Below are 576716 nucleotides of genomic sequence, written 5' to 3'. Positions count from 1 at the left end.
TTGCTGCCTACTTCCTGTTAAGAAATGACGTGATGTGATAGGATGACTTTATTCCAATTTGAGGCAGAGGAGGAGCTCAACACATCGACTCCAAATGTTTCTAATCTGTCTTGACATGTAGTTATTGACATTCTTCGAGAACTTCTGTCAATTTTTTTTTTACCAGTTTATATTATACTATTACAATATTTACGGTTATTTCTTGATGAAATAGTCTAGTCACCAAATATTGCAATTGCTTCATTTTACATTAGTGGCGGTGTTACATGATGCGGAACTGTAACAGTACTTTTCATTTCAATTTGATCTAAAGTCCATTTGGACAGAAAATTGAATTACTACACTGCTCTTCTTGCCAAGTAAGTGAAATCCATTACCGGCCTCAATAATTCAAAGCAATACAGTGTAATTAACACTGCGATCAATACTGTTTGTGTGATCGCCAAATTCTCGATCATCACAAATCAATATATCATATCCACACAATTAGAAATTAAAAATTGCCTAATAATGAGACAGCGTCTACCATAACAACACCGACAAACATACAAACGAGTGCCTTTTCAAGTAAGCCACACATCACAATGAGACAAAGAGGTCATGTTTTGCGATACCCGCTGCGTACTTACGAATGAAATGCTAATATGGAGAAAAACTTGAGGGGGTTACTCTGTCTCACGTCGTCGCGTGAATGTCTCAATGCACCCATGCACAAGACATGAATGATGTTCTAGTCACTCAAATGGTACACTGTGTGTGTGTGTGTGTGTGTGTTTGCGAGAGAGAGGACAGAGACAGAGGGTTACAGGCCGGCGTGAAGCCATCCTTTGTACGTGTGATGCATGCTCTTTGTGGAGGGAAAATTGAACATCAGCATGAGAAAAGATGGCGACCGCTGTGCCACCGATCATTGACACTTTGCTAAAACAGCCCATAGATAGAAAATGACAGCCAGCCTTTCACGCACATACAAACACAAGCTCACACGGAAACACGCACGCCCACAAGCTGTGTGCTAGCATTCATGGCTTTCGGTGCACTAAGTGACATCGCTTCGTTATAGAAAAAAAACAAAAACAAAAAAGTGCTTCCCAAACATTTGTTTCATCTCAGTTTTTTCAGAGACGCTGACGTAAGTGGACTCAAAATGTTCATTTTCGGTCTCTTTCATCGCTCCTGTATTTTTTTAAAATACTTATTGTGCATGTGCGTGTGTGTGTGTGTGTGTTTTGCTTGTGTATGTATGTTGATGTGTGGTTCCCCTGTGAGAGTGTGTCTGTGTGTACCAGCATCTGTAGGCTGTCTAATTAGAGACTGCGTCTGGGCCAACCTCTTGTTTTTAAGATCCCGTTTCAAAGCCAGAGACGGAAAAGGCTGATTTTTGGGCCGGGTACGTGTTGGTTTATCCTCAAAGCTCCCTTGACTGAAGTACAAGGCGACCGAATACATTACACAAGTGATGTGTAAGCTTGACTTTGTGCAGTCACAAGGTGGGATTTTGACAAAGGCCATCCGTCGGTAGGTCTGAATGGTGCCACTTACTAAGAAATTGGGACATTTTGTGCAAAGTTGTTTTTTTTTTTTGGGTGGTGGGGACCGATATAAAACCAGGGCCAACCATTGCCTCCATGTGGAAAGACGGACAGGTCATTGCTACTGACATCTGGTTGAAGCATTTTAAAAAGATTGACCTGATCTTATACTTGAAATAGTACAACTCAGAACCCATATTGTTGCCAAGATAGCACACACAGCATTTTCCCCTCACATCTTTTGCTCTCGCAACACCCAAAACACCAATGCTGCAGAAAATTTTCACCATCCAACTGCTAACAAGTAGCACAATGGCTGTCTGGAAACAATGATTTTAAATTATTTCGTGCATCTGAATGTATCATTTTACCATTGGCAGGATGTTGGACCTGCAGATGCCATTTCAACATGAAGCAGACTTGTGCATGCTTTCCCTCTTTCTTTCAAGAAGCGAAGTGAGACAACAGAACATGGTGTTTCTGCTGCTGTCTTCTGCTGTCTTTACTGTGTTGAAGAAGGAGATGCTGCCCTCTACTGGCACGTTTCAAGTACTGTGGTTACTCGAGGGTCTGATGGAATAAGGAATGAAAGAATTTTAACCCTCTCAGGCTCAAAATAAGTTCTTGCTACAGGTAAAGTAAAGGTACTTGGTTGTTACAAATCTGCATCACCTGCCCTGAGAGGGTTTTAACAATGGTGATTATATCCATCCATCCATTTTCCGAACCGCTTGATCCTCACTAGGGTCGCGGGGGGTGCTGGAGCCTATCCCAGCTGTCTTGGGGCAGTAGGCGGGGGACACCCTGAATCGGTTGCCAGCACACAGAGACGATCAACCATCCCCGCTCACATTCACACCTAGGGACAATTTAGAGCGTTCAATCAGCCTGCCATGCATGTTTTTGGAATGTGGGAGGAAACCGGAGTACTCGGAGAAAACCCACGCAGGCCCGGGGAGAACATGCAAACTCCACACAGGGAGGCCGGAGCTGGAATTGAACCTGGTACCTCTGCACTGTGAGGTCGACGTGCTAACCACTGGACTACCGGGTGATTATATACCGATTGCAAAACAATTCAGACATCTAAATTGTCATTTTATCATTTTTTGTCAGGTGTTCCTGGCAAAGATTAAGCGTCGAAACAAACTTTGACAGAGAATATCCTCAAACTCAGTCACTTTCTTGAAAACATCCATTTATCCATCCATTTTCTGAACCGCTTTATTGGGCATGCTGGAGCCTATCCCAGCTGCCTTGTTACTATCAAGAGGTATTGGGTTAAAATCTTGCCTCGGGGCTGGAGTTTTCACACCAACACCAGTTTGTGTGGTGTTTCCCCCAACTACTCTGTCTTCCTCCTACATTCTCACCCCACCGATCATGATTAAAGAGAGTGAGAGAGAGAGAGACAGAGAGACACGACGACGACAATATTGTTAAATGGGATTAAGTACACACCTACCACCATTTGAAATGCCTCTTATTAACAGGAAATACATGTTCTTATTAATGCTCTTCTAGTGGGCTTTTCCTGTCTTTTTTTTTTTTTTTTTTTTTTTGCTTTCGAACAACTTTCTTTTGTTGACAACGAAGGTTGTGTTTGCGTCAAGCATACCTTGTGGGATCATGGCCAAAAAGTTCATTGCGCATTTCCCCAAGGTACTTGGAAGATTTTGTGCATGTGACTTCACTGAGTTACTTGAGATCTCTTCCTCTATTTTCCAATTATCAGTCAGTCAAACTGTATGACAGATGCAGTGTCGTTCGGCCTATTTCTGGTTTATTTATATTATATATATATATATATATATATATATATATATATATATATACTGTATATACAGTATATACAGTATATATATATATTTTTTTATGTATAGGGGCGGCCCAGTGGTTAGCATGTCGACCTCACAGTGCGGAGGTCGTTCGTTTGATCCCAGCTCCGGCCTTCCTGTGTGGAGTTTGCATGTTCTCCCGGGCCTGCGTGGGTTTTCTCCCGGTACTCCGGTTTCCTCCCACATTCCAAAAACATGCATTGCAGGCTGATTGAACACTCTAAATTGTCCCTAGGTGTGAGTGTGAGCATGGATGGTTGTTCGTCTCTGTGTGCCCTGCGATTGGCTGGCAGGGTGTCCCCCACCGACTGCCTGAAGACAGCTGGGATAGGCTCCATCACCTCCCGCGACCATTGTGAGGATAAAGCGGATTGGAAAATGAATGGATGGATATATATATATATATATATATATATATCCATATAGCTTTTTAACAGTTTTTCTTTTATTTCATTTCCCTGTACTTTTATTCATGGTAACGTGGTGAATGCACCTAGCGCCCTCTATTGGCCAGTGGTGTGAATGGTTGTTTGCCTATTTTTGTCCTGTGATTGACTGGATACCGTGTCTCAAATCCCACCTTTTGCGAAATGTCGTTTGGATACCTCCAGATCAATGAAGACAAGCACTACTGCCTAACGTTGTTGTAATCATGTTTTGCCTGTTATGCCTGCCTTAATGTAACTTTGACCAATCAGTTGCAACCTTAAACACACATCGCCATTCAGTAGGCATCACTAACACTGAATAACTGATTTAGACAAGAATACATTAATTTTTCTACAATAAAAAAATGTGTGTCTTTGTTAGATAATGAAGATTTTAAGTACCGGTACATGATAATTTCTTTAGGTACACGTAATATGACAATATCATCCATCCATCCATCCATACCTTTTCTAATCCATTTATCTTCACAAGGGTGGCGGCATGTTGCAGCCTATCCCAGCAGTCTTCGGGCAGTAGGCGGGCCACACCCTGAACTGTTTGCCAGCCAATCACAGGTCATAGACGAACAACCCTTCACGCTTTCACTCACACCAAGGGACAATTTAGAGTGTTCCATTCACCTGCCATGTATGTTTTTGGAATGTGAGAGGAAACCAGAGTGCCCGGAGAAAACACATGCAGGCACAGCGAGAACATGCAAACTCCACACAGTAAGGCCTGAATCGAACGCTGCACCTTTGCATTGTGAAGCCAGCATGCTAACCAGTCGACCACTGTGCTGCCCAAGTGGGACACGGTATATGAAAATGGATAGATGGATGCATGCATGGCTGGTGGTTCCTTCCATCTCATCCAGCCACAGAGCCATTGTTCTGTGAAAGGTGGGGTGGTGAGAGGGGGTTTAGACAGATGAGAACCGGCACACGTCACGCTAGTTCACTTTCCTTCTCCTTCAGTCTGACAGGACCTGAATTACAATAAATGATAGCCCTCCTTGGTCACAAAGTGTTTTGACCTACCACGGTCACATTCTGTAGTCTCTCACCCACCGCGACCCTCTTCAATGGGTCCCACATGGGCGGCCAAACTCCCCAAGGACCGTGCTAGCAGTGTAGGCCACTCTTTAGGGAAAGGTTTGCAGAAGTAGCATAATGACGTGAAGCAGCAGAAATACAGATTGTTGTGCAAATCCACAAGTCATCAACAGAATGCAAAAATCATTGTCTTTGAATGCTACTATTATAGTGGATGGCAGCGGAAAGGGCTCATGTTTACTTTTCAGTATGTGTAGACAAATTCTGTATGAAGCTTGGGGGAAATTGGAAGTCATAATACACAAGCTGAGGGAGTGGCAACTGCCATCAGTGTGCTTTTATGAGCCCCTTGATATTTTTCAGATGACACCTTCATTCATTTTTCACCTTCTGACCTGTTTTATTGCTGCAAATCTACATTTAATCACAGTGCCAATAAAATATTTTTTTTTCGAAAAGGAAAGACGAGATTGGACGGAAGACGAGGGTCTATGACCTTCCCACAACCTGCAGTGCAGGGTCAGATGTGTCACCTTCTCATTTGTCATAATATTTGTGTACTGTATAATTGTGTGTGCACTTGAGTCTTCTAAGATGTGCCGTGGATGAGAATTTAGTGGACATGCTTTGGCTTTGTGCCAATTTAAAGTTTTTTTGATTCCACCTTTTTGTAATTGTTTATTCTCAAAACATTCAGAGCATTTTTTAAAAATGTGTTTACTCACCAACATATTTGTGAATAAAGACCATTGAACGCACCTAAAAAAGTAAACAACTCTGGGTATGTGGTGACAGAATCAGTTATATGATGGACTTGCTCCGGTCAATCTGTTGCCAGGGTGACAATGAACAGTCACTGTGATCACATAACCTCCTCTTGACTGTTCACCATGTTTCAGTTTGCTCAGTGAAGGCACTCCAACAAAAATAGTCAGCAACATTGCAGCTGGCTGGACTCCATCCATCTTCTTGATCAGTTTTCGAACTACCATTCAAGTTGTCAAAATGAACTTGATCAACATTTGTGTCTCTCACACCAATTGCAACTCCAGGAATAGGAATTTATCAGATTACTTTATGCCAATACACACAATAGTGGTACAGGTTGAATGATTGACGGGTCCACAAAACACCTGAGATTTTGAACGTGGTTTAAAATAGACCTGAAACAGTCTCAAACTTGTTTTGGCCTGAGGCACCTCATGACAGACTGTGTTGTTGTAAAACCTTTAGCATCCAGTAAACTGCAAATGATGAAAGTGATTCCAGAACGGGAGGATGGCACGTCCTATTATACTTGTCTTGATTGTAAAAGTGAATGCAAACTATTTGAAATCTAGTGCACCGGCCTTAAAACAGCTTTTTTTGGTCTCTTGTCCATCCTTGTTGATGAACAATTTACCTGGCAAATATACCAAATAAACTAGGGAGACCATATTTTGATTTCCATTGAACAGGACAACCGGCCCGGCCTCGAGATACTGAAATGACACTCAAAGATCTCATACATTATTCATTATACTCTTATCATTTTAAAGTAAGGCCGCGTTAGATTGGGAAACCGTGCAACCTGCGGTATGGGTGTTGGATTTTATCAATAATAGTGCGATATGTAACATGTGTCTAAAGAAACTGCATCTTTACCTCACGAAGAAAGACATTTTTTTCATGCAGAAAAAAAAATGAATGCATTCTTATCTAAATAATTTCTTTCGTGTTAGTGATGCCGATTGGATGGCAATGTGCATTTCAGGTCGCATCTGATTGGTCTAAACTACATTCAGGCATGCCATTCCATATGAATTTAGTGGACATCTTTTACATTCTGCACTGCATGTGGCATTATTACAATGACAATATTTGGGCCTGCTATGTGTAGGTAGAAAATAAAATATCCAGCTTAAATAATAAAACTGCAGTTTCACAATTTAACAAAGAGCAAAACATTATTTCAGTCTTTCATTTTCTTCCTCATAAATGATTTCTTCTCCATTCTGTGTTCAAGGGTCTAACAATTAAGGAACTCGGTCAACTTTGCACTCTTTGAACTCTCTCCTGATATAGATTTTTGGGTGTTTATCTACTGTATGTCGATAATTGCTCTGACCATGGTAGCTCGAATGCAAGTCATATTTTCGGCTCTGTTTTTAGCCGTAAAGGATGTGTCACTCAAATCAACACAACCGTGTTACTCATATGATAAGATCGTTTTGAAATACCAACATTTTTCACTTTCATTTTTTTAAATGATGTAGCTAAGTTTGTTTCTGACAACTTTACAAAGCTGCTCACAAAGCTAGCATGCACTGTTGAGCAAAAATAATATTTGCAGCACTGTTGCTGCAATTAGACGAACATTAAAATTGAATTATAAAGTGGTATTCTGTCATTTTAAAACATACCTTTCTTTATTTAAATGCAAATGATGTATACAATAAAGAAATAAAGAAATAAAATAAAAAATCAGCTGCCTCGGTACGTATCTCTAACAGGATTCCACCAAACAGCAAAATATGTCACGTGACAAATGACATATCTCATAAAATGAAAGCTTGATGATTTCACTGATCAAATTAAAATATAGGATGGTTTGTTACCTGTTCATCTTGAGATCGGCCTGAAGGAATAAAATGAAAACCAGTCTTTCAGTGGACAAAGGTAAACAATGTAAACTGCACACATCGTGTATCATTACATTTGAGGTACATTGTGAGTGTTTTGTGCTAGCAGTGTTTGAAAACGATCTGTAAATTTGATCAGGATCAAAAACCAACATTCATCATCTCTTTTTTAATCCAACATAATTTTTGAATTTGTGGACGCAGTGTGTGTCCTTTTTACGTATGCCGTTAGATGGCAGTATTGTGTCATTAAAGGCTCTCAAATTTGAATACCATTTTCTCAACTCCACTATTCATAGAGCACTGTAAAAAAAAAAAAAACGAACCGCCTTGTTGTAACAAATTGCAGACAAAAGATCTAACACGCACAATAAATAATACATCCATATAAATAATACATAATGATAAGAATAACAACAAATAATAAACGGAGGACTAAATAAATACAATAATCTTTTCTAATTTTAATAAACAAGAAGAGGCCCCTCACATTGGCATTGGGCATCCAAACGCATTTGTCAAAGCACGACACAATGTAAAAATATCCCATGTGAATTTTAAACAAACGGGCAGCACAGGAGCCATTCTACTTGGGTTACTTTCGCCTCCTATGCCCTAAAGTGCATTGTAATTGCTGACCCACGCAGTAGTGCTGCTCTCTCGATGGTCTGAACAGGTGTTTTACCGTCCTACTTTGTTTCTTTATTGGTGACAAGGGAGACACCAGTTCGGTAAACCAATTTAATAGATGCGTGAGGGTTGAGCATGTCCCAATTTAGATTATCCAAGAACTCGGAGGAGGTGTGAGGGGCAAAATAAATCGCCAAAGGGAGGTCAGTAACTGCACTCAACAGTGAGAAAAGACTTCCTAGATGAATTTGAGAAACAAGTCATACTGTGTTGCAACACTTTAAAAGTAAATGTTGTGAGAGTATTGGAAAGATTCTTTACATTAAATGGAAATATGCCGACATTTAGAAGGCTCATCCCTTCTGAAAAAAAACCACTGTAGATTTTTTTAAGGCCATGATTCGGAATTTACAATAATTATCAAGATTATCAGTGTGTCCAGTGTTTAAAAAAACAGTTAAGTGTACTGTAGACAAAATTCCAAGTTGGGCAATTCAACAAAGGATTTATTTCAAGTTTTGGTGATGTGAATATTGGCTTTCCCGCATTTTCAACAAAGAAATAAGAGTGTACAGAACATATCGTCCTTTGTATTGTTCCCCAATTTAAAGATATAAGTGAAAACAACTCAGCAAATATTTTTGGAGCAAACAACTTGCTTGCTTTTTTATGCAAACATTGTTGACATAGATGTCAATAATTCAAATAACATATAATGAAATATAAAATGTTAATGGTGTTCCAACTCAAATGACTGTTTTAGCACCCCCCAAAACACAAGTTGTGTTTTTTTTACATTGTACAAATGCTATGAGTGCTATTATTCCTATTTTGGGAAGGACAATATGGATGCATTAAATGAAATTAAAATTATTTACAGTGCACCTTATTTGTACAGAAATGTCATTGATTGATCATATAGTATTAAAGTGATCGCTACTTCCATCATGTTAGTGGCACAAAATGGCTTTTACACGATTAAACCAAAACCTTATTGGTAACAGTTTGACGGAAATCAATTTATGGTCCTTTGTCAGCTCAAGTGTGATTTGTCACAATGTTGAAGAGCTGCCACACTGATTGGTCGGGCATAACATACAACACTAGCGCCTGCAGCTGGACCAAAAAATGACCTTAAATGGAAATTGATCATTCGTTTTGTCTGGACTAGTCTCAAAATCCATTTTTTTTCCCTTTTTTTTCAAGACCTCTACCACAGCAAACCTCCGATACCACACCTGGGAGTCAACCGGGGCTGAAAACGACCCAAAATAAATAAATAGAGAATGCCTCAGTGTTTCGATTTCCAGCTGTTTTCTTCAGTCCATACCTGTTGCTCAATTGTGTGAGTGTGGAAATGTGTGTGTGTGTGTGTTTCCATGTTGGCAGAGTGAAATCACTATTACGGACAGTGCTGCTATGTGCCAGTGTTAGCCAGAATGGCCATGAAACCTTATGAACCTCCACATGCATGCAGGAGACACGGAGTTCAAACACACTACTGAGCCATGTTTGTGTTGAAGAAATTTACCTGTGATTGAACTTTTAATAGGTTAATTGACTTTGTTTTCGCCCATCATTTGCAGTGTAATTACATTATCTTTTCTACAAAGGTTTTCAACATGGAAGTGTGTTCACTTATTATTACTATTATTATTCATTGACTATTTTGACCTCTGTACAACTGGTAAGCACATGGGGGTTATGAGAGTGCATGCAAAGTTACAGATGCAAATGCCTTCTGTCCATTTTCTGTGTATCTTAACCTGTCCAGGGTCACAGATTTGGCGTTGATTTAGGATGAAAGACAGGCAACGCCCTTGATCGGTAGCCAGTCAATCTCTTACGAATGGTGCATTGAATGTTAATCAAGCAGACAAATCTGTGAGCACCTATATCACTAATAACCCCAAGAAGCAAATATCCACAATGGAAACTAATTGAATCCAAGAACATTTTTGTCTTTGCTAATAATGAGACACAAGCTATGCAGGGTGCACATCAAGTTGAACGAAAACAGTCACGGGTGGCAACAGTGCTGATCCATCAAGGATAGCTGCACCTTTTACCCTGAAAATTCTGCCAACTCAGGAGGGCAATTAACACCTCTGTAGCCTGGGTCAGAAACAAGCTAAGATATCTCCCCTGTGGAAGCTGTGGTTGACCACAGAGCTCTTTGCTGATGCTCTGCTTTACATGTTGGCATCGAGTGTACGCGCGCGCGCGCGTGTGTGTGTGTGTGTGTGTGTGCGGGTGTGTGTGCGTGTGTGTGTATCTCCGGTGGTTTTGCGTCTGCTGGAGTGTGTGCCAGGAGCTGACAGGCGATGAGAGATGTGCAGGTAAGGTGCACTGCAGGATAATTATGCGTAACCTCTGGAGAGTTCACACTTGGGTATTGAGGGTAGTTTTTGTTTATGTTAGACATTCATTTTCTTTTCTTTTCCCCCCTCACCATCATTCACATGAATGAAATATCAAACGCACCTCTGTGGCTCGTGCAAGGTTGAAAAGAGCATTCATCTGCACATTAGGCAAGAGGGAAATGTGGTCACGTCTTTGCACTCCAGACACAGGTTTCGTAAATTAATATGCGCCTGATAGACTGGGAGAAGACCTCTCATGAATATTCATCAGGCTTAATGTGGATGTCTGCAAATGAAAGCACCGTCTATTAGAATAAACCAGTGGTAATGTGCTTAATTGGCCAGAGTCCCATGACTGTGTAAGGTTCTCATTTTATAAACGCTCAGCATGTCGAAGTCCAATCCGCCAGCCGAACCACTTGAATATCAAAGCGTCTGACCTTTGATCAAGGAAATATCCCCGCTCTATTAATTATCAAATGATGCCGAACATGTCCGATTCATATTCACCTACAGAATAAAATCCCATCAATCTGACATCGTTTCCTTTACCTGTAAAGATTATAAGTGAGTACACAGTTTTAACAGCCAGACAATTTTGGAAGCCAGTCCATCTCAGGTGTTGTAGCCCAATGCCCATAAATAAATGTGGCAAGCATTTGAAGGGGTGGTGGCGGTGACGGACGTCTGCCATCCATCACAGATCCTTTGCAGACTTGTGCTGGAAGCCCAAGAAACCTGAGCCTCTATTAGACAAACACATGCCACTTCCAAAATAACAATGCGCTCCTGTGACAGTGTGAGGAAAGCGACCGGGGCTGTGTCCACATATGAAAGGCATGCTGACAATGATATGTGCAGTACGGCGTCGGATATGTGAGCAGGAGCCGAATAGGATAATAGCCTTGAAGAGCTGGTGGAAGATTGCTGTGGAACCTGCCGAACTGACCTTTCACCTTGGCTTCCTCAAATCATCTCTGTCGGTGGCTTGTGTCACGATTGGGTCTTGGTTTTCGTTTATCTAGAATTTTGTGGTTTCCTGTCTCCCGTTTGTGTCCACTCTGGTAGTCATGTCACCCTCTCCATCTGATATTACCTCTCCTTCCTTCGTTTTAACCAGTCGGCATACTTCATCCATTCATGTCTTGTCCTAGTTGCCTCTTTAGTCTGTGTATTTAGTTCAGTCTTTGCTTTCGGGCCGTCCCTTGTAGCATTGTGAGCGTGTTATGCCGTTTATGGAGTAGTAAGGCCCTGTGTTTTCCAATACCTTCCCCTGAACTCCTGCCCTGCCTTGCCTGCTTGCCTGCGCTTGGTTCTACCTGCAACCTCGACATTCAGGTTACTTTTAAAAAGATCACTTGACAATGCGTGGAGGCGAGACAAAAACATCTTTAAAAACTCATTCACTCCCAAAGACGTTTTTAAACGTCTTTTCAGACTTGGTTCAGAATTGGCTGGTACTGAATGAGTTAAATGAGACGTTTACCTTAGCAACCGCAACTGTTGTCTGGTGTGTTCAAAGCAATTTGGTTCTTGTTCTGATAAAAGGCACTGGGGCTTTTTTCATAAGAATTTCCTGAAATGAGGTCTTAGAAAGCCTTCCGAAAACATCTCACTGGGATTGCTGGACAGACAAACAGACAGATATGTACTTGTCGATAACAATGTGTCTGCCACTTTTGGTCAATATTGGTCATTATGGTGGCATGGCGGACAGATGTAATGTGGACATCAGCTGGAGGGGGAAATGTTCTGTCATCATAGAGCAGGTATCTTTCAGCAGTTTCAATCCTTTCAGGTTCCAGGCGGAGGAAGCAGCCTTGACCAGGGCCTCCTGCTACATGCAGCTGTCCTGCAGGGGTACGCGGTAAATCTACACAAGCAGTGCGCACACAGCATGGCGAGACTGTATCCACGCACACATCTGCACCTGCAGTTGAGTGTACATTTCCGTGGTGTAAGTTAGAGGCTGATTGATAGACATGAACCATTTGTGTGTGTGTGTGTGTGTGTGTGTGTGTGTGTGTGTTTCTCAGTAAAAGCAGTGAAGTGCGCACACTTACGAGATTAATTTGCAATGACAAAAAAAGTAGACTCATTCCCCTTGACTTAAATTACAATACACCTACCTGAATATTGAACTGAATATTGCAGCCGAGATTTAAAGTTAAATAGTATGTGCTAATGCACACAAACACCACACAGGAGGATTGGAGACTACGCTCCCCCTCAAGACCTGACCTCTGATCTTCTTGTAGCTGCTCAGATTTACAGGTGCCACCGACCTTTTAATCACACCAAGTCCCTGCCTTGCATGGGACTTTAATCATCGTCTCCCGCTCTTCCATCCATTGCACTTCCTTGTCCCACTCTTTGTTATTTTCAGCCATCTTAAACACTGCTTCAATATGTGATTTCTTTTTTAAATTTTCTTTACCCATTAAGAGGACGAGGAAAGAACGGTGGATTGGGGTTTTGTAAGACTGCAGATGAAAAAGTAAAACAAGAGTTCCCTGCAGAGAATGAAAAACAAGTTGCAGCAAGTGTGTCCAAACTTTTGAGTCATCTCTGTGCTAGTTTCATGGATTTGCTGGTTTTCTTTGATTTGCTTTATCCAGAATGAATTTGATTTGCTTCATCCAGAACGAATTTGTTACCATACAGTTGAAAATGGGCTAAAACATAAAATATGATAAGTTTTCAATCTCAATCGCCTCATGCTGTAGCCTGTAAGTGTTGATTTCCTTGTTTTTTGCCACAGCCTGCAACCACAGATGATGCAGCCACACTGACCACAATGACCCGGTATGGACGAGGGTGCACTCTGCACAATGCGCACAGCCATCCTGAGAATCTGTACGATGGCATCTCTGCAGACTGAACACAGTTGGTAGCAATTGTAGGTTCCCATGAGAATACCCTAGAGTTAAAACTTGGAGATTTCTTTTTTTTTAAAGTTAAAAAGACTATGGGTTCTATATTTGTAGACATCCTTTGAGAGAGAATGACAGTTTGTCACTGTGCGAAGCTGTGTGCGTCTGCGAAAATACGAAAACCAGCCTGCCTCCACACACGATTCGACATCTCGCTGTGCTACTCATGCAGTGGGCATGAGAACTGAAAGAGTCCTAACAGTCAACATGAGATGATAAAAACTGAAGTACAAATAGGGAAAACGATACAAATGAAATAAATGGATACATGAATAAATAAGAGAAAAGATAAAAAAGAAGAAAAAAACAAGCATATATAAAAGAATAAATAGGTGGATGAAAAATCTAAATAATTACAAAATAAATCAGTTAAAAGCAAAACCACGACATCAGCACCTGACCACTACATCAATACCAACATTATTTTACTGAAGAATCATTCTTATCTAATTATACTTTTCCTAAGAGCATCACTTATTAAACAGTCCATCTGTTTTTTTTGATTTAGCTTACCATCTGTCTTGATAGCTCTTCAGTCACAGGACTGTTGTGGTCCAGCCCACCAGAACGATTAGTGAAAATAGCCTCTTAGCTACCTAAAAGCTAATTACACCTCCATCCTTGTAATAATGAACTCATGAACCGAGCTCAATTGGAACAGGCTGAGGGATGGGAATCAATAAAAACGCACCGAGAAGACAAGTGGCATAGTGAGCCAGCTTCAATTTCTGATCAGGGAAGCTTCCACAAACTTGGATTTATTTGGACGTCAATGGGCGCTGCACGAATCCATCACACGAGCTCACTCGGCTTATGCAGCATTCCTTATTTGCCGAGATAGATAGTGATAGAATTAGTACACAAATTCAGCTCCTAAAGATGGATATTTAGAGATGTTTCCAGCAGGATGTCTCGTCTTAATGAGGAAATAATCATCTTCGATACGGGTCCCATTTTGAAAGTGTTTGCAATACAGCTTTTACTTCCGATGAATTGAGCCCCAGCATTCAGAGGTCCTGCAAAGATATATGTTGCTCAATCACAGAAGCACACAACTACACACGCAGGCGCACTCACTGGAACTAAATGGAACCCAACCCGAAATGGAATCAAAGTCCATTGACCCCTGTACTCCATTAAGGAGAATTAATTTGCCTGCATATCAAAACACTATTAAAAGCCTGAGGTCAGAGTCAAACGGGGCCAAGATGCGATTGATTTTGGAGTTCACATGCCTGCGCAGAGAAATGCTGTCTTACCTCACTGGTCTAAGTCAGGGAGAGATGGACATGAGAAAATGTTGCTGACAAGAAGCTAATCTCAGTGTGTGCGACATAAAACTGTAATCACGTTCCGAAATGTTTCCACAACCCATGCCTGGTTATTGAGGTTTTTGTTTGTTTGTTTTTTAATCCAAAGTCTTACAACTTCCCTTTGTTTTGATGATGCCTTCAAAACCTTTATTTGACTCTCATGAAGGGATGTTGTAGTGACTTTTCTTCTCTCTAAGCAAACTGTATATTCAGGGAAAGTCAGTCCTTTTGTTTTGTTATTTGTTTGCATTTACTCCATTGACTGAATTATATGTACAGTACATCTAAACTACTTTAGGACGCATTACTGTTAAAAACCTTGGGAACTAAGGAGGGAAGATAATACAAATCAAGGGTCCCCTTGTCACACCAATAATTGCTTCGGACACATGATCAGACAAAACTCACTATGACATACAGACATGACAACTGAAATGAACAATGAACAATGAACCAACAAGAACTGAACGGAACCAGAGAACTAAATACAAGCAAACTGACGAGACAACAAGGAACACCTGGACACGAGTAATAGAAGAGAGCTGATTGGTTTACACAAGCGACCGAGCTGACGAGAACAGGTGGAAACAAAGCTTAATGAGCAAGACACACAAAAGACACACAACAAAACATCCATCCATCCATCCGTTGACCAATCCGCTGAACCTCACGAGGACGTGCTGGAGCCTATCCCAGCTCTCTTTGGGTAATAGGCGAGGTACATCCTTAACTGGTTGCCAGCTCATCGCAGGGCACACATATAAAAACAACCATTTACACTCACAATCACACCTAGGGATAAATTAGAGTGTTCCATTAACCTATGGTGCATGTTTTGGGAATGTGGGACGAAACCAGAGTACCCGGAGAAAACCCACACAAGCACAGGGAGAATAATATGCAAACATTACACAAGAAGGGCAGGGACTGGAACTGAACCCTGCACCTCTGCACTGTGAGGTGGATGTGCTAACCAGTCAAACACCGTGCCGCCAGAAACAAACCATAACCTGAAAAAGTATACGTAACCTAAGTAACAAAAGCATGCCTAAACGATAGAGTAAAGGTGACATAGTTTTGTGCCATTTTTTTGGACAAATGTTTTTGAAATGTCCGTCTTTCATGCAAATGAGCCACTGCTCATGGAACAATTGATTTTAATACTGATTTAGGTGAGTTCCTCGAAATCAGTCTTTACAGTATGCAGGCGAGTATGCATATTAGTACCCGCATATCACCTCCATTCTCAATTCATGATCCGATGCACATGATGACAACTTATTCAGGGTATTGTTGTCATAAATGCTGTTTGCATGTCACTCATTTTAAGTATTACACAAGTTAAGAATGTGTGCTACTTTTGTGTTGCTCTTCGCCGTAAGGTCACTCTGTGCCAATTCTTGGAATTCTATTGACGCAACTTCGCCATCTTGATGGCACACATACAAACATTCCATCGTTCCCATTTCTGAGTTTGATGTTTGTGTACCATTTTAAACAGAGATAAGATTATTTTATAAACACATACAACACTGTGTTTAACGACGCGGGGCCTCAGACCATTGAAAGTTTCCTCTGATGTGGACTTTATTGTGCTGCTTGTCCTTTTTCCTGTTAAACACTACCTGGCGCCTTTTTCCTAACATGGGGATAGTGGCACGGGATCCTCAGGATGGGACGTAACCGATTTCAGCACTTCCTTGCGTCATCTGCCCCTTCTGTCTGTCGTGCTACGCTTGCTTGTTTTATTGTGAGACCTGGGTTAGGGTAAAAACAAACAGCAGCCTGGCTCAGAGGCTTTGATCTCCCGTTTCCTGGTTCATTTTTTACGTCTGTTTCTCACAGAGCTTTTTTTTTCTGGCACTTGATTACCATGCGCTTCCTCACAAATTTTCAGTCTCAACCAAAGACAATGTGTTGCAAACAGAACGGTTTCGTCGAACAGGAAGCTATAAAGGTCTTTTAGGTTATTGTCCCCAAGTCAAGAAATAAGCGGGCTTGCATTATAGTTTGTGAGTCAAAATTTGTATTTTGCGCTTCATGTAAACACATTGAAGATCAGTTCTGTGAACAGCCATCAATGTGGCAAGTATCGTGTCGCGTAACCAACATGGATGTTTCTCTCTGACGAAGACGCCCACTGACATTCATTTGATCTTGATTCAGTTCCTACGCGGCGTCTTAACAGTAACATTAATGTTAATGTACTTTACTAACATAACAGAATCCCAGCAGCGGGCTTGGTATCTGTTAATTAATCTCCCCTTAACCCATGTTGTCTAGTAGCTCAAATCAGATCGATCAAAAAAGTCCATCTTTAGTAGAACTGCTGTTTTATTCGTCATGATGCAAGACAGCGTTAGTTCCTTAATACCAAGGGTCAAAGCGGGGCCTGGTTTGTGCCCCAGCTTGAGTTTGATGTACGATGCAGGACTGTTTTGGGGGATGTCGCACACAAACCACATTGGAAACTTTCCGGTTACTTCACTGTGTGCTCATGCCCTTCTTTTCAGGGAAACACTTGCTGCCCTAATCCTTTCTGGATTGCTGACAACACCTCAGCTCACTTCATTCAATACCCTGCATACTGAATGTATACATTTTAAACTATCAAAACTCTAGCTTGACAAATTTAGATTACTACATTTAAAAGAGGGAATGTAACAATTTGCAAAGTGATTATTTTTTTCTTTTGCTTGTCATGGGAAAGGGATAAACAGTATTATACTGGAAGGTTTTTCCGGTGTTTGACTTGTTTCATTCATCCAAAAGTGAGAAAAAACATTAACAATGCCAACAACATCTCAGACTAAGATGAATTCCTATTTTAACCTACTTTAACAACTACAAATCTAGCAAGATGTATTTCAAATGTATACATCTGAGAGTGTCAACCAAACAGGGGATCATTACATCTGCAAAGGGATTCTTTTTTTTTTTGACTTAGTATTGAAATCACCCAAGAATGAAGAACCATTTGACAATCAAAGCCTGAGCAGTAATTTCCTCGCTGCTACAAATTCTCATTGAATGAATCAAATCCCTGGTTACTCTGCTACTCGTTATGGACCTGAGTAAGCTGCAGACAGAAAGTGTGTTTTTTCTTTGAAAAGTTTTTTCATAGTTGCACAGTCACCTGTCAGTTACACATTGCTTCACATCTGCCGGTCAGGTTCTGGTATCAGAAGCCGTGTAGAGAACATATGGAGGGATCTGAATCACATCACTTCCCTAGCACGTACTTAACACATGTGAAATAATTGAACCAGGGTTGCGGGTATTTAGATGAACGTACAAAGAGTAAAGACTTCTTTCCAACTTTAAACGTCTGAGGGGGCGAACGTGTCAAAGAGCTGGACAGATCGAGAGGGTCGGCTGGCCAAGTGGGCTTGGCATTTGCGTGTTTGAATGTAACAGTTGGGACCCTGATGACAGAGTTGTCTTTGGGAATTTAAGAGCAAGGGCTCAGAAGTGGGTGTTTCCCCCCACTCCGAACTTTGCCAGGAAGGAAGGCTTTGGCTTTCAAAGCGTCCACGGCTTTATTTATATTACATATTTTCATCGCCAGCACTCTTTTCAAAGGCAGGAGCGGGATGTTTTTTTCGATTTCCAAAACTTTTTGGCCTCCTGTCTTTTTCCCCGCCACCCTCCACTACAATGCATTTGTTTCCGGAGTGTGTTTGACAGAAGTCTACATGGGAGGACTGCATTTACTGTTGAAACAAAAAGTCAAAGTCATCAACAGTACGACATGAAGAGAGTCAGGAGTGGTTGCATAATGGTTTGTTCCTCACCTGTTCTCCAGTGGGGGAGAGAGAGAACAAAGCTAATTGACCAATTGTTTAAACGTCTTGGGAAAACCGTGTGATGAAAGCTGTCATCAACGCACTATGGAGACATCGGAAAACTTTTCATTGAAGTACCCTTTGTTCTAATGTTCTTATTAAAACCAAATGTAATGTGAAACGTGAACCAAAGGCTCAAACAATAACAAACAGTCAATGGCTGCATTGTTCTTGTGCTAAAATTGTTGTAAGCATGTCATACTGTATGTTCTCTAAGTGACATTTATAGTTTACAGGGGGTTGGGGGGGAGGTGAATATTAGACCAAGTAAAAAAGTTATCAAATATTTTCCTGAATGGACTTTGGATTCACTCATGGCAATAATAAAGAGTTTTATCCATGCGTCTGGCCATCCGTTTTCTCCAGCATCTTCGTCATTACAGTTGAGGAAGGGGTGGAGACAATGCAGGAGGTGGAACCCATCACCAGTCAGTCACAGCAGCTGCATACATCATGATTAATTTCAAAGAAAGCATTCAAGATACTGGCTCAACAGATGGTTAACTTCACATTCAAGTTCGTTTCAGGTGCACCTTGGATAGTTCTGGAAAGGGTTGTTTTAAAGAACTTGCAATGTGCCAAACAAACATCTTGTCACTTTCAAAATGGACTAATCAGCACACACCAAGACTAGATGAATGAAATGTGAAAACAGCATTCGTATTAAGACAAGCCTTCAGTGTAGTTTTACAGTTTGAGTTGAAGTGCTGTGAAAAAAGTATTTGACTCCTGATTTCAAGTTATTAATGCACTTGTCTATCACACAAAATATTTCAGACCGTCAAAGTAAACACCGTTAGCTCATTTAACATGCAGTAGTGAAAAAATTGCAATTGCTCCACCTGTTGACGGACAGACATTGCCGCCGATGCACTTTCAGTCATTTTATAGTCAAGTCAACCAAAACACAGAATGGCTAACGGTTCCACAGGTATCAGCCAGCTCTACCCTGCCTGTCTATTAGTGAGTGTCACATCACTGGACAGGCCAGGCTCCACCTTTTAAAGTCACACGCATTCTGCCACAGTCACAGATACAGTTCTGTAAAAAGTGAGAATGGCGACCACAAGTGGATTAAAAAAAAATACCTACACCTCACATGCATATAGTGTTGGTATTATGCATAAAGCTTTTCACGTCAGAAAGCATGAGAACTGAGAGTCCCCAAATCATTTGAACCTACATTACTCCCTGTTTGACAGTTTGCCCAGGCTGAGGCACCCAGGGCATCGTTAACCATCATTAAAGACAGCTACTGATAAATTAGTCATCCATCAAAGGCTCCCATATCATCTTGTGTCCTCTGATCGTTATTGGAGGCAAACAATTGTGTCGCCTGGTACTCCGTCAACCTCCCACCACGTCCCATTGCTGCTTCCTCTTGGGGATGAGCCACCCCCATATCCAATCAGCATCTGTGTCTCAGAGGAATAAAATTAAGAAAAAAACTCAAAGGCAAGGCCTCGCTCAGTTTGTACAAAATGCATCCAGCTCCTACCTAGATGCAGGGAACTTCCTGATAAGTGGTCAGGTGGTTTGAATAAGAAATAAAAGAACATGGGAACATTGGGGGAGTTCTTGTCAATTTTGATGACAAACACAAACCCGCAATCAGAATGTGGTAGACAAGTATTTAAAAAGATACTTTTACATATTGGAAAGTATACCTCGGATTTTAACTCAGTTTGCAAACTGCAAAACTAGTAGCCAACTACGATCCTGTGAACTGCTGAGGCAGGTCAAGCAAGACATAAAGAACAAACGCAGGGGTCATCAGTCAGAAGGAGTCATCTTGCATCATGACAACGCAAGGCCTCACACAGCAGCCCAAATGGTGCAGACCATCAATGAGTTGGGCTTGGAACAGCTCCCTCATCCCCCTTCCAGCCCAGACATTGCCCCTTTGGACTTTCACCTGTTTGGTCCCTTAAAAGAGAGGCATGAAGTTTGACAGTGACGAGGAAGTCAAAAGTGTTGTGAGCGACTGTCTGAGACATCAGGCCAAATATTTTTTGGCACAGATGGGAAAAGTGTGTGACAGTGCTGGGAGACTATGTTGAAGAAAAAAAATTAAGCTTCTATCTGTATTCGAAGTCCTTTTACCGAAAAGTTCACCTGCTTATTTATTGAATGACCCTTGTAAATTTAGATTTCCTTGCAGAAATAAAATAGAATGCAATTTCAGAAGGGTGTGGTAAAAATCTTTATGACCAATTCTAAACAAAAAATATATATATTTCTATGTACCGGTATATACATTTTTATACTTTATGATGTGGCCCCTGAACTTACACACTTGCAAAATGGAGACATCTTGTCGAGAAGTACCTCTTAGCTCCTGTTCCCATTGGTGGGATACTTAATTAATTAAGAGGGGCTTGCCAGTTGTCCCGCGACTCTGGGGTAATCATACAGTGCAAATAACAGCATGTGGAGCTGCGGGTCGGTAGCGAGAACTCCCTGATGCTGTTGTCACTGTTGATTAATTTGCCTGTATAGATCCTGACACCATTGTGCATGTGTAACTTGTCACAGAGCTCCCATGTTTCATTTCATCCCTGCGTGGGAGGTGTGTGTGTGTGTGTGTGTGTGTGTTTGTGCTTTAGTTGAGCGGATCTCAGTGTTCCTACTATTAATGTGTTGACATGACTTATAAAATATCGTGTATAACTCGGCTGTAGTCTATGTGTTTGTGGCATGTACAGTATGTACTTGCATCATGATGTCTTCTGAATCCCAATTGATGTGTTACGTGTACGCGTGTGCATGTGCTTGATGCAGGCAGTAGCCGCAGCAGGCATGTAAACAAGTAGGCGATGCCCGATAAGAAAAGTGACATTCCTGATGACAAATGCATGACAACGTCTTGGGACAGGGTGGCAGGGGGTGGTGAGGAAGTGTATTGATTAGCCTTATTACCCAAAGCATTCGTCTTGGGAATGAGCTGAGGGAGATAGGAGGGGTGGGAAAAATTAGCCGGAATACTCGTCTGTTGACGGACTGATTACTCCAGGGGCCCAGACGAGAACAAATGGACCCCACATGTCTAGACACACACACACACACACACACACACACACTCTCTGTCTCTCTCTCTCTCTTCGTCATTTATGCCTACGTATTTTTTCCCCTCCAAATCTTGAACAATATAACTTTCAGGAAAAGACTGTGGACAGTTTAAAAAATTTGACATTGTATACATGTAAGGTACAACTTAAGTCAATTCTTCATAATCTAACATGGTCCAAAAGAAGTGATGTTTTAAATAGCTGGCAATTGTTTTTTCCCCATATTTTACCTACTTACTAAAACCCATAAATTTGCAAATAGGATTTTGCCAGGAACATCTTTTCCGTCCTGTCTTGATATTATTGGCCATGTAATGGTTCTTTGTCTATATGTGATTGCCTGCCGATCAATCTGTGATTGTACCCTGTCTGCTGCCCAAAGGGTTGGGGAACGTGGATCAATCCATTACAGCATAAGCAATAGGTGGATCCAATTATGCACGCTGTGGTGAAGGCGTGACAGAAAATATTCAATGATACAATGATACATGAAGCTAGTTTAAACTTCACTTGTTGAGAGTAAAGAGAAACATTTGAGAACTGGGAAATAGAAAGTCACAAGAGAAAAGGTGAAGGTCCTGGAAAAGCTTCACCAAAACGTGACAGAAGCAGAACAGAACAGAGTCAACGAGAAGTCAGAGAGGGCAAATCAGAAATAAAGATAAAAGGCTCACACATCTCCTCATCACTAACTGGAGAGCCAAATGTACTGCAAGTGCAATTTTTGTCACTGTTTCAATTGAATTTGCTTTTTAATTTTTTTTTTATGAGTCTACATCAGAATCAGAATTAGAATAATCTTTATTGGCTAAGTATGTCGATCACACAAGGAATTTGTCTCCGGTAGTACAGGCTACACTAATATCATCATTCATTCATTCATTCATTCATCTTCCGAACCGCTTGATCCTCACTAGGGTCGCGGGGGGTGCTGGAGCCTATCCCAGCTGTCTTCGGGCAGTAGGCGGGGGACACCCTGAATCGGTTGCCAGCCAATCGCAGGGGACACAGAGACGAACAACCATCCGCGCTCACACTCACACCGAGGGACAGTTTAAAGTGTTCAATCAGCCTGCCACGCATGTTTTTTGGAATGTGGGAGGAAACCGGAGCACCCGGAGAAAACCCACGCAGGCCCGGGGAGAACATGCAAACTCCACACAGGGAGGTCGGAGCTGGAATCGAACCTGGTACCTCTGCACTGTGAAGCCGACGTGCTAACCACTGGACTACCGGGCCGCCTAGAACATGCATTCCTTCTTTAAAAAAAAAGAAAGAAAAGTACCTCTTCTGTAGAAAAGGCATGTTTTACTTTACTTTTATTATTTGCAAAATATGTGAATATGTATCAGCACATGAAATATGTGAGTATTAATTTTTATTGTCTCAGGCTTGGTTTATCCTGTTTCAAACTTTTCTTGTTCAAGGCCTTGACAGCTGAAGGAACCTCCTGTTATGCATTAAGCTCCTGATGTGTGTGTGACTACGTTCATTTCAGTCCATTAATCTACATGCCTCTCCACACTACCTTCAATTTTGGTGTTAATCACATTTCGCTGTAATGATCTATCTTTCCAGAGCTTATTGATGAAACCATTTCAATTACTTAGCTCAATATTTCCAACATTAGTTGGCCTTAGAAGTGTTGCACGCAGCCATTTATCTGCATGGGTTTTTAAGAGGTATAAAATTGGCTGCAAAGTGCATTCATATTTTATTCTATTCAGACATTGCTTAGCTGATGGGCTGCCGGTAATTCACCACCCTAAGTAGGCATAATAGCCTGATGAGCACAGACGTTCCTGATAGCAGAGCGGTCTCCATGGAAGGGGTTGCTGAGCTATAAACAATTCAATAACCAGGTTTACTGCCAAGCAGCTATGAAATATTGTGCTTGTTTTCTCACACAGAGACAAAAATGATGATAAAATGCTTTTTCCTTCCGAGCATTTTTTTTCACCGATTCTGCATTATAACTTGTTTGTGGCTGATGGGGGCAAAATTACTTTTGTGAAGTGCTGACTTGTGTGATACCGGGCATGTTTGGGTCACCATTGGGGTGAGTGTCTCGGTACTGTTAAGATGAGGTCATTTTATTCTGCTGCCTCACATTCTTTTGTCTCTCAGTGGCGAGAACAGCAGCACGTAAAGGTATCCAGCTGCGTTATAACCTATAAACTACACAGTTTTTTTTACAATGCTGATATTGACCAAAAACATTTTTTTAATGTTGAATGAAATAAAAGATTCACCGCCATGATCAATCGTCAGATACATTGAAGAATACATGTATTGTCCATTTAACAGAGGGTCATAATCATCTTTTCAACGATGTCTTCCAGTGGCATTATTCTTGGTTAAGAAAAGTGCCTGCTTCATTAAGGCTCCATCCTAGGAGGGCGGCGGTTGTTGCTGTGTTAGAGGGATCAATCAATAGCCATCTTCCCCTCACCTTACTGTAAACATGCTAAAGTATTTATGAATTAATTGACTTCCCTGATCCAACTATTAGAAGCATATTACCACAATGCAAACAGCGGTGGGCTGGTCAATTCATGTTTGTAACAAGACTTTGCGCCAAAAAATTTTTGGAGATGAAATGCATAGACTTTGAAAATCGGTGTTTCCCTTAAATGGGAAATCACATCAGTGGTGGCCAATTTGAGGTGCAGATGGATGCTCATACTACCTCAAGTCACTTTACACTTTGTACAATGCAATATTAGCCATAACCAAATCCTTGTGTTAATTGCATTCACAAAAACAGAATGAAAATACTTTAGTTGACGCACATTTTTCATCGGACAAAAACTAGACTGGGCGAGACCAAAAACTCCATAAATAAATGACAACTAGGACTAAATCAGGATGCATTTTCATGAATAAATGAACCTGAGATGAACGTGTAGTTCATTAAAGAAATACAGGGTTAAAATCTATGGACGTTTTAGTTCACAAGCAAATATGAGACCAAAACTATGTGATTTCTTGGCGAGTGATGGCAAAATAACGCAAGGCGGCAAGTTGCCAGTCACGTCAAAATAACCACTGCACAATAAAGCATAGCACGGGGCCGGCGAGAAAGAGAAGACATGGCACGACACTGAATTAAAAATCAAACAAACAAACAACACAAGTTCAGAAGAATAATGTGATTCATTGACATCTCTGAGTTTGTTTGTTTCTTTTTATGAGTTTACGTTTCACCATTTCAACATACAGTGATTTCTGCTGCAAACTGCACTGTAATCCTCGCCAAGATTTTTAAAAGTAAAATGTGACACAGCCTCCCCAATTTGTTCTCCAAAAATATTGTTCCTCTCACGACAATTGGGGTTTCTTCTGCAGTGTCGTATATATATAAAATTGTTTGTCACTATTAATTTGACTATGTCAATGTAACAGCTGAAACACAGATATTATAAATCTTATAAAGATTATATATCACAGCCCTATAATCATGCATTTTTCAAATAGTGTTTCTTTTCTCATCTTGGAGCGATTGTGCACTTCCTTGTGTCCTGCAATGAGAGGCAACCTCCCTCCCCCCTCCCAAATAAAACACACACAAAAAAAAAAACTCCCAGTATCCATCCATCCATCCATTTTCCGAACTGCTTGATCCTCACTAGGGTCGCGGGGGGTGCTGGAGCCTATCCCAGCCATCTCCGGGCAGTAGGCGGGGGACACCCTGAATCAGTTGCCAGCCAATCGCAGGGCACACAGAGACGAACAACCATCCACGCCCACACTCACACCTAGGGACAATTTTAGAGCGTCCAATCAGCCTGACATGCATGTTTTTGGAATGTGGGAGGAAACCGGAGCACCCGGAGAAAACCCACGCAGGCCCGGGGAGAACATGCAAACTCCACACAGGGAGGCCAGAGCTGGAATCGAACCCGGTACCTCTGCACTGTGAAGCCGACGTGCTAACCACTGGACTACCGGGCCGCCCAAACTCCCAGTAATGTCTGCAAATTGCAAATTACACTTTTCAAATGTCAGGGTATTCAGTTGCAATTAACTGCTAAACAGGTGGCAGAAGTCAGTGACGCAAAACAAAGAAAGCACAAAGTAGTGCAAGGGACTTTTTAGCCATTCTTTGCAAATGCAAAATTCTGATTCTTCAAATTAGGCTTTCTACTACAGTATTGCTTTATATTTGTTCCTTTCTTTTGAAACTTTGTGTCTGAAATTCTGTGATTATGTCATCACATTCATATTTGGTCATCACCATTTGCCTTGGAAGACAGACAACTCACCCTTGGGTGGGATACAAGTAGGCGAGGGGCAAGCCTCACTTTTTAAAATGAGAAACATGTTGGACATGCCTTTTCCAAATATAATGGTCAGGCAACTGTGGGAGGAGACCAGTGTAACTAATCACCTTGACATAACATTGTGGTTTGACCAGAGGTTATGATGTAAGGTTGGATATGACCAGACAGTGATTGGTGAGGGTTTACCAACAAGCAAAAGTTCTCAATGACTTTTTGGACTTGCAAGATGAACGTGTAACATTTCTGCCCATTTGCTGTGTATGAAAACATGTCATTAGGTGAAATATACAGATTTGTTTTGCAAGCTCTGTGTGTGTGTGTGTGTGTGTGTGTGTGTGTGTGCTCACGCGCACACGCAGGCGCGAGCCCAGGGAGTAGGTGGGTGGAGTCTTTTTTTTTCTTGCCTTGGCACTTACCACATAGAGTTCACCGCCTTCCAGCTGTGATATTAACTCTTTTCTTTTAGGTGAGACCACACGTGAAGACCTTTAACTCCTGACAAGAGAAAACCAAGAGTATTTTTAGAAGGAAAAAAAAAAACCCCTCAGACTGAGACTTTTTTTTTTTTTTTTTTTACAAAGATTGATGATCTCCCATGTCAAGAGTAAAATGTACACAAACACCAACTAAGAATATCAACCACCTACATCCTGGAAAATACTGGAGTAGAATGAAATACCTTAATTATCTCTTCATTTTCCTACGCCATCTGTGGTGCAAGTGGCGCAAGTTCTGAATGGCCTGTGAATAGAGGTCGCAGGTCCAATTCCTCTGACAAGCACCAGGATATGGGTGAGTGAATGAGCAGCACCTCCCTCCACCTACGCCTACCCTGCACTCACATCTCTCAGGTCTCCCCCAATTGCACATCCTGAGGTTCTATCAATCAATATCTCAGCCAAAACACAGCTCTAAAGCCACAGTGAATTTGAACTGTCATCATTCATGATGCCACACAAAACATGATCATATCGCAATCCTAAAATCTCAAATTGGCTAATAGCGAAGGATTCATTTTGTGTTGTTTTGTATTTCCTGTCTTATATTTTATTTTCCTGCAAATTTCCGGTGTCACGAAACAAACTGTCACGGGGTGCAACTTATGTGACACTTTATGAATGTTACGTAGTTTGACATAAATAGGCCTTCAAACCCTGCCTCTCTTTATAATGAATAATAAAAATAGTTATTATTATATGCATATATAGTATATTATGTAATAGTTATTATTATTATTAATATAATAATCCATCCATCCATTTTTCCACTTATGCTCACGAGGGTCGTGGGCTTGCAAACTCCACACAGGAAGGCCGAGAGCGAGAATCGAACCCTGCACCTCTGCACTGTCAGGCGCACGTGCTAACCAGTCGACCACCATGCCACTCTATTATTATTATTATTATTATTATTATTATTATTATTATTATTGGTAGTAGTAGTAGTAGTAGTAGTGGTAGTAGTAGTTGGAGAAGTAGTAGTATAAAATCCCTTTACGATGAATATGATGTGCACGGATATATGTTCTTGTCACACAATCTACTGAATGCATTGATAACCCGTGTGGACGTAGAGTGAGCGTTTACGTGTTTGTGCAACTTGACAACATTATCTGCATCCTCTGTGGGCTCGGACTCATTTCCGTCAGGACATTTCCAAAATAACTGACCCAAACCCCCTTTCCCTCCTCACACCCCGCATACTCACACACTTGTTGCTTCCTTTTAAACACGGCAGCACATCGATCAAGTCTACGTCTGAACTTTTAATCTCTTACTTAGATAGCCAGAAGGAACCTGACCGGAAGAACATGCAAATACTGAAAGCATTAATTTGTCTTGTCCACTTTTATGTATGCAGAGTCACACAGACACAAATGGTACAGTGGGAGAGGATTGGAAAAACACAACAGTATTATTGTCCCTTTGGGGCAAACGTTACGACCTGTTAGAATGATTGACATGCATGCACAGACACAAACTCCAGACATAAATCTGCTTTCAGTAAACTGTAGATACAAAATATGGATCTGCAAAAAAGGAAAAAAAAGAAAGCTAAAAATGTGCTGCACAAACCGGTTGGTGTTGCTCAGTTTCTCAAAGACATTTTGGCAATACCTGGGAACAAAACTCCTAAGTAACTAGTTCCAGTTTTTAAGGACTGCTTGTCATCAACATTTGTTCGGAATAATCTGGTCCCTAGGTGGTCTTGAACCAAGCACCTTCCTGCCCGACCCAAATGAGCAACTTCCATCCCCTATTGTCTAAATGAACGTATTTTTGAAACAGATTAATCCAAATGTGTATATATTTCCTGGCAGCAGCATATTTTTAGAGAAACACTTGAAGTGCAAACCTACATTAAAGTCCCTGTGGAGGCTAATAGTTTGAACCATATCAAGACATCGTTTCCTCTTGCCAGTGTTCCTAATAATTTCCTATTGTCTGTCTGGTTGCATTGTTAGAGCAGCGCAACAATGTTCTCCACTTACCTGCTTAAAAAACACCCTCTCACGCCAGCTTTCTTTAACTGATGAAACTTTGCTTGTTTTGTCCCTTAGGGGGACCAAGAGCCTACATTCATGATATTAAAAGATAATAAACAAAAGAATAATATTTCTATGGCGGTGAGATGGAATGCTGGCTGTCAATGTTTGTAATCGTTGCGATAACACAAGAGTAAGCGTGAATTAACGGCAGTCCCCCCCCCCCCCCCCCGCAACAATCTCGTGTTTGGTGAAAATGTTGAGTGGAAAGGCAAACACGGTTGGAGACAGCAAATAAAGAGCGGCGTCACAAACAGCTAAATTTATCACCGTGTTGTCCACTGCAACGATATACAGGTATTTTGTTGCTGTTTTGTTTTGTTTTGTTAAGTGCTTTGTTACAGCTGCAGCTGTTGTGAAAGCGCTATATAAATCAGGAAGTATTATATTGTATTGTATTGTTGCCAATCATAGATGATGAAAATTAATGATAACAATATGTTTGAAACAGAGAGGCTTGTTATGATTTGAGGGGAACTGGTGTACTCAAATAACGCAAGACAAGCTTAAAGGTTTAAGTTTGTGGAATGAAAAAAATGTGTGTTTCAATTACGCCTTTTGAAAACTCAAATTTCTGAGCAAATATATGAAAAAAAACGCATCAAAGAAAGTATGTAAATATTGCAACTTTTTGCTTTCTTGACTGGGTCAAATTTGTTGTGTCACAAGCTTGCTTTTGTTAAAATATATTTTTTGTTTTCTTTTCATGCCTTATATTCACGGACGACGACTGGGATAGCTTTCAGTTTACCTGCCGATGTCACGCATGGACCCCCATCGAGTTTATTTCTGTTCTCGCAATGTCACGCACGGCATACTTGATCGTACTGTGCAAATGAGCAATGCTTCGAGGATTGGCTGGGAAAAGACAACTCCCATCCCACAACAGCACACAAGGTTGATGGAGATCATGCCTGTCAGAACAAAGATACCTTGATGATGAGATAATGCATTTAGTTGTGAAAGAAGGCGGTAGGTGATAGGTGAGTGTGTAGGCTACTTTTACATACACACATACACACACACGCACACACACACATAATACCCAAGCAGCTTCCAAGCAGCAACGAGTTGTGTGGAGAGGATCCTTTCCTCCGTGCTGGAAAATAAATTACACTTAAATAGGCCTTGTGTATTGAGGAGCCTGGCTGGCGAAAGCTGACTATGTCATTGCAGCATGTGACTAAAGGGAGTAATCATGAGAGCGAATGCACGCTCAATTTCTGACGTGCGCGCAGCAGGTGTTGCGGACATGTTGCGCAGCACAACCCATCAGTCACATGATGTGATCTGTCCGTTGTTGGCCGCACATTGGACTGAACATTCGAATGGACCTTCTTGTGTCCTTTTTTAATTGGTTTCCAAATGTTAAGATAGCTTTTTTTTTGTCTATACTCAAATTCAAACGGTAAATACTGTAAATCGAGCATAATTACTTTGGACAGATCACTCAAAATTCAGAGGATTCAGGAATTGAAGGAATTTCATTACTGTGAGAGTGTCCTAGTTGATAAATATACTTATTTACTGCAGATGTGTGTTTTGGCCCAAAATGACCGAATGTTCAATATGTCTCCAACGTGGTTACGGATGAACGACATCTAAACATATGCAGATGTTTCTCTGGCTTGAATGTAAACAGGGAAATGTTTTTAACATGTTAATACTCGACTTGTCTGTTCTATTTATCCCATACAGCACACACAATAAACACATGATGACATGCTAAGCCTGCCATGAAGGGGCTCCATCTCATAATTAGGAAAACAGGTCCTATTTGGGGTCCACTGAAGTCCTCTTCATAACTTCTACAGCGCCAAAGAGCCAGGCTGGGCTCTCTTTACTTGACCCACAAGGCTCTGCAGATATTTCCTGGGGAAAACACATCACCTCAGGCTGGACCGATCCGCTCACTGCTGAGGCAGCAGCAGCCTGAGCCCGCAATCCACCACAGGCCTCAAGTCCCACTTGCTCCATTTTATTTCTTTCTTCCTCTTCATGTTCCCATGTCACATTGAGCTTAAGCCATATTCTCTTTCTTTTTTTCTTTTCCTTTGCAAACATTCTTCTCTAATAGGAGGGAGATGCCATTACACAAGGCAACATTAGGCAGGAATGAAAATCAATAAAACACGCTTGCTTGCTTTTAACACGTCTGAGCGAGACCGTAATGAACTGTATAAGTCATCCAAGGGTTCAGCCCAGGAAAACTATTCTCACTGCATGCTCTGGTCTGTTTGAACAGGTGTCTTTGTAACATTGTAACATGCCATAAACTTAAAGTGATGGCTTAACAAAATTGGTAACGAGTCTTAAACTCCCCAAAATTGTATGTAATACGTTCAGATTGCCTAAATGTAATAGGATATTGACTGAAACGTTGAGTGCCCATGTCTTTTTAAACTGTAATGTACTCCAGTTTCCTCAAACATTCAATCATGCTCACTATGTCAACTGTAGACTACATTTATTATTCATTCATTCATTTTCCAATCCGCTTTATCCTCACAGGGGGGGATGGTGGGGGTGCTGGAGCCTATCCCAGCTGTCTTCGGGCAGTAGGTGGGGGACACCCTGAACCGGTTGCCAACCAATCGCAGGGCACACAGAGACGAACAACCATCCATGCTCACACTCACACCAAGGGACAATTTAGAGTGTTCAATCAGCCTGCCATGCATGTTTTTGGAATGTGGGAGGAAACCGGAGTACCCGGAGAAATCCCACGCAGGCCCGGGGAGAACATGCAAACTCCACACAGGGAGGCCGGAGCTGGGATTGAACCTGGTACCTCTGCACTGTGAGGTCGACGCGCTAACCACTGGACCACCGGGCTGCCCACATTTATTTTTATTATTATTATTATTATCTTTTATTTTCCTCTAACTGACTGGAATCGAGTGCCTAAAGTCAACAGCCTCTGAAAATAAGCAGTGGATAAGTGGATGGACAGATAACATCTGAATACAAGTTATTTCCAAGCCACAATGTACTAGTAAGGTCAAACAACCATCTGATATCAACAGAGGCATTAGCTCAAGGAAGTGACGTGTCGGTATGATCATGTCAAATAAACATCCTCTGATCATTTCGTAATTTTTGTTCCAATCTTGTCGTTGGAGTTTGTACATTGCACTTTGAAATGCCATGATTCCCTTGTTACAGTATGAGACTTGACTTAGTTGATCATGATGCAACAGATTGACGACGTGATTGAAGAACCACATTGTTTCAGGGTGATGCTCCACCATCTCCACCTATCGGAACCGAATCACAAATATGCCATTTAGGTGTTATTTTAACACAAACAAATTGAATCTGTGGCATGAGAAATGAAATAGCATTTTGTAAATGTGCCCTATTAATCATTTTGTAATTTTGAAATGGCAAGCTATTTCATTTTGAATCCAAACTATTCAGGTGCTGATTGACCCAGGTCCGCTTCTCAGGCGACACCGTTGTTGAGGCCAGAGCAAGTCAAGGCAAAGAGGCCCATTACACCACGGGGTCTATCTCACTCGGCGTCAGGAGCATCCCACTTAGCATGAAGGATGACTCTATCTGTCCCCTGTCTCATTTTGCCTGTCCAAATGCCCCAATGGCCCAAGAGCACCTGCTCATTGAATGCAGTGATTTGTCAAAATTTGATCCCAGAGATGATAATTGATTTAATTGGAGCTGATAAATGGCAGACCTTCAGAGAGTATGGATCATAAGTTGGTGACAGTCCGGGGCATAATGAGGAAAGTTTATGGGTCAAAAGCCAACATGATCTTGGTGTGGGATAGTGAGGCTGTTTGTGTGGCCTATGCTAGGTGTTTTCTTAAATTGCTTCTGAAGGGCAAGTGATGCATTTAAAAGTGCAGTTCACGTCCAGCTAGCCTTGAAGTTACAGAGTATGTGCGTGTGTGTGTGTGTGTGTGTGTGTGTGTGTGTGTGTGTGTGTGTGAATATATATATATATATATATATATATATATATATATCAGTGGTATCAAACGTACGGCCCGCAGGCCGGATCCGACCCGCAAAGGAGTTTAATCCGGCCCGCGAGAAGCTGTGATGTCAAACATACAGTCCGCGGGCCGGAATCGGCCCGCAAGGAGGTTCAATCAGTCCCGCAGCATAATTTAAAAGTGAAGAAAATGCATAAAAGACACAGACTTAATATTTTTAATAAGGTGCAATTCATTGAGTATCCCCTAGGGGACACTGTTTTGATCAGAGAAGAAGACAACAGCAGCCTCAGTCCATCACTGAGACAGACCCATGACAGCAGACGCTATCAATAGCACTCTCACATTTACACATTTAATAGCAATCTCCTTAGTTTGTAAGGTGTAGGCAGGGATTACATTTAGATTTTATATGCACGTGTAAATGGTGTAAAACTTCCTTTCTTTATAAATCTCGTTTAATCTTAAAGTGCATTACTATATTTTTCAATACCAATTACTTGTTAAAGTTTGTACAATCAGTGGGATCAGTTGCAATTCATATATGTGAATGATAAAAGTAAATTGCACATTTGTCGAAGGAAATGTAAGGTCCTTCATGAAATGTTTTGTCAAACATATGTTCATTTATTTTCAACATTTTCGTAATGTTCTTGTGCTTCTTTATACCAAAACAAAGGAAAGTTTTGGTTATTTATAGCAAAGTATGGTATCATTTTAATGGTACGGCCCACTTGACATCTACCGAGGCCGTATGTGGCCCACCATGTGAAATGAGTTTGACACCCCTGATATAGATAGATAGATACAGAATACAGATACAGAATCCATTTTCTAATCTATAGCATTTTTCTTCTATTTTGTGTCAGAAAATTGTCATTTGAATGTAAATGTTTCCATCCTTTTTTTTTAACTTAAAGTGCCCTATTAAGAAATGAAGACAATTACAATCAGTGAATCCAGGATGCACTTCCAGAGTTCAGCATTGAATATTGAGAACCTAAAGCAAAATGAAATGAACATACTTCGAACTTCACTTCGCCTCAGCACTTTTAAATAAATGCCCAAAATGTGTAGTTTTCTTGCAAAATAGATTAAGATGAAATGAAAAGAAGCGAAAGGATTGAGTGGAAGTATGTCGGATGGAAGTAAGACCGATTAAGTGAATGAGAGGGCCGGTTGGGAGGACTAGAAAGGAAAGAGAAGAAGAACAAAAAACACTTTGAGAAGAAGGAAAAAGGGAGTGAAGGGGGTGAAGACAGGAAAAGATTGTTGGGCCAAAAGCGCATGGTGGGGGGCGAGGGATGGGGGGCAAACCCGCGAACTCAAGAACAAGAGCAAATGACTCCAGGAAGTTAGTGGTGAAGCGGAAGAAAGAAACGGTGAGTTTGTAGGGTGTGGGCTGCCAGGATCCGATTCCCACATTCTTCCTATCACCACACCTAAGTCCTTAATTGTGTGACCACAGACAAAGTAGTGCAGAGACCACAGCACTCCTGTTGGCCGGCGTTTGGCTGCCGAAAAACTCGCTGTTTAAATTGGTTGGTGATCCTGTCTGCATGCGAGTGGGCTTTTTGGAGCGAGCAAGAGGGAAGAAAGGAATGAAAAATAAAACCAGGAAAAGACAGGAGAAACAAATGGGAGAAAATCCTTTTCGGAATCTGAGCTTGGCGAGGGCAACTGAGAAAATAAATATGTACAAAGTTTCCTCAAATCAAATTACCACCACACCATCAGCATGTCAAATGTTTGAGAAGGAGAGTGGCGCCTAACATTTCAATTATATCTTGTTAACATATACTTGAATGTAGTTTATCTTCCCCAGTTGGTCAGATACTGAAGCCAAAGGATGAATGAAGTTTGCACATAAACACAATGTGGGTATCTACTTACAGCTGGTGAAATGGTAATAAGCAGTGCAAGAATTGCCCTTTGCAGTCATGCTTTGGACATCTTTTTTCACATATTTGAGAACGAGTATCAGACTGAGAAACTATGTGCCTCAGATTTGGTATGTCGGGGAATAATATGAAAAGCCAAACAGTTGTGAATATACTTAAATTTTGTCATCAAAATGAAAGCACTGTTCAGTCAAAAATGAAGGAAACTTTTGAGAAAATCATCATAACAAATCCATCCATCTATTTTCTGATTCACTTTATCCTCACAAGGGTCGCGGGGCGTGCTGGAGCCTAACCCAGCCATCTTTGGGCAGTTGGCAGGGGACACGCTGAACCGGTTGCCAGCCAATTGCAGGGCAGACATAGACGAATAACCATTCTCAATCACACTCACACCTTAGACTGTTCCATTTACCTGCCATGCATGTTTTTGGGCTATGGGAGGAAACGGGAGTACCTGGAGAAAACCCAGGCATGTGCGGGGAGAACATGCAAACTCCACACGCGAAGGCCGGGGCCAAAATCGAACCCTAAACTTTGAGGCGGACATGAGAACCAGTTGACTCCCATGCCGCCTTATCACAACAAATGTAAAATTGAATACCCCAAGCCTAATTTATAAACAGCCAAGGAAGCATTCCACAGGAGACGACCGAAGGGAAACATTACCCATGACTCAGTGTAATTAATCAAATTTAAATTTCAGTAAAACGCGGAAAGAATAGTGGAACCTTGAAGAGTAGCAGTGCTCAGTGAACCTGATCATTTCCTCCTTTTCCACACACACAGCAGACATTTTCAACAATGCAGATATCCCACAAGAAACATAACAATGAAGGGGTTCAAGTATAATCACGTCGGACCTCACCTTTAAAACAATCAAACACTTGAAATGAGCGGTTGCTGCTAAAGCACGACTTCATAACACACCCATGTATTAAAAAAGACGGTATGAGTGTTGAGAAAGTGCAGGACAGCGGAAAGACTGGGTGTTGTGAAAGTGTGTGTCGAGGGGTGGAGGGGGGATGGGGGCGGGTGTTCCTACATAAGGCGTTGAAAACTCAGTGAGAACATTATTTTTCTGGAGGTCAACAGGCCTCAGTGCTCCAACACTACCCCCCCCCCACTCCTGACTCCACTCGACATGCCGTCGCTGATCAATAAACCTCTATTTTCACCCCCACACAAGGTTTCCCATTCAATACAGCTGCCACTGGCTTTAAAAACAAAGAAGCATGATCCATTTATTATTGGCTCTTACTATGATCTATCTCCTCACACCACCACCGCCACAACCTCTTCATGTTGCTGCCTATTGGGGAATGTGGGGTTGGGAGGAGTGCGGGGGGTCTTTTTGTCTAATGCTCGTGCTTTGTATTGACAGGCCTTCACTGAATCAGTCATCACACCGTCTGTGTGAATGCAGCATGGAACAAAATTAGACTCAGATGCTTCTCTGCTGGTTCTTGAAAACAAGACACACGCAATGTTTGTAAAACCGTCATTGTGGTGTTTTAATAGCAAAGTACAGTGAGGACTAACTACAGAAAGTTTCTTTCGTGGGTGGCCAAGAAGAGTTCAATCTATGTAACGTTCCCGAGAACTAAAACTTTGACACACTGTTTTTTTTTCTTGGTTTTGATAGGAAAAATGAGTGCCAAGACACATGTTCAAAAATGCTAGAACCTCAGCATGATTCAGGCAAAGTACTTCTCAGTTTGTAGGAAATCATCTGTGAGGTGTCTGCGTGTTGGAGGGCAATGCTGAGTGACAGCATGGCTTTTGTATTTGCACAAGGTTTGCATTTATGCACATTGGTCTCCGTCGCTCCATATTACAACATACGGCATTCCCACAATTTAGCATGGCTATGGTCTTTGCCAAACCAAAGCTGGCTCACCATTTTCTCAGGAGGACAAAGCTGTCAGCCCTCTAGCCGCCATGAGCCCGACTCGACCTGGCCACTATGGAGGTCCTCATTAAAAGTGGTGCACATCCAGCCAACTTATAATAGCTGCACACAACCTCAGAACAGGCTCACTGCTCGATTTAAAAAAAAAAAACATGGTTAATGAAGAACCGTACCTGTCATGATGCACTGGCACGTCAAGAACTCAGACCATTTATTGTGAATTAAAAATATTTTTTTCAAGGCTCCTTTGTTTTTTCATTTCGATAAAATTAATCAATTATTTCCATGGTGTAAAGTAGATGTCTCGCTTTGATATTCGCACATGCGCCATGTTGTTTTCCTCCTCGCAATGCATTATGCTCAATATGGTGAACATCGATACTTACTATTTTTCCAAGTGCATTACAGGTAATTTTGAATGCCCTACATTTATCCACCCTGGACATTCAGACACACCTCCAAAATGGCATAACCCCTTAATAGTGCAGTAGTCAGGGAACTGTGTGCCCTTTCGTACACAGCATGTGATGTCATTTTCAGATGACAACAAGTGGCAAAATAGCTGCCCTCTGAGATGGATAAAAGTGACTTGATTTTGCCACTTAATTCATCCTCCATAAACGTAATATTGGTTGATGGGAAGATTAATGTGAAGACAGCTGAGAGGAGAATCGTTGAGAAGAAGTGGGTAGGTCTGTGCAAATACAACATATTATATAAGTTACATTAAAAAAAAAAGATCTTGAGGCATATTCAGAGTTACTGTATTAGGTTAAGTATGGAACAGGTATTTAGACGATATTCATTTCCGATTCCACTGATCCTGTTCACGGTCACAAGGAGCAGACTAGGACAAAAAAGCAAGGTACACCCTGGATCACCTGTCATTCACAGGTTGGTGCATATCAGCAGGAAGAGATCTCAGCCATATGTAAAGCAAGCTCATAATGTCATTTGGAATCCCACCTGAAGTGAACCTGTTTGTCTTGGTAATATAATTAATGGTAGAAGTTACCACAAAGACAACGACACCCTCACGACTTAGGTGGCACCTCAAAACTTGCTTACAACAGGAAGTTTTTTACATGTCAGCGGAAAAACGATGAAGGCAACCATTTTGTCATCATGATAAATTGGACTGGCTGACAGATCACTTCTCACTATAACTCGCCTATTTTTTCTCTATTTTGTTGTTCTCGACGATCTTTCCTTCACTCATCCCTGCACAATTAGTCTCCCTCTAACTGCGAATCTTGGCGACAGATTTCAAATGTGTGACAGATTTATGGGCTTCACCAGCAACTAAAATGCCTCAAAACCTCCATACCTCGCCGAGTCCCTCTGCCAGCCAGACGAGGTTGAAGAGTTGTTTATATCCTCTTGGGTATCAATAGAGGGCAGCTCTTATATACAACCCAAAGCCCGTAAGACGCTTCAGTATGGTTCAACCTGAAAAGTAAGCAGTGAAATGTGCTGCTAAGTACATGCGAACACGCGAGACTGTCCGCATATTCTTACATTGACCTCTCTTCTCCATTAGACTGCAAAGAGAGAATTCTCCCATTCCTTAAAACATGACTGGATTTCGTGCAGGATGTTTATTTACTTACTGTATCAACCGCACGTGAAAGATTTGGCACTGTGGGCCCGAACGAGGAACAGCTGGGAGTCATTTTCACCCCGGCCGATTATACCTCCTGCCTCGTGTCAGAGAGCTTGAGGTTTGTCGTTCACAGGTGTAACAATGTCGCCGCTACTCCCCTCGCCCAACGCGCCACAAAACCAACTCACACGTGGACCATCTCAGCCAAAGAATTGAGGCATACGGGTGGGGTGGTCCAAAGGCACAGAATGTATTTTGCCGATGCACCGTATCATATGTACAGTACATGTGATGTCCTCGAAGCAATCTCTTTCCAACCTCTTTAACATACACAGCAGGTGCGCACATCTACTTGCGCAGCTCTGAAAACATACTGACGGACTTTTGGGGCTGTTTTTGTAGCTGTTGGATAGGCTCACTTGGCTGAATGTGGATCCCGCGTCATTGCATCACCAAACAAGTGTGTTAGTCCATTGTGAGCATTGCACGGATAGGCTCACTTGGCTGAATGTGGATCCCGCGTCATCGCATCACCAAACAAGTGTGTTAGTCCATTGTGAGCATTGCACAGAGGTGTTGCTGAAATTGCATTAGTTAGTGGTTGGGTTCAGCCTCAAATAAGATTAGGTGTGGTTTGGAGTCAGGGCATGTGAAATTGAGCATTAAAAAGCAGAGATAACAAATAACGGTGCAATGTGGTAAAAAGAACATCGTGTCGTGGAGAACAATGTGAAGGCCAGTCAGAAATGCATGGAATCATTGATTACTAATGGGTATGGGTGGCACTACCACCGTCTTGGATGATTGCTGGAGAGAGGCCAGTTAATTTACGCTGCTGAAATCTCTTCTGCTCATCCAAGACAAGATTTGACCAATTCAACAAAATACAAAGAGAGACATGATCGTTTGAGTCAAACATTCAAACACTTGCAGACCATAAGCCTGTCAACAAGAGGGGTTAAACAATCAAAGACATTTTGGAGTCAACACTAATGGGAGGAAAGTCGACTCCAATTTCAGTACTAATCAATGATGTCATTGATATTTTTCAGTGCAGTGGTCAGCAACCTTTGGTGCACCATGGACATGTTTCATTTTCAAGACATTCAACATCGAAACAACGGTTTTAGATAACCACAGTGTATCAAGACATCTGTACGTATCTGCACAGAACCCAATCGAGCAGAAGTTGATGCTGTTTAAATGACTGTTTCCTCAAACTTGTAACTTGTGAGAGACAATTGGATTGATTGCGAATATATGGCGGGCAGACAACTATTTCATTTGATATATTTAGAAGGTGGTCGACTGGTTAGCACGTCCACCTCACAGTGCAGAGGTGCAGGGTTAGATTCTGCCTCCAGCTTTCCTGAGTGGACTTTGCGTGTTCTCCCCGTGCCTGTGTGGGTTTTCTGTGGTTACTACGATTTCCTGCCACATTCAAAAAACATACACGGTAGGTTTATTGAACACTCTAATTTATCACTAGGTGTGATTGTGAGCGTGAATGGTTGTTCCTCTAAGTTTGCCCTGCGATCGGCTGGTAACCAGTTCAGGGTGTACTCCGCCGACTGCCCGAAGACAGCTGGGACAGGCTCCAGCGTGCCCCGTGACCCTTGTGAGGATAAAGTGGATCGGAAAATGGATGCATATATCTATAAATAAATAAATAAATAAATAAATTTAAAAAAAAAATATATATATATATATATATATGCATGTTCTACACATGAAACAAAGAAAGAGTGAGCACTTGAAATGAAGGTGAAACCAGCCTCTCTAACTGTTTTTTTGTCCCATTCAATGATTGACTGGTTGGCTGAATTACTGAATTTTTATGGCAGCCCAAATGCCGCCCCGCCGACTGACTGACTGGCTGGATATCTAAATTATTCAATGCAGGAAGGACTCGTTCCAGATCAAATAAACACACATCTCAACTCTTCTTATGTAAAAACTTCAAGTTGTCAAGTCATCGGTGCACCTCTTTTCTCCATCTCTCATGCCAGATGACTATAGAATTTTTTCCCAGCGAGGGTTCTCATGGGAAAGTGCAATTCTTTTCAGGTGGTCTGAGTGTCTTTGTCAGATTTTAGGAGAATTAACAGAGACTGTTTGTGAAAACCTTAATGTCAAAGTTGTAATACTGCAATGATTTAAAAAAAAAAGTATTCAGAGTAATGTATTACAAAGTTAGCACAATTGCATCTTTTGGATCAATTTTTTTCCAAATGCACCTGCAAATAACTCAATTGGTCCCATAACTCGTTTCATTTTGACTTGGCTTTGGGCTTCTGTGTAAGTTCCACTTTCAGTTATGGACTGACAGTCCAGTCATTGGCTCGCTTTTGCATTTTTTGTCATTGCAGCAGCACCACTAATTGAGTTTGTTGTCAATGAGTGTGCGTACATCCATGCACCTAAAACTGAAATCTTTTGTTTTGTTTTGTTTAGTTTTTTTAATGGTTTACTGCATTAAAAATTGTCAGTGGGTGTTGATGGATCATTTGATAAATGTATTTAACGCCACCGATCATGATATAATTTATTGTGTTGTGAAGTAAATGTGAGTGGCCCGGTAGTCCAGTGGTTAGCACGTCCGCTTCACAGTGCAGAGGTACCGGGTTCGATTCCAGCTCCGGCCTCCCTGTGTGGGTTTTCTCCGGGCCTGCGTGGGTTTTCTCCGGGTGCTCCGGTTTCCTCCCACATTCCAAAAACATGCATGGCAGGTTGATTGGACGCTCTAAATTGTCCCTCGGTGTGAGTGTGGGCGTGGATGGTTATTCGTCTCTGTGTGCCCTGCGATTGGCTGGCAACTGATTCAGGGTGTCCCCCGCCTACTGCCCGAAGACGGCTGGGATAGGCTCCAGCACCCCCCGCGACCCTAGTGAGGATCAAGTGGTTCGGAAAATGGATGGATGGATGGATGAAGTAAATGTGTTAGTTTATATTAATGGTTGTTTTTAGTTTTTACTGCTTATGTTTAATAGAATTAAGATTATTTGAGCAAAATACATCTGGAGGTCGGCCAAGGAAAAGCATATGTGACTATTTTAGAAAGTGACTTTATTTTCTTTAAAGTGATAGAAAATGATCACAGCACAAGTGGTGAAATAAAATCCCCGACTTTACATTTTGGCACCTGTGGGTAGGTCCCAAATAGAAACACTGAAAACAAAGAAGGAGACAATAAAAAGGGATATGTCATTAACCTGTAGGTACATTGTTTAATCATTGCAAATATAGTTGGTTCCATTTTCCATCTTGCACCGCCACTGGACGGAATGGACAACGTTCAGTCACAGCCCCACTTCTTTCCCCTTCTGCTATGTCTAATGTTTTGATGTTATTATTCGTACGAAATTTCTTGTTTGATGCTCACCTTTTTTGATACAATTCGATGGCTTCCCAAATGGAGGAATTCTTTACTCAATACTTTCGGCACTCCACAAATTAACCTTAAATGTGTCACCTGAATTTAAGGTACTTCTTCCCCTGCTTCAGTTTCTCCTAAGTAAAAATTATCTCATTGAGTTAGAGGAGCCACATTGTGCCTATTCTATCAATGACCACATTTTATTGAACAGTTAATGTTTGCGATCTCTGTGCCCTCCATTAGTTCCTACCACCACCTCTCTATCCCCCCCCCCCCCCCCACACACACACACAACGGTCAAAATGAACAAGTGACCAGCACATGACTCACTAAAGCCTCTCACTTTGAGATCAGTAAGCATATATAAAACAACATTTAAATGAAAAAAAAAACACAACAACCACCTTTAGGCATTTAGAGAGGGATGGGTAAACATACTGTACATACAAAGGAGTTAAGATTTATCATTGGAAAAACAATGACCACCCTCTACCACAGTCTAAACCCATAAAGCAGCCCTTTGTGTCTCTTCACCTGCCTGATTTTATGGATCTCTGTGCAGCAATTAGGCTTTATTAGCCATTCTACGCATGACGCAGCACAATAGTTGATCTAAATAAATGGCAACACATTGATTAGAGGCCGTTGCCAATGGGCATCGGTCAAAATCGGGGGCGGGGGGTAACTTTTTCTAAAAAGGTGAGTTATAAATTGAATTTGAATTGAATTGAATACAACTTTATTGTCAAATGTGCATACAGCACAGATGAAATGTCTTCCCTCTCAACATAAAACAAGAGGAGCCGCTGCTAAAAGTACAGCAAATGTGTATTGTACCAAACATGAATGCCAATATTGATGTTCTCCATCATTTTGCTTACTTTGGATTATCTTTCATGCATATACAGGAGTAGAGTATACATTTAAATGTAATTTGTTTTCATAGTTATGTCATAATGGCAGTTTTTGTATTATAATGAAATTATATATTTCTTGAATGACTGCATCGTCCATTTTAAGGTGGGGTATGTTCTTATTAGATTTTTTCCCCCCTTTTTGCATTTGTCATGCTATCGAAACAAAACATGCCTTTTGGGTTGAGCAACAAGAAAACAGTTCTCCTAATTTCTTGTTTGATATGTTTGCAGTGTACGAAGCAGGGAGGAAATTTCTCAAAAATACATTCTCATTTTGATTAGCCCTTTAAAATGGTCATATGAAGGATACAGGAATATATGGGCATGTCATTCCTACTTTTGGCCCATCGTGTACATTGCTGGTAGATTCAATGCATTGTTCTTGAAAAACAGTCGTCAGCTATGGTGTGTGGCACCAATGCTCATAAACTTCTTTCCCTTCAATGCCTATACAGTCATGAACCAAAAGAAATGAGTGAAGACGATCTGAAAAACACAAAAAAACACTCTCCTAACACATGTTATGTAAATATGAACAAATTGATAAAGTTTACATTTGTTTAGTCAATATTGATCTCTTTCTCATTAGCGTAATAATAAATGATGTAGCAGAGGTGTAAATAAAAGCTCCAGAAGAGAGGATGGGACAGATCATTGAGCAGAGTTGAATGGGAGAGTCTATGTGTGTGTGTGTGTGTGTGTGTGTGTGTGTGTGTGTGTGAGTTCATGAATGTGAGCGTGTGCGCGTGCGTGTGTGTGTTAGCGCAAAGGGTCAGCCAGAGGGGATCCAATGTGTCTGTCACAAATGACCGCTCAGCCAACACAGACACAATTGGACCAGCCACCAGTAATTGTGTCACAGGCAGAGAAAGCAAATCAGTCCAATCCTTCTCGGACACTTTTTCACCTACCAGACTGTTACAGCCAACCGCACATTGACCTCAGTTGTTGTTGTGAGTGTGTGTAGGTGCGTCTGGTGGAAGACAAGAGCAGTCGACAACAAACACAATCACCCGGGATCCACTTAGACCAACAGCAATGTGGATAGGGGAGAGGTTTTATAGTCAGGTGTGCGTGCACGCGTGCTTGTGTGTGTGTGTGTGTGTCTGTGTGTGTGTTTCTTGTATAAGTGCACCCTTGTCATGAATGACCGCACACTCACCTGGTGTCTGAAACTGATTGTGGCCTTGCTGTATCCAAATCACCTAGCTTGTATAATGAATGTGAATGATGGGGTTAAAGGATAAATCCATCTAAAGATCATATGCTATATATATCATAACACTGCAGTGCTTCTTCCATTATCATTCTATTCGAAATTTAGTGATGTAGTGTACACACAGATCTCGACTTGACATTATCCTGCTCGTCGCTTTTGTAAGTCCTTCCGTCTTTCCTTTTGTGTTTATTTTTTTTAAAGCAAGCATGCATTCCAGATTGCCGGAAAAAAAAAGCCCGCGGTTGTTCCAGTCCAAAATACCGTATTGGCCCGAATATAAGACGGCCCTGATTATAAGACGACCCCCTCTTTTTCAAGACTCAAGTTTGAAAAAATACTTTTTGAACACCAAATTAATTTTTATACAGAAAATAATTACAGTACATCTGAAACAAATAATTTTAACAATATATTTGAGAGAAAAAGCATGTTATTTTGCCTCATTCAAATCTAAAGTGTAATCACATTCATAAATGAATGGCTTCTGGTTTTTTAAATGTAAATGACATTATAACTTCTCCTCAGCTACCGGTTAACCTGGCCGATCTTCGACCCACTTTTCTCCAGATTGTCGCTACGTCTCTCCATTTTCTGTTATCGCTTCTATTATTTTCTTCTCTTTTCCTTCTTACCGCTATTTTTATTTTTATTCTTCGTGGCAGGGGTTCACTTTGGCCTGGGGACTCAAGTTCAGCATTCGCTTCATTGCCATCTAGCATCGTGAATGGGTATAATGTCTAGACCCCGAAAATAAGACGACCCCCACTTTTTCAGTCTTATTTCAATGCAAAAAACACCGTCTTATATTCGGGCCAATATGGTATACAAAAACAGTGACGATGACTTTGCTTTTAATTTCGTATCAGAGTTATTATACATTACAGTCAATTACAGTACACTGATATGGAAAATCTCATAATTTAGTAAGCTTTTTTTTACTTTTTAGCATTTGGCAAATGTAAAGTGAATATATGCAGAACAGATAAACACTAATCAAGTAAAACCATTCATCAATCCTGCTATTTTATTTGTACAATAAATGGGTTGTCCGCATTTTTGTCCGCATTTTTTTTTTCCCTCTCCTTACCCAGCGTTTTCCTTTCTGAATTCTGACTGTAATTTCCCTATTGCGGGACAAATAAAGGGATATCTTATCTTATCTTATTAGTATCACAGGTGAACTGGATACAATTCCCCCTCAAATGCTTAGATGACACCAAATATCTCTAAGAACGACTTCTTACATCAACATCAACTTCCCAGTTTTATGGAATCACTCACATAGTTTACCAGAGTTCAGGATGCTTTTTCCTTGTGGAACACCACCTGCTGGCAGGTGCCAAAAAGGTAAGACAATGTCAAAGGGCAAAAGCAGTGCTTAAATGTGTTTGTCATGATGTAAGAATCGAAAGTAGCACTAAATAGTGTAACTTTGACAGAAATCACTTTCAGTACTGAGAGGGCTTGGACATGCAGAAGTAACAATTACACCCTCTGGTCTTAAAGTGTCTGGAAAGAAGGAGACACATTAATTATCATTTGCAGCATGCCAGAACGTGTGTGGGTGCATATGTATGTCTGAGAGTGTGGACGGAGAAGTGGTTGGGTTGCGTAAATCACAGCCACCGCAGCACATATTCCAGGACATTCTCAGAGAAAAATGTTTACGCAAAGGAGAATTATATGTGTGTGTATGTGTGTGTGTGTGTGTGTGTGAGAGACTACTTTCTCATACTGCTCCACTTTCTCATTCTCCATATTTAAGGTCTCCTCATTGAAATTCTCTCATATCTGACATCTTAAGTTGCCCTGTCGCTTCATTTTCAAACTTTGTGAAATGAACTCTATTTATGAGCAAATCATTCATGATAATGTAATGATTTCAATATCTTGTGATGTGAAATAATATCAGCTGTACGTAAACTGCCACCGTTTCCATCGTGCAACAAAATACTGCTACTTCAGTTAGCTGTATCTCGTTGACCATGATCAGTTGAGAGGGGCGTCTTTTCAGCACGATCAGTACAAAGAATTTTTTTTTTTCATCATTTTGAAGCCTTGTTTTTAATTCCCCATTTTTTAATTATATTTTGGCACAGTTGTGAACAACGCGCTTCTTGTTTCTCCTTAACAGGGTCTTTAAAATTGTGTAGCTCATATGAAAAGACTTTGACTGAGTACAAAAAAGGCAACTGTTGCAAAGGTGGTAGTGTGCTTCCTGACCATTGTCGAGGTGCCCTTGAGCAAGGCACCAAAACCCCAACCCCTTTTCAAGAGGTACTCCTAAAATCATAACCAGAACTCAGCAAATCACTCAAAAATGTGTGCTGTCCCACTTTGTTTCTTAAACATACACAACATAAAAACAAGTGAGGCAGAGAATTATGGAATGACATTGACGCCAGTCTACCAGCTCGCCCTTTAGCCCACAAATTGTGCTCAGTCTTTGCATATAACATATTTAAAGTATATATTTAGAAAAAAAAACACTGAAATGTCAATCCTTTTCAACCTGCACTAAAAAAAAAGTGTTCTGTTGAATGTACTCAATTTTATTTTGTCAAGTGGTTACATAAAATAAATCATCTGAACCCAGACACATTTTTAAATAGTGCATCGTCTACTGAAAATAATGTATTTGTATCCAGATGATTTTTATGTGCAACCAAACTAAAAATATGTAAATTCAACAAAAATCTGTTTTCATCCATCCATCCACCCATTTTCTAATCTGTTTATCCTCCCAAGGGTCGCGGGCATGCTGGAGTCAGCCAATCGCATTGCACCCATTGCGCTTTTCAGTGTATATTCAATTGAATATACTACAACGATCGCAATTTTCGTTCTGAACCTAATTGTGTTTTTTGCAAGTATTGACTCATTTTTAATTGGAAACCAACAACATGTTTCATAAAAACTTGGATTGGCTGGGACAGTGGCATGTGTTACACTGCCTTTCCTTTTAACAGCAATACACATTTGGGAAATGAGGACATTGGAATTCTTTCCTATTCTTACGCCATGTACAACTTCAGTTGCTCAGCAGTCTGGGTCTCCATAATGCAGCACACATTTTTGATGGCACACAGGCCTGGACTGCTGGCAGGCCAGTCTACTACTGTCACTCTTTTACTCTGAAGCCACGCTGGTGTAGCAGGTGCAGAATGTGGCTTGGCATTGTTTTGCTGAAATGAGCAGAGAAGTTTCTTCCAAAGATGTTGCTTCAATAGCAGCAAATGGTCCAATGCCCAAATGCACCTTTCTACATTAACGGTGCCTTCAAAGATGTACATGTTATCCATGCTATGTTCACTAACACACTCCATACCATCACAGTGGTGTTTGAACTTTGCCCTGAATTATCTGGAATGATCCGTTTCCTCTTTGGCCCAGAGGACACATCGTCCATTATTTCCAAAAACAATTTGAAACGTGTACTTGTCAGCCCACAGCATACTATTTCACTTTGTGTCAATCCATCACAGATTTGCTCAGGCCAAAGGAAGCCAACTTTCACTTTGCATGGTAGAATTTTGACTTACATTTGTAGATGTAGCGACGGACCATGTTCACTGGCAATGGTTTTCTGAAATCAGTTATTCCGGTTTTTAATGATAGTGCAGCTCGAGGGATCCATGGTCATGGCCATTCAATGTTGGTCTCCGGCGTTGGACCTTACATGCCAAGCTTTCTCTCAATTTGCAAAATCTTTTGATGATATTGTCTTCTTCTTCTCGAGTCACTACGTATCATCAGATGATTCTAGTCCATTGTTGGATGCATTGTCTGGCATTTGGGGTGAGATCAGCAAGGTCCTCTTGGACAGCTGATGATATTATGAACCACTGAAAATTCAATCCCTAAATTCCTTGCTGTTGTTCATTGAGAAACGTTGTTCTTGTGTTAGACTGTTGGCTATATTTGCTTTTGTAAAAAAGTGCATGTTCACACAGTGCTGAACCTTGCTGCCTCCTTCAAATGTCAGACGACACAAATACAGCCCAATTTTGAGATGACAGATGTGTCGCAGACAAACGTAATGTCTCGTCGGCAATTTTTAGTTGTCTGGACACGTAGCCCATATAGTGTGACATATTCAATGATTGCGTCCGGGACGCTTCATGACCACGCTGACGAAAGACGTCATCAGAGCCCATTTATAGATCTATCTGTGGCGGATGCTACAAATTAATTTTGGCCGCCACTAATAGAATTTAATTCTGCTCCTTGTTTGCATCGGCTAATCAATACCACTGCTTTCCTTTCTGAACTCAAATGGATAAAGTACCGAAAATATTTACATTTGAGAATCAGTTTTAGAGCATAAAATCTAGTATGAGAGGCATCGTCATTTCAGAGGCGTAATGAGTATCTCATCACTGCTAACTGCTTGCTCTTTTTGTTGTCATTATGTGTATTTTCTCTCTGAAATACCACTCCTCGTTGAACAAAGCGTATGTATGGTTGTCAGAGCATTCTGAGTTCAGGATTACACTGCAAAAAGACTATTACATGAAGCGAACCAAAGCTGCAGCGCCAGACCACAGTGATTTCTTTTTCCCTCTATGCCAATTTTAGCGAGCAAAACTCTGTTTAACTCCATCGTCCATAATTCTACAATTTTAAAGTTGTGCAAATTGTCTTTGTGAAACAAATAAAGCTAGACGAACAAGTTAATTCTCACATCCACCATTAATATAAGACTATATGTCTCACTTCATCTCATACTGCTTTATGTGCCGGTTGGTGATCAGCCCCAAAAACCCTTTGTGTCAAAAGACTGATGATGACATATCTTTATATATTTATTCGTATATGCGGTGATGCCATTGGTGAAGGATAAGTAGTGCTCCTGTTTTTAGTTGATGATAATACAAAAGCAGAGCTTCGGTTCCATTCTAGAAGACACTCTAAGAGATGGAATGCATCCTCACTTACTCGCTCAAATCCAACTGTTTACGTCTCCACTTGCTTATCAGACCATAAATTATATGATGGTCTAACAGAGGAAGAAGGCTTGGCTGAGATATCTACAGAACAGGCTGGAGATTGACCACTTTTCAAACATAGCTGCCATGTTCAGAACGTTTTAAAAAAGACCTTTGTGTAATAGGAGATTCTCTTGTAATGCAGGGGTTTGCATAATTGTGATGTTTTCTTTCCAGCCTTGATTTGCTCGAGTATTCTGCATAAATTGATTCATGTTTAATGCACTTATATTGAGTAGATGTCCAGTCCTGCATCGTGTGACTACTGATGTTGGACAAGTCAATGGACTTCTAGCCCCAAAAACTTCCTCCCTTCCTCTGTGTTGTGGTCTTTTCTTCTGTTGATCTTTCATCTTTGCGTCATCTTCTGCTCTTCCTTCCTTCTGTGAAAACCATTAACGCCGTAACTCCCCACTGAGGCTTTGCTTGCCAGATTCACACCACACTTTTATTAAATTTACCATCTGGTTTGCTGTCCTCCATTCTGATTTGACTGACATTTCATCAGATGTGAGGAAGTGACAGGCCTTGACCTGCTCGGGGTCACGGTGCTGCACCATATTTTTGTCAACTTTTAATCCCCCTGGGCCACTAATATTGATACTGTGTGTAGCACTTTACTTTCTTATATTTAATGATGACTATACCAGTATCAAAATCGAACTGTGGTGCATTTAACAAAACAACACAGAAACAAGTTTAGTCAGAAGAGTGGCGCCCATCTATAATCTATTCTATTCATTATTATAGTGAATCTCCTTCAAACCGCCACAGATTACTATAGGATACGTCAGACAACAAATGTATTAATTTTGAAGGGTTTTGTGGTAGGTTCTCTTTAGAAATTATGAATATGATTTCAAGTTGTGAATTTTCCATATCTAGCTCGATATGTGTCAGGTCAAATGTCATATCAGAATGAGTTGTTACTTCCAGCCAAATTATTTTAATTGCTACACTTTGGTCGTAAAAATGTACCAAAATCTGTTTTACTTTTTTTTTTTTTTTTTTTTTGTCGACACAAATGTTTACATACCTGTAGGTCTAAAATGTAAATGCATGTGATCAGGACATTTGTAGATGGTATATAATGAGATGTTATAAAAATAATGTTACGGGGGTTTTTTTAATCACTGTCACATTGTTGACCAGTTAACGTGTTCCACAGACATTTAAAATAAGTTATGTATTTTAAAAAATGAACAATTGTTATGTTTTATAAAAGTGTGCAAATGGTTTGAATAGTTATTTATCAGTTATATGTTTATTGTTTTGTGTCCTTTTGTAGAGCCAGACCTCATTAAAATGTCGGTGCATGTTCTCTGTAACCTTCTGACTAGCCTCACTTTCATGTTTTTGCCAGTCATTTGGGAGAGCGATAACCAAACCCTCCGACGATAGCAGTGTCCTTCCACTTTAGGTTGTCAGCAGCAAAGTTGCAGCATTGAAACCTTTCTGCACATCCGTGCACACACACACACACAGGCACGCCACTCAAAGGGGACAGTCTTTGTTTGATCCACTGTGAGGTTTATCTCTTAAACCCAAATGTCAACACTTACTGTTGACACACTCCGTTTCCTCTAACAATCCAGTGCGGTCCACAGTCAAAGGCCTGCGAAAGGACCAAGTAAAAGTAGTTGACCTGGGGCAGAATGGAAAGTCAGAAGGAATATGAACAAATGATACTGATCCCACAACACACACCTACAAATGTAAACAAGCGCACCGTTTTGCATGCAAACAGAAAGTGGGTGCCAACATGTCAATGTTAGTGTGTGCACCTAATTTAAGAACTTGGATGGGTCCAAAGTTTGAGTGTATTTTTTGGCAGTGTATTTTCCCTTCGTTTTGACACTTTTCCATTTCAAAATACAACACAAAAGCCTTTTGCATTGTTCTACAACCTTTAATAAACATCAACATGAAGCCGGTCCATGTGTTTCGACATGCCTTCATATATGTTTCAACGCATGTGTCCCCCAATGTCTTTCACCTTAGCACCCGGAGAGGAGCTCCATCACTCCTGCGGGTTAATCATTCCAGCAGTGCTATCATGTCAGAAAAGGTCTTATCTAATAGCCCTACATGAAAATCCGCCCCCTTCTTTTAACCCCCTTTTCTACTTGTAAACTTGCATAAAATCGTTCAATGGGTGTGGGGGTATAGAATGTGGGATGTGTGAGATTTGGAAAATTTATTTAGAAATAAAACGTACCTTTCATGAAAAAAAGAATCAGGAAATGTTCTGAATTGTAATTTGGACACACATATCCAGAAAATAATGATAACATATGAATGTTTCTCCTATCAAAATAGCACTGAAAATATTCTACAGAGAACAGCATGCTCATCTCGATCAAACTTTAAGAATATGGAGTGGGAACTCCTGCAGGCACATCATATAAAAACAGAAGAGTTAGCCTGGCTATAATGGAAAACAATTCTATCCATGGTCGTACGTAACTGATGGAAGTTAGAATTTCATTTAATCCAGAATTAATCCACAGGGCAGTACGTTAATTTATATGTAGACTATTTCTTTAAACACAGGCTTTGACATTGACGATCAGAAAGGAAGAAAGAAAGAAACAAACAAACAAACAACCGTGACATTTCTCATCATTTACAAACAACCGTAAAATGAGTAGGATGCACAAAAAAAGACGAACAAAAAAATCCCCGAGTGTGTGAGAGTTGTACAGTACTTCATTTTCGTAGGTGGACATCTGCGCGTTCATGTGCTCGTACACTTTTAAGTCACGATACTCGCACACTAAGGCCGAGCTTTAAAATCCACACGATCATCGGGTTCGACCAGCTGAGATTTTGGAGAGACGAACCGGGTGCCTTCGATGCGATGTGTGCCGGTTCACTGGCCTGATTGGACGGGGGACGTATGACGTCAGACGGCCGCATGAGTCCAGGATTGGCAGGAGGGGAGTAAACAACGCGGCGAGGAGGAGGAAGGAGGAAGAGACATTTCCACATCTCAGGCAGTCCTGCTTGACGCGCCGAGTCTGATTTTACGCGCAGGGGAGCGCGCAGGTTTTGTTGTAAAGCCTTAAAGTTATTTATAATAACTTTATGAGTTACACATTAGGAGCCGACACAAGTAAACTTATTTCGTATTTTAATCCACGTTTTGAGTGCCTGAGTGACACATTTCTTTGCTCAGTGCGTAATTGTGACTCCGTTTTTTTTTTTTTTTTTTTTTTTTTGGTAACAAAATGACATTGTGACATTTACAATTGCGGTCCATTTGCCAAGGACGACAGTCAACATTAAAGCGCGCCTGGCCCGAGATATACAGGGGAAGAACGTCAGACATAGATCGAGAGAGACGCGGGCCACTTTTGACTAAAAAGTGCGCCCAAGTGTCTCGCATCAAGAGTGTCCCTCTCGTCCGAGTTTCCGCTGAGCTGAGGCCGGCGGCGCTGACATGCTGCCCAAAGTCGAGACTGACTCGCTGGGACTCTCTCGATCGTATGGGGAACAGGGACACATGCCAAGAAACGTGCAAGGTAAGAGCTGACACTCCTCTCACTTAAGACAACAAACGCGCAAATCACGTTTTATGAAGCAGAACTAACTGACCATCATTTCTATTTGGTCATACGATAGATTCGAATATGGCATCGTTTCTGGTGGCTGTCAAGATGATGAAAGATGTTTGGGTTTGCAGAGCATTCCGTTGGTTGATCCCCGCGAGTCGGAATTAAACTAAAAATATAAGTGCATATGTGACATGGGCTCAATTTGTGGTTTGCGATCCTGTCACCGCTCAATTGTAGTCACGCTTATAACGGAGGTGTCCTGACGCCGGGTGCGTAAAAACTGTCCAAAATGCCTAAACGGTCTTATGATGCTCCCAGAGTGACCCTTTTGAGACTTGATCCCGATGGTTAAATGCATGTGCAAAAGAAAGACTCCTGTTTTCCTTCTCAATACAAAGTAACACGACATCCACAGCTGCACCGTCTTTATCCCAAGCTGTCAAGTGTTGAATTTTGTTTGCGAAGAGTGCACGAATTCATTTCCATCTTCGTTTTGTATCGGAAAAATATGTTACAATTAGAGTGTTTAAAAATATGTCATTTTAAAACGTTACCAAAGTTTTATATATTTTTTTGTTCAATGAACAATATTGCAGTGATTCGTTTTGTTTAAAATTACATTGCATATTTATCCGCTTTTTAAAAATATGTTATATGCGACTTATACAGTTTTAACACGTGACTAATTCATATTTTGTGAGCTAAAATCCTGGATCACTTTTACAAATTGTTCCAGGTCTGCGGATTTAATTGTGCCGTGGTGGGAAAATAAAAAGAAACCGAGTTGGCAACATTTCTGCAACTTCGTCACCTGTCAAGATAAAATTCAAGCTGCACCTCTAATTCCACTTTTGTCATTTCGTGGCGATCTAAGCGGGCAATCAATTAACCCGCGCGTTTATGAGATGCTGATAACAGAGCCAAGACTCTTTGACAAGTAAAAGAGTGGCTTGTTAGTGGGACACTTATCAGATTTTACACACGCAGTAAAACAAGGTAGCCCGGGACACGTTTTTCCCCCCTTTGTTTTCTTGGAAGCATTTTGGTTTTGCTAATGTCAGATATTTTTTTTTAATAAACGCATTGCCTCAATAAAAAGCCAACAACTGCAAAAGAGAATTTATGCAATTGAAATATAGTCTGGATTTTTAAAAATCACACGTGCGCCTTTTTTAATTGTCTTCGTTTTATCACGTGTGAAAATTGTTACAAAGCAGCTTGACAGTTTACTGGATTGCGCACGCTTTTATTTTCCATGAAATCAACGACATGCATGTCTCTCTAAACTCCACGATTGCAGCCTTTTCCCGAATAATGTAAAGTGCTTTTAATGTAGCAAAATAAGTGAATAGATTTGGATTTACTGCACAGATGAGAAGCGGTCCCGCGTTTCAATGATCTTTAGATGTATTTATTTTATTTTTTTGAAAGCCCAAGATGTTTTTCTATGTATTCTTTCTGAATGTAAAATACGCGAGCGGCACGTGGTGCAACTTGTTGATCCACCTGAATGTGAATGCCCCGATAATTATTTATATTCCAATTTAAAAAGTCGATAAGATTGGCAAAATTGTTCGCGCGGAGGCCTCAATGGGGTATCTACAAAGACAGAAATGAACAAAAGAAAAAAAAACTTATTTTTTTCCCCCACTGTTTAATCCCGGCTGTTTTAATGATCGGGCTGTAATTTTTGCAACTGTTGTAAATGTCAGTCTGGCTCTTTTTTTTTTTTTTTTGAGTGATGCAACAATTTCTATAAAGTGTAAGAAATAAAAGAAGAACCAGGTAACCTAATAACATATCGTAAACTGCACGTTTTGATGGGCAGCAACTTACAGGTTTACTCTATTTTGTTGAATAGGATTTAAGTATAAAATCGCGGGAGCATTTGCGATTATGCAGAACTCACGCGAGAAAGCAAAAATGTGAAATAGGAAAAAAAAATAAAGCGGCCTTTAGCATTGTGTTCGTTACAGAGGGAATAATCATGTTGGTTGTTTCTGTGCTGGCCTGCAGTGATGAGCGCTTGTGTGCACGAGTGCCTTTGTGTGTGTGCGTGCGTGCGTGCGTGCGCGCGCTCGCATGTGAGTGTCTTCATTTGTCTGTGGGCGGCAACATGTTCTCATTCGCTCCTTAGCGCTAATATCTCTCGGCCCCCCAGCGAGCTCGACTTGGATGTATTGCATATTTATGAGACTCTTTCATAGTCGTCTTTTTGGGGGGAGGAGTGTGGGGGTGTGTGATTTGCAAGCCAGTGTGTAGGAATTAAGCGAAATAATTTACAGCTTCTGTGCGTCGTTTTTTTCCCCCTTCAAAATAAACGTCCCTAACGCAAAACTTTCGTCGCGTCACCTACTTTGGGCCACGTTGCTCTACGAGCTGAATATGGACGACATTGTGACTGCCCTTTCTGTGTATGTATGTCACCATTGCAGTTCCACAATTAAAAATGATGGACTACTCATATGACGAAGACCTGGACGAGATGTGTCCCGTGTGTGGAGACAAGGTTTCAGGCTACCACTACGGACTCCTCACCTGTGAGAGCTGCAAGGTTATTGGACATTTTCTGCCCCTTTGTGTGTGTGTGTGTGTGTGTGTGTGTGTGTGTGTGTGTATATGTATGTGTTGGGGGTGGGGGTGGGGGGGGTGAGTTGGAGGGGTATCACCCGTGACGTACGTTTAAACTGGATTTGGGGCTTTGGAAGACATTCCAGCGTTCTCCAGGGTGTTAAACATACTTTGCTCATGTTTGGGATTTTTGTTTTTTCAAAGAGAAGCAAGTGAAATTTTACAAGAGTGAAATAATTACCACACACAATTATTTTAGAAAATTTTGCAAACACCAACAGGCAAGGAGGAAGCTGTCAGAGAAGGCAACAAAGATACACTCAAGGCCACAACATTAGGCACACTTGCACCGCTTTATGAGATACAAAACAAGGGCGGTATCCGAAATTCTGCCTTTACAAAAATGATGCTTTGATTGACATTTTTAGAGAGGCATTTACTGTTAAAAGTGTGTTTATTTCGAGATTGTAATTGTTAGTGGTGCAGAACTGCACTGCATCAAACCAAGAGCCGTTTCTAACATTTTGACCGTCTAAGCATAGTTAAATGGGGCCACTACAAAAACAGAAAAAAGGTATGACTGCAGTGTTACGAGACTGCAAAGACAGCACAATAATGTGTAGGTAATCTCACTCTGTCAAACAAAAGAGAGCATTATAACCTTCATAAAGGCAGAATTTTAACAAAGCTCTTGTTTGAAGGTGATGCCTACGACAGTATGTCGTGGTTATTCAGCACGCGAATCTCTATTTGTATACCTGATGCGTGTGGGGAAACTCTTCATCGCAAGATCATTAAGAGCCCAACGACAGTGTCTGAATAGAAAAGGCTTTCCCATACAATCGCGCCTGCAAAGTAAACAGTTTTGACTTGGAGCTCCATCAGCAGGTTTTTGTCCCATTTCCTGCTCTCTCCTCATACAGGCATTATCAAGGCAAATGTCTCTATGTTAATACAACTTGGAGTATATACAGTAGATACACTGTATTCAAAACAGTATTGATGCAGTGGCATCCCATTTTTTGCCGATGTGGTCATTATTTAAAGCAGATGTTATAGATTGGATTCTGTATTGCAACCTTGAGATGCTCGAAGCACTTGCTTAGAAGAAGACGTCAGTGGCATCTGTGCAGCTTCTCAGCGTCAAACACACCCTCACGCCTTTTTAACTCCGAATTGTGTGAGCGTGTGCCTGCAGGCTACATATGAAGAGGTGTTTTAATGAAGCACTGTCTATCCTTGTTGAAACATTAATAATATTGATATTTACCTCCAACCAGTCATTGATTGACTCAATAAAGCGACCACCCTGATTGTTAATGGCAGCCTTGTAATTGTCAGGCTGATGTATTAGTTTGCTGTCGGTTTTTGCCCACCCAAAAACATGTGCACACATCAGAGGCTTCTCCTTTGCCACTCGTACGACATTCAAGTGCACCGAGTAAAGGGTAAACAGACTCAGGATAAAGTATGAGTGAGAGGTGCCTGAAACTTCGATCTCTGCAAGCGGTCGGTAAAAAGGTCAGGGCTCAAGGTGCAGAATCACCATGAGCAAAGCAAATGGAGTTCAAGTATACACGTGGGCATTTTGAAAGTAACTTCAACTGAATGTGAAAACTTATATTCACTACTTGAACGGATGGACATGTGAAGGTAACTCTGTGACAAACAAACCATTTTTCCGTATGGTTATTTGAGATAATTTCGTCACTTTAATTGGGAATCCTTGCTTCATGCGAGGAGACCACAATGACCCTTTGTGCAGTAAGATCTTTACATAGATAGACAGAGAGAGAGAGAGAGAGAAGAGACAGACAGTAGGTTTCACTATGTCAAATCCACACCACTTTTCAACAGCAAAAATAAACTTTAAACATGTTTATCATGCAGCTACTGTGAAATTGAGTCACTTTCCAAATGTTTGGTTTCATGCATATTTTTGATGGTTTCTTTTTTTTTTTTTTTTAAGCACTCACCCAAACTTATGTTTTATTTAACGATCTAGATTGTCAATTCAATTGGTGTTTGGTGAAATATTGACAACAGCAGTCTCTATTCATTTAGTTTACTTTGGAGGGAAAGGGCAGGTTTTTACTGCATGCACTTATGGATTTAGAATACATTACCTGCTCCCATCCTTCCTCCATTTGATTTTCATTACATCTGCCAATAATTAATTCCATGTTGCAGTCAGGAACTCTATTATCCTGGAACTGGGAATTATGTAAATGTATTGGATTGTGTGTGTGTGTGTGTGTGTGCTCTCATGTGTTTGAATTTTATAAAGTGGAATGTTGAAAGTTGATTTCCCTCAAAAGCTGAAGGGAGGCTATCATAATTAGGACTTTATTAGAAAACTTCATACACAAGATGTGATATGTGGATCTTTGTACACAATTCGTGCTGAGTGAGTTGAGACTACAATTCATATGACAAAAAAATCCTCATTAGTGTCTTTAGAAACAAGCTGTGTATACTTTTTTTTCATTAATTGTGCAACAACTTTGTGTGTGTGTGCGTGTGTGTGTGTGTGTTTGTGTGTGTGTGTGTGTGTGTTTGTGTGTGCGTGCGTACATTCAGGCAGTGTGCGTGTGAATGGGTGCATTACCATCACGTGGATGGGGTCAAGCGGGTTGACATGTTAATTGGTTCCCTCCGCAGGGCTTCTTCAAGCGCACAGTCCAGAACAACAAGCGCTACACATGTATTGAGAACCAGAGTTGCCAGATTGACAAGACCCAGAGGAAGCGCTGCCCATACTGCCGCTTCCAAAAGTGCCTCACTGTCGGCATGAAGCTGGAAGGTAAAGCGATACATTCACAGTTAGAACATTTCAGATGCCAAAATGACTCGAAAATGTTTTTCCTGGTCTTTTGCTCATGTAATTCGGCATCTTTCCTGCTTCGTCTGAGTTTGTGTGTTTGCATGTGTTGTGTGTGTGTGTGTGTGTATATATATATATTTTTTTTTTTTGGTGGTGGGTGTTTGCAAAAGAAGCATGTTTGACACATAAGTTGTGATTTAGGAGTCCAAAAAGTGGCTTGTCTCAACAATTAATATGCATACAGTATATGCAGCTGCGCAGAATGTCATGGCCGTCAAGCATGAAAGCATTAACACGCTTGACAAATCAGGCTGATTCAGACATATTTCAACAGCCAGGCCAACCAGCCATCTATTTACTGTACAAATACATTTATGTACTTCACTTTGCTCATTATGGGGGTTTTATGAGAACACCACTCCATAAAAAATAAACTCCGAGTTGTGCACATCTGCAGAAGTGAAAATGCAAAAGCAGGCAACGTTCTTTGCGAAAGCATCATATGCTTTTCAAGATATGAGCCTGTTTGTAATTACTGATGCTGAAAAGTGGAAGGAAAAAATTATTACATGGAGCGGCTCAAGTAGGAGCCTGACTGCCTCTGGACGTCCACGCAGGTGTTTTATAAACTTTTAGCGCTCTTGTGAAATGACAATTCCGTCATTTTCCATGAAATCACAGTTGAACGCTTTATAGCAGAACCCATTCATGCTTTGGCTTGAAATGTATTCTTCCATGATCATTTTGAATATGAATGGGTTTTATTCCAAATAGAGGCATCCACAAAAGTGCATTACACATGTTGAATATCTCTTTTGACAGTAAAATAGTTATTCTTTTTTTTTTTTTTTACATTGCACAGTTGACAACTGGAACACCCCTCCTTCCCTTCTCATCCAGTGTGTTGAAAAGAAGCAATGCTTATGAGTATTTTAGATGGGGGTCAGAGGGAGTTTGGGGGTGTCTGGTAGCTTCTGGACACTTAATACCTGCCAGACAGGAAAAAAAAAAAAATAATCCAAAACTTGGCATGTGCGTGAGAATGGTAATGATGATACTTTTGGCCGGCCGGTTTGAGGCCTCTTTGTTTAATTTGAACGCAGCTCAGAAGCCCAGTCAAACATTGCTAATGTTGAATCGTGGACAGGATGGCAGGGCAAATGTTCCTCCTTTTCAAAGACAATATTTCAAATCAATTATTGTTTAGTTTGTCTCTGTAATCACTAATTCTGGAGCATACGTTGGTCGAGAGGTCACTTTACAATGATCGCAAAACAAGACTGCAATTATTTAACAGAGAATCAATATTGCTATTCTTTATGGTAATGTATAACTCCTCTTGGTATTTATACAGTACCAGTAAAAGGTTTGGGCACACTTTCTGGTGCTATTGAATGAGATCCATCCATCCATTTTCCGATCCGCTTATCCTCACACGGGTTTCGGGGGTTGCTGGAGCCTATCCCAGCCGTCTTCTGGCAGCAGGCGGGGGGCACCCTGAGCCAGTTGCCAGCCAATCGCAGTATTTAATGAGAAACTATATTCAATGTTTTGGCTGTAAGTGTATGTTAAATCTTGTCAAATCTAGAGTTTGGCAGTACCTACAAGAATCATAAGAAGGGTGTGGTAAAAAAAAAAAAAAAGCCAAACAACAAACTGCCTAAGTAAATCTTTCCGGAGGCTTCTCCCTTCTTCCCTCCATGTGAGATGTTAAAATAAATAAATAAATAAATAAATAAATCACTCTTAATCATGAATGGCCGCTGGGCAATATGCCCCAGCCTGCCATTTTCCAGCTGACGTGGGCGCACACTTGGCCGTGTTTGGTTTCTTGGCAGTAACTTTCAGCTCGGGGGCACGACAGGCCCTCCAGCATTCTCTCTAGGCCCAGGAGCTCCAGTGGGCGATTCCTGCCACAACCACTAAAGAACTCCTCCACAGAAAGGCTGACACCTCTTGCCACACGCGCTCACATATCTCCTTATCAAAAACAACTATTCATGAAAAGGCCAAAGGTGTTCAGACTGCCACAGGCGAGATCGCGAAGAGGCCAATGGAAAAACATAGTAATGGTGAAAGAGAAAAGCCCGTTTGGATTCATGCTTATTTCATGGCATGACACAGCAGCTTGTAGCAATATGTGAAACGAGTGGAAACGACTGCATGAGGGCTTATTTGGATTATCTATGGTTTGTTGATTTGCCAGCAGTTAATACAGTCTGCTGTTTCCAGTTCGGAAATCTGCGTATCATTCAAGATAGTCAAAATGTTCATCCTCTTGTTTGTGTGGAATTTTAGGAGATGTGTGAAACTTCAAGAGAGACAACAACAAGTACCGGTAATAGTAGAAATTATTCGTGGTCATACTTTAAAAAAGATATCAATGTTTCAGACTTGCTAGAAGATCCCTTAAAGGGGAATTAAACCCCCAAATTGTCTTTATGCCGTAATGGACTATGCCCGAGTCTAAATATGGCCTTCTGATCAACATGGCATTTGTGGAACATGAGTTACGCAGCAAAAACTCAGGGGGTAGCTATTTTGCCACTTGCCGTCAACTAAAAATGACATCACAATTGCTCAGGCACTCATGTTTCGGCTTCGTAAAACAGGTGAGCTGTGATTAGTTGTTACCTGAGTCCTGAGAAATGTGTTAATGGCAAGTGGCAAAATGGCCGTGTCCTGAAATGGTTTAAAACAGGTGGATTTTGCTGCTTCACTGATATTCCACAACGACAGTGGAACTTCAAGAAACAAAAGACATGGGGCCTGATTTTGTGAAGGATTGCAAAAAAGGGGCGCAAGGGGTGGAGGCTGATCTACCAGCGTGGGGAATCCAGGATTATGTTTCATTCTGTTTGGATACATTCTAATCTGAATACATGGCTCCATGTAAACACGGCTATTTTTCAGCAATGCAAATTTGGAGCTTCAAAATGAGCGAAGGACTAATTGGAGCCAGTCACAAGAAGGAGTTATGCAATATAACCTATGACAAAACTGTGGATTCACTCTGCAATTCTTTGCATCTAGCTCTGTCCCCAGCAAAAATTGGTGGTTGCTTCTCCCAAGTTTTAATGCAATCTTACTCAATCTTACAATTTGCTTTTGTGAAGTTGCTGTCCCTCTCTGAAATATTGGAGTGATAGATTTCTTTTTGTCTAATTCAGGAAGTGTTTGTTTATATTCCACGAACACTTCCAGTTCCATCACTTCAAACCTGATTTTGCTCTTGTAATGCTAGTTCTTATGTAACGCAAAGTTCTTATGATCAAAAATCATCAGTGACTTACCTCAAGCCCCTTCCCCACTGAGCGGCGAACAATAGTGAGTTTCTTCAAAGGCATTGAATGTTGCATTCGCATCAGGATTCGTCAGGGTCTGTTCAAGGTCGCAAATGGCTGCCAGACGTTCACCTGTACTTTTCTTGTTGCAATAATTTGATTTGTCATGGGTGCCCACAGCCCATGCTACTGAGTATCGCCCGACTGGCAGGTTATTCTAGATGGTGCCTTGATTATATGCTTCAGTGACTTGCCAAATGTCTCCTTCATTGAGGGAATCACCCAAAAGATGCAGTGTGGCGTTGGGCCAGGGGTGTCAAATTCATTTCACATTGTGGGCCACATACGGCCTCGGTAGATGTCAAGTGGGCCGGGCCATTAAAATTAAACCATACTCTGCTATAAATAACCAAAATAATCTGTTTTTCCTTTGTTTTGGTCTAAAGAAGCACAAGAACATTAGATAGGTGTCGAAATTTAATGAACATATCTTTTACAAAACATTTCATGAAGCACCTCAGATTTCCTTTGACAAATGTGCAATTTACGTTTATTATTCACATATATGCATTGCAGCTGATCCCACTGATTGTACAAACGCACAAACCTTAAACAAGTAATTGGTATTGAAAAATACAGTTCTGCATTTTAAGATTAAATGAGATTTATAAAGAAAGGAATTTTTAAAACATTTACACATGTGCATACAAAATCTAAATTTAATAACTGCCTACACCTTACAAACTACAGAGAGTGCTATTAAATGTGTAAAGAATAAAGTATTCACATGGCCTTGATAGCGTCTGCTGTGTTGGGTCTGTCTCAGTGACAGACTGAGACTGCTGTTGTCTTCTTCTCTGATCTAAAACAATATTGTCTTCTACTCTGATCAAAACAGTGTGTGCCCTAGCGGATACACCATGAATTGCACCTTATTAAACATATTCATTCTGTCTTTTATGCATTTTTTCACTTTTAAATGATCCAGTGGGCCTGATCGAACCTCCTTGGGGCCAGTTCCGGCCACGCAGGCTGTATGTTTGACACCACTGTTCTAGATGGTACCTTGATTATATGCTTCAGTGACTTGCCAAATTTCTCCTTCATTGAGGGAATCGCCCAAAAGATGCAGTGTGGCTTTTGGCCATTTAGCCAGGTTCATAATTGAAGCATAATTAACCGTGAAAACCTGTTTCTTTTTTTTGTAGTCTGAAGAGGGTGTTACATTTACAGTAGCCCCGCCGCCTCCCCCAAAAAACACTTAAACATACCCGCACTAGCCACATTATTAGCTGCACCGATAACAGAGCTGTGTCACTATATCCAGAGAAAAAAAACATAAAAACAATCCGTTGTTTTGCTTGACGCTCTCCAACAGGTACAGTAACCATCTTGGCCAAGGCTATGTTTTTGTTGCCTTTTTATTTTAATAATAATAATATAATAATAATCTTCATTTGCAATAGTATGCCAAAATTATTCAATCTGATTTCCTCTAAACTCTGTGAGTGGCCATTGACCAATAAAGAACGCATGCAACTGTAACTGCAACGATCGACAATTTTAAAGTAAAGCTTCATTGACGAATAGTTTACATTATCGTTATATATATATGTATATATATTTATTTATTTTTATATTATGGTCCAAAGTAGAATCTTTGATATCGGTCCTGTATTTCATCTCATGACATTGGTGGTCAGTGAATGTATTTGCATGCAAACAACATGTGAAGCCACTTTTAAGAATTAGAAGCAACAAACATCAACAGAATGCTTGTACATTCCGATTTAACCTGCTGCCATTCCCTTTTTTTCCCTTTGTTATCTCTTCCCATTCTGCCGCCACGTTGATTCGTCTTCCTTCAGCCTCCTGCTACGTGTACTGTGAAGCTAGGCAGCTGTTCCATTACTTATGCATAGGTATCATAGGTATTCATGTGTGCGCACAGGATAGGGCGCATCCGGAGCAGAGGTCGAGGCCCCGACATGACAAACAGGGTGTCAGCAAGGCTCTGCAGGAACCATTAATATGCTGGCGACCGACAGGGATCCTCACCTGCATGCACTTAATATTCCTGTATATTAAACAACCATAAATCAGTGAACATAAGCACTGAGAACTGTGTGTGTGTGTGTGTGTGTGTGTGTGTGTGTGTGTGTGTGTGTGTGTGTGTGTGTCTCTGAGAGAGAGTCTGTGAAAAATGCATTGTGTTTAGGAAGATGTGCACATCGCTATGTGTGCACCAAGAAAAGACTGTATTTAAAGAAATGTAGATTTTGAAAAAATCAAACAAAAACTACAAGATACCATAAAGGGCACAGAAAAAAAACAATTAAAAATGGTCTCATCCAGGGTAAAAAGCAATGCTCTAAAGCAGTGGTTCTTCACCTGGGTTCGACCGAACCCGAGGGGTTCGGTGAATCGGTCTCAGGGGTTCGACTCTGCCATGGAGGTTAAGACACACCCGACTCAACATGTCAATTAGTTATGACACGCTTGGCCATCACTGGCTGGTTCATTTTGTGCACAATTAAAAAAACGTATACTTGTGTCTTAAATTTTTTTTCCTGTTATTAATAAATGCGTTTTTTAATGTCTTGAATTTGTCCCCCAAAAAATCATATTTTTTTTATTTTTCACTAATGAAGGGTTCGGTGAATGTGCATATGAACTGGTTAGGTTCGGTACCTCTAGCAAGGTTAAGAACCACTGCTCTATAGTGAACAAAGAGGACTCTGTGTTTGTCGACTGTGTTTTTGTGAATGTAAAAATGGAATGTAATCTAAGCATGTGTTTTTGTGTGTGCATTTGTACGTGTGGGGATATTGGTGGGCATGTAATTCTTATTTTCCTGATGTACCCTTGCAAAAAGGCTGTATGAGCCTCATTTGTCTAGGACAGATATTGCTTTCTCGGCTCATTACTTGCAACTTTGCGGAGATTTCGTAAATACTGTTAAAAGGCCCCACACGAATGATTAAATGGATATAATTATCACAACCCCAGATTTTTTTTATGTCAAGTCAATACTGTGTAAGTATAAATGGTTATGATAATTGCAGTGCAAGTTAAGTTCCAGCGAGGCTTTTGTGTGCATGGGCAATGCGCTACGTTATGCATTACATACTCCTTGAGTTGTCAAGACTTCATGCGTCCATCTATGTCTGTGATCAAGGCAAGTGTATTGCATTGAGTTTAGCAGAGGGTGTGCGTGTGTGTGTGTGTGTGTGTGTATGTGTGTGTGTTAGATCCTATCGTTCAAATTAGTGACAGACACTTTTCTAACAGAGGTCATTAAAATCACTCCCAAGGCATCTTAGGAGTGCATGTAAAGGGAGTGTAGAGTGGGGTTGCAGGGCAGGGGGCTCATCTTTTCCAGTGCTCCACACCCACTCCTCAGTAGTCCTCATGTGATCTTTTACTAATCTATTAAGACATTATGAGCTGTAGTGGTCTAGGGCCAAGTCACCATGGTATCTCAGGAATCAAAATGTAAAAGTGGGGCCAAGAGATTAAAATACTACAGATGGCCGATTACTGTAGTATTGCAGTGAGGTTTTCTCTTTAGTCCCCGATATCTATTAGCTCATTGCACGGGGTCGGAGTAAAGGGTGATTAAATATGAATAATTAACTCTCATGCCCCCCGAATGGGAGGTAGCAGAGCAGCTCTGCGATGGCGGCAGTCAGCCAGATCACACATGGCCCCCGTAGCAGTCCAATGTGTAACTATCTCATTCATTAGACACACCAACAGCACACACGCAGTGATATCCTCGCCATGGGATCCTGCATGAAGATGATAGGGCATGGGGTGGGGGAACCCCCATGCAAATTGTCGGGCTCGAGTTTTGTCTTTCCAGGACAGTTTTCATTAAAAAGCCTTCTGTACATGTCTGGCTGTATTTCCCATTCGTATTTCCATGCAGGAAGGTTTGTGTCTTTAGTGAATGAGTAACTTCACTATCTGTTAGACCCGTGGGCTTTAAGAGTCAACAATGTCAAGTGTAATCACCGCTGGAAAACCTTTGTCCTACATAGGCATTACAATTATTGCGGTCACCTCTATAAAGCTATTTATCTGTGGACTAATTCTTTTTCAAATCATTTCCATGTGGAATCAAAGCAGACATGTTTTCACAACAAATCAAAAACACGGAGAACCTGCCAGAACACGAAACAACAAAAATGTGAAAATGTTGCCATTAATTCATTCAAATGGGGTTAGGGGTCAAGGTGAGAATCATACAATCTATTTCCAAAATACACAGATTTTACACTCATTTTACCACGTTCATTTTTGGACAAAATCCTAAGAGCAGGATGTTCACAGAATGGCTAAAATGTAGTTGTAAAAATCGGTTTTTCTGACCCCTTTATTTCTTCCCGTCATTGTGCTTTCTGCAGCTGTGCGAGCAGATCGCATGCGAGGAGGACGCAACAAGTTTGGCCCCATGTACAAACGTGACCGGGCCCTCAAGCAACAGAAGAAGGCGCTGATCCGAGCTAACGGCTTGAAAATCGAGGCCATGAGCCAGGTGATGCAGGCTGTCCCCACCGACCTCACCATCTCATCGGCCATTCAGAACATTCACTCAGCTGCCTCCAAGGGCCTGCCACTGAGCCATCACGCTGGCCACCACACCAGTCACCACCATCACCATCACCATCATGCCACCGCCTTACCCCCAACAGACTATGACCGCAGTCCTTTCGTCACCTCACCCGTCAGCATGGCAATGCCACCGCACGCCGGCAGCTTGCAGGGCTACCAAACAGCCTACGGACACTTCCAAGGCACACGCACCATTAAGTCCGAGTACCCAGATCCATACACCAGCTCCCCCGAGTCCATCATGGGCTACGCCTACGTTGATGCCTACCAGTCAGGCTCGCCGCCCAGTTTCCCCCACTTGATCGTAGAGCTGCTCAAGTGTGAACCGGATGAGCCTCAGATTCAAGCAAAGATCCTGGCCTACCTGCAGCAAGAGCAGGCCAGCCGGGGCAAGCACGAAAAGCTCAACACCTTCGGTCTCATGTGCAAGATGGCTGACCAAACGCTCTTCTCCATCGTGGAGTGGGCTCGCAGCAGCATCTTCTTCCGTGAACTCAAGGTGGGTGTGCGCACTGTCTTGTGAGTGTCAAAATTGATTTCGAACCTTATATTCAAAATAGTTAAGTCCAAATATGTGGTTGTCTGCATGCTTTACACGAATGTACATGTACATGTACAAAAGGCAATGGAAAAATGTCCACGGACGTTCATTCAATCACTCGATGCAAGACATGTCTTTAATCTGCCTCTCATACGCGGTGGTTCAACACCAATCTTCACAGGGCTGTGGACGCACCCTGTCCTAATAACCGATCAGCAATTCAGCAGCCACTCATATTTTCCTCGAACATGACACATTTTGGCTATGGGCTGCAATAACTCCTGGTCCTTTTTCACAGGGTCGTAGTCTGGGTGATTTATCTGCCCATGAGTGATTCCTCTGATCTGACTGTGCACACTCCATGTGATGTATCGCTGGTTAGCATATTGACTGAAGAGTCAGAGGAGTTACAATAACAGCACATGTGATCTGAAAGCAGATCAAGACTGACTTGATACCCGGTAGCAGCACTGATGTGTCCCAGGGTTGGTGCCCACAAAGGTACGACCGTTTTTGTCCCGTTGGACACTTGATTTTTCCACCTTGGCAACGAAGCAGGATTTATTTATTTATTTATTTACTTATTAGTATTTTTATTAGTCCTGTATAAATTGTATTTTAAGGGACATCATTTGACTCTACCACAGCAAGTAACCCGGTTGACAAGCCACTTATAGGGTTTGAGTCATCTTTGGTACCGTGTCATGTAGCACACATGATATGAGCCATTTTTCTGCATTAAATTATGCTACACGGAGCAGTATGCTGTGTTATTACAGTAACTCCTGCAATAAGGAGCGGGCAATTAAAGGACATTCTTATATGTCTCCATCAATGCGCTAACTGAGCTTGATTCTGTATTCAAGCCCCTAATATGCTCCCAATTCACACCGATTGTACTTCTATGGCATACGAACGAAGTTGTTTGGAATACTGCTCGGAAAACATGCTACCTGCTTTGCACATTACTACGACGTAGTACAGTTGAAAGCCACTTAAAATTAACGCTGAAACATGTAACGCTTTCTGCAAGCCACTGAATCGGTTTGAAAGTGCTTCATGTCCTAATAATAATCAAACATCAGACTTATTGTTGCAGCAACCATTGCAAATAAACCTCAGCTCTCTATGTTGAATCAAACAAAGTCCAATTTGAAAACATCCGAGAAGATCTCGAAAAATTTGTTTGGAGTTACAGATGCGACCAAATGTCCTTATCCACACCTACCTGGTTGAGACAATGTCAGTGAGGATACGAACCAAATGAATATATTTTCCACACACAACAATGAGCCCATAAGAATATTTCAAGTGCAGGTGCCACTGTGGTTTTATTTTCCTTCTCAATGAAGGTCAGTATTTTTAGCGGCATGGGCTTTGGGTTTCATCAGTCGGAGCTTCGCCTCATTTTACGTACTCCTGTTGTTGCAACCTTTTGTCTGGCGTAGCACGTTGCCAAAGACTCAAATGCATATTATTAGGCTGGGGGCAGTAATAAAATTACCTCCACATATTGAATGTAATTTTATTTTCAGATGGCAAATAATACATGCAATAAATTCTTTTTTGTTTTTTTTTATTTAATATTTAAAAGGGAGCCAATTACAAAGTCCTTGAAAGCACATGTTGACATTCAGCAAGCTGTGTGTCGCGGCTATTGACATTTTTTTGGATTTGCATTTGCATTCAGCTGGGATCCTCACTACTGCAGTCACACACTCATGCACACACGAATATGCGCGCACACGCACAAGGACATACTCACAGTCTAGTTGCAGGGTGTGGTTACTGCTAATCATTGTGCACTCTTTGTCCATTAATTTGAAATAATCATTTTGCACCACTATTTCCCATACACTTATCCTAATTCAATTAGCACAACCACTTGTGTCTGCCGCTCCCTGATTAGCTGCGGAATGTAATGTCTTTATGTTCCCCTAATGACAAGCATAATGTTGGAGCATGATGGCAAATGAGCCAGGTGCCTGTTACAAAAGTAGAGAATGATGTGAGCTCAATAGAGGACAATCCTCTTCCCGAGCAGCCCCCCACCCCGCCCACCCACCCACCCCACTTCGCTGCCTCTACAGCCTCGCTTGAACTATCTTCTCTTTGGGATAGGTGGGACACGATAATTTAGCTGATGGGGAAAAACCTACTCGAATAACTATTTTGTAATTTTCAAAAGGCCCATCTAAATAATTGCAAATGCTGTGTCTGCTTCCCACACAGTACACAAGGTCCTGCTTTTACTGATTAATACGTAATTGAGCATATTTCAGTGTCAGTGGTGGTGAAGCTCAATGAACACAATGACTGGAGGACGGTTATTGCTTTCTCATGGCCTCTTGTGGTTGCTAATTTTGAAAGTGCTGTCTCTGTTAAGTTTTACGGATTTTGTATTTGGAATTTATTTATTGAATTATTAACAGAATTGTGTTTGAATTCATGTTTTATTTGTCTGTGATTGTGTTTACATGAGAGTGCCTATGTGTATTTCGTGGTCACTTTCTGCCACTGGCAGTCGAAGCTTAAGGACAATATTTGAAAATCACAAAGACTCACATGACCTTAGCTCTCCGCATTCGCTAGATGAAAAAGGGTGTGGCCCTATTCCATTGAAATATATGGACAAATGTTTGCACTTGTCGTTTATAGAAGGTAGTTTTGATGGTGCTATCATAAGAAAAAAGTGGGTTCAAAATTTGACACGCATTAGAATCCATCTGTGCTCGTTGATGTCTCAGATACTGGATGTGACTTGTGAGGGTCGGGTAGGAACCAGAAGCAGAGTAGGATTCAATGTTTGTCACAGGAGTTGCTGGCATGAGGTTGTAGGTAACTATATATACACTTTCATCTCCTTCGCTCTCTTTTTTTCCCCTCTCGCTCCGCACTCACACAGACTGCACTCGCACATTGAGCTCTCACTATTATTAGCACAGTAAGAACAAAAGAATTTCTTTGGTAATCGAGCCAAGCTCAGGGGGTGTGTACAAGATGTCTGCCAAACAAGTGTTTAAAGATTTTGTTTCCGTAAGTTTACCTCCGTCACGGGACTCGGACGCATTTAGCCATTAGCGGGACATTCTGAAGATCCCTGTGATGTCCTCTTCGAGCGTGGCATGCTGACCCTTCTCTTTCCGATAAGAAGACATTAAGATTGTCTCTTCCCAAATATCAATTGAACATACCAGCCACGAACAGTGTTTCTCAACCTTTATTGAACCAAGGTTCTCATTTTACAGTAGAAAAGTTTTGTAGCACACCTCCAACCAAAAATATCACGAAAAGTATTCATACTGATCTAATGATGATCTTGTTTCAATTTACAAACACACAAAAAAACCTGCTCTGTGAAAATATGGGCATTTTTAGTTGAACACAAATCTATTATTCTGTTCTATGAAAGGTGGATGCGCAGGTTTAATGTACCGCATGAAAGTGTTCTCCCTGGCATTAAATGACACTGCGATAGATTGATAGATAAACACAAATAGAATTTTAATTAACAAATCATTTTTCAGGTAAATTACATTAAATTGGATAGCATCCCACTACATCCCTGATGATCTCTCACGGCAATCAAAACCGGCATGAGAAATGCAGCAGTGGTGTACATAAGCAAAAAAGAAACAAAAACGCTCAGTGCATATATATACACACATTCATACACACACACATACACGTGTTTATAGTACCTACTTGACGTAAAGTTGTGGAAAATGAAGTAAAAGGAAGAAGCAAAAACAGGAAGCTAGTCCGCCATGGAACCCTGGTTGGAAATGACTGCACAATGGCACATAATGAACGGGTTGTCTCGAGCAAAATGCATTGGTGCAGTCATTGGCACTTGTGTGTATGCCTTTGTGCAAACTCCAATTAATACTTCTCACGGCAAACTTCAAACAATCTAAATTGAACAATAATTTATTGTTTGTCAATCAAATAGGAACATAATTGTGTATATTTTTTTTGTCATTAGATGTGCAAGTCTACTAAATGTTGAAACCAGGGTACATATTTTTGTACCCTGGTATAATATTTGACTTGAGATATAAAATTCTATAATTTGAAGCTTTTAGATTTTTTTTTGAAGTAAACAAGACAACATTTTAAATGGCTACACTAAGTGTTAATTCATTGTAAGTGTGACTTGTGGTCTGCGTCGTGCTGGGCTTCCGCTTCACTGTGCTCCATTGTGCGAGCATTACGGGATGGTTGTCCCAACACGGACAAACAAAAAAGAAAACATGAAAGAGAGAATTGAAAAGGAGATGTGGGATATTGATGATTCATGTGTTTATTTCGTACCTTCCTAACTCAGTTCGCTTTTCAACACATCTTCCCCGCTGCCCTTTTCCTCTCCACACCTTTTAATAAAGCAGATGGGTCTCTCATTTTTGAACCATAAAGCACTTCTGTGTGCCGAGTCAACACACACTAGCCAGCAAGTAATTACTGCAACACACAAAAGAAGAAGAAGAAGAAGAAAGTTCTTCGAGAAATTATCCAATCATCATTTTCACATCTGCTTATTCATTTTGCACATTACCCTGAAGAATTTCGCCTTGTCATGCCTTCAGCCGCAATAGTCTTGGCATCTTAATTATCTTGTCCCTTTGTTACAGCGAAACAGTGTCACATGAATGATGACATATTTAATTAAGTAGCATGCCACTAAATCTGTTGTGCAAAATGCGGTGAAACTTTCCACATGGTGTATTTAGTCCATCAACCTGATAGTAGAAATGGAAGAGATATGATTACCTGCGACATTTCCAAATGTGACTTCACTGTTTGTCTTAATGATTTCGGGACGGTTTTTGATCCATCCTGGGACTTCTTTTTCGATTTCTTGTTCTTTTTTTGTCTGCATGCAGCAGGAATTGCAAAAGCAGAGTGGAGGCCCATTAAGTTGAGGAGCAACTGTATTAGAAATCTGGTTCCCTGGGAAAGCTCCCAGCTGAGATGGGGCGGCCATATTGGATAAACAGATGGCCGGGGAGAAGAGAGAACAGGCAACGAGAACAGAGGTGAAACAAAAAGGGGAGATGAGAGAGAGGACGCAGGTAGACAAGGCATGCAGAGAGAACACAGAGACAGTGAAGAAAAGTAGAGAGGAAATGGAGAATACACACACACACACACACACACACACACACGCAGCTCTGGTGAGGTTTTCTTTTGCTATAACTGTATGGAAATTAATAAGCGATGATAGCCTGATATGTGAACTTTGGGGATATCTATAGCACCACACACATACATGACCAGATTCTTATGCTGCTTTGTCCGTCTTGTCACAGAGGTCACTAATATACCAACCGCCACCCGCTCAACACCCCTGCCCTGACAAACTGCGAGCATGTTGGGGTTGGCCCTTCATGTGCATTTGGCAGAGATTTGTAACCGTGACCCTGCTCCACTGAATTTAAATCATTATTCTGCAGGTTACAAAGCCTGCTATAAGCCCCCCCCCCCCCCCCCCGCCGCTAACACACTCACTTTACACAAGCCACTGATGTTTAAAAAAAAAAAAACTAGAGAGGCACCATGAGATGGGGGCAAGGAGTTACAAGATGCGAACATGACACAAAAGTTGAGGAGATTTTAACAGTAATGTGAGTGGATGAGACAGAAAGCAAGACAAAGTGAACAATTTCGGTGGAGAGAACACTTGAAGATAGAGAGATATGGCGATAAAAGTGAGGCAAATGGCAAAAAGGGATGAGAGGGGGGACAGTGAAGGAGACGCGGAGGTGGAGAAATGATGAGAAGGCACTGTCAGAGAAGGCTTGGATGAGAGGAAGAGGGAAATGAGGAAGGGAGGAAGGTCTAGGGAGCAGGGGAGGGGGTTAAATGGGAAGATGAAGAAGAGGCTGCGAGCGGCGGCGACCAAGGGCAGGAGGAGGAGGAGAGGGACTGTGGTGAAGGACAGCAGGGGGGTGAAAAGACGATCAGTAGGTGGAGTTCGATAGGGGGTGTCAAAAAAAAGGGGGGGGGGGGGACAGGTGGAAGGTTAATGGGCCTGGAGCTACTACACCAGACGCTCATGTGCTTGATATACGGCGGCGGGGACGGCGCAGGGCGTAGGCTTTCAAAGATATATTATTTCATTTGAAGAGCAGCACCATTCGGGCCACCCCCCCACCCCCCTCCTGCAGCAGCCTCCCCAACAAGCTAGCATTTGTTCAGTGATAGATGACAGGCCCCCTTTGCTACTCCAACAGACACACGGGCACTTATGTGCAGTATCCCAGTACACACAAACACACGCACGCCAATCTGATGAAAGTTGTCTAAATCTCTGCTGAATTTCAAAATTTTTGTCCTCCTCACACCCATCTTCCTCCCCCTCAGCTAGCCGTCTTTACCACTGATTGCTTGGAGATTCTAGAGCTCCGGGTGTGATGCTATTTTAGTGGTAACAATATCTGTTTGATCAGTCAGACTGGGAAGGAACAGGAGTTTGAGCTACTTACTGTATAGAGGAGGAAGAGCGGCGGTGAGAGGGAGGCTTTCGGAGGGGGGGGGGGGGGGGTCAGTTCATTCATAAATAGTAGACCAGCAAGCAGGAGATCAAGCTCACTTTTTCATAAATCGTGTGGAACACACTTTCATGTGTCAGCACAGGTACAAATAAAAGTAAGTGGATTGAAGGATTTGTTTTGAGGAAGCCACATTCGAACCTACAGTGACTGAGGACAAAAGGCGGTATCTGAATGCATCCATGCTGTCCCCAGAAGAGGAAGCACATAATATGACAAGATGGCAATTGCAGCCATGTGTTGTACCTGAGGTCCTCTGGGCTTTCAGTGCCCACAGTGTCTTAGATGTTCCAAGTGTGGACAGCCCAAAAGTGAACTTCCTCCTCAGTTCCCTTGATGGTTGTAGACTTAGCTTTAAGACACTGCCTCCCCAAATACTGCAATGGTCCCGTAGGTCCAACCACAAGGGACTGCTGGGGGCCGGAAGGAAGTACAGGGAACTTGTTAAAAGGAAAGATTTAGTTTGGTCCCTCTCAGAGGACACAACAGGAGGTTTGCATGAGCAAAGTCTGTTCATCTACTTGTTGCTTTGATGAAGGATGAAAGTCAGTCATTAAAAGTATGCAGAGGTCCGCTAAATGACTAAACCTACCGCAAAAGCATTTCCTTTCACGCTCTCATCATCTTTTCCATTTATCTACTCAATTTCTTGATTGTTTGGACATGTAACTAACAGCCCCACACTTTTTAAGAGCAGGTGCAGAGTAATCATATCTGCTGAGTCTTCTCAAACTTTACCGGACAAATTATGCTCAGTTTTAATAGAAACTGTCAGAGATCTATTCATTCATTCATGTTTAAAACGAAGGCTATTATTGGGGTTATCGTTTGCAATGGGGGAGAAATGCAGAGTGTGGGATTAAGGGGCAATAGTCTCAATATGTGGGTTACCTTATTGAGATAAATGACATTTTACATACCAGACAATTAAAAACACAATAGCGACAAAGGAAACTAAAATCTCTCTAACCATTGAAACCAAAACAGAGAACTAGTCACACAGTATGCATTTGATCCCAGTTGTATTGGATCTCACTAGACATATACAGGTTAGCTAATAAGGTTTATTTTGTGTGTGTGTGTGTGTGTGTGTGTGTTTTCAAATTGTTGCACCACCTCAATTTGGAGAGATGCATTTTTCAACTTCCATCTCCCCCCCACTTTTCTCCAATTTAGCCGCATGCCCTCAGCGCTGCTAATGAAGTGACAAAAGAAAAGCTAAAAATGGGAGACATTTTAGCTGCAGTACTTTTTCATTTTCAGGCAAGTTAGCGCAGCTTGATTCACATTTGTGAGCACTCTGGGCGCTCGACAGGAGAAAGCAGGTCGCGTTTAAGTCTGGTTTGGGAACGATCAGGGTAAAAGCCTTTTTTATTGGCAGGTCATCCTGCTTGTTAATATGGTGACGGAGGTGACGAGACTGCACGCTTGCAGTCCTGCACAGACGCTGTCACAAGTTGGCAGTCAAATCAGCGTGTTAAGCAAGGGAGCAGTTGAAAAGAGGGGGAGGAAAGCGCCAATAAAAGGGCATGAAAGTGGATGTGAGGGTGCCGCTCTAACAAATTAAGTACACACTTCACCCGTTCTACCAAAGTATAAAAAACAACTTTGTACTTCCCCTGAGCTGATAGCTGGGAGCTGTGGTAAATATACATTCATCTGAATTGATTGCCTCCTATCTGAAATGCTGTAAGCTAAATTGTTTTTTTTGGACATCATTGAGCCTATTTTTCTTCCATTTTATTCGGGATTTACTTGATTTGCTTCAAAATGATTGTGGAAAATGAATGGTTTTTTTTTTCGAGTGTTGGTATGCATTATATATCCATATATAGTTTTTTTTCTTTAGAAGAATATGTACACCTGCATTGACTTCGCCAGGCAGGATTTGGCTTACCTTTCATATGAGTCTGGAATAAAGTATCATCGCTCTTTGCCTGATTGTGGCCCTGGACAGGCAAAAAGGTTGCGTGCAGACAGGCTGGGTATGGTATGCCATGAGGGTGGCCGGCGTGGTTAAGACAACTACAAAGACAAGCGTGAAGAGGCGGCACTTTACCTCTAAATAGCCTACGGCTATTTGGTTTCTCGGAGGTCAGAGGGGCCGAGGTGTGGCTGCTGTAGCTTTATGATGACCCTCAACCTGAAAACTAAACACACCACACATAACTATGCAAACCTGTCTGTTAATCCATCTTCCTCTTTTACGCATTTTTGCAAATGTCTTATGACGTGAATGTGTTTCACACTTTGAGATATTGTGGAACCCGTCCACAACCCGGAATCAAATAGGCACTATCCATCATCCCCCATGAGGTCGGAAAAAGCTGCTAATTATTCAATTACGGGTACCGGTACATACATTTTCACAGGAAAGTGGAGTTAATTACAGTCGTAACATTATTAGCGTAAGAGATCAGATCCACTGGTTGCATCATAACCTTGCACAGTACTGACAGCACTTTGTCACTGAAATACAAAAAAAAAAAAAAAAACGCTAACAAAACAAAAATCGCTTTTGGTGTCTTATGTTCCAACGTTGTATGGCCGCAATTATGTGGCTGTAATCCGGCCTGCCAAGAGGTTGTGACTGTCTCTGCTTCTTTCGTCACAGAGCTGTCAACAGTTGTCCTCCAGTGTCTATTTCTGATGCTTATTTGTTGCTGGTCTATTCTTGAAAGGGAGTGGGGACACTTTGGGGCATGTGTGTGTCTTGTGGGCGTGTGTGTGTGTGTGGTTTTGGGGGGGCTGGCCAGGAGACAATTTGTGTTTTAGTATACAAGCATCAACGAGTGAGACAGATGATTGAATTTACACACGAGTTCCAAAGGGGTAACATATTATGTTCCTGTTATGACTACACGCGAGAAATTTCAAAAAGGGGCCTCACGCCAAACAACAAGCCATGGAGAAAAATGGTCCGCTATTAGCTGGTGGCACAGCAAAGTAGGACAAAGACACCTGTTTCGTAGCCCCACTTTAAGCATTCCTTTCTCTGCTGCTTTTAATTTCCTTCTTTCGTTCTCGACTTCTTTAACACCACATCAGGCCATTTTATGAGTCTCACATCGTTCACTCATCCTGTCAATCTTTCTGTGCTTTTCACCCAAAAGGCCAGAGTGGCAACCTTGGCACCGGCTTTGGATAAATGATTCCATACAAAAAAAAAAAAGCATAGTACTAATAATGGTCTTTACTGCTCTGCGTTCTTTTCAGATTATCTAAGAGGGGCATTAAGGAAAACACTTTTCAAGCAAGGTGAAGCAATGATGAGCAATAAATCTAAATCTATGCTGAAAGGGGAATTTCTGAGAAAGGTGTTGAAAACACTCTTAAAGCTACAGAAATGAACCAGGGAGTCAGGAACAAAAACAAGAGAGCAGGGAAAACGGCTTGAAGGTAGTGAGCGAACTGTTGTCTCAATGTCCCTCAGGCCTTTAAACTCCACATGCTGCTCTACACTTACTGTAGCTTAGACTGCACTGGCGAGTGGAAAGACGCCTGTGCTCTCATACAGATGCATTTATGTCAGCATCTGTCAGAAGACACAAGGTGATGCACTTGAGGGAGATGGAGGCCTCCATCTGCTCTTCTGTCTTGTGGTTTGGGGACTTTGTCTTGACACAGCAGGAAGTATACAAATGCTTAGTTAGCTCATTCGCGTGTTTAATTTGCCTATCAAGGGCTGTGATCCCTGGAGTTGAGCCACATTCGGGTCGAATATCTGCTCCAAAATCTCACCACACCTCCAAATCATCCGAAAAAAAGGAACCTCCACCAGAAAGTATCCTCATTTCAAGTCTCTGTACTTTCAAACATTTTTCCTTAGGTGTGTTCAGGCCTTTTTGTGGTCTTGGATATGCATGTCATTGATTGTGTATGAGTTGGATTGTTAAAATGCCTCGTCTCTACTCTTCTGAATAATACAAAAGAGGGGAGGGCTAAACCTTTAGCCTCCTGTCTCCATTGTCTCCTCTTATTCCGGAGTCTTTAATGCACAAACGGCCAGGCAAGCATTATGGGGTAATTTCCCACTGTCTCTCAATGAAAGTCAATCACACACGCATGCATGCACGCACGCACACATACACGCGCACACACACACACACACACACACACATGCACACGTCCACACGTTTACATCCATGCACACAAATCCTCTGTCTCTCACTTCTGTCAAGAGCAATGGAGGGATAATAAAATGGATGCAACCCCCCCTCCCCCCCCCACACACACAAATACACACTTTTAACTGACACACACACACACACACACACGTATACACAAACTATAACATGCCCCCGTGTCATATTCAGACCCCACCTTCCTTTCACACTCAGCTCAAACAACAATACACAATAAATCACTGCATTAATTCAAATAATGATTGCAGAGTGTGAAAATCCAGTGTGGCCCAGGCTTAATGCTTATCGGCCAGTATAGATTAAGCTGTGGGTGGGTGTGCGCTTGGAGGTTCTGCTGCTGATGGATCAACAGGATTCCTACGATCAGTAGAGTCTACTCCAACTCCTTTTACCTTTCGAAGCCTTTTCTTAATGTCTGATGTTGCATGCGGTTGGGAACGGGGGGGGGGGGGTCGATTGCAATGGCAGGGAGAGAGCAGGTAGCAGCGCACGTATGAGCAGAATGAACACACACACACACACACACACATATATATATATGCATGCATGTGTCTATGTATATATATTGAGTGAAGAGGTTACTTTTACTCGAAGTAGATCCCTGGGCTGCACATGTATTAGTGGTCTAATGTTCCCGTGAATAATTGATTTGGTTCTCTCTGTTTTTTTGATAATTAGTTGATAGACTCTTAGCTCTAAGCCGTACGCTTTCTAGTGCGTGGGTTTGTTTCTGGTGGGGGTAGGCTCACTCCTGAAGGTATCCTGAAAACTATTGTGTGCAAAGAAAAGAAAAGATACTTTCCTTAAGCCGTGAATTTATGTATGAACTTTCTGAAGAAATGAGAGGACTATACATAGATTTGTTTCTCATTGACTTTTTAATCTCAAGTGCTCACTCAGTTTTCTTTCGTGATATATTCAGGTATGGTTCACTTGTGTAACAACAGTATTTCAAGTCAAACTTGAGTCCATATTTGTCATTGCCAACATAGAATGATAAAGGATATGCTCTCATTTTGATATACACCGTGCTAAAATTATTATGCATGTAGGATGAAGACAAATAAATATTGAGTTTTAGCTTTACCATGGAAGTTGCATAGGTGGTCTCCCGTCATCTTCGAACAATTATATCAAGTGAAAACAGGACAACTAGATTCTCAGACGACTACAGCAAGTCAAAATTTTCATATACTGTAAACCAGCTTAGTTAATTTTCCGACATGAGAAGCTTTAATTCAGATATGTTCTCATCCCGTATTGACTTGATTTTCCTTTCATGTAGTTATGCATTAAGTCAAAATGAATAGGGAAGTTTTGGTGCTGTCGGTTACCTGTTGACATAACCAGTGGCTTTGATGAAACACTAGTTTTCTCGTCACTGTAAACCTTTACACCTTCACAAATCTATTGTTTGGGCGGTCATATTTGCAGTCACCTTACGACAGGTCCTCAGCATCAACTAGTTCTCAGTTTGCATTTTTGCAATGCACAAATTGCAACTACAGTTAGTATCCTTTAATATTTTCATTTGTAAGCACATTCATTTCCTGCTGCTGCACGGGGCAAACTGAGTGAGGGATAGAAAAGTAGGAGGAGGGGAAAATGCCCATTCGTAGGTTGTCCATTCACATGAGTGAGGATGGTGGGATATGTGTGGACAGATGAGGTGAAGTGAACGTGCTCAATCGACAGGGACCCTCTCGTTCTCAGGATCAAAGGTCACTCTGCAGAGTCAATTAGCGCAGTCACCGTGGGAAATGGTCAATTTCAAAGTCTCAGTATTATCAATCGGACATTGCTGAACGAACAACGTGGCAGGCTCAGACAAATGTGCTTTGCAGTGTTGGCACATAACTAGATGCTTTACTGTACCAAAAAAAAAATGTGAAAAGACAATTATAAAATGATGCTTTTTTTTTTTACAGTTTTCATGACATATTTTGTCTTCCTTGATTGCTCAGTGTATTTTCATCCATATTTTCATTTTTCTCAACTGCAAACCAGGCTTTTGTCAGAATCAGAATCAGAATCAGAATCGCCTTTATTGTCATTGTATAGAATACAACGAAATTTGGGTGCCACTCCTTAGTGCATTTCGAAAAAAACATAAAATTGAATGTGCTGGCCTTTACTCCGGCCCCTGCCCTGACAGGTGCCACCTGTGCATTTTCCCAGCTTTCTTATCACTCCAACAGCGGTGGGATCGAACACCAAATGGACTGTATGCCTTCTTCAACAAGAGTTTGTTTTAGGACAAGGAGGAGGGGGCAAAAGTAATCATTTCTCTCCATTTCAGCAGAAATCCGAGTGGATTTTATCACAACCGTTGTTGTTCTTCCCAGGGACATATAGAAATCCTGCATTTGTGTCTTTGAAAAACTGAAAAACGCCAGTTACTTAAGTGGGTGCTTCAAATGTACCCTTTAATAGCTGCATAAATTCACCTAGCTAATGCCTAAACAAAAATAGTGATAATTGCGGTAACTAACAAAATTCCCTGAAATGGATTGGCAGTTAAGGAATCTGCCGAAATTCCCAATGGCCACCACACTTCTGGCCATGACGGTATAACTTTGAATAATAGTCACAAACTATTTTTGAAAAATCCATGAGGAAATGGGTCTTGTATTATCTTTCTTGGTTTGAACCAGTGTCTCGAACGTGTTAATTAAATGGCCAAACTGGAAGTGAGCGCACAGGCACGACATCATTAAGCGTTTGCAACACTCAGAAAACAAAGGGTGGCGTTTCTAGGTGAATTAATGCGCGTTCCCAGGCGAATACGGGGACTGTTTGGCTCAAGGCGAACAGATGCTAAGATAGGACAGCACCAAAGGATGAGCAGCTCGACACACAGCAGCATTGAAGTCAGCTTCAAACCTCACCTGTAGTCCACATTGATTCCCGTCCAGAAGAGGGAGAGAAGCACCGCTTATTGTTCATGCGAATTTCAGGCAGATTAGCTCTTAGGTCTCCAAATGCTACCCCTCCCTATGTGAAAAAAAATCCTGATTCTCGCCATTCATTAACATCCACAGAAGGAGATTCCATTAATCTCTTCATTAGTCCACATCAAAAATGGAAGCACTTATTAAAATCAGGTCCAGCTGTGTCCACTCGTTAAAAGTGGCCGCGCCGTACGGCGCTCAACAATGCACGTGGCGCGGTCCCAAGACCAGAGCACAAGAAAGGGGCTAAGTTTCTATCACCCTGGCCTGTTTTGACTTAGCACCCTGTGATAATTGCTCTACTCTTGGCAGGGGGCTATGAATAAACATGACGTGTTGCAAGGAGTATTTGAATGTGCCAATTTTAATTTGGTTTAATCTGCACAGCAACGTCTGCTCCGAATCACCTTTTTTTTTCTTTTTTGGCCATTTCCCCTCACTTATTTTCCCATTCTTCCATTCCCAGTCAGGTTCATTCGCTCTCTCACCTCCTCCCCTTTCTTTTTCCACATCTTGAAAATCCCATTAATCCTAGCCAGTGGTTTGAACAAAACTTATGGGTCTAGCGATTGATTGGAGTATTGATCCCACTCAGCTGAACGATCATCAAGGTGGTAAATTGGTTTCTTGGAGGATTATTTATTTTTTTATTTTTTTTATTGCTTGTCCATGCATGTAGGAGTCAGTGCTTGAATTTTCAAACATCCTACTTGAGACATAAATGTTGAATAAGCCAAGCCTGAGAAAGTAATGCATTCAATTTGGGTGTTGAGGTCAGTTTGAAGCTATCTTTCTGGAGCTTAATTTTGCAATGAGAACCCCAAAGCTCAACATTCTTGTTTGGTATTATTCAGGGACAGATGTATATTTGGGATTTTTTTTGTTTTGTTTTGTTTTATTTTTAGGGCTTGAAATAAGTGGCTTTGCATCGCAATTTGCAGGTTAAAATCTGCATCTCGCACCTCGTTAAAACACATTAAATAGCAAAACTGAGAATGAAACACTGAAACAACCGTCAAAAGAAAGTAGAAGAACCACTGACGGGCCCAAAATTCTTCGCATGGCTCACATCACTTATCGTGGGTAGTTGTAGACGAAGGGTACGTCTGTGCTACTTCCGCAGATGCATGCCGCCAACAACAGCTTTTTCAGTTGAGAAGTCCAAGTCAATTGAGCAGCAACAACAATCACTTCCTAGGGGTTAAGTTCAGAATAAAAAAAACAAAAACAAAACAGAGGTATCCATGTACAGAAATAGTAATAGTCCATACGCATAGTATGAACAACTGTTGCGGCGACCGGCTTAACTTTGCTGACATTCACTGAAACAGCAGCTACACTCGAGTGGTGGCAGCGATTCGATGATCATCTCTGTCTTGTTGCGCCGCGTCTTCAACAGTCCATTAGAATACATGAAAACAATCTGTGGTGGAAAAAAGATTGGGCCCTGAACTGCTGCCCTGAAGTGTGTTAAATCAGCTAGCAGTCTCACACGGTCTCATATTCCAAGTCGTAGGTGGGTAATTAATTTTTCAAAATGTTATGTGGAAAAACTGAGAGCCGGGAGCCACACCAACATGATAAGTCAATTGTCTTCGTCGTAATCATGACAGCAACACAGTGGTTGCAAACATTCCATTTTATGACCGCCAAAGTCAGATACACCTGTCTAAAATTTCCATCGTTTTGAGATAAGACTTCAGCAACTAAACAAGTACTTGAAGCTTTATTGCAGGACTCAAACAAACTGCGATTTGAACTTTGCGTTATTATGTTCCGATTAAATCAAAGAGAGATGAGTTGTAAACAGTAACTGGCAAACGGTCAATCATGAGATAAAGTTCAGGTATGTGACTCGCCTGCATAGAAATACAAAACAAAGTGCGTGATGCAGTGTCAGTGAGTTCATATTATGTGTGGAGGCAGGCAGTAGAAATTGGAATATAGGGCGACATGAATGTTGCTCATTTGACAGAGCAAAAGGAAGAGCTTGTCAGGGAAACAGTTTGTGTGGCTGGTCCTCAAAAGGTCAGCCAAATGAACTCCAACCCCTCTGCCACTCTTATGGCTGTCTGTCAGCAGTCTCCCTCTTACAGACGGGTGTCCCCTGCCCCTCGTCTCGGCTGCTATCACCCGCTGCCATACACTCCCTTTGATGGCCCATGCTTCTTGTCAGAGAGACGCTTCCAGGCAGGCAGGCAGGACGCCCTTTGATGGGGACCCTAACACTTGCTAAAAGCACTGACAAGCAATGGCAGTGGTGCTGGTGTTGAGCGGGGTGGCGTTTGAAGATATTGGGCGATATATGTACCCGTCCTTTCACACACACACACACACACACACACACACACTATTACACTAGCTTCCAGGGGTCTTTGGATTTGAGGGGCAAAGAAAGTAGGATCAGTGAGTGGCTCAAAGAAACCCCGACTTTGAAGGTTTTCAATGCTCTCTGATAGTTTTAATGAAGTCATTTGAATTTCGCTTTCGTCTTCACCGAGTGATGCCTCCAATATGGGACCATATAACAGATGTATAAAGAAAGGAGAGAAGACCAGTTGTCATCAGAAACCTAATTGACGAGGGAAAAAAAAACTATGGCCCTACATAAACTTTTGTTATCTTCTATAAATGTATAAAATCGTACAAAAAGAGTTGTTGCATTGAATTTTAATTCAAGCTGTAGCATATTATGTAGCATTATCTATCTGATTGAGAAGAAGAAGCCCAATATACTGTAGCTCCGACTGATCACTTGTCAGTCACAGGACTGACACAATCACACCTGCATTCACATCCATTCAAAAAATGTGATCAAGGAGTTGGGTAACACCCTGAATTGGTTGGCAGCACATATAGATGAAGAACCATTTCCACTCACAATCACACCTAAGGAAAATTCAGAGTGCTCCATTAGCCCACCTTGCATGTATATGGAATGTGTGAGGAAACCAGAGCACCCAAAGAAAACCTACAAAGGCACATGGATAACATGCAAACTCTACACGAGAAGGCTGAACCTCTATCCTCTGAGTTGGATGTGCTAACCTGTCGTCAACCATAATCAACATTAGACTCCAGAGTTGGCAGTCTTACAGTGATGTTTTATTTCTCCAAGACGATAAAAATGTGCTGCCTTACAAATGCAACCAAAGTCAGTTCAACATTTTGATCCCTGCGCAAGTTTCTCGTCACACAGGTACAAGAACACATTCCTTTTCATGGTACCCCTTTAACATTGATCCACATTCCTCACCATTCTCACTGTCATTGATACTAATGAAGATCAAGTTCTCACATACTGTTGTCAAAGTCAAAGACAAACTACTGACAAAGAATAACTTTACCCAAGGGGACATTATTTCTAATGATATAACATATGGGAATGTTTGTTGATGCAAAAAAAAAAAAAAGACAGACATTTTCCTCATTCCTTTTTTTCCCCAATGCGGACTTTTTTGTTTGAGTCTCTCAATTGTGGTGTAATGATTAACATGGCCAGGCATGGGAAGAGGCTGGCTGTTACAAAGGAAGATGTTGTTTTGGGGCACTGTTTGACCTGACCTGCTTCCAAAGCTCACCTTGCAGGCCCATGGGAGCCAGCGCCTGCAATTCAGCAGGCGTAAATGTTTTAATCATTGGAGCCAGTGGGATTACTCAGAAACTGTTGACAAAGGGGCAAACACAGAAACCTGCACCAAAACCTGGTAAAGGGGCACGCAGTAACACAACAGAAAGGAATGTGGAAAGATTCATATGAGAACACTTTGGACTGGAGCATGTGCAGGGGACTTTCGGGAAAGATTGAAATAAACAATATAAAAGTATGAAAGTAATCAATATCAGTCGGCCTGTGCAACGTGAGAGCAAGTCTCTCACTATAAGAGCTGATTGGGATACAGTAAGCTCAAACGTTCTTTTTCCTCTAAAATTATGGGACTACTCCCAAAAGACTCAATAATATTTGTACTGGAAACTGATGGGCTTTTGTTAATATTCCTAACCAGGTTGACGATCAGATGAAGCTTCTGCAGAACTGTTGGAGTGAACTCCTCATCCTCGACCATGTCTTTAGGCAAGTGGTGCACGCCAAGGAGGGCTCCATTTTATTGGTCACTGGCCAGCAGGTGAGTTTTTGCAAAGTAGAGTCTGAAAAAGATCAATTTCTTCAATGTACAACTATGGGTTATGAAAGATTATATAAGGACTATTGTTTAAGCAAGAGGAGAACATGAATGTGAATGTGGCAGAAGCAATGACTTGAGAAGTGATGATGAGGTGAAGATGTTGACACAGTTTAAAGAGATTGCATCCATTAGGATAAGGAGGACGAGAGATTGGTAGTCATTGGAGTTGCAGGATGGCCATTTCATTTGCATACCTTGGTCAATGTGAACCTGCTCTTGGAGGAGGTATGCGTTTTCGTGTGTGTGTGAAAGATTTGAATGAATTCATTGTCTCCTATTATTCTCTCCCTGGCAAGAAATGACAGCAGTGCCATATCACCAGAGTGATTTGGTATTTTCACAGATGCATGTAGCTTGGTACTGTTAGAAACAGGTGTTTTGTGCCGTTGTGGGCGAGAACAGAGCTGACTTGCTTCACAGCCACTTAAAATCGGTGCACAGTCCTTCCAGACAGGAAGGTTGAATGAAGCATGCAAAGTACATTTGTAAAGGAACTGCAGACATCCATGAGCCAAAATCACGTAAAGTTGGCCAGGGCAATCACAGATCACCGCTGTGAAGTGGGCACTTCAAGACCACATTCCAACTTCAATTACGGACCGTCCCCAACCCCTCCAATAGCGATGCTGTGGCAAGGGATGTGAGTTTAAAAATGTAATAATGTTCATAATCGTAATGATACGTTCAATGAATTGATCTGAACAATGATTCAAAAGGATATGACGTCCATCACACACGTCCGCGGAGCTCAGAATCTGTCTGCCTACACCTCGATCAAATTTACCACCTGCACCAAAACTTGGACCTGGTTCTTGCAGCTACAAAAATTAGTCTACTTTCAGCCACCAATTGATCAGCTCTGCCAGCGGCATTGAAAAGAAAATGCCCTTGGTGCACCGGAACGCCCAGCATGGCGCAGGGCCACGTGCCAAATTCCTATACATGCTAACCGAAGCGTGCATGGCACGAAACTCAAGTTACGCCAACTTTCACGCTTCAACGCACTTAAGCTCAAACCAAAGTGAACATGAATGCAATGTTACTCTTAGTGTCATCAACCAAAGGGGCAACTGTGTTTTTAAAGAAGGCGAGTTCTTTTTCCTGTCATAGGCTCAAACATGAAATGATAAAATGACAAATGGGCTGAGCTGTTGAATGCCAAAGCAAGGCCTCACAGAATCGTACCATTTTCCAATGTGATGACAAGGATATTTTGACAGTCCAATACTGCTGGTGTCCATGAAATTCAAATGACAAATATTTAAATTAAAAAAAAAAAAATGTCAAAAAAGGTTTTATAAAGGCGGTCCGGTAGTCCAGTGGTTAGCACGTCGGCTTCACAGTGCAGAGGTACCGGGTTCAATTCCAGCTCCGGCCTCCCTGTGTGGAGTTTGCATGTTCTCCCCGGGCCTGCGTGGGTTTTCTCCGGGTGCTCCGGTTTCCTCCCACGTTCCAAAAACATGCATGGCAGGCTGATTGAACACTCTAAATTGTCCCTAGGTGTGAGTGTGCGCGTGCATGGTTGTTCGTCTCTGTGTGCCCTGCGATTGGCTGGCAACCGGTTCAGGGTGTCCCCCGCCTACTGCCCGAAGACGGCTGGGATAGGTTCCGGCACCCCCGCGACCCTTGTGAGGATTAAGCGGTTCGGAAAATGGATGGATGGAAGTTTTATAAAAGAAAGGGAAAAAAATTCTATGACCAGCTGCATCAATTTGCTTTGAACGCTCTCGTAACGCAAACACCCTTCAAATCAGTCACATTGTGTTTCAGGATGGATTCAAATCTTAACGGTTTAATTTTATTCATCCAGCATGTCTCTACAAGAGGAATACTAAAGTAGGTTTGATTGTCTGATTGATATGCAGGTCACTTGGGTTAGTGCTAAGTCTGCTATAGTGGCGTGATGATCGTGTTTTCCCCTCTCTTTGTACTTCAGGCCGGGAGGCAATAACCGAAGGCATCACCATCAACAGTCCAATCCTTCAATGAAGTTATTTCATGCACAGTTGATTTTATGTAAATTGATTGACACTTTGGAAAGGGGGCCGCGTCTGCCTCTCACTTGAGCCATAACTCTCTCTTCTATGAATGGGGAAGAAGAAAAGGAAGCACAAAAGCGGTTAGGAAAAGAAAGGGGCAGAAAAAATAAATGTGCTTTAGGGAATGGAGCACATATACTCTTACAATAAAACTACATCATTGGTCCAAGAGGGATATGATGGCTTTGGCATCTACACTCTGAATATGCCTGTACCATTTTGGCTCTGTTACCTTGGACTCTAATAATTAGGATTTCAGTAGTGCAGACTGGACTTTTAATGACACTAATAGCAACTAATTCTTGCTGCTTCCCAGCTCTACAAACAGAAGAGGAAACATAGACTTTCACTCAACATTTTACGAGTACAATCAATTTCAGTCCTCCTACTTTTTCAATAAATATGTTTGAATAATTGTACTTTGTAAATGGAAGCACACACAGACCGTCCTGTCGGGAAGACAGACATCAACCTTTCCCTGGAAATGCTTGCACAGTCAATTATTATAATGAAGTGTCAATAAATATAAACATTTTATGTGCTGCTGTTTGTAGTGAGTGACAGCAAAGGATTTGCCTCCCAGAGAAAAGTGTTGTGGCTCTCGATACCTATCTATCTATCTATCTATCTACCTACCTACCTACCTACCTACCTATCTACCTACCTACCTACCTACCTACCTACCTACCTACCTACCTACCTACCTATCTATCTATCTATCTATCTATCTATCTATCTATCTATCTATCTATCTATCTATCTATCTATCTGACATTTTTAATCAATGTAAGCAAAATAGTTTTATCGACAGTTCTAACATGAAAGAATAAAGGCAGCCAGCAAGAGGAGCTTTTACAGCACTACTTCTTGTTTTACTCTTATCAGTTCTTGCCGAAAACCCACACATCAATTCAAATCACGTTGTCTTTCTTTTTGCAGGTAGACTATGCAGTGATCGCATCGCAGGCCGGGGCCACCCTCAATAATCTCTTGAGCCACGCCCAGGACCTGGTGGCGAAATTGCGTTCTTTGCAAATGGACCAACGGGAGTTTGTCTGCCTGAAATTCTTGGTCCTCTTCAGTCTTGGTGAGTCCAAACAGAGAGTATTTGGGAGTGTGATGATATACGAGAGGAAAAACCTTCACAAGCTTGCATGACAATGATTGAATAATGCGTAATGGGGGTACCTTAACTTTGTTTGGTTGCTATAAATGTATTTCTACAACTGAGATTGTTGGTGCCATGCTTTTTTCTTTTTTTTTTTTGCTCCCCGTTTCCGCTGTTGGAAACAATTTCTGGTAGTGACTGAAACCTGACTGCAAATTCACCATGAAACGTACTGGATAAAATTTTGGAATCAGAGGTCAAGTAATTGATGCCCGAGATGTGGCTAGTGAGGGGTGACAGTTTATTGTAACGGCAAAGGAATGGGAAGGGAACAGACAATGTAGTCAGAGATATAGAGGTGAAGGGATGAATTTTAATAGATTAACTTCAGAGTCACTTTAGTAGTGTGTGTGTGTGTGTGTGTGTGTGTGTGTGTGTGTGTGTGTGTGTGTGTGTGTGTGTGTGTGTGTGTGTGTGTTTGTATCTGTGTGTGTGTGTGTGTGTGTGTGTATGCATGTAGTATATATATATAGTATATGTGTGCATGTATATGTGTTTATAGTCCTGTGTTAGAAATACAGATCAGTCTCTTGTCAATGCCTGTCAGTTTAGACCATGGATAACCACTTTGAGAACACACAAGCACACACATGCACACTCACGCGCACACACACACACACACACACACACACACACACACACACACACAATACAAATTGTATATGTTTCGTTCTTTTGCCTAAAAACAAAGAATCGGTACTAATGAACTGCTGCTTGGATTACATCTCACTGGATTAATGTGGAGCTATGGACTTGGAAGAATTCAGAGGTGCCTTAGAGAACGCGTGTGCGTGTGTGCATGTGAGTGTGTTTGCGTGTGTGAGTCGGTTTTGTTCGGCATGTGTCTTCACGTGGCATAGAGTTTTCTGGGGCTCAGGGTCTAAATAATTTGGCAGGAACATCATCCATAATGAAAGACTGACCTCAGGGATGTGTATAGCCCCCGGCAGTGCCTGTTTTCCAGCATTGCCCGAGTCTCCCACAGAAGAATCCCGACGCAGGTGGCGTTGCATTTGCTGGGGATCTCTGCGGTGGAAATTGTGGTGCTTGGACTCAGCAATGCAAAGCCTGGAGATTTAGCATTAATTCACACTGCAGACAGCTGAGCAGAGGTGTGTGATTGATAGGCTGATCTGAATATATGTAAGGGAATGAGAAAGCAAATGCTCACAGAACTGGTTTACACACTGCCAGCAGCACCGATTAATACGGATGTAGCTAAATGAGGCATGAAAGTAGATTTGCCTTGACCTCCGAGCGTCAAAATGAGTTCTAAAGAGGGATGAGATTTCTTTAATGGACAATGAAATTCAGCAAGAATCAATATGAATTAAACAAACGCCCAGGTTTCATTTCACCCCCACCCCTTTTTTTTAAACATGAATTATAAAATCATTATATATGGCCAACATGCGGACTATATCCCTGATACAACTTCTTAACTGTTTACCCACATCGAGTTGTCACCCACCCTGTCTGTGGCTTGTGTGTTTTTTTTTGTAGGTTGGCATGAGTCAGGTTTTGTGCCACCTTTTTAGCACCTTTCCACTAGAACTCTGCAAGATTTCTTCTTAGTTGGAAGAATTAATCAACAGCTACTGAACTACCTCATTTTTCAGAGCATGAGCGCGAGAAGAATATGCTACATTTTGGTTTCAAAGTTGAGTCCAAGTAAGAATGCAGATTTTAAAATATATATAATTTATCGTTTTTGTTTTTGTTTTTGTTTTTAAATCACAATGTAAAACAGTTCACAGTTTTGAGTGGGATGCTCTTCTCAAAATATCCAGAAGATCAAGGATTATGGACACATTCTTACAGCGTGCAGTTCATCTTAACCCTGGAGAATCCACAGGGTCAGATTTGGCCCCAAAAATTCTGCTACTCAAATGCTAACCTTAAATCCCAAATGGTCAAATTTGGCCCTAATCCTAAATTAGGATTAAAGCATTAAATATTTGAAAAAAAAAACATATTTCGGTGTTCAGTGAACATATAGCAGTCATTTAATCAAAAATTCATCATTTTCCAAAGAAGAAAAGGGTTCTTGGGTTCTCCAGGGTTAAATTGGTGAAATCAGTTTGACTGGCAAATTGGTTTCATGAAGTGTACTTTGCCCTCCTCCCACCCTTTCGTTAGAATGACAATCGATGCGCCGGAGCACGCCGGTTTCACGGGGGCCGGCTGCTTGCTCTGGAATGGCCGGCGCACCAGATCATGACCTTGGTGGCGATGTTGGCGTAGTTTTTCAGTTAATTAATTAACCCCACAAGTTCTGCAACTTGCTCACAGACACATTTTCAGAAATAGGCAGATAACTAAAGATTTACTTGGTTTAATTTCACACTTGTTGTGGGCAGGCACTCCGGAGACACAACTGTTATATGTGGGTGTGTCGATGAACATGTAAAATTTGCTGTTGACCAATTTTGGATTATTGCGCCCTGCCTGATAACACCAATTTTGTAAGTTTGGTGTAGTTGTAGTTTTCTGTGGTGCGTTTAGCTGTGCTTTTGGTCCCACAGATGATTATATAAGACAAACTGTCCCCATTCTGGATATAATAATAGAAATGCTTTACAATTTTTCTGTGCCTGTACCTTGACTTTTTCCACTATTTCTCATATTGGCTGGGCGGTCAGTCAGTCACAGCCCTGACAAGAGAACTCTTAGTTAAGTCTCTTGTCGATAAAGACAGAAAGATATAGATGTCACTCCAGCTGGGAGAATCCGTGTCCAGACCTGAGTTTGGCTGTCTTTTTTTTTTTTTTTTCCCAGTCTTGGTATTATTTTCTCACTGTCTCACTTTATCCATCTCCTCCTGTGGCATCCTCTCTACCTGCTGTCATTCTTTCCTTGTGTCAAGTGAAGGCTTTTGCCCTCTATCAAGAGGGAGATGATCACTCTACTAGCATTGATCTCGGTGTGTGAAGCTGTGAGCAATGGCCGTGTGTGTGCTTGTATGTGCGGCAGTAAAGTCATGACCATTAAAGCTCAAGAGAGACAGAGCACAGCCCAGGTCAGAGTTCGGTAAAGAATTACTACTAGTAGTCTGTGACAGAATACTGTTAATGGGTCTTTGATTTCCTTTTAAAAGGCTAAAGTGCTTAATAGAAATACTGCCAAGCTGCTGCTTTATATGATCATCAAGTGACAGTTAAGCACAGAAGTGACATGTGGTCTTTAAATAAAAAAGGAGGTCTATTTCGTTCTGTTCCAGTAGTTTACAATTAAAACTATATAAGATGCGGATCGCTTTGTGAGTTCTGCAATGCTCTCCTGTTCAACAATTGCATTATAATGAGTGGGGAGGGAGGACTGAGGGAAGCAAAAAGGCAAAAAACAAAAAACCATCACTTATAGATTTTCACAAGTGTGGTGTTTGATGTAAATTCCCTCAGCCAGAGACAGACAGCCCTCATATTGGCAAAGCACTTGCAGGCTCAGAGGTCAGAGTCTGCTCTGCCAACAAACGACTGGGCTCTGCGGGTCGGACCACGTCAGGTCTAATTGGGTGAGACGTGCACTGCCAGTCCTCGTCAGCTGGGAGGAGAACCAGAGGAGCTGTCAATGCTGTGCTGAGTGCTAAAAGCTCCCAGCAGAGAAGTGAGATTTGTGGACACAACTTAGAATAATGCTCCCAAATTGGAGTGTTTAGGCGCAACACCCCCTCCGCCCAAAGTTGACAGAGGTAAAATTATTTGGAAGTCTACTGATAATGGTGCACTCTTGGACTCCTAAGTCATTATTTTTGCATTTCATACCCAGCCTTGAATACCAAGTCTTACCCTTTTGGAAGTTGAAAGAAGCTACAGATGCCTGAACAAAAACAACCTGTTCAATTTTCAATGTGTGCATTATTATGATTCTACTTTGCATTGATATAAAACTACTCCATAATTTCTAGAGCTCAACAATATGATAGTAAACAACTTTGTAAATTAATACATCTCTGACATTGTCAGTGAAAACTAAATTTGAAAAAAAACATTTTTTGACACCTCTAATAGTTCATCATAATAGGCTGCAATGATTGCAAATGCTTAAGCTTAAACTGAGGTTAGGTGTATGGTTCAAGACAGTAGCTGCACAATGTACCAATCAATGTATTACACAAAAATATTTTACTCCATAATTAACAATTCAATTGGTTATCGATTCAGTCATCACTTACTTACTCGTCCTCCAATTTAATGCAAGATAAATTTATTTCTTTTTTTAATTCCTACTTCAGTCACGGCTCCCTCATTTTTTTCAACAGGGACATCTTGACTTTATCAGTCAATGAAGCACTGCAGACGAGAAGACAAACATGGTAAATGTGACTGACCTTGATAAAACAGTGCAATTTCACCATTTCACGTCATGTCTGTCGAAATTGTGAGCAAGAGGCAAAACAGTCCCACTCAGGTGAATCCCAATTCAGCAACATCTGAGCTGCTCGGAATCAATCTGCTGATCCCTGATAAGGTTGTTCATAAACCACATCCCACCCTCCATTCCGCATACGCCCGGCAAATATTCATTTCCTGAAATGAACCGAATCATTTGAATTTGTCAGGACATTGATCAACATAAGAAGACGGCAATGGTTCAATATTTGCCCCCGCTGGGACCAATGTAAGATGGAGCCTGGAAGAGGCACACCGCTATACAACTTCATTAAAAGTAACACAATAAACATGTTATTTTATGGGTTGGTTTTTTTTTTTTGGCTTACTCTCATATACTCAACAGTATGGAATTACTTTTGACCTAATCAATGTATGCTGCTCACAATAATGGTACTATTTAGAATGTAGATCACCGCCACACCTTAAACAATCCTAAATTAGATGAGGAACCACTCCAAAATGTGATTCTTTGACCATGCTGACCCTTTATTTGGGATTCTTTTCAACAGTTTTTGCCAGTGGTGTGAGTAAGTCACATATAAGCAAGTCACAAGCAAGTATCAAGCCATAAACTTCAAGTTTTTAGGCAACATATAATATTTGGAGTGATAATACTTTATCTTTAAACAGACTTTTCACTCGTCATACCACAGAGATGTAGATTTTGTGCAATGAAACACTTTATCCCCCCCCCCCCCGCACCCCCCATCTTGCTGCTGTAGACTGCAAATTTCCCTAGTGTGGGACTAATAATGGTTATCTTATCTTATCTTAGTTATAGCTCTGAAAAAATTAAATGATTATTAAATAATGAAAAACAATATTTTGTTCATTGGGTACAATCGTGACCACCCACTGTCCAATGCAAACATTAAAAAAACAAGAGGCTATTTGAATGCCACTGGACAGCAGCAAATTATTGTATTTTCCGCAGTATTAGGCACACCTAAAAGCATTCAATTTTCTCAAAAGCCGACAGTGCGCTATATACATGGATTTTGATTTCTTTGATTTAGTATTATAAATGTTCTGTAAAACACTTTGTTACAGCTGCACTGGTTGTGAAGGCTCTATATAAATAAAGCTATATTATATTGTATTGTATTCCCTTTCGTATAGCTCCATCTAGTGGATGCACAACACAACCCCAGCAACTATTGTAGCTTTTATTCTATGCACCTTATAATGCGGTGTGCCCTACATATGAGTTTTAAAATTGGCCATTCATTAAAAGTGTGCCTTATACTCCGGAGCGTCTTATAGTGAGGAAAATACGGTACTTTCATTAATGCAGGAATTTAATCATAACATTTAACTATATACAGTACATTCATTTTGCCCTTTAATCAGCTTACTGTATGAAAAATATGAATTGAACCGAAAGAAAAAGAGTGCCAACTTCTGGATCTGTCGCCCATGCAGAGTTGAACAATAGGATTAATTGTGTCTGAAAGATGGCATAAATCGTTGTGTTTGGTATGTACTGCATACGTGTTCATGTGAGTCCAACCTCCCACGTGTGACCGGCAGATAGAAAAGTCAGTTGGTGCATTGGTGCAATGACAACACGATTGGAAAATATAGTGGTGGTGTTTGCAGTGGGGGTACACTATAGATTTATGTATAAGGCTAATAAAGAGCAATTTATGCACAATCCATTTCCTTCTTCATCATTCTGCTTTGACTGTCGGGTAAAGTGCTGGGCAAACGCATGCTGATTGAAAACTATTGGACTGTCATCTACTTTTCAAACAAATCTCTTTACCAGCCATCAGCATCCTCCAGTCTTCGTTCTGAGGCAGCAAACCAACAAATAAAAAAGTCCTTCGCCGCTCGCTCAAACTTTCTCGCCGACAGATCCAAACTCAACTAATCATGTTTGAGTGTCCAGACTTTTCTTCCCTCTTATTCCGTCTCATCAGGAGTAGGCGGAAATATGCCTCTAAAACAATCAATGTAATACTTGCACCTATTTCTGTCAGTTTTAGCCTAAGAAACATAACGCACCTTCCACTTTGTAGGGAATTCAGTGTAATCAGGCTGCGGAAAAGGCTTTCAGAATTTATGAAGCAATAAAAGCTCCGGCTTGCTATCATTACCGATTGCAGGCTGTTGTCATAAAGACCTGTTGCGGTGACTTGTGTGTAGTTGTGAGGAGATAGTCGCACTGCATCTTTTTTTTCTTCTGTCCTATGCCTCACCTTACAAAATCCTTTGATTCTCAGCATTCATTCACACATTGCATTTCCAATCTGAAGCTAAAGCTTCCATTGTATTCGGTTCTCAACATTCATCAAATGTGGACAGTTAAAACATTTTACCGATGTTAATATGGCTACTCAAGATGCACAGAGAAAATAAACAGAAAGATAGTCGGACAAATGAAAATGCATTCGCTGATAACATCCCAAAAAAGACAAATATGCTGTCTCTCCAAAGACATCCCATTTTACTGTAACATTCTTATTTCACCTTAAAAAAATGAGACAGGAGAAAAAAAACCATGAAGTAATTGTATGTTTCTATTTTTACATGGGATATCAAATGTATGGATATAAGATATGAAAAAAACATTTTGCTAATTTTTTCATAAATGCATATAAATTTCCTGTATTGAAAACCAGAGGACTCACATATATTGCCAGCATCCTACCAATGCACGACACTGTCTATTCTCATCTTCCAAACAGTCCAACTGTCTCAAACTATGTTCATTCTTATAACTTCCATAAGTACCAGCAGTGTTACTGATTCACCAGGATGACATTGGTATGTGCATATAATGCGGACAGTTGCATCAGTTGTAAAGCACGTTTTGCAACAGTCATAATCACTTTGCCACTACTCTGTCACAACCATAACACGTGCAGCACCACCTTGCTCGTCATATCTCAATATTGTGAAAGCAGTGTTGTGGCACTCGGATGTAGACCACCTTTTAACCTCTACAGCCATGTAGGGACTATGCTCCATGGTACACAATCACTCCACAGCTAGACATGGGTTTGTAAAAGTTTTTGAAAAGAAAAGAACACTCCTCTCCTCCTCCTCCACCCCCTCTTCCTCTTTCTCTGCCGATGTCCTGCTCTCTCGTGTGGGGTGATTTAAGGTGGCCCAGCGAAATTGTTGCCCACCATCTCTGGCTTCCATTCTCCCTCTGCCTTATTACAGGCTGTCAGTTTATTATAAAACATTAGGAAAGCAGAGGGACACTTGCAGCTACTGTCCTATCGATCGGCATGGATAGATTCTGTGATTTAGAGTCCGCCTCGGCTCATGCTCTCCGTGTTCTCGGTCTCCCATTTGCTTTGGCTATTGATGTTTCAACATTAACAGTTACAAGCTGCTACAGAAGATCAATTCTCAATTTTTATTACCGGCTGGATAACGCTGAGGGCCCCCCTGCCAGCCCATATTTAGGAGCTACGGATACTCGGCCCGGCACGTCAGGTGTTTTCTAAGTGGTATGGGCAATATCAATCATTTGTTGACCCACTACAGGGGCCATCAGGGGCCAAATGGGGGGCCTTAAGAGTGCAGCATAAGTAATCAAAGTTGTTGTTTTTTTTAATCCTGCATATTAATATACTTATATTGAACCATTTTGAACACCAAACACACCTCAACCTGCCAAAGATGACGATTGATCCCCTCAACCATCTTGACTGACCAACCATTCACCTGCTACCTGCGCGCACATATGCACGCATGTGCGTGTGTGTGTGTGTGTGTGTGCCTGCGTGTGCATGCGCGCACTCAAATGTTGTGAATGTAAAGAGGCTGAGGCCTTTCAAACATTTATGAGGAGCAGTAGTACAGGAGTTCTTCTGGGACAAACAGCCCCCGGTTCTGTGCTCACAGTCCCGATCAATGGAAGTCAAGTTCATTTCACCCCTCTCCCCACTCCTTTTCCAGTCGCGCAGTGGCCCACTGGTGGGCCTGCATCACACTTACACTCCTTGTTTTCGTGACTGTGTACATGTGTGAATGTGTGTTTCCCAATTGCCAAAGCTTCAGGTTATCATTATGTACAGGCCTGTCCGCTGCAATACTAATACTCATACATTCTCAGTGGTCACGTCTTGGGTCCCACTGCTCTCCTGGCTCGGAAAGCGCTCCACTCCAATTAACGGCCAAGGGATGCATGCTTGAGCCAGGGAAGGCAGACCTGGGCTACCCCGGGCCCTGCGGTGAACAGGCTCATTTTCGTGAACGAAAGCACACATTGTACAAACACGAGTGTTGCAGAATACCATATCACCACCCAGTGATTTGTGGAAGTGTTGTGTCTGTCTTTTTACTGTTAAATAATCATTTATTCACCACAGAACTATAATGATTCAAATGCTTCACCGCCATTTAAATGGTTTCATAAATGCCCTCGCGACATAATAGCTATCGGTTTGCTGGACTCATTGTCGTAAACGAAGGCAGACATGGCCACCATCACAGAATTGGGTACAGTATTAAGTCACCTGCTAACAAATATGATCTGATTCTTACCAATGAAAAACACATAGATGTCTCTATATTTACTACAAGAGTGTGTCCTATGTGTGGTATGACATCAGGGGAAAAAAAAAAACAACGGCCACAGTCGTGCATTGTATCGATCAGCTGTCAATCTGACGTGTACACCGTGCAACAAGAGTGGTACAACCATAACTACGCCGCTGTGCTGTTCCTAGTTCTTTCTTTTTCTTTTCTTTTTATTAATAAATGGTTGAGCAAAACAGCTTATTTCCACCTCTGCTAAATTTCGGTGCGGAGTGGCTTACCAGCAAGTGCAGCGCTGGAGCCCAAGACATGACCGTTGAGAATGTAGTAGCAGGCCTCAATTCCTTATGCCACAGATTTCCATACAGGAAAATTCAACTTAGCTTATTAAACACACTAAAACCAACACATAAATCAAGCAATTCAATATTGTTTATATAATGTTGCTTTGAAAAACTGCTACCTCAAGGCTTTCTATCAAAGTTGACAAGGCAAAAATAGTGTCAGATTTTTTTTTTTTTGGGTGGGTTTTGGTGTAGCCCAAAAGCTGGCTCATAATGAATCCCATCTGCAAATTCAGAACCAAACAAAGAGTAGTCTGTAGTAAGCTGACCATACTTGATGATCATTAATGTGATATGTTCACAAATCAAACATTTATACAAAGCACAAGTGCAGGAGAACATTATTGTTTCGTCTTCACAGATTTTCTATGACTATTTTGGCTGTAAATGTATTTGTAGAAAATATTTATTACATAGTAGGAGTGGTGGTTGCCATTACTCATTTAGCCCTACATTTTTGACAGTCAACACTTCTAACACTTTTTAAAGAGCATCGAGGGCCATGTCAAATGTTATTTTCAGTACATGTCCGCTAAAAACAGTGGGAGGGTTTCAAATGGCCCCCTGGGCTGTAGTATGGACACCACTGCCCTATGACCATGTTCAGGGTCCATGGACAAGAAACGGACCCCCTACTTGCTCCTTTCTGTGTCAAGCTCACATGAATTTGCACTGGGTACTCCGGTTTTCTCCTACATTCCAAAATTATGCCTGATAGGCCAATTAAATGTTGTCCAGAGGTGTAAAGGTGAACGTGAATAATTGTTCGTATAGTATCTGTGTCCTGTGACTGACTGGCCTCAAGTCCAATGTCTAACTCAGTCTCTAGACTCCAGCTTGTGGAGAATATGTCACTCCGTTACCAAATAAAACACATTGCCTTTTTTTTTCATGGATAAAATCTTGGTTCACGAGAACAGGATTACAGGAAACTCATATAAGATGAAATCATTGACAAATGCCTTCCTTGTGTAAACACAAAACGGAACGGGATGCACACCAAAGGGCAGTCATGGGGCCCTCTGTTTAAGTGCACCGCGGGTGAAACGTTCAAAACTAAAAATGCAATCAGATGTACCCCCAGCTTTTACACGGCCAGCCTGTCAATCATTTCTTAAGGTGTAAACGGGAATAGTATCTCATCAGCCCTTTTGTATGTGTAGACTCGACAGGAATGACTGTTGCTGCTGTCATTTCCTTAGAAAAGACACTCCATTGTGTCTTTATGACAGGTTTAGCTTATTATCACTCATTCGTGTTACTCTTTGGTTGGTAATAAGCAACTTATACTTTCAAACAAGTAATAATGTGTGTAACATTTTAAGGGCATTCAGTATGATTTTTTTGACAATTGATAGTTATGCCGTCCTCATAATCAGCTGTAACAATGTATTCTCATTGTATTTGATGATGCTCTAAAAGGTACTGTACTTTTAGTATTTTTGTCGATAAATTGCAAATAATGGTTCGACTACCTCACGGTGTGGCATTCAGGGTGTGTTTAGGACACTGAAGTTACTACTTCCCTCATTCCAATACCTAAATTAGCTAAGATTTGTAATCGTATTTGAATATACAGTATTTCAATGATTTTTATTTAATTTGATTGTGGATGTTGAACTTAAAGGAAAGCATCAATAATTTTATATGTGTGGTTTTAATTTTACATGTTGGTAATAATTAATTATAAAAATGCACAAGAGCTGACATACCTGGAGGGACATAGCGAATCCGTATGCTATAACGGTAATTTGTTGTCACCATTTCCAATAAAATGGTTGCTAACTACGATGTATAATACAGTATGAACAGTTGTAGGGGTAAAAACATGAACATGTAATTCATGTTACGGTAATTACAAATACGTGTATACAGTACGAAGAAAAAATGATTTTATTAGACATGAAACAAACTGGAGCGTTACTACTTCATCTCTGAAAACATTCAGTCAGCAAATGGAAAGTGCCTTCTCCAGTTCAGGATGTGCCGCGCCCTGAAGCTGATTCCGATCGTTTTTCAATCTGAGCCTCGAAATATGCCTTGATTTTGTTTTCATCACGGATGATTGTGGAAATCGTCGACTTTGCCAATTCGTAGTCTCCCTTTCGAAAGTAAGGCCGCCGCGGCAATTAGTTTCTCACAGTTTGTTTTAACGAAGGCCTTTTCACTATTTTGTTTAGAAAATCTAGTCGTTATAATTAAGTTTACATGATAAAGGTGTCTGTTGTAAGCAAAATAGGCAAATGGAAAATGAATTACGGGAAATGATAAATTTGAAATGTGAACGTTAAAGGGGTGTAAACGTCATCAGGGGTACGTGGAAAAGAGTTCCGACTGTACTGGCCACAAATAATATGGCTTCGTTCTTTCGGGATTAACACTAAAGATAGGGCATAACTATTTGTGTATATCATTGAGCAATCTCCTCCAAAGTTGGCACATGTCACAGTTATCTTGTGACGTGTTCAATGAACTTAGTGGTCAACTATATTATTTTAAAATTTGTTTCTAAAGTTATCCAACGTACATGTAAAATAATGAAGTACATTATTTAAGATGAATAATGGCGTACATAGGTGAAGTATTCCTTTCATAAAGACAAGTTGTCTTTATTCAAGTTGGGTTGTAAATATATAACCTTGTGCAGTCACCGACTGACCCCAAATCATAAATGGAGCTGTGTGGTGGCGTCACAGTCTTGCCTGCATTGTCAGCCATTGTGTTCCTGTATGATTGAGAAAAGTACACAAACATGTGTTTAAACTATGGCGGTGGTAAAATGGTGATCAGTTGGCTGCTATCATACCAATACTCTCTTGTGTGTGTTTTTGTGTGTGTGCGTGTGTGTGTGTGTGTTTGTGTGTGTGCGTGTGTGCGTGTGTGTGTGTGTGTGTGTGTGTGTGTGTGTGTGCGTGTGTTACTTCTGTGGACAATGTGGTTACAAGATACCTCTGAGCAGGCAGAGAACAGCGGGGCTTTAAAGTTTTGGGAATGCACGCCGTGGTTTGTGTGTGTGTGAGTGTTTGTATGTAACCAGAGACAGTTATTAAATGTTTTAAAGCGCAGATGATCCAACAGGTGCCTTGGCTCACTGGCTCTGGTTCTCCCATCCTTGCTCTCTTGCCGTTGACCCCTATAATCCATCACAGCTCCTTATTGGTTTTTTCTTGTCCTGAGATATATTTTTAGCAACAAAGCTACATGACTCTACTGTTTGCACACACGCCCAAGCACATACATCCGCCACAGCTCTCTGATTGACTTTTTGGAAAATGAAAGATTAATACAGCAGTGCAACAAGGAGCTGAAAATAACTGGTTGATAATTCATATGAAATCATCGATGTATGCATCTATCGAAAATAATGGATGTATTATGAAGTCATAAGTTAATGCATCCTTCTGTCATCCGTTATTTCATGCCCTGACTTGCTGGAATGGTGTGCAGTGCCTTAGTGCCACCTGCCACTAAAACCCACATTATGCATTACACCGCATGCCTCTAAATTCAAACTCAACGTTCCGCAATGACAACTGACAAACATGGTACAACTCAATAAAGTCCTAACTGGAAATGTTTTTCTTTCTCGGTTTCCTAAATGATTGAAGCACACCGTCAGTGACCACTTCATTTGGTATGCCAGTAAAACTGCCACAATGATAATATGTCCTACTGGTCTCCCCTTCACTCCCCATTAAAAAAAAACAAAAAAACAATTACGGTATATGTTTTTGTTTGTAAGAATTGAGCCAGTTCAAATACTATTACAGTAACTGTGTTTTGGATGACATTGAATGTCCATCCATCCATTTTCTTGACTACTTGTGCTAGTCATAGATACATTGATGGATGAATGGATGAAAAAATGTCCTGACTTTATCATAATTAAGGAGATACTAATGTTGAGATGTTGAGTACTGTTACAAAAACACAATTTGAATGCTCTCCACACAGACAATTTCGGAGGAGGATGGATGGATGACTATGAATTACAATGACAGTATAAAGAAGCAATACCTGGTACCTTTGCATAGTATATGCAAATATTTGAGGATCATGAGGTACATAATTGAACATATACTCAAGTGCTTTGAATGTCATTGTAGTGAAGTTGTAGGTAAAGATGGGGTCAACAAATTGCATCGGGTTTTGTGTCCATTAGTAGACTGACATTTTGAATCAAATAATCTTTCTACTCTTATATTCTTCCACTGCGGGAAAATAATACAGTATTCAATTTTGCTTTTGCAACCAAAGACCCAAATATCAAGTACACACACTTTTCTGCTCTAAGCAGCGGCTTGCCAACATGTCACATGAATACTAGGACCACCACCATAGAGCAATTTGCACTTAAGTTGACTCCACTTGTCACGTGGGGGACCAAAATCACACAGAGAACAAAGAAGTTGAAAGGACAGTGGAAAATATGGTCACACTCTCTTTAGTCAGCACTACCCACTGCTTTCCATCATCAAGAGAGAATGATGGGTAAAGAGAAGGAGTGGTGGTGAAACAAGAAAGTGAGAGAGTAAAGAGAGAGAGAGAAAGAGGAAGCGTGTGTGCTATGGATTAACTGTCCTTCATGCCGAAAATATACATCCCCAGGCACTTGGCGTTGAATTATTAATTCAAATTTGTCAGAAAAAGAATAAGAGGCGTCTATTGACGGGGAGACGGGCCCTTTAATGAGACCATTAAAGGGGAGGCTTCCCACAACAGGCACCTTACCGACTGCTGCAGGAGTTTTGGGAGGGAGGGCGGGGAGTGGATTGTGGGTGAGGTACTTGACCCCCCAATGATTTTCTGTCACTTCATCATAAACAAGAAAGGTTGACTTGCCCCTCCACCCGGCAAGCCCTCTCACAGCTACTAAACAAATCGTGTGTATAATTAGCCGAGGGGCGCAAAAGTGCACTGAATGTAAACAAGGTTAGAGAGAGCACGACAGTATCATTTGCCACTATATTGGTGGAGGGGAAGATAATTTGACTGCACTTGAAGTGCAGTTCAAACTGCAAATACAGCCATAGAGATATTGCTGACAGAGTGAGTCAGTTATTATCTTTACAAAGGCAGTTTTTTTTTCCTCCCAGCATTTGGATATGACTTTATTGTGAATGTTTACATCATGAAGTATTCAGTGAGCATACTGGAAGTGTGCTCATTGTTGGACAAATCCACCATTGCCAGTCCTGGACTATCAGCCATTGCACATACCTGTGCTTTGGACAGTTGAGACAGAATTGAGGTAAGAGAGCGTTGACCTTTGGGTGCATCTCGGATCAGCAACGTATTTCACTATGGTATTTATTCCAGGAAGGTAAAGTAGATGAGAAGCAAGAAGATCAGAAGGACCTTGAAAAACCAGTGGGTTCATTTCTGATTCGGGATGGTGAGTGTCCCGCTGGCAAATTGATTTTCATTATGCTGAGACAATGTGATATTTTCTTTTAACTCGGCATTAAAAAGGAGGCAGCCTCTATGTCATCCTGCGACTCGCTAGCCTTGTCATCTAAATTCCTTTTCCGTTATTTGTCTGATAATCTTATATGAGGCCAAATCCAATCCAGATGCATTTGACAGGAAGTACTCTTTCTGTTGAATAGTGTTTTACTTCCAATGTCTCTTCCACTTGCAAAAACCTGAGAGCTGAAAGTCAAAACCCAGAACCTTCGAACTGTGAGGCAGACGTGCTAACCAACAGAAACTCAGCAATGAAATAAATGTTGAAATAATGTATCCTTTTCCGACTGGAAACTCCCAGTTGGACCTGTCTCTTGAAGAAAGGCAAAGACAGAAGCATCTGATCCAGGATGTAAATTTACTTCAGGAGAAATCCCAAGCACCTTGCAGCCAGCATAGACAATGAGGAAGCTCTTCTGTCTCGCTTCCTCCAGCACAGAGCGCCTTCTCGCTTGTTTATTTTATCACACCTCAGGCACTTTTGCCTCCGTTCCATCTCTTGACCCCTCTCAATTGCCTTACCGAGCCCACCAACCTGTCCTTGGGCGACAGAACAGAACAGACCGCTACCTTTTAATAACAACGGCAATGTTGTCAACCAAGCTGTAGATTTGACCTAATATATCCCCAAATGGGCTCCACTCGGTTGTCTTTCAAAGCTACCTGACATCACACCTCTTGACTGGTTTAACGGGAAGTTTTGATGGCTGGATAGACAAATTGAGCCTTCGTATTTGATTCTGACATGCTGACAAATGCGTGTCCCCTTCGATGGTGTGTTGTGTGAGAGAAAGGAAGTGTGAGGGGTTTGTAATTATTTATTGCTCACACAGAGGATCGTCGGCCCCTGGACGTTGGGCGGGATACTAGCTCCAGGGCATGTGGCTACAGTAAGTTACCGTAACGAGAGAATGACAGTGGAGGATAGTCTGTGTTCAGAGCCTAATGAGGCTTTTTCTTGAATGTATAAGAAGTCTGAGTGTGATATTTGTCAGGTTCTTACAGCCTATTAAATATAGATGAGTGCATTCAAGGGCATTTGAGGCTGTTTGCCTGTTTTCCCAAATTAGTCATTATAGGCCAGACTCCACTCAAAATACAACACAATAATCAACTATTAAAAGCCCAAAAGGTCAGTCTGAGAAGTAGTTCCTGTTTATCCAAAAGCAAACTGCTTTTTAGTCCAGACCACATTCTGATACAGAGTGAAACCTTTTAACTTTCTCAAGCTCCAATGTTTCTCTTCCGTGTTTCAGAGTCCTCATTCAGGGAAAGTAAAAGGTCACCAAAAACCTGATTCTCCATCTATTTTCCATATCACTTGTCCTGTTCAGGGCGATGAGTGAGCTGAGGCCCAGCTGACTCAGGCCGAAAGGCAAACTACTTCCTGGACTGGTAGGCAGTCAGTCGCAGGGCAGATCTACCGGTACACACTCATACTGTCCCTGAGTGGTAACGGCAAAAACGGAAGTCCCCATCAGTTCATGAGGTGAACACAAAATAATACGCGAAGGGGTTTCAAATATTTTGGTTAATCTTTTTAGTGGAATCTGGCCTATAATGCATTTTCTATCACTTCCAGGGTCATGTGGAACCCGGAGCATGTCACAACTGATGGTGTGGGCAATGCTGTGGCTGCTCAGTATACAAACTGATTGGTTGGCAGCAGTAGTTTAGTGAGGAACTGGGAGTGATCAGTACCTGGAGTAATTAGCAGGTACATTTTTGGGACTGTGCATAATGGGCTCCGGCACGCCCCGCGGCCCTCATGAGGATAAGCGGATTCGATAATGGATGGATGGATGAACACTTAAATCTACAACACATCTGTATTTAGATGTTGGTCATGATGGTGACGGTTGGAGCGCTCAGTACATTTTAGGGGGGGTGGGTAGCAACCGGGCTGTACACATTAGTTGAATCATGATTTTTGTGATTATTATTAGTCATAGTATATTTTTGACCATTCCTGATGTTTGATTGTCTGATTTATAATTTGCAAATTCTTAATTGACTGCTCACTATTTACTTGATGTGTCAGTTTCTTCATTAAAGGTCAAGATTCTCTTGTTTAGAGCTCGATGAGATGACTCAATCTCTTGTCATGTGCTGAGTGTGTCCGTGTATCCCTTTAGTCTCCAGCAATCTGAATCTGACAGAACCCTAATTAATTGTTAAGCATCGCACACAGCACCAGTCGTACGCCCGTTTTTTTTTTGTTTTTTTTTGTGCGGCTGAAAAGGAATTCCCCAAAAGGGAGTTGGAGGAAAACAAGTGAGCGGCGCTCTCCAGGGTGCGACGCGTTTGCTGGTAAGCATAAATAGAAAAGATCTTTAATGGCCTAATGGCGCGGCACAGTCTCCTGCTGAGGAAAGCTGCATGTTCATGTGAATTGTAAGTAGAGTATTGATGGGAAGTGAGGGGAATGTAGTCCAAATGTGTGTGTGTGTGTGTGTGTGTGTGTGTGTGTGTGTGTGTGTGTGTGTGTGTGTGTGCGTGTGCGTGCGTGCGTGTGTGTGTGTGTGTGTGTGTGTGTGTGTGTGTGTGTGTGTGTGTGTGTGTGTGTGCGTGCGTGTGTGTGTGTGTGTCCAAGTAGGTGTGTATGGGTTTGCTTATCTCCCAAGTTTATGGTAGCATGTGTTTCAAGCAGGTGGTTAAAGAAATTGCGATATTCTGCCACAAACCCAGTGACTGGATCAGGGCACTGTACCGTTAACTCAATGGGCCACTGAAGCGATGACATCAGCCACGTGGCTGTTTGTCCTTTGCCCCATAGGTTTATTTGTTTCGATTGCCCCTGCTGCCTTATTTGTTAGCGCCACATGTACCAACACACGGACGTCACCAACTGTTACCACTGAGTCCTGACTTGGTCCCTTTAACCCACTCAGAATGAAAGGTCATCTGGTTCTCGTTTGTTGACGCCCTCAGTTCTGATTGGAGCCAAACTGCTTGGTGGATTAATAATGAATAAAGTAGCAGAGGACATTGTTGACATGATAACAACTAAAGTGAGATGCAATAAAGAGGCCCGGACTCTGATTCAAGTCCTCTTGAAAGGGCCGCGGTTGTAGTAAAAGCTGCTCCGACTTTGATAGGCTCATATAAAGGCCTGTTGGAAGGCCAGAGCCTGATGGCGGAAGTGACTTGTTTGTCTACTGGTTTACTGACAGCGCTTGACTCAATATCTGTTTATGGCCCACCAGCTTTTATGTGTTGTTTTGAAACCCAGAGGGAAGCACATGTTGTGACATTTGAAGGGAGCGAATCGGCAGCATGTGACATGGACGTTTATTGATTTGGGACACTGAAAGTGAAAGAACACGGAGTTATTTTGCCATGTTGCCCTGACAGCTAGCTGTTTGTACGAGGAAGTCGTGATGGTAAATTGCGGTGCGATGAAGGAAGAACGGGAAAATATTGTCTTTGAGAAATTGAATCAGGACAGCCATACCATATTTGTGTTCAAGGTGGAGTCAGGCACTTGAATTAGTACATGTGTAGTGTGTGGAAAAGCAGGACTTTGGAAACTCTAAAGTTGAAGACTACTACTCCTAAGTTTGTCCAAAGAAAACCATGAGACGGCAGTACTGGAAAATGGCACTTGCTCCAGAAGAAGCAAAAAAAAAAAAAAAAAGATAAAGATGAATAGGCTACTGTATAAGTACATCAGAAAGTGTGTTTGTGTGGGCGGGGGTATGTTAAAAATCACTGTTTCATTGGAGACAGCATATTGAAAGTAACATATTATGCAGATTCAGACTTCTATGACAATCTTTGTACGTTTTACTTATACTGTAGCACCAGTTAATTTGTTCCACTTGTATGACAGTTAAGCAAAAGTTGAACCTTTCCAACATCAAGTGTGTTTCATTCAACTCACAAGGAGAGTAACATGAATCCAGTGAGGTGACGTAAGCAAAATATGCTGGTGTTTGTTGCATGTTTGAAATAATTTAGGATACAATGGCGGGAATGTCCTTCACTTCAACTAATGTGGTAAAATTAATTAACTTCAATTATGCACCCGTAGGGCAGCCCGGTAGTCCAGTGGTTAGCACGTCGACTTCACAGTGCAGAGGTACCGGGTTGAGTTCCAGCTCTGGCCTCCCTGTGTGGAGTTTGCATGTTCTCCCCGGGCCTGTGTGGGTTTTCTCCGGGTACTCCGGTTTCCTCCCACATTCCAAAAACATGCATTGCAGGCTGATTGAACACTCTAAATTGTCCCTGGGTGTGAGTGAGAGGGGAATGGTTGTTCGCCGATGTGTACCCTGCGATTGGCTGGCATCCAGTTCAGGGTGTACTATTGGCCAAAGACAGCTGGGATAGGCTCCAGCACTCCCTGTGGCCCTTGTGAGGATAAAGCGGATCAGAACATGGATGGATGGATATACGCCCGTCATTCTCCAATGTTCCACCTGCATACAGTCCATTTATAATATATGTGTCCTGCTCGCCTCAAGATAAAAAAATACAGAAAAGGTGACACATTGTTGAAATTAATTAATTTCCTTTGGGAATTTTCTTTTAAATCTGAAGAAATCTAAGGGAGAACAGCATTCCGGTAATGGACTGCGTTCGACTGAAGAGGTTTCAGTGTGTGAGTTAGTGTGTGTTACCTCAGGCAGGCTTTAGGAGAGAGCGTGGGGGGGGGGGGGCAGTCTAACAGTGTAAAAACACACTTTGGCAGCATGATAACATCTAGTCTTCAAGTCTAATTAAAAGGCACAGCGGGTGCGGAGAAGAGAAGTGTATGTGTGTGTGTGTGTGTGCGTGCGTGTTTTTGTGTGTGTGAGCTCTTTCAGTAAGTCACTGGCTTCAGTGTGATCGCCCGTCAAATGGAACAATGCACCTCAGGGTTTCTATTTGAGTAGTCGGACGCAGCACTGCGATGAACTGTGGTTGTTTTATGTGTAACAAAAAAATATAGTTGATAATTAGTCCCACTGTGACTGAACGATGAGATGGAGGAAGAGGAAGGGAAGGTGGGAGCGAGAGGATTGGCTGAGGTGAGGGGGAGGTGGAAAAGAAAAAGGAGAGCACTTAGCACACTTAATGCTTCGACCTGACACTGTCTAGAGATGAGTGATGGACTGCTTCGTTTTTTGATATGAGCTTTCTTTTTTGTCTCTTTCGCTCTCATGGTATAAATTGCATTTATTATGGCCACATCCAAAACTGGGAGTTTGCTCTTTTCTTTAATCTTATTTTTGACTCATCACATTTGCAAATTGTAGACAAAAAGCAAGCCTCTTGTATGGAAACCTTCATTCATTATTTTTTCAAAAGGGCCGCTGATAGTAATTCGCAATTAAAATGGAGTCTTTTTGCCTCACTTTCACCCTAATCAGCTTGACAGAGAGAAATACTTAACTCTCTGTGGTAACCCCCAACGATCCACACATGCCTGCACACATACAAGCGCGCGCACACACACACACAAATATTAATTCGTCTCATCTTAGTTTTTATGTTGCCGCGGATGTTAAACTAAACAACAAAGACAATGGCAGCCATGCAATGGCCATCAATGACCAGAACACACACTTGCGTGCATGCAGACACATGCACATCATTGGAAGAATATGAAGCTAAATTCACGAGAATTGCTTGGAGCTCATAAAAATCCTTTGAATTTCAACTTTTTGGGTGCCAATTTTAGAAGGCCACGTGATATCATCCGGGGTAAGGTACTTGACCATTCCATTTTGTGCGTGCAGGTATCATGTTACACTTGAAATATGTTCACATTTCATGATTTGTTAAGGTATTACAATGGGACATAAAATTGTATCAATATTTGTGAAATAATGTGATCTCTTGTCAGAGGACTGAAGGTTTGAAGGAACTTAGATTTATAGTACCCACTTAGATTTTCATCCACATAAATAGTCTTCCGGTAGCGCTTCAGTCTTTCTTTTTTAATTTTTTTATTTTTTTGTTCACGTCTGGCTTTTGCGCTTTCAAGGTTATCCTGTTGAGACAAAACCACCATGCATAACCGACAAATTTATGCGCAGCCACCAGATAGTGAGGGGCGGGGTTTGCAGTCTGGTGTCAGCGCTGGATAGCGTCCGTCCGGGAATCTCCCGAAATTCCCGATGTGCACCAGGTCCCTGCTTAAGTCGATGGGAGAATCCACGTGGCCAACAAAGTGGTCAGATTTGCACCTTTTCTGACTTACGCACATGTGAAAATATGCCCCATAGTGAACAGTGAGTACACCCATGCATTAGTTCTTCATAAAGTAGTGAACTTGTTATATAACCAGGCTTGGGCATCGATAACCGAGAATCGAATGGAACCGCAACTAAAATTCTGGCTCTCCCGCAATCGTTCAGATTTTAATCTCGATTCTGAGTCAGCCGGGGGGAAGATGCACGAATGAAAAAGGTAACCCCCGATGGCCCCTCCCACTGCTGAAACTGCCCCAGCACCTTTATTTATTTATTTTCGCCAAGGATGAGAAAAGTGTCCTTTACATGGAGAGATTGAGCTTGAATTTTCCTTACCTCCCTCTACATTTTCTGCAATGGTATGCCTCCAGCAATGTTGGAACTGTTTTGGAGTTGCCTTTTTGTTCCAGTGTGATTGCCCCACTGCAATGTCTGTAGTGACAGGGTTGGATGAGAACACCTCTGGGGTGAAATGGAACAGAGATTGGGAGCGAGGCCCTTTTTAGGGTCCCACATATGTAACCTCTGACCTCGCACATGTTCTTTTAGACACACGGACAACAGCTTCCACAGACACACTCCAAATATATATCGTCTCGAAAATCCTTTGAGATCTGGCAGGTAAAAAAGATGGCAAAAAGATGATGAGCCTTTCGTCTGAAAGTTTAAAAGTAAATCAGGAACTTTTCTTTCATGCACCCTTAAATTGATTTTTTTCAATTCCTCCTTGACCTGCATATACTGTGCCTGTAGTCTAAGGCCCTATTAGTGCTTGGGAGCAATGCTGGTGCTGGTCCAGAAGTGTGGCAGCGGGTCACACAGCTGAGCGACAGCAGGAAAAAGCATGTCGTGTTTGTTTGGAGTCCCTCTTTGTCACCCCCTCCTACAGCCCAGCCCACACACACACACACACACACACCCTTTCCTGTCCTCTTCTTGGCCTTATTTAGCCCCTCGCCGTGTCACACAGAGGTCACAGTGAGCATGCACACACTACTCACCAGCCATACGGCACGCACCACAAAAGCAGACGCACACATGCATACAGATTGCAAATAGCATGGTAGAGTGCATCATAGATGGAAGTGCCTTGAAGGAGCTGATTCTCATACTCTTCTAGACCTCATTAGCTGCTGATTTATCCCCCCCCCCCAACCCCCCTTTCTCCCTGCTAATGCTCTGAGTAGCGTGTGTGTGTGTTAGAGAGTAATACAATGCAAGCAAGGAAGACAAATGGTGTGTATTTCCAAGGATTAGTGTCTGATTATACATGCGTCTGAGAAGTGAGAAAGATAAGGTGAGTGCGATGGGATGTGGGCATGTGCGTGTATACATTTGTGTGTCCATACCATGTAATTGTACATGTGGGTGCGTCTGGAGGTGTCAAAGAGAAACAAGCATGCTGTTGTTACGCATTAACCTACATAAGCACATCCAACCTGAGGTCAAACAAATTAATAAATGATCTATCACGCACATGCATACACACACACACACACACGTGCGAGATAGTGGCTGTGCCATCTCATTAAAAATTATTCAGCCCTGCACTTCATGATCATGACTAGGACACACCGTGCGGTGGTCCACCATTATCCATTTAGCACTTTTTCCACTCGTCTTGCAATAATCTGCGGGAGCCCCCTGTGAGCTTATTATTGTTATTGCCGAGGAAAAGCGCTTGTGGCAGCACTCACAGGTAGGATTTGGGGAGGAAAAAAAAATTACATTTGCACAAGGAATCAACAATCTACACCGAAAACACTTGCACTTTTGTTGCACTCGCCAAATGTTCACTTCTTCGAAAAGTCATTTATATTTTCTGACATTGTTTTGATTTGACAAAAAAAAAAGGTGGCTGTAAGTCTGCCCTACATAATTTATTGACTCACGGGGATTGAATCTCAGGAGGACAACCCCCCTTTTTTTTCCTGCCTTCACCTGATTCCTTCGACACGGCTGTCCCAAGAGATAGCTGTCAGCAAAATAAACAGAGGAGAAGCGTTACTTTGAAAATCCTCAAAGCACAATTCTACTGTGATAAAGTCAATTAATTACCGTGACAAGGTTTAGCGGACGAAATGTGGACTGTCGAAGGGTGTTTTTTTTATGGCGTATGTTTCACATGCAGTGAAAACGCAATGGTCGGGTTAAATTAAAGGGCTTGGAAAATTCTATGTGGATCTGACTTTTTTGTCTCTTCTCATGTCGGTAGATGTGAAGAACCTGGAGAACTTCCACCTGGTAGAGAGCGTCCAGGAGCAGGTGAATGCGGCGCTGTTGGACTACGTCATGTGTAACTACCCGCAGCAAACGGACAAGTTTGGTCAGCTGCTTCTGCGGCTGCCAGAGATTCGAGCCATCAGCCTGCAAGCCGAAGAATATCTTTACTACAAGCACCTGAATGGCGACGTGCCCTGCAACAATCTGCTCATTGAAATGCTCCACGCCAAGAGAGCTTAGGAGGGGAACTGCACTACCGGCAACGCAGCTGCTGCATGGACACTTTGCGAGGAGCCAGGCCGCAGCCCCAAATCTTCTACTTTTATTTAAATCCACCTCAGCCCTGAGTCGATTGCGTAAAGAATGGCAAACAGAGTAAAACCTCGAGAACATTGAACAAAAAAAAAAGAAAAATACACAAACTGAGCGTGCGCGCATATGAACGAGGGGAAAGAAGTGCAGACACACATGACACAAAGAGGAACACTTGAACTAAACAAGGACTCACTGTTTATAACCACAGTGACTCTAACAAAGGACGTTTGCTTTTGGGAACGTGGACTTGTGTTTAAACTTTTCTTTTAGCTCTGGTTGGTACTGTACAGACGGCATTCATGTGGTCAACCAAAGCGGACTCTTACCTGCGATCACTGAACTCATCGATACGGCAGTGGCAGCTTGACCTGACCAAAAATGTGAGAAATGACTGTTGAAAAAGAAAAGACCCGCAATGGAACGCCCCTCAGTGATCAAAACAGTCCTAGTTCAGTAACAGAAATAATTTGGTGGGTCACCTTATTTGACCCCCCCTGAGTCCTTTTATTAAACCATGTACTTCATTCAGAAGATCGAATGTTAAAAACATATAGTTAATAATATCAGCTAAAATGATTGTGTATTTCCATTTTTCTTGCAAAAAAATAAAAACACCCTTAATTTTAAAATTTTACTACAAAAAAAAAAAATGGAACGAGACAACCTGTGGTTTTGGATGTGGTTCTAGCCAGCCTTTGCCCAGGAAGACCAAAGCTTGCTGCAGAAGAAGGAAATGACACGAAACCTTTATAATCAGTATTATTTCATAAAAGAAAATTGCAAAAAAAAAAAAAAAGAAAAAAAGGAAAAAATATATTGTGATGTCACAGTTATGTGAGTCTTGCCTTATTTCATTACCATGCTAGCTAACTGTGCAGATGTGAATGAAAATATGTACAAATATATATATAAAAAGTATTAATGTTGTAAAATTAAAAAAAAAAACTAGAATTGCGGGTGTTTACATTCATGTGGTAATATGGGAGACAACTGTGATGACGCATTAATTGCAAAGCAATGATTTCCTAAAAAAAAATGACATCAACATGGGGAAAAAATTGGTTGCTTTCTTTATTGTTGTTGTGTGTACAGTGTTTTTATTTGACTTTTAATCAGTACTTAAATTATGTCGTGAGACACTAAAATCATTGGGGAACCACACATAAAATATTAATTTCTACGTCTACTGGCATTGAAACATCTCTGTGTCTCTTAAGTATTGCTGTATAGGTTTTAGTTTCTTGGTCCACTTTTTTTTTGTACAACTTTTATTCATTATTTACAGTGCTTTACCTTTTTGATGTACAGAATGTCACTGGTTACACGTAATAATGAAGATAATTTATTGCGTCTATTGGTTTCCATCTTTGTGTTACATGACGTTAAGGCTTCGGCGCCACAATAAATTTGTCTACTGTAGAATGGTCTTGTTTTGTTTTTATAAACTGGGCCTGGAGGAAGGGATTTCAATACACGTGCGCACGCACGCTTCATGAAAGTTCCCGAGTGTCTTGATAGAACGTCTGTGACATGCCTCGGTCAAATGCACCTCACTTCATCATAAATCATTCCAAATGAGACACTGCTCACGCCACCCCACCCTCTCCTGCAGCGTGGGTCGTCAACAAGAAAGTCTGTTTTCATCACGTGAAAAACGCACAAAAAAAATATGAATTGATATAAATGTATGTATAATTGAATATGGAGACAGCAGAAGTTGTGTCGCGAGGTTCATTTGATAATCCAGATCAGTGGTCCTCAACTAGAAATGCTGTCGGTCCACTTTTTTTTTTTTAATAAGACCAAGGTCCGGTCCCATGCACGGCGGTCATGGGGAGCAGGGCTATATGCCCATTTAGTATGGTCAAGCCAAGCTTATACAAATCAACACTCCTCACAACCAACCAATAATGGGGTGCATGAAAATAACAATTATTCACTTTGCCAGTACACAGCAAATAATGAGAGGTATTGTGTTGAGGCACAGGAACTCTTTTATTTTGTTAAGTTGTGCCTGCTTAATAATAGAAATAGCCATTTTAGGGAAATACGACATTTTTACTTTAACTTTGTTAAACAGTAGTTGTCTTTTTTCCCTTAATTTAACAAAAACAAAACAAAATACTCATTTTACCAAAATAAATACTAAACATGAAAACAAAAATATCCTTTTCATTTGTACAATTCCCCTTTTCACATCGCCTCTGAAATCACTGAAAAATATATCAGAAGAGGAGTTAAGAACCATTTTAAATACTGACACAAGGGAGCACAGGAATGTGCAGTGCTGTTCTTCCAATGAAGGTGAATGCAATGTCTGAGGCATGCAAATATTATTTGAGGACGCCATTGTGATGTTCATTTACCATGTTGCGGTGTTCTGCTGTTAAACAGCTGCAAAGATCCCCGGGTAGACGGGAGCAAAACTGCACACAATCGAAACCTCCCGCGATTCTTCTTGTCTAATTGTCTGTGTGCGGCTCTCCTGGGCTGAAGCTGTGAGCACACTGTGGCGTCGCGCATGCGTCTGTTTCCTGACACAATCATCCATTTTGAATGCGTGTGTATTGGGATAGACGCGTGCTGACGCTTACGTATGGACACACCTTAAGTTCAGAGAAGCCTATCAGCGCATCGTATATGCTGACGCTTATGTATGGGCACACCTTAAGTTCAGAGGAGCCAATCAGCGCATCGTTATCGCCGACATGCCCTGCTCAGCCAGGGTCTCCAGTTCGTCAAAAATTATACACACACAGTCGCGCTGCTGCGGTCCTCTGCAATACATGTTTGTGCACGCAAAGAATACAATGGATAATTTTAACAAGCGATCGCGGTAATGCGCAGATTATAGTCCAAAAATATAAAATGTATAACGTAAAAATCACTTTATAATTTATTATTTTATACAATTTGCCGAGGGTCCGGACAGAGGAGGTCGGCGGTCCGGTCGTGGATCGCGGTCCGCCAGTTGAGGAAGACTGATCTAGATTATGTTGACATGACTCTGACTTTGTGAAATTGTGTATGTGATTGTGTGTGTGTGTTTGTGTGTGTTTCAGCACTATCCACACTAGCACACAAAAAATGTGCGCCAACGTATGACCTTGTTGACATGTTTTTTTATTTTTTTAAATTGTCATTCTACGAGTGGAGCAATATTGGAGAACTTGAAAGACAGAATTTAAGAACACATTTGCTTCTTTGCGGACTGGCCTCCTTCACACATCACATTGCTACCCATTGTGAGATACAGAGTACATTTTTATTTGGACGCTATTTCTTTCATTGTTTTTGACTGAGATGTGCGACACCTTTTTGTACGGAAAAACACAATTTCTGTAATCATTTTATTTCATACATTGTACACCGGGATTCATTTTACATCAAGTTGTGGAGTAAGATGACAATTAAAAGGGATCCGTTAACAGTTCTATAATGTATTTTACATTATCATACACAAAGAGTTCCCAAAAATGCTCCATAATTTCATTTTAAAAATCCAAACTTCCTCACACAATTTGACACAGTGCAGACACAGAGCCCTGATGAAAAAGTGACTATTCAGGTTCAGATTTAGAAAATGTTTAATTCATATTGTGTCACTAGGTAAGGTTAGGCTATGGTAAACTGGAAACAGCGATCGCACGCACACACACAGAAACAAAATCATGCAACAATTTCAATTCAAAGGTCCTCATTTGAGTCGTCAGGCCCTTTCTATGATAAAGTTGAAGGTCTTCGAGATGAGAAGCACGAAGCAGTCAACTCCAGCTCCAGGGGGACGTGGAGACTACAACCAGCTGGTGATGCCTCCACTTGTGCAGGCGACAGCTCCTGTGTGGGAGGAGGTCGGACTATTTATTTGCATTTAAGAACACAACAGGTAGTTTATCAGCACTAACAGTGTACCGTCGACCACATACAATGTCCTTTTTTTTTCTTTTTAATCAACTGTGTGTTCTTCATGACAAGCTTTACGTCACAACTCGGGAATGTTGATCTATTATCCAACATCCAGCTAAGGTGAAAGAAACAGAAGCGACAAAATCACGAAGGTAAGGTCAGGAGTAAAAGGAACCAAGCTAATGAATGACACAAACAGAAACTGCCTACACTACAAGATCAAGCATTGAAATATACGTATTTTGTGCTGGTTCGTCCACCAACATTGCCAAACTCGAAAGTGGTGAACTGGGGTCACTGTGGCAATAACCGAAACAATATTATCTTAAATACAAGTCACTTGCAATTTTTTTTCCCAAAGGTGCTCTCTCAAGTTAATTTGGCAACTGCACAAGCATTTCTGTATTATAGTGTTTAATATAATTTATCCGGGAAGTTTTTTTTTTCGTAAAAGTTATATATTTTGAATGCATCCTTTGTCGGAATATTCTCACAAAATAAAAATAAGAATATCAAATAACAATTGAGTACTGTATAGAAAAAAATGCTCAAGTATCTTTACGAATAGTAGGCGATCCGCTGTATGAAATTATTTTGGAGCAAAATTTCAAACTTGAAATATCGCGTGTATTATTGCTGAGAATAATGGAGCATAATTGATGAGAGACTCAAATCCGCTTTACGAAACCCACATTGCCTAATTAAAAAAAAGTAAAACATCTTCACCAATAATACTTATCCATTTCTCCTTTGCTGATACAAATAGAGACTGACTGACCAGACCTTCCCATGTCGACACACACAGTAAAGACAATAAAGGATATCTGGTGAAACAATCCTAGTGGCACGTAACTGGCCACGATGCACATCCATGCACATTCATGCTCAAGTCGAGCCTACTCCAGCCTTTACCTGAGTTATGTGGTACACTCAGGACTAGCCGCCATTCAAACACAAGAACACAAGCCACACAACATACAGACAAACCACACTTCACAGGTGGACTTTTTTTTTTAGTCATCCACAGATGCAAATGTTTTCAAATTTGAAGCTGGAATACTTGAAGAAAATCTGCAATGAGAACTCCACCCATGAAAAGGCCTGAGCTGAGACTTGAATCCAGAAACTGTAACTCTGAAGTGACATACAAAGCAAAGTGCATGTGCCAATATTTGACAGTTTGGGGCATTTTTCACTTCATGGCCGGGTTTCCCAAAATATATTTTTCATTCAAGAACACAAATGGATTGACTGATCATGGGATAGATATGTTCTCGTGCAGCATAATGCATGCCGGTCAGTAAGAGTTGGGAAAGTAGCCAGCTCCACAAGCCCTCACTTGGAGCTTGGCTTGCAGAGCCTGGCCTCTTACTCCATAAATGTGTTCAACCTGCCTGCCTTCACTCGCCCTGAATTTGTATAAATAATGTACATGAATTTATCTGCACACTCTAACAAGTGCAGCCTGAGGTGAAAATATTCAGAAATGCATGTGGTGTGCGTCCCCGAAGGTGGACATCAGCTCCTGACTGACCGAGTGCAAAGATAACCACGTAGATAGCGAGACAAAAAGGGAGGGGGGGACACACACACGCACGCACGCACACACACACACACACACGCACACACATGCACACACACGCACACACACACACACACACACACACACACACACACACACACACACACACACATAAATAACTTGCCGAAAGCAACATAACACTCAGCTCACACACACACGCACAGATGTAACGCTGTCAATTTCTAAACAGGCTTTCCTTCTCATCACACAAACAGCCCCGAGTTGTGTCGGCCAGTGTTATTGTGAAGCTTGTAAACGCGTCACTCATGCTCTCGCGCACTTTTGCACGGCCATGCGGCAGGTTGACACAAACAGCAAATGAGGGTACAAGTGAAAGACAAATTACCATCGGAAGTGGATTTCTGGGTTGCTGGGGATCAGCCGAATGATGACAATTTATTCAGAAAGTGGATTAATTGACAGTAAAATGTGATGGCTTGAGAGCTGAGAACGTGCACGATACCCCCCAAAAATGATTTTGTAACAAAAATAATCTATTGCCATAATTGAACCCTTTCAGGGACAGCGGTTACGACAGTGAACAGCCTATCATGTAATCAGTTCACAGGTTATCATTGTTGGTGCATGAAAGGGTTAAAAAAAACAAAGTGAAGGCGTTAGGAAATTATTTTTAGGAAATAAATAACACTTATGAATATGTTTTTTTTCCATTGTATTTACTAACTACATTACACTGCCTTGTAAACCAAGGCCTACTTTAATGTTAGTGAAAACAGGCCCAAACTTAGTCTACTACTTACGTCATGTCATGGTCACACTGGAATTTCCGCTGTGGCATTTATTATTGGTAACATTGTTGAGTTAGCGCTCGCGTGGCTGCTAATGTTACCGTTTGGAGTCGTGTGTATTGGCTTGAAGAAAAAAAATGAAAATGAAAATAACACGTGCTAAAACAAGATGATTTTTGAGCATGAGAATTTCTTCTTTGACGCAACTTGGAAGTTCACAAATGCAGTGGGAGGTGGGGGGGGGGGGGGGTTCTACTTTACAAGCCTAAGAGTAAAAGGCATTTATCAAAAGGTTTTTTCTGACATCAAAAATCTCATAACATTTTAACTGAGTAAATGTTACCAAAAAATAAAAATAAAATCCCTCATCTCCCTCCTTGTTAAAACTGATGGAGGCTGACCGAGACTGAAGAGAAAGAGCAGAAGTCTGCAGAGAGCCAATTAGCCAACTTTCAAATCGCTAATAGCGGCAGTTGTACCTTTTGTTTGCCCACCTGATGGACAAACTTTACACATGTAAAGACTCAATGAATAGGCGAGCATTGTTAATGGGAACAGCCGCCATTGTGACACAAAAGCATCACGGCGGCACGCAAAACAAACGCACAAAGGTTGGGAAACGGAATGGTTTGAAGGCCGCTGCCGTTTCATTTCAAAGCATGCATTATACATCATTGTGCATAAAGAGGAAGCCTGCAGCATTATGATGCTCCCCCCCCCCCTCCTGATGATTATCCTTTATAAGTAATTATAAGGAGAGCGATAGAGGGAGGGGGAAAAAAAAACTTTTAAGCACCTGAACCTCGCTGCCAGCATTCCATTAATTGCCTACACAATAGGGGGAGCCTTTAGAGATTTTTCAATTTCAAAAAATAAGGAGCACACATTCAGTGCTCATGTTATACCGGCACTTAAATCCTACAGAGCTCATAAAAAAAGGACTCAAGGTTGCATCCAATTGAAAGCCTCCAACTACAGCCACTTCAGAAATCCATTTAGCAAGCAGGGGGTTAGAACATCTAATTCAATAGGAGTTGCTCTGTTAAAACCGTTGCACCAATGTCTTTTAAAAACAAACGCACATACACACACACACACACACACACACATACTTTGAGGAACGCGCACTTCCCCTGTGTTTGCTTGGCTCCATTGTGGAAAAAATTAACCCAGCACATACAGAGAGCAAGACACAAAGGCATAATCTTGCCAAGGCTCAGTTGAGTGGCGAAGGTGAATGCTTCACTGCATATAGAATCTTGACCTTTGCCTCGACCGTGTCAAAAAAAAGAAATAAAATTTAAAAAATAAATCCCTACATGTGGGATCGACAAAGGTCTGCGGCGTCTGTCAGACAACGACAACCTGAATGTCACTACATGCGTCATCATTGATTTCTTTAATTCTGTGCAAGTGATTTTGGAAATTAGACGAACCTATTTGAAAAGAAACACTTTTTAAAAATTTTATTTTATTATTATTATTTTTTTTTTTTTATGGCTTGACAATTGCCAAAGTAAGAGGACATTGCCTTGTCATGGAAAACAACCTTACTGCCTCTGCCAGGGAGGTCACTTGCCCATTTGTTTTGTTTTGTTTTGGGGGGTTTTCTCGCACACCATTGTTTTTTTTCTACTGATGTCCCATCAACATTTACAGCCAATATATTTTGGTGACAATCTCCACATTGATGGGGCATTCATAAAACAAACACCTCAGTCAAACAGTTTGCGAGGATCAATCTCTCGTGTTCACATCAAGCTAAAGAATATAACCTAAGGATGCTATAACAAAGAATAAGTCCACTACAGAAGTAAAATTTAAACAAGATGCATAACATGTATTTATAGTAATGCAAACGACTAACAGGAAGGAGATCAAAACTAAACTTTACCTTCTTTGAGCTAATAATTCTCTGAAACACGGTTGAGAAATGTCACTGACTGATTTTGAGGTCTGGCAAAAAATTTTTTGATCTTTAGTTTAAAGTTTTTGAGTGTTTATGATAACAAAGGGATCGCAAAGGGATAGTTTGAGTCCGGTTCCAAAAGTCCTTTTATTGAACGTTGCATCAGGATTTATCACATCAGTGTAAGAACTTGGTCAAGACAAAAAAAAAAAGAAAAAGGTTTTGGCGCTATATGGCAAAGATATGAATTGGCGTACGATGAAATAACTTTTGTTGTACAATAATGTCTGAGGTCAGTGCATGTTCTCTCATGCCAAAATAAATGAACCCAGTGGGAGGGGGAAAAAAATGATATTCAGCAGAATGAACTGGAGATGTGTGACGGCCTGAAATCGCCTCGCATAAAACCAGAAGATTTCAAGTCCCAAAGGAGCAACAGCGGCCTTGATCTGTGTGACCTACCGCTGGAGAGCGGAGTAATCAACAGAGAGCGGGACCATAAGCCGTCACATGCGTGGCCCTTGGTACTTCCACGCATAACATTTAAGGTATTTGCCGGCTATGTAGCTGCGCGTCTGAGGGAAAGTGGACTGGGTGTTGTTCTTCATAAAATAGCAGTCGGATGCAAGTTCGACGAACAAAAGCAGCCAATCCATTTTACTGATGGGATCCAGTGAACAGACTGCACCCCTGTGTCCCGACTGATGATGAGACTTGCAGCATCTGAGAATAAATGTGAAAAATGCTGTTGATGACAGTGTGGAGTCAATGTCATTGGAAAATTGGTTCAAGGTTGCAATAAGTAGAGCACTGACAAAAGAATAAAACACGAACCAGAATGACTTTTGACCCGAGATACTTTTTCTTCTTTTTTTTGCATTGACATAGAATGATAATTAATCTATGATAGATACAAAATCAACTTACAATTGTGACTGTCAAGAATTGACAGACACATGTATCTATGGATCTGACCTTTGACCACAGATTGGATAGACTTACTATCATTCTCAAAGATCCAATTATCATCATCTTTAATATCCTTTTATTGGGTTTGCAATATGATTTGCGTTGAGAATAAGCAGGATGCCCCTTTTCCAAGCTATTTCTGTTGGTCGGAAATTTTGAGCATTCCATTTTCTCCTTATACTTATAAAAATATTCATTCATTCATTTTCCGAACCGCTTTATCCTCATTAGGGTCGCGGGGGGTGCTGGAGCCTATCCCATCTGTAGGCGGGGGACACCCTGAACCGGTTGCCAGCCAATCGCAGGGCACACAGATGTGGGAGGAAACCGGGGTACCCGGAGAAAACCCACGCAGGCCCGGGGAGAACAGGCAAACTCCACACAGGGAGGCCGGAGCTGAAATTGAACCCGGTACCTCTGCGCTGTGAAGTCGACGTGCTAACCACTGGACTACCGGGCCACCTATAAGAATATTCAATATGCAAATAAAATAAAGTTTAGTCTGATTGGGCCTCTGTTCTCCTTATTTTGATGTGGAAAACAGCTATGGTCTGATTGGTTACTTCTCGGTATGTGGGCATCTTCTGGCCACCGTGTCTCTTCGCTTTACTGGTTCCATTGAAACTTTGTAGGCCGTTACTGGAATTGGGGAACTCCACGAGGGTTGCCTCGAGCAGAGAAGAGGAGGAGCTCCCTCACGCTGTGAGTGTCCGTGCCACTGCAGGTGCTGAGTGTGATGTACAAAGTATATTGTCAACGCTGATTGGCTGTCAGTGCCGCAAAAAGTTCGCATTTGTACACCCCAGCGAAATGGGCAAAGAGGCAAATTGAAACACTTCATCCGCAGCTCCTCGCGCCCGACCGCATGGACTGTATTGACTATATATGCAAACGCACCACCAGAAACACTCAGCTCACGTTCCGTCTGACTGCAGCATAACATCAATCAGGATAATATGTAAGGGTATAATTGGGTATTTGCTAACTTTAGTCGGACGCGTGGAATCAGCAATCAAAATCAGCCGTACTATCTTTACGTGTGCATCCGACTTCAGTCGACAGTCAGTCAATTTAAAAAAAAAAAAAACGCAGGAAGGGCTATCGGCTTCTTTTTTTTTGCCATCATCAATCAATTAATGATTCTTAATAATGGCTGATAACTGCAACAACTAGAAGACTGACAAACAGACAAATGCAAAATCCTACAACTTAACCACTTGTGTCGACTCCTTATTATTATTAGGGCAAGCATTTTCTTTTTGGAATTCTACATTGACATTCCACAACTTGTTTACACCAAAGCACAGAATCAAATATGTGGTGCGCTGCATTCCAAAGATATGACACAAACAAAAGATTAATCTTCCGTTTTGTGTCAGTCCTCCTGCAGTGTATGTTTGAGCGCATGTAAGTGATCATGAACATTATGTTGTTGCACACAAACAGCATATCTTGTGGTGTGACAAACACAAAAATATGCTTGAATGGAGCTTTGATCCTTCCTCTTTTCCGAAATGGTTACTTTTAGTTCTCCCACTGGCTTTCAGAGCACCAAGTCCAACTTGCTGGCAGGCCTTCACATGCCAACAGCTGCTCCCAAACTTTCACGGTGATTATTTAGTCCGCCACACCTCTCATGGGACAGCACCGCTTTTTGTATGCTTAGTGAGGACTCAACAGAGGAAAGGTCCATTTCCAAAGTCAGCTCAAAATATTGGAACATCACAGACTGTAGCATGGCTATGAAAAACACGAGCTTGGACCACTGGGAATATCTGCTGGTTACATCCCTAAGACATCTGTTTGGGTTAGTCACGAGGTCATACACAAGTGCATGGCACCTTTAAACCACCTGGATTTCCGGGTATGAAAAGCTGTTTTAAGACTGAGTTTGTGTGATTTGAAAAGTAAACCATTTAGAATGAATTTCAACCATAATCACTGTGACAACTGTGGAAAGCTTGATATTTGGCTGCCTGTCTCACTGTAAACAAGAGATATCAAAATGTTGTCAATGGAATTTGCTGATGGTGCACAGGAAAGTTCTGCTTGGATTTTGAGATTAAGAAGTGGATCCAGGGTGGGAAAGACAATCCATTTTATCACTTTTTTTTCTATACATAAATCAAAGCACTGTTATATATATATATATTTGAATGCTATTGTTTTTTTTTTGTTTTGTTTTGGGGGGGTTGTTGTTTTTGATGAAAAGTGCTTTACAATGAACCTGTCTTGTATTTCTAAGATAAGATAAGATGAGATAAGATAACCTTTATTTGTCCCACAATGGGGAAATCTGCAGTCTACAGCAGTAAAATTGGGGTGGGGGGGGGGGGGGGGGTAGGAAAGAAAAAATATTTCTGTTGCATGCACAAAATAAATAAATGTTTCAGAAAAAGAACTGTACACAGTATATTCACCTCATTAAACTATCTAAACAAATTTTGAATAATGCTGATGATGGCAATTACGCCGAAATGTAAAAACTCCTCCCAAAAGATATGAAACTATGTTGTGAAAAACATATTTATCAATGCCTGATATCGTCAGAAAAAGGAGGGAGTAAAATCCATTCGCGCAGCTCATGTTAGCTGGTGCTCGACAAACCTTTGCAGTGGGAGTGAGTACAAGACAAGTGTCGAACAAGCTCCAGATCTGATGCCAGTTGATAGACATGAGGGAGGAGAATCTGAAGCTCTGTGATGCTGGAGCACAGACACCGAGGCACTGGCCATCAGTTTGATCAATACCAGCCAAGTATGGATGAGTTTGGAGTGGCAGACAGCAGCTAGCTGAAACAGTCTTTATAGTCTTGGGTCTCAACACAAACCTGTCCAGGTCATAGCCAATTTGTCTGGCTGTTATGAATCATACGGAGGAAGTCTGGGGGGGAAAAAAGTATATTGGAATGATGGGTGGCTTCTAGTCTGGGGAGGATAGTCATAGTCAAAGAAGCTAAGTAAGACATTGCACGGAAGCAGCTGCTCCCTCCTTGTTGTGATGACTCAGTAGAAAAAGGGCGCGTGTGTAAATACAGGTTTTCAACTTTGATTAGGGTGTGGGTTAATGAAAAACCTGCTTCATTTTGCAAAATTGTGGGTCGGGTAATTTATTTTTTGTTGAACGTGTGAATTATTGGGACTTGGCCAAGGTCCATGCTCTTATGAGTGCCATTCTAGCGAAAATACTGTTACACACCATAATTAATTCAGGTTGTCAGTTGGAAAGCGGTTATAGAAGGAAAACTAATGTACTAAAATGGGACTTTTGTTTAAATGACAGAGAAAAGGTGTACTGTAAGAAGGGATTTGTTTTTAGCAAAGGGGTGGCCACCACATCCTGCATTAGGAGGCTTGGTGTCACCTTTAAAGGATGAAGACAGTGAATGAGGCAGGGACTACTCTGTTGACCTGCTTACAGACATAAACAGGAAGTCGCCTAGAGGAAGGAAGTCCTATCTTTCGTTCTTTTATTTATTTTTTTGGAGTCGTGAAAAAGGAATTGTGCAACAGCTAAATGTGAGATTTATACAAAATGTCTAATTTCATCAGCAGCCCATTTGGCATTACCCAGTATGAAAACACAACATGGAAGGTGTTAATTTTGTGTTGTGAAAGAAGGCAGTTGATGTTTCCTGAAAACGATGACGATCAAAGCACCAGATGCAGACCGACACGCATCTGCAGGAGGACAACGTGTCATTGTTTGGATAGCCAGCGATTTCCTTTTTTCAAACTCACAGATCTACCTTGTATCTGTATCTGGTATATATTTGTGTTTTCGTTCATGGTAGGGTCAGTTCTGGCTATGCGCGCGCGTGCATGCACGGACATGTGAAAGAGCAGCAGAGAGAGAGCGATGTTTTCTCTCGTGGTTGTATGACAACAAGAAAAAAGTGGTGTGGGGTTAGTTAATGCACGCTGGAAAAGGTGTGTGACTTTGCGATGCCGACACTGAACCGGTCGATCTCTGGAGACGGGCTGCTTGAAAAGCAGATCTTGGGTCAGAAAAGATTGGGCACCTCTGTCCTTTAAAAAGCAAAAGAAGATGCACAGTTCTGCACAGAGATCAAGATGCTTCATCAACTGCTCTGTCCTCTAAAAGGCTGGTTTAAGCGTGCTGGGAGGATGAAGAGTTTGAAGGGGAAGTAGGCCAAAAAGGAAGTGATTTAATGACCAAAAAGACACTTGTTTTCTCTCTGTCTCTTTCCTGTTGTGCTCTGATAGGGACTTCCTCTCCCCAGTGGAGGTGGATGTGGGTGTCATCTATCCATCCATATCACCCACTCCCACCCACCTAAAGCGCACGGAAATATCAATCTTCTCCCGTACAGCCCAACGAGGGAATCATCGAACCCTTTTGAATTCCTGAGGCTTTTATCTAAATCTATGATGAACATCTGAAGTTCATACTTGCATAAGCATCCAATAGTGAGTTGGTGGGGTTCCTATAAGGGTTAAATTGTTTGTGTGGTAACATCCAATCCATATGTTTATGTATATTATAGATTTTCATGAAGACTGTATATGCAGAATGCTTGTGCTCAAGCAAATGAGCAACTGCCCATGTCATTGTAACCATGTCAAGAAAAGAAGCTGCAAGCCATGGCAAAAGCAGGATGATCTCTTCCCATCTGCCTCAATATCTCCGTGACCCACTCCCTTCCTATATGTGCAAAAACATCCACCCACACACATGCAGTGACACACACATGACCTACCTACCAACCTCTGTTATTCATTCGACTCATCTCTTGCACTTCTACAGTAAGCCTGTCTTTTTCTCTATCATGCAACACCCCCCCCCCCCCCCACACACACACATCACACATACACGCGCACTCACAGATGGAGGAAACTCTGCCTGTGTCTGCCGAGGATGTGAAATGCGGTGATGGCACATTAACGACAGGTTCCGTGACAACAGTATGCATCAGCTTCACTGAACAAAGTGTGGCCATTTTTTAATTCATTGTGGATTGTATAAGTGAAACAATGGCCCCGAGCCCCGCCGGGGGTTGGGAGAGGGTGAGAAAGGTGAGTTTGTCAGTGGCAGTTTTTGTGTTTTACGCTGTGGCTGATCCCCTGGGTTCCGCTGGATTCGTGGATCTGAATTATCACTATGGAGCAACATCCGCTGTTTTTCAGGTAACTAAAAACAAAAGGGAAAATCACAATGGAAAAATAAAGGCTATTTGGATGAAGTGTGTGTCAGGACGCTAACATAACATCCAGGCACTAGTAAATGAATACATTTTTATCAAACCGCAATATTAAACCCTAGTGGACAGAGCTGTAATGCTGCGGTTCCATGAATAAAGTCTCCAACCGCCATTAAATGCATTTCCATTACGCCTCTTCTTACTTGGGTTTTCTACCAGAAATGCAGGGACTCATTGTGCACCACGAGGATATCAGGAATGGTCGTACGGTGTGGAATAAACACAAATGTTTTTGTTAATATTGACTAAAGCTTGTGGGGGGGGGGGGGGGGGGGGTCTGCTGCTATGCTGGGGTCCACTGCAATAGTTGTAATTGGGTTGATGCGAGGGGTCTCAACATGCTCTCAACCAAGCACAGACATGCGGCAGTTGAGAATGGTTCTGGTTAAGTCAGAAGCATAAAACTGTCTTGGTAAAATGAAGAGTGCTAATCCAAGCCATTGATTATTTTATCATCAAGTTTATGAATCCAACTATATTTCATTTATTGTAAAATTCTTTGTCATTCATTGGGTTGCACAGGAAGACCGAGCCTTGGCATTCCTCACAGCTCGAGTGATTTATGCTAATCGAGTCCATTCATGCAGCACAGCTAGTCTTAATGAAAAACCTTTGGCTGGTGATCAGTGTTATTGATCAGGCTGAGCCACACCTTTAAGCAGGGCTAATTGATCAATCCCCACTGCTTGCTTTGGATTAATGGAACATGACCACTGCTTCTCCTACCGCGAGTGTGGACAGTTTGTATGTATGGGTGAATTGGCGTAAGATATAAACATTTCCAGATATTTCTATTAAAGCAAAAAAATGTGTGTGCATGGTTTAATGCACTATTTTACGGATTTGAAATAATATTTTGTGCTCACAGGACCTTTTTTCTCCAAAGTTAAGGCATGTGATGTGATTGTCGTTTTCACCACAAATATAGGAGACAATATAAAGTTGACATTTGACCTCTTATTCGATGGAAAGTATTTAAATCCTAAGCAGAGTATTTTTAGGACAAAAAAAATACTGAGGCGTAGAGTGTTTTGACAAGATGTCACAAATGGTTTGATTGCAGCAAGACAAACACCTTATTCTATCATGTCCTATTATTTATACCATATCAGTTTACCCCTTGGGAAAATCGCATGTGTATCGCCAGTCCCAAAGATGACATGACACCACCAGCCCCCTGCCAGGAAGCACATGAGGCACACGGGCCAAAACAGGAAACCCCCAAAACACTCCTGACACATTCATGCACCGCCCATCAAATAACTGAATGACTCATTCTGCCATTAGTGTTTGCGTGTGTGGGGGTTAGTGGGGGCGGGGGGCAATTGTGTGTATTTGAGGTGTCTTAAAGTGGCCTGTCATGGGTCTCCCAATGGCATGTTAACAACAGGGAAAAACACCGAAACACTCAACAGGCTGCGAAGGTCAGCTGGGGTGAGATAAAACCAGGAATATTGTTTTGTTCCATTGAAAGAATTTGTCCATTTTTTTCACTAATTGTGTTGGTCTTTCATTTGGTCCAGTCAAGAATTGAGCATACTTTGGAACAAAATCCAACATTTGAAAATGTGTTGTTTTTCTGTAAATATTTTGTGCTTTGCAAGCAAAACAACACTTGAATTGGATTTTAAATGAAAATGAAAAGTTCTGCCCTTTGCCTTGTAAAACATTTATTTACCCATTGAATCCTTTTATGATTCAATATTAGACATTGCCCACTCTGAAACAGGTCTACTGCACAGAAACTCAACACTGACACATCTTTTTTTTTTTAATTGCAAAGCAAAGGCCTCAAAGGGTAAAATCCAGGCAATGCAGCTTATAACATTGCTAACCTCCAATATTTATTTAACCTTGACCAAATAACCTGCCAGCACTCCTAACCTCCCATCCTCCAGTTGATTCACACGTTTTGCAGAATGGGACCATACTTCCATCCAATAACCTCTGGTGTGAACTTAATTGTGTATACTCAAGTATTGAGTTTCAGCCCATGGCTGGATGCCGTGAAGCTCAAAGAGAAACAGACGCTGTGAACTTGACAATGAGTGAAAAGGAGATAGAGTGGAAGAGAATGCGAGAGACAAGGACCACCCAACATCTGAGAAGAAACAACAAAGCTGGATGGAGAGGAGAGTCAGCTTCAATCTCTTTGGAGGTAGGGCAGTCTGACATTGTTACATAGCAGTTGTTTGGCAACAAAGCAGATAGAGAAAACGATAATGATGGTGACAGATGTCGACTGATTTTGAAAAGTATGTTTCAACATATTTTAGCTGATTCTCATTTAGTGATAGTGTATCTGTAATGTTGTTAAAACCTTTGTACTTTTAGACTCATCATAATAAGTGATTTATTAGTAGTAGACTTGTACCTTGAGAAATAATACATGCAATCAAAATGATTTAATACACTGTTGTGGGAAAGCCCTGCATGGCCGTTATGTAGTACTTACGTTGGTCACTAGGGGGACATGTAGACAAATACCATGGAAATGAACATGTGCTTGTGTGCAAATGACAGACAGAAAAGAGCAAGAGAGGGTTGGGGTGAATTCGTTGAATATTAGATGGTTTCCTATGATTGGATCATTTGAGCTCTAGCAAGTCCTATAAATGTATTTTTTTTTTAAGTTAAACTGAATTTGAATTAAAGTAGCGTAGTATCATCTCCTGTACTGGTAGAATAGAAATTATAGTACAGTATAAAGTATATTTTCAGACTTGGAAAATATATAGTATGCACAATAATCTAATGTGTCATGAGTGAATATTTATCTGGTTTAGTTTTAACTTTTGCACTGTTGGTGGTGTTAGGCATGGAATTTAAATAAATATACATATTTCCCAATTAAACAAAACCAGGAGCATCTGGCGAAATAAGCTTTTAGCGCTGACTGTCTCTTACCACAGAACTGTTCAGCCTGGACACAGATTGAATCAGTCCAATGGTTTGAAAGCTCAAAGTCAGTTGATAACCCCCAACCTTGAAGGCAACATTACAAATGACTGCATTATGTGGACATGTGCAAAAGGAGTGAGTTACCTTTCTATGCAGATGAGTGCCTGTGGAACGTAGGGCGAAGGAATTGGACTCCGTTGGAACACAAGGAAGGGACAGCTGAGCTGGAGACAGAGACATGCATGTGCACTGTTCAATCTGTGAAGTCAACTTTCTCGGACGACAGTCACGTGAGCAAAATGTTTCAGGAAAACAAAAACATAAAAAGTGAACCCATCACACATGACAGAAAAAAATAATAGAAACAATCCCAAATAATTGACTTTTATTGAGTAGATACACAAAAATAAAACAATCCTGGGATTATTTTATGAGATTGCCTGTTTTAGTCTTCCTATCTATCTAAATGCTTTGAAGTTCAAATTCACGTATCATAATATGAAACAGAAGCTGAAGAAACAATTACTGGGGGCTCTAAAGGTGAACAATCATTAATAAAGGTGAACGATCATCAACAGGAGCCCATTGGAGAAGAATGGCTAATGATACCATGCACATCGATTGGCGCCAATCATTCCACTTTTCATGCGTTCAGATCTGCAGCTGCACACACTGCCTGATTAAGTACTGCATTGCTAAGACGTAATAGCGGCTCACAGACATTGAATTAGCACGTTCACATCATTTGTGACACAATTTTCCTATGAATTGCAGCTCCAATGTCTGATCAGTGATTAAATAACCAATTATTATGGTAGCTTGTGTCAAGGTTTTGTTTTGTCTCCAGCAGGTGGCAATGGAGAGCCCTCCCTCCCATTTCGCACCAGTTTCTCATCATGTCATTATCTGTCACCTGATATAAGAGACTGCCAAGCCATCATCAGTTGTCGGAATATTCGCCTGGCTTGTGTCTAACGTGCAAGTGCTTATTTTCTAGAACTTCATCAATCTTGATCTCGTTCCTAGTCGTGCTTGTATTCTGGTTTGTTTCTCTTGTTATCTCTGTTTTGTTTTGGTATTGTGATCCTTAGTGCGTTTTTGTTGTATTCATTGTTTAGCTTTTGCTCGTCGTTTTTGTGATTTTGCGTTTTTTTTTCTCTTGCCTTTTGCAAGCTCTTTTTGTTAGTAGCGTTATTTATTTTGAAAATGAAACTTTTTTGTACTCGATCTTATCCTTGTCTGTTTGTGGGTTCCGCTCCTGTTCCAGACTGGTCCAGAACCATAACAGAATTATCCGCATTCTCGCGGCAGAAAAGTGGCTTTGGTGACTGTGCGCTACGCAGCATTTTCCACCACGGATTAAGTTCCTCTGAGACTCTCTGCCACAACCGAGGTTCTGCGAAACCAGAAGGGCGACCCAACCTGGTGTTTTTCTTTTATTCATTGATTGGCTTTTCCTTGTCGTTTTTGGACACCTTTTTTTGTACTCGATCTTATCCTTGTCTGCGTTTGGGGGATCCGCTCCTGTTCCGGACTGGTCCAGAACCATAACGGCTTGTACGAAATTTAAGGCCCCAATTTGAATAATCGAACTGGAAAAATGATAAAGGGTAACCAACCATTAACTTCCAGTCCAGTTTTTGTGATCTACGGCGTTACCTCAGTCAGCATTCATCTATACATCGATTTTTGAGCGATTTATGCTTCTGTTTAAGCCTGTGACGATTCAGTCATTGTTGATGCAATTGTTGTCATTGTATGGCATTGTATGTACATTGTATTGTAGTCGCATCATTGGCGAGTGAGTTTCCTGATATGAATGAAAATATAAAAACAACGGTACTCCAATTATTATTGAAGATTTTGAAGTATGTTTTGTTTCTTCTTGTGTCAAATGTTCAAGATTTTTTTTAGTACAATGGCTGTCATCTGAAAATCAGATACGATAAGAATGATTGGAAGGAAATCTATTTGTTTGAGCAAGTGCTCCTTTAATGTTAAGCGATCGGTTTATTTGGTAATGTCACAAAATTGAAATGGTGCAGACAGATTTATGGACACCACATCTGTCTGTGCATCGTCATCGAAACATCCGCCCAATTTGTCTGAGCTACCTGTATCGCCTGTCATGTCAACTCTCGAACAGGCTCTCAGTGTTGAGATGAATCACCTCGACCAACGGTTAATCTGAAAATGGGTCGGGCACCATAAACTACTACCAGAATTAATTTCACGATGTCAATGCTTGACTTTCCCGCCCACAAACCAAAAGAAGAGCAAAATATCTTCATTGGTCTGTGACTCATCTACATGCGAGAGAGCAGCAAGGCAGGGAAAAGGCCAGACGGAGAAAGGTCAGCATGTTGGAGTAGTTGATCATTCCGAGGTGACAGAGCTGCACTTTAGGAAGTCAAGCGGTAGGAGAGCGCAGGGAGGTAGGGAGTAAAATTGTGTGCAGGTTGCCTGTGGTGGGGAGAGCATAAGGGCCGATATTTGTATGGTTATCCAGTTATTGGTTATCAGCCATAAATTCCCCATACGCTGCAGCGTTGGCTGACAGCCACTCGGTGCAAATCAGCCACAGTACTGTTGTTTGAACACATTCATGTGTTGCTTTTGATTGTCTCTTGATTATCTTCAAAATAAACACCGACATCATAGTCACACTTGTGATGGCCATTTTGTGGCCAAAACACGCAAGAGGGTTTCTTGCAACAACAAAAGCTGGTCGTTAAACATGTACATCCAAATGAGAAACAAATAGATCTTGTTGGCGTCTGGCATGAAGCAAACAGCTTTTAATAGAGTCAAGCTCACTGCGGTGCGTTTGGGACCATCTGTCCAGTCCATTGTGTGACTCTTTGGAAGCCAACAGAATGACAGCTGAGCAGTGGGGTCCTATGAAGACCCCTTCCCGGCTATTTTTTTTCTCTGCCTGTCATCTATGTCTTCCTTCTGTCTTATTTTCAGTTCATTTAATTTTTCCTCAATTCCTAATCACCGTGTAGCTGCTGGCATTTCAGAGTTGGAAACATTCTCATTTGGAGACCACGGGAAGGTAACAAAACTGTCATCATCCTTTGAACACTCAAAGGATATAACTGCGTTACATAGCACATTTCTGGTTCTATGTATGGGCTGATGCAGTGGCGTGCAACGAGGCAACTACAATTTACAAATTAGATCAATCGTATTCATTCATATCCAACAGTCTATTGTCATCATTTGATAGCGTGTGTCTTGGCTGACAGATTTTTTTTCTTGTCCAATGTAATTTCACCTTCTTTGTGTGGCCATGTAAATGTAATCTGTCCAAGGCCTTCAGAAATACCAGTGCTGGCGCCGAACACAATCACACACACACGTACGCACGCATGCAAGCACACACGCACAACGTTAAGGTGAATTTGTGTTATTATTTTAGTCATAGAAATACAGTATGTTAGTTCATTCACCAAGTAAAATTTAATGCTAAAGTTGCAAAATATTTGAAACAAGATGAATAGAGCTCTGTCTCTTGAATCTACATTACTCTCTTTCAAAGACCATTTAGTATTTGTAATACACTCAACTAACAAAACACCATTCTTGGTCATGAACACCCCCCATCCCCCCAAAAAAAACAGCCTAAATAAGGTTGGTGGTTGATAGTTTGTGGGGTACACTTGGAGTTGAGAGGTGGGAGGTGAAAGCTAGGTTCAGGAAGTTTTCACTCCTTTCTTCCTCGTGTGCCCCTGGCCTCTCCGACTTCAAGTCAGTGACTGAAAGAAGCCAGACGCAGGCAAGATAATCACCATCTAATAAGAGGTTTATATTGAAAGCAGCTTGGTGCTGCGATACTACATCTCGGAGAAGGGAATGCACAGACGCATATGCCGTAAGAAGAAAAAGAAAAATCTACTTCAAAAAACATACCCACAAAGTTGGGGCAGGTGTAATTATGGTGTATGATGACATACTTAAAAAAAAAAAAAAAAAAGGAGCAGATCATGTGAGACAGCCTACTCACAATTTTTAAAAAAAACATCCACCCGCAGATCAAAAGGTTTCCTTAATAATGGATGCCTTCGCTACTTGCTTGGAAAAGTGTTCAGATCACATGTTGAGAAATTCATTTTTGATATTATTATCGATTTATGGAAGAAGGCTAGTGTCCGTTGTCTCGTGACAGTGTGTTCATTTGCATTCATCTGTTAAACCGTGTTCAAAAAGCACATTTAATTTCACAAAATAACTTGATGGATAGCTACCTGTAAAGAGATCATCAGCCTTGATGTACCAAACGCCCTCATCATTGTGCAACAAATTGAAATTGCCACAAGGTTAATTTTTGATGGAGTATTCACATAATTGAACTAGAGCAAAGGCGACACGTGAATTAATTATATCAGAGATTGGCAGTGTCTTACAAAGCTCAAAAGTCATATTTCTTAAGGCAAATGTTGTTTTTTTCAAAAATTAAAAATGAAGTTGCTCCACCGATTGTATTTTTGTAATAATTCTGGAAGTATAGCACATACCCAGGAAAGCAATTTTCTTCATCAAAACAGGTGAAAGGATGTTTCCACTCGCTTCATTATCTCAAAAGCGAAAAACTAATTTGACTTTTCGAAATGACAAGAAGTACCTCCATATGTAGTTTGGCTACTGTCGCGCTTTTGTTCATTGATGAAGAAAAACATGGTGAATATTAAAATCAGTAAAACCATCACGATCAAGACATTTTTGATCAATCCTGCTCTTTTTTTGGGGTATACTATACGTTGCCCCCCCCCCCCGGCATTCCCACTATCTCCTTCAAGCTCTTGCCTGTTCTGATGGATTTTTGTAACGTGTTTGAGAAAGACGGCACTTTTTCCTTTTAACAATCTCTCTCCTGTGCACCTGCAGCCTTTTAATTATCCTGCAAAGTTTAATTGGCAGTTAAAAATTTATATATCGTCAGTAGTTTATGCACAGTCCCCCAAGTGTCGACCAAGTATGACAGTTTTAGGTGAATTTAATTCAAGAGCTGTATTCAACGCAATGACTTTACTTATAGTCGATTTTACTGAAACTGTCAGAGCTTTTTGTTCGACAAAAAAAATAAAAATAAATAAATCATTCTTATTGCACACTGTAGTGTTGGTAGGAGAAATGTCTACGAAATAAAAAACAGCTCAAAGGCCAGGTGATGAGTCAACGTGAAACGATACAGTCTCACATAGCACGTTTGTCCAAACACCCTTTAAATGGCTCCGAAACACCCAAAGCCCTGCTCCTTACACCATCAGCACCATTTATATTCTCTTGTCTTTTTTTTTTTTTCGTTTGAGTGACTATGAGGACTACCAGCTGCAGCCTCTCGCTGCTCGTGCTCAGCCGGTGGAAGGCAATAGGTTTAGCAGACGAGGAGTTGAGCTAGATTTATGGCAAGGGATGTGACCTCTGGGGCCGTAACACGGTGATGGGTGAGTGGCTCTCAACGGTAAGCTACTGGCACTTGACAAAGTGCCCGAAGCAGAATGAATTTACTTCTCTTTTCCTCAATCATCAAGCAGCCACTGCCCTGACCCCCATCCTGACTGCTATAACAAGATCTCCCATCTCACAAGGGCCTGAAAAATTTACTGTCACATCTACTTTTCAATGAGCTCAAGCGAGCACTTCTTTCACCTTCAGCGGAGCAGGTACCGGTGTGGAGGAGGACTAACCTGCCCCTGTGCGTGTTTGTGCTCTTTTAATTTGATCCCCCAAAATAAATCCTGAAACATAACTAATCTGCACATGCTTCAAATTGTGCATATCATCGCCGCCCTGGGAAAAATCATGTTCTGTCCGTTTTTGTCATTTTCAACATTTTTGAAAATGACATTAATGGGGTGTTTCGGACTTCCTATTCACGTAAAACACACACACCCACGAGGACAGAGTTTGCTAAGGAGGAACATAAAAGGCCCTGCAATACGTACATGTCAACAGACACGTTTACTGTTTATATTCGGAATCAATCTACCCTATCACATCCCATGCACAAACATATATTGATCAACAATAGGATCAATGTAATGATCCTAATCAATTTTTATATGCAGTCGATAAAGCTTGATGCCTGCGTATCAGGGCTGAATGATTCTATGAATTTGCGATTTTTCTGATCGATATTGCAATTTCAATTCATGATTTTCTTCAATTTAAGCTTCATTGCAATACTCAGTATGTACAGTAAAATGTTACAAATATGACATAAAATGGCATCACACCATCAAAACAAAGCTATTACTCTAATAATTTCGAGATGCTTATGATGCTGAGTAAGCGGGGCAGTCCTCTTTCAAGGTTTTTAAATTGGTTCAATAAAGCACGACCTTGCTGTCATGCATGTAAAAATATGATATGATGTGTAATAGTATATGTAAAATGTGAACAAAAACTGTTTTAAATGATGTATTAATGTACATGTATTGTGTACATACTTGTAAGAGTACATGTATATTTTTCTTCCCCTATTTTTGTCAGAGACTCGCGGTATTATAAAAAAATAAACGATCGCATACAATTCCACATACAACTTATTACGCATCTTTGCAATATTGCACGGGTCATTGTCGCAATGACACTATTTTTGGATATCTGGAAAAAAAAAAAGGCTACAGCATGTATTATTTTCTTCACACGAGCAGAAAAAGTTCGCACTCTTTGTTCACAGCTTTTATGGGTTGCTAGCCATAAGGTAGCTCCTTCAGCCAGAGACTGTTACACCCGCGCTGCAAGAAGGAGAGATACCGACGCTCGTTCCTACCAACTGCTGTCAGGCTGCTGAATAAAAAATAGCAACAATAATATTAATAATAATTAAATGATGTGGAAAACAACTGTAAATAGCACTGCGATTTATCCATTTTGTATTTATATTGCACTTAATTGAACGGTGTTTGTTTGTTTTTTCTTCTTCTTTCTGCCTACATTCTTGCTGCTGGAGGCTGTAAATTTCCCCAGTGTGGGACAAATAAAGGATATCTTATCTTATCTTATCTTAGCCCAAGACAGTTCCGAGGCACTGACGGACTCCTCCATGTTCATGTCAGACGGTGACAATGTCATCACGGAGAGTGACTGCCTTTTACGAAGAGAGGCTGGTCATGCTAGTAGTATCACAATAAACTTGAATGCGTTGAGGATGGCGAGGACAGAAGGAATATACAAACAAATTTGCAATCGAAAGTGCTGGGAACACTACCGATTTTACTGCAGAAGTGGACAACTGGACAAAAAAAATATATAATACAGATGCTCTGAACTACACAAGCAGTACAGACTATTGCAGTGGGTGTGCTGGTTTAACCAGTGACCATGTTTACAGTCCCTTACCCCAAATGATAGTTAGATCACATTCATAAATGATGAATACAAATAAACACTAAATAAATGGATCACACTGTATCGATACAGATACCGATGTATCTTGATTCCATCGCCAAATGTTATCAATGCACAGCTGCTCTACCAACGCACACACTTCATCCCTGCGCATTTCCATGCATTGATGCATATCAGTTATTCTTCACGTCCCTACAATGAATAGTCAAGAAAATGTATATTTCCTGAAGTGGAATATGGAGAAACAGGGAAAATGTCATTAATGATAATCATGCTCTGCTTTGATTGTCACTGTCAGATTGGCTTTTTTTTTTTTTTACAGTAATCCCTCGTTTATCGAGGTTAATGGTGACCAAAACCACCCGCGATAAACGAAAATCCACGAAGTAGCGACCAATTACCATATACAGGTAAAAAAAAATCATAACAATTTGTTTTAAGTCCGCAAAAAGTCCTCAAACAGTCCGCGAGATGTATATGAAAAAAATAAACTTTTTTTTTATGAATATGTTTGAAAAAATCCGCGATGCACTGAATCCGCGATAAACGAACCGCGAAATAGCGAGGGATCACTGTACTATAATTGTAGTTTTTAGCTGTGAAGATCTGCATTGCGATATACAAAAACTTATATTTGTGTTGAATCGAAATAAAACATTTTATTTTATTTTGGAAAACAATATTTTTGTGGTAATTGGATCAGAATGATGATATCAATTTGAAATATGGAAATTAAAGCAAAATAAGTGATAGAGTAAAGCAAAATAAGTGATCGATTATTCAAATAATCGTTAGCCCTAATCAAGTTATTTTCTCTTCTATTCTTTATCATTATAAGTTCATATGAATTACAAACGTGCCGTTCTTGCTATAATTTGGTGCCAAGGAGAGTGTAAAAGTGTCAATTGAGTGCATTCTTTAAGGGCCTATTCTGGTTTCCTGAAGAAATATGTTGACATATTATAATTGAAGACTGAAAATTGCATCACTGTATCAAAAAAAAAAAAAAAGTGAACTGCTGCTTGTCTTTATGTGCTGGCTCCATGACTGAGTGGCAATCGGGCCAAGGTGGACAGGGCTTCTAGTCCCTGGCCCAAGTGGTAATGCAACAAATAGATGGGTGCAAAAACAATCTTGTGATAACTTAGTGGTGCATTATTTAAAGTACATGGTATTTAATAAACCTTGGATAATTTGCGTCTGGTAATATATGGACAGCATGAAAAAAGTGTAAGAAAAAGGCCTTTTGAAAATTCCGACTGAAGCAGTAGTCGTGGCTCAGCAAACATCGTTTTTCTTTTAACTTTCAATTCTCCTAAGCATCCGAGCTTCACAACCCCTTGGGCTATTGCCTTTCTCAATCTGTCCCTGGAGAGACAGGAGTTATGGTCCCTGTCGATTGAGGAGAAAGGGATGTTATTCCCCTGTCACCTACTGGCCGTGTCGCCATCCTCTCTGCCCTGATCTACGGCCCGATTCACCCCTCTTTACCCCACCCCCCCTTTCTCTTTCCCACTTTGGCTCATCTGAAGCTGCCAGCATGTCGTTGCCACGGGCTGTTGAGATGCATATGATGGAGAACAGTTGTGGAGAATGGAGTAGCAAGGCTGATATTTGTTTTGCGGTACTGCTGGCAGATGAAATGTCGTGGTGATGCTTAAGAACTGAGGTGGTCAGTAATGATGTTTCTCAGGGAAAATACAGTTCATGCATAAACGGGAGCCGGACACGGGCCATGACGTGTCGTGTCGTGAATACAAAAAGAACCCACAAAAAAACAAGTATCATCATGGATAACGTTTACAGTACATACAAATAGATGTTATCTTGAGTATACGTTGACGCCGCAGCCATGTTGTACGCGGCAAAGTGAAAGTATTTGTGATGATGACTCATTCACTTGCTCCATGAAGCAAGAACTCACAAGATTATTTCCAAACCATTGATTTTGATAGTAATATGTCATTCTAATGCAAAAATATCATCACCTCGTGTATTCATCCCTGAGCTGCACATTGAACGCTTTCTTCAACTTTCTTAATTCAAAATGACATTGTGAAATTCAAGCCTCTGACATTTTCGTTCTTCGATTTTCATTCTTAGCCCTGGAGAACCCAAGAACCTTTTTCTTCTTTGGAAAATGATGAATTATACATTAAATGACAGCTATATGTTCACTGAACACCAAAATATATGTTTTTTCAAATCTTCAATACTTTAATCCTAAATTAGGATTAGGGCCAAATATAACCCTTTGGTATTTAAGGGTAGCATTTGAGAAGCAGAATTTATAGGGGCCAAATTTGACTCCGTGGGTTCTCCAGGATTAAACGTCACCCTTATCTCATGATCGTACGTTATTATCACAAGTCTTTGGACTTACTGGGCGAACCAAAATTATTTTGGAAAAGTGAAACGCAAGACAGTTGCAGCAGTAAAAGGCAGTCATCTGATGACTGTGCATGACTTAAATTTGATGAAATGGATTTGGAAATATGTTTGGAATGACCTCACGTATGTATAGTTTGAAAAAGAAAATAACCCTCTAGAGAAAACAACCTCATGGTTTATTCCTCTGGCTAAGGTAAAAGAGCAACCGGGAGTCAACAAACGTCACAGCCTGCCCCACCAATGCATGTCAACACTGACATCAACATATCCGACACTTGCTAAAGAGAAGACTTCCAGACCTCAAACAGCTCAGCGTCCATTTCTCGAATGGCCAAAACTCAACCTCCTTGGGGCCCTCGTGCGCCATCCTGTGTTTTGAGGGTCATTCTGGGTGAAGCAATATATAAATAAGCACATAAATACTGTGTAGATGAATAACCCAAGAATGGAAGCCCGTGTAGCTTGGCTATCCATCATCCATCCTATTACCACGCATTCAGCGGCACCTGCAGTATGTATAATGCAGTCAGCCTCTGTAAGCAGATACAAATTCGGCGTGTTCACAACCGCAATTTGTTATACATGACAATGTCGCAGCTTCTGCTCAGTAGTGACTCTGAATAATGAATAGATTCTCCTCTCGGGACTTAGGTCGGTAGGTGACAGCCTAGCGTTCTTCTGTACAGCGGCAGCATAAAACAAATTGGAGTTCACGCTTTGCAGCGGCTGGGTGGATATGCATAAACAGTTTCCCTTAAAGCCACTTAAGAAGCACCAAATAGGCTCCGGTTTTCGTCTTTTTATTTGCTTCAGTGGGTATGATGAATCTCCAATGTTAGAGCATACTGTGGCCTCACTTGTTGGAATGATTTCTTGCAAAATAATCCAAGGGTTTGGCGCAAATTTGCGACATGATGTTCAATACACCCAAACTTGGCGAGCAAAAACACAGCCACACATATCGTTACTCCGATCAACGCATTTTTAACTGAAAAGTAGAACAGATCAAATTGAATTTATAAGTAACAACGGAGGGGAAGTTGTAAAGAATTTTGTTTCTTTTTATCTTGGCTGAACTTTTGAGCCCTGTTTGGTCAGACCAGATGTAGAATTAGTGCACATCACTTTGCATCAGGAAGACAATGAACACGGACTGCTGCTCACACACACGCACGCACACACACACACACACACACACGCGCACACACACACACACACACACACACACACACACACACACCGCGCATCTGCAATGTGCATTTTCTTCTAGCGAGTTCATCATGAATGTGATCTTGAGGGTTTCTGAATATCACACACACACACACACACACACAAAGTGACTGTATGTCAAGTGTGTGTAATTTCAATTAAATATCTGTGTCACATATGGTAATAATCATTTAAATGCTGAAATTGTTCTTCATATTTAAAATGCTGAAGGATTTGTTGGCAAAACATAAGTACCAGTATGTACAAAGCAAATACAACAGAAGTGGCGTACGTTTGAGTTTCTAAAAATTCAGATTTTTAATAAGAGGGAGAACAGAAGAATACACCAAAATTAAAGTAAGCGGACTCAAATTCTAAATAATTCCAACATTACCAGAAGCTAAGTTGTTCTCTAAGTTGAGGTTAAGTATTAAAATTAAGTGAAGGCACGAGATAGTCAAATGTTTTTGTTACTTTCACATTACGATCGGCAATCATCATGAAAACAAAAAACGGTTGAGTTTTAACTGGGTAGGTGGCAATTATTAATACATAACTAATAAAATGTATCTGATGTGCTTTCGTCAAAATACCCCATTCCATGACTTTTTCTTTGCCGTATTGAACTCCCTTGTTTTGAGGGGGAGGATACAGTCATGTCATACAAATAAAATTGTAGAGCCATGACCATGACGGCCGTTATTACTTGTGGAAGCCACAGTCAAGAGTCCGAAGAAAACTTTGAGTATACATAAAATTAAAAAATAAATAAATAAAGAATTGTATTTTTACTTGTGAAGGCAGCACGTCATCACCAAGCCACCAAATTACACTTGCCAGTAAAAGTCTGGATCCATGCATGTGGCACATGCAGCAGACACATCACCAAATACTGCACATAGAGCTTGTAGTCATGCATATAAACAAGACTCTGCCTCAAATGGTAAATAAGAACCTACATGAGCCACACCGTTTGAAAATATTAGAATTTGACATTGTCATTATGGCCCAGCACTTATCATGGCTGCTCTGGTGAGGACTTACACATGGAGAAATGGTACCCAGATGACACTGTCATTACGCAATTGTTGGGGAGCATGGGATCCTGTTGCATGTCAATGAATTGGGCAAACTAAGCATGACAACTTCAGTTATATCAAAGAAGGCTACAGAGGAGGAGAGAAAGCCAATGCCGTGGCGTCGACGGCATGCAATCGGTGTACTTTGTACTATCTGAAAAGGATACATGCAATGGATCACACCACTTTCTCAAAACGAGGCCTTAAATTTGCAAAGGATCCAAAGGAACAATGAGGGAAAAGTTAGTGTGTCAAATGTGAGTAGTCCTTATAGACATATGGTTCCCAAAAGCTGACTTACATCAATTGGGAATGACACATGGGATCAGGTTTAGTCAGATAACTCTGAGATACTTTTTTTTTTTTCATTTTCGGTGGAATCTCTAAAGCGGAGCTCAATCCAATTCCCAGGAAGTTCGTTGAACAATTTTAGAGTCACTACTAAAGAAAATGCATTAAGAGTACAAGCAGGGTGCTTCCATGAAAATATATTTCAAGTCCAAATTGTACAACATTGACAGCGTTCAATTTAGGAAGAGCAAACCGTTTAACGGATTAATTCCGGAGCACGAAGAAACCTGGAAAGCATTATTGCTATTGCCGAAAATTAATTAAAACTAATTTCAATGTATATTGCAGTGTTTGCTAATCTTTACAGAGACATGGCACACCATTTTACATGATAAAAATCTCAAGGCACACCCTCAAACAAAAATGTCAAAGGTTTGAATGCTGAAATAACGCTGATCCTGTCTCCATTTACTTGCAAAATAACTTTTGTGAACTCTGCAACTCTTTAGTTGAAGACAAAGGGACTCACAGGAATTCTTGACTTCATCTGTTGAATAAAAGGCAACAGGTAGATACTTTACTTTCTGTACTTTCTGCCATCTCATGGAAGATCATTTTAATTCTTCTGCTTTTTTTTGGTTGGGTTTTTTTTTCCCGGAACCATGAAATAACTACTTGGTCTTTGCTCAGTTAGATGGAGGCTTTAATGAAGCAAGAGGACGACATGAGCTCACACTGAGACCTGACATTTGATTCCCTTTTAAAAGGGCTTGCAACCTTCAACTTAGCCATTGTGTGGGGCCATCTTATCAGGAAAGCAACATGTACATACACAATCACACACGTAACCTCTCCCCTTTTGATTCAACCCCCCAGCCCACTCCTCACCACCACCATCACGAACACATCAACCCCTATTTTGTCATATTGCACATGTCCTTTTTTTGTTCATTTATTTCTATGTGCTTCCTCGGGATATACATTGAACATCACCCACTGTCTACCCCACAATATACAATACAAAACCACTAAAGCGAAAAATTGAAAATGAATATAAAGCAACACATAATAACACAAAAAGCATATTGAGGGCAGATTGTCCTTGAACATCCAGATCACAAAATAATCACACAGAGGAAGAGGTTTTGAAAGGAACTCGATGTTCTGCTAACAGTTGAAGTCCACCGGAAAACAGTGCAAGCAGCACAAATTATAATATGTAATGCACCATTACCCCTGTTACACCAAAAATAGCTGAACTTAATGATGATTACAATTTATTGTTTATGTACTCTATGTTGTCACAGGCCTTCTGCCATCAGCGTGTCCTTGCTACATTTAATATACATCAAGTCTGTACTGTACTGTATGTCTGAGTGCTCGGCCATAAAGCCAGTCAATCATGCACACCCAATTTGCATGCGGTAACATTGAGAAGGGAGTCGATTGAAGCAGCAAATGGTCTGATTAATCTTATCTGACAAACATTTATTTTAGTGATTGTGTAACATTAAACACATTATTTGTGATGCAGGGCCTCATTTGTCTGATTCGAGGGTGGTCTCATTCGCATAAATGTGACACAGGCAGTGACACTAGCCGCGCACTGAGTGAGTGAGCGAGGCATTAAGAGTGTCGAGGACCATGCAAATCACCTGCAAAAGAAACGCTGTGTATCGCGGCGTGAGGGCTGCGTGGCGCTGCGCACACAGGGCATGTGAAACTAAAATATTATTCGCGTGGTAACGTCACAAGCAATGATGCACATCATTTGGGTCTATACATTTTCTATTAGTTTTGAATGAATCATTCGCGATTAAAGTTTCACGTCTGAATAGCTTAACCGATGTCAAAGATCATTAGAATAACAAATTCGTGCAGAAATTGCATGCTAATAAAGGACAGGTTCAACTGAATGTGCATTTAGCGTTGCTTTTTACTTGCTTTATTATTTTTTTAACGTAACGTTTTTTTAACTCCATTGAGGAAAAAGCCGAACACGTTGGAATCAACATATTTTTGGGCTAAAAAAAGAATAATACAGTCAATATTTGATACATTACTGTGACGTATAATGGAGTTGATTATAAAAGCATTAGTACAATGCTTTTCTCTCAGCAGACTACTTAGCCAGTACTTGTTCTGGTGATTAGAAAGTAAGCAACTGACATCACAGATACTGAGTGAAATATATCTTTAGGCAGTGCTCCATTTTTTTTTTTTTTATATTCGGAATTTTGAAGTGTGGCAGGAAAAACAGAGCTTAACCTCTCCTTTAACTTTACCTGCTTGAATCTGGAAACTCACAATTTTTACACAATCAAGTGTATTCTTCAATCAGCTCATCCAGATAGATTGATGTCAGTGTGCCTGGTTAGTGTTACAGTGAGCCGGATATTTCTGATGTCTGATTTCACTCAACGGCTACACAGGCAGGGCCTTGCACTAATTCATCACAGATAAGCCAGCTGCTGAACAGTGGGGAAATGGGTTGCATTTCAACGTCATTTTGGTGACTGTGGTATTTCTAAAATATTGACAATGGTAAATAGTGATTGACAGTTTCAGGAGAGTATTGAAATGACTTCAGCAGGCATTTCACCATAGATTGGGTCAGAGAGTGGAATATTCCCAAAACATGAATCGCAGGTTAATGGAGCACTCTAAATTGTCACTATGTGTGAATGTGAGCGTGGATGGTTGTTCGTCTATGTGTGCCCTGAGATTGGCTGGCAACCAGTCCTGTGTGTCCCTCGCCTACTGCCCGAAGACGGCTGGGTTAGGCTCCGACACGCCCGCGACCCATCGTGAGGATAAGCGGGTTAGACAATGGATGGATGGTCTACCAACTTACTCGTGGTACTGTCTTCCTCCTTCTGCTGACTTTGGGTGTTGCAATTATGAAATGTGTTTGCCTCCTCCTGGTTCAAGGTTGCTCCTGGTGGTAAACTGACCGGACGAGAGCTCGTGACTGAGCTGGATGGACGGGAACTGGCACAGTTCTGTAACCAAAGGGAAGGTCACGTCACCACAAGACTCTGGGATCAGTGCAGATTCAGGACATTAATGAAAATAGACATTTCTGATGTTTATTTACCGCCTGCTGTCTTGCAAATTTCTATTAAAACTGTAAAATAAGCTAACACAAACTACTAACTAAACTAATTCACTTTCACTGAGACCCAATTTTAATGCAAAATATAAGACAAAGAGAAATGTTGAAATGTCATCATATTGAAAAAAGGTACAAGCCAATCTTTAATTGAAATACGTACTGGCCGTTTGATCATTTTGATTTATTAAAATTGGCACATCTCTTGCGGCCTCAACTGCTATATTCCATAAGTCAGAAGAATGTTTCACCTGGCCACGTACATGGCTAATAGTGTCTCTCAGCCAACCAGGCATATAGGTTTGTGCTAACATTGGTTGAAAATATAATATGCTTTTACCTAATGGACAAAATTTTCGTGACCTATTTTGGGCCCTGCTGCATGCAGCCCCGCGGGCTGCCAGTTGCCCATCCGTCATCTGGACCATCCAAAGTGGAACAGCATTCATCAGTGAATAGAACTATTTGAAAACTTCGGCTTCAAATGCGTCTTTCTGTATTCTCGAGCACACTGCGTATGCTGCTATGCATTTGGGGCACCCCGCTTCAAGAGGGTCTTTGGATTCCAGAGACATCAGCAGCTTCCAACAGCTGCTTGCTCCTCATCAGTGCCTGGCCTCAGAAAATAAAACCTATTTGCCCTCTATGTCACACAATATTTTTTCCACAGTACAACGATCTTTGGAATGGATCATTTCACACTTTTCATCAGCGAAACCAATCTTCTTTTTAACCATACTGCATACAGCATAAAGTGAGACTTGCTTATTAATGTGGAAAATTTATGACACAAATTTTCCACATTAATTCCTTTAATTTGGTAATGTGGGGAAAATATTTTGTAAACCTGTTTGAAATTGAAATCAGTCCTGTAAATAGGAGGAACAACAAACACAGTCGAAAAAGCTTCCCAAGAAAAATTGTAATTCCAAATCTTACATGCAAAAGAATTTGGAACATGTACTGTAGGGTTTGAGTTTCTGTTTCTGACTAGCCTCTAATGAGAAAACATTTGCATTTTACACTACGGCTCATCTACAACACCGGGATTAGAAAAACAAAAATAATATTCTTTTGCTGCTGCCAAAAATCATTCCAGGAAAACCCGACCATTTTATATCCTGTCCTAATGTGACTTATGATTGGAAAAAAAAAAACGAATCCACATTCAATTTATATCAATATTTCAGCAGTGTCAAGGGCATAGAACTCCAGAGTATTGAGAAGGGTCTGTTTTTTTTATTTTGGTTCAGAAACTGACAGCTTTATTACAAAAAGTAATTTGGCTGTGTAGGTCAGTATTTGGTATCAAACAGGAAAACTACACGGGTCACTTGGCTGTGTCCAAAATAAAAATAAAAAATTACATGTTACTCGCGTCTAGTGCCTCAATTTAGAAAGGGAATGGATGACTTGGATGCATCAGCAAAAAAGTGTAAATGCAACATTTTCTTTTTATTCTTTATTTTTGGTGGACAAATACGGAGCTAACTATTTTCTGTAGCTACATTTATTAATTGTTAAACAGACACACTACAGTGTACGATAACAAATGTCGATGTGAGCAATTTCTCAAACGTAAAGAATCAAAAATATAATGTTTTAGCCCCCTGAATTAAATTGTTTCGTCAGTCCCTTAATCCCTTCATTGTTACATATAATACACCATACACCACAAACTGTTGTGGTTCATCTTCAAATGACCCCGTATATGCAGTAAGACCAGCAAAGCTTCTTTATCCCACACCGTGCAAGGCACAATACCCAATCCTGTGTTTTACAACAAGGGGATATATGGGGGCATGTGCGGTCATCTAGCCCCAAATGTCTCCTACGTAACCAAAGGACAGGTGGATACGGTATTTCAAACACGATTTATGGCACAAAACGGCATTAGCTAAAAACCGTCAGGTGGCAGAGAGGGCCAAAAAATGCATTTTAGTAGCGGAACCCAGTTTGATTGGAAAACCACCACCTCAAGAGCAAGCAGTAAAAATGACAGTGGAGGTGTGGTGGAGGGGAAGGGGGGCTCACTGATGCCGTGAGCAGCCAATATATCAAGCTGCACCAATGGCAAGGGGCCCCATTAGCCACCAATCCAGTCCGGCAGACTCATCTGATCTATTTATTTATTTAATTTCTTCCGATTCTGACAGTGTCAATCTCGGAGGTGGCGTTGGGGTTGGGGGCGTCAAACAGAAGTGGAGGGACACGTGATATTTTGAAAATCAATCTGCACTTTGTAATGGTTTCATTCCTTTTGCAATGACCTGATGGATGCAAGGTGGGGAATATTGGTGGGTGTGTATGTGCAGGTCAGGGTGCGGTGGGAGGGGTAGGACAGAGTAGTCGCGGCCGTAAAGCCTTAACTCACACAACCGAGCAAGTGGAGGAAAGTTGATGGGATCACTAATGAGGGACAAATCACAATTTGCGTATATGTGGTGGTGGGCAAAGGAGGGTGCAAAGATGAGAAGCGGTGCTTTGGAAATGTTTCAAATTGCCTGAAAAATGCTTTGCTTAGGCGTGTGCCACGCACACACACACACACACACACACACACACACACACACACACACACACACACACACACACACACACACACACACGGTCGCATCTGAGCAGCATCCAATGAGGTATAAATACTGGTCTGACACTTTAATGTAAGGGGACAGCTTGTCCTGGATTAGAAACTTGTAACCCAGCACAGAGGTTGACATTGCTGGGATGAAGGTGCCGCAATGGGCAGCGTAAAGAGGGTGGGGGTGGGAGCTATTACGGAGGGGTTGTGTTTGATCTATAAGGGCTTCTAACATGGACTGTCGGCTAGTAAGAGCATAGTAGATGTAAGAGGTTGTTTTGTGGTCAGCTCTCATTGGCATTGTTGGAGCGAGGATTTTGTTTCCCTCCACAAAAAGAAAATAGGAAAAGTGAGTTTGCGGGGTGTGCGTATACACATACAAGCACGCACACGCACAAAAGAAGGGATTACATACTGAAAAATTAAGCGCCTTTCTCCTTTCCTTGATCCTGTTGACCGTCGTCCGAACCTAAAAGAACAAGAGATACTTTGAGTAAGCTTGGTGAAGCACACTTTCATAGAATACAAATATAAATCCATTTCAAATTCTATGGAAAGAGATTTTTGTTGTTGTTGCTGTTGTTAATTGAGCGGACATTTGTGGATTCTGACAGCAAAGAGCTGAAAGAAGGAAGTGTGCGCACCGACATGAGAGAAGGTCCCGGTGGCTAATGGGACTTGAAAGTGACACATAGAGCCAGCAAACTAAGAGGACTACTTTGAGATATCATCTGTCAACACAGAGCAGCGAGACCAACTAATGGAGCTATTGGCGGAGAAGAAGGGACCGCCCTTGCAGAACAGATTAAATTTTTATATCCCGGATGAAAACTGTGTAAGATCACACACGAGTGAATTGAATTGATTCCAAAATTTCAGAGTAGATATTTAGAGCTATTAGAGAAAGGTGGTCCTGAGATGAAATGTAAATTGCCACACGGTACAGTTAAATGTACTTGAAATGAAAACCAATTATTTTATTTTCAAAAGAAACATTTCTAATATTGTTGACTTGCAGCTGCGTTTGTATAATAACGGACAATGAAAAAAAATGTCTGTTGAATTTATGCAATTTAATTTTTCACACAATAAAATCATATGGATCCATATCAAGGATATTTTAGTAAATGAAAACTAATGAAATAACTACAACTAAAATTGAAAAAAAACCCATTTCCGTTAACGAAATAAAACAAAACCAGAAATGCTTTCAAAAAAAGAAAACCAACTGAAACTAAATGTTACGTAGATAAAACTAACGAGAACACAAATAATTCCAGCAAAAATGTCCTCCGTTTTCATTTTTGGCAATTAATTTAATGTACAAGCCTTTGGGGTTGATTTTAAATGTATTTATTTCAATATTACTACGCGGCTGTGAGTCGGAAGAAGAGAATGTCGGACAGTCGTCTGGAAGTTGTAGTTCTCCTACAGAGGCGACATCATCAAGCAGCAGCCAACAAAAAATAGACACTAGATGACATTGCTCTTAGGAACAACTTTGTGTGGGGTTTTGGCTCAAATGTCTTCCCTGCTTTTGCCATTTAACATTGCCTGAAACGCAACACATTAATTAAAGCAGAATTTCCTTTTTTTGTTTTATATATGAAAAAAATAAAGGAACTAAAAAAATCTTACACTGTACAACCGGTTTTAATACTTCTTACCAAGAATTCAAGCCGCAATTCCAGATTAGAAGGCAACTTGGCAAACAAGACACCCTAGCTTTATTTAAGGCTCGTCTTTTGAAGTAAAAATAAAGTAAACATAAATAAATAAATGCTATTGTATGTATATCCTTAAATAACATATTTCTGTACATACATACGGAACGTGTTTATTTTTATACAACAATTAACTGTCCCAAACTGAAGAACCATGCCCTTCGGGATGTGTTGTGTCAAATCTGATACATCCATACCAAATGCATTTCTAAAAGAATATTCAAGCTGTTCATATTAAAATAACATCTATCAAGTATTCCTTGTTTTAATGTTACTAAGTTAATAAAGACTTATTGTCCTCATTTAATATGGCACTATTTCATCTGTAAATCGATTACACCAGCGTGATACGATGCGGACAGAAACGATGTGCGTGTGGCTAAAAAGGCATTAATTGAAAGCCTCACATGTACATTTGAATCTTTATGTGCATGTGCCTGTGTTCATGCACAGTGTCAGCGCTGACTGTAAATTTGCAGCGGCTGAGGGCTCGCCACATGACATGCTGTTAGTGAAGCCTGACGCCATAATGCATATTCCCTAAGTCTCAAAATATATTTAAATGTATACACACAGCAAACACTTCTATTTTACATGCATTATACACTGTTGAAGAGCGACACAATGAATGAAAAAAGACTTGTGTCTGCATAGAATCAATTCAGCCAGCACCATACTGTATATTCATAAAGATCCTACTAATTTTGACATGATGCGCAACAAGTGCAAAGGCTGGAGACATTATCATCCATTATTTAATGGGGGGGAAGGACATCCCAGGGATTTCACTGATATCAAAAGCAGCCTCCTGTTGAGGCAATTACATGACACCGCTTAATGAATCATTTGACAATGAAGGGAAGGGCATTGTTGTAGATGATGCTTATGTGTTTAAGGGCTTGAGCGCACGCTCAAGGTTTCGCAATGATGCAAAGTTAAACAATTAACATATGAAAGCGGCATAGCTGACAACACCTGCCGACATCCTTGGAGCTGATGGAAATAAAAGGTCATCAAAGCGTTTTAATACAAGGTGACCACCAAGGAAAAGCTAATTGCAATGAATAATGGGAAGCTATTCTCGGGCAATTAGTGATTTATATATTAAAAAAAACAAAACAAAACATTTTGAGTACATTAGAGGCAAAGCCCATTCCATGCCAATTTTATAATGGTGGAAATCCGGCTTCATGAATTTTTCGAGATGGAGACAGTATTTCTTAGCATATCAAGTACTTTTTTTGCTTATTAATGCATTCAAGTTGCTTTATGCAGATCTAATCTGCTTCATCAACAGAAAAAGAACCGTTTTTTTGTTGTTTATATTGACTGGGGTTTTTTTTCATCAAACCAGTGAAGGTAATCTAATGTTGAAGCAGCGTGCATGCAGTTCACTGACAATTTTGATGGGAATGAATTTCACTTTTGAGGTATTTATGGATGTAGACAGATGACACGTAGGCTGACTCCAAAAGATTTTTGCTCAGAGCAAACTGATTTACACTCATATGAGCATCATTTGACATTCCTTTGCTGGCTCGTTGCGGCTACCAACGCATTTTATTGCATACTTTGAAACATTTTAGATGCTAGAGAAGGCAAATCCAAAATTTGGGAAGGGTCCTTGACATGTGTGAGGACAAATGAAAGGATACCCAACAAAATACAAAATGTTTCACAGGCATGAAAAAGGGTTTGTTTGCATTGAGCGAAACCATGAGTATTTCAATATTTTCCAACAACACAAAAGAAGTGTGCTTCTGTCTGCACGGTCATGTTCCTGTGCCCTAGCATGTGTATGGACACGTATTACAAATTGCAACAACCTTTGGGGTCAAGGATAGCCCGAGTTTTTGAAAGGGAATCTCAAAGCACTAAAAAAAAAAGCCACTTAAGCAAGAATGCATCATAGATTTATTTTACGTAGATACTGTAAGTGCGAGCCTTCCCTTGTTCTGCACTGTCACAATGCCTCACCTTTAAACTGACGGACAACTCTACGAACATCGAGAGGAAACCACACAGACGATCGAAAGAAGGCAGAGATTCACATACTTTTTTTGCGCGACCAACTGAAAGCAAACACATTTTAGAATGATAGTCGACTAATGAATGATCATTACCAACCATGACAGATATTTACATCTGGTCCAGTCACCTTTTTATTACATGTTTCAGCCTAAGATCTGAGTTAATTGAGATGTCTAATTTTGGTACTGATCACGCATAAGGTATTTGTTTTGCAAAGCAAAAATTTGATCGAAATCCTTTTTGTTTTTTTTGGGGGGGGGGGGGGTGGGAGTTCCTCACACAGGAAAAATTCACTGGCTTACTGTACACAGTACTTTTGTCAGAAACATATATGATTTTAGTTTAGTACTAAAATCGCAATAGTATTTTACAACTGTTAAGCAGGTGCAGTACTTTTTGCACATTTTTTAATTGATTTAGATTTAGGACAGCATCGCATCGAGTTAAGAAATTACACCAAAATAAAAGCCAAATAGATGTATGAAAGGTTAGTATGAACAAATTCATCGGTGCTGACTGATGTATTTATCTATTTAACTTGAAAAAAAAATGTGCCAAATAAAACTGACTCTTCTATCGGTACAAGCATATCCACTATTCTACATTCATTGTGGATAACAATGTTTAAATTTAGATAATGTTGAAGTTACCAATATCATTTGCAATGGTGCTTCCCCAAATTTGTCTGATAAAATACTTGATGTCACTTCAAAACAGAGGGTGACCATTGAAAAAATAACTAAGGCAAAATTGGTCAGTTTCTGAGTAATTAGGGGCTCCATGAACATGATTCTGATACCTGAACGTCATTGTAAGAATTTTTTGACCAAGAGTGATTTTCATGAGCTGAGTCTCACACATGAAATCGCATTTAATTCTATTGTCAGTAAGCCAGGCCTTATCTAAATGGTAATAATGCAGCGTCTCAGTATGATACGTTCTTAGTCCTTCGTTGCATGTTTTTTTCTCCATCTTATGTATGGAGACTGCCCGGGACCTCGCAAAGCACCGTCCAACGGCTTTGTCAGGATTCTAAATGGAGGGCCGTGAGTTTAAAAACTTAAAGAGGCAGTGAAATATTAGGCAATGTAGGTGAGCAATGAGTGGCTGAGAACGACGGCGTGTCAGTGTTTAATGGTCGGACTCGGATGCATATAAGTTAGTCCAAGCATGAAGGGCAGTGGGACGCTTGCGTGGAAGAGAAGTCCCCCTCCTTTCCATCTCAGAACTCCTTCCACCATCAACCGTCTCATACACACTCACCCCTACCCCCCCACCCGCAACATATATACGCGCGCACACACACTCTCCCCGCAACCCCCCGAACCGGCACAGCTTTTAACCATGGAGCCCATCAGAAACTTGTCATTTCTCTCATTCACTGCGACAGCCTTGAGACACAATGCAGACTTACCTCTGTGTTGTACACCCCATATATCAGGAAGATGAACAAGCCCTGCAAACAGACAAAGAGAGAGGGGTAATAAGATGGGAGGACAACGTAGTTACACTTGTTTTCTCTCTTCACAAAAACAAAAAAACAACAACAACAAAAAAACATTTGTTCCAATGACTGGAGTGATGAACAGTTTACAAAATGAGAAGTTGCGCTTAAAATGTGAACAGCTTCTCCAAACCGCCTTCCTTTGTATCCTCGACAATAGCAGTGTCCCTCATTCCAACCTTCTCACAAAACATTCAAACCCAAAGTAGAGCAGCATTTTTTTCCCAAGTTGTGTCAGAGATAAAAAAACCACACATACACACACACACACACACACACACACATTCATGAAGTGCAACCAGACATAATACACTTTGTATTCAAAGACATTCTAAAAGAGACAAAAACACCCTTGTGCAAAAAGAGAGCAACTCAAGCTTGTCAAAACCCTCAAGGAAAACCATTGGAGGAAAAAAGAGAATGGGAGAGGAGAAGCATAATGAAAAAAAATGTCACATGAAAGCAAATATTTCATGTTCAAAGAACTCTGTGGCTTGTACCCTGAACCCACCAATACCCTGCCTTTGAATGTATAAACTCTGCACTTTTTGGTCACAGAGAGAGTGGGTTTTTTTCTTTTTAATATTTGTACATACAAGTGTGCACATTCGCCTTCGGCCCATGTTGTAAACCTGTTGCCTGAGTGGAAATGGCGACAAACTGCCACAAAAGAAGGAACATGAAAAGGTGGGTAAAATCGGATCAAAGGTCAACAAAAAGAGTGGGTTCTTTGATAAGGTAGCCTCACAATGATCCGCATCTACAGTAGTCCATACAAATACACTTTTTGAAGAATTGTTATGGCACAACCTTAAAAATTAAATGAACAAGGTCCACTGAAAAGACATCTCAAGCCAATAATACAAAAATACCTATAGTCATTATCATTGTATCTGTAGTTTTGTAGTAGTCAGTGCAGTTCAGTCCAGGCTTAGGTATGTTTTGTTTTTTTCCCGTTCCATTATCATCATTCCACAGAAAAAAAAATGACGTCATCAAGAAATCACCGGACTGCATCGTGTCCAAATATATTTTCAAAACGTAAAAATAACTGATGATGATGATGATGATAATGACGCAGTTGGCTATGATAGTGTCAATGTCATGATTACGGTACTTTACAGGTACCGAGAGTATGCTGTATGTGATTAGCTCCCTATTTTCATGATGATTATATAATTTCACTTCTTGCAACTAATGTTCAACATGAACATTTGTATCAAAGGACAAAATCTACTGCTGCCTTTCTTTTGTTTTTCCTTTCGTTTAATAATCTAACTTGTGTTTATTGGTTTTATACTGTATATGTTTAATAAAGACCCCCCCCCCCCAAAAAAAAAACAATTCCCCTACCACGGTTAAGGACATGTCCAAATGTGTATGGTACCAAATAAGTATGATGGTGGCAACACTTTATAATGGAAGGACAAGAGACGTGTATGACGGTCTATATCAGTGTGTATCATTGTCAGTCACACTGCACATGCATAAAAACATACGTGTGCGCATGTACACAAGAACACATATTTCACACATAATGTGAAATGTGCTCCCGACTGTATTGCATTACAAGTGCAATTCCCAACTCGTTGTTTCCAGTTCATTACCATGTTTTTGATCATTGCTCGTATTTGTAATTAATCTTATGTTGTACAGTGAACAAAGTGGGAAAAGCATCCTGCGCACATTAAGAAAAGTGGCCTATTAGAGAATAATTGAGTTAAAAATAAGTGGTGGCACAACAATAATGATGAATTGTTTAAAATGTTAATTCATTAATATTCTCACCATAAACAAACACAAATAAAATGGGGGCACATTATTTAAATGTGTGTGTACGTTTCTTAACCAAGTCCTGTTTCTTTTGAACTCTTGAGCAAATGGTACATATTTATGCAAAGGATGATCACAGTTGCTTTCAAAACATTGCAATACTGCACATCAAACAACAGAGCATAAATTAATTAGCAGCTAACTAATTACGGAACAATTGTATGTTTAAAAAGTTAAATCCAGCAAACATTGTGTTTGACCAAAAACAATCATCCCCCAGGGAGTGGTGCAATGCAATGTAATGCAACACAGAAAATTACATTTCATACAACAAGAACGGATTTGCTTCTTATTGGAGTTTGATCCACTCGATTGTAAAAGCACTTGCAGGAATTCACTCAGTTGTGTGTCATGTGATGTTATCAAGGCAGGTCAAATTTATTTGTATTGTCTCAAAGGGCTTTACGAGCCCACAGTTGAAAAAGATCCATGGCACCCTCTGATCTAAACGCCCCCGAAACCGGTCCTTTTGGTTGTTGTCCTTTCAACGTATGTCCCCCTCTGACATTTTCGTGCTTTAACTGGAGACTTTTGGTGGACAAGCATTATAAGATAAGATTGTCAATGGAGTGGGAGTGGCAAATGGTGTGTGTGTGTGTGTGTGTGTGTGTGTGCGTGTGCGTGTGCGTGTGCGTGTGCGTGCGTGTGTGTTTGTATATATCGGCCCAGTGGTTAGCGCGCCGACTTCACAGTGCAGAGGTCGTGGGTTCGATCTCGGCTCCAGCCTTCCTGTGGAATTTGCATGTTTTGCCCGGGCCTGCGTGGGTTTTCTCCGGGTACTCCGGTTTCTTCCCACATTCCAAAAACATGCATGGCAGGCTGATTGAACACTCTAAATTGTCCCTCGATCTGAGTGTGAGTGCGGATGGTTGTTCGCTCTGCAATTGGCTGGCAACCGGTTCAGGGTGTCCCGCTCCTACTGTCCGAAGACGGCTGGGATAGGCTCCAGCACCACCACGACACTTAGAAGGATAAAGCGGATCGGAAAATGGATAGATGGATGGATGGATAGATAGATATAAATGAGTTGTAAAAAAAACATTTATAATGGCTACGTGCTAATCAATACAATTGAATTGTTTGACTGGACCAACTCTTCTCTTTTATGAAGCTAAAGACCTCAACCGCCAGGTGCTTTTAAAACACCCACGAAAATAAAAGGGAGCTACTTCAGCAACTTAGGCCCTAGGCTAGATTCAAACACTTGAGACACTTTTCACAAATCAGCATCCATACTTGGCCCAAAAAAAGGGGGAGGAGGGGGGCAGAGGGGATTTGCTCTTCACCTGGTAATCATTACGAAAATGAGAGACAGAGGAGGTGAAAATGCTGTGATGGAGCAAGAAATTCACACTTCTGCGCTGGGACTTGCTAATGTCTCTGACCCCTTCATGCATAAACAGTTTAATTAACATGTATACATAACTTTCACTTTAACTGCCCATGGCATGTCAAATCAAAGTATCTGTCAGTGCCGTGAAGCACCGGGTTGATGCTGTGCAGGTCCTGGGTTCATATTCACCCCTGTCTAACAGCTCCAGCTGGCCAGAGAAGCTGGCAAGACCACATGAAGCCAGACAAACAGGCAGGTAGACAGCCAGGCTGCTCTGCTGTCAATTTGATGAGATAAACACCTCCCCGTGCACGCTTTAACACCCACAACCAAGGGACAGGACATGATCGTTTTAATGGAAAGAACAAAAAGGAGGGCAAAATGCCTCCAATCAGCCTATAAAATACAACATAAATGTGAGATCATGGCTGGGCATCGGTTGTATAAGTAAAACTAATTGGAAACAAATGCTAAAGCCGTTCACTCTAATTTTCTGGGTTCTCTGTGGTGGAATCAGAACAGCCTTGGTATTTTAATGCCGTCTTTATGAGCCCCATTAGTGGCCAAATAACCAGATTTGGTCATTGAAGTAGGTGTTTGAAATGGATGGATGGAATGAATCAATCCACGACAATCAGTGAGTCATGAAATAAAATTATATAAAAACGAACCATATAGGCTACACATATTGCGCCATGAAAAAAAGTATTATTCCCACTGTAATTCAATTAATCACATATACCAAGTAAAGGTAAATTGCAATTCTTAATTGGTGATTTCATTTATTCAGTCAAATATGCAAAGCTACCTGGCTCTGTCTGGAAAAAGTAATTGCCTCCTTTAATAAATCAGGAATTACCTGTGGCTAATCACATTTTGAGAAAAGCGGAGCTCATTTTAACTGACCTCAACCAAGCCTGTTTACCTCAAGACCTGCTCAATCAAGAAATCAATTTAAATACAACCCATCTGACAAAATTAAGATGGCCAAAATATCTCAAAAAGCAGTGAAAACATTTTGTGTGTGGTAGCCAGAGAGTGAACCGAGGTGGTCATGTCCACCCATGGCCACGATGCTCCGCCCCTGGCCAGCCAACAAAAATGCCCCCAAGAGAACAGTGATGACTCTTCCAGGACGTGTCAAAGGACAACATCTTAAGAACTGCGGGCCTTCCGTGCCTCCATTCAAGTCAGTGTTCATGACTCAACAATAAGTCCGAGACGACGGATGGGTATCGTTCAGACTACTCGTCTTAATGATGCTGCTTAACTATTCAACACTTTAATAGTATTCCTAATCTGTAGTTTTTAGTTTAGAAAAACACCAGAAATCAGTTCAACTGGTTTAGTAGAGCACTTCCAAAACAACCACAGCTGCTATCCAAAGGGCCACATTTGTTGGAGAGATCCTTCTTTAGTTAGTTTTAATGTTCACCAAGGAAATTCATAAACTGTACAAATTGCACATCACTGGAAGAACTCATCACAGAATAACAGCATAGTTAAATACCACTACAGCAATGCAAGAGCTTTGACCTTATTGTACCATACGTAGGTCATTCTTTGAGAGAAACTATTAGGACAGCGGCGCGCATTCAACTCTGTTGTCACGTTGGAGTGGGACACCCCAAAGTAAGTGTGCCACTACTGGGTCTAGAGTTATAGAGGGATCACACACACACACACATACACACATACACGCTGATGCTGGTGGAAACTACATTCATTGGTGTGCGATGGCTCAGGAGAGGAGGGAGAGTTATTAGCTTAGCCCTGAACCACCTATTTAATATAGGGGCCGGCAGTGATCACTAACAGAGCCTGGCAGAGGTGACAGCTTTCGGCCCTGCTTGAGGAAATCCAATTGAAAAGCAGCCAAGAGGAACAACAAGCCCAAAACAGATGTTGCTCGCTACCAGTGACACAACTTGGGTCCTGGCGAGCCGGACGCGACAAAACACAACAGTAACTCTGACGTAAACACTGACAGACGACAGAGCATAACGCGCTAACGTAAAGTTTATGGTCGAATCCCATGACTTGAAATTAATGACGTTTACTGTACAAAGGGAGACGGGAGAACAATCCCACAGTAGACCACAAATATCTGATTCATTAAGGACTGTGATGGGTGGGTTCCTTCATCGATTGTTTGGTTTGATCATTTTATTTGCATAAAGACTTTTTGTAGCAACATAAAAAATCTATGCTATAGGAACTTTGGAAATGTACTTCCAAGCACCCAATTGAAATTTTAGCAATCCATTAATTCAATCAGTTCAATGAAATTCAATTTGAAGATGAATACACAAAGAATAAGCTAATGAATAAAAAACATTCAGCACAGAACATACATATGAAAAGATATTTAACAATCACAAGAAAAAAAAATCCTCAATGAGTACAGACCCACCAAACAATTCATTTTTTCTCACCGTTTTACTGGCAGGGCATGTCGACAAAAGTACAATGCCCTCAAAACAGTACAATACACATGCCCTCAAAACATCACAGTCTCCTTCTTTAAGATGAATTGGGCTTGACAAGGTTGTCCTTCCATCGTCATTTTTAAATTCCTTTTTGTTCCACTTCTTCTGCTACCACAAAAGAGCAATAAATGGTGGAGGTTGCGGATTGAAATGGACGAAAATCAATTGTATATCTTTATTGCCTGTCGATAACAAATGATGTTTGCCATTGCTGTAGCACTGACACAGTGTGTCATATCGATTTTACATCACGCCGACAAACGTCATTGTAGCAATAACAGATGAGCGCTCTCCTTTACTTGTGTTAATGATTAAATAAACCCGACTGATATACGGTGTGTGGAAATGAGAGTCTTATTTGGGCTCACCAAACGTTGCGCAATTATCGGGCCTGGCGAAATTGTATCGAAGTCAGCACGCACAATTATAAAAAATACAGTCGATAAAAAACAAATCCAATCTCGGTACATTCGACCTAGGGCTACAAAATTTGGGAGGCAAGTATAGCACCCCGAGCTGTTCAAAAAAGTCATTAAATTTTGCATTTCATATTTCCTTTGCCATAAAAGAAGAAATGGCTGCACATATTACAAAAAAATCCAAACTTCACATGAAAATAAAAATTTGCAACTTAAGTCACCCGTATGAGAACATTTTGTAATACTTATTGCATCACCTTGTGGCAACTAGTCTTATTTTACATTTTAATGTACTGCAACGAGCCCGTTGGCCGAATCCAATTGAAAATTTGTCAGAAAAACCTGAAGACGTTGCTCATGTCTTACAGCGTATATTGTGACCTTTCGACAAAGGGTGTGGCCAGGAAATACATGTTTAGTCCTTCATGATGTTGAAACACAAAGTTTGTGAGTTTTTGCAAAACATTGTTGCCATGGCAATGCACAGGTCGCAAATACAACACTGGCTTTTCGTGTCTAAACTCACACAAACTCATACAATTTTGCATACACATCAGGCCTGCCAAAAACAGAAAATCCACATGATTTATTGTGCCATTAAAAAGAAAAAAAGAGATCAAATTCCCATGTGACAGTGCCTCAATGTGCCAGTATCCCAACACGCCAGTACCCCAAAGTGGCCCCAGGCCGTGAGGGCCGTTCATCGCTGCTTGCAGCTCGAGTTCAATTTGTTGCTACACATGCTAACATAATTCCAAGATATTTCCACAAATTGGATTTGTTGGGAGACCAGTGGGTTTTTAGAAATGCTCCTTTGAAAAAGGCTATATTAGGCACATGTGGTAACGGGATGGAGTGGTTGCGGGGCTATTGAGTGGGAGAGAAAGCGGACTGTAAACAAGCTAGCTTTTAGACAAGACAATTTAGGGTTGGCGTGCCTTAAGCGCCAAGCATAACATAGCTGTAGAAAACTGATCCAAAGATTCTGCACATGGGTCAAAGAAAGAGTCTTTGAACTGGTGAGGCAAAGTGTTCTGCCAATGCACAGAACGTTTAATTAACAATACTAAGGTATCCAAGAAGGCATTCTGGGGCACCCCCTTGTCAAAGTGTATGTGCCTTCACTGTCAATCGCAGGGGGGTTTTAACCACTAAGTTTTCCCACTGATGGAATGGAGGAAACATTTTGAAGAGCAGGAAAACTTGGCTACAGCAGCTGGACATCATATTCTTCTGAACACATCACATGAAAACGCATTCCTTCACTGTGCGGAAGCTAGGCACGTTGGATATGAAAGAAGAGTAGGGTATTTTAAAGTTTACAATTTGAAGTAATTCATCATCTGCATTTATCTGAAGCTTTTATGTCCAAAATTATTAGAAGTGTTAATCAATGAAATGGTATTATTATATTGTAATTTCAACTGTGGTCCATTGGGCCATTCTGTCCTAACCAATTTTGGTCTTTTTTTAAAGAATTTAAAAAGACCTAAATTGATTGGGGCAGAATGGCACAATGAGCCACAATTGAAATTAAACATGTCAAAGAGGTGTGTAGACATGAAAGGAGCTGCCTGAGAGTTTGATTATATGATTGATACCAATTGGACATCATGGGTAATAGTGCGTTCCACTCTTATTCCGATTGACTGCATGTAGTACTTTTTGTATGTGCCAAATAATAGTACATTCATTAAAACATTTCAACAAACCATGAGTAGTTTGCATGGGTGTCCTAAACCTACAGAATATGACTAACAGGAGCTATATAAACCATGCTTGTGCTTGGAGGAAGCCTCACTTTATCATCTGTTTGTGCGCGTCTGCTTCTAGATACATCACTGTTTTGGGGCCATAAAAAGTGCATATTTTGCTCAAGGAACAATAGAATATTTGCCCTTGGTCTACTCCTCTGGCACAGGAGAGAAATGTGTCCTCTTATTCATATGCACACATTGGTAGGCATGAAAACAAATTTAAAATCGCCTGAATGATACTTTTTGGACACACACACACACACACACACACGCAAACACACACATACTCACCACCGTTTGAACTGAAACATAAAATTGCACCGCTGACAAGACTGTGTAGCAGTGCCCTTGACTAGCAATGACAAATGGATGCAATATGCAAAATCTGAGCAAGTTGCTTTTGGGTATCAAACGGGGGGAAAAAAAGATTGTTACATGTATTATTATGGGATGGTTTTGCTCTCCCGTCTCACAGTTGAGGTGAGGCGAGTTGAGGTTAATGACATGTGTCAAGATCACGAAGTATGGAGCTGGGAGCAGCGCAGACAAAGGAAAAGACAGAGCATCTTTCACGTTTTAAGGGTTAAACATGGTCAATGGGTGTGCCTTGTGCTTTATTATTGCATTGTACATGTGACCTTGTATTTCATGGGAACTTATTGATACATAGTTTGAGAATGGGGACATATTGAGCTCTACAAAAACTTGTAAATCTTGGCCTTACAGTCCTTTTACAGAATCGGAATAGCTTTTAATCGACAAGTTGAAAAATAATGTTAAACATCACAGTACCATAGTCTCTCCAACAACTCTCTTGGATTGATTTGGAATAACCAGAGAAGAAAAGCATTAATTTTATAATTATTCAATAGTATCGAATAAATGAAGTGCATGTCTGGTCGTATTGAGCGTCTGCTCGTCATTCTGGGAATTGGTTAAGATTTGGCATGTGTGTTTCTATATCAAGAGTCTTCTTGAAGCAGCTGTCCCTGCATCAGAGATCTGCGTGAGGGCGGGTTTGCGCGCTGCACGACCCCAGTGGCAGCATGCATCCATCATGATAAACAGGCAGACTTGGTGACTGTCACATGCAATCACACTTCACTACGGTTCGTAGGTCCTTAAAGTGAAAATGAATGGTAGTTCAATGACATGAAGACTTCATATATCTTTGTTTTTTTTCTCTCTCCCTCTCTCTCTTGTTTTGGCTATCACCGCCTTTTATTTGGAGGGAGAGACGTGTTCCCGTTTTTTCCTCAAAGCTCAGTTTAGCTATGTTTTGACAGTGTCTAAAGCCCAAAAAAGGGTGAATGAAATATTTGATGTAATTTGAATGAATTACTAAGAGGAAGGTGGGCTTGAGCTATGATCACATGGATTGAAACGAGCTGAAAATATATCCATAAAATAATGTCAGTCGTCGACAGGCCTCCGCCGAATAAGTAACAACGATTTACACTGATATTTTCACATCAGGGTTCACCTTTAACTACCTTCAAAAAAATGGGTTTGAAATGTGAAAGGAAGCTCGCGGCAAAAGTGCTCACCACTGCTTCACTGTGCTACCCAGTTTATCATTCAAATTATGTTAATGTGTTACTGGACAATGTCGAAATGAATTAACAATTTGGCTGTTAAAATGCAATGCCCCCCCCCAAAAAAAAAAACATATGACATAAAGCTATAATTTAACATGACAAGTGTTAACTGTTATAATCATCAAATTTGCAACCACTTGAAAGTCAAACGAGGATAATAATGTCAGTCCTGCAGCTGTTGCAGCTCTCTCACACCATGGCAAGGATTGCCTTTAATGTAGTAATGACTCTGAAATGACACTGTGCTTTAAAAAGAGGAGAAGAGATGATAAGTCTCTCTACCTCCCTCGCTCTCTCCCCTAACCTGGCTCAGGCACTGCTCTTGCTAGCCAAGCTGTTTGATTGGCACATGCTTTCACTTAACGAGGGATAATTACCAAGGAAAACAAGTGTGAGACCACATCTGCTCAGTGTAAAAAGAGGACCAGGCCTGGTGCAATCTGTCAGATGGGGCTTTCAGGTTGAGTGTGTGTGTGTGTGTGTGTGTGTGTGTGTGTGTGTGTGTGTGTGTGTGTGTGTGTGCGTGCGTGTGTGTGTGTGTGTGCGTGCCTGCCTGCCTGCTTGTGTGTGTGACTGAACATTTTAGCCACCTTCAGTGGCCTCTAAGTCCAATACAGACCCTACAGGATCCACCCTCCACCTCGTCTTGACAAGAAGCAGATTAATAGGAATCAGCGTGTGGCTGTAAACACTCAGTGGGAGGAGCATATATGTGTGTGCAATGATGCGCATAGGAAATGACCTAAATCATCTGAAGGGGACGATAGTAGGGGCCAATCTAGGAAGAGACCAGAGGCCATTGGAGACAACCCTCTCCATCCCAATCAGAGTCCTGCAGTGAGCTGGTGTTTCTTAACTCACATTGTGATTGTTTTATTGGCTTTCACATAATGCTTAATTGTAGCTAAATACATAAGTGGCTACTGCATGGATGTCGCATTGTGTTGGGTCGTTCAAAGGCCTCCTGAGTATACTACTTTAGTGCCAATAACCAAGGTTTGAAGTATTCTTGTGCTAAATTTGAGTACTCTTGAAAATTCATGTCTATTGTGAGATTAGAAATAATTTCATATTTAAATACACTGGTTGGAAGGCGCACGACTTTGACTCTTTTCTTTTGCCATCTTATACATACATACAAAATGAATGCTGCTTTTCACATCCTAATGCACAGGTCGCAAACCGATGCCAATGAAGAGGCCACATTTATTTTCATGAAAGAGAATGAATAAGTTGATGTATCATCAACTTGAACATTTCCAGTAATGTTATTTGGGAAATCGAGTTCAAAGCAATAGCGGCCTACCCGCTATACCAGTCTACCCGACGAATGGGTTCGAGTGCCTTCATTCACCACACTCCAAGTTATACCATATAAGTGTGTAACGAGGTACCGATCTACCTCTCCTATGTGGTTTATTACTTAAATTAATTTTTTTTAAAACTAAACAAAACAAAAAAGATTTCAAAATTGATTTGATACATTATCCATCTCCCAAAATGATTCCAGAAAAAGAACAGACAGCACTGATTATTTGCTTTGACCTTAATGCAGTAAAAAGAAAATGCCTCAATGTGAATTGGCACTAATATTTGACAGCCTTTTAACCTCCCGACACTCTAACCCCCACTTCAACTCTATCCCAACATCTCCCTGCCACCCACTGGAAGAACAACATGGTTTTGCTTTCTTGCCCTGTGCTGACCCAGTTCTCACTAATTATCCACAAAGTATGCATCAAAGCTGCAGAAATTCTACAGATCTATGGCTGTGTGGCAGTACAACAGAAACCAGGAAAATTCTAACCCAATCGCAACCAGCCAACACCGCACGAATCCTGGATGTACTTTGTACAAAGTATGTTCTGTAAGTATAAATGCAAACCCACAAGACTGGATTTCTTTAACGACAATAAAAGAGTTGAGCATACATATATCATGGCCATTGCTTCAAAATGGGTATTTTGAATGCCCCCCCCACAATCACCCCCACTCCGACGCTGTCAGGGGTTGATGTAGGGCGGTGAGATCATGAGTTCTGAAACTGATGAAAGGGCACATCTGCTAAGGTTAAAACTTCTAATCCTCACCTTCCTAATTTTTGACACTCCAGCTGCCCTTTGCGAGGACCCAAAAAAAAAAAAAAATCATGACAAGGTAGAAATCCAGAAATCGGTCTTCAGAAAACCAGAAAGAAATGTAGACCCACCCGCAGGTAAGGCGAGACACGGGCAAAAATGATGGTTTGCTTTCTTATGACACAGGCTATTACCAAATTGAGCTGGCAGGTAATTCTAAGCCAAATAAATGTCAGCAGGTTTCACACAAGGAGAGGTCTTACAACAGGAGGAATGTTGTGTGTTATTCACTTTATTTCTCACATCTGATATTACACAGTGACTTGACTTCTCTCTTCGATTCAAGTTGAGAGGAAAGGATTTTTTTTAAACTCTCAAAATGGTCTCATTTTTGTCATTTTAGGCCTGTTCATTTTTTTTGGAGGGGTGGGGGAGTTCATTGTGTTGAGACATTGACTTAATTCTGTCTGTAAAAACAAATCCTCCGAGTATATGACCACAATGCAATGTGAAATTAGCCACAAAACACTAATTTCAAATCCAACATATGGACTAAAGCGTAAACTCCAAGAAAATATGCAAACAGAAAAGGAAAAATAAGTACAAGTTGAGACAAAACACTATAAATATACAACTTAAAAAGGCTGTTCAACACCCTCATTATAAGTGGCACCTCAGAGAGGCTTGGTGAGAATCAGTCTGACCTTGGTATCCTGTTTGAATATTGTTTTAATGCCGCGGATGGTAATTGAGGATGCAGCACAAACAGGACTCCTTTTCAAAGGGAAAGTTATTTTCCCTGGCAATGGAAATGCAAACAATCATGTCGCGCATTTGTTTGTTTTTCATCCGCACCTCATGATTATCAAAGACCCCAATTAAAATATGGATTTATAAATAAATCTACATGATTATACCTATGACTACTTTAAATTGAAAGTTTTCATCATTATTTTAAAAATCTAGAACATAACGGACATCACATCTGGCGGGCATGTCATGGCTGTGTCACAATCAAGAGGGTGCAGCCCTTTGGTGTGCAGTTTCTGCTTCACTGAATAGTGTGGCTTTGCTCCATGTTTCAAAATAATACATACAAAGTTAATTGAAGACTCAAAATTGTCTATAGGCACGAATGTGAGTGTCAGTGATTGTTTGTCTATAAGTGACCAGCAACCACGTATATAAATGGAGTCTCGCAGCTGATGCTAAGGGCAACTATTTTATGTTGCCACGGTTACTGACAACTTCGGTATTGTTCGTCAATACATATATTCAGATCTAAGTCTGTGCCATTCCCAGTTTCCCATACTGAGAAGAGTTAAAAGTTCGACTTATTACTATGAACTCAAGTATGCAGTTTAGTCATGCAGACTATAAAAACGTTTGACAGCCAAGAACAAAAAATGTATGCGCAATATTGTCCCAAAGTCAAACACGAATGGCAAATAATAAAACAAAACAAAAATGAAAAGGAGTGACTGGACCAAACGAGATAAATTAACTCAGCATCAGCATTATCTTAACATTTTTGATCTCACTCAACTTCCATCATTTCCAGACTTTGTCTTCAGCTTCTTGTTTCGCTGAACCTTACCCATTGCTCAAAGTGGTTGATAGTTGTTATAGATGCTATAGCCTAATAATAGGCTGGGCAGAGCAGGGCCACGAGCCGATTACACCTAGGTAATGGATAGTGCGAAAAGTTTTTAATGACATTGCCTAGACATTGGATGACAGTGGGTATAGCGATCGATTTATGGGCCACACAAAAAAATTCCTCGCCCCCTCACCACATGTGCTATTTATCTCTCACCTGATAAGCAAATGAGGCATGGCTGTATTGATGGTAAAGATGCTCATGTAACTTACGATAGGTATTTTATTTTTGTTGCGAGGGATTATGTTAAAAAGAGTTGGAATGAAACAGAACCCATTATTAAAAGGAATAGCGTTGTGGTTAGTGATGTGGCACTAACTAGCTATTGATGCGAAATACAGTACAAACGCAATGAGAATGAAAGCTCTTTATATCGTCACCTCAGATCTTGGCTAAAATAAATTGACAAATAAATACATGTTTTTGTGAATGAAAGAAAATTAATATGACATATAAATGCTTAGTGTTCACTGTAACAATTTTGGAATAAAAATAGAAATGCTCACTTGTAGACATCCGCTATGTATCCGAGTCACCCTCTATTTACTAATGACATATGATCAATACATTTACAGATATGCAGTACAAAGTGGATTACTACAAATCCGTGGCAAGGTAGCAATTACATTTATGTAACAGGTTGTAGCAATTTATGCTAGGTATGGAAAGTGACTTATGGAGTCATAGTATACAAAAACAAAACAAATTACTGCATGTGATACCAACAGCACACTTATTACTGTTCTAACATAACTTTGATTAATTTATCTATGGGTAGGTCTGGGTTTAGCATAACTCGATTAATTGAATAAAATCAATTTTCCTTTTCATAGCCGGATATCGATTCACACAATCATAAATCAATTCTTTTACTGCGTCTTTTTACCATAAATGTATCCGCACCACGTTAGATCAAGAAGTTTATACTATTTACAGCATTTCTTTTGAGAATGTCTTCCATATGAAATCAAAATCGGTACTTTATGAAATCCTTAAGTAAATCAAAAATGAAAGCAAACTGCAAATCGAATCGCATTAGCCCCTATGCATTGGATCAAATCGATTTCGGAAATCTGAATCAATACCCAGCCCTCTCAATAGGAGAGCTAAAATAAAATCAGCATGGAAAAAAAAAGTAATTTCCCCATTATCAAAATACTGTAGGTGCCTGCTATATAATAGGCTAAAAAAAACAACCCACAGAAAAGAATCTCTGTGTCTTAAAGACACTTCCTCTTGAGAATTTCAAAAGATAGAGTGATCATATACTGCAAATGTTGATAATCTGTACGGTTTAAGGTCATTTCATTCATAAAAAATTAACATTGGTTCGTTAGAACTCAAACTTCCTGATTACAGGGTAGAGCAACAGCTCAACTAAGGAAGATGCGATAGTGGAAGCATATCACTATGGGTCACAAGGGAAGTGGAGTAGAAGTGGACCATCAGGCGCAATGAAATGTCAACATTATCTGTTTTATTGATTCAACAATAAAACTTGACACTTTAGCTTTATGTTGCTTTGGACTGGGGCACTAAAAAAATGACAGGCCAACAACAACAACAACATTTTTCCGTTAGTCACTCTAATTTTCACATATGTTTTGCAAGTGCCTTGTGATTGGCTGGTGACCAGTTTAGAGTGTACCCCACCTTGTACCCAAAGTCAGCTGGGACTAGGGTCGGGCCTCAGAAGAATTTGGACAGTTCCCATTCGGGTTTCGAACGATTCTCGTTTCAGATTCTTAAAAATAGGAGCAAAATACCCAGGTTTATTTTTGGACAAATCGTATGAACTTCTCTGTTTATTCAATTTCATTAACTTTTTACTGTTTGTGAACTTCCCTGCGAGTCATACCAAGGGATGTTTTAAGCAGTATATTATTTTTTCACGAGAGCTTTACTTTTGACATCAATAAAATAAAATAATTCAGTAGTCACTTCAAGCATGCTTCTGAACACTGATGGACAGGCTAACCTAGTGTTGTTTTTCTTTAGAAAGAAGAAAATATATTTGAAAAACAAAGCTGTATTTGAAGGGCTCGCTAGGAAAATGTATCTAATCCATGCAGACTATGTAACCATATTATGTACAGTATGTGTATATGTAAACATTACATGCACCGTCCATCTTTCCATGCATTTTCTAGTCTGCTTACCCTCAAAAGGGTCACAGGCGTGCTGGAGCCTGTCCCAGCTGTCTTTGAGCAGGAGGCGGGGGACACACTGGACTGGTTGCCAGCCAACCGTAGCATTACATAAACAATTAATGTAAAAGAAAACTGATTTAGAGCAACAAGGTGCGTGCAGTTGGTCTACAAAAAGCAATCCAGTGAGGGGAGAGTCACATTTCTAAATGTTTGTTAAGATCGCTTGTGTCTCCTAATGAATTTTTAATGAACTGTTGCACTTGTTGTAATGTGCATTTGTCACGTCAACCTTTTGAAAATGTTACCACACTTTTGACCGTTTCAATCTCTCGCCATGATTGTCAACCACTAAGAGCAGCGGGGGTGTTTTATCCATCCAACCATCCATTTTCCGATCCGCTTATCTTCACAAGTGGGGAGAGATGGCTCGCCTCCGACTGTGAACATGCATCTTAGACAAACATGTCACACCCAAAACGGTGCAAACCGCCTGTTTCTAACTGTGTATGACTGTGAAAAGGCCAAAAGATGGAAAATTCCAACAGTGGGAACAAATATAGAACCGGAAGAGTTGAAAATTCACCATTAATACTGAAATGCACAAGAAAATTAGTGAAAGGGATGTGTTCATCTTCTCACAGACCTCGAAAGATTCTGCCTTGAAACAAAGCTCTCGCCCTGCCACTTTCAAACAGTCAGTGAACAAGAGGCAACATTGATAAATGAGTCCAAGAGTTTATATTCCATTACACTTGAGCTTTCAGTGACCACTTCTTGTATCACTGCAGGAAGAAAAGCTTGCACTCTGCTTGAAAGATTTCAAACAGAGACAGAGTATGTCTCTCGAAATGACCTGTATGAGGCCAGAGGTCACTGATGTTGGCCCTCTGAGTGTGGCTCGCTTTATCCTGAAGGTGTTTGAAAAGGTTGAGGTCAGGACTCTTGACCAAACTCATTCATGACTATTTTGTAATACATTAAAAAAGAGGGGGGCTTTCCCTCAACAACTGTTCCCACAATTTTGGAATTATCCAAAGTCACCCAACAATAGGCTGGTGACCAGTTTGGGGTGTACCGCACTTCTTGCCCAAAGTCAGTTTCAGAGAGGCTCCGGTACGACCGCAGCCCTCGTGAGGACAGGTAAATCAGCTCAGCAAAACAATGTGCAATAATTCTTTTCATGAAAAAATATCATGAGCTATATGGAAGAGGCTATTTGTGGCAAGAAGGACACTTCACTTAATTATCAGATAACAGCTAATACCATGATTGATTCTTTCCTTAAACTACAGCTCAATTAAGTATACTGTAGGTGATGAATGCTGGGTAATGTGGAAAAAGCTACCACCCCGTGAGAATGGCATGACTTCTTTCCTTTTTATTATTTGATGAAAAAAAATAGGAAAGGGATTTAAGAATTGAGGCAATAATTATCTATAAATGTTTACCACAATCATTGCACAACGTTCTAACACGAAGGTAAAGAATGTATAATTTGACAAGAATATAGCCCCTCTCTAAAAATCTGGGACAAATCGACCTTTCAAATTCCAACACTAAAAGCATTTAAAGTGATCATCACAATAATGTTGACCTTAAATTGCCCATGACAAGAATAATGCAAGCAAACAATACAAATGGAATTCAACTGTTAAAATAAAACCACCTCTCTTCGTCTGTTTTATTACTAGCCCTCTTTCGGCACCAGCTTTTGCCAAAGACAAATAAAAGCCTTGAGAGTCGGTGTACATTCAGCGAGAAGGCACAATGCATGATGGAAAACCTTTCAACTTCTCATTGAAGTAAAAACAAACAAACAAAAATAAAACAGGATCAAGTTTGTAAATGGAAATATTTTTTAAATTGCTCTGAAGTTCTGTTCTGGCTGCAGTTTTTGTTTCTTATATATTGCAACTAAAGGAGGGTGACTTTAATTCTGAAATTATGCAAATTTGACTCGCATGGAATCACCAGCCATGTTTATGTGATAAATGGGATTTAATAGGCTTCATGGTGATCGAGGTATTTTTTTCATCTTCAGAAGGATTTGAAACATGAGAATAATGGTGATGATTATACTAGTTATAATAATAATAATAATAATAATAATAATAATAAAAGGAGAACCACTAAAATTTCAAGTGTGTTTTTGTATGTTTGCAACATCTTCGCATTTGTGTACTTTAGTGTGTACCTGTAGGGAATTGAGGAGGATGAAGATGTAGGCCATGACAATGGAGAAAGGCACAAGGACACCACACAGCCACGTCAATCCAAGAAGGGGCAGCAGAACCAAAACCGCTTTAACGGCAGCCCTACGACCATATGACACGTACATTCAGCATACAGTACCCATGCATTAAAAAAAATAAAACACACACACACACACGAATTACTACATAAACATCTTAAAACATGTTTAATTATTCAAATCTTCTCTTGTGGCCATTGGCACTTTTCTAGATTTTCTACTTTTATTTATTTATTTTTATTTTGTTTTATTTTTTTGGGGAGCATATTTTTGAGCAACCTTGTATGACTCGCTGTGTTCCACACGGTGGTTGTGTGGCTGGGAAGACTCATGGGGTGACAACTTCCCACCTTAAATCTCATTTAATTCTGTTTAGAGTGGAATTAGCTTCCCACTCAGGTGACTGCCAGACCACAGCAGCTGTAAATGCGTGTGTTCAAATTGTGACATGCATGGTGGCAAGCCCTAGCTTAGTCATTGGAGGAATTTGTTTGAGTTTCCGAGATGGCTGCCATCCAGGGGTGCCAAATGGTTCAAGGACAGCTTTGAAAATTCTTATAGTGTGCCTACTGTGAGGCCTGGTGGGTTGAGGTTGAGAGAAAAAAAAATACACACTTTGACATAATTTTCACCAATGGAATCATTTACAAGACTTCTGGTCGGAAATCTACTGGATCACATGTGGGAGAGATTCACACACATTAGCCTATACCAGTTTCACCAGAAACACAGCTGTGATATTTCTGTAGGGCAACATATAAATACAGTGTACAAAAGTCAGACCAAACAATTGTTACGTGCATAATTACAATGAAAATGTCATATCCAAGCTAATTACTTTCACATTGCACTGGTTTATGTGATCTGTTGGTTTATTTGAGTTGAAAACAGATTTTTGGATACACTTTGAATGACCAGTCACCATAAGTTTAGGTATATACATATTGTAGAAAGAAAGAAATTCTTAACATGGACTCATTATTTGTTGATGAAATTTGAAAGATGATGCAAAAAATAAATAAAAATACATACTGACTTTAAGAGTTTAGTGAGTCTAGTTTTGTGTTTACCAACATGCTTAGTCAAAAAATCATACAACTAAATGCATCCCTGCCCATGCTTCATCATTCAAATTGTAGAAAGCTCAAATTACGGTACACCTTTTCCCCCTAAAAAACATTCCAAATGTGCTTTTAAAAATGGTTGGGGGGGAAAAGACAATCAGGCGCCAAACATAACATTTGATAATAGCTCAAGATTATTGGAAAAAGTTCAACTGAAATATGCTATCTAATTGTCAATGTAGAAAGAGACAATGTGTCTGAAATAATTCAACTGTCTGATCAAAAGTTAAAGACCCTAAGACGTTCAGGGACAGAGGGGTTGAAAGCATTTGAAGTGGCTGAAGACCGATGAATATTTTATGGACAACACTAATATAATCAATTCAAAATGTATTTCTATCCCATTTGATGAATGAGCCTCACTGGTTTACAAATGACAAATCCTTTTCTATGGTGCCTTCGGAAGACAACCGCCTCTTCCAAGGCCTGTGGCACTGTTGAATCAGCATGAAAAAGAGGACAAATAGCGCCCCCTCATGGCCAGTACCTTACTTGCTCGTAGGTTTGTTCCACTGGACTGGCACCCACTGCCAACATCATGGACCTCCTCTTGGCTGTGGCGATAGTGATGACCACCACCCTTGTAAGTACCATGACATTTACCTGTAATAAAAATATCAGAAATGATGATAACACTTATGAGGATTACAAATAAAGATGAGTGGGAAAAATAACAAGAATTAAGAACAAATGAAAATTAGGAAGCCCCATAAATGTATTTTTTTTTCCTGACCATCTCACTTATGAGGCCTGCTTTCCGAGCGACTTGACCGAACGCAACTGAACTGGAAAAGTGTAAAAAATAATCATAACACTAATTTTTTTTTTAAATACTGGCCGTACTGCACACTCCCACACAAAGCGACCCTCGATCCCCTTCACAAACCAACTTATTACAACTTAATAACTGCGCTAGCAGGAAACACCTTTGTGAGAACCCACATATATCGGTCCAATTTTGTTTTGTTTTTTGACCAACAAACAACATGGCGCAATTGTCAAGGTAGAAGCCAATTTCCCCGGCCACTGTACCTATTTTATAATAATAAAGAGAGAAGAAATGAGCGAGAAATAAAGGAGAGGGTGACTATTAGAGGCTCTTGGTTCCATTCATTCACCGCACGCATGTATTTTGACGACAGAGACTCTCCACGCGTTGCTTTAAAACACAATATGTATACACACACACACACACACATGTATATATATATATATATGTGTGTGTGTGTGTGTGTGTGTGTGTGTGTGTGTGTGTGTATGTGCGTCTGCTATATTGGTCCAGCTTGGCAGCATGTAGTTAGATCTCTCTGAAAGCCCCCTACATTTTTGTTAAGCTAATATGATACCATGCAGCATTTTGCTTGCTCGAGCGCCCTGCGACGTTGCAAATATTGAAGTGCAGCAAAACTAGAAGCCGAGGCCAAAATCTCCGCACGAGGCGCGACATTTCAATGACACTCTACCATGTCGTTCAGTGCGCGATGGGCCTTAATAATAAAGTTGATGCTTAACCGTTCAAATAACTTATACACAAATAACCGAAAAAGATAACTGCAGCAAATTGGAAGTACACAAAAGATAAGAAACAGCAGAAAAATCTGGTTTGTAAGAGGAATTATTATTTTTTGTGTATACACAATAGCACTACTGTACTAATCATAGCAAAAGCACAAGATCAATTTGAATCTTGAGTCTCTTAGTTGCAGGAGAGTTTTCGGGCACAGAATAGGTGAATGTTGTATGCACAGTGACATTAGTCATTTCAGCGATGAGCAAAATATTTGCTGTGTGGCTGTAAATTGTGGGATGGCTCGTCCGTAATTTGCTGACCATGATGATGAAGATGACAGGCCCAGCAAAGCCCCAGATGACACCGTTTTGGACACTGAGCCAACAATAGCCCTCCGCCAAGTATTTTTCTGAGGCCGAAGCCAGTGTGATGGTGACTATGAGCACTGGCAGACCTGTATGAAGGATGAAAACAAGTTAGAATCAACATTGTAGAATTAAAGGACCAGTGTACAGAAACAGGAATATAAAAAGGATAGGCAGAAATGTGAGTAAAATGTAAGCTAAAAATGGCACAGTAGAAGAAAATTTTGATAGAAACACAGAATTCTGCAACGACCGAATTGACCTTCATAACGTATCCCAAGGTAAAAATCACTGTACCCCAGCCGATGAGATAATAATACTTCATGTGTCTTTCTTCGCTGAGGTTGACAGCAACCACTTTGCTCCAAAGCAGCAGACCCTCAACCAGCATCCAGCTAAAGGCAGCCATGAAGAAAAGGTGGAGCAATGCCGCCACAAGTGTACACGCAACCTACAAGCACAGCAACCCAGGTCATTTCTGTTTCAGATGCTCTGGTAATGTTCTTCAGAGACACAAAGTAAACATCCATATTTCCATATAACCTAAGGCACAACGCTATGCCGGAATTTAATGAATATGTACAGTGTATGTATCTGGACAATTGCACATACACGGCCAGGACAATTTTTCCTCTTATTATAAAAGTACGGGGACTTCATTTAATCAGCAATTTCGTGTGATTTAGTTTTTGGAGAATGCCCCCAGTGGAGCACATCAATATAGAATATATAGAATTGGCTTATCTGGCCAGCAAATAAGCAAATACCAGCAATAACTTAACTAAATAACTAAAAAGAACTATTTTGAAATGTACTGTATGCTTTCTGTTTTTGTACAAAAGTGTAAAATGCTTTTACGTATGTGGATGATCACAGTATTAAAATTGACACTTAATGCTCACTCGGGCTATTTTGTATATTTGAAACTATGCCACAAATTTTCAAAACAGCAGCCCCCACAGGTGCAGCTCACCCTGTTGGTGCCAAGGATCAACTGCTGACCACTGACTCAGCATTAAGTGTTGGATGGTAACAACATTGGTAGAATCGTGTACGGTAGCTTGTTGCATTAGTTGAAGTAGAACCATTTTAAAAACACATTTAAGATATTAGTATTATTCTTATTATCATCGTTATCAACTACTTTTGGTGAGTATGCTGAATCGTGTATATTTTGAGCAAAGTGTCAATTTCCTGTTTAAGTTCAAGTCAACTTTATTGTCAAATGTGCTCTATGTGCAACATACAGCATGGATAAAATTTCTTTCCTCTCAACCACAGGAGAGAGAGAGAGGAGCCGCTGCGGGTGCCTGCACCGCCATTAATAGAACAGGTAGCATAAAATGACAAAATAATACAACACAACATTTAAGACGCAGACAGTCGTGCAATCTCAACTACTTTTTTTCTGCATACACTCTGTTGTTTGAAGCAGTTATTGATGAAAGGGGAGGGAATCAAAGTGTCCATTCACCAGTGGATCAAGACGTCAAACTGAAAGGGGTCATTATAACTGTTTGTCACCAGTTTTAATGTGTGTAATTTATGATTTTGTACTGCACCTTGTTGTGAATGGCCGAGCCACTGCACAGCAGAATCACTTGGGCAAAGATCAATGCAATAAACAAGTTCTTATGGATGGACGTCCGGTCAGATCGAGGTATGCTGGTGAAAAACAAGTGAAAAACCATTTTAATTTTATGAGACTACCACAAAAGACAGTCATTTGAAAGCAACAATTAGAAAAAGAATATTGACCATTGTAGTAAAGTATAGATCAGGGGTGCCCATTACGTCGATCCTGATCTACCGGTAGATCTAAGACAGGTCCCAAGTAGATCCGAGGAGTGTCGAGGAGAAAAAAAACAAACAACCATTTGTGTGTTTTTGTACATGTTAGTAATATTTTTTTTTTGTGTTAATGTACGCTGCACCCTAATCATCCTATCAGTCCCATTTTCACCAAAAAATATTTAGAAAATCAAATAAAGCAGGTAAATCTTGAATTTACGGTTGCGCGGGATTACGTCACCGGAAGTTGTTAGCGCTCAGCAGTCTGCAATTGCAGCTTGTGATCAGAGCTGTTGCGCTCTATCTTTTATCGTCATTATTCTCATTCAGAGTTTGCTTCGTGTACAATTCACCGAGGGCACGGGCAAAGAATAGGAATCTAGGAGGGCCCAGGGAAGCACTTTAAAACGGTACGTGTGAGCCATGATAGTTAATAGGCTACAAAAGTGCATCACATGCCTCAGTTTCAGGCTGTTTCTCATCATGGAGTGTGTGTGTGTGTGTGTGTGTGTGTGTGTGTTTGTGCGTGTGTGTGCGCGCGCGTGCCGGTAAGGGTTGATCGAAAAGTAGATCTTCGGTCCAAAAAGTTTGGGCACCCCTGGTATAGATGATTAAAAAAAAATACACTCCAATACCGTTGAATGCTTTTATGCACAATGCAAGGTTGCACTCAGTACACGGTAAATAAATTGCGAGAGCAGCTCCTTCATGGCCTAATAGGATCCCCTCTGTGGCCCTTCTGCTAATTAACAGCTGCAAAACGCTATCATAAACCTTTGGAGTGAGCTCATGTGTCGACAACTGTAATGAGAAGATTAGCACGAGTCAATATTCAGAGCTATCCCAGCTATCCCGATGATAAACTGCTCCTTTTTCTTTTCTTTAGTGAATTGGTGAGACATCAAATGCCATTAAGACAACAGATGAATGTTGCTTTCTTGTACTGTTAAGAATACGAATCATCTGAATAATAAATACTCAAAGAATGAAAAAAAACATTTTGGAATTTTTTGTTGGGAGAGGAGCTGCTGCACCATAGCAGGTAGTACACCTAATTCATGGTCTCGTTTGTGAGTGAAATGATCATATGTGAGTGAGCTAGATAAAAATTGACACAGGATAAATGTACAGTATTTTTTGCACTGTGTATTGCTAATTTAATAAATCCCTGTCACTGAACATAATTATTTGAGAATAACACTCACTCGAATATTATACATCACCCTCATATTACCCTCAAAAGCATTTGCTTCTCTTCAATTAAGTTTTATACTGTCCCCCGATTTGCTGATATCTATTATCATCTGGTTGCACTTGAGAGAGTGCAAAAAAATAAATAAATATAAAGCACACCTACAAATGGTGTCAAATTAATATAGAAATGTAAACACATCAATGTATATATAGTTAATTTACTGGGGATTCAAGTGGCACCATTTAAATATTTGTTTCAACTTGAATTGGTTTCTTACGCCGCATTTGATAAGCGCTTGAGGGAAAAAAAGAGTGTGTGCGAGGTCTATTTGAGCGAGGCCGTTGAAAGAAGCTGAATAAAGATGCAGCTGAACACTGTGCTGCTGTTTCGGTTCATTTTAGCAAGGAAGACGGCAGAAAAATACATCACAACAAAACATAACTGTAACCCGCCATACTCCATCCTCCAAAGATAGGTGATAACAACTTTTAAAGGTTACACTTTATTAATCGGTGCATGCTTCCATAAGTCGTCTGCAAAACGGGAATCCGTCAGTGACGGTACTGACCCAGTTAATGCGGATTCCGTCAGTGCTTCGTCCGTAATTTTTTTTTCTAAGTTTCCCGTCATTCATCAGATGAACAGGCATCCTGCAGTTATATTCAAGATTATTTGTATTGATATTAAACTCATAACGGACCATTATTCAAGGAGGAGAAGGGAACAGGCTAAGTCCGCAAACAGCTAAAATCCGCATGTAATCGACGCATATGGAAATGTATGGAGGGGTGAAAGAAAAAAAAAACCCAAAATATTCTTAAAAAAAAAAAGATGAATACTGTATTCTGTTTTTGCCACTAAAAAAACGGGAGGGGAAAAAAACATTTATAAATGGAAAAATTTGGTGAATATGCAAATCTGCAGGTGCCGAAAAGCGAGTAGGCGCGGGCTGTGATGAGCATTTATGGTACTTTGCCGCCCATGAGTGATGTGCTACTTCTCAACTCTTGAACACATCACTTATTTTTGCATTTGGGAACAGGAGAGAGACAATGGACTTGGAAGCAAACGAAAAGTGTGTGTGCTCTTTGTTCCAGCTTCAGCTACAGCCATAAAAGCGTATAATACCTCCCCTTCATTTTGGACAATTTTTTGTTATTTTCAAACAATTATGGAACCATTTATTTGACACTCCATTTTTCACTCAGATGGTACATGGAAACAAATTAAATGATCTGTCCTTTCCTTAAAAAGAAAATAAATAAAAGGAAATGCCGCTCAGTGGTGCTGTTGCTCCTTTGCGTCAACAAGTGACTGTGACCACATGATATGGCAAGTCAGACTACACGGACAATGTATTGAAACCCACAAGGGTTTTGTGTGGAAAAAGTGTGTGGAGAGAACCACATTAAAAACACCTCTAGACTGAACTAGAGATTGTGTGCCAGGCCCTCTCTTAGGTTCAGCATCATTGATCTCTGACTTCACAAATGTGCTTCATGAAATTCCCATCAAAGCACGCCAACATTTTGTAGACAGTATTCCCAGAACAGTGAAATTTATTGCTGAAAAGTGGCACTGACTCCATATTTTCCGCTGGTCGTGTCAGTATATAAGCAGGGGTTCTTGTGAAAAAAATCTTAAAATAAAACAATTTCAGTGGGGTATGAAATCCAATGGTGATCAGCTCAAAACCACACCGGTTATGTTTTCCATTGTTTCATTTCACTGTGTTCCCACATTTTGGCCCTGAAGTAGTTCAGTCCTGAAATTTTCAAGTGAAGGGGTCATCATAAAGTGGGTCATAATATAGGTCTGTAAAAGCCATTTGTACTTTGGAACATATACCGGTATTCGCAGACAGTAGTGGTGTGCTTGAAATTAGAAACTTAAAAATCTTCGCTTTTACATACATGCTGTTCCACTGCAGCACCTTTGCTGAGCATTAACCTCAAAGCCATATGATTTTGTGGGTGAGGAGGACAGTATGATCAGGTACTCACTCCAACACGGTGAATAGCATCAACGTCACCACCAGAGCACACAAAGATGCTCCCGAACCGATGAAAGTCAGCTTGGTCAAAATAAGCTCTTCCTCAGGACTCCACTGGGATGAAGGGTAAAACATGGGTGTGTAAAAGAGAAAAAAGGAGAATATTGTTAGTAAAAGTCATGCTTCACTTCACAGATGCTGAATAACAAAACCCTGTAGACTTTAAAGTAGACTTTAACTTTGCGTGAAGATATTTAACACTGTCCAGTACATGCTGAAGGAGTCACCTTTGGTTTTAAGTAATTCATCAATACTGCAAAGTTTGTGGTGTGGTTGCATACACAGGAAGTAACACCAGAGCCAGCAAAGATCACACTACAGCCATCACTGGACCAGCCACTGGTATGATTATTCCTACACAACAACGCAAAGAAATACCAAGAACATAATCACAAACTCAGTGATTACATAGCACAGACGTGTTCATCGTTTGGCTGATGAAACTTACATTAAGCTGAAATTCCAAAAGGCACAGACGGGAGAAAATCTCTGGGCATACTCCATCTAGAAGCAGAAACACATTCACCATTACATTTTGAATATTATATCGCTGATAGAAATACAATTAATTTACTTGCAATGTAATCTCTACAAGCTACAGAGTAATTGCAGTTTTATGGCAGCTTTATTGTGCTCATTTAGCAGCGTTGGAAGCATTAAAGTGGACTCAAGGTGACATCATAACTCCTTTAGAAATCTGAAAAGGTCAAGTATGCAAGTCAGTTGTGAGTAGGGATGAGCATTTGACTAAAATTAATCGATCGACTGTGGGGAAGGTGAAGATCACTTAAATAATCCATCCATCCATTTTCCGAACCGATTTATCTTCACAAGGGCCGCGGGGGGTGCTGGAGCCTATCCCAGCCATCTTCGGGCAGTAGGCGGGGGACACCCTGAACCGGTTGCCAGCCAATCGCAGGGCACACAGAGACGAACAACCATCCACGCTCACACTCACATCTAGGGACAATTTTGAGTGTTCAATCAGCCTGCCATGCACATTTTTGAAATGTGGGAGGAAACCGGAGTACCCGGAGAAAACCCACGGAGGCCCGGGGAGAACGTGCAAACTCCACACAGGGAGGCCGGAGTGAGGATTGAACCCAAGACCTCTGCACTGTGAGGTTGACGCGCTAACCACTGGACCACCAGGCCACCCGCTCAAACAATTGTTTTTAATATTATTATTATTTATACCAGGATGGGACATTCCATCTCTGAATGTTACAAACGCCTGTTTCCACACCACTGTTGTAGAAAGCAGAGCAATGCTGCCTGGTCAAGGTTTTCATGGGTGTAGTTCAACTTCCCATCGCCAAGATTACATCACTGTATAAACCAATTGCAGCCAAGTAGTGCACTCCATTTTGCCTGAATTGCAAGATCACAAGATTACAGAGTATGAGCCCTGGCCCTCTCAGTTGTGCATGTTATATGCACATAAATAATGTTGAGCAATACTGTTTGACTGACCAAGAATTCGGAGTGAAGCTACACACACGTGCACACAGCAAAATGCATTTGAAGCATTGAAAAAAACCACACCGAACATAAGAATTGTTTATCAAACATTACCACATGTGATGAGGAAAGAGTGTACTTGACAGCAACTGGGATTGTCTCGGCTTTTGAAGCATCACGAAGCGTGGCTGATATAACAGCAGAAGCCAGGTGACCTGAGAGAATTCTGAAGAGGGAGACACCTTCAGTTAATGTTAGTTTTGTTTGGACAAGCGAATAAAACAGAGGCACGTTAAGCATTCACAAAAAAATTATTTCACATTGCCCTCTCAAAGTAGTGGAACACTGTTGCGAATTCATTACTTTTGCTGTACACTGAATTAATTTCAGTTTTATATCAAGAGAGAGACAGTGTCTACACTAATCGCCTTTCCCAGTTGACTGTTTTTGGGGACATGACACGAAACCAGAGAAACAAGTGAAACCTCGTTCAAGAATGAGGATTGGACTTGTGGTCAGTCAACCAAGGGCATGTATAATTTAAATCAGGAGTACCCTACCAGTCGATCACAGTCGAGCGGTAGTCCGTGGACTGGTCCCATGTCGACCGCGAGGCGTGTAGGGGGAAATGAAAAAAAGATATTCTGTATACTGTAGAGATATTTTTTCGGTGCACTGCACCTAAGCATCCTATCAGTTGCATGTTCACGAAAAGTGCAAGGAGCAGAATTGTCATGTTTCTGCACTTAACACTGAACAAAAGTGTGCCCCTGCATCAGGTCTCCCACTAAGGTAACCAGTGATTTCCCTGTCACACACTCAGTCTTAACTTGCATCTCATTTATTTTTCTGTTCCGTTCATGTTAGGGTCTGTTATGGCTATTGATCATCATAACATGCGTGTGTACTTGCGTATGCACACGAGGGTGTGTATATCCATGCATGTGCGATAATGGGTCGATCACGGGAGGTTTGTTGCTTGAAAAGTAGATCTTCGGTCAAAGGAGGTTGGGCACCGTTGCTGTATTACAGTATGTTAGCCTAACGTAGTGGAGAAGATTTTGGAAGATGGGAGGAAGCTGGAGACTGAAGCACTTTAAAAGGACGAGGACGGACGGGGTCGGAGGACAATTATTTCATTAATCAGGGCGGACGGACGATGACGGAAGGGTAACCAGGTCGCAAACGGAGGACGGACTTGCAAAATAGGATAAAGTGCCCATCTCTGGGGAAGACCCTGGAAAGTCCACACAAACCTGCACCTGGATCTCTGTGAGGCAGATGTGCTAACAGCAGAACTCCCACTAAATCATAAAATATATGAAAACAGCTCTTCTTTTCAACAGGAAGACAAATAAAAAGAAGGGAACACAGCATACAGTATTTTTCCAGTTCTAAAATTGTTTATACTAGTTCCGAATCATCTATAGAATAGACTTTAAAGTCTGTTGCTAGTCCATAAATCACTGAATGGTTGTGATCCTGAATATATTAAAGAAATGCTCGTGGATTATAAACCCAATAGGGCTCAGATGTCTGCAGACTCAGGTCAAATAATGAAGTTCAAAGCACACATGGTGAAGCAGTGTTTAGCTGCCAACAGAAGTGAAGTCACCCTCAAGTGAGACTATTTTTAAGTCCGGGATAAAAACTCTTTTATATATTTATTTCGTTTTTTAAAATGTCCTCATGCTTTTGACTGAGCTCTTACAGCATTTTTTAATTGTTTTTTTTCTTTTACTGTACAGTAATTTAGTAAAGTTACTTTTATTTCTGTATTCTATTTTTTAATGTCTTCATTTTTTTTGTGTGTGTTTTTAAATGGTTGTAAATGTTTCACTTTTAATCACATAAAGCTTATGAAGTTATTGGGTACTATCGTATTCTATACAGGATCAGGGCATTCTTTTGGCAGGGGTTCAGGAGTAAGTTGAGTCAATTGTTAAGCTGTAAAATTTCTCCAACACGATCATCAAGAGCATTTTAGAGTACAGAATCATGAAATATCTAACCTTTTCGTGTTCTCATGCTGACTCAGAAAAGGCTGTGCTGCACCAGATACAATCTTGTTCAAATGGCTGTAATGAGTGTGAATAAACATCACATCCGTGTGACCTAAAAACAGAAAAGAAGTGCAAGTCAAAATAATGTGTAACAAATCTAAAAGCAGTGTGATTTTGTATTTTTGTTACCAAGTTTCTGAATTCTCTGTAACTCAGAGTCTGGGATGAGCAGCTCATCCTTATCGTTTCCACTCACTGTGCTGGAGCTGATGTCAGATGGTTTAAATGATTGACAGCAGCTTGTTTCAGTTAGCTTGTGGCTCCTGATGAATACATCTATTCGCAAAGACAGCAGGAGCAACACAGCAAAGAAAAACAGACTAAAATGAGCACATTCAATATAAAACAAAAATCTGAATGATGCATGTCATTATATCAGTAGACCAGGAAAAATGATCCTCCAGAGAAAATAAAAAAATTAATAAAGTATGTGCTAGTTAAAGTAAGAGTATCAAATATATCACAGTATTTTATTCCGTGTGTTAAAATGATTAAGTACCTATGTTCTTGGTCGAAAGAAAGAAGCTCTTCCCCTCAGCAGAGAGCACATCTGCCAGAGTTTCGGTAAGATTGTCAATGGTACTGATGATAGTAAATGGCCCCATGTTGATCTGTTGAAGAAAATCAGATGTTTAAAAAAAAACATTTAAATTATAAATCTTGTCAGGAATTATGGCCAGTTAAACAAAATTCAATGGACTTGACAATAGAGCTTAGTAATCAATCAAAATCAATGTTGCCAAGCTATAGACTGGTACAACAAGGAATGTCTCAACTAACATATTTGATGGTAGCTAATTGCAGGTTTATCAAAACTGTACAACTGTTCAGTTTTTCATCGTTATCAAAAGGATGCTTTGATCAATCCTCACCCCGTCATCCGTTAAACCAATCCACTGTTGAGCCACATGAGGCTCCAACATCTCACTCGACATTTTTACATAATCTGTAGCAATGGACGCCATGGCCTCTGCGGCATGAGCACTGGCTGCACGGCTACTCGCCAGTACAGACCAGCCCATCTCCATTCTTAGAGACAGAAAGTGGATATCATTGGGTGTGAGGACATTTGGACCATCAGCCTTCAGAGTGTCCAGGACAGCCCGGGCCAGCTGATGTAGGGAATTTCTCTCTCTGTCCCAGGCGGCAATGGCATTCTGCTCCTTTATCGTGGCAAAGAGACAATGACAAATATGTTAAATACATATGAATCCATTTATTTGAGATATTATCCAGTGTCATATTCTTACAATAGTTTTGCACTACAACATTTTTGTATTAAAACTTAAGATTTACAATAAGAATAAAAGACATTCAGAAAGTTCAACTCACGGGTGTGGTTAAAGGATACTGGCTCAATATGCTGAAGAATGGTGTCTTTGGGGAATGGGAAACATCTTGAACTTCTACAACTAACAAATGGGAATTGAATTAATATAACCATGCTTGAAAAAAGACAATGATTATACTGAAAAGATAAGAATAAAAATACATTGGTTTTCAAAGTGTAATGCACGTCTCCCAGGGAGTCAAGAAAAAAAAAAAGACTCTTGGTATGCTCACTTAAATTTAAATTGCCGTGGGCCTTATTTTTGTGCCAAGTACAAGTGTCGTGCAAAAAAAGGTTTCTTTATTGTCTTTTTTTTTTGTTATTTTGGTAGACGGACGCAGGTAGAAAGACTCGTCTGCAGAGCTCAAGATCTGTCTGCCTGCGCCTCGATCAAATCCACCGAAATCGCACGTTACCAGCGCCACAATTTACACGTTTTTTTTTTTGTGGTCTAAGCTCTAGTCCATTTTCTGTCATTAAATTGTCATGTGTGCCGGCGGCGTATAATGAAAAACGCCCTTGCTCTGCCAGAACGGCCAGTGAGGCGCACCGCGGTCTGCCAAATTCTCAAACACCGTCCACTTAGACTTGCCCCGGCACAAAAATGAAGATGTGCTGGTGTTTATGTCGAGCTCTCATGCGCCTGTCTATGAAAATAGGGCCCTGTATGTTAAAACAAGTGATTTTTTTTTACTCCTTTTGGTGAGAGAGGAAGGAAAGACAGAGTCTCTGGCAAGCGGAAACAGAAAATCTATTTTTAACACACGCTGATCCTAAACTATTGACATACATACAAAAAAAAAAAGATTATCTAAAACTGTGTATCTCGCATGAAAATGACAGAGTATCATCACAATCCACACTGTCAAACGCACCTTTCTTATACTGACAGACAGCTCCTCTGAAAGAGTCACAATTGTCGTGGCTCAACCTCCCTGTGGCAGGGTCAAGAATGTCACACTCTTCATACGGCTGAGGGCTGTGGACAAACTTGAGGGAAAATGTCTGATTCTCCAAGGAATCTCCATCCAATATAGAGCCGAAAATGAAAGATATGTTACCTAGATGAAGAAAAGAGGAGTTGTTAATAATGATCTCGGAAAGAAACTGAAGTAGGACCACATGCAGTATGATCCATCGTTCAACTTTGGCCAGCACGTGTTCTGAAACATTTCCAAATTACGAGGTAGCCTACGTTATACTATCTTCTACCCGTGTCCTACAGCTGCAACAACAGCAAAATTATTTCTGTTCAGCATGTCTGACTTCTTAGCAGATAGACACATTTTTATTTTGCTACAATTATGTCAGTAAGGGATCAGGTTGACAGGATGACATGTCATTTGCAAGTTAAATTATCAAAATTTCACAAGATAAATACTATTTCAAATTCCAAAAGACATACGGGAATGAAACCTAAGAAGTGAAACAATAATAACTTATTTCATGAGTCAAAGCCAGTTGCTGTGAGTTGCAACTATTTTGGACATTTACATTTAATTCATTCATTTTTTTTCATTCATTTTCCGAACCGCTTAATCCTCACTAGGGTTGCGGGGGGTGCTGGAGCCTATCCCGTCTTCGGGCAGTAGGCGGGGGACACCCTGAACCAGTTGCCAGCCAATCGCAGGGCACACAGAGACGAACAACCATGCGCGCTCACACTCACACCTGGGGACAATTTAGTGTGTTCAATCAGCCTGCCATGCATGTTTTTGGAATGTCGGAGGAAACCGGAGTACCCGGAGAAAACCCACACATGCCTGGGGAGAACATGCAAACTCAAAACAGGGAGGCCAGAGCTGGAATTGAACCCGGTACCTCTGCACTGTGAAGCCGACGTGCTAACCACTGGACTACCGGGCCGCCCTCCATTAATATTGAAGTGAAGTCGACGTGCTAACCACTGGACTCCCGGGCCGCCACATTTAATTCAGAAATTGCAAATAAGCATTGCTGAATAAAGCAGGCATGCGTTGACAGTGACTGTGCTAATCGGTGTTGCATAGGAAATTTCAGATGAAAGAGAAAATGTTGGTCTCTTCTAACAAGCTTCGTGTCATCTTGGTAGAGATTTTACAAGGGTTTGGAATGTGACTGGGAAAATACACGTCCATTCATCCAGAAGAAAACATTCGTTGCATCTATGAACCTACAAGAGGGCCTCCCGGTTCTCGCTCCTCCAAAAGCTTTTCAATAGGGTGGAGCTCAGGGCCCACAGTTTCTTCCAAATCAAATTCGTGGAATTCATAATTGTATGGAATTTTGCCTTGGACACATGCAACCCCTGACTTATTCATCAATAGATTTTGAGGAGTATTCATCTATTTGTTTTGTAAAGACGAGGGTGCGCATACTTCCTTATAGTTTCAAGTTAAAGGAAACACGCGGTTTTAGTTATACCTGCGCTCTCGTAACTGTGGGGGGAGGGGGGAGGAGAGTAACAATGAGATTGCAAACATTCCCGAAACAGTTTGTTTCTGAGCAGCTAGTTGTTCAATGATTATAAATGTGTTGTTTTTGCTGCACATTCATCCTAGTAGGAGGAGAATTTTGGACTCTCAATACTCTTATGGGACTATGAAGTCAGAATGGGACAGAGTTTGTTTCTATGGGTGGATTACATGTGACGTGAGTCAGAAAACATTTACAAGAACTGTAAGGAGCTTCATTTGGGGAGAGCAGCGGAAACAGGCGAATGAGAGATTCCGTCAGACCACAAACCCATTAAACAGTAACAATGAGCATGTGTGCTTTTACGAACATATTGAAGTTGCCAAAAGCGAGGAAAAACTCTCCTTTCAAATGTTTTGCTTTGTTAATACTGCAAGTAGTTTAAGAAAACTTGCTTTATTCAGTTGCATTCTCTTACAGTATAAGACGTGTACAATCTGCAGCACTAAATACTATGACTGCATTACAATTCAATCGCTTTTTTTCATTACTTCACAACTGGCAACGAAACATGTTTTGGCAGCACTTTGGAGCAACTGTGTACAAAACTATTTTGATCTGATTTCCTTAGATTACGAAATTTACACACTAAGCAGTCAAACTGCTTATTAGACATTGCATTAACGCTAATTAAGTTTTGAAAGTTTAAACATATGCTTCTCTTCCTTATGTCTACATGTCATTTTCCACGTTCTTTTATGCGTTTGTATTTTTTTTTCAGCGCTTTTGTTCGTTTGAGGTCCATTAGCTATTGTGCTTGAGCTCTGTCTACTGCTATGACTGTATTTGCTCTCTGTGTGAAGGGGGAGGTGTGTATGGGGGGATGTGGGGATTGCATTTTGTTTTTCAATTTTTAGATTGAGATTGTTGTATGTGTGCCACCCCCCCCCCCCCCCACACACACACACACACATTTATCTCATCTTGCTTGCATTGCCAAATGGGTGGCTTTTCCTCAGAAATGCATCTCAGATTTTTGGCCCATGTGAAATTCAGGACGTGTGCAGGCCAACAAAGTCTCTCTATGTGATTTTTTTTTCCTGCACAGCAACCATACCCAACCCTAATACCAATACTGCTAAGATGCAGTGCCAAACCATGTGCATGCGGTTGATTCGTGTCTGTTCTTGATGAGCTCTTCTTTAATTGAATGTGGTAGCCCTTCATATTTTTTTTTCTATTCTGATGATGATGAAAGCCGCCCAATTTACCTTTACATGGACTGTTGCTCCACAGCTTTGTAAGGGAGGACTCTATTTCCGTAGATGCCCATCCCCACTTGAAAATCAGCCCAGATGTATTTGGTGGACACGACTTTTCCATAAAAAGTTTCACTTCTTTTCAGTACCCGATTCCATATGTGAATCTCAGCGATGCTTCCTGAGAATGAGTCATCCTTCAAATGAGCCCCCAAAGGTGTCCTGCTCCTGACCGATAATAAAAAGTCCATCTGGCCTAATACTGTCACAAATGTTCAAGCCATCCCCACTGTAGATAATATGACCATCAGCTAATAGTGTCCAGCGTCCACCATTTTGATTCCAAGAAACGCGAATCCAGTGCCAGGAGCCGTCAGGGTTGAAAATTTTCTTGGTAAGCACCATGAATACCATGAACTAGCAGAGCCAGCTGCACAGGCTTTCCTTGGATCAGATTTACACAGAGCTGGAACTCATTAATATATTACTGGGTGGAATAAGAAACAATGGTGGAAATTATAAAGCAGTTAGTCAAAACTTAAATTGGCACACAGAAACAATGCACCCATGGAAGAAAACTTGCGAAGAGGACGGACTTTTCTTCCGGTCTGAGCGCCGGCTGAACTCCAGAGTCAATGTTTCAAACTCACTTTTTTTCTCCATCCCACCGAGACACAAAACAGCCCTGCATAACCCTCTACCACGTTAAAAACAAATATTTTAAAAGCTAGCACAAACTTAAGTGTAACTAGAATACAGTGGAACCCTTCGAGTCGAACACAATATATTACAGCACGATTTCAAAACCCTTCCGCGTAACAAATCAGAAAAACAGAGATAATCAATTCCAGTATCCTACTGCTACCATCATAAAAAAACTGTTGAGACAATATTACTGGCACTCAGTCTTGACTGATGAAGGTAAAAAAAGAAGGTGGCTTGCATGGGAAATGCACTTTACACACCATTTTCTAACATTCTTCTTTTTCACACGTGTAATTCTACTTTCATACAATATCTATCTGCAAATGCGCCCTTTAGGATTAAGTGTTTCAAAATGTCAAAGAAAAATAAAAAAGTGTGATGTACTGCACAGTAAGGTGTTTTGTGTTGTGATGTAACACATAAAGACAGCTCAGGAATGAATAATGAACCTACTTTTTAGATGAGTTGTGAATTTCTTGGCAATCCACACAGCTTTGGAGATGTTCACGGAATTTAAATAGGTCTTTATCTGTTGCTTCTCAACTGGACTGGAAATGCTCACTAAGGCCCCAGAGCGCTGGTAACACAGTTCGTCTGCACTGTCCCATTGCAACTCATCAGGGATGTATTCATAGGAGGTCTCCTCATATGTAAGTCCTCTGGTTTCCAATATAAGAGCTGTTAAAATAGAAAACTGCCATTAGTGGGGATGAAAAAACACTAATAATTGCTCATGATTGATAGTAATATCCCAGATAAGACTAAACACTGTATTTCACAAAATATTTTTTTCACATTTTTTTTTGCAACTGATGAAATTGAGCTGTGTAGTGTGCCCTGTGAGACAAACTCTGTGTTTTGGCGCTATATGAATAAACTTGAATCGAAATTTTAAATTGAACTGAGATCTTAGAATGTTAGGAAGAGAAATTGATATTTGACATATTCCTTGCATTGCAAGACAAAACAAACAGAGTGACATTTTAACCAAAAGCAGGTGAAACACACGCACAGAAAAAAACAAAACAAAAACACTGTGATCATGAACATAGGAACACATTTTCAATATGGATTATAAGCGATGCGCATAATGACTAACGGAACTATAGCATCAAAATTAATACTAAAATTAAATAGGAATTTTAAAAAAAACACTCACCTGATATAAAGATATGAGAACACACCTGAGGAAAATGGCAGTTTGTTCAGTTAACTTACATTCATCAAATAAATAAACAAATAGGTGCTTGCATATATCTAGTTTTATACTTCAAATTGACTGATGATTTGCATTGATAAGTACGGAACCAATATGGTATTATTTTTTTCAAGCTGCAACCAGTGAGACAGTATCTTTAGAGTAAACATTTATCCAATATAAGCATTGCATACTATAATTGTCAAAATATTCAGAAAAAAATACTTACAATCAGTCTTATATTAGGAGACATTAACCAGTGCATTCTGAAAATCAAAAATCGGCGTTTTTTTAGAATTATAACGCCAATGTCTTTATAAATAAAATAAACGTAGCGTCTTACCTCAGTGATTGTCCTGGAAACTTTTAGCACGTCTCATCTTAACTCTCCACTTTAGCGTCAGGTTTACCCGATAGAAGACAATAAAGTACTTCTTTTTCTCAAACACTGCAGCATTGAAGTAAACCGAAAGAAGCTTTTTTAGTTGAATGAGAAAGCGGTGGGTGTAACAAGCAGAGGACAGCGCCCCAAAGTTGGGTTCATCGAGCCTCTGAGGTCCTCGAGCGTCTCTTCGACACGGAGCGGTTTGAGGTTTGCTCGATGACGTCATTCACGGAGCATTCATCATTTGGATGTTTCCTTCTTGGCGCTACCTCGCCGGCAGATGTAATGTTTGAAATCACGTGCGACAAAGGGCCGAAATACAAACTTGCGATAACATTTGGGAATAAACAGCTGGCAAAATATTCGACGCAGAAATTTGATCTGAATTTTGAAACCGATTGCATACCAAGTAGACTTAATAACTTAGACCACATGCTACACTTTAAATGTGGTTTCAGAACGCAGAAGCGTTGCAAGGAAGGATGCAACTTTCTCATTTTAATGAGTTTATTCGTCAAGTCTCAACCAAAGTTTCATGAATGGCGCTGACATAACAGCTACATATCAGTCGTTATTTTTAGATTATATCCAAAATGTTACAAATGCATGAATGTTTAAAAATAACAAAAATCACATTTTAAAACACTGAAAGAACATTTTGTGAGTGCAAATACATTTTATGCTGGAGCAACACAAACAATGGCAGCTGCCTCTGTTGCCAAGTGTATTAGACTGAGGCATTAAAAAAATAAAGCTGCTTATTCATACTGTATTATTGTAGATTGCAACAGTCTTAATTTCCTTTCTCACAAGCTATTACACCCAACGTGGGCTACCATTGGCCACAACACCCGCAGGGAGGGAATGCACAAGCTTATTAACGGCCCGAGTTCTGTCTGCAGACCGAGAGGTGCCATATTCCCTCGGATCATCTTTGCTTTCTTCTGACGTGACGGTGTTCCTGTTCTCGATAGCTTCCGGCTGATCCCAGGGCAAAGTCAGAGACTGCAGGGCACAGTGCAGCTCATCTTGTGCAGCCATCAGCGTTTGGCCAGAGGGAGAATGCAGAGAAAGCCCAACAGGTCCCTTGGAGAGACCACTGATAATCTCATCAACAGTCTTGGCGGAAGAAGTGATGAGCTCTCTACAACTGCTGAACGCAGAGTGTCGATCTTTACCTGGGGAATGATTGCAAGCAGTTAAGACGGGAAAGTCTATCCCACAATCGTCAACCTTGTAAAATTGAATAAGCCATTGATTCCAAGTCAAAAAGGTTTGAGGGCTTTTTTGATATGCACACGTGGCAGCTGGCATGCATCAGAAATCTCACCTTTCAGGGTGTTAGACAAAGAGCAGTGCAGCTCCTTGATGGCTTGGTTTAACTTGAAGAATGTGGCTGCTGAAGCCCTCAAAGTCTGCAATCTAGAAACTGAAGCCTCTTCGTCTTTTTCGTCTTCGTTTTGCTTGTCATTTTCACGCTCCTGCTTCACACCATAAACATAGACATCCCGCACAATAAAGATACATTTCACAAAACAGTGAGTGCGGGAATACACTCAAAAGACTTACACCTCCAAAGACAGAACATTGAATTCAATTTCCAAGCAAATGGAGGAGAGGTTGATTGAACTTGACAATGTTACCACTTCTCACACTGCATACACAGAAACTGTTGTTCAAATTAGATGAAAGTTGGGGGGGGTTTTTGGCTGGTTTTAGAAGTTGTGAATTTTTTTCTCGACTAATTTGGATTTGCACCTGGCGCGGTGCCTATGCCCGATCTACTATGTACTGCAACAGGGTGTGTCATTTAGGCCAGAAAACAGCAAGTGTTTCTAAATTGAAGGAATAAATGTCAATGCACAGTTGTCAACACTTCAGCATATACGAGTTGAGGTCAAACTCACCGTAATGCGACAGTGGATGTAGTTCTGCAGGGAGCGGGCTAAATCAAGCATCTTGGACTTGAGGCACTGCAGGACCTGTAAATAAAAATGAATGACATATGTTAACCTGGATTTCACAGGTAAATGGATTACGGTACATTAAAAAGGACCGAATTAAATCACAACTGTCATTTCCCAAGAACATGTTCTTTTGTTTTTGAAAAATAAACCAAAATTGAGGAGTATAATTCATTGGTTAAAAGGAAAAAAATGTTTTTTTTCATTCAAATATATTTAATGATTAATATTACAAATTTATATTTAACAATGTGGTGATTTTGACATAAATTAGAGTAATTTCCCCATGGAACTAAGGACCAGTTATTATGTTCCACGTGTGTTTCTGGCATCCCAGATTTCAGGGTTACTGTACTTCCTTTTCATATTGCACCGTTTCTTGAAGTAGAAGTTAAAACAATTTTCGCTACACACTGTGACTCAAAGAGCAGCACTAGCAGGGCTATTCTATAGCTGTTATCATGTGATATCTGTTGCCACCGAATCCGTTTGACGAAACACGGCATCAAACTTAGTGTCTTAAGTTATTTAGACAGCAGAAATGCTCATCCGTTAATTTGTAATTATACATTGCACACGCGCGTAATGATAATGATTATTTACACATTCATAACACTAAGTAACTGCATCCGTAAACGGAAATATGGGTGTCGTCAGCACATGCAAAGCAGATCAAGGTAGGCGTTTCCGGTTTCCTGTACTTTAGGGACCTTTCTTTGGAAAAAAATAAAATAAAAATTACTATGAGAATAATACTTGAGTTTTTGAGCATTGATTATTTGAGTGTGTATTATTCTTGGGAATTGACAGTTATAAATATACAATTCTGAGACACAAAAGAGATAGGCGAACCAAACCAAAAATGTTCTTGAGCTTACTGGGTCCCTTGGATAAGCAAGCTGAGCCTCTCTCATCATTTCTTTGGTGGTGATGAGGCTGTCTTCTAAAACGGAGTTGACACCTTTATTTGTTCCTTCCAGCAGATACGCTACGAATGAAGCCTGAAAAATACGTGAACGCTTCAATGATATCTAGATGTACAGTATTTCCGTAAATGAATATGGTAATAAAATGGCTGTCTGAAAAGCCTCCCACAAACCAACGCACAAAAATAATCCAAATTTAGATCAGCACCGCAGATGTCTACAGTATTTCACCATGGAGACAATGTCTTATCTTCTCATAAAAGAAGTGAAATGCTTTTTGATTTAAAATTTGCTATTTTAAAAACAGGATAATACTGAAAGACACACGAAACTTAAAGATGTCTAACACCCTCAAAGATTTGTGGATCTTGATTATTATTGGGGGTTTTTGGGGGGGGGGGGGCGGCATCAGCAATAAATCTCCTTGGCTAATAAAATAGATATACATACATTGAAAGAGGAATCACATTTTCTTATCTCTTTACAAACCGAACTTTGACAAGTAAAATGTTACTCTTCTTTTATTTGTTATTTTTTTCTGAAGCTACACACGATATTTGATTTACACAGCCTATGTAAGGAAACAAATAAGTTCCAAATGCTTAGGTCAAAAGGGACGAATGAACAAAAGCAACACCCCTGCGCCCTAAAAAAATAGGAGCCACATGCATGTGTACTACCACTTAAAAAAAGTTATTTAGTTAGTATACATACTGCAACTTCAATTAGATGCATGGCATTATAATTGAATGACATCACAAATTCAAATAACTTTTTAAACTTTTTTTTTTTTAATCTCGGCGCTCTATACAAGTAATGTTCTATTCCTAGGTATTGTTGTATCTGAGCTTAATTACGGCAAATCCCAGAGCAAGACGGAGGCTGATGCTACTGTGGTATTAATGATGTTACCTTGCCTGTGGCCTGGATACCCAGCTCCACATCACTAAGTGACATGCCTGACAACACCGCCAGGTGGCTGAGTGCAAACAATGCTGCACCCAGGCACCGACCGCTCTTCTTTCGTGCTTCACCCACCATTGATGAGATCTCAGATTCGCAACCCTAAACAGGGAGATTTTCATTTTCAGAAAACATCGAGCAAGCACAAAATAACAGGTGGACTTTGAATTGATTTCGCAGTGAATCGATGCAAGCAAGTGAACAAATGGGTGGAATATTCTGCAGGGCTCTGTAAATAAATGAAAACATGGATGAGAAATTTGGACTGAGAAGAAATTTGTGTTTAGGTACTGAGGCTCATAAGGAATTTAGATTCATTTTCCATATATTCATGTTCTGTTTGAGGCTCAAGGTTGACAATTCCCTCTGCTTAGTCATTTCCATAGACACAGCTCAAACAGCTCAGAGCCAAGTTCCATCAATCAATGCTTTGAATTTTTATTAACCACCCTACACCAATATCAAAATTATTTGCCAGCTAAGATTTTTCTCACTCAATTAATTCAGATAGTATTTAATGGCTTGGACAAGTACGAGAAGGACGAGTGAATTCATTTATCTTCACCTGAATGAGCAGCTGCAGAAATCCTCCCATCTTCTTGACTTGGCTCTTGAGTTCCTCAGCAAGAGTGTAGAGTGTCCCGGAGGAGGCTTTCACACTGGCCAACCACTGCATGATGACAAACACTGCACTCTCTGTAGCTGCGGTGGCCCTGATCAGCTGAGTCTGAGCCGACAAGTTACACACAAACACTGAGGGGGCGGGGGAAATAAGAAAAGATTAGACATGTTAGTCAATTGTCTTAACCTGACATTCCCTTCCTTTTCAGTGGAGTTGGTTACTTTTCACATTATATTACTTCACCATCAGTAGACAACCCTGTGTTTGTTGTTTTGTCTTTTCAGTAAATGGCTTTCTTCAAGATAATTATCGGGCATGATGGATTATAGGACACAGGATTCATTTAGCACCTGGAAATCGGTTCTATGTGGACTTGGATGCTGTCAAAATGTCACTCATCTGGATGGAATATTGTTTTGAGCTCTGATGAGAGAAAACGGATGTTTAATGTGAAGAGACATGGTTGACTCACCATTCTCTTGGCTGTCATCATCTAAACTGTCATACAGTTCAGATATGGTCTGGATAGCTGTGTATACCCAGTGCAGATCTGAGACCAACCTATCAGCCAAGCTCTCTTTAGTGCCTCCAAAGCCACGTAGACGGGCTACTGATTGGCCCACCAGCTCCTTGCAGATACCGGGCACTGAAGATTCTGTGGAACTGGAACGTGTGGAGGGTGGTGTGGCAACGCCCATTAACCCTGGGACAGACACCATGATCACTTGGGGTGTGAAAAGATGACTGCACCAGATCTTTTTTTTTTTCTTAAACAGCACGTCATATTAAAACACGTAATTTGTCACATAATCCTTTAGGACTCCTTTTTTATTTCAAAAAGGCAACACCCCTGGATTGCAAGTTACCAGTTAAAAAAAAAAGCAGAAGCAGCATTTGAGTTTGAGAAAGAACATTTTCATGATTCTCAGACTATATTCCCAGGGAACTGACTGGTGTGTCTTATGCATTTAAATTGTGAAAACAGAGAGAGAAAAAAAAAGTCATTTCAAATTATTAGACTTACCATCAGAGTGGGTTGAGCCCTTAAGAAGACTCTGAATGGGATGAACACGGATCTCATAAAGACGCCCTGAGATTCTCTTGCCCTTTAATAAACTCCTGCTCCTAAAACAAAAGTAACATAGCCAAATGTAATATGATTATGAGCGTTAGAGCTGTCGTTTTCCTTGACCTACCATCGGCATTCAACATCTGTGACATAGAAACTACTAGCGTACTTGTTTTCTTCAGGACATTTCATCTTGTTTTCTGAGCAATTGACAATTTTTATCCATTGGCTCTGATATACTGTATATTCTCAGAATTTCACAATTGCTTGTTTTTCCACCAATAGAGAGCTCCCTACTTTTCATGATAGTCAATTTTTTTTTCCTGGATATAAAATTTGGAGCCAGCCACATCCGCCGAACTTCATGCTGCCTCCAGTTCCAAAACTTCTGACCTCATGAAAACAGTTATGTGTACAGCGGTAAACTGGTTGTGTGTCAAATGTAATTTCTGCCTCAGTCTGGGTCGGCAATATCCTGTTGGCTGTACATTTAACCTGCATAAATGTAGTAGCAAGAGGAAAAACCCAACTCTGAAACCCAAACCCAGTACTATTTATTGCTTGAATCATGCATATACCAGTAATTGGACACAGCACGGCAACAAAAAGCTGTCAGTCACATGTTACAATACTTTTGTTAGATGTTGACGGGTCGGATCAAACAAAAAGGATTCATCTTCTACGTTCTAGGAACCCAATGTTTTTTTTTTGGTAGCAAAAAGTAAGGAACTGACCTCACTGTTCCAATCAGGGAAACGTGTTTGGGATCAAATTTACAATAAATAAATAAATAAGTACCGGTAGTAATTTGTTGGAGGCAGGCCACAGGTAAACACACACACATCGGTGGAAATGAAGGAGCAGCTAAAATAAGTACAGTACTTGATTGATGAAAAGAGAAAGTTGAACACTACCTTCGACGTGAGAAGGTGGAAGACGAAGCAGAGGAAGACGATATATCTTGCTCCCACTCATCATCAGGGGCATAGAACACATCGTCATTTTTCGAAGCTGGATCTCCCTACAGAGGAAAAAAAATTATCAATACTGTCGAGGCACCCAGCCAAAGAAACTGGCAAACATATGGACTTAAAATATTATTAACATGTGATCAAATTGCTTTTGAAACACTGGGCAATATTACACTGAATGCCAATTGAAAATGTTAAAAGGTCATTCCGCTATTAAGTGGTTTTAAGGCACAACTGGATTGGAACTTTAAAATTAGAAAAAATGTAAATTATTGTTAGAATTTAGATACATTATCATTCAACAGTGAAAGTAACCTGTTCCATTTCTCTCATGACAGCCATGTTGTTTTGAAACTTATCCAGGCTCCAAAAAGTAGAAATCCCCAGCTTTGTGTTTTGGACCCGCACTTGCAACACATCCCCTCGGCCATTGTCGGAGCTCTCATGTCTACAAGCACAGTAAGACCAAAAAGAAATAAATTCTTGTATTTTTTTTGGTGTACCGTTATGTGATCTTGTATACCTGCTGAAGATGGTGTTTTTCTTCAAGTTAGCGCTGATCTTATTGGCTTCTTCAACCATCAAGGAGAGTTTCATTGCATCCCAGCGTGGAGACGCTGCAAAAAAGACATGACGCAAAAAACAAAAAAGTTCTATTGGATTGCATATACAGTAAGCATATACAAAAGAGTCAAACTGAATTTTAAAATAATCATCATTTCAGTTGTCATGAAAATTTAAAATGTGTATTTAGTATTATCTTGTTTAGTTTGTATTAGATTCTGGACAGGAGATGTACAAAATGGTTCTGGGGCAAAACAATAACTCCCACCAGTGTCCAGCCAAATTAAGATCTTGCTGCTTCTCGCAGCTACGGACGCTGATTGGCTGTCAGCAGTCAATTGATTTTCCAGACACCATCTTGTGACTCTTAGTTTGCTGATGTGGAATTCAATAAATTTTCGTGAATATTTCATTCTTTTTTGAATAAATACTGTGAAAACGGGCACAAGTACGGCTGTAGGATGTCACACGCAAAGTGGCGAAGGCATGACGCTCCAGAGATTTAACTGGATGCCAAAAGACGGCTAGTATGGGCAGCGAGTGTGTCACCAGGATGGTTCGAAATGGAATGTCAACTCCTATATTTGGGAGGTAACTTTATTTTCCCTTATTACCAATTATGGAAGTAGAAAACCATAAAAATCAATAGACACGGCATAGAAGTTAGTTTAGCTACATCATATCTTTTTTCGATTGTCCCTCAGGCACCACATAACCGGCTCGTCTTTTTATTGTTTGTCCACATATCATGGAACTGACTATTAATTCCGCCATTTCATAAAAGGTGGGTTGTAATTCTTATAGGCTCAACGTTTGGTTTGAGAAGACAAAGTTGCTCGAAGGACTCGAGCATCCCGCGCTCGAGCCCTTCGAATTGATTTCTTCAATGTCATTTTGAGAAAGGTTGAAAATAATGGTTTGAGTGGATACGGTATTTTTGAAATTTATGGCCGGCCCACCCAACTGTGTCGGTACCTTCTCACAGCAGCCCATTTCTAGAGAAGCGCAGTTCAGTTTGGATTATTTGTAAAGTGGTTGAACTGGCGATTTACTTGTTTTGGGGTCACTCATAAGAATACTATCAAAAATCACAGTGTGTTCTCAGTCTTCCCGAAAAAATATCATCAAAAATAGTATCAATATGAAAAAAATAAGTAAACCAGTGGTGTGATCGCTTTTCAGTCCATGTGTACAGCAATTTTCATGATGAAATTCTCATTAGTGTGGGCGTAGGAAAATAATGCACTAAGGCTGCATGCGCGTATTGTCACACAGCGTGTGTCTCACAGGCTGGGCTGCAAGATGGCGCCTGCCGAGCGAGGTGGCCAGACTCAGTTTATATATTGTGCTGACTCCCACTACGATCCAAAACTGAGCTGGCTCATGAGGTTGGGCGATTAATACTGATGTGCAAAAATGACTCACCATCTCTTGGAGTGTTGATTAACCTCATAGCTCGCTTCCTCTGCATTTCTTCAAGCTCTTTGCTGAGCTTTCTCTTCTCGACTTCCAATGCCTCAACAATCTTCGCTTGACACACATGGTGTTCCTCCATCACCTTAAGTAAACAACGGTAATGAATATTTTAAATCGATCGTATCTCGATTCCATCTAAGTTGTGATCCTGAAAGAGGTCCAAGACAAATTTCATTTATTTTTATGACACACATTTGGTCCGAACGGCCTGTTTTTAACCTTCAGACATAACTCCTCATGCCACTGTTATTTCAGAGCCCACAATGGTCTGTGTGGGAGTATATTTCAGCATTTTGGTGGCGCAAAACCTGCACTGCACAATCCAAGCCAGCTTTCCACTTTTAAGTGAAAGTGTTTTTCTAAACCCTGACCTGGGCCTCCATGTGTAGACGAAGGCGTTTCTTCTGGGAGTCCACCTCCTGCTCCAACTCTATATTGGCCATTTTCAGTTCTTCCATCTGGCTTGCTACCCGTTGCTGGTCGAGCTCCTGGAGACGCTTACGCTCATTTTCCTTGTTCTGAATGAATGACAATGAATACACTCAGGACCAGCGGAAAAGGCAGAGCAAGCATATTGTACGTTCAACTCTGTCAAAAGAACCAGTTCCAAATGAAGAGTGAGTGTTGGTGGTTCAAAATCAGTAAAATCACAATTATTGCAAGTAGAAAACAAATAATCAACATTAGAGAGTGCAAATGACTTTTCCTCCTTTCGGCTACAGACAAAATTCTCCCGTACCAGCACTTTTTCCATTTCTCGTATCCTGTCCTCATAGAGGGCCTTCTGGTCGGACAGCTCTTTTTGGGCAACCTCTTTGGCCATCTGGATTCCATGCATCATTTCCTTTTTGGCCTTCACCTGAGCCTCTTCAATTTCTGCCTCCAGTCTGAGAGACAAAAATATGACTTTGAAGGTAATTGCCCTTAAACACTGATATTCAGTTGAGATAAACAGCGGGATCAAAAAATATATACAGTACAGTGGACCGGTTTGGCACCTGCATATTCGCCGATTTGAGGGGTTTTTTTCTGGGGGGGACATCCCCCATTTTTCATGGAAAATGTGTTGGCGTTTTATCCCGATTTTTTTCAGAATCATTGGGGCTAAAATATGTTTTTTGTTCTTCAAGGTATATAAGATGGGCATCAGTTCCATGCAGAGTTTTGCTTTTCGCAGGGAATAGTGAACAGGCCGGCCCGCGGTCCAGCGCAGGGGTCCACTGTACAGTTGTTTTGTGCCTTTTTCACGTACTTAGCTCTCTGACCCGCAAGCAGCTCATTTTTGGCAAACTCAAAGTCTTTGTAGCCATCGCTTGCACCTGTCCAACATGATACACGCTTTCCACTCTGCACCTCTGCTGGATGGTTGAAACGTAAGTAATGGTCTCCACCTAGAATCACCCTGTCTCCCTGGAAACAGAAATTATGAAACAAATGTACAGTATTCAAAAAACATATTGAGAAACCGTTTTAATTCAGATGATCTAGGTTTGCTCAAAATTTGCCCATGAGACACTTCATTTCAAATGAAACACACCCTATTCTGCGTACTTACGTGGTGCAAAACAGTTGATTCTGATATTAAGTTTCCATTCACAAAGGTCTTGGCATTTTCCATGGGAGTGATGCTGACGGTACCGTGAGTGTTGTTTATAATACTGTAACAAAAAAGACACCCATTACTCAGATAAAGGTGCGGTATATAGACTTTTTCCCCACATTGCTCAATACTGCGTTTTGCTTGTCTTTATTTTTATCTATTTATGTTAATGTATGGTTTATGCCGGTTTAAAAACAATCTATTTATGTTAATGTATGGTTTATGCCTGTTTAAAAACAATCAAGCATGTATTAAAATGAAATACAACATGAATGTGCCACCAGCAGCAGTGTCCTCATGTTTGAAGTTGCATGTGTCTCTTTGTTTTTGTTTTGATTGACTCCTTTTATTGCATTGTCTAAATGTTGCTGGCACGGTCTTTTCATATCAACCTGTATTTTAACTGTTTATAAAATCCCATCCAGGGATTTGCTATAAGCACTATGATGCACACATCAGACTGCTGTGCAACACTTTGTGTTTTTGCATTTGTCCCTCTCAAATAAACCAAATAAATAAAATGTTTTCGTCTTAAAACAGATACATTTTATTTCTGTATACGAGTGTGGTGACCTATCCCTGCCTTCTCATAAAAACTAAAGACAGAACACTTTTCTTTTTAATCAGTTGAAGCTAAAAACTTTCTCATCAAAAAGGTTTTAGTCTAGATTTGAGGTGTGCCCAAATGAATGAAATTTAACTCTCATACTTAACAGGACCTCTGCAAACTAGGTGTACGTAATGTTGTGGCCGATGGTCATTTGCGTTTGTTCTCACCAGTGCTGGTCAGCAATGAGGGCTCCGGTCAGCTGGATGTCATGTGTGCAGTCAGACTTGAGTTTGCCAACTGTCGTTCGACCCTCTTTAATCATGTAGAGAAGCATCTCAGACAGCTGAGGGTCCTCATTCAGGTTAACCAGATTGGGGAGACGGTTATCCACTTTAAATGTCACACCTGATTTCTGCAAACAAGTAGAGCGAACGATAAAACGCATGGCATTTCAGTTAAGACTAGTGGATTTTCTTTTCAGGGCAACATACCTGCAACTCTTTTGTTTCTTCACGTTTGCGTATTTCTGCTTGCTCAAGTTTCTCTCTCCATTCCCTATATATATAGATATTTTTTTTAATAAAGAAAAAAATAAACCCTTCAAGTTAAATAGTGTCTCTTCTGTATATCAAATGTCCAAAATGTTCACTTTGTTCAAAACGTGGAGCTGTGTCATTTTACTGAGGAATACATCCTTCTTTCAATTGTTGACTGCATGCAACACATTTTTTAAAATCAATCCATTTGGCATTCAGCAATATTTTTCAAAAAATATGGACATCTCAAAATGACACTTTGTAATTATAAACATATTGTTTTGCTGCGAATAAAATATTTTAAAATGAATCATCATAGAGGTTATTGCAACAATGCTGACCTGTTGGCCTCGACCATCTCTCGCTCTTGCTGGCAGAGTTTGCTCTTCAGAGCAGTGATCTCCTGTTGGAAGAGCCTAACCCGCTCCGGTTCAATACCTCGGGTGCTCGCTTGGGCGGCTCGCAGCTTCTCCACCTCCGCCTTCAATTCTGAGCAGCGAGCCAAAGTGTTATGAAAATGTATTGATGTCTATTTGAAATCAGAAAGTTACTCAACGGGTATGAAGTTTAGCTCGTCAAAAGAACATTATGGACCTAGCATTGACCCAAATTGTAACCTCAGAGTCACATCCACTTTAAGTTTCACCCCTGCATCAGGGGACGTGAGCGAAATCCACAGCATTAGCTCCCCTTCGTGCTAAAAATGTCAAACGGGAGCCTGATGATCTAATGAAAAATAATACTTGCATGACAGTTATCCGCCATGTGCGGCTGACGGTGCATAAATATGGCCCGGAGGCAAGGTCAGGGCCCGGCCCTTAATTGAAGTGGGTCGGGCATAAGCTGGTGATGGATAGATGGGCAGACAGGAGGGCATGGGGGAGAGAGGGGAGATCAAGAGCAAGACATAAACAGGAAAGTAAAGAGTCTCATATGAAGAAAGGGAATGAGAAGAACCTACAGGATGTAGGACGGAAGGTCAGAAAGAAACAAAGAATATACTGGAGCAAAACAAAGTACAGTACATCAGAAGATAAACATCGTTCTCCCTGGGCAGCAAAGTGTGAGTTGCAAAGTCAACACAGATCACACAACTGGTCATCCACACAAACCACATGTCGATAACAATCCATTGACTCAAATCGCGGCGGCCCAGAGGTCTACTGATTCAAGTCGGTTCTAAAATGCATCAAGAGTATATCTGACCTCGGATGAGCTTTGCATTTGTATCCTCATTGACCTTGGCCACATTTATGATCGTGCGGGCCTGTTGGGCGTAGCGCAGAGTGCTTAAGCTTTCCTCAACGTTGCTTCCTGCTGGACTCAGCGTGGCAATCATGGCCGTCTTGGAGTTGCCACCGAGACTCTCCTTCAGGAGCCTGAACAAGAGTTAAAGGTGAGTGAAGGGGAGCTCTTCCCACTAAACTTGAGATGGCGTCAATGTCTTCCACACAAAACGCACGCAATTTATTTGTAACCATCACTTTGATTTATATATTAAAGGCACAAGCGCACTGAATTGACAGTAAAATTAACGTAACAGAAATAAGAAATAAAAACGTAATGAAACATGGAGGTGTGGTATTCAAAAGTGCTTGACTGGGTAGAGTTTAAGTGTTCCAAATGTAAGTGCCTGGGCCAATGCTGGATTCATTAAGTATGAGGAGTGTTCATAACTTATGTACACGATGAGGATGTCTGCCGTTATTTTTTTTTGTAATAGAATCAAACATAATTACAAACAAGAGGTTCTCTCACCATGTGAGAACAGACTCCCTGTAGGGTATAAAGACCTTCTTCTTAGTTAATGCTTGGTCAGCCAGTGCACAGATGACTTTTCCAAGTGTCAGCAGAGATTTGTTTATGCTGGCACCCTCCTAAAAGGATGGAGAAAATACTCTTTGTTAATATGACCACTGATTCGTTGAAAAGATACAAATTACGTTTGTGATTTAAAAATTACTAAAACAAATCCTGATATTGATATTGCAAACATGAATGTACCCGGAGTCTATCTCCACTTGTCTGTGCAGCGCTAGACCGTTCACTGCCTGCCAAGTCCACCAGGTTGATCTTACTGGTGATGTTGTGGTCATGTTCTTCTCCCTCCACCAACTCTGTCTGTGAATCAGCGCATGTATCACTATCCATACTCATATTTAATGGAATGCATTATATATAGACCCAGAAATATGATCACAAATTTGTTTTCAGGAACTGTACATGGATTCAAACGATGAGGATGCAGTACCGCACCTTTGTCTGAGTCATAACAAGGGTAAAGACGGAGTGAGATCTGGAGCTTTTATCGTTCATCCCAGTGGCAGCTGTGGCTCTCTGCTTGTTTCCCAGTTCAAACCATCCCTGCACAAAATGATACAGTCAGTTAGAACTTCATCACTAACTGAGCAGCCAAGTACTGATTGGTGATACCAGTGCTGCACAATTCTGAATAAGCCAAGTCACCTAATTTTATTTTACATTAGAAAAATTTCACATCTTGGTGACTGCTAATGTAGTCTAAATTTACGTATATTCAAAAACATAAGAGGGTTTAACTTACCTGAATGTCACTGTAAGATCCCACAACATTCCTGTGAAGAAACAAAGGGGAGTAATTCTGCAATCAGCCTGGGACATTCTATACATAAAATAAAAGAATGAATGTGTTCTTACGCTGATAGCTCTTCAACATAGGGTCCATAAATCGGATGCTCCCTCACCCTCAGCTGAAATAACACATGCAAATTTATTGTAGAAGTCCAAAACACCAATGATGACAACCATGCTGGTGTGGATTAGCAGAGGCCAGAAAAAAAAAACAAGGTGCAGTATACTGTAATTTTGTAAAATGCTCAATACTTACAGGCATCCTCATCTGGTTTGGATCATCTCTGGTCACAAGGAGGTCATGGATTTTCTCATTGTAGACTTCAAAGTAGCTCATCTCGACATGACATTTGACCTGAGGGGAATCCACAACCAAAGTTATCTAATATTTTGCCGATCATCAAATGCCATTTAAAACCACAAGAAATTACGGAAACCAAATTTGAAATACCTCCCAGTGTGACAAAGTTGTCAATCATTGAAAACTACAACCATAATAACAAACAGCATTAAACATGTGGGGAGGGATGATTTACAGCCTTTTTCATTTTTTTGTATCAGAACCTGATGGACTGACTGGATGAATTGATGGACAACTGCAAGATCTGTTACAGAGAATCAATGTAAAAATATGCTGGCACATAAAGTACCTGTTCATTTTCCATGGAAGAAAGCCTCAAAAAAAGTTCCTGGCAAAACCGAGGGATAACTCCAGCCTCCTCTCCAAAGCCCATCATCCTGCCAAACAAACATTTAAAATAAAACACAGATCAGCAGACCTTTCAAGCACAACATTCATACAGAGTAAGGAATCTGAAAAGATGAATGCAAATTAATTGAGTCTGGAAAAATACCCACGTATATGATTTTCCAGAGCCAGTTTGGCCATAAGCAAAGAGGCAGGTGTTAAATCCATCAAAAGCGTAGAGCAGCAGAGGCTTTGCCAGAGCCTCGTACACCATCTGCTGGCTGGCGAATGAGCGATCACTCGAATCCACAGAGCACAGGGAGAAGTCGTAGGTGAAGGAATAACTCTGTTTTGAGTCTGGATGCTGTACAACTGTCTCCTGGCCATTCATGAAGATAACCTGTGAGGCCTTTTCTGCCTTCTCCCTAGGATGGGCAAGAAACACATGATGGTTTTCTTGCTAGGACAGTTTCAAGTAAAGACATTGCAAACTTTTGAAATCAGGAGTTGTAGATTTTCGTAGCTATTGGATTGTCATTTAGCAAAGGATGATTTTGTCAAATTTATTGTGTTATGATCAATTACAGATGATGGAGCATGGGGTAAGGAAGAACACAGAAGAATGACATGATGCACATCAGCATAAAGGTTCCATGAGATAAATATTAAAAGAATTCCCTATGAATGTTGATTTTAAAAGGCAGTTTGCTTTGACAGAATTCATGCAATAATGCAAACACAAACCTGGCATTAAAAGGGCGAACACGCACTGCCACAGTCACTGCACTGTTCTCCATCTTTAGTGAGTCTTGTGTCTTGGAGGTCTCACTGGGACAGGGCAAGGACTGTGTCGGTGCTGTAGCAGACGTGATTGTTGGCGTCCTGGTATTTTCTGGCCTTAAGCAAGAGGTTGTAGCAGTAGCCCTCACCTGTGACGCTGGGGTTCCTTTAAGCACACCTGTCCTACTTCTTCGAGGAACTGGGATTGGTTTGCTGTCCTGTGCTTGCTTGCTCACCCTGTATTTGGACCTGTCTAAACTTACTAATTTGACCGGTTTCGGGGATTCTTTCACAGTCAGTTTCTCGAAGACGTCCCTCCGTGCGGCGATTTTGACAAACGGTGTCTTTTTAGTCGGGGTTTTGAACGTCTGGGTTTGCTCATCTGATGGCCTGCCTGTGGAGGATAGTGACTGGGAGGAGGAGGATGGCGTCTTGTTGGGTGCCTGCCTCCCTTGTGTTTCCATTTGATTTGCGGCCTCTCGTCCTTTACTCGCAGTCTCTCTCGAGCTAACCGAGCGGTATAAAGTAGGGGTCCTACCATTGGATTCTTGAAGGACTTGAGGCGTTGCGTGAGAGCTAACACTGCTGACCACACGAGGCAACGTAGCACTTTTATCCATGGAGGGCGTCTTAGGCCTCCGTTGCAAGGTCATTCTCTTCTCGGGTGCTGGTGTGACATTATTTTGGCTGCGCTCCACCACCGTGTCCTCAGCACTATCAGCTCCAGTCTTTCGCCGTGACCTCCTTTGAAGAGTGAGCCGGCCGCGGTAGGGTGTCTGTCCGCTTCTTGACAGCGCAGAGATGACATACGTCCGGTTAAGGCTGCCGCTTTTATCGCTGTCCTCACGCGCAGGGTCCCCGGGTGGTGGATCACACTTGGCCAGACTTTTGACTGCCTTTCTCTCGGCTAAGCAATCTCTGCCTTGGATCCTAGTCGTTGACATTAGATGGTCGTAGTAAGCTGTGTGCTTTTTCGTCTGTACGCTGAATAACGACATTTTTGACGACTGCTAAGAACTAGACGAAACCCCGTAGTTTGAATTTAGAAACGCAAGCCCAGACGCCGTGATGTACCTTTACAAGTCATAGAAAAACATTTCAATCAAGATCAAGTCGTCCGCGTCAAAACAGAGACTGCATACTTGTTTACTCCGTTCAGCGCGTTGATCCCCGCTTCCGCATTCGCCCGCCTCAATTTCAAATCCAAGCCACCAACGGCAGCTGATTGGCTCGTTGGATACATCCAATTACGTATTTTCACGTTTTGCAATGTAGACCCCTCAGGCAGACACTGGGTGGAAGCACCGTACTGCTTGTGAAAACAAAACCATCCGGCTCCTTAACTTTTACTGACAAAACCATTATACAAAATGTGAATTCAAGTCCGGACTGCTTTTTTAATTTTAAATCTGTATGTACAAGTCAGTATCTTGATGTATTCCGGCACCAAAAAATGTGCATTTTAAATATGCACATTCCCAACAATTTGTGGTGAAATATTGGTGGACACATTATGGATAGACCACACTGTGTCTTTATTTTATGATTTTTTTTAAAATTACCATACACCAAGACAACACTATATGGATGAGGCAAGTTTATTATACATCACTATATTATACAGTACTTTGTCATTATAATCACGTGATTAATGTACAATATGTAACAGAATTTTTAAAAAATACAGCACTCGTTCAGCACTTTCCCCCACTGCACTCTTCATTACATGCATCTGTAAAACCTAATGAGTCCATACAAGAGTTGAAATACAAAGATGACTTCACACAATACTTTTGCCAATATTTCAATGAGCATTTACTCAGCAGAGAGGGGCCATTATTGCATGACTATTTTTTTCGTCTGTCATGTTTCTTAATAATATCGATTAGGTTATTTTTGTTCACCAGTGTGTTGACAGGCCCAAACTTGGCTTGTTTTTCTCTCCTTTGCTGCTCATGGAGGTGAGGTGAGTTGAGGAGCTGTGGGGGTAGGATGGTTCCTGTTGGTTTGACCCTGTTCACCACCCCCAGGAACAGACGTTTGTTGTTGTTGTTGAGAAAGGTGATGGCAGTTCCCCTGTAACCCAGACGGCCCGCTCTTCCCACCTAAACACAGACAAATGCGTCTTTGGCTCAGTTGATTACAAATAAAGTAAAAATCTGTGTCTGCAAAACCACTAACCTGGTGGACATATTCATCCAGGGTGTTTGGCATGTCAAAGTTTACGACCACTCTGACATTAGCCAAGTCCAGTCCTCTGCCAAGCACACCTGTGCTGATCACCACTTCAAAGTCACCATCCAGAAGGCCCTAAAGACACAAATGAATGAAAACAGCACTATTACACCTTAAACCACGAATAATGCAATATCTGCATTGTACATCAGTTTGTCTTTGGCTTTGCAAAGACAGCAAAAACGAATTAAGTTCGTGAAATGAGTGTCATGAGTAACGTCATATTATTCATGATACAGCTGTATATCGGTCTGTTTGGATATAAGATGCACACTTTTTACTAGGAATGTACTCACTGCCCTCCATAAAACCAATTTCGACAGCCGTTGATGTTCTCCAACTATTTTACTTGGAAATGGTAGAATACTGAAATGCATATTCTTGGACTGTAATCAACTCTACCAAATAGGAGGATGGAATGTAGGAATACATAACTGGAGAATTGAATAGATTTCATATTTCAATGGTATGATTACCAACTAATTGGGAATCTGTCGCACAATGGAGAGAAATAAATGATCAAGGATAGCATGGTTGAATCCAGAGTAGATGAAGGCAGAGCCAATTATCCTCTCAACCTCGTTCTGGGTAACACTGGCCTCACCTTGAGGATGCGGTTACGTTCCAACTGGCTCTTGTCAGAGTGGATTGCCACGGTATTGAGTCCTGTCACCTTGGCAACTGCTTCACATAGCAGATCAGCACCAAGCTTACAGTCTACAAATACTACCACTGGAGGCTGGTACAACTTGTTGTCCTGTAAAACCAGAGAAAAAAAGTTGTATAAATGTATTGCACTGAAGAAAATAACTAAAAACGATCAAAAAAGTACACTGCTCCTATACTATGTTGAATAAATTACTGGAGTCCAGCCATGACTTTGGGAATACCCTTTTCCTGCACACAGAGCTGCAGCTGCTTTGGGAGTCATTATCTAGTCAAGACCAACCTTTATGGAGAATTAAACATATTTTAAGAGAAGAAATTATATGCCGATATATCTACATTAATTTTAAGTCCACAGTCATTATATGTACTAATTTAGTGCATTTTGTTTTCTAAAAGATTTAAAAAATGTGCATATTCACAACCACTTGTGTGTAGAACCTACATTGAGAATTTCAAACAGCTTCTTCTTTTTCGAGGGTTCCTCAACCCACAGTAAGATCTGTCTGACGTTGGCGCAGGGCTGGTTCTTCTCTCCTACAGCGATGCGAATTGGATCACGCACCAGTCTGGCTGCCAGCTCCTCTGTCCCTGTCGGGATGGTGGCTGATGCAAGGAGGGTCTGATGGTCTTCAGGGACGTGCTCTAAAACTTCTAGTACCTGTTGCTGGAAGCCTAACTTCAGCATAGTGTCAACCTGAAGAATTTTACAACACAATATGTTAGGGCACTAATTAGTCTTGGTAGCCAGTTACGGTCTTGATTCAGTGTCGGTCATACCTCATCAACCACAACAATCTTCACTTTATCCAGCTGTGCAGCTTTCTGCTTTAAAATCTCGAGGAGTCGCCCAGGGGTTGCTATGACGATCTAAAAAATGTTGCATAGGACACATCGAAGAAATTTAAATATCAAGTGATATTTTTAAAGTGTGAAGCTGTTCATTGAGAGAGGAAGTTGAATTCAATGAATACTTTAATGCTGCACTTGAGGCGGTGCAGCTGAGGTGGGAGAGGCATGCCGCCCACCAGCAGGGCAGTTCTCATGTTAGGGAGGCCAATCACCACCTCTTTAGCCTGTCTTTCAATCTGTATGGCCAGTTCTCTGGTGGGGGTTAAGATGAGTGCCACCGGGCTCCCCGCACTCTGTGATTGTTCCTTAAAGAGAGTATACACTTCAACTGAATATGTGCCACATATGCAATACAATACAAGTGGAGTAAATACAAAATGTACAATATGCTGATTATTTACATGTATGACATAAAACTAATCTGTTCATTATTTCACTGTGTTTTTTACAAATATTTTTGTTCTTTTTTGAATTAAGATTATTCTACAAGTTCGAGGACTTGACCTGGCGCATGTACACGTTCTACAAAATGCTTATGGACCATAAACATTTTAAATATCAATAAGTTTTCTACACCACTTGTCTTAATTAGTGTTGCAAGTAACTGGGGCCTATCCCAGCTAACCTTGGGTGCGGGCAGGGTATATCGTGGACTGGTCACCAGTAAAATCCCCGAACATATCAGAGACAACATTCCATTTACACTCCTACATAGCAGTGTTTTCAATGAATCTCTAACATGCATGTGTATCCGGAGAAAACACAAGCATGGAGAGAATTTACATACTCCACACAGAGATGAGGAGATTCGACCTCAGATTTCCTGATTGTGAGGTAGATGTCCTATAAATATTCCACATGCTATCAAGTGTACCAGTAATTTCATACCAACATATACATAAGTATAAAAACTGAATATAACAATGATCTACGGTACCTTCATTGCCCTCAGGACAACTGGCAGGAGAAAGGCTACAGTCTTCCCCGACCCTGTGTCGGCACTTGTGATCACATCCCTGCCGGTGAGACCAACTGGCAGCATCTGCATCTGTACTGGTGTGGGCGCGTCATAACCGGCTGACTTCAAGTTGGCGTTCAGAGTAGCAGGGAAGCCACAATGTTCAAATTCTATGATTGGCCTCTTTACATCTGTCCCCTGGGTTTCAATCCCCAGTTCATGTTTAATATGCTGCACCTGCTGATCACTTAGCCCTGTTATGAACAAATCCTCCTTGTAGGAATAGTTTGATTCAAATGTATTTATAAAAGTTGGAATGAATTCAGCTTGAGGACTTTCTTTGACTCCATTTGTGTCTTTCTGAATAAACACTTCTGCCCTAGTCCCTAGGCCCATTTGTGATAAGTGGTGGGCTTTGCATTCCAGGCTGCAAACATCACTGTCAGTGCTGTCACAAATGTATTCTCCATAGCGACCACACATCACACAGATAGGCTCTCCTGGCTCTGCCCATCTCTGATTCTTTTTGAACGATTTCACTGGTTCTTCCTCCTCTTCAGTACCACTTGAAGAACACTCCTGTCCCACTTCTTGTAACGGGATCTCAACCACAGCAACAGGGTCTCTGCCTGGTTTTACTGAGGTATCTTCGACTTTGCCGTCTTTGAGCCCTTGGCCAACATGCGTCGTAGAACCGCCTTCGCCATTTGTCTGATCCTGATCAGCTAGACCTTTACTCTTCTTCAAAGTAAGGTTTGCGTCGTCTGCTGTTCTCTTCACTTTCAGGGCTCTTGGCATAAACATTTTACGGGCTATTAACCTGGGAACACAAAGAATACACAAACATGCATGATTTTAGCTAAATGTATATGTCAAATTTAACTTGTAGACTTACTATATGGGAGCACAATTTAGATCGCTTTATTCGAGAATCTGTTTCAAAGTCTCTTAATTGGAGATGATAGCGTATCATCGTGTGCGTGCTGCTGCTGGATTGGCAGATATCGATAATCATACAGAAAGAGTAAGTAATATATAAAAATAACCTTTGTGCTGAAAACAATATACGAACCTGCAACATTCAGAAGCATATCCAAAAATATAACAAGATAAATTTGCCAGAATGAGCTAAGCTTTCTGCCGTTCAAAACAACCACGCTAAGGACGCAGAATAATGACGTAATACACCCAGCATCCTGGGAACTGTAGTTCATAAACGGTATACACACATGAAATTAAGTTCTGTCTCCATCGAAAAAAATCACAATATGCTTTCTGTATGCTTCGTGGAATAAGTAATAAAGATAGAAATATCGTACAATTGCCCCCTCAGTGGTCAACCAGCTTTTGAAAGTGTTGCAATGGCAGTGGATTTGTAATGAATTGTGGATGCATTAAATACAGTATGTTTTGAACATACAGAGAACCTGTCAATATGTTGTATGTATGCATGGACATACTGTATATACGGTATTACATTAAGTCACGCTTCCTCCAAGTACAGTTTATCAGCATTGTGTTCGATCAACAGGCCCATATTTTACAGTGAGTACATCATTATTAAAGTATTAATACTTTTTATAACATCTTTCTTTGGTGGTGTGCCGTGGGATTTATTTCTAACGTAAAATGGATACCTTGGCACAAACCTTATGAGCCAGGTTTAAAATACACAGAAAAAAATAACTTTTCTGACTTTTCATGGAAGCACCGTGTACGCATGCGCACTAAGCCCAATTTGGGTGCAGAGGTTGGTTGGAGCGTGGTTGGAATGGCTCACCGCTGCAGGGAGGCAAACGGCACCAACGAGTTAAAGGCACGAATAATGCCGATTTTCTTCACGAGAACAAATGGAAACGAAAGGAACGAATCATAGCAATCCATTTATATCAGAAAATGGAAACCGTCACATTTCCGACTCAAATGAAGACCAATTTTCCCGGTGAATTTCAAGGAAAGCGACCCTGCTGCTTTGTGCGAAGAAACCCGTCTCATCTGATGAATGGATGAAAAACACCACGATTCATTGTGCCAACGAGACATATTTGAGCGACAGTACTCTCTACAAAAACGCCGTCACATTGTTTTTTTTTCATTTGACAGCTACTCGTTTTCCATCGAATTCCATCGTGATGCTTTGGCGCTGATTCGGTGCTCTTTGCTGTGAAGGACTGAAGAAAACGACTGCGTGGAAATATGGGTGAAGTTCAGGATCAAAATAATGTGAAGAAGGTCTTCGTTGCTCCAGCTATCAAGTCTTTTGAACAGTATGATTTCTCGCGTGCTAAAATCTGTTGCAGTCTCGCCTGGCTTCTGTCCAAAGCATATGGAAGAGGTAGGTGTATCAGCTACCTGCATCTTTGTTTTTGTTGTAGACCTGACCGATCCAGCACCATTCATTTTTTAACGTGACTTCGAGGCTATGCTTGTATATCACAAAAATAACGCAAGACACAAAATACATAACAATATAATACAACTTTATATTACCTGAGCCACATTGACGAAGTAATCTTTATGTCCTCAGATGTATTTTATGCATCATTCGAAAAACACTACGTTTCTTTTTTTTTTTTTTAAGATTAAATATATGCAATTCCCTGAGTGGTTTACAGGGATCAATATGCTACAGATTTAAGTGATGGTAACTCAGTGGACTGGGTGTCAAGGAGTAACCTTGAAATCACTGCACACATATGCTTAGAACAGTAAAGATCATCATTATGTGTGGCACCTCAGATGGTTACTATAATAATGTTTATTTCAGATGGCGCTGCACAAATGACTGATTATTCAATTTGTTTAAAGTGTCATTTTATAGTGTGCCTTATGGAGATTACTCTTAATGCTGGACATGTAAATAAATTGTTGTCAGAGTTATGATCCCAACTGGTTACACAATATTCACCTAGAGTAAAAGATACAAATATAATTTAATTGCACATATTACATTATGTAATTAGCTTCAGTTCTTGATTTAGTTTTTCACAAAAAGCATAGTTGTACTCCTTTCCTCTCACAATGACGAGGTTCTTGGTGAGAAATGTCTAGGCCTTTATAGAGGCCACCTGAGGAAAAATAAGTTTTAAAAATAGATATAGGAATATCTGCCTTGTATTCTTGGCTTCACTGCTTCAGAGCATCTTGCATGTATTAAGAACAAGGACACCTCAGTTAGATATTTACAATTTTAAGTTTTTTATTGAATACCCTTGTTCAACAGATCTGTATGCACCTTTCAGTTTGTTAGATTTGTATTTTACACCACTATTAAGAGAGATTGCATTAAAAAACTGTACGCCAGCAGTTGTACTGTCCTTTCAGGTTACTTTCATCGACAAAAGAACTGATAAATCCTCTTTGTTGGAACAATATGCCGTCATAGCTGCAAATCACACAACCCATTGTCAGGTTGCCGGAAAAGCCCGGCAAACACGAGTTCCCTTGCGGATCCTCAGTTCATATTCTGTCAGCACTGAATGAAATTGGCTACTTCCAAAAATATGGCCCTCCAGAGATTTTGAGCGAGGGAGCAGGCTTTTATCCAGATCTCAGCCTACGCTATTCTGTTCAAAATGCTTCTCATGCATCTCCCTTATGGCATCCATGCAGGAGTGCTGTGTAGTTAATACAAGCCTACCCAGCTGGCCAGATGATTTCTCAAACTGAAGCAAGTATTCAGAATACAGACTAAACTTTATTAACAAAGTCCCACTTAATATAACAACGTTTCAAAATTGCATTTAAAATCCTGTCAATTTTTTTCTGGGCACCCTGTAATTAACATTTATATGAATGTATTTATCTTTCTGTTAGCCTACAAGTGCTAAAAAATGGCAAAGTGGATCAGTAGAAACAAAATATAATTGTGATTCATTCCTTAATCGAATGTTGAGAATGAATGTCCAACCACATCATGCTCACTGGGTGGGAACTAAATCAATTTCTTCTTCTCATGTTGGAGGTTGCTATGCTAAGCTTACCAAGGGCAAATTGGGATTCAGTATGGCCCAATGACAAGAGGCCCTCAACCACCAGAGCCATGCCCCCAATTTGAATTGGTTATATCACATCATGAAGCAGATGAGGAATTCCCATCAGTTACAGTGGCCAGTTCTCATAACTCAGCTTTGATGTCTGACTTCCTTGTAGATGGGAGAGCAGCAAATATTCACTAATTGACTAGAATCAATACTGTACCACATAAATGCAAATACTAAAAGCTTTTGCGCAAAGAAGGCTCTATTTTTGTACTGACAAAGAGTCCCTCTGTAGATTACCTCATTGACAGTGGTCATGAGGATGTGATTTATCGACTGACTGACTGACTGTTTAAATTTTGTTGGGTTGGGGAATGTAAGAAATTGGTCTGGACCATTACCATGTGCTCTCCACAGAAAATGATTTTTTACATCCATTTCTCTGGTGCTGATTTTGGATTGGATAAACATTCCCAATAATCTTCATATAATTTCTGTCTTTGCTTTCATCTATAATATGACTAAAGTCAATCAATTAATTGTCCTTGGGCCCTAACCCTTTCCCTTGAATCACAGTCTTATTTTGCAAAATGCATAGCAGTGGAAGAGTCCAATCAAATTTATACACGTAGCCCTTAATCATAAAAGAGTCAACAAGGGCTTCACATGCCCGCAGTTGACAAATATTAATGGCATCCCCTGATCTTATCTTCACAGGAGGGCAAGGAAAAAAAATGAAGAAAATCAGAAACCTTGAGAAGGGCCATATATAGATGAGCGAATCCCCTTTCTATGATGATCAGGGAGCAATGGATGCAGAGTGGGCAATGTGTCACACAATATGGTGCTGTACAATGTTAGAATAGTATAAGAGTCAATTTAATAAGATGAAGCGCTGCAGGAAGACACCTTTGTTGAAGAATCTTATTTTGTTGGCAAAATGAACGCTAAGACCCAGGCAGTGTCTGGGAATGTACAACCTTCATCTGTGAACATGCACACAACTACGCAGCGCATAAAGAAACACACACACACACAGCATCTCTTTTTGATGAGACAGGGTGTTCCCAGGGAGCTGAATGTTGAGATACAGACTAGATGAATCAATAGAGTGGTGCTCTGACTGCGGTTGCCATAGCGACATTCCAGGTTTATCCTTGAATATCCATGTCAGGCATGGCAGGGGACAGTGAATAAGGGCTGTGAAAAAGCATTGCTGGAGAATCTGTGCACTGGTGTGAATATGTCCAGATTGTCCAGTAAAGCCAAGAATTGTAGCAAATTAAGATATTGTTCAGTGCTTCAGAAAATAAATGTGATATTCTTAGTCAGATTGTGACAATTTACGCCCATTTGTTAAACAGACAGTATCCCTGAAGACTTGAAAGAGCCATTCTACACGGACCAATATGAGCAGGAGCACCTTAAGCCTCCTGTAGCCAGTCTCCTGCTGTCTGCTGACCTCTACTGCCGAGCCGCCAGCCTCATCTTGAAGAACGATCCTGCCGAGCCTCTGCTGGACCACGATGCTGTCATTCAGGCTCTGGCCCAGCAAGGTCTCCATGTCACTGACCATGACAGAATTATCACGGAGAGGGATCTTCGAAAGAGGCCTCTGCAAATGGTAGGAGCTTTTTTTTTTTTTCAAAAAATAATTTCATATGTTTCTGTATTGTTATGTATATCGTTGTTAGGAATGTATTTTTTTTTTTGGTCACCTACCACCTTGTGAGCAAAATTTAAAATCACAAATAGAGTAATTTGTTCACTACCAATTGACATACGGTTCTATTGAACAAACCTCAAGCCAGCGTAACTAACTAGAACTAGAACTATAAATCTAATAACTGTTCAACCAACCTAACATTTACTAGGTTTTCTACAAACCTCACAATCATTCAGTTGTCATACTTGTCTGCCTACCAACCGTTTATTATTTTAGCTATTCATCAAGATGGCTTTGGTGGCTGCCAGTTAAGCAGGAATTGAGCATCCTTGTTAGTTTGTATCTGTGTCTCAATAGGAGGCTTTACTGGCTCAATGAGCTGCAAGTTGCTGTGTGTTTGAAACGATTAGCACACAGTATGCCTGCAGTCTGTTTGCAGAGTCTTGCTGCTCTTAATTTCCCTTCTATGCTAATTAAAAACGTATTTAAATTCTGCCTGAACTTCAGCAAGACAACATGTTATAGTTGCTATCCTCCAAACAAATTTAAAAGAAAACAATTTTCAACTTGGCAAAGGATTATTAGTTTTATATGTGGTTTTTTTTTGGGGGGGGGGGGGGGGTCCATATTTATGCACCCGGGGTTCCGAAAACCTCTGGATGTTGTGCGGTTCTCCTGGTTGACACGCCTCTGCGATGAACATCGAGGACAGTGCCTCTGGAATGGCAGAGTGAGGGGCAGTGGCCCTTGTTTTTAAGAAGTGGGATAGAAAGGTGCGTCCCAACTACAGGAGGATCACACTGCTCAGCTGCTCTCATAAGGTCAAGTCAGTGGTGCCAAGAGGTGGGTCTGTCGGGAAATCGACCCACAAATTTAGGAGGAGTAGTGTGGTTTTCCTCCTGGCTGCACTGCTACTACTACTACAGAACCCTACACTGTCTGCAGAGTTCTCATGAGTGCATGGGAGTTCCATTTGTAACTGGAGCATTTCCAAGCAAAGTGTGTGGCAGAGTATGAAAATCGGTCCCTCCAAATCTTCGACCAATGTCCTCAGTCAGAAGAGGGTGGATATGACCCAACTTCGGATAAGCCAAAGCAAGCCGTCCTAACTGAGGTCTCGGTAGTTTCATTACTATTGAGCTGTGTGGACAAAAAATATTTGGAATAAGCAACCTCTGCATGATTGCTTTAGTGCAGGGGTGGGCAATTATTTTCCCGGCGGGGGCAAATGAGAAGCAGAAAATATTGTGGAGGGCCGGGCCAAAAGTTAGAAATAGAAATAGAAAATAAAGAAGATAGCACAATGTCTTTGTATGCCAGTAATAATGTAACATTCTCCTCCACCATCACACTCAGCACCGGTTCTCCTCAAGGATGTGTACTGAGCCCCCTGTTGTTCACGCTCTACACATTTGACTGCTCTCCGACTCTAATTAGCGGTCCAGTTTGCGGAAAGTTTTTAACATGATAACAATCAAACCATTCTAGGAAATGTTCATTTACTCGAGCCACAAGCAATTCACTCTGAGCATGGAAATTGCCAGAATCGAACTGAGTAAGAATCGTTTCCTTGTTTTTCAAAGTCTCGTAGATTTGAGTCTTTCCGACTCCAGGCGTCTCCTGAATGTTTCGTACTTTGTTACCCGCTTTGTTTAATCAGATACATATCACTTTCCCTTCCATGGTCATTACTTTCTCCCTCTTTCTTCGTCCTCCCCTCCCTCCCTGTGCTCTGCAACTTGAAGTAACTGCGCCACCTGGTGTTGAAATACCTGTCATTACAAGTCCAAACGAAATGAATGCAATCAAACCTTAATTGTGCACCAATCTTCAGCGAGCCGGATTAAAAAGACCAACGGGCCGGATCCGGCCCGCGGGTCTTAGTTTGCCCACCACTGCTTTAGTGCGTAGGTCAGCATCATCTTATTTCGCTGATGATGGGGTTTTTTTTCTTGACATGTTGTAGTGAACAACAACTGATGTTTCGGAGCTGATTTTGTGTGCTTTTGATTTTGCATGATCCTTCAGTCCTCTTTCCTCAGCCACGTTAGAGAGACCATGACGTGAAGAACTATTTTTGATGTATATCAAATTGATACACATCAAAAATATTATCAATAAATTTGATTAATATATTATCAATCAAATTTCCAGTAAGGTGCCACGGTGCATGTGGCACCCGCAGAATGCTCTTGAAGGAGGGCGGTTGCCAGCATAAAGCATCTAACAGTAGTTCAGTGGCTGAAGTTTAAATGCTATGTCATCATCTTTGTTTTTAGACATTAAAATTCATAGGTCATGTACTTTTACAATTAATAAAATAAGGGGGGCACAGATAGATAATCCGGGATCTGGAATCACCGCAGATTTCCTTCATTTAGGGGATCAGTGATTGGCAGATCCCTTAAAAAAATATATATATATTTTTTAAATCTTGTCCACCGGCTCTATCTCCCCTCCGCAGAGGTCTGAAAAAGTCAGCCATTGTCCTCTTCTACTGTGAGATCACTGATAGTCTTTTCATTTTTATTGAGATAAGTTCATGTGCAGTTAAAACCCTCCATCCATCCATTTTCCGAACCGCTTGATCCTCACTAGGGTCGCGGGGGGTGCTGGAGCCTATCCCAGCCGTCTTTGGGCAGTAGGCGGGGGACACCCTGAATCAGTTGCCAGCCAATCGCAGGGCACACAGAGACGAACAACCATCCACGCCCACACTCACACCTAGGGACAATTTAGAGCGTCCAATCAACCTGCCATGCATGTTTTTGGAATGTGGGAGGAAACCGGAGCACCCGGAGAAAACCCACGCAGGCCCGGGGAGAACATGCAAACTCCACACAGGGAGGCCGGAGCTGGAATCGAACCCGGTACCTCTGCACTGTGAAGCCGACCTGCTAACCACTGGACTACCGGGCCGCCCTGCAGTTAAAACTTTTTTTTTAATTGTTTCACAGGTATTGTTCAATGTTTTACAACAAAACAAGATTGGAACATTGAAGTTGTATGCTGTTGGTTATGAAAAAAAAAATTGGGATCTGAAAAAAATCGGGACCGGTAAGTCAAGCTTTTTAAAGGTTGGCATCGGTCATTGGCAGGAAAATTGTGATCAGTGTACCCCTAATTACAATATGTCTTTCATATTCCTTCCATCCATTCATTCATCCATCCTCTGAGCCGCTTATCTTGATGAGGGTCGTGGGCGTGCTTTGGGCAAGAGATGGCACACACCATTAACTGGTTGCCAGCCAAACGCAGGGCACAAATAGACGGGCAACCATTCACACACACATATCCAGACCTATGGGCAATTTAGAGTCTTCAATGAACCTATCATGCATGTTTTTGGAATGTATGAGGAACCCAGAGAAACCAGGAGAAAACCCACACAGCCAGGAATGCTGGAGCCTGGATTTATACCCACAACCTCTGCACTGTGAGGTGGATGTGCTAACTAGTGGTCCACTGTGCCCTTTCATACTAATTTTTTATAATTATTCAATGTATATATTATAATGATTTCATATAATTCTTAACTACCAGTACTGCTCGTGTATCCCAGCGCAAGTGTCATTTTGAATAACCACACTTTGTGAAATTTGGTTAATTGGCCAATAAATAGCTGACGGAGGAAACATTGAAGACGTTTACTTGGATGACTCACAGATTTTCATTTCAAGATGAATCTTTCTGACTGCATTTCCATGGAAACGGTGAGTGAGACGACTACTACGTCAATACAAAAAGGCCAAATAATTGGAGTGGCGAATTATAGCTCCATGTTCTCTGACATTTATGTGTGGGGGTTTTTTTTCTTTAAGACATATATTCGCACCCAAGTGCAAGCTCTCTCCAGAGCTTGGCATTCTTTGGCATTTGTGTACTTTGTCGTGTCTTTTGACGCTTTGCTTCAATTGCTTCATCAGCTGGAATGGTTAATGGCTTTGCTTGCAGGCATCCAAACAGATGTAACTGGAAATCAACAAGCACTGCTTTCTGTCTTCTCTTTGCTCAAAGCCTCTGCTGTGGATTTCATCAACATACATGCATCTATTTACCATTTTAATTTCATTTTCATACTTCTATTGCTACTTTATAAATTGATTGTGGACATGTCTGTCATTTGAAGATGTGCAGTACAATATAATGACACTATTTTTACATTTAACAAGATATTGTCAGGGTGATGATGATTATTCCCTCCTGACAAAGATTGAATTTAGGAGTAATACTTGACAGTGAAATGGAAATTAGTCTCTGGCGGATGTAAGGAAAGCCCTACCATATATGGTTTCTTATGAAACTTTATCGGAAAAAAAACATAAAACTGCCAGGTTTGGTATCATGCATAGTAAGGTTAAGGAATGCTTCCATCACACGATTGGGATTGCGTTACCATGGTAACACTCCAGCGTGCAAGGTGTTGTTTTTAAGTGTGGGTGGGTGGTTGCGAGGTGTGGGCAGTGTTCATGCTTGCACATATGTTCATTGTGCATGATGAAGGCGGGAAATGTAACCTCCATGGCAGAGAATTCTGAAATGCTGAATTCATGAAAACATCATATGGAGGCTGATCAGAAATTCTGATCAGACACTTTAGCTCTCCCCTACATGCACGTAAAAGCCAGGCAGAAAATAATTCGACTCAATATTAAACCGACGTCCACGATTGTTCTAATGCATAAAGATGAGTGGAAGCAGCAGGGGAGAAGGAAAGCTGATCCAAGTACTCTCTGTTTTCATCAGCCTCAGTGAAGTCACAGCCAAGCATGTTGTGCTCAGTGCCAGCGGCACCACAATATGGATGGGTAGGCAGTTTTCTTTGTACTCGACTGCTTCTTTCTCTGCTCATCACTGTAGACTGCCATTGTTTAAAATGCTAACAGGATGGATGGATGATATTTGTTATATTTATGTTGACTCGAGCTGTGGGGTCGGTTGAGTTGCTGTTGTAAGATTGTGAAGCAGACTGTCTTCCCTTGTGGACCCGGGGGGTGACGATAGCCCCCTGCTGGGGTCTTCCAAGGATAATTCTCAGAATTCCAAACATCTATTGTTTGGTATCCTAGTAATTGGCTTACCTGAATAATGCACCACATTGCAGTGACAGTACAGATTCAAATTGTAGTTTGATGATACACATTCCTAATTGTTTAATTTTACCTTTGATGGCTAAAAATGCAAATTATTTTTGAGTTTTCCCCACACACTGTGCAAATCTTCATAACAATCTTTCTTTGTACAATAATTGAATAAATTAAATGCTTTCCAAAGAAGGAAGCAAAATGGAGGAGCAGGCAATAAAACTACAAAACACATGCCTTGTTTACTTAGTTTGCTAGTTCTTACTGATCGAGAAATAGGAGTCTGTGTTCAAAAGAACGCAATGAAATTAATGTAATGTAACATAATACTAGAGACCATGTTGTTAATTGTCTCTTGTAGTGGTTGACATAGCTGGCTGTTATGCTGCTGACGTGGCCTCAATTCCCACACATTGCGCTTTTCACAATTCAACTTTTGATGCGATACTGAAACAAAAGTGTCCTGGGATTTTTTGGTTTTACCCTAAATTTTTGAAAATATTCACCTTTTTGTTTGTGTCACTGTAATAACATCTAATCAATTAGAAATTCATATTTCTAATTGATTATTTGTACATTTTACCCTGGAAAAGCGGTAGATCTTCTACCGCTTATGGATGGATGGATGTACATTTTCCCTGTATGTAAATCTGCATAAAAGGATTCTATTTTTATATGGATAATACTTTTGATTAATCAGAATAGATATTGCTATAGTTGTATTTGATTCATTACAGCCCTGTATTTGCACAAATAGCAACAAAAAAAAAATTAAATTATGATTATTATTTTGAGTCTGCTGCGATTGGCTGGTGACCAATTCAGGGTGTCCCCCGCCTACTGCCTGAAGACAGCTGGGATGAAGACAGCAACCCCCCCCCCCCCCCACAGCAACCCCCCCACCCCCGGCGACCCTCGTGAGGATAAAGCGGTTCGGAGAATGAATGAATGAATTTTGAGTCTGAGTATGATTCCAGACACTGAATACAGTCTTTTACGGTAGAGGTTCCTACATAATTTCAGGGTGGTTTTTGGAATGCTGACTGTATACAACTGAAAGTCTCATCTCCCTTGGCAATTTCAGACCACAGTTCTGTCATCTAAAGCTCACAGTTTGGCAGGCCATTCAATGACCTGCACATCATCTTTTAACAGAATTTTGAGACAGAGAGACATGGTCACATTTAGATTTAGACTCAATTCTGATCCTAGATTGTAGCAAACAAAACTGCGGTCTCTGGCATTCAGATGACCATTTCATCTTAATTGAAATTGAAGGTGACTGACATTTTAATTTGATTTTCATGGTGAGAAAAAGCTATCGCCATTACCCTAGTGACTGTGCACTGTGTGGAGTAAAGTGTAATAACACGGTTCTTAATTTATCTGGGATTGTACTAGTTAATCCCTAAAATCTTAATCCTTCATTTAACTAGGATTTGTTAAATAATTCTCATCATCGAAGCTCCAAAATCTTGTTCTTCCAGGTTTGCCTCTTATTAAAATAGCAACCAATTGTCCTAATTCTATTGTCAAAATAGTTTACACCAACAACATTTTTGATCCTTTGCTCTCACCATTGGGCATGAAAATAGTACTCCATTATCTTCTTTAGACTCACTGCTTGGCATATAGGCACACAGCGGCTATGGGAAATTTTGGCATATTTACATTCTGCAGAAAAGTGTCTGTTTGTTTTTTTAAATCTGTGTGTGCATGATTAAAAATTATTCAGCGTTATTGTGAGACCTAAGTAAAAATAAACGGCTGCAGGTCACCAAAGTGTTGGAAAATACTGCAGAGAAAATGTCCTCATTGTGACCCTCAATGTCGATAAGAGATGTGGGCCGCTGAGTGCTTTTCCATGTCCAACTGAGGATGCACAAAGTTACTTGAAGCTTGACAGATTCTAATTTTAACCTTTGACTGCAGCAAGGTGCCTGCTGGCCTGGATTGGAAGGTTGTAATACAGAACTCACCAGATTATTTTTACATTTTACCCTCCGGTATCACAGACTTGTGTTTTCCAGGCAAAAGGAGGTCAAGTGGACTGCAGAGCAGTATATTATTTCGTGGTTGAGTTGGTTCGTTTTCCCACAGGATGCTCTTAGACTTAACTATCCACGATTTTGTAATCAGCACAGTTTTCAGTTTTGAAGTCACTGAGTTTCAAGGGCAGGCTGCCATGTGAGGGAATTAACCACTGTGAGTTTAAGATGCACTTATAAAAATCTTGTACATGTTCTCAAAAATTGACAGGACGTCTCATAATGCGGTGCACCATATGCATGAATGCATGTCGGAGTTGCCGTTCAAAGTCAAAGTCAACTTTATTGTCAAATATGCGTTCGTCTTTATTTCAACTTCTGTCCTATTACGTTCGCGTTGTCATTCTCATCCGCATCTGATCGCATTAGCCAAAGTAATAATATGGCCACTGGTCACCAGATTGACGAGCAGTGTACAAACATTTTTTTTTTCGGTCTGTCGTAGGGTCCCCTCCTCTGCTCGAAACAAACCCCGGGTAGTTGCACGGCGAACAAAACTAAGCGAGATGCTAGACAAAAAAATAAATAAATAAAAATACCATCATGCATAGAATTTAGAGGACTGAATAACATCGCCACTAAGCGTAGATATTCACTCCCCGCCATCTGTGTCCCCTCCTTTGAGCCCCTGAACCAAGCCACCGGTTTCCCCAACTCTACTGTGAGCTGTTGGTTGTGGTGGGCGCCTATTGGCTTGAGAAAACTGTGAGCCCCTATCTGGTAGTAACAGTTCACAAAAACCTCACATACCTAATGTGATTGGGCCTTCAGGCTCATTGGGCCTTGTTACTGGGGTGCTTTCATTTCTCTCTGTTGAATTGCCCTGCTGCCCAGTCCTACTCTCTGTGTTTGCTTTGTATTTTTGTATATAAAGACTTTTTACTTGGCCACGTCCATGTCCTGCCTGCATCTGAGTCCAAATTCTATTCCTCACGCCACAGTGAATACCCATTGATCTCATTTGTTTACGCATACATAAAAAAAAAAAATCAAAAATCCTCATCTCACCCCTTGGGTCTTGTCTGGTGTGGTATATCTGGGCCTCAATGGCTCTGGTGCTCAGGGCCTGCTCCTGAGCAGCCAGGATGAGTGTCTCTGTGCTGTCCTTCAGGCCAGCCCTCTCTAGCCACTGATAGCACTTCTTGAAATCAGCCACTTCAGTTTGGGTCCAGCGGTACATCCCTATCGGGACTTGTCCTCCAATGATGATCCCTCTTGCAGCGCCTCATCCTCTGTTCCCCATTGTCTGAGACATTCTCTGAGTACGTCATCCATTGGAGCCTTCTCCTTGATATATTCATGGAGCTTGGATGTTTCATCCTGGACAGTGGCTCTTACACTCACTAGTCCCCGGCCTCCTTCCTTTCGGCTTGCGTACAGTCTCAGGGTGCTGGATTTGGGATGGAACCCTCCATGCATGGTTAGGAGCTTTCGGGTCTTAACGTCCGTGGTCTGAATCTCTTCCTTTGGCCACCTTATTATTCCTGCAGGGTATCTGATCACTGGCAGGGCATAGCTGTTTATTGCCCGGGTCTTATTCTTGCCATTGAGCTGGCTTCTTAGGATTTGCCTCACTCGCTGGAGGTATTTGGTCGTAGCCGCTTTCCTTGTTGCCAGTTCGAGGTTGCCATTGGCTTGTGGTATACCGAGGTACTTGTAGCTGTCCTCAATGTCTGCTATTGTTCCTTCAGGGAGTGAGACCCCTTCAGTGCGGACTACCTTTCCTCACTTAGTCACCATCCGACTACATTTCTCAAGCCCGAATGACATCCCGATGTCGCTGCTGTAGATCCTGCTTGTGTGGATCAGGGAGTCTATGTCCCTTTCGCTCTTAGCATACAGCTTTATGTCATCCATGTAGACGAGGTGACTGATCGTAGCTCCATTTCTGAGGCGGTATCCATAGCCTGTCTTGGTGATTACTTGGCTTAGGGGGTTCAGTCCTATGCAGAACAGCAGTTGGGAGAGTGCATCACCTTGGTATATGCCACATTTGATAGACACTTGGGTAAGTGGCTTGCCATTGGCTTCAAGTGTGGTTTTCCACATCCTTATCGAGTTTGCAACGAAGGCTCTTAGGGTCCTGTTCACCTTATACAACTCCAAGCATTCAGTGATCCATGTATGTGGCATCGAGTCATAGGCTTTCTTGTAATCAATCCAGGCTGTGCACAGGTTGGTATGTCGGGACCTGCAGTCTTGGCCGACTGTTCTGTCAGCCAGGAGCTGATGTTTGGCTCCTCTGGTATCTCTACCAATGCCCTTCTGTGCTTCGCTCATGTATTGATCCATGTGTCCACTTATCTTAGTCGCAATGATGCCTGACATGAGCTTCCATGTTGTGGAGAGACAGGTTATTGACCGATAGTTGGATGGGACTGCACCCTTTGAGGGATCCTTCATGATCAGGATCGTTCGCCCTTCGGTTAGCCATCCTGGGTGAGTCCCATCCCTCAGCAGCTGGTTCATTTGTGCTGCTAGGCGCTCATGGAGTGCTGTGAGTTTCTTTAGCCAGTAGGTGTGGACCATGGCCTGGTGCTGTCCAGTTCTTCATATCTGAGACTCTTTCCTGTATGTCTGCCACTGTTATGGTAACTGGGTTCTGTTCAGGGAGGTTGCTGTGCTCCTCTCTCAGGGTCACCAGCCATTGTGCACTGCTGTTATGTGCAACCTCCTTCTCCCATATGCCTTTCCAGTACCTTTCAGTTTCCAGTCTTGGTGGGTCAGCTCTGTTGTTAGGACCCTGCCACTGAGCGTACACTTTCGCAGGTTGTGTTGCGAACAGCCTTTTAATTCATCTGGCCTCATTCTCTTTCGTGTACCGCTTTAGGCGGCTGGACAAGGCTTGGAGCCTTTGTTTGGCAGTTTCGAGTCCTTCAGGTATGGTCATCTGGATGTACCTCTCGGGTATCGGCCTTTTCATCACACCTCTCTGGGCCTCTGTCAATTGACTCACATCTTTCCGAGCCGCCTTGATCTTAGCCTCCAACCGTCTTTTCCATGGTGGGGAACGTATCTCATGGCTTCCATGGTTGCTCTTATAGCCAAGCATCTCTAGGATCACTGATGCTGAAGCGTATATCAGCTCATTGGTTTCCGTGATCGTTACGGTAGGGAGTGAGTGCTGCATTCACACTTTCCATGAGACTTTCAGGTGGTACTTCACACAGCCATTGTAATCGGTTTCTAGGTTGTCCAGCTTTCATTCTCGCCATGATCTTAGCTTTCAGGTCAGTTGCTGCCTCGCTCAGCATTTCATTCATTGGGGCTGGCCTCCCAATCTCATCATCTGCATTCATTGGGGCTTGCCTCCCAATCTCTCGTATGACCTCCTCTTCTGATCTGGCAGCCTGGGGCCCTTCACCATGGAACCTGCGTTGTACCTCATCAATTTCAAGTTGTGACAGCAGTTGCCGTTTGTGGATGTTGGAACACTGAGCTACTAGTTGTTTCGTGGTCAACCGTGACTGTGGGTTTCGAAGTACCCATTTAGCCCACATTCTCTGCATGTAACCCCTCTGACTAGGGTTGCTTGAGTAGTAGCATTCCAACAGAGCCATGTTATCGCATCTCGCGCTTTGTTCCAGTAGCCCATTTTTCATCAAGGTGCTCTGGTTCCCCAGCACCTGATGCAGACCTTGTTTGGCCGGGCGACGTCTGAGCCGGCATGTCATTTGTTTTATTGTCTCTCATCATTGTATGAGGTAGGCATTAGCGTGAAGGATCTTGCCCAAGGACCCACACTGGATGGTGTTATGTGCTAATTTTTTGCCCCAAGCGGGATTCAAACCACCGTCTCCCATATGCCATATGTGTGTGTGTGTGTGTGTGTGTGTGTGTGTGTGTGTGTGTGTGTGTGTGTGTGTGTGTGTGTGTGTGTGTGTGTGTGTGTATATATATATATATATATATATATATATATATATATATATATATAGTTTGTATATGGTTTGTTTGTATTGGTTGGTTAGTGTATCCTTGGGGGAAATTTACCAAGTGCTTAGACAGATTCAATAAAGGCGAGGAAGAAACATCTTGGCAGTCTATTATTAAGTGGGTTTGGTTTGCTGCTGCGTTGCTCCAGACTCCAAATTTAGCATTACACGAAGCATTCAACATCACAGAGAAAGCGGATTCCATACAGTACACAGTCAAACTATACTCTTACATTTGGCAGATAGCATATGGTTTGCTAAATCTCATGAGGTAACACCTCCTGGGCTACTAGGCCTGTCTCACAAAGTAGAAATAAAATGTATTGATTTTGATGGAAATTCTGGTATCTGGTAGCAACATTAATAACAACTAACACTGTATTAGAATGCCTAACAAGACAATCAATGCAACAATTAAATATTAAATGGTTGTAAAAAGATACAGGTTGCCGATTTTTTTTGCAAAGTAAAATGGAATGGCGAAATGTGCAACTTTATCTGGTTGCAGGCAGGGGAAAAAATGGTTTCAGTTGGAAAGCAAGAAAATGTACCTACGTTCTCATTCGTTTAATATAATTTGGCTAATTCTTGAAAATATGTATGAAATCAATTTTACATTTCACAAAATATGTCACTTGCAATTTATTGTGCAAACTTCAGTCACATGATTATAAGAACTACAGAGTATTGTATTGAATGTTGTTCTCATCGGCTGAACTGTTCTGTTCAAGCGGACTGATGCATTTGTTTTGAAGGCAACACCCACAGGAGAGCTTTGCACTGTGGACAGTTTCAGATTTACTCTTCAATTAGCACTATTTTGACAAATTGTTCCAAAACATAAACTACGTTTTTGGTCTTGATGGTTCAGACAGAAGTTGATTGATGCCCACAAACATTGTGGATAATAATGTAACTCGTTTTATTGGCATTGCACTATGAGAGGAAAGAAACGGTTTTGTCCATTAGTCACTCCCTGGAAGAAGCAAGTGGTAAAAGTCAAAATATCTGAAAAACAAGTCAATATCATAGCTTTGCGTTTGTCCTCTCTTTCTCACGAATGACACAATCTAGCACCGTGAAACAAGTGATGCTGAAATTTAATCATCACCCTCCCCATTTTTTCTTTTTGCAGAGTGCCCATCTGGCAATGATTGATTCACTGATGATGGCATACTCGCTTGACATTCTGATTGTGGAGAGGGTGATGGCCAGCATTTGCCAGTATTCATCATGCTTCTCTGAAGAGGACGCGCCATACGACACTGAGGATGCGGTCACCACCTGGATCAACAAGGTTGGTGGGAGACAGTATTATTTTAAGTATGTATTATTGTATGTGCAAAAAGAACAGCTACAGTAATGCAGCAATCACGAAACTGCATTAAAAAAAGTAACTAGTGTGCTTTTGTTACTGTGTCATAAATTCACGCAGTCAGCCCTATTGAATACTTTCCCCGTAAGCCACACACAGCCGTAAAGTCCTGCCGGTCAGACATATGGCTCTCTGTAGTTCGCTGGCAATCCAGAGGTCTAAAATACAGTCCCACAAGTAGTTGAGTGAAAAACACGAAGCTGAGAAAAGTAATATTTGTCCACATTTTTTCTCTCGATTTTACACATTGTCCCAACTTCATTGGAACTTGGGTTTACGATATTCTCTTAACGGTTCCATGCCCACACTTCACTTTATTATTAATTATTTGCCCAGTATGGTCTGTCTTGACGGTCTCAGATTGGATCTCATTAGGTAGTGTAGTTATACTTATACCTAAGGTTTGGCCAGTAAGCGTATACACAGACGATCATGGAATTATTCTTTGAGTGGAAACCTCAAAGTATGTATAATTTCACCGAATTATTATGAGTGCTTTTGCTGGCAAAGCAAAAGTTGATCCTGCTTCTGCTCCATTTTAGATTAATGAGTATCTGAAAGACACCCTGGCTCAGGAGAAGAAAAAGAAAGAGGCGCAGATTGCAGAGACTGCAGAAAGTCATCGGGTGAGTTGTTCTCCTTTCTCAGCAGAAACATGCAGATTTTGTTTGACTGACGGCTCGAGACAAGCTAAGCAAATCCACTTTATGAATTTAAGTCCCTGACATCTGTGTCACTTGGCTATCTGGAAGCAGCTTCCTCGACACTTAAGCCATTCAAATCCTGCCTTCATCAAAGGAATCACAAAAAGTTTGGAATTAAATCGTCGCAAGAGTCCCTCGCTAAATCTGTGCCTTAACCAGAACATCTGCACTCGCTTATCTTATTAGGCCAATACTTTCTTTGTTTGAGGCCACTAAATGTCCATCCTGCCGGCCCAATTTGTTACATAATGGTGGTAGTCATTGCAAATGCCATAAGGCAGAATGTTCAATTTGTGCTTGCTTGTGTGCTCATGTCTGTCTGTCTGTCTCTGTGCGTGACTGTTCATGTGCACTCGTTTCTGTGTAACTACCCAATCCTATGGTTAGGTGCGTGCCTCACTACCCAATCCTGTGCCCGCAGATTTCACTGTTGGATGCAGATCTGTCCGGTCAGAATGCAGAGGCAGCACAGCAAGCCCTTACTGACCTCTCACATTATTTCATCATGACTTCTTTCAGACTCCAAAAGCTTCCAATCTAAGTTGAAGTCTAAAATATCAGAACACGCAAAACACACCAGTTAACAAAAGTTGATTCCAAAGGAAAGATAAAAACTCAGTTGGGTTGCATGTCGTAATATCAGCACACAACATGTTGAATTAAATATTGTCGTGCTGCTGTCACACTGTATTTAACCGATGCAGCTATCACTGTTCCACGTACGTCGTCCACAGGGGAAGAGTTTTGCGAATCAAACTGAACCACTTAATGAGTTTTGTGTCCTTGTAATGGCTGTTTTTTCGACTTTTAGTCCACTTCAGTCATTTTAACGTCTTTGTCTTAAACACATTGTGCCCTATGGACACCAATATGTGCAGCCAGAATGCCAACCAAATGAAACTTATTCGAAGGAATGGATGAAACTGAACATTGTTATTCAATGTAATAATAATAATAATATAAAATAATACATTTTATTTATAAGCGCCTTTCAAGACACCCAAGGACACTTTACAATAACAAAAAACACAAAACAATACGGTGTTGTCTGATGTCTGTTCTTGTGTTATTTACATCCTTTTTCAGCTGACTCAGCCCAAGAAATCAATTGAAAACGGATTTATTATAGCCAAGGACAACTGCACCTGTGTTTTGCAAGGAAAAATCTCCAAATTCAACAAAAGGGGCTGGAAAAAAAACACGCAAGACTGTTGTTCTGCTGTAATAGCAACCATTCGACTGTATCTTCTATCCTATTTTTAGTGACACAAGGAGACACATTTGGCCTCCAGGGGCATTCATATTAAGGACATATCATATTTTTAATGTCACCAAATAGGAGAATGTGTGCGCGTGTGTGTTCATGCAGCGTAGGCTGAACCTTACCTCTCCCCTGGGGGTTTTGATTTGGTCGTCTTAGAAGATTTTAGTCACAGTTCGAGCCCATTTAGCCTAAGCCATGGCACATCACTAAAAATAAGTTACAATTATGCCATCTTATTAAAACACCCAGGTCAGACCGTTTCTCCTTCAATGTGTACCTCTACAATGTGTGTATGACTTTTTTTTTTAACAGTATAGTTTCTTGACGGTTTGATTATCTTTTGATTAGTACACTGCACGCAGAATGTGAAGGATTCAGACAAAAAAACAACAACAACAAGAAACTAAACAAATTAGTTTGAATTCTGACAGAAAGCAATTTAATTGAAGTCATTTTAACTTTTTATTTTTTTCTGATCTGCACCAGTTTTTGGTCTCAGAGTATCAGATCCTGGTTACAAAATATTAGGTGATTATATGTTTGGTGGCGGCCCGGAGGGCCAGTAGTTAGCGCGTCGACCTCACAGTGCAGAGGTACCGGGTTCAATTCCAGCTCTGTGTGGAATTTGCATGTTCTCCCCGGACCTGTGTGGGTTTTCTCCGGGTACTCCGGTTTTCTCCCACATTCCAAAAACATGCATGCCAGGCTGATTGAACACTCTAAATTGTCCCTAGGTGTGAGTGTGAGTGTGGACGGCTGTTCGTCTGTGCGATTGGCTGGCAACCGGTTCAGAGTCTCCCCTGCCTACTGCCCGAAGACAGCTGGGATAGGCTCCAGCACCCCCCGCGACCCTTGTGAGGATAAAGCGGATGGGAAAATGGATGGATGGATGAATGTATGTTTGGAGCTTAAACATTATTGATTAACATTTTGTATGTTGATTCGTCAATAAGATACTACAGTGCACCTTAAGATACTTTAGTATGTTCATTTTTGTCTTCAACAAGACGACTATTCAGGGCAGCATGACAAACGTCCATATTCCAAATCCTCCATCTCGTTTCACGCTCCCCTTCTTCCAGAATCTCTACGACCCCCCTCCTGCCACCACATGTCCAATTTGGACTCAACATAGAGCAGTGGATGCAAAGCCCTTCCAGTTTTTAGCTGTTTGTTGTATGGGGAAATAATATTGTCTTCCACTTGGAAATGTTCTTTGTCATTGCACATAATTCAATACTTCATGCAATGAGTGCTCGATAACATTTCTGAAGCCAGTGTTACGAATGAAAGCTAACATAAAATATGTTCTTTTTCCTTGTTGTTTAGATGCTATGTCATGCATTCAGAATGGCAGAGCTAAAAAAAATGTTATTATTCAGGAAACTATATCACCTTTTCACCAAATTTTGCAAGCACTTGTATGTTGCTTACATTTGCAGTTTGATGTTGTTTAAAAAACAATAAATAAATACACACTCGGTATGATGCAATGCTGCAAACTACAAGCGCAGGAATAAAGACCTTGTTCCGTAGTTAAATACATCTGACGGTTTCAATCAAAACTGAGCATTGTTATCTTTGTAAGTGTAACTTTTTTTTTTAAATGAGTGTCAGCCATCAGTACAAGAGAAGTCTCCTACTACTCCCTTGAAGAATGAATACCCCCTCTTTTGGTAGGTCTCACTACATCACGATAGAGTGCTTTACGTTGTGGTCTCTAAAAATATATCGCTCTTCTTAACCCTATCATTTACTTCCCCACTTGCAATAGACTTGTATGATGCGTCATTGAGTTATATTGCGGTACTGTATTTTCACGACCATACTGAGCACCGAACTAAAAGGAATAGTGTCAGTTACTATTTTAGTATTTAGCACATACACAAGAGACATTGTATTATTGGACGCAGGCATGGTAAAAAGTAATGCTCGCTCAAAAAATACGGGAGCATGCATGCATGCTTGCGTATGTTTTTAAAAAGACACTGGGAGCAAAACTGAGTTTGGTTGTACTTGACTGAAGTATTTAACAATGTACTCCAAGTAATTTTTTTGATCAACCCACATCAACAAATCCATCAAAGTCCTCATCATCTCTATCTGAAACGAATAGCTGGACAAATTCTCAATCAAACATGGCAGGTTCCCTCGCGTCATTGTTAGAGTTAGTCTCATTGCCCTGTGATGCCGGCTTTTGCGAAAGTATGCGCAAAAGTGCAAGCAGAAACCATAGCCTGATCCATTCCCAAATTGGGGCGTGACTTGCCCCGGTGCTGCCTCCCCGTCTTAGTTAAGCTGTGTTCACCATCACGCCCACGCCGCTTGCAACTTTACCTTGACGCTGGCTGGAAATGTTTCTTTCTGCTTAAAAAAAACACCATAGGTGGCCGTTTTTGTTCATTACCGTGGCAACCAAACACAATAGTAAAAGCCGACTTCTTGTGCGGGCCGGCAGAGGAGTGGAAGATGGTCAACTCTTCCTTGTCATCCGCCAGATGTTGCTGCGCCACGGTCGTACTTGCCCTGATGGATACATGGAGCCGTTTCATAAAACGAAACCACTGAGCACCATGGATTAGTTGATCTTGAATTCTCTCGCAGCTGCTTGACTCCCATGGTCCTCCACGTAACTGATAGCTTGCAGTTTAAACTGTGCCTCATGATCTTGTTTTGCACAATGCACGTACTTTATACTACATACACCTCCAGGTGGCATGCCTTTAGCATCCTCTTTCATGCCCTCCCTTCCCACTTTAACGTCCACATGCTGTTCTCAGTTATGTCCACCTTTCCTCTCTATAAGCAGCATGTCAGCACAACATCAGTCAGTCAAGTGGACCCTTCATGGAAGTCACACAATAGCGTTCACAGATTTTGGAACTCGGTCCATACACAAGGCAAACCCGCATTATTAGTCGTCATGCTCATTTTGGAGAAAATGTAAGACGTTTAAGTGTGTCGTATTGTCGTGAAAATATGTTATGTTTCCATTGTGAAACATACAGAAAATTGGTCAAAATGTTTAGACTCCTCTCCATATGATTCCCACACACTGTTTTCATAACTCGCGTAGTACAGTAAACCCTCGTTTATCACGGGGGTTAAGTTCCAAAAAGAACCAGTGATAAGTGAAATCCATGAAGTAGTGAACTTTATTTTTTTTTTACAGTTATTATACAATACTTAACCATATACACAATGAAATCAAAGACCAAAACCTGTTTTCAGGCCCAATTACAAAAAAAAAAAAAAACGTTTTCAACAAATAACTATAATAGTTTTTGGAAATACTGTACTGTTGACACGCGGCACCGCCGCCGCGTTCTGATTTAAAGGGTTAAAAGCATTAAAAAACTGAACTTAAAAAAATCAGTGAAACAGCAAAGACGCGGAAAATGAACCGCGTTAGAGCGAGGGATCCCTGTATATATTTGCCTATTTGGTGGAAATTTTCCAACAGTTTTTTCCCCCCTCAGACAAGGTGGAAAACCACATTTGTGCTGCAATGTGAACGCTTTGTGGTCAGCTGCAAACAGATAAACCTGATTAACCATTGTACTTTGGATAATGAGTTTAGCCTTTGATGAGATCAAACCTCAGCCGGTGACTTAAATTACCACTTAGAACGTACAACTTCAATCACATCAGGAGATTCCAATAAAGTAACCATTGATTCTTTCATCCACTCTGCTGCATTTGATATGTAGATGTCCACACAAAAGGGTTGCCCCACCTCCAACTCACAGGCCATTTTTAAAGGTGATCCTTCGACATTTAAATGGCACTTAGATTTGATTCTTTGAAACGCAAATTTGGGACGGAATTCAATGTTTCAATTTGACTGTTTAGATTAGAGTGACATGGTTTTTAGCTGAAAAGGGAGTAGAATGTTTTTTTTGGGCAACAGCATGTTGATAATGCAAATGTGAAAATCCATCCAGTGCAATTGAGCATCGTGCCGAGTGCACTGAAATTCATAACATTTATTTTATTTTGGCTGATTCTCATGTTATTGTGTTTATAAATGTATGTTATTCAATCAGGTCAATGTACATGCCTAAAATGCTAATGAAAGCACCGTCTCATTGAACACTCTGCCATGTCTTTGTTTCAAATGTGCAACATTTAACCTCTTTATATTTGATTGTGTGGACAGGTTGTTAACATTGTTTCATATCTGTGGCCTTGCACCTCCTCTTGTTTGTGCTTGCGTGTGCCAATCATGCTGTTGACTAATCTCACTAACAGGTAATTCTTTGTTGTTGCTGTTTCCCTTTTGCTACTGCAGTCTCCAACCAAGTGGTACATGAAGCTTGTGCCTGTAAGTCAACCCATCAATGCTAATCCCTTCTATCATTGTACAATTCATGACCATCACTACTGCCACCTTGAGCTTTTGTTACTGTTGTTTTACACCGCAGGAAAATAAACCAGGAGCGGGAGCAAGCCCTCTCAGCATACAGTATATTTCACTTTCAGCCTTGAGCCCACAACACCCCAAAACATTTATAGTGGCTTTTTTTTAAGTTTGAAAAATCTGTATGAGAAAGTATTTGAATAATATAATCAATAAAAATGGTTATCATCACCAGTCAAGTATCTCAAACTCACAAAAGAACTAATTTCTCCCAAAATGATTGTATCCGTCTGGCAGAACTGGGCAAGAAATTAATGTCTTTGTAGGCTTTCCTCAGGCTACACTCTTTCCCCAAACACAACTGAGATATTTATATTCCTTTTTTTTTCTTATTGGATACCATTCTCCCCATTGATATGCCCATTCTCTATGATTATTAAAATATAGATTCATAACTCATACTAAAAAAAAAATAATAATAATAATTGGTAAGTGAATGATGCTTCCCTTCAAATTGCTACCTACAATTGCATTTTCCCTGAAGTGAAACATTTGAGCGGATTCTCCAAAAGCAAAAATGAGGGACCTGTGCCTGCATTTTGACGCATGTTGATGCTGTTTAGGCCCGCTACAGGAAGGAGCAGAGCAGCAGCCAGGTGATGCCCTGGATCCCCCCAGTGGACAACCTGCTGAAGGACAGCATAGATGGATCGGCTCTGGGTGCTCTGCTGCACTTCTACTGCCCCGAGCTCCTGCCTCTCGATGGTAAGAGTTGCCCTGTGGCATAATAGACATTCATTCAGGCACAGATAATTCAGGCCAAAATCCCACTCCCAAAAGTTACAAATGTCTTTTGCAAGTGTTTTTTTTTTTTTCGTATTTTCCACACTTGATTTGGCTCACATGATAAATCTAATGAGAGCCAGTTCAGAAGTTGTATTAAAAATATATATTTTTTCCATCATTTGCATTTGGGACAAATCGTTGCTGGCCTGTGAAAAACACATACTGTATGTCCATTTTTGTCTTTTTTTTTCAAATATTTTTACATTCACAGGGTGTCTGTGTTTCAGTCATCCCATTAATGAAAAAAAAAAAGACAAATCACAAAAATGGACATACCTGTTTTTCACAGTACAGTGACAAAGTTGTTTGTTCAGTCTACATAGTGCTTTGTGATTGGGAGTTGATTTAGAATTGGCAGCAATATTAAATTCGACAAAAATGAACGACAATAAACATGTAATGCTTGGCTCAGGATTCAAACAGCTATTTCCCACTGACCTTGTCAAATGAGGCAAACTTTCCTGTTGGACACAACAGAATGTAAAGCTACAAAATCACGTCAGCTCTTAAGCTTGTTTAAGTCTGATTATGTGTGACGATGGCTTCACCATCAGGCACATTTACACAGAAAGACAAAAGATCAATCAGTCTACATTGTTTTCTTTTCTTTCTCCGCCCACTTAATCATTGATCATTCAGTCTTCATTCACCAACACTTAAATAGCCTTCCATTTCCCAAGCCGAGGAAACCAGAACACTCAATTAGTGATTCCATTCAACATTGCATACTCACCGAAGAGAATCTAAGCAAAAGCAGGCTGATGGCTCCCTCTGCGTTCCCAGATGTGTGTCTGAAGCAGAACATGACACTGGCGGATCGTCTCTACAACATGCAGCTCATTCAGAACTTCTGTCGAGACAACCTGGAAGGCTGCTGCCACTTCAGTTTGGAGGATATGCTCTATGCCTCGTCCACCCTCAAGGTACTCCTCAGCAAAAAAGAAACAAAAGCAAAAAAATAAAAATAATACCCCAACCAACACTCATAAGAACTAAATATGTTTTTTTGTTAGTTTTGGGACATCTTCACATATTTTCACTGTTATTGTTGTTGCTGCTGCTGCTGAGGCTGTGGCTGTGCTCTTTGCTAAATACATTTCTTTCCTATTACTGATACAAAGCAGAAGTGTTGCAAACATTCTTTGGAGGGGATTTTGTAGAAAGTAGCAAAACTATGCAAGTCTTACACCACTTTTAGCCATTCGCCAATCATTTATTGTGATAGTAATATTCTATATTAATCTATAATAACAATGGCGCTCTCACTCTCCTCCATCAGGTTTTGTGAAATTTTCTGATTTGAATATGTATTTATTTGCTTTATTGATTTAGCATTTACTGTTTATGTGTCAATCTGACCACTGTGAAAAGGTCAAGCGAATGGTGACCCAAGACTTTTTTTTCAAAGTACTGTACTGTAGCACTTCAAACTAGATCCTGCTCAACAAATCAGTGTCTGTTTTCTGATATGTTAGAGAAAGATTAGAAAAGCAGATGATGTGGTCCTCTCCCAAGACAGGAGAAATGATCGCTTCTGAGTCAGTCCTTGGAAAAAAAACATTTTAATCCAAATTTGTCTTCATCAAGTCTTTCATTCTTTGTCTTTCATTTCCATTTTCATTTTCCTTCTCTTTTGCCTGTGATAATTCTGAGATTGCATTTTTTGCCACAAATAATGCATTCGTTCTTGATCTGAAACTCTGCCTGAAATACAGTACCATGCCATTTTTTAAAAAAAAGTGAAATTCGACTTTGCCATTGTCTGACACAGCAGTTTGTCTCAGCACAAACACAAACTGGTCCACTTTGAAATACACGTTTGAGTGTCTACTTCCAAGCCACTTGATTACCGTTACGTGATTATTAAATGGCAGGAGGAAGAAAAAATCTATGCAAAATAATTGACTGCACTATATTTAGTGTGTAGTGCGTTGAAAGTATTTTTATCCAAGGGCATGCGTGACCGTCACATAGAGAAGCATTCATTTCAAAACGAAATAGCTCAAACATCAATTCATACCCACCCTACCTTAAAACAAATTGAATTATGTTAACGGGAGAATTTCAGCGTTTTGTTGGCACAAATCACACGAGAGAGAAAGAAATCCCAGCAGGGCATGGCCAAACTGCATAGAAGCCCATTAAATTCGGCAACCTTGACCCAGTTTTCCCTGCAGTCACACCCGCAGTAGCAGTGCGTCACGGACTTTATTGGAGAGATAGAGTCGAGACATGTTGATATGGAGGAGAAGATTTACAGGAGTGATATTATCCAAATCTGCACTTTATCATGAAAGTGGTGGACTTGTGTTAGTAAAGGTCCAGGACTGCTGTCGTGAAAGATACAATAGAATGTATATAAAATCCAAACTATCCTCTGCAGTTCTGTAGCCATCTTGTTGTTGTCCACGTCTTCAAAACGGGTCCTCTTGATGACCTTCGTTGTGCTTGGGAGAGAGGGAAAAAGAAAAAAATCACACAGAGGCCAATCGGGTTAAGTAGGGCGGTTGCTCCAGCATCTTAATGTTCTCCTCTACCAGAAACTGTCTGATTCTTTACACATTCTGAGCAGGTGTGTTTTCACTTTTCAGAACTGATTGTCCGGGTTTGAAATACTATACTTTTGTGACAGCAGTCTTGGAAATTTTCTGACACACATTTATCATGCTGCAAATACTAAATGAAGAACATTTCCTGTTTTCTAAGTGCATTTTGCCTCGGATGTTAAACACTAAACCAGACATTACCAAGTCAGTTGAAAGGTAAAATGCTATTTGCACACATAATTATTAATTTCTCATGTACATCAGGCTACGCCGCTCATGTACCTTCTGGAAAAAGAGAAATTGTAGTCGTAACCGCTGGGCCTTGCTCAGTTTGTTCTCACTTCAAATGAGTAGGATTTGTCTTAGAAAGGAAATTACCACACTACTCCTACGGGAGGGGCCAGCAGGAGCTCAGTCTGTAGTTTATTGATTTGGAAGGTTTGAATTCTGATCGTGATAACAGACACTTTTCTTATTCATGCTTGCTACCTTTTCCTAAATTAAATTAACTGGTGAGATCATTCCTTCGACATTCTTGTGGCTTTTAGAAATATTAATCATCAAGTAATTTTTGGCATGAAATCACAAGGTGAGCAGGCAGATTAGAGTGACTGCCTACTCCGTGGCTGCAAGACCTTGATCCTTTCATCAACCATTCAGCCCAATGATTGTTGACAGTAATTCCCCGTGAATGCTCAGTGTGTGTTTTCCTGTGAGCGACACCTCCTCTGTGCATTTTTTTTTTAGCATAAAGCATGCATGCCACCTCATCGTGACAGCCCAAGTGTGATAGTATAACCCCGAACAAATCCACTCATCCTTATACAATCCCAGCAACAGCACACTCGAGCAAAATTGTCCACCCAACTAGATCTGGCAACAAGGCAAACCTGGTAGCACACAAAGCTGCCATGACAGTCAATGGGGAGATTTGTGCGTGAGTCGCTCCCGTGTATCTGTGTTTGTGTCTGTGAGTGCTGACCGATGGAATTACACGATAGCACTCACACCTGGTTTTTTTTTTGGTAGTCGCTAGACAGACAGATGGGACGAGAAGAGTCACCGTTGGGTTATTGCCACCAACATGAACCAGGCAGCTTGCATGAGATGTTTCTTGATTTTATTTATTGATTTATTTTTGTTTCCTGGTCACTGTAAAACAAGAGGAATACTGAGTACCACCAAAGGTACAGTGCACTTGATTGTCTGCCTGATCTTTCTTTGTAATTTTATGCATGGGTATAGGTAGCTGTATGTCCTCCCAAATAGTAATGGAAGGCAAGTTGAAAGCAAGTGTGTCAAAGTTTGGCAGCAAACTGGTCTGCTTCTTTTTTGTCTGATTCCTCACCTAATTGTGGTTAAATATTCATAAGTTCACCGACTGGAGTTATTGTGGCTCCAATCCTGCACTATCTGGGGAAAAAGTCATTTGCTCTTTCTGTAATGCCCTAAAATGCCACAAGGTGGTACCAAATTAAAAAATAAATAGAAAGTAGTAATCAGTGTCCCAGAAGTATGTTGATGTGATAAATCTCAAATGAGATCTTTGTGTGTCGGGAATGGGTTAAATTTAGCCTGATTTATCCTTAGTTGTTAAAGTCACCAAGGCTCTTTTTTATCCTTAGTTGTTAAAGTTACCGAGGCTCTTTGCCGCATTTGTATGTTTTTGTTAGCTGGGCAGCGATTCTTAAGTCGTATCATTTTAAATCAAATTAAATGGAATTATTTTAAGTGTAATGTAAAATGAGTTTCAAATGATACTTGTTTTTTGGACAGCCCGGTGGTCGACTGGTTAGTGCGTCTGCCTCACAGTGCAGAGGTGCAGGGTTCGATTGCGACTCCGGCCTCTCTGTCTGGAGTTTGCATGTTCTCACCGTGCCTGTGTGGGTTTTCTCCGGGTACTCCGGTTTCCTGCCACATCCCAAAAATATGCATGGCAAGTTAAAGGAACATTTTAAATTGTCCCTAGGTGTGAGTTTGAGCGCAGATGGTTGTTTGTCTCTGTGTGCCCTGCATTTGGCTGGCAACCAGTTCAGGATGTCCCCCGCCTACTGCCCGAAGACAGCTGGGATCGGCTCCAGCACCCCCTGCTACCCTTGTGAGGATAAGCGGATCAGAAAATGGATGGAAGAACTTGTTTTTGGATCACATTTTGTGGTATATTTGCAGTTGAAACTGTTTTTAAGATGTTTTAAAGATTTTGGGGATGGTTATTTATTCTTGATGTTTTCCTATTGGTGGAAGGGCTTGGTAACCTTTGCATTATAATGTGAAGTTACTCTTGAGGGGGGTGTCCTATACCTGATGTTAATTGCCTCTGCTTCACTCGTGTGCTTCTCGTACTGTGCTTCGGGCTGTGTGCGCGATAATGCACTTGGCAATGCGTGGTTGAGAGAAATGTTGCTGATGAGGTGAATCAGGTGTCTCGAGAGCTGAGCTGTGCAGCATTGTCTTTGTCTGCAGACCACTGAGGGCACAAGGTGGGGAGGGGGAAAGCATGCTTCCTCAAGGTCGTTCTCGTCACACCGTTCTGGTTTTGCGCATGGGAGTCACAACGTGTTCACTTGCCCACCAGACTGATGATCGAGGCTTAATCTCAGGGAGTGCTGATCAAATAGATGGCTGTGATCAACTCACATGTTTAGTGCTTATTTTACTGTATTTATTCAGTTTCTTGAACCTGCTTCCGTTTTGACAGTGATATACAGTAATACATTACATGTGACCAGCTGCCTAGATTTAATATGGACTAAATGAATGGAAATATTAGTTTGAAAAAATGCAGACTGAACTACCTTTACTGATTTGATTATTACAATAGATTTTTTTCCTCTTCTTTCTTTTCTTTATCTGTTCTTCCTTTTGTTATTTATTTATTTTACAAAATTTACAAAGTTACAATTTGGTGGACCATTGTCCCGAGATCTAAATTTTTGTTCTCGACCTAGCCACCACAATGCTAGTGATTGAAAGTGGGAATAAAAAGCTGACCTCTTTTTTATAAATTAGGTTAATGCCATAACCTCTACTCTCAGCTGCCACTGGTACTGTTGACATAATTATGTGTAAGTGTAAATTGATTTTTTCCAGCATAACACACACACTATTATGTTTGTGGCTCTTACTAACAGGGACTACATGTCCAACGATGAATCGACAAAATTGATTTTCAAATGAATCACTAATTATTTTTGATAATCGACTAATCGTTCAGAGACCTTTAATAACATTTCAAATGTTCAAATCCTGTGTGTGTGTGTGTGGTGTGTTCACCAATCAACAGATAGCAAAAAGACTCCCAAGAGGAAGTTGGAAGCTAGAGTAAAGTTGAATGAGCTTTACTGTTGTCCTTTTTCTTTGTTTCTTTTTCATGACAAGAGTATTTTGTTAAAAACAACAACAAGAAGCTATGCTTTTCCAAGGCACAAACAGCGAGAGACAATGGGGAGAAACTTGCCACAATCACTGGGAGTGTATTACCAGAGGTGTCACGTGATTCAATCAAACTATCAAAACAGGGGCTGCAACAGTGATTATGCAACACCGCCAGTATAGGGAGACAAAGCAACACAAATGCAAGCCAGCTCATTTTAAGGAGTAGAATTGTGTCTCACCCTCTGAGGCCCAGTCGGGCCGGCATCTAACGATATGTAGTGGCCCAACACAGTGGCGCAGTGACGCTGGGCCTGCAGGCCACCGTGAATGTTGAATGCCGTATGTTAGAAATTGAGCAGAATACTGTAAATACTGAACATAGTCTTTCACCGAAACGTTGTGTTATGGCCAGACAATGGAAGAGCCTGTTGAATTTGGTGCAAATGTAAATTGCAAACTAGGGGATTACAGTATTCGACATGAATGGGTGGGTGCGGTGATTTAATGTTGATCTTTGAATTCCCCCTCAGAATAACTACTTGGCATTCATGGCAGAGCTCTTTTGGTGGTTTGAAGAGGTCAAGCCTTCTTTTGTGAAGCCAAACGTTTTGGACAATGAAGCCCCGGGTAAGTCTTTGATGCTCCTGCATCACTGGTACGAAGGTAAAAGCTGAATTTGTATCTGAAATACAAACAATTAAAAGGTAAGCGTGGTAGCTAGTGTAGGAGACACTACACACGAGTCAACAACTTTGTTTTTCTCCCCCCCAGAATTCTCATCCTCGTTGAAGAATATCCCAGCCATTCCAATCTCTAAAGCAACTAAGAGGAGTTTCATGGAAAGATCCCCAAGTCCTGAAAGACCAAGGTGCGGTATTATCTTAAGTCGAATTGGAAAAGTTCATGTTTGGTGAGATAGAATACATGGGTCACCTATATTAATTGCTAATGATGATACAACTTTAATGTGAAATTCCTCTCTTTCTAGTTTGCCCCTGCGACCCCAGCCTAGAAATTTAGGTAACTATTTTTTCTTCCCCATGTCTACGTTATGTGAAGTCCAGTATGACTATCATCTATGAATCTGTCTGAAAAGCCATTGATTCCAGATACAGTATTCTGCGCACACAAGATACTGGGTGTAAATAACAAAATGAAAGTAGTATTTTGTCCATATGTGTTACTTGCATCAACCAGGTGAGATCAAGAAATCGACCTCAATGTCCTTTGTTGAAAGCAACCTTGGTACCTGGCCGAAAGAGAAAAGGTCAGTATTGCATATCTCAGTGGTCCTTATCTTGGAAAAAAATGTTTTTCAAAGTTAAGCATAATGTTGTATCATGATTTCTCAATATGTTTCCTAAATCAAGTCTTTCTGTTTTCTTAGGCCTGGGCCGTATGGAGTGTCTTTTGACATTCCCTTGGACAAAGAGGAAGCTACTTCTTCACCTCATTCTGCCACACGTGGTATGGTCAGGTCTGTCAGCACTGATGACGGTTCTGGTTTTAAGGTCCACCGCCTTCCTCCTGGGATGAAGCGCAACCTTTCCTTCCAACCAGTCAATGGCACGAGATTTGGCATCGAGGAGGAGGGTTGCCCAGACAGTCTAGCTGGTCGGGACCCTGAAAGGCCAACCTACCCTAGCGGATCCACCATGACAACTCCCTCCATAGAAGAGGCCCTCCAGCTTATTCACAGCCCAAGTCGGCCCCCTGTGGAAGGTATCAACAATGGCTTCTTCCTGCACGGTCCGGAACTTGGACCCGGCCGTGGTAATTTGGCACCGTTGTCCGAGTTGGACTCTCAAGGACATTTGAGCCAGACAGACACAACAGAGGTTGACACTGGCATCCACATCCACACAGAGGATATGCTGGATGAGGATTCATCACTGAAAGACTGCTCCGTGAACATGGACTTTGATATGGATACACCCAGCCCTTGCCCAAGTAATCAGAGCAAATCCCCCTCAGCGCTGAGGATGACCAACTTTGCTGAGCAAAAGATGAAGAAGATCACCCCATCAGCACCAGACTCAGGGCGCGAGAGCAGCAACTCCCTGAAAACCACTCCAGAAGGTTCCGATTTTGGTTTACCATTATCCGTTTCATGGGCCCCAACTCCAGAACACAGTCCCATTCGTCAACAAATGCCACCGCCCTCTGCAAAAGCGCCAGCTGTCCAGCTTCCACACGGTGACCCTGCTCAGGTCATGGCGACCGAAATGGTTGAGCTGAGAATGCGCTTGGAGGAGAAAAGGAAAGCCATCGAAGCGCAGAAAAAAAAAGTGGAGGCAGCTTTCACCAGGCACCGTCAAAAGGTGGGTCACTCTGCCTTTCTTAATGTGGTGAAGCGTAAAGGTGACGGAGCTGCGAGTGGAGCCGAGGAAGGAGGGAAGGTGAAAGGCGAAATCCAGTCATTGAGTCCCATATTGAGGTGTGGTCGAAGCAGTGCAGACACACCTGATGGGGCGGAGCAAAGCAGCACAAGCTGCTGTTGGCAAAAGTCTCCGAGCGGAGCTGAGGACGGTGGTCAAGGGCACACCCAGCTCACTGAAGCGGATCTTGCCGAGTACACACGATCCATCGAGAAGCTCAATCATTCTTTAGCCTTCCTCCAGACCGAGATGCAGAGGCTCGCGCAGCAGCAGGAAGTCATCATGGCCATGAGGGAGCAGAAACATCAGCGGGCATGGGTCATCCCTCCTTCTCAAGCGAACCCCCCGCAGCCAAAATATGGAAGAGGCGGCAATGTCACTCGATCTTCAGGACCCTCTTCCCCGGCGGACTCCCCTCGCTCAGCCCACCGCTCTCCGACCAGCATCAAGCGCAAATCCGCCTCCTTCCACTCACGTAACCCTCGCACCGCTCGCCCTAATGAGCTCAAGTTGGCCCCTTACAACCGCGTCCTCAGCGCGCCGCAGTCTGTGGATAGCATCCCCAGGCTGCGACGCTTTTCTCCCCGTCTGCCCACAGACAGCTCCTTTGTTTACATGGGTGCGACACCTGCAGCCGCCAGTACTGAACCTGTCAACAAGCAGACAGACACACCCGTCTCCCCAGACAAAGAGCTGCGTGATATTTGTACATCTTCTCCCAGCACGCCCAACGAAGGGCAAACACAAGAAGACTCAAAGGCTAAAATCCAAGAGAATGCTCCCACCCAACCGAACACCAACGAGATGGAAAAAGTAGTAGATCTAAAACCTGCAAAGTCGACATTCGCTGAGGTTCTGGCCCACCCGGTGGTTGAGATGTTCACGATAACCCCCACAGAGATCCCCACAGTGCCGGAAGTCAAGAGCAACCAGATTGAGGTTCCCCTATCAGTTGCTAAGCCGCTGAATGATTTGACGCTTGATGACGGCTCTGAGACGGAGCTCGGAGGTGCGGAAGGCCAGGGGGACGATCAGAGGATGCGTTGCAGCTTCTTCTTCAAGGTCAGGTCTTGTTTCAAAGGGTGTTTGTCACAGTTTGCCCCCCCCCCCCCCCCCATATAACCCAACTGATTTGAAATCTTGAACTGTAATTGTACACTAGTTTGTGTTTCATTTTTACATGATGGTCTAAATGATTCAGGGAAGACGAGGGCGACATCATCTTGCCATTTATAGCTTACCAGCTGCAGTGTGAGCTGCGATGTGGGTCACAGAAGTGGGTCTGATGTGCATAATTCAGATCTCACTGTGAAGATGTGCACTCATAGAGAAGCTACATAGATCATGAGAGGTAGTTATAAGTGATGCTCACACGAAATAAGGGATCAAAATGATAATAATTGCAGTGGGTGATTGTGGGTATCCGCTGATGTATGGCAACAATTGAAATCCCAACATTACAAGTTCCTCTTTCATTTCGCAAGAGTAATACCAAGCCTGCCAACCTTTTGATGGGGCAATCTAAAAATTGCATCATGAAAGGTGCATGAAAATGTTACATTTTAGAGTTTGAAAATCAGTTTCATTGTTATTCTTATAGTGCTTGGAATTGTAACAGCAGGATTTTTTTTTCATATAAAGTTGGGTTGACAAATGAAGAGGTGACTTGGTGGAATTCACCCCAACTGCCGGAACCCTGTCATTTGTGTGACAAAATATGTAACTATCTAATGTCTGGTGAAGAAATCTTTATTCTGGTCATACTTTATCAACCGGCGTGAGGAGACCTGACCGTGTCTCCAAAATTTCTCAGGAGGATGGAAAGGCAGAGGAGAACATGGCTCAGAGGAGAGCGGCGCTGCTGGAGAAGAGGATGAGGAGGGAGAAGGAAAGCCAGCAGAAGAGGATGCAGCAGGAGGCGGAGCTAGAGCAAAAGAAAGAGGAGGCTCGGTATACACTTTTTCGTTCTTTAAATCCTTGTTGCAATTTATTCGATAAGTCACTTTCTGAATAATGTTGACTCTTTTCTGGACACTTCCGATGCGTATGCCTACCCCTTTTTCTGTAAATAAAAATGAATGTTTTGAAAGGAAGTTTACTTGTTAACTGTAATGTGTACTCTGTGACACTTTGTTTCAAAAGGTGTTGCATAACCAACATTATAACATTGCTGTTATAATGTTCGTATAAATAAACAGATTTATAACAGGGCCCCGGCCGAGTTTAGTGTATTCCAACTAACACATTTTGTAACGCATTAAAGTCAAATTTATTGTCAGATCAGGCCACTGTATACCATGTTGAATCGTTTTCTTGCCTTGTCCTTGCATTGTTTCACCAGGTTAAAAGCGGAGGAGGAGCGTATCCGAAAGGAAGAAGACAAGGCCAGGAAGGAATTCATCAAGCAGGAGTATCTTAGGAGGAAGCAGCTGAAACTGATGGAGGACATGGACACGGTCATCAAATCCCGACCAGCTGCTGGCACAAAACAACGACGAGGTCGCCCCAAGTCGATCCGTCGTGACAGCATCGACTCCCCAAAAACTCCTGTCAGAGCTGCTACAGGTAGCCACAGAGCCATGCCCTATGTCCCATGTGCCAATTCGGTCTTTATATCTTTCTCTATGTATGCCACCCAAAAGTGTTTTCACGTCTGGGAACATTGTGAAAAATATACCCTGACAGGACATGTAATTATTGACACAGAATTCCACATTCAATCCAATGGGGGGGGGGTCTGTTTTTGTAGAATTATGATCAATTTGAGAGCTCTTCATTTGATGTTTTTAGAATCGTTGCCTTTACCTGTGTAGCAACATATTGACAGTTATATCTAACCAAACTGGATCACAAATGGAAAGGCAGATTTCCTTTTGTGACTGCTTTTGTATCAAATGCTATTGTGCAATTGTATTTCAGTGTAGCCAATCAGCGTCTACTTAACATACTAATTGAGCAATGCAGCACGAGTCTATTAATCTACTAATGCATTATATTACAGACGATATATGAATTACTATTCACGCGTGGTGTTATTACATGTGATGTGTGAGTTTGTTTCAATCTCAGCTCTGCCTGCATCGCTGTGGTGAGGCCGCCAGCGTCGTCATGCATGGTTGTCACTGTGACTGTGTCATTCTATGTCACATCTCATTGTCTCGAATTCAGGTCCACGCCAATTTCTCTTTTCAGTCTCCAGCTTGTCCCTGGCATCCCTCAATTTGGGAGACGGCGACAGTGTGGACTCGGAGAAGAGAGCGCAAAGGTGAGATTGTAAATACTGATGTGACCTTGCACATGTGAGTCTATTTCTCTTCGATTAAATAAAAATATTGGCACTCGATATTATGTACATCCTACTTAAGACAATGGAAAATGTCCAAATCAAGAGTTGAAGCAAGATTTCTACCTACACATAGATAATAATGTTCTTTTCTTTTTTTTTTTGGTGTGTATAAAAATAAATAAGGAAATAAATAAACTGCATATGATGGCTATTAAACATTAGATGCAGCAGTTCTTTGCGGAATGGCACATGTTAATATATACAGTATATGTATTTTTTATTGCTTTGCTGTTTTTACCGTTTTAATGATGTGTTGACACATCTGACAGTTCTGTCATGCTTTTTCTTTTTCTTTTTTTTTTCCTCATTTGGTTCGGTGTAAACAAACCGAATCGGCGGCTCTTAAACTGCAGACGGGGTGGGCCCTTATGACTTATTATGTCACGTGTGCTGCCATGTTTGAGTAGACAAAATAACGCACTGCATTTTTGCAATTTTAACGTATTCTTGCCACTGTTCCTCCTTTTACTTCTGTCCTGTTTTAATCACAAATGCCAGAAGTGCTAGTTTAGCCTCTGGCGGTCTCCTCTGCTATCTGGGCTCTCCTAAACTGAGAAGGAGAAGGTTAGTTGCTGCTTGGTCCTCAGATCACGGTGCTTCATGTTGTTCCAGCGCCAGTCCTGCACTGTACCTCGCCCTCACACTGGCTTTGACTTGACTAGGCAGAGCACTTTCTTTTTGTTTGTTTGTTTTTTATTCTCATGGTCATCACTTAAAGCTTGTCTGTCTGATGGAATGCATAGCGGGACTGCTGTATTTGTTCACAACCCGCCCTCAACTTGCATTCCTGATCATTTATAGAACAAACGTAATGAATGTTAAAATGATCTGACATGCATAAAACAAAAATTTTAATAAGATAAGATTCAGTTAGCGCTGTCCCAAGTGATTGACCTTAAACACTGCTACCAGACTGCTTCACATGACGGCTCCTTGTGCTTTGCAAGCTTTGCTGCTCGACTTCTGATGAACCCTTTCATGCACCAATAACGATAGCCTGTAAACTGCTAAAAAATAATAAGCTGTCCACCGCAGCGACCGCTGGGCCTGAAAGGGTTAATAATGTGCACCAGAAGATCAGACTCCTTCTTTATAATTATTTTTTTAACCATCCTTGTTGCAAAATTACGCAGATTATGTCAACGTATGTGATGACATAGTGAGAGTGATAGTTCTTTGAAAAGATAATTTGACTTCAAATTGATGCATGAATACAATGCATTTACACTGGATGCAGAATTCTATGGTGAAGCAGCCATTTCAAAAGTAGATTTAACATTCTTGGGGTGGGGTTGTCTTCTAGGCCAGATTCGGCAGATGGCTTCCTGTCCCCGAGTCGCACCAGCAGCAAGAATGGGGAGAAAGACTGGGAAAATGGATCCACAACTTCCTCCGTTACGTCAGTCACAGAGTACACAGGTTGGTGTTTTTGCTCGTTGTGCGCTAACACTCGTTGTTGGCATTTAAGATGTTGAAATACTGTGGCTGTGGTGGAGAACTGCACTGCACTGTTACACTGGGAATTCGCAAGCCAGCTCTAGTGGTATGTTCGCCTTTCAATGAGTGAGTCAAGACGGAGAGTAAGAAGTGGGAATGACTGGAGGCGTCTCAGTCAATTATGATGAAAACCGAAATGAACAGCTTTCTGTCCTGTTTCCACCCAGGACCGAAGCTCTACAAGGAGCCAAGTGCCAAATCAAACAAGCACATCATCCAGAACGCATTGGCCCACTGCTGCCTTGCTGGCAAGGTCAATGAAGGACAGAAGAACAAAATCCTGGACGTAAGAGCTCGACAAGCCACTCTGTGGCTTCAGTCATTGATGCTAAAGACACGTACAGTGTAGTAATGTGTACGCAAATTACCGGTAATTATATGTTAAATGTTAAAATTACAGTTAATAAAGTGTCAAGTATCATTTCTTTTTGTCACTACTGGTTTTACATTTGTTAAACCGCAGGGTTGGGCTCACCTCCTATTGCCGAAATGTGTTCTTGACTTCAGCAGATTGAGCTCATAATTTCTGATTTGTTTTCTATTGCCAACAGGAAATGGAAAAATCAGAGGCAAACAACTTCCTGGTTTTGTTCCGCGATGCCGGCTGTCAGTTCCGCTCCCTGTACACTTACTGCCCCGAGACCGAGGAGATCAATAAGCTCACAGGCATCGGCCCCAAGAACATCACGCGCAAGATGATCGACGGCCTGTACAAGTACAATTCGGACAAGAAGCAGTTCAGCCTGATACCAGCTAAGACCATGTCAGCCAGCGTGGATGCCGTGACCATCCACAGCCATTTGTGGCAAACCAAGAAGCCAGCCACCCCGAAAAAAGTAGTGCCTGCCCCTCAGTCCTGATGGAAACTGAACGTGACTCCCACCGTTAATTCCCATGATGATTCAAACACCTGCAATGCCACCGCAACATGTTTTCCATTTGAGTTTTGTCAGATTCTGCTCCCCGTGGTTCTCACTTCCCTGCTACAAGTGGAATGTAAACCACTGATGTTGAATGATGTAAATATCTTGACATTTTTTCAAGACAAGACGTAGAAAATGATTTCATTTATATTTCCTTTTGTGCCAAAAAGACAAAAAAATAAACAAGACCGTATGAATGCTAGGACATTTTACTCAGAACACTGAATTTTTATATTTCATGTATAGATTGAATTTCATTTGCAATAAGTTTTATGGTGCGGCCTTACACGCCTTGGGCTTTAAGCGTGTGAGTTCAGTGAGCTGATTGTAAAGCAACATTCGGAGATTTTGTTCTGTATGTTTTGGAATAAGCCTTTTTGGTTGCTATTTGTCGGTAGACGTGTTTGTATATTGAGGTACATAAATCTAAGGGCCAAAAAAAGATTGATTGCATACAGCTAGCGTTCGCCACACAGCACGTGTGTGTTCAACTCAACAAAGTTAGACGGTTTCAGCTTTTACACAACCATTTTCTTCGGAAGAATGTAGGACATCACTCCTGATAAGATTCTTCAAGATGTGGGAAAATATGTTGTTGTAGGTAGTGACGGATCTTTATTTTATTTATTTTTTACTTGTAACTGAGTAAATTCAGTAGAATTCATCCATTTGTGATTTCTTTGCACTTACTGTATACTGTAGTTCACAAGGATGACCTTTTCCCCAGATCGCACAAGTAGGTGAAGTCTTGAAGTCAAAATGTCAACAATTCTTCAATGTCAAGATTTAGAAAAATGCCCTTTCGTTGGCATGAACACATTTTGACATGAATTGGATGGAAGTTGACCCAAGTCAACATTTTGTAAGAAAGCAAGAGCCAAATTTGTTCGGATGAACGGTTGTCATAACAGCCAAATTCAAAGATCGATTCAGTACATGATGGTTTTTAGTGCTATACTCTGGAAATTGGAAGATTGTTCATATCAAAGCAAGAACTTTTGTTTCCAGCTATATGCAACATGATATACAAGAACCCAATTGGTTTTGAATTTGTAATTACAGCCAGGGTTGATGGGATTACAGGTATTGTAGGTGTTTATTGTTAGTGACCTATTAGTAAATATTCACACGCATTGTAATTTATTTTGTATTTCTGTATATATTCTCTACTTTTATGTTATCAAGAATGTTATTTATTTTGGATTGATATCAGACAAAAGATGCTCAAAGCTCAAAACAATGCAGGTTCGCCATTTTAAACATCGTATTCTTGTATTTACCTCCACGCCAGAGCTTGAACTCGATTGATACTGCGGGATTCATCCAATCCAAGATGTTTCAAGTAACTTTTAGGGATAATGATCAGGTTTTATGTCAGCGCTCCAGCACCTTCCATTTTTACACAATTTCTTCATTGCTAATAGATGACAGCTATGGGAGGAATTGTCCTTTGTGATGGTTTACTTTAGGCTTTTCTTCAGAAAGATATTTTATATTCACACATGGTGGAGTCGGTCATACAGACTAATATCCATCATTATGACGCCTGAGAAGCATTTCTCTTGTGTCAGTAAGTCGTTTACCTGGAGTAATAAATTGTAGATTACCACTCAGAAAGCTAAAAATCTCAATTCTATTCATGGTTGTACAACATTTATGTATTTAGAATGACAGCATTCTAAATGACAAATGTGTTGACAACCAAATGAACATGATGAGAAAAGTGTGTTTTCGTTGGAACATGTTTATACAAAGTATTTTCAAGTAGGATCGTTCATTGCAATTGTAGAAAAATCACACAATGTTGTGAGACTGATGATGATTTGCTGCATACGGGTAAAAATGCACCATTTTTGTTGGTGCCAGTTCCAAACAGGTTTTCTGTGCGCATATCTAGTGATGTGATGCATAATTTAGGTTGGGGGGGATTTTTGACTCAAGGAGCATGTACTTTTGTTTAAAATGTAGTCTAGTATCTCTCTTGGTTATTGACCACAGGAAAGGGAAGCAAATATTTAAACTAAGCTTTTATTGTACAGTGTGTTCATGTGCATTCATACCCTCTTGCTAGGATGACTCTTTTTTTGTCAATGTGGTGTCAAAAGAGCTTGCGCAATATGTTTGTTTTTTTTCTCCAATAAATAAACTCAGCATGGCCCCTAAAATACGCGAGGATTTTGTTGGCATTTTCAGTCTTAATAACTACAATCTTTTCCTACTCAGGCAAAACATCCATCCATTTTCCAATGCACTTATCCTCACGAAGGTGTAATGGAGCCCATCCCAGATGTCTTCGGGTAGCAGGCGGGTTATACCCTAAACTGGTTGCCAGCCAATTGCAGGGCACACACAGACAAACATTCTCTCTCACAATTACACTTAGGGGCAATTTAGAGTGTTTCATTAACCCGCCATGCATGTTTTTGTAATATGTGAGCAAGCCACAGTGCCCGGAGAAAGGCATGGGGAAAACATCCAAACTCCACACCTCAAGTCCGAAGCTGGAATCAAACCTTGCACCTCTGCACTGTGAAGTGGACGTGCTAACCCAGTCGACCACCGTGCCACCCTTGGGCAAAACAGTCAGCGTGAAAATCGCATTGTTGTCTTGTTTACATTAACAACAATGTCCTGTCATCTCTCTCCATAAGGTCTTATTCAACTGGAAGAGGAGTTCCTGTGTGGGAGCCGTTCTAAAACCAGGTAGGTGAACGACCAATTGGTACGCAGGGCGGTCATTCATCAGCCGAGCCTGTGACCGGCGTGTGGAAAACACACGATCGATCGATCGCTAGATCGATCTATCTATGATCGATCGTAGATCGATGACAGTAGATAGATAGATGCACTGCACACAAACAGATGTGCCCACGTCCCTTGCAGGTGAGAAGTTGTCGGTATTCCTCAACCTTGCCCAAAGAAGGTGCGACGACGCTGCGTCAATGGCGCACCAGATTGGCCGTTTGCGGCTGCGTGCGTCTGCATGACAACGCGACCTGCGCGCCACAAATAAGGCAGGAGGAGAGCTCTACTAGCAAGCCGGAATTTATTGACCGCACTTTGGTGGACGCTGTTTGGTTTGGCGCGTCGTTGGCGCACTGTGACAGGTCAGGATGCGGTAGAGATTCGACGCGACATCATGTGTGGAGCGTGGGAATGAATGGCGTGGGGTTGTGTTGTTCCCTGCGTGCGCGTTTGATTGTGGAGGGACTGGGCGGTGCCGACCCACCACAAACGCACTTTCGGCTACTATCAACAAATAGTGCACACCATGCATGCAGCGTGAAGAATCTCGATTTTCTTATAAACGCGTATAACGTTGCACTGAGTAACCGTTGGCATGCCAGCAGAGATGCACATGATGTATTACACGCGTCACTGAGATTGCAGATGTTGGAATCTTAGATAACGACCGCGCTGGTGTTACAGCAGACCAAATGCAACTTGCAGTGATGATTACTGAAGTGAAAAAGCGAGAAAAAAAAACCACGACCAGTGTTTGGGCCTTTCAGTAGCAGCACGAATTGTTTAACGTACATAGGCATCATGTTTCTATTTGTTCCCCCCTTTATTTATGTATCGCTAGTGTGAAGCACAAACCAAATACCCGTTACCCTAACTGGGAATCACACCAAGAGGTGCATTGATTTAATTAATGACATAATGAATTGATTGATGACTTGCCAAAACTGTTGTTGCAAAACGGATTCCTTCTGTGCTGTTTTATACTGTAACTATAGTCACAACATTAGGTACAATAATGACATCCAACAGAAGAGCTACTTTCAAACATCATATTCCCTTCATAAAGATAGTAATGCTCAGGAAATGTTGGTTCACAATGGATACACAGAAGCCTGTACATTTTGTGTTTTGCCTTGAATCGCATAATTTAAAGACAGGCATGAGGCTGCTGATGTCATGTCGTGTATTTTTACAGTTTCTCTACAAGTCGTACCTGTAATAAATAGATTGATTTGTCACTTGTCTCCAAATGTATCACCAAATGCGTCTGGATTTAAGTGGCTGGTAAACTGCCACTTGAAGCGGGGTCACCATGACAGCAGAGGAGACAATCAACATCAAAGAGGCAGAAGTGGTCAAACTGGTCCTCGACTTCCTCAGCGCCAGGAAGCTGCACATCAGCATGTTGGCGTTGGAGAAGGAGAGCGGTATCATCAACGGTCTCTACTCCGATGACATGCTCTTCCTCAGGTGCAATCACATCACACACCTTATAAGAACTTCAACAAAAAGACTCATTCGCTCCTCACTGATAGGCAACTCATTCTGGATGGTCAGTGGGAGGAGGTGATGCAGTTCATTCAGCCTTTAGAAGGGTTGGACAAGTTTGACAAGAAAAGGTAAAACCATCTAAACATCAACCAGAAGTCAAGTTCCTGTCATGGTCACATATTTACGATTGAATGAATTGAATTCCATGAAGGCATTTTATCAAGTAACTCTTTTGTAACGTGCCTATTTTTTAAATGTGTCTGTAAGCTGTTCTCCGTTTTCCAATTTACATAATAATTTACATACCTTACTGAATTTCTCTGCCACTTTCAAGCAACAGCTGCGGTGTGGGATGCACAGTTTAGCATACAGTTGACAGTATCATCAACATTAGGTTCTGCTAAATTGTTGACAAATTTGGAGCAGGGCGGTATCTGCACATTACAATGTCAAATCTAATTTGGCAATTGGTTGATGAAGTGAGCAGTGACTTCAAGTGTGATTGCCGATGTCTCGTTTTGATTGTAGCTCGCAAAGTAGCAAGGATGAACCTTTACATCTCTCCTTGACCCAATGACGTAATCCAACAAAAATTAAGGAAAGGTGACATAAAGGTTAGGAGATATTTCAGAAAGGGTATAAATGTATTGTGAAAAGAATCCGATAATTCTTGGTTCTTGGGATATTTTGACGGAAGCATGTCACAGACATGAATGAATGATTTGTGAAAATATCAACACCATTTTGTTTTTTCTTTCAGGTTCCGATATATAATTCTGAAGCAGAAATTTCTTGAGGCTCTGTATGTAAATAATGCCATGTCTGCAGCTAAAGATCCCCAAAATGTATGTTTTTCATTTCCAGCACATAATATTTGTTCTTTGGCATGAAAAGTCACACTGTTGCTCAGAAACAAAAACAAAAGACTGAACAACACAGTTGCTGTGCTCAGCTAGTTCAAACTTTTTGCAAATCCCAAAGTCTTGCCTCACCAGTCAATTTGCTTTATGAAAGCAATGTTAGGACACAAGAATATTTTTTTTATGGAATATCAAAGCCAGGTTAACAAAGATGTTGAAATTAAGTATTTCCTCAACACACATAAGAATCTAATTAGTTCGCTTTAATTTGCTCAGTAACTAACAATTGCTTTGATATGCTAATCACCACTTTACAGTACTGTTGTCTACCATTTTAAAAAAACAAAGACAGCTTTGACAAACCTCTGCAACAACAGCATTCACAGAGATCAAATCACCACCGATAAGAAAGTAGAAGTTATCTTAAGAAGCTTACTCCCTCCTTGGTATAACGAATGGAAATTAGAAAACCTGTTGAGATCGTTTTCGAGAATGTAAACCTCCCTCAGGCCAGGATGGCTGAATTATTATATTCACTGAATATGCCATAATACTGACAGCTACAGTCCATGCTCACTGTTAATAATCATCTGTCGTGTGCAGCTGGAGCTCACCATGCAGGAGGCTGTCAAGTGCCTGCACAACTTGGAGGCGTTCTGCCCGTCTAAGGAGGACTACAGCAAACTGTGTCTCCTCCTCACGCTGCCTCGCCTCACCCACCATGCTGAGTTCAAGGAATGGAACCCGAGTACGGCGCGCGTCCACTGTTTCGAGGAGGCTTGCGTGATGGTCGCCGAGTTCATTCCAGCGGACAGGAAGCTGAGCGAGGCAGGCTTCCGAGCGAGTGGGAACCGCCTCTTCCAGTTGCTCATCAAAGGGATACTTTATGAGTGCTGTGTCGAATTCTGCCAGGTGGGGCGACACGTTTTTTAGAACAGTGTCTGTTCTTTTCTTTGCAATAGGGCGTGCAAGGAAACTATGACTTATTCTGTGGTATGAATGGCAATGGCTTCATTTTATGGAAGAGCACTTAATTGTTCTGCCTGCCACTATTTCCGGCATTGCTCGATGTATTTGTAATTCATAAATGAATGAACAAATGAAGTGAGAATGGATGCTTATTGCACACCTCAATATTTCTTTTTCTCGTTTGTACGAGCAAATCTATTCAATCGGTCGAACACCTTTACTTTTATATTTTGTAGAGCAAAGCAACTGGAGAGGCAATAACAGAGGGCGAGGTGTTACTCGGCGTAGACTTGCTCTGCGGGAACGGTTGCGATGAACTGGATCTGTCGCTGCTCTCCTGGCTGCAGAACCTTTCCCCTGGTGCATTTTCATGCGCCTTCCAACAGAAGACCCTCAGCATCCATGTCGACCGTCTGGTCAAGCCCAGCAAGGCCGGTTACGCCGACCTTCTTACCCCTCTCATCAACCGCCTCTCCCCATGCCCGGCTTCACCTTTCCGTCAGAGGCCGCACTCAGCCGACACCTACATGTCCAGATCCCTGAACCCGGCTCTGGACGGACTGTCACACGGCTTGGCTGCCCAGGACAAGAGAGGCACGGAGGTCAACATGAAATCAGCTCTCAGTCGAAGCCTGGTGGAGAGTAATCTTCATCAACTGGATGATTCCCCTGAGAAGTAAATATCGGAACCGCTTCTTGACTCGAAATGCAACCGGCATAACGGATTGAACATTGAACCTCTTTTTTGAAGTGATATTAATTGGCCCGTGGCTTTTTTTTTTTTTTTCTGAATGTAGAAAGTACCCACGGGGTTTGGAAGGTCCCAAGACCACGCGCACCCCCCTGACTCCTGGGAGGGATTGTGGGACAGCATGCACAGAAAGAGCTGAGGTAACAACAAGAGCAAATGACGACAAGAAACTGCATTCATATGTCTTGTTGTTTGCATAGGTTATAGATAAATGTAAATGTCTACAATTTATAGTTTAAAGTTGTTCCAACATAAATTACTCTTTTCACCCCAAACGATTTATACCATCCATTTGTTCAGACTGGATCGATTCTAACTGGCCTAAAAAAATAAATAAATCTGAAAGTTTGAAAAATAAACTAAAAAGTTAGGTTAGAGAGGAAACAATGAGCTAACTGATCTTTTTGACTACATTGACCTGCCTCAGCCAATCATTCAAGGGAGGCATGTTATTGATTTTCATCCCAATTTCAGTCTCTGACATGCTTTCATCAAAACAGCAATATGAATAATCACAGTGAGCACAGATTTTCACTTAATGCTGGTGGGGTCTGGAATGTATCGGCAAAACAAACAGGGTTTGGTGTGCTCGAAAAAAAATCATAAAAATCTTGGTCCCGGGGCTCAAGGAGCAGTCCATAAAATGTCGGAACAACGTAGCATCATGTCATGATACTGGCATCTGCTGGCACTTGAAGAGATCTGCTTGGTCACACTAAATACTGCTTTGATGATACGTAAAGATCAGATCAAGGAATACCGCAAACAATTTGGGGCCACATTTGGATATTTTCATTAATTTTCTTAGGAAACAGTATGCAGACCTTGCTGTTTACATAATTACCTTCTAGTTAGCTTATGTGTATGTGATGTCTGTTGAAAGGGGATAAAAAAAGCATCGCAGGTGGTAGTTTAAGTGCTCACCTTTGGCTGCTCAGGCTGAATTGCTTCAATGAATCAAGAGTGTAAAAACAAATAACAAAAGTTGTCCGAGGCAATGTCTTGTCATGGGAATTATGACTAAGAGTAACAAGAGCCTAAGAGATTTCGAATTGATTCCCCCTGAACCCTTGAACCACCTCATCTCCATACTGCCACTGCTTATAAATCCCTCCTAACTGCCCTGCCGCAAATGTCCAGAGACACTTGTGACCTGGTGGCACCGCTGCGTGAAAGTAGCGGAGGTCATGGGAAGAAGCGCCTGATAATCTGATTTGATTTGCTGTCGCACCCAAGGTGGCCCAGTGACTCCGGCATCACTCATCTTTATGCATCCGAGGTTCCAGCTAATGGAGCAACGTGTTTTCATATTGGATCCAGTGTGTGTGCGTGCGTGCGTCCGTGCGTGCGTGCGTGTGTGTGTGTGTGTGTGTGTGTGTGTGTGTGTGTGTGTGTGTGTGCGTGCGTGTGTGTGTGTGTGTGTGTGTGTGTGTGTGTGTGTGTGTGTGTGTGTGTGTGTGCATAAAAAGTGGCGGTGACAGAGTTGAAGGGACAAGAGTGCAGACGAGATATGATGAGGTCCCTGAAAACTTTTTTATGGCATGGATGATGTAGCATGAGGCCTTGAGAAGGGGAGACGTGGCAGTGGAGAGTTTGTCTATAATATACAGTAAATGGGTGTAGGTGTGTGCTCCTGTTCGTGACGATAATTGATTGACACATTTGCATCCATTCCCCCATTTTCTATAACAATTGTGCACAGCAGGGTCCCAGGTAAGCCGATTCCTGGTAGCGAGAGGGGGGAACACCCTGGACTGGCTTCCAGCCAATTGCGGGTCACTTATAGAAGAACAAGTTTGAGATTTCAATCCCTGTAACCAAGCATGCATGTTCTTGTAATGTAGGAGGACGTGAGAGTACCTAAAGAAAATTGCCTGTGTTTCAATACACAGAATACCAAATTTAGCGGCAATTGCAAAATGGCAATCAAACAGCAGCAACACATTGCACCTCTTTAATCGGTGCTCCTGCTTATACAGACGAGATATTTATCACCATGTTTTGCTCTTGGTTTGTTTGTGTCAGCGTCCTGATTCCACAGAGCACATGCAGGAGTACTACAGGCAGCGTCTGCGTGTGCAGCAACATCTGGAACACAAGCAACAGCAGAGGCAGCTTTACCAGCAGATGTTGCTTGAAGGTGGTGTGAAACCAATCGATGGAACCCAAAACAACCTCACTGAGACCTTCCTCACTCGGTAAGGAACGGGTCTAAATCTATATCTTGATCTGCAACCTCTGAATACCGGCAATTGTTTCCTTTGAGAGCATTTTGCTCATCAATGACTTAAATTTTGTAGTTTTGAGGAGCAATTTTTGGCAGGTTAATCCCAGGGACCTAAAGCAACAGTTTCATTAAACAATAAAAATATAATGGGGGAATTATAGGAATGCAGCTCGTGACTATTTTAGGATTTCATTTTCCTCATGGTGAAATTGTATATATCATAGTCAAATATTCTGAGAAATATATTTTGACTTTATGAAACAGCAATGGAAACTAAAGATAAAATAAAACAATTGACTAAATCATGAACGACCATATATTCTATCATTAGTTTGTATTTCTTAAATTCACAATGAGCGCCAGTGTTTACGTGCTCAGGTGCAGGACCCAAAATGACATTAACCAGCTCTAAAATACATATTGCAGTTGGCTATGCTTTACTTTGTTACGTGAAATAGTCCTTTTTAATCCATGTTTACAGAATAGCTTCTATCTGTTTGCATGACCAATGAAGTTTACAGGACTTTTTGCACGTCCGGAAGCTCTGTTTGGACACGAGTGAGAAGAGCGTTGCCAATGCATTTATGCTGTCCCCTAGTGGCTATGCTTTGCAGCTTGGGGTGTCACTCATTATTTAGCACTGCAGTACCCACATTTGATTAAGTCGTTTTTCGAAACGATTTTTTGTTCATACAGAGTCATAATGACTTGCATAATAAATTAGATAATTTACTAACCATTAATCTATACACTTGCAGTCGATTTTAAAAAAATTACAGTATATCCCAAGTATGTCGATCAAAGTCACATCAGCATGACTCACATTATGTCACCCGGCATTGTGGTTCACGCACAGTATGTTTGGAGTACACAATGTCATTTAAAAATCTTTGGCAATTGTGGCTTCATATGAATCGTTTTGGACGTTTTTGAAGCGTGTGTGACATGGGTGGAAAGTATTATTTCTCTAAATGGACTCACAGAGTCTTCTGTCCAGATCCATTCAGAAACTGGAGGAAATGAACGTTAGCATTGACCACCACGGAGATGAGGTGACCCCTCTGGGCCAGCATTGTAATGGTATGGCAGATGACGGTAGCACATCTAACACCCAAGAAGACCCGGGGGTGGTGCAAAGAGCAAAGCCTGGTAGTGTAAGCAGCATCCCCTCCCAAAGGCCAGGGAGCCATTGCCTGAAACACACCAGCGAGTCACCATTTCCTGTAAGGTAATGAATAGTGGTTTGTTCCAGAATTAATACATCAGCTCGATGTGATTAAAGTTCGAATAGAAGGCCACATACATGTAGGACGGTACGCATCAACTTATGTGTGACTTCCTCTGAGCACTTAGTCTGCAAATTAAATCATGGCCATTTAAAAGGTATGTTCTTGTGTCTTTGTATTCATGCATTGTGACTGCAGTGCTGCTGAGAGGGTTGGAGGCCCAGGGCAAGATGATTCCAGCAGCCATGTGACACGTTGCACAACCCAGCATGTACTATCAACAAAACAAAATCAGTTACAAAGAAAGAAATTTCGGCAAGGGGGTTATTTTTCTCTGACTTTCTTTATAGGAAGGAAAGGCCAAAACCCAGTTTTACAAAGTGAGCCAGCTTGAAGACACACAGGCGGTACGATCCGTGGCCTTCCATCCGTCTGGATCGCTTTATGCTGTTGGTTCCAACTCGAAAACCCTCCGAGTTTGCGCCTACCCTGACACCGAAACAACCAGGTCTGGACTCCTCCTACCCATCAAACCGTCACATGTTGTCAGGTGGATGGTGTTCAGAGGGCACTGTTCAATGCATGCATTTAGATAAATTGTTTGTACAGTTATTAATTTGCAATTTTTCCCTGCATGTTTAGCACCTTGGATGCCGTTAGGCAGCCAGTGGTACGCTTCAGAAGGAATAAACACCACAAAGGTTCCATCTACTGTGTCGCATGGAGCCACTGTGGACAGCTGCTGGCCACCGGCTCCAATGACAAATATGTCAAGGTTCTGCCTTTCAATGCTGACAGCTGCAATGCGACAGGTGCACGATTATTAGGTGTTGAGTCAGGCAGGATCAAGACTCTATACTGAGGTGGTCTTATGATGTCATTCAGGTCCTGATCTGGAGTTCAGCATGCATGACGGAACCATCAGGGACTTGGCCTTCATGGAGGGGCCCGAGAGCGGAGGGTCCATCTTGATTAGTGCTGGAGCTGGAGACTGCAACATCTACACCACCGACTGCCAGAGAGGACAGGGCCTTCACGCCTTGAGTGGGCACACTGGTATCTGAAACTTTTTGCTCTGGCGTGAATTTTTTTTTGGAAGACTGGTTCAACATTTAGTACAGGTCTATAAGCAACCAAGCACTTCAGTTTAGTTTGAAATAGTAAACCTGATTCGATTCGATATGGAACAGCTCCGTTCAAGAGGGGATGCTGCAGTGACTTTTTGGTTGTCATTTTACGTCCATTTGAATGAACTTGTCAGCACTGTTAATGTGCCATTTCCTTCAAAGACATATCTCTCCGATAAAAGACGATTCGCTACGTAGCTCGATATATTTCAAAGTGGAGCGATTTCTTTGATTCAAAAATGATTTGACGGTTCAAACCCTTTTTTGTGACACATTGATGTAGATAGATAGATAGATAGATAGATAGATAGATAGATAGATGTGTGAAATTGTGCTATTGATGTAAATTTGGAGCAGGCAAACAAAATCAATTGAGAAAGTGCAGACAGATAACCACGAAAGGATTATAGTACGTGCATATAATTTTTTCACCGTTGGAAAAAGTCAGAATCCACAGAATCAAATGGGAGAACAGTGAGAGCATACCAACTCAACACAGACAGACACAGCTAAGATTCAGTCGGTGTTGTATAGACCCGTATAGTTTATTCATGGGCTCACCTGTGCTTTTGAACAGGCCACATTTTGACTCTATACACATGGGGAGGGTGGATGATCACTTCTGGATCCCAGGACAAGACAGTCCGCTTCTGGGACCTGCGGGTTCCAAGTTGTGTGCGTGTTGTGGGTACCACCCTGCATGGCTCAGGTAAGTCCGTCGCATTCATTCATTGTCATGTGAAAGAGAGGCCAAAGTGCATCCGTTCAGTGTACATTCCGTTCTTTGCCGGCTCATTTACAGTATTGTTACTTATTATTGTGACATTAAGTTTGCCCTACATACAGAGCCGTGTGTACTGAACTACTAACTATGGGGTTAAATTGTATCAGAGACCAAGATCACCTTGGAAAATGTGTTGTGGAGATTCAGAATTCATGATTTAGATGCTCACTATGCTGAAGTCGCATTAGATTTGCTATCGTCACTGCAATGGTTAGTACTCCAATTATTTGAATGACTTGAGAGGCATCTTTTTGCCGTAAAATGCCGGTTGACATCCAACTTTGGAGGGTCCGCTTTTTTCAGCTTCGAGAATGTAATTGTTTTGGAGGGACACATAATGAGTTGCGGCAAACGATGGATAATAATAATAATAATAATGCATTTTATTTAAAAGCGCCTTTCATGCCACCCAAGGACACTGTACAAACAATAAGAAAATACAATGTAAAAATTAGTAAACGAGATATTATATAAAAACAGGACATAAAATCGTAAAAACATGGAAGAGCTATGTGTTGTAGGCAATCCTGAACAGGTGTGTTTTTAGACGGGACTTGAAAGTGGAAAGAGGTGTGCAGTTTTGGAGGTCCGGAGGTAGGTTGTTCCAAAGCTTTGGAGCAGCGTGACTGAAGGCTCTGGCTCCCATGGTGCTCAGTCGGGCAGGGGGCACTGACAGGCGGAGGGAGGACGAGGATCTGAGGGAGCGAGAGGGGATATGCACCTGGAGAAGGTCGGATAGGTAAGGAGGGGCCAGGTTGTGGATGGCCATATATGTATATAGAAGCAGTTTGTAATTGATGCGATGTTGAACAGGGAGCCAGTGGAGCTGTTGGAGAACGGGGGTGATGTGCTGCTGGGAAGATGTTTTTGTGATGATGCGAGCAGAGGCGTTTTGAACCAGCTGGATTTTATGGAGGGACTTTTGAGGTAGGCCGAAGAGGAGAGCGTTGCAGTAATCAAGGCGGGATGTGACAAGACTGTGGACAAGAATAGCAGTGGTGCGGGGGGTGAGGGAAGGGCGATTGATGTCACAAGCTCACTGACGAACAGCAAATGTCCTACCCATCCATTTTCCGATCCGCTTATCCTCACAAGGTTCGCGGGGGGTGCTGGAGCCTATCCCAGCCGTCTTCGGGCAGTAGGCGGGGGACACCCTGAACCGGTTGCCAGCCAATCGCAGGGCACACACAGACAAACAACCATCCATGTTCACGCTCACACCTGGGGACAATTTAGACTCTAAATTGTCCCCAGGTGTGAGTGGGAGTAAATTTTTGAGTGTCCAATCAGCCTGCCATTCATGTTTTTGGAAATGTGGGAGGAAACCGGAGTACCCGAAGAAAACCCACGCAGAATTTTGTTTTGCGCAGGAAGTGCCGTTATTTCCGTGGCAGTGGATCCCAGCGGTCGCCTGCTCGCCACTGGCCAGGAGGACAGCACCTGTATGCTCTATGACATCAGAGGAGGCCGCATTGTCCAGACGTACCGCCCCCACAGCAGTGACATTCGTTCAGTACGCTTCTCACCCGGAGCCCATCATCTTCTCACAGGTTCCTATGACAACAAAATCATCATCAGTGACCTGCAAGGTAGCAGCCAAGAATTATGTTGCTCCGGCGACTCATGTTATGCTAACTATGAAACTTGTAGCTATTGACATCGCTTCATTCCTTGTCTTTGAATGCAGGTGACCTAACAAAAGCAGTCCCTCAGACGTTGGCAGGAGAACACGCGGACAAGGTGATCCAGTGTCGATGGCATCCCGAAGACCGAACCTTCCTCTCTTCCTCCGCTGATCGGACTGTCGTCCTCTGGGCTCCCAACCCCTGAGAGAGTCGGGAAACTCAGGGCAAAATCAGTCGCGAGCACTCAATCGGGCATGAAGTATATCCCAGTGTGAGATCACAAAAAAAATTTGCATTTTTTTGTATTTCTGTGTCTTAAGATGTCCATGCTGTTGGTTCATTCAGCGTAGAAAACCTGGTTTGTTTTATGCTCATCAAATCATGCTGTCATTGACGTCAAAAGATATTTTGTTTGGGTATAGAAGAGAGCAAATACTTTCAGCAGCAACATGGAAGTGTTGTACCATCACGAAATGTACGATTTGTTGAGCATACACTGGCTTGAAATAGTGTAGTTGTATGCTGTGCTTGTATGCACAAAAATAATCAGACGATTGGATTGTAACTTGCACCTTAAATCCGGAGATTGTATTTGAGGTTTGTCACGGCGAATTGAGTTTTGCCAAAAGAACCGCAAATGGGAGTAAACCTGTGACAAAACCTTAATAGAACGAAAAGTAAACAATGACTTCAAAATATTTAAAATGCATATTTAACACCATCCTGCAGTAGAAAAGTGTTGTCCTATTCCTGTTGGCTTACTAAACTTCATTGACAAATTACAAAAGATTGATATTAATAGAATCGAATGCTGTGCTGAAAATGTATTACATTATGTGCCTTTTTAATCATTCTTTTTTTAACCAACCAAGAGATTTTGGGTTGGAATACGAAGTGATTGATGTATGTATGCAGGTTTATCTAGCTTTGCCGTATACTGAATGGACCTTGACACATGCACATTTTTGTAATGTTGCTCACTCTGCACATTTTATGTCTGCGTTCTTGGAAGTATGAACTGAATGAAAAGTGGGTAACATGATCACATTGCACAATGTGAAAAGGAGCTAGCCATTTACTTGTTGAACGCATCAATTTGTCGATGTGTCACATGCGTTTGGTTGCACACAAATGGAATTCACGGATTGCACCGTTAGGACAGTTGACTGGTCTTTACAGGTGTCTTTGAAATCCCAACACATTTGATACCTAGTCAAAGATTAGCACAATTCAGCTTTCTTGTAAGATGAGGTGATATTGAAATAAGAAATATTGTGATGAGAGTTTATTGACTGATCAAAAGCCGTGCCCTTTTGGAGTGATGATGTCATGTGGGATGCTGAATAATCTTCAAGTAGCAGTCTTTAAAAGGATGGTTAGCATGCATTCTGTGACTTCTCAGTCCAACCCTGCATCCATTTTCCACCACGTACCCTGTCTGTGGTCAAACCGGGGCGGTATAACCCAACTAAAATGTGTTTTGTTTTTGTTTTTCAATTCAGTCACTTTAAATTAAGAGATTGTGCACTGGGAAATATAACCATAGCAACTCGACTTAGCTACTATGCAGAAAGCTGTTGGTTTGATTGACAGAAGATGTGTCAACAACTGTTCCAAACTCCCTCACTTGATTTGCACAATGTCTCACTTCAACCATTCCAACCTCAGCTTACCTTACGCTATGAATCGTTTGTGTTTGTATGTTGAAATACTTTTAATCGGCGCGTGTTGTCGTCAGCGATGTTTGTGCCACACGTCTCGTCATTGTTGGTCAACAGTGGGATCTTTTATTGTGCTGTTTTATCTGCCAAAGGGCCATTTGAGTTCAATGGGCTGAAATAAAACAATGTCATGAGAATTAACGGGGCATTAAATCAATGTTTCTCTGAGGCGAAAATTGTGATGAGAATATTGCATGTGAGGACCTCCCGCCTGTCTTTTTTGTCCAACTTCATGATAAAGCGAAGCCTTTTCAACTCACCCAAAAGTACACCTTTTTTCTTCTAGTTATTGTAAGGCCTTGATTGAACCCTTTGGACCACAACTAAGCCTCTCTTCCTTACGAATGGAAACGACAAAGTGTGTTCTTTGCGGTTCACATCTTCCATAATTATGATAACAACATGATACATTTAGTACCGATAATAGGCTATGAATGAAAGGTCAAGTTCAACTCTAAAATTATTTTGTGATGAAGGCCATATGTTCATGTCATGGAGTTTGTATGCCAAAAACATAGGGGACAGATATGTTTGTTGCATGGATAAAGGTTATTAGAGGGTAAAATAGAGACTGTCATCACTCACATGTTGCACTCGATCATTCGCCCCTTTGTGAGGGGGGACAATGCAAGCCAACGGTTGGGGGGCTTAAAAAGCATACGCACCCTGTTAAACCCAGCCAGCCTGCAAGGACCACCCAACCAAGCAAGAGGTATCAGAACATGCTGGACTTTTTAGCATATCTGTGCTCTTTAGATGATATTTTCTTTCAAGTTCCAAAAGTCAACGTTGTGAAGAGCCTCAGATCTTAAGGTGAAACTGCCGCAGACATCTGGAGCTTGTTTGCTTCGCTCCTTTGTTTGGTTTGGTTTTAAATAGGTTGAACTGGGCTCAAAATATACATTTATTTTATTTTTTTATGTAGTAGACTGATGTCCTGTTTGTTTTTATTGTTTCTATAGTCTAGTGTTTTAATTTAGCAGAGAATCGTAAATAATCACACAGATTGTGTTTGGTTTGACCCATACCGCGACTGCTGACACCTCACTTGTTCATTATTGGCAGATGAGTGTGCGTTGCACAAAGGGGAATAAGTGAACAATGGCTCGGAGCTGCCGATCACGCACTCTAATTGTCAGTCCGCTTTGAGGTCAAGTGTGTCGCTAGCCTCAACCCATTTCACTAACTTTGGAAAACATTTTAGGTGGAAAACATTTGCTTTGCTTTTTAGAATTGCTAAACTTTCTGATGGGGGTTGTGAGTGAATTCGCTGTGGTAAATTTTTTTGTACAATCAAACTTTAATATGAGTGCTAACCCTACTGAAAGCTGTCTCATATTTGCGACTGAGAGCGAACCAAAATGTTAGAAATGACTAACTAGAAAAATTGGATTTCGATAGAATGAGGAGGGGTACCTAATGTTGCGGTCAGTAAGTGTAAATTGAGGCGGTGTTTAAAATTTAGCAGTGTAACGATTGAGTTATAACAACATTCCACAGAAACTTGAAGCTCCATCAAAAATAACATCCATTACTCTATTATCGTTGTGTCTGATGAATAATTTCTCACTACATATTTAAGCAATCCCAGAACAAGACAAAGGGAGCTCCTCTAATTTGTCCTTCACTCTCATCCTCTGCCTTGTGAGTTCAGGAGGAGAGAAGTTCAGCCGACTTCTCCAGCATGCTGTACACTCTGGCCGGAGGAGGCACACTTTGCGGCGTGGCTGCATTAGTGCTCCTAATTGTCTCCACGGCGACCGACTTCTGGATGCAGTATCGTTACTCGGGGAGCTCAGCCAATCAGGGCCTTTGGAGGTTTTGCATCAACCACAAATGTCATGCTCACACCATCACTGTAGGTAAGGCCTCGAGGATTTGTGAGGTGACAAGACAACCATTGTAAAGACGTGTTTCGAGATGTACGATGTCATTCTGGCGATTGTGTGCGTTGATTTTTCAGCCTAAATTTGACACATGATCTCTGTCCTGTGCCAGTGAACTCAACTCACCTCACAACAAGCAGTAGCTTGCCAAAAACAGGTGCATCAAGTTGATTAATGAGTTGAATTCCACTTTCAGTTATAGGTCACCATCCAACAAAACATGCAGACAAGAGAATTACACTTGGTGTATGTAAAACATACCTGTATTTGCCTTTGCTCAAGCCTGCATAGTTTCATGCTCATAACCAATGTAAAAAGCAGAGCGCTCAGGTGTAGTGGTGTTATTAACCTTTTAAGCAACAGATATTTTTTTCTTTTTGAGACCTTTCTGTGATTAACAGCTATATGAATAAATCTGACTTGTCTTTAACGTAAACGGTGGAGTAAAACATGTAGACAGACAATAGAACAGGGGTGTCAAACTCATTTTTGTCGCGGGCCACATTGTAGTTACGGTTTCCCTGGGAGGGCCCTTATGAATTTGAGGAAACCATATAAATGTTTAATCCCCTCCACATATTACATACACAGCGCACAACAAATTGATGAATAACTAGTTTTAAAGAATAATGGCTGTTATTGTTGATTACATATGACAATTTGAAATTTTGGTTCAGACTTTAGCAAGCATCATGGAACTTGGCATGCTTGATTTGCTTTCGCGGGCCACATAAAATGATGTGGCGGGCCAGATCTGGTCCCCGGGCCTTGACTTTGACACATGTGTAATAGAACAATACTTACAGAAATTCAGTATGTTCTATATTCTTTCTGGGAAAAAAATGGTACTACTGCAGCCGACTGAGGACCGTCTTCATGCATATCAGTATTTCTATAAAATGATCACAGCAAAAGGAACAGTCCGATGAATATGATAGACACACAGTTTCATTCCATACATTATATTTTGTTATTACATTATGTTTTTCATATATAAAGCACAGTACTCTAGAGGGCTATTTTCATTATTGAAAAGCACCTTGTAAAAAAATTGGGGGAGGGGGGAGCGCTGAATTTGTTATTAATTTCATTTCCATTCATTTCAATGGGTAAGAATGATTTGGGCTACAAGTTTTTTGAGTTATGAGAGTGTTCACGGAACAAAGTATCTAATAGCACCTCAATATTGTGTTTTCTCACATCTCTCAACTGAAAATGTGTTGATTGAAAGTAAGTTTTGTTTTGTTTTTTTGTGTGGAAACATTAACCAAGTGACCATGTAACCCTCAGCCTTTTGGGATGCAACTCGCGCCTTCATGTTGCTGGCTGTGCTCAGCTGTTTTGCTGGTGTGGTGCTCGGCCTGAGTGCTTTCACCAATGGTACCAAGAACAAGAGGGTCCGCATGGGGGGCATTGCCCTGGTCCTCTCAGGTGACACAGAAAATATCCTTTTCCATGAACTCGTCTGCACATCAGCATTTCCATTCCACACATTCCAACTATCTCAGTGCAATATCTGGTACAGTAGACTTATTGATGCCTCCCTCAGGTTTTCTTGCTCTCTTGGCTCTCTCCATCTACACGGGAGTGACAGTGACTTTCTTCGGGAAACGCTTCTTGGACTGGCGATTTTCGTGGTCCTACATTATTGGCTGGGTGGCCATCATCCTCGCTTTTGCAGCAGGTATTTCTGATTGTTCTCATTACTTACTGTATGTGTGGTGATGGAATTCAGCCATCGATGTGGATGATCGAAACCTTGCTTGGGACACTCACTGCTCACATATAGTGATACAGTGAACCCGCACTAAATTTTTGAAAAAAAAGATTTAAGAAATGCCAATAATTAAAAACCAACCCTCCGCCAAAAAAGAAAAAAATACCAACTGATAGGCAAATTTGCAGATGCCAAACTGGGAGTTTATGATATGTTGTGCACGATGTTGGCAGTTTGATAAATTGCCCCTCTTATGTCCATCATTCGAAGCAGCTCGCATAATGATGCAGTACAGCTGCACACCTCTGCAAATGCTACCTGAAACAATATACTTTACATACTTTAACATAAGGTCTTAAAATGTGACTTTTCTGACAATGTGAATTAAAATGCAGTGGAATAATTACAGTTTATCGAGGACTTTTTGATAGAACTCTTAGCAACAAATATTACCATATGTAAATTAGTCAGCATTTTGATGGCATAGTCTTTTTCTGTTTGTTTTTACTTTTTAACTGTTTTACACACTTGACGTGTCCACACAAACTGTGGTTTCACTTCTGGTTTATTTACACTGATGGAATTTACAATGCTTAAAAAACTTAGTGAGACATCTGTCATAAAAATTAAACGAGACGATCCAGTGTCGCAAGGTGCTTTAATGTTCTTTTGATTTCAGTGAGCTTTTAGTGTTCATAATTTCTAACTGGAATTTCAAATCGGGATGCCAGAAATCACATTTAACATTAAACCTAGTTTCCCCCTAACGGTTTTTGAATGATGAAAATAAACATACCGGAATTCGACATCTTAATAAATGATCATTTGCTTTACTGTTGTTTCAAGTTTTGTGAAAGTCATTTTGAACTGTTAAAGGTTTTATAGTGTCCTTACATTTACACTCCATTAAATCTTTCCTTGAAATCAAAACAGATTCCATTTACAATCTTGTTATGTCACTGACACACGTGTAATAGCAACTCTCTATGTCTCATCCACTTTAGGTGTGTTTCAGCTGTGTGCTTACCAGCGAACACAAGCAGAACCTTCACCTTCAAATGTTCCTGACAGTTGAACGACAGCACACTGATGCTTGTCTGTAGTTAGAATAAAGTCAAATCATACCCATCCTGTGTGTTTTCCCTGATACATAAAAATAAAATACGGTAGTTTCGGCGACATACGGTCGGGACAGTCTACTCTCAAACATTCAACGTGATATATCCTGAAGCCCCCCCCCCCCCCCCCCACCCCCCACACATAAAATAAAGAAATGCATGGAAACGGCAGTAAGTTAATAATCAGCAGCACAGAATACAGTGTTGTGTCCAAGGACCAGCAACCCGAGGCCAAGGCCAAGGACTTGGAAAATTTTCCGAAGCAAGGCCAAGTCCAAGGACTTGAGAAATTTTCCGAGGCCAAGGCCAAGGACCAAGGACTTGCCTCCAAGGCCAGGGACCAAGGACTGATTTTGAAGCTGAGGTCTAGCCGAGGACATGTATTTATTTTCTTAATGTGAAGTAAATCAACACTCAAAACAGGCATGACATGGCACGGAAGAAAGTTGAGAAATGACTTTGCATAGAAGTCAATCACTGAGTGCAGAAAAAGCGGTAATCTCTGCAGTGATAATTTTACAGTTTACCGGCAGCGAGTCCCAGGGACTCGCTGATCAGAAAAGTATGAGTCCCATTATGCATTGAGAGAGTCCCAAATTTCGAATTCTGAAATGGTCTACTTATTCAATTGCATATGATAATAACACAAACAACAACATATACATACAATTATAAACAAATGTTGCAAAAATTTAAATAATTCAGGAGCAGGCCTGAGGATTTCGGCTCTTTGAAGTGAACGATGAGTCGTTTTTAGACGAAAAAAAGGACCATGTAGAGTAAGGTGTTTTTAGCTAAAAAAAACCTGACCGTGTATAGGAAGGGGTTTTTAGACGAAAAAACCCCACCATGTATAGTAAGGCGTTTTTCGACGAAAAACACAACCATGAATAGTAAGGCGTTTTAACAAAAAAAAAAAAACGACCATGTATAGTAAGGCGTTTTTAGACGAAAAAAACGACCATGTGTAGTAAGGCGTTTTTCGACGAAAAAAACGACCATGAAGAGTAAGGTGTTTTGAGCCGAAAAAAACGACCATGAATAGTAAGGCGTTTTAACAAAAAAAAACGACCATGTATAGTAAGGCGTTTTTAGCCGAAAACCCCCCCCATGTATAGTAAGGCGTTTTTAGCCCAAAAAAACAACCATGTATAGTAAGGCATTTTTAGCCCCCAAAAAACGACCATGTATAGTAAGGAATTTTTAGCGTCAAAAACGACCATGTATAGTAAGGCATTTTTGGCCGAAAAAAAACGACCATGTATAGTAAGAAATTTTTAGCCCAAAAAAACGACCATGTATAGTAAGGCATTTTTAGCCCCCAAAAAACGACCATGTATAGTAAGGAATTTTTAGCGTCAAAAACGACCATGTATAGTAAGGCATTTTTGGCCGAAAAAAAACGACCATGTATATAGTAAGGCATTTTTGGCTGAAAAAAAAACGGTGCAAATGGTTTTCTTGATTGGCTGTCAGCCGGGCGAGGGTGCCCCCTCCCCTCTGCCGATGGCCTGAAGACAGCCGGGGGAGGCTCCAGCACACCCCCCCGACCCCGACCCTTGTGAGTACAAGGGGATGAGAAAATGGATGGGAGGGTGGACGGACAACACCCATGCCAGCAAGAAGAGAACACGCAAGAGCGACAGGCCGGAGCTGGATTTGAACCCTGGACCACTGCGTTTGCACTCCAACGCACTAACCAGTGGGCCACGGAGCCAGCCCAGTGTCACACTCAAATGTATAAATGAAAGCATAAAAGACTTTATTATTATTTTTTTTTTAATTAAAAAAAATAAAAGATCAACACAACACATTAAAAGTCATGATACTCTTAATTCTCTGTGTTGTCATTTCTTGCTCTTGTGCAGCTTTCTTGGCTTCGATCTTCTCCACCTGTTCCTGTCGGAGAAAGGGGATATGTCATCTAACCATCTCAATCACAACAGGACATTTCCTGAAATGTCATCAGCCATCGAAGTCACAACAGGATTTTTGCGTTTTTGGCCAAAAAAAACGACCATGTATCGTAAGGTGTTTTTAGCCGAAAAAAAACGACCATGGATAGTAAGTCGTTTTTAGCCGAAAAAAACGACCATGTATAGGAAGGCGTTTTTAGCCGAAAAAAAACCCCGACCATGTATAGGAAAGCATTTTTGGCCCAAAAAAAAAAAACGACCATGTATAGTAAGGCGTTTTCAGCCGAAAAAAACTACCATGTATAGTAAGGAATGTTTAGCGTCAAAAACGACCATGTATAGTCAGGCATTGTTAGCCTAAAACAAAAAGACCATTTATAGTAAGGCGTTTTTAGCCGGAAAAAACGACCATGTATAGTAAGGCATTTTTGGCCGAAAAAAAACGACCATGTATAGTAAGGCGTTTTTAACCCAAAAAAACGACCATGTATAGTAAGGCATTTTTGGCAGAAAATAAACGACCATGTATCGTAAGGCGCTTTTAGACGAAAAAAACGACCATGTATAGTAAGGCTTTTTTGGCAGAAAAAAACGACCATGTATAGTAAGGCGTTTTTAGCCCAAAAAAAAGACCATGTATTGTAAGGCTTTTTTGGCCGAAAAAAACGACCATGTATAGTAAGGCATTTTTCGACGAAAAACACAACCATGAATAGTAAGCCGTTTTAACAAAAAAAAAACAACACCATGTATAGCACGGCGTTTTTAGCCGAAAAAAACGACCATGTATAGTAAGGCATTTATAGCCCCAAAAAAACGACCATGTATAGTAAGGCATTTTTAGCCCAAAAAAAACGACCATGTATAGTAAGGCGTTTTTAGCCCAAAAAAACGACCATGTATAGTAAGGTATTTTTGGCCGAAAAAAACGACCATGTATAGTAAGGCTTTATTGGCAGAAAAAAACGACCATGTATAGTAAGGCGTTTTTACCCCCAAAAAAAGACCATGTATTGTAAGGCTTTTTTGGCTGAAAAAAACGACCATGTATAGTAAGGCGTTTTTAACCCAAAAAAACGACCATGTATAGTAAGGCATTTTTGGCAGAAAAAAAACGACCATGTATCGTAAGGCGCTTTTAGCCGAAAAAAACGACCATGTATAGCACGGCGTTTTTAGCCGAAAAAAACAACCATGTATAGTAAGGCATTTTTAGCCCCAAAAAAACGACCATGTATAGTAAGGCGTTTTTAGCCCAAAAAAAACTACCATGTATAGTAAGGCGTTTTTAGCCCAAAAAAACGACCGTGTATAGTAAGGCATTTTTGGCCGAAAAAAACGACCATGTATAGTAAGGCTTTTTTGGCAGAAAAAAACGACCATGTATAGTAAGGCGTTTTTAGCCCAAAAAAAGACCATGTATTGTAAGGCTTTTTTGGCCGAAAAAAACGACCATGTATAGTAAGGCTTTTTTGGCCGAAAAAAAAAGCTAAAAACGCCTGACTATACATGGTCGTTTTTTTCGGCTAAAAACGCCTTACTATACATGGTCGTTTTTTTGGGCTAAAAACGCCTTACTATACATGGTAGTTTTTTTTCGGCTAAAAACGCCTTACTATACATGGTCGTTTTTTTCAGCTAAAAATGCCTTACTATACATGGTCGTTTTTTTTGGCTAAAAACGCCTTACTATACATGGTCGTTTTTTTGGGCTAAAAAGGCCTTACGATACATGGTCATTTTTTTCGGCTAAAAATGCCTTACTATACATGGTCGTTTTTTTTCAACTAAAAACGCCTTACTATACATGGTCGTTTTTTTGGGCTAAAAACACCTTACTATACATGGTCGTTTTTTTGGGCTAAAAACGCCTTACTATACATGGTCGTTTTTTTCGGCTAAAAATGCCTTACTATACATGGTCGTTTTTTTCAGCTAAAAACGCCTTACTATACATGGTCGTTTTTTTCAGCTAAAAACGCCTTACTATACATGGTCGTTTTTTTCGGCTAAAAACGCCTTACTATACATGGTCGTTTTTTTCGGCTAAAAACGCCTTACTATACATGGTCGTTTTTTTGGGCTAAAAACGCCTTACTATACATGGTCGTTTTTTTGGGCTAAAAACTCCTTACTATACATGGTCGTTTTTTTCGGCTAAAAACGCCTTACTATACATGGTCGTTTTTTTCAGCTAAAAACGCCTTACTATACATGGTCATTTTTTTCAGCTAAAAACGCCTTACTATACATGGTCGTTTTTTTCGGCTAAAAACGCCTTACTATACATGGTCGTTTTTTTGGGCTAAAAACGCCTTACTATACATGGTCGTTTTTTGGGGCTAAAAACGCCTTACTATACATGGTCGTTTTTTTGGGCTAAAAACGCCTTACTATACATGGTCGTTTTTTTCGGCTAAAAACACCTTACTATACATGGTCGTTTTTTTCGGCTAAAAACGCCTAACTATACATGGTCGTTTTTTTCAGCTAAAAACGCCTTACTATATACATGGTCGTTTTTTTCGGCTAAAAACGCCTTACTATACATGGTCGTTTTTTTCGGCTAAAAATGCCTTACTATACATATACATGGTATAGTATACACTAGTCGACTAATCTGAACTACTTACACTCACACAAAAGGTAAAACGGCCCAATAAGTGTGCATCTCCTTGTTGCCAGAATACATCCAAATCATCATGACGCTGGAGGAGTCCGTGCAGCACGTCGTCATGGCAGCCATACAGGAGGTCCGGTCCGCGCACCAGAAGACATCACATACTGCTGAGGAATGATGGTGTCTTTTGTAAATGGGTGACAAGCATGCTGACTTTTTTTCTTCTTTTTTTTTTCTTTTTACAGCTCTTACCTAGAGATACCATGTGCAGAAAAGCAGAGCTGTCTGGGGACCTGGAACAGCAGGTCAGTGCTATTGGTATAGGAGGTTCAAGCACTGGAATCACTTTTGTAGGGGTCCTCAGCATGCCTGTAAACAATTTTGTCTTCTGGTGAAAATCCTCTGCGGCCTTTAAAAAACATTAGTCCTAGAAACCAATTTGTAGGATCGACATAAATTTGACATGTGTGTCATAACAGGGCGAATGAAAAAGTCTTAAAAACCCATGTCCAAAATTGAAAGTGAAGTCTGCTATTTTGTTTTGAAGCAGCCATTTGGGTTGAATTCCAAGACACAAAAGTTGTTCTGTAGTTTCTTAATGTGAAGTAAATCAACACTCAACAGGCATGACATGGCACGGAACACAAGTTGAGAAATGACTTAGCATAGAAGTCAATCACTGACTGCAGAAAAAGCGGTAATCTCTCAGTGATAATTTTACAGTTTACCGGCAGCGAGTCCCAGGGACTCGCTGATCAGAAAAGTATGAGTGCCATTATGGATTGAGAGAGTCCCAAATGTCGAATTCTGAAAGGGTCTACTTATTCAATTGCATATGATAATAACACAAACAACAACATATACATACAATTATAAACAAATGCTGCAAAATTTTAAATAATTCAGGAGCAGGCCAGAGGATTTCGGAAATTCATGGTAACCGTTTTTCGGTTCCGTCGTATTACCCAATGGGAAACCACGATAACAAATGTTGGGTTCCGTAAACGTTCAGCATGGGAACCCATTTTTCTATTTTGACTGATATTGATAATCAAGAATTCCGAAACTCAAAAGTATAATGTTTCAAGGGTCAATGTTTGAAAACTATGCATTAACAATGAACATTACATCAGCAGCTGTGTACTCCAGGTTTATTCCAAAAAATAAACTGATCAAAAACTGGTGTACTCATGTGGCATCATCAGAGTATTTTTTCCAATCTCACACTGCAAAGATTAATTGACTGGTAATCATTAATACAGGTAAGTATTGATGTGGCTTGACATCCTCTTCCCAAAACGATGCATGTGTAATCTACGATCAATTTGACGAAAGAATTTAACACACGTCATCATTAGTTCTACCAACAGTTAACATTAGCATTACTACACCTTGTGACGAATGTTTTATTCATAAAGTTACCATGCTACAACCAGTAAATTATACAATAACCAATACTGTTTCATAATATTTTTCATAGCGATGTGCCTACAAATCTAATGACCAATTTGCCTCGTAATCGTGCCTCGCGTCGTATTTCGCTCTCACTTTCTGTGCATAGGTGAGTTTAGTGATACGCCCTTTGGACGATTCATACAAAAAATCAGACAAGCATTCCCATTTCTTAAATATCGTAATTAGTAGACGGTGAGTTTTTTTCGCCGCCATCTCAAACTTTCATCCACGCGATTCCTCAGTTTGCGGACTAAAATAACAACCCGCATGCGCACATAACGTCATCTGTTGTGTCCACACTGAAAACAAAACACAACGAAAGTAAATTAGAAGTCACACACCACACCACATCACAAACACACACACAGGCGCAGTGAAATCGCGTGGATCACACAGTCAGTTCAAGTGCGGTGACTTTTATTTTTAAACTATTTTTCGGTACCGTGAAAAACACAAATTACTTGGTTCAAACAAACGTTCTAGTGCGACCGCACAAACGTGACGACTGTGCAAAAATAACTAAATAAAAGACACCACTGTTACAGAAAGGCTTTACACGCCATTTAAACTGCCGATCGGGAACGCAACAAACCGTGATTGAAACTAACTGTGATGCCGCTCTTTATACGTTGCGCTAACCGTTACCTGTCAGTGGCAGACCCGCCCCTCTTAGAGCGTAAGAGCCAAACCATCAATATGGGTTTCCTTGGATGTAGTTTATTAGATTCGTTCGTGATTTTGGCGGTTCTTATACAAATGTTTCGGGGCTCTAATCCCTCATTGTGTCCGAGGACCGGCAATCCAAGTCCAAGGCCAAGGACTTGACTCCCATGGCTAAGGACCAAGGACCGCCCCTCGGTCCTCGAGACGGTCTTCGAGGCCAAGGACCGGCTCGAGGAACACATTTCTGACAGAATACCTCAGACATGAAGATTGCCAGCAAGGTGGGCTCTGCCACCAAGTAGCTTCGTGCCCGGTATTACTCAATTATTGGTGTCTTGCAAACCTGACACGAACACAAATATCAGTATGGGAATTAAGTATCTATATTAAAGTTTTAACTTTTTCACAAATTTGTCGGAAATATATCACTCACTGCTCATAGAATTAAATGTTAAGCAAGTAGTATGTGAAAAGACCGCCGTTTGCAACCTGGAAATGTACGTCATCGTGAAACGAGGAGCAGTGAACAAGTTTACCCACCAGCTGTCGAGTTTATGCCTCCCTACGTGAACCACAGCACAGTATAGGACTCAAGCACTATGCGGGTTAACTTGTTTCCTTTTTGTTCCGCCCGTGGTTGAAAACCGGCCAATAAGACCATGTCAGGCTTCACAGTCACACGTCTATGAAATTTCTCATTGGAAAACATTTAAACGATGGCTCACGTTACTAATGTCAATATTTAATAAATGTGCTTGATATATTATAATAGCATCTCTTCTGATATCTGTGAACTGTTGCCAACTGCTGGGGCTCTTCAAGAGCTTTATTTTACACCGTGGGTTTCCTGCAAATGAAAATAAATAAATCAATAAATAATGTATTGAGGACGACAAATTAAACAACGACAGTTCTTCGCAACATGATTTATTTTCAACAATAGCAAAGTCATCTCACAGAGACTACTTTGAATTACACAGAATACAAATAAATATAGATATATATATTGGGCCATAGTATAATTTAGGACTTAACAATTGTGACAAAATTTACACTGAATAGTGCAAAAACCACAGAAACGCTGCCCTCTGTAGGATGTTTGCATGGAGTACGCTTACGGACGGTGGCTGTGTGCGTGTGCTACCCCCAGGTGGAAGACTGACAGTACTGCGCGTGTCTTAAGCAGCAAACTGAAATTTCAGATGCAGTTTTAAACTCCTAGTTGGGGAAGGAAAACTTCCACAACAGAGTGTGAGCTGTGCTGCGGATGTATGCATCATCAGATGGGAGAGGCTCTCACGGAGAAATTATCAAGTCAAGCAAGAAAAACAAGTCAAATTAAACAAAGTGGTGATCTCTCTCAATGGGACCGCAAGAGACGCACCCAAGCCAAGACATACAGCCCAATGACAAGCGCTAGACTTTGAAATGACAAAGGAATATCTACCAGGTGGGTCGTGCCCACTGGCCCTGAGTGAATAGACTTTGAAATCAACAAATTAAGGTCTGAGCACCGTCAGACAAACACCCGAAATGACAACTTTCTGCCATTTCTACTCAATCCAAACACAGAGTCTTGGATTGTGACAGGCACAACATATTTGGTAAAGTGCACTCGCTCCTTTCACTCATCTTCATTACGTCACACATTTTTTTTCGCACAAAAGTTAGGTTTAAAAAAACAACACACAGGAATAAAAGACATTTCGCCAAGCATAATCTAAATGTGTTGCATCTTGAAATGTTGTGGAGCCATTTTCTTTCTTGTTATTGAAACTTGGACCTTCACGAGTACGGTTTTGAGTTGCCCTACACTGAGGAGAGGAGGGACAACTTGTAGTCAGTCGATTCTCCTTCATGCAGACATATACAGTATATGACCATTAGCAATGCATCATTGGTGCAACTTAAAAAAAAAAAAGCCTATGAACACAGAAATGCTACTTGGTCCCAACAACACAATGAGGCACGTTGTCCTCCTTTGCTGTCAACTATGGATGCATTGATCATGGAGGTCAATCTCTGAGCATTGATCATTAAACCTGTTAAATCACATCAAAGACGAAGAGATCAAGAAAGAGGAAGGGAGGAGACCATTGTGGGCTGATCATCATTATCATAATCATCATCATCATCATTTCAGCCCACAGCAGGTAAGAAAGAAAAGACATTCAAAAGAGAGGTACCCAAGTTTCCGAAAAGACAGACACGTTCCTACTGCTGCAAAGATGGAAGAAAGGGTGAGAGTGAACGTCATGCAGAAAGACGCGCACATCTTTGGGTAGCGGCAGCGCGACGTCTGCGGTGCTGAGGTGTGCCGGTGAGCACTACAGCTGGCTAATGCTGATGGGTATAGATAGCCCTGTTAAGACTGCATGCTGAAGGAGTGGAAGAAGATGTGGAACAGTGGCTCCCGCATCCTCCAAGCTTGGCTTTGGTCCACACAGCAAGACACGCTGCAACCAGGCAGGATGTACATGCGTTTTGGCTCGGCTCTGTGTGAGTAAGTGGTGGTGTTTCTCTCTCTCTTTCTTTTTTTTTTTAACTACTGTAAGCTTATAGCCCTTCAAGTTAAAAAGTTGTCTTTGAAATTGCACAGATTGGCCACTTTTCTCTTGGCGTGACGTTACAGTGTCTTGGGGCGCACCGTCCGAGCAGGTGAAAAGTCTTCCGGTGCAAGTGATCCTCCAAGTCACCAATCAGCCGTTCCAGCTCTCCTTTTCTTGCTGAATGTTATGTGTCTTGGCGGTACCTGAAAAAGAAGGAATGGCATGAGCGAAGCCCAGCGAAAGGTAAGCAAACAAGCAACACTCCAAAAGTGTGGGGCACACAAATAAAAGTCAACAAACGTAAAGGATATAACAAAGTTGAGTGGATTTAGTCTCTATGCGAGTAGCGCCCATGCAGTAATCTACATTTTCTTCATTATTGTTCTAACTACAGCTAGCTCCTTTTTTTTTTTTTTTTTAAATAATTGAGTGTTATGGTGAACAAATGAAAGGCATGAGGTTGTTCTGCAAGGTGATTTGCCTTCTATCCAGGAAATCAGCCAGTCCATGTCGTCAAAGTCACGATTCATCACAAGGCTCGAACAATTTTTTCCCCCCCTTTGGGGAACAGTTTTGCACAAGGCTGACGATTGTATGTAGATGAAAGGAAGGTCAACCAGCTTGGCAAAAATGTTGCCGTTTGGTCTTAGATATTTGACTGTAGCCCTTAATTGTGTTGTGCACGGCCTTTTTGCTCAGGGAGACAATCTCAGAGCATTTACAATTTCATCTTATTTTGACTAGCCTTGGCCAAACTGTACTCTTCACTACATTTGGTTTTGTGCCTGGCTTGGACAACAACTTACCCGCTCTGTAAGGTGAACTCAGGCAAAGCACCAAGTGACGTCAGCTGTTCCTCCAGAGCAACAATTCGTAACCCAATGTAGCCCGAAGACAGCAGCAGCGCCACCACCCTGAGGAGCAGAGACAAGCTGAAACAAACACTCACACTTGACGATGTGGGCCATAATAATTTCTTCAAGTGTTGTGTGGAAAACATAACTTTTGAAGAACCGTTTGCTATGACATTATAAGACCATACAAACATCCGACCTTGAACGAACAAAGTTCCTCAAATGAAAACATTTTGCATGAGGGGTGTGGTGCAATCGTATCTTATCGCAAGAAGACCGTGTCAATGTGAGGAGTGAAGACAAAGCGACTTACAGTATCAGGTAGATGAAGAGCAGTGTGTTGAGGGTGCTGGCCTCTCTCTGAACCAGCAGAGACTTGGCCTTCTCCGTCACATTCCAAACCCACCAGCCACCTGCAGCTGGGAGAGGAAGCAGACATACAAGGACAACATTATTCTCAATGCCACATTGGCAGGCTGCATTTAAATTTGGCTTTCATGCATCATTTATTTGAGAGCATTCAAACCGACGCATGATCCCACAGCACCAGGAACATGCGCAATTTTGTGTCTTTTAGTATGTGAATGGAACATGCATCTTCTCAAATATTTTGAATGAATTGGCAGTTAACCAGGCATATTGTGGGACTGTTTTTGATACCTGAAACTGACTGATCGTCCTCTGAAGATGAGCTCTCACTCTGCAGCTCATGCAGGCTCTTGAAAGTGGATCCTGTTCCATTAGGTAGTGCAGCCTCTGCAGACAAAGGAGACATCAATGATTACGTTTACAATACACGCCCAAATCAACCCGGTTAAAGATTGTTGGTTCTCCCACTTTTTCACACTTCTGTCTAGCATCTTCTGCTAAACTTTCAGGTGCCAAACGCTGGTCCTCGATCCGGCATGATTTAGATGTTGTTCTCCTCCGGCACTTGATTCAAAAATCCGGATCGTTATCAGGCAACTGCAGAGCTTGCCTAATAAATGATTTTTTTAAAAAAAATCAGGTTCAGGATAGCGACCCTAGAGGACCAGAGCTTGACACCTGTGAGCTCAACTACTGTATGTGTGCCTTGGCTAGACTAGACCGCAATGAAGCTCCTTTCAGTTAGCTCAACAAAGAAGAGTAGCTTGTTGCCACAATTCTTTTTTTTTTTAAAATTTGCTCATTTCACTATCAAAAGGTGTTCACAGAATTATTCTTCCCTCATCAAAAGTCAACAGTAGTGTGAGAAGTGTGGAGTGAGTAGATCCTAATGAACAACTTTGATTTAGCGCTTGGAAATGTAATTTTTATTGTCACGGTGAAGGAGCAAAATATAGACATACTACTGTCAATCCATTTGTATCCAAATGGGCCTAGAAAAAAAACTAACGCACAGTGTTGACCTCTCACCTTTGTGCGTGTTGTGCAGAGGTTTGTCCTGTAACGACTGCGACTCAGAACCATCAAACAGGTCAAAGCTGCCATCTAGACTAGACTGGCTGGAGTTCTGTTATGATGGGACACGGAGAGACAATCATAAGTTCATTCAGTTGCTGACATGGAGACTGTGGGCGCAACGGAGGAGGAAATGTGCAGTGACTGAATTAAAATCATCACCAGTAATTTCAAAAGGAGTAAAAAACAAAATCGACAGTCCAACAAACCTCCTTACCACAGGTTTGCTCTTGTCAAAGCTTTGCTCAGCAGAAGAGATGACCGGACTACTGTTGGCGCTGCGGTCCTGCAAAGAAAAATGCACACTTATGATGCTGGTGCTGAACATACTTGTCAGTCTAACAATTTTAATGGAAAAAGTCAATCAGGGGCCAGTGTTACAGATGAGACTTTTGCAAATGTTTAGTATGATGACATTTGAGTTCTTTGTATATTGACAGTTCTTCTATCACTTGCATTCCTACGTATCTGCAGTCGGAGTAACTCGTGATTAAGAGCGTAGTGGCGTCCTGGACCTCTCACCTCAAGCTGAGGACAGACGGAGTGCAGCAGCTGATAACACGCATCTCGGTTCCGCAGCGAGACAAACAGGAACTGAATATCAACGGGGAACAGGACAGACAGAACATTAGCTACTCATTCGGCTGACAAACACGATGACAAGCTCTGGTGGCCTGCACAAGAGAACAAACCTTTTCTCCCTCGGTGGTTCGAATTGACAAGGCGTTTGGTACCAGCAAAGCAGTGTTCTGCTTTTTGACAATGTAGATAGAGGAGACGGGGATCACAACCTGGAATGGCAGCAAGAGGAAGCAAAATTTGATTTCATGGAAACTGGGATGGGGGGGGGGGCATGGTGGGATATAATAAGGGGGGGAAAACATCCCAATGGTTTGGACAGCTAGCGTAGTTTAAATCCTGCAACAGACTGTCCGCCTACCTTAGTGTCCTTGAGCAGAACAGAGGAGTAGAAACAGGCATTACTGTTAGTGATGTACAGTCGACCGTGGTAGGGCACTTCCTTTTGTAGGGCACAGATGTATGCTGGGAAAAGAAGGGGGTACATTTCATCAACTTTGATATTGGGTTAAGTCACTCAAGAAGTTGTCGTTGGTCATGTTTACCTACCATGTATCAAATCTTCGCTTTCCGGAATGTCTGGAAACAACTTGTGGAATGTTGCGTTGTGCTTTATGAAACTCTACAAGATAGAAGAAACAGTTTGCAGTCAGATTTTTTTTGACTTCCTTCCTTTGGCGATGTTTAACCATGAAGATACCAATTGCCCTCTCACAGGTCTAAAATCATTAGAGAGAGGCAATGTTTACTTCTCACTCTACGTTTAATGAGTTCTAGAGACTACAGTGTACATTTTTTTTTTTTTTTTTTTAACGTGGCGGCGGTTAGTGTATAACAGGACCTAACATGAATGAACTATGCAAGAAATGTTTTTCGGTTCATTTAAGGTAGCTGATCACGGAGTGGACTGTAGGCCTCAGCTTGCTGATTTTGTGCTGCATTCCAAGTGCGACTGTTGTATTTGCACATGCCTCCCAACGAGAGAAAGGCGCAGTTCCTCTCCAAATGACAAGGTCATACTTCAAAAGGTAAGGTGGACTTACGCTTTGTGCGCCACTGGCCCGATTCCTGTCGAAGCTTCTGCAGTCAACGTCGAAGGTCTGCGACCTAAGTATACATGACATACTTAGTTGTGTATAAACCAAACGTTGCCAGATTCGAATCCAGTTGAGTTCTTCTGTCAATGTTGTTTCAGCATGAAATCGCACAACTCCGACATGTTTTCTCAATTGAGGCTTTCATGTAGCTTTCAAGATGTGGTCATTTCAATTGAAGATGAACTGAATTACACCGATTACATGGTGTTCACATGACTGTATAGACAACCTCATTGTGCGTCCCCGACATCATGAGGGCATTTCACACACATTAAAATCACGTGAGCCCGAACAGCGCAATCATGTGCGTTATGACTTGGCTCAACAGCTTCAAGTCTTGTGATACAGATTCAAGTTATTGTGACGCCACATCACGCCAGGCACGTCACCGTGTCCATATGATTGAACCCATTCTACTTAAAAAAACAACCCCCCCCCCCCCCCCAAAAAAAACGATTGGCGATCGCTCCAATGGAAATTCTTTCGGAGGGGATCTTACCTGATGGACAACTGTCTGGTGAGGGTTTTGTGTTGCTCCTCGATCTGCAGCTGAGCGGCCTCCAGACTCAACGTCTTCCTGGCCTCCACTTTTTTGACCCCATCTTTACTTAAAGTGCTTCGGCTCTTCTTCACTTTGGTTGGCACTCCACCACCACTGCTCTCTACTGGGTAGCTGCTGGATATCGGAAAAAGAAAAAAAAATGTTGTCCCATGAGAATCCGGTTTATGTGCACGCATAGGATGGCACCAACACATAATTTTGCATGAGAAATAAGCCACTTTGTAACAGCAACCATTGGATGTACAATCTTGAGCGGTCTGAAATATTATTGCACAACCGTTGTTGTTACTTTCCTCTTCCGAGACGTCATTTTTGTTACAACATCAAGTTAGCAGGCTGTTGATTGAGAAAGGCGAAGCGTAAAAGGTTGGCAATATTTAATCTGCGGAAATTTGGATTATAACAGCACAGTTGTTCACAGCTCCATTAAGGACTTGGAAACAACAGGTGAGAACAGCTTGAGGTCAGGAGATCATAAAGCCCACTGAGGCTCTCCAAATCCTGCAATTAAGTGTAATTTATGAACCTGTTATTCTCTAGACTGAAAGTCTATCCTTAAAACAGAAAACTATCACCGTTTACAATTCAAGTTGACACAAACATGTCCTGATTTGAATAGCCTTGAGAGGGAGAAAAAAAAAAAAAAAGCAACTGTGATAACTGACTGACACAGTCTAAGGCTAAAATATGGTCCCGATTACAACTGACAAAGACGGTACACAATCTAAAGGAAAAGAGGAAAAAAATCAAAACAAATGATTCGCCTTACCTGGAAAATTTAAACCTTTTTGATGAACGGAAACTCATATACCTACTAACCGTTGGCATTTCCTTTTCTAAGAAAAAACAAAAACCTAAAAATCTGTATTAAAATATTTCTGGCTTCATGCCGTTACTACAAAATAGAAAAACAAGATTTACAATCCATCTGTTGATCGTCCAATCGGGTGAAAAACAGTCTTCATGGTGCTATGTTTTGTATGAATGCCCCGAAAGGGGAAGCCACTACCGTATGTGCTTGTGGTGGTGGTGTGACACTTCGTAAGAGGGTGACGTCAAACCTGGCTACGCCCCCTGAAGCCAAACAAGCATGAAGGAAAGCAGCAAAGCACACATACCAGAGCACAAACAAAGTGCACTTATACAGATGCACACAGAGGCAGTGCTATGCTCAGAAAATGCTTAAAAATATTCCACTGAGAGATCCTGCCCAAAAAAAGAAAGGGAGACGATTCTTCTGCTTCTTAAAAGCAAAAGCAAAGCAGATCCAAAATAAGCTGCTCAAAACTGGCCAGTCAGGCCTTATCTAGGAGTGGTGTTACATGATCATATTACAAAAGGTTTGGTGACATCCTTTTGAGCAAGCCGAGAAAAGGTGTCAGGACACAATTTAATCATGATGCGATTAAAAAAAAACAACAAATCTGCATTCTTCACCACAGGGGAGCCCAATTGGCGCCTTCCACTTGTATTCGTTTCCCGCTTCATCCCCTTAGACTACCGCAATAAAGTTCAGGCGGTAAAGGGAAGACGTGCAACGCAGCCTCAGGCGGAGGCACACCATGTCATTATGCACGCCTAGATTAACTATGCAAGTAAAAACGGGGAGTGGTGAGCAAATTCGAGTGCGAACTTGTAGGCATGTCTACTAGAGATGTTACAGCAGCTCTTGAGCCTCCAATGTTGTGATGAGCAGTCAAATATTATCCACACATTTGTTTTTTCTACTCTACTCCTTGACATGAAGTTAAACTGACATGGCTAGTGGAGGCAGTATTCAAAGGCTATCATCACGAGTTTGTAAAAAGGGGAGGCTGTTAACTAGAACCCTCCAAAAGGGAGTTTCTTGAAAACCCCACCCCACCCCACCATGACACACACACACACACACACACACAGCCCCCTCCTCCTCCTCCGCACTCTGAATTAAAAAGAATCAATTACAGAGTGAGGCACAGAGTCTTTGGTTTGCAGTTTACAGGTTTTTCTGGGTTACATTAAGACTGTCTCAAAATATGCAAGGGTGGAAGGTTCCCCCGTAGACTGCGCAAAGGGACAGGAAGCCAACAAGAGTCCATTTGCATGACAAGAAACTCATAAACTTTGGGTTTCGACTGACCGGAAAAAAATGCACACCTTTGACCCATTTACCACACTGAGCACCGACCACACTACAAAAATGGTACAACTTGACACATCCTAGTTTTACTTAGTCTCCGACAAAGTAAAAAATGAAGACGGTTTGTCAAACCCAGGTAAGAGGCAGCAAAAGATTTTTATACGCAGCCGTGCTCAAGTTTTATTTGAGGAGAACTACATTTACTCATTACAATTGATCTGTTGAGCTCACTGGAATACTGCTAAAACATAAAAAGGGACATCTTTTTGAAGCTTGAACAACCACAACCCGAGCCTGACTTACTGATTAAAGACAAGTCGTCAGCCATAGTTTCAAATAGATTACTGAGCCACCACATCAACATCTACACAAATATGAATTAGTGAATAGAGTGACTTGGAGATTTTCTAGTCTTACCTTGCCAAAACCACAGCAGAACGGTTCTCCGCGATGCACCTCTTTTGGTTTATCGCTTCCCTTCTATCCATGTTGCTGTCATTCGCAAACTGGAACGTTTTTAACCTACACTAGGGAGACCTTTTGCACTTGGACACACTGACTGACTAAGGCGATGGGAGTAAAGGTCTATTTTTATAGCAACACTTGAAAGCATCCAAGAACAAAGACAAGAGGCTGAAATGCAAAGTAGAGCATGGGGGGTGGGGGGGGGCGGTTGGGATCCAGACCTAACTTCCTCAATAACCATTGTCTTTTCTAGTGGTCGGAGCCCATGTTGTTATGGAAATGATTGTAGCAGTAGGTGGTAAATGATGGGGGGGGGGGGGGGGGGGGTAAGAAGCCTATTGGTGGGTCATTTAATTTTTAAATGGGTCCTCCATTCACCACACTTAACAAGCAAGAATTTGATTCAAATGCACTTAGCGCAATGGACATGCTAATAGAGCCAAGCTCAGTCTTTATACAGGACAGAAAGCAGACCATATCATGTGTGTTTGAGTGGGGTGGGGACTTTGAAAATAAAGTTAAAAAACAAAACAAAACTATAAGAGTGGAGTGTACCAATCACAAGGAACATCGCTTTCCTGACAAAGACATTGATCACCACAGAAAATGAGTTTTCAGTTTTTTCACTTCACACAACCAGGTTCAAATGGATTGGTCAGAAAAAAAAATCTATTTGTCATTTTTTAACTTTCTTTTGATGGTGGCGCGGACACCCGCAGCTGCTCCTCTTGTTTTATGTTGTCTTGAGAGGGAAGAAATTTCATCTGTGCATACAGCACATTTGACAAAGTTGTATCCAATCCAATCTCACATATCCTCAACAATATGCGCTGGGTATACCCAGATTGCCAGTCAAGTACAGCGGCAAAAAAAGAAAACCAACTGACTACAGAACAGAGCAAAGCAAATTGTGATTTACATTTCCAGAAGCTACTCAAATCAACTTTCATTTTGTTGGCTTTATGTCAAAATTATTATTCAGGTGCCAGGGCAAAAGCTAAAAAAAAAAAAAAAAAAAAAAGCACTATACAGGCATGAACAGGCAGCGGCTTGCAGTCAAACAGTAAGATGCATTTCATTAATCACAAATGAAGGGATTTAAGAATGAAGCCAACAACTGCAATTTTGTTTCTCAGAAGATTGATTCCAGTCAGAAAAAAAAAAAAATTATAATTGCCTTCATTTGCCAACATGACCAAAAGCCTATGACTAAACATTTTGTCATCTCCATTGAGCTCATCCACAAAAACTACTTGCTATGAAGCCCATCCCATTGTGTGAGACTGCCATCTTCTGGAGAGAAATGGAGTGTTGCCTTCCTTCAAACTTCCAAAGTTAAAAAAAAAATAAATAAAAAAAAAGTACCATTGCAGCTGATGCCCAGAACTAAGTAATGAAATATGTTAGGACATCAGACATGGAACATGTTTGCCATCAAATTCAAGCTAAGTGTTGTTGCATATGCTGAAGCTTTTAACGCCAACATTTAAAATGTGACTAATTTCTTTTTTAACTGCTTCACATTTTGTTCTATTGCACTTTGAACATTGGTTAAGTGGCTCTAATGCATAAATGTGGCATTTAAGGTCTACTTGGATGGTAAATTACATAGAGTTTCTCAAAGTTGTCAACACCCAAATAAAACCGCAAAAGAGAGAAATAGAGCAATGGCCGTAAAGCACCCACTTTTGGTTTTAACTCTGTGATTACTCTGCTTCCATTTATAACAAAACTATGAAAATTAAAGACAGCTAGAAAATATGTCTCTGGGTTGCAGTGACTATCAATGCTGAATTTATAGGCGTCTGGTGCAAGTGCACAATTTGGGCATTTGTACATTCATATCATTTGAAGTGTTGCATCAATGTAAATGTGGCAATATTTTACGTCCTTTGAAATGTACATATACATACAATATGAAATGCATTTGGGATGAAATCAGGAATGGGCACTTGTGCTTACAGTGTAGCCAGCCGAAGGATTTGAGCTTCAACAGAACAGACAGGAAGGGCAGGGAAGAGAACTACTTGTTAGGGTAAAATAAAATGTAGTTAATGGCAGGCCTGCCAGGCCTACATCTGTAGAAAGCAGAGTGTGTGTGTGTGTCTGTGTGCATGCATTACTGAATGTGTGTTGGTGAGAAAGTCATGTGGCCCTGTGCATAGAGCAGCTCAAATCACTTCCTGTATGTGGACAGGCAATGCAGACAGAGGTGATTTTAAAGGGTATGGTGATGAAAGGGGTAAAATATATCTACGATTAACGCCCACCTACTGCATCATGGTGCTGGTCTACTTTTCTTTTAAATGCTGCGGGTCTAGAAACACAAAACCTGTCTGCAAGTGGATGTACACCCAATACGTACAGTACATGAAACTGTATATTTGTGTACAAATAATGGATAAAAAGTCCTGTTTTAACTAGGTTGTTGTTCAGTTCTTGTTTCCATTCCAACCAGGATGCATTTGGCATTTTTTCATGGACACCTTACAAACGGCATTTAAGAATGTGAGAAACTAAATATGATGTCATTCTGCAAGACACTGTAGTGTACTGACAGACCATCTTAACTTAACTCTGCATAAGCAAAGGAGTGGTCATTAGCACTGCCATGACAAGAGGCAACGCATGACTTCAGCTGGGTTGTGGGGACCCTCCCCAACATTCTTGCTTATATGATATAAACTTCTTCACATCCAACAAGTTTATGTTAGTTTTTGTGCAGTTGTTTTTGGAAGCCACGATGACATTGAATTGCCCATTTTATTATTACAAGCCAGCCAAACTGTCTCACTTGGCATGTTATTGTTGAGGATCACCGTCCATATGCATTTATTTAAACATTATGTGAGTGCATGACTGAATTAGGTGGTCTACAAATGTTTCAGTCTTCTGGTCTGCATAGTTTAAGAGGGACAACTTGTGCATTTGGCAAACTGACCCACATGGTGAAATGGATGAAGTCATGTTTGCTCAGCATGAGTGATGGCACAGCCGAGCCATTGGTCAGAATGGTCGTCACTTACTGAAACAGTCCACTGACATCGCAGTCCACAATCATTTAGGGTCACACACATCAATACAGTACATTCATTTCCTTTAAACCTGACGAAAGTGTCATTTGACAATTTGCATGTATTTTACCATCATCAAGTCATATAGTCGTTCAGTGGTTAAAACTGCAGTTTTGCCAGGGCTAATGACGAATGAAAGGCTGTGCACACACAAACTATGCAGGAATAATCTCGTAGAGGGTTGCATGGGAAATAAGCGACTGTGACACAAGTCGAAAAGATTTAAAAGGTCGCAGCATCTTCAGACCAACGAGTGGCTAACTCGTTAGCACAGCAGGAGCATTCCTATCTAGAGCTCATGCACGTTTCAAATCTATGACAATTCAAACAATCAATTCCTATGCTGTTCCGTGGTAGGAATAGTCTTACTTGGAAACAAGAACATTTGCTAGCATCAATGGAACGACAATGGTTAGCATCCTCTCAATGGGTGATGCTCAGCAGCAGCTAGCATTCATTCCGCTTACCTTTCTTTCATGAAGTATTTGATTCTGACAATGGCCTTTTCGTCGATCTTCCGGAGGAAGGTTTTCAACTGCTCTCTCTTGTTTTCAAGCATTCTAACCCTCTGTCAGTGGTGGTCGGTCAGTTCGTGTTGAGACGAAGTGCCACGCCACACCAAGCCCCACAGTTCCTGTTTGGTTCCGCCTTTACCCACCTCGTTTCAACCACGGCTGATTAGGATAATGCCCTTATATCGTACCAATTCTGTGGACCAATGAGCAACGAGAAAGGCTGCTGAAAAGCGGTCATGTCAGACAGCTTGTCCAATCAAAAGGAGGTAGCGGGGTTGGACAGACCGCCCATTACCTAATATGGGGAATGGGCGTCCTTATTGGTCGACATCTGGAACTCGCTGTATTATTTAGGAAAAGTCCTGGACCCTTTAATCAATCATTTATTCCAAGCGTTAACCTGTCACGTGTATACGCCAACGCGTTAAGCGCCTATTCGATATAAAAGTAGTTTTAACTGAATTTGGTCAAAGAATATTCGACAAAATAGTTAAGCCTGATCCAAGTGACCACAAGGCGATGGCAAAAATGGTTTATGTGCAAAGGTGACGGATATAGCACCGGACAGCGGTCATGCCAATGACCCAACTATTAATCCAAAAAGTGTATTTATCCCAATTGCATAATGAAAAAAACCCTATTCATTGGCAATATTGGGGGGTTTTTTGGATCACACATTATAATTTAAGAAATTATTAATAGTGAAATCAATAATATTGGCTACAAAGTGTAGACGCTTTGCTGCAACAGGAAGTGCATGTGTATCTAATAATTCTGATCACAAAATTAGAACTAGAAATGAAATGAATAATTTCCTAATTCATGTGTAGTGCAGCTTGCAGTGGACTGCTGCCATGCTCCTTCAACGGGGATCATTTTAAAATGTTCTCTTTTTTTGTCCACTTGGGAGGCTGAGTTTTCATTTGCTTTCCATACCATCACTCTTTTTTGAAAACGAGTGTTTTTCTAGATCACAAAAGAATCCTTAGCTGCAACTGAACTAGAAGCCATCTAGCCTTAAAGGTATACTGTGAAGTCATTTTTAGAAAATCCCAAATGAAATGTTTTCATGTCACAAGTCAAATACTGAAACAAAAACAAAATGCTTTAAGTGAGCTCAAGTCAAGTCAACTTTAATGTCAAATGTGCTCTATGTGCAACATACAGTACAGATGAAATTGCTTTTCTCTCAACCACAGGAGAGAGAGGAGCCGCCGCTTCACCAGTGCATCAAAGACGTCATGCTGAAAATGTGCACACATTTTTTTCTTTTGGCCACGCAAACAACTGTTTGCCTGAATGTGAACAGTGCATGCCCACATAGCACTGAGGCATTTTGCCGAATAACTCGATAGCAATGGCGGAGAGAAGTTAACGGGACAATTGACAATGCATTACAATGAGTGACTGGCAACTTGTAAATTACGTCACTTGCCGGAAATCGCTGAACAAAAGCATTTTTATTGTTGAGCGTGTTGCTATTGGTCTAACTATGAACCTAGGTGCGCTGTGTTAAAAAAAAAAAAAAAAACTAAACTAAATATGCCTGATATAGTTTTAACCCCAAGTATTACTCAAAAGATAGTTGGCCAAGTTTACTTCACACCTGACCTTTAAGGTAACGCACGAGTAAATGAAAGACTCCACAGGCGCTGCACAAACATGTAAGCGGGGATGAATTGGAACAGAATGGCTACTTGTGAACTTTTAAACGATTGTGGTCTGGTGACGGGTATGGCAAGGTGCATTACTGGTTGCCAGCCAATTGCAGGACACATACTGTATAGACAAGTAACCATTCTCAGCTAAGGACAATTAATACGGTAGTCTTTAGGTAGCTTTCGTGCATGTTTTTGAACTATGAGAGGAAGCCATCGTACTGTACTACCCACACAAACACAGGGAGATTATGCAAATTCCACATGAGAATTTTTCATGTTGAAGCTACTTCTTACCAGTGTTAATCATAAAATATTGCTCACCTTGTAAATGCAAGGGTATAAATCCACCTTTATATATCGGCAATACAGTACAAATTCAAAAGACCAATATTTTAATACATCTCCATTCTAATTTTTTGATTTTTTTTTTTTTTGACTGGTTCAAGCTTGCATGGAGACAACTTGATTGTTCGTGTCCCAATGCATTCACAACTTTTAAATCAGAACAGATTTTCCTATTCAAATCAATTTTCATGATGAGCCGAATGTATTGTGTTGCAAAAATGCTGACAATAAACAATATAATGTAGAAGCTGGTGCACTGTTTTATTGTTATCTGACCTGTTTCGGGGTTGAACTTTAGTAAACCTTTGGCTGAGTTCACTGATAGAGTAAATCCTTGAGCAAGATTTTATATTTCTGGCTGACCTTAACACTAGAACACCTTAGATACCTTTCACACCAAAATTACCAAGGACATTTCGTTGCTAGTACATTAGTGGCCCATTGACACAGAAGCTTGACATTTATGTAAGTTACACTGCATGACAAAGCAGAGATGACTGCACTCCATCTACAATGTTGCTGGCACAGAAAAAATACCTAACACATCTAAAAACAATTTAGAAATACGGCTCATATTTTAGAGTGAATATGTTCTTGGAAACAATCAAATTGGATTGTATCACACAGTTTTCCGTTTCCGTGATAGATATAAGGGTGGTTAGGGCATCGACCTCACAGTGCAGAGGTGCAGGGTTCGATTCCAGCTCCGGCCTTCCTATGTGGAGTTGGCATGTTCTCCTCGTGCCTGCGTGGGTTTTCTCCGAGGTTTCCGTTTTCCTCCCACATTCCAAAAACATGTGTGGCAGGTTAATGGAACATTATAAGGTGTGAGTCTGAGCACAGATGGTTGTTCGTCTCTGTGTGCCCTGCAATTGGCTGGCAACCAGTTCAGGGGGTCCTCCGCCTACTGCCCGAAGACAGCTGGGGTAGGCTCCAGCACCCCCCGTGATTCGTGTGAAGAGGAGCGAATCCGATAATGGATGGATGGATGGATGGATGATAACAATAACGAAATGTCTAATTTCATCCATCCATCCATTTTCAACACCGCATGTCCTGAACAGGGTCGCGGGGAGATGCTGCAGCCTATCCCTGCTGAATTCGGGCAGAAGGCAGACTACCCCCTGAACTGGTCACCAGTCAGTTGCAGGGTAGAGACAGACAACTATCCACACCCCCATCGACAGCATCACTGAGTGGGAACTGATCCCACGCTGCCCGCACACAAGTCAGGCGAGTGCACCACAACACCATCAGTGACTTGGGTAATGTCTAATGTAATAAAACGTATGCCACAGTGAAATGCAGGAATAGACAACAAAAGTTATTTTGTTGACATGTTTATTGTGCCATACAAACATATATAAATTCTGCAGTTTTATGCTTTTCCCATGATGAGTCGCCACATGGAAAAACTTTGATGATTTTGTTTGGGACCGGTCGTGGCTGGATGCTTGGGTACTTGTTTGGAATCAAACCTGTGCCATCAACAGAGAAGGCAACTGCATGCACTGCTACACGACCAGTGTACAAATTTATAGAACTACATATATTTCTCACGCCATGCTCATATCATGCTAAAAACCTGGGGATATTTTGGTGTCAACTTTTTCATTCCCGACCATGATTTTCTTTTTACTGTGCACACCTGTAACTTAAGTAAGTACAGCACATTCAAATGAGGAAACAATACGTCACAGGGAAGTGAAAGTGGTGCACTTCGTGAGTGTCAAAACAGATGTGGAAAGAGCACAATTGACTGTGTTCAGTGACGCATGAATCAATATTTGAGAAACAACATGATGAAAGTAAATTAACATAATATTGCTCCAGCATATTTCTTTTCTTTATTATTATGATGATTATTATTATTTGTTAGTTTTAAATAAAGACCACTTACTGTGATTCAATTGATTTATGTGTAATCCTTAAACCATATGTATGTTATTTGCCCAAATTTGGGGTGGAAATTCCTGGGTTTGTATTCTGCATCTCTTGCACGTACAGTGGAACCTCGAGTGACACACTTAATTGGTTCTGTGACCCCGTTTGTCACCCGAAATGTTCAGAAATCAAGATCAATTAATGGCAAAGCAGTTGAACGTTCCAGTGCCAAAATAAGTTAGACTTATCTTTTTTTAACCAGTGCGGTTACAAATTAATGTAAGATAGAAATAAGTAAAAAACACCTCATTGTCAAGAAATGGAACACTTTAAAAATATGAAAACTATTTTATTTCCCATTAACTTAAAGGGGAGGGGCTACAGCTCCTCCATTGAAAACGTCTTCCTCCATAATAACATGGGTAAATTCTAATTCAAGTTTTTTTTCCTGTTTGTTTTGTTTTTTTAATTATGTCTCTTTCTTTTCGAATTCATTGGTTGATTTTGTATACTGAGCCAAAGAAACGGATGTCGTATTGTCATTTCAAAGATGAATCGATCACGCCATCACCATTGAGCTCATTCTCATTTGGCAGTCTAATAGAGTAAATAAATCAACAAAGATACAATACTGGCGCCTCGCGTGATGCACAAAGCCTGGTTACATAACGAGAGAAGAAACAGCACAGATTCCGCTCATCTTTGACAAGCGCTTTCCAACACTCCCTTTAGCAGTTTCTCTTTTCTGAGGTGTCACTTTGCTGACTTTGTTGAGCAAAAGTTCAACATGTCTGCATTTATTCATGACAGCGCAGCTGTTTCTGGAATTTGAGATTCAGTGAATGTATTGTACGTCATGGAACCTCCGGCTCATGACACCATGATTACACCTAATCGTTTGTTGTCTTAATTAAAGAGACTCTGCATTTCAGCAAATGACATATAAACTGTAAATTGTGTGTGTGTGTGTGTTTTAAAATGAATATGAAATGATTTTTTGACTTCTCACACCATGTCAATCAAAAATGCAACTGATGACGGTGCACCTTGTGTGATGCACCAGGGCCAAGATGGCATTCGGGGGTCTTGAAGTTGGAGGGGAAAAAAACCCAAAAAACAACTGTCCAGAATTCCCACAGAACCCTGATTTTGTAACTAAAATAGCTCTAGATGGGTCAATCAAGCTGAGTGGATAGTATGGGAGGAATCCAATCACCTGTCAGTCGGCCTTCCTGTGTGGAGTTTGCATGTTCTCCCTGTGCCTGCGTGGGTTTTCCCTGGGGACTCCAGTTCCCTCCTACATTCCAAAAACATGCATGCCAGTTTAAAGGAACACTCAAAATTGTCCCTAGGTGTGATTAAGAGAGTGAGTGGTTGTTCGTCTACGTGTGCCCTGCGATTGGCTGACAAACAGTTCAAGGTGTACCCCGCCTACTGCCCGAAGACAGTAGGGATGGATTCCAGTACGCCCAGGACTCTTGTGAGGTGAAGTGCATTAGAAAATAGATGGGATGGATGGAACATTTCTTGTGATATTGTTAATGTTAAGTGTGCAGATGAAAATATTAAGTCGTTGCCCTGCAAAAATACATGGTGACAATAGGAGCTCTCTACTGCGACTGTGCTTATGTGCGTCCAAGCACGTGCGCGTGCATGTGAGCTTGTGTTTTGCTAGTGGTCTGACCACAAAAAATGCACCGGGGCCTATCACCACGTTAGTTCTGCATGTCTGTGCTCAATGAAACATTCAAAAAGTTCAGGGAAAATAGCCGTGCAAATAACGGGAAATGTGCCACATGACATGTTCAGCAAATATTGACACTAAGTCATAAAACTGGAATGATGACTGTGGATTGAGTCAACATTTAAAATGAAAAACAAAACAAGTGACACTGGCGCTCAAACTCAAACAATGAAAATAACTAAAATACTGTAATTGAAGTAATATTATGATTAAACAACTTCTATTACAGTATGTCATATCTATGAAAATAAGAGGATGTGAATGGTATTGATCAAGGAAGAATCCAATAACCAGAGAAGGTACACTTTTGTTGACACTGGCACCTAGGACACTCTGAATGTGTGTTTAATTACACACCCGGGCAGCAGAATCATTCAATTTCTAATTAATCAGTGAATCAAGGTCATATTGTAGTGACAAGTAGACCACTATAATGATAATGATAGTTCATTTCAAACAGTGACTTAATGGGCTGAACAAATTGAAACAATTGAAAATGCAAGCTAATATCATTTTCCTGATTAAAGAATACTTACATAGTTTTTGAGTGAAAAATGGGCCATCCCGGTCGGAAAGTCCCTTGATTAAAAGAAAATAAAAGTCTTTAGTCAAAATGTGAAATTATCTAGCAGCCCAGTGGTTAGCACATTGACCTCACCGTGCAGAGGTCATGGGTTTGATCCCGGCTCCGGCCTCCCTGTGTGGTGTTTGCATGTTCTCGCCGGGCCTGCGTGGGTTTTTTCCGGGGTCTGCGGTTTCCTCCCACATTCCAAAAACATGCATACCAAGCTGATTGAGCACTCCAAATTGTCCCTAGGTGTGAATGTGAGCGTGAATGGCTATTTGTCTCTGTGTGCTCTACGATTGGCTGGCAACTGGTTCAGGGTGTCCCCCGCCTACTGCCCGAAGACAGCTGGGATAGGCTCCAGCATCCCCCCCCCCCCCCCACACCCGCAACACTTGTGAGGATAAAGCGGATCGGAAAACGGATGGATGGATGAAATTATCTAGTTGCAGTATATCAGTTAATGCCTGATAAAGTGGTTGAATAGACGGTCCTGAAAACCTGGACTCACCCCCACTCACCCATTTTTAATATGCTTATATTTATATTTTATATTTATATTTATTTATATACTTTTTGTCTTCTACTTTCTCCCTTTCATAAATGTTGCTGTTGTAAATTGGGATTTTCTCCATTGTGAGACAAATAAAGGTTTTCTTATCTTATCTTAAAGGGTTATAACAACAACATTCAATAATGTGGAATATGTGTACAATTTTGTGGTAGTTATAATCTACACTGGATATTGCAGCGGTACGTACTGATTGCTATTCTAGTTGTATTTTTTTGTTCATCTCTGATATCCAGCGTTATTGAGTCTGGTCAGTGTCTGTACATTGTGTCGATGGTAACAGACCAATCTGGTCCTGAATTCCACATCCTTCATTAGCTGCTGTTTTTTAGTGATGTAACTGCATTCAAAAAGGGATAACAGATTGTTTCCTGTATAGCCAGTTACATATTTTGGAAAACAAACACTTTATTATTGCTGAAGACAAATCATGGTTTTCTTTGACATGAGAGATTTAGACTCGATGTTATCAAGTAAGTCTCTGCATGAGCAAAAGTGTCATTTGCTTTGCTTCCATGACAGTCTTATCTGTTGGAAAAAGGAAGGTTTGAAAGAGGTCATTATTGCTTTCAGGGCTTAAACATGCATAAAGATGCTGACCTTGGGAGTCATGGCAACACTTAGCCTGATAAAAACAGGCCATGGCGCACATACTGCACTTTTTGTACTGGACAGCAAACGACTGTGGCTGCCAGGAGTTTCGAGAAAATGTGTTCATTTTCCCAAACGGCCGGTGTATTTCCGGCTCTGACATCTTGACATTCGCGTTATTTTGAGTAACGATGAGATTCTCCACACGGCATTGGAATTCTAACAGTACAGCCTTGTTTGTCCATTCACTTCCAACTACAAATAAACGGACATTTCCCATTTAAGTGAACAGTGTTGCATTTCCTGTGACATTCTCATGGTATGACACCATAAAATCAATTTGAAGCGATCTTTGTCTACAAGCATCTCAGTTGCAATCACGCTGGAATGACATCTTCTCAGCTGCCTGCTTGAAATGTGATTTGCGTACTTATTTGTAGTATGTTTCATAATCACATTTTTTCCCCACATCTCATCCCATCATGCCTGGGCAATCCCACTTGGGCTGAGAAAGAACACCATTTTTCTATGTCCTGACAGAAAAGAAAAATGTCAAGGGAATGTCCATGGCATCCAGAGCAGCGAGGGCACGTCTAACATGATCATCCTCCGTGAACCAAGTCTGATAAATTACCAGCGATTGGATAAACTCAACCCAGCATTTACTTTACTCTTGACATCCAACATTGGTGGAGTTCTTTGCTCTACACAAAGTGCCATTCTATTTTGATTTTCATGTGAGCTTATTGGTCGACAACCTATTTTATATCTCACAGCTATTTATGGCATATTATGCGTATTTTGTCATATTTTGCTTGTCCATATATGCGTTACTGAACACACAATTGCCAGTGATGACAAATATCACGTCGAATACCATGCTAATACGTTGTGCCTCGCTGTACAGTCAGCGCCAGTTTGAATTATTTAATATAAATTGATTGATTGATGCGCATTGTCTGCTGGCTTTGTTGCCATGGCAACCTGCTTCGATCACAGGGAATATATACAGGGCTCTTCAACTTGTAAGTTCCAACTGGTTTCGCGATTAAAAGAAAAGCGCTGTTTTATCCAGTGATATTTTCAAGAGAGACCTCAAGCATTTGAGCTGTGGCCATAAATAATACTGGTTGGCAAAACCGCAAGCAATTTTGAAGCCAGTTTTGTTTTCTGAAGTACAAGCAATTAGCACACTCAAAGATGCACTTTGCTGAATTGTCATTTCATTTATCATTTCATTTTTTAAACAGTACTATTAACTGCTGCTGTACTGTCTGTGTTTTTATGTTTAAACCTGATTCACCTTAAAGTATAGCACAAATAATACAGACAGAGCTCACAGAGCTAATAACGATGAAGGCATTCCGATTCTGATTACAGAAATACTAGAAATTGTTTGCCAAAAGCAAATGCAACTAAATGCCAGTTTCTATACCTTGCTGTGTCTACACATTAGTTGGAACCCTAACATCTGAAGAGATTTCTTACAGGGATCAACAATTGTGCTCATACATTGAAAATAATCATTCCGTTATGAGGTCAATCTTGATGAGTTTGATCGGTGCACAGGCAAACAGAGTCTGAGCTCAAATATTTCATAAATACATGAACAGCAAGCATTAAAACCTTCATCATTGTAGAAATGAATTCATTAAAATTATTATTATTATTATTATAATTATTATTATATCAGCCATCACAGCTATGAAGTGGGGCAAGGATATGAATGATCGAGGTGTAGGGTAGTTTTTAAGTTCCAACTTCACTGTACAAATATTTGTGATCTCCTCCGAAGCCAAATCCACCAGACTCTGAGTACAGTACATGACTAGTGTGCCTCATTTAAAGGAAATGAGAGGAGCCGCTTTAATTGGACATGGCTGAAGTGTTCACTCCCACAGTGGCGCAGATCTCTGTATTTTAGATACGCAGGCTTGCGCTTGTCTTCGTACGCTGCCCGCCTCATTCGATTTAAACCGGTCATGAAAATAGAGGCCAAATAATAATATATAACAATAATAATTTTTATGATTGTGGTTGTAGTTTGTAGTGGTGCACTGTATATTTATTGGATGCACTGCCAGGGTGAATTGAGCATCTGTTGAAGGGCTTGTCTGCACAGGCAAAAAGGTCATTGCATCACCAAAGATTCACCCCAGCACGTCAGTCAGTGAGGCCTGCAGAGAAGGCAGGCACCTATACTCCCTAACCAAAGATATCAGTTTACCCCTTGTTCTGGGACAAGTGCTTCTAGATTGGTCTTCATTTTTCTCACAAGTTGCGTCTTTCATACCCGAAAGACATTCAATTTGCAGTCCTTGCAGGCAGTCTCATGTGGCATTTTTTAACTTTTAAAATCTAAATGGATTCTATTCTCTGTGAAAGCCATTAAAGGCTGAAGTGTAATACATACAGTCGTCCTCTCAAGGGGTGTTTGGTTTCTGTATGGAAGCTCGTGTTACCGTGCTTTTTTCATGATTAATTAATTCATCAGTGCAGTTCTCCCCAAAGCTGAGGGTCGTTGGATGGTTGGATAGCTAAAAGGGGGAAGTCAGTGTTTGTCTCTTTATGCAAGAGCATTTGCACCAGCAGAGTTCACAGAGGAGGAAGGCACGTGAACAGATGCAGAGCAGGGACGCTATGAGCCCGCAAGAGTCCACGGCCGCTGGGGCAGAGGCCATGGAGGGACACAAGGCCCAAAGCCATAGTCAGGGGCGTATGGAGCCCACAGCGCCTCCGCTTCCTCCTCTTTCACCACCACCAACGGGGCTGCCGGAATACCCGCGGCCGAGGCTTATTTTCCACACGCAGCTGGCTCACGGAAGCCCCACAGGCCGAATTCATGGATTCACCAATGTCAAGGAGCTGTATGCCAAAATTGCTGACGTTTTCAACATCTCTCCCTCCGAGGTACAAAAACGGTTTCATGAACTTTACTGTGATTTTTAATTCTATTTGATCTAGCCTTTTGGGGTATTTTGGGGGGGGGGGGTCTCTTAAAACACTCGTGAAGTGACTCAGTGTTGATCAGTATGGATCATGACAGCACAATGTACTCATTGGCCACATCATCTGGTTCAACTCTCCTTTTTGGTGACATTCAACAGAAGCGATAAGGTGAAATAAACAAAAACAAAAATCCGGCTTTGCTTAGAACCGCCTTTGTACATGAGTAATAATTCACACACACACACACACACACACGCACACATGCACACGCACACACACACACATACAAACCAAGCTATACACGTACACGTTTTTTTGGAACTTATTCTTCGTTTGCCCAAAAACATCCAATTAATTACCATATTAGTCCACTCAACCAATTGTACACAAGACAAGCGCAGCTGCACTGGACGCCGGCTGGCTCGTGGGAAGCAGAGCGTTGTTTTGTGTTCGATGGAAGTCCTGGATACACTCACTCACACAGTTTTTTATTCCTCTCTCTCTGACTATCTCATCCATTCACAAATCTAACAGAAGCCATGTTAGATTTGTGATTGGCAGCCAGTGAGACAAGAGGATGGGTAAGATGGCGATGCCTGTGTCTCACGATAGTTTCGCTTATTATTTAAGGTAAAGCATTGTTTGAGGGTGTTTTTAAGCATTGGCATTGTTATTTAAGTGTGTCGGAATCATACTTTTGATTTGTACTTCATTTAATGGTTTAAATTAAGAATATAGGATATAATCCCTTTTAGGGGAGCATTAATTTATTTGTGGAAATTTGCCTGTTGTGCTCCTGCTCAATTCCTATACTCCCTTGACTTTGGGATCCACTGTACTGTTTGCCTTCTCACCAACCATTCATGGAGTTATTTGTCAACAGAAGTGAGAAGCAGACGATGCAGTGAGCAAAGAGACAAAAACCGAACAGCAAAGTGTGTACAGTATATCAATTCATTCAGACAAGCTTTGTTTAAAAATTGTTTAAAATGCAAATACATAACTTTACAGTAACCGCATGTCAATCGGTCTATATCGATATTCATTCAAGAGTTAGACTTTACAATTCACTGAGCATGTGTGCAGTAAAACACCAAGTGTGCTGTCGTGATATTAGGGCTGATAGAAGGCTTTTGCTATCTGCATTTCTACTTGAAGGACATGTGGGACTGCAGATTAGAGCAAGTATATTCCACACCAGCTAACCTTCACGCTCTTATCAGGAACACACTAGCCATAATGATGATGACGTGACTGTCTAGAGTTACACAAGATGCAAAACCATCCTGTTTAATGCCACGGCAACAAACACCTTTAAGAATAAAACACCGACATTTATGAAGTGAGATAAGGCTATGTTCATGAATACAGTGAACATTTATTTTATCAAGCAGTATTTCCAGGGACTCATAGATTCCACTAATTAATAAACAAACTGCTTTTGTGCATAAATAAGAAAACCTATAAAATGCTCATGTAAAAACCTTTATGAAGCAGTCAGATGTGCAATAAGCATACTCAAGATAATAAGCTCCACAACCTTGCTCTCATGTGAACTGAACAGCAACATGACAAAAAAGACCTTGAACTATAGCCAGGCGTCAGTATCACATGTGAACAGTATCTAAGCGGAACCACACCAGGTCAGATAATAGCTGAATGTTATCTTCTCTTTCTCCTGTGTCTCATAAAATAAAGTTTTTGTTTCACCGCACAATTATATATATTTTTTTGCTTTTAATTGGTGTTATTTGACTTTGGGAAACTGTATTTTGTTTCTTCATGGACGTGACAAAAAACGTTTTGAACAATGAAGGTTACAGGTAGAGTAATACATATTTAAATGAGAACTTCAGCACATTCAACTAAATATATAATACAGTATATGAATGAAGCAATTCATAAACGGTTATGATTATAGGGTTATAAATACAGTACAGAATGTAGAAAGAATGGATTCATCCCGAGTGCCTACCCTTGGCAATTGTTTGTATATGTTCCCCCCTGCTGTTCAAAATTCATAAAGCACAGCTGGAAAGTTTCTGTTAAATTACAGTATACCACGCTGCTGCCGCAGGCCACCTATTAACAGTCGAGTACAGTTATTCACCTTATTTCACTTAATTAGAACGTGTACATTGGTTAAAACTGACATACTAGTTTATTATTTTCGAAGAGAAGAAGGGAAAACTAAATGACTTGGCCACATTTTTGTCAACCAATGACAAATTAAGAATTTTTACACACTTGAGTAAAATAATATTTTTGCTGAAATTATATATTATATATGTACATATGTATTTATAAATATATACAGTTTCTTTTTAATGATTTCAAAAGGGAAACTCTCACACTACCGATGAACTAAACACAGTAATATTTATTAGTTTTATGTTTTTACAATTTTGAAGGTCATGCGGCTACATTCACCTTTTCAGAAAATTTGAACATTACATAAGAAACCATTAAAAAAAAACAATACAGTATACACATTAATAGGAAGTGGTGTTTAATGAGTCTGCGTTTCACTTTCGTATTGAACTTTTGAAATCAAGGAAAGTGATGATGATTTATTGAGATGAGCCTGTCTTTTCTGGGTTGCAGATCCTATTCTGCACCCTTAATTCCTATAAGGTAGACATGCAGAAGTTACTCGGAGGGCAGATTGGACTGGAGGACTTCATATTTGCTCACGTCAGAGGAGAGACTAAAGAGGTGGAGGTGACCAAGACAGAGGATGCGCTGGGCCTCACCATCACAGACAATGGTGCTGGATATGCATTTATTAAGGTGAATAAGGACAGTGTGCTGCAAAGAACCTTTTTCATTTCAGCACAATGGCAACCCCTTTTTTTTCTCCATATAAAACAAACTATCTCCTTGAAATGGATGTTTTCAAAGTCGTTGGTCTTCAAAACAAAGCTAAAAGTAGAATCTTCCTCTCCTCAGAGAATAAAAGAAGGCAGCACAATAGATCGACTGAAGACGGTGTGTGTCGGTGACCACATCGAGGCCATCAATGACCAGAGCATTGTTGGATGTCGACATTACGAAGTGGCCAAGATGCTGAAAGAGCAACCGAGAGGCATTCCCTTCACGCTACGCCTGGTGGGACCCAAGAGGGCCTTTGGTGAGATACGCTTTTCACACTGTTACTGTATGCGCATTGATGTTGAACACATCGAAGGGCAGAGCACATTTGAGAAATAATTACAGTTACAATTACAGTACAATTACAATACAAGAATAAAGTCAACAAAAAAAGTAATTGAACACCTGATTCTTCAGTTACAAATAATATATTTCCTTTCTGAAGAATAACATGCCATATATCAAATTAAAGCTTGGATATTTGCCGAGCTAAATGATGAGGCCACGAAGATGTATGCGTTCTGTTTCTCGACTGGAAGTCTACCAAACAAGGCCTGGGTCAAAAAAAAAATAAATCACGACATTTCATTGTGTTATTCTTGGTACTGGACAACACTGCTGCTTATTTATTTTGAATAATATTAGCTCAGTGGTTCTTAACCTGGGTTCGATCGAACCCTAGGGGTTCGGTGAATAGGGGTTCGACGGAGCCTCTGCCATGGAGGGTAAGACACACCCGACTCAAGATGTCAATTAGTTCTGACACGCCCGCTTGGCCATCGCTGGCTGCAGATGATCACATTACATTGGTTGTCCAATCAGTGCTGCTGGAAATTTTGTTCGCTTAAGTAGTCAACGTGTGACTGTCGTGATAGTACGTCACACAATTTTAAAAATATATACATAAGCCATGTAATTCTATTGACTTTTTTGACTGTTGACTGTTTTTAATAAATGTGTTTTTTTTAAATCTCTTGAATCTGTAAAAAAATCAACATTTTATTTTTCACTCGTGAAGGGTTCGGTGAACGTGCATATGAACTGGTTGGGTTCGGTACGTCTAACAAGGTTAAGAACCACTGCACTAGCTTGAGCGTCAGAAATGTTTCACAAATATCGACGATGATTTTTAGCACCCTTGAAGAATTAGAAGTATAAGCAAATATTGCAGCAAAGAAACATTTTTCAACCAATGACATCATCAGTCAAAAAGCAGGTGGAAAACAGTGCCTTCTTATTGTTATTATTTTTATTATTATTGTTGTTATTAGTTCTCTGCGCTACAAATCAGGCATGAAAAAACAACTGTAGTTTATGGAGAAATAAAATGATTATCCCTTCTAGCCAGAGTCACCTTTGAAAAGAGCCTTTTTAGGAAGATGGCGTGTATAAGCCCGCAGGAAGTTACATCAGTCTTTTAATCAGCATAATTGAAAAAAAAAAGTAAATAGTTATCTTCTGAAAGAGTGCAAAGCAGGGGGTGTGGCCAAACTGCAGTCATACTTTGATGACTGGTTGACCCTGAACATCTCAACTGGTTTTGTTTAACAAGACAGAAGGTGCAAACACATCTTTGGCTTGTTGATTGATTGTATCAGCACATCAAATTTTATTGTATCAACTATGACAGCTGTGCCTTTTTTTAAGGGTTGGATGAATACACGGGTGTGGAAAGGCTGAACTTGGGGCCTCATAGTGTGGATACTGTTAAGTTGAGACCGAGTTACTTGTGAGAATCGACTTTGATTGTAATACTTCCCTTGGCAACATCATCCTGGATAATGTAAACAACATAAAATTAACCTGTGGTTTATTTACAAAATTCCTCGCCATCTAGGTGTCTGTTTCCCTTTCCCTGTCCCATAAATGTTTTCATCAAATGGCCCAAGAGCCTGATTTATTGTACTTCATCACAATACATTGGAAAGGAAATTAAGGAGTACCGGTAAGTTGTTGTGAGTGAATAAAGCTGAAGTGGCTGGAGCCTTTCTGTTGTAGACCTTTTGTGTCAGATGGGAAACGAAATGGAGAGTCAATTAACTGACTTCCTTTTAACAGTTAAAGTGATGTGACTGCGAGAACAATGTAACCGATGAAGGGCCACTTCGGTCGCGTTGACGTCACACATACAGACTTAATAGTGTTTCTGTTTTTGTCCTTATCACCAAGTAACAGACAAACATTATTGAACTGTACATTTTAATTCATTTATGATTTGGTCAAGGGCTGGACTAAACTACTGCACAATGAAATTACTGGAAGTCTGAGGAGCACACTTTTCTCTATTTCCATAAACCTATGGTTACACAAGAAAAAAAGAGTTATTATTATTATTATTATTATTAATAATAAATAAAACTAATTCTCATGACATTATTATTATTATTAATAATAATAATAATAATAATAATGATGTAATGAGAACTAGTCACCCTCCTGGACAGGAGGAAAACTGTTGACAAATTGAAGAGATGGATCGTATCAATGTAAACAAAAGACCCCAGAGAAATCTCCAAAGCTATTAAACGTGAACTCCAAGGTACATCAGTGTCAGATTGCGCCATCTGTCATTGTTTGAGCCAAAGTGGACTTGGTGGGAGACGACCATGGAGGACACCACTGATGAAAATAAATCAATTTTAAAAAATGCATGTATACAAGCCACCAAGCTTAAAGCAGAATGTCCTATGGACAGACGAGACACAACTTGGAACTTTTTAGCAAGGCACAGCAGCTCTAATTTCACAGATGCAACAGTGAAGGTAACAAAGATAAAGAACATTGTTGCTGCTATGAATCATAGATGAGGCTATATTCTGGGGCTGCTTAGCTGCATCTATCACAGGCTGGTTTGAATATGTGCACGGTATCATGAAATCTCAAGAATATCAAAGTATTTTAGAGAGAAATTTGCTGCCCAGTGTAGTGTCAGAAAGCATGGTCTCTGATGCGGGTCATTGGACTTGCAAAGGGATAATGACCCAATGCACACAGCTAAAAATGAGAATGACTAAGAGAAAAACATTGGACTTCTCTGAAGTGGCCTTCCATGAGTTCTGATTTCAATCCTGTTGAATAAAGTGACAAAAATCATTTAGTTGCAGTATTTGCCTTGAAAAGGTTATGAAACAAAATATTAAGTTTAGGGTACCGCCATTTGTTGTCCAGGCCTGTTTTTCGAGTTTGATTTTGAAAATGATTCTGATCGACCACAACTAAACCAATATCAGATTTTCAGTGGTTAATTTTCCTAATTGTATTTCTTCTTATTCTTATTATTACTATCCTCCATTTATATGTTTTATCCACGTGTGTAGAACTGGAGCGCCCTAATCAGGACCCATCCTTCAGGACATACGATAACAAATATTGTGAATCAGGCATCTGTGAACTCTGACCGCATAATGTCCTTGTTGAATAAATGGGAAATATTCCCACTGATGATACCTACATGTCTGAAAAGATGTGGAAGTGAGTTGGAAGAGGGTTTTTCCTTTTACTGTATCTGTAAAGTGCACGCAGATGTCATGGTTGCAAGGCCGGAAAATATGTAGACATCTCGATGCAAAACCCCCTCGATCATCATATCCAAACTAATAATGACCTTCTGGCAGAGAATGGGATGTACAACTCCATATTAATTGACGTAGTTTATAATGGTAATGTTGACACTGGCATTATCGTTCACACTGTTTTGTGGATTACATTACTGGCAAACACAGATAAACAACAATTCTACAGTCTCACATACCGTACATGGATAACAGGATTTTCCCAAATAACGCAATGCAGAATTTCTACTCTCTGGGGAGTTTGGACTATTTATCTATGGGCAACAATAACACTGACACCCTCACAGTCAGTTGAATATGCCCAATAAGTTTTTGGATGGGGAAATACAGTCACTGCACTTCGTTGGAAGTGATGCATACTCTCCTCGGAGGAAACATTTTCTAGATTTTTAGCTCCATACACATGACAGTGGTCCAAAACATCTGTTAACATAATAACCATTGTTTGTGTGTGTGTGTGTGTGTGTGTGTGTGTGTGTGTGTGTGTGTGTGTGTGTGTGTGTGTGTGTGTGTGTGTGTGCGTGCGTGTGTGTGTGTTTAGACATGATCGGAATGAGGACCAAAGCACCGAAGTCTCATGAAGGCAAAATCGTCAATGGAAGGGAAACCCTGCGCCTCCATTCCAGAGGTTCCGCAACTGTTCAGGAAGTGGTGAGTTTGCGGGATAATGGATAAGTGTTGAGCGACACATGTAAACGCACACTTCCTGGAAATGTATCACTTGAAATGCATTTGTTAAACACCAGGACATTTTCCTCCCAGCAGAATGAGATTGAAGAACAGGCCACCATGAAAGTGGATGACCTGCTCGAAAGCTACATGGGCATTCGAGATTTAGAGCTCGGTAAGACAACCATTCTGGTGTGTGTGTGTGTGTGTGTGTGTGTGTGTGTATATATATAAAAAAAAATCCTCGTCTCACCCCCCCTCGGGTGGTGTCCGTCCCTCATTCAGCTCGGGTCCTCTACCAGAGGCCAGGAAGCTTGAGGGTTCTGCGCAGTATCCTTGCTGCACTGCACATTTCTGGACTGAGATGTCCGATGTTGTTCCCGGGATCTGTTGCAACCACTCATCTAGTTTGGGGGTCACTGCCCCGAGTGCTCCGACCACCACAGGCACGACTGTCACCTTTACCTTCCAGGCTCTCTCCAGCTCCTCTCTGAGCCCTTGGTATTTCTCGAGTTTCTCGTGTTCCTTCTTTCTGATGTTTCCATCACTTGGGACCGCTACATCCACGACAACGGCTTTCCTCTGCCCTTTATCTATGATCACGATATCTGGTTGGTTCACCATTACCATCTTGTCAGTCTGGATCTGGAAGTCCCACAGGATCTTCGCTCTGTCATTCTCCACCACCTTCGGTACATCCCGTGTAGGGGCTTGTCCTCCCATGATGGTCCCTCTTTCAGCGCCTCATCTTCTGTTCCCCATTGTCTGAGGCATTCTCTGAGTACGTCATCCGTTGGCGCCTTCTCCTTGATGTATTCATGGAGCTTGGATGTTTCATCCTGGACAGTGGCTCTCACACTCACTAGTCCCCGGCCTCCTTCCTTTCGGCTTGCGTACAGTCTCATGGATTTGGGATGGAACCCTCCATGCATGGTTAGGAGCTTTCGGGTCTTAACGTCCGTGGTCTGAATCTCTTCCTTTGGCCACCTTATTATTCCTGCAGGGTATCTGATCACTGGCAGGGCATAGCTGTTTATTGCCCGGGTCTTATTTTTGCCATTGAGCTGGCTTCTTAGGACTTGCCTCACTCGCTGGAGGTATTTGGCCGTAGCCGCTTTCCTTGTTGCCAGTTTGAGGTTGCCATTGGCTTGTGGTATGTAGCTGTCCTCAATGTCTGCTATTGTTCCTTCAGGGAGTGAGACCCCTTCAGTGCGGAGTACCTTTCCTCTCTTAGTCACCATCCGACTACATTTCTCAAGCCCGAATGACATCCCGATGTCGCTGCTGTAGATCCTGGTTGTGTGGATCAGGGAGTCTATGTCCCTTTCGCTCTTAGCATACAGCTTTATGTCATCCATGTAGAGGAGGTGACTGATCGTAGCTCCATTTCTGAGGCGGTATCCATAGCCTGTCTTGGTGATTACTTGGCTTAGGGGGTTCAGTTCTATACAGAACAGCAGTGGGGAGAGTGCATCACCTTGGTATATGCCACATTTGATGGACACTTGGGTAAGTGGCTTGCCATTGGCTTCAAGTGTGGTTTTCCACATCCTCATTGAGTTCGCAACGAAGGCTCTTAGGGTCCTGTTCACCTTATACAACTCCAAGCATTCAGTGATCCATGTATGTGGCATCGAGTCATAGGCTTTCTTGTAATCAATCCAGGCTGCGCACAGGTTGGTACGTCGGGACCTGCTGTCTTGTGCGACTGTTCTGTCAACCAGGAGCTGATGTTTGGCGCCTCTGGTATCTCTACCAATGCCCTTCTGTGCTTCGCTCATGTATTGATGTCCACTTATCTTAGCCGCAATGATGCCTGACATGAGCTTCCATGTTGTGGAGAGACAGGTTATTGGCCGATAGTTGGATGGGATCCTTCATGATCAGGATCGTTCGCCCTTCGGTTAGCCATCCTGGGTGAGTCCCATCCCTCAGCAGCTGGTTCATTTGTGCTGCTAGGCGCTCATGGAGTGCTGTGAGTTTCTTTAGCCAGTAGGTGTGGATCATGTCCGGGCCTGGCGCTGTCCAGTTCTTCATATCTGAGACTCTTTCCCGTATGTCTGCCACTGTTATGGTAACTGGGTTCTGTTCAGGGAGGCTGCTGTGCTTCTCTCTCAGGGTCACCAGCCATTGTGTTATGTGCAACCTCCTTCTCCCATATGCCTTTCCAGTACCTTTCAGTTTCCAGTCTTGGTGGGTCAGCTCTGTTGTTAGGACCCTGCCACTGAGCGTACACTTTCGCAGGTTGTGTTGCGAACAGCCTGTTTATTCGTCTGGCCTCATTCTCTTTCGTGTATCTTATCTGGATGTACCTCTCGGGTATCGGCCTTTTCATCACACCTCTCTGGGCCTCAGTCAATTGACTCACATCTTTCCGAGCCGCCTTGATCTTAGCCTCCAACCGTCTTTTCCATGGTGGGTAACGCTCTTATAGCCAAGCATCTCAAGGATCACTGATGCTGAAGCGTATATCAGCTCATTGGTTTCCGTGATCGTTACGGTAGGGATCGCCCTCAGTGCTGCATTCACACTTTCCATGAGACTTTCAGGTGGTACTTCACATAGCCGTTGTAATCGGTTTCTAGGTTGCCCAGCTTTCATTCTCGCCATGATCTTGGCTTTCAGGTCAGTTGCTGCCTCGCTCAGCATTTCATTCATTGGGGCTGGCCTCCCAATCTCATCATCTGCATTCATTGGGGCTTGTCTCCCAATCTCTGGTATGATCTCTGATCTGGCAGCCATGGAACCTGCGTTGTACCTCATCAATCTCAAGTTGTGACAGCAGTTGCCGTTTGTGGATGTTGGAACACTGAGCTACTAGTTGTTTCGTGGTCAACCGTGATTGTGGGTTTCGAAGTAGCCATTTAGCCCACATTCTCTGCATGTAACCCCTCTGACTAGGGTTGCTTGAGTAGTAGCATTCCAACAGAGCCATGTTATTGCATCTCGCCCATCTCCGCTTTGTTCCAGTAGCCCATTTTTCATCAAGGTGCTCTGGTTCCCCAGCACCTGACGCAGACCTTGTTTGGCCGGGCGACGTCTGAGCCGGCATGTCATTCATTTTATTGTCTCTCATCATTGTATGAGGTAGGCATTAGCGTGAATGATCTTGCCCAAGGACCCACACTGGATGGTGTTATGTGCTCATTTTTTTTGCCCCAAGCGAGATTCGAACCACCGTCTCCCGCATGCCAAACCGATGCCTTACCAACTGAGCTATCCAGCCGCTATCTATCTCTCTCTCTCTCTCTCTCTCTCTCTCTCTCTCTCTCTCTCTCTCTCTCTCTCTCTCTCTCTCTCTCTCTCTCTCTCTCTCTCTCTCTCTCCTCTCCCTTTCCCTCTCCCTCTCCCCCTCTCTCTCTCTCTCTCTCTCTCTCGGTTTCCTCCCACATTCCAAAAACATGCAGGGCAGGCTGATTGAGCACTCTAAATTGTCACTAGGTGTGAGTGAAGGCGTGCATGGTTGTTCGTCTCTGTGTGCCCTGCGATTGGCTGGCAACCAATTCGGGGTGTCCCCCGCCTACTGCCCGGAGACAGCTGGGATAGGCTCCAGCTCCCCCGCGACCCTAGTGAGGATAGAGCGCTTCGGAAGATGAATGAATGTATATATTGCTGTACACCATGACAATGTTTAGGGCACATATATTGTCTCATGCAATCCAAAACGCATATCTATCGAAGTACAATTAGGGTGTATTAGCTCTACCTAGTGGTGAAGTGAAGTTGATACATTTTTCTCAACAATTGTTCTTCACGTGACCTAAAGTTGTCATAACAAACAAGAATGAGAGAACATTTAAGAATATTCCAAAGAGACGGGACATAATTATGACCTTTCACCTTTACTACTTTTACTACTACTTTTTCTTTTTGGCCAAAGCAGAGTTCTTGAACAAACTGATCTTAAAAGTTTATCTGCCATAATATCAACCAACCTTTTGCTGACATGAATCAAACCAAATCTAAATGTGTGTATCCCTTCATTTGTGCAGCAACCACCATTGTGGAAGCAGGCAAAGACAAGAAGAACCCTGATGACTTTGCAGAGTCTCTGGACTCAGTTCTGGGAGATTTCGCTTTTCCTGATGTGTTTTTGTTTGACGTATGGGGAGCAATTGGAGACGTAAAAAATGGGAAAATCTAGATTTGTTTGGAGACCATAGAGCGGTGCTCCGTGGCACATCTAATTATGAGAAGGCATTGTAGCCTTCTCATATCTGACATGAATTTTTAATTCATTCATACATGTTTAATGCTTGCATGCATTTAACATTCATGCAAGAATAACTTTCTTCTACAACTATGGCAGGGATGGAAATGACTGTATGCTTTATGTCTTGGTCTCAAGTAACATTATTGTTCACCTCAGAATGAGAATCTGACTACCATGTACATTTTCAGGTCAAATAAATAATGTACAGAAAATGTATGGAATTTACTCTACAGTGCACTGAAACTTAATGCTAAACAATGAATATAAAAAATAGGCATCACTTAATTATCTTATTTACAACAATAACAATTCAACAATAGTAAAGATTGTGGTTCGTTAAAAAAATTAATAAAATCCATTCCGGACGAACAGATATTTTTCAAACTACCGGTAATTAACATCGCCGTATCTGTTAAATAAAAACAAAAATGTTTTCCTGTTGGTCTGTGAAGATAATGACTTAAAAGCATCAGTCAGGAAATGACTGCAACAGGAAAAAACAATCTATCTTTGATCAAAATCAGGAAGTCATACATGCTACAGTGAACTTCTCACTTTTCATGTTCAGTCCGAGGCTCCCGAAGTATTAAGAAACCAGGAAGGTTTTTTTGTTTCAAACATTGATTTTAACGGTGTTTCTTCTCGATTGAGAGACACCAGGGTGCAACAAACCAACTTCTGCGATAGTCACCAACGCGGAAAGACATCCTCTGTCATGCAACATTCATGTTTACTTGCTGATTTACTGTTGCACGTCAATATTTATCTGCTTGTGATCCTTTGAATATGTTTTACAGTATTAGATGAATGATCTCCATTTGAGCAGCTGACAACACATGGCTCATTCCACATATTAAATGAAGATTAAAACACGTACTATTATAGTGGTCAGAGCTCTTGAGTTTCTCCACCAGACTGATCCATTTTGCTCAAGCGTGCCTAATTTTGTGAAATGTACTGAATGAGCAAGACGGGGCAATCCATTGATCTTTTATTTTGCATACAGTTTAAAAGGCAGCAGTTCCACTCACAATTTCTCAAAACATACAAAGTTCAAACATCTTGGAAGGTAGAAAAAAAAGACAGAATACCACAGTTCCCAGTGGCACATTTAAGACCGTAAGCAGGACTTTGGACAAAACTAGCATGCGTAGTTTCATGGTGCTTAAATGTCTTATAATCTGCTCCTGGAAAATATGTTGGAAAATATTTGCATTTATATCTTCCACTGGGTCATATTGTCATATGTTAGTTGTTATCTGAGGGTTCATGCAAATATAGTAGCCTCAGTATCCCACATTTAATAAAGATGCACCACATTTTGTTTTCCACAGATATGTGCAGCATTACTATTTATTTATTAAATACTCATTCAAAGTGCTCTCTTCACTAGCACAATTTGGAATTTTCTTTCCAACTAATGCATATACTGTTTAACTGACAGTCGTGCATTCATGCATTTGAAAACAGAAACTTGATCATCCCCAAATTTGTAAAATGTGAACGTGTGCCTTAACAAAGCATAAAGTCCCACTTGTCCAAATTCCAAAGGGTGTATGTGTTGCAGCTAACCACAGTAGAATATTGGTTCATGTTTTCGATCAAGAGGTTGCCTGACAATGCCACATTGGGGGCAGTTGACTGACAATGCTTATCACACTGGGCTACATGTGGAGTAATTTCTTAAGTGGTGTCTGTCTGCTTTTATTCTGACTGGGTTCCCGACTCTTCTTGCTCATTTTGCCTCTGCGGGGCCGCTGAGGCCTGCGCCCCAAGTTGCAAATGATGTGATTGGGAAAATCAGCTTTGCTTTATTAGCATTGCTTTATATTTAATTGCAATATATTATAGTATTCTGTATTTACATTGTGTTGCCAGTGATTGTTTTGTTATGTTTCTAATGACTATATTTGCCCACGTAAAAAGAAATGTATACATACTTTACTTTTATTGAAATGTCTGTGAATACTGTAACTGTGTAATGTGGAGACACCCTCAGCAGAAGCGATATTGGGTTGGGAAGGCCTCGTGGAATGATGGGGAATGGTTATACTTGTTATTCTCGTAAAAAGGGAGAAGAAACGGTTCAATGTCATTCAGGTGCAATATTTTGAAAGAAAAAAACTTGCAAAGAACAGCTTCATTCTATTGACTGTATAATATGTTGCCTTTTTGGGGAGTGAGGGATCCAACTCAATGTTGTTCATATCCTCTCAAGTTACATTTACAATATTAGCATAGTGTGCCTCTTATTCGCCTCTTGCTAATTATATACTGCAAATCAAAAATCAGTAATTCTAACCTTGAACTGGTTTCAAGATCAGAGGCATTAATTGAAGAAAGCCATCATCTGCGATTTTTCATACAGGAAGGCCAGAAGGCTCTTCTGATCTAATTTGACAGTCTAATAGTTAATATGAAAGACCAGCAAACACACTGCGAGACAAAGGAAAAGTTATTACAATAGTACCCCTAAGTTTTATTTTCATTTATAAATTGCAAAATGTGTTTTTCTCTGTTTTACTAAATGTAGATTCCTTGCTGTTGCAGTATTCTTCCTGATTATAATCCATGACATTTTAAGTAATATATATTGTCCACTCCAGTTTTTTACATCATAGTGTGTGTGTGTGTGTGTGTGTGTGTGTGTGTGCGTGCGTGCGTGCGTGCGTGTGTGTCGGTGGTGGTGCAGGAGTCAAATGGGGGATCTTGAAGAGGGTGTCATTCAAAATAGGACCAGCACACACTTCAAAACAGATCATTACTATGTCCAGACTTCTTCTGGTCTCTAAACTAGAAGTCAACCATCGAAGAGGAGGAAAAAGTGCTACAGTGTATGGGGTGTTTCATTCAATTTTTCATTCTGTCCCATTTCATCTGAGCTAAGGTGCCTTCCAAGTGAAGAAGAATGTGTTAATCTGTTAATGGTGCTCCTGAATGATTGGTTTAAGGTGGACCATTGAGACCACTGGGACCAGTCCATGCGGGGGTAGACTCTCTGTAATACCGCCCTGCGAAACAGGATATACACCCATGGGTCTAGGATCTGGTTCCAGGAGGCAAAGCGCAGCCACAGCAAAAGATATATGACCTGGAGAGGATCTCCACTCAGCACAGTTTGTGCAATAAAGACCTGGCGGAGGAGGGAGGAAACAAATGAAATTAGCATAATTGAAATCCCTTCGATGAGGTGGAAATTCAACAAAGGAAGTCACACTTGCATTAATGACACAAAATGAACAAGATCCGAGTAGGATGGGAAATGAGAGCTTGCAATGAAATTAGTGGAATTAATTAGAGCTGCATTCAATGAACCTGGGCTGACAATTACAGTAAGTCACGTTAACCTTTCTACTGCAGCTTTTATTTTTTATTTTTTTTTGCACAGTCAGTTGCAGTAGCCAATCCATACCACATGACCATGAGGCTAATTTAACAGTTATATACACTGCAGTATGTACTTAAGAAACTTTGAATAGAAAATGTCAATATAATCCTATAAACACTTCCTATCATATTGTGTGTCAAGAAATTTTCCATGCACAAACAGTATGCACATGCACATGCACTCCACTCCAAAACTAAAAAGAAAATAAAAAAAATATCCTCCAGAACACCCCCCCCCCCCCCCCCCATTCTGGGTATTTGAAAAAAAATACTCTGTATTGTATTGTGCCCTGATTTGGGATTGGAGCATTTTGGTTATATGATTATTTTTGGGACGGTGTCTATGGTGGGAACTAAAATGATGTCAGTTGCATTTTGTAAACCAAATTTGCGTTAGAGGAGTCATCAAACTGTGAACAAGTCAGATTAGCGACCTGAGATCTGGGAATAAGATCTTGGTCTGTGGCAAATCTGACTTTATATGTTACATTTAAAATAAAATAGGTATTGAATCGTAAAATAGAACAGATGACACATTCATGGACATTCTGTTAGCAACTTATAGTGGTCCGTTTGATGATCTGAAATCCCTACAACTCGGATGGTACAGTTTACATGCTCGCTGAATGTTAAAAGACAGCCTAATGTAACATGCCAAGAACAAATGACAGGATCCAGAAAGAAAGTACAGACAGCTGCGGCATCACAAAGAAGAGACAACGGCTAACCCTGTAGTACGTAGATAGAATGGGTTGGAGGAGAACAGATGTGGAAATGAATGACCTCATTCAAGACGAGGTTCGGCTTGTTGGAGCGCACAGACCGATGTTAAGAGTGGTGACTGACGATTACGGTGTCAGAACCGTTTACCATTCACATTTCACTCGCCTTATTCGGGAAACGTGACACATGATGTATATCCACGGGTCAAATATCTGATTGCAGGTGGCCAAGCGTATGTACAACAAAACACTTTCGTCTTTTACGGCTTCCGCAGTCGAAGAGTTCACCAGAATATAAATCTGTGCAAGGTATCACACAACCAAGGTTAGACCGGGCAACAAATATTACATTTAACGGGCCTGTAATCATCACACCCATATTGTTTGCTGTGGGTAATTTCCACAAAATGTGGAAATGTAAATCTTTATCTGCAGAATGTGACTTGGGCAACTCTGACTAGTAGTATAAAAAATATGACATGGTTTCGTGAAACCATTTTTGCAGTCTTGAAAAAAAAATCATAATCATGATGAAATTGCAAAGGCATGTTTTAACATAAACATTCTTAACTGTTATCCGGATGTAAAAATGAGTTATTGGCAAACGTAGCTTGGATATCGAGTGATGGATGTGTTTGGGCAGGTGAAGGAGATAAAGGCTTTCTATCCTTCTTAACTGTCACTTAAAATGGAGAACTGCTGTTACACGGCTCTTCCAATAAAATGCCAAATAAAAATAGATACCAATCTCTAACTTTGATGATAACTCACTGATGCAAAGAGCCGAGGCAGAATGCTGCTCGCGCTTTCAAGGTACTGTAAGTCTCGTCACCTAAAGGTGTAATGTGTGCATCACTGGAGTGAAGTTAATTGCTTGTATAGACCACAAATTTGAGTCTCAGGAATAAACTCAGAGTTACAAAAGAACTCATGCTTTTAGCTAAAGTAAATCTTTTGTTCAAGTTGACCTTCAAACTCATCTCAGAAGTCATTTTTAGTTACATTTATTGAAAACTATTTATTCGTGTAAACGGTTGACACTTTGTACTGTTACTTTTGAAAACCTGTGGTGGTGATATTTAAATAAAGAACAAAGAGGTTTTCCTGGAAAAAACAAAACAAATAACATAGCACAAAAACACCATGTAAATCACTGGCGGTTCTATTTTTACAGGTTCTAGGAACCACAAATTTGTGTCAACTTGGATGCGTAGTGCTCTGGTCGGTTGATAAGGTACGACAAGATGTTTAAGGTATGATGGTGCCTGACTATTTAGTGCAGGGGTGGGAAATTCCGGTCCAGGAGGGCCACTATGTTGCATGTTTTAAATGTTGCCCCCCTCGAACAAACCTGATTCAAATCATCAGGGTCGTTATCAGGGTTCTGTAGAGCTTGCTAATGAGCTGATCTTTTGAACCAGTTAATCAGATTTGATTTGATTTGACTTTTTTTATTTGGTCTCCCATAGGAGAAACTTGTCTTGGGGCCTGTCCTCCAAGACAAGTTTCTCCTATGGGAGACCAAATAAAAAGTCAAATCAAATCAAATCAAATTGTGTTAGAGGGAAACATCTAAAACATGCAGGATAGCGCCCCTTGAGGATGGGAGTTGCCCAACCCTGATTTTGTGCTTTAATCAAGTCTGTTTATAGGACACCAGTGCAGTCAAGATAACACTGGAATAATGATCAATCTTTTTCAATTCGAGACAGTATTTTGGACCAGTTGTCGTCTTTATTGGATTAGAGAGTTACAATAATTCTGACAGAGGTCACATAAGCATATCCTACTTTTTCCAGCATAAGCTAGCAGCAAGAAAATATGTTTTATTTCCTAATGTTAACCAAATGGTATCAGCGGCTTGGACAGCCGTATGTATCACTTTGCTACTATTGTAGTTTATTGTCTTAGTCTGTTTTGAGGGTCTACTGCCATTGCAAAAGGTAAAAAAACAGACAGTGATGCGTCACTGAATGTATCCTTCAACAGCACCTTCTATGGACCTCTGGTAAATGTTTGCCAAGCATTTGCTTTCAGCTTGCATAGTTTGCTGATTTCAGTTATCACCATGGAGATCGCCCTAACGTACATTTTACAGTGGTTTTCCTTTTTTGCCTGTGCTGGACAGAAATTGTCAACTGGAGCGTTAAAGTCCCGCAGATTATCTGCAGGCTTTTAGTTCAGCTCATGAGGACGTTGCATTGCTGAGGAGCTATGAAGCATGTAAAAAGGAAACACAGTAAAATATCCTTGGATGGGATGATGCCTCATTATGGCAGTCCAGATAAAAAAACATAAACCAAGAAAAAAAAAGATTAAAATGCCAGAAGAGGGTGCTGGATGCTTTGGATGCCTTTCCAATGTGACAGTGCTGCAACATGGCAGTTACAATGCGGAGTCATTATAACCTTATCAGTGAATCTTTGTACAGTCTTGAGATGATCCAGAGTGGAAACCCTTCTTGAAATACAGTACACCATGGATGTTTCCTTATCTGTTTTCTTTGCAGTCTCGTGTCCTTATAAAGGCAAATGTCAAAACTTTCATGATGTTAAAATGCAGGGACAGTTCTGAGCTTGTCATGAATCCATACGATCCTGTTTTTTAGTTTTTGTGCTCCCTGAATAATTACCTTGACAAGTGTGCCTTCTGTGTCCACATTCTCATAATTAGCGGAGAAAACGTTTCTGACGTGTAAAGCATTGCAATATTATAATTAATATATCCGTCCGGACAAATAGACTTACCAGCATCGGGCACCAGCAGATGGAAGCGATGGCCATGATCAGGATGAGCTGCACCATCATTTCCACTTCCTGATCACGTGGACGTTGCATCTTATCCTGCCCACAGCACACCTTGATCAGTGTCACGACACTCACGGTGTTCAACACAAAGGACACAGCGATGCATGTCAAACCGAGCATGGAGAAGACCAGAGAAAAGGTCAGGTCACTGCCCTCTGAGCTAATGTTGAAAAAACACCAGGAGCCAGGCATCTGCATGTGGTAGCTCCCGATTCCTGTCAGAGGCAACAATGCTATGCAGCCGGCAATGAACCACACCAGCAACAACATGAAGACCGTTCGCCTCTTGGGCAGGGTGGTGCTGCGTGTAAATGGACGGGTGATGCCAATGAAGCGCTCCAACGCCATTGCGGCACCAAGCAGCAACGGGCACAGTCCGTAGAAGACCATGGACATGCCCATGAAGTTGCAGAAATGGCAGTGTGGGTCTAAATTGCGCCAGTTGAAGTGTGTCACGTGAAAAGAGACCACAATGCTGCCTGTGACCAGCAGACCCATGAAGTCAGTGACCACGAGGCCGCCCAGGAAAATGAGGAAGGACGAACGTGAGCTGCTGTGAGTCCGCTGGAATGACTTGATAAGAACCACAAAGGCGATGAGATTGGAGGTGATACCCAGCACGCTGAAGATGGAAGAGAAGTAGGCTGAGGCGATGGTGGACACAAACTTGAATGGAGGATTGTTAATGGTGTAGCAGATTGGGGTGTCGTTGGAGGGTGGTTGGGCAGAAGTGTTCATGGTGTCCAGGTGGGTCGAATGTTGAAGAACAATATCACAACGAAGAATATGGCTCTTCAACCTGAAAGAGAAAAACAAAATTCATCATCCATTTCATGTATGCATATACAGTAATAGTTCCCCGTGACCATTGTGAGGGTAAGTGGATCAGAAAATGGATGGATGGATGGATGGATGGTTATAATAGTTCATTTGATCAATCACACTTACACGTACACTCCACTTTACTCAGAGTGCAATTTGTTAAAATTATTATTTTTACCGCCATGGATTTGTAGCAGTGTTTTTTGCATCGATCTTTCATTATTCATGTTTCATACATTAATCTGTGTACAGTCGGCAGTGCAAGTAACATCAATCATTGCCACTGAATTAATGCAATAAATAATTTAGGCATTACAGAATATTAATAATGTTTGCTCCCAGTTGTCAAATGTGATGTACCGTCCTAAATGGAAGTGAACAGTGTCAAATGTGCATTTCAGGAATGTTCATAACTATAAAATGATGTGTTCAAATTGTTTTTAATCATTTTAGTGGACAACAAGCTTATTCATTTTGCAAGTAACTATGATGCATGGCATTTAGCGATACACATTCTCTTCATTACAAATGTCTGACAAAATTTTGGAGATGTTATTCTTAAATAAAATTGCTACTACACACCAAATAAAAGTTTAATTGCTTAAATAATCAGCTGGACACTAAAATGACATAAAGGAACCTGTCTTGGACTGATCGTGAGAAGGTAAGCCTGCTTGCAGGAAAAGGTCCTGATATTTACATTGTAGTGGTCATTCAGCAACCTTGCACTTTGTACGATTAAAATAAAGGTGATCATTTTGGACTTCAGGAGGCATCTAGATGAACCAAAGATGCAAAAAAGGTACCATAATGCCTACTCCACCTGAGGGTGCTCAGGAGGCACAAGTATGGAAGAAATGCTGCGGACTTCTCAACACTCCTTTCAGAACGTCAAAATCTACTGCCTCGGCAGAGCAAGAAACATCATCATGGACAGCTCACGTCCTGGTTCCCACCTGTTTGAATTGTTGCCCTCTCACTGTTGAGCTGGGGCAGAGCAAACCAGTTAACATCCATATCCTCACTCAATGCTAACATCCACCAAACATCACAACTCATCCTGAGCTTTTCTGTGTAATGTGTACGAAACCAAATTCTCATTTGTAAAAATAATATTGTTAAGACACTGAAAAAAGACATTGAAACATGTTTGCTAACTTGATCTACAAAAACATCCGCTCGAGTTGAACAAAGCAACTTTTTAAAATCAACTTCTGAGCAAATAATCATTAAATTTGAAATTTATGGCTGCAACATGTTCCAAAAAAGACTGAGGAAGTTCATGAGGAATGCGCATCAAACACTTGTGTGGAACATCCCACGGGGGAACAGGCTAACTGGGAACAGGTGGGTCCCATGATTAAAAGGAGCTTCTCTGAATTCACAAGCAAAGTTGGGGCGATGTTTACCTTTTTGTGAACAACTGTGTGTGAAAATAGTCAAACACTTGAAGGAAATTGTTGCTCTACGTACAATTGCAATCGATTTTAGGATGTCAACATCTACGGCCCGTATCATCAAAAAGGTTCAGAGGATTTGGAGAAATCACTGCAAGGCTCGTGTTTTGTCCCTCAGGCAGCACTGCATCAAAAACCGGCATCAATGTGTCAAGGATATCATCACATAGGCTCAGGAATGTTTCAGAAAACCAATGTCACTAAGTACAGTTTGGTGCTAAATCCCGAAGTGCAACTTAAATCTCTACTATGCAAAGTTAAAGCCATTTATCAACAACACCCAGAAACACTGCTGGCTTCTCTGTGACTGAGCTCATTTCAGATGGACTGATGAAAAGTGGAAAAGTGTTTTGTTGTCTGAGGATTTCACATACCAAATTGATTTTGGAAATTGTGGGCATTGTGTCTTCAGAGAGGAAAATAACCATCTGGACTGTTATGGGAGCTAAGTTCAAAAGCCAACGTGTGTGGTGGTAGGGGGCTGTGTTAGTGCCAATGGAATTGATCACTTACACATCTGTGAGGGCACCAATAATGCTGAAAGGTTCATACAAGTTTTGAAGAAACATATGCTGCCACCCAAGGAAGATTTTTTTTCGAATAGACAATAGATTTTTTTTCAGCAAGACAATGCCAAACCACATCCTGCATGTGTTACAACAGCCTGGCGAAAAGAGTGTGCATACTTAACTTGCCTGCCTGCAGTCCAGACCTGTCTCCCATTGAAAACGTGTGTCTCATTATGAAGCACAAATTGCGGAAACCCAAGACTGATGAGCAAGTGTAGTTCAACACCAAGCAAGCATGGGAAGAATTCCACTGGCAAAGCTTCAACAATTAGTTTCCTCAGTTCCCAAACATGAATTGCATGTTGCTAAAAGAAAAGGTGATGTAACACAGCGGTAAACATGACCCTGTCCACAATTTTTGGAATGTGTTGTAGCCATAACATTTGAAGTTAATGATTATTTGTTAAAAACAATACCATAATAATAACAATTTAAATATTGTATTCTGTTTGGATTTATGTGCAACACAATGCCCCGACTTCATTGGAATTGTGTTTTGTATTAACACGTTTAAGACACAATTATTGCAGCTACAGTGCTGCACAGATTCACTTGTGGGTTGGTCAACTCATGCCTAGAATGTAAAGTAATTAATTGAAAAATCAGCACACAAGTACAGTATATTCCTCCATGTTCCACACTGTGAAAGCAAGGTTTGGGTGTGCTTTGAAGTGATTTACATGGTGTTTTTGTGCTATGTTATTTGTTTTGTTTTTTCCAGGAAAACCTCTTTGTTCTTTATTTAAATATCACCACCACAGGTTTTCAAAAGTAACAGTACAAAGTGTCAACCGTTTACACGAATAAATAGTTTTCAATAAATGTAACTAAAAAAGACTTCTGAGATGAGTTTGAAGGTCAACTTGAACAAAAGATTTACTTTAGCTAAAAGTATGAGTTCTTTTGTAACTGAGTTTATTCCTGAGACTCAAATTTGTGGTCTATACAAGCAATTAACTTCACTCCATTGGACAATTCTAACATGAGACAGATTGCTCTTGGCACCAAGTGAAAACCTTTTCAGTATGCCATTAGACAAAAGTGCCTATTAGTTTAGAATCAATATGTGTACTGGATCTGTCATTCAGTATAGTTTTAAGGAGACACGCAAATTGTTTCCCATTGACAACCGCAAGGAACCTAAATGTGTACATTGCCTGCAAAATAATGAGATAATTTCAAAAAGCGCTAACTTTAAGATTGTAATCTGCCAGTGTCCCTGTTTATTATCAAACAAATATTAGTGGGCCTCAATTAAGAGAGTTTGCCTCTGCTTACACTCAGTACAATTATATACGTACCCCAACAGTGGGTATCAAACTTTTTACACCTCAAAAAATACTTGGGTTTCCAAGTATAACATTAAAATGAAAATACAGAAGCGCAGTGCTAATCAAAAGGTTGAGGTTCTCTTCTTTAACAATCTGTTTACAATTATTTTGAGTTACTTTAATATTTGTGCTTAAATATTAGAAAATAAGGTTATCACTCGCGGTAGATGGGTTCCCTCGAGTGGCACATGAAATTATGTTTTCTTTTTTTTTTGGGGTTGTTTTTAATCCAGTACAGTAAATGTACAAAGTACAGCTGAGTTGTATTTAACTTTTGAATACAATACATTGAAATTTTTTAGAGTTTTTTTATATATTTTTTACCTGACAGACTGTTCCATTGGAAATCAATTCGTCCTGCATATATCTAGTCAGCTGAAAAACTACAGTATTTGAGTTGGCTCTCTGTCTCTCTGTGGGAGACTTACCGGTACTCTAACTATGGTCCAAAACAATTTAATTCACTGGAGAACAAGGCAAGCGAGGGGCATGCAGCCTGTTAAGATGTTTCCCTTTTGAAATCAGTAACATAATACAGGTTTCTTCTCATTGATTCAATCTGTCAGATTACATTGTCGTGTAATTTCCATATAATTTGTCTTGAAGTAAATACAAAATGAAAAGCAGACTACTGTACTTGACCAAAATGTCTTGGCGAACAATTAAGATTATGAGGCGTATACACATAATGGGTCGGTCCAATCCCAAAATGATCACCAGTGAAAACATCTCTTCAGAGGTCTGATTTTTTTGTTTTCCAAAATATATACAGTATATTTTCCCATAAAAAAGACTTTCCAACAGTCATTAAAGTGTAAAGTTAACTGCTGTAGAGTAACATTTTGATGATTCTTGGGTATGCCTTACACGCACATCTCTTTCATTAATATGATGCCTACATCCTGTTATTCTTATTTCCGTTACTTCAGCAATACATTACTGTACTGAGCAGGCTTGACAGAGACATTTTGACCACTTTGCTTTTTTAAAAAAATTATCTTATTTTATTTATTTATTTATTTATTTTGTACAGTGTGGGTGTGTTTATAAACCATGGGCTCTCAATTTGGAAATTTCTGTTAATTAAACAACTGGTACTGATTGGAAGAAATGCAGCAGAATTCTCTATTCAAGTGGGCCGTTTCTGCTTCGACCCAACTCCAACACTCAGATGTAACCAATAACAAAAGTACTGTGTGACATTCCCAGGCAACACCACGAATGCTGTTCTTGTAGCATAAAACTGTCGTGCGTTTTGTATGTTTTGTGAGGTGGTTGACTAATGAATTTTTCTCTTACCATTAGAGGGGCTTAGAAGTTGACTTTGAGTTCTCCATCCAGACCATCAATCTGCTTCTCATTGCTCATTGAGCTAACGCAGGAGCAACGGGAGACAGAGAACAACTTTCAATGTTTGCACCTTGTCAAAGGAAAGATAAAAATAATCATAATAAAAATACAAAAATTAAAAAAAAAATTAAAACATTAGTGTCAAAACACGCTTAGCAGTTACCCTTCAACATCTCCTTTCCGCTGCGCCTGCTCAGCTCCCAGCAGCTCAGATAATCATCTCCCCCTTGAGTCATGCTTCCTTTTGTTCCTTGCAAAAGGGGAAGGGCTTTGGGAACAGACACAAACTATTCGAGGGAAGATTTAGCTACACAGAAAATGTTCAAAGCATAAATAAGACATTTATAAATGTTCCACAGGGAGAAAAGGAATTTGTCTCGTTTTTACTGGTGAGCATACATCATCCTCTTCCTGGTATGTCCATAAAAGGATAACACTATGATCATACAAACAATAAAAACAGCTTGTGTATGCAATAAAACACAAATATATTTAAGAAATCATCCAATGTATATTAATAATAGAAAACACAGCCAATGTTTCCATTGTTTAAGTCTTATTATGTAACAGTTTAAAACAGACAGTGCAGGTGTGGAGCAGTACCTCCAGTGTTGTGAGACATCTTTAACATGATCAGAGTCTGAAAATTAAAAGCATTAAATATTAAAAAATAACACAATCTAATATTATGAAAGGTAATTTGGACAAATATGTTATTTCAGACGGGTATCAATTCGGTAATCCCTTCACTCAATCAGTACACATGAAGTAGCTCTCACTGTCCAAAAGGTTGGTGACCCTCGCTTTAGATAGACTGGAGATCAACATCAGCAACATTTATTTTCCATCGGCCCACTCCAAGTATATTTATTGTCCAGGCCCCGATTAAATACACATTTAGTGAGTCTAGCATCCGACACATGAACATATTATTTGATATGTGAACAAATGAGTTGAATTACTCTGACATGAGAAAGCCTTCAAGAAGTGTGTGTGTGTGTGTGTGTGCGCGAATATACACTTACATAATGATTATTGTTGTAATTAGCAGCAAAATAAGTAGTAGAAGGGTTAGTGAGGTACTGGGTGACCGCAGTCATGTCTGCAGCGGTGAGGAGGAGGTGCTGGTCTTGGAGAAGGACTCTGAAAAGTTGTGGTGAAAGCGGGCGGGAGGGCCAAGACCAGCTAGGAAGTACACCGTCCGTTCTGGAAAATTAACATTTTTTTCCGAAATTCCAGATGGCGACCTTGGCCCCCGTTTGAAGATGTGCGACATTTAGACTTATTTTGAAGCTTGAAATCATTGTTGTAAATGAAAAACAGAGTGTTTGGCATACTGTAATTTAAGTGTTCGTCAAAATAAAGTTCTAATGAACACGATCCAAGAACACAATAGGTAAGTCATTACTTGAAAACACTGACAAAGATAGCGTTGAATAAATCGGACATTACGTAAATCACAAAATTAAATTACGCCATTATACATAATTCTTTTCCTTGGCTATTCCCTATACTTCAGCACAAATGGGATATTTAGACAGCGTAATTAAGATTGAATTAAACATGCTCAATTAAATGAAATTTCAAATGATTTAATCAATTTTAGCCATTAAATTTTAGCAGGAGAACCAGGAAACCATCCTGACATTGTCGAGGCCACTTTCGTAATTTAAAAACCATAATCAAACCACAGCTCAACTTATCACTTCAACATTATTATCTTCCCTTTGTGGATATAATTGGAATGTTTCTTCTATTTTTACAACTCGAAGCTGCTCCCATTAACATTCCATTTTAATTTGCACAAGTCACACTGTTCCCAGCATTGATGTTTTGACCTTGTCTCAAATTGTCCTGGGCGTCCAATCATTGGAATTGTTTGCATCTGTCCACTCACCACATCCGGGTATACATTTGATCTGCCCTTCATCCACTGAACACCTTAAAAGGATTGAGTGATTTCCAATGCATTACATGCAATCAGGCTGGCTTTTAACTGCCGCACAAAACGCACATTATTTCCTCCTGCTCTCACTTCACTTAGGTTAAAGCTTTCACGTGCATCTGCGGCAGACAATGCTTTTTTTGTGTTTGTGTGTGTGTGTGTGTGTGTGTGTGTGAAGTATAGTAATGCCCCCAACATTGGTAATATACTGAACTGAAATGCAACTCACAACTGTTGGCATCTGCATCACTTTTTTTTTTAAATACTCGAATAAAAAGTTGCCAAAAGTGTGAAGGATTAATGGACCATTTAATTATTTATTTATGCAGTTAGTCATTTAAACTTTATGCTTGTTCTTATCTCTGAAGTGCAGGTCATAATTCTTCTGACTGTGCACTGTCCCCTGTTGGTGTGAAAGGGTAGCTACCCACGATCCAAACCGGGGATGCCCTTCTAACACTGTAGTATACATTGAATGCACTATTATTCTCATTTTGAATAATCTTCTTCATTCTCTTTTTTTATTTAATTTATTTCTGCCCCCTCCCCCTTGAAAGATACTTTCATTCTATTTCCAATTGTAAATCAGAAATACAGTACTTCCTCATATACAGGAATGGGCTGTATATCAGGGAGCAAAGTAGCAGCTGAAATACATATGTAAAAATAACTCCATATGTGACTATACGATCAAATTGAATGAAAAAGAAATTAGTCAGATTCATCTCACATTCCTTTTATTTAGCTCCCACGTGTTCATCAACAAACAACAGCCTCAAGCACTGCTGTTTTGTTTATACTCTAATGAGCTGTAAAAGTTCTGCAGAAATAAACAGAGATCACCCAAAGCGGAGAAAACTAAACTTTAAGTGAACTCAGCCTGTGACAAAAGTCTCCATGGATACAGTGCCGATACATTTCTTTTTCCTTGCTTCTTTCATACAGTTTGGCCCAGGGATGGGCAACTGGCGGCCCGTGACCACTGGCGGCCCCTTGATTAATTTCCCATGCTCCAAAAGGTTATTGTATTTCGTTTATTTATTCATTCATTCATCCATTTTCCGAACCGCTTAATCCTCACTGGGGTCGCGGGGGGTGCTGGAGCCTATCCCAGCCGTCTTCGGGCAGTAGGCGGGGGACACCCTGAACCGGTTGCCAGCCAATCGCAGTGGTTATTCATTTATTTTTACAAATGCCAAATTTCATTTAAAAAAAAACTATGATAAACATTCAATGTACAGTATGTTTGCAAATCAAAACGGGGGACTGGGCAATGGGGAAAAACATCCAGAAAAAATACATATACACATTTTTTTTTTTACTTAAAAATGAGAAAATCTGTGAAATGCAAATGTACAGGTGTCAAACTGGGAATATACAACGACTGGACTTTTAAGTTGTAATATCACCATTCACCACTAGATGGTAGACACGTCTTAATTGAACTTTGACAGGGTAGTTTAAGATAAGAAAACCTTTATTAATCTCGCAATGGAGAAATTCCCAATTCACAGCAGCAAAGTTATGAAAGGAAGAAGTAGAACAACAAAATATAGGAGCTGCTGGAAAGGCAGCCACTCTCGCGGCGCCATTTTGAAGTCAAAATAAAAAAAATAACACAACACATAGGACACAGACAGTCGTGCAATCTTCACCACTTTTCTGCATACATTTACTGCCCTATAGTTCAACTTGAGTAGGCCTTGTATTTATTTATTTTTTTGGCGGATTTGGAATGATATACAGAAGAAACGTAGGGCTGCACAATACTGTCTTGAAAAAAAAACATGCGGTACGCGTGTTGAATAAAGCAATATCGATAATTTTGTGGTCTATAACATGCACCTGGCGAAATAGTATTTTTATAATCTAAATAATTTTTTTCCATGCGGCAAAATATTCCAGCGAATTGTATTCTTGGCTCATTCATTGTAATTCCCCTAGATACTGTTCACCTATTAGATGACGATGCGTATTTAAGGCTGCATTGGACTGGATTAAATTTACAATAAAATAATATATGCCTTTGCGTTAGGGCGACTGGGTACCACGTCCACTTCACAGTGGAGAGGTACAGGGTTCGATTCCGGCTCTGGCCTTCCTGTGTGGAGTTTGCATGTTCTCCCCATGCCTGCGTGGGTTTTCTCCTGGTACTCTGGTTTCCTCCCACATTCCAAAAACATGCATGTCAGGTTAACTGAACACTCTAAATTATCCCTAGGTGCAATTTTGGCCGCGAATGGTTGCTTATCTGTGTGTGCCCCGCGATTTGACCATTATTGCAAAACAACGATATTTTTCTTCATATATTGTTCAGCCCTAAAGGATAGTACCCCAACAATATTAACATTCCGAATGAGTAGATTTTTGTGAAACCATGAAATTGAATCCACGCTACCTGCTCTGAGGTCAGACAAATAAGCCACTACATAATCCATGACCTGAAGTTTAGAAATGAGAAGCTGGTAAATTATATCGGTAGACAAAGGAAATGTACTTCCTGAACCGTTTCAGTCAAATATGAATATTTTACCATTTGCACTTGAGGACTACTTCATCATATAATAAGAAACATTGTTGTTTTGTTTCATAAGTAGCTACTGGGGTCAACTCCTGGTGTCTCATTATCTGCGGCTGGCATGGCACTAAAATACTGTGCATATAACTCACCACTGCTTTCTTACACTGACCTGCGACCTAATAAAAGTAACTGCAGTATTTATTGTTGCCTTCATTATCTACTGAAAAGAAAATACATGGGGGACACACATTCCACCCTGTGTTGCAAATTATAAGGCATATGCTGTTTTTGATCATTTTCCAAAGTAGCCAATGCGATTTGCAAAATAACAAATCTATTTTTTTTTTGTGTGTGTAATCTGATTATGTCAGAATTAGTTCTCGAAAAGAATAATTATTTTCTGCCCCTTGTCATGGTCATGCAAGTGTGAGCTGGGTTCGGACACGCTGCAGTCGAGGTGGGCAGGGTGAGATGATTTGAAGAACAAACTAGCTAATTTCGAGAGGGCTGTAGAAAGAGGATACGTGTGCTGACATTTTAAAAAATTATTGCGGTATTAGGAAGCATGTCGCAGATAATGTTATAACGTCCCGTGGAAACGTTCTAAAATGTTTGTGTATGTGCTTTTTGGAACCTTTGATTGCATGGGTTAACTGAGGAATGTTTAGCTCTTGCGAGCGTTTTGATCAAGCGTCACATTTTTCTTCTGTGTTTGTATGAAATAGTGAGGGTTATGGAGGTTATCGCCCATGGTAAGAAGCTGTCTTTGAATCTGCCTTCCATGCTTTGATGGCTTTGTGAGGAATTAGCTGTTCCAATGCTCAATGGCCTTGATTCTCTGGACAACGGTGCCAAATCAGTACAGCATGTAGTTGAATTATTTTGCATAACAACATCCATCCATTTTCTGTTCGGTTTGCTATCATTTTAGGATGACGGGTAAGTTGGAGCCTCCCGCAGCTGACTTTAGGTGACAGGTCACAAATAGACAGTCACATTCACACCTTTTACTTCATGTGAACTCAGCTCGATTACTGTTCAGATAAATTGATGAATGGATGATGAACACGTCCCATCCTAATCTATCCACCTCATTTTAATGCCCACACAGTTATGGCCATCATCATATGATTTTGCCTTTCTTATTTTATAAAAGGCACACGCAGAGAGCACTCTTCATCAGAGGACGACTTATAGTGGATGCAAAGCTTTTATTTTATACGACTTGCATTTATTCAAGTTTAGACCTAATTGCTTGGCAATGTGTGCATGATACAGCCTCAGCGAAATCGAGGGGTTGGTGCCAGAGTTTCTTTCCTCGGCTCATCATGGCACTCACAAACTCATTTTGTTTTTTCCAGCCTAAACTCAATTTCTCAGCATCTAACACTTGCGCTACAAACACTAACTCTGCCGGAATGTGATTTAATTGTGTCCAAATGGACATGTTTACAGGGAAGCTGTAATGGTTCTGTTGCTCCCGGTTTCATGTGTCCTTAATTATTATTGAATTATTCGCTTGAGAGTGTTATGGCGCAGACAGCTCTGTCAGGTTTTATTCCCCGCCATCATTCTTGTGCTTTCCCATTACGAAGCTATTATCCCTCAATTTGCTAAGTATTTTAGCTGACATTTGAGACCAAAGTGCTAATGAGCTGTAAGAGGAACAGTTTTCTCAAGACATAAGCCGAAATGTAAAGACTAATCTGTTTGAATGCAACTTTTAACGGATTTTTTTTTTCCAGGGGACTGCAGGGGAGGGTAGTTTCAAACAACCTTTATCTGCTCTTTGGGTTTTTAAAGAAATATTCCTTGCTCTAATATGCAGAAACATATCTTTTTTAAATTGTGATTGCCACTCGTGTTACTTTGATTTAAAAAATATGTATCTAATGCATGTATTTAATGCATCCGCATTTCCGAAGATTATATATATATATATATATATATATATATATATATGTGTACTGTATACTGTATATAGGTTATGGCTCTTGCAGTGGGTCTTGGAAGATTGTGTTCCTATTTATATGGAAAAACTTTGAGACAAACGCTCGAGTAAGCTGTGTGGCATAGCGAAGCATCTGATGTACTGCAAACAAGAGTTGAAACAATGCAGCCAGAGGACAAGAAGCCAAAGGCCTATTTGATGGCCCACAAGGGGGAAAAGGAGCACCTCTTCCCTTTTTTTATTTTAATGACAGCAATCTGTCAGTGACAGTCCTCTCGTTGGACACAGAAAGGCTGTAAGGACTTGGGGAGCATAAGACAGATGATAGGAAATAACAGCATGGAGACATAAACACAGAAGCCATGGCGTAGTACATTTTTAGAACGACCACCGTTTACTACTGGCAGATGTTTCACACGGATCGTCCCCAGGCCATTCGGAGAATTTAACCATTAGAGACACTTTCATGCTTAAAGCTCTTTTTTTGACAACAATTAAAACATTGCATTCAAATATTTGTTTTACTGTGCATAGTGACTGATATGCATTGGTGAGTCCACCACCGTGTAAGTTGAAGCGCTACTCAGCATGCCTCGGAACAGCGTGATTAACATTAACAAGCGCCTCTAGAGAAAATCATACAATTCAATACATCATTTGTGTTAAATTGAATGGAAATTGCTCATCAGTACGTAGTTATAAACGTGATGACATTTACGCCCCCCTGATTCCTGCAGATGGCAGCAAAGTCTTTCCTGAGTACCAAGTCTTGCATATGGGGAGTACGTTGACTCCGTAAGAAACGAGACACATTTGGACCGGGACACAAGTCGAAGTGTCTTTCTTCACATTTTAATGAGGAATATGTTTTAATGACTCCTATTTGCTGTGGCTCGTGCTTCAGTCATGCTTAGTGGCAGGTAGATGGAGTGAACGCGTAGCAGGTTCTCCAATGCCAACACGTGCAATATGATCACCGACTGCTGTGTGGACGTTAGTTTGTGCTTCAGTGCTCCTCGGCTTCTCATTCCAGCTTTTGATAGCTTCTTAGTGAATCAGTAGGCATGAGGCATGATGCCCGTGTGACACTTTTACTGTTCTGTCTGGAGTTGAAATGTCGGTACATGTCTTATTATAAAATGTGCTCATAAAGGCCTAATGGTGCATCATGAATATTTCAGAGACTTGAATACCATACGGAAACGAGCTGTGCGAGGGGAGCGACTTTAACAAGCCCCTTGCGTGACAGATAACCTCCGCGGCCGACCTTTTTCGTTCCTCTTTTGACTCTTTAAAAAAAAAAAAAGTGACTTGATTGGATTGATTCGTCATTTGCGACAAAAAGAACTTGGCCACGGGGCTGTGGATAATCCAATTTATCGCTTTGCCATTTATTACACATTTCTGTGGCTTTTGGGTCCACTGTCACATTGATTCGATGATTGCTTGCTTAGCTGGATCCTAATGAGCTACAGTCTGAATCACTGCATAATCGTCGCCCTAATTCACTCCCTCGTCAACCCTAACACTCGGCCTGCTGGCTCGCCATGATAAAAAAATAAAGAATGGAGTGAAAGGCGGCACAGTGAGTAGACAATTAGGATCATCAGCCTTGAGATAGGGCGGCACTCGATGCGTATTAGCCTTCCTGGAATGGCATCTCGCCTGTGATGTCGAGAAATATTGCTGCAGATCGCAGAAGTCTGTACAGTTTCCACACACAGAAAAAGCAACGGGGATTTGCCATCCATTTCTTTTCCCTTTGTGACAGTACAACTTCCAAGTAAACAGATAGGAGAAGAGCCTCTCTCTGGAGGATGGATGAGAGAGCAAATATGAGGAGGTGAAGGTACAACCTTATCAGTCGTTGTGCATGGCATTTATCCAGCTTGAAGAAGGAGACACCGGCATGTTTGTCAAGAGGCTGGTCGGTAAATATAGGAGGCAGCTAATCAGGCAATCTAATAACATAAAAATTGCACCATCTGTTTGCTTCATCACTTGTGCTGCCTGTTCGTTCCTGCAGCGGATTTTTCCAATAGAAGCTGCAGTGTAATTATGACTGATGCACCAAGTCAGTGCTGCTTGCCCTTGAGGCATCACAGTAAAAATATTTCATCGGATATTTGCGTATTTAAAACACTCCACGCAAGGGAGGTCATGATCAAGAAGCCAGATATCAAAACCGACAAGGTAAGAGGATGAAAGTTGGAGAGGCTACAATACGAGTTTGACAAATTAAGTTGCCTAAGTGATCTGAAAGACCGAGACTGTCAGTTAAATGCTCACAGAAATCACATAAGAATGCGCTAGAGACTTCTGTGAGTCAGATGTGTTCGCGTTGCCATCAAATCTGTTGACGTATCGACAATAAATAAAACATTACACAAAAATAGATGTCATTAGAGGACACCACACAGGGAGTCATTCGTGTCCAAAAAAACCAAACAGGCGTGAAGATTGACTTGTTTGGAAGATCACACAAATCTTTGCACAACTAAGAAAAAATAAATAAAAATACTAATACTAAAAATAATAAGACCATTAACAAATTAAAAAGTGCTTGACTATTTTTGTGGCTGTAATCGATCAGATGACCAATTCCTATTGCAATTGTATAATGGTTTGTCTAACTACAACTGCCACATCGTACAGCACCAGGTGTCCGCAGACTGTTTCATCCCCGTTTTGCATATTTTCGGGGAATCTATCCACCATTGATTTGGAAAAACTTACCTATTCGCTGTTTTTGTGCTCAGGCCAAATTCGACTCTTATGTAGAAGTATTCGTTTCGTGCTACCTTGTGGCCTCTTGATGCCAAGAAACTATGTTGAAGCGCGGAGAGGAGCTTCAGCCCATCAACACTTTATTATAGAGAGATCGTGTTTTTCTGCCATCTTGTAGTATGGATAGGCAATTATTTAAGTGTGTATATGATGTCATTTCATTTTGGGCATTGCTAATCTCTCTCTCTCTCTTGTAACAGCATATGGTATCACAATTTTAAAACTGCTATATCAAAACTTTCTGTTAAATATGGAAAAGCGAATCGCTGACGAGTTTTTCATGCTGTTGGGGTGGCCCTCTGCCCTGTATCCCACTTGAAAAAAGCTGCCCCTGCACTAAGCTGCAACCAAATCCTATTTCCACACGGTTTCAAGTAGTGTCAAGGATGAATAATGTGATATTTCACAAATCGGACCTTGACACGGATGACAGAATGCAAAGCAAACCCTTTTTTTTTTTTTGCTCCTGAAACAGAATGATCTTTAGTCACCATTCAAAACACAAAAATCATGTTGTTTTACTTGTGAATAGTTTCTTTGCATACCTAGCAAAGCTCGCTATATATTCTTATTAATTTTAATTATTGTAGGTATCAGGTGAGTTATACCATTGGGAGATGTGGGTGTCGTAACACCACGCATTTTCAAATGCTCACATTTCAAGCCGCCTCCACACCTCCTCCCATTATTATCATCATTTCTTTTGTAAATAGCTTGTGAGTCAACTCCAGTGTTATCTTGAGTTGACTGTACGTTGCAGGCTGCTAAAAATGGACAGTGACTCAATATGAAGAATCATCGAGAAATGTCATAATCAAGCAAACATTGTACTGCACAAAATTCTGTGATTAAGGGCAAATAACCCAAAATCTAAATTGTGCACCAGGTTTGGCATGATACAGAATGACATTCAAACCAGTCTTCCTGCAATTCATTGCACTACGATGAAAGTGTTTTTGAGGTCTGCTGCAACAAAGTGAAGCAAAAAGGAGAAGTTTGGAAACAATGTTGCTATGATAATGTGATGGTTTTCCATAATTTCCAATGTACTGTAGTTAGGGGGTTTGGGACTAGCATATTATTTTGTCCAACATCTCATTTTCTATCGCGCATGTCTGCATTAGAGTCAAGGATGAGCTGGAATGTTTCCCAGCTGACGGATTTAGACAATGCATTTTTCTTAAAAAGAATATGCCACAGAATTCTGAGAATGCACTCATGAACACAAGTGGTATTTTTAAACAGTAGCCTACTGTAGAGGCCGATATATTTTTAAACAGTCCCTAGAATGTGGACACACGAGTTGCAGTTCAAACTTTTAAAGTATTTAAATGGTGAAGCCAATCGCTCTTTTTAATTTTTTTTTTTTAAAGATGAATTTAAGACAAGCATTGGACATTTCAGCTTTTATTTCCAGGTACATCTGAATAAATAATAAATCCCAGGAAATAAATGCAAAAATATTGTTTTGTTTTTGTTCAACTTCTAGCTTTTCTCATGTTCATTTCTTTTGTCAATCTCAAATGTTTTCAGTCTTGAAAAAAATGAAAAGGAATTCACCTCTCTGTTCCAATACTTTAGAAGAGGTGTGCAGCGGAATCCTATTATTTTATTTAGTTGGCCCCTTTTCAAAGTTTATCGTCTCTTTCCATATAATGTTGGCAAGTCTGAGTAAATCCAGTTGTCACGTTACAATATAAAATGCCGGGCAAACTGTTTTTTTCAGACAACATTTCTTTAATACAAAGTCAACGTATCTACACACACAGTGGCTTCAAACCAATCATCTTTCAGTTAGATCTAACAATTTGAAAGTGACAGCACTTGGCCCTCACACAAATGAAAACTAGTTTGAAGTTCATCATTCTGTCAGTATGCTTGATTCTTTTGTTAGTGTCTTTATTTTCAGTTCATCCCACCGCCAGATATTCTCCAATGATTGTAGCAGGTGTTGAAACAAAGTCCGAAAAGTTCTATTACATAAGTTTCCAAAGACCTCCACAGTTAAGAGCTTCGGCATGGGCGCTCCGATCAGTTCCACAGCGAGGATTTTTGTTCTTGATGAAACATGTCAAAGTTTCAGCTGAGAATGTGACTTTGCAGCACGTTTTTGGTTGTCTCGGTTTTGCCCTCGTTTGTTTCACTCCGCTTCTGATTTCTTTCTGCATCCCATTAAACAAAAATCTGCAATGCTGCACATAGAATGTCTAAAAAACCCCCAAAACAAAACACTTGTCACATTGCAACAAAACTAGATGTGGTTTATTTGTCATGGTAACTGAACAATAACTGAGATTCAGAGGGAAAATTGCTGGGTTGACGAGCATGTTTGCTTTCTTTTGCACAACCGAACTGAAGTGTGTGATCAGTTGCGTCCAAATTTGACTGCAAAGGGAAAATAGAATGAAGAAGAAAAAAAAAAAGAAACAAATGGAACCTGTTAAAGGTCAGGGACCGGGAGTGGAGAAAGTTGTTTCTCGGGGAAGAAAATGAAACAAAGATCAAGTTGGCGACAAGCAACTCCTTGTACAGTTCCATTGTATTGTTTAAGCTCTTGAGGGTCCAATGATTTACAAATACATATAATCTATATATTTGTTTATTTACATGTAGATTGTTTTGTATATGTAACAAAAAAAATAATGACCACAATAATATGTCGGAAAGTAAATGAAAAAACAATACAAAAACCAAGGGTCTCAGCTTGTACACGATCATACCAAGTACTGAATGTCAAATTTGGCAGATTCAAATAACAACAAAAATGGAATGGGATTTTCGATTTGTTAGATATCATGTGGGCAGGTTTCTTCTCAGCTGCAAAAAAAAAAAGAAAAAGGAATAAAGTAATAACAAACATTAATGGCTACAAAATAAAATCGAATGTGCAATTCTATTTAAAATGCAATGCATATCCTCACCGGAACCAGGATGAGGATCCAAACGGGGCAAATAAAGGTTTGTTGCCATTGCGGGACACGCAGGATTCTTCGGTTTAAAAAATATAAATGCTTAAATGGAAAATTAAAAGGGAAGTCGCCTTATTTTCAAGCACTGGGCTGGTAGGGCAAGACAACAAAAAAAAAAAACATGAGTGATGGATATATTTCTATAGTCTGCATTTAAATATATATGAATGTGTGCGTGTGCCGTATATATGCGCACGTACACACGGACATGTTATACTGAAGATTTCTAAAGTGAAAAAATAGAATGTCTTTCAACAGAATATGAACAAATAAGCACTTCTCTTTTGCTATTTTTTATCATTTTTTTAGAAAATGCAATACAACATCTCTGTTAAAAAAAAGAAAAGAAGAAAGTTAGCTATGTAATGCAAAATAAATCATCGTAATACAACACTGATGTTTTTTTTTTTTATAATGTTACAATAACAATAAGGCTTTTTTGGAAATACAAAAAGATTACACACAGTTCAGTCCATCGCTCCGGTTGTTTGACGCGTATCTTTTGGGAACCTTTCACAGAATCCAAAGAGGCGCATACCAAAGCATTGATACCTCCAAAAAAACAAGAAAAAAAAAACAAGCCCGCTGAGCTGATCGTAAGGAGTGACATTTAAATTAGTGCGTCAAATCCAACCTGCATTTTTTTTTTTTTTTTTTTGGCGGGGACTTTGTTCAAGTTATTTTTCTTCAGGATGTGCAAGTTACTTGTACCGAAGATGTTCCTCGTAGCTTTGAGAGCTAACAAGCTCTACTTTCGTCACCCAAAGAGTACTGAGGGTTCAAGGAAAACAGCTTTTTAATGCAACAAATGAGTATACAGTGGATCATAAAGGAAATGTTTCAAACACCGGGTTTTGTAATTGAAATAGCCCCATTTTTTTGTGTGTGTGTGTGTCTTTTGAAATGAAACCTACTTCAAGAGTCACACGTACATGAGATAAGCAGCATGTTTGATTGGATTGAAAAGAAAACTTGAATTAAAAAAAAAAAGAAGAAGAAATTGAAATATCTGTCACTGTACACAAAGGAAGGCTTTGTGGCCCATCTTTGTCGGGCTTCTCGATTTGTTGCAAAGCTTCTCATCAGATGTATGTCTTGTCAGATTGACACTCCAAAGCTGGCAAAAAAAAACCCCACAAAAAAAACAAAAACAAAAAAAAACATGGGTCACAAACAACCAAGCCACTGCTTCTTTTTACAGGCACAGATTCCCACAGTTCTCGATTGACTTTCAGGAGAGGGTCCCGTTGGTGAGAAATCCCATTTTAAGATATGTGATGTTGCTTTTTTGTCCTGACAACTTCCCTTCTGATCACGTGACGTGATTTGTCCTGTCTCACTTTCTCCGAACAAACGTTGCTCATCATGAGCAACGTTTCTGTTTCTCTGCCCGCCCGAGACGCCGTCATCTTGCTTGCGGTTGACCGGCGTTTGGGAGAGCGAACCGCCCCTTCCGCAACCACAATTTGGTCATTTCTCTAAATATAACTCGCAAAATATGTTGGAAAGGGCGGGGCGGGGGGAGCGGAAAGACTCAGAACTTCCTTTACATCCAGGAATATCAAAAATCACGAGAGAAAGTCACTCCGTCTTGGCAACAGCCATCTCATGGGTTACTTGCCTTGTACTTCGTCTGTTGTGTGACATTTCAGTGAAAGTTTACAATGTCTATATGGAAACACTTGAGGTAAGGTAAGAAGTCGGACACTTGGATCGCCCCCACAGCTTGAGCCAATTCTTCTTTTCTTGACTGTGGGGTCTGAGCTATCTTGGCCCGATTGAAATTAATCTGGTCGGAGTGATGTCGAAAAATGTGGTATCTTGCTTTGATGCGTCTGAATGAACAATGGCGGTGTCGTTGTTGTTGTGACACCACCGTTTCACAACTCAAGTTTCTATGGCTCAGGAGACTGTTGACGGGGTGACAGCACTCATGGGGGGGGGGGCTTTTACGTTGCATAGTGATCAAAGCTTCCTAAGTACTCCAAAGCGGCGTGATAGCAGAACTGGTACTCATCCTGTAGATTGTAGAAGAAGAACATAACACAGAGGGAGAAAAATAAAAAGATATCAGAAATATAATCTCTACAGTACTTTGAGCAACGCTTTGATCGCCGTGTCACTAAAAACAGCCGCTTTTTAATACAGATTATTTCCAGAAAAGATATTTAATGCGAGTGCACAGCTAATGTGCGGTAAAAGTCGAAACTTTGTGGAGGTCATTTAATAGCGACTTCCACTCAACTTTAATTAAATTTAGCTGCCCTCAAACAAAGTTGAGGACATTCATGCACATTCTGTTCAGAGGCAGGTGGTCAGCAGATCCCAGGTGGGCCGGCGCTCTGTTAACCTGCCGCAACGCAGGCGGCGTTTGAAGCCAGGAAGCGCTGTCTAAAGATAGGTACCCACTGTCAGGGCAGCGAGGCATCAAGGACCGCTTGAAACCAACCGCACTTCCTGTTTAATGAGATGCCGTCAAACTGCCTCTGGAACACGCGCTTTTATCCCCCACTGGTCGAGAGGGCTGCCATGTCCACGTTGTTTAATTAGATTCCCCACAGAGGGCATAACCTTTTATCTTGCAAATTTCAATTCCAGTCGTTAATAATGTGTTTAAATCCAACTGTCTGTTGAATATCCAATCACTTTGCTGACTGTAAACTGAAATAAAGAGGAGGCCAAAATGAGACGGCAATAAATAAATAGCAAAGATAATTAAGTATGTAGAAGCAGCGCACGCAACTTGAAACATTCAACAAGACGGGAGGTGTGTGTGTAAGGTATGGTACACGAAGACCATAGATTGCTAAAATAGATCATTTTGAGTTGCCATGGTAACGGAAGAAAAGAACGCGAGCCAGTCAACACATCGGGTACGGTGAATCTCAAACCGTCTCTTCATAAGAGACTTGCCAGAACAAAACAAAATGATTGAATTCCAAAAATAAAGAACACACTAAACCACTGTGATGCCATTGGTGAGATGTTAATTGTGTGTAGGGTAATGGATGTACCCGATAATTGAATTAGGAGTGGGGGACGTAATTACAGATAAAAGACGGGCCTTCATATTATCTTCGTGCACGTTTGGTTTTGAAAGCTTTTCAGCAACCAATTTATTCTATTTTGTTTGAAGTCACATTCTGATCAATTTACTTTAGCCCATTTTTCTTGAAGTTCCAATTAAACCACAACCATATTGTAGGTTTGTCTTCATAGCTGGTTATGACTTGATTTATTTGTGTGTGTGTGTGTGGGACATCTGACCTCAGTCTGGACCATTGCTGGCCTCTGTGTCCGGAGCATCTTCACCGTCTGGAAGATATCAACAACGCCTTCATAACGCATTCGCTCCAGGACGATGCTGAGGGTGATGAAGACGCCAGTCCTGCCCACACCAGCGCTGTCGGAGAGAACATCTCAACGAATTAATCAAGCATGGAAATAACACGTAGGCCTATGTACAGGTCTACACACATGGGCAAGTTGCAACATTCGGAGCTCTTGCAAATGAAATACAATCATCTTTGACCCCCTTCTGAAATGCACGTTGTGCAATGTCAACTTCTTGGCTGACAAAGGGCAACAAATTGAAAACCTTGATTACCATCAATCCGGTGGCAAGGTCACGGTAAAGATGACAAGGGTGCAACCAATCGAATTGTGAGATAAATTACAAAAACATCTTGACATCTTTCTGGCTGCAGCTGCTGTCCAGAAAGACAGTCTTGAGTCTTAAACCGGAATCCGTAAATACTTCAAAGCCGCCTCTCTAAGCTGCTTTGCTGCGAAATGACTTCCACTCCGCCAATGGAACAATAATTGATATGACAACAATTTTATTTGGGCTTCCTCCAAATGCTAAAGCTATTTTGTTGACTGTGTCTGCGTGTGTCTGTGTGAGGAAGAAAACTCACTTTTGGACCCAAGTGTTTTGAGACCATTTAAAAAAAAAACCTTTATGGTATCAAACACAGTCGTTCTGAGCTGACCCATCTCTCCAGCCACCCACGAACATCCTCCCTGACTTTCATTCCTGCTGTATCGCTTAGGCCACCCAAAGCCGCTTCCAGGGAGTCGATCAGAGCTTTGTCACATGGACTCAAACTCCCCTTCCTAGTGCTCCTCTCTCACCAATAGCATCCACTCCCCAAATAAGAAAGGCTGGACGAGCCGTGGCCGATCGAGAGGATTTGGAGTCTCCCATTCACAGAACGTAATCAGGCAATTAATGACAAAACGCACAAAAGTCTATTAGACAGTGGCTGAGGAAAAGAGTGGAGGCGGGGGTGATGTGGAAGCGGAGGGCTCGGTGGGAACGGAATAAAGGATGGCTGGGAGAATGAATGGATCGAAATGAAATGAGGGAATAGAGCAGAGGATTAGGAACTAGAAATTGGGATGACAGATGAGGAAGGCGCCGACTAAGGGAAAAGGACAATGCCTTCAACCAAGAGATGACAAAGCAAGGCGGGTGCAAAGAATCCAATCTTGGTATCAAACGCTGAATGACACGTACTCTAAAAAGATAAGTTGGATATAAATAGAAAAAAGAATAATAAAAAAGCAAGCGGATGAAAAATAACTCCCTCACCAAAATACTTTTGAAACATGAATTAATTGAGATTGCATGTTAACTTTTTGGTTGTATGGCAGTTCAAGGAAGATGTCTCTTGTACCAAAGACTTTCAAAGATGTTGAAGGGAGTTGTTCGGAAGTCATTTTTCAACCACCCTGTATATTATTTTACCATTGGAATGACCTTGTGCAGAGTGCAGGCCATCTCTTCGTACTGTTAAAAAAGTGACAAATCTGTTTTTCAGCACTGAATGAGTTTTCTTTCCTTGGTCCAACTCTTCCTATAAACTCAAAGTAGTGTTGTGTAATTCTGCGAATGAAACCAATGAACACATAAACTTCAAAGCAAGAAGTAGTGCTGAAGGGATGACTTGAGTTCCGTAAAAATAAATGCATTTAGTCTCCTGATATTTTTACAAAACAGTGGGCCTTTTAAAATGGTTGTGGATTTTCCTTGGAATTAAATTGACAAGATGTCCACTGACAACGCTTACAAATCTCAGCAGTCCATTTGATGGCTGGTGACATCATCTTCCTAACATGGGGAAAGGTGACGTTATGTTTGACGCTCCACAGCATATTTCTCCAAACTATTTTTTTTACCATCAGAAAAATGATCAGGAGATGGGGGTTTTCCATTTTTTAGTTACAAAAGCTAGAAGACGTATCCTTCTCAAGGCCCATCACTAAATATGAATACCATAATCTGAATTCTGGATTATGACCACAAGCAAATACCAGTCCAGCATCGAGAGTTAATGATGTAGGTTACCTTGGAATCTACACCCCGGGTGTTAGAATCCATCATGGATCATAAAAACAAAAAGAATGGCTGTTTTATTTCATGTTCCTCCCCTTTGCAAATGCCAAGCTGCATCTCAGCCTTATCAATTATGAAAGAAATGGGCCTGTGGAGGTCCACAGGATTACCATGGCAAAGAGAGTGAGTATAATACTTGGTGATGCTGTGAGGACTACGCCACAGAAGGCGGTCGGCTTTAGTGTTGGTTTAAAAAAAAGGAAAAAAATGACTGTCTTTGGTTTTCAGCTTGTCATGAGATGCAGAGGTTGTTCTCTTCAACAGAAAACCTTATTAACAGTTTAAAATTGTTTTTTTATTGGTTTATTAATCAGTGCCAGCCATTTAAAGTCCTTCCTTTACCCTACCATGTGATTTTTTTGAAAAGAAGGGACTTTTTTTCCATGAGATTATATAAAGGTAAAAAACATGAAAAAAAAAGTCCTTGGCAGTGGAGTGACTTAAGTCTGAAACTCAGGGTCGATGTGTTCCCCCCCCCTAACCAATTTAAGAGTGCTCCCACCTGCAGTGGACAGAGATTGGTCCATCCTGTCCAAACTGCTCCTTGGTTTTATGCACCTGGCCAATAAAATCAATGAAGCCCTCGCCGGATTTTGGAATGCCTTGCTCCGGCCAGTCGGTAAACTGGAACTGCCTTACTGTCCTGGATTGGCCATCCTGTCGAAACATGGAAGAAGTGAGAGTAGCAAAGAAAGAGTGCCTAATACCGACAACCCCCCCCCCCCCCCCCCACACACACATAGAGTGGTTAAAAAAGACATTGTATCAATAAAATACATTGGAAATCAGTGATAAGTGTGTAGTCCCTGCAAAGTGTTCACTTCGCATGTGGTGCAGAAATGCACCTTTCATCTTCGCCATCGCAAATAACTTGGGATGTTTCTTATTGAAACTTCATTCATTTTCTGAACTGCTTAACCTCACACAAGGGTTGTGGGCGTGCCTGAGCCCATCTCAGCCGTCTTTATGATCTTGCCATAGCATCAGGCAAGATGTCGTTTTCAGAAGCTCAACAATACAATTTGACACAGACTGATTGTGAACACTGAGAAAAGGTTAGATATTCAAAATCTGTGTTTGCCTTGCCAGCATCTGAAGATATGTGAAGGTTTTAAGGTAGACAAGTAATATCCTGAGTTGGATATTTATGAGATTGATGGTGGATGGAAAAACCCACCACATTAAATGTCAAAGAATTAAATTCCCAAGTAACAGTATACCTTCACCACTAATGGTCACATTTTGTGTCAAAATGAAACACATCATCGAGCATTTGCGTAGGTTGAAAGTGTCATCTAATAAAAAGTATCCTTGTCTCGCAATATAATTCAGTTTACTCTCCTGCTGCTTTTGTTGGTGTGTAGTGTGCGATGGCTCCCACTTGAAGCTAATCAATAGTGCATTGGGATGCCACGCGTCTTGTCCCAGACACCGTGTAGAATAGTGTAATCCTGTGATCGATAGCACAATTTGACGGAAGAGTGTTGAGGGAGAGGGTGGAGGCTTAAGAAGCGAGACTAAATGACTAGTTTAGCGGGCTGTGGGTTTGGATGATGAAAATAGAAAGTGATGTCCCTGCTTCTGTCAACCACATTGCTCTTACTGCCTCCAGTAGTTCAGATGCAACTACAAATATGCCAACAATTTACAAGCCTTGGTTTTGTCGCAGAAATGCACAGCACGTTTTGTCAGGTTACCATGAAATAAAACTATTTTCGTGTTTTTGAAGGAAATGGGAAGTTGAAACATAACACCCTTTTACAAATATTCAATGACATACCACGGCTCCACCATGGAATGTATCAGCCATGCAGTATATTGATCACATGACTGCTTGAGAAGAATTTTACTTCCGGATAACAATAATATAATCAAATCCACAACATTCGCATTTTAATGTTTTTAAATCATAGCTGTTGGTGTTTTCAACGGCTTTTCGTGCCTCAATGTGCTCTTACATGTTTAGTACACTGATTCGATCGCACTAATCTGCATACGCCACCTGGTTTTGTAAAAGGCCATGTTTGTCTTGATGTTTTGCTACACAACATGTTTCCTTTCTTTTCGTCCTTTGTCTTTCATCTGCAAAACATCACGCCTCAGTCGGAGGATTAAAAATAAAATGAGAGAGGCAAAGGCAACACAATGGGCCACGTGCTCAGTAAGGAGGGGTGGGGGGGGGTATCTTAACACACAACCTGAGGGCCCGCTCTGCGTGTCAAATTGTGTGATTAAATACGTGACTGGCTCGCGAGATGTGAGTGTTGAGGCGGGCGCGCGATGCTATTTGCAACAGATTGTGCGCAAGCATACACTCATTTAATCAAACAAACATGTAAGCATTGACAACACTGTATGGGGTTGATTCTAGTTGTTTCCCCACTCGGCGCTAATGTTTTTCCGAATCTAAATAGCAGAACGTACATGCATTTCTCTCCCGCGCAGCTACAATTGAAGCACTTCTCGCCAATGCCTTAACATCTTGAAAAATTAACTTGCACTATCAGTTTCAAGCTGCCTCATGTTGGTTTTTCTCCAACATTGATGATCTGCATCAGTTAGCTTGCTGCTGGAGCTGCTCTTCTCATATAATAAAAGAAGACCTTGTGAGAAACGAAACGACAATGCTGAACAATCATATTTTTTACGCTGGTGTTAAAATTGATTTTTATTCCAGAGATACTGTGATTAATAACGTGCTGTTATGTGTGACGCCAGATCAAAATTGCCCCTGTCAAAGAGGTTCATGTTGATTTTTTGGGGGGGAAAAATACAAAAACAAACCAAAAAAACTAAACAAAAACACAGCACAATTGTAATGGTGAACTGGTCCAATTTGTTGCTGTGAAATTATGGCTCTGCATTTTAGTCAAATGTAAATCAATTTGCTTTTCTTTACCTTTTATCGTTAGATTTGAATACAGTATTATTTTCGACAGCATCAGCATTGTTTGCGTGTGCAGCAGCGTTCACGGGTATGAATAAAAATAATTGGATGGTTGGATGTTGTTGGTAGACCAGCTTACACTGCATTCATTCGCAATTACCACGATGTATCTGTGCATGATTATGTGCATACTACAATATGACACGTGCGTGTGAGGGGTGGTTGATATGCAACAGGAAGACATTTAACTAACTAGCTGCCACACAGCCTAGGAAATAATTGCTGATGTCAGCCTTGTTGGAGAACAAAAGCGGTTTTACGTTGTTGCTGCAGTGCTGCTGCCATTTGAAATTATCCCAGATAATTGGGCTCAGAATAAACCCGGCAATATATTTTTTTTCTTCCATGTTTACCGCTTACGGTTCCTAAAAAAAAGTGGTTGCAAAAGCTGGGGACACTGATCTTGATTTGCGTTTCTGATCCTCTTACCCTGGCGTCTGTGACCTTGAACTCTCGTAGGATGTACTGAGGCATGTTGTACTCAGCCATGGGATCCACCACAAAATATTGATACCGAGCAGAGCGCTCTGCTGGCCAATACTGGTGACACTTTTCCTGCATCAACGGATAAAGACGTTTAATCGTGGCTAAAATGGATCATACCATTGATACGATTTGAGTGTGTGAGTTCATGTCATACCCTTCCCATCTCTCTCAGTTTGGTCAACATGACTACAATGGTGGAGTTGTTCTCCCAGAGCATTCTCCAGAAGTCCTCTGTAGTTTCTGCCAGAGGGCCCTGTGTGGCAATGTAGGCTTTCTGTTGCCTTTAGAAATACAGTTACATCATGTTATGTTCCGTTATTTTATATTAGAAATAATACCGTAATCCCTCCTTTATCGCGGTTAATGGGGACCAAAACCACCCGCGATAAACGAAAATCCGCCAAGTAGCGACCCCCCGTATAAGTACATGTAACATGTGTATGAGTATAAAAAAATATTTATAAGGCCAAATTTAATGGTATACATGCATGTAAGTTTTGTTGTAATTAACATAACTTAATGCTGTATACTAATAGATTTAAACATGTATCAGTTAGGTTAGGTTAGTGTATGAACAAAGTACAGGCAACATATACATGTAGTACTGTATATGTTGCTCTATGTGACTCGCTGTTGTTTTGCTGACTTTCGCTGCTTCTTGCGGACCGTTTGCGGACTTGTTGTATATGTTGTAAATATGTTTGAAAAAATCCGCGATGCACTGAAGCCGTGATAAACGAACCACGTGTATATATATATATATATATATAGAGAGAGAGAGAGAGAGAGAGAGAGAGAGAGAGAGAGAGAGAGAGAGAGAGGATAAGCTTGAGTGAGCCACAGACATGTCAAGTAACTGTTACATTGTGAGTCTGTATACATTCTGGTTACTTCTGAGGCGCATTCTTCTATTTTCAAGTTCCCTATGGTTGCGGCTTGTCCTTTTTTTGGGAATGTGGCAAAAAGCCCAAGAAAATGTTGACCACTTGCTTGAGTCCTTTCACAGTGTATGCTGAGGTTTCACATGACAATATGCATGACTGTGGTTCAAGATTTTTGCAACTTAAGACTCTTGAATTGTACATCTTTCAAACACGTTTCAGTTCTGAGGTTCCACTGCATAGCCAAGCCCTCCTGCCAGTAATGCAAACTCTTGTGCGGGACCTATTACTGCTTAAAAACCTTGTCTTCCATCCGTGCCGTTTACGTATACTTTGCAAAACAAAACAAACAAAAAAAGCTGTCCTGACAATACACACAACCACATCCTCCTACCTGTATCCATCAATAAAACTGGAATTAATGTAGTCAGATCCTTCCAGGCCTCTGATTGGCTGCAGGCAGACACGCGTGGTCTCGTAGGGCATGATGTTGACCAGGCGATTCTTGAACTTGTTGCAGGGTAGGTTGGCACTGATGAAGCGTGACGTGTGGGCTTTGGAGTTGGCCAAACGCTGGCAACACAAAACAAGGAGGAATATTGAGAAATAAAGATCTGACAAAGATAGCCAAAGAAGTGGGCAAGAAAAAAAAGAGCAAAAAAATAAATAAATACGCAGAGCGAGCATTGGTGGAGGACAAATGAAGATAATGTAGATGAGATATTTTCATGCCAGCCGTGAATCAGACTGATCACTAGCCTGATTGTTAAAACACATTGATGCTACAGTTTTAAAGGCCTGCATAGTAAGTATGCATTCCGCAGAAAGTATGGTATTTTCAAAATGTTTATCCTCTTCTTTAAATGACTGAGTCTGGGGGGTGCTTGATATCACTTGCGAGGATCTATGCCAAACACAAACACACATAAACAAGCTTGTAGATAAAGAATGAAGAAAACAGCAAACTCTTTGAAAAGTGGGTCACTGTCTCCTTTGATAATTGTTGCAATCTATGAAAAAAAAACCAACCAAAAAAACGTTGCAGAGGGATATTCAAACTAAGGATAGAAATGATCCAGCAATTATCCAGTGAATTACTTAAATTAAGGATTAAATCAAAAGTTTGTCTCAAAAAGTTGAGAACGTGTGGCTTAATTAGGGAAACGAAAAACAAAATGGGCCCAAGCTTGCTGCCTCAACAGGCTGGCCTACAAATACAAATTCAGTAAGTGATGTTATCTGTGCATCTCCACTGCTTAGCTAGCAGTTGGTGCATATAGCTTCTGACTGGACGCTCAACGACATACAGTAATTTCAAATCTCAACCTCCCTTTGGGTGACGTGCAACAATTTTTTTTTCTATTTAGTTGACATGTGCTTGATAATGAAATGCTACATCCACCAGTAATAATTCAACCGAATCTCACTTGCTTTAACTGAGATAGCGACATTAGCTTCTTTTGAACAAACCTTACTTCTCCGTCAAGTTGTTGACAGTACAAAGGGTGGGGGAGAGTTTTCGTTTGTGTCCATTCACATTTTTTTTAATTGTCTTTGACACTGGCTTGTTTTCCACATTCTGCTTCTACTACCGTATTGGCTCGAATATAAGACGGTGTTTTTTGCATTGAAATAAGACTGAAAAAGTGGGGGTCGTCTTATATTCGGGGTCGAGACATTATACCCATTCACGACGCTAGATGGCGCCAGATATGAATGAAGCAAATGCTGAACTTGACTCCTCAGGGCCCAGGCCAAAGTGAACCCCTGCCACGAAGAAAAAAAAAAAATAGCAGTCGCACAAAGAAGAAAAATAAAAAATAGCGGTAAGAAGGAAAAAAGAAGAAAATAATAGAAGAGATAACAGAAAATGGAGAAACGTAGCGACAATCTGGAGAAAAGTGGGTCGAAGATCGGCCAGGTTAACCGGCAGCTGAGGAGAAGTTATGATGTAATTTACATTTCAAAAACCACAAGCCAGTCATTTACGAATGTGATTGCACTTTAGATTTGAATGAGGCAAAATAACATGCTTTTTCTCTCAAATATATTGTTATAATCATTTGTTTCAGATGTACTGTAATTATTTTCTGTATAAAAATTAATTTGGTGTTCAAATAAGTCTTTTTTCAAACTTGAGTCTTGAAAAAGAGGGGGTCGTCTCATAATCAGGGCCGTCTTATATTTGGGCCAATACGGTATTACACGTAAGCAGTCGGAAACTGCAGACACTCACCGCTGAGCGTGGCAGAAAAGGGGAGCAGGGACGCACTAGCAAAATACACTGGCTGACAATCTAAAGAAAGCAGGACTTGCTGCTGGCCCAGGAATGTGTGGGATCGGATGAACGATAGCCTATAATAAATCCATCCATCCATCCATCCATTTTCCGAACCGCTTGATCCTCTCTAGGGTCGCGGGGGGTGCTGGAGCCTATCCCAGCCGTCTTCGGGCAGTAGGCGGGGGACACCCTGAATCAGTTGCCAGCCAATCGCAGGGCGCCTATAATAACGGTTTTCTTATCTTATAGCAGTCCAATACGTCAATCACAATAGCTCACACACTTGTCCCAAGTCGATCGCAAGGGGCGTCGTGGGGGGGGGGGGGGAAAAACAAGCCAAATCATTTATGTGTATGTTTTCCTAATATGATGTATTTTTGTGTTAGTGCACACTGCACCGTTAGCATCACAAAAAGTATTTAAAAAGCTCAAATGAAATAAAAAAGCAGGTCACCTTTAACCTACGGTGGCGCGTAACCTGCATCACAGGAAGTTGTTAGCGGTCAGCAGCTTGCGATCACAGCTGTTCCGCTGTGTCTTTTATTGTCATTATTATTCTCATTCAGAGTTTGTTTCATGCACAATTCACAGAGGACACGGGCAAAGAATGGCAATCTGGAGGGCCGAGAGAAGCATTTTAAAACGGTACACGTAAGCGACGAGAGTTAACACTGCGAAAGTGCATCCCATGTCCCCGCGTCAGGTCTCAACGAAGGTAGGCAGTGATTTCCTTTTCACAACCACATAAACTCTTGTGTCTTGTATGAACATTGTGAGTTACTTCTTATGCATTTCAGAGATGTCCATTTTTCCCCACAATTACAACAGTTCCCAGATGTCTTAATGAAATCCTTTTGAATACCGATAGCATCAAGTTGATAACAGGTTTTGAGTGGGTTAGTTATGTATCACAGTCAGGCGTCACAGAGGTGCCACTAAAAATGATATCACTGACAGAAGAACGTAAGATGAACGAGTTTCAAAAAACTTGATGTGACCGACGTCATCCCCAATGTTCTTCACACAGTGTGTGTGTGTGCGCCCGCGTGTGCGCACGTTCTGTCCTCACATTTTTATGTGAATAAGGTCGGTCTTTAGAATGTAACATTTCTCCCCCGATTCCCCTTTAACACGAACACCTATTCACTTGGATTTCATTCAGGCTTTCCTCTTGCTGGCATCCCTTCATCCCTCCCGCTTCAGCCTTGCCTTTTGATCAGCACTACACCAGGGACCTGGATGAGCTCAAGGTGGCCTGGCAGCACAACAGAGGCCCTCGGCTATATCACCAAACACTACAGTGGGTACGTGAATCGGATCCAAGGCTGGCCAAACTCTCCATGCGACAGATCAGAGAAGCATCAAGGGTATCTCTAAACCACCACGCCAATTCCTTTCCATTTATAGCGCAGTAGACTGGGTTAAACGTGGCATGTTCCCCAACAAGGATTAGTGCAGTGGTGGTATCAGAAACTAGCATGAACTTTTTGGGCAATGATTGTGGAAATAGAAATGCATCGGTGACGGTCATCTTAAGTTTATGCTTGCTTTTCCCCAAAAAGTCTTCAATCTTGTGCACGTACAACACCTGAATTTAAGTGCAAATCACTCTTTCTCCCTTTTTAATGCTCCACTACCAACCTAAATCTTGCATACAAGCGCTTCTTTCATCTTTTTTCCCCGAGTCTCCTTCTTAACACTAGGCTAAATGCACTTGTTTCTTTGTTCATCATCCAAAGCAGCCACCCTCAGTAATATACTACCACCCAGCCACCTTCACTTCCACTTCTCTTACTTAATATAGACTTTAGAGTGAACATGATTATTCCCTGTTCAACTCCTGACACCAGCTCAGCATTATAATCTGTTACTCACACTGTGATTTTATCACTACCGTGCCTCGCTAAGTGAAAACACACCAGCACCGTTATTGTCTCTTGGCGGGTTGCCATGCTGATGAATGGCGAATGGGAAGACTAACTCGAGCATTACACTCAAATTATGAAACTATGACACAATTCAAACATACTGAGAAGACTCCTGACTTTTGGTGTTATTCAAGCAATTGTTAAAAAATACATAATTATTTTTTTTTAAAGCAGTCTATGCTTCATAGATTGTAATGTTTTGTTAAACTTTTGTATCATCTGGAACATCATTTAAGCTTTGTATCATCAAAAAGGTGAAAACATACGACATACCTCAGAAAATATACACTAACAACACTCAACAAATTCCCGTGGAACACATGAGCTCGTGTGGCAGAAATTTACAGAGACTGACTTGCAAATGCAATGTGAAAAGAGCCACCCGCTCTCCTTGTTTTATTCACTGCCTGAGCGATGGCACGGCCCCAACTCTCCCCATTTGCTTGAAATAGATCAAAAAGTTCTACAAGCTATTAAATGTTCTAACAGCTGGCAACGAAGTGGATTTCCATGCAGCCTGGCCAGCGCGCTTGTGTGCTAGACGCATAATAACAATTGCCTTTTGTATTGCTCTATCCATGGGAACGTTTGCTTGGGTCCATCTGTAGAGAAGGCTGGCAAAATCCCCTTTAAACAGAAGTGCATTGCAATTAAAGTGTCTTAATTTTGACTCCTAAGGGACCATAAACTTCCACGGTATTACGTTCACCTTTTACCAGCCTCTTTTCCAAAACAATAATGTTGTTTTGATGGTTAAACACAAATATCTACAGGGAATTTACAGGATCGTAACATAAAAAGGCATAATCACAACACAAAATGAAGGGCACTTTGAAAGTGCTCTAAAATTATGAATGATTTGAATGCTTTCGAGAAGAAACCGCAATTCGGTTTTACATATCCCATTTCAAACGCATTTAAAGTAGAGTGCTGTAAATACAATGTTTTACGAAAACGTCATTGCTAATGTCTACAGATAAATTTTCTTTCAATGAATGTTTTAATATTTAATTGTGCTTCATTTCAACAGTTTTTTTTTTTCAAGCCGCAAGTTCAGAGTGTTGTCTGGCACTCTATTCAAGAATAAATCTCAAAGCTTCAGGTCGCATCCTTGTACCTTGAACTCAAGCTCCATGCCGGTGACGTGCTCGCCGCTCTCCACCTGAGCCAGCTTCTGGATGTAGGAGTAGAGGCTGCGGGCCGCCACCTCAGTGTTACCGCAGGCCACCGCCTCCAGCAACGCGTCATGAATGAAGCTGTACTGGTCCTCTGTTTGCACCATATAGTTGCGCTGTGAGCGCATCAGTGTCACGTGGCCGTAAATGTCAACAGTCTTCTCATGCTTGATTCGCTCGAGCATGGCGTCGATGACAATGAAACAACCTGTCCGACCAACACCAGCGCTGTAGAGAGGAGAAAAAAATAAATACAGTACATTAACAAGACAAAATTGGGGTTATTTACCCCATCACAATACCAGGAGACAATGTTAAACTACTCGATATATTTAGAAAGGGGAGAGAAGGAAAATGAGATTCACTCCAAAAGCAATAAAAGAAAAAAAACATTTTGATTTACACAGTGTGGAATTACATACCACTATATACAAGCAGATATTTCAAATAATTACCTTATCAACCTATCAAAGGCAAAATACTGTGGACAATTTTTTGGGATTATCATTCCTGTTGATAGAGTGACACCACTAATGACCGGTACTACAAGTTCTTGCGGTCCAAGGAAAAATAAGTGTGGAGTTTTTCAATTCAAATAAGAAATTGACAGGAATGACAGACCTGCGAGTTTTTCATTGGAAAGGAACAAAAGACTATTTCTATCTCGATGGCCAAAGGCAGGGGTGTCAAACTCATTCTAGTCGCGGGCCAGTTTGGAGTTGCGTCATCCCTCGGAGGGCCGTGATGACAGTGAAACCACAAAATTATTACTTGTACACAGCAAATGAATATTTTACTAGTTTTGAAATCAGTCTAGTCAATTATAATAGTTTGTTCAATAATTGTTCAAATGAGTGTGAACAGGGTAACAAAATAATTGCAAAATCTCAACGTTATTTATTACACATGACAATTTGACATTTCGATACAGATTTTAGCAAGTTCACGCATATGATTTGCTTTCGCGGGCCACATAAAATGATCCGGCGGGCCGAATATGGCCCCTGGGCTTTGAGTTTGACACCTGTGGCCTAAGGCAATGTTCTCTCATCCCAACCGCAATCACACTATCATTTGGTTGTCTCTCAAAGCAAGGGTTCAAGGCAGATAGCTGCCCCATCTACAGTACGTCAAGTATTAGGATCGTATGATACAGTACAAACTCCGGTGAAAATAATAAATACATTGTTAAATGATTATTTTCAGTTGCTATTTTATTTTGTTCATTGAGGCGTATTCTTTTGAAACAGCTACTGTATTGTACCGGATTGTGATCGTAGAGTACCGGGGCACCTAATGTTGCGTCCTGTGATTCTATACTACTTGTGATGGAATGTACTAAAAATGCATTAGAAACAATAATGTCAACCGTACACAAGCTGTCATTTCAGTTTTCTAGTGTAACGCTTTGGACTGATTGGGGTCTTCTTATCATGACAAAAAGGATGGCTTTGAATAAGCCTTTTTGAGTAGTACAATCTGTAAAAGGCTACAGGGCAGAAAAAAAGGAAGAAACATGAAAATGGGATCGGATTAGGGTGAGTCTTTTTGACGGCGTTTGGAAACAAGAGACAGACACGGAGAGAATGGGAGCAGAATGCAGTGGTGCTTTAAAGGGGAAGATCATGTGATCACTGGAGAGAGAAAATACCTGCAACAGTTAAGAAAGAGTGACAATGGTTTTCTATGTGAATTATTTAATCCATAATACTCTATACAGGGGGAGGACATATGCCATTTTGTCCACTTGTCAATGTTTTATATGCCCCACCTATATGTTGATTGTAGTTTTTAACTGCCCAAATGAACTCAATCCAATAAAATGTATGTTCAGGATGTTCATGTTTGTGTAAATCTGCAAAAGAAAGAAAAAAAAAAGTCTTGACGTTGGGTCCTGCCCACCCCTCAAGTGTGAAATAAACGTGAAAGGAAATATCCTCCTCTGTGAATTAAAATGCTTTCATTGAGTGAGTCGCTAGACGACAGAGCACATGAGATCCATCAGGTTGTCAATCTAACAAAACGATGGTGTGTCGTTGGCCCAGCAGTGTGTGGAGTGAATGTAAAATGGTGTAATTTTAACAAGACAAAAAAATATGATTATCTATCCCAAAGATATATATATATATTTTTTTTATTTATCAAAAGCATGTCACACATGTTATTCTGACACATTGGAACCTGTTTTATGCACACTCCACCTGCTTTAATTATCTGTTTAGCGGTTAGCAAAAAGACAAAGTAAAAAAAAAATAGCATCCCTGGCACACATTTTCACATTTATGATTCATTTCATTCTACAACAAAATCATTTCACTTGACTTTCTTGTTGGGAGCGAATATGACTCCAGTTTTATATTCAAGATACAAACACCTCTGCAGATTGCATTATGACCAGAGTTACTGTTGCTGACCTGCAGTGTGCGATGATGGGTCCAGCATCAGGCGGGTTGCAGGTCTTGACCCTCCGGAGGAAGGCCAAGAAGGGCGTCGGGTATTCTGGCACACCGTGGTCAGGCCACGCTGTGAACTGGAACTGGCGAACCTCACGTTTCTCACTCGATCCATTCTAAACAGAACGAAGGGAGCTGTGTTTGATTGAAGAAAATAGGTTGTTTTCCCCCAGTGAGCCTACTATTTAGATTTGCGTGACTTCACACTGATTGATATGAATCCAATGATTTAGCTTCTTTTACTGACAATTTTTTTTGTTGGTTAAATTTTCAACATTCATTGCAGTTCCTATAAAAGGGGTGAATGTTTTATAGATTTTGGTAAGCTACAGCTGAGAAAAAAGGATCCAGAGAAAGAATCTTTGCGCAGTATGAGAGAAGAGAAATCCCTTCATCGTTCAGTCCTCTCCTCTTCTCCTCTTTATGGAGATACTGTTTGCATTTCAATGCAGCCTTTCTGCTTTCCTGACAGGTCCCCCCCCCCCCCCCCACTTGCTGAATAAATGAATAAATGAGTGCGGTAATTAAAAGCGAACTGGCCTAGTTCTTATTTTTATGGGTTTTTCTTTGGACACTCCCTGATTTTGCTGCCGAGGCGGCCAGCAAAAAAACTGACAAGCCATCGGCTGCTACTTGTGAGGAGACATTTTTGCATCACTGCTGGAAACGCATACATATGGATCCTGACCACAGCCACTGCTTTGAAGATACGCTGTTTTTGTGCATCTGCCGCCACCCTCTACTACCGAAACACAAATCCAGCAAAATATTTTTTTTCCTCACCAAGGCACGGGATGAAATGAGCTCAGATTCTATACAATATGTCTTAGCACAGATTCAATTAATGGAAGGTGACTCAGCGTGATAATGTGTGTGTGTGTGTGTGTGTGTGTGTGACTGTGCAAATAGCGCTTGTGATGTCTACTTTAATTTAACTTAAATGTGATCTCTCATTGTGCCCTCTTGTCTTTTCAAATGCCTTTCGTTTCGAAAATGGGACATGGTTAACATTCACATGAGTGTTTGTGTACAATTATGTCAGACATTTTTTTTTGTTTTTCAGTCTATGTCTCACTGCGAGCCTTTAAACCCCAAACAGGCATTTTTGAACTTAAACCAAAAGAAATCAGTTCAGCCTTAGCAAAATGGTTTCATGGTTTCAACAGTTAGACGTGTATTAATTACAGTCAACATTAAATTGTTTTTTGATTTGCACGGCAGAAAAAAAAATCTGTCAAACATACTTCTGTTCCCTACTTACGACGATACTATAAACTGAAACTGTCAAAGCAATAAAATACTATTTTGTAGATATGATAATACCCCAAAGTTATGACACCACTTGACACTTGAAAATGATGATTATTATGATTTCAATGGTTTATGACTCCAGATTATCATGATATCAACACTGGGGTGTAGTGGTGCAATTTGCCATTACGTTAGTCCTCATTAATTTCCTCATATTATCAAATAATATTCTGAGAATATAAGCGATTTTTAATCTAAAGATTTACAAATCTATTCCCATCGATGAAAACCCACATTTTAAATGTCATCAGAGTTCCAAATGCGCACACAATTCATGCTTAAAAAATAAATAATGAATCTGGCCACACACACACACACACACACACACACACACACACACACACACACACACACACACACACACACACACACACACACACACACACACACACAAGTGCATACACACACACACACACACACACACACACACAAGTGCATACACATGCACTCCCCTCTTGTGGATGCACGACTCATCCGTGATTTAACACAGCAAACGACATGCTGTCTGAGTCCAAATGTAAATGTGAGCAATCAAGACAAATGCCTGACACACTGGATGCTTGAAGACAGGTTTAAGACATCTTGAGACGCTGCCGGGAATCAGGCCATGGCTTACAACTAATGTTTTCATATTTGTTGTGTTGGAACTTTTGTCTGTCTGTTTGTTTGTGTGCGTGAGCTTGAGCAATCTGCCAATTATGTATATTGAGTGTCTCTTCTGCTCACTTCACCTAAGTGCTCCATTTTGGCATTGGCAGACACACTAAGAGATGCATTGAAGAGAGTGCGCTGAACAACTGCAGGCTGCCATATACAATCTTACAGTACATACACATACTGACACACACACATAGTATCAGCCCCTTTTTATGTCGCATGAATTCACTATGGATGAATACACATTATATATATATATATATATATATATATATATATATATATATATATATATATATATATATATATATATATATATATATATATATATAATATTTACCTTGTGCAAGGAAAAGGTGCGCACACAAAAAGTGGCTAATTCGATGGTGTCCAACAGGGTCACTTGAGTCATACCGTAGGTTTCTGTGCCACGACTGGGCCAGTACTGGTCACATTTTATCTGTGAAAAAGAGAAGAGAATTTAAAAAAATGAGATGTAAAAAAATTGCATCATGTGAAAGGAGGAATTGCAACGACATGCTGAATGTCAAAGAAATACAGTACACGGAAACTGACGGAAGACCGTAGCTCATCTCACACATTTCAGAGAACCGTGTCGGTTAAAACAGCAGTGAGAGCTGACAGAAGCTCTAAAAGAGCTTCTTTGTACTTCACAACTGAGAAATGCACAGTAAACACACACAACCACGCACACACACGCAAACGCACGCACACACATGAACACACACACTGTCTTGTTATAATTTCCACAATTCCCATCTGAACCCTTTACTACACAGTAACTAATGTAAAAAAAAGTCAAGCACATCTGCATGCTCGACTCAATTTTTTTCATTCAACATCTGCTTGAACGTTTGCTTTTCAGTGCTTGTGCAGCAAGCCTGCAAAAACACATCACCTGCCTCCTATGTCAGTGCATCTCATTCACGTTCAATATGGTGTGACACCCTGGAAGACACCTTCTCTCTCATTTCCTGCTCAAACTGACACTGAGCTTCCAGCGGCCACATGCGCTGATCATGTCTGACAGTGGAGGACAGCGCCTGTCAGGTTGGTGCACAGGTAAGCAACTGAGGAGAGGTGAGATGAAGTGGAGACACCCGCGGTATATAAGTCTGATGTTGACACTGGTTTGGCTTGACAGGTTGATGTCATATTTGTATTTTTGACACACAACAAGTCCACTGGTTGTGATGAAATTACTAGATGGTTTCACATTGTGCTTTTCTATTTTAATGGTATTTGTTTTGAGACGCTCATCCAAGATTTCAGCTTAAGTTCCCAACAATGCTCTCAATGGGTATGACAACATGGTACTGGAAAGGAAATACCATGGAACCAGCTCATTTATTTATAGTTTTGAGTTTAAATAGACAAACAGAGAGGCCAAAGCTTTTACTTTGGCCAGAGCAATTATGTTCAGTGTTTGGTTTTATTTCCATGTATTTATATAAATAGAGAGTTTAGATTAGATAGTTTTGTTCTTAACAAAACACACATTTTGGTCAGTCAAAGTACAACACCAGAATCACTTTGTTGCAATAAAGGCCGTGACCCATTGACATCACCAAGCCTTTGCGATGCTTTTGCATTTTATTACACCCACTTTTAATTGTTTTAGAGGTCTATGCATTCTCTTTAGCATGTTAAATGCATATTCTACAGGGTTTAGGATACAGAAAGGGGCAGGGATGATGGAGGTGGTTCAAATTTAGTACTACTTGCTAAGCAACTAAACGGGATGTAACCTGGTGGTATGCTGGATTTGGAGTAAAGTAGCATATTTTCCGCACACCAAAAGGCATTCGATTTTCTCAAAAGCCGACAGTGCACCTTATATATGGATCAATATTCTGATTTCTTGGACGTAGTAGTTTAAATATTCTGTTCAGCTCTTTGCTACAGCTGCAGTGGTTGTGAAAGCTCGATATAAATAAACTGTATTGTATTGTATTCCCTTTCGTATAGCTCCATCCATAATGCAACAGCAGCCACAAATTTGGCTTCTTTACAGTGCGGAATATATGTTAGCAACAAAGTTAAGCCTCAGCTTTGCAGATTTGCATCCATCGCTGTGCCTTGTCTTGTGTTCCAGAGTTTACCACACTGGGGCAGACATGACATTGAACACTGATTCATCAAGCGGTTTTCAATGTGTACCTCCACCAAAAAGTTTTGATTTTGTCACTCTGAAATTGTTCTGCCATCATCTCTCCCATTGCATGCGCTGCAGGGTGGTCAGAGCACACTGCCTCCCAAATTCGACATTTGTCAATCTAAGTGCATTGGCCATGGAAACATGCGCCTTCCTCATGCACCCTAGCAGTCGCGGCATGGTGATGCGCTGGTGCCGCTGCACAAACACAATGAATGTCTTGGCTTGGTTCACGGCACTATGCTCCATGTAGCACAATTTAGCTGTGTTTTGCTAAATTGTGACGGGTCGCCCAAGCAGTTTGATTGCATTATTCTATAAGTTTGTACACAAAATGTTTCTGAAGGTGCTTTTGTTGCTGCCATCATGTTGTTCATCAATGAATATTAATAAGTACATCTCAGAAGAATTCAGGCAAGCCAAAGCGATGACAATATGTCCATTAAATTTCATGTGAGCTAGTATGTGTCTACGTTCCTGTCTTTCTTGGACATTACCCTTTCAATCACTTTGGTAAAGTAAATTTTGGCTCGCATGTGCTTTTTGGCTATTTCCAGCTTGGGCTTCCTATTCTTCTTGCTAATGAGTGCTATGGATCTTTTGGTGTAGTCTCGGTATTGTTGTTCATGAAGTATGCAATATGGATTCTGATTATTTCACTCCTGCCATGATAAGTTTGTTACTGGTGTCACTAGTGTTTGTTGTTGGGTCATGTTTACCGCTCCCGCAATATTTCCGGATTCAACTGCTACTGTTTTCCTTTATCTACCTATTTAATGTCTGTGGTTTTTACTTTTTGAAAGTGTGCATCGGCACAGATAAATCACCGGGCTGTGGACCTCTTAGTATGATTTTCCAAGACACTGTGTACAATTGGATGCTTCTACATTTTTGGGAACCTATTTGGGGAAGGCCCTGGTTCGAATGTGTTCCATGGTTAGATACATTTGATGTGACAGAATCTTAGAAAATCTCAAAGACCTCGTGACAAAAGAAGAAGTTCCATTCAGCTCTGACCTAAACAATATTCTTGAGGAAGAACGGGCAAAAAAAAAATTCCACAGATCTAGTAACAAATACCTAGAAACGATACCTAATAACCTAGAAACAGAAAATCTTCCTGGAGAATAAGGTGCTATCGTTGCAAATGGGAAAACAACCCTACTTAGGTTTTGTATGCCCTGTATCATTTTTATCCAAAGTGTAAGTGAAGCATAGCCGCTTCCGCCTAACTTTACAGCGAACTTTTTTTCAACAACAGACTCCTGTCTGAGGTACTAGTCACTAATACTGCAAAAACTCCTCAATTTCATTTAAGCTTTCTGCTCTGTGCGAAAAGCAGCATCGCTCGAGTGTTATAACTTGCTAAGCTCTTTTTCCAGTATGGGACGAATGTTTTGTTGGTCCGACAGAAACCTCTCCCACTTTTGTAGCTGCAAAGAGGTAATAAAAAAACAACACAGCCAAGTCCCCCGTGGCTGTTGCTCAAACTATCAGACGCGAGCAGGTAGTCCATTTGTAAGATAACTGTTCCTGCAACCGCATTTGCCACCCCATTTAAATTTCACAAATGTAATTTATATTCTTCTCTGAAAGCGAGCCATCTCAAGAAAATAAAGTCTGATTACCTGCCAATGAAGTTGGAGTCGGCATCTGGGAAATCACTGCAAAGCTGCGCCATTTTTCACATTTTGTACCTCGGCTTCATGATTCAGTGATTTGATTTTGATGTATATTGTGGAACAGCATTTTAAAAAGGCTACTGCAGTCACTCGAGGCAAGCTGCAGTGTGTTGCGTGCGCTTGAGCAGACTTACCCGTGACTTCTCCTCCAGTCTGGTCATCATGACCACAGTGGCTGCTCTCTGCTCCCACACCATCCTCCAGAAGTCTCCAAATGTTTCTGGTAAAGGGCCCTGGGTGGCAATGTATGCATTCTGCTTCCTATAGCCATCAATGTAGTTGGCATTGATGTAGTCACTACCTGTGATCCCTACACAAAAAAAAAGAGCATCACACACACATTTCCTTATTTCCACATAATTTTGTCATGTGAGCATGCCCTTGACAATGCAGAAACAATTGCCTTTTTTCCTCATCAGTGAAAATGTAAAAACCTTCCAAGGAAAACTTTTTATGTGTCAGATCATGTTCTATGGAAACCAACAAAAGGTTTTGGGAAAAATATGCCTCCAAAACGTCACAAAAACATTGTATAAATTATGCCACAGAGCTGGATTCTTCATCTAGACTGTTCAGTGCGATATAGCAAAGTCAACATCCATCCGACATTTGTCTATACCACGTATCCTGTTCGTGATTGTGACGTATTGGAGCACATTCCAGCTCAATTAGTTTTTTTTTTGTTTTGTTTTTTTCTCTTTTTTAGCATGTTATAAGCAGAAGCTAAAGAAAAAAATTAGTGCTGGACACGAAGAAGACTTGTTTTTCAACTTGTAATTAAAATGTGAGAAGTGTCTAGCAGATCCAGCATGAATACACCACAAGAAGAGGCGGTTCAGGGTCTCTATGGCAACAACAGACAATTTCTGCTTTTATCAACTGCAGCTTATAATACATTTCTGATGGTTTATAATTAAAAACCCAATAGTTTCTCCATTTCTGAGACATATGTTAAACATAAAAAGGTCAAGTGATCTCCTACTCTGACTTCTTAGAGCAGCACCCCTTGCGCTGTTTTCCCCCAGATTTGTGCCATCTGTTCAGTCTAATGTTGTTCAATCGGGACTACATATCTATGGATGTGGTATATAACAGACTCCATCTGATTTAACACTGCCCCAACAGTATATGAGAAGCTAAAAGCAGGAGGTCGAGCCGGTAAACAGGCCCCTAAGACTCATACTCGTCGTCTAAAGGTCTCAGCAGCTGCAATGACCTCATCGCTTCACTACGTAGAGGAACCTATACAAACCAGCAACATTTTAATGCCAATGATGAGAGCAAGACTTGTCATCATGAGCTCTCGCTTTCACTGACATAGCGTAGCTATTGGCATCTGCAGCAGAAAGCGAAAAACTTCAAAGGTAAACTATGTAGATCACCGCATCACGGTTGCTCCTGTTACCGAGGGCACAAAGTTTCAAGTGTGCTGTCGGTCTGTCGTTTGATCATCATGCACCGTGCTTATCTGTCACCGAGCTCTAATCTGCACATGTGAAAATCAAAGTTGACGCCACTGTGGGGCACATGTTGCGAAAACAAACTTTTACAGTCCTCTCAGGTGAAATGGAACGCGGGACGGAGCATTTTGTGTTTGAAAGTCACGTCCCTGTGACTGACGTCGCGGCACTCGAGCGACAAATAATGAAACACTTGGCTGGGCTAATTCAAGAGTTTAAAAGAAAGGAGACTTAGTGAGGACAAAAACCAGGATAAGAGTGGAAGAAAAATATACTGCAGAGAAAGACAGAGATCATAATGCTCACATTAAGAGGGAAGAGTAAATTAAGAAGGAAAAGTAATGAAAAAAATTGAAATTATGAGTATAGAATGTAAGCAACGCGAATTCCATTAAAATGGATTCTGCACTATCCGACAGTGGTGACTTGGTTTTAGTCAAGGCTAAATGAACGGAGAAGAGGCGGTGTGCATGAATTGTTATTCTGCTGAAACTAATAGCAAAATCACTGTGGTGTAAAATAGAAATTTCAGACTTGATTAATTTATGTATTTATGGATGAGGCGTTTGTTTTTCTTTTTTCCTCTCTCTGTGAGCTTTTTAGTTTTTCTTATGTTACACTTGCAAATTGTGAGGTGCTGAAAATCTACGTGGAACATTTAGCCCACACATAAGGAGAGCATGGAGAAGAAGCCATTTTGTCCTCATTGAGAGGAGTCGGGATTTGTTCTCGCGTTGCAACCCCAAAACAATGTCAGCAGTGAAGGGTGACTACCTCTGACAACATCTAGAGCGATTTAGTCGTCAAAGGAAGAATCTTCTAGCTGCAGCGCTGTGTCTGAGCATAGTTTAGAGGGAAGTGGAAGATGAGCTAACAAATTGGCTTGTGCAAAATAAAAATTAAAAATCCTGAATCATGCTTAAGTGTGAGATCAAACTGATTGCCGAACCAAAAGATGGCCTGAAATAAATCTTGACCAAAACAACAAGAAAATCAGTAAAAAAACCTTCCACCTAGTTTGACTGAAACAAGTCCTGGATTCGCACTGCTACAGTTTAGTTTCAAAATGTTGAAAATGACTGTGGGAGTGTGCACAAGGAGAGGACGGTTGAGCCTTACCCTCAATGGGAGCCAGGATGATACGGGAGTGGTCGTAGGCAATGACATTGGCGTAACGATTTTTGGGCTTGTTCACCTCCAGGTTGGAGTGTTCCCAGGTGAACTGCTGGCCTGGATCAATGGACTGATGGGGGGCAGAGACAAAAGAACACAAGTAGAAGAACACAGATGAGATGTGCAAGGTGGTGGAACAATTTGCATGTTATCTCAGAAAAGAAAAAAAATGTCGACACAAATTTCCCAAGTTGGAAATATATGAGGAGCTTTTGCAGAAATACAATGAAAAAAGGACTGACAGACTGAATAAGGTCCAGTTGGAACTGTGATCCAAGTGTATAATATTGCATTTGTCTTACTCATCCTGATTTTCTTTGTGACTAAATTCAGTAGAAACACACTTTGGAGCGAATCTGAACCATGACATTTATTAAATCAAGGATCTGATTTTATTACTGCTTCCTTTAATGGGTAAATGTACTCTGTCGCAGCATTCTAAACATGATAAACCACATGTAACCAGAAACAAATTGCTTAAACAAACAACAGAATCAACATGCCTAAACAGAATGAAATTGTTGATTGTTGATATTGTGCAATGTGTGGTGGGTGAGGAAAGCTGTCACTAGTTGCGTGTGGTCTTTTGGGAACAATCATCAAGTGTGACAGCTTGAGGAAGGAAGGAAGAGGCCTGCAGTTTATCTTCCCCACACATCGCCTGAAGCCGCATGTCAAGCATAGTCTATTATATCTGTTGGTCTATTGACATCATTAAACCAAAAAATACTCATGCAAAATGAGCGGTCAAGATACAGAACAGGCACAGCTCCCACAACACACTGATCTAATGCTTCATATTCTATTCGTATAACATATTAAATTTAGTCAGCTGAGGGGTTCTACGATAATATTTAAGGTAATGTTCAAACTTGAAATTTGGCATGTCTCAGAGCAATGGAGTCAAAATGGATTCAACAACTTTGGTGCAAGCAGCAGACTGAACACCTGAGTTCGAAACAGAAAGAAAGCAAAGTTTGGTGTGAGACCCTAAAACTGTAACACCATATTTTAAACATGCAATTACCATATGGCATTTACAATGATGTACATTTGTATCAACATTTGAATTTTTAGATCGGAGGTAGTTAATCCATAAGGATGTGCGCCTTGGAACACAGTGGTCACAGTTCAGGCAAAAATAAATAAATGTGTACACACACATATATATATATATACACTGTATGTGTATATATATATATATATATATATATATATATATATATATATATATATTGTTTGAGAGATGCTCATCAAAAGAAGCACAGTTTGAGGGCCCTATCCCTGGAGTGTGCAACAAATACAAAGGGCAAAAAATTGGATACACGTAGATATGAGGATGATACATTTTAAAAACCCTCAACAGACCCCCCCCCCCAAAAAAAACAATGGATGCTTTATTCTAATTATTCCTGGTTAATAGTTACACATCTGCAAATGAGTTATAGTGATACCATTGTATAACTAGTTGGCAGAATTTTGCAACATGTGGAGAATGATGGCAAACAAAAGATAAATCGTAAAGTCAAGCTGAATTGTGGGCACCTGGTCTCTCTTCTCATTGCTGCTCTTCTACGTTCCGCTATCCTGCTGTCTGGGCTCAGCTAATTCTCCATAACCGAGCCTCCGCAGCATCTCCCTCTCTTGCCTCTTTCCTCCCTTTTTCTTTCTCCCTCCACTTCCTGCCTGGCTTAAACCCAATCAGTCAACGGCCTGTAGAGCGGCGCTTGGCAAGCCTGAGCGTATGGCCGAGTGGCCATTCATCACGAAAATAACAAAATTAAAATTACACTTCTCTATTTAATTTGGTCATTTATTTTTCCTGAGGGCTGATGGGGTTGTTTGAAAGGGCACAGGGATGGCGGGAGAGTAAAAGATAGATTGGGAGAAGAGGATTGGTTGGTTAAATTCACTCTTTAAGCCAAATAATTACACTTGCCCTCCCGTCTCTCGCCTCCGTGAACGAAACAAGCTGGTCCCTTTAGCTCACTGCTCGGCTGTAGATTTATAAATAATAGATACTGGAGAAATGCTGCAATGCTATGAGAAGTCATTATCCAACAACAAATCCAACATCTTTGGTCAGGCATGATGATGGCAATCCATGCTCGTGTACCCTTTTTCCCCCTCCGCCTCGCATGCAGCACAGTGATTTAGGGATGGCGAGCGGGAGATATTGCTTGTATGCAAACGAGAGCTGATTCAGCGCTCCTGATTTCTAATCAACTCCGGTGTCATTTATAACCCAAGCGGTCGCAGAGCTCAAGACAGCTCAGTTAGCACCGCCCTCCCCACACCACGTACGGGCATTCACAACAACGCATCAGCTGAGTAAAACCCAACGCACGTGCTTACATATAACATGCTAAGTTTGCTTCTGATCTGGTGAATTCAAATTCAAGTACCGTATTTTCCGCACTATAAGGCACACCTAAAAACACTCAGTTTTCTCAAAAGCCGACAGTGCACCTTATAATCCGATGCGCGTTATATATGGATCAATATTCTGATTTCTTGGACGTAATATTTTAACTGTCCTGTAAAGCGCTTTGTTACAGCTGGACCGGTTGTGAAGGCTCTATATCAATAAAGCTGTATTGTATTGTATTCCGTTTCGTGTAGCTCCATCTAGTGGATGGAAAACATAACCGCAGCCACGATTGTAGCTTCAATTCTATGCACCTTATATGAAAACTGTTTTAAAATAGGCCATTCATTGAAGGTACGCCTGATACTCCAAAGCGCTTTATAGAGCGGAAAATACAGTAATCTCCATACCTATTCCTACATATATAGACACACTCATGAACAGAATGAACGGAATGGAGTCTTCTACAAAATCCGAAGGATGAGAAACTTTCTGCCCACCCACCTCATATTCTTGGGAGAGCTTCAGGTTGTCGTTGGCTTTGAGAAGCTCTGTGTGCTCAGCCAGTTCGGAGATGGGGATGGGAGGGTGATTCATCATACCTGCTTGCCATATCGACGGAGGATGAAGTAGCAGAAAAAGAAAGTTTGACACATTTGGACAACTTTTCAAAGTAGACATTTCACACGATACAGTAGTTGAAGTGGAGAATCTCTGTGCATACGTAACATTGTTGAATGTTGGGTTTTAGAGATGGGGAAGCTTGTGCATAAGATGGTGTCAATTAAAAGAACATGTGGTAACTGGGTATGTTCTTGGAATTTGAGCTTGTGGAGAGAAAACCACTTTATATTGAGAAAAGGAGCAAAGAAAACTATGAACATTGCTTAAGATAGTTGTGATGAGGATATTGTGGCTTTATTTGAATCTCATTTTGGAAGTTTGTTATTTATAATGAATGCATGGACTGTGAAAATGTATTTTTAAACATGTTTACTGGAATCAAAACAAAAAGTCAATGGTAGAGGGCATACTCTAAACTATTTTCAAAATCGCTAGTGCTCCAGGATAAAAACCAAATTTTCTGAATTAACAGAGCAATTTGGGTTTGAAAATCTGTTATTTTTCAAACAGTTGGACGTTCAGTTTTTTTCAGCCTCCCTCCAATGTGCATATAGGTTGCCGTTGCAAGAATAGTATCAGTAATGACACTACTCATTTGTGACAACAGTCGCCAGCAGGATAGCACTGTGGACTATCTTTACGACACTCAGGGTCGGATACTGAAGCACTCGAATCGAATCTGGACCAGCCACATGTGGCATGGCAATATTTATGTATTTTTTTCATTTGAGGCCTTTTTTTTCACACAAGCTCAAATGCCAAATGAATGTTTAAATATCCACAATTAAAATAATAACAATAATAATAAATAAATAAATACAAATCAATGCCATGGCCTTACTCAGCATGCATGTCAGAACGACGACATTAACCATCTTTCGTTTCCTCTCACTGACAATGCAAAGTCAAAAGGGTCAACAATGCTGTTTGCTTCAGTTGCACTTTCGAGGTAGAGCCCCAGCTCTCAGCGCTGTCTATCTTCATTAGTGACAACAATTCATTTTACACACACAACAAAGCGGTAGCATCCACTTCATGGAGATTTGCGAAGATTACGACGAGAGCATGAGACAAATGGAGATGACATGGAATGCCATGACACTCTCCAGAAAATGAGTGGACACATTGAATTAACAGATTAATGTACTTGACACGAGTTCGGTAAGAAACATGCTCCTTTGAAGTGGATCACACGCAGAATTAATATTATTCCTCTGGAACACAAAAGCCGGTGTGCTGACTGAAAAGCTCAAATCATCTTGGAGGATTTGTTGTATTCATCTTCTCATTCATTATCATTTACTCAGTAAGTGAATGCCAAAATATGGATTCAGGGTGCAAACACACCACTCGGAAATGAGTTGTTTATCATTTCTGCCACCGGAAGACAGCAACAACTTAAATTGCAAATTAAATTTGCTTGTCAGTTAAGTTGCTTGAAATTCAGAGGGAAAGGTGTAAGATGCTTCGCTAGAAAGCAGGGAATGTGTATGCAAATGAGGGGCCCACATTTCTCCTGCAGAGAACAGGAAATGGATCTTTCCAGTTGAGATCAAAGAATGTTTGTGTTGGTGTTTTATTTTTTTTGTGCGCATGTGTGCAAATGTCTGTATGGTTGTCCATATGCATTTGTGAATGTGTGCAGCTTTGCAGGCACACTCCATCAATTGCTTTTACGTTGGGCAGCCCACATTACCGTCTGCATGCATAAGTGCTCGCAACAGTTCACTAGATACATCACGCACCCAAAATGAACCACGTTGCTGCAGGAAGAGACAGATGGTCGTACATTTCTTATTCCTTCTTTACGAGTGTATCAACATCTATCTTTGCCCTTTGTCAGGAGGACTTATCACACTCACCCTGATGGACCTCACAACTCAAACCATTACTTGAGCTCTTACTGCGCTCTTCAAAAGTGCATTTGTCCTATGGTGAGGCGTCCATTCCTTCCATCACTGTCATTTATAAACAACACACTGTATTGAAATGTTGACACCCCCCACTCCCCAAACAAACCCCCAAAAACGCTTTACTTTGTTGTAACCCTGATTCAAGCAAAGTTACTCAAGGACAAAAAGTTATTCCTATCTCCTCTTCCTTTCCCTCCCTCATTTGCTCTTGCCCTTCTCTTCAACAGCATTTCACCCGCCACGCCTACAGACATTTCCCAGCACAACTAAATGTGATCAATAAGCATAGACAACACACTCTAGCGTCCAATTATGTATTTCCAATCTCCCGATGTGCTGCTTGACACATCAGAGGTATGTAATGATTCTTTTTGATAAGCTCCTTCCAAAAGACTTTTTTCCGATGCAAATTTCCATTTAAAAAGGAAGAAGCCGGCACGTCGGTGGGCAAAGGAAAAGGAGGGAGAATGCTGGGGTTAGAGGCAATCCAGGAGCCTTTTTTCCTCTCTCTCTCTCTCTCTCTCTCCCTCTCTGTCTCAGAAGATCATTCAGTGAGTAGAGAGACAAATCAAATGTCAAGCAACTGTTTTCCACTCGTTTAATCAATTCTGTGAGCACAGAAAATAGTCACTAAGTTTCAAACCGAAATGGTGCAGTGGTGTCAAAAGGGGAAGGTGAGGAAGATGAGGAGTGGGATAACAGAGACTTCACTTGAAAAACATATCTCTTCATCAGCACACGTGATAATCAGTGGTTAGGCACGTGGGATTAATGCACAGCTGGCAGCCAAGTGAATACTATGACTGACTGAGGCGACTCAGTACACGAATAGAAACCAACATAAACATAAAAATCAGTGCAGATATTATGCTGCGTCATGTGGGGGTGGGGGGGGGTGCTACTTGTTTGTAAATGGAGAGAAGCGGTGCTCAAAAACAAAAGCTGGTATGCAAATACTAAAAACAAAGACTAACTTTCATATTCAATTTCAGATGCACTCTGAGGACTGTTTAGACCAGAATCTGAAAGAACAGCAAACATGGGAAAATGTTTCACAGAGTCAGCGAAACAGAAAATGGTTACGGAAGACTGACAAATGATTGGAGACAATGAAGAACATTTAAAAAAATGTTTGTTTGTTTTCAAATATGGGACTCAAGAATGGCCTGGACACGCCAGACCACAACACAGAAAGATGTAGAACTTCTCATTTAGTATCAACCTTCTATGACACCTTATGCATGCTAAAAATTCCCAAACCATTAATCTTACCTGCAAAAAATAGTAAATAGCTAGTGTCTAGGGTTTTTTCATTCAAAGTTTATAGTTTCATCCAGAACCAGAACTAATCCAAAGGAACAAAATATAAAATAAAGATCAACAATTATGACATGTCCTGATGTCACTGTTAAATGTAGTATTGTATATTATATTGAAATGCCAACACATGTAGACCGAAAAAAAAACTGTGTTGAATTTACTCATTTTTATTTTGTCAAGTGGCTGCACACAATAGAATCATCTGGATTCAGATTTTTTAAGTAGTTCTTTAAATAAAAACCTATCTGGATCTGGGTGATTTTATTTCATGCACAACTTGAAGTCAGAACGTTTTGCCTCTTATAGTATTTGTAGTTTTCACACACCCATTGTGCAGGGGAATATGTAAAAACACATCCCGTCTTTGAAAGCAAGGCAGGATTTAACATGGAAATCTATCGGATAACCTTGAATGTAGATGAGAACCAGTTAATTTGTTTACTGGATCACAGTTACACTGTAAAACCCACTTGCACTGACTAATACAGTGTGACACTTTTGCACAGATGTAGCGCAATGCCGAAACTATCTACAGTATGGCGCAGCGTTGCAATACAAATATATTGCAACATCAACAATAAATGACACTGGACAAAGCACAGAATGAACACCGAATGAACAGTTAATGGGCAACAAAAGAGAAGCGAATAAAAATGTGTCTCGTCTAATCAGCCAAACTACTTTACTGCTCTCCCAAGTTATTCACAAGCGAACGTGCGTTTCATGAACTTTTCATGCTTGTCAAACTGGATATTTTAATACACAACTGCACCAACAACTACACTGTCTCACTTCAAAACAGAATAGAGTAGGATTCTGTAGTGACTTACTCCGCTGCTGGGCAAACAACTGTGGATTGACTGCTGAACTCATGTGCGTAAAGGGGTGAATGATGCAATAATTGCGCGACTCAACAAATCAATAATGAAATAAATTTTTGTAATGTACACACACACACACACACCCACACATTTATGGGAAATCATTTTCTTTGTTTTAGAAAAAGGAATAATAATATGAGGAATTCTTGCAATTCAGATGTGACGTTCATGTTTTGAGCCTAATGGCTTTGTCGTTTTGGTGTAGTCATTCTAACTAAATACTGTAGCTAACGGTGGTGAAAACTGACCTATACTAAATGTGAAACATAGTTTTCTAGTCAAAAGACAAAGGACACAATCCCAAAGATAGTTAACTGAAGTGAAACACAATTTCCAATACGAGTACGTACATTGGACTGCAAACTAGGGATACGCGTCGCGAAAAAAGACAGCACACGGATGAAAGAGAGAAAATATGGCAAAAGAGTGGGGATGGAGGGTAAATAACAAGTCAGCGCTCCAAGCAAAACACAACATGATTGGACATTGAATGTAGATATTCACTGAGTTGTGCTGCTTATTACTTTGGCCCCATTTGCCAATTAAACCCCTCGAACCAGGGAAGATAACGAAAAAAATCGAGCCACTCTCCGCCTTCAGGAATATTGCGATGTCAATGTGAGGCTATCAAATGACCAACGGCACACACGCACATGCACACACACACGCGCACACACACGCACACACACACACACACACACACACACACACACACACACACACACACACACACACACACACACACACACACACACACACACACACAGCCTCTCTTTCCAATACATGAATGAAGCATTGCTTATGGAGGGAAAATAAAATCAAATATCATTTTAGTACTGCAGCAGCGCCGCGGGTCACTGTGTCCCAATTGCCAATACAGCGTATGCTCAACTGAATGGAATCGGGCCAAGCATAAGAGCACCGGGAGCGAGCTCATTTCAACAATGGCAGCTTTTAGCTGATGGTGATGTTCACAAATGCTCACCGGCCCACTTAATTGGTCCAAAGCATCCATTTAAATTTAATTCCCGGGGTGCAGACATAACAACGGGGACCAATTTTGTCCAACTACAGTGAAGATGTGAGAGAAATATCTGAATGTATTAGTCAATTTTCTTTCTACATATTTCATCAAGAGAATGGCCCAAGCAAGTGACCATAACGATAACCATAATGCAGCCCCTCATTGGAAACAGGCTATGAATGCTGATCAAAATAAATATGAAGGCGAGTCTATTGAACTCCGTGTTTTGGGGGTTAATACTATTTTCTTCACTCTCTTTTTATCGACAACGCCGAGTCCCTAACACTCACACAATGCACACAAGGTGGTATGCATTGCATCTATGTGACCCCAAGGACAGCGGGGAGAGCAGTTGCAGTTTGAAACGTGAATCTTTTGATGGAGAGGATTGGCCATGAAGGAAAAAAGGGAGTCAGAAAAGCAGAAGCAGAGAGAGGGAGTGCGGGGAGTGTCTATTCAACTCCTGTAAACGTCTCTTGATTTGGCTGTCTGCAAGAGAAAAATGTATTTCAAATTCAAGTACAAGTCTCTCAAAATGTCTTCTGCCAAATGAGCTGCCGGAAGAGAGAGAACAGAAGCGTTTCGTGGAGGCTACTAGGCATCAGCAAAGTAAAAGGAAGATGAATGATACAACACAAAGTCTTAAATATATCCCACAAGACTTAGCTAAAGGTAACTCTAAAGATTGGGCTTGATTTGTTTATTTATTTTAGAGTGCTCAACATAAACGAGTACACCACCTTTGAAAAGAAAGTAAGCTTTTCATCCATTTTTCAGAGCGAAAAACTTTCAGAAGTTAGATCATGATTAGACTGACGTGTAATTGACCTATTGTGAACTTTTTAAATTTAGATGAGCAGACGTTGTATTTCTGTACTCATTTTGCAAGATTGCAAGATTAAACAAACAAAAAAACCCATTTGTTTTATAAATGCACATTGACATCTGTATTATAGTTTTATATACCATACTGAAATTTCTTTTCGATGTAGTAGAACTGAAATGTTTCCTGTTTTTTTCAAACATTGTCACAAAGTGCTTTTTAGTTAATGACCACATGTTTACTTAAATGTTGATTGGGGAATAATTGAAATAAATACAATGAGAGGCCTAGGCAATCAAATAACATTCAATACAAAAGCTGTATCAAACAAAACTTGATTTATTTAAAAATACTGGAAATAATAATGCTCAGTTTTGAGCTGTGAGGAGTTCCTGTACCTGGTGTTTGGAAGTTGATTCGTCTCATTTCCACAGGGTCGGTAGGATGGTGAGGTGTGATGTCGGCGTTGTTCAGCAGACATTTTGTGCGTGGCTCTGACTCCTTTCTCTTGCGACTGGATTGTAAGAAAAAACAGGGGGAGGGGAGAAGCAAGTAATGTCCAACAGGGAATCGAAAGCTCTGCATTGCCAAAAAAGATATATATATATACTGTATATATATTTCTAAGTCCACTAATGAGCTTTGAAAAGAGCTACAAGAGAGCTTGAAAGCTTGAGGGAAAGCAAATCAGGAGCTGAGAATCAAAATATGTGCATATACTGCATGTGTGTGTAAAATCTTCTTCAGCCACATTAATTAATGGTATCTTCTCTGCTGAGGCAGTCAATATTGCCTTTCCACTGTCAAACGTGTTAGAATTCAGTCCAGCCTTACCTGTCAGGTTTGCTGTTTCCAGAGAAAGCAATAGGAGTCAAATAAATATATAGAGATGGTGAAAACACACAAGGAAAGGAGGGAGGGGAGAGCCAACAAGAGAGATGAATCAATGGAAAGCAGTTTGAGATTCACAAGGGTCGCTGCTGGGCCCGCAAAAATTCTAAGATAAAGCTCATTAGCATTTGCAAGAGGTTGTGTGTGTGTGTGTGTGTGTGTGAGTGATCAGAGAGCAGCGACAGACGGAGGACGGTAAAGTCAAGGCCAAGGGCAGAGACGGGAAGCACTATTCACCAGGGAGCGATTGGAAGAGCGAAGGAGACAAGAGAGTGTGGGAGAGAGAAAGAGACGAGAGAAAAAAGACAGAGATTCAAGGAGAGATATTACTCTCCCTACCACCAAGGTGGAGGTAAGGCAAGGTCAGACAGGGATCATCTGACAGTCATAGTAGTATCTAGTCAGACTGTTCATAGCAGCCCTCTTAAGTAAATGCAGGGTTCTGCCCTCACTTTTCACAATTCACTTTTAGATCTCTCACACACTAAAGGCTATGGTGTCGGAATTTCTGTTGTTGAACCCGCAGCTAAGTGAGAGCATGTAGAGGGTCTACATGCCCCGTGGACGAAAGTCTTTGGACACATCTCACACATCTCGAATACAAGACGTGATCATAATCCTGGAGACACAATAGTTTTGGAATAATTTATAACATAACCACATCAAGCGCTTTTGGATTGAACTACATCAGAGGCCCTTGTGTCCCTTCATATGATGTTTTCACTACCACTTCCATTCCGTTATTGCAAAAGTGTATAGTTTTGGCCACATAGAAGTGATTGGGGAAAATGATGCTTCAAGATGGTTCATGAACCAGTTTTATTTTTTTTTTGGACTCCTCTCGATGCCACTGTTCATTTAAAGAAAGGGGTTTAAGAAATGTGACTGTGTATTTATTGTACTATGTGGAACAGAGATTGCCATCTAGAAGAGTTAAAAAATACAAGAACTGCTTCATGAACCATCTTGAAGCTTCATTTTCCCATCACTACCATATAGTATAACAACATTCCAATAAGGAATTAAACTAGTTCCAGTAATCTAAATTAATCAATGAATTTGAAGTTGTTTGAAATATTTTTTGTTACAAGTTCTTAACTCTTGTAATTCAGTTTTGGAATATTTTGTTTCAGGCATGTTTGCAATATAACCTTTGACATCTCAAAGAATCTCATATTCTCTCCTTTCTCTGACCCCTCACTTCTCAGGATTCTAACAAGACATACTTTTTATATTTGCAAGCAACCATGCTGTCAGGCTTGGGATAGCATGCATACATGAATATACAATGACACCCTTTTTCAACATTCATCATTATTATCCCATTAGTAGTTTCTCCAATAACAAAGCAAATAAGTGGTTCAACATCAAATGACGAAAAGATATTCATTGTGCTTTGCTGAAGGAGAACTCCCCCCCCCCCCCAAGTTCCTAAAATGTTCACTTAGATATACTTGTGAATCACTGATGAGGTGATAGCACCAGTGATGCTGTTGTAGAACAAATTGTATATTGTCCGTGACATGTTTTGTCAATTTGAGGTTGAACGTTGGTGTTTTTTTTTTTTTAAATGAGAACATTCACTGGGAAACCAAAAATAAAATGGCAACTCACTTTTTATACAGGAGGATTGCGATGACAATGCAGATGATGAAGACCACAGCCAGCACTGGGCCCACCACCCAAATTAGCCCATCACCACCAGTCTCTATTGGCTGCGGGTCGTCCACTTGTTCAGGAGTTAACACTGTGTCAGTGTAAGGACTAGTTGCAAACATTTTCTGAAAAGAAAAATAAACAAAACATAATTGTTAATATTTTCATTATTATTGTTCATATCATTATAATTCACACCATTATTTTTAGTTGAAAAAACAGTTTAAAAAGGTTCAAGAAAAAAAAAACTTAAATCCATGCCAATTGCTGAAATGCCTGTGGAAACATAACATTTCAAGGAGAAAACTCACCCCGGCAGTAGCGTTAAGCTCTGCCATGAGGAAGAAGACATACTCCTGCCCAGGTTCAAGACCCTTATTCTCACAGCTGCTCTGCCGATGGTCCGTGCCCACGGTGAAGCTGGAGGGAAGCTGCCGGAAGCAGGCAGTGATGTACGGCTTCCACTGGTCCAATTGGCCCAGCTGACGACGTGAACGGCGTTTGGGGGTCACCTCCCGCAATAACTGATTGATGCAAAGGGTTTGCGTTTTTTTTTTTTTGTGTTTTACATGTTTGCATTCAGAGCTAATATGTATTGATACATATAAGGTCATATATTTACTACCTTCCATGTTATTTGGAATAGATACTAATGAAATCAGAAGGCAATAGATCTTGAAAATTTGTGAAAAGTATTCAGGCTTTATGGGGGAAGGACGAAAATAATGTCAGGTAAAAACAGAATGGGTCTGAAATCTCAAACCCAGTATGCTTGGTTGCTGTTGATCTGGAATGCCAGGTGACATTGAGCTATGGTAAGCGAACAAGATTACCTTAATTCTCTCTTCTTCATACTTCAGAGAAAACATTAGCATGGCTGAGATGTTTACCCAATGTGTCCACAAAATAAACTGCTCAAAAAAATAAAGGGAACACTTAGTGTTATATTGAGCTGTTGCCTTTATTTTTTTGAGCGGTTTATTTTTCAACAACTCATGCAAATACTGCTGCTGATGGTCACGCTTTGGTTATTTCCATTGAATCTTCCAAAGTAAACACAGACTCAGATATTATTCATTATTTTTTGCTAATGATCTGGTCTTAAAATAGAAACTGCTACAGAACTACAGTTAATCATAGCAATTACTCTAATGAACGTTGTTTGGCAGTAACTCAACATGGACGCTGTTCATTCTGCATCGACCCTTTTCTAAACCCTACCTCTTCCATGTCCATCTCATCAGGAGTCTTTAGATTTTTCACAGTCCCCGTGGTTCTCTTCAGTGGCACCACAACCACATAGAAATTCCTTTAAAAAATACAGTAACACAACATTATGAAAAAAACAAACAACATGCCTTTCTTTTAAAGTATGAATTTTGGCATATAAATGGAAACCTTTCAGACCAACAGTATTATATTCCAGTCACTTCAAGAGATAGTCATAGCATTTTCCATCATATGTAGACTATCTTGAAAGTCAACAAGGTCTGAGTCCAAGCTAAGTCCAAGTCCAGATGAGATCAAGAGTAAACCGTAAGTCAGAAAAATAGTATTTTCACGACTTCTCGGTATGCTTAGCACTCTTCTTAGACAGCATGGAACCCTTTGTTTAAGTAGCATATCCAGATTAACAATCAAAACCATTTCAAGAACAATTTTTGCTTTATTAATGTTGGTTGACCAAGGGGGAGAGACAAAGAGGATCTTGGACACTGGGGAGCAGCAAACTGTACCAAGATGTGAGAGGCGACAAAATCGCGCCAAACTCAAAGCTAATGAATAAACATGAACGTGTCGCTGCGGCAGGGTTTGTTGTGCCTGATTTCCACCTAGATTCTGTGAAAACATCATAAAATAATGCACAATAATTGTTTGGTTCGTCATATGCAGGTCAGTGTTGCTTTTGTTTTTAAGGTGTTGTGATTTGATTCGTCTGCATGAAGCATTTCTGTGCTGACATGTGTTTCTTTAAAAAAAAAAACAATTCTGAACAATGGCACTGTGTGATGGGCATAAATTAGAGTTCACTCAGTCATTCTGTAAAATTTGACAGCGCTGCATTTTGCCACAAAAACGCTGGCCCATTCGAAGTTTTGCATTTTATTATGTTTGTTTGAGGTTTAAACTGTAAATTTTACCTCACAAACTGTGATGCAAAATCACTTATTTTGAGACTTGTTAAACAGTATTAAACTGTATTTTTCATTATTATCATATATTTGTTCCTTTGTTGGGAAATATAACAGTAATCTAGCGCCTTACAGTGAGTGATGTGTTCGCTATTTTGCCAGGTTAATCAAAACAACTCCGATTTCAAGGCTCGATCATTCATTTCAGCAAGCTATACTCACTTGACATTCTTGCCATCGACCGGTGCGAAGGACATGGTGAGAATATTATCAGGCTCCGCATAGATGTCCAGCTTCGGTTTCTTGACCAGAATAAGGGGTGCTGTCCTGGCCACAACACGGTGTTTGGGCCCACCATCCATGCTTTCTTGACAGGTTACTCTGAACTCATAGGTGGTATTGTGCCTCAGCCCAGTAATGAAGACCCTTAGCTTCCTGGCATCAATGTCCATCTTCTGACGATTGTATTCAATCTATAATCCAAACACATGATTCAGAATTTGACGCTTTTCGGGGACAGTTTGTGGAAGACTATTTCTGGAAAGTAACTTGGCTTCATCAAACTTACCGTGCATTTGTATGCGGACCTGCTTTCGGAAAACCTCCATGCCAGGACCACTGTTGTTTTGGTAGCCCACTTGATGGTAAAATTCTTCGGAACGTCTGTTGGGTTGGCAAACGGAAAAAAAATAGTATAATCAGTGGATTGAACATCTCGCCAGAGCAAGTGAAAACCTCTGGTTAGAGCAATAAGAGAAAATAGTGGTTCTCCTGCAACGTTCCCCTGGTTTGGAGAGTGAGATTCGGTGAGCTGTCACAGGCTGTGAGAAGGGCAATACCATTGGTTAAAACACAGAGCACGGAAGACTCATGGAAGACAAACCCATGGAGCACAAAGGTGCGCCCACTGGCTAGCTATCATCTGTAGTGCCAACCTTTTCATCTAACTCAATGTTGATGGTGAACAACTGTCAAGAGAGGTCCCAATCCTAAGTATTCCTATACCTCCACTGATTTGGGGTTGGCACTACTGACATGCTGCCAAGTGAACATCGAGACAGACTAAAAACACAGCATGCCTTTGCAGTGAAATTGGGGGATATCATGCCACAAGCTGCCCCGTTAAGGGACAGGGAAAGTGGGTAGAAGAATTACAGAGGAAAACAAAAACAAAGAGGGTTAAAAAGGGTCCGATATCTTAAAACAACCTTCAAAGCAAAACAAGGAACCAATACCAGTTTTCTGTCCTTATTAAAAGGTCCAAAAACTCATTGTGACTGGGTTTGCCTTAAAGCCATACCTTCATTCAAAACTGGTGGTGTGAGATGCAATTAGTGTGGGTGCGCCTGCAAAAACGATTTGAGGAGTGTCTGACCATACAACACTTACCTTGGAATTTTAGGCTGCTCCCCCTTCTTTCTCAAGGACTGACTATGACTTACTGACTCTGGTTTTACCTTGGTTGAGTTAGTGAAGTGAGTATCCGACAGCAAACATTTGAATATCACGATTAGATTTCTTGAGGAAGAGTGCAGGTGATAGAAAGGGATGTGGTAGTTTTTTGTGTTCTTGCAAAAACTCCCAACCGCCTGGTAACTGGGTTGGGAGAGAAACAGGCAAGCCCTACCTGTTGGATCATAGCCCACAGTCCGATACTGGATAGGTGGGCTGTAGGGCCCAGGACCTACAATGGTGTGTGCACGAATTTTCACATCGTATGCCGAGTTTGGTTTGAGGCTGTTGAGCACGTAGCTGGACAGGTTGGGGGGCAAGTGGAGCTCCCGCGGTGCTCCTCCGGAACCAGCTTCCTTATAGGCCAAAGTGTACTCTGTGATTACACCGTTCCTCTCTGCCAGCACTGGTGGCAACCAGGACAGGTGCACTGAGCAACATGTCACGTTGGAACCTTCATTCATTTGGGGATATCCCTCTGGTGTGTCCTCTGGTACACCGAGTTCGACACCAGCTTCCTCCCCAAAGCCCCCTCTGCTTTTGGCAGAGAGTTTAAATAGGTATGTGGCCCCCCGGTGAATGTTTCCCAAGGAATACTGCCGTTGTTGGGGAGAAAACTCTAGTGTGGCCAAAGGTGAAACATCTTTGCGACCAAACTGGAGCCTGTAACCTTGCAGGTCCATGCCATTTTTCAGGTCTGGTGGGTCCCAACGTACCAGAGCAGATGTTTCTGACTCCTGCATCACTGACAAAAGGGGTGGACCAAGCACTGTGGAGAAAAATAAACACAACAAAGCATAATTTACATTGACCATCATATGAATAAGCTGACTTGAGGCTTCACTATCTAAATATTGCCTTGCCCACAAATCACGTCCAACACCAAATACTAACAAAATAAAATTGTAGACAATCATAATACTCCATTACAACAGGATTTAGTATAATTCTTAAAGTTTAATTTACCGCGGCAAGTATGTGCACGAAAGCTGATACAGCTGTGGTCCAGCAAAACTAGTACCTTTTATGTTCATTAAAAATGTTACAATCATTACCACCAGAGGTTTGGCTGTCCTATCAAGTATGCATATAAAAGTAAAGCTGTTTGCTTCTTTCCCACTGCGTCAGTTGCGTCCTCAAGTGACCCCTTCCGCACAGTGGCAATTATCATTAATAACTGGTGGAAGGAACAATCACATTATATGGCACATTTATTTTGCATGCCTGGGCAATTGCTCAAACACAAGCAAGCGTAGCAAGCTCACAAAAGAGCACTACCATGATACAAACAATCCAGACTTCAGGTGTCAAGCGGAATAGACACGTGCACCAAATGCATCCAGTTTTGGACCTCTAATGAATGATATATTGTAAACTACACCCTAGCAGCGGTACTATTTTCAAGGTTTGTCAGGATACATGCCTCTAACTCCCAGGCTGCCATCAAATGTTCTTGAGAGGTTGGTGTGGTTGTCATTGATTAAAAAAAAAAGAAAAAAAAAGCACAAATTATTTTATATATTTTTGTTTTGCTGGTTAGTTTATTTTTAAAATATTGTCCTCCTGAGATAATGTTGGTGATTAGTTTGAATGCATTATTAGTTATTGATTTTATGTAATCTTATTTTTCAGTATCGTATGGTTTGACATAGTCAGTCAAAAAATATTTATTGTTAAATTAAGGATTTAATGTTATTTTTGAATTTCAGATGCACTTTAAATCTTTTCTGTTCCAGTTACTAAAGCTATTCTTTGTTGTAAGTTGGTCCATAAGGTTGGTCCATATTTCTTTCTTTTTTTATTCTCTTATACGTTAATAAGGATACAATGTTATGCAAAGGTGTACTTATAACAATTTTATCGACAAATGATACTATTTATAGTCGTGCAGGGGGTGGGGGCGCGAGATGTTTTCTTCTTCCTTGGGGGGGCCTGACAGAAAATAATTGAGAACCACTGGTGTAACGTGACTTCCGTTAGGGAAGGGGGGGGGGGGGTTCGGGAATAAAAGGTACTGAACCCCCAGATACGGGCTGTTCGGTCCCTGTAACACCAATGTCAGAGTTTGCATTGTCGGCAGTAAGTCGGATTAATTTCCATTGACGACTGCACTCTGCCAAGGTTCCCCTTTGTTAATTCTGTTTCTAGGCTTTATGGACAACATTTCTGGGCGCAGCTGAGATTTGGTTGCCTCGGTATTGCATCTCTGCTTGTTGCAGATGTGGTACGATTGGTTTCTTCAAGCCATGATCTTCAATTCTCAATAGAGCAGTTCACAGCCGAGTGTGAAGCGGTTGGAATGAAAATCAGCACCTCCATATCTGAGACCATGGTCCTCAGTCGGAAAAGGTGCCCTCTCCGGGTCAGAGATGAGATCCTGCCACAAGTGGAGGAGTTCTGTCTCTGACATTGCACTTTTTATGATTATTAATTAATCAATATTAATTAAAACATTATGAGTTGAATGAATGCTGGAGGGTTTCCCCATGTTTTTAATTTCAACTTCGTTTTCATTTTTAAAAATTATTAGAGTAAAATGCCTTTTAATGGGCCACAATAACTATGGTGAGTTACCTCAGGGTGAACATTGGTATTCTAAAATTTGCTGCATGTTTTAATGAACATATAAAGTGTGATACGGTTTTGACGTTGTGTGATTGTGTTTAGCTTTATGTGCGATGGGATGAATAAAGATGAATGATGAAGGTGACATAGGACAAAGAGCAATCTGCCCCGAAGACAAATCCTGCAGTTAGAAATAAACACCGGCATTTGCTTATGAGTGCGTTTATGTGTATGTCAGTGTGTGTGTGTGTGTGTGTGTGTGTGTGTGTGAGATGTACATGAATAATTATTCTGGGGTTCTTAAGACCTTGATTGTCCCTTGGTGGTCATCGATCTACTTTCTCTACCGCTGTCACCAGCTCTCCGTAATGCCCAACTCGTCCCAATAATCATCTAGAATCCAACACACCTCCCTCCACTCCTCTGCATCCAATTCAGGTTCTCCTCTCTGGCTCAATCCTTTTTCGTGGGCTTCCTGGCACGTTTCCCATCAGGCCACAGTATTAACAGCCTGCTGCTGACACCCACTCAGCCTGATTGAGAAAGTAGGGATCATATTTCCCTCCCACTTTCGCCTCTTCTTGCGATCGCTAGATGAACAAACTCACATCAACTTAAATATATAGTGTAGACTTATTGCCGCCATGCTCATCTGAAGTTGTACAACACAATTTTACGTTATAGTTGTTCGGCTGTACAGTATGAACAGCTCAAGCATCTCAACCATCCTTGCACCATGCGGGTATGGCTCATTTGGCCAGAGCTGCAATCCTAAAATACTAATACCAGTCAGGAGGTTGCATTGCGCATGTGGTCACATATACATCCAGGGTGAAGGGTATTAGATATTTCTTACACTGAACCTCAAAAAAGGTCGAGACAAATCCATCAACCATGCTATCTTCAACGCCATTTGCTTTTAATGTTGTATTTCGCATGCAGAACAGCATATGGCCAGGGCTCGTGGATAAATTTAATTTGCAATGCAAGAAATGTCAAGGAGACGCAATTTGCACTGCATTACATATGGCATATTTCAAGCTGATATTTCGAGCACAAGCCCTGAGATTTTCACGTACCATATTTTTTGGGACTATACGTCGCTGCGGAATATGATTTCTAATCATGTGAGCGTTCGGAGATATTCTCAGACACACACTGCTTCATTTAAATTGTTTGGAAACTCAGAGTGTTCAAAGGTGCATTTCGGTTATTTTGGACTGCACCAAAATAACAACAACCAGAGCCCAGTGCATCAGGAAATACAAGGAAGGGACACAGTTCCAGCATGAGGGGCCAATTGCTTTGTAACATACAGTCAGACACAGACGGAGTTTTGCAACATTTCTCAGATATCAGTTGCATTCAAGAAAGGCAATGTATTTTTCCCCCAAGCTATTTTCACAACTTTAAATCGGTTATTATTATGTAGTAATAACGGACAAAGTGGGACAGACCAATAGCATTGATTTGTGAAAACATATAAATGTGGCCATATTTGGACATTGGGGTTTTCCACCGGACGGCTACAATATACAAGGTGCACTTGCGTAATTCAACATCATTAGCATCTAGCGAGGTATTGACATTTTACACACCTATATGGTATACATTGTTGCCAGGGTGCAGGGATGATGAGAGGGATGCAACCTCTCTGAATGCCTTAATTGAATCACACTGAGGCTTTTTAACCGGAGCAAAAATATCCAGGAAATGACCAAAGATACAATGAGTTAACCGGGGCTTGCATTTCAAGTCTGCTTCCTGCACTCCACATTGATGTGGTCACAGCCTTTCCCATTCAAACTCACATTGCACCTCAAAACATCCGTTTACATGATGCAGCAACAGCATTGCGTCAAAAATTGGGAGTTAGTCCGCCTTCAAGGTGCTACAATAGTTCTTTGTAAACTTATGACAGAGAGCCATCATGAAACCTCCCCAAAATGTGAAAATGAAGAACATTTTGTCTTGACTCACACAGACTGTTGGTGCTCAGTTAGAATGCTTGCTTGTTATTTTTTTCTAATCCACGAGAGCCTGACTGCAACAAGTGGAAGACAAACCAGAAATCTGGTTCTGTAAATGTAAAGTCAATAATCAATTTCATGTAGCTTTTTGAAGATCTGGTATGGTCTGATATATTTAAGGTTGGAAACACTTTAAGTATACATGCAGGAGTGTTCAGAATAGCATTCGGTATACAGGATGTCTAAATCAAAAGAATTTGAATCATGAAATCCCTATGTAGGAGTCAGATATAAAAAACAACAGCTTCAAAAACATGTTGATGGCCTACCAACTATACTGCACAGTGCAGAGGTGCAGGGTTCAATTCCGGCTCCAACCTTCCTGTGTTGAGTTTGCATGTTCTTCCCGTGCCTGCGTGTGTTTTCTCCGGGTACGCCGGTTTCGTCCCATACCCCCCCCCCCCCCCCCCCCAAAAAACATGCATGCCAGGCATATGGGAGACTCTAAATGCTTCCTAGATGTGATTGTGAGAGCAGCTGGTTGTTTGTCTATGTGTGCCCAGCGATTGGCTGGCAATCAGTTTGAGGTGCACCCCAACTACTGCCCGAAGACAGCGGGGAGAGGCTCCAGCATGCTCCGTGACCCTTAATATTTGCATTAATTTATACATCTGCAAATGTATAATGATAAATTACCTGAGTGCTAGCATATATTGGAACAAATAGTTTCAAAAAGGATGGATTAAATGACATGTATAGGTTAGACTTGGCTTGCCTGTTTTTAATTTTTGACTCCTGACATCAACAAAATTTCACACTTCAATCATAAAATTTAAAAAAATAAAGTGTCGTTTCCCTTTGAGGGAGCGTTTACATGTTCAGACTGGCACGTATCACTGAACCGTCTCTAATGGAAGGATAGAGAGTGACACTTCTCACACATGCCCCCACTCACAGTGTCATAACCTCTTGGCACTTGCAACACATGAGAGCTGCCAGGAATTGTGGGTGGCAGTTTTGTGTTTGTACACGTATGTCACCCTAACATTGATTTAAAGGACACATGCACTTTTTCACAATTTAACACTCAGATCTTCTCAAAACAAGCCTGTGCCATATTTTCCTCAAATACCACAAGGATCAAGTTTGATCAAACATCAAGACATACAAGACACACGTCTTATCTCTTTGCCGTGTTGATATCAACTCATTTCAGGGGCGGATTAGTCTCACACACTAGGCTACTCTTTAGGCTGACCTTTCATGTCATTGGCGGACAAATTTGGCTTGGGGGCGGATATAATGTTAATTACTTGTTGTCAATTACTTGCTGTTATAAAACAGTGGAGGAGTAAGAGGGAGATAACGATTTACCGGTACTTGTTTAATTTCAAACATCTTGTGTAGGCAGGTGCTCCAAAGACGTGCACACAAACATTTAAGTACATTTACCGTAATATGTCACCCCAAAGGTCTAGGTTTAGTCATCAAGGACAACAATGATGCTCTCATGTTGGCTTGATGAAATAAGTTACATACTTTAAGCTTCTCTTCCGCTTCTCATCATTAGAGTCAAGGGTGACTTGAAGGCTATCCCGGCCGGACTGGTTGCTAGCAGGGCCCACAAATCAACCTTTTGCTGCATGTACTGTAAGCTTTTTTAAATCGGGGAGGAAGCCGGTGTACCAGCAGAAAACCTACACATGCACATGCATATCAAACTCCACAAAGGAAGGCAGGACCCCAACAGAGAAGATTACATGATGTAAACGCAGTACGCCAAGGCAACTCCAAACGCATGGTAGTAACAACCAAAAGGTAGCAGCCTCTACTTTTTGGTTGTAAGATTTTGTCGATGCGGCTCTAAAGTTGTTAAACCAAAGAAATAAATTCTAATAATAAAGTTGACTCAAACGAAACCGTTAATTGCCTTTTAAATGCCATGGACTCTATGAGGCCGAAAAAAAGCTGCATCAAAATTGAGAACTTCAATAACATTTTTACCCATTTATTACAAACGAACCAAAATCAATAAACTCTGTGACAGACATTGTGGAATCGAGTTGTAGCTTCACTGACCTGCCCCTTTGGTCACCACTAGTTTGGGTTTGCTCCGTGCTCCATCGCCTTTGGTGGTGTATGCCGCCACTGTGATGGAGTAAGTGGTATCTGGCTTGAGCCCGCCAATCACCATTTCCTAAAATAAGATGAAGACATACGGGCAAAATATGATATTCAGTGTTTCACCTTTTCACTTAACTTCGTACACCTCATATTGATTGATCGCCTACTGGTCTTTGCATTAAGTGTTATACATCCCGTTGGTATTTGAGGGACAATCCATTCGGAAAATACCTTCCAGTTTCCAATCTGGGAAAAGGATATTAGACGTGTAAATCGAAAGTACCGCATATCCCTTTAGATAGACGCTGGTCAATAATTTAACTTTGCCATAAATGTATTTCCACTACAGTAAATGGTAGCGCTTCAGTCTGAGATTTTAAATCAGCCATTGTGTTTCCTGTAGCTTTCTTGAAGGAAAGCCTTCTGATCAATTCTCATGAATCTTTCAAGAGAGTAGCCTTGAATGAATGAGGAATGAGCTTTTTAACAGGGCGCCTGGCAGACAGATGGGTGAGGTCAATAAAAGTAAATGAGCTATAAGCACTGTGTGGCAATTTAGATGGTTTACGCACAATGCAGAAAAAACAGGGTTTGTACGGAAATCAGGATCATTTAACGGATGCTTCCGCGTTAAAAGGATCATTGCATGCATGTTGGGCAAAATTTACGGTTTCCGAATTCTGCCCAAAATAAAAGAGATAACACTCAAAAGAAGGGAACGCTATCGTTCTCAAGTATCACGAAAGAAACCAACACTCAAGCACAAGACACTATGTTTCAACAACACACAGCAAATATCACTTCAGGCACAATGGACAGTGGGTAGTACATCAGCTATTGACATTGAGTGTTTTTCCTTGGTTGAAAGACCAAGTATCCAGTTTTAAACCCTGACTTAGCATCCAAACTTATGAAGGATCGAAGTAGTTTGTGAAGTCATGCCAGACTGATGCAATAGCCACCGTGTATATTTTTCCAACTTCACAAAGCACTCAAGTGGAACTTTGTACTCACATATTCAGCTGTATCGTCCGTTTCCCACTAACAACCCCCCGCCAAAGAGGAGAGTATGGGAGAGATTGCAATGTTTTTGTTTTTTTAAAGGAGAGAGAGCAGAAAAGGAAGAAATAGGATTGTGAGAGATGGAAGCATTCAAGATTTGGGTGCAGAAAGTAGGTCACTTGTTTGTTTTTTTTGATACCACAAGGGAAAAAAAGCAGAGAAAAGGTCTGCCCGTAGGGCATAACAATGTTTAACAATGTTATTCTAGTGCAGGAAAATCCACAAGCACCGCAAGAAGCGTTCAAGCTTTTTGTCATCATAAAAGGTAATTGCAACAAAAATGTCCAATTTTGTATGGACTTTTTTTTTTTAAATAGGGCTGTTGGTATTAGACTGTAACTTAAAATGTTCAAAGTCATTGTAGTTTTATTGAATGTGAAGGCTGAAGTGTAAAGTTAGAGCTCTGTCTCATTTATGTACCAAAAAGGTCTTTATTTATTCCCTAATCACATCCCGTGGTTTCCACTCATGCTTCCATTTGGCTGGCTGATTGCAACTGTACCGGTGTCACTTTGGTAGGCTTGAACTACTTAAAAAATAAAAATAAAAACATTCGCGCTGCCATGGGCGAGTCATTTGAAGTGAATCGTCTTCATGGCAATTTTCCTTTTTCATCCAAAGCTACAACAACAATCAGCAGTGTCTTTCTGTCCTTGCATTTGATTCAAGTGCACAATCATTTTACTGCAGATGTGGCCATGAACAAAGGGTCCAGAGATTCCTAATGAAAGCCATGAAGGAAATGTTGCAGAGAAAGATGAGCGAAGCTTTTGATTACAGTTTTTGTTATGGGAAGAGGGAGTTCAGAATATTGCAGTAGTACGATGATATCCAAGCGGGAAGCGCACCCAGATGATTTGCCCAACTCCAGCAATATTTGCACGGTTGCTTTGCTGACCTAGATACAGTGTGTAGTGTGTGAAAAAATGCGCCTTACTTGTCGCTCCTATTGAGTCAGTGAAAGTTTGTTGGTTGGACCATGATTGAAAAATAATTTCAAAGACACACCTTATGAAAGAATACGTAGTGCACAGCCACTCGGTATACTCAAGATGGTCTTACCTGGGCATCAGCCAGCATGACATCCTTGATGAGGGGCAGGCCCCTGGACTCTCCATTCTCCACACGAACATAGTGGACCTGATAGCCACGGATCTGACCGTGCTGCTTTCCTGGCATCACAGAACGCCACATCACCTTAAGTGCAGTGGAGTTTAAGACGTCCACCTCCACTCGCCTTGGAGGGCTGCCAGGAACTACAAGAAACAGTTAAAATACAACGTATAATGGAAACTGTTTTAAAAATAAAACACAAAATATTGAACCATTGAAAACTGAATCGAATAAAGATGGTCAATAGTTTCAGAAATATCCTTTGTCATCATTGTGTACAGTCGCTGTATAAATACCACGTCTGTGTCTTTTACAAGATTGACAATAGGTTGTTTTTATTTCTTGGCCATTCTGCGGTTGTCGTCCTCTGCAAACACCAATGCTTGTATGTGAAACCAATATAAGTGTGTCTAAACCTTCAGCTATATCAGGGGTGTACAGAAGGCTCCAAGTGCTCTGGTAATAGAAGTGGAAAAGATTTTGGAGAAGCCAATTCCAGCCATCTGTCTGATTCTCATGTGCTGCGATAGGCTCACATCGAGCCGTTTATCTCTTTGATAGTTGAGTTGTAGCTTCTGTCATTTCGTTTCTGCTGACGGTACTTGTTTTACTCATTTCCTTTGCACACATTATTTTAGCTTAATCTGTCACTAACTTCAAGTTTATTAAATTTGCTTATTTTATAATCGACATAATTTCACGTTTTGATGTGAACGGTCCTTCTGATGCCCAATGCAAGCCCAAAATGACCTGCATTCATTTGCCATGTCATTTGTCCGACCTTCATTTATTCTATCAAGTAGTCTTTAAATATTCTGTTTTTGATTATCATAGATTATGTAACATTTGATTTTGTAGGTTATTTAGCAAAAATCACGTTCACACTCGAGAGATGAGGTTGAGTGAAGCCAAACGATTTTGTAATTAATATTTGCAGCATGTTCATGTCACAATAAGAGTAGATAACTCTGATAACTGACAGCTATTACATTTATGTACATTTTTGAAATATGACCAAATGAATTGAAATATTACTGGACACATCAGATCTCTGTTGACGATAACTACATAATCAAGGAACTGTGGATACCACCCCACCCCCCCCCAAAAAAAAACACTCCCTGCCCAACCATTACATTACAGCGCACAACAGTCACCGGTCGCCTTCCCTCCTCCACATCTCCGCTTACGTCAGCCACCCTCCCCGGCGCCGAATATTCCCAGGCCACATTTTGGTCCCAGTCTGTCTCTGGTCATGCTCAAGGACACAAAAGTAAACATTTCTGATGAGAAAAGTAATTTCATTTCATTTACAATTTAAAGGTTACTGTTGCTACCGTAAACTTAGACAAATATGGCTTTGCAGGGGGAAATCAACCATAAGCGCTAAACGGTCTCGGCTGAGCAATGGGATTCCGTTCAAAAAGGATGGGACGCATAGAGTTGGGAGAACCATTACACAATAAATGTGGTTAGTAATGTTTAGAACGTGGTAATTGTCAATGAATCACGCAAACAAAAGTGTGATTTTAAGTGATTTCTTTCCATGAGCTTTCTATTACACATGCACATTAGTTTCATTGACTCTAAGTCTGACTCTAGTCTGAATTATTGTTTGTCTATATGTGCCCTGCGATTGATCAGCGAACAGTCCAGGGTGTACCCACACCCTTATACACCACTCACCTGAAGCCAGCTGGATAGGCTCCAGCACACCTGCAACTCTACTAACCTTAGTGAGGGTAAGCGTTATCAAAGATGGATGGATGTGCAATGTGATTGGATTACATTACGAGATGTAGGAATGGCAATTTGTTCAGCAAGCTATCATTTATTTTTCCACGATGATCATTTTTGTGAATGCTCATTCAAACAAAGTGAATGCATGTTTACTACAAAACAGACATTTATGTACCGTCTTCATCGGTCCGGCAGATCAATGGCTCGCTTTCAGGGCCCGGCCCAACAACCGTGAAAGCAGACACAGTGATGCGATACGGGGTCCATTTATCCAACCGCTGCAGCAGCACCTGCTCTTCGGTGGCAGGCACGCTTGGCTCCTCCATTGATTCCACATCGCCGTTGATGCCCTCTGACTGTTCCACCACCTGGTAGCGCACCCTATACCCCGCCAGGAGACCATTCTGACTCTTCAGTGGCGGGGGGTGCCAACTTACCAGCAATGTGGTGGAGCTGGTGCTGCTACACTTAATGTCTTGAGGGGGTGCTGAGGGCTCTGGTGAGGCGGACAGGACAGAAAGGAAAGCAGAGGAGAAAGAAGAAGGGGGTAGAGGACCAGGAGGATGGGCAAAGAGGGAAGGTGGGGTGAAAAACAAAAAATACAAAAGATGGGAGAGATAAAGAAAATGAAAAAAAGGAAAATATGGAACTTGGGTCATAAAACAAGAAGAATAATTGAAACTAACAGAATTGAGGGAACAAACAAGGATGCAAAGTTTGGATTGAAACAAAATAAACAAAAAAAAAATAACCAAGCAAATATGAACTTAAATGGACAGTGACAAAAACATATGCTGTAATAATGAATCAAGATGCTTTAACTCCCCTTCATATGTAAAAAGATCCCAAATTGCATTTGATCAGTTACTTAGTTTTTTGCATCTTTGTTTACTGAGGATGTGCTTGATCTATGGGTGGCAATTACTTCTTTATGCAAGCCAGGGATCTTGTTTTACCCGATATTTCCATTATAAATAAAAATCTTTTTTTCCCCCCAAAAGAATATTTTCCTCTTTCGAATTTTTTTATTTTAATTTGTCAACTTCCACATTACACTTGATACATTTTACTTGTAGCAAGCACTTAGAAAGCTTGTGCTTGGCCACGCAGCATTCCTTGCAGTGATAACATGTTTTTAAAATTTTGGGATTATATGCGGTAAAGGACAATTTCCCATCTCGAGTGGTTTGTATAACCATTCACTTCTATCACTATACTGAGCACTGTTCATTATTACGTTGAATGTAAAAATCGCACAACTGCCAACACACAAAATAAATACCGGCAGAACTTAACTCATTCCACACACAAACACTCAAATGGAATAAATCATGAACGTAAGAGGGATACGAACTTCGATTGTAACCCACGTCACTCAAAAAAAAAGAAGAAAAAAAAACAAGAGTTCATTCGAAATAGGAACTCAATGGAAATCATGGGACAAATAGAATACTCCACAACCAGACAAAAAAAAAAAGGGGGACGGGAAGAAATAATAACAGCAAAAAGTGTCTGCATCATACGTACCTGGCTCCCACAAACACTACATTTTCACGACTTTCTTACCACCAGCCCTGGACTACAGCAAGTGCTTCCCTTCATTCAAGCCAGTTAGAGGGACACACATCCAAATGTTTTAGTCATGTACAGCATCTTCAATTTGGGGTGATGTGGACATCAATTTAGAACCCAATTGAGGAGCGCCAGAAGTTCCGCTTTTTGCTTTAGGCAGGGCTGCTTTAATACTCATGTGTTTTTGGGCTGGAGGGTCCACAAGACTGTGAGAGGGGAGGCTTGTCATGTTGAGGCGGGGGCAGGCACACAACACAAACACTCATTTGTTTATTGTTGAAATGAATCCCATTTCATAAAATGTGCCTATAAAACTTGGTGAAGCTGTTATGTTAGCTAACATGACCAGGGCAAAGGAGAAATAACTCGTACTGATTGTAACTTGTATGTACGCATTCAAGGTTAATGATACTGTATCTGACCATATTTTCACATTTTGTAAGACAAGTCCATGAACGAATGCATGAAATAACAACCAGAGATTTGGGGCAATCAGAGAGCCTCGTGGTACATAACAAATAGGTCAAGACCTCGCAATCCTTTCTCTGTGTCCAATGGGCTTATTTCCTTTCGGTCTTACAGGATTTGGAGCCTTTCAGCTTATTTCCACCACTTTTGTTGCATTTGCAGAACTACCCACGTCAACAATGATTGCTCAGTCCTCAGTCTTTGTGATAAAGTAAAGAGGCTGTGAATGTGAGAGAGCGCAAGCTATCGCTGTGCACAGGCCAGTCGGATGATGGTTTAAAACTGTCTGTGGCAGAGCTTTAATAAAGTGCATTACCCATGAACAAGACCAGCAGTAGGATTATGGATTCGAGAACTACACGAGAACCTCCGCTAATGCTTCACTTGAGGGTCTTTTGAAACTTCTCCAGAAGTTCCATGCCAAATAATTTGAGGTGTCTGCATTCCTATTCTTCTCTTTGACTCTGACACCGGCGAACCAATCAAATCAAAGTAGCTAAATGCTGGGAATGTGTTGTACAATTTTAGAAGTGTACAATTTAATCACCTGCTGGAAATGTGTCATGTTCACACAACACAGACAGATTTGGAGGTCACGAATTGACTGCTAACAGCTTGCGTTTGCGTTATTGCTATTTCACCGTAGAACTGTAGATGCTGGTATCGTACGTTCCAAGTGGTGGTTAACTGTCCGAACGAGTCAAGAAGAAGAAAGCTCTTTTAGCAGTCAGTGAACTCAGGATGGTAAATTAATATCTTCCATTGAACTCTGACGGAGTTTGGAAAATCGATTCTGAACTTGGAATACCATCAAATTCAATTTCTCAGACTAAGTGATTCATGCAAGCTTCATACAACCGGATTAACGCCTAACAAGATTTGATATCAGCCCAATTCAAATTTGAGTTGGCACACTCAGAATAGGGCTGAAACTGGCTTCATTTTCATAGTGTGTGTGGAAATGAACACTTCAGCTAAACTGGCCAACATTGGATGCGTCGCAAATAACCAAAGCATTTGTAATCAGCGAAAAAGCACATCTCACAGCCTGCATGGGAAATGTGTTCACATCAGCAGTGTCAATGAGCAGGATGGTCACATTTGGGCATCATTATAAAATTAATCTTCCTTGATTCCAAATGTCCATGCTGCATTTAAAACAAATGCTCCAATAGATCTAAAAACCTCTCGTAATTACAGTAAGTGGAAAGGCTAAACGGCTCGTTTGGCTAAATATGGAGGATTTAGAATCCACCGATTTAATTTGAGAGACAGAGCTCGACTGGCCACTGGCAGTTCCGAGGTATAATCTTAACGCATGAAGCCTAACAATCCAAGGGGATGGGTCAGAGCTCATATAGCAAAGCATGAAATTAATTCTGAAGCTATGAAATGGGATTCCTATCTGTGACTTTGTGGCCCTGCAGTCCGCAAACACCTACTCCCAGGATCCAACTCATGCCCTATTACCATGTCTTAAAACTGGGGAAGAGCACGAGGGAGGCTGGGAGCCTGCCCGCATCTCAAATTGTGGACCCGATCCAGCCTCGTCTGAACAGTCTCACAACAAATAGGCTCAGGATCTGGACTGACGATGACACTGAACCCAAGAGGCCTTGCTGCTTCTGAACGAGGGCCACTTTTGTCAGTAATATTGGATCTATTTTATTCACTATCAAACAAACAGGACGCCCAAAGAGGCTATTTAAGTCCAAAGGTGAAAAGGCAATTAATAATGTAATTTACAACTGCATGTTATCGACAAAGTGGTCCCCAGAACAATAGCCCTGGGTGAGGCTGCAGTACTGAGCATAAAAATTAACAATACACAGTTATTTTGTATTCATATAACAGATACTGGACAATTATGTTTGACTTGTCTGTCTTTCTTTTTACTTATTGTTGAAGGATTTCGGTCTGCCAGGGAATTGAGCACCATATATATATATATATATATATATATATATATATATATTTTTTTTTCTGTATTGCATGTCACTGACAATCACACATCACTAGTCTAAACATGAAAGGTGGCCTACATGGTATCTTCTCGCAGGCTTGGATGCATAGAGGTACTACCATTTCTGACATGAATGGGAAGCCAATTAGCAGCAATATGATTTGACATACTAGGAAGTTACTACTAAAATGTGAGGGATTTCGAGAAAGGCAGACTGAATCCCGACAACCACAAAGTCACTTACCTTCTGACATCCAAAAGATTTAATGTGTTGTCAGCTATATATTTTTTTCGGTTTTAGACCGTGATTGCTCTGACCTACACAGTAAGATCCCAACGGGAATCCTTTGAGAGCTGCGTGTTGGCTCCCACATTCGCCCCTTTAACAATATTTCCTGAGAGAGTTCACAGGCAAAAGGCAGAACCGTAGAAGTGGAATGGATAGAAAAAGTAGAGAGGAGAACTAGAGAGAAAGAAATGAGCACTGATATGCAAATATAGGAGGAAAAAAAATGCTCAACACTTCAAGTATGGACCGACACTCCCATGAACATTCTGGTCATCCTTTCTATCCACTGTAATCATGTATCGTGGAGAAACCTTGTTTTAAACATCCTGGCTTGGACCATGATATGGTGCATTTTCAGCATCTACTGTATCTGGCACTATGCTTGCAATTGGCGGTGATAGACTTAACTGAAAAATAACCCAAATAAACAAGACACAGCAGCAGGCTACAGTTTGACACAATGTCAAACTAATATTCATTTGAATAACCCATAAATTAATGGAAAGTAACGAAAAGGACAAACTCAAAAACTTTTTCAAAAGACCCAAAATACGACGGAGGGGATGCAATGTGAGCAAGGCCATTCCAAGGAGAGCTTTGTTCCTTTTCACAGTGGAACAAGTGGCAAAAACAGAAAGGGGAGGTCGGCGGGTGGGGGAGGTTTTGAATAAGCTGATGTAGGATGGAGTGTGTATTCAATTCAATGTGGTTGTGCTTTATCTTTCAAGAATAAAAACACAGCTAAGGAAATAGCAGACAGTGACAGGTGATGATGGACACAAAGACACCCAAGAAACACCAAGTGATTAATGGAGCTGGAAGAACACAAAGTATATTTCCATGCCTAGAACGATCAACAGTGCAATGATAGATTCATAAGAGCACCCCTGGGGGTAGGAGTGAGTGTCACATGCAACTGGCGCTCTCCTCGTGAAGCTGCGCTGTCAGTGTAACTCTGCTGCTCAGAAAAAAACAAACAAAAACAAAAACAAAACAAATAACAGTGAGGTGGTAGCTTCAAAGTTCCGGTGCCCAGATTTTCGAGTGTGGGGCAGCCAACAAGTTGCACTGGTAGAAACAGAAAATGTGTTAAAGGCTGTCTTCTCCTTCACCATGGCTCTCCTATGCACCAGTAATTTTAGTATCACAAAAAATGTTCAAATTGAATCAGTGCAGCAGTTTAGGTGGGAAGTGGGCATTGGGAGCTATATTCGAAAAAGAAAAATGGCCAGTTGACATTTGAGTGAAATCAAAGTTAACTTTGGCAATTGTCACAGAGGAGCAACAGACCATTGCTTTTAATGTGACATAACAGACGTACAGTGGTACCTCTACTTATGAACGTCTCTTCATATGAAATTTTCGAGTTAAGAAACGTCTCAACAGGAAAATATTGCCTCATGTTACGGAAGAAATTTCAAGACACGAAAGGTAAAAATACGGTGTGGGCTGCTACCCACAGCTCCGAGTTTCCTGAATGCAACATACTTATACTGTAGCTGCTCTGCCATTGGCTATTACCGAACATCATCCGGGCATCCCATTGGCTAAGAGGGACTTCTACATGGACTAAAGAGGGCAAAAAACGATGACGACGCAGTTAAAAGTTAAATGACTATCATTTTAATTCTTTATTCTTTGTTTTTTACATTATGCACAACTCTCATTTATTGTGCTATACTCTAATTGTAACATGTATTTGTTACATATTTTGATGCATTTTTGTGCTTTAGGAAACTATTATTAAAATTATGTCTGAATTTTGGGGGGGGGGGGGGCTTGGAACGAATTAGGGCATTTACATGGAAAACGCGTCTCTACTTACACCATTTTTTAGTTAAGAAATTTCTTCCGGAACCAATTAATTTTGAAAGTAGAGGTACCACTGTATAAGGATGTTTTGTCCTTCACTGATTAGGGATGGGCGGTGTTCATATTAACATTTTAAAGTGGGGTACTGTATTCCTGAAAATAATGTGCAGGGGAAAAAACAACAACCCTGAATTAAATCTGATCAAATTTGAAATGCAGTTTTATATCAAGAAAAGCGTCTGCTCTCAATTGGGATGGATTCAGGGCAATGAAAGCATTTAGGGAAATCAGCTCATCACGCTATTGCAAATTAAATATAAATTGTGTATATTCACAAAGGCCCTGAAATGGAAGCCTTTGCTATATTTTTAGTATTTAGTATTTTCTTCTAATTGTAGACAGGAATTCAGGAATACATTTGGATGACAGTTTTTTTCTTTAGTGAGCAAACTCCCAGAAATCATTCCCAATGGTGACCCAGTTCATAAGAGAACCTTGGTGGATTTAAAGCACAGGTGACATTTTTTGTGTCTTCGTGATATGGATTGAAGTGCACTTGCTCATATCAAAACAAAATCAAAGATAAAGAAAAGAAGAAACTTGTAACAGAACTGGCACATGTCAGCACACATACTAATTAAATGTTGAGCAGATTCCTATGCATCCGGAACCACAGCTATATTAGCCAGTAAGGTCATTCACACTGGAAAGGTTGTAAAACACTCAGTCTAAAGTCGAAATTCAGCCAAATGATTCAATTGCTAATTTACTGTACGTGTAAATGCACACAACGGTGAAACAAGTCAAAAAAAAAATAATGAATCAACACAGCTCAGCTTTGAATCCTGTTTTGTCTAAGAAGAAAACATTGCTCAAAATTGGTGCAGAATTCAACACCAGAGAAAAGAACATTTACAATGCTTTTTTTTTTTTTTGCATAGAGACAAATAATTGGGAAAGCAAGCAAAATGGAGCAGAAATATTGAAAAAAGCTACATACTGGCTTGTAAGGTCTTCTGTGACATGTCGTTGGTGAACGCTCCAATGCCCTTGTTGGAGATAGCTGCGAGGGAGAAATGATACTCCGTGTTTGGCCGGAGACCTTCCACTATGTATGAGGATGTCGGTCCAAAAGTTTTCTTGATCTATGGTCAATGAGAAAATTTGTTGTCTTCATCATCATCAGCAGCAGCAGGATCATCATCAATGATGAAATACGTACATCTCAGTCCCTGCATCCCTGCAATGCTTACCTGAGAACCAAAATTCCCCTCCGTGTAGCGAAGTTCATAACTTATAATTCCTTCTTTGTCAAAGGCTGGCTCCCAGGTCAGTTCAATGCTGGTATCAGATACATCTCCAACTTGAAATTTGGATGGCTGGCCAGGAACTGCAACAAATGTTGGCCAACAACAAGGCACAGTTAGTTTGATCACTATTTAAACAGCGAGTAAAGCATGTTTTTAATTAGTCTGTTGGGCATATTTAAATTAGTTTGGGAAACTTAGCATAGCTTCCTCCAAAGCGCATCCACATGGCTAAACAGTTGGTATAGTGTTCAAATGTCAAGTTTGGCAAACTCAAATTTAATGTGGAGCAGCCTTCGTAATTAAAGGACATTGTCGAAGGGGGAAAAAATGATGTGGGGTGTCCATTACCCAATAAAATAATCGATGAAATAATCGAGTCCAAAAATATTTTTGTGGCAGCCCTAATATATGATATTACCCGGCTCGCACAGATCAGCATAGACACCAATTTATTTGTTGAGATGTTTTCAATATTCAAACCTTTTTTTTTTTTTTTAGCCTTCCAACCTATCCACTAATCCTATTTTTCATGGAACACATGTTCATGTTCATCTGCATTGTTTGAATATTGTGGGGGATATAATTAAAAAAAAAAAGAATACTCCCACTTAATTTTCCCTATTCGCAGGTTGTACATCCAGTCCCTTCCACAACTTTTGGAACGACAATGTCAGTTCCGTTGTTTTTGTTGTATAGTGAAGATATTTGGGCTTGAGATCAAAAGATGAGTATGAGACAAAAGTTCAGAAGTCTATATTTTATTTCATGGTATTTACATCTACACTCTTTCTTTGTATTAAATCGACCAATGTTCAATGTCGGTGCTTCCTATCATTCACCCATCCATTTTCAAATCCGTTTATCCTCACAAGGGTCACGGGTGTGCTGGAGCCTATCCCAGCTGTCTTCGGGCAGGAGGCGTGATACACCATGAACTGGTTGCTAGCCAATTACAGGGCACACATAGACAAACAACCATTCACAGTCACACCAAGGGACAATTTAGAGTGTTCCATTAACCTGCCATGCAGGTTTTTGGAATGTGGGAGGAAACCGGAGTACCCGGAAAAAAGCCAACGGGAGAACATGCAAACTCCACACAGGAAGGCCGGAGCCGGGATCAAAACCTGCACTTCTGCACTGTGAGGCCAACGTAATAACCAGTCAACCACTGTGCTGCCTCTTCCTTGTGAAGCAGAATTTACCTAACACTAAGTGGGAATGTGTGCGTGGTTTAGACTGTCGTGACAGGTTACTTTTACCCTGCTATTGATGCGGTGTCACAATAGTAATTTTGCATGATGATAGGGGTCCAAAATGTATCTAAACATTTGACAGTGTAAAAAAAAAACAACAACCCATCGATATACTGTATTTTATTTTAACCACAGTTTCCTAGCTAGTAAAATTCAATCTTTGTTTTCTTACCTCCTTGCAGCACTTTGACATGGATTGGCTCTGAGAAGGGTCCATCACCTACTGAAGTAAAGGCTAGGACTTTGATGGTATAAGTCTCTTGAGGAACCAAGCTCGGAATTGTGGTGATAATGCTGTCCTGGACATTATGAATCTGCCACAGGCTCATTGGCTGAGAGTCATCCATGGTGTAATAAACTCGATAGCCCTTAATCTGCCCATTTGGTTCCTCGGGGTCTTCCCAACGTACCATCATGGTGTTTTGGGATATAATCTGGGCCTGAATGTCACGAGGCGGACTGGCAGGGGCTTGTTCACCAGTTCTGGTTTCCACCGGTTCACTGGGAGGACCCTGGCCAATGGTGTTGACAGCTGAGACTCGAATTTCATACTCAGTGTTGGGGTAGAGGCCACCAATGCTATAACGTGTCGTAGTGATGTCATCCACTGTCTCATACTTGCTCTCTGGGGATTTAGCACGATACTGAATGATATAGTAGGTGACTGGGTCAGGGTTGCCGGAGTCCCAGGTGATGGTCACACTAGTGGCAGTGGTTTCAGTAACCACTGGAGTACCTGGAGGCTTCGGGAGAGCTGTTATGGTGACAGGACAAAAGGTTGTTTGTGATTAATGGTTAATTATTAAGATACCAGTAGAGATTTCTTTTTTAATCCAACCCCCCCAAAAAGTGAATTTTGCTACTGAGTGCATTGTTCATGAACCTCTGATGTTCCCTTCTCAGTGAGCGTTATCTCTTACATTTGACAGTGATCTGTGCCACCGCTTCTATGATGCCAAGGCTGCTCATGGCCACACAGGTGTAGTTGGCGGACTCACGGACGCTGCTCAGTTCAAGAACATTCCTACCCACAGGCATCTCATCCTCTGGCGTCAAGTCCTCAGAATTTAACATCCACTTGACGTAAGGCATGGGGGACCCCACCGCCACACATGTTATGTTCACACTCCCACCAGGCATAATTTCTTGGCTCGTTGGTGGAATGGAGAAGCGAGGAGGCACCCGTCGGACTGGGAGAAGGCATGAGGAGGGGAGAGGATGACAAAGAGGGCAAAGAGAGTCAAAGGAGAAAGACAAGCAACAACATAGGTCGATGAAAATGGACCCTTCTCGTAGAAGTTTTGAACACAAAAAAGTTTAACGTTATAATGGGAACAAAACACAAACTAAAAAGACTCAAAAAATATACAAATAAGAAGAAGGAACTAAACTAACAGAACTGCTTCAACAACAATATAGATTAACAAGAAAGCAACGATTCATAGCAACAAGGTTCCATTGACCAATAGTTGACCCATCACAGCACAATTATAGACACAAAAATCTATTACGAGTTTCTCATCTTTGGAGCTGAACTGCTGTTCATAACCAACTAGAGCATAGCGTGATCACAGCCTGCCAAAGTGGAACGAAATAGGCCTTGTGATAGTACTATTAATAAGGCCATCATGGCAACCTGTTACTTCCTGTCCACTCAGGCCACGGAGGAAGTCAGCCATTAGAGGCTTCTCCCACAGCACAGGAAGTGTAGGGTTACTGGGGTCTGGGGATCTAAACACATTCTAGCACCGATTGTCACTCGTCACCTACATCTAACTTGAAACCTTAAAGATGAGAAACTTTAATAAGATTTTTGTGGTTTAGGGTAGATCCACTGGACAAAGCCTTTTTAAGATCTGACACGGTTCCATTGATAGATGCAGCTATCAGTTTCACAGACAGCATGCATAAATAGATTGAGGTAAATTAAGGATAAATGATAACAAAACCAGAGATAAAAATTGAGATAAAATGCATAGAGGAATATAACTGAAGGGTCGCTAGCATGCCCAGACAAAAGACGATTGGAGAGCAAGGAAGAGATACAAGATAGAGGACAAAGTATTAGGGAAGTGGATAGAACGGAAGGGAACAGAAGAGCAAAGAGTTAACAGAGGAAGAGAAAAGATTGGGGAGGTTCGGAGAAGGGGAAGGGGGGGGGAGTAACCCACTTCAAGAGAATGAAAACTTTTTTTTCTTCAGCTAATGTGACAGGATGTGATGTTGGCACATTGTCACATCGCAGCCCCAGTTAACACAAAATCAGAGTATCAAGGTGTGTGCCTACAAGTATATATCAAACAACGAGAATTGTTGTTGCAAGAAATTCTACTATTACAGTGTTGGAGTCAAGAAACAAAACTGGATCCACAGGGAGTAGAAATCCAGAGAAGGAGGGAGAAAGTTGACAGGGAAATGTTGATGAAGAAGGGCAGGATGAGAACTAGAAGAAAGAAACAAGGAAAAAATCGATGGAGAGGAGCTGCAATGAAGAAGCGAGTGAATGAAGGATGACCTCTGATGCATATGATACAAGATGAACTGTGCAAGTGTATATGGTACACATATATGCAATTTGTAGTTTAGTGGTATTCGAGGTCTGTCGTATAAAAGAGTTGAACAACATAAATGATGTGGATGATAGGCATCCCAATAAACACTCGACATAGGGACACAAAATGGGAATGCAACTGAATGTTTACAAAGGAGCAGAGAGTTTATATAAAGCATGGTTTTTCTCTGGTTTTAATTTGTGCAAGGTGAGCAACTAATGTTGAGGTGAGATAATTGCCTTTACAAGTTGCTCTTTATTAGGATCAAGTAGGTTCGTACTATTCCTAAAATATTTGAACACGGGAGGATTGGCATTGCACATATCGGGTGGTTGAGCAAGCTCATTCCGCTTAGCCAGAGAGAGTTCATTTTTGGTACATCATTGAATTAATATTTTAAGAGGATCTGAAGAGAAAGCTAACTAATTTAAGACTTAAAATCAAAATGAAACCGACAACTACAGTTTATGATGATGTGATTCTACTACATTTGGGAACGTTCTTACTATTTCATGTCCGTGTGTTTGTTGGGATGCAGATACGATCAAAGAAAGGGAAGGAACTTTCTACAAATGTCTGAGTAAAAAATGAGGAATTAAATGAAAAAGTTGAGACGGACAGAGACAAGACAGAAAAGACGGGACAGGGCGGAACAAAACAAGAAACTTGAGCAGCAAGGCGGCACACAAATAAAAGTCGACAAGCACTGGTGGACATACAGACATATTGGATACAGTACGCGAAGGGTTAGGGCGGGGGTATTGTCGAAAGGGAGGGAGGAGGCGGGCGTAAGTGTGGAGATAGAAAAGGAGACTGATTCCAAACCAAAGCAAAGGACAGACCATGGCTTTAAGTGGGTTTGAAGGTCTCACACACTGGGGCTTCAAAGCAAGAGTTAACTACAGGTGGACAGCCTTAAACATACAGTAGCACCTAAGCGTGCAAATGCAACGCAGGAGCTTTCAGGTTTTGGGGGTTGATTTGGGGATGGAGATGGAGATTAAATGGCCTATTGAAGCCATTTAAGATTGTTTTTCAAAATAGGGAGTTAGTGATGGCTGATTGGGGCATTTTGACTTTTCCCAGACAATAATACGTGGTGCAGACCATGGGACCTGTTTTGCACTGATGTGAGCATCTTCAAATTTGTTTGTTGCTATATGGATGAAGTGATTGTCATTAAGTTTGCCGCATAATATTCGCCATGCTTAGAATGAGATTTGTAATTTAATTTAAAAACAAATGTGTTAAGTGAGTTATGTAATGGCTGATAAAAACAAAATAAAACAAACAAAAAAAAGTTAATTTGTATTTTATTCTCTTTTCTGTGTCAAACAATTTATTATCGTGGACACTATTTCACAGTTATGAAATTTCGGCATTATCTGACCTTTAAGGAAATCCCCATTTGACGTGTACATCATTTTTAAAAAACGTCGCAAGAATTTTACGTATTTCAGACTCAGCGTGAGCACTAGGAAATACTCATTGTTATTGTTTGTTTAGTCCAAATTCATTTCTTAAACGCGTTCATTTAGGTGAAATTTGCATAACAGAAGTGCACCACATGGTGGCAGTATATAGACTATCTCTGCATTCAAGTTTATCAATAAGAGTGCCTTTAAAACAAAGGTGAAAGGGCAGCCCATTCATCACAGACATGCATGGGTGTGGCAAGAGTGACATACAGGTGTGCACCATCCACTTGGGCTCACACCCGATAACTAGTACAATCCAAAAATGTCACACCAAGCCCTTCCAAGCATGCCATCACTCCCCAAAAACAGGACTGTTCCAGACAAACTGACAAATGATGGGTGACAAATTAAAATGAACAAATCCACAACAAGAACTAATTCCGCACAGTTCCGTAGAGAGTATATTGGAATGCAGCTGTGCATAAAAGTATTCATTTATTTTCGACATGCTATTTAACGTTGTTGGGGGTTTTTTCAGATGGGTTTCGTGTTTCCATAATTTGGTCTCCGATTCTAACAACAGCATCGGACAAATGGTTAGTTTTCTGTGGACAGGCGGGATCAAAACGTGTATGATTGTGCGCTTCTCTCCCAGGGGCTCAGGTCAGTCAAATGGACTGGGAGCTGCTGGGTGAATGAGGCTGTCTCTCCACTATTGCGATCTGAACATTCTGTACCTCAACTGTGAAGAAATAAACACCATCCACCATGATTAAAGCAACATTTTCCTTTGCAAGGTAACGCTCAGTTCAGTTCGCCAAAGCTTGTGAACTCTGACAGCTGGACTAGTCTTTCTTGGTCTAACTAGCTTTAAAGAAATTCAAAACATAGACTCCTCTCTTTTTTTTCTAAATCCGTTGTGTGTTTTCAAAATGTTTGGTTGGTGTTCTTCCCAATCCATTCCTGTTGTCGCAGGGGTTTACCACCATACTGTATAAATATTGCCGGTATTATAATAAATGAATATTGTGTTACTGATCAGTAAGTTGTTCTGTTCAATCAAAACACAAACAATTGGGCGCTAGGCTAAACTGAATTATGTTGTAATGGACACAAGCTGAAGGGTGGTATATTTGACTATTTAGCTGTGGCTGGTACTAATTCAGGCTGCATGATATATATATATATATATATATATATACACCCCCCCCCCATAATGCAAGCATGCGTGTATCTGGATCATGTTTCATCTGCCACTGAGCCAAGTCAACACTGTGCCATTTAAGAATGGGCCTGTGCTTTCCTCTCTGTAGCGCAAAACAGGGAATTAGGAGTAAAAAAATAAAATTAAAAAAAATCCCATTGGTATGGACAGGCTTCTCATTCACAGAGCCCAGGAGCCCAGCCGGCCCATTTGGAATTGAGAGGAAAAGAAAACAAACATATAGTTCGATTTGGATAGGTTATCTTGTTTCAAGCCCCAATGTGGAGAGAAAGACAAGAAGACTTACAGTGAACGAGGTGAAAAGCAGTCGAGAGAGAACGCCAGAGTACTCCACTAAGTTTAAATGTGGGTGGTGTTGTGGAGGGATATGTGAGCCCCAAAAACAAAACAAAACAAAACAAAACAAAAAAACAAACAAACAACAGAGGTGGACATTATTGGCCACTTTGGTAGGGCAGGTTTTACTGCCCGAAAATGAATGGGGAAGCCAAAATAATGTGCAGCCTTTAGTGTCACCTTGAAGCTGAGATTACACCCTCTTGCTGCCTGAGGACACAGGCATCATATGGAGATCCTTTTGTTACGCTTTTCTGGTTGAAGTCTACAACATTTACATAGAAGCTGCGGGGGTCAGCCTGTATTAATACCTTGGCTGTGCTGATGCTAAAGAGGGTTTATGGGCACCTCATCAACATGGAAATTATGACGTAAAGAAATGTGACAGGAATCATTGTACGGGTATCTAATTATCGGAGGTTTGTAAATGTGTCAACTTTTTTTTGTTTTTGTTTTTTAGAAAGATGCCAGTTGTCATTCAGTTTGGGACTGTATTCATATAAACATTTTTAACACATGAGTCTATGAGGGCTGGCGACACACGTCCACTAGAAACGGCAGGCTTTCAATTTAATTTGGCCAGTGAGAACATAAGGTGTAATCTAGCTTTCTTTCCCAACATTACACACGGATACATAGCGAGACATGCAAGCAAATTGACACCCAAGCAGATATGATTAGAAGAGGGCAGACATGCACATGCGTACCCAACAGCACGGTCTTTCTGCAACCGTGTGATCATTTCCATTTCAAACTCATAGTGACGACATGCCACTAGTTTTTCATTATTCTTTATTTTTGGAGTGGGATTTTGGCAGACGTTGCGATGTCAGTTATAACTTAACTGTTTCTAAGCAAATTACTATTTTCAGTTAATTGGTGGCAAGAAGTCTTCAAATTGAGACTTTGGGCTTGATTAAAAAAAGGTTTGCATGTGGTAATTTGTGAAGATGCAATTAAGCATGCGCTCTTTGGGATCTTCCTAAATCAGGTTTTTTGTGTCCATCAGAATGAATTGCACTAGAGCTACAATCATATGAGCCAAAATAAAAAAAATTCTATGATTTTAATTTTTAAGTTAAGGGCTACTTAAATAGGGCAGAGTAGCAGGCATATATATATATATATATTTTTTTTAATTCAAGATCTCAACCCAATACTTGCCCAGTTTGCTTACTGAAGTGTTTATAGTCATTTTCTGGCTCTGTCTGATTTCAAAAAGTAATCGATAAACAAACTCCCATATATACTAGCCCATTAATTCATATTCATGCTATAACTCGTGTGGATGAGTGGTTATGGTGTTATCATTTTCATGAAAATGAACAAAAAAATTATTCATTGTTCCATTACAATTCGTTATGGGCAATCTGAAATATAACACAAGAATATTGTATTTGAAAATAAAGTAAACATTATACAGCTATCGATCCACACGATGGCCTAAATTGCAATCATCATGATGCCCACTCAAGCCACAATTATTATTATTTTTTCAGTAAAAGATCCTTTTAAATGAGATGACAGAAACGCCGGCTGTCTCCACACTTTCATTCCACATTACCACATGCATTTCAAGATTCAAGAAGCACAGCAGGATCATTTGGAAAAGGAAACTCAAATCCCGTCAGAACACAAAGAATTAAAAAAAAAAGGATATTTTTCAAAAGAGAAAGTGACAAAAGGAAATCCAAGTGAATAAAAAAGGAAAACAGACGTAACACACCATAATCACAACATAAATTAATACGAGAACCAAGGGAAAGCCAAAACAGATTGTTCGGGGAAGTGACTATTCGAAAAACAAAGGAAAGGATAAAATGGAAGAGAACACAGAGAAAGCATAAAAAAAAAGACCAACACGGCCAAAGTGGTTCTGGACAGGCATGCAAGCGCAGTTACATTCTTCCATCGTGCAACATGTCCTGTTATTTTCACGTGCTGGGTTTCCATGACAACACATGCAAGAAAGGCTTTTCTGTGCAGAAGCAATACCAGAGGATGCAAAACGAGAAAAGGCCCCACAATGCAAACATAAAGGTAAACAAAAACCCGAACTTGTCAGGTTTTATTTCATCATTTCTTCCTTGGAAATATACTTTGTAGAAAAAGCTTTGTCAAATTAATTTAGCAGTTTGGTTTGACTGGATTATCATTTATTTAATTTAGAACTGAATTGAGAAATGTAGCAGGCAAATCGAACTAGATTTATTTTCAACATTTAGATTTTTTTTTCCCCCTCAATTGTGGGTTCACTAAAGTAAAAAAGAAAAAAAACACACCAACCTTCTCGAAGCTCTGAGGGATGTAAAGGGGTTGATGCAGAACACAATGACATGAGGAGAAGAGAAAAATAGGGGAAACACAGAGAGAGTAAAAAAAGCCACCTCAAGGTGTTTAGCTGCAGCTACATTTCCCTTTGCTTAAATCCCTGTTCCCTTTTTTTTCCCCCCACACACTGTCCCTGCTACCAGTGACACCCATTTTGAAAGACCACTTGCCTGCCCACCCCTTGATTAAATGTCATGTTTAATAAATAAACCAAAACAATCAAGATCATTCATTGTTGCCGCTAAGGAAAAAACAAACAAACTGTGAGGCACCCCTGGAGTAAAGATCATCTGTATTATAATTTAAAGATTCAAAAGCTCCTCATGACCACATGGAGAAGTTCCACTGATGCTGATGGTTAATTATCGCTTTTGTTTGCGAAGGAAGTTAAATAAAAAAAAAAAAAAGGAAAAACTAATGAACGATAGAAAAGAAAAGAGACACGCTTGGGCTGAAGTTAGAAGCTGCAATTCGAGACCGAATGTTTTACGAGGGGTCAATTGCAACATCACGAAAGGGTTTGTGTCACATACACACATTGTTCAAAATAATTGTGGCACGGGAAGAATTTTGGGACCGGCGTTCTATGCTTCCAATTGTATCTCGACTACAGCTGCTAATCTCAGGTGCAATTTGTGAACAAAAACATTGTCAACATCACGTATCAAAATCGTTTGACAAAAGTGAACTGAAAACAGACAAAAGGTTGACACCATTCAAGTGAATTACATATAGTAGAGTGAGGGCACCTGAATTCTTATGACCTTTGTGAACTCAGTTTCACTAAAGGCATGCTGATGGAGCCGGCGTTCATGAAAGCGGCAGGAGTTATTCATTTAAAGCTACTTTTTTGTTGTCTCCCGATCAAGGAATCCTCTCATAAATCACAAGACTGCACCAAGTGTTCCCATTCTTATTATGCAATATTGATGTCTCTTGACGGCAATTTGTCTTTAATTGCATGAGCTCATATACGGTGAGTGTTGCAGCATTGTATTTTGAATGCCGGCTATCTCATTTAAGCACTTTTTTGCCTATTGCGTTGAGACAATGGCAACAGCAAGTACAAATAACAGCCCTGACCCAATTTATAATGTCAGACTAGTGAATTATTTATTGGGAACAAAGTTATTTGGTACACAGCAGAAGGAACGAACTGAGTAGACACCGATGGCATCTTTATTTAATATGTGCCATATAAATTATACATGGTGGAAGTGCATCTGCTTCATTTTATTAAACCTCACTAAACAGGGAGTCATTGTCTTTTTGCATCAATGGTCGAGTGATTCCTTTCCATAGCTTTGCTGACCAAAACAGACTAATGGGAGTACGACCATGTAAAAAAAAATAAAATGAAAAATTACAGAATGTAGCAGAACGTAGGAATTTTTTGGAATTATGCTGCAGAGGATAACATATTACATATGAGTGCTACTCACTGTGTTAATGGACAATTATTACTTTTTTTTTTTAAAGATTTTGATTGTGATCGTGACTAATCCCTCTTTCACGCAATCAAAATCCAGACTTACCGTTTTGCTCCAGTACCTGAAAATAACAAATAACTAAGCAACGTCTACATGTTGGATGGAGGGCAAACATTTGTTTGGGTGCACAATTACAGTTAAGAGGTGTCTGGCAACCGATTAAGCAAAGACATACGGCTTCTTGCGCTACGCATTTCCTTCCAAGCGAGTTGGGCATGGCATTGGAAGACACAAAATGAAGTGTTACATCATAACACAGAAGAACATCAGTTGGTCAAATGACTGTATACTTCGCAATTGGCTTTTATAGTGCACATTCATTTACACAATGGGCAGGCAATATTATCAGTGCTAAAATATTTATACGAGTTGGATAAAATAGAGCTACGGCTAGAAGGGAAGTAATTACTATTCGTAAAGCTCAACTCTAAAAAAAGGACTGTGCAGACATTTCACTTTTTTGGTCTAACACTCGTGTTCTCCCTACCTCGCACATAAAGGTTAGCGGGGGACGAGTAGCGGACGCCTTCCAAATTAGACGCCACACACTCGTACTTTCCTTGGTCCGTCTCCTCGCTGTTCTCAATCTGCAAAGCACCTGGAAACAACAATATCCAGCAAAAACAAGCAGAATGAAAGGAAGAGACAGAGAGAGAAAGAGAAAAAAGGAGGGAGAATCCCAATTAGTTGAGGTTTTTTTTGACAGTGCACAAAGAAGTCAGAAAATTCTCTAAAGGGCGGCATCTTGCAAAGCTCTGGACCATTTCATCGAGACGTGCTTCTCTCTGCAATCTTAATGCAGTTCACCATGACAAACCGCGTGCCCCTCCGGCATCCATTATACACAGATTAAACAGACAAACAATTTAATAAGTCAATCAGCAGGCTGAATCGGTCACACCAAATTTGTTGGGAGCATTTGGATGTGACAAAAGTAAAAGGAAAACGTAACATTGCAAATGTCAAGAAAGCTACTGGGCAAAAATGTAGAGATAGTGGTGTAAACTAAACGGCATTAAACAAAATGAGTTGCATAACATTCACAAGGGGAGACGCGGCACAAGAGAAATGGGAATTCCTTTACAATATAACCGTGTGTGTGTATCATGTATATAAAAACATTTATTTTTTTACAGTACTATGTTGCTATACGAACAACAAGGTAGATTGTTTTCAATATGTAACCCATGGGTGATTTATTTTAACGTAACTGTAAATTCCTACATTTTAGATCGGGTCACAAATGTAGGGGCTTGTTTAATAACAACCCAGTTATCGCTTATCAGATAAAAGATTCTATCCTTCCACAATGTGCAAATGAACTCCATCCACCTAATATGTAGGTACAACTTGAAAGAGGGAGCGCGTGGAGAGGGAGGTGAAAAAACGAGTGTCACATCATTCTGCATTAGAGCACAGTTGACGGTACGTCTTGATGATATCATTAGTGCTTCTGGCTGGTTCAGCAAACAGATTGCAGCCCAGGCTTCCCTGACAAATGCTGCAACGCAGCTCATTAGTGTTGATCCAAGAAGCCTCAACGTACCAGACACCACCCAGAATACTTTGCTATATACTACATCCGAGGTGCTCCTTTCCATCTCCTCTACAATCAAAACTAGAATGACACTCAGTGCTGACCTCCACCAAGACCGAGTCATCTTAATGGAGATCAACACCAAGTTGCACATTTTCATGGATGCCCACCCACCTCATTCGTGTACCAAATTTCCAACACAGGTTATGAGTTAGTTAGTGATATGATCAAAAGGAAACCCTTATTTATTTATTTGTTTGTTCATCAATACATCAATACTTAGAAATGCATGGTTGAAGACAACCAAAATGTTTCCACGGGGAACTTCCATTTGTTTGATATCCTTTTGTACAGTGCTTAACAAATGCATTAGACCAGGGCTCAACTCAAATCAACCCATCAAACTCAACTTTATTTATATAGCACGGGCACGTGCGTAGGGAGTTAAAGTGGGGCAACACCATTTGGAGATTTGTAAAACAACAAATAAAAGTGTCTTAAAATGAAATCTGAAATTTACAGGGAGCCAATAAGGGAGGTCAGAATAAGAGTTAGGTGCTCCCTCTTATGAGCACCAGTTAGAAGGCGAGCATCAGCATTTTGGAACAACTGGAAATGCTTGCGTTAAACAAAACAGAACAAAACAAAACAAAAAAAATGGCCATTGTTCTGTTTTTACTTTTCTACTTTTTATTTTCTGAAATGTAATTTTTGACTGCATTTTGAATGACTTTCTTTTCTACTTTTTATTTCAAGTGCAAAAGGCACAAAGAAAAATTGCAAATGTGTAGTCATCAGAATTTGACGCAGATAACATTACTTCACACTCAGCAATGTGATTGACATACAGTATGCATAACAAACTCAAACAAGTTTATTATTTGTTTAGATTAGATTCTCCTCAAACTACAGTAACAACTAAAAGACAAAAGCATTTATTTGTTATAAAATAAAACAAGATGTAGAAGAAGTAACATTTTAAAGGCTGGGTAGAGAAAGCTACAGAAAGTGATGAGCAGATGCAGTAAAAAGGGAGAGGGAAAGCAGCAGAGTGATAACTTTAGTCTATTTATACTTCATGCCTCTCTCAGTCAGACTCAGGAGTAGGTATACACGAGCCAGCTGGTGTTCGCTCGTGATGTAGCCAAATCCTACATTTCCCCTATGTACAAAGGTCTCGCATGAATATTCTGTAACGAAAAAAAAAAAACACTCTCAATTCTGTTCTACCAAGAGGTAAAAATTAAGATGATGCAATGATCAAAAAAAGAAAAGAAATGCCTTTGCTTCACCTGTATTTTGTGGGAATGCATGAATATTGATAAAATGTGTGAACCAACGTGGTATTTGAAGTAAACTCCTTACAGCGGAATGGTTAACGTCATCAAGTATGACTTGCTGAAAAGTGGCACACCACATCTTTTTTTATCTTGGCTATTCTGATTCTGTTTTCTCAATAAGCCAATTAAACAAAATGAATCCAATGTTTCATTCTACCTCCTTGGACTGTAGATATTGTGACTGAGTTTTGGGTTGCGTCCTTGATGTCAGTAGCTACGGTCCTTAATATAATTCCCTTTATTTTGTCGTATGGGATTGGGACTTTATATTTTTGTATATAAAGGATTTTGCTTATCAGCTTCCATGTCCTGTTTGCTTCTGGGTCCAAATTCTGTTCCTTGTTTGACAGTTGTGACATATGTATTTCGTTTACCATTTTACTGTACCTCATTATTTTTTTTAGCACACGCTTTGCGAACTCAGCCGATCTGAGGCTTGGCAGAGTGGTGGAGAAACAGGTCTGGAATAATTGGAGAAATGTATCTTACACAGACACATTTTCACAGCATGAGCACTGACAAGAAATACCAGTAGCATCAGGAGCTTGTGGTTCCTTTCTGTGCTCCTACAGAGAATCCTCTGAGGCGTGTCAGAAAAGTTTCAATACTGGTGTCACAGTAGATCCGATTCAAATCCAAACCACAAACTACAATTCTTCCCCTTTGAAGTAATCCCCACGGAAGCTAACGCACTTTCTAAACCTTGTCTACCATGCCTAACTGCACTGCTGGAAGGATTCCCTCGGGATCCACTGCAGCTGTATCGTCACAGCCATTGTGATGTCTTCGAAATGAATGCCCTGCAGAACCCTTTTGAGCTTGCAAAACATCAAAAAAATTAAATAAATTGTGCAACGATAGGTTGGGTGAGTTTGAGAGGTTGCTGCAGCACGGCGATGTTTTACTCAGCGAGGCACTGTTGGTTTCGCAGGGCAATGTAAGCAGGCATGTTGTCACAGTAAAGTTTTTCATGCCACAACTCTTGCTTCTTCTCACTGAACGAAGCAAACTCCACAGGATCCCATTGTAGACGTGTTGCTTGAAAGCATGGCCCATATTGAAAGAGTCATAGTTTGTAGTTTGGGTCTGAAATCTTTTGTGATTTTAAGACACACCCTGTGTGTTAAGCTTGTTGCCCCCCTTTTATTTGTATTAGATGTATAATTGTAACATTGGACATTGAAGCCAATAGTAATTTTCTGAATCAACGCATACTAACAGTTACTGGTTTTGAAGTTTTAAACATTGGACAGTAGTTGAAGTTGTATAAACCACATTTAGTCTAATGCATGAGATTTACATGTCTGTTTTGACCACACACACTGATGGGCAACTTTAATATTAATAATAATTCGCTTTTAGCATTGCATTTCAGACAATAACTGATACTTTTTACTTTCCGAAGTTAATGGTGAACCAACCCATAATAATGGTAATATTTTAGATTTGGGACTTGGGACTTCGCAACCTCCAATGTAAAGGTTCTCCCATATACTCCGCCTATGTCTGACCACTGCTTCATTAAGATTTAGGTCTTGGCCCACTGCCATTTCTCCAACCACAATCAATTCTGTCGCGGGCCACTTTGGAGTTACGTCTTCTCTCGGAGGGCCATTATGACAGTGAAACCAAAAAAAAATGTTTCATCGTCTCATCATACTATTACAACGAATTGATGGATGATAGTTTTGAAATCAGTCAAGTATAATTGTTCAATTATCGTTCAAGCGAGTGTAAACAGAGTAACAGAATTCTTGCAAAATCTCAACGTCATTTATTACGCACAACAATTTGACCTTTCGGTACAGATTTTAGTAAGGACCATGGAATTTGACACACATGATTTGCTTTGGTGGGCCACATAAAATAACATGGCGAGCCGGCTCTGGCCCCTGGGCCTCGAGTTTGACACCCACGATATAGCAACCACCGGTGCCTACCGGTCATCAGGTAATAAAGTACATCGTCTCTTTTATGTTTTCATTGATTGCACAATCTAAAAAAATACATCATTTTGGGAACATTTCGTTTTTGGCAATACAGTACTCCAACATGAACAATGAATGCTAGCAGCAGTTTTGCCTGCCTTACTGAGTTGGGGTGTTTCTTTAATTAATCAGAGACATGAGGAAGGAGTGAAGTGAGGCTACATTTGAATCTTGATCACATGGCCTCTGGTAATCCATATGAACTCTTTTTTTTCAGGATTCAAGGTGGATCACTGTACTAAGACAGCTATCACAAAAGTGGCAAATGACCTTTTACTACTTATGGACAGTCACATGTCATCAATAATATTAGTACTTAATCTCAGCGCTGCAGTTCATTGCAGCTATCACAATATACTGCCAGATCACCTTGAAACTTGGATCGGTATCAAAGTTTAAGCACACAACACTGATAAAATATTACTTGGCTTAATGTCTTCCTATCTTGTTTTTTTTTTTTTTTGTTGGTACCTTATGTGCCATCCTGTGCCTTCCGGTTACAATATGCTAGTGTTGAGGTTACTCTTAGAGGTCAAAAGAAGTAAGCAGGTTCTATCGTATTCTCTATTTTGGCTCCAGTAGTCTGGAGTGCCCTACCTGCAGATATTAGAATAGCTACCACTAGAAACATTTCTAAATCTTGACTTATTTCTACACTCATTTTTTAAAAAACACTTTTAGTATGCAACTTCTCTCACCGCACCTCACTCCCTGTCATGTGATTTTTGGCCTGTCTAATGGGCATGTCAAACTACACGACTTTTTTGTCTTCCACGATGGTGATGCTGTCAGACTACCAGATAAATATCGTTTTGTGTCTTGGACTGGGCGAGATGTCACACTACAAGCCCGTCACCAACAAGACCCTGCCCAGTTGTTGTGTGCTTCTGTCAAAAAAAGAAAGAAAGAAAGAAAGAAGATAATCGGGTGGTCTGGACTGTCTATTCTCCCAAAAAAGCTTGAGGGAACAAAAGTGTTTAATGACACCACGTCTACTAGTCAGCTACTAGCTTTAAAGTAAGAAAACGTAGCACGAGTTCAAATGTGACGTATAGTTTCCAATATTTTCCCTTTTGTTCAAATCACTTTTTATATATTGTACACTTCGTTGTGATTGTTTGCACTCCACATCCAGTCTCACCATAGCTTTCTTTCTATTGGTCAACATTGGTGAACTAGTTGAAGGATGACAGACGACATGTCAGACCATGTGGCAATGGCGAACATAAATTCTAAAATGCCAGACACCTCACAACAAATCTTTGAGTATGTCACACTACACGGCTATGACGCCTCAAGACAACTCAAAATCGCAGATGAGACTCTACGTTTGTCTGCGACACATCTCAAAATCAGTCTGACGTCAGCTTAACTTTCCACCCTACTCAACACCTTCAGATTTGAAAATGTATAAATGACCACAAAATGGCTACAATTCCACCTAAGGATCACACAGTGGCCCTCCGCTGTCCATATTTACCAAGCATCGTGCAGCAAGCACACATCATCATTTTCATTCCAAAGGGAAAAATGGCCATAGAGGCTGAGGTATTTTTTCATGCAGTGACAGCAATGCTGCTCAACCAGGATGCATTATCAAAGGTCGGTCCGTTGAGCACCACTCAAGCGAAAAGAGGTGAGAAAAATACAGGTGATCATTTTTTAGGACCACGTGTTCAAAGGCTTGCTGCTAACACATATCAGTTGACATCTTTCTTGCTATTTTTCACCAAATGGTGGGAATAGGTTAATTTTGTTTTTCAAGCTTTGATTATTTGTGATTGTAGAATTGTTGCCACGAGGGTCAACTTCAAAATAATAGTGAAACAAGTAATAACTGTACATGGATAGCAATGCTTTACTTGGCTTTTATTTTGAAGTTGTGCACAAAAGCGCAATGACAGACTTGAACCAGAGTGCAATATTCAATTTCCACCACTTATGCTCATCATTCTTTTGTTTTTTGTTTTTCCCCCCAAATCTATATGCAATCCCCGAACAAATTGCTGCAGATCGGTGGTTGGGGACCACTACTCTTATTTCTGAGTGAAGGTCAAAATCAATAACTTCATAAATAACAAAAACAATGAAAAGATTGAGGACCAAACAAGAAGAGAGAGACAAGAGAAGGAAAATAGGGAGAGAAGGATGGGTTGAGGCATGAGTGATTAATTGAGTAAAGTGCCTCAAGTTGTGGTCTGCCCAGCCTGTTATTATTTTGCAGCAGCTTTGCCAATTGTACACCCCTTTGCCAGACCCACTTGTGTAATTCAATTAGTTTGCTCCAGCAAGCCTTGATTGATTTCTGTAGGCAATCAACAAAATAACTGGCCCAGTCTCACTCCCTAATTCTTGCTCTGAGGCCAGTCAGGCTTGCCAGAGGCGTTCCATTCTCTACATTTCCTCCCAACCTTCTCACGCAAATGCTACTCACTGCATCGCAACACACATTTGATTGAAAGCCAACTATTATCAAATGGACATGCACTCATACCTTTCATATACAACAGTTTTGTGGCAAAGATGGACATATGAGGGTAAGATCCTGCATTATATAGCAGTAAACAATATAGCAAAAATATTTTGAAGACTATGAGACACGCTTGTCCTGTTTCAATGTCACGACATGAGCTTGGAGCCTATCTCAGCTGCTCCATTTAGTTTACATTCCTCAAACATAAGCTATTCCGAATACTTTCACAATCGTGCAGATACTGGCAATGATGAAGCAAACAGTGACCTGAACTAAGATTTTTTTTCACAAACTCAGATTCTTTTCCAGAACCTTTTTAAAATGACACAGCGGAAAAGACGTTCATGGACCACCTGGCAGCAGGACCGGCAGGTCCTTCTTCCGTGGATATATTTTTTTTGTTGTCACCCAGTTACACTCTGCCACCACCACAAGGTCACTGCAGTGTGGTCAAACCAGTGTGAGGCCAATGTGTGATGCCATTGTTGTCTGTGCCAGTCTCGTGACACTCATGAACTCGTGATGACACAGGTAGGGAGTGCAACTGTTCCAGTTTTCCAACTTTCGTTTTGGTCTTATGCTATACCAGTGTTACTTTGTGTGAAGGGCAATGGATTTTTTTGTTTGTTTGTTTTTTCATTCACTTGACTTTCAAGACATTTGTATTATGGGTTTCTTTGTAAAGACTCAAAACATACTGCATACGACACTTGTAACTGTGTATATGTACCTAAATTAACCCAGCAGTTTGCCACAGTGTCAACGCTATAGCTATTGCAGACTTGGCTGGATTACAGTTGGTTCAAATCGGAATTTAATGGAAAATTGTCAGAATGAACCTCAAATTGACTTTCAAGACATGGTTTGTATCATGTTAAATGTTCAGGGTCACCTGTAACATATACGCCAGCCAATCACAACCTTATAACCACTTGATACAAGAGTTCGATCAAATCCTGCCTTTATGAGAATAATAATGCTTGGCTTTGATTGACAGCATCAGAGAGGTATTAATTTAACGGTTTGCTGAGTAAGGCAGAGATAGTTTGCAGTAAAGTACCCTTCATGAACGGCATACGACATACTTACCTGATTAAAGAAACAAAATACTGCAAGAAACACATTGCATCACAGCATAAATCTGGTGGAAAATAAGTTCATGTAAAATTATACTAACAAATATAGAGATTTACACTGTCATTCCACTTTCTGCTTTGATTTCCACCCACTCATGTAAGAAAAAAAAAATGAAGTAACTACAGCTTCATTTTTAAACAGCAGCCATAGCCCCCACGGGGCATCTCTAGGTTCATCTTTGTAAGAAACTCTGTCACAGACGATGGGGGAATGAATGCAAATTTCTGTAATGCAACTTGCTTATTAACATTACATGAGTGTCTCTCGGCTCTAGCGGAGACCGGAAGGATGAGAAGGATATCAAAGCAGAGAAGATCGGGCGAATAAAGGGTCACAAAGCTTGCCAGTTTACAGTATTCATTAGCTTGGCCTAAGAGGACCCCCCCCCCCACCCCTCCCCTTGCCCATTTCCCCACCAAAACATCACCAGTCCAACAACCACCCAAAATTAAAGTTAGACAGCTGCATTGTTTTTTCCGACAACATGAAAATGCATGGGAGACACAGACAGATGTGAAAGAACATTGGTGAAACGTTTAACACAGACATCACAACAGAATAAAAACATAAGACGACAGTAATATTAATGTTATGTTTTGTTTTGCTTGTCTTTATGGGGCATCAACAGAATTATCAGCCTATTTAGTCATAAGGATGATTTTGTGAGAGTTCTAGTTATGAGATTACGGTATTTTAGGTTGTATTTATATTGTTTCACTGTGATGGTTAAACGTCTTACCTCGAATCGGGGTACCCTCTGGAGGAGACACAAAAACGAAGACACAACATAGATTTAGTTAAAGGTTAGTTGTAGTTATGTTTGTGATTTAGGGAGTACATCACTAGAACTGGATTATAACCCTTGTCAGACTTTAGGAGGCGGGGCTTTTTATCGGAATACAAAATTAAAATAATCTCTCCCCCTGCTGCTGGTATCATAATGGGATTCTATCGTCGAGGTATTTTATTTCTCTCGATGCTGGACGGTCCCGACTAATAGCGTAAACTCAATGCATCATTGGCAAGACTTGGCATTTATTTAGTACTGGCTGCAAACATTGGCGATAAGGCATTGCAAGAGCATGACCTTACGCCAGCATAGGCTGCTCCAGTGTCATAAACCCTTTCCCAGCTGAATGACCTTGAGTAGGATGTCAGCAAAGCAGTTACTGGTGTCTCATATTATCCTGGGGGTCTACATTACAAACCTGCTGAGGCGATAATGCAGTCTGTGCCGATCTAGTTCAGACTGTACCTTCTAGCCACCGCATGCTAAATCAAACACCTTGAAGTTTTTTTTTTTTTTTTTAAATTCCACAAATTGTAAAGCGCCTCAAGTGTGAGACACTTCACCTCGAGCTACTGCTCGGTCATTTTGTCTCTTGGCTTTTCCTATTTTTTCATTTCTCTTACGCAGTGCGCTTGCCTATTCTTTGTTTATTGTAAGTCTATTGTGTTACAAGCTTGACTGCAGGCCAAGTATCCCATTAGGGACAAGGAAATACCCATCTTATCTATTCACTCACTGGTGGGCTTTTTAAAATGTAGCTCTGAGTTGTTGCTTGGATGTAAAACGCATCCCTTGCAGGCAGAGCCCTGAATTGTTTGGGACAGAGATTAACTCAACCCGCCTCACTCTGGCATGCGTTGCATTGAACTGTTCTTCTGCCTATAGCAAAACTGTTTTTTAATGTATTACTATTTTCCATCTTTCACCCTTCAACATATCTCTTTTGAGGAATTGTGCCTTTTTTTGGGGAGTTCCACTCCCTTCCATTTGCTTCAGCCGAGTTCAGGGAGCAAAGTGCTCTTAGTCATCGCTACAGTAGCGGTTGGTCAATGCCAAGAAGAAAGCACATGTAGTGGACTCTTCACTACATTTGGATTGTATGTGATACCAGCATGTAGGAGGCAAGCATTGAGTTAAAGTCTAAGTTCTGCCTGGTTTGTGATGTGTTCATATGTATACATGCAGTATATACGGTAAACAGTGATCCCCGTCATATCACAGTTCATAATTACCAATGATTTTTTTACACTTTGTGGCAATGTCCACATCTATAGTTGCTCAACTTCACTGTATTACCACGTGCCGCAAAATGCCGGGCACCAATGATATCTAATGGAAGAAACGTGTTATAATTCAGAAGAAGAAGAAGAAGAAAAAGGTGCACCTTGAATGTAATACAACATCACATTATTCCATTGCAATGGTACATATACAGTACCTGTGAGTATTGTTGTATGCTCTATTTGTATGTGTTGCTGCTCGGGTAGCAGCTGTTTGAAATTTGACAATTACTGTAACATCTATGCTAATTATCATTTGCCTTTTTATGACATTTCAACTCACACAGTATGTTAGTATTAAAGCACTGGACTTTTGTTCGACATAATTACGTGGTTTGGGTTAAGCATTTTGTTGTTTAAATATCCAATATTGAATTGATGGGTCAGTTTTACAACAAACTTCAACAAGGAGTCAAATCAACAGCTTGATCGAAGCATTGTTATGCGGAGAACTGTGCAAGCGAGAGTAAGACATTGCGCTAAGGAACACAACAATAAGTGTGTTTTCATAAAGTTGTGTTTTTGAATTGTTTTACATTTACTTAAAGCTGATGGAAGGGGTAAAACTACTGCATACATAAACAGGACACGTTTTCAGGTTTCTATAATCATTAATTTTCATCTTTACAGATGGGTCTGCAACCTATCCCTTGCGATCAACAGGGGTTCACTGCATATGCACATATATGTACTGTATGTACACACACACACACACACACACACACACACACACACACACACACACACACACACACACACACACACACACACACACACACACACAGGTCATTGAAAGAACCAGACAAAACCATAAAAACAAAACAAAAAGAAGTGGCATTATGAAAATGATTTTGGCGACCGGTTTAGAAGCCACATAAGGTTAATCACAAGACAGAGGACATTAGGGCCAAGAGGAGGTTGTATTGTTATGGTGTTAGCATTTTATCAGAAGCTGCAGGAAGCAGTTGACTTGTTTTACTTCAGCGAATATGATTTTTTTAGTTGGGAAGTTAAGGGTGTTACTAGTTAAAGGCTGGGTGAGGTGAAGGGTACTGTTAGGAAAAGGTTGGGGCAAGGTTTTGGTTAATAAAGCAGGTTTTTAGAAGGGATGACAATCGCACATAGGCCTACATAAAACGTGACAAAAGGGGATGGAGAAAATAAACAGATAAAATGATTAAAGGAACATCAATTTAAAAGCAACGGTAATAAATGATATGATACTGATCAATGGCATCTTTTCTGACTTTTAACTGTAAAAAATAAAAAATGAGCATTTTATATATATATATATATATATGAATGACAGCTGGGCCGACAATAACAATCCAACTGTATTATTGCAATGTAACTTAACGATCATGAGCCTCCCCCCTTCTGAGCTTTGTTTGGTCAGTGAGAGCTTGATCAGCTTACATTGACAATGACCTAAATATACCTCAACAGGCGACTGACTTATCAGCTGTGGCACTATTTACTCCACTGATCACCCCAGATGTTAGCTAAACAGCCCTCTTAAGATATTACAAATATAATTCAAGGCTGTAGTCCAGCTTCAGTCTGGTTTGGAATGTTCATCTGCATACATTAAAGAATGACTGATTTGTCAAACTTGTCTGGTTTGAATTGACTGTTCATAAGGTGTGTGGCTGACCAGCTCATCCCCTCAGATGTTTTGGGGAAGTAAGAGAGCAGCAAACATGAATGATTTTGCACATTTCAGAGATTAATCCAAACATGATTTGAACACAGGCTTTTAAGGTGTTTGGCCGTGATCTTCCATTCAAAGAGCATTCAAATATTGGGGCCTCCCCTAACTTTGTTGAATTGAACCTGATAAGGCCAGTGGCGGTGTTACGTTTGCAGTCAAAGCACACACTGCGAGAAATGTCAAGCCCCCTCCATAACTCTCGAGGAAGTCCTTGGGGGAACCACACAAAAATATCACTGGCCTGGCATGGCAGTACAGCGTGCTCTGGAACATCGAGCAATCTTTTTGGGGAATGGCACCAATCCAATTTTGGACATTTAAATGTGTCAGAGGTTGATTTGTTCATAGGCTTGTGTTATTGCTTTCTGTTATGTTTTCAATTGAGGTATTCCACTACCAAAGAGTGCAATTCATTTTGTGCAGCAGGAGCCTGAGTATTTATTGCCTCCCAACATATCCCCTCCCTCACAGTCACTCGTCTTTCCCCGAATACTTTATTTTTACCACAACAAATTGACGTTAGGAGTTACACGAAAAGGCTTCAAGGTTTGCCTGGAGCAAACAAGTAAACAGATAAAGCCCAATAGACGCTGCTTTGATTGTATTTAGCATACTGTCCTGCAAAAAGTAGAGGAGGGTTATTCGTAAACCCTTTTCGAGGCTAATGACAAAAACACTTAATATTTGGAAAGAATCAAATGCCCTGTAAAATTAGAATACTTATCATACAAACCGCTTGACGAAAGACGGCAACTCAAAATGGTGAAGACGTGGGAAGGCATTAGCCAAGGCATCTTACAAGTCCACAACACCCAACACGCTACAATATACTTTTTTTGGTAAACAAGGAACAATGATGTGTGAATGAAAATACTCTCCTGAAAAAATATTTTGGTCAAATAATCAGTTTAAATGTTACTTGCCAGGCATTCTCAGACTCTTGTTGGACATTAATGTTGTGAAAACTAGGTTGCACCTCTGGAATGTGTGAGCATAAAAAGTGGGTACTAAATTTCTCCCTCCAGAATCAAAAATCACAACATGTGTAACTGTATTAATGACAGTCGCTGGCTTGCAACAATGAGGTATTGGGTTGACTAAGTCCAATATTTGGACCATGTGATCAGCAAAAGTAAAACAGCCACAGCATTTCTCTATTTTAACCTTGTTAAATAAACTTAGACTCATAGTAGTTCAATAATGTCACTTTACTAAAAATGCAGGAGTACGTGTATTGAACTTGACAGGAGCAAGATGCCTTGAAAACCCTTCGCATTATGGTATTGCTTAAAGGTGGCGGCGGTGGAAATAACTCAACAAAGTGTAGGAAAAAGGGCGAAGGAAGAGGGGTGGGGGTGGGGGGTAGCAATGGAATGCATGCATATTGGACAAAGGTTTAACTCTGCGATCTGCTTGAAGGATAGTGGGTGGGCTTGCTTGACTCAGATGAACACTTACCAAAGGTTTCTGTAAATCACAAAGCAAGATGAAAGTAAATAGAGGAAAAAGGAAGAACAACATAGTTGATTTTAGGGTAACGTAGGTAAATGCCACTTAAGAATTGAAGTGCAAAAGTTTCATCTTGGGTAACTCTAGAATTCTAGTCACATTTTGTTGTCTGTATGAGCATTTAAAAGGTTGAAAGTTATGATGAACTAATTAAGTATCAATACCTTTTTCATACTATAAAATGTAAGTGCAAATGTTGGTGCCTGTTGGAAAATAGGCTTTTAATGTTTTGTTTAAATTGAGTTTTAGAAGACTTTTTGTCTTTGGTTACCAGATACATTGCTGTTCTCTTGAAAACTCTGCAATGTGCATTCATTGAGATGTGTCTTAGTTTCACACAGAATCATAAACAAAGTACACAGAGGGACAACAAAAAAGAACATCCTTCAATTAGGCAAGACATAAAAAAAGGCTCCAGAAGGACACTCACAAGAATGGTGACATAGAAGTTATATTAGATAGCAGACAAAATCACTGGCAGGGTTTTAAAGATGAAGAGAAATGTTGACAATGAAGGCAGGTAAACCAGCATTGATATTCAGCATTTTAAAGTGTTCCTTAACAAACACAACTACATTTAAAATATATCCATGCATATCCATGAGTTGGATTTCAGTTATTCCATTCAAACCAATATATTCACCCGAATTATAAGTAACCCTGTCAATGAAATGATGTAGCAAAAATAGATGCATAGTATTATATAATTTTTTAGTAAAACATATTGGAATCTATTCAATGGTCGGCTTTGCAGTAACTCCTCAAATGATTTGATTAGAGCTAATGAGTACACAAACCTACTACACGCTGCACGATTTGAAATCATAAAAACCTCTTTATTGATTAGTGTACGAGATGTTTCATGATGTCAACACAACTGATTTAGCTAACGCTAAATAGACAGTAGTAAGAAACAGTGATTCCAGAACTAGTTTCTTGAGGGGGTGGGGGGGGGGGGGGGTTGACATCTCAATAAAAGGAGATGGTGTGGACAAAAAAAATGTACTCACACATTTTGGAATTCCTTTTTTCACGTCTACAGAAGAACTACATAGGAATTTACGTTTAATAATTGCTAGTACATTTGGAAATTATTCGAAATGAAAACCTTGTCTGGGAGATGTCAATTTATTTTACATGGATAAGCATAAATAATGAGATGCCCAATCAGTTATTTTGAGTATACCGCACGAGAGGCACAAATGGGACATGAACTCAATCGCGAGACTATTTAGTGGCGTCCGCACTGATTTAAATTTGCAGTCACGGATCAAATAAGAGTCATTGGATTTTTCCAATGGTGACAAATTATCGACCTAAAATATCTATCCCTTGTTGCCCAGGGCCATTTTAGAGTCTGCACTTAATTAGCTATATAATTAGACTTTGCTTTAGTGGGCCTCTCAGTGGGGTTTAATCAATGGGAACAAGACACAAACATATCCATAACTGAGTTGTGCCAGCACAACTTTAATGTGGCTTTCACTGATTACAACATACTGTACTTCTACGGTAGTATTAATTATTTGATCTCTTTCATTTTTAACATACTGTGCTTTCAGTACACTCTGTACACGGTATAATCAGTCTGTTTTACTCTGTTTAATACATTAAAGGCATCCCCAAAAGTATTTTGGAAGCATCCGAAACTAATTCAGGCTACCGTTAAAACAACTTTACAAGAAAAAAATGTTATGTTTGCGATAAGGAAAATGACATCAGTATGCTGAAACGTTCCTTACCTGAGCGTAGCTGTTTGATTCGCCCATTACTTGCACTGGGATCAATGGGCAGAAAGTCTTTATACCAGGTGATTTCTGGGTCAGGGTTACCACTGGCGGCGCAGAGCATCGTTGCTGTCCGAGTGCGCTCCACCACCTTTAATTGAGGGCCCATGTCAATGTTAGGAAAGCCAGGAGGGAGTAGATCCTCTGTTGGAATGAAAACACACCGAATCAATGCACCGTAAGTCATTTCAATCATTACTGTGCAAAAATACATATTCACATATAGGAGACTTTTTTTTTGTTCAGAAAATTAGCTAACATAAGTTCAGATACAGCGTCCAATTTGATACATTTCCACATAAGCTTGTATGTGTACTCCTGCAGGAAACATTGTTGCCTTTGCAATCCATGATGACACCCTGTGATAAACCTTTGTAAAGATCGATATGAGATGACACAATGACATGTCATGTGTTACACAATGTAACACATGACGAAAATCCTTGCAAAACAGCGAACCAAAATTACAATTCAAGGTATGTGAAAGGTCAAAAAACCTTTTGAATGACTGGCCTTTCATATTTCTGTTCATATTTTAACAGGTAATGGATTTACCTTTATGGGTGAGTTCTCACACTTCCTTTATTCATCACATTCAAGAGCCATAACACAAGGCAGGATTATTCTTTACAATCTTTGTGGTACCCCTGCAGCTGATAATCATGCATGATTGAGCAATTACTTCACTATTAATGGATGAGAAAGTGCAGTGTTCTCCATGGTCATTGTCCTCCTTTCGCTGTCACGCTGGCACAATTAGTCCCGTGGGTCAAAACGCCTGACCTCTACCCTGACTGGAGCCAAAATAGTGACTCATTCTTATATTATGAGAGCTGTGAGGCAAAGTGCCTTGAGCTGCAATATGCATCAGAAGCTCAAGGCCACATCCCAACTCTGAAAATGACTGACTAAGAAATTGGTCAGTGGCACATAGGTCACTGCCCATTTCAAGAGCCAATGACCTCATGTCGGCACAGCAGACATGATGGTAGTATCGGCACCCAAGGACCACTAAAGTGGTGGTAACGAGGGACAGTAAATTAGGTCACAGATGAAAAATTAGGTAACCCTCGGCTCAAATCCGGCTCAGACCACGGACCATCCAACAACCCCCAGACCAACAGCTGTGGTGTCCTTGAGCAATACACCTACGTATGCCCTGAACTGTTCCCTGAGGACTAAAGTAGCCCCCTTGCTCCAGTGTGTGCCTTTATGTGCTCACTGCTGTGATGGGTTAAACAAAGAGAACACGTTTTGTGAATATGCATGTACGCATACAAGGTGCACAATCCTGACAATAAAGATGATAATTCTCATTCTGCTATTCCATTCTTCAAATTTGACACAGCTTTTATACAAGACAGTTCCGGCTAGGCTCTGTTCAAGTTGTTTTACTTTTGGGAAGTCAATTTTCTACATCAATAGTGTCACCTTAACTGTTGCAATGCAAGTGTGGAAAACACACCTCATTGAAGGCATCAGACAGAATGAGACATGATAACAAACGACAGCAATGGATGCGAATGACTGCTGTCCTCGCAAAACTATTGCTGCAAAGTAAAGATGAGTAGATTACAATTCCCGCAGTGAAGTTACATCAATATGCTAAGCTACTGTTAGCATGTGCATTTGCACATCCATTGTCAAACTTCAGATATTACAAACATGGTGAGGCAACGACAAATCTGTTCAACCAATAGCAGTGTTTTTATTGCTCAAATGATATAAGTTCTAAAGGCTTGAACTAAAAGTGACAGGATGAAAGACACGCTCGCATCAAAATAAATACAACTTGCTGAGCCAAGGGGGTATCGCCCAGTGTAAAATCGGCATGGATGTCAATTTTCAGAAAATTATAACTTTTCTCTTCCAAGTGATGCTTTTTGTTAATGTTGTTTAATTTTGAGTAGTGGGTAGCAGCAGAAGTGGGTGGTGATTGAGTCTAATATTTGTTATTCATCAAGAAATGCAAACATGACATTTGCACAAGGATCACACACAAAAATAAAATGCACCATGACTGACTGTAGCAGAAAACAATTCACTTGCTGGGATTTTTAACATTTAAAATAGTTGAATCTTCAAAAATAAAACATTTGGGAGAAAAGAAGGCTGAGTCTCACAATGGCGGCCGATCTGGTAACCTTCAACTAAAGCTGCCATCAACGGAATGAATATTTCACTGCTGCGTTCAAAGACATATACAGGCATTTACACCGGTTAAGGCTCTAGTGGTGTGTTCTCTCCATCGATTATTAATGATCACCACTGTATAATCTTTTTATATCGAGTCGCCCTGAAGCTTAGAAAGGCAATTGCAAACTACATTTCCCTTATGAAACTTCAGCACATGAGAGTGCAATATGCTCTCACAATATCCCTCTTCTGGATGTCATCAGTGATCTATGTTAAACATGCCATAATGGTACGGCACTTTCATTACCTTCGAGCGAGGTCTGTCTGTCGGAGAAGGATTACTGCACCGGTCTGGGATTTTCCCTGTGTCTACCACATGATATAGTACATGCTTATGAGGCCTTTCCGTGCATTAAGTCACCAACCTACAGGATATGAAAGCTGTAAATCGGAGTCAGGGACAACCCGAGTTAAAATGTTGCAAACATTCACTGAAGTAGCAGACACTAATAGAATCAAGCAAGTGACAGAAGTAATTGGTTTTAGCTCTGGACAAGAAAAGGTGAAAAGACAAATCTCCCAAAGCAGCAGTAAACCAGAAGAATATTATTCCATCTTTACAGCTGCTCTGACCTGATGCACTTTTGGCCACTTTTCCTGAATGCTTGTCGTTACAGACTCAGGAACAGAGTCAGATAGCATCTTTCCTCTCAAACTTACACTCAAGCTTAAAGTCGGCCATGCAAAAATAAACAGATCACTCATCAAGGGAGTGCTACTTCAGGGTTATTCAGCCTGACTGTGAAGGGAAGAAGCCAATAACATACTGCACGTTGATGCTATCCTACCTATTCCCAAAGGACCGCTCCACCATAACAGTTTAGTAATTCTATTTCTTCTCTGATGTGCACTTTTTGTGATGACGGATCTTTACAGGCCAAATAGAATCAATGGAAGTGCACAATCCATCAATGACAAGGCATTGTTTATTTTGTCAAGAGCAGCTTTTACCACTTAGGCCAATAATCATTAGACTTGAGCTTGCGGGGGCGTCCACATGCTGAGCTTATACCCTGCAAGCGTGCATTACAAGCAACAGGTAATGAACCACAAATTTAATGTTTTTTTTCACCTGCAAAAGGCCTCAGCGAAGGCATGCATTTAGAATCCCATACAAATAGGAATACAGGTACATACCGACACGTAGTACATGGTACGGTCAAGAAACAGCTCTCCAATGCTCTCAACTTCAATTGCCTTCAGTTTTCCTTTTATAACTGTCTATAATTTTGATTTAACATTTAATATCATTACACAAGTGACAGATGCTAAGCCTTTAATCAGCCTCTGGATAGTTGAGCCAGTGCTGATAATCTGCAGATTCATGCCTGCTGTTGCATTCAGCATGCTATCATGTGGCCTGCTTAAAAGGTCTGTCCTTTACACTCACTTAACTTTCCTGACTAATTCTCTTCCCAGTGGTTCACTGGTAGAGAGAGAGAAAAAAAAAATGGTGACCCCAAAGTCATATATTCTCACAAAATATAAGGCTTATTTTTTTCTGAGTTACAGTCTGCATCCTACAGCCCAGAGTGACTTCTTGTGTGCCAAATAATTAAGATGTGCCGTTGTTTGTAAAAAATGAACAGTCAACCAACATGGCAACACTAATGCAACACCACAAACTAAGATGTCATTAGACAGAAGTTGCTTATGATATTAAAACCCAAAAGAGAAATGACGGGACTGCAGCATTTCAAATTGAAAGTGAACTTCCTAAAGTTTGCATGCAACTAAGCTATGAGCAGTAGTAGGCTATCATGGAGTGTAACAGTGCACATGAAGTATTTGGCTTCTTCTCAAATTCTTTTTTTTTGTTATTGTTGCAAAGTAGTTTACATCGTCACGTTAATGTTGAAGATCATCAGGGAAATGTTAATATTATGATGTAAAAATTATTTGCTCCCGTTAAGATGGCACGACTGTCTGTTTTATGTGTTGTGTTGTATTATTTTGTCATTTTATATTTAGTGTTCTTTTGATGGCCGCATGGGCATCCACAGCGGCTCCTCTTGTTATCTGTTGTCTGTTTAAGAGGGAGGAAATTTCATCTGTTTCTTTATTTGACAATAAAGTTGTACTTGACTTGACTTAAATCCGCAATTAAACCTGCCTAATCACATTTTTTTGGAAAGCTGAGTTCATTTTCACTGACCACACCCAAGCCTGATTACATTCAGACCTGCTCAATCAAGAATATTTTATGGAATGCCGAGACGAAAGTTGAGACTTTTGGAAGCGTTCTTACATTTGGCGCAAATGTAACAGCATTTCAGGAGAAAAAAAAAACATCACAACAACAGTCAAACATGGCCATGGTAGCTTCATGGTCTGGGGCCGCCCTGCTTCTTCAGGAGTCGGATGACTTTGTGTCATTGATGGAAGAGTGTATTCTGTTCTTTCCCAGAAAGTCCTGAGGGAGAACATCCAAGTGGCAACACTATGCAAATAAGTAAGAAATTGAGAAGAGGGCAACTATATTTTCATGACACTGTGTATAATCGAAACTCTAAATGCATGTGAAATGCATTCATCAGGTGTCAACATTGGCGGCTTTAATGTTGATGCCTCTGAGCCATCCATGATATCATCGCATGGAGAAGGAGCAAAACTTGATTTGTGGCCACTGCAGAAAATGCTATGGGGAGGACAACCACCCCCCACACCTATTACTCATATTATTATTTTCACTTACTGAAATGATTTAATTCCATCAGAGGCTTAATCAGGTTAACTGATTATCCAGTGCCGCAGAATGGAGACAGGCTATGAGCAGATATGAGCATCAATATTGCAAACGGATGGTTGGGAGATTGACACAGTGAGTGCAAGCAAAAGTGAAATTTTTGGAGCTTTTAGCAATGTGCCTTGATAGTTATTTTGTGATAGGGCGATAGCCACAAATGTTTATTTTACAATGTTTGTGCTCACAGATCAAAGCATTTTGAATTGCAATCCCCCGATTCTCTCTTGGTATCCCTGTTGAATTGCTTTTGAGAGATACAAAATATGACATGGGAAAAGAGGCACAAAGAGAGCTCAGGGACATACAGAGAATAGCAACACAGGGGAAATCTAATCATAGCGACGCGGTCCCCATCATGGCTCACCCTCTCCAGATACCCATCTCAGTTGAATTATGGTTGTTATACAGCCAGCCCTCCACCTTTCTATACTTTGCCCCATTGTGAGAGGGATATGTTGCATTGACATTCTTGACATCAGACAGGTATCATTTACTGTACATCCACGTAGCCGAAAACGAAACACCATACCCTCACACCGTATTTTGATCACAGCGTTATACGGTAAACTATTGTTCTGGCAAATGTTTTATAATGACATCCGTCAGCTTTGGTGATCTGTGTGCAGCTTTGTTCATATTTGCGCACAACAGAATTACGATTGTGAGCAAAACCATTACAATGTAAACGTGGTTGGAAATTGATGAATGGGTGAGAATGAAAAAAAAAAAACGAGATCAATCTACTTATCGGCAGCTTTCAAACAGATTTTTGTATCACCTCCAGTTCTGAAAACAGGATATACAAGGTCAGGCTCAAATTGGAAAAAAAGAGATAGACGGTGTCGCCAAGGGCTTGGGAGGGTGTGGCATATCACAATGGCAGCTTCACAACAAATGGACAGAATTTGTCATATATCATAGCTGAAAGATTAAAAGTAAATAATGAAAATGTTTGTTTTGGGGGGGGTTGCCTTGGGTGAGCAGGAATGAGTGCATTGAGCATTATTTTCTGTCTGTAACAGGCACTTATGGGAACTTTTTGCACAATTTACCGCAGGCACTGCCAAAGAATGGCAATCTGGAGGGCCGAGAGAAGCATTTTAAAACGGTACGCGTGAACTACGACAGTTAACACGCTGCAAAAGTGCGTCGCATGCCTCTGCGTCAGGCTGTTGCTCTTCAAGGCATGCGTGTGTATGTGCGTGCATGTGCGCGGTACGAGTCGATCACGGGAAGTTGGTTGATCGAAAAGTCGATCTTCGGTCCAAAAAGTTTGGGCACCGCTGATGTAAATGAATGAGCCATTGATCTTTTTCTAAGACAATTGATCACTCTGATTGGTGGTTAGCTAGCGAATCAGTACGTAAGCTTGAAGTAGACTATAGGGGTGTTCACACGGCACACATTTGCTCCGGCGCTGCACCGATGTATTTTGTTGCGATATATTTTGCACCGCAGCAAATTGTGTGGAGCGTTCACACGTACAAAGCCGCTGAGCGTGTCTGCACCGGCACAGCGTCGGTGCAGCCCCACTTGCGTTCACATGGCAGTTTCTGCAGCGGAGCAAAACGACAGAAAACAAATGAGCTGTCGTGTTGGTTCTTTTTAAAACGTATACACAACTCAAGCGACTACTGGACAGGCACGTCCTTCTCCTTCTCGGTCTCCGTGCCTTCTGCTCGAGAGTGACCGCCCCCGAAAACGTAAATCAACGATGACTTCAATGACACTCAGAAAAGCAAAAACGTAATGCGCCAAACAGAAAATCAAGAGAGGAAATCACAAAATAAATTATATGGGGGCGGGGGGTTGTGAACACACAACAAAGGAACAAACTACACAAACAACTCCGAGACAGTCCAGTCTCCTACAAAAGGAAAGATGTTACCAGCCAAGTCTTGTGTCGTTATTAAACAAACACATGACGGAAGTCCGACAGAGCGCGAAAGCAACGCATTCTCGCCGTACGTAAACTTTTCACAAGCATTTGCTCTGGAGCAAATTTAACCCAGTTGCGTTCACACGTGCAAATTTACATCGGTGCTGCTTTGCTAACAAGCATTTGCTCTGGAGCAAATTTTTAAACCACCTCCCTGAGGTGGATCAAATTTGGTCCGGTGTAAGCTGTTTTCCGGGGCTACGCCGGAGCTAATTTGCACGTGTGAACGCTCTACTGGGGCAGCCCCGGCGTAGCACCGGACCAAATCTTGCCGTGTGAACACCTTATGAGATGAATAACATCAAAAGCCACTCTGAAGAAAATGTCATGATCTAGAAAAGCTCAGCAAAATATTGCTTATTCCAAAGATCTGTTGCTGCTTGATTATGAGTTTGATGTGCATTGTTCTGGATATATTTGAATTTTATTTCATGAAAACTTGAATGTGGACGGAACGATAAACAATAACAGACACACGCATGGCTAAATCTGGCCACTCGTCACTGAGGTGTTGGGTCACGCTGGCAACCCTACTTAAAAATTTCTGGCTATGTCCCTGCATGCCATTAATGGGGCAAGAGTTCCTTCGACAGGCTTAGGCTACATGTCTGCCATTGGAAACAGCCAGTGGGAAAAAAAGAAGGCAGACTAGTTTAGGCTTAAATGAGTGGAATTTTATGAAATATGTGCTGCATGTGTGTGATGCAACAACAATGACACATCTCACACATTCTATTTGGAGAAGGCAATGACTATGTGAAGAAAAGAAAAAACGTAAAATAGGGCAGATTATTTATTTATTGATTTAGATTTTTTTTTTTTTAGGTCTCTCTGGCTCTATTTATCTGTCTCGTCATGCTCCTGAGGCGACTGGGCCAAGACAGGCACACTCCAGGGGGGACAGGAGACAAGGCCGGAGCCATTACAGGAAGTGCTTCACCGTAGAGAAACGTCAACTAGTCAGGTCTGGTTTAGTGCTGGGTGGTTTGAGTGTGCGCTTCAGGAAGGCGGGAGTGAGTGAATCATGTGTCAGTGCCGCACACAGTCGGTGTGATTATGCTGCTCCACACGCCTTTTTCAAATGTTCGAGGTCTTTCGTCATTTTAAATTGTAAAAGTCGAAGTTGAGGGAATAAACTAAGAACCATCAACATCATTTCCCTAAAATGGCTGATGAAAACATTGTGCTTCCAATTTTTACTGTAACATATTTCACAGAAATCACTCAGAAAATTTGCCTACCAAGCAACTTTTTATGAGTTTGGGTTCAAATCATTTAAATTTATGGACATGTGGAATGTTACTAAATTCTGAAAGACATACAAATGACAAATTGATTTGTTAAAAAACATGTATTCAAGATTTAATCTCACAAACATTTTAAATCCTACCAATTTGGGGGTTTATTTTCTTTTAAATTCCAATGGTCGGAGATTAAGATGGTTCATCTCAACAAGTACAGCAAAACATCAAAAGGAGAGTCATTTCCATAATTGCTATAGGATTTGGAGAGAGATTGATGAGTGAGACTAGGCTGGGAGGTCATTGTCTTTGGGAGCATTAAGCCTCACGCAATTATGCCACTAATGACACATTTGAAGGTTGGCTTGATGAAGACAACACGTTTGAATATGTAGTGGTTGGAAATGAGCAGAGGACCACTTTACCATGTAATTGCCCACTTTTAACATGCAATTTGAAGTTGACAGGTACAGGTATATGTGGCAAAAAAAGGTGAAAGAGGATTACAGCTTTCAACAATTGATAGTGTCGTGTAAACACATCACTTAGAAAGATTAAAACTGCAAGAGTATATGAATTGAATATTAATAAGATAGTCACCAGAAAAGAGGACAGAAGATCATTTCCATCTGCATTTGGCAGATTTATTGGTAAGTGATAGAAATGAAGAGAAGCTGGATCATCCAATATTGCATGAGGTGTCTACTCACAACTTCCAAAAGTCATTGGTCTATAGCTAGAGGTTTTTGCCATTGGATTAATTAGTTCTGACCATACTGCCGCTGTCTAGTCTGCCTAGATTCTTGCCATTTTACTGTAATCCCTATTTTTAGTGGAAATTATATATATATACTGGATATATATATATATATATATATATATACACACACACACACAGTATATAAGCGGCTGGGTAGCTCAGTTGGTAAGGCATCGGTTTGGCGTACGGGAGACGGTGGTTCGAATCCCGCTTGGGGCAAAAATGAGCACATAACACCATCCAGTGTGGGTCCTTGGGCAAGATCCTTCACGCTAATGCCTACCTCATACAATGATGAGAGACAATAAAATGGATGACATGCCGGCTCAGACGTCGCCCGGCCAAACAAGGTCTGCGTCAGGTGCTGGGGAACCAGAGCAACTTGATGAAAAATGGGCTACTGGAACAAAGCGGAGATGGGCGAGATGCGATAACATGGCTCTGTTGGAATGCTACTACTCAAGCAACCCTAGTCAGAGGGGTTACATGCAGAGAATGTGGGCGAAATGGTTACTTCGAAACCCACAGTCACGGTTGCTCAGTGTTCCAACATCCACAAACGGCAACTGCTGTCACAATTTGAGATTGATGAGGTACAACGCAGGTTCCATGGTGAAGGGCCCCAGGCTGCCAGATCAGAGTAGGAGGCAAACCCCAATGAATGCAGATGATGAGATTGGGAGGCCAGCCCCAATGAATGAAATGCTGAGCGAGGCAGCAACTGACCTGAAAGCTAAGATCATGGCGAGAATGAAAGCTGGGCAACCTAGAAACCGATTACAACGTCTATGTCAAGTACCACCTGAAAGTTTCATGGAAAGTGTGAATGCAGCACTGAGGGCGATCCCGACTGTAACGATCACGGAAACCAATGAGCTGATGTACGCTTCAGCATCAGTGATCCTAGAGATGCTTGGCTATAAGAGCAACCATGGAAGCCATGAGATACGTTACCCACCATGGAAAAGACGGTTGGAGGCTAAGATCAAGGCGGCTCGGAAAGATGTAAGTCAATTGACTGAGGCCCAGAGAGGTGTGATGAAAAGGCCGATACCTGAGAGGTACATGCAGATGACCATACCTGAAGCACTCGAAACTGCCAAACAAAGGCTCCAAGCCTTCTCCAGCCGCCTAAAGCGGTACACGAAAGAGAATGAGGCCAGACGAATAAACAGGCTATTCGCAACACAACCTGCGAAAGTGTACGCTCAGCGGCAGGGTCCTAACAACAGAGCTGACCCACCAAGACAGGAAACTGAAAGGTACTGGAAAGGCATATGGGAGAAGGAGGTTGCACATAACAGCAGTACACAATGGCTGGTGACCCTGAGAGAGGAGCACAGCAACCTCACTGAACAGAACCCAGTTACCATAACAGTGGCAGACATACAGGAAAGAGTCTCAGATATGAAAAACTGGACAGCACCAGGCCCGGACATGGTCCACACCTACTGGCTAAAGAAACTCACAGCACTCCATGAGCGCCTAGCAGCACAAATGAACCAGCTGCTGAGGGATGGGACTCACCCAGGATGGCTAACCGAAGGGTGAAGGACCCTGATCATGAAGGATCCCTCAAAGGGTGCAGTCCCATCCAACTATCGGCCAATAACCTGTCTCTCCACAACATGGAAGCTCATGTCAGGCATCATTGCGGCTAAGATAAGTGGACACTTCGTTGCGAACTCGATGAGGATGTGGAAAACCACACTTAAAGCCACTTACCCAAGTGTCCATCAAATGTGGCATATACCAAGGTGATGCACTTTCCCCTCTGCTGTTCTGCATAGGACTGAACCCCCTAAGCCAAGTAATCACCAAGACAGGCTATGGATACCGCCTCAGAAATGGAGCCACGATCAGTCACCTCCTCTACATTAGCTGTATGCTAAGAGCGAAAGGGACATAGACTCCCTGATCCACACAACCAGGATCTACAGCAGCGACATCGGGATGTCATTCGGGCTTGAGAAATGTAGTCGGATGGTGACTAAGAAAGGAAAGGTAGTCCGCACTGAAGGGGTCTCACTCCCTGAAGGAACAATAGCAGACATTGAGGACAGCTACAAGTACCTCGGTATACCACAAGCCAATGGCAACCTCGAACTGGCAACAAGGAAAGCGGCTACGGCCAAATACCTCCAGCGAGTGAGGCAAGTCCTAAGAAGCCAGCTCAATGACAAGAATAAGACCCGGGCAATAAACAGCTATGCCCTGCCAGTGATCAGATACCCTGCAGGAGTAATAAGGTGGCCAAAGGAAGAGATTCAGACCACGGACGTTAAGACCCGAAAGCTCCTAACCATGCATGGAGGGTTCTATCCCAAATCCAGCACCCTGAGACTGTACGCAAGCCGAAAGGAAGGAGGCCGGGGACTAGTGAGTGTGAGAGCACTGAAGTTGTTCTCCACAGAGGTTGTGAAGTCGACCCTCTGGGCACAACTGGTTGAACTGAAGACCCGGTGTAATGAGAGCCACTGTCCAGGATGTCCAGGATGAAACATCCAAGCTCCATGAATACATCAAGGAGAAGGCTCCAACGGATGACGTACTCAGAGAATGTCTCAGACAATGGGGAACAGAAGATGAGGCGCTGGAAGAGGGACCATCATGGGAGGTCAAGCCTCTACACGGGATGTACCACCGGACCATAACTGAAGTAGCCGATCTCAAGAAGTCCTATCAGTGGCTAGAGAGGGCTGGCCTGAAGGACAGCACAGAGGCACTCATCCTGGCTGCTCAGGAGCAGGCCCTGAGCACCAGAGCCATTGAGGCCTAGATATACCACACCAGACAAGACCCAAGGTGTAGGTTGTGCAAAGAGGCACCTGAGACGATCCAACACATAACTGCAGGGTGTAAGATGCTGGCAGGGAAAGCCTACATGGAACGCCATAACCAGGTGGCTGGCATAGTCTACCGAAACATCTGTGCGGAGTATGGACTGGAAACCCCAAGGTCAAAATGGGAAACACCTCCGAAGGTGGTGGAGAATGACAGAGGGAAGATCCTGTGGGACTTCCAGATCCAGACTGACAAGATGGTAATGGCGAACCAACCAGATATCATGATCATAGATAAAGGGCAGAGGAAAGCCGTTGTAGTGGATGTAGCGGTCCCAAGTGATGGAAACATCAGAAAGAAGGAACACGAGAAACTCGAGAAATACCAAGGGCTCAGAGAGGAGCTGCAGAGAGCCTGGAAGGTAAAGGTGACAGTCGTGCCTGTGGTGGTCGGAGCACTCGGGGCAGTGACCCCCAAGCTAGATGAGTGGTTGCAACAGATCCCGGGAACAACATCGGACATCTCAGTCCAGAAATGTGCAGTGCTGGGAACAGCAAGGATACTGCACAGAACCCCCAAGCTTCCTGGCCTCTGGTAGAGGACCCGAGCTGAATGAGGGACGGACACCACCCGAGGGGGGGTGAGACGAGGAATTTTTTTTTATTATACAGTGTATATTTTTTTAAGTCCAGTTTCATATGATCTATTGTAATAGATAGAGTGTTTTAATTTTCCTATATTAGTTCATAAAATGTATTTTTGTGTATAAGGGGATTCATAAAATGTGCCGTCTGAATATTAGCAGTGACATTACACCGGGTCTTCAGTTCAATCAGTTGTGCCCAGAGGGTCGACTTCACAACCTCTGTGGAGAACAACTTCAGTCATCTGGGCTCTTAGATCATTTATATGTCGAAGAAAAAGAAGAGAGTTACCCTGTCTCTTCTTTATGCATGAGATGGGCGACTCAAAGGTCATCACTCGCAGAGATTCTAATCATCAGAAACCACCTTTCTTTTCTAACTCCCACTCTCCACTCAGGTGAGATAAAAATGTTGATTAGATTTCAACATATTATGATGAAAATGGGCCTAAAACTGAAAGTACTTTTTTTTTCATTTCATTACATTGTGAAATACCTCCAGAACCAGTACTATCCTAAAGACAGTAAGCACAGCTCAAAAAGCACTACATATATCCAATTGTACAAATCGACATGGCAGTCATAGAATCGCATGGCAATACCATTATTAGTATTTTATTTAACTTGTCATTTATCACTTTGGGGAAAAGAGCTTTTCATGTGTAATCTACGGTGAGGAAACAACAAGAATAGCCCTTTATGAGTGAGTAGCCAGAATAATCCAACAGTTAAATGAGTCCAGTCCAAATGATCCATGTACCGTATTTTCACGACCATTCGGCGCACCGTATGGTTGGGCGCAGTCTCATTAATGGGTGCTATTTCTGTATTTTACACATAGACAAAACGCACTGTATTATTGGGCGCAATTTTAAAGTGGTAAAACATACGCCAGCTTAAACATACGGCATTCATGCGCGCACGCTAAAAACACGTTAGCTTGAAGCATACGGTAGCATGCCAAGACATACAGATACAAGCTAAAAACACGTTTTTAAAAAGGCAACGGAAGCAAAACTGAGTTCCGTTGTATTTTATTTAGCCATTGTACAATGTACTCACGTTTTTCGATCAATCATCACCCAGAGATCCATCAAAGTCCTCATCCTCTGTATCAGAATTGAACAATTGTGCAAGTACCGGTAATCCATCAAAAACGCTGTGTTCCCTCTCGTTGTCAGTCACTCTCATTACCATGTGGCTCCACAGAAATGATGCCGGCTTTGCCAAAAACTCGAACAACAGTGCAAGCAGACACGTTCGTCCAAGCAGCCACAATCCATTCGCAAATTGTGGCGTAACTCGCCTGGCGCTGCCTCTCACTCTTGTGTTTGACATCAATCATTCATTGTTCCCATGCCGTTCGCAACTTTACTTTGAACGCCTGGTTGATGCCGATGTCCAGCGGTTGGAGTTATTTAGTCAAGCCTCCGGGAATAACGGCAAGCTCAGAGTTCATTTGCTTGACTTGGTTTTTCACCGCTGCTGTGAGATGGGCACGCATGCCAAAAGCATAATCGATGGCTTGAAGTTTGAACTGAGCTTCGTAGGCGTGTCTCTTTGTAGAATTTATTTTCGGGGGTTCTTAGAAACCAAAACTGAAGTTGTTTTGCAACAATGCACTTAGCCACACTCTATACAGGTGTTGGTACCTGCTTGTAGCATCCCTTTAGCGTCCACTTACACGCCCACCCTTCACTCATTGGCGGACTTCTTCCCCGCATGCCTGTCACTCACGTCTGCCTTTTCTCTCTCTCTCTCTCTCTCTCTCTCCATATATGTATATATACACGCCCACCCTTCACTGATTGGCCGACTTCTTTGCCGCATGCCTGTCCACAGTCACTTCCGCCTTTTCTCTATATAAACAGCGTGTCGGCTGTCAGTCAGGTTTTGGAACTCAGCGCATACACAAGACGCTCTGCATCATAAGGCGTCCTGTCCATTTTGGAGAAAATTTAAGACTTTTAATGGCGCCTTATAGTCGTGAAAATACGGTATCTTTCCAGCCAATGACAAACCAAACAGACAACCTGTACTACTTCCTCTACAACTCATTCTCTCCTTCCTCTTCTCTTCGTAATTCCCTTCCTCCCTCTCCTTTTATCCCCCTTCCAGAAGGGGCCTTATATTGGCTCCGGCTAGATGTACAGGGTCACCGGGGTTACTTTTGCCTGGGCAGGAATTATATAAAATTGATGACAAAAGCACAGACGTCCGACACCTTGAGTTAGAGGCTCCTTTCACTTATCTTACTCCATCGGAACTGCCTTTTCATTTACTTCATCCACCGCCTGTCTTGCTTCCACTCGGTTTATGCCTCCAAAGTTAGCTTCCAGTCACACATGATGACAGATTACAGGGTCCAAGGATCACTGAATTTGAATGCCATAAACTCACATCAGTAGTAGGAGCCGTAGCTTTTTCTAAGCTTTCAGTCAAAGACAAGAAATACATGAGATGATGTTATTCTGGCTTAGTTTATGAGGAACAAAGTATAGGGAAGGCAGACCGTATCTCTTTATTTGACTGTATATTTTCGTGATAGGCCTGTGGAAGATACACTTATGTTTTCACCATTCCATTACCATGATGACAGTAAGCACATACACTTTGCAGTGTAATATTATGTCTTGTACTTAATATAAATAATGAACACAAACTCACAAATATGCACACTATATCCACCTGAACAGACCTGCACTGATTGGTGACCAGATCCAATTAGCATGACTACAACCTTTTAGCATATGTGTATAGATCTTCCAGCATTTCTTGAGAAACGTACATTGAGCGCGCTGATCTTCTGCACGGACCTCAGCGAGTTCCTTATACTTCCGCCGTGTAGATCGTGTGCCTCTCTTGCATTGAATTTAAAGGAAATGAGGGGAAATGCTTAAATTGGCCGGTAATCAAGTTGCCCGTGTTCACTCCCACAACAGCGCAAACACCCATTTCTAACTGTGGCCAACAGAAAACTTCACCCATGTGCACAGTTAGACAGCATTTTGTGCTAGACTTGCGCTGGGCATGAAAATAGGGCCGCACGACAGTGACTGATTGGTTAAAATACGCAGAGGAGGCACTGCAGGAATGCCATAATTTTACTGACTGGTTTTATGTTTTTACAGATGGTATTCTTATTAACAAGAAATATTTCATTTGTGTTATTTGTTTAACTGCTTTATCGCCGGCATTATTTTTTAAACTACATTAACACCTGAATTCCCATTCTGGACACCAATAAGGGCTAGCTTATCTTCTTCCAATGATACTCAAAAGAGCTCCCAGATAGTCCCACTCGTCCACCCTCTGGAGGTCCTCGCCCCACACTCTGCTTGGCTCAAATCCCTGTTGTTAAATTTCAATCCCACTGGGCTTTGACTGAGCTGCTGATCCCTGTGACCAACGCAGCATCAATCTGCACAGAGCACATCCAGAGTCAGGAAGTCAAATACATGGATAGCATTGATATTTTGAGAGAATACATTTTAGAGATGAACTATTCCCACAGACTTGTGACTGCAAACCACATCATGTTATATACAGTGAGTGAAATTACTGCAGATAAGAGGACTGAAATCAGTTAGCCCATTTTTAATTTTAATTATATTTGGGGGAAAGTTAATCATTTCCATTTATATTGTGCACACATTATTCCAAACTGCACATTGCTCTTCTGAAATATTCCATATTAAATTGTTGAAATTGACTTGAATAAAAACGGAGTATCTCTGTCATTAAACGACATAATAATAAAAAAGAGGAGACAATGAAAAAGGTACAACATTTACTTATATTTAACATTACTCCTAATTGATTTTATCCTAAACCAACCATCATCCGTCTGTTTTAAGACTGACAACCGGTTCAGGGTGTCCTCCCACCTACTGCCCGAAGACAGCTATGATAGGCTCCAGCACCCCTTTGAGAATAAAGCGCATCGGAAAATGGAAACATGGAAATATGCATTTTATGGCTGGTGCGACTTATACTCAGTAGCGACTTATAGTCCAGAACAATATGGTAACTTTTCATCAATGGCCAGCCATAAATCCAATCATCAGTCAAAGCAACCGTTTCACGACCTGTCCTTATCTGAAATCGTCATGCCCATGCAGCCGGATCATGCAAAGCTGTCTTCAGAGGAGATATCTTGATGTAACACTCATTGTCTCGTGTAGACTAGTAGACGGTGCCCATCTCCCTCCTCAACCTCTGCTGGCCATCATGTCAGGTAATCAAATTTTTTTCAATTTTTGACTGCCCTCAAACTCCCATAACACTGATCCTGTCTTAAAATACACAAACCAGCTATTGACTGGACCCACCCTATGCTTATTTAATGAATGGAGTGTTCACCCTTTCAAGGGAACAACTAAAACATCTCACAAATGAGAAGCTGTGGAGAACTAGAACAGTCTTTCGGTGCAGGCATTATCTGACCCTCGTCCGCCCCAGTGGGTGTAGTTTTTTTTGTAAAGGAAGATGAAACAATAAGAGCCTGCACTGACTAAAGGGGGGCTTAGTAACATCAGCGTAGAGAACACATAACCCTTTCTTTGTTCGATCCAGCCATGGAGCTTGTATTTGTTCCAAACTTCATCTATTAACCACCATGTCTGAATTGGGAAGGCAGATGAGTGGAAGAGAGCTTTCAATACACTATCAGGCCATAACAAATGTCTTGTCATGACTTTTGGTTGAAAGAACGCCTACACGTCATTCCTGGCCCTGGTAAATGATGTCGCCTGAAATTTTATAAACACGTTTTTGTCGAGCTGGATGGCAGTCAGATTTTTTTTTTCAACAACTGAACAGAATAGGCAATAGAAACCAAAAACTCTAGACTAAAGAGAACTTGATTTTTGTGATGTCTGAAAAGTTTGAGTTCCATATCTCGATGACCATGTTTCGCTGCAATACCATTGCTAAAGCGCAGCTACGGAAAATCCATCCATCCATCCATCAATTTTCTTATCCGCTTATCCTCACGAGAATCGCAGGTGTGCTGGATTCTGGTTTAATTCAACTTGAAAAAATGACAAACTGACGATGACGGACGGTTGCCCAGGCCAGTGACGGATGACGAATGACGGACCGGAAAAATGTTGTCAAATGCCCACCTCAACTGATGTCTTATCTCCTTGCCCATTTTGTCTTTTGTCTGGATGGGATTCTATGTTTGTACAAGGATATTTCTTGATATTGATATTTCTTACCATTTCTGAGTGAAAAAAAGTTACTTTTTATTAAGCAAATATCACTTAGAATGTAATTCTATCATGATATAGTAACATAACAGTTACAAGGAAGGCTGGTACTTTGCTTTCCAATCAAAGGGGGGATTTATCAGAACTATTACAGGGCATAGTCTGTATGTGCACGTATAAAATATTATCAGCTTCTTCTCTCTCTATAGTTTTTGAATATAAGCAGAAAAAGGTCACCACATATGGAGCAGGACAGGACGGGCTTCAATGTTTTGCCGATATAGGCAATCTCATTTTTCACTGTCTCCGAAAAACCATATGCAAGTCTGCAGAAGTAAACATCTATTTACAGCGCTGTTGGCATGCTTATTTGCACACAATCTACAAATAATAAACCAGGTCTCTCTCGTTCGTGAATATAAACGTGGACACACACCCACCCATCCACACCTTTCAGGATGTGCCTAATTAATTTTTTCAGCACTCCAGCCCAATACCGTGCAAACACATTGTTCTCTAAAAGAAACATGAAAAAGGTCAACACTGGAACATGTCACTATACAGACCAAAACAATGCAAATAAAACAAGAACAATATGGTCACCTATCGAAGAAAAATAGAGTACCGGAGAATCGCTTGCAAGATTACAAGCCAAACGTTTATACCATCTTTCTCCATTGTATCACTTGCATGGCTAGAAAATTGTTCCCAAGACACACAATATGTCCGACAAGTTGGAATGCACGGCGCCTGTCTGTTAAGTGACTGAAACTGGACTGCCGGCCCAAGGGTGCACTGCTTTGTTGGTGGTGAGGTTCAACCAGCGCATGCCGACGGTGTTCCAGAGGCAGCTCCTTTGGATAACGTTGTAACCGTAGAAGAGGAAAGAGAGGACCACACTCAACAAGCATTCCCCCCAAAAATGAACTATGTTGTACATTTAGTAAACTGTAGTAATGTTTTTCATTCTGGAATATTGAAATAGTAACCTAAAAAAAAATTAATTAACATGAAGAGTCTCTATGAATTCTGCGAAAGAATAATATTGTCGCAGCTTTCTCGCAATTATGACTGAGTATCGTAATTTCTCGGGAATTTTGCCAATCAATCCGAGTAGTGCTTAAAATGGCAAATGGCAAACCAATCACACGAATCTTTGCATCACATGCACATCCTCACTTGCTTATTCACAAATACCGACAACTCTCATTTAGAAATAAAAATCACCACAAGAAAAAAACAAACAAAAAGAAAACTTGCTTAACAAGTTGTGAATGTTCAATGTTGCAATGGAAAATAAACAAAGAATTTATACAATAAGCCAATGGCAGGGAATAGCTGCAATAAGGGAGTCTGTTTCACACTGATCCGATGTAAGTGGAGAGAGAGTCCAGTTCAGTAAAACATCATTTCGTCAGCCTTTGTGTCATACTGGAAATATATTTCAGACATCAACATATTTTACAAAGCACATGTGCATTCCTGCAAAAAAAAAACATGATGGCTGTAAAAATAAAAAAAGTGCCTCATTGAAAATATGTATTAAAACATTAGACAAAATATTTTTCTGCTCATCAGAAGGTTTGTAGTAAAGTGCTGATTAAGATACTGTGTATCGGGAATTACACCAAGTATAATGATATAATTCTTGATAAATGTGTCTTTTATTTTTTTCATCATACTTCATTTATTACAGTTTTAGCAAACCTAATTACAAATTTGCTGAGCATCTTTGCAACTTGTTTGTGCAAATCATTAAGTTCTAACGAGTTCACACAAACTAATAAGGGTGTGAAACAATAAATGTTAAAATACAAAATAAATATAGTGTTAAAACATACTACAAAAAAATGAACACAACATGACGCAAACAATTGCAAAATGGACACCTTTACATGATGGATTATTGTTTTAACAAAACAGAAGTTTATTTACTAGCACAATACCAAAATCCACTTGCCAAATTGGCAGCCTGAAAAACACCACCCTAACAACACAAAACATGAGTATACACTATGCTGACAAAAATATATTTACCTGTTCCCTCTCCACCCAATGGGAAATTACCCCACGCATGAGGAGGAGGGAGGCTAAAAATATATTTAAGGAATCAGTGCGGTAGATAAAAACTCGGCTTAGAACTTGGCATGGAGAGTGGAACAGCTTTGGAAAGACTTAAGAGAGATTGTGATGAGAGACCGAGAGGGTTTGATTGGTTCCACCTGCTTGGGAGTGGTAAACCGAAGTACCCCTCACTGGAGTGCCTGCATGCTATACTGCACTACTTTTGCAATACTGACAAAATGAATACAACTAAAGCGTCTCTCAATCACAGCTTTCGCTCCTTGAGAAAATTGTCGATGCAAAATCCATTCATACAGTAATAATCACAAGGGCACAGGCTCCAGCACAGTCGAAGTCAAGTCTACAAAACAGAAAACTTCGATTTGTCTAAACAGCAGGAAATGACAGGATGGTTAAGTGGAAAAGTTATCATACCCCTGACAGTCTTACGTGAAAAAAAAGCAACAAATCTCAGCAAAAACCAATAAAGAAAACACAGCTCAACCATCATGCTCGGTCGGCTCTCAAGAGTACGCCTTGTTCGCTTGTCGGCCCTCCTTCCAATAACTCCCAGAGGACTATGTGCAGCCAGATGGCCAGTATCTTGGCTATTCAGCTCAGGTTTGGGAGAAGCCAAGACAGCATCGCTGTGAAAGAGAATTAAACTCGCCCTTGCCACACACAGACAAATACAAAAGAGGCACTGAAACTAAACTGTCATATCTGTGCGTATACACTATCTATCCATCGATGCATCGATGGATAGATATATACATACATATATAAGGCTCTACTTTTTTCCCATGCTTCCAACTCTGTGGCTTTTAATGTGTCCCGGTTTATCTATGGAATTGTACTGATGAGGCTTCACGCAGCCAATATATGTACAGATAGTCTCCTCACATCTGACCAATGAATTTTACCGAACACCCCACGGAGGAACAATGAAACTGCCCAAGCCCGTCCTGGTAAGCAATTAATTTGTGTAGTTCAGTGGGAGCCTTTCGTGACGTAATCCTGAACTGAAACTGCCGACATGCGAAGCGTGAGTGAAGCGTAACGAGTAATGCTTACAAGTGCAACTATTGCTGAGGTTTGCCGGTGGATCTTGATAGCGTAGAGCAGTGTCACTAAAGCCTCTATCAGCAATGGGTTTCGAAAGGCTGAATTTGTCGGTTTTGTTGACTGACATCAGCGACAATGAAAGCGAGGCTGAGTGAGAAAGTGTGTCGGAGGAGTTTTGGGGCTGGTGAAGAGGGCTTTGGGGGGTTAAGTGTGCAGGAAGAGGAAGATAATGATAGCGATCTGGGGTGTTTCTGGGAGGCTACTAAGTAACGAGCTGGGTTTGGGGGAAGAAAAAAAACCTTTACCATGTGTAAGATCATGAAAAGTTTTTTTTTTATAATCATCTGTGTAACTTATGTTTGTATATACCCCATGTTATTACATGAAGACCTTCGGCTAATAATACTAAGCGTCCCTTGTATGATTTTAATGTTATAATCGGGTGCGCTTTTTAGTCTCGAAATTATGGTACCTTTGCACAAAATTATTTTATTCATTTATTTATTTGTTTATGATAATTGGCACTGAAGTGTCTGATACACAAAATGTTGCACTCAGATTTTGCACTCACTCAGTGTCTCATACTATACCAACTGAGGGAGCCCAGCAGGGCTGTGTACCATGCTTTTACTCTGTGATGACCATACAAACGTTATATTTATGCCCACAGTCCACTGCCGACAAATACCCGGCCAAACCAGCCATCTTGACAGCCCAGAACACGGCCGCTCTCTTTAATGTCGATGTGTCCCATGCAGCTTGTCCTATGTCCCATAATCAGCTTTGCCCCTGTTCCAAGAGCCAATATGATTTTTTTCCCCACCTCACCTATTCCACATTGCCCCTTTCGTCCCCCTTCATCTCCATCCAAGTCCTCATTTTATTTTCCTGTCTGTTGCTCATCTGGTTTGCGCCACTTCCATCTCTCCTCGCCTTTGTTTCACTGCAGCAAAACTTGATCTTTACTTCCTTCCTCACCTCCTAAGATGCCTCATTTCATCCTCTTTCTTAACATTGTGCTTTGTCTTTTTATTATTCAATCCGCTCTTAAAAGTAGCACCAAAAATATGATACTTATTCAGAATACAGTTTTGTTTTTTGCTAAGACAAAACCAAAAGGAGAAAGAGACCCCTGAGACTGAGTGAACTTAAAACAACAGGCAGTAAAATGGGCTGTTTCCATGTCCTGCACTGAGATGCGGACAAGAGATGCCTTTTCAGTTGGAAAATAAAGGCAACTACCACACCCCCAGTAAGTTTCTTTCCTTTTTTGTTTTTGCAGGAAAGATGCTGTCTTCTGAAATCTGGAAGACACTGTCAAATTCATTTGACTCACTCCACATTTGTCTTATGTTCCTGTAGATCGCCCAACATTTGCCCCATGCTTACTCCCACAGACACAGCGCAGACTCAAACTTACACAGAGATGTGTTTCGGTTTTTCTGTTATCAGTCCATCCGTGTCCGGTATTTTGCTGAACGGGCTTTGAATAATAAAGCAACATATTGTAATAGTTGTCCGGCAAATAAAATCCTATCCCTGAGTGGGACCGTTACATGACTTAATCTAGCATTATATGACATAAAATTACACAAACTGTCAAAAGAAAAAACAACAAAAAAAAACAAGTGAGGATCCATGCCATTTTCAAGGCTGAAGCATTTGCAGCACTATACTGAGAACAGTATTCAATTTTAAAAATATGTTTGTGGGGGGGTTTTTGTGTTTTTTTAGCATGCTGGGCAAGCCTGGCCTAACCCCCAACACACATCCCACCTCATCCCTCTGACAGCCAGCAGGGCCTACCATGTGCATTGTCAGCCAACTATAGCTCTGCTTCATCCAGTCCATGGCAGATGGCAGCGGGAGAGAACAGATAGGACGTGGGATGTGTGTGTGTGTGTGTGTGTGCGTGCGTGTGTGTGTGTGTGTGTGTGTGCATGTGAATAAAAAAATCTGCGTGAACGTGCGTTATTTTCCTCTCAGAACATATGGTAGAACGTAAAAAGAAACTAACACCTATAGGAGGCTAACGCAAACCTGAGATGTCCGTTACCTGATAATCAAATTTTTGTGTCTATCAACATCTTTCTGCTCACAGACACTTGCATTTATAGTCAAACAGAAGGTCTTCCATGAATGGATGGTGGATTATTACCTCAGAATTGATAATAAAAACAAACAGCCTTCTTTCAACCAATCTGTTTGTTATAATGCCTTAATGTAGGCTACACAGTAGAAATATTGTTTTTGTTTTCTCACAGTACCCAGTAGCTTGCAATCACGATATTATTGCAAATTAATGTATAAAAATCTTGACCTTTCAGAATGAAGTGAATTTTGCTATTCTTCTGTTAACACTGACAAAAGTGTTATGTGAGCAACTTTAATGTACTGTATGCTGTTTGATAAACACCTAAATACCTAAACAACCCGTAAAACATTTGGACGACAAGAAACAATCTTCTCAAACACCGTCATCATGTGCAACCCATTTGAAGTCTGCATGGTCACGACTGGAATTTTGTTCAACATGTGATCAGCAAAAGATCGCCGCCATCCCGGACAAATGCACGACAATAACTTCCTGTCAAGGTAAGATATGATCATAAAAACACAGTGAGAGCTCACTGATGTCCACTTTGTGATTTATTATGTAGTTTCCCCTCTGTACACTCTTTCATACTGCAGGACTCACCTCGGATGATCGACAGCTTGGCATTGACTGTGATCTCGCCCTCGCTGTTCTCAGCCACACATTCGTAGGTGTTCTCGTCACGCGGTGCGCGGAGAGGCTGAATTCGGAGCACGGCGCCGGCGCCCTCGTCGAATTCAATGTTCTGTTGGTTGAAATGTAATCATTGTTCAACACGTGGAATTTAAATTAAAACAAACAAAAAAAAGGTTGAATCTGAAAGTCTGGAAGTGTTAGGGCAGTTCTGTATTACTTAACAGTAACCAACGACGTCATACCTTTGTGTGACATCTGTGACCATCCATCATCAATCAGTTAGCAGAATTATGCCAATACTTATAGATCCATTTGATAATTGACTAGTTGTTGTTTAATTTTTTTCATTTTGACACCTCTAGTTGACACAACATACATGACACAACACAATGCGAGAGGTATTACACTAGTGCACGGAATCCCTATGCAAGCAGCTCGTTTTCAAACATATCTTTTTCTCAAGCTGTAAAAGCTGACAGCATGAGTTGGCCAGTCAGAAGAAAGTCCAGCTTTTTTTTTTTCCAAAGACAGGTTATCATTGAAGCAAAGAGGGCCTTCCTGCAGGGATCTTAGGGTTGAAGCTAAACTTGAAGATTTAAATATGTGTTTTGACCAGCCTGCTGCTCCATTGCTGCGTGTCTCAGGGCTGAGCAGCTAATTAGGCAAAAACACTGCAGAGCAGAGCATTACGGTCGATATCAAAGCATCTGTCTTGAGGCTGGAAAAAGTCGGGGAAAAAAATAATAATACTTCAAAAACCCTTCCAATATTTTTTTTATTGCATGATAAAAGCGGCAAGAGAAATGTGCATCTGTGCAAGTTCCATCACGCTCTTGGCTTTGTTTTGCGCTTAACAGGCGACAAAGGAGGAGAGCACAACTTTTTGTCTCCCCTGATGATGTTGGCATTTATTGCATTTTTAGCCCCACCCCCCATGCAGTTCCCAGGACACTGCAGCATATGTACTGTACACCGATCTCTTCGCAATGCAGATGTTAACGACACCACTGAGCATCAGTCAGGAGTTTTTGTGTTTCCGCCCGGGAGGCCTCCTAAAATCTAAACAACAGACATGGGAAAAAATGTGCCGAAAGTACGCAGGCAAAGACACGGCTGAATTACGTTGCGCAGCACGACTTTTAGGGAGTATGACATCAGTCCTTCAAGTGTAGAGTGGACAGAGTTAAAAGAGTGACAGGCCAGGCCTTGCATGGAATTACTGCCCGATAATCTTGTGGTGAACGTGCAAAATTCTTCGAAGGTAAAAGAACAACCTGTCCCTTACAAACTGAACACCTTTTGTATTTCTGAAAACTGTGCGGAAAGAAATGAACACGAAATTGCCTTTTTAAGCGGCGCAAAGAGATCAAAACGGTTCTGTCCGAGGTGTGGAAAAAGAATACAGTATTTGCAGGCAGTCCATGTCTTGTTTGGAATTGCTGTCCTCACCTAACGCTGATATGGATTGAGCCTTGAACAAGTGGTCAGAAGGAATGTGAAATATTGATACTGCCTTTTAGAAGTCGATGGTGTAGTGTTGTGAGGTATCAGAGGCAGTCCCTAAGCAAAAAAAAGTCTCTGCCAATTGACTCACCTCTATACGCTGGGAGTTGACCTTTTTGCCTTTCTTATTCCAGCTAACCCTTGGCTTGGGGTCACCTGTCGCCTGGCAGACAAAGGACACGACACCCCCGGAGACGCCTATCTGGTCAACAGGGACTTTTGTGAACCGTGGTGGTGCTGTAAAGAAGGAAAGGAAGAAGAAATATGAGCAATTGATGGCAACAAATGTGTCAACGCAATGAGGCAAATTAATCCATCTAATAAGAGAAATAAGAATTCATTTATAATGAACTTTACATTTCAAAGAAATCGCAAAGCATCTGTGGCCACACAGCGACTAAAAGACATAATGCCAGTGATGGTTGTTACACTTTTATGTGAACAAAACCCACACTAGCATCTCTCCTCTTGTGGCAGATCCACAGTTGCTTGTTCTGTATCGCACGCCCATCTTATTTGAGCTGAAAAAAATGTGTCGGGGGGGAAAAAAAACAATCCCCATAGATGAAGAAGTAAACCTAACATGAGTCACGCTGTAACTTGAAGTTGTTCAACATGTACTTTTGAGTAGGCTGCAGTTATATGAAACTCCCATATGGAGTGATCGTTACTCTGACATAGGAAAAAGAGGCTTAAGAGGTAAGAATGGAAAACAGATCTCATTCTGACATTTTAGCACACAACTGTTCTATAGAAGGCAAGGGTTTTTGATGTTGTTTTAATGGCAAAAGCTATAGAGTGTGAGCTCCCCGATTGGGTTTTTTTCCCCCTTGATTCTCTAACCACACAATCAACTGGCTGACATATCTCTAACCCCCCACTTTTTTGCAGTTTGGTATCCAAACACGGGGATGAAGGAGGAAGAAGACTATGAAGCTGTAACTACTGGTATTTTTAATGTTTGTATTTTTTTTTTCAGAAAGAAAAAAGAACTGCACTTTTTTGTATTGCATTCCCGGAACACACATTGTATTTGAAATATACTTTAAATGAGTTAGAATTATATATAATCTTGAACAATGTCTATATTTTAGTTTAAAAAAATCAAGGGAAGCGCAACGACAGAATTTTAAATCCATTTTTGTATAATAGTTTCTTCAGTGCCTAGTAAAAAACTGTGTCCCACTGATCGCTTTGTGTACTTTCTTTATTTCGGAAAATAATTTTAGACATGACAATAAATGGGGAAAAAAGTACAAAACCATTCAACAATGATGAAAATTATTTGAGCTATCGCAATTCCATGATTCATCTACCTTCATTATCAAAGTATCATTGAACTTTATGAAGGATCTCTTCAGATAGGAAATGCTATTATGAAACTATAATGTTTTTTTTCCATTTATTTAAGTTAAAAGTGGGGATATTAAAAAAAACTAAATCGATGACCTATGACAAAAAAAACAATTTCAAACTATTCATTCACAAGGAGAAAGTCTTTTTTTTTTTACCACTGCATTTGAAATTCCACTGCACTGTGCCCTCTCTTGAGAAAAAGAAAGGCAAAACAACACAAGTGACCTGTGACTGTGAAGGCAAACGCTCTTTGATTCATTTTGCCGGGTCCGTTTGACATTTCTGACTTGACTATTTCCCCTGCACATAGGATGGGAGGCAAGACCAATAAATACACCGACAGCACATGCATGCCGCTCTGAGTTTAACTGCTGATGTATTCCGGGCAGGTCGAACCTTCTTTCTTATTTTGATTTCTTAACAAAGACTTCATCTGGACTTGTCTTCTTCTCATTAGTCACTTCTCTAATTCCATGATCTTATTACATTAAATTGCTCCCAACCAATGTTTTCCTTTTCCCCATGCAACAGTTGGCAGCCTGAGAATGGGTGTGTCCTGTTATTACAGATGCGCTTCAGTACATTGCGCTTTTCTCCTCCCACAGTTTTTCCTCAACAGTTTGTCTCTTCGAGCTTTTGCTGCCAACAATGACCATTTTCGCATCCCCTCAAATTAGAACGTTGCCGCATTCTTTGCAGTTGAAAGGTGAAAGAGGTTGGATTGTGACAACGGGGCGTTTCCACAGTTAAAATAGTTTTAATGCAGTGGCCTTTTGTTTCCATATTTGTCTATTCATTTTTTTTTTCAACTTTTTTCATTGAAGTAGTAGGTTGTCAGCCAGTAAAATGTGATACGCTCTATTTGCTAATTATAATTACAGCTGGATATAATTATCAAATTCATTTATGCATTATTGAGCTCTCCCAGGATCCTTTCCTTTTGTCAATTTCATATCCTAGAAAATCCCTGAACAAAATCTCCACCAGACTCAACTTCGAATGCAATATTGTTTGCTTGGAGTATCTTAAGTAAAGGTCTCCTTCCACTATAATACCGAACGGATGACATTCAAAGGAGAATATGACAAGTTGTATCGTTGTCCTGACCAAAGTCTTCCTCTACAAAACTGCTTCGATAAGTACACAACTTGGCTTTATCTGTTAGGCAGGGGGAGACAGCCTGAGCCAAAATAGCCAGTCACGGGGGCTCCTATACCCTTTCAAGTCTCCAATAATAGAAGACATCAACGCAAACGCTGCTGGCTAGCAGGAGAAGCAAAACTCACACTGAGCGCACAGACGCTCGCTTCACTAATGCAGCTACCACCTGCTACTGGCCGCTACCTCTGTTGGACCCGATAAGACAAAATAGACTCGCGATGTGATTGTAAAATAGTGGAGAGCGAAGGCCCACAGATAAATATGAGAAAGCTCAATTTTCCACTACTTTACTGTTATTTGATCGGACGGTGTGGTGAGAGAACCAAGGGTGTCTTTATTGACTAATGCAGTAATAGATGGAGAAAACCTTCTTTGGTCATAAATGGTCGCCATTAGCCACTGAATTAGCAAAATGGATGGCAAAATGACACAAAGACCTTCTGTGATTTGCAGAAAGAGGCTGGAAAATTGGCATCTTTCACGGTGCAAAAATATCTTTTTTTTCTAACACTCAGTGTTTGAAAAGAACAGGAGCCTATTAGATGCAACATTTCAAGCACTTTATCCTTTGGGTGGTAGTTTGGGCAAAAATGATGGGAACGACATTTTGTTGCGACGAGGCCTTTGGGCATTTACAACATATGAGCTCAACTTGTACATCTGTATGCATTCATTTGACTTATCGACACACATTTCAGACTATTCAATAACTACGTCTAACTACGTATAGTTACTGTATACTGTGTTAAGTCCCCAGTGAAGGCCCAGGTCTGAATTGCAGCCCCCCGCCACTACAAATTGTTCCACATAAAGACACACACACACACACACACACACACACACACAAAAACCATCAATCAAAGCCAATTCACAAAGGCTGCCCGGGTAAGCACCATCACTATAGCAACCAGGCTTTTACTTTAAACCACTGCTTGTCTTGTCAGTAGGTTTTCACACACCATCACTCACATTCACCCAACAAAGGCCAAACAACTTGAACTATCTGGATTTTTTTTTTAAGTATAGAAATCTTGGTACAAAGTTTGCAGCTTGTTTTAGATCGTTTCTAGATTTGAGAGAAAGACGAACATGGATGTTAATCAAGAAAACAGAGCATACCTGTGGCTTTAACATGGTTTAGAACAGAAATTAGATCAGATATTACGTTATTTAAAAAAAATATATACCAATGTAAAATTGGAAGGTCAACCTTTTCTACACTTATACGACAAGCCATGAAATATGTGTGACTCTTTTTGGTTATGTCAGTCAATTTCCTGGGACTATTCACACTCATAGCTTGAAAACTTTATGTTGAGAGGGAAGAAATTTCATCTGTGCTGTATGTTACACATACAGTACATTTGACAATAAGGTTTATCCAATCCAATCCAATAATGGATGCTAGATGATGCTAGATTATGCTAAAGGAGGCATAGACACTGTATATTATACTGTACATTGGTGTGGTGTGTTGACAAAAAATGTTTTGGACTATTTTGCACAAATCACTTCTAGTGTCACTGACGCAAATCAGAACAATTATTACATCATTACATTTCAGAACATTAAATTAAGTATATTATAATTTAAAAAAAAGGCTGGATGGAAATTAGGTCTCAACTTTATCCAATAATTTATTCGCCATAAAGTTTTCAAGCTATGAGTGTGAATAGTCCCAGGAAATTGACTAACATAACCAAAAAGAGTCACACATATATCATGGCTTGTCGTATAAAAGAAGTACCATATGGGCTTGTACAAATCCTTTGGCCATTGCATCATGCATTGTCTCATAAATGTCAACTGCACTGCAAACAAACTTGTGGGAATATTCAAACCACGAAGGACATATGACAGGATGTAGAAATCTTGTCTGAAGTATTGGTACCAAAATGTGAAGAGTTATGGTAGGAGGCAGCATTTCTACACAGAGCTGCATGCTTGTAATGTGCATAAATTGGTCCCACTGAAACTATTGTGGGTAAAAAAGTCCCTCTGTGTGGCTGTGTTTATGTACCTGTGTGTGTGTGTGGGGGGGGGGGGGGGGCACTAAAACTGGATTGCACCAACAGAGATTTAAACTCGAAAACTAGATTAAATCCAGTTTTAAATTTAATGCTGTTGCACCAGAGCTTTAGCAATTTAAACTGTGATCGAGAATTTATTTTAGACTGACAGTTGGGAAGGTTACGTTTTTCATAATGGTTGCGTTTTTGAGGTATGAAGCAAAATAATGAAGTTCCTCAAAGAAAATTGATAAACTGGCTCACTCCTCTTCATTTTTATGACGAAAAGAAATTTTTGGTGATATACCAGTACGTCAAGGAAACAGTTTTGGAGCTGAACAGGAAGACTGGAACACCTGTCAAACATGATGGCAGTGACAGAAATGCAGCTGCACCACAAAAGACCAAACGTTTGAGCTTCTCTGTCGAGCCATTATGTAGCCAATCAAGTTTACAAATAATGTTAGGCTAACGTTTCTGCTAGCTAGCAACAATGTAAGCCTTGTGACGAAGTAACGTAGGTTGGGAGTGTGTGCACAGTGAGTGAAGCGATCATTACAACTGTTTGTGAATGTCTGGCAAATGACATTCACTACATGCGCACACGCTCGCAAACCTTCAGGAGAATTTGGCTGCAGTTACTATTCTTAGCCGCTCCTCCCCACAGCCACCGCCAGAACTCTCTCCAAACCTTTGCCGCTCTGTGAGATACAGGCTGTAACATTTCATCGAAAAAGCAGCCGTTGACACAGGGGTCTTGACAGTGGAGTAGCAGTGCATCATTTAATTTGACAACTAATTATTCATTTTAATTTCAATCTTCACAATTATCCTTTAGATCGGTTTAAAGGCAGTTTAACTGAGGTTTACTAAACTGACATTAGTTTTAAATGGTGCAACAGAGCCCTGCTTGATTTTAAAACCGGATGAAGTCATTTTAAACGTTGATTTCCTAATCTCTGATGAGAGCGAATCTCAGATTAAATTAAACCTTGTTGGTGAAACCCATCCTAATCATTTTATAGGATACTGGTAATACCATTAATTTGGTAGTGAGAGAAAAACATACATTTCTAATTTGCGCTTTGGCTGGAAGAAGAGAGGGGCTGCAAAAACAACACAAATTGTTTACAAGACACACTCGAGGTGGAAGAAACATTTGTGGAAAAGAAAAATGCATTTTCAAAAGGGGAGGGGGAAGCGGTGGGACATGAACAAACACATCACTGAACAAATCTTGAGCTTGAACATTGAAATGCATCATGCAAAATAAAACTATCGACATTGATGATTTGTGATGGGATTTGATAGGGATAAGTGCAAATAATAAATTAGTTGATTGACTGATTATTAAGAATTCTATTGACTCTCTGGAGTTCATTGTTCAATAATTATGTCTTGAAACAACTGGGTCGAAACGGAGTGCACTACTTGGAAGTTGAGGTACATCCACATCGATGCCCAATGTCCTTTTGTCAAATGCCCAACCCAAGGATTCTTCTTCTTTCTAGATCTGTCACTTGGTAAAAGGACCACTGTCTTTATTTACTGTACATGTGAGTGGTCACCGGACCAGTTTAATGCATGTATCTTAAAAAAAAAAAAAAAATCATATTTGCATCGCTTGACAAGGCCTGAACAATGTTGATTATAGTGTAAGGTTTTAATGTGTCACTGTGATTGCACAGTCTTCCTATTTGGTCTTTGTTTGCCTGTGATGGCTGCTTGGCTGTGGGAGCACTGTAATGATGGGTTGGCTCATCTGAATACTGTTGCTTCTTTTGTGTGGTGGGAGGAGATGGCAGTCCTCTGTCAGGTGTTGGCATGAGAAGAGTGATTTGCATTTTGATGGAAGAATTTTATTTTATTTTTTTTAGTTCCACGGATGTTAGTATTGCATCAGTATGAATTAATTACCATACATATAACTGACCAATTTCCACCCCAAAAATTCAGGAAAAAATGAATTATGGACCAGGAAAAGAGTCATTTATCTGATTTAAAGGGCAGATTGTTCATTTGTTTCCACTGGTAAACATGTAAGACAAGACTGCAAGAGCATTTTGTGACATTGTCGGTCATTTCTCAACTTAAAAATCAAATCTAAAAGTCTCCCTTTTATCATGCTGTTGATTGTCTGTGTCGCGGTGGCAATTATACAATAGCAGCAAAAAAAAAAAACAAAGAGAGAGAAAGAGCGAGAGAGAGAGAGAGAGAGACATGGTATACAATAGCAGCAAAAAACAAAAACAAAAGAGAGAGAGAGAGAGAGTTTAGAGAAGATCTTGAAAGCTTCAGCAATTAAGTGGACTGACAAAAAAACAACAGGCTATGCTGTATGACTTTAGAATGTGAATTAAAATTGCAGATTATTTTTATAATTACCGGTATTCTGATTTCCCATAGGTAAATTTGCTTACAAATCTGGCATCCCTCAAGAGAATGTGTTCAAAAGTAGAAATTCCAAAGTATGCAAACGGGATATTCTTTTCCATATTACAGTCAAAATGCGTTCTCTTTGTGAGCCTATTTGATGTGCTGTCTAGGTTTTATGGTCTTGAGCTTCTCTACTGATTGCTTGTTTATTCTTTGAACATTCTAAATTATTTAACTGGGGCCAAAGAAAAGGTTTCCAAACTGTTGCCATCTTCCAAGAATGCAAAAAGTGCCAAGAGACTTCTTGGCGAATGGCTTCCTGCCTGGGACTAAATAAAAGATGAACCTGTTTTCTTCCCATTTTACAGAGGAGAAAAAAAAACTGGAGATGGTAGCAAATTTTCAGAGCCGATCACACAACAGCTGGGCACATCTCAATTGAATTTAACAGTCACTAACACATAAATGAAGTGGAAAAGATAATGTGTGAAAAAAATGAATGATTGGCAGTGAACAAAGGCAAGAAATAAAGAAGAAAAGCTTTCAAGACAGGGACAAGAAAACGTACAATGCTTTTTTGGCTTTGTTTCAAAATCAGTCAGTGTGGCTGCCCACTCAGCGCAGTATTTTCATGCCAGAACCGCCACTGCTTTTTTATCTGCCCTCGTTTTCATACTTTTTGGTTGACAAATGTTCTTGTGGGAATGTTGTCAAACTTTTCGTACATCCACTCAGTTTATGTATAAAACCATGTGACTGGACTGCTCCCAGAATTGAGACCCGCAAAAAGCATTTGATGCGCATGCGTAACCTATTGAGTGCTTTCGTATTGAGTGAACATCAGCGCGAAGCTGCGGCGCATTTGTCAGAAGCTTTAAAACATTTTGTGTACTTATTTATTTCGTGTGACTGCTCGATAAGCCACCATGGGGCCAAAAAAAAGCTCCAAGTGTCAGCCCTTTGAGAAAGAAGGAAAGACCGTAGAATTCAATAAAAAACTTGCAGCAAAGTAGAAAAATGGAAGATCACCCTTGATGACAACAACCTCCTCCTTGCTGTCTTTCTCATATCATCAAAATATTTCAATAAAGGTAAAAGTGATCTATTTTGTAAATCACTACATTTATTTGACATTGTTTTCGTAATGTTAAACTACAAGTTTCATTTTTCATTCGGCGGCATGGTGACCAACTGATTAGCACGTCCGCCTCACAGTGTAGAGTTTGTGGGTTTGAATCCAGGCTTCGGCTTCCCTGTGGGGAGTTCGCATGTTCTCCCTGTGCCTGTGTGGGTTTTCTCCAGGAGCCCAAAATTTCCAAAAACAGGCGTGGCAGGTCAATGGAGCACCCTAAATTGTCCCTGGGTGTGATTGTTAGCGGGAATGGTTGTTCGTCTATGTGGACCCTGCGAATGGCTGGCAACCCGTTCAGGGTGTACCCTGCCTTTTGCCCGGAGTCAGCCGGGATAGGCTACAACACGCCCGCAACCCTCTTGAGCAGTTCAGATGATGGATGGATGGATTATTTTTGTTATTATCTTTGGGTATCTGGAACAAGGGTGGCCCGGCTGTCGACTGTTAAGCGCACCAGACTCACAGTGCAGAGGTGTTAAAAAAAATAAAAATAAAAATATTGGAGCACTCAAAATTGTCCCTAGGTGTGAGTGTGAGCGCGGATGGTCGTTTGTCTGTGTGCCCTGCGATTGGCTGGTAACCGGTTCATGGTGTCCCCCACCTGTTCCCGAAGACAGCGGCTCCAGCACCCCCCGCGACCCTTGTGAGGAGAAGTGGATCAGAAAATGGATGGATAGTATCCGTGTGTGTGTTTGTGTGTGTATGATGGTATGTATGTACAAAGTAGGTATGTGGATACACATACATTCTTCTATCATCCTCCTTATTACCTTTTGTTGAATAAATGCATAGCAATGTTGAATAATACCACAAGACGGTGACAATAAATATTTTCGAAGTCCCCCCAGTATTCTCGAAGCAACTGCAGAAATGAAATATATGAATGAACCTACATATGATGGAAGGTTTTGTGATTGGGATTTACTGCCCCATCGTTCTTTTTCTTTTCATTAAAAGGGCTCCGTTTCTTTGTGATTTATGGACATGAATAAGGGAGGGCAGAGGGGGACAGCAGCAGGGAAGATTGACATGTTTTGGGGGGGGGGGGGGGTCATTTCCAAATACCGGTAGATGTGCCACTGTGTGTAGCTGAGTGCGGATTGGAGTGGGGGAGAGGGCTGTTCAAGCAAACAAAATTACGGTATGACCGTATGTTTCTAGAAGAAAGGGAAAAGATTAGGACAAGGAAGACATGTGAACAGTTAATGATGGTGTGAGAGAGACGTGTGAGAAAGAAAAACGTGAGGAGCGTTTGTTTGAATCTGATTGAAAATAAATAGTTAGTTCATCCTTTGAAAATGCAAAATGGGAAGAAAAAAAAACAATGCCTTGTCACCTTTCTGCATGCAGTTTGAAATGTTTTCCACCAGCTGAGCGAAAACACTGCACGATCACGTGACCAGACTTTCGAAACCTCCACGCAATCAAAGAAAGAATGCTCTGTTGCAACATGACCACAATCAATTATTCCCCAGTTGAGTTTAGCTACCTGTGAAGGCTGTGCACATATTTTGGATGTATTTATTTCCTTTTTTTTATTATACCTAACAACTGTTTCTTAATTTTAATCAGATTTAAATAGTTTTGGGTACACAATGCACGGGTCATAATATTTTCCAATGTTATTTTTTCCCCCCTGGCAATGTTTTTTTTTGCTCATTTTGTATCCACCCATCTTTTTTAATAATGGGACCGATACAAAAATTAGACAGCACCTAACAATAAAATGCCATTTAATTAAAAACAATTCATTAAATGTTGCATGACTTGAAATATAGAACAGAAGCAGTTATTTTGAGTCATTGTATTTTATCAACGCGTAACTGCATTTTGCTTAAAATGTAATTCATGCTGTTTGACCTTTGAAGAATATGGGACTTGAAAAGTTGAGCATGTCAACCTGAGCTCTGCACATACTTTGACCTAGAGGTGTTTTCGCCTGGCTTCCACTGCATATTTGTGAGAGCCACATGCAGATCAGGTTGCCACACATGTCTCTCTCATGCTGTTTCCAAACCAATGTGACAGAACTATTTTACTGTGCAAGTGTTACAATATGTAACAAAATCCCTTATTTTCCATTTGCTTGACCTTTCATACGGAGTGAAAAGTTTGTTCAGCTGGACAGCAAATGCTTTTCTCTCCAGCTGAACAAACCTTACGGATACCGCCCCCCCATGACACTGATCATATGTCAATCATTCTGGAACAAAAATCAATCTTTGAGAATGACATCAATATGAAGAGTTAATTGTTCCATCCCAATATTGGTGTCAGTCGTGTCTTAGTCCGCCCTGTCAACTTCTGCTTCAAGATTTGTGCAGCATCATTTCTCTATTACGATGGGTTTCGATCAGCATTAAGAGAGGAAGCAAAGGGGAGTCTCTGTGTGTGTGTGTGTGTGTGTGTGTGTGTGTGTGTGTGTGTGTGTGTGTGTGTGTGTGTGTGTGTGTGTGTGTGTGTGTGTGTCATTTTTGTATATTCATTTGTATGCGTTGGCATGGTACTCCACTGTACATAAATACATTTACATAGTATATGTCAATTATGACTTTTTGGGGACAATATACCTCAAGATAAACTACGGTGCATTATTGTGACATTTAATTGTCTTACTTGTATAAGTGTTAACCCCCATGCAGAATTGCAAGCACAAGATTGGTTCGCAATCAGGTTATTTTACAGCTCAGCCATACAGAGAACCTGACCTTGATGAGCACCGTTTTAGTGTCATAATTTTCTCCATAATTTAGTTAAAGTCAAATAAAAAGTAACAAGACTCTGTTGTGACCATCTTTCACAAAATGTAAAAGCTTCTATGCAGATTTTCTTCATCAATCTCTTAATTATTTGATAAAGACAATTGGAATTCTGTTGGCTCGCGTGAACAAATTCTCACCAAGAGAAAAGAATGGCATTATCTATGGCATGACTATGTTGGGCACTATACAAACCAACCAAATGCTTTGACAGAGTTAAACAAGTGTTAGCAAATGTCACTGAGAGGGGCCGCGGCGCTCGACTGGTACTTACATAAGGCGTGTGAGCCGGTGAGCAGCAGTGAGAGCAGCAGAATGGTAAGAGGCAGCAGGAGTGGAAAAGGGAGATGAGTAGCACACCTTGTGGCCATCTTGGTTCCAGTGGGTGTGTGTGGAGGATGGGGCAGGGATAGAGGTGGGGAGTTTATCTGTGACCTGGCTGGAGAGCCGAAGCCCCAGCAGCACGGGGAAGATTGAGTTTTGCTGGCAGGATGCTTTGGCACTCTACAAGAAGAAACAGACACAAAAGAGCCGACGTTAATGTTTTGTTTGTTTGTTTGCAGACAGTGTAAAGCCCCATGGAAGTGATGCATTATTAGCAGCCATCAGACATCATGATTGAACTTTTTAAATTATTGTAGCCAATCTCTTTCGCTACCATATATATATTTTTTAAATTACCTTTCCTAATATTCCTTTTTATCCAGTAATAAAATGTTCAAAATTAAATTAATCTTGGTAATATTGGATGTGAGTTGAGAAAACCCTCTTTAACTCCAGCCGTCATGCAACTCAATCATCATCTCTGCGTTATTTCATTAACCATGCAGTTAGTGGCCCCTATGTGTATTGTCAACGTGTTCTTTTTGTTACATTTTCTAACTTACGCTCCTTTTGTATTATACTAGAACAATCAGTTGTGTTATTATGCCGAAGAGTGGCAACAGCTCTGTTTTGCTCTGCAGGTAGTTGTATCGTAGGGACAAATTAAAACATATGTGGAACGGAACATGCCCGTCAAAAGGTAGTAGAACAGATGGACTCCAAATGGCTTTTCCCCAACCTGGCGTTCTTAATCTTTTTGCCAATGAGTCGTTTGCATCTTCTCATCGCTGTACTTTAGTTTATTACAAAGTAGAATGTGACACCAATCCTGTCCTTGAAAAGTGTCACCAATAGCACAAACAGTTGTTTTACAGCTGTGATGGTTTTCTTTCGAACCCAGGTGCGCAAGCTGCAAAATGACAGTTTACATAAGGCACACAACCTTAAATCTAAATAGTTTGTATGTAATTTGTATGTATGCACAAACCAAGGCAGCTTTCAGACAGTTCGACGGTCTAGTGTGATGCAAAGTTTTGTGTGTGAGCTGTAGCCTATTAAAGCAACTTTGAGGCACAGGGCAGGGTGCACCTTGGACTGGTTTGCAGCCTGTCTCCAAGAAATACTACTACTCTTCCACCAATAAAGCACAAACGGCCAATGCCACGTACAGGGGTGGAGGCGAGAGGCTTGGAGGTGGGGGTAACTAATACATTCATGCTTCTGCCATTTAACTTTTTTTTTTTTAATACATGAACCCTGCAGTGGAAATACAGCATGTTTCCTGAAAAGAGTGGGCGTCTTTAAGAAAACCATCTTAGCCTTCAACACAATAGCCCAACACGCTCTCTTTCTTTGCCTGGCAGGTAAAGGAAGGCATTGGTAATGACTAAAGGAAATAGAGACAGATGACAAGAGCAATTGTATCGGTGACTGAGAGAGTGATGTGCCTTTTGTTCTCACAGTAAACAGTGTTGAAGGTAGAGGAAACCTTGCCATGCCTGAGGGAGATTACTCCATCCGTGCACAGAGGATGGCCAAGGTTATGATTTATGGTCCTCTCCTTAGGGCATGACTTTTTTATCTGCACTTCAGCGAGCTTTACAAACTTCACAACACAATTACAACACCTATTGTTGTTGATCGTGCAAGCCGAACATAACTTAAGGCTATGTGTGGGATTCAGTTTAACGGTAGCTACGCATGACTCTCTTTACTGCAGTTCAACGCTCGACTAAAAACAAAGGCTGAAGAGATAAGGCAAAACATATGTTTAAATGGAGAAGCATTGATTTCAAACTATAAAAAAAGGTTCCCCGGTATATCATGTCTTTGACATACTTCTGACATACAAAATGCCCAAAGAAGATTTAGCGTTAAAGCATGTTTGGCCTCCTTTGAAGCCTAAAATTAGCCAGTTGTGAGGGGGATGTTTTGTCTCTTGTCCCTCTACTGCAAAAGTGTGCACAATGCAGGGAAACAAATCCAAATATATTTAAACATAATAAGAAACGAGGGAAATATATGAATGAATATGTGAATCGGCGGGTGCCGAACTGCGAGCATGCCGGGGTCCACTGTATAAGGTTTCTAAATATATCTCCCTGATCAAAACAGTCATCTTTCCAATCCCTCATGTTCGTTTTTGCTACTCCCTCATTTCCTCCCTGTGCTTCCTCCTCCTTCAAACTCATGCATACTAAACTATGCTTGCATTGCAGATGTGCAGCTGAGAATCACATGAATTTGCATGGAACTGCAGGACTATTATGTAAATAGTCCAGTATACCTCCCAGCATCATTCTTTCGTTTCCATCCAGCATATCCTGTCAAATCTCTACCCAAAGTAACTTGATATGGGGCACACCTGTCATTAGCTGCTATGGATAGGGAAGCCCCACAGGAGGCAGAATAGCTTACGCAACGAAAGCACCCATTGCTGAAGGATGCCTGAAGCATTTACATTTTAAGTGTAACTTACATCAAGGGCAAGCTGCTCCACATTCATATGTAGTAGGTGAAGCGGTAAATCAGAAAATTTTTAATCTTGAGATGAACATTACAAGCAAAGATGAGCAAAATCCAAAAAGCAAAGCAAAAAAAAAGTGATTTGGTTCGAAGAAGCTTTGACAAATGTTAAATGCACACCTCAATCCTTGCCTTGCTAATAACCGCACAAGTGGGCCAGTTAGTGGTTTCTAAACGGTCGTTTGCTGATGTTGAAACAATTAGCTGAAAACAACAGAAAATAGATGGCAGTGTAGTACCAGAACACGAGCAAGATAAATTGCATGTATTGCTAGCTATGGCATCAAATGAGCACTCCTTTTGACTTTAAGGCTTGCTTGGGCAAGGAGAACTGCAACATAGGGATGTTATTACAGGAATGCAAAATTCCCAGCCTTGGAAACCTCTCAAGGGAATTGCTTTCCCACAAGCCTTTGCCTTTCACTGTTCTCTAATTCGCGACCCCAGCAAGTCTTGTATATGTTGTGTTGACCATTTGTTCGTCTCATTGGAGTCTTTGGGATAATTAATGTTGCTTTGAAAGGAAACTTTGGTAAATGACTCATTTTATTTCAGGTGTTGACATTCTAAACCACGTAGTTGCAACAACAGCGGGGTACATAGACGTTTGTTTTTGAAATGTTTCCTTGTAAAGCACAGAACTACCAGATTTTTTAAACTGTCTGGTTACCAGCAACCTTTACAACCTTTTGAAAATCCATGAATGTTCAATCTTGTGTTTTCAGTGGAGTGCGATCAGGGCCTTGTCAAAAGCACTGACATACATTTAAAAATTTAAATGAAATGGTAGGAGTTTGTTCCAACTGATTTTTGTCTTCACTTGATAGCATATGGCTGTGCAACTTCCATTTATAATTTTTTTTTCTTTGTAGAGGCAAATGAGATTTCAGCTTTGATCGGTAACCATAACTGTTAACCGCATTCAAACTCATGCTGGCCAATGCCAAACCGACACAATTGAAATGTCTGCTTCTTTTTTCTACCAATCTGAAAATATTTTTTGTTGAGTTTTTACTGCCCAATACTTACTGCAATGTTTTTAAATCGTGCACACAAGAAATCCACCATCTTAAAATACCACACTAAAACTAACAAACCTTCTCTGAAAAGTAATTTAAACCGATTGAATTTAAAAATAAACTCAAAATGACATAAAAACTACTAAGCAAAAAGCAAAAACTTGTACTTCATATCCAGACTTGGAAGCCTTTAAGTCAAAATCTACCTTGAAAAAGGCTGAGACCAAGCGCCGTCTGAGTCATGCTGCAGGCAGGTGTTCAGGTAGACACCCGGGAGGCACGTCTGTTGTGATGACCTCCTAAATGCGGACTTTATTGCCTGGCCGTTTTGTTTACCACTAAGGGGTGACACCTTGCTCCAAGAGAAGATGAACACACACATGCACACGAATGCTGTTTGCTTTCTGCCTCTCCTCATTTACTGCTGTGGCCAACCATGATTCCGGTCAAAGGACAAAGGTAGCATTGTCCATGATGACAATCAAAAAGGGGCCAATGTGAGTTAGTGGAAGGCAGGTCGGGAAGGATGGCATAATATATAGAGGGTAGGTAATGAATTAAAGCAGTCGGGAGCTGAAAAGGGAAGGTGAGAGTGATGCGAGACAGTCCTTGACAATGAAGATGTAGCTGATTGGATTGGATATGTGTGTGTGTGTGTGTGTGTGTGTGTGTGTGTGTGTGTGTGTGTGTGTGTGTGTGTGTGTGTGTGTGTGTGTGTGTGTGTGCGTGTGTACAGGAGCAGTCGGTGTGACATCATCTTCTGGCCTTCTGCCAAAAGACTCAGACTAGCATCACACCAACCGGCCCAAGGCTTGTTGAGCGCCCTTTAAAAATTGCCACAGGAGAGGGAAAGAAGTGTTTGAAGGGCAGCTGGGACAGTTGTGGAAGCATGACTTGTATTCACTCTGGAAATGGATGTGGATAACGGAGAATGAGATTATTTGGAGTGACTGAGAGAGAAGAGGAATGAAAAACTTGGCTGACTGCAGTGTGAAGGAAATGGTTCTCTGGCAAGGATCTTTTTTTTGGAAAGGTGTTGAGAAATTCATTTAAAAAATAGTAATAAAGGATGGTAGCTTTACAAGTTACACGTATTTTAACTCTAAAAATATGAAGCTCGATGTTTTAATTTGTGATACTTGTTCATTTTTATATCGTGACACGAAAAAAATCAAATTAGAAGTGAAGACGTTTTTTTTTTCTCTCTTCGCCTAGAAAATCCTTTAGAAAAAAAAAGTTCTATTTTGCCTTTTTTCATCCATCGCAGACTGCAAAAACAGATAAACCCTTGGGTGGTTTTTACCTACTGAACGCTCAAATTATTGTCTTCTTTGCCAGCTACCATTCCGTTCAACATAATAATCAAACCGGATTCTCTGCAATGGTCCTTTTCAGAATTCAATTTAATGGCGCCTCTTGTCCTCGGAGAACTTTGATTAGTTCAGTCTCAAGAGGAGAGAACTAATGCTCGCTCTGTTTAAACAAACATGGACATTTACACTCCATGATATAAATCTATGAAGACTGATACGCATGAACAAACTATTTGCTCAGTTCATTTAAAAAATAAAAATAAAATAATAATAATGATGACAATAATAATATTAATAAAATAGTGAATGGACATTGTGTAGTTCATTCTGTAAAATAGTTTTGTTTTTTTTATTTAAATGCAGGGGAGCTTGATAACCTCCAAGAGACCTGACGATGGTGGTAGACATGAGTTAACATGATGGGAAAATGAAGCTTCAAAATGTTTGATGAACCAGTTGTATTTTTTACTCCTCTAGATGGCACTCTCTGTTCAACATAGGGCTGAAAGCACACTGACGCGCCATATCTTAAACCCGTTTCTTTAAACCAACAGTGGCACAGTCACAGAATACACGTAGTTCATAAGACCTCTTGAAGCATCATTTCCACATCACTACTTTACACTATGATGCAGTTTTAGACCAAAATGAGCAATGAATATAAAACTCTAAGTACTCTCAACATAACTGATGACACTGCCCTTTTTTATAAATACTCTTAGTATTGCACTATTGTTTATATAAAGCTTGATGTTTTACTGAGAGACAAAACTATTTAGTGGTGACAGCAGAATCTGACTGAGCCTCAGCTGCAGAGAAAGCAATATCTGACCAAATTCTGTCTTTTGGAACAAATGGGAGAACCAAACACCAAAATGGCACCGCTGTTGATTCATGCAAAACTATCCATATAATCCACGAGAAAGAACGTTTGACAAACAGTGGTTTCTCATTGCACCGTACTGTATACTAAACATATTATATTGTAGGCTGCTAAGTTCAGAACAATTTGCCAAATGTCGGCTTCATAGTTGAAGTAAATAGTAAATAAAAGTAAAAGTATAAAAATATAATATAATATAAAAATATAAAATAAAAGTAAATAAAATACACCAATCACCCATGAATATAAAGAGTAGAGGCAGATGGTAAAATCAACCCATCCCTGGGCCTTTCTGCCCATCAGTTTACCCAACACCGTATTAACAGCACCGCTACTGCTAAAAGCTTGGGATATTGTTTTGTTCTTTTTTTTATAGCAAATTAAAAGTGCCACAAACATATAAATCCGGATTTCCCACATATACTGACACTGAACACCACCCTGCCACATTTAGGTGCATACACGTGTCATACAAGGACATAAAAATAGACAAACCTAAGTTATGACCTGAAATTGTGGAGAAAAAAAATACATCAAGTCACATTGGACAGTCACATCTGCACACAGTAGTTTCCTAAAAAAAATAACTTTGATGTCAACTTGAATGTAATACAAAAACAGAAGTGTGACTATGAGAGCAACCCGGAAAATGATGTTACTTTGCTACAGTACTCTTTGGAAGCTTTAAAATGCACATTATAGCTATAAAACCCCGGCTGACTGTTTCGCAACAGATTACCGCGTGACAGCACAAAAAGTGCTCTGTCCTTTGTCTGAACATCTAAGTACAAGGCGTCATTGTGCGACCTGTTCAGAACGTAGTCAGTGCCTGGTGTGGGAGATAATAATGCAGCCGGGTTGGCATTAATGTGTGTTATGAAAAAAATAACACACTGTAAGCTATTGTGAGCTTGTCTTATTTTCCTCCCACCCACAGCAACAAAGACTTGATTTGTGTCCATCAGACCGCTATTGTGGACAATGGCATGGATTGGGGTGAAGTCCAGTGGAAAGTCGGCCATGATAATACAGTGGGCATTCTAAAAGTAGGCTGGACACACTCAGTGCCATTTGAGAATATTGCCACTTAACCACTGCAAATTTGCTATTTGGCATTCACAAATTCACCACATCACGACCTTTCATTATCAAAAAAAAAAAACCTTTGCAGCCCTGAGGATTTCAGAAATTCACAGAAACCGTTTTCCGGTTCCGTTGGATCACCTGATGGGAAACCACGGTAACTAATTTTGGGTTCCGTAAACGTTCACCATGGGAACCCATTTTTCTATTTTGACTGATATTCATAAACAAGAATTCTGATCTTAAAAAGTATACTTCCCCACCACTTAACGAAACGAAGTAAAAACACTCACACCACACCACAAACACATACGAGTACGGGGAAATTGCGTTGATCACACAGGAGAGATTCGATCGCTCCAGTCAACCCGTGTGCGGTGATTTTTATGGGAAACGATTTTTCGGTACCGTAAAAATAAGTGGCTGTTTTTTCCAAGACGATAGTCACACAATCGCAGATTTTCGCTCTTCGCAGTCCTTATCCCCCCCAAACAGTGGGGTTCCCTATAAATCTATTTTTCTTTTTTAAGTTTGTTTTTAATGAGCAAGAACAATTACACAGCTAAGGTAATTAGCAAACATCAACCATGACATGGGGAAAAAATGGCGTGTTGAATTTACTCAATTTTCTTTTGTCAAGTGGCTGCACAGAACAGAATCATCTGGATTTACAAAAAAACATTTTAAAGACTACTTAAAAATGTATCTGGATCCAGATTATTTTATTTCGTACAACCAGTTGACGAAATAAAAATTGGTCAATTCAACACACCGTTTTTTTAGTGTATGATTGGATCGTTGTAAACCCAGGAATGGAAATTCGATTTTTTTTGTTGTCCATTTACAGCTCTAACATGTCTGAATTCAGAATTATATGGGTTTCCTTTTGTTTCTTTCTTTCTTTTTAATACTAATGGCCTCCTTTGGGGCACCTCACTGAGATAGTGGTTGGCTGTGCTTGACTTGGCTTCCTTCCACGTTCAAAAGGCATGCATGTTAGCTTAATTGAAAACGTGCCCTGCCTATTGACTGGAGACCAGTCCACAGTGTACCCTGCCTCTCGTCCAAAGTAAGCTGAGATAGGCTACAGTTACCCATGACCGAAATGAGGACTGAATATTTCAAGTCTCTAGGTATGTTCCTCACAGCTTCTAACAATGTGTTGGAAGGCGCCATAACAATGCCATTAAAGGACTGCATTTGATATTTCACTTTGAAATCTGCGTAATTTACCGTTCAATCTGTATTTTCTCCTGGGGCAGCAGGAGCTCATCTGTAAGAGTACGGTTCGAATCCTGGGGCAGACAAATGTTACAAAGATGGCAACTAATGCATATTTTGGAGGGATACGAGGTGGCTTCTTGGTTACCGTTGAAGTGCTCTTGAGCAAAGCAACATCCCTAATACAACAAGTCAACAAGTTCAGCACTGTTTGCGAGCTCCTTTTACGCTGATATCTCTCCTTGCATGCCCATTATGTGTCATCTGCTTCTCTGTGTGGTGTGCAACACAAAATGCAGAGCAGATGGTGAGTTGAATTTCCCTTGAAGCATTATAACAAGTTCAGAAATAAAATATATGTCCATCAGTCAGACCGGAAAATTATACCATTGTTGTCGATCATTGCACCAAATATTGTGTTAAGTTACAACAGTCGTCTTCGCTTTTTTATTATTTATTTAAAAATGTGTAAATATTTTCACTAATCGTTTTTTTTCAGACAGCGGCAATAGGTACATCACCTCTTGCCAGTGATAACTACCAGCAATTGTACCTTAAAATAACTATTTTATTTTTTTCAGGCAACAAATAATGTGAATTTATGAAGCAAGTGTATAAAACACAAGTAGTGCGCGAAGACAGCCCATTATTTTGAGTAACAGTGACTTGAGGACAAATATCAGTGAGATGGGAGCTGAGGGGAGGTTTGAGTGGGGTGTTGTGGACAAAGGTGAGAGGTCAGACATCTGGTAGATGTCTTTAAATCCTCTTTTTTTCCCCCTTTTAACAGCACACATTCCTTCACAGCAGGACACAGCTCGCGCACCATCCATCCTAACTGATTTAAAACTGTGCATACGTCATTAAGAATGTTTAATGGAAAAAAAAATCAAAATATGTGATTCCCCGTTATTGGTATGACATACACTGTGATCTATTTCATTCTGTGCAAAATCAAAAACAAATAAAATGTGTTTTTCCAGCTGCAACCGAGCAAAAAAATAAAAAAGGCCTCACGGGTTGTTATTCAATCTGCATGTACCCATGCTGTTTTAAAGTGATGGATGAGTGGGGTGGAGGTTTAAGAGCTTCTACTTTCTCTATGACTCACGATGAGTTTGCCATTTCTCTTTTGGCACAGTGGTGCTATTGTTGTGCTGTATCACTCTGCACGGAGTAAGGGGAGAAAAAACGTCTGCTATCACTTTTCGTGAGTGGAAAAATGATCACCCCCATGTAGCAACAGTGTCAATGAACCCCCCTCGATAAACACAATATTTCATACCACCAAAAATAAATCAGACCTTGTATTCACTTTCCTTCAAAGCAAACGGAGTAGAAGAGTCTAATTAACCAATGAGTGCAACAGGCTGCTTTCAAGGCTTTGAGACGAGTTTCTCAGGAACGTCTGAGATGGGGGTCATGGACTTATTATTGCCAGATGGATGTATTATATTAGCCCGAGACAGGACTGTGGAGCCAGAAACAGACACAGCTGTCTGTACACTCAAGAAGTCAGGAAGCAAATGCAGGGAAATACTGCGGCCAGTCAACTGCAGTGGGTTTGGTCAGTGTGTAACAGGCAGTGACCTTTGGAACTACTGTACAATTTTTGTTCAAAGTAACCATTCTGTTAAATGATTAAGGCAGAAGAGAGACACAGCAGACAGATTTGCAGAACCTCTGCATTCAAAACAGTCCATATCAATATTGATATTGTTCATGGCTTCTGTGGGTGTCTGGGATATCTAGAAATCTACATTCTTCTTCAACTGGCGTAATTTATACACCAACCTCTATTGATTCCAAAATAACCACCTGTCAACCTGTAAATTAGTCCGAATGAATAGCTCAAAGCAAATTAGTGGGAATAAGCTGGCACAAAGGAACACAAGGGAGCACATCACTTTCGACAGGCTTTTGTCTCCAGCAAGCAGTCATTTGTTTGTGATTTTAAGATGGGTTACGGCCTCGCTACATTCTTTGGCAGATCTTTTAAAGCAGCGGGTGATCGAATGCTGTGAGAATGAATGAGCAGGTGTGTGCGGCGGCTTCAGAAGCGTAATGCCATTTAGCTCTGGAGAGGACGAAGGCTTAAGTGACAATTAGCCTCAAAAGAACAATCAATTTCACAAATCATGAAAGGCCAGGATGTGTATTTCAATGACTCAATGCCAGGACAATTAACAGAGGCAGAACAGTTCTTGAGTGAACATGGGGAGTGTGAAAAGAACCACTCATCTTCTTGAGACCAATGCAACAGATTTTTTTTCTTTCCTCTTTTTCAACATATGAGTTCTGTGTGTGTTATTTGCTTGATCATAATGCATATTTACAATTTTTGGATCACCTTCATTATTTAGTGGACTGAAAAAAAAGGTGCCTTTTTTTTTCTCCAAAAGCCCATAGCCCTTTGAAATGCATGCAGGATTGTATCCAAAGACTTTAATCACAGTTAAGGGTATAGGCTGACTGGGGAGTCATGATTTGTAGCTAGGGAAGGGGAAGTGAGGACATGTGATTGAAAATGGAGAGCGGGAGCGTAACGGCAGGTGGCTAACGGGAAATGGTTTTGAATAATGGCTTGAATGACAGCGAGCCAATAAGCCATCAGTAGCAGTGACAGCTCAGTGCCTGATTACGCATAAACAAAGCTCGAATGAAAGCCTGATGGAATGTGCTGTGAGCGAAGGTGCATTATTGATATTGATAGAGCATGACAAGTGATGGACTCGACAACCGATGACGCACACCTTATTGTCTTATCATAGTACGGATTTGTTTTCACACACTTCAGGTGGGCCCCTGGGACAAGAAAACTGGATCCCAACTGGATCCGGGATGGGCTTAGGACAGCTGTCCACAAAGAAATGTGTGCAAACCAATCTGTTGATGCGTGTTTATTACATATATGATTGCGTGAGTATGTCGTGTGTGTTTATGGCCTGCCGCTCCAGCACACCTCAAGCTGTTCAGCTGTCATCAAGCCTGCTCAGCAAGAAGCGGGGTGCTCCATCTGCCTGGCCCACCTCCTCTCTCTCTCTCTTCACCGGAGATTCAGAATGTGACTTTCCTGTGTTGATGCGTACTGTATGTGTGTAAGCATGCCTTTCACTATCACAAGTTCTGCTCATAACCACATACAGTACGCACAGATAGTGGGGTTAGGTCACTCCAGAACAAATACTTCTTGACAAAAAAGCTCAGTAGTGAATCACAGACACACAAGCAGAGACATTCATAATGGGACATTCCCCAAGCCACTGATGCTGCTTAGTTAAAACGTCTGAGTCCAAAAAGTCCCAAAAAGTGTAAATTCATCTACAGAAACTAGTCCACAATAAACACTTGTGTTTGATTATTTTAACGTTTGTATTTATTTTATAAAGGTATTTTGATTCGAAAAGCTATCGGGTTTTTTTTAAGTGTTCATGTGGCTATGATAAGTCATTACTATAAGCCATTTCATCCTCACAATGTTTCCAACCGGGGGGGGGGGGGGGAAACGTATGATGTGATTCCATCATATGTTTAACCTCACCTATAAATAATAGGTCATAAAATCATACAAATGAATGATTTTGTGCACCTGAGCGCTTCATTTGCGGAACATGTCACGCCCCAGATATCAGATGCAGGCTTGAATTAAGGCTCCATGGCAAGTGTGAGTTTAACACTAACAAGGTCCCGTGGGACTGCTTGAGCCACCTGGGCATTTGCACAGCAGCTCGGAGTTTGGCACACCAATGAACCTGAAACAAAAACGCAATATTGAATATAATATTGTGTGGGTGTGTGGGTGTGTATATGTACTGATGACTGTTTGACCCTCTCATATAGCTGAGTAACCAAAAGACGAGAAAGACCTCTGAATGTGACGCTGCGCATCTCAACATCACTAGCTGTTACCTCACTCGGAGAGAAGAGGCCCTTTTGTAAAATGGATGACAATTAATCCATAGCATCGCCCTGGTTTCCCCCGGCATTATATAATAAAGTTAACAAAACAATGTTGCATTATCGCAGCGCATTTCTACACCACTGCAAAGTACAGCCACAATAGGAAACTCATTCATAAAGTAATACCATTCTGTCGGTGTCAATCAAAACTGAGCATTCATGATTTTTTTTACGGGTCGATTTTTTTGTGTTGGATCACATTATCGTATCCTGTGAAGGAAAGATCAACATGAGAAAGTGAGAGACTGCGATTCTACAAATCAGAGCAAGTATACTGTTTAGCTAATCTCCATGCTGAGTACTTATGAGAGGACATCGCAGGAGAAAAATAGCTCGTTCACATGTTTCTTGACTATGTAATTATGATCGCTTCCCGCATTTGATCCTCAAATCGATCCAACTTGTGCTATAAACACTTCAGCTTTGGATGTCAACAGTGTGGACCCTTAAGCCACAAAGTCACGCAATATCGTAAATTAATGACATTTTATCCAAAGATTCATCAGGCACTCAAAAAAAAGTTCTTGATTTCATTTTTTTTTTTTTTTTGACAAACACGTTTTGTTTGATCTGCTGAAGCAGTAAACACACTACAGGCTGTTTTCCTATTTTTCCTTTTCATGTTGTCACTCTCTCCTGCCACTTTGTATGCCCTTACTTAATTCCTCTGACGATCACTTGTTTTTGTATAGTTTTCCCCCAAATTCCCCCGCTGTTGTCTTTTTTTTCCATATGCATACCTCTCCCTTTTTTCTTACAATGACTCATCTGCCGCATTTTTTTTTCTTGTTTTGTAGTTGTTTGCTCTTATGTCTTTCATTCTTCACCCCCCATCGGGCCCCTTTCACTCCTCTGCCAGCAGAGGAACGAGAAGCAACAAAACAACATGGCCCGTTGTTTTGCACCATCAGGCCAACTGTGTCAGCCGCAAAATAAACACACACAGCTGCATCTTTAAGACATGGCAAAAAGCACACCTACACAACAGAAAATTACTGAGGGCAAATATGTGCTCAGCATACAAAGAGAAGTGGTGCCAAAAGCAAATAATGGTCCCTTCAATACACATGTTGCTGTGATGGGGAAGTATTCTCATGATCATCAGCATCATTGCTACTAAAAAGAGGAAAGACCAAGCCAATAATGAGGAGGGAAGAGGGGCCCGGATCAAATGACAACCTGACATTTGAGTGCGAAACAAACAAATCGATCAGGATTAAAGGATCCATCTGTCTGTTTACCATGGAAACAGAGAGGCAGGGATTATTTAGAATGGAGGGGAAAGTGATATGTCGTAAAGCGCTCTGCTGTGAAGTTGTATCGATCCATAATGGGATACCGACTCATTTGAATTGCATTGAATAGGATCGGAGTAGTTCCTCTTTATCTTTTTGGATGGCACTTCATAGTGTTCCAATTGTGATACAAAAAAAATGTCTGCCACAAATGTGAAAGGTCACAAACAACAGTTTTATTGATCATGTGTATGTACGAGCATTTTCTACAAATTGAGAAAACAGGCGGGATAGGTTGACAGCACTGCAGATAGTTAACCTGGGCGGCGTCAGATTATATTAACCTTTTAGGGAATTAGCATATGTGGGGAAGGAGAAAAGGAGGAGAGGAAGAGCAAGCAAGGCAGTACTGCCCATGGGTTGAATTAATGAGATTGTACCTATCTGCATGGCTGCACATTTTGACTGGGCTTTGGATGAGGACATACAGAGGGAGAATAGAAGATGAAATGAGGAGCGGGCAGGTCAGGGCAAGCAACCAAGGGACACACTCACTCACGCGCACGCACACACAAGCACGTGCGCACACACGCACACACACACACACACAAAAAGCTAAACACGCCTCTGAAAGCCTCTCGTATCCAGCTACCCATTCATAACCTTCAATTAACCTTCCTTCTCAAGACAGGCGAGTGCTCAAGTAGCCTGACTGGGGGCAAGTTACTGAGCAGACTGGCTGACGAGCGCTCGCTGATATTTTGCACATGCATGTATCTGCGTGTGTGTCGGAGTGTGTGTGTGTGCCGGTACCTCATTTGCTCTCAAGCATCTGCTTTCGCTCAGCTGAAAATCAATCTTTACTAAGTGCCACCCCTCCCTTTTTGGTAATCGTCTGAGGCCTCATTGAAATTCACAAGACTGAAAACATACATTTCTTTATTAGTTTAGCATTGAAGAGCTAAATAAGTGGAAGCATGTGCAAATACTGCCAGACAAGAGGAGCAGAGCCCCAGCCCAGTTTAATTTCAATCCAGAAGGAGGGTTTGCAGTGAGTTAAAGTGATAGGCCCACTCGGAAATATCACCCCTTATGTTGGAGAAATTAATTGAACACTTTTACATAAATATAGTGTTCAGATGTAGCCTACTTTTTTTAAAGCTGAAATTAACGCAACTTAAATTAGAAATGCATGGTCATAAATGACTAAAGTGTACCATGGAGGGCATCATCAATCATTTATCAAACCATATAAGACAAAAACAATTATGAATGTAATGAGACCTTATGGTTACAAGAAGAAGATGCCAAATTCATCTCGTCATGTAAAGGAATATTTGAAAAAAAGAAAATGAAGGAGACAAGATACATCCTGGGCTGTTTGCCTGCTTCTTCATAATGTTACTGTCACTTACCCTGACAGTGTAGCACGGTGGTGGCAGAGGTAATGGAAGTGGAGCTATCTTGTGTTTCTCTTCCCAATTAGAGACTGGAGGTGTGAACACAAATTTTAATGGTTGTCTGCTTCTGTTGACTAAAATCAATCAAGGTGAGGACTGCCTTGAAGCCAAAGTCAGCTAGGATAGGCTCCACCTTCCCAGCGTCCTGGACCAGTTTAAAACTACGTACACTAAAAGCCCCAAAATACTAATTAACATTAAATGGTCAGAATACTGTTTTCATTTTATAATGCTTCTCTAACATTTAAAATGTCTCTGACCTTGATGCTGACCTGAAATTGCAAACCTTGTCATAAAAAGTAATCTTTTTTTTTTTTAAGCACAGAAAATGAACACCACACACGAATAGAGCAATTACAGCAAGAAAAGAACTAAGACTGACATTTGGTTTTGGAGGAAAGAAAAAAACTGCTGATTTAACATTTTTATGTAGAGCAGGTGAGGAAGGGTTCATGCTTCATTTTTCAGACTTCTCCGCTTTTGAGCTTTGGAGATGAATATGATATTCTCTTAAGCGAGATGAGGGAAGGCTTGTGCGGATGGATAAAAAGGAGATGCAATACAAAGGTGGATAGGTTTCTTAAAATGTAAAAGATTTTAATCTGCTTGTTGAGAACTCCTTCCTTCCTCATCCTCATGTGTGTGTGCGTGCGTGCACGCTCACGTGCAGCTACTCGAAGGGAGGTCTGAATTGGAGCTGATGAGGCCCCTATAAACATGAACATCTGTGAGAGGCTATTCATACTGTAAAAATATGTTTGGGTGTAGAGTACGGTGTCTGTGTTCTCCAATTTGTGTGAACCCCACCCCACTCTGAATAGCCCCTTTCATATAAGCACTGCGAACCTGAACTGGAAATTACCCAGAAAAGCTGCGCGCGAGACCACAAATGTTTGAATCAGTCAGTCCAAACACTGGATGGGTTTAACTCCTCCATGTCCTGTTGTGCAAAGTCAGCACGATGTCAAGTGCTCACAGTCACACGCGTTTGTCTTTTGTTGATGTTTGAAAGCACCTCAACCCTAATGTGGACCCCAAAAATGATTCGCAGAGACATACTCTGGAATCTTTGTTGAAAGTTCACCGCGCAATTGAATGCATTTTATCAAGAGCAATTAAGTTCATGATGACTCCTTCAAAACAGTGCAACCTCTTCTTTTACCAACTCAGTGTCAAAAGTGGGAATCAATATGAGTCGATATCAAAGGAAGTGGCGGTCCTTCATGTTCAATATCATGCTCTTTTTATCGTACTTTTGGGATGAGCGGGAACCAATCGCACACAAGTCAAGCGAGTGCCCCACTACATCATCAGTGGTATATATAACATCCTTGCAATGCCCTTTATAATTTCATATTTAATGGTATCCTTTCAGCTATGTTTGCATCAAGCCTATTGTTCTGAATTGTTGTGCCTGCAAAGCATGCTCTTCTCATTTCAAGTGTTGGCTTCAGTAGATTGAACACTGAGTCAAAAGACAGACATCTGTGCCTTTCAGGTAATCCAATTGTCTTCATGTTGTCATTTTTCCAGTTGAGTGCCATGAAAGAGAGAGTGACGAGGGAGAGCTGGGCAAATGATGAGAAAGGACAGAAAAAAAAGCCATGCAGTAAATAAACTGAGTGGAATGGGAAGGAAGGAACGAAAGTCAATACCTTCTCCAAAGGTACAATTATGCTAAATAGCTTTGTTTATGCTGAAGTGGCCCACAATAATTTTGCAACTTGAGGTTTGGAGCCAAATTAAAACATCGTGACTCGAGGGGATAAAAACTAAAAATAAATTTATCCAGAATTTCCAAACACCGACTGACATTTTTGTGGGAACCGGAGATGGCATGAAGGAACACAGAGGCCTGTTCGTTAAATTTGTTTTTCTCTGGCCAACCCTTAAAGCTGCTGCTATACATTACAGTATAATGTTATTTATCTCTGGCAGTCTCTGCTTTCATTCACATGCTTTTACATCGAACAACACAAGTGCTTTGCTTGTACTGAGAGAGGTTGTTTTTGAACAACGGTTAATTAGATTTATCATTGGATATTACTTGTGAGTAAGTTGTTCACATGTTGATGTAATTTTGCAATTATGCAGTATACAAAGCCCATGCTTCAAGCAAAGCTATCCAGTCATTTTACATTAAAATAAGAAGCTCAAATAACAATAAAAAATATTCAATATGTACTCTTCACAATTCTGTGAAGTGCTCGTTCAAATTTGATGTGCAAATTGCTCAGATCTTGCATTACTTCAGGGCATGATATAAAAAGTGCTAACGGTGAACTCAAGCCAAAAATGTTGAAAAGAATACTTTGTATGTGCCAACACATACAAAGTCAGACCTCGGTACTCTCGATTGTATTTGTGGAATAAGAGTTAAACAAGACATTGAATCAACGTAAGGGCTGCGGTTAGTTAATCAAAATAATTATTAGCGGCAGACCGGGAGTGACGACGAAGTTTCAGTCGAGAATTTTCTGCTACCGTGGCATTTCCATTCAATTGTGTCGATTGACAAATTGCAGGTCCTACACTATTGGTCGATCTCTAAGTCGCATGTCATTTTTACGCATAATTTACCAATTTCGAGTGGTAGAAAATAGATTGAGAGGGAATCTATTTACATTGGAACACTCCACAGACTCAAAAGTATTGTAAAACTCCCCCTCTTCCTTCACTCCCATGGTTGAGAGGCTGTATTTATTTATTAATTTTTTTAAAGACCATAGCAAGTGAAAGTTCAAATTTGAGTAAATTTTGTTTTTTTTTTAAATGATCATTCTCATGTTTCGGTAGAAATTGGATCTCTGTCAGCGCAACAGTCTATCACAGCAATGTACAGTAAATTGTGACACCTTCTGTGACCAACTGTGACAGCTTCTTTTTAACTTACTGAATTTTGAAATATTTTAAATATATATCTTATTGTTGCTTCATATTTTTTAACTACCATTTTCTAAATACATACTACAGAATACTGCAGAATAACACACACACGCACGCACACACACACACACACACACACACACACACACACACTGACCAGCAGCTGGTTAAGAAGATATATGTTCTTAAATTATGATAATATTTAGATTTTTTGGGCTTATTTTTTCGAACATTTCACGGTATTTGCTACTTACGTGTCACTATGTATTTTTATCGGCAACAAATGGACTGAAGTAGAGTCACATTGCTGCTACCACCTCATGCCTGCCTCCACTTCCATTGCGTGTGAACAGTGTTGGATATTTTCAAGTCAAGGCTTTGAACCTTCATTGGAGAGGGAGCTTGCGGGGAAGACACTAGGTGGAGTTGTACAATTTACGCACACCATTTTCCCCTCCTTACAACTGACATGGAAATCAGCTCACTATAGCAGTAACTGCACCAAAAATATAAGACCATAGCATACCATGAAGATATACAGGTTCTCACCCTGATAGCGCTCAGTTGGACAGTAGACCTTTAGGAAGAAAAGGTAAACCAAATTGTGAAGCACAGTTTGTGGGTTGCAAATATTAGCAGGTCACTTTCCGGTTTTACTTGCGAAAACTCAGAGATGCATGTTGTTGTTGTTGTTGTTGTTTATTGAACAGAAAACATATACAGTAATAATTTGACAGAAAATAAGATAGATAAAATAGTAAAAAGAAAGAAATCAGTCTTCATTCAACACAGTTATTATGTTCAAGGGAGTAGGAAGAAGTAAAAAACGTATCTAGTCCTACCCCGTTATGTGTTTATATCTAATAAATCATTTTTATATCAATCAGAAAAGAAAAAAAGTAAGAAGAAAGAAGTCTCATTAAGGCTCATACTTTACCCTTAACCGTGATATTTTTACAACTTTTGGTTTCTATCGGGATTATACATTCTCTTGTGTCAATTTTCTCTTGTATTCATAATGGATATTTCAATACCTTTCTCTATTTATCAACTTAGTTCTGATTTATCATTATATTTAATGTTTAGAATTTATCATTTTAACTCTGATTGATGTAGGTTGTTTGTACTATTTTTTTGAATTTGTTTTTGAACTCAGAAAGCGATTTACTCATTTTCAGGTCCGTTTCGAAATTATTCCACAGATTAACACCTTTGATAGATACACTTCTTTGCTTGATGTTTGTTCTTGTTTTGAGTTTTTTGAATAAGTTGGTACCTCTTAAATCATAGCTGCTTTCTCGAATTTCGAAAAACTTCTGAATGTTTTGGCTTAGCAGGTTATTGTGTGCTTTGTACATTAATTGGGCAATTTTAAAGTCAACCAGGTCATAAAATTTCATCGTATTTAATTTGATAAATAGTGGATTTGTCGGTTCCGTATATTTTGATCTATTAATAATTCGAATTACTTTTTTTTGTAGTTTTAGAATCGGGAGTGTGTTTGTTTTGCAGGCATTTCCCCATATTTCCACACAGTAGGTCATATATGGTAATAATAATGAAGTGTATAATGTGTACAAAGATCTCTTATTTAGCACTTCCTTGGTTTTGTAGAGGATCCCTATGGTTTTGGCTATTTTTCTTTTTACGTTATCGATATGTGGCTTCCAACATAGTTTTGAGTCTATTACTAATCCGAGAAACGCTCTTTCTATCTCAATTGAGTTTACCATCATTTTAGCTTGGTGTTTGATTGGTCTTGTGCCAAAAACAATTAACTTCGATTTTTTCAGGTTAAGTGACAATTTATTTCTGTCGAACCAGTTTTTAAATTTGTTTAATTCATTTTCTACGGTTGTCAGCAGCTGTTTCAGATTTATTCCAGAACAGTAGAAAGTTGTATCATCAGCAAATAGGACACATTTAAATTGTTTTGAGACCTTGCAGATATCATTTATATATATAAGATGAATAGTTTTGGACCAAGCACTGACCCCTGAGGAACTCCATGAGTGATTTTCAGTTGATTCGTTTTTTTAATTTTGAGCTGCACGTACTCGAACATGCAAGCGCCACACAGAGAAGCCAATTTAAACTCGGACTTTTAACCTGCAGCAATGCTTGTCTCTTTCTCCATTGCCCTGAAAACCCAAAAACTATAGATTTGGATTTCTTCACAGGTGTGCTGTTTGTGCTATCGAAGGGTATAAATCAAATCAAGGGGTCCTCTCGAAGGAACTGTTCCACATCGTCCTCTATTTGTCAAAATCGCATCATGCTGTGTAATCTCGGATGAAGGATGGGATGACCGTATCAGGTGACAGTCATTGCCTGTAAATCAGGATGCATTCTCAATGCTTGGAGTGGGAGCAGGCCTTTCCCATCTGTTGCCTTTGGCCTATTTCAAGCTGCAACAGAGGTCATTGAAAGGCAACAACTGCAAAACCAAGACAGTATGGCGGCTGACATTAATCCAAGAAAAGAAAGCCATAAAATTATATACAATATATATATATATATATATATATATTACACACTGTGTTGATACTGTACTGATACTGTGTCGCTGACCACTGCCACCTGCTGGACCTTCAAAATCCCTGCAGCCAACCCACTTGACAGACTGAACAAACTGATTTGATGATGACGTGTATACAATGCACTACCTCACTCTACCCACAATAGCCACAAGCGCCATTATTTATGTTGTTGTTTATGCTGTTTATATTGCCTATACTGTTCAGATTACATGTCTTTTTTATACAGTGTAGCTGCTATCCTTTCTTAGCTGTGTGTGTTTAATGCACAGCATGTTTGCATGCATTTATGCACTGAGGATTGAGAGGAAGAAATTTCATCTATGCTGCATGTCATACATAAAGCATATTTGACAATAAAGATGACATTGACCCATGACAATATCATTCACATCCATGCATTCATATTGTATCATTCAATGTGTTTCAATAATGTGAAAATCATGTGAATGAGGATGCTTGTGGGCTTTGTCTTCACAAATTTTGATTTAGAAAAATAAGATGCTCCAGTGTTTTAAATTTCAGTCTGTTGCGTTTAATGCATGCTATTTCCCCTGTTGTGGAGAACACACACACACAATGGAATAAGACATGTCAAATATGTCATATTCACACATGCATACATTATTCTGCAATCATCCAACCCTCCAAAATCATTGCAGACGGTTTTGAGCTCATGCCAGCAGGTCAAGCGTATGCAGTCGCCACATCTAATAACCTCCACCAACTTAGATCAAGTGAGATCACAAACTGAGTAAAAATATCTCACATGCTCAAAGTCAAAGTGCAAATTGGCTGTGTGAAGGGGCTTTACTCTGCAGCACATTAAGATGCAGGTAGGCCACGATTTGAACTCTTGAACGCATCTGAAGTGGTTTAGATACAATCCGCAACGTCAAAAATGTAAATGTACATTGTGTCTTGTGGGCTTGCTGAAGGTCAACGTCTCCTGCCGGCTGCTATTTGAGAGTCAATTACAGTGTTGTTTAGCCAGCAGATAAAAAAGAAGTCATGAGGACTTAGAGGCCAAAGTCACCTTCACAACAGGACTTGTTGGGGGCAGTACATTGACGGAACCCTTGTCTCTTGAGCCCCTTCAAGGGAATGTAACACAAGTTTCAATTGTTCATAATTTTGAACAAAGGAATGAATGCATCCCACTGCTCACTTGGTCATAAGTAATTGCCACTGAAAATGATGTAATAGTCACAAACTATTACATATGTGCACTTGCAGTGTGTGAGCACCCTCCTATAACACTGTGCCAATGGTTACGAGCTTCCTTAAGTGTTCCATCCAAGTTTTTTTTTTTAACTTCTAATATCTTATATAATGCCTAACTGTTTATTCAAAGTTGCCTGCTTTGTCCAATATCAAACAAAAAGCGGGTCTTTAATGAGAAATCATACAAGTCAAACAATGACTCCTCACATCGCTGAGGATGTCTGGAGTTTATCTCAGTGACAAAACAAAGGCCCCCAACCACCACGGAGCCTCATCTATAGGTGTCCTTGAGTGGATATATGCACAGCCGCACAGGTCCGACAGAAAGTAACACAAATGTAAACGCGATCACCTTAGATTACATATAGGTCCTATGCATGTTTCCCTGAACTTGTGGTCTGTAAATTCTACTGAAATAAGAGCGAGGAGTGTGGGTTGGTTTTTAAGAAAATATCAAGATTTAAGGACAAAGAGAAAGACAAAGAAGGACTCTTTGGCCTATTTACACACTCGACGTCACATAACTTGGCTTGACTGTAAAAGCTGCTGACAGTACTGCTATCTTTAAAAATCTAAATATATGATGTGTTAAAGTCACCGCTACGGCATGCGACAAAATCGTACCTTTATTTTCAGCACAATTTTTCCTGTGTATGGTATGGTTCAGTAAATGGATGGCTAAATATTTGTCCTATTCTTGCATCCACAGCACCGCCACTTCCATCGCTCCGAACATATTTTTCATAAGATTTCACAATTTTTTCCCCCATAAAATCCACAGTCTACATTGTAGCTAAATCTATTTTTCTCTCCTCCTATGTTCATCTCCACACGATAATGCCCAAGACAGATAAAACATGAATAACTGTGTTCCATTGATCGTTAATGTCACCGCAGCCATTTTAATATTCAGAACCCATATAACACGGGACTCAAATCCTACAATCCATCAAGTAGGGAGATGTTTTTATTTTCTGACTTCATTCCATCTAGAGTACATTGTCCCATACAGCACATGCTATTTCATGCAAGCCTCCCAAAGGCGTCAACCAAACAAGACCCAACTGTGATTTACAATAGACAAGGACACTTCATTACAAACTGGATAGGCTCACAGCCTGGAGGCCAGACCATTACCATCACACGGGGGTACATGCCACAGGCAGCTGTTGGTTTCTCTGTGTGGTAACACGACACATTGTAAAAGAGATAGATAGGATGTGTACTTGTAAGCTTTGGGCAAACTCAGGGTCCTGAGTATTTCCAAATATACTGGCTTTGGATATGACCAAAACCTCTCTTTTTAGTCTGAGAAATGCACACCCTCTGCATATTGTAAATCCTTTGTGAATAAGTGAACATATATCAAGTCATTTCTTGCCGCGCACACTTGGCACCGCAGTCTAACACACCAACGGCAGAAGGAAGCTCATTTCTAAATGGGAAATGTGGGTAGAACTGTTCAGACCGTGTGAGCACTTTATTACCACGAATGCTATTCCAGTCTAATCAACACACAAAGACACCCGGTAATAACTTAAATGTGTGGGATGGATTGGCAAAATAACTGATCTTGTTTGAACTGAAGAACGGTTTTAGCCTGGCCAGTTGGGCGCATCTCATCTGGCATCAAATACCCTCTGAGCCCTGGCACAGGCTTCACCAGTGGCAGCTGGAAAGTGAGGCCATGGCCCTTTTGGTGATTGCAAAATTGGGAGCACTCCTGCGCATATAAATGACAGTTTGGCTGGAGTTTAAAAAAAAACATTACCGGGAAACTCCAATCCCAATCTGCTCCCTCCTATTTTGACCTTATGGCGTATCCCTCGAGGGCACAAGTTCAAATGCATTAGTGCTCCTTTCGCCCCATGAGAATGGGGACCCCTCTTACTGTCTTCCTCCTGGTCCTCAGCTGAAACCTCAGACTCCCTCCTGCCTCATTTCACTGTTCTGTGCTATTCCCTCTCTCTACACTGCAATCATCCAAGGCCAAAGAAAATTGTAGGCCACCTCCATTGATAAGACAGGCCTACTTTGGTCTTCCCTACTGGCCTCTTGTTTCAATGTAGTATTTGTCAGAGAATGTGTGTGTGTGTGCAGCTGTGGTATGTGTGCGTGCGATCGTGGTAGCTTTTAAACCGACTCCTTTGTGTGGAAGATTGACACCAGACAGTATCTTCTCTTGCTTCAAATTCTGTTTAAGTCAATATTCTTTTTTCTCAACACTATCTCCCCATATATTTTAAAGTTATTTGGTATGTATGACACAATCAAAGCATTCATCTTAGTTCTTTTCATCAAATTAAAATTCAATTCAAGGAATGCAAGCAGGCTTGTGGTGGCTTTACTCTCTGGTGCTACTTATTTCCCCCTTTCTCTGATTCTCACATGCACCATCACCTTGGATCACAAATTACCTTTTTATTAAGCTTCTACCAGTGACATCAAGTTCTGCCAAACTGTTTGGACTTTATAGTCAGGAAAAAAAACTGATTTCACATTAGAGATATAGAATACAGTGTACTCGTTAACAGTAATGTAACATAAAATAACAATTTGAAATGCAATCATTGTATTTTCATCATCTCCACATATGATTACCAGGAATGGAAACAGAACACATCGAGACATAGACGCAATACGGTTACCACTTATCTACCATTTTATCATTAGCCAGCGGGGTAGCAGGAAGCAGTTATATCAATATATATGTTTTATTCAAGACAACACACTGTGTAGAGCATAGACAATCTTAAACAAGTTCATGTGACTCTTGAATTTAAAAAAAAAAAAAAACAACACTACCACGACAGGGTGGTAGTCGTTCATTATACAAAGTGGATGCCAACTCCAACACACGGTGAGCCTATTTGAGAGCAAGCTGCTCAGTGTCGTGGGTCTCAACACCATTTGGCCCCAATGCGAAATGTAAATCTAAATAACTTAATCAACAATCAGTTTTAAACTGGTACTTGACCATATTTCACCAGTTGCATCAGAAAAGTGTCGGAAAGGCAAGCACGTATGTTTGACCTTATTCTGACCTTATTCTTATTTTACTCGTTTTCTCAGCGGGACAACAATATGAGAGAAACAACCAAATGTTCACCTTGCAATGAAAGTAAATACTGTGCGGTCCAGTCGGTTTCCTGTCAGCAGCAAAAAGAGTGAATACTTCCTGTCACCATTTACATACAAATGTCACTTTCTCACTTCACAAGCACAGATTTTTTTTTCAACTGCGATACGCTTCACAAACATTTTCTTTCCGGAGATGCACAGTGAAAAAAAAGTGAAAGGATCTTCAATGCGTTTTGCCTCTAGTGGATTCTCTCCCATCTTCTCTCTTTTATGCACCGCTGGTCCACTGTAAATTGTGCATCCAGACTAGAGTATGTCGGCTTTGTTTCCATTTCTCTCAAAGATGAAGCAGCAAGCTGTTTGAAAAAGGGGCTCAGGCTACGGAAGTTGTAATTACTAACAGGGCTTCATGATTGGGCTTTTCAGTGCATGGCGCGATGTTGTTGTGGAAATGTATTAATGTTAAATAAATGCACGCAGTGTGCCAAACTCCATACAGGGAGAGTGAAATATGGATTACACCGAAAACGGCGTGGGAACAAGCATCTTGACAGAAAGGAGATGGTGGGATCTGCATACAATTCAATCCTGGCCCTGTTCCACAGGCAGGCATTTCTGTTACCGTAAGTGGCCCACATACTGAACGCCCGCCATCTTTCATAAACTGGGACGCGTATCCCCTGATGCATAGGTATGAACAATCAGCCTGACAGGCAGGTAGTTGCTCCTCCTTAACCCTGGCGAGTGCTGACTGGTGCATCCCTCACCTCCTCCCAACTCTCCTCCAATCTCCTCTCTCCCTTGCTCTACTCCTCTCCCCAGCCTCCTTCTCTGGCTAGACTCCTGTCCATGGGTGCCCTCTGTTTTACTCTCACCCTCCCAGAGGCTAACGTTTAGTTGCTTGCAATGCACGCACACGTGTGCTCTCACACACGCACATGCACGCACACACGCACACTTACTTCTACCCATCAATTATCTGCCTCCTCTTTTTTGAATTCTCCACTTCCCTCTCTCAGCCCTTCAGCCTGCAGACACATGTTCTTTGTTGTCCCATCACTCACCTCCCACCCTTCAGGGCAGCTAAGCGCCCCCACCCAAACACACACATAGTGCCAGATGTCCCAAAATTTGAGGCTGTGCAAAATTAACAACAGGAACAATAGAAACGAGACTTTGAGGATTATTGAATGATTCTGGAGGCTCTCAACTCCAAGCTTTTAAAGACCATGTAAAAATCAACAAAGGATTATGTATAACGCCAAAATATAAACAATATTATGGAGCATTTATGCTGTTGGGACATGGCACCTTTGAAAAACACTCTTCCCCACATCCACACAACAGAAACATTTGTTTTTGTTTGGCAAACAATTTCACCTTTCATTATGAATTTTTGTAGAGGGTATCAAAATAACAGATCCTGACATGATACTGTGGTAACGCCTTAAGTGGCTTGGAAGATGTTTCTTTTGTACGAGTGCAATATTACTCTTCTTTTTTTTTTTTTGCCAACCCACCTACACATTCCTCTGTAGAAAGAAGCAAAGGCAAAGATCAAAATTTGCAGTTTTCAAATGTTCTGTGGTGAGCTCGATAGAACCACTTGGAAAAATGGCTGCACTTTCTTATCAGCTGGCCTTCCAATCAAAAAGGACTTTCCTATTAACGGTCAGTTGAATGACGACTGAATATGTGGTCAACCGACAGTGACCATGAGCGTATGAGATGAAATTAAACACACACACACACACACACACACACACACACACACACACACACACACACACACACACACACACACACACACACACACACACTCCTGCTGACAGACAAACTGCCTGTTACAGGGCCCAGACCTGAGAACTGACCTTCTTTACTACGCAGCTGTCATACGTTTAGTCTTGGCAAGGCTTAAAGTGGCCCTGCGATTGGCTGGCAACTGATTCAGGGTGTCCCCCGCCTACTGCCCGAAGACGGCTGGGATGGGCTCCAGCGCCCCCCGCGACCCTGGTGAGGATCAAGCGGTTCGGAAAATGGATGGATGGAAGGCTTAAAGTGTATTGCCTCATGTGGGTGAAGAGGCTAAAATTAGAGAAATGGTTTGGGGCAATTGCTTCCCAGATACACACTTCATGCAGATGGCTCAACAGGCTGGCATGCATCATCTAACGGCCCACACGAGCAGTGTTTAAATGAGCTAACTGCAACCTGCTCTAGCCAATCACGCAAAAGAACTGGAGGTCCGTTTTATCCCCTCCCCAGGTGCCACATGTCTGGGACCTCACAGGGGTCACACTAGTAGGGCACAGGGCAACCTTTCCGACCAGACATGGTTTGCTTGGGAGGAGGAGGCAGACCGCTCAAGGGTAATGCTGCGCATCAATCAGACGCAAGCCAGCTGGTAATAACACTTGACATCGAAGCGGCTCAACAGCCGGAGACAAGAAAAAGGAGACAGCCAGAAGAGTTTCAGACAAAGAAACAAAATGGACACGCCTCCCCGACGCCCGTCCATAATGGGGTCTCAATTATCTCTCACAATTCATATTAACTACATACTGTAACTATTAGGATGAGAGGATTAGATGTAAGGGAGAAAAAGTGTATTCATCATTCCTTGTGGGCTTTAAAAAGAGAACTTTGCACAATATTTCTTGGCGAGACGATGTGAAATGGGCAATATCAGCACTCCGTAGACGCGCTGCACTTGCTTCACATCAAAAGTAAATTTGGAGACCTTGTGGGTGACTCAATTCTTGCAGAGCTGAAGGTATCAAGAGAAGGGGCAGGAGCACAGAAGGTGGCAGTGTATCGATGTTTTCACCAAGGATGTAAGACAAGGTCTGACAGGATCTAGTGTATTTATGTGTACCAGTTCACTAATGCACCAAATAGTTAGAGAAGGTTCTGTCAAGTTAAGTCTCCAGTTTCACCTCAAAACATCTGATAGCAGGACCACATGCATGCATACACAGATGCATACATACATACCATGTTTTTGTGATTTAAAGATAATGAATTTAAAACCTGAACAAATACTAAACCAAAATAAATCTTTTAAAGATGGGAAGTAAAAATAAACAACTGACATAATGTGGTTGCGCACATGTCCACACCCGCATAAGTGGGAATGGCTGTGGCTGTGTTCAAAAGGGACTAGTCACGTAGTCACATTTCACACAAACTTGTGTTAAATGTGGTTTGCACACACCTGCGAATTAAAGTGCCTCAGATTAATCCCATGTAACATTTTGCTGTTCTGGTAGGCTTTTTTTTGACATCTTTGGAGTCACCGCCAAAGCCATCGTCTGCAGAGAGCATCTGAGATCTAGTATGTCATTGTTTGGCGCTAACAGTCGGGAAAAGAATACAAAAGAATGCTTTCCAGGGCATTAAATATAGGCTGGGACACAATAAGGACAATCATTAGCAGCTAGAGAAAAAATAGCACTCCAGCAACCACACCAACAACTACCTGAAGAGGTTCCTCTAAAATTTATGAATAAATATATATTTACAAAAATAGGACGCTGCCAACAGGCTGGCAGAAACATTGAAGGCTTTGTAGTCATTTCTGGTGTAAGTATTGATTGTTTAATTTAGGTAACAACAATCTCCCATCTTCATATGCCTGGGCTATACGATAAGGTGGCAAGCCTGATCTTACAGAAAAGAATCCAAGCTCTCCTATAGTTTGCAGGAAAAAACAAATCACCTAAAATCACCGAAAATTATGTACATACAGTATATTTTCTTGGATATGGGGGACAAAAATACTGATGGAACCTCTGATGTAGTGACTCGAGAGCACAACAGCTTTACAGTCAGCTTCATTGAAATTCGTCCAATGAACTCAAGTTGACAGCCCACCACGCCATTGTTTTACCTGAGCTTGGCCTCAAAATACTGTCTTTGGATGCAGAAAAATCATTGCATAGATATGATTTTTGAGTGCTGCATGAGGAGGGCACAGCAATTCCACACCTCCAAAGAGGTCTACTAAGGATGGCGGTACCAATTTTAGACCACAGCAGCCAGTAAGAGTCTGAGTGAGTGGTTGGTAATCCTTGTCTCATGTTTCCACCAGAGTGACCAAGGTGAAAGTGTCGGTCTACAGAGTACAATATGACCCAGCAGCATATTGTACTGTATATTTAACCTTGGTGGTAATTTAAATTGCTATGACTGCAATGTTCTATTTTTCCTGTTTGACCACTTGGCTATTTTGGTCTTAAAAACAGCACATACCCCGTGTTAAAGTTTGAGCTTTTGTATACACAGTTCAGTTAGCGTACTGACAATGTGGACGGTGATTCTTGGGCAAAGTTAGTCCACCAATAGGTGACCAATTTAAAAGCACCTACCATGTCTCAACTACTTTCTTAGTTGGACGCACTGCATAAGAAAACAGATCATCTTCTGTATTTGAAGCAGATTGCCAAATTGAAATTGTTCACACAAGGCATTTTCTTTCCAGAGGGAAGCAAAGAATCTCCAAGAAGAACAGTTTTCGTAGCTGTGTCATAAATGTATCTCCAATCAAATTTCTCATACAAATGTAAATTGAATACAACAGAACATTTCCAATGACAGTTAGAAAATGGGGGCAGGTGGTGGGCAATTCAGTACATTGCAAGTTTATGCGACGTATTAAAATGATTGGAAGTCCAAGTTGGAAAGTTTTTATTTATCATTGCCTACTTGTTACTGGCATTAAAGGTAGTTGTATGCCAACATCTACAACTTTAAAAGTATACATGGCAAAATGGAAAAAATGTGGACCAGCATCTTTTGGCCATAGAACAACTGCAGTAAAATATGTGTTATGGATAAAATTACTCAACGGTAAGAACACGGTGTCCATTATTTCACTCATGTGTTTAACCTACTTCCCTTGAAATGAATAGCATTTATATTAAGCGTGAAGAACAATCCTTTTTTTTTCCTTCATAGAACAGTGGTGGCCGTTTAAGGGAATATTATACAACTCATATATCATTGACATACCTTAGAGCAGGGGTGGGCAAACTTTTTGGCTCGGGGGCCGCATTGACTTTTAAAATTTGACAGAAGGGCCAGGTCAGCACGAGCTATGGTACAATAAAAATTAAAAAAACTGCATTTGTTGACAGTCCATATCAAACATCAAGAGAACAAAAGCATGAAAGTACTGTATTAATATACTTTTTTAAAATGACAACAGTGTTGTTGATGACCTATTTTAGCCTGTGCATTGCTGCAGATGGGTTGTGATCAGACCAGTAGAAGTCGAGCGATACAGAGGTCCTAGGTGGTCGAAAAGAACCCCCCCCCTCCCCGTGTTCTGCAACTTCAAGTCAATATGCCACCTGGCGGTGAAATGCCTGTCATTACAAGTCCAATTGAAATGAATGCAATCATTCACATTGAACGTTAATTTTGGACCAACCTTCGGCGGGCCGGATTAAAAAGACCAACGGGCCGGATTCGGCCCGCGCGCCGTAGTTTGCCCACCTCTGCCTTAGAGGTACATTCACAGTGAGTCAGTGAGCATCATTGTTATTTCTGTTTCACTAGTGATATTTCTCACGTTCCTATTGTGCGCAAATGGCCTTTAAAAAGTGGGATTTTTTAAGTATGTATGTTTGATGATCGATCCAATGTATGAACGAACGAAGGGGGAGGAGTAATCGACAAGGGGAGAGGAATGATCCCACGCTGTACAAGCCACGGCACCTCCTGTTTTCAAACTGCACTAATTGCACCTCATGTTACTGAAAGAGCACTGATTTAGCTCTCTGGGCTAATTAAAATGAATAAACACAATTAGTTGTGAGGGCAACAGCACCGCTGTTCATGCACATAATTTCCCTTTTCCTCTTTGCAATGACACTCACTTTAGAAGCAGCTGTTATTAGCTACGTTGCTGCATCAGAAGCATTGTGACTAATTGCAAAGCACTTGATGCCACCCAAATGGCCCCCAATTTGTATTTGATTGAACTGAACAAAGATAATGGTCTGAAAAAAACCCCCAACAACAACATGAAATTGTAAGCCTAAAACCAAAAGGAAATCAATTCTCTGTATGTATTGTACAGGGGAACCTTTTAGGTCGTGAAATTTGGGATTGTACAAAAATAAATAAATAAATAAACATTGGAAAATGCGTGTCACAATTGCATCATCACATGTTACATTTTATTGCAAATAGCAGTTAACTACATTACACTTGTACAGTAAGGATGCACCAAATCTAACCTGCTAACTAATATGCCTTTGACTGTAAACTTGAGGATGAAGAGAAAAATGTTCTTGTCAATAATATGGCCCCGCTAATCTAAACACGGAATTCTGATTAACATTGCCTTTGTGGAATATGATTTAAGTAGCAAAATCCACTACTTTTTATCCATCTGGGCGGCCATTTAACCCATTGCTGTCAACAGAAAATGACATCACAGTTGCTCAGGGCTTAGGTAACGGCCAGTCAGGGTTCAGCTGGCAAGCGTCAAAAGTCCAAACTCAGAAAACAGGCGAGCTGTGATTGTTTGTTATCTGAGCCTTGAGCAACTGATGGGATGTCTTTTTCCAGTCTACTGTAAGAGGCAAAATTGCCGACCTCGGAGATGAAACGGGTGGATTTTTCTGCTTAATTCATATTCCACAAACCCAATCTTAATCGGAATACTTTGTTTAGACAAGTAGAGCCGCATAGAACATTTAATTGTCAAGAACATTTTTGAGTTGACTTCCCCTTTAAGACTGAGTGCTTCCTTTTTTGCACCTTGATGTTTACAGCGTTTTAATTTTTGTTCACTCCAGATTTCTGAATCTAGAAAGTAAAAAAGAAAAAGAAAAAAAGGCACTAAATATTTGCCCATTATTTGAATCATAAAGGTTATCTTAAATTGCCCAAATTACACTTTTATAAAAATTATAAATGTTAACACTCAAAATGCTTTCCAAATTAATCAAAGGTCTTGTGCTGTGGACAGTATTACCTAAGAACAGATTCTTTTTATTTTCAATGTTTCCAAAATCTGAAGAAATCAGAAGCTGACCAGCGTCCCGGAATGGATGGCGGATGACTTTTTTTTTTAATGTGTTTTTGTGAAGATATGAAGTCGCTTTACTCGCTGTTCATTTCAATTTTAGTTGACTCATTGTCCATTTGATCCCATTTAAAATGGGGTGTACACAAGCTTCTATTGAGGTAGTGCAAACTTAACAAACAGTTGGTAAAATAATGATTGCAGGGAAAATTAATCGTAAAACCCAAAGAATAGTCTTACTTGAAGACTTCTTTCAATTTGACCAGGGGGAGGGGGTTTTGGTATCATATGCAAGCTACAATTCAATTCGCTTTTCATCCAATTCCAAGAGAAGGAGCTCTGGGGAGGAATCAAAAGTTTTGGCTCTAATAAAAAAAAAGTTTTCAAGGATGCAAAGTTCTCATGCTTCCACTCTTCATTACCTCTGCTGCAAGGCATGAGTTTATAAATGCATTGATCTGTTATTTCTTTTCATCAAGAGTAGAGATTAAAAAAACAATTGCCATGTTGATGGCGCTGTGACAGACAGGACTTCCGATTAGCCTGGCAGCTTATTCCCTTTTGTCTCTCTTGCCCACTTATGTGACAGTGATCAAGGCTGATAAATTGTTCAATTAAAAGGCACATTAAAAATCCAGAACGCTTGACCCACAAGCCTCTTTGTGTATGTGATGCCCATTTACTGTGAAGGAAAAGAGCACTTCTTGCTACTGACAACCAACATGCGACTCATCGAGAGACGAATGATTTTATTTGTACAAGCGAGTAGTTTGACTGAACGCTGGACTATAAAACAGATGAGCTGGAATTAAACAAAAGGTAAAAATTTCCATGACAGTTTGAAATACAGGACAACATTCCTTTCCTATCCAGTAAAGGCCTGGAAACATCGTTCCTGGTAGCATTCTGTGCCTAACCCTCACGTTTGACCTTTCGCCACTCTAAGAGACTTCCCTGTTGTTTTAATGACAGTCAAGGACAAAAGTGACTGGGTTTGAGCAAATCTGCATGGCGAAGTTGGACCAAATGAGTTTCATTATTCTGTTTATAGGGCTCTGGGTAGCCTACGTAGGAATTAACATTACATTTTATGATGAAATTAAGATCTATTGCAATTCAAATTGGAAAAATGACAAAAGGCAGGGTCAAACCTGGGGCTATATTTGAACTTTTTAGCACAATTTGACAAAAATTACCTCCCCAGGGCAGACATCTTTATCAGAATGCACAACCATCAGAAAGACTGAAACACACTTTTTATTACCGCAGTTACTTTTTCTGTCAACATATCATTGCAACCACATTTTATTAATGCTAGAATTCTCTAAAATTACTACTGTCCCCTTGATACTTGACCTTTAAAGCTTGAAAACATAATTTTTGACCCTAGAAAAATGTACAGTTTACTTGGGGGGCCATGTTGTCTTAAGGGTTTGAAAAACTGGAAATTTATGGTTATAGGCTACGACCACGTACATACTTGAGCATCCTTTGATACTGTGTTTGCACTGGTCCATAATAATTGCTTAAAATAATCTCTCATGAACTCAAATTAAATTATTAAAAATAGCAGTAATCTAATAAGTAATCTATGGTTGAAAATACGTTCACCCTGGGTTGTGATCTCATGTACTGTTTTTTTAACTTGATTTTAAATCTAAATAAAACATTGATCCTACTTATGCAGAAACAAACAACCATACAGTATATCCAAAGCATTCCAGTTAGAACAAAAACAATGGATGTGGGTTTAATGCAACAAACATAAATGAAAAAGTTGAAAAATGTGCAAATGTTTATATCAATACAAGACTGCAGCAAAATTTTACTGACAACCAGCAACCCAATTAAACCTAACCTGGTATCTAAGTTTCAGGAAAGATGCTGAGTCTACACGCTGTGGTATTTATATTGTTCGGGTGAAAGTTGAAACTTCCTTTTTGAAGTCCTCATAGATGGTCGGTTTAAATTCGAATTTTGCATTTGCAACATCATTGGCCCTTATTTGTTTTGCTTCAAAAAAGGCATCTTGTCTACTTCAAAACAAAACAAAAACAACCCAAAATGTGTGATGAAAACAGTAGGAAACACAGGTGGCCGTGGCGAACTTGTCTTTTTTCGAGTAGCCTTTATTTTCATCTTGAGCACCGTGGACAACTGCGTACGGCCCTCATCTCACATTCGGTGAATAAAACGGTCCTCGCCAATGGTTGTATACAGTCCTGATACCATCAATAAAAAGTTCGGCCACAAAATCAAAACGTGACGTTTAGAAAATGTATGAGATACAAAAAAATAAAGTCAAATAAAATAAAAATAAACTTACTTGAACGCTTAGTGAAAAGTAAGCGACAACCCCCCAACTGGGAAGCCTTTCAAATCCGTGCAGGTCGTTTTGTGAGAGCGGTCGGGTTTCTTCAGGAAAAGCGATCGTTTGTATCCTTCTTGGGGAGAAGAAAACTGTGTATTCCACTTTTAGTCAATAACGGAAGGAGGGTGTAACGTATTGCACATATAATTTCCTTCTCCGATCGCAGGCTGCGAGGCAGAATCTCCTCAATGAAAGAAACCTAAAAGTTACACAAAAATAACCCAAGGTAATCCATGCGCGACAACGCCGCGCGTGGATCTCCAAACGTCTCCTTTCTGCTTCTTTCGTTATCTCCACGTCGCAGGTTTGGAGTCTTTTCTTCCCAAATCCACCTCGCACGGACTGACTGGGGGTTGGGAGACAGGAGTCAAACGCCCCCCCCTCTGACCCTCCTCCTCACCCTTTCTCTCTCCCTCACTGGAACTGAATGAAAATACGGAGTCCTGTGCTGCGTTCACAGGCACCATGAACTTCTTCTACTCTGTTCTCCACTGCCGTAGAGGCAACCCGTTGGTGCGTTCAGGAGCCTTAAAAGTTTCACTTTCAGTTTTAGTTCTATAAACAGCAAAATAAACATCCATTTATCCATCCATCATCCATCTTCTGAAACGCTCATCCTCACAACAGGTAAACTGAAATCTGAGTGCTCAATTAATCCACCACGCATGTTAAATCAATACGCACAGAGTTCAATCAAAACAGCAAAATTCATTTTGTGACTTTAAATATCGTCACCCTCTTAAAATAATGGCCCAAGTCAATTTTTTATTTTTTTCAGACGAAAAACGGAACCACATTCTTTTTATCTTGAATGTATTAATAATTGCTTTTTAGGCGTTGAATCAAAAGATATGTTTAATAAAGGATGCATCCGATTTTAGCAGGGGTGGCCAGCATCCTGAGGAGATGTTAAGGAAAAACAATAAATTATTACAAACATGCTTCCATCATTGCTAAATTATTGAGTAAAATGGCAAAACGAATCCACTTATTTATCTGTGTACAGTATCAACATCATACGGTGACTACCAACACAGCTTTATAAATGCTCACATTCACGAATTTGCAAACTTTATTGATTGAACTCTAAGATACAATGGGAGGCTGTCACCATTGTTTTCAGTGCGCTGGTGGCTGCCTGTCAATGTTTTAACTCCTAAATTACCAAAAGGTTTTACTCTGAACTTTAAAATGGTTACTTTACCCAGGATCCCGCTCTGCATAGTGGCCAAGGGTAGAATCCAATTCAAATCTGTCACAATAAAATCCCCCGGCGGGCATTAGTGGCATCCTCGAGCTGAGGGGACATTCTCAGTGGGACAGACGGCTTTAATTTTGTGCCATGTGAGACAGCGTGTGAAAGACGCTAAAGAGAGAGGTTTCATATCCTGCCGAGATGGGCTTCACTGACTGTACTGCTGACCAGTTTATTTAAAGTTCATTAGTTGCCTAACTTACTTTTCACATTCACGCACACGGGCACCCACATCCATGCTAAAAGCTTGACGAACCCGCTTCCCACCACACGACACATGCACAATTCCCCACGTAGCTTCATCATACCTGTTGCGCTCTCCATAAACGGGTATTACACACAGAACAACACAACACTCATACTGTCACAAAACGTCCATATGTAGTCAATGCAGTCTGCTTGAAGCTGACCCGGTTAGTGATGATTAAATTAATGGACCAAAACCCACTTCCGTCAGTGACGGATTGATGGACCTTCCATCAGTACTGACAGAATGCCCACCTCTGTGTGTGTGTGTATGGATAGATGGATGGATGGATATACTGTATGTACATTGCGTGTTTATAAGATAGATAGATAAACTCACATTATCATTCTTAAGATTAACATTAACAATAACATCCATCCATCCATCCATTTTCCGAACCGCTTGATCCTCACTAGGGTCGCGGGGGGTGCTGGAGCCTATCCCAGCTGTCTTCGGGCAGTAGGCGGGGGACACCCTGAATCGGTTGCCAGCCAATCGCAGGGCACACAGAGACGAACAACCATCCACGCTCACATTCACACCTAGGGACAATTTAGAGCGTTCAATCAGCCTGCCATGCATGTTTTTGGAATGTGGGAGGAAACCGGAGTACCCGGAGAAAACCCACGCTGGCCCGGGGAGAACATGCAAACTCCACACAGGGAGGCCGCAGCTGGAATTGAACCCGGTACCTCTGCACTGTGAAGTCGACGTGCTAACCACTGGACTACCGGGCCGCAACAATAACATTACAGCTGAATTTCATAAAGCAGATTCATTTTGCTCCAAGTGAGAAGGAAAACAAGCTCACTCGGGCGACTAGAGTAACTCTGATTGGCTGCTTGAATTTGAATTTGACCAGTGACAGCTGTTGTTTGTAATGTCGAGCAAGGGGGAGGGGGGTCGTAAACATTATCGGGAGACATGCATTACAGCATGATGTTAAAGCCATTTCCCCTCAACCAAATAAAATAAGAGCCATTGTAGCACAGGTGATAAACTGTATAAGGGCAAACTACTTTATGTGAACACCCATTTATAATGTAGAATGGAAAAAGGACCGTATGAATGCTCACCTGAACAACACAACCTGGCTGTGAGAAAGTTAATGGAACAAGAGCTACAGTACAATTGGAAAAAAAAAAAAGGAAAGAAATGCAACGGTCCGTAAAGGGAGCTACAATTTATGAGTGCATTAAATGAAAGGCCCAATCGAAGGAGTGCACGGCAGTATATTTTGCGTGAACTTTTCGAGGAATGCACAGAGTCACGAATGGGAAGAGGCCATCTTTACGGCAGCAGTCTTTGCAGTTGGCAGAAGGCCACCCTGAGCCACAAGCAATCCTCCACTGTCCTCTACCCGCTCTTTTTTCAAAAGCCAGCGTGACATGTAACACACCATTTATAGGTGTAAAAACGAGGTGAGGGGCCCTAATCAATGTAATGACTAACCCCACCCCCCACCCCAGCCGCCCCAAGCCCCCACCCAAAAATAGGTGTGTTACGTAGGGTCATTCGTTGTCTTCTTATTTACAACACACCCACTTATTTAATCTTGCCGGTAAATCTTAGCAGCAAAACCAGAGGTCTCGCTGTCATTCCCCTGGTGGTATAAGCCTTAGCATGGTAAATTTCACTCTGGTGGGGAAATGCACTCAGTGACCGAGGTTAGTGCTTTCGAAGGATAAAAAGAGCACTTACCGTCTGACATGTGCAATCCATAACAGAATAATGAGACTGCTCTCCAGCAGGAGCTCGCGCTTGCTCTATGTTTTGTTTTCCTTGTGAGTATTCATAAATGCCATGTAAATGCAGAGAGTGGAAGATAGGGAGAGTGCTCAGGGGAGAGTGTTCAATCATTTGCTTCGTGTTGCAGATTCATGTAGCAGCATGTTAGTGTGTGAAGATGCTCCCAGTTAAGCAAGTGAAACCGCCAGTCTCCCTCCTTCAGCCGCTATGTCCGAGAGAACCTTTCTTGCACTGTGGCCCAGTCACACACGGACGTAATTGCATGGATTCACTCTGCGTGTGTGTGTGTGTGTGTGTGTGTGTGTGTGTGTGTGTGTGTGTGTGTGTGTGTGTGTGTGTGTTTGATATACTGTATGTTTACACCACCACTTGCCCAATGTCAACTGGAATAGGTTCCAATATACTCATGATCCTAAAGAGAACAACCGGTGTAGAAAGTGGACAAAATATGTCATTTATTGTCATTTTGTGATAACTTGTATACTCTATAACACATGTTTCCCTTGGGGGGCCTCAGACTCCAAAAAGGTGTCTCATGTCATAAAATTAATAACTCAAAGGTTAAGTTGTTGACCACAAGGTGAGTAACCTAAGCGAAGGCAGCTCTGGACTATACAAAGACCATTGCTTCATTTCTTATTGTCCTCTTATTACCTGCCTGTTTATCAATGTCACCCATAGGCGATGACGCACAATCACCCCTGATAGCAGCAGGCCATCACTCTCGCTGTCTCTGGAGGCGACAACCTGTTTCCAGACCCCATTCAGCTGAAAGACATTACATCACCTCATCCAAAGCACTATTAAAAACACAATGTGTCAGTGTGTGGAATTTAGGATAGATTAGGATAGATGGTCCAGATATATATACCAGTATATATACAGAGAGAGAGAGAGAGAGAGAGATACACACACACACACGCACACACGCACACACACACGCACTCATACATACATACATACATACAAACACACAAATGGAAGTCCACATAATATGATCATGCTGGCTTCCGTACAAGAACAGTGACTTGACAATGGCCTTGACCGATTACTGTATCTGTTAATGGATTGAGGGTAGTATGATCAGTTGTGGCTTCTCTCTCTCTGTCGCTCTCTCTCTCTCTCACACACACACACACACACACACATGTACGACATACGCTACACAAACACTGTACACAAGCAGCGACAGACTGACGGCTATTAGAGTGCAACGATGCTCCCTCTTATCTCCCACCGTGATAGAGATCTACAAAGCGCTTGGGAGAGATTATAAATTCATTACCTTGATACACAAGTGAACACTGGGATAGACAGGAGTGTAACAACAGAGATGTGGGAGCACAGCAAGGGCACAGGGAGGAGCAAGAATACAAAACTGCAGGAAAAGAATAAAAGATGAGCCAGCTCCCTTGAAAAACACAAAGTGCTTTTTTTGTTTGTGCCAAATGAGAAGCCAATCTTCAAAGAATTCAGTCCTTAAACAGAATCGATAATGGAATAGGAAAAATCTTACAAATTTCCATCCCTACTTTACTGATTCCAAAATGTAAAAAAAAAACAGCATTAATCAGGACAAGCTAGTTCTCTTACTATTCTAGCATAAATAAAGCATAATAGCACTTACTTTGCTCCATATATTTGGATATATTCATGTCACAGTCCCACAGTCAATAGTCTTGAATGGCGGCCCTTGCGACAACCGCTGGTTTTATCAAAGACAAAATTTACAGTACGAAGCCTCCACATAGACTCCATCTGGATTACAGTGATGCTGCAGCCGTATTGGATATGGCAAAGTGAAGCTATTTGTGATGATGCCTCATTCACTTCCGCCTTGAAAATATATCATCAAGCAAGAACTCCCTGGACCATTGATTTTCAGTGTATTTTGTCTTTCTAACTCAATTTTACAAATATTATTTGCCATTTTTATGGCCAATACAATGGCCACATTCAATATGGCCGATGAGCTGGCATCGCTTCGAATGGGCCATGCAGTTCAACAGGTGTCTGCAGCACAGATTAAATGATAAAAAGAAAAAGACCTTCATTTTAGTTGTCCAAAGGGTTTGTGGCTCCCGTGTTTTTTTTTCTTTTTAAGGAAAGATGGCTTTTTAGTTGCTGACACAAATGTGATATATCCCTCCTCACTTGCCAACAGTGATTGTGCAAGAGACTGTCTAAATGCGCGATAAAACTAAAGTTCAATTGACACCAACATTTATGTTGTACTTAGTCTCGGATCAACTTCTGAAAATCAGAGGTGTGCATTCTATCAGTCCTGACGGAAGATCCGTCAGTCCATCACTGACGGACACCCATTTTGCGGACAGTTGACCAATGACTGGGAACTTGATGGACAATTACAGTTTGATTTGGCTTACAAAAGGCCGTCTATGGCGCGCCCGTGGCGACTGGTGCCTTGTCGTCGGAGTAACAATCTCATAGGGCTGCTACTTCAACACCCTTTCTCATGCTAATTCTCACGATGGCTTTTTTTCCCCTCTAATCGTTTTTCCTCCATTGCTGTTGCGCTTGACTGATTTTTGAAGGCAGTTGAAAAGAGTGCAGCGAAATCATCTACAATAATTTTAGGAAAAGCTAAGACATGAACAGAGAAAGAGTTTCAAATTATGGCATTAAACTGTCAGTCCTGTTAAAAAGGTACCTACTGGTGGTGGTATAAATTTCACAATCACAGTTTAGGAGTCCACAACAACAATACCTACCACCAACCCCCAAAACAGTCCCCTCGGAAAACATGGTGAATAGCCCGTTTTTTTTTTCTTCAAATATGGCTTCTGTTGGTCAAGACAATGAGCTGATGATTAAAACAATGAGCAAAAATATACAAAGTACAAAGTAAACCTAAATAACAGTGCTTAGGGGCTTAATGGAACTAGATCCAAATTGTAATGTACTTCATCCCACATCTTGATGTTTTTTAAGTACTGATTAGCCAGAGCATCGTGGCTAATATTTTCTATAAAATATCATATAGAATATTTTCATTACGTAGAGCAGAGAGAAGACCAAATATGATTGAATCATTATAAAAACTACCATCCAGGTTTATGTTATTTGTAATAATCCATCCATTTTCCACTCAGCTTTATCCTCATGAGGGTCGCGGGGGATGCTGGAGCCAATCACAGCCGTCTTTGGGCAGTAGGCAGGGTACACTCTGAACTGGTTGCCAGCCAATCGCAGAGCACACAGAGAAAAAAAACAACAATCCACGCTCACACTCAAACCTAAGGGTAATTTATAGTGTTCAATCAGCCTGCCATGCATGTTTTTGGAATGTGGGAGGAAACCGGAGTACCTGGAGAAAACCCAAGCAGGCCTGGGGAGAACATGCAAATTCCATACAGGAAGACAGGAGCTGAGATCGAACCCACGACCTCTGCACTGTGAGGTTGACCACTGGACCACCAGGCAGGCGGCCTGGTGGTCCAGTGGTAATAATCGAAATTATCGGTAATAATCGAAATCTCTAATTACGAATTAAACTTTGCGTTGATATGATAGTATCCTTCAGAAATCCAGGTCCTCACTGCATTCACTCCATTCACTGCACATCATTGTTGCGCGATTATTGCATGCTTCACTTTTAGCATTCAGTGATCTTCCCAGGCTTAAAAATAAGCTTCTGTATTACAATGTAGATGTTTAGTGTATACCCTTTCAAACACTGTTTGTTTAAAACTTGTTTTGAAATAACCACTATTGTCATGTGCATTTATGTGAAAGACAGTATACGGGACTGTAAAGGTTTGTTCTTTGCTATTCTTAATGCATTATTACATTGGGTGCAAGCTGCATGTGTGTATCATCCTTTGAATGCACATCACTTGTGCTTTCCGAGTCTTTTGTGCACGCTCATGCCTGTGTGCTTTTCAAGCTTTCGGGGTCACCAAGTGTGCCCATGCTGCGCGCAGAAATAACCATGCCTTTCAGCAACGAATGGTTGGGATGCACGTGCACTTCCATACCATAAAGAGGCAGCTGAGGCTGATACTGCTGAGTGATGCCAGAGGTGGTTTTCTACCAACCTCTGGCTCACTAATGGTTTCCTCCGTGGCTTGGCTGACCGACTTGCTGCTTCTCAGACCGCCTTATTTGGTAGTTGTTAAGTGTTGCGGGGGTGTAGCAGCAGGGTAGTGCAAGGAGGAAGAGTGGTGCTCTGTTTACATGGAGGGTCAGGAGGTCAGAGTACCAGTCTGCCATAGAGTCAACCCAGAACAGTTAAAGACAGCAAGAGCGCAGGCAAGCCATTGCTCCGCTCCATTGGCTGGATTGAGGATTCATTTTGTGACTGAATTTGTTATCGTAAGAAAGAGTCCGTGGGCAGATAACAGTTCGTTCTTGATTGAAGCCCCGTTTAAAAAAAAAAAAAAAAAAAACTACAGCTGGTAATTTCCATATAACGTTTGTTCATTCTTAGTTTGATTATTTATTTATTTATTTTTTAGCTCTGGGGCCTTGCATAGCTGAGCGGCGGTAGAAAGGAAATTAAAGGCAACCATCCTGATAGTTTTGCTCTTGTCCGCTTGACTGCCTGCATGCCTGCCTGCCTGCCTGCTTGTCTGCCTGTGTTCCCTGGGCAATGTTTATGCTGTGCCCTGCCCAGGACAGAATAGATTCGCCCACACAGCACTGTGCTCTCAACCAGAACTTAAGTAGGTATGGCAAGCTCGAGCCACAGTCTCATTCACGCTCATTCCTCTGGATTAAGTCCGATGGCCTGAGGAAACACGGCACTGGCTATATTAATAGACCCAAAGATAGTATCTCCGCACCCCACCCTCAATATATACACATCCCTGCCATTTGTGCTAGGACCCATAAAAGTTTGTTTATTTTCCCCTGAGTTTCACAGGCTGGCTAGTACTGGCTACTCAGGGAACTTGAAACTGCTTAGTTGCTGAATTTCTAAAGGTCTCCATGGTGATATGAAATGTCATGCAAAAATGACTTCACATTCAGTATGACACGTTTCAATTGATGAAGCAGTTGAGTTCTGCTGATAGCATGAAAAATAAAACTGGATGATTACCGAGCGGCCAGCGCAATGGGGCAGTGGTTTGCTTTGACAGGGTCGAAATTCTAGATCCTGGGCCAGAACCTTTGTGTGGTGAGGGTTACAATCTGGCTTGCTCACAATACAAAAACATGCATGTTCAGTTAACCGAAGACTCATACGTGTAAATATGAATGGCTCTGCTACACAAGTATTACTACAGTTCAGTTTGATTTGTCATTGTATGGTTTGATTGGAAACCCTGATCAGGTTTAGGTTTCTCCACTGCATAGGTTGGCGGGATGGCAATCCGGGCATCACCAAAACAATTCCTGCAACATTCGTAGTGTACTGCAGAGTACTAAACTCCACAATGAGTTGAAAAAAAGCAATGTTATGTGCTGCCAATATTTGTCAACCGATCCCGATCTCGTTTGACTCTAAAATTTTCCATAACGACCACCAGATTACATCACATTAAAGGAAAAATTATCTATCAACCAATCAGTGGCCTGCGGTGCGTGTTTCTCGCGGCTCCGCTGGTGACATGTTCAGAGTGTAGCTCAGTTCTAATGTAAGGGTATGTTAAAATAAAAACAAAATACTTTTCCCCCTCAACCTTTTCGATGTGTTGTGTAAGGGACATTTTAAAAATAATACTCACACACACACACACACATGCACAAATGACAGCCATAAAACTGCAATATTCAAGCCACAGCTGTAGTTCGTACGCTTAGTAGAGAAATAATACATGCACGCGCACCAACTTCTTGTCATTCTGGATGCAAAAGATTTAACTGTAACTGAATATTTTGGTAACTGTTGCCACTCAACTCCGTGGGCCATCAAAATCTAACATATTGTATATACTGTACCTCCTCAATTTTTGCTGCACACTTCTTCAAGGGTCCCTCCAGCAAGGATACATTGCTCTACATAATGAGGGTGTCACGGGTGGAGTGTGCAGTGACGCTACTGTTACGATGATGCTGATAGGAGCTCACAAGGCACATTAACCAGCTGATAGCAGTGTGCTGCGAGAACACTGTCTCTGGATGCCAGCTGTTAAGATTAGCAGAGCTTTGTTTAATTGTGCTGCAAACATCTTGGAAGCCACTCGAGAGTTAACTGCTCTCTTTTCCTTATAAACTGTCTTTAAAGCTCCGCCAGTGGTTGCCATCGCTTGTTCACTAAAACGCAAAGTCATGAGCAATTTGCTAAAAGCTTAAGGAGATCCGGTATGCACTGAAGGCGCATGCATCCCCAAGAGTCAAGGTGTAGCCACCCTAGGGGAAAACCGTAACATGCAAACATAATAGAGCAACAAAAACATTCGGCAATTGCCCTCACTTTTATTGCATGATCAAATTGATTTGATGTTGTAATCCTAAAATAAAAAAAGGTCCCCATAAAAGCCCCAGAAGTGCCCCTTTGAGGCAGAGTGATACATCAGCCAAGTGACCCAAATTGCCTTAGTTAGAGCCAACTCACCAGTTGGGATAAACAACATCAAACATTATAGTCACAGAATTTTGATCCAATAACATGTTTTCCTCCCTCTTAAAGCTCAGCAAAAAATACACAATAAATCAGCCAGCAAAATGCAATCTAAACATCCTTCATCTGTGCAACACTAAAGCTTTTCCCACCGGAGTGATGAACAGTAAAAGCAGCTCTCGTGTTGTCCTGATTTCAAGAAGAGGTGTCAGATTCGACACATTTGTCTGACATGCATTGCAAACGATTTATTATTAGTGACAACAGCATTTCCAAGGATAAGTTGCACGTTACAAGGCTCACAAATCAATCTTTATCCCTCTGGAGGCTTAAAATACAAGGAGTAGTGGAAGAATTTCATTTTCATTTATACCTTTTAAATGTTCCAAGGTTTTATGTGCACTGGGATGGTCAAACACAAACCTTATGTTTGTTTGTTTTTTTCAAAAAAATAATGACACAAATCCTTATGAACTACTACAGGTGATTATTATTATTATTATGCATTCAATACAGTACTTTCATGTAAACATAGGCTAACTACTGTTAACAGTAAAACAGACACACAATTACAACTCTCAACTTTTATGGCGAAGGCTTAATGCGAAGGTGGGTGACACTGTATGCACCTCACACATCTCACAATGCTTTTATGCCAAATCGAGGTCTTTCTTTCAAGGTGCTTTAATCTCTGCACAATATGACAGTGGGTCAAACAGAGTCGGAGCAACTTCAGTAAATTCACACAACCTCAAAGGCTTTTGACTGTCGTGGTATATGCACATTTCCAGCAGTATGTTGGAGGTGGTTCGAATCGAGTGGGTCTACTCAATATAAGGCTGGTAGGCGCTGGCTGGGCGGGGATGAGAGGCACATCTAAAAGTGATGGTTGGCCATGCATCTGCTGTGACACACATTTCCTGCACCTCGTCTAACAGTTCGTGATTGTGAAAAAATCTGCCAACAGCACTTAGAATCAAGCCGAGATAGGGCGATGAGGAAAGGGTGAGCAGGATATTTAACAGCAGTGGATTAGATTCATTCTTAGACACTATAATTCAAATCAACCCAACCAGAATGTATGTATCGGTGTTAGAAATCAAAATTCGGCAAATATACATTCACTGCAAAACAACACTGTTCCTCTATCAGAGCTGTTTCAGATATTTAGATTTTAGTCTGTGCTTTTAGATATTCTCTATTTAAATTGTTCATTGTGATGTCAATTAATGCGGTCAAGTGAGTGATGTACGGCGAATGGCCAAGGAATAGCAATTTATTCACATTACTGTCATTTTGGTTTGGTTAAATATATTCAAGCATGAAGTTTGGTTTTTAAATGTCGATGAAATTTCACACTTGGGTGGAACAAAGCTTTGAGGTGGAAGTCAAGTCGAACATTTTCTGATGTCATTTTCAGTCGACAGTAAGTGTCAGTAAAAGGCAAAACCGGCTGCCCTCTTGAGATGAATAAAAATGTGTGGATTCTGCTGCTTCATTCATATTCTACATATGCAACATTAATCAGAATGCCGCGTTTGGACTAGTGGGGGCGCATAGAACATATTATGGTAAAGACATTTTTTTGGGTTGTCGTCCCCTTTTAGTGAAATTGATAGAGCAAAAGAGTCGCACTACTCTACTATGTGGAAGCCTCACACTCTAAAGACCACCAATGTGGAATATTGGATGACAGAATAGCTTCAGTAAAGGCAAAGCCACTCAATGCCATTCGGCAGTGACAGGTGGATGATCATCCACGCTTCCACTTGCTTCACCTGTCAATATTGAAGGACAGGCTCAGCACAAACATTTGGGCAAATATGACAGTTTGTCATACATCAATCTGTGGAGCTCATGAGAAGGAAAAAAAAAAAAGATACATTTTCAATAAAATGCCGTGACGTGGGATATGGAAATTGCAATTATGGTGAAGTGGAATGGGTTCTCACATATGTTCTGCTCTCAAAAGGTGATGATCTGTGTTTTTGCCATTTATATTTCATTTTCTTTCACGTTTTATCTTGTTTACTTGTGTTCCATGTTCATGTCCCGTTTTCGTTTCCATCTGTTCTTCTCTTCAGACCAGACCGCTGCCTACCCATCAGCTCCTTCACCCACCTGTGTCTTATGTCCAGTTTGCTTGTATTTATTTCCATGTTTTCGGTCAATCTGTCGGGGGGGGGGGGGGGGGGTTCGTATTGCTTTAACACTTCATGTAGCATTTGTCTTTATGTTTTCATGGAGTGTTTTGTTTCTTGATGTTTCGTTGTTACTGTGATTCTTGATTTGTTTAGACTTTGAATTTAGTACTTTGTCGCCTTTTTTATTACAATAAATGATTTTATTTTTTTTTTGCCTCACTGCTTTGCTGCAGTTGGGTCCTCCACCATGGAAACCTCATACCCTAACAGAGAATTAAATACTGACTCCAATTAGAGGCATAGGATGGCACCATTGTCGTCTTTTGATTATATCTTTTAGATTTAATACACAGCAGTGATTTAACTGAGGGATTAATGGGTGTAAAGGACTTATTGGTGCTGTATGCGCCATCAGTCCTAAATTTGCCAGTCAAACAGCCTCATGGGTGTGGCTGACATAAATTTTTTTTATAAATAAATCTAAATGAAGTGAGAAATCTTCCAAAAACCAGTCACATGGCTGTCACACTATCTGGCAAAATAATCCCAATGGGATCATAAAACGATTTCTTTTTTTTCCCCTCAAATAGGATTATTTTACACTGCGGCTGTTGCAGATTTATAAATGGGAGCAGCGATAGAGGAGTGCAATGGTTTAAAAAAATACAAGAAATACAGACAAAATCAATGACAACATTAAAAAAAATCCCCAAATAAACAGACGTGCAGAAAGTTCTGCTCTCAGCATTTTAGTTTTTTCGAAAGGTATTATATTCCCTATGGAGAAGGAAATCCCTCCCCTAAAATGGCGGAATATTGTGCATAAATGAAAGACCCCACTTACCACTGGCTTGTTTTCAAAATGTCTTTAACGTCATATCTTCAGCTACTCCAGCAGCTTCTTCCTCGTGTTACTTGCTCACGTGCACCTTTAAAGTTGAGAAAGCGGGAAAGGGAGGGGAAGGGGGCGGGGGCGGGGGGTGGGGGGCGTAAAACAGGAAAAATGAAAGAGAAACATTAATGAAAGGGACTACTAAATGAAGTGCTTCTTCAAGTCGTAGGTGGTGGGTGAACAGAAGTCGACAAATGCTGAGATGAGTTTATCCCTCATTCTCTCTCCTTGCCCTTTGTAACCACAGGATGGCAGTTCTCAGGCAAAGAGGAGGCTTGCTGCTGATTGCCTGAGAGTTGCGGAGCAAATCTACATGAAATCCCCCCGGGGTTTTTTTTCCTCTTTTCTTTTTTGATCATTTTCTTCTTCACATCTCTAACGAGCCAGGTCTGAAAATGTTAACATACAGTCTGCATGTGCGCAATCGTTATGCATGTGGTCACCATATTGTTTGGTTTGGCAGGGGCAGAAATAAACAAGAGCAATTCAGCCTCATTTGATTTTGAAGTGAAACTCTCGTGTCTTGGTCCTTGTCACCACCCATGGAGCCTTCACAGAGACTGGTTATCTCTAGTGAAAGGTCAGAAGATCTTATCAGTGAATAAGTTTCCTCCAGGGTAATGATATGAATATAATTTATGGAATGTTCAACGTGGGCATGTTTGAGTAATATGAATGTTGAGTCTTCTGCGTTCATACAAGTTTTATATCAGTGGCCATGATGTATTTTTTCCCAAGGGCATTTCATGGACTTGCATGAAAAAAAAAACCAAAAACTTGTATGATGCTGAATTTCAGGCACTTGGTTCTTTTAAAATACGTATTTTATTGCTTCCATTTCCGTTTGACGCAGCTTTCAGTTTCATAGCTCCTGTTGGCTTGACTCTGAATTGGGACATACAGTAGCTGTTATAATGCATTCACCAAATACATTCTTGATGCTTAAGAAAGTGTCTTGCTGTATTTTTTATAAATTGAGAGGGAGCACAAATGGTACTCTGTATAGCACAGCCTATGGATCAGTACCTGGGCACATTTACAGTTTATTTCTCTGACCTTTGCCCAAATCAGTGAAATCATTTTTTTTGAAACACTGCTAAAACAACAACAACAACAACAACAACAACAACAACAAATTGCAGGCTGACAATGAGAAAGGTTGAATTATTCGAGATAATTTGGAATACCATTATCTGAGTAAATACACGTTCGAGGCCACGGGTGCCCAAGTTCGATCCTCAAGAGTCCCTATCCAGCCTGGTTTAGTTACCGGTATATCCCTTTTCCAACATACCTGATTCAAATGATCAGCTTATTAGCAGCTCTGAGAAGCCTGATGATGATCCTGATCATTTGAAAGAGGGCGACATCTAAAACAAGCTGGATAAGGGTTCTCGAGGGCCAGACATGGGCACCCCTGTTCTCGGTAAACAAAATGAAACAGACAACATTTGTTGTAAACCAGCACTATGCAGGCATACACAAATACTAGAATTGTTGCTAAAAATTTAACGGCACCAGTAAGAAAGATTTCCAGCTTTGCTAACAGGATCATTTCCATTGATTTAGACAGATATCCATACCATACATTTTCCAACCTTTTCTTAGAGTACTGACACTAACAGTACAGAGATCCAGTCATAGATTTGGAGAAGATATCATGAACCAAAAAAAAAACAAAAAAAACCAAAACAAACTGTGAAGTACAGTACATGGATAGCAGTGGACTGAGTTTGTAGCTGGCATATCCCTATACAGTACTTCCTTATGATCATGAGACAGCTTTTACTTTTTGGTCATAATAATGGTGATAATAATGATGCTACAAATAATGAATGCATACAAGAATAACAACACATCCTTACTCAAATTTATACCAATAATTATAATAATAATATGTTTTATTTATAAGTGCCTTTTAATGCACCCCCTACTCACCCATTTTTAGTATGGTTATATTTTATAATTTATGTTTCTATTTATTTATATACTTTTTGTCTTCTACTTTCTCCCTTTCATAATTTTGCTGCTGTAAATTGGGGATTTCACCATTGTGAGACAAATAAAGGTTATTATCTTTAATATCTTGTCTTATCAAGACCCTCATGGACAGTGCACATCAATCAAACAGACAGAAAAAAATCAGTCAATCACTGAACATGATATGTTTTGAGTTTGGATTTTAATGAGTCTGAAATGTGGACGTCACAAGGCAGAGTTCAAGAGCTGGGAAGACGAACAAAGTCTGCAGTCAGTTGGATGGAGGAGGAGGACCTGAGGGTGCATGTATAATATACTTTGTTCATTATCAATAACTGATATATATATATATATATTGTATATATATATAATAATATTTTTTTAAATATATATACATATATACTGTATATATATATACTACTACGGCAAAATGATTGGCACGACCAGTGGATGTTCATTTCTCAACAGCTATATTAATAAGAACAATCACTGCTGTTTTCTTGAAGTTAAAATATGCTCTTATTGGCTTTTCCATCTTTTCTATTTTTGGGTGGAGACAGTCTCCCAGCATCCTCAGTGGGCATCATTACCTCAGTTGTCAACATTGTAATAGGCCACAGGGGTCAGGTTGGTGCTTGCGAGCCAATCGGGGCCAACAAACAGGTTGGCTGCAGAGCGATCCAATGGTGCATTGACTCCTGGCCAGTAGAGTGGAGGTGCAGGTGAATGTGTGTGTGTGTGTGTGTGTGTGTGTGTGTGTGCGTGTGTGTACATGTGGTGATTGTTTGGAACAATTATAATTGCACAAAGGAGGGGGCAGGGCGGGATATAGTTAAGCATTTGGTGTATGTGGCTATATGTACACTAAAGCTGAAGTGTGCGAAAGGGAGGAAGAAGAATGATCTGCAATACTCCCACACGCTTGGCTGCTAAGACATGCGCAGGGGAATGTGTTTAATGTACAGCATTTATTCACTGCACACACATGCTGTCCTACTACCGCTTCCTCCGGCGCATGAGACACTCCCTTGGCCAGGCAAGTCGCCATTAATCAACCACAAAGACGGGTTAGCTGAATAGCACGGACACTACAAGTCATTCTAAATCAACATCGAAGAAAATAGAAATGTGTCCCGGCATCGCAACAACAGCATCCAGGTGGGATCCCACAGTTTAACGTCTCTCGAACACTCTCAGTTCTTGCTGTGGATTTGGGGGTTGGGTGGACAGTAACTTGGTCCATCCGTGTGGATAGCAGTTTGTTTTCTCATGACCCTGCAACATATTGGCATTGCGTTGAGTCACCTTGCTTCGACAGATGGCCGAGCATCATGGTGCATGGCAAAGTGGGAAATGAAATGCGTGCCCAGAGATGAGTTTGTGCATTTTTCTTTTCAGCAACATGACCACATACAGGACAGCATAGGGCAGAGGTGACCACATTTTTTCAGCATGAGAGCTACTTATAAAACAAGTCCAAATATATTTCCCAACATTATTTGTTTATGTTTTTATTTATCAATATACTCAGGCTTGAATGGAATTTTGCAACCTGGTATTTAACTCCTCAACTCGTCGTACAAGCACACGTGGATTAAGAATACCTCCAAATGAATGGAAGATGATTGCTCAGAAACTTTTTGGAATGGGTAGACCAGCGCAAGTATGTACTGGAAAGCCACTGAATGTAATGTATTGTTGGAAGCACCGGCACATTTCTGGGGTATATTTTCTGGTTTCAAAAAGTTCTCAGGAGTGGTGACCTCAGTGCGTGTTGTCAATAACGTAGCGGAAAGAGGTATAAAGTTAAGAATGGATTTCAGAGACATGACTCAGAAAGAAGATTGTAGACAAGCATTTATCCTTTGTTTGAACCATCCCAACGCTGGTATGAGCATCAGCTCAAGGCTGAAAAAAGCAATCGTGAGAATAAAAAGTAGAAAACGGATATTGCTTTCTGAATTGGGAAAAATCAGCGAGGTGATGTATCAGTCAAGGTCCTTTTGGATTGAGTAAAAAATAGACATTTACTCGCTAATAACTTCCTTTAATCATGCAAATGTGTTTTAAAATACTCCAGGGTACATTTTGACCCACATCAATCTTTATAACCTTGCTTGTCCTCATTTTTTCTTCAGCACACTTCAACACATAACATAAACAGCAATGCACATTTCGCTTTATTCAGTGTCTTTTTATCCTAAAAAAGTTTCATGGCAGGTGATTCGTTGGTGAATCTTTCCTTTTTCATTTCGGTTGTGCTCTGCCAATGTTCTGTTGTTGTGAAAGCGCTTTGTAAATAATGCATTGTGTTGTATTGTTTTTTTTTTCTTTTTACCAGCAAATCCAATATTGGTTTTACTGTAGAAAGTGATAGTACTCAGAAAAAGTGTTAGTACTGATCTGGTCTTTAACACCTATTCATGAGAATGCAACACTTAATCATTTGTAACTATATTTATAGACAGTATGAAGTACCTCTGAAGGTTGTATTTGCTTGCGACAGCATTGACTTGGTTACAGAGCAAACACGGCGGTCTGCCTTCGGGAGTTTCAATGCACGCATATTTGTCGGTCCACTCTGTATTCAACTGTCAATTTTCTTAATCAACCTTTCTTTGTTTCACTTTCGATAGCGACATGTTTGCGGACCGAGCATCGAAGCGAGGCACCGCCACGGCTCCCTCAGGCTTCTTCTTCTCCTCCTGCTATGGAGGGAAACATCCGGCGTAAAAACGCTCCGCCTTTCCCGCTCTGCAATCTCCTCAATTTCACGTGCAGGAAGAAGCACTCTGAAGCTGCTTCCTTATTCTTTTTGGACTGTCAGTAGCGAGGCATAGCACTGCACAAAGTTACAGCACCTCGTGCCATCCCAGGCAGTGTGTAACATAAGGATGTGTACACGTGGCGAACGCATGTGTTTTTTTTTCTCTTTTTGGCAATCTTCTGCGGCCCGGACCGACATGCTTGGCGGGCTTGATCTCGCCCCCAGGCCGCAAGTTGAATAGTGCTCATGCAATCACCGTTTTAATTACACCTGTAAACGTTTCCACATTTGCGTTTCTGGTTGGAAGATACAACTGCACTACCATGTGTGTGCCCTTACGATCATTCTAATCACTTCAAATATTCCCTGAGGAATGATTGAATTCAATGTACGATTTTAATAAGTCTGAGTAATGCCTTTTATTTCAGCTTCTTCCATTGAATGTGTAGCCAAACAGTAAAAAGTGTGTGAAACTCCTCATCTAAGTATATTTTTAAAAATTCCATGTTGATTCCTGCTGTTTACAATTTCTAAAATGCATTAAGTTCATAGGGAGGGGGTGGAGGGACTGAGTTTATATTTTTCATATTCAAAATAAAACTACTGGTAGTTGTAGTGCTTTGGGTGTGTGTGTCTCTGTGATGTTATTTGAATAGGTATTGTTATTCTAGCAATGCCACTGATCACTATGACAATTCTGCTCATCATAATTGTCTCATCCCCATGCAGTTCAATCTCTAGTACTGCCTCAAAAAGAGGGAAGAGAGTTTTGTGACGCCATTCATGAAACTGACGTGAAGTGATTTTGAAAATCGGTGAGGTAACCTACTGTTTTTGATGCCTGCTTCACACATGATGGCTCTTGGACTTAAACCTACCTGAGGTGATGGTGAGCTAATATGTCATTCTTAATTTACGTGGACGGATGGAGACTGATATCTGATTAGTCCACCTGCCGCCTATACATGGCTCCCTTTCCCAATTCAAAATAAATCACTTCATTTGACAGCACGCAGGTCGTAAATGTTCATGCTTCCATAAATAATGTTATTGTAGGTCTCTTGAGGTAATGGGTCATGATATGAGGAAAGGTAAACCTGAGCAGGCTTTCTGTGGTGAAGGTGCAGAGGTTTAAAGGCGAGGGATAGATGGGCTAAATCCCCTTCAATGCCCTTTGATAAGGCACACTGGTAACATTGGGCTGGAAAGGTGCCAAGGTGGTCACATCTGTGTTCCCAAGCCTGGCTGGCTAATGGGTATGGAAGCTGTCAATGTGTGTGGGTGTGGGTGTATGGAATTGTGGGTTGTAAGGTCTGGATAGAGTGGATTAATTATGAACAATTTCTCAGGGAACATGTTGCAACTCCATCAGTTGTTTGGCTCTGTGATTTTTCAACTGACATTTTGGTGTAAATCCTGTTTGTAGGTTATGTCATGGGGGTGGTCCAGAAAAAGAATGTTAAATCAATTAGTAATTTTAAAGAAGTGTATTGGCATTTATATAAACACCAGCGTTTAAGTCGACGTCAGACTACACGAATGAAGCCTGATTTTGAGCCGAAAGACCCATCGCAGACAAACGAAGTGTCTCATAGCCGACTTTGAGTTGTCTTGACATGTAGTAGCCCGTGCAGTGTGACATACTCGACAATATCACCACAACGAAAGTCTGGCGTGTCAGAATTTTTGTTTTGTCGCAGAGTGCAACATGTCCTACGTCGTCCTCGGCATTGACCGATAGGAGTAAAGCATTTATATTATCGATAGCATTTCAGGTCATGCTACATTTACTAGCTGATTAGCAAAACATGGTGTAATTAAACAAATTCATTACCACGAGTTGTTTTTGTATAATAGACAAACAGACAGTCCATACTGTCCCCTCCTCACCATCCAGGAATGAGTCCACCGTCTTTTTTGTTTGTTTGTTTGTTTGCCTTATTGAGCAGAAAACAGACGCACATGCACATCATGCCTCTGTCGATATGATTTTAACAGCAGCTTGTCCCGCCTCTCCGACGGACCTGCGACAATTTGACTGAATATTGAAGAAAGCACACAAGGACTGGGCAGAGTCAGGACAGTGACAGACTTGTAGTGTGACATCTTGTCAATCCAAGACAGAACGATATTTACAGTATCTGGTAGTCTGACAGCGCAACTGTTGTGGACAAAAAAGTCATCACAAGGCCATTAGAGCCCCCAACAATGACATACAATACAATATAATGTCTCTACCGTTATTTGCTGAAAAGCTTGCCTCTTTGCTACTTCTGTGCTCAGGCCAAAGTCATGTCACACATAAAAAAAAAATGCTGTGGTCCCCATGCACGTGTGCTAGCACTGAGCAGAGAATCTTTATTTAGTTAGGTAATAACTTTATCTAACAGGAGAAAAAATACTTGACCAGCTTTTGTGTCATCCATAGGTAATTATAAATGCTTTGTGTAGGTGTCAGTTTCACATGGATTTTCACACTATTCACACCATATAGACCAAAGTCTATATCCCTTGCAAATAGCAGTGGCTCACTTCACAGTGATGATTTTTGTTTTAAAAAGGCCAAGAAACATTTTTTTTCTTATGGATGGCAACTGCTCACAAATGATTAAATTGATGAATAAATCACTGCTGAGAAATATTAATCAACTTTTATGCTCATCTGTGGGGGAGGAGGAGGCGTATTGTGCTGTGTATGACTGACAGGAAGCACACACAGCCACACATATCTCGCTTCAGACATTTTAGATTAACCACAGCAACTCTTAACATTAAAACTAAAAACGGACACTCTCCAGAATGGTGGCCAATTCTGCAAAAGATTTCCAACTTGACTTTTTCCATGCATCATGATGTACAAACACACACACACACACACATGGGCCTGGACCAGGGGTTTTGCAAAGCCCGGATCATCCGTGCTAATCCACACTCATTAAGGATGAACTGCATGATAGCGTGCCACCATCAGCAGCCTTCACGCCCCCACCCATCCCCTCTTTACCCTACTTTCAGCCACACAAACAATCCCCCCCCTCCCCACACCGCCATTCTGGTTAAGTGGCAGTTTTGATAGTGATTACAATAAATTACTGCATGCAAGTTTGTTGCCCCTGTTTGAGTACACGGAACACCTGCCATACCTGGTGATGTAAATTGGGCTGCATGTAATTAAGAGCGACAACACTTTAGTTTCAAACTTGCAGCGCTGCTGTGTGCTCAGGAGTTTGTGAGCATGCTACTCCTTGCCACCATCTTCACGGCAGTGTCTCTTCAAGCATTGGAATGATCCAGGATGAAATGAGTTGAGGGGCGGCAGGGCCAGTGAATCAATTTACTGTTGTAAAATGTAAAAGAATTCAAATTGAACAAACCTTATATTCATTATTCAGAACCCGACATTGTTGCACGGCACAGACAAGAAATTGTTTCTGCACTCTGCACATTTTGTTTTACCTGCGCGAACATGAAAAGAACGTTCATTGTGTGGTGCCCTGCAAGAGGAGTCTACCCACAAGCCCCTTGGGCTGAACACAAAAATGCCTCACTGATACTTCTCCATGCAGTTTCTGCCTCTAAAATAACTCTTCCTCTGTGGACTTCTTAAATAAATTAAAGCCATGTCATCCTCCCAAGATGTAAGTGTTCTCCTGCCCCTATTAAATATTTAAGCCCATTTAGGTGGGGGCCTGGTGTACCTTGAAGCAGTGTGGTTTTAAGGGGTGATATCCAATCTTAAAAGTGGTGGCTGTGGCTCTGGGTCTTCCCTATGGAGTTCCGAAAGGACCTCGGTGCTGAACCACTTACAGTATATGCTAATTGGCATGAAAATGGTAAAAGGTCAAAATACACTTCATTTTAAGACAGTTACATCTTTCTTTGGGATGACTGAAGTCCATCTTTGGACAAGAGCAGAGGTGATATTTACTATTTTCAAACCAATTTAAATGATCACAATATGTTTATTTCACGACTACACTGACCTGGCTTATGCTGCTTTGACTTTCTGCTGCTTATTTTTGGTGAGGTCAGCTGGTGCTATGAGTCTGACATTGGGGTTGTTTTTGGGGGTCCTCAAAGTGGGCTAAGAACTAGTTCAGGGCATTTGGTAGGGAGGATTGAGCATGGGTCTTCCTTGGCGTTGTAGTTTGTGATACACTTAATGACTGGCTACATGTTCCGAAGATCATTGGAGTTAAAGTGGCCAAGGATTTTTTGGAGCATAGACATATTTAGCACCCCTGATGCCCGGAGCCAGCTCTCTTCTTGCTGCCCCGAGTGAGATGCTCTGACTGCAGAATTCTGAGCCTTCCGAAGTACTCACACCTCTGCTTTCAGCCAGGGCTTCTGTTGTAGGTAAATAGCGATGGTTTTGGTGGTGGAGACTGTGTCATCACATTGTGAGACGAAAGAAACCCAGAGCAAATGAAGCGTATTCTTCCAGGTCCACACTTCTCCTTCCTGGTAGGAAATAGTCTTAAAGGCAGCATCATTGGGCCACACCTTGACACTCTGTTTGCTTGGACTGTTTTCCCATTGGTTTATAGGTTGGAGCCAGCTACGTGGAGATTTGGTCGGAGAAGCCGAAATGGGGACGGGTGAAGGCTCGACATTCCCTACATATGCTTGTGTCAAAATAATCCAGCGTGTTAATGGGGTGCACCGCCATCTTGAACGTGACAATTTTTTACTTCTCAATATTCAAAGTTGTCAAAATGTTCTATCCGTATTTTTAGTAGCTTCTCTGACATTGCAACCGTTAAAAAAAAAATCTCACCTCAGTATAAATTAACTCTAAAATTCATGTCCTCAACAGGATTATGAATACCACCAATCTTTTTGTTTTCCAATAAATAGACGATTAAACAGAAAATTGGCTTCATGGGGATTGCACATAAACAATGATGTATTTTACATGCTTTAAAGATATGCAGTGGCTAAAAGGCTAATTGGATGTAAACCTTTTGAAAAACATTACTCTATAGAACAGGAGCGACTAAGTGAATGTTCTCGAATCATTAAGCAGTTGAGGGTGCATGTGTGTGTGTGTGTGTGAGAGAGAGAATAAGAGAGAGAGATAGAGAGAGAGAGCTAATGTGTGCGTGTGCGTGTGTGGAACAGCAGGTAGTATTTAATAGACCCCACCTCACCATGAACCCAAGGAAAGTGTTTTGTCATTTGACCTTCATTAACATCTTCTATTCATTGCTGCAATGCCGGTGATAAGTCAGGAAATGACTCCGATTGTCGCTTCCGCTGGTCTTTGTAAGCCTTTTCTTCCGACATGACTTTCATTACCTTCTGTGCCGTTGAACAATAACTGAGTCTCAATCGAACACAGGTTTTACAAGTTACTTGGAAGACTGAGACCGCATATAAAAAGTCACTTTTAACGGGTGACGTAATGTGTTTCTTGCAAAATCACAAGGCAAGTACTGTAAACCCCAGTGAATTTGCAGGTCAAAGAATGAGATGAGTGCAGAAAGTGGATAAATAGATACAAATTGAATATGATTTTAAAAGGTAGACATTAACATCAAATCAGTATCATTTTGGCCCTAACTTGCTTTTTTTTTTTTCAAATTTTCCACTCCTGTTTGTTGTGATATTCAAAATTGGTACTACTTCTGGATATAATATATATAAATAGACATACTATAGATGTTTTTTTTATTTATTAAAATGTGTTAAATGACTGTGAAATGTGAAAAAAGGATGCAGGTAGGGATAACTGATAAGCATCTCAGACCTCAGACTCAAGATAATCACTTGACAAGTCCCAACACCCTCAAACTGAGAAAGAGGACAAACAATAGCCCTCTTTTGGAAGAGGGCACTTTTCAGAGGGGGATGGTTTCCCTTCCATTGAATTGCTGGATTAACCTAATCACAAGATTAATCAGACTTGAAACACTGGCGGCTGTGCCGGTAGGGTCTTTATCCGACCAGAATTAGGATAGACGGTTGGGAGATGGCACTCTCACAATGTTCCCCGTAGAGCTCCTGCTCGCCAAAAGACCCCAGAGGCACAGGGGCGAATTAGGCTTAAAGTTTGCTCAAACAGGAATTTTGAAACTGGATTTCTCAACATTTGTTTCACCATCTTTCAGACAATTAATGTACGTGTTGTTTTTAGCTCTTCTGGCAGTGTACCCTGAAATAGGAGTGTGAACAAAGTCTATGAACAACATTCATCATGCTATTGCTTTTTATTATTTATTATATTTATTCTACAAATATATTGCTAATGCATTATTTTATATTGCACTTACATTGAACTGTGTGCAGTTCTTTTATGAAACATTTATTTTGTGCAGTGAAACACTTTATCCCCCCCAATTTTGCTGCTGTAGACTGCAAATTTCCCCAGTGTGGGACAAATAAAGGTTATCTTATCTTATCTGATCACAACCATGCATCTTAGAAGAACCTTAGATCCCGCTTGAAGAGTTAGAATTTGTTTACACAGAGTCTGCCTCTGAATTTTGTTATACCTGAAACGAAAAACAGGAGAGAGAACAGTAACACGATGCATTGGCCATGGGTTGCCGGATAAAGCCATGGCACAGCGAGCAGACACCAACCACAACCACCCACCTTCTTTCACTTGACCAACAGATGCAGCAAAGAAGAGGGGACAACACACTGACCTCACATAATTGTGTGTGAACATCATTTTTCAACCGCAGCTTTGGCTCTCCACCTCCCAGGGGGCACTTTTCATCATCAGAAACCCTTAACCATGGCTGCTGAAATGATGTCTCATGAAAAACATTTTTACTTGACCTGACAGACGTGGCTGTCAATATCTTTACAATCATATTGACTCAGACAAATTCTGACACCACATAGACTGTGATAGATCGGGAAAGAAATTGTCCAGCTTGTCTTTGTTCCTGTTTAAAATATGGTCATGAACCAAGACTCTTCTGTTTGGAGTTTAAACATTCAGGAAGTTGATTTGTTCGTAGACATATCTCTCGTTTTATTTTACACGATAGATATGGCTGTCAGTTCCCATTCAGTCGTATTGACAGACAAATTTTGGGATGCGACTGATAATAGTTGACAGACGAGCCCTACTCATTCATCTACAACAGACATCTCTCCAGCTCCCCTGTCTTCTACCTCCATTAGATTGTATTTTGTGATATGATTTATGTATGAGGTTCTGAACGAATACTCCCAAAGAGTGTTCAAATAAACACTTTGCGGGTAAAGAAAATTCATCAATACGCTAACAATTTTATACATCTATCTATCTATCTATCTATCTATCTATCTATCTATCTATCTATCTATCTATCTATCTATCTATCTATATACAGTATATACTGTTTATATGTTTTTAGACTTTCTCAAGACACCACCCTGTTTTATCATGCTGTAAACTGTCATCTCATTGCAGCAGGCTGATTAAAGAATCATAAACTTTAAGTGCCACTGGAATGTTTGACTTGGCTCACAAGACCTCTGGCTAACACAGCATGATAGCTTGAGGGGCTGCCACAAGTAGCCAAATTTCAGCCACTGTTTTTAAAATTCTATTAAATTAATTTACGAGTTTAATCAAGTGAGACACAGCCACCACCAAGTCATAAAGGTACAGCATATACGGTACACGTATATTATCTTTTACAACAATACTTAACCATACTTCAGATGTTCTTGTACCTGAAATACTGAAGGTTGTTGGAAAAAAATTCGATGAACGCGCATGTTGTAGGGCCCATTTTGAATGGAGCGAATGAGAGCAAGTTCAGTCTTTCAATATATCCTATTTTTTATCTTTACTAGACTACATCATCTTTCTGTAGCAACCTGTGTGTGTTCCTTGACTGACACCTTGCAGTGTATGGTGGCCATATTGAGGAAAGAGGATATATTGAAAAACTGGGCTTGCTCTCATTCACGGCATTCAAAATGGGCCCTACAACATCCGCGCTGTTCGTGGATTTTTTTTTTCCAAGAACCTTCAGTATTTCATTCGTGCATGGGATTGAAGAAACTTTACCATAAACTTCACTTACTTCATCCACGGGTACATAATACAATTGTAAATTTGGTTAAGTGTTATTGTAAAACACAATATATCTTTACTGTACTTTATTTTTATGACTTGGCAGCTACTGGCGGGCAGCTCTGTCTCGCCTGCGTAAAACCAGGATGTAGGCATGTGTAGCTGAGTTCTTTGCTGCAACACTGAAAGAAACGCCTACATCTTTCTGCAAGTCAGATGACAGTGATGCCATTGCCTACCTTGACCTGTGTAATGAAAAAGCAACCCTATGGGGCCGAACCAGTGTGTTTCAGGGTAGAACCGATGCAATGGAAAAGCAGCTTGGGTTAACACCTGTCAGAGGCCACTGGAGTCTACACGTGGGTCGATAAAATCGAGTTCTGTTCAATGTGCTCTGCATGCGGGGGTTTTGCACATAAGATAGGCACTCAGTGCAAGTGTACATTAGCGAAGGTTACCAATAAATAAATAAATAAATAAATAAATATAAGATAAGATAAGATATCCTTTATTTGTCCCACACTGGGGAAATTTACAGCCTCCAGCAGCAAGAATGTAGGCAGAAAGAAGAAGAAAAAACAAACAAACACCGTTCAATTAAGTGCAATATAAATACAGAATGGATAAATCGCAGTGCTATTTACAGTTGTTTTCCACATCATTTAATTATTATTAATATTATTGTTGCTATTTTTTATTCAGCAGCCTGACAGCAGTTGGTAGGAACGAGCGTCTGTATCTCTCCTTCTTGCAGCGCGGGTGTAACAGTCTCTGGCTGAAGGAGCTACCTAGTGCTGTCAGGGCGGGCTGGAGAGGGTGGGAGGGACTGTCCATCATAGCTTTTAGCTTAGCTAGCATCCTCCTGTTGCTCACCTCCTCCAGAGTGTCAAGGGAGCAGCCCAGGACAGAACTGGCCTTCCTGACCAGTCGCTCCAGTCTCTTTCTGTCCCGGGCTGAGATGCTGCCTGACCAGCAGACAATGCCATAATGGATGGCCGAGGCCACCACCGAGTTATAGTCTTAAGGAGCGACCCCTGAACCCCAAAAGACCTCAGTTTCCTGAGTAGGAAGAGTCGGCTCTGTCCTTTCCTAATCAGGGTGTCCGTGTTTGTAGACCAGTCCAGTTTGTTGTTCAGAAGAACACCTAGGTACTTGTAGGAGGTCACCCTCTCTATGTCCATACCCTGGATGTTCATCTGTGCTGGTGAGGACTGTTTCCTGCAGAAATCCACAACCAACTCCTTAGTTTTCCTAGGGTTGATCTGGAGGAGATTCTGCTGGCACCAGTCCACAAAGTCCTTCGTCATTCCCCTGTACTCCCGATCGTCCCCCTCTGTAATGAGGCCAACAATCGCAAAGTCATCGGAGAACTTCTGAAGGTGGCAGTTTGGAGTGGCGTGTCTGAAGTCCGAGGTGTAGAGGATGAACAGGAATGGAGCCAGAACAGTTCCCTGCGGCGCTCCAGTGCTGCAGAGAAGCCTGTCCGACTCACAGCTCTGCAACCTCACGTACTGCGGCCGATTTGTGAGGTAGTCTGTGATCCATGCTGTGAGATGGTGGTCCACTCCGGCGATCTGCAGTTTGCCTCCCAGCAAGTTGGGCTGGATGGTGTTGAAGGCACTGGAGAAATCAAAGAACATGATTCTCACAGTGCTCCCAGCCTTCTCCAAGTGTGACAGCACTGAGTGGAGGAGGTAGATAATGGCGTCTTCCACGCCGATGCCAGGCTGATAGGCAAACTGCAGCGGGTCCAGTGCCGGGCTCACCAGCGGTCGAAGGTGGGCGAGGACGAGTCTTTCCAGCGTCTTCATCAGATGAGACGTCAGCGCCACCGGTCTGTAGCTGTTCAGCTCCTTAGGGTGGGGGGTCTTGGGCACTGGGACCAGGCACAAAGTTTTCCACAGCTGTGGAGCTCTGCCCAGCTTCAGGCTCAGGTTGAACATGTGCTGGACAATGTCACACAGCTGGTCAGAGCAGGTCCTGAGGAGCCGGGAACTGATCTTGTCTGGACCTGCTGCCTTCCTCACATTCATCTTCCTCAGTTAGTTCCTCAAATTGCATTTTAAAAAAAAGCTAAACACCTCTAGTGACTCAGATAATCAAGTCAGACAATCAGTGTGTTGGCATCACCATTGAGATGGTGGTGGTGTCAGATGAAAGTGTGATACGAATGAAGCAAATTCGTGTTCAGTGTATACACAACTCCCACGATCACACACGCACAAGCGTGAACGCAGCATTAGAAGTGGAAACCTTTTGCTGATACAATAGATAGTTCAAGGCAAATTGAAAGATACTAAGTCTGCATACCCCAGTATAAAGCCGCCATAGATGGAAATACCTTCAAATAAAGTGTGGCCAAGTTGCTGACTGTGATTATCAAAGAGTTGAAAGAGTGACAACTTAGAAAATGTGAAAAAGATTTACCTTCAAATAGAAGTCAAAAGACTGTTAATTATTTTATGATGAGCACATTTGCCACCCACAGGTTGCATTTGATGTGTCGATTAATCAGTTGTGGTGTTTGTAGATCAATAGAGTCAAGCACGATTAAATGAACATCAAATTAAGATATAAATAACAATTTGCGCTGGTGACTGTTTTCTCTACTACGAAAAAAAAAGTGATTAAATATACAGTAGGTAATGTGAACTGAACTGTGGACTTTGAGAACCATTCCGTCCCTTTGAGTTTCACAGTTATAACACACACAGTGCATGCACATACACTAACACACACACACACACAGTTGAGGTAATGTGATGCTTGAGTTGCCATTCTGAGATAAACAGTCATCACATCAGGGTGATTTTCTTTACAACCCATCAGCACAGTGGGATAATACAACCAGCCATTAGCAGAACGGGGGGAGCATATGTACAGACAATATATCTCCCAGCTAGTAGCTATAGTTATAACAGAAGGGGAAATTAATAACTCCTTCAGGTTAAAAAAGTTTTCCGGGTAGAAATAGATCCGTGTTTTCAATAAGTAATCGAAATAATTATCTCAAAAATATCAGCTGATTTCCTCGATGAATGAAAATAATTTAAAATACAAAATTTCAACTTGACTATCTCCCAATCTGGCGTAATGAATGAATGAATGAATATATATATATATACATATATATATATATATGTACACACACCCACCCACACACACACACACACTCACAAAGTGTATTATTTTCTCGACTATAAATCCGGAGAATAAATCGCACCAGCCCTAAAATGTGCAATGAAGTAGAAAAAAACATGCGCAGTGGAGTGTAAGTCACAATTTTTTGCTGGTAATTTAGTTTACAAAATACTAGATCAAAAACAGACATTTAATCTTGGAAGGCAAGTAAGTCCAAGATGATCCAACCGCAAACTCTTTATATATTCATTGACTTGGCAACTACCGGTACCAAAGCGTAGAGCTGTAAAGGCCCTGTTGACAAGCCTCTCCCCTCAGCACTCGCTGGCGAAGTCGTTCCTCTAGGTATGATCATCTAGCTTTCAGCCTACCATAATCTTTTTTGGGTTGTTTTTTTTTCATCGCAATAAGGGTAGCTTCCGCTTTTCACTTTTCACCACGCCCTAACAAGTTTCTCATTGACTCTAAACGTTCTCTCTACTGCTCGAATACTGTTTACTGTCATGTGGTACTTGCAACTTGTCATCTGCAGAATAGGATTTTCTTTTCGGGGGCATGTGCATTTGTTCTCAGTTGTCGTTGTAAGCTAATGTTTACTTTATAAATTTTACATTGTTAAGGAGTAGGAGATATCTGCGTGTATGTCTACAGTGCCCTCTTGTGGCAGTCTGTCAATTTTTATGTGTATGTACAGTATATATATATATATATATATATATATCTCTTTCTCATGTGTACGGCGCTCCAGAATATGAATAGTGCTAGTAAACGGACTTGTGGTGATCCTGCGATGTCCAACCACAACCAGATGTGCCGCCATTCTCACCTGGGCTGCTAACTCAGCGTTAAGCACCCTCTTTTGAGAATTCAGACGAGTGAGGTTTGACTAATAAAATTGCACAGTGCATTTCATACACAAGCAAAAGCAACTTTGTTTCTGACTCAATAGCCCAAGTCTATTATTTCAACAATGGAAATGCATACATGCAAGAGAAGTTTGGTTTCAAATCGGATAATGCACGGCGGCATTAATGCAATTTTTAAAAAGTCAAACACAGTCATATAAAGTGGTTTACAGTAGAAGAAAAATGTTTTACTGTAATGAATGCATGCCTACTCATGAAATGAGTTTAATCTATCAAAGTCATGAACACGGAAAACACTACACGGCAAACACTCTCTCTCTCTCTCTCTATATATATATATATATATCTATAGTGTTTGCGTGTTCATGAGAGAGAGAGAAGGAGAGGTATGAGAAAAGATGTAAAAGGCAGAATTCAAAGTCGAAACATTCAAATGCATTGCTAGTTGCTAGTTTTTCATTTGCCTCAGTCCAAAAGATTGAGAACTTTCGAGCCAGGCATGCTACTTTAGAGATAAGCATGCTCATGCTCAGGTTACTGTAAATGTCTCTTGCGCCCAGTGATGCTGAAAGACTAAGCGTGAAAAGAGTTCTTCATCACAACGTGCTTGTCTCTCAGGCTTAAAGTAACAAAGTGTTTGTCACTGTCACGCAGCATGTCCAGCCATGGCAATAGACGTGGCAGTTTAAATCATGATCTAGCATGACTTTTCCTGTTGCATTAAACATCCTTCAGCGCCAATGTCTGATCGTACTGCAACTAGGTCAGTTTTAATGGAGTTTTCACACAATGAATAGTCAAAGTAACAAAGAAAGAAATGACCTGGATGATTGAGACTATCCACAAGCATCATAGTCGTCATAATCACTTAATCAGTTCAGAGGGGTTCCACACCTCATACCAGTGTAGTTCGACATCAATCGTCACTGTTTTGACTTTGACAATAATGGTTTAGGTTCCTTTTACATCGCAGCCTGTCAGTATAATCCACATCAAAAATGAGTAGACAACTCCATTGGGAAACTATTCAGCCTTATGTCATCTCAGTATGGAATGATAGACTGAAGCAGAAGAAAAATGATCCGTGAGAGAAGCAAGCAATAGATAAGAGGATTACTCCATTATTACCTACCCCCGGGGCTGTTACCCTACAGCAGCGCAAGACGGTTAAAAAGGGCAAGACCTTGATTTTTCCCCCAACACCTCCTCTGCTGCACCCAATATTGTTGTACTGATGGAGTGAGCAATGGGTACATCATGACAGTGGATGTCACATTTTTTTCATCTCTAGCCTGAATCCTGAGATGACCTTGATATCTTGTCCAGCTTTCTTTCCCCACCCCCCACCCCTGGATCTGATAATTGGTTTGGACTTTGAGGTTCCGTGTGTTTTCACGAATCAAGGGATTTGACTCTTTTGTGGTGAAATGTTCCATTTACAATGATCAAATAAAGACATGACTGTGAATACTTTTGCATTCATTAGAACTTGAAATTGCTCTTCGGGGCTTGATGGTCATTCTCACCTTGTCTAACTTAATACATTGTTCCCTCGCTACATTGCGGTTTGATTATTGCAGCTTCTCATTTGCGACCATTACCAAATGTATTTCAGTTTCAGTTTTCTTCCTTCTAAGTCAGGGGTGGGCAATTATTTTCCCAGGGGGGCCAAATGAGAAGCAGAAAATATTGTGGAGGGCCGGGCCAAAAGTTAGAAATAGAAATAGAAAATAAAGAAGATAGCACAATGTCTTTGTATGCCAGTAATAATGGAACATTCTCCTCCACCATCACCCTAAGCACCGGTTCTCCTCAAGGATGTGTACTGAGCCCCCTGTTGTTCACGCTCTACACATTTGACTGCTCTCCGACTCTTATTAGCGGTCCAGTTTGCGGAAAGTTTTTAACATGATAACAATCAAACCATTCTAGGAAATGTTCATTTACTCGAGCCACAAGCAATTCACTCTGAGCATGGAAATTGCCAGAATCGGACTGAGTAAGAATCGCTTCCTTGTTTTTCAAAGTCTCGTAGATTTGAGTCTTTCCGACTCCAGGCGTCTCCTGAATGTTTCGTACTTTGTTACCCGCTTCGTTTAATCAGATACATATCACTTTCCCTTCCATGGTCATTACTCTCTCCCTCTTTCTTTGTCTTCCCCTCCCTCCCTGTGCTCTGCAACTTGAAGTAACTGCGCCACCTGGTGATGAAATACCTGTCATTACAAGTCCAAACGAAATGAATGCAATCAAACCTTAATTGTGCACCAATCTTCGACGGGCCGGATTAAAAAGACCAAGGGGCCGGATCCGGCCGCGGGCCGTAGTTTGCCCACCCCTGTTCTAAGTCAAGACCAGCTCATCCCCCACCCCCCCAAAAAGAAATCCCTGCTCCCTCATCATGGGTGAATTCACAAAGACGCTCGGAGCACACTGCTTCATTGAGAACGTTCAGGAACCCAGAACAGTGTTCAAATATGCCGTTGAGTTATTCAGAGTGCCTCAAAAATGGAGCCCAGTGCAGTCAGTACAAGGAGAGTAAACAGCTGCGTTCATAAATTAATGTGAGCGGAGCGCGCTCTTCATCTAGGCGGCACATGGATGACGAAAAGTTGGCTGAATGACTCCAGCGATTTTTTGTTTGTTTGTTTGTTTGAGTGTTAAAATGTCTCACCTTAACCAGAATCCCACATTGCAATGTAGCCAAAGGTACAATCCTCTTGAATTAATGTGCCTTGTAAATTCTTGTAGAAAACGAAACCAATAATGCAGCCAATAATCAGAAGTTTGGTTTTTATTTTCTATTTTGCATTTTAAAGGTTACATGTATTACGTGTAACATGTGTGTGTGTGTGTGTGTGTGTGTGTGTGTGTGTAGGGGGGGGGTATTTAATGTCTTAATAGCAGCGTAAATCTCCCTCCCCACACAAACTCTATTTCACAGAGATCACAGATTGTGGGTACATTTTGGAACATAACCACTGCGATAAACAAGGGACCACTGTATTCCCATGCAAGTGCTGTTATTTGTGCAGGGTGGTGTTGTTTTGCAAACAGCAGAAATGTTCTTTTTCTTACTCAAAGTTATTTGGATCATGTCGCAAATTTATATGAAAGCAATTTTAAAATGTGGAGGAAGGATTTCTTTATCTACTTAGAATTAACACTCATAAAAATGGAAATATATAGTATATCTGCATAAATGTCTCAATCAAATGTCTGAAAGAGCGATATGAACTCATTTTTGGTTGCTCACTACAGTATGAGTCAAGTTCAAGCTCGAAACCTCTCCTCATCCATGTTTGGACAGTGGTGTTCATGTCATGATTCTTTTCTTTTCTGACAACAAAGTGGTGGAACAAGCCGAGTCACTGCCAGTAGTTAGAGACCAAAAAGCAGTAAGACTTCTTCGATGGTGCTTGAAAAAAAAAGAGAAAATCTAGTGTATACTTCTATGAAGGTCTAAACTGAGTTTCCACTGATGGATAAAAATTATTTGAAAATTACTTCTGAATAAAAATGTCCAATAAATTCAGAATGAACATTTAAGGATTTCAACACGGTTAACTTTGTAAATCTTCCTGTATTAATATACCAGTGACACTAAATGCACTCAACGCTGATGATGCCTCGCAAATGCGTGGGTACCTGAGTTAGGGCTCCCGCTTTGAATTAAACAAAGACATCAACTGCTGCCACATCAAGAGTGAAGTGATAATGACTGTCATTCAGGCAGAAAGCGCATAGCACGGGCGGGAATTAATGTGCTCGAGCTAATGATGCTCTCTCTATGTTAAATAAACACACACCAGATGTTCTCGGCATCAACTTAACAACTGAAACTTCCCTCTGTCTTGAGCACCATGTCCTGACTAAAGCCGTTTGGCCTTTAGTCCTTGATCTGGGAAATATGCAGAGACCAGAGTTCCTCTCCAATTGTTGTTGTCAATAATGAATGTTGTCCATAAGGTTTTAGGGTTATGAATTCATCTATAAGTTCCATTTCTGGTAATAAATGAGTTTGTAGGACACACGGTACTCTGCTGCCTTGTTTCAGAACTTGACAACCTGGTATTATTTGGCCTCACCCTGATCCATTTTTTCAGAATATCCCCAGTCCAAACTGTCACAGAAACCCTAAACACAGCGAACTGTCATCCCGTGAACCCGATCACTCATTTGACATTCAGTGAAAAAAAAAAAAAAACGTGTAAAATGTTTTGAAATGATTTCTTTTGGCTATATATACAGTATATATATATATTTAAATATGTGTGTATACACACACACACACACACGCGTGCACACACACACAGCTTTCTGGTGAGAAACTCTTAGTTTTTTTCTGAGTTTGGAGAATGTTCTTGTTTTTTTTTAAATTTTGCAAAGTAAAATACTTCTTCTTGCTTGCAGTTGAAAGAGAAAACATGCACATTTATGACCGTGCTGAGTGGCGTATAATTGTCTTAATTGTTCAGTAGCAAGAGAAAAAAACTAACTAAAAATATTGGGTATGGATATACAGTCCTTTGCTATCATCACTTGTGTGTATCCTCCATAAATTACAGACAACCTGTCTAACCAAGGGGCAGTGGGGAAAAGTATTGCTGCAGAATGGATTTTCCTTTCTCACGTTTACAAGATGACTGCCCTTTGCCCTCTGAGTACTTCTGTCTGATTTTTCCCCATATGGACACAGACAGACAAAGCACACACGGGCACACACAACAGCCTCCACAATTCCTCTGTAAAGCAGACTCCCCACAAGTACACACGCGGCCACTCACAGTCCAGTAGTCAATATTTTCTAAAGGATGGCCTCTCTGGGGAACTAGCAAGGCAATCTGAGGGGGGCCCCAGCAATGAAAGGGCCCGTGATTGCATTCAACCATCGCCCTTACTTACAAAGATGTCGTAGATCAAATGCCAACAGATGAAAAGCCATCCGCAAAGAGTTAATCAGTGGAGTAGCTCTCATGGTCACGATGCAATTTGTCTCAATATCTTGACAAGAAGAGAGGCTCTTGTGTAAATAAATAAATAACTAAATAAAAACAAATAGCAAAACCACAAAGTCTTTGTGATTCTTGTCTGCTGAGTGTGACGTTAGACTAAGACTTGTCATTGGATGTAAGTACAGTTGAACCTCATTCCAACATACCTCGAGGGACATAACGAATCTGTACGTTATAACGGCAGTTAGTTGTAATCATTTCCAATAAAATGCCCACCAACTATGACGTACTGTACGTATAATACAGTCTGAACATTTCGAGATGTAAAAACATGAACACGTAATACAGTATAAACATGTCAATTACAAATAAATTTATATGAAGAAAAAATAATTTTACAGTATATTTAATTATTATGTCAATATTTATTGTTTTAACAAACAACTGTAGCGTTCATTCTTTATCTCTGAGAACATTCAGTCAACCAATGTTACCCGCTGTAGGCTAATGCCAGTGTCGCCGACGTCTGGGAAGCTCCCTTTCGAAAATGGGAGACAAATTCAGCCTTCACAGACAGCGAGATTCGCTTTTGTTATCAGACATGTTTTCAGACCATGTGCTCAGGAACACGAAAGACAAGGGAGGGGAATCTCGCACTGTACATTTTGTTCATAAGCAAGGTTGCAGCGGCAGTTAGCCGCTATTTTGTGGAAAAAATCTGGTCGTTGCAATGATGTTTATGTTATAAAGCTGTTTATTGTAAGCAAAATCAACAAATGGAAAATGTGAAATCGGGACATTGAAATGTGAACGTTGGAGTGGTGAAAACGTAAACTGGGTACTTTGAAATGAGGTTTGACTGGAACAACCTCCTTTTTCCAAATCATTTTTCTAATTTGCCTCACCTTGAAGAGCGTGTGTGATATTACAAAACTGTGCTCTGATGCCCTCCCCTCGAACCAGACTGGTTCGATGAGTTGAAAGCCCATCCGGTTTACGTTCTAAACAAGCGTGTGAATATGTGCCTGAGAGGCAATTTTAGCTCCCTTCATCCGTACTTTGCCCAGCACACCCGATATAACATTCAAGTGTGATTCTTCCAGAGTGGATGATTGGGTGTAAATGAGGCTTAATGGTGGCTACTCTTAACCCCTATTTTCCGACCTCTTGTACTACTTATTTCATTCAAATTAATATGTGGGCCCCCCTGATGCCAGTAGACCACACGAGACGACACATGCTATTTAAATGCTCCAAAAAGCACACTGAGACACTTGAAAGACTTCCACTTGAATGATTCAGTGATCATACAGATGGGAAGTATGCTTTTGCACAATGTTTCTTTCAATTATGCATTGCAGTATGTGTAACTCTGATGTATGTTTAAAATTTCAAAGCGATGAAGGAGTGACTTGGGGTGAAAGGCAGTGCACACTGCTGATCAGTAGTCAAAATCTAGCTTTGGCACTTTGAGACCGACCACCATTAACATTCACATCAATTGGACATTTAGGGTTGTGACGGGTTCAATTAAACAAAGTGATGATATGTTGGGTATAATCTCATTCAAACCCTGTTACGTTCCAAACAAATAATTGGAATTAATACCTTCAAACAGTCTCAGTCTGCCTCAAAAAACACATCAATTACAGACCTGAACTAGTGTTAGAATGAACAACGAACAAGCGAGTGTATTTTCATTGTTTGTTATCCCATACTTCCGCACTTAAAAATCAAAATCTAACTCAATTCATGCAGCTGTTTGGTGTTTGTGATGTTTGGTACATTCTAACTTTCATGTAGAATGTTAACTTACAGTCAGCATTAAATACAGTATGGAAGACTAAGATATTTTTGGGGATGCATTTAAAAATATTTAAAGATAATAATAATGAATTGAGTTCTGCAATGATTCACGAGTACACATGCTGTTGTTATATTTACGAATGAAATAGGATGACATCCACCACACACGTCCACAGAGCTCAGAATCTGTCTGCGTGCACATCGATCAAATCCACCAAAATACAATTACACGACCTGCGCCACAACTTAGACCTGCTTTTATCTAGTCTAAACATAAGTTTACTTTCAGTCACCAAGTTGTCAGGTGCGCTGGAGGGGTAGAAAATTAAAACGGCATCGGTCCGCCGAAAGGCCCAGCATGATATAGCGCAGTCTGCCAAGTTCCCCAACACACGAAATGAGGCTTGCACCTGCACAAAAATCAAGATGTGCCAGTTTTTACGCTGAGCGCACATGCGCTGTGTGAAAATACAGCCCAGAGTCTTCAGTTAACTTGACAAATGTGTTTTTGGACTGTGGATGTAACAAGAAAATGGCACAAAGAAAAAGACAGAGTCCGTCTTGGATTTGAAACCCAAACGCCATTTAATCCTGCCTTTAAGGCAAAAGCGAAGTCATTACCATCCCAAGGTTATGCCTGGGTCCATTGTGCTCTCCTGGCATTACAGTTGAGTGTTTGCTATGCTCTCCACATTCGAGCCTCACGTCTGATCTCTTTGGAGCAGTCAGTCCGCCTAGCCTGTAGACAAGCTCGATTATGTTCAAGGCTGGAACATCCCAGTGGAAAAGTTATTCACCTGTACTTGGGAATCTACTCAGTCATTCCTTTGCTTTCAGGGCATGTCGACCCAGGTCATCAGCATCAATTGTGCCTGTCTGCATTGACAGAAGCATCTGTCATCCTCTATTAACCTAAAAAAAATAATGGAGGTCACAATTGTACTGTATTTCTTCGACTTGCCAATGCTACTCTGAACGACAAGTATGCATCCGTCTATCTCGCATGATGTTGCTGATAGTTGAAGACTGTACCAGCTGGCAGTGGGCATGAGGTAATATACTGGACCGTCTCATCCAATCCAGACATCCACTGATACATGTAACCCCGATATGTTATTCTATTTTAAAGGATTGGTGCTGAGGCAAATGGATAAAAATATTTAAAAAAAAAACATAATTGGCATGTGTCTGTAGGTTAAATATGGCATTTACAGTTTAAAAAAATATTAATGTATTTAATATATTTGAAAAACTAAGTATAATTGCTTCTCACATCCTAACCTGGACTGAGGAATGTCAAAGTGGGCCTTGCATACTTATTTTTGTGTATGCGGCTCATATTTTGCATGAGGGTATGTCATTTTAATGCTTCGGGTACCATCATGCTGATCTTCAATAACTTAAGACATCCTTGACACTGACCTGTACTCTGAGTGCCATTGCAATTCAACCTGTGAAACATTTCTGATATACTGTTTTGAATAGATTAAAAATATTTTTAAAAATTTAAAAATCAAAATTTTCGATATACACTTACAAATATTCTGTCGCTCAACATAATGTCACTATAGGAGAGTGATTTTTTTTCCCTTTTTCTGAGCTGTTTATCAGACATCTACTAAGCGCCTCATCATGAAAGGTTTATTCCCTCGCGTTGTCGTGCCAAGATCTGGCAGGCGCCATGAAACCTTCCACTCAGTCACCAAGGTTAGGTGAATGACAACACTGCGTAACTGAGACACAAGAGGAGGGATGAGAGCCATTGAGGGAATTCACTCTGCTCAGTCACGTCCATTTGTCTATGCCTTTTTTTTGTCAGACACTTTTCTTTTGAGTTTCAACCCAGCATTCTGGCACCACATTCAATTCTCATCTTTGTTGTTGTTGTTGTTTTTAATCTAACATGTAAAAGTGTACAGTACTGCATTACACACTGCAGCCAGCATTACACTCACAGGTCTAGTGGCTGTAAAACGTTATGCATAGCAATTATCCAGACAATAAACCAGGACTGTTTTGTGTCTATTTTGATGATTTTCATTCAAAAAGGTGAATGGAAACCATTTATTTTACAAAGGAAGATTTTATGCTGGCTAAAAACGTATCCTATTACTAATGCTTAAAATTAGATTCCTTGTACTTACTTGCATTACCCGATTTGAGCTGCTCAATGTGATGTAATGAATAAAATTCAATATACTGACTATACTGATACTAATATACATGACCTCAGTATGATGCTAATACAGTACTGTAAATTCCAGTTTTAACCCCTCCCCCACACACACAAGTTCATCCAGAAATTATGGAGATTCTTGTCATTGAATTATACTTTATACTTTAGATGTCTCCAAATAACCATACTAAAAAAATATACAGCTACAAATGTTGATTTTAGGTTTGTTTCAATTCATGTCCTTTTTTCAGAAATTACACATTCAGTGTTATTCAAATGGAACTAGACATGAGGATGCCCAAGAGGAGAAAATTTGGATTATCTTTTCTTTGGATCCATAATAATATTGTAAGAATGCCTGTCTCACAGATGCAACTTTTTTTTAATCTGTTTATTTTTCACTACAAAAAGATGAAAAAAATGAACATTGAGGAAGTGATCGATAAAGGGAATACGTATATCGTAGAGTATGTCATATCCAAACCATTAAAGCTCTGAAAAAAGAAATACATAACCAAGTACAGCATATTCTCTTGTTCAAATAGTCAGTGAAACAAATGAAATCACCTACATTCTTATAAGCAAAGTGCACACAAGAGGATAAAAATAAAATTACAGTGAGCCCCACCCACACAGAGTTCATGTTATTGAGGTATACGTTCACGACGCATGATATAAAGCAAACGTGAGAAGCCACAATGAATACACTGAGCTGCATGGTGTGTAGAGCAAGCCGGGGGGAAACCCCAAAGGGTCACTGACCTGTCGATTTCCCCTTTGGAAGTGAGACTGGCAGATGAGCCATCAATCAGTTTTCAACTTGAACTACATCATATCAAGAGTGAGAGCGAAGAAAAAAAGACAGGATGATGAATGTGCCCTTTCTCTCTTCCTCTACCCAAGGAGCTGTTTCAGTGTCTGCCCAGTCAAGAAAATCTGCACTTACACTAATATCAACCAGCACAGGTGCTTAATCGTATCGCTATGATGCACCTCTCATTTGACGGGATCATTGCAATTAAAAAAAAAACTGAGGGGTTAAACACATCGATAGTTTCCATCATTGAGTTGCATAAATAAAATATGTCAATAAAATCACGTTTCACATATAAACATAAATAATTATAATCCAACATGTCCGACATGCTTTGGGGAGGTTCGTCTCCAGGATGCGTTATTTTGGAAGTGAGAGAAGAGTTTTTATTCTCATTTTCCTGGAAATATGTACATCAAAATATATTCAGAGCTCCACTTTTCTAACAATTTTCTTTTCTTTTCAAATTGAAATAACAATGAATTTAGGCTACTTAAGAGGTAGTCAATCAAAACACCAAAGGTGAGCTCTTATGTTTATTAATAAATATCCTTTCTGTCTTCATGTACTTTGTTTATTACAGTATATTGCACATGGTCTTTCAATGCTAACCCTTAAATACTTGTCACAAATCAGAATCTGTCAAAAATGAAGAGCTCTCTGATTCTTCCCTAATGGTCCTTTGCAACCTCTTTCAACTATGCAGTCGAATTAATACAATATAGATATGATCCATTGTGGCTTGAGCGGTATAGTAGGGGGCCATTAAAGCATTATACTCAAGTGTTCTTTTTTTTTTTTTTTTCAGGCCGCAAAGGATGTGGTGAGCTCCTCGGCTGCATGTTAATATGACCACAGTTCAATGCATTGTTGATGTACTGTCTGATTTTATGAAGCAACGATAATAGCGAGATAAAGCTTCACTGCTGACCACACAAGTCGTTGGACCATGCTTTTCACCAGAGCAGCGGGAATAGTAAATGTAAATGTGTTGATGAAAAAAAATAAAAAGAAACCTCAAACAAAAGTAATGTCCTTACTGAATTGTCTCAGGCAGTCATTTCTAATTAAAATCTATTGGGTCAGTTGTTCTTTTTATATTACGCAATGAAAAACAGGCTCCATGATTTTTGGAAAATTTGAAAATAAATTCCAAGATGAGAATATAAAATTATTAAAATACATACCACATTTCATTGTAACTCAAAGAAACATCTATAGCAATGATGACAGACATATTTTTTATCATGGGCCACATTTTATGGTTTCCCTCAGAAGGCCCTTATCACTGTGAATTCATATAAAGATATGGTCACCACATTATTGCATATAATAAACAAATTGATGGATTACTAGTTTCAAAATCAGCCGCTAATGAAAAGTGTTAAATTCATTTTAAAAGGCGACCTGCTAACAAAAAAAAGAAAAAAAAGAATGCTTTTTAAAAGTGAGGACACATGATTTGCTTTTGTAAAAGATGTGATGGGCTGGATTTGGCTCCCGAGCCACGAGTTTGACACCTCTGACCTATGGTGTTTGTAAATTGGATTTGGTAAGAACAGCGCACATTTAGTAATGATGGAGACATTGGAAAGAATAGTGTGCAACATGTGACATCAATTATGGAGCAAATAGAGTCAAATTACTGTATTGTGAGCATGGGCATGGATAAATGCTATTTTTTATTACCTTCCATTTTCTTCCATGATTGCTGCTGACCACTCATTTTGCATAAAGTGAAGAACTTTTCACAAACCACCAACAAGTTTTTTTTGGGGGGGGGGGGTTCTACATAAGTCACATCTCAGTAGCTGTTTACAACAACTACTGAATGGGACATGTCAGAAAGAGCAGGAGAAAAATATGTAGTGGTATGCCCTAGCTGAAGTGTTTTTTTAGGGACGATCTGTCTGTTACTCGGTCCAAGTCTGGGCGGGGCACCGCTGGCCCTGGGCCCCAGACTATCACTCAGGCTGATGTATAGGTCCACAGGGTACAAATGAAACCTGTCACAACAAGGGTAATGATGTCAGAGTCACTATAGCTCACCTCTGAAGGAGCAGAGGGAGGGAAACTAGTGGTTTGGATGGTGAGAGGAGGGCTAAAGCGAGACGATGGAAGAAAAGGGAGGGAGGAAGAGATGAGCATATGGGAGGGATCAGGGGGGATGAGGTGACGGAGAAAGAGGGGGGGCAAAAGAGAGAGAGAGAGAGAGAGAGCAACGAGGACAGGGAAGGAGGGAAATTCTGCCAAGGGATGAGGGCAAAAAAGAAGAGGCAATGGAGGATGGAAGGGAAGTGTTAAGAAGAGATGAGTAAGTAAATAATTTGATGATTGGCATGGGCACGTGTACTAATGTACATATAAATATGGATTATATTATGAAAGAGAAAAGACTAAAGACAAGATGGAAAAGAAAGTTGTCAGTTTTGGTCCTAGCAAAAGTTAGTTGAATAGAAAGAATGTGTTCATTTCCCGTTCTAACATCCTCTCCGTGAGTTTGTGTCGCCTCAACATTCCTCTTTGAGTGTCTCTCCATCCTCCATTTTCATTGACGTCATCCTCTCTGTCACCCCACCCACACCGAAAGCTGTAAGTTCCGGCATCCTTCTGGCTTTCTTCTCCTTGGCAATCTCTCTCCATCTCAAGATGAAGCCGCTAATGAATTGAAAGTCTTGTGGAAGAGGCAACGGTCATTTAAAGATTAATGTCAGGCACGGTAATCTGAAGGGCAAGTCACCACATCCTCTTTGGTTGTCCAGTGGAGGACAAGCATATGTCATCTCTGAAAAGATGCCCTCATCATTATCAGCCATTAGGCAAAGTCTCACAGATAACGACAGGTGGACCAAATAGAAGATACCCCTCAACTCGGATGGCCTGTACAAGCACACATTCCTAGGTCAACATTTGATCCAAGGTCATCAGTTCAGTAGCATACGCAACATAGTTTCATAGATGAATATTTTCTTCCATGCTTTTGATGCACCTTTCCACAGCATCAGGTGCCTACCTCTGTGTCAACATCTTGAGACCATCACAAATGTAGGATTGTGACATCCCCCACCGTAACCGCATTCCAATAAGCAAGAAAATGAAAGCACAATTAGAGGGTGGATGCTTTACCTAGTGACGAGGTAACAAATAAAGATGCATATTAACATTCTGGGCAGCATGTTGGAAAACTGGTTAGCTCTCGCCCAAAGTCAGCTGGAATATGCTCCAGCACACCCGCGACCCTGGCGAGGATAAATGGTACAGAGAGTGGATGGATTAACGGACTTTATGTAGCAGAGGTGTGGAATTCATTTTTACTGTGGGCCATATCATAGTTCTGGTTCCCTTAGGGCTGTTATGACTATGAACCCAAATAAATGTATGATTGCTTGTTACATATCACAAAAAAAAAAAAAAAATCATGAATAGCTACAAATCAGAGGCTACTAAAATATCTTCAAATATTGTGTAATTTATTTTAAGAAGGTGATTGGTAACAAAAAACGCTTGAAATATCCCAATGGTCTTATATGATCATTTCAATGTTGATATTCGAGCAAGAAACACAGAGTCGATTCACATAATTTGCTTTCACGTATCAGATAAAATGATGTGATGTGGCGAATCTAGCCCCTGGGCCTGAGACTGATGTAACTTCATCTCAACACACAAACAACGCTCGTCTCTCAGTCGAGACGTATCTCTTCAATATCCCGAAACAACAATTCCTGTCTAGCCATGGCTTTGGCAGTATCTTACGGCATTTAAAAAAAATGCAAAGAAATGTGAATAGATATCTGTTGGTGAGTTTTTAGCTGGTAATAAAAACAAAAACAAAAAAAATACAAATAAGTGATTAGTGAACTCCAATTTGAAGGGGAATCCTGCACTCTTTAAGCCAAGTGAAAGAGTAATTTGATTTTAAAAAATGGGCTATTTTCTTTGAAGCACAAAAAAAAAAAAAAACAAGAACTGAAGGAGGCTAAGCGGAACTAATAAAGTCAGTACAGCTCCTCGGACCATAAAACTGTACGCACGCAACTGTGCTGAGTGAGCATTGAGAATCTGAAGGAACACTAATTGCTGGAAAATATGCCAGATTCATATAACATGAAATCATCTTTAATTAAAATGGGGCAGGGAAACCGCATTTACATACATCGCTAGGTGCGAGCAACACAGTTCAATTGGACTCGGCAGTGTGCGAACGATAGCATCTATGATCTGAGGAAAATGCAGCTTCAACACTACCGCCCGTTTTTCTGGGGGGAAAAGTGGGAGGCATTTATTTTCTCAAACGCAACCTATTCAAATTGCACCTATTTGGGGGCACTGTTTAAGGGAATATGGTAAATAAGAAGTAGAAAGCTGGCTGACAAGATGTCAAGCTCCTGCACTCATCATCAGAATCAGAATCAGAATCATCTTTATTGGCCAAGTATGTAGAACACACAAGGAATTTCTCTCCGGTATAACACGCTGCATTAGTATCATCATAAACAAGGACATGACAAATAGGTATGGAAGGACATTTCGTAATGTAAGTGAACCATAGTGCGGTGGTACCACCCAGTGACAACTGTGAGACAATGTGCGAAGTATCAAGCAGAGCTAAAGTGATCAGTGGTAGAATACAATACTATGACAGTTTGTACAGTTGGTGCAGAAAATCATTGAACCATTTTAGAGTGACCAGTAGCAGTATTTGATGTACAAGAAGAGTGACTACGTCAGTGACTGTTTAGGGAGTTAATGGCTAGAGGGAAGAAGCTCTTTAAGTGTCTGCTGGATTTGGTGCGCATGGATCTGTAGCGCCTGCCTGAGGGGAGTAGCTGGAAAAGGTGGTGGGCAGGGTGCGGGGGATCCATGAGGATTTTCCGTGCCCTTGTCTTGATTCTTGCAGTGTGCAAGTCCTCAAGAGTGGGTAGGGCGGTGCCAATGACTTTTTCCGCTGTCCTAACTGTCCGTTGAAGTCGGATTTTGTCCTTTTTTGTGGCGGCCCCAAACTGTGATGGAAGAACACAGGATTGATTCGATGACTGCCGTGTAAAACTGACGTAGCACCTCCTGTGGCAGGCCATGCTTCCTCAGCAGCCTCAGTTTCATGTCAAGTTTTATGACTTAAAACCAGAGTATGTCTGTGTGGAATTTTTGTTTTGTTTAATTGTAGCGCACCGTGCTGCCCAGGACACAGCCATTTTTGGAATAAATGATTCAGACCATCAACTTGTCCAGTTTCAGAAGCCCTTTGTCAAAAATAAAGTAGTACTTTGTGCCAGTGACAAATGTAAAATCAGGAAATGCAATGCAGCACAACAATGTTAAGGTGAACTCTCAAGGCCATCAAAACATCATTCATGAAGTCTCTCTCTGTCATTCTCTGTGTTACCGAGGAATATATTTATCCTTCAAGTCATAAATCAAGAAAAAACAAAACAATATTGTTGAAAAAACAACTTTTTTTCCCTGAACTTCCATAACTTTCTTGACATTTTGTGACTTTATGTACTTGGTAGTTGTCAGTGTGGCTCCAACATTCCTTTGGCATCTGACACAACATTAAAACAAAAGAAAGAATATCTAATATAAGGCACAATGTGTGAAATACGCCACATCCCTCATCGTGATTCAACAGACGGTTGTTTTGCAGTGAGGACTTAAAAGAAAAATATAGTTGTAAACCAAGCACACCAGTGCAAAAATTGCACCGGTGAAGCAAACATGAGGCTAAAGGAGAGACAGCGGTCGAAGGATTAAGAGAGTGCAAAGGATGAAACAGCCAAGAAAATACATGCGAATGATGGACAAAGGGTAAGGAGGAAAAATTAACTTAATTGACACGAAACAGGGATCGGCAGACAGCTTGAGTTATTTCCCGTCCACTTCATGTCACTTAAAACAGAAGTTAAAGGTTTACAGGAGGAGAATGAAACTCGAGGTATTCGAGTCGGTGGCAGAAGGGATGGCATTTCCTTTCACCTTGTCCATCTGCTGTCTGTCTTCTTGAGTGTTTAACCCGACTGAAGCCTCAGATGACTTTTTTTTATTTACAAACATTGAACACAGAATGCAGTGTGACCTATTTCCTCTTGCGCCCTCATTCACATACTTGTATGAAGGTTAGAATGGCGTGTATGTGTTTGTGCGTGACAGAGATGAATCAAAGTGATGAACACGGCGTCTATGAAAAATCGACATCCGTATTTGGGGTTCGTCGGAGGTCTGACTGATTTATTGAGCAGCAAATGATGGAGGAGAGTGTTCTCCTTTTTCCATTCAGACAAAATGGAGCCCAGTGGGGGGAAAACATAATCGATGCCTTTTTTTAACTTTGTGACTTTGAAGTTTCAAAGTAGCAAAAGTGGGAAATAATGTGGAATAGATGTCAAAATGATGTGACGGAAAGGAAGAAAGGAATGGTCATTGGAGTTAATGGCTGAGTGTTTTAAGAGTAAAGTGAAGGTCACAACAATGTCAAGCAGTCTGTGGAAGGACCATTGGCACGTTCAAGTTTGAATAATGTATCTGATGTCATTCTGACATAGCTACGGCCAGACTGTCTTGAGTAGTCTTCATACAAAAGACATTTCTGGCCCATATCAAAGCAAAAAAAAAAAAAAAAACCAATAACATTGCTGAGGTAGCTGGTATTGAATGTCCAATAAGTGCAGGGGAGGCGACAACTTTTCTTATCAAATAAGGTTATTGCGCCATTGTGTTTCTGTTTAGCTTTGAGGCATCGAACCACAGTCAGTTAATAAAGGAAGGTAAGAACAATAAAAAAATAAATAAATAACAGGGTATTGACTTATTAGAGTTTAAAAAAAGAAAAAAACTTTGTTCCAGCATTTACATTCAAAAGTTAACTCAGTAAACATTATTTGAGATTTTATGTTTTCATCATGTCTGCAGTCGATGATTTACCATCCATCCATCCATTTTCCGAACCGCTTTATCTTCACTAGGGCCGCGGGAGGTGCTGGAACCTATTCCAGCTGTCTTCGGTCAGTAGGCGGGAGACACCCTGATCCGGTTGCCAGCCAATCACAATGGATGATTTACATTTTCCCATAATGCTATGGGGTATTGACTTCTGCATGTGCATATCACCTGGCTTTTTTTTTTAACTTGAGCATGTGTCAGTCATTACCCATTGGCATTATGGGAAAAATGTTACGTTTGTAGCACTTAGCCTCCAATTATGTTTGACCGTACTGTATCTGCGGGTACATTTGAACATATTTAAATAAGTTATAAAATACTCGCAAGTACGTTGGAATGTATTTGCAAGTCAAAATATTTTGACTCCACATTGGCAGCTGCACGTGTCTGCAAATTATACAAGCTTATCATTTTACATTTCCAAATCTTTAGTACTTGTTTTGGGGCATCCATTACAACATGCCATGCAAGAGATTGCAGTGACTGAGAAGAAAAAGAGGCTTGGACAGATGAGGGGAAAACACAGCAAAAGCAACAAGTGTGAGAAAGGAGTGAGAAGGCTGATGGAGAATAAGAAGGAGATAAGTTCACCTCTCATTAGCTCGCCTGCCACACATCAGACCGCATGCAATGCAAAGTCCACCAAAGTGAATTAAACAAAGAGCCAACTACCTCAGAGGAAAGCAGACCTGCCAGCACTTAGCCAGGCATCATAAACAACCAGCTCGCATTTGTCACTGACTCTTCATCCAGGCAAAGTGACAGTGCAAATAAATTAAATAGACTTCTTTCTCTCAGCATTCTCCTCCTACCACCACAGCTGGTCTGAGCACAAAAGAAATGTGGCCCTGAATCTGCAATAAATAAATAAAAAGGTACAGGACAGACAACACCTTATTAGTCTTGTCATCTGCCTTTAGGAATGACAAGTGTATTCCTATAGGTTCCACGAATAAAGCAACTCTGAAACAAAAATACACGACTTGTGTGACAATTAACCATATGTGTATAAGTCTGGGGGCACATTAATAGATTCATTTATGACATATCTTATTTCATATTTTTGTTTCAGGTCAGACACCGTGGAGTTTGTCCAAGGTCAACTGGCGACAGCGATGTACAGACACTCACAATTCACATCAAGTCCAAAGAGTGGTGGCATAACAACTGACGTGGAATCAGCCTCATGGCTTTATTAACAATGACTAAAAAGAATGACCATGACAGCATAGTCAAAAAGTGAAGGAAGGCTGGACTAAAATTGAAACAAATAATTTTAAAATCCCTACTGGTCAATTAAAACAAAAAATATTTTTTAGGTTTAAACCGAAGAACAAAATAAGAAAGCAATACACAAAACAGGGAGGTTGGTCTGTCAGGTGACTGTCGAATACGGTACAATCACAGCCACATACAGTATATTGGCACCGAACCAAAGCACTGCACCACCTCCTCCTCATCTATTGCATAATTATCAGGCCCTATGAAATTTAGATGACAATAATATCGAGCAAAATTGATCATCAAATGAATTTTACTGTTTGTTGTGCACAATACAATAATATAGTTTTGTCTAGTCAATTAAAACCAAAACGCTATTTCCCCTCTACCTCGCTTCACCACCTTGCTACCACCTTTCTGAATCACCATTAGAATAGTTGTAAACACCCCCATTAGTAGCACAGTGTTTTCATCCCCCCTGCCATTCCAACCTGCTATTGAGCTAGCCTCTGGAGAAAACACAGGTTTGTTCATTGGCAAGGCAAAACAATTACTAGAAACCGATAATCAATGACTGTGGACAAACAATAAATTCTTGGTGCAGCTGTTTCAGAAAATAACAAGTGGGAAGAAATAAAGTTACACTAATTAAACAGAAATCTTCTGGTATGCCATCAATAGCTGATAGCTATGCTGCTCCACCATTTAGCCCATCTGATTACAACGTTATAGCCTTAATAGATGCTCTCTCTAGACCAGGGGTGTCAAACTCATTTTTGTCGCGGGCCACTTTGGAGTTACGTCTTCCCTTGGAGGGCCACTATGACAGTGAAACTGAATAAATGTTTAATCATCACATCGTATTATTACTTGTACACAACACATAAGATTGATGGATTACTAGTTTTTGAAATCAGTTATCCGTCTGTCTGATCTTTGTGCAATTATTGTCCAAGTGAGTGTAAACAGGGTAAAAAAAAATATTACAAAGTCTCACCGTTATTTATTATACATGGCAATTTGACAGTTCAGACACCTGTGCTCTAGACCATGGGCGTCAAACTCATTTTTGTCGCAGGCCACATTGTATTTATTGTTGCCCTTGGAGGGCCGTTATGACTGTGAAACCATATGAAGAAGTCAAAAATAATGTTTGATTTAACTATAGTTTAAGTTACTATAATGACTTGTTTGGTAACAAGAAAATGATTGCAACATCTCTCTTATTTATGAAATATGAACATTTGAAATTTTGGTCCAGATTTTAGCAAGCATCATTGAAGTCGACACGTTTGATTTGCTCTCGCGGGCCACATAAAATTATATGGCGGGCCAGATCTTGCCCCTGGGCCTTGAGTTTGACACCAGTGCTCGAGACTTGAACTAAATGAACAGCTCACTTTTCCTTGGCTTATGACTTTCCTGCATAAATTTTCTTTTTTACCATATATGCCAGTATAACTGTATTTGAAAATGCACCAATACATGGTGGTATTTATCATGATAAGCATATAATATAACACTTCATAGACTCAATTCAGTTTTACAAAAATAAGTTCAAAGGCTGCACGATAAACGTGGGGGAAAAAAAACAAAAGGTGCATGCAAAAGGCGAGGATGAGAAATTGCAAGTCAAATTGAACCAAAGGTCAGTGAAAAGGCTTAAAAAATGTGGTACTCTAAAAACAAGAGGAGGATGAAGATGCCAAGGCAAGTAAGTAATCACAGTAAATGAAAATTCAAGCACAGAACAAAACAGTCACTGAAAGTGAAAGATGTACTCGGAAGACAAAACCGTAAGCGCATTGACCAATACTCAAATTATCAACAGGCAAACGGACGACTAGTAGAGAAGAAGTCGGATTGAAGCAAGAAACGAAATCATTTGGCACCAGCCTGCTGCTAATTAAAATAAAAATAATTAAATAAAATAGCCGCTAATTGTCCTAAGTGGCATATGTGTAGCCCACTTGAGCTCACCGGTACCCTGCAATGGACGCAGAACAAAATCTGACAACAGACATGATAGTATTTTGTTTCATAGAGGTACATGATCGGTCTATAACATTTGGACATCAAACATGAAACAATTGCTCATTCAATAATATGAGAAACCACATCCAAACTTTGGACTGGTAGTGCTTCAGTTGGAGTTTTACAAATGGACAAGTGGTTGTGACAACCCAGTCATGCAAGGAAGATTAACGGAACAGAGTCCTCAAATATACTGCTCCAAAAAAAAAACAGCACCACATAACTCCAAGTGTTCCCTTTGTTTTCTTTTTGAGCAATTTATGTTGTCCACAGTCATTTATCTGTACAATAAATATCGGAATCATCTCCTCTTGATCTGGCAACTGGGTCCTTGAGTGGGTGACGTGTAGAAACTGAGGAAGGTGTTGGGAATTAACGAATAGAAACTGATCTCAGTTAATGAACACCAGGGGAAATCAGGTAAAGCATATCTGATTTTATGAGAGCTGCGTGCAAGCTTCTAACAGCAGAATAAAACAGCCCGAGCACACTGAGGAGTTTATCATATGTAGAGCAATTCTGATTGAACAGGTTCGGGATGCTTCCCAAAGTCATACGTGCTTTAGGCAAGCATTGGAATCCAGAGTCCTCAGATGAGATTATCCCCCCCCCCCCCTCCTTTTTTTTTTTTTTGGAACAGGTACATTAACTTCCTTGTGAGACAACATCATTACAAAACCATAGCACAGCAGAAGAGCCAAGATGGAGCTGTAAGCAGCCAAAGTGAGACATCTTCTCTTCGCACAACAGCAAGCGTAACTCTGATGTGATCAATACTTGTTCATGACTTGCTTTCAAAAGGTGCCATCCACCATCCTCTTCCTAGATGTATATCACTGCCTCATTTCCAGTCACCGCTTCCACTCTGTCTCATCTATAATTCTACCCTCCTCTACATGCCATTTGACTTTCGTCAAGTGCTTTCCCCACATAGTGCTTTTCGCTACTTTCATGAGCTACACATTCCTAAACATGCTGTATACTGTAATTTCGTCAGGGAATACAGAAACATTCATCATTTCATTATCGTCCTTTCTTATTTTGCAAGCATCTTTACTCCCAATATTATCGTAATTTAATCTACTTTTCTTCCCGTCTTTCACTTTATTGCTTCCTTTTTTTGTGTGTGTCCTCCATACAGTAATTTACTGGAGTAGTGACGTGTTGGAAATACATTCGTATTCATGAAGAAAGCGTGACTTTATTAGCCTAATCCTAACACAATCCGCCAGCACTCTCGTTGTGCCATGAGTAAACCCCGGTCACTTTTCAAGAAAACCACTCCCAGCATCTTGTCCTGTATCTTCGAAAATGTTTTTTTTTTTTTTCTGTCCCCTCTGCTTTCTTGCAAACAACTGCTCATAGGTTTATTGGAGCACATTGTTGCGTCTCAACGGAAGCTTGCACAGCATTCTGCCATTAATAATTGAAGAGGCCCCACATGACCAGGCACACTCAGTCTAAATGGATTGTTCTGGGAGAGATCAATGCTGCTGTGAGGGTTTTATTAGGCCCTGCAGAAGGAACGGACAAGGACATCGTCAACGCTTGCGTCTCTGTCTTAATTGTTCCTTGATATTGCAGAACACCTCCTCCTTCTCTTCTCCCTAAACAACATACCCACAACCGGGAATCTACTCGCTGACTGACGCCTCACAGTACAAATTTAATTAAACATAAATGATTCTCCTACTGTATGAATCATTCATGGTTTGTGATGTCTTTGACTATGATGCAGGCTAAACAGGACAAGAGAGTTTCCTGCTCGTTGTTGGGTGCGTCATGCTTGCCACCCTGGCATGACACAACCACCAAGACCAGAGGATACTCGAAATGGGGGAACGTGAAATGCTACCATGACCTTCAAGACTTACGACCTTCGGGGGTGGTTGATGACTGCAGAGGCCAATGACGCTCAGCAGGACTCTCCACCGAGGACATTTGCATTTTTCTTCCCCATGGTTTCTTAATTGTCTACTCTTTTACAAAGCATAAAAAGATTGGTCTCTTCTTTGCACCCATATCTATCTGGTGGGTTCAAATTCTAACTGATGCAGCACAACTTTTTATTTTGACATCGAGAAACAGTGAAGCTTTTTATTGCATTATTGTTGTGACGATTGGCTGGTCTACAGTTCATTTAGATTATAGAGCAAGTATTTAACAAGCCAACGAGTGCTGTCAGCCTTAGTTTATATATATACCTGTATATATATATATATATATATATATATATATACACATACATCATGGCTTGAAATAAGTGGTTTGGCATCACATTTTTGGAAGTCAAACTTAGCATCTTTACACTTCATAAACACACACTGGAAGTCAAAACTGCAAACAGTTGTAGCAGTGGCACAACACACAGAAAGCTCTGTGGTCGACGGAGCAGGAAGATGGCCAAAGTGGGAGCATTTCAGATCATAACGCAAGCCAAGCTATGACATGACATGTCATTGTTGTCATTGCTCCTGACTGAACACGCCTAGTTTGAAAGGCATGAAAGGAGGTAAAATCTCATCTACGAAAAGAGAGAAGGGCTTTGGTGAAGTCAAACGAAGGAAATATTTGTTTCCCCATGAGGTGTCTTCATTGTACTAAGAACACTTTCAAAACTCCTTGGCGTAGCCTCAAAAGTATAGCGGTTTTATTGCTCATCAGCTGGTCTAAACTCATAAACGCACAGCCATGAACCTACTGTATTATGCAGCATGGTAAAAAAACCATAGCTATAGATATAGATATACCAGCAGTTTATGCCTTTTTTTTTAAATAGTCTTTTTTTTTAACAAATACTAAGTTGAAACCGAAATGCATATTTGTGTATTGTCTTCATAAAACAAAACTGAATCTTACAGTAGCCGTTACTTTCGAGGAAATGGATCTTGCGTCATCTGCTAACTCTTCTTGACATCTTAGCATGTTCCACGCAAGTGTGTACACATCAAATCCATTAAAATGTCAAGCTTCACAGTGATCTCAAACCAAGTCGGTGTTCATGCAAAAGGAGGTGAATACTGTAGTGCATTTTGTGGCCTCATTGTACTTGTCGAGACTTTCTCAAAAGTACTCATGTCAGAACAATTTCAAATGACAAATCATTGTTCAAAAAGCACAAGGACAATTTCTTCTTTCGCTCATCTTTAAATATTCCAGAAACCATTTACATATAGATTTGAGGATCATATGCTTCCTGACAAACTTTGCTTCTGAGAATACTGGACAGAGGGCTGAATGCAATAGAAATGCTCTGTAACATTATACAGTATATTTATGAGTATTTATGTAATGATTAACCAAAAGTAATTTGCCCTTAGAGTTCCTTCCTGTACTTTTTTTTAAGACCAGCAACAACCTTTACCAGTGTTTATTTACCCTGACCATCACATGGTGTAAAAACAAACAGCCTTTGTATGTTGGCAGATGGCTGAAGTGGTGCAAGCAAGGCTGGGATAAAAAAGGAAATTCGGAGATTGCCATTGCGCCGCTTCTATTTTCCAACTGTGCCAAAGGCAGCGAGAAAAAAATAATGGGAAATAATAACCTGCTGTTCACCTGGAGGTGACAACTAACAAGCTTGTAGATCTCTCCTAGTACACCGTAAACATTGACAAACCTGTGTGGCCATAAACAAGCCTTTCCTTCTTTCTTTTTCGGTCATCTAGAGTTTGACATTAGGGTCATCGTGACTCTTTTCATCAAGCACTACCATTCAGTGCAATGAACAATGTGTATTGTGTGTAACTTCGATACTACCTGGACTACAGTACTGTGGTTTGGTTCACTTAGATGCTAAATATGAATGGCCAACCATTGGTTGGTTAAGAGAATTCCCACACCTGTGATGTAATGGAACGTTCAAGTAAAATAGGAAAAAGGAAGTAATATTTCAGTCGTGTAACACAGAGACAAGAGCTTGCACGATTTGTTCACGGTTATTAGCATGTAGCACTTTGTCTCGTGATTATGTGTCTTCAATTCATGGATATGTTCAATACGGGCTTGCTGCTATGATGTCACACCATCTATACAGCAGTGTGTTTCGCCCTATATTGAGCCAAGGCACATAGTTAAACATTATAAAAATCTCACGGCACACGATCGAACACAAATGCCAGCAAATATAGCGTGTATACTGAAATAATGATAATCACATCTCAATTTGCTCACAAACTTATTCACTCAGTGTGCAATCTGGGCTGTTTTGTTGAAGACAGAATTATTGTTGTATGGATGGCAACTTCATGGAAGAGCATTTCCTTCTAACGGTCACTATACGTCGCTGGCAGAGAGAGATGTTTTTTTTTGGGGTTTTTTTACCAATTATGTGAAATTTCCCACGGCAAACCGGACGATTTCTCACAATACACTTCTGTGTTTTGGCACAGTGGTAGGGAATCACTGAAATTAAGAATGTAATTGATTCTATTGCTGTTCCGCTCAAACACACAGCGCTGGAAATGTGAGCTTGATAAGGGAAAAACAATTGTATTGTGTTGAAACGAACTGAACTGAGCTGCTTGGGGGAAAAGTGTCTTGAAACTTTTTTTTTTACTTTCAAGAAGTACTTTGGTTCAATACATACACTGAATAAAGTTTTGCTGAATGTACTCAATTTTGTTGCATGCCATAAAATCATCTGGATCCAGACACATTTTTTTAATAGTCTACTGGAAAAAAAAATCAGAAGAAAAGAAAATTCACTCATCGTTGGATGTCCCCCAATGTTCTGTTCTATGATGTCCCACTATTAATGTAGTTAGCACAGCTTCCTCTTCCGTGTCTCCCAATGAAAAAGCAAATCAAATCTGAAATCCCTCTCCCATTTGTACCCGTTTCCATTTTTACTGCACAAAAACAGGACGACCGCACAGACGACTCCGCAGAGCATGACGTAGGATTCATCTTTTGGATGCAATAAAGCTACAGTACATTTGCGTGTGTGCTATCGTGAGCCTGACACTATGTGCGAGGCATTTTTAACAGTAGTGGCTTCCACTAGGGCCCCGAAACAATCTTGGCTGTGCATCTTGTGACAGGTGAACATGATTGAGGTGCATAACAGCAAGAGAAAACAACAGATGCTTGAGCATGCTCTCCAATCACCCATCTCATACATAGAGAGAGGCTGCTTGATTGATGGCAAGTCAAGAATTACCCACAGTGGAAACAGGCTTTGTTTCAACCAGCTTGGATAAAGGCATAACAAACTATGGAGGTACCAAAATGCAGCCACGTTAAAAGGCAAAAGAAAAAGAAGAGTTCTGAATATAAGCTACCTTCAGACCTCAGAGAAAAAGCTAATTTAAAAGTATATATCCAACACAACGCCAGAAGAAGAGATGTACCCAGACCATTAAGTCTGCAAGGACACTAATGGCTGGCCGTCCACAGGGTTCTCTGCTAAGGCAGCAGTGATGGACTCCCTCCTCTCACGGTGATCATTGTGTGGCACCACATCTTAATAGCAACAGGAAGACTTAAGTAGACATATCATTGGTTGAGCGATCATGAGAATTATAATTCAAATTGAAGCCCCGACATCAAACAAATCACAGTTTAAAAATCCCAGGGGTGCTCTTGTACTTTGAAGATTACAGAATGCATCACAATGAAAAACCAGAGTGAGAGCGTCTCATGGTGCGTAAATGCCATCTCATGCATTACATCATCTGTTGCCCATATTCTAATGACTTCGCTGCAGGAGGCCAAACTTTTCTGTGTAATTGAAAGTGAAATATGGAAAAGCAAAAAAAATAAAAATAAACTCAAGCAGCGTATGATTGGTTGCCAGAATAAATCTGAGGTGACATAAATCAGAATATAGAATATATTAGAAAGGGCTGGACTATTTCCAGGGAGGTTGGGTGCAGACGGGCAGTGAGTGAGCATACTAATCCGCTGGATGTTATATGCCTTGCTTGGATGCCTCCTCCTGGGCACCAGATGAGCTGTTTCTGGTGGGATTGCTGGTTTGGGGAGAATTAAGAATTGTTCATGAGACGGAGCATAACTGAAAATTGTAACACACAGCAACATCATAAATTTGATTACATTACATTGCGCTGCAAGCCTGTGAGCCATTCCCAGGCACCGTAAAAAGCTTTAACCGAGTTACTGCAGCTCCGGGGGGGGGGGGGGGGGGGGAGAGATAAATAAAGCCATTTTCTTTTTAACAACTGGGGTGGTGGCCAGATATTGTTCTTTGATTTTTATGAGTTTTGCAGGCACTCATTGTTACAACACCAGACCATGAAGAAGAGGGAAATAAATTTTTTGAATCAATGTTTTTTAAAGAAAATTATTAATATGCACTGCATTCAGTGTGCGTAAATTTAAAATCAACGTATAACCCAAATATGCACTTTACAAAAAATGCCGTTGCAATTAATTACAATGCATTTTTTTTCATGTGCTTCCAATATCAAACACATCAGTCAAATATGTCAAGCAATGTAACAAGGGGATCAGCACAGCATCATCACCCGTATGAAAAACATCCCAGAAAACAAACCAAGTTGTGTCACACATCTTGGAATGCTGCGTGTGCAAAATTAAAAAAAACAAAAAAAACAAATGCAGGTCCTGGATGTACATCTTACAGTCTCGAAAGACCAACCTATGTCTACCCGAGGCTCCACTTATACACACAGACACGGTGCGAGGAAAGAAGATCGGAGAACTTGTGATATTCAAGGAAAGATTGTTGGGGAAGCGAATCAAGTGGAAGAAACTGATTAAAAATGCCCTTTGGAAAGAATCATGATCCAAGCTTGTCCATCCCTCTGTTAAAAAACCTTAATTAAAATGTAATTCTCCCTTCACATACGCCTCTGCCCAAGTAAGAGTCATAAATATGCCCCCCCCTTACACACACACACACACACACACACAATGCATATTTACTACTTATATTTTGTTGAGTGTGGCATCGGAAAACTGAGCCGCGAGAACTGTCTTTTCAGAACCTACGTCTGCGCCAATCTGCTTCCTTCCCGTATTTAGACACTTGCAGAAACATCCCAGTGTTGGAGACACATGGGCATCCATTTGTCAGAAAACCACACACAAATGACCGTCAAAAACATTCGAAGCATTGTCCACTCAAGCGCTTTGGGTGCCTGATTTCAACGTGAACGCACGGCTCGCGCGCTGCAAAACCGAATCCGCATATATGAATAGTGGTCAATTTACGGGGGGAAAACGATTCGTTGAAAATTCATAAACGTCGGTTCAAAAGTGTGCTCAGGGAGCCTCCTTACCTTTATTCGATTCCTTTCTGGTTCTGACGTGTGAGCCGTCACATTTACATGTTTAAAACAAGCAGTAATCCCCGAGTTGTTGTTTTTTTTTCTCTATCTTTTTGTTTTTCTTATACTTTTTTTGCGTCTGAAAGTGTGCGTCCCAAAGGCAGCTCCAGTCACTTCACCAGTTCTTCTAGCGAGATAAATCAAAGGCTAAGTATATGAAGATCTACATATACTTCAAATCCAGCCCAGCGCGGGTTGCTGAGGAGCGCGCGCGTCCGTGCTCGGCAGGAGGAGTCGCTCTTTCAGCACCAGCCGCCGTGCGCACTTTGGAGGAACCACAAGCGAGTCCGAGCACTGACTGAGGGAATGATGTCATGTGTACAGCCCTCCCTCCCCAGCCTCCCCTCCTCACTTGAAAGCCCCACTGTCTCTCTCTTTCAAACACACCTCTTCCCTTGGCGTGATCTTTTTCAATTATTCCAAGAGGCGGGCGGCGGAGGGAGGGGTGGTAAAAACAGGTAGGAGTGAAATATGACACGCTTTATTGTGCGACGGTTTTAATGAGCAATGAGAATTATAAGAGATATTTATTTGCCGTTAGTTTTCAAAACAACGTTGATTTGCAATCGCGCCTTGCAGTGAAGTGAGCCTGTGTGCGTGCGTGTCTCTCTCTCTCTCTCTCTCTTTCTCTCTCTATATATATATCCCCTCCTTGAAGCGATGAAGTCACGTCGTCCCCCACGCCTCGCTGGAGGTGTGGTCCAGTAAAGCATCACAGGCATGGGGCGGGCGGGGGATCAGGGTTTGGTGTGCCAGCACTGCAAACTACTTTAACCCTCCTCCTTCTCCGATGCAGCGTGGCCATCTTACAGATATAGATGGCCACGCAGAGAACAGCAAGGTTCATGATCAATATCACGCTCCATTACACGGCAAAAAGACATCGCGGTTAAACCAACACATGTGTTTAAGTGCACGTGGGCTATGGCATACATGTTTTTAAAGTAACTTAAGCAGGGACGGCTCCAGGATTCATTTTCTCCCGGGGCTAAAGGAGGGGCTAGACTGATACATGCCTGGGGCTGAGAAAATACTATTCAAGATAATTATAACTATCTATATTAAAAATATTTTATAATATCGAATAAAATGTTGAAAGCGCTTAACAGGGGCTACATCGATTTTTGATGGTGCTACAGCCTCCCGCAGCGCCGGTGTCGCCGCTATCCCTGTGCTTAAGTGTTTTTGTTTGAATAAAAATGTTTTTGGGTCATTGCTGAAAGAGGATAAGTTTGCACAATAACAGACAAAAAATAATTCTTGCTTGAGGATGAAGAATTTACTCAATTTTATTTTGGCAAGTGGTTGCACAAAATAAAATTACTAGGATCCAAATACAATTTTATTTCAGTAGGCGTATAGTCTACTTTAAAATGTATCCGGACACACATCATTTTATTCAGTGCAACCATTCAACAAAATACAATTTAATAAAATGAGCCAAGTGTGTTGGCTACTTAAAAAAAATAATCTGGATCCAGATAATTCTATTTAATACAACCACACAATAAAATAAAATTGAGTAAATTGAACAAAACCTTTTTAAATTGTAGTTATTTGAAAATGGATGCAGAAGTCAGTCACTATTATGACTATTCTTGAAAAACTGATGTCACTCTATGCCCCCCAAAATACATGCTATGTGTGTTTAAAAGTTAGTTTAAGCTATAAAATAAAATCAATGGTAAACTTAAGATCCACCTGTGAAGGAAAGAAATGACATGGCAACGGTGTCCTTACATCAACATAAATGACTTAGAACTGTATTTTATTTATTTTGTTCAGAAAAGGCTTTTTTTTTTTTTCAAAATGTGACTTGGGTCATTATTATTTACAAGGTGACATTATCTAAGTATGCTTTATATTTTTCCCAGTGGATTTAAATGCCATTCACAAGTCTCTGGAAACATCCATGCTCTGTGATTTACAGCCGGCTTCAGAATTCAATGACTCGGGCCTCATTGGTGATTGCACTTATTCCCAGGTTACACACAGAATGGAAGAATATAGCTCTACCAGAAAACTGCCAATATTTGAAAGGGGATTACTATGACATGATTTGATGTATGACCCAGTGCACTATTCCTTGTATTCATTTTTTTTGGTTGGCATTTCAATGCAGCCACACAATCTTTTAGCACAAACCCATACACACTCCACACGCATAGCTTTTGAAAGAAGTGAGAGTAATTTAGGTAAACTACTGGTACATTGGATTTCAATATGTGATTTGCATGCTGAACAGAGGTGGTCCTGCCTCTCTCCCAAAGTCGGCTGGGACCTCACCTGCAGCCCAAATGAGGACACACAGTGTGGAAAATGGATGGATGGATGAATGTCATTGAGATGTAAAACGTATGGTTAGATGTTTCAGATTCAGACAATATTATTTATCCCCGTGGGGCAATTAGAGTAAGATGTGAATCGTCTTTTTTCCACTGTTCACATTCAACTCGCAGGAAAAAAAAGAAACAATCCTTCCTGATATGTGCTTAAATTCCTCACAAGATCTGAGGTATTTTCTGCACTTTGACTTTGCTGCAAGAACCAAAAGGACTGCAAGGCTGTTTAATCAATCAACTTGAAGCTGCTTTCTTCATCAATTTATTTTAAAGTGCTTTTCCATCCACTTTGGTGCAGCTTTTTGGCCACAGGGACAAGCTGTGATGTAGCCTGTTGCAAGGCTTTGTCAGTCCATGCCTGCACTAATGCGCGGACATGTTTTGAGGCACTTAACCCTCAAGGCGATGAAAACTTTCTATTACAGTAAGCACATGTTTTCCCTTCTGTATATTGCTGCCATTCTGGAGTGTTTGACCTGTGCCTCTTTCAACTGCAGTATTCAGAGGAAGAAGCCCGCCAATCCTCTAAAAATAATTATTAATTAATATTGTGACCATTAAGACCACTGAAAAATGAAAGTATTATTTTAAAATCATGCCTCATTATTCATGCGGTATGATTGCGTGGTAGATTTTGCACTCTTTTTGATGGTTCCGAATCGTGTGGGTCTTTTGACGTTTGCCCGAGGAAATGCTAACGTCAAAAAAGTTAGGTTGTTGATATACTATCTTGAAGCAAGGGAGGCATTTGGGATTTAGATCCAGCAGTGGCAAACAGAGTGCACAAATAAAAGAAGCCTACTGTCATTGCTTTGCTGCCGAAACAGGCTACTGCACAATTGAATGAAACAAAAGTTAAACAAACATGACAGCAAGGTCGAGAGCTAAAAAAAAAAAAAGTTCTTTGTCAAATAGGGTACATCGCTAAGGGTATCGTTTTGTTCAGGCAGCAAATATTTTGCTGTTATGGGCTTTATTGTGGCTTGTGGTTGACTGGTTAGCCCGTCTGCCTCACAGTGCAGAGATGCAAGGTTCGCTTCCGGCTCCGGCCTTCTTGTGTGGACTTTGCATGTTATCGACGTGCCTGCGTGGGTTTTCTCCAGGTACTTCGGTATCCTCCCACATTCTTTCAAAATGCCTTTTTGTGCTGATCTACAATGTGAAAACTTCCAATTTTAGTCTCGCTGAAGCTTTGTTTTGAAAATGCAAACTACAGAAAAAAACTCAAAAAACTTTAAAGCTAAAAATCATATATTTAATATATTTATCTAAAATTGACACACGCGATCAGAGTTTGACATGAGGTGATGAGGTAAGGATTCAAGAACGTACACAGTGCCAACTAATTCTTGGCACAGTTATTTCTCTCTGCTGTTCCATAAAAGTGAGCGTGGGTCACTCAGCTCACCTCAGGTGTAACCATTTGTCGGTCTCACCCATTGCTTTATTTTCTCAAAAAATGGATCAGTAATTGTCCACCACCTTTCCCCCAAAGGAATTTCGCACCACACCACCTTAGAACATCTTCCATCATCCATCATGCGGGTCATTTGTTTTCCTTCTACAAAGTAATTAGCAGACCCGCTCTTTTATTTTTTTCCTTTCCAAATTACATTCAGATTAGTGATATTAGGGGTATAATTAGAGTATTCATATGCAGTGTAAAAAAATATTGCTCTTTCAACTTCTCTTTGTGCTGTAATTACTGTTGGTGCAATGGTGCACTTGCTGGACTTCGGTACTGGTAGCATGGATTCAGTTCCCTCAACAATGGTGTGAATGTCAGTCTGAATGGTTGCCTTATCTATACAGTATGTGCCCTGCGACGGACTGGCGACCAGCTCAGGGTGTAGCCCACCTTTTGCTCAAAATCAGCACCACACAAACCTGAACAGGGTAAACGCTGTTGTAGAAAATGATGGATGGATGACTCCTGTTGCCTGATTTCAACGGAGTTTGAGCAGTAACTACTACACACCTTTCAGGGAGTAAATGACCATGAACAGAGAAACAGGACGTTAAGCAACCCAGTTCTTGATTGCACCCAGTGCTCATACATGAATAGTTTTAACTGCAGGTTTGGGCATTTATGAAACTTTTATTACAGAATGGAACTTCATTGTTGCTTTGAAACAATTAAAATGCCTTGAATGACCTTTGGACCTCACCACCAGTATGAGAGAAAGAAAATAAATGTTCACAACCAGTGGCAACCAGTACAAAGTGACAAACAAATTATCTATTGGAGGTGTGCAAAGTTTCAACAAGTCACCCAAAAAAACAAATAGTAAAGTTTGCCAGAATTTGTCATTTCATCCAACCGACAAAGTATAAAATGAAATAGCTGGTCACAAGGGGCCAGGAATAAACAATGCATAAAACAAAAAGCGCTAGCAAAGGCAAGATTAAATAGAACACAGAATAGACATAAAAAAAAAAAAAGAAGTAAAAACTCAAATAACATGAAAACAATCAAATAGCAAATACCGTATTGGCCCGAATACAAGACGGCCCTGTTTATAAGACGACCCCCTCTTTTTCAAGACTCAAGTTTGAAAAAAGACTTTTTGAACACCAACTTAATTTTTATACAGAAAACCTGGCCGATCTTCGACCCACTTTTCTCCAGATTGTAGCTACGTTTCTCCATTTTCTGTTATCTCTTCTATTATTTTCTTCTCTTTTCTTTCTTACCGCTATTTTTATTTTTATTCTTCGTGACGGGTTCACTTTGGCCTGGGGAGTCAAGTTCAACATTCACTTCAATGATATCTGGCGCCATCTAGCGTCGTGAATGGGTATAATGTCTAGACCCCAAATATAGGACGACCCCCACTTTTTCAGTCTTAATTCAATGCAAAAAACACCATCTTGTATTCGGGCCAATATGGTAACCAAAATACCTACAAACCAGAATCTTGGAAAAATTCAAGAGCAACTATGACTAGATCGAGGGGGTCTAGAAAATAACTTGAAGCACAACAGCGAGCAAGTTCAATAATCCGACAAGGCATGTGGAAGGTAGAGTCCTTAAATACCCAGACAAGCCTGATGGGGTAATGAGGCACAGGTGCACCTGTTGGCGGGGAAACACCCTTCACTCCAGCTGCAGCTGGAACACAATCAAGACAGACATGACATGAAAAATAGTAAAGGAAATTATTTGGAAAAGATAGAAAACAGAAAGAAAGCATGCGTGCATGTGTGTGTATGAGTGTCTGTGTGCGCCCATGAGAAACATGGCAGTTCCTTCCGCCTATCGAGAAAGTCACAGGTAACGTGAGAGTCTCACAAGCAAAAGTTGTGACAGCAATAAATGCCAACAGGTGCTGTGAATGCAGTAAAATGAGTCTGTATCACAGTTTTTAATGGCGGTGTGAAGGCGGTAGCATCCGGAGGAGGTACTGGGAGCCCCTCATTAGGTGGAGGCACTGAAAGGGTTTAGAGCAGGTATGAGGAGATGAGGATTCAACGCGCAAAGGCTTTGATGCACTGACAAGTAGCAGGGCTCATTTTCCAGCGCTTCCTTTTCCATCAATCTTTTTTTTTTCTGTTCATACATGTTCTCTCACTTTTTGGAAACTCACTGGTGGCGGGATAATTATTGTTCACCGTTTCCTTGTGTCTCAGGCTCACTCTGTTCCAACAGATCGTTCTCATTGCCGTCTTCTTCGAGCGGCACTCGCTGTGGATATCTATAGCAACATTCTAGCAGGACACTGAGGTGGGCTAATGTGTGATCATCTCACAGAAGTGTGCGAATGCACAATTTTCATGAGGTTGGCATGTTACCATAAGAGAGGATATTTACAGTGTAGAGGTAAAAAAATGTTCTGGGCAGGCCCGTATGGATCCATTGCAATGGCTGCACATTGTGTTGCGTGTGTAAGCCTTTACAGAAAGGGCTTTTTTTTCTGCTTTTTTTGTGCTGCTCTCCGATTAATGTATGAATGTCACATACTGTCATTAGTCAAGAGAAAATTTTAATGTATTTTCTGTGTCCTAAAAACATGTCTTAAATGTATTGAAAAACACATCTTTTTTTTTCAACGTTTCGCTGGCAGATAAGGTTTTTGAAATATTTTTTGACCTATAAAAGTTTGCATTGTCCTGATTTTTCCCATGCATTGTAATTTAAAGCTGTGGCGTTTCTGAAAATTATTCCACCTGTTGCTGTTAACTTTATTCATAGGTATGAATAGAATGATATAAATATATTATTGTTATTACATCCTTATTTTTTTATGAAAACCTGATGTGAGAAAGAAAAAAACAAGGGCACAAAACAAAGTAATCTTGAGAAGTTTACTTAAATCTCTGTTGACTGATATATGTCTCATTTAACCCCTGACTTTCATCGGGGTGTTTAACTATACTGACAGTACGTGTTTCACCATTTAAATCGAAAAAAATTCCTTTCCTACACAACATCTGAATCATCGACTTAAGAATCGAAATCTTTCCCCCATCATTATGATTGATTCGATTCTTTTTTATTTAATTTAGGAAAGGAGAGCCTTTTAGAGTAGCCGAGAGGCTATGACGCAGCATTATATGAAACAATCCTCCACTGAACACCTTGTGGAATTTGCGTGCTCTCACAGTGACGGTAGCCTGGTCTCATCACAATTTCCAAAAGCATGTGCCATAGATCAACTGAATACTGTACTCCTAATCGTCAAGTGGTGTAAACGTCATACCTGTCAATTTGTACGTTTTCCCCGTATTTTATACGTTTTTTAAAAATCATTTCAAATCATGTACGGCGTATTACAACTTTTATACGGGGGAAAAAAACCCCAAACAATTGTGAACCAATCTCACAAAGACCATTTTGGCTCAAATCCAGATCGTCTCACCTGCTGGTAGCCAACGACAATGTCGTCGTCGATCGCAACTATTGTCACGGCAAACCAGCAGAAGTAATCCTCAATCGTATATTTTTTTTCATCGCTGCGTACGGTCGCATTGATAAAGTATGATGTGCGCATGCGCGGTAAGCCGTTGTACGGGTTTTTGTTGCTTTGTAAGGGGAATCGTAATCATTTATAAGGGCAGGTATTAGTCGAGGTTGACAGGTATGAAACACAAAGGTGAACTATTTATTTATTTATTTAGGGTCTATATGTTCCCTGTGGAGGCGGCCCGGTAGTCCAGTGGTTAGCACGTCGGCTTCACAGTGCAGAGGTACCGGGTTCGATTCCAGCTCCGGCCTCCCTGTGTGGAGTTTGCATGTTCTCCCCGGGCCTGTGTGGGTTTTCTCCGGGTGCTCCGGTTTCCTCCCACATTCCAAAAACATGCGTGGCAGGCTGATTGAACACTCTAAATTGTCCCTAGGTGTGAGTGTGAGCGTGGATGGTTGTTCGTCTCTGTGTGCCGTGCGATTGGCTGGCAACCGATTCAGGGCGTCCCCCGCCTACTGCCCGGAGACAGCTGGGATAGGCTCCAGCACCCCCCGCGACCCTAGTGAGGATCAAGCGGTTCGGAAGATGAATGAATGTTCCCTGTGACTGGCTGGCAACTAGTTCAGGCTGTATACCACTTCTTGCCCAAAGTCAAGTGGGATAGACCAGAATAGAAAAATGGATAGATTCTTCAAACATTCATGTTTGACTGCCTTTAAGTAAGAACCTTCTTGAATTGAAATACTACATCTGAGACAATCAGCTACCAATCCCCTTCAACCTATTAGGTGGTATCTGGTATAAGTTTAAGAACTGATTTTAATTTGCATCAGATCATCAGTTTGAGGGCAGAGTGACGTATGCAAATTTCTTATTTTACTTTGGATACTTTGCATTGATCATTTCTCTTCTTCAGCATGACAGGCAAAAAGTCCACGGTCCGGTTGGCTTTTTGCCTGAAGTCAGCTGCAACAGCCCGTAGTTCCTGTGGAACTTCAATCCCACCTCACTGCAACGCAATTATAAAGCACTCTTCAAAGTACCTCTATGACTTTTTTGCCATACATCCTAATCATAACTTTAGCCTACCACAGCTGACATTTGGCAAAAGGCATACTAAGTCCCTGACTGGTCGGTACTCATTCACCGGCCATGAATACACTCACATCCACACCTTCCGAGAATTGGAATCAAACCCACGCTGCCTACACAGAAAGAAGATGAGTGTACCGTGACACAGCATTTTTTATTAGCATGTTTTCCTGAGTTAGATTAAAAAATATATATCTGACAAATTGAGGATAAGCAGTACGGGTGACGCTGAATGAATGTATAAGATTATGCTAATTTATCGTGCAGACTTTCAAATAATAACATGACTACATTGAATCTATCCTTAAGACCTTCACAGTTTGAGTTTCATGTCCCATGACGGAACATGACAGACTACCTGAGCAGCCACTGAAGTTTTGACATACAGTACATACACAAATTCATCCACACACTTGTGCAAACTAGTCCAACGCAAACCATCGGTATATTATCGCCCAACCTTTGCCTTCCATTTTCGCCTCAATCCGACAACTAGCTAAGCAACACCGGCACAATGATAAGATCTGACTTAACCTTGTTGAGATACATCACCTCTAACAATAGCAATGGCAATGCCTTGTCATAACTACAGAGCATCAGCTCATGGGCATGGAAGCTCTCTTATGTTAGAGAATAAGCTCAACGGACAAGACTATATATTTTTTGAGCATACGTGCACGTATTACAGGTGCAGTACATTATGATTTATTCCTCACACACGCACACTTGCATAAATGTTTGAAAATATTTCAATGTAAAAACATGCAAGAAGGCCTAATTACACACAATTAATGAGGTGGACAAAGACCGAACAAACACAACATTAAGAACATTGTGCATATAATGATTTCTAATACACTAGCTCTTGGCAAATATTTTCTTTTACCATGTAGGGCTGCTCAATTTTATTGACACTGTCTGAGAGGTAAGTTTTCATTTTATAATTTGTTCATAATTAGGTATGCAGTTTGCAGTGGTCTAGTTTCGAATCAAAGTCCTGTGTTGCAAAATGTTTTTCAATACAGCAACGACAAAATAAATAAATAAATAAATAACCCTGAAGTAATTAGGAGCCCTAAAAATCACTTAGGAATATCAACACTTCTGCTCACGTTTGATATGGATACAAGCAAGCATCTTCAACCATCACTGCTATTAAAACATGAATCGTATGTTGTTTACTTCACAGTAACTTATGGTGGGTTTTCTCCCCCAAGTCACCACCATGATAACAGATATCGTATACACCCACATAAAGAGACAAAAAACATGCAGGGTTCTATTTTTGTGACTGTGTCCAGTGAGGGGCGCAAATGTGCGCGAAAACATGTTAGACCAGGTGTTTATATGAAGAGGCATGCAAGCTAGCTCGTTTAAAAAGGGCAGTTTCCTTCTTTGGGAGCTTCAACAAAGCCGAGTCCATTTAATGCCAATCAAAGTGGCTCCTCTCATTTGCTTTCAATGTGGAATGCTCATCAAGCACCTCTGTGCTGAAAAAGACTCCGCAATTTGTGCATGACCAGAGCATTGTCACTGCGCCTAGGCAGTGGGACAACAGACAACGTAAGTGGGTACCCTCGTAAAATGGGCTGATGATAGCCGCTGGCAACTTACATACAAACTGTTTGTCCGACCTCATGTATCCATCCCCTGTTCATATGTAAACTCCATACCTCTGATGATAGCTCACACATGTTAAATCCGAAGAATAATACCATAAATAGACAATTATTGTCAGTTGTTGCAAAAACAGCGCACCATGCAGATGTTCAAATAAGCGATCGGTATTGAGAACATGAGCAACCTGAGGGCAAGTTGCCATTAAAGCAAATAAATTGCACTTGGGATAATTGAATCCTGGAGCCTTTTTGTCCACCTAAACCCTAAACGGCCGACCTGAGGGCAAAAGCTCAAAATTATTTTGGTGTGAATGATTCAGACAAAACAGTGTTAGCCTTGCTCAGGACCTATCTAACTAGACATGAGCCCTGCTTGCTGCCTTCCTGATATTTTTCCAGCAGTTTTGTCATGATTCTGTTTTTGTGAAGATTATGTTTGGTTTTGTTTCATAGTTTTGTTTCCTCCATGTTCCTTTTTTGTCACCACCCGTTCTGGTCATGTTGTTTCGTTTGTGTTACTGTCATGGTGTTTTTCTTTCTGTTGCGGTCAAGTTGTTTTGCTTTACTGTCATGGTTTTTTGTTTGCTTGTTACTTTGGTTTATTGGGGTTTTTCAGGACTTTGTGTTTTGGATTTAGTTTTTCCAGTGTACCCCTTCAAGTATTGTTTTTTTCAATACATTAATTTCAGTACTACCTGGTTCTCATGCCTCCCTGCTTTTCTTTCCCCCCAGTACCATCACACACACATGACAGGTTTTGACAAGACTAAAGAGGTGATCCTTCCCATCAAGTTCAGGTTTCCAAATCATGCAACGAATCAGAAGGATAAAACAGATTCAATAAAATGTCTGTAAAAAAAGAGCCATCATCCAGCCATCCATTTTCTCTTCCGCTTATCTTCACAAGGGTCGTGGGAGTGCTGGAGCTGATCCCAGCTGTCTTAGAGTAGTAGGCGGGGTTCACCGTGAACTAGTTGCCAGCCAATCCCAGCCATCATCTCAGAAGAAACTATACACAGGATATCCATCCATCCATTATCCGAGGCGCTTATTCTCACGAGGGCTGCAGGTGTGCGGAGCCTATCCTAGCAGTCTTTGGGCAGTGGCTTGGGGGGGGGGGGGGGCACCCTGAACTGATTGCCAGCCACTCGGAGGGCACACATAGATGAACAATTATCCACACTCACAGTCACACCTGGGGACAACATAGAGTGCCTAATTAATGTATCATACATGTTTTTAGAATTTGGGAGGAAACCGGAGTACCCAGAGAAAACCCACGCAGGGACAGACACGCAAACTCTACATAGGAAGGCCAGGATCGAAGTCGAACCCACGTCCTCTGCACTGTGAGGTAGAAGTGCTGACCAATCAACCACTGTGCCGCTTGTACACACACACACACTCTATATATATATGTTTTACTTTATTCAATGCTTTCACCAGACTCGCAGTGCTACAGAAAATTTTTCCGAGTGGCTAGAGATGATTAATGATTGTTGACACAAACACAAACAGTGGGAAGCACAGAGTGAGCGAGACAGATGAAGACAGATAGAGGGAGAGGGAGAAGCTCAAGTTAAATACCCCCATATCACCATTGAAGACACTGCGGATAATGGGTCTCTGAAGGAACTTCTTTCTCACCGCAACCACCTCCTTCAAATGTTTCCAAGTGTTCAATTTATTTGAGAGAGGATGGCAGGGCGAGCCACTTAAAGCCATGCTGCAACTTGCCAAGTATTGTGCAGCACTTGTCAATCTAATTTGGCCTTGCATGTAAATAGGGTAAATGTGAGTTCAGCTTTCGTGACAAAGACTTGCTGATGTCCATATCAAATCCAGTTAACATTGGTCTCTAACGTTGCCGCAAGAGGACGTGCTAGATTTTGAATTGATCTTGTGACATTCACCCAGAAGAATATTTGTAAGGTCAGCGATCAGTGGCTATGGCTCATCATGTCTATTCTATTCCATGCCACAGTTTTTGGTGGGATAGAGGCCAGGACTTTCAACTTTTTCTACCCCAAAGTTCCCATTATGGCGTGATGGGGTCATATGTGTGGATTGGTCACTTTGTTGTAGTCAGTATTGCAATGGCATTTGGGAGAAAGGAAATTCAAATTCATTGTTATAGCTCTTCGATGAAACAGCTTCCTTAATCCTGTCATGGACCTCATGAGAGATATGTACGCTTGGTCGACACAAAGCCCTTGTTTCAATCAACTTATAGCATAGAGTTTAGTCTTTAAAGCTGCAATATGTCTTCTAAAAGCAAGTACAGTGCACAAAAAGTCACCATTTAGTTTCAGCAGTGCCTCCGAAAGAACCGTTCAATAGTGGGTATATACTGTACTGTATAAAGGCAGACGGTATTGCTATTCTTTTCACATATTAAACCGAGACAATCGCAGAAATGATGCAAATGACCTTAAGAAATCACACTAAAGCAAATTGTCACGGTTGCTAGGCGACAGTGGCTGGTTAAGCAAAGGCAAAGATGAAGACGAGAACCGACTCAGGGTTTAAGAAAAGCGTTTTGTGACTAAAGCCTTTATTAGAACCATTGTCAAAGATGTGAACCCTGCAGGTAGCAGCAAGCAGCTGACCACCTTTGCATAATGACAATATCAGTAAAAGTTACACGGGAGATGTCAATCATTGATTCATTTCATGAGCTACTGTTACATTTATGTACCAAGTACACGTGACACACTGAAGGCACATGACGGTCATCGCATCACAAGCTTGACAATGAAATGCACGCCTGGCAGTAAGCATTCTGATGTTCCATATTAATCTATCAGGATAAGCAGTAAATCAACAGTTACAGTAATGAGCGATCACTGTAAACAATAACGATGATCTAAATTTGCACTCAGTTTCTGCCTCGTATTTTTGATTGATTGGTTTTAACACGCAGAACAAAAAAGATAATGCATATATTGACTGTAATATACATTTGATCCCACATTGAAACAAATATTCCAGTCAGTAGGCAGAAGTACACTACAAGCATTATTAGTGTGCCATTTGAAATGTGACTATTCTGGAAAAACACATTTGAAAGCATCACATGTACGGTACCCAGAAATGAATCTAGTCAACATTTTTGGTGAAAATATTACAATACTCGAAGGCTGGACTGCTGAATAGAGCACTGGACTCGTCTCTCTTCTGGCCAGTGATTCCAATTTAGCGCTTATATTGCTGGATTTAATAACATATAGTAACAAATAGACCAGCCTAAACTGATTGTGGCATATTGGCAGCCAACCCTGCACATTGTTTGATTTGCCCCCGAATGAAGGAGGATTTTAAATGTGTAAGTTATTATGGCTACAACAATGTGTTTATAATATTAACATGTTGTCAATTGTGATTGTGTCCTTACAGCTCCAGCATCACAGTACAATAGTTGTTCTGGCTGGGCTGCCTGATAAACAAGTGTCCACTCTTCTCTATTGCTTTATTTTGTCAAACAAGTCTGTATACCATAAATGTGCGTCTCAGGGTCTTATTAGTGCCCTTGCGGTCTGCCTCGGACTTCCCTTTATGGTTCGTGTTAGTTTGTGACAAGAGCATGTATTAGAAGTCCATTAAACTCCTTTTTCTTTTTTTTAATTTTTTTTTATCATGCTTTGGTCAAATTTCAGACTACATTTTTTTTATGCTTTGGTCTATGTCACTCCTGATTCTGAGATTTAGCACCTATGTTGAACAAATGGTAAGGTTTTGCAAATGCATTTCTTGATCTTTGTTGACACAAATCCATCCATCCATTTTCTAATTCGCTTATCCTCGCAAAGGTCGCAGGCATGCTGGAGCCCATCCCAGCCGTCTTCGGGCAGTAGGCGGGGGACACCCTGAACTAGTCGCCAGCCAATCGCAGGGCACACACAGATAAACATTTGTGCTCACACTGACACCTAGGGAAAATTTTGAGTGTTCCATTAACCTGCCACGCATGTTTTTGGAATGTGGGAGGAAACCGGAGTACCTGGACAAAACCCATGCAGGCACGGGGAGAACATGCAAACTCCACACAAGGCCATAGCCAGAATCAAACCCCGCACCTCTGCACTCTGAGGCCAACATCTTAACCAGTCAAGCCAGCACAGATAAAATTTCTTCCCTCTCAAGACAACATAAACAAGAGTCGACCAGTCGACTACCTTGCCGCCCTGTTTACACACAATGGTAAAGCAATAAAGGTAGACCATGTCCACACGTCACAGGCACTTAGAAAAATGTTTGATATGGGCTTTGCGTTTTGGCTGGTTGAAAACTAAAGCTTTTGAAGAGCCCTGGCCAGTGTGGGGATGCTCCAAAATTTAATATTCCTCATTAACATATCGTCAAGGAAAACTGTGTTGCTTTCTGATTTAAAAGACATCACATTTTTGCCTGCTGCCCCATATACAATAGCAGGGCATGTTGATTTTTTTTTTTTAACTTGCTTGCATTTGTGTACTGTTCAATTCAAAAGTGATTTCTGTATGGAGATATGCACGGTTGGAGTTTTCTTTTATTTGGTATTTTTGTAGACACTTGCACTTATAAACGTGTGTTTGTGCCATTGTGAGAGTTAACATAAAGTAACCAATGTTTATAAGGAACTGCAAGAAGATCTCCACCTTGCAGGTGATGTAGGGTTGGTCGAGAAGTGGGCACTTGGCAGCCATCTTTCAAACTGTGCCGCTAGAGATTTTCTTTTTTTAAATTATAGATATAAGACTACTGCTACTGTACATCTTGATCAAATCAACCGTAATCACATTATACTAAACCTGCGCCACGGCTTAGTCCTGCTTTTCGCCTGTCGAAAAATGTGTCTGCTTTATGCCACCAAATTGTCAGGTGTGCCCGGGTCACCAGAACAGCCAGCATCCGCCAAAAATATGCTATTGGAGTCTTGCACCTGCGAGTCAAGATGCACCATTTTTGTTACTTTATGCACGACTGCACGTGCTCTGTCTGTGAGAATAGAGCCCTCAGTGACTCAGTGACAGTAATTGCCATCCTATGTCAAGTTTATTCTGTTATCATTTACTCCTCTGTTTCATAGCCTTTTTTATTTTAAATCATTTTGCTTGCAGCCCCCGTTTATTTCTTTCTTTTCTTTTTCTTTTTTACATTAACTTTCTATCATTATTTTATATCCTTAACCGATTTTTTATGGCCTTACCAATATTGCATTTTCTTTTAAATCTCTCCTGATGACATTCTTGTGTATAATAACCTTTTGCTGCTTTGGTCTTCATAGCTTTTACGTCTTTTACTTTTTTTCTGTTTTTCCTGCTTAATTTCTCCCTATAAAGGACTTAATGACTTGTCTCAAGAAACATAACCTTAACATTAAAGCTATAAATTGTGCAGATACCCTGATTTATATTGGAAGTACTTCTCTGTATGCAGCATCTATCTGAACATTTTACTAGGGAGTGGGATTTCACGCAATGTTAATGGGAGCCAACATTGCATGTATCCTAAGCTTCATTGTTTATGAATGTTTATACTATTTTGTGTTTGTCCACCTTGTTATTGTTTTTGCCTTTAACATAGGCTCATGCTGAGAGCCAATGGCATGGTATGAAAATATTTGTTGTCATTTAAGGCCTTTAGTCAGAACCACAATCATCCTCTATATGTTGACACATTCTGCACGTGTATTGTACAATATGCATTGTTCTCAGAGGGAAGGTTATTAAATGGTGCATTACTGGAACTTAATATAGTCATATCATGACTTTGTATAATATTAGGTTGGGCAAATAGTTTGACTTGCTCTTAGGAGGCCTTTTAAAGAGCGATGCTGCACTCCTGGCATCCCATCAAGTAGTTTATGTGACCTTGTGTCCCAGTGCTGACCTGCCAGACCAGCCTTATTACACAACTGCCATGTTATTGCCAAATCCATGTGACAGCAAAGCCTGTTGACGAATTCCAATCATGACCTACAATGGACATCAGTTTCTGACTGCACGGGCGACCTCAGCATATACAGGATATAATGTGCATCAGGTATTGAACTGCAAGGATTTGTAAAAGAAAAAATGCAATTGGCATTTTATTGTACCAATTGCAAGGGCAAGAGATTTGGCACTTTTGACAAATCAAAAAGAATTGTGTTAAAGGAGAGTTTTGCAGGTTAATAAAATCACTTTTTGTTCGACTTAGTCTGGAAGGGTTTAAGGAAAACAAATTTGAATCGGAAAATAGGTCGTCATTGAACCAAACGGAATTGAATCGTTAAAATTTTAAAATGCCACTGAATTATATCGCACACCATGTTTTGATACATATCGAATCATCTCTTCGGAGAGATTTGCACCAGGTATGAATTCTTGTTGCTGATGATTTGTTGTTTCATTGAATTTAATTGACTTGAATAGTTTGTGCTTTGGGGAGCTTTTACATGTTGTTACATATCAATGAACATGACAAAAGCAATAGCCGTACCATATCGAATCGAACCGTACCCCCAGTGAATCGAACTGAATCTAATCAGTCCACTTTAAAATGTACTGCTCTTGAATTGTATTGTACAACAAGTATTGAGATACAAATATAATCCGTGTATCATCCGTTCTTTCGATTTCAACTGCCAATCAAAAACAAAAAAATAAAAAGGAGACTGATAATTTTGTTTTTTATTTTCTTAATCCAACATGACAAATCATATTTTATTAAAGCGATGCATACCCCTTTAACCATGATGTTAAATCTGTATTATCTGACAGAATATTATTTAAATAATGTTTCGAAAAATCATAATTCTGGGCCCACCATGTATGTATAATTTTAGCATGAGAAAATAACGGTCTATCAGAGAATGTCTTTACCGAAGATGTGACCGAATAGCATGTCGGATGATTTTTAAAAACATAAGAGATGACAATAATAATGCGTTCAATTAATTTATTTCTCCAGTGATTCAGGGGGTTCGATTCACGCTGTTGTAATATTTATGAATGGAATACAGTGACATCCATCACACCACAGTGAAGCACAGAATCTGTTCGCCTGCACCTCAGTTACCGTAAATTCACCATAATCATGTTACACCACTGGAGCTGAGAAGCTGCTTGTGACCACTGTTTTGAGACACTCGCAACATGGTTTAATTGCTCAATTGTCCATTTACCTCCACAAACACTTTGAGGCAGTGCATTTTCATCTCCAGCACTGCCATCTTCTGAAAAGGTTTGTGAAAGTCTTCATTTGAGAATGGTGGCATCTTGCTTCTCGCAGTGTTGTTAATAGCTGCCTTGTGCTAATTAGCAGGCCATGCTCACGTGAACAGGATAAGGTTACGCAAAATGTTGAACAAATGGCCACAGGCCACAGCCGACTGTATCTAAATAATGAAATTGTACCATCTCACAGATAAATATGTGTCCAGGAGAAACCAAGAAGAAAAGAATTAAGAAGCTTATCAGTAAAAGAATGCAAGCAATGGCACACCGAGGCAGCAAGCATCTACATACTATGCGAGCAAAGCAGGAAGAGTAAAGGTTGGATGTGTACGGATCAGGCTTTATACTGCAGACAAGTCCAACTTGTATCCACATAAGAAAGAGGCTCGATTTGGATTTGAACAAATTCGACTTGTACTGTTTACACTCCATGAAAAGAAATTGCACATGGACAAAAAAATCGGAATTCAGCTGCAATGTGAACTAGCCCCGGTACAAAAATTATGATGTGCCAGTTTTTATGCCAAGCATACTTACTCCTGTTCACAAATATAGAGCCCAAAGTATTTGGCAAATTTCCGATATGACTACGCTATGCGACCAACGTAGTAGCCTTGACTAAGGTGGGCTTTCTGTACCGTGCATATTGTTCATACATTGGGTGTGTGGTTTTGTGTTGTTTGAAGCACAACATATCCAGAAAAACAACGATAATAATGAATAGATAAGAATTTGCGAAGTGTATACAAGATATAATAATAATCGCTTGTTGAAATAAACCTGTGTAGAGTTTGCATGTTCTCCCCATGCCTGAGTGGGTTTTCTCCAGGTACTCTGGTTTCCTCCCACATTCCAAAAGAATGCATGCCAGGCTAATGGGATACTCTAAATGCTCCCTAGATGTGAGTGTGAGTGCAAATGTTTGTTAGTCTATGTGTCCCCTGCGATTGGCTGGCAACCAGTTCAGGGTGTCCCCCACCTCCTGCCCAAAGACAGCTGGGATAGGCTCCAGCACGCCCACAACCATTGTGAGGATAAGCGGATTAGAAAATGGCTGGCTGGCTGGCTGAATAACTACTACTTTAATTAAAATTAATGAGCAATGACAAAAAAAACTGTTGCTTTGCAATTGGACAATGCGAAAATTCAACTCCCATCACCACTACAAAGGAGTTAGGAGGGGAGGGACTACGTGAATACAAAAAGAGTCAAATTTGACTGAGAAGTAGACAGAAGAAGATATTTGGCCAATGCCTATTATAAAATTAAACAAGGTGAACAGTTAAGGGCACAATGTGTCCAGAGTTGATGGGACAGTGTCAAATACCACATCTCATGTCAACTCAAATGGAGAGTAGAAGCATGTTTTAAATAATGCATTTGTTTCAACTGGGGCTAGTGGCAATACAGCAATCCTAAGTGGTACAAATTTAAATTCATTTTCAACTTTGTAAAATACATTAAAATATAGTTATTATTGACACTGAAGTAAAAAAAAATGTGGCGCAGGTGGGATAAGTAAATAGTGAATATCCATTGACGGCCACTGAAATGCATTGGGGGGATGTTTTTTTTAAACAAAATGTTTTTTAAAAAAATGATCTGATTAAATAAAAATAAAAAATCTTCAAAAAATTTTGACAAGCTTCCAATCTGCGTTTTTTTTCCAAAAATGGGAGTGACTGGTGGAGAATTAATAAATTATATATATATATATACACATGTATATATATATATATATATATATATCCATCCATTTTCCGAACCGCTTGATCCTCACTAGGGTCGCGGGGGGTGCTGGAGCCTATCCCAGCCGTCTTCGGGCAGTAGGCGGGGGACACCCTGAATCAGTTGCCAGCCAATCGCAGGGCACACAGAGACGAACAACCATCCACGCCCACACTCACACCGAGGGACAATTTAGAGCGCCCAATCAGCCTGCCATACATGTTTTTGGAATGTGGGAGGAAACCGGAGCACCGGGAGAAAACCCACGCAGGCCCGGGGAGAACATGCAAACTCCACACAGGGAGGCCGGAGCTGGAATCGAACCCGGTACCTCTGCACTGTGACGTCCTAACCACTGGACTACCGGGCCGCCCATATATATATATATATATATATGGGCGGCCCGGTAGTCCAGTATATATATATATATATATATATATATATATATATATATTTTTTTTTTAAGACCATTGCGAAAAAATATTGTAAACAAATCCTCCAATATGTGAATACACAGATGCAGTACCGTGGACATGCGGGGGTCCACTGTAGAAACTATTGTTTATGTTTTTCTTTAAAAAGTTGAATTTACGTATTAATGTCAGGATACAGCTGACCACGACACAAGCTCGTGTCAGTGTCAATACAACGTTTCCCTGTGTGCTAAAAAGCATTCATCAAACACGTTTACTTCAAACTACATCATTCATTGCTTCCCAGTGTTCTCATCGGAGGCGCCACGCAACAAGACACAAAAAACAAACAGCCTTTATGGCCAACCCCGTCAATTTCATGAAGAACTTGCTGATGCAGAAGCACAGTGGGACGATTGCCTCTTCGAAGGAAAAAATTGGATCAACATCCTCGACAGATATTGGGGGTAGGATTAAATATGTTTTCTTCCTACCACTCCCTTTCAGGCACATTGACTTATGTTACCAATTTGCTCATTTGTTGGGATACAACACTGACTCTGTTGTTTTTCCATCGCTTGAAATGACAATAAAAATGAATGAATGAATGAATATAAAGTGACTTCGAAAGAGAGCAACAGTTAGGAGAGTATAAAATACCCATTGATCCCTCTAAAGCAGAGGTGCAGGTCAACGTATCGGAACTCGAGCTGAAGGCAGTCAAAGCTAGCTCTGCACCAAGTCCAAGTGGGGTCCCAAAGTCTTTCTGCACCTGTGGAAAATCTTACAAAATCTACTGGAGAAAGGGAAAGATGCTGGAACAATGGCAAGTGTTTGAAAGGGTGGTTACATCAGGTAGAAAACTCCACCTAGGTTGAAGAGTTTCCACATCATCTCCCTGCTGTGCATTGGGGCAAAGAGCTTCTTTGGCGATTGTGGAGATACCCGACAACAAAATTTTGAATCAACAATTCAGTCGACACATTTCTGGAAGGTTGGGCTGTGTGTGTTTGATAGAGAAATCTACGAAGAAAATAGTATCATGTTTAAGGGTTCGGTTAATTTGGGCATGTCTGGACATGCTCAGCGCAGAGGTGTCGGCCGTTTGGGCGGAGGGCCTTTTCTTGAGTAATCACGCCAAAGCAAGGGGGGCGAAGGCTAGATTCAATCACAGAGTGGGAATAAACAAATTGGGAACCAAGAGTTGTTGAATACCAAAAGACAGTTTGGGAACAGCTGTCACGCCCAGGTGGACATTAGTCATCAGCAAAGTCTGTGACTTGTGTATTCGGGTAGATCAGATCACTCCCGAGAGGCCGGACCGGGGGGCGCGGTATGCAAATCTCTGGGGCAGTGTCTTTCTTGTATTTTGCAATAAAAGTTCGAACCGGCGGAGAGGGAGCTGAGTGTGTATCATCGGAGCAACTAACCGTCGTTCGCTCTCAGAGATCCGCTCCCGCCGATATTGAAGACAATTTTCCTGTGTGCCGAGTCATTTCTTTAACTTTGTCCGAGAAAATCTCTGACAGTGTTCTGATGCAGCTGATTCAGGAGACCAGAAAGACACAAACCGGTCCGTGTGATGACCTGACTTGGCGAATGTTTTTGGCTCCATTCTATATAAGTGAGTCCAGCTAAACCTCGTGACTTCAAGAGGTTTTATTGACCTTGTTGCTAATTACGACAGCAATTTCAGCATGAGAGTCAAGAGAGTCAAGAATAATTACATCAAGTGAGTACAAAGTAGAGAACAGCATCATCACATGTCACAGCTCTGTGACAGTGGCACTTTTCTCCCGAGCCATGAACATGCTCGGCAATTCTGCCGAGCGAGAGAGCGGAGGGCCACCAGCAAATTCTAGGCAACGATAACCACGCATCAAGGCATTCATGGATGACTTGGCAGTCACAACAGAATCAGACCCAGGCTGTCGGTGAATTCAAAGGCACTTGGAAAGCTGGTGGAGTTGGCGAGGATGCCTTTCAAACCTGTCAAAATCAAGATCCACTGAGGAAAGAGAAGTTGAAGGCAGAGGCACGGTGGCCATCGGACGTTTTGGGAGACTCCTGAACGGCTGGTCAAAATTTCACACAAAACTTCTCATTCAGCCTTTCACAGAGCTTCCAATGTAAAGAACCTCCATAAAATTATGTCAAAATTTCTACAATTTTTACATTTTGTCAACAGTACAGTTCTTGCAGTGCATTGTGTAACAGGACAAAAAATATCATGCAGGCTGTTGCACAACACAATTGTTACTTTATAACCATAGCATTTTTTTAAAGTAGATGTATCGTCTAAATGTATCTACATCCAGATGATTCTATTGTGTGCCACCACGTGACAAAATATTATTGAGTACATTTTGGGTGTAGCACAAAGGCAACAAAGAAATTGCATTTCCAGTGCCTCAAACGACTATGCACGCATTAAAAGCCGACGCAGGCAGTTGGCGTGTGCCCTCCCAAAAGAGACATTGATATTTGTCTTTATCGCACCAATATCCATGTTTTACTACATGTACTGGTCACGCTGATGTTCATATTTAATAAATGTTTGTGACACATTTAGTTTTTCTGAACGTCCAGAGAAATGACTGAAAATGAAAGGTATAGCCAAGAAGGTACAGTGCTGCTGCCTACAGGTGGCAGTGCAGAGCTCCAATGCGTCGAAGAAAAGCAGCCTCGGCTGTTTGAGGACTTGCAGACCTTGTCGCCATCTTTCACTGGGAGTCCCAGTGATAGGATAAGAAAACCTTTATTAGTCTCGCAATGGAGAAATTCCTAATTTACAGCAGCAAATTTATAAAAGGAAGAAGTAGAACAACAAAATATAGGTGCTGCTGGAAAGGCAGCCACTCTCGCGGCGCCATTTTGAAGTCAAAATAACAAAAATAACACAGCACAACACATAGGACACAGACAGTCGTGCAATATTCACCACTATTCTGCCCAACCTTAACCCTATGACCAAATGTTTGTGAAAAGTGAGATCAGAATAACAGACTGTCACGTTGCAAGGTGGTGGAGGACCCCAAAAAACAGGCAGGAGGGAGGAGCAGGGTGTATTTGAAGAAGTGTATTGATGAAACACAGAAAACTAAATCCAAAACAAATATAGTCCAAAGTAGCAAACAAAAATCACGACTGAAGATAAAACATAACAGTAACCGAAACATGACTGAAACAAACTTGATAGCAGCAAACAAACATGACAATAGCAAACAGCCACAAACAAAAAGCAACAAACAAACATGACAGTAGCCAACAGCAACAATGACCCGACCATGAGTGCTTGGGCTGGGAGTCCTTTTAAAGCCACTAATTACCTAACGACCAACAGGTGTGCAGCTGCAGGGAAAAGCCCCACAGTGCCACCTGTTGGTCACAAACCTGAAACATGACACAGACAGGAACAAGAAACTTGATGTTATATTCAATATTTTTGTTTTTTTGTTGTATCACTTCCATGCTGTTCAACAGCATGGAAGTGATACAAGTGATTGATGTGTCCCTCCTGAAACACACCTGACTCAAATAATCAGTTCATCAACAAGCTGTGGAAAAAGCCTGTAAAACGATCCTGAATATTTGGATCCGGTGTATTGCAGGAGAGACACATCTTAAAAATGCAGGACAGCGACCCTTGAGGACCAAACTAGGGCCAACAGGTTCTGAATCTTGGTTTAGGGCTTCTTGTGTAGAATTTGCGTGTTCTCTCTCTGTTTCTATGGGTTTCCTATATCTGCCCTGCGATTGACAGGGGACCACTCCAAGGTGTACAGTGCCTCTAGCACACATGGATAGACTGATCATTTTGCAGAACTCTCAGCAGTAGTGGAATGACAGTAAACTATGGATTCGCTTTCCTGTTGAGATACAAAATCTTGCATTTACAGTATACATCTGTCAGTTTAAATCAAAACATAAGCACTTTGGTAAATGGATGGATAACATAACATTGCTGCTGGCGAAGCACTCTGGCACAGCACTGATGTTGAAACTCATAAAGGTTCCATCAGACACAAAAGTAAGAATTTTGTACTGCACTGTACTGTAGCAGAAAGCTTGTCTGTTTCCATGCCAGTTCTCGATTTTTGCCTAAAAATGCACTTTGAAATGGATGGCAAAAATTTGCATGAAAAAAGAGGAAAGTACAATGGAAAGCGGTCCTTGCTAATGATGATATTTATTTGACAGATGTGTACAAAAAGGCTAGCATAGGGTGAGATACACAAGAAGTGGGATCATTATAAATAGTTGATTTATGCATGAAATGCTAATAAGCTGATTTAGTTTCCTGCCACCTGAGATGTCCTTGGGTAGGGAAAACACACACACACACACACACACACACACACACACACACACAATGGCTACAATTACACTTTTGTAGCCATCAAAAATGTTGTTGCTACTTCCATCCATCCATCCATATATAATCAGAACCGCTTTTCCTCATGAGATTAACGAGCATGCTCGGGTCTATACCAGCTGTCTTCGGGCAGTAGGCGGGGTACACCCTGAAATGGTTGCCAGCTAATCGCAGTTCCTTCTACTTTTATAGATTAAATAGATGGTTGACCTGTCACGTACATCTTATTTGAGGATAACAAATGGAGAAATGAAGACCGATGTTGGGTAGTTTGAATTTGCAGACAATTCAGGTAAAGGTAAGACAATGTTTTTGATTATGTGCTTTGCTTTGTTACGTATGTGAGAGGGTGATATACAGGGTCAGTGCATTGACAATGATGCCGGGCGTACTTGGTTTACGGCTCACTTAAGATATAGCACAACCCACAGAAATTATTACAATTTTCTTACTTCAACAGCGTAAGAATAATAACGTCATTTGTCCCTCTTCCTGTGTTGATTCACTATTGACTTCCTTTTTTGTGTTGGAAAAAAATGAAAACAATTGCCTGAAACTGCTTGAAATAAATATAATATAGACCTTCCTTCAATTATGTCATTATTATTACAATCTCTATTTGCTCCATGACTAATAATATGATTAACAATCACTTAGCTTGAAATTTTGACCTCCGGACTCTAAGCCTGAATAAAGATTGAATTGAGCAAAACAAATCCATAGACTACAGTTCCGGTGTATACAGCAAAATAAGCGCTGAATAGAAGCAAAAGGCTGTTGTTTGTGCATCTAGTCACAGTTGTCTCTTAGCTGGTGTCCTCTGGCAGCCTTGTAGGAATTCGGGACTCTGGCAAACACCTATCGGGCACTGTATAGAGAGAGATAGGTTTTGCCTCGCCCTTTTGTATTTAAATCAATATTTTATTACACATGCTTTGCTTACATTGCATGTTGCCTGAGGCTCCAAATAAGCAGCACACCAACCCCCCCACCAACATATGCAAGCACAAACGTGCGCATGCATGCCCTCTCCCATCTGTAGCGAATGAGCATTGCTTTAAAATTGAATGAGTGTTAAAGGACCGTCACAGCCATACATGGACGTTGTTGTGGAAACTAAACACGGGTGGAAATATACGAAACCCTCTGTATTCATATGTTCAGATTTGCATGGTCCTATGTGTGGTTGAAATAATAAAGATGCAAGTTACAAAAAAAAAGAAAAAATTGAATGAGGTAGCAGCATTTTGTTCCTGAAAGTGACAATGGACATTATGCAAAGATGAGCACTGCGAGTCATAGGACATTGTATGTATATATGCTGGAGAAATTCAGCGAGAAGGACTTCAAAACAACAAAAGAAAAAAGAAAAAAATAGCAACCAATATAAAAAAATACAAATTCTTGCGAAGAGTGGAAGAAAGTGCTATTCGGACCATCTGACAGGCAAATTATTAGTCGTTTTTGTTGCCATTTTTTTTTTACACATACTCCACTGTAAAAGTTAAATTCAGGAAACAAAATTCAGCAATTAACCAAATTTTGACACATGTAGATGTTTGTTTCTGTGACACCAAGAACGACAACCTACATTGTTCAATCAGTGCGTCCCAGAAGGAAGAAGTCAAATGCTTCTCACTGGGTAATGTACAGTAGTCATATGCATTCCATAGAGTGTTTGTAAGTTGGGCAAACTTCAAAATGGTGCCGTGAGAGTGGCTGCCTTTCCAACAGCTCCTATATTTTGTTGTTCTACTTCTTCCTTTCATAACTTTGCTGCTGTGAATTGGGAATTGCTCCATTGCGAGACTAATAAAGGCTTTCTTATCTTAAAAAAATAAATGTATTCTGTTGAAAATGCAGGGAAAAAAAAGACACCACCATGCCATAAATGAAAACGGTGGCAATTACATTTTACAAAAGATGTAAACTACTGATCAAACGCTGTGGTAGGGCACATGGCAATTGGAAATTCATTTTGGTGGAATGCAGGTAAAAGGCAGGTGGAACTAAGCACAGGGAAAGAAACAAGGAGGCAAGCAGGAATATTTGGGGATCACAAAGAAAAAAAACTCGGTTTTTGAACGTCTCTGTTCTCTACCAAATCGGGTTTCAACCAGAAAATTTGAGATTTTTACGCCTCGGATTAGGACCGAAAACCGGTTTTCGACCAAACTGAGCAAACCCGAATACGCCACTTCACTACTCTCTGCTTTCTTACACGAGGAGGTGACCTCGTGTAGCGTTCATTGTGAGCAGACACGTTTGTTGCAATTTACGCAAATTTGACTATTTTTATGTTATTTCTGCCCAGTGTATTAGCCCCTAATCATGGGCTAATAAAATAGTTTCGTATTTCGAGCAAATCACTTTTCGAACAGCCTTATGGAACGGATTATGCTCGAAAACCGAGGTATTACTGTATTTACAAAAATGGTAAAAGGTCCTGGGTACCGGAATACTTTTTGTTTTTGTTTTTTTTAAACTGCGAAACTATGTCAACAAATAAAACACAGGGGACCCTCTCAGCACTAGAGACAATGGACAACATGACAAAAGACGATCACAAAGAGCGTGCCGAAACCGCATACTGAATACAAACAGACTTATGAGACAAAGAGGCACACTTGGACACAACACAAGTAGATGGAGAGAGTTGATTGCCGGACGCAAGAGGAATAGGACTGACAAAAGCAAGAGGAGACACAACAATGACTGCTGAACAACTTCAAGGATGCAAATGCAGAGCATCCTGGTCAACCCCTTTTCAGTCTGACAAGGGAAATATACTGTACAGATCAGGGAGGCTCTCCAGGATGTCATTAAAACTGCTGAACACAAGTGTGGAGTAGTCTGCGCCACTACAACTGTCACCCAAACTGCAATATATTTTCTTTTGTAATTCTGCTCATTTGAATGTTTACACTGTGCAATACTTCCCCCAAATAAGTGAAGACTGGACAGCGCAAGGTAAAATTTCTTAGATTCCTGTTGTTTCTCATAAGGGAGTCAGGTAAAATTATGAAATGGTTATTAAATATAAAGACTTTCCTCATGTACTTGTATTGCTTTTCAATTAAAATTGGGTAAAATAGTAAAGTGTTTAAATTATTTCAACTGCAATTTTCCCCGTTCATCCATTTTTTTCTTTCACCCTTGTAGTGTGACATACTCAACAATTAGTGTCTGGTGTCTTGACGACCACGACGACGGAAGTCCATCATTTCAAAATTGTTGTTCTTCTTGCCGCCTTGTGTGACATGTCCTACATTGTCCTTCGATTGGTTCTTCGGCATTGACCAATAGGAAGACAGCACCCTCCTACTTATGACGAAAGCCTTGACGTGGTGCACATAAACAAACAAACAATGTACGTTGCATTTCAATTCATGCTACGTTTGCTACCGCAAAGCTAAAGGCTTCTCAAATGTGGTATCATTTAACAAATTCGTTACTTCAAATACTTTTATTGTATTGTACTGTACTGCCTTCTCCCCACCATCCAGGAAAGGGTTCATATTGTTCTTTGTTTATTTTTTTTTAACTTTTCTGAGCAGCTAGCAAATGGACATTGCATATAATGCCTCCATCTACATGACTTTCACAGCTGCTTGTCCTGTCTCCCGGACGGACCTCCAACAATGGACTGAATCTTGACTGAAGCACGCAAAGATTGCACGGGGTTCGGTCTTGTACTGTGACGTCTTGCCCAATCCAAGACAGAGAACGATATTTATCTGGCAGTCTGACAGTGCGACTGTCGTGAATGACAAAAAAGTGCAGAGTTTGAGAAAGCCATTATTTACACTGGCACACACTGGAGTAAAGTTGGGCAAGGTGAACATTGGCTAATTTACGAGAGACATGAACCCTCAAAGCTCTCTGTTTACACGAGACTGTAAAAAGAGGATGAAAATTGTGCTGTAATTCTTGATTCTTGGAGTCTATTTACTGAATTGTGTTCCATACATGTCATGCATTTGTGCAGCGCAGCACTACTATCATGACATAGCGCATCAACATGCTTCACGATTCTCTGTTTGTCACAATTACACACAAATGAAATAAAAAAGCTCTGTGTTATTTATTAGACACAGCTAATTTGTTCCACTTCCTTCAGGTTTTGGCACAGCGTCAGGGAAATCATTTTTAAAAAACGCCAAACCGTTGATGCTGTTTAATAACATTGAGTGCTTATTATTGTTGCAGAACTAATTTACAAATTTAGCTTTGAGAAATGGCACAGTGACACATGAGTGCAGGAGGCGGGCGAATAAGATAATAAACCCAATTAATCTCTCCTTTCTCACAATCTTACCGTGCCAGTTTCATTTTCCAAGACTCACCCGGTCAGCCGAGGGTTCAAAGTGTACTTTTCTCAAGCAGAGATGGCGATGCAAAGTGCATTGTTACCGTGGTGCTTTCGGGCGATGCTGTTGACAACATCGTGTGTATGTTTGCTTCAAAGATCTGGGGCAAGCTATGCATTCACAGCCTCTCTGGAGGAACACGTCCGCCTTTTCAGCTTGGAACAAAGACACAGAAAAGCTTACGCTGAAGGCAGCAAATGTAAGCCTGTTACCACATCCCAGTCTCAGACACACCCCCACACGCTAATGTCATGTATAGCCACACACACTTGCAAGCAGGGCAAGACATGAGTGTAGACATTTGTAATTAAAGTCGTGAAAGTACAAAAAGGAATCGTTCTAATCACATTTTGAATTAATAAATAAAATACATCCAAATCCATGTTCCCTTTGCGGCAGCTACCGTATGTCAACTAATCATATACGGCACATAAAGTAATTCAACAGTTTTCAATTTGTCCATTAAGAATATTCAAAGTACGGTAAGTACGCACTGGTCGAAAAAAGGCCAAGTAGAAAATTACAGCATGCTCACATTTAGATGAGACATAAATACATTTTCCTTTCATTCACTCCGCCTTTTCCTTTATTTTGCTTCTCCTTTCACCTCTGAGGCATAATCAGCATCGCTAATCCATTCCCTTACATTAAGTGCTGTTTCCTCGTCTCTTTGGCCTCAAGCGCTCACTGCACTAGCTACTAACAGTACTGATGTTTTCCTCCAAAAACCTGGTCACGGCAGGGAGATGGAAAGAAAAGCGAGACAAATCCCTCTAGCATCTCATGGGACAAAAATAAATAAATAAATGAAATCCCCATTTTTGTTCCCCCTCCCTTAAGCGCGGTATGGTTATTTTACAGCATTTGTTTGGGAAATGCCACGGAACAAAACAAGGAAGTTATGCCTTCTTTCCCTGCCTTTGGAGTGGAGCTATTTTAAGCAATGAAACTGATGAGGCAGATTTGCCTTGGTTCTTAGATTGTATACTGGGGTTTATTAACAGCAGTGGAAAGGGGACATTTCCACTGCAGGAACAAACCTGGATTTTAAGTAGAGTAAATCAGTCTTCTCTGGGCCTAACTGATTCATTGAGTAGCTTCTAATTATTCCTGCCAGTCGTTGGAATGATTGTTTGTTTCAGCAGGTTCAGTTCATTTGTTTATATCAAGCATACAGTGTAGGTGAGGGAACGAAGAATTGTCAAATTCGATAAATTCCAGAGAATGGTGAACATCATACTTAGGACTAAGAGATAAGTCAAGGCCATAGGAAGTAAACCAAGTGAAAGGTTCTCTGGAATGCTCGAAACATTGGCACTTACATACTTTGTAGTTTTGGAATTATAAATGATGTCTGCAAAAATAGTTCCCTCCTCCAAACAGACTCAATAGTAATTTTAGGCTTTTTTTTCTGACTGAATTGGGAACGTGCACAATTTAAAACTGCTACATTAGACTGACATCAGAGACGGAACACATTCCCATTTCGCCATAATAGTATGTCTTTACCCACTTCATCTTTTATTTTTTAAAGCAATATTAACCAAATTGAGGTGGTGAAAATAGCTTGAAAAGTAGTCGATAAATGCTCTTGAACGATCAAAATGTGACAAACTGTCAACCTATTTCTTCGTGCTGTGGAAGCAAGCTGCGTGGTTTAATTTTCACCGATATTGGAACATGTGGCTGTTTTTTAAACAGTAAATAGTGAGGTTAGATACGTGTGAGTCAGCTTGTTTTGAGATCAAAATTCCTAGGTTTTTTTTAAACGTCTGAGTATTTATTTATTTATTTTTGTAAATAAATTGGGGAGGGGGAAATCCCATCGTCATTATGGGGTGTGGTGTTAAGAATTGTGAGAAACCTTTTTTGTTTTTACTCCATTTTGGGGTGAGGCTGTAACATGAAATGTGGTAACCGCGAAAAGCTGTGAATACTTAAATGAAGAGTCAAATTAAACTAAGGCATGTTTTTAGAATGTTGGAATACCTGGAGAAAATGGACACAAGCACAGGGAGAATATGCAACCACACAAGGAAGGACATTTCTAAACGAGTCTCTAAATTCACTTTGAGAATCTTCAAGGAAATATGAATAATATTGTTATTAAAATGACCTGATCCGCAAATAATACATTTCATGCTGTGTCAGTATGCAATGTTCCAACATCATGGTTGAATATGAAACAAACAAACAACTGATGAAGGCTGATGGGATGATACACCTTGTTGAATTTTAATGTGTTGAATGTTTACATTTGCAGTATTCAACTGAAGACGTACCAGGAATTCACCATGAGCAAAGAGAAATAGAGATCACCATCACCATGGTCTCAGGTGCTCCATGTTTGGGGCTTGAAAATCAATAAAAGTTGGTTGGCCTGTACAATTGCCTACACAGTGGCAATGCAATAGTAACAGGACTATGTGATCCTCATTGCCTTGTCATCCTTCATCTCACACGTAATGGGGACAAATAATACATTAGTTTTATTACATTGCTGTGATGTTCAAGCAAAACAGGCCTCGGGGAATATGTATCTTGAGAATCCAATTGTTGTCAGTATTTGAATGTGACCCGCTTGGGAAAAGCGTTTTAAAAGCAAATGTTTTATTTGTTTTTGTTTTCTGTTTTTTTTTAAGTGACACGAATATGATTTTGTTCTGTTAGTTTTCACAACGTATCCAGATAGTTATTGAATAGTGATTTGGTACAGTAAAAATATAACAATTTAAAGCCCGAAGAAATTTTATAAGATGCTAAGTATATAGCTTTCAACGGGTAATCAAATATCAACATGATATTTGGAACATGATTAAAAAATGATTTCATCCACCGACCCTTTATGAGCTATTTTCAATAGCGCTTCCCTCACTGGGGTCATGGGTGAGCTGGAGTCTATCTCACCTGACTTTGGAGTGCACACCAATCAAATTGAAAGATTATATAATATTAAAGAAATTATATATATATATAATTTATTTATTTTTTAACTATTAAACTGTGACACATTTCATGTTATCATGAATCATTGGTTTGGATGACAAAAGGAAATCCTTTTATATTCAAACAGTGGCCTCTCGTAAAATAACTTGTACAGCTCCAAAGTCTTCCACTCACCCTTTGGAAATCACCATTATGTCAATCCTGGTGTAACCTTTGGAGAGGGAAAAGAGTTTTCTCGGACAATTAGACACAGGTACTAAATCTTTATTCAGCTCCCAGTAATCTCACCCTGAAAGTAGTTGTTCTCAAAGCTAAATCAAAGAAAGGCTTCCATTAAGCCATGTGCAGAAATAGACAATTTGTTTCAGACCTTTAACCATTGTTGGATTTACGCTGAGCAGTTGACCTAATGTGGATTAACAGAGCAGCAATTAGCTAAAGCAAATGAGTGGAAATTGTCACGTAGGTTAAGCTTTAGCATACAGTTTAGCAAAAAATATACTCAGTATATCAAAGAGAATCGACTTTATGTCATCATTCTTTTTATTAGGAATATTGTGGGGCCAGCAGGAATCAAAGTGTAAATGGTACCTTGGCTTCAGAGTTTAACTCATAACTCAAAACACTCTTATGTCAAATACCCCCCCCCCCCCCCCGCCTCCCCATTGAAAGGTATTGTCATGCTATTAGTCCATTCCTGTCAAATATCCGAATGAAGTCCGGACAGACTTAGGATTCCAAAAGCGTAGACACAGACAAGAGGTTTTGTTAACAAAAATATTTAAAAAAAAACAAAAAAACACATGACAGACAAAGTACAACGAAGGATGCTGGTAACAAAGAACCAGGAAAAGTCAAGAATAAACAAAAAGCACTTGCAAAAGACAAGGAACGATAGAAACAAAATTGCTTGTCAATTTAAAGGCCAAGAAAATCAAATCA

At 40.8% G+C, this 576716-nt stretch overlaps 11 protein-coding genes across 27 annotated transcripts; 5 read left to right on the top strand and 6 right to left on the bottom strand.

The window, feature by feature from the left end:
* The first annotated feature begins 51266 nt into the window (after positions 1-51266).
* Positions 51267-111587, top strand: nr5a2 (nuclear receptor subfamily 5, group A, member 2). Its single transcript, XM_086115804.1, has 7 exons — positions 51267-51851; positions 54320-54438; positions 57117-57258; positions 64973-65679; positions 83376-83495; positions 86534-86681; positions 109855-111587. The coding sequence occupies exons 1-7, from the start codon at positions 51770-51772 to the stop codon at positions 110100-110102; spliced, it is 1566 nt and encodes a 521-aa protein (XP_085971930.1). The 5' UTR covers positions 51267-51769; the 3' UTR covers positions 110103-111587.
* Positions 111588-113513: 1926 nt separating this feature from the next.
* LOC147202192 (adhesion G protein-coupled receptor D2) lies at positions 113514-187276 on the bottom strand. Its single transcript, XM_086116670.1, has 24 exons — positions 187055-187276; positions 186941-186977; positions 186673-186697; positions 185967-186191; positions 182031-182216; positions 181158-181237; positions 180698-180988; positions 180325-180436; positions 179955-180101; positions 179775-179877; positions 177877-177988; positions 176750-176805; positions 176529-176655; positions 176252-176355; positions 172825-172927; positions 171560-171713; positions 171218-171351; positions 169875-169990; positions 168207-168327; positions 150606-150647; positions 145852-145905; positions 142598-142745; positions 127559-127638; positions 113514-114014 (listed from the first exon to the last, which is right to left on the bottom strand). The coding sequence occupies exons 2-24, from the start codon at positions 186974-186976 to the stop codon at positions 113898-113900; spliced, it is 2673 nt and encodes an 890-aa protein (XP_085972796.1). The 5' UTR covers position 186977; positions 187055-187276; the 3' UTR covers positions 113514-113897.
* A 339-nt stretch (positions 187277-187615) lies between these two features.
* kif14 (kinesin family member 14) lies at positions 187616-203575 on the bottom strand. 2 transcript variants are annotated; one of them, XM_086116675.1, is made up of 29 exons: positions 202380-203575; positions 201806-202060; positions 201598-201685; positions 201204-201302; positions 201014-201066; positions 200901-200931; positions 200594-200701; positions 200342-200458; positions 200096-200214; positions 199544-199716; positions 198679-198826; positions 198293-198356; positions 198029-198213; positions 197207-197309; positions 196904-197061; positions 196391-196538; positions 196023-196169; positions 195601-195733; positions 194135-194228; positions 193927-194059; positions 193555-193661; positions 192596-192696; positions 192044-192274; positions 191515-191702; positions 190899-191051; positions 189939-190061; positions 189004-189078; positions 188427-188580; positions 187616-188274 (listed from the first exon to the last, which is right to left on the bottom strand). In XM_086116675.1, the coding sequence occupies exons 1-29, from the start codon at positions 203411-203413 to the stop codon at positions 187913-187915; spliced, it is 4884 nt and encodes a 1627-aa protein (XP_085972801.1). In that variant the 5' UTR covers positions 203414-203575; the 3' UTR covers positions 187616-187912. The 2 variants fall into 2 exon arrangements, with proteins under 2 accessions (XP_085972801.1, XP_085972802.1); XM_086116676.1 differs by having other exon boundaries at positions 188427-188577.
* A 422-nt stretch (positions 203576-203997) lies between these two features.
* On the bottom strand, positions 203998-208289 carry ddx59 (DEAD (Asp-Glu-Ala-Asp) box polypeptide 59). The gene is made up of 8 exons (XM_086116681.1): positions 208199-208289; positions 207106-207946; positions 206291-206473; positions 206097-206186; positions 205762-206013; positions 205255-205407; positions 204597-204725; positions 203998-204520 (listed from the first exon to the last, which is right to left on the bottom strand). Exons 2-8 carry the CDS (start codon positions 207928-207930, stop codon positions 204263-204265), a joined length of 1890 nt encoding a protein of 629 aa, XP_085972807.1. The 5' UTR covers positions 207931-207946; positions 208199-208289; the 3' UTR covers positions 203998-204262.
* A 593-nt stretch (positions 208290-208882) lies between these two features.
* On the top strand, positions 208883-248618 carry camsap2a (calmodulin regulated spectrin-associated protein family, member 2a). 3 transcript variants are annotated; one of them, XM_086115182.1, is made up of 19 exons: positions 208883-209461; positions 212471-212730; positions 224975-225136; positions 225757-225840; positions 231474-231506; positions 232166-232307; positions 233172-233311; positions 238840-238936; positions 239081-239177; positions 239298-239329; positions 239507-239576; positions 239697-241749; positions 242501-242637; positions 243029-243252; positions 243880-243952; positions 244532-244597; positions 245337-245452; positions 245698-245816; positions 246082-248618. In XM_086115182.1, the coding sequence occupies exons 1-19, from the start codon at positions 209323-209325 to the stop codon at positions 246388-246390; spliced, it is 4353 nt and encodes a 1450-aa protein (XP_085971308.1). In that variant the 5' UTR covers positions 208883-209322; the 3' UTR covers positions 246391-248618. The 3 variants fall into 3 exon arrangements, with proteins under 3 accessions (XP_085971308.1, XP_085971309.1, XP_085971310.1); XM_086115183.1 differs by lacking the exon at positions 231474-231506; XM_086115184.1 differs by lacking the exon at positions 244532-244597.
* A 345-nt stretch (positions 248619-248963) lies between these two features.
* LOC147202188 (WD repeat-containing protein 47-like) lies at positions 248964-262120 on the top strand. 2 transcript variants are annotated; one of them, XM_086115186.1, is made up of 16 exons: positions 248964-249156; positions 250477-250668; positions 250734-250817; positions 251450-251534; positions 252153-252461; positions 252755-253194; positions 253316-253409; positions 255295-255467; positions 256494-256724; positions 256921-256993; positions 257073-257230; positions 257365-257534; positions 257608-257778; positions 258427-258558; positions 260004-260222; positions 260321-262120. In XM_086115186.1, exons 2-16 carry the CDS (start codon positions 250511-250513, stop codon positions 260461-260463), a joined length of 2640 nt encoding a protein of 879 aa, XP_085971312.1. In that variant the 5' UTR covers positions 248964-249156; positions 250477-250510; the 3' UTR covers positions 260464-262120. The 2 variants fall into 2 exon arrangements, with proteins under 2 accessions (XP_085971312.1, XP_085971311.1); XM_086115185.1 differs by lacking the exon at positions 248964-249156 and adding an exon at positions 249438-249560.
* A 533-nt stretch (positions 262121-262653) lies between these two features.
* On the top strand, positions 262654-266710 carry lim2.2 (lens intrinsic membrane protein 2.2). 2 transcript variants are annotated; one of them, XM_086115673.1, is made up of 5 exons: positions 262654-262691; positions 263634-263841; positions 265156-265296; positions 265415-265549; positions 266587-266710. In XM_086115673.1, the coding sequence occupies exons 2-5, from the start codon at positions 263664-263666 to the stop codon at positions 266655-266657; spliced, it is 525 nt and encodes a 174-aa protein (XP_085971799.1). In that variant the 5' UTR covers positions 262654-262691; positions 263634-263663; the 3' UTR covers positions 266658-266710. The 2 variants fall into 2 exon arrangements, with proteins under 2 accessions (XP_085971799.1, XP_085971800.1); XM_086115674.1 differs by having other exon boundaries at positions 262657-262792.
* Positions 266711-274265: 7555 nt separating this feature from the next.
* Positions 274266-286749, bottom strand: LOC147202186 (GRAM domain-containing protein 2B). Of its 2 annotated transcripts, none has more exons than XM_086116510.1 (13): positions 286564-286749; positions 280376-280552; positions 279823-279886; positions 279329-279401; positions 279141-279244; positions 278893-278991; positions 278723-278794; positions 278418-278486; positions 278156-278252; positions 277418-277513; positions 277071-277176; positions 276710-276817; positions 274266-276106 (listed from the first exon to the last, which is right to left on the bottom strand). In XM_086116510.1, exons 1-13 carry the CDS (start codon positions 286653-286655, stop codon positions 276088-276090), a joined length of 1176 nt encoding a protein of 391 aa, XP_085972636.1. In that variant the 5' UTR covers positions 286656-286749; the 3' UTR covers positions 274266-276087. The 2 variants fall into 2 exon arrangements, with proteins under 2 accessions (XP_085972636.1, XP_085972637.1); XM_086116511.1 differs by lacking the exon at positions 286564-286749 and adding an exon at positions 281208-281457.
* A 9791-nt stretch (positions 286750-296540) lies between these two features.
* On the top strand, positions 296541-308345 carry gipc3 (GIPC PDZ domain containing family, member 3). 2 transcript variants are annotated; one of them, XM_086115792.1, is made up of 6 exons: positions 296541-296882; positions 299526-299711; positions 299871-300051; positions 303906-304015; positions 304127-304208; positions 308026-308345. In XM_086115792.1, the coding sequence occupies exons 1-6, from the start codon at positions 296541-296543 to the stop codon at positions 308175-308177; spliced, it is 1053 nt and encodes a 350-aa protein (XP_085971918.1). In that variant the 3' UTR covers positions 308178-308345. The 2 variants fall into 2 exon arrangements, with proteins under 2 accessions (XP_085971918.1, XP_085971919.1); XM_086115793.1 differs by having other exon boundaries at positions 296588-296882; positions 304130-304208.
* An 879-nt stretch (positions 308346-309224) lies between these two features.
* Positions 309225-320909, bottom strand: tbxa2r (thromboxane A2 receptor). Of its 3 annotated transcripts, none has more exons than XM_086116489.1 (4): positions 320855-320909; positions 320641-320761; positions 315103-315961; positions 309225-311379 (listed from the first exon to the last, which is right to left on the bottom strand). In XM_086116489.1, the coding sequence occupies exons 3-4, from the start codon at positions 315898-315900 to the stop codon at positions 311074-311076; spliced, it is 1104 nt and encodes a 367-aa protein (XP_085972615.1). In that variant the 5' UTR covers positions 315901-315961; positions 320641-320761; positions 320855-320909; the 3' UTR covers positions 309225-311073. The 3 variants fall into 3 exon arrangements, with proteins under 3 accessions (XP_085972615.1, XP_085972616.1, XP_085972617.1); XM_086116491.1 differs by lacking the exon at positions 309225-311379 and adding an exon at positions 311918-312655; XM_086116490.1 differs by lacking the exon at positions 320855-320909 and having other exon boundaries at positions 320641-320837.
* Positions 320910-332476: 11567 nt separating this feature from the next.
* Positions 332477-545066, bottom strand: ptprsa (protein tyrosine phosphatase receptor type Sa). 8 transcript variants are annotated; one of them, XM_086116116.1, is made up of 35 exons: positions 544739-545066; positions 500707-500791; positions 454057-454286; positions 443081-443226; positions 441454-441595; positions 418060-418248; positions 403040-403150; positions 394121-394390; positions 393373-393954; positions 391888-392024; positions 391635-391779; positions 384706-385026; positions 382740-382933; positions 381630-381656; positions 380571-380688; positions 374132-374725; positions 373073-373167; positions 372727-372977; positions 371594-371681; positions 370684-370896; positions 370331-370497; positions 368224-368339; positions 364752-364799; positions 361745-361842; positions 358819-358942; positions 356374-356549; positions 352722-352841; positions 350375-350529; positions 347903-348188; positions 342971-343149; positions 341850-341976; positions 341639-341764; positions 338765-338919; positions 336132-336267; positions 332477-334882 (listed from the first exon to the last, which is right to left on the bottom strand). In XM_086116116.1, the coding sequence occupies exons 3-35, from the start codon at positions 454151-454153 to the stop codon at positions 334814-334816; spliced, it is 5802 nt and encodes a 1933-aa protein (XP_085972242.1). In that variant the 5' UTR covers positions 454154-454286; positions 500707-500791; positions 544739-545066; the 3' UTR covers positions 332477-334813. The 8 variants fall into 8 exon arrangements, with proteins under 8 accessions (XP_085972242.1, XP_085972245.1, XP_085972246.1 ...); XM_086116119.1 differs by lacking the exon at positions 364752-364799 and having other exon boundaries at positions 361745-361845; XM_086116120.1 differs by lacking the exon at positions 364752-364799.
* Positions 545067-576716: the final 31650 nt, after the last annotated feature.

Source organism: Hippocampus guttulatus, chromosome 7, assembly GCF_054856545.1.
Source record: "Hippocampus guttulatus isolate MCC_2025c chromosome 7, RoL_Hgut_1.0, whole genome shotgun sequence".
In the NCBI taxonomy this organism is placed as follows: Eukaryota; Metazoa; Chordata; class Actinopteri; order Syngnathiformes; family Syngnathidae; genus Hippocampus; species Hippocampus guttulatus.
The sequence above is the reverse complement of the archived record's forward strand: the minus strand, read 5'-3'. Positions and strand labels throughout refer to the sequence as shown.

Coding starts and splice junctions, on each gene's coding strand:
- LOC147202186 (XM_086116510.1), bottom strand. CDS start 286,655: ATGCTTGAAAACAAGAGAGAGCAGTTGAAAACCTTCCTCCGGAAGATC. Junction 278,487..278,722: donor CCGTCTGTCCTCAGCTTGAG/GTGAGAGGTCCA, acceptor TTTTCTTTGCAG/GACCGCAGCGCCAACAGTAG. Junction 277,177..277,417: donor GGACGATCAGTCAGTTTCAG/GTATCAAAAACA, acceptor TTCCTCTCCCAG/CTGCAGGTGGCTGGTGGGTT.
- ptprsa (XM_086116116.1), bottom strand. CDS start 454,153: ATGGCCACAAGGTGTGCTACTCATCTCCCTTTTCCACTCCTGCTGCCT. Junction 394,391..403,039: donor CGCTAACCTTTATGTGCGAG/GTAGGGAGAACA, acceptor GCCTTCTCCCAG/TCCGACGGGTGCCTCCTCGC. Junction 372,978..373,072: donor GGTCCGCATACAAATGCACG/GTAAGTTTGATG, acceptor TTTGGATTATAG/ATTGAATACAATCGTCAGAA.
- kif14 (XM_086116675.1), bottom strand. CDS start 203,413: ATGTCGTTATTCAGCGTACAGACGAAAAAGCACACAGCTTACTACGAC. Junction 195,734..196,022: donor GTCTACACATGGAGGCCCAG/GTCAGGGTTTAG, acceptor TGTTTACTTAAG/GTGATGGAGGAACACCATGT. Junction 192,275..192,595: donor GGGCTCAACCCACTCTGATG/GTAAGTCTAATA, acceptor TGTCTGTCCCAG/GGTTAATGGGCGTTGCCACA.
- LOC147202188 (XM_086115186.1), top strand. CDS start 250,511: ATGACAGCAGAGGAGACAATCAACATCAAAGAGGCAGAAGTGGTCAAA. Junction 250,818..251,449: donor GACAAGTTTGACAAGAAAAG/GTAAAACCATCT, acceptor TTTTTCTTTCAG/GTTCCGATATATAATTCTGA. Junction 251,535..252,152: donor CAGCTAAAGATCCCCAAAAT/GTATGTTTTTCA, acceptor TGTCGTGTGCAG/CTGGAGCTCACCATGCAGGA.
- tbxa2r (XM_086116489.1), bottom strand. CDS start 315,900: ATGAACACTTCTGCCCAACCACCCTCCAACGACACCCCAATCTGCTAC. Junction 311,380..315,102: donor TCTGCTGGTGCCCGATGCTG/GTAAGTCTATTT, acceptor CTCCTCCGCCAG/GTCTTTATTGCACAAACTGT.
- camsap2a (XM_086115182.1), top strand. CDS start 209,323: ATGGGTGAAGTTCAGGATCAAAATAATGTGAAGAAGGTCTTCGTTGCT. Junction 233,312..238,839: donor ATGCCTCGTCCACCCTCAAG/GTACTCCTCAGC, acceptor ATTCCCCCTCAG/AATAACTACTTGGCATTCAT. Junction 243,953..244,531: donor TCGGAGAAGAGAGCGCAAAG/GTGAGATTGTAA, acceptor CACAAATGCCAG/AAGTGCTAGTTTAGCCTCTG.
- gipc3 (XM_086115792.1), top strand. CDS start 296,541: ATGCAAGAGCATTTGCACCAGCAGAGTTCACAGAGGAGGAAGGCACGT. Junction 296,883..299,525: donor TCAACATCTCTCCCTCCGAG/GTACAAAAACGG, acceptor TCTGGGTTGCAG/ATCCTATTCTGCACCCTTAA. Junction 304,209..308,025: donor CATTCGAGATTTAGAGCTCG/GTAAGACAACCA, acceptor TCATTTGTGCAG/CAACCACCATTGTGGAAGCA.
- LOC147202192 (XM_086116670.1), bottom strand. CDS start 186,976: ATGCACTGGTTAATGTCTCCTAATATAAGACTGATT. Junction 177,989..179,774: donor CAGCATGAGAACACGAAAAG/GTTAGATATTTC, acceptor CTCCCTCTTCAG/AATTCTCTCAGGTCACCTGG. Junction 171,352..171,559: donor TTATTATCTCATCGGCTGGG/GTACAGTGATTT, acceptor TCCTTCATACAG/GTCTGCCAGTGCTCATAGTC.
- nr5a2 (XM_086115804.1), top strand. CDS start 51,770: ATGCTGCCCAAAGTCGAGACTGACTCGCTGGGACTCTCTCGATCGTAT. Junction 54,439..57,116: donor TCACCTGTGAGAGCTGCAAG/GTTATTGGACAT, acceptor TTCCCTCCGCAG/GGCTTCTTCAAGCGCACAGT. Junction 65,680..83,375: donor TCTTCTTCCGTGAACTCAAG/GTGGGTGTGCGC, acceptor ATTCCTAACCAG/GTTGACGATCAGATGAAGCT.
- ddx59 (XM_086116681.1), bottom strand. CDS start 207,930: ATGTTTATGCCAAGAGCCCTGAAAGTGAAGAGAACAGCAGACGACGCA. Junction 206,187..206,290: donor GCCTCAAGTGCAGCATTAAA/GTATTCATTGAA, acceptor AACATTTTTTAG/ATCGTCATAGCAACCCCTGG. Junction 206,014..206,096: donor AGATTGTTGTGGTTGATGAG/GTATGACCGACA, acceptor AAAATTCTTCAG/GTTGACACTATGCTGAAGTT.
- lim2.2 (XM_086115673.1), top strand. CDS start 263,664: ATGCTGTACACTCTGGCCGGAGGAGGCACACTTTGCGGCGTGGCTGCA. Junction 265,297..265,414: donor CATTGCCCTGGTCCTCTCAG/GTGACACAGAAA, acceptor TGCCTCCCTCAG/GTTTTCTTGCTCTCTTGGCT. Junction 265,550..266,586: donor CATCCTCGCTTTTGCAGCAG/GTATTTCTGATT, acceptor CATCCACTTTAG/GTGTGTTTCAGCTGTGTGCT.